This window comes from Haemorhous mexicanus, chromosome 1, assembly GCF_027477595.1.
Source record: "Haemorhous mexicanus isolate bHaeMex1 chromosome 1, bHaeMex1.pri, whole genome shotgun sequence".
In the NCBI taxonomy this organism is placed as follows: Eukaryota; Metazoa; Chordata; class Aves; order Passeriformes; family Fringillidae; genus Haemorhous; species Haemorhous mexicanus.
The window spans coordinates 54,404,269-54,980,984 of NC_082341.1; the positions used below are offsets into that span (position 1 = coordinate 54,404,269).

General features: G+C 38.1%; 3 protein-coding genes across 9 annotated transcripts; 2 read left to right on the forward strand and 1 right to left on the reverse strand.

The window, feature by feature from the left end:
* Positions 1-16,478: 16,478 nt before the first annotated feature.
* On the forward strand, positions 16,479-63,343 carry CDK13 (cyclin dependent kinase 13). Of its 6 annotated transcripts, none has more exons than XR_009486956.1 (14): positions 16,479-18,284; positions 27,471-28,076; positions 31,330-31,497; positions 31,765-31,904; positions 33,800-33,970; positions 42,327-42,516; positions 44,999-45,055; positions 47,775-47,876; positions 47,994-48,071; positions 50,185-50,301; positions 51,231-51,362; positions 53,605-53,810; positions 56,554-57,211; positions 58,190-58,329. XR_009486956.1 is itself a non-coding variant. In XM_059849729.1 (14 exons), the coding sequence occupies exons 1-14, from the start codon at positions 17,101-17,103 to the stop codon at positions 59,044-59,046; spliced, it is 4,515 nt and encodes a 1,504-aa protein (XP_059705712.1). In that variant the 5' UTR covers positions 16,479-17,100; the 3' UTR covers positions 59,047-63,343. The 6 variants fall into 6 exon arrangements, 5 of the variants coding, with proteins under 5 accessions (XP_059705712.1, XP_059705705.1, XP_059705722.1 ...); XM_059849729.1 differs by having other exon boundaries at positions 53,605-53,756; positions 56,554-57,114; positions 58,190-63,343; XM_059849722.1 differs by having other exon boundaries at positions 16,480-18,284; positions 56,554-57,114; positions 58,190-63,343.
* A 13,664-nt stretch (positions 63,344-77,007) lies between these two features.
* Positions 77,008-86,476, reverse strand: MPLKIP (M-phase specific PLK1 interacting protein). The gene is made up of 2 exons (XM_059849797.1): positions 86,046-86,476; positions 77,008-79,778 (listed from the first exon to the last, which is right to left on the reverse strand). Exons 1-2 carry the CDS (start codon positions 86,397-86,399, stop codon positions 79,575-79,577), a joined length of 558 nt encoding a protein of 185 aa, XP_059705780.1. The 5' UTR covers positions 86,400-86,476; the 3' UTR covers positions 77,008-79,574.
* A 2,048-nt stretch (positions 86,477-88,524) lies between these two features.
* SUGCT (succinyl-CoA:glutarate-CoA transferase) lies at positions 88,525-402,381 on the forward strand. 2 transcript variants are annotated; one of them, XM_059849776.1, is made up of 14 exons: positions 88,526-88,833; positions 92,331-92,382; positions 92,478-92,551; positions 94,667-94,752; positions 95,531-95,581; positions 100,578-100,698; positions 128,073-128,164; positions 134,825-134,968; positions 151,070-151,165; positions 206,530-206,601; positions 209,936-210,033; positions 221,296-221,398; positions 349,628-349,691; positions 401,627-402,381. In XM_059849776.1, the coding sequence occupies exons 1-14, from the start codon at positions 88,668-88,670 to the stop codon at positions 401,788-401,790; spliced, it is 1,383 nt and encodes a 460-aa protein (XP_059705759.1). In that variant the 5' UTR covers positions 88,526-88,667; the 3' UTR covers positions 401,791-402,381. The 2 variants fall into 2 exon arrangements, with proteins under 2 accessions (XP_059705767.1, XP_059705759.1); XM_059849784.1 differs by lacking the exon at positions 92,331-92,382 and having other exon boundaries at positions 88,525-88,833.
* The last annotated feature ends 174,335 nt before the right edge of the window (positions 402,382-576,716 follow it).

The following is a 576,716-nucleotide window of genomic DNA, read 5'->3' on the forward strand; positions in this document are numbered from 1 at the left end:
GAGGTTGAAGGCAGATAGGAGGAGGCTTCGTCCACAGACCCACTGCAGCCATGACCACAGCTGTGACCGCAGCCTTGCACTCTTTTTCCCTGGAAAGTCTGAAGGAGGATCTGGGTCCTTGAAGTAGTGTGGTGTTTCTGTGCTTCTTATGGGTTGTGCATTTTCACCATTTTGTTCTTTATTGATGCTGTGACAGCTTACTGTTTGTCAGTATCCTAGGCACAAAGGAGAGGATCTGGTAAGATTGAGCTTGTGCTTCATGGATGTCCTGGCCAAGAGTGGAGACATGGTGATAATCAGCAGTTTAAATGCTATATTTTAGACACTGGACAAGGTCCTGAAAGTAATGAGTTGAGGTTCACCTTCAACTGAGCTCAGCATGCTTGGTATGCTTCTGTTAGAGTTCTTTTTCCTTTCTGCTTCTTCTATGAAAGAAAGCTTATTAGATAGGGTTGGGGTTTTTTCAGTACAACAAAGCAGACCTGTTAGCTAAAATGCTGCCAGACTAATGTGTTAAATATTAGTCATCTCTAAAGCATGTGTCTAAAACTAATCCTTCTGTTTTATTTGATAACTGCTAAAATGCCTTCTGAAATAGATGGGGGAAGTGTCAAAAGAGGGGTTAAAAATAATGTACTGTGTCTACGGATAGCCCTTTGCTATGGGTGGTTGTAAATCCTATGAGTGTCAGAGCTGGCTTGAGGAGGTAGGTGCTAGATAGTGTGTAGTTGAGGAGTACACCCTGCATCAGACTGAAGGCTTGATCTTTTACCCTTGATAATGTCAGAGGTGTGGGAGTTTGTTGTCCTGTGGAAACCCAGCAAAACTGGATAAACCCAGCAAAATTTTGAAAAACACTTTTTCCAAATTTGTGCAGACAGTTGTATTATCTTGAGAAGATCCACAGCTCTCGCCCCCCTCAGAAGGTACATGCCTTCTTCCCACAAAGTGACAGAGCCAATGCCTAGACTGGGAGATGGTTATGGGTATTTAGTGCCTTCTGCCAGTCCAGAGCTGGGAAGAAATGTCATCATGGGAAATTTCTCCGTGTGTACTGGTCTCCAATTTCTCGACATGGTGGCCTTCCAAAAGTTTCACAAAGAGGACCAGTATTGAGAAAATAAAACACAGAGAAAAGACCCTTTTGTTTCAGTAGACATCAGATGTGGGAGCCCAGGAGTCACAGAGGTTCAGCCAGGGACCTACAATGGTACAGCCAAAAAGCACAGTAAACCCACTAAGGTGGGAATAGGCATGAGTTGGTTCCCCTTTCTCTGGGAAATGCAGTCTACAAGGAATTGTTTATGGCCCGGAAGAGAGAGCTAGTGCTGGTATTGGTGATGGGCTCCCTCTGGTGCCTCATTCCCAAGGGGAGTAATGCCCTTAGAGACCCAAGCATAGAAGACTGCCTGGTGCCAAGTGGCAGAACTTGCTGGGGGGGGCCTGGGGAGCTGCCACAGAGTTCTTTCTAAACTCTGCACAGCACCATCCCTGGCCATCCCTTGCTATTGAGCTGGACTGATTTAGAACAGTGATGAGAGTTGGGAAGGATGGGCAGGGTAGACTGGTATGGCCACTTTTGGGGCCCACCTAGGAAGCCTGGAAAGCTTCTTCCCCCAAGATGTGGGCCACAAAGGCCATTTTGTGGAGCATGAGCAGCAGTACCTGGCCAAAATGGCACAAAGAAGCCCTGACAACAGGCCATTGCTCAATGCTGCAGAAGAAGGTAAAAAAACACCTGAGGACACTTGATAATCCATCATGGAAAAAAAAAAAAAGCCATTCTCTCCCAAGCTTCAGGGTATGAGAGGCCATCTTCATGGGGCATGAGCAGCAGGCAGCAACCCAGCCAAAAGAGACTGAAGAAGCCCTAAGCAGTGGTCACGCTCAGTGCAGCACAGGAAGGTAAAATAACCTCAGGTACCATTATCAATCTGTCCCAGAAGAAAATTCCTTCCTTATCTCAGTGCTGGTGACCAGCTATTCCCTGACCACTTGAGTGAGACCTTCCATTTCCTTGTCATGTAGGGTGCTAAACCAGTCAGGAGATGTCCAAGATATATTCTGACTCAACATCTCAGAGGCTTGTGAGAGTAGCCACATGGCCCCAGCCTAATGGATCTTGGAGACAACATTCCTTTCCATGTCTGGCAGGACACCAGTGGGTTTTCCAAAGCACTGGAATTCCTTGTGACACCTCTGCACCCTATATCTTACAGCTGCTGCCCTATCTCTGCAGGGCATGAGAATAGAAAGCTCGGCAGTGGTCTTCCTGAAGGGATCCTCTTGGTCTTGCCAGTGGTCTCCAGCACATAAGGGCTTGAGAGCCTTGGGCACCTCCTCATGTTCTAGATCTTGGCACTACCAGCAGCCCCTTCCCCTTCCCTTTTTCCGTCTTGGCTCTAGTTCGGGTGTCCCGATCATTTTCTGTGCCTCCCTGACAGCCTTCTGAGGAGGGAGGGTGCCCTGGCTGACGTCGAGAAAGGAGAGCAGAAAGTGACGGTGGACAGGGAGGAGAGCTGGGTGTAGGCTGAGGCCGTGGTTCTTCTGATAAAGCAGCTGTCCCGCTGCCCGCTCCGCCCGCAGCTGCAGCAGGATTTGCAGCAGAAGATGCCGCGGGTATGGCCTTGCGGCTCCAGAGGCCCATGGCCGTGCCCAGAAGTCCAAAAGCAAGCAGTTGCCACGTACAGTGGGATGTGTGGGGAGAGGGAAAAGACAGCAGGAGAAGGCGGAGAAAGCAGCCCTCAGAGACTGTGTCAAACAAACAACAATTTATTTCCTTTTTCTACTATCAAGGGTTCTTGGCTTGCGCCGCCGCCGCCGGGACGGCCTCTTCGGGGGCTGGGGAGATTCCTGAGGGCCAGAGGCCCTCCTCTTTGCTGGGCGCCGGGGCCCCTCGGGCGAGCGGTCCCTGTCCCGGCCAGGGGCGGAAGGGCTGCGGCTGCGGCCCTGGCCAGAGGGGCCGCCTGCTGCTGCTGCCCCGCTGCCTGGCCCCTCCTGGGGCTGCCCCCGCTCTGCAGGGACGGGCGCGGATGGAGAACGCCCGGGCCCCCCGCGGAGGGTGGCTTCCATGGTTCCAACGTCCGCTTCCACATTGGAGACTACAGGGCTGCAGGAGGAGGCCAGGGTGGGGGTGGGAGTCCCCTGGGGGGATGCAGAGGGGCCAGGGAGGGCTGTGGAACCCTCTTCCTCCTCCTCCTGCTCCTGCTCCTCCTCCTCCTCCTGCTCCTCCTCCGCATGGAAGTTCAGGAGGTTCATCTGCCGCAGGATCTCATCACTGCACCTGTCAGCGGCTATGTCGATGAGCCGGCGCACAAATGCCACCGTCTGCTCCTGCAGCAGGGGGTGCAGCTCCCGGACCAAGGCCTCCTCACTCAGCCCATAGCGGCACAAATTGGCTATGATGGCACTCTGTGCCAGAGCCACCTCCCACCAGCGGGTCCTGAGCAGCTCGGATAGCTCCTGGTTCAGCCAAGGCAGCAGGGGCTCGAGGATTTCTGAGCACTCCTGGAAAAAACCTGCCCAGGCCTCAAGTGGGTAGCCACCTACATAAGCCCTGGGCATCGGCTCTGCAGCCCCCTGCTCATCCTGGTGGTGAGCAGCTGATGAGTCTGAGGGGCTTGGAAGAACTATCTCCAGAAAGTCTTCCTCTGACCGAACAGAGTAAATGATGCTGCTGATAGCCTGCCTGCACAGGGGGCACGATGGTTTTGTCTTGGCCCATCGCACAATGCAGCCCAGGCAGAACAGGTGGACACAGGGTGTCACAGAAGCGATTTCACCTGGAATGTCACGGCAGATGGGGCAGTTCCACTCTGTCTCCGTGGCCATGTTTGCGTGTTGCAGCAGAGCTGGGGACAGCAGCTGCTCCCTCTTGTTGGTGTGACACGCTGAAAAATGGTCACTTGCTGTCCCAGGGAGATGGGCAGGTGGAAGAAATGCCCAGGCCCCCTCTAGAAGGATGCACTCACAGCTCCCCAAACACCATCCCTCACCCCAGGGCCACCCGGTAGGCATGTTTCCTGCACTGCTCACCTGCACTGCTGCATGCACCACCCACAGTACTTGGCTTCCTGAACCAGACAGGGCTAATGAAACAGGCAAAGTCTTGTGAATGAGAACTGAGAGTTGCTGACAGCAGCTCCCAATGACCTCATGGGCTTCCAGTCTTCCCAGGCACACTTGCCAGGAGCCCAGGCACAAGTGAGTCTGAGCCAGGCTCTGCCCATGCCCAAATATAAGCCGTGAGGGATGTGAGGTCACAGTGCATTGCTCACTTATGTTGCCATCCATGGAGTCTGTGGACTGCTGATGTCACGGTCCCCTGTTCTGTACTGGCAACCTTGACTGCCTTCCAAATCTGCCATAGCAGGCCTTTCTCCCCTGCAGGTACATGGCATCAGGAGAAAAAATGGGGTGCATGGGCCATGTTGTGCCATTATTTGTTTGTGCCTCTGACTTTTACAATAATTTGGAGCCATTAGTCCAAGCACTTCTCCTTTAGAAGCACATTACCTGCTAGTTTTACATTTTTGTGATGGGAGGGTGCTGTGTACATCAGGCACATGGGCTGGCCTATTTAAATCTGGCGAGATGACAGCCTGTATTCTCTATTCTCAATGCTGCTTGCCTGCACCACTCAGAGAGGTAAGCACATCCTAATATTTCATGCCAGTCTCTGCACAAACTTCTTGCCAGGTTGTTTTTAAATTCAGATTTTTTTTCTTCTCTACAGCCCCATTGGATTGGGGTTGACGGGCACAGTGGTGTGGTCATTATAGCTCAGTGACCATTAAAACCCTCTGCTGCTCTCATCCCATTCAAAAATAAAGTTGAAAATGGATAGATAACTGAAAAATAAGCATCAAGCACAATATTGGGCAAACCACTGAAAAATATGGAGAAAATCTAAACTTCCTGAGTTTTAATCTCCCTCCCTTGTGGTAGGGCTTGCCATAGACTGGGCCACCCAAGCAAAGGCAGGTCTGCCTGTTCTTGCTTTGCTTCCCAAGCTGCTGTGCCTGCAGATTTCAGGGAGCTGTAAATCACTCCAGCCAGGCCTGCAGCTGGGCATTTTCCTTCTCCTTAGGATGTTTTACTAAAACTACTGGGAAGTGATCAGGTGAGTTACAGCTTTAAACCAGCCTGGTAGAGAAGAGGATTTTTCGAGGAGTATTCCTGCCTCATCTTCTCAGGGCTATCTTCTAGTGAAAAAGCCCAAAGCACATCACAGGATCATCCCTACCATCTCAAACCTAAAAATACATAACCTCAATTAGTGCCAGCTGAGCAGGAGTTTAGTTCATGTTCGGTGTGAAGTGAAACTTCTAAAAGCCAAGTTCCTGCTGCTTTGATGAATGAGCCCAGTATCCACAGTTCCCTGTTGGAGGGAGGCAGATGTGTATGTTGGTCTGAGCTTTTTCTTGGCTCTTCCCCTGCACTGACCCCCTTCAGTGCTGAGGGCAGCATCAGACTCTCCCCTGGCCCCTCCCTGTGCCTAGGCTGTTGTCATTTTTAAGGGCAGAGTTAAAAAAGAGCAAAGAGTAAAAAAAAAAAACAACCAATAATATATCTCTTTGGATCAGAAACTTACCTGAGCATCCTTGGAGACTCTATCTATTGTGCCACTGGCACTTGGCCTAGCTGACCCTGGGTTGTCCTGTCCAGCTGTCTCTGGTTAACAAGCAGGATGGCATGTGGCTCTCTAAGGAGATTTGTGTTTCCACTGGGTCCATTAATTCCAAAGTCCATTTTCAGAATGGCCAATCAGTAGCACCAAGGTCAAGAAGGAATCTTCCTCCAGGGCAGATTGGCATTGGTTCCCAGAGAGTTTTGCCTTCCTCTGCAGCACTGAGCATGACCACTGTTCAGCACTCCTTCAGCTCGGTTGCTCAGTTGCTGCCTGCTGCTCATGCCCCGTGAAGATGGCCTGTCATGCCCTGCAGCTGTGGGCAAGAAGCTTTACCCCTAGGGTGGGCCCCAAGGGTGGCCTGGGGGTTGCTTCTTGTCCTCCTGTAGCACTGGGCACAGCCCTGTGTCAGGGCTCCTCCTCTGCAACTCCATTCTTGCCTGCTGCCCTCACACCTCCAAGGCACCACTTGTGCCCTGGCTCTCTCTGGCTCTATTGCCCATTGCAAGCTTGGAGTGGGGCTGAGCTCTGCTCTTCCCTTGGCTCCATTTCCTGAGGGATTCTTGCATATATCCAGAGCAGCCACTTCTCAGTTCTCCTGCCTGCAAGCACAGGACAGACACAAGAGTTCTTTTCATGCATTCTTGACCTGAGAGCACAGCAATGAAGCAATCTTGGAAGGCAAAAAGTATGTTTGTCATTGATATATGTTACACTTTGGAACACGACCAAGACAGTACACACCTCGTGTTGTTGCTTCTGATTCTCATTCTTCATGTTCTCAACCTTCAGGAAATAGGACCTGCTGGGCCTGTATCCCTGCTGCTACATTCTGTAACTCTGTCACTTGCCTTTGCCGTACTACAGAGGATTTTTCAAGCTAAACTGAAGAACACAGCCTGCTCCTGGCTTCACATGCACATTGTGGTAATGGTTGTGAGCATCAGCTCTGAAACTGATTCAGACAAACAAAAATTAAAATAATATCCTATTTCCAGTTATAACCTGTGTGTCGTGTTCTTGAATGTATTTTTGGATCAGAAACTCCCTGGAACATCACGCAAATAACAGTCTCACCATCAGTTGACTCAAGGTGAGTGCAGGACAGAGCAGTTGGGCCATGTTAAACCCAGAGCTCTGCATGACAAGGTCTGACCACGTCTGAGGGCTCCACCCCAGAGAGCAGCTCTGCAGTGCAGGTCCCAGGCCCACCCAGGAGACAGGGGCAGAGATGGGCACACCCACAGCAGGGTTCAGGCAGGGAGCTCAGGCAAGGACTGAAGGTCCCAGGCAGAGGTGGGACATGTCCCTGGGCCCTTGGCAGGAGGTGGTGGGGCTGGGGGTCCCAGTCCCTGCCACTGAGCCCTGTGAGCACCACCAGGACCCTGTCAGGACTAAACTTCAGTGCTCCTGTGCTCTTCTTCAGACACTGGTGGTGGGACATTTTGGAGACACAGTATTGGACAAGATGGACCTTCCCTCTGAGGGAGTGCTGCTGTCCTCAGGCTCTTGTGTTTTAGCATGTTCTTCCATAGAAGACAGACCAGACATTTCTAAAAATGAGTACAAGGAGCAAAAAAGAATATTCATGGGGAAATGAACAGGTATTGTTCACCTCCAAGTGGTTTGCAACCATTTAGGTGAGAAACACATCCTGCACCAGACTAAAGGCTTGATCTTTGAGCCTTGCTGGTGTCAGTGATGTGGTGGTTTGCCACCCTGTGAAAACCTATCTCAGTTGAGCACTCATGAATTTCAAAAAAACACATGCCACTTGCTTTTTTGCAAATTTGTGCAGATGGTCCCTTTGTCTTGAGATATACACCTCCTTCCCACAAGGTGACAGAGCCAGTGCCTAGGCTGGGAGATGGTGATGGGTATTCAGTGCCTTCTGCTAGTGCAGGGCTGGGAAGAATTGTCTTCAGAGATTTCCCAGTGTGTACTGGGAGGGAAAGATGAGATACAGAAAAGAAAGAAGAAAAGGGAAGGTTTCGGGAAGGTTTCGGGAAGGTTTCGGGAAGGGAAGGTTTGGGAGGGTTTGGGAAGGTTTGGGAAGGTTTGGGAAGGGAAGGGAAGGGAAGGGAAGGGAAGGGAAGGGAAGGGAAGGGAAGGGAAGGGAAGGGAAGGGAAGGGAAGGGAAGGGAAGGGAAGGGAAGGGAAGGGAAGGGAAGGGAAGGGAAGGGAAGGGAAGGGAAGGGAAGGGAAGGGAAGGGAAGGGAAGGGAAGGGAAGGGAAGGGAAGGGAAGGGAAGGGAAGGGAAGGGAAGGGAAGGGAAGGGAAGGGAAGGGAAGGGAAGGGAAGGGAAGGGAAGGGAAGGGAAGGTTTGGGAAGGTTTGGGAAGGTTTGGGAAGGTTTGGGAAGGTTTGGGAAGGTTTGGGAAGGTTTGGGAAGGTTTGGGAAGGGAAGGGAAGGGAAGGGAAGGGAAGGGAAGGGAAGGGAAGGTTTGGGAAGGTTTGGGAAGGTTTGGGAAGGGAAGGGAAGGGAAGGGAAGGGAAGGGAAGGGAAGGGAAGGGAAGGGAAGGGAAGGGAAGGGAAGGGAAGGGAAGGGAAGGGAAGGTTTCAAGAAGGGAAGGTTTCGGGAAGGGAAGGTTTCGGGAAGGGAAGGTTTCGGGAAGGGAAGGTTTCGGGAAGGTTTCGGGAAGGGAATGTTTCAGGAAGGGAAGGGAAGGTTTCGGGAAGGGAAGGTTTCGGGAAGGTTTCGGGAAGGTTTCGGGAAAGTTTCGGGAAGGGAAGGTTTCGGGAAGGGAAGGTTTCGGGAAGGGAAGGTTTCGGGAAGGGAAGGGAAGGTTTCGGGAAGGGAAGGTTTCGGGAAGGTTTCGGGAAGGTTTCGGGAAGGGAAGGTTTCGGGAAGGGAAGGGAAGGTTTCGGGAAGGTTTCGGGAAGGGAAGGTTTCGGGAAGGGAAGGTTTCGGGAAGGGAAGGTTTCGGGAAGGGAAGGTTTCGGGAAGGGAAGGTTTCGGGAAGGTTTCGGGAAGGTTTCGGGAAGGTTTCGGGAAGGGAAGGTTTGGGAAGGTTTGGGAAGGTTTGGGAAGGTTTGGGAAGGTTTGGGAAGGTTTGGGAAGGGAAGGGAAGGGAAGGGAAGGGAAGGGAAGGGAAGGGAAGGGAAGGGAAGGGAAGGGAAGGGAAGGGAAGGGAAGGGAAGGGAAGGGAAGGGAAGGGAAGGGAAGGGAAGGGAAGGGAAGGGAAGGGAAGGGAAGGGAAGGGAAGGGAAGGGAAGGGAAGGGAAGGGAAGGGAAGGGAAGGGAAGGGAAGGTTTGGGAAGGTTTGGGAAGGGAAGGTTTGGGAAGGGAAGGTTTGGGAAGGTTTGGGAAGGTTTGGGAAGGTTTGGGAAGGTTTGGGAAGGTTTGGGAAGGTTTGGGAAGGTTTGGGAAGGGAAGGGAAGGGAAGGGAAGGGAAGGGAAGGGAAGGGAAGGGAAGGGAAGGGAAGGGAAGGGAAGGGAAGGGAAGGGAAGGTTTGGGAAGGGAAGGGAAGGTTTGGGAAGGTTTGGGAAGGTTTGGGAAGGTTTGGGAAGGTTTGGGAAGGTTTGGGAAGGTTTGGGAAGGTTTGGGAAGGGAAGGGAAGGGAAGGGAAGGTTTGGGAAGGGAAGGGAAGGTTTGGGAAGGGAAGGGAAGGTTTGGGAAGGTTTGGGAAGGTTTGGGAAGGTTTGGGAAGGTTTGGGAAGGGAAGGGAAGGTTTGGGAAGGGAAGGTTTGGGAAGGGAAGGTTTGGGAAGGTTTGGGAAGGTTTGGGAAGGTTTGGGAAGGTTTGGGAAGGTTTGGGAAGGGAAGGTTTGGGAAGGGAAGGTTTGGGAAGGGAAGGTTTGGGAAGGGAAGGTTTGGGAAGGGAAGGGAAGGGAAGGGAAGGGAAGGGAAGGGAAGGGAAGGGAAGGGAAGGGAAGGGAAGGGAAGGGAAGGGAAGGGAAGGGAAGGGAAGGGAAGGGAAGGGAAGGGAAGGGAAGGGAAGGGAAGGGAAGGGAAGGGAAGGGAAGGGAAGGGAAGGGAAGGGAAGGGAAGGGAAGGGAAGGGAAGGGAAGGGAAGGGAAGGGAAGGTTTGGGAAGGGAAGGTTTGGGAAGGTTTGGGAAGGTTTGGGAAGGTTTGGGAAGGGAAGGTTTGGGAAGGTTTGGGAAGGTTTGGGAAGGTTTGGGAAGGTTTGGGAAGGTTTGGGAAGGGAAGGGAAGGTTTGGGAAGGTTTGGGAAGGTTTGGGAAGGTTTGGGAAGGTTTGGGAAGGTTTGGGAAGGTTTGGGAAGGGAAGGGAAGGTTTGGGAAGGGAAGGGAAGGGAAGGGAAGGGAAGGGAAGGGAAGGGAAGGGAAGGGAAGGGAAGGGAAGGGAAGGGAAGGGAAGGGAAGGGAAGGGAAGGGAAGGGAAGGGAAGGGAAGGGAAGGGAAGGGAAGGGAAGGGAAGGGAAGGGAAGGGAAGGGAAGGGAAGGGAAGGGAAGGGAAGGGAAGGGAAGGGAAGGGAAGGGAAGGGAAGGGAAGGGAAGGGAAGGGAAGGTTTGGGGAAGGTTTGGGAAGGTTTGGGAAGGTTTGGGAAGGTTTGGGAAGGGAAGGTTTGGGAAGGGAAGGTTTGGGAAGGTTTGGGAAGGTTTGGGAAGGTTTGGGAAGGTTTGGGAAGGGAAGGTTTGGGAAGGGAAGGTTTGGGAAGGGAAGGTTTGGGAAGGGAAGGGAAGGTTTGGGAAGGGAAGGGAAGGTTTGGGAAGGGAAGGGAAGGTTTGGGAAGGGAAGGGAAGGTTTGGGAAGGGAAGGGAAGGTTTGGGAAGGGAAGGGAAGGTTTGGGAAGGGAAGGTTTGGGAAGGGAAGGTTTGGGAAGGGAAGGTTTGGGAAGGGAAGGTTTGGGAAGGGAAGGTTTGGGAAGGTTTGGGAAGGTTTGGGAAGGTTTGGGAAGGTTTGGGAAGGTTTGGGAAGGTTTGGGAAGGTTTGGGAAGGTTTGGGAAGGTTTGGGAAGGTTTGGGAAGGGAAGGGAAGGGAAGGGAAGGGAAGGGAAGGGAAGGGAAGGGAAGGGAAGGGAAGGGAAGGGAAGGGAAGGGAAGGGAAGGGAAGGGAAGGGAAGGGAAGGGAAGGGTTTGTTTGTTAATGGCTCCCACTCATGTGAAAAATTGTGTGAAAAATTATTGGTAAAACAGAGATAAAGCAGTGAGACAGTCTGTTGTACATCACACAGGCTGTCTGCTCTGAATATTTGACACTTCTGAAAACTTTCCCCCCATAATTTCTGAGGCAGAATTCTCTACTTTAGGTCTAGGGTTATGGTATCATCTTCCCAGGCAGTATCAAGTTGAGAAAAATGTTAGCTTTTACCCCAAAGTTTGAGTGGGCAATGGCATGAATAATTTTAATTTACTTTTAGAGTTAATAGCTGCCCCAAGAGCAGCAGCTATGAGGACAGCTGGAGGATGACAGATTTCTAGAAGCAGTGTGTCCTGGTTCAGGGCAAATTTGGGAGAGAACCCCCAAAGGGCCCCCCTAGGAAATCGGATTCTACCACCCCTCCCCCAACCGGTCCGGGAGAAAATACCTCCTTGGAAAAAAGTGGAAAAAAACCTGTTTATTAAACAAGAAAACCTAAACAATATTAAACAATAAAACCCCTTGCTGCTCCAAAGGAGATGACAAACCCAGAAAGTCCCCTCCCCAGATTCCAGTTCAGCTCACTCAGTCCCTTATCAGTCCCTCCGGCGCTGGAAATGCCATGGCCCAGGCCCGGCCCGGCCCACCGATGAGAGCTGCTGGTGCTCTTATGGTTGTTCAGTCCAGAGCAGGTGTGAACAGGTCCAGAGAAAGGGGAAAAAAAGGAAAAAAAAGCACAGTCCAGGGAACTTCTTTGCCTCAGCTAGCTAAACTAACTAAAAGCAAAAAAAAAAAAAAAAAAAGAGCCCTGTCCCGCCGTCTGTTCATCCGCAGACAATGCAATCCAGGAGCAGGAATGTGTAGGAGTGAGTTCAGTGTCTGAAAACAAACTGAGTGCCTCCTCTCCACCCCTCAATCCTTGGAGCAAGTCTTAAAGGTGCAAAACTTATTATTCAGCATAAATGGAACGAGACGATTGGGGATAAAAGCATCATATCCTAGGACATTGTGTGAATTCAATTTCTGGTTTCATCTTCTTTGGTATGCTGACCTCTAGGGAAAGTTTTTTGTAAAACGGTTTGCCAGAGCATTTATGTAGGGAGCTATTGTGGCTTCAATCAAGTCACAGACCTTTTCTAGGGACCAGGCATTTGGTGTCAAATCCAAAGTGGGCCCTCACATTAAGCTGCTCCCTAAGGTGGTTCCAGCATGCTTGTGTGAATAAAGGTCTTGGTACACTTAAGTAGGGCTCAGTCAGCAGAGGAAATGCATACTGAGTTAAGAAACAAGGTGATTGTTCTGAATATTTGTGAACTTGATAGTTAAAAATCTGGAAAGTCCTCTGTGCTCTGAGTTTTTGCAGAGCTGCATACACCTTTCCATCCATGGCTAAAACTGCTTTAGCAATGGATCAAATTGCTAAACAATTCAACCACTTAAGTTCTAGCCTGATGGCTTTGGGAAGCATAAATAGATTGTTTTCCCAAAGGAATTGGGGTGTGTGGCAACTGTCTCCCATCAACAGACAATTAAGCTGTTTCAAAAGAGACTGGGCTCAAAAGCCAAAAAGCTTTGATTGACTTGTTTGTTTGTAACTACCTGCACTAGCTCTGTCTCTTAGGGCATATAGTCCTTCCTTCTAGGTGTTTATCTCCTTTCATAGAATCACAGAATGGGCTGGCTCCGAAGGAAACTCAAAGATCATGGAGTTCCAGCCTGCCCACCACGGGCAGGGACACCTTTCCTAGCCTCTAACTAAATTCATAGAGCACTGTGATTTCCTGTCTTTCCTACGCTAGACAAGCCATGCTCTGCCAGTCTCCTCTGAAACTGAGATTTCGGTTCAATAATGATCTTTATAGCTTTTTCTGCTCCTGTTGTGAATTCCTTTTTTTCTGAATAAGAATGATCACAACAGATAGAGACTCAGTGGTCTAACAGTGACTTAAAGACAGCATTAATCCTTCTCAGCTCTTCAAGTGTATGGGTTGTATTTGACATTTCACTGCTAAGTCCACCTGTGTCCCAACCAGACAATACACAGGTCTTTATTCTTCTCTGTTTTTTTCTGACAGCTGAGTTCCCAGATCATTGCAACAGTCTTCTTGTTGAGAACATGGATATAGTTAATCTAGTCAGTTTTTCCACAGGGCCTTGGGAAACATGAATTATTGCACTCTAGTCAATAAACAATCCTAGGACAACATACAAATACAGTTGCAGCAAAGAAATAGCAGAGTTAGTAGCAAAAACTACAGCAAACTACACAAGACAGTGTATGTAGACATCAGACTATTTTTCTAAAATGGTTAGAAGACAAATGAAAGCATACAGTACGTCAGAGAATAAAAATGTCTACTAAGACTTCCATATTTTTCTAAAGAACGAACCAAACAACAGAAAAAAAAAAAACCAAACAAACAAACAAAAAAACCAAAAAAAACCCACCAAGCCAGAAATTTCAATTCCTCTGTGGCTTGGGAGAAATTGTTCTTGCAGGATAAAAAACAGGTTGATGCTGGAAGATTGAAAACAAAATTTCAAAGAACTCTAGGTAGCTGTTACTGCTTGGGAGAAAGAGAAAACCAGACACCTTCCCCCCTCAAAAAAACCTAAACCAAACCAAACCAAAAACCCGAACCAACCAAAGCCATCCTTAAGTAAAAATGCCTACCAAGTCAACAAACAAGCCCTGAGGAATTCTGCTGAAAAAGATCTTCAAACTACTGAAGACTTTACCTATCTCTTTTTATCTTGATGGACTGACAGTTTGTTCTGCATCAGAAGAATATTGCTAAGGACTTATTACACATGGTGGCACAGACAGGACACAGAAACATTTTTAAAAAAGAAGAAGCGCAACAAAAGCCTTAACAAAAAAAGAAATGGTACCATTGTCTGTGACGTAGCACAGCTTCCTCCTTACCCGTGACACGCAATTTGTACCAATTTTGTTACAATAAAGATGGTGAACAGGTGGGAACAGAACAGAACAGTCAGAACAGACCTAATGTGCTTAATGTGCAGATATGACAAAGTATTTGAATGTAAAACAGAATATGAGTTGAGGGCTTTTTTTTTCTTAAATACAATTAAATTACCTAAGGGTTAGTCTAAGTTTCCTTAATGGGATGATTGGTAGGGAAGTGCTTTTCCAAAGGCTCAGTTTCTAGAGCTGGCATGAAAATACTTTTGGAGATGATAGTGTTTTGGCTGCAACTTTCCAGGTGTGTTTTTCTCTAGTGTTTTACCACCTGCTGACCATGTAGTAATACCTTGCAAGATATGAGATCCCTGCAACCAACATTCCTATGGCACAAGGTTTCAGTTTGTTGTGGAACAAACAACTTTAGAGAGTACTGGTTCTCACACCACTGCAGGTGCTACTGCCAAAACCTAATCTGGAACTCCTCTCCCTAATTTGCTCTTCCACACTAAACCTTGTGGAAATAAGCTGTAATATATCTTGAATTTTCTGGCTCTTTGTGAATCCAACAATTGGCACTATGCCATCACTGTCTTCATGCTTCTGAAAGATTTTATTCTCTGTAAGGAATCTGTTCCAGGTCTGCTTTGTTATGTCAGGAATCTATGGATAGGTTTCCACTGTCAAATCCTATGCTGCCATCACCTGTCAGCTGACATTCTCGCTGTTGGCACATCCCCCTACAACCTGGTGTAGCTCATTTCCAGGCAGAGCAAACCTGCTGTCATTAGCAGCTTTGCTTCTAGTTAAGCTTCTCTGACAAGTCCTGAGGCTTCCTCCAGATGCAGAAACACCAGCACTCTACTGCTAATGACACAGCTCTTTCAAATAACATATCCCTCATCCAGAAATGCCAGGTAATGCTTGGGAATAAATTAGAAATTGCATCCTGTGTTGCTTTGTCCAGACCTGCCCTGTGTAATTGTTCATGGTCTCTACAGCTGCTCTGCGATGTGGAGTTGTTGGCTTTCTGGGTTTTGTTTTTTTTTTCCAACGTGCCAGAGGCCTGACAGCACATTGGCTTTGCTGAGTGTGCTGCAACAGCCCTGGAGAACCTCTTCATAGTTGCTGAATATTCACATACGAGGTAAGCAGAAAAGGATGTCAGGAAAGCTGAGAGCAGCCCCCAGACCACTACAGAAAGATAAGCTATTCCCCAAAAGTAGGGAGATGCACTGTATTTCCATAGGGCACAGCATGCTGATAAAAACCCACAATTTCACAAAGTATGAATGCAGTCACTGCCTAGGTTAGAGTAATCCTTCTTGGACAGGGACCTTCTCTCCTGAAATGGCAGGTGGGCCAGCACCATCCTGTGGCATATAGTTAGAAAACAGAAAACAAGCAACTTGGTTGTTCTCCAAGTAATTCACATCTTAAGAGGAAGCCTGAAGGAAAGAGCAGGTGCCTCTGTGTGTGTGTGTACAACTAGAGAAATATGTGATGAATGCTTTGATGATGTTTGGAAGAAATGTGAGTTGGAACAGAGAGGTGAAGGGTGAATTACTAAACACACTTGTGAAAGAAGATTTGCTGGATAGCAGGTGACACACAGCACCTGGACAGGCAGAATATGTTTGCTTGGGTTTAGAAAAGGGGAAGAAAGAGGGATTTTAAGGAGCTGAAATACAACAGTGAAAAACAGGTGGGTTCCTTTGTTTCAGTCTTTGTATTTTACAAACAAATGTAACCAGTATGTATATAAGCTAGCTAACAACAATCAGATAGCAAGGTTGGACAGAAAACTATTAAATCCCTAAGGAAAGACAATAGATTCTGCTTTTAAAGTGCTCACAATGTTCAAGATGGTATAGCAGATGTGCCTAACAGAAGATGGTCAGCATGAGAAGCCGAGTTGAGGCACTCAGCAGTTGCAGCTCCAGTCATGAAATTCAATAAAACCATGAAAAAGCAACTGAACAGAGTAGACAGGAAAAGGAAAAAAAAAGTCTTTCATTAGTGCACGAAATCAGAAAGCTTGGAAGCTTGGAGGGAAACTTAAAATAGCCTAAGTTTCCTAAGTGGTACTTAATTTCAGTAGCGTAAGACAGAAAAAAAAAAAAAAAAGGTACTTTCATGCAGCAGAGAAGTGTCTTCACTGTTTCAGAGTAACACAACTGTTTTATCTGAAGAGGTCTTCTCTCACGCCCCCCAGTCGATAACCAAGGTCTACGTAAAATAAAAGCAGGGAAAACCATCTAGGGACCGGCGATTTTCCTACACCACTTCCCAGAGCCTGAGGCGGCACCTGCACTGCTTCAGCTCACAGAACGAGGTGGGCAGCTATTACAGTGGGTCATCTGGTCCATCCTCCCTGCCCAAGCGGGGTCATCCTAGAGCACATTACACAGGAATGCGTCCAGACGGCTCTGGAGCACCTCCAGTGAGGGACACTCCACACCCTCTCTGAGCCTATTTTGGTGCTCAGTCACCCACACAGTAAAATACTTCTTCCTCGTATTCAGGTGAAACTTCCTGTGCATCGGTTTCTGCCCGTTGCCCCCAGAGAGCACAGGGAAAGAGACACGGAGGGTGGCCGGCGGGCCAAACACCTCTAGGTCGGGCCCCACTCCCACCCCCCGCACCTCACCGGGCGCCATCTTTGGTCTCCGGGCACGGAACAGTCGCCGCCCACGGGGCCCGCGGCACAGTTACCGCGAGAGGAGCAGTTACCGCGAGAGGCGCCGGGGACGGGGGGAAGGGCCGGGTGAAGTCTCGCGAGAGCGGGGCGGCTCTCGGGCATGCGGGTGAAGGCGGCAGCGCCGCGCCCGATTGGCGGGGCGCATTCCCCCTCCCCCGCCAGCTTCCGGCGTCGCGCATGCGCCGCGCGTCGCCGGGCCGTGTCCGTGTCCCCCCCGGTGCGTGTGTCACCCGCGCGCGGCGGCGCTGAGGCCGCGAGAGCGCTCCTGGGCACCGGCGGCGCGGGAGCGGCCCCGACACGTGCAGACCCGCTGGGCAGGAGAACCGGGATCGGAGCCGCGGAGGGCCCCGGATAGTTCGCCCGGAGTCGGCCCGGCCTGGCCTGACCCAGCCGCCCTGCCGGGAGCGGCTGAGGGAAGAAGTGGAGGAGGCCCGCGCCCCGTGCCCGTGTCCCTGCGCGGCGGCGCCCGCGGTCCAGAATGAAGTGAGGAGGAGCCGCCGCCTCCAGGAGACACTTCCGTTTTGCGGGAGAGGCCGCGCCGGCCTGTGGGACGCTGCCGGTGCCGCTCCGCCGCCGCCGCCGCATCGGGCAGCGCGCCCAGCCCCGGCCTCAGCCCGACCCCGTATGTATTGGTGCGGCCCCATGTGAGGCGAGCGGTGCGGGAGCGAGCGAGGCCCCAGCGCGGCCCGCGGGTGTCCGTCCCGGTACGTGTGCGCGGCGCCGCCGGGTCCCCATGGCGCCCTGAGCGCGACGGTGGCGGCGGGTTCCCTGGGCCGCGCCCTCGGCCGTGAGCGAGCTCGATGCCGAGCACCTCGGACGCGGCGGCCGGCGGGAGCGGGGGCAGCCGGGGCTGGAGCAGCGGCGGTGGCGGCAGCACGGCGGTGGAGGCGGCGGCCGACAAGAAGCGGCTGCACCACCGGAGACGGAAGCGCTTCGCGGCCCAGCCGCAGCCGCCGCCGCCGGCCCCGCACCCGCTGCTGTTCCCGTTGCTGCAGCCGCCGCTTCTGCAGCCCCCGCTGCTGCAGCCGCCGCTGCCGCCACAGTCCCTGCTCTTCCTGGCGGCCACCGGCGCCTCCTCCTGTTGCGGGGACGGCGGGGAGCGGAAGCGGCCGCGAGGCAAGCGGCGCTCGGGCTCCCGGCACAAGCGGCGGCGGGGCCGCGGCGGCGGCGGCGGGGGCACCCAGGAAGCGGAGAAGCGGCGCGGTAGCGGCGGGTTGAGCACGCTGGTGGAGGAATACGACGACGTGAGCTCCCAGTCCGAGGGACTGCTGGGCAGCGGCGCGGCCGGCGGGGGCAGCGGCGCGGGCAGCCCGGGCTCCTCCTCGGGCGGTGGGACCCAGCGGCAGCGGGGCGAGGCGGAGCGAAGCGGCCGGTCCCGTCGGGAGCACCGCGGCAGCAGCGGGCGCTCCAAGGAGCGGCACCGAGAGCATCGCCGGCGGGGAGAGGAAAAGGCGCAGCAGGAGGGGACGGCGGCACCGGGCCGCGGGGCATCCGAGCCCTCCTCATCCTCCAAATCCCGCAGCCGCCACAACCACTCTGGGAGCCAAGACCGGGAGGGACTCAAGAGCGGTGGCAGCGACGGCCGCAGGAAGGGCTCCCTCCCCTCGCCCAGCAGCAGCAGGAAAGACCGGGAGAGCAAATCACACCGGAGCCGGACTAAAGCGGCTAAAGAGCCACCGTCGGCGTACAAGGACCCTCCGAAAGCTTACCGAGACGACAAGCTCGAGCCCAAGGCGTACCGGCGGCAGCGCTCATCGCCCAGCCCCGGCCGGGATGACAGCCCTCCTCTGCACCGCTCGTCTCAGAGCCAGCGCAGCCGCAAGTCGCTCAGCCCGGTGGGCGCCCGCTCGCCGCTCAGCCCCTACAGCCGACGCCGATCCCCCAGCTACAGCCGGCACAGCTCGTACGAGCGCGGCGGGGATGTGTCGCCCAGCCCCTACAGCAGCTGGCGCCGGTCGCGAAGCCCCTACAGCCCTGTTATTCGGTAAGTCCGGGCCCGGTGGCGAAGGTGGGATGGCGTGGGGGCCCGCTGTATGGAGGAGGGGAGTAATGGCTGGGGCAGGAATGCAGAAGAGGCCAGGGATTTTTGCATCCAGCAGCAATTCCTCCCTCTTGTCCTTTTGCTGCCAGAAAACTGGGGTGAGGGGCAGGGGAGAGGGAGAAGTACAAAGATCTTCCTGTCCTGTCTCTCGGGGAGAAAAGGAGATGCGGGTGCCTGTAGCACTTCCGTGCCTAGTTTCTCTCCGTGGGAGACCACCTGGCTGGAAAAAGGCTTTTAAATGTTACAAGGTATGAGAACGTTTTCAAGTGAGAGTGACTGAAGGAAGATGCTCCTTTGAGGACAGGTTTTCTAAAGGACCAATTTTGATTTTTAAATCTTTGCTTACAAAGTACAGACGTCCTGGTACCTTTTTATCTATTCTGTTCTTGGGTAAAATAGGATGCATATTGAATATATCTGGGTTTGGTTTAATTTCTCTTAATCTAAAGAGAAAACCAGATGACAGACAATTTGTGTTTACAAGTATTTTCTTGTTCTTTTTAGAGGTCTATAGAAGGACTTGGGCTTTTTGTTTTGCTAGAAAATTGAGTCAGTGTCATGTTTTGATAAATTGTCTCATACTTTACATAAGCTATGAAAATCATAAGCTCTTTTCCTGGTAAGGTTATGCACGTGTATATAATTAATGCATGCTTACAGATAATTTTTCTTTAGTATTAGTGGGAACTCAGGGTGTAAAGGTTGGCATTGCATGAGTTTTTGAATTTTATGTGGAGAGAAAGTGTGGGCTGTATCTTTCTAATTAGATGCAAACTGTGTTGTGGAATTAAAGTTTTTCAGAATATTTTAACCTGCAGAAAAGTACACTGGAAACTTAGAAGCATTTGATTAGTATGTATTTATAACTGAAGATTTTTATTTCCGGTATTGAAGTCGTACTATTGCCTCGTTGTTTGTAGACCTGCTTAAATTCATGTCTGGACTTAAATTTTAAAGGTATCCAGCAATGTGTTGTTCCACTGGCAAGAATTTTGTTTACAAGGCATTACCTGGTGGGTTGTCTGAGAACTGTTCTCTGGTGTTTTTAATAAGCGCTTTGTGTTGATCACCACTTGGGGTATCCTGTAGTGTATCCAGGGAACATGATAAAGCCGCTCCGTGTTTCATTGGGCTCTTGGTAAGGTTTGCTGTCCTGCATGTGCATTAAATGTTGTTTAAAGAACAAAGTAACAAAGCTGTGTCCTACTTTGTTCAAAGGCAGAGCCAAAGCGCCGTGGGATAAGAATAGTGATTGTCTAAAGGTGTGGTTGTATGGAATAATTATGTAAGCAGTAGGGTGTTTCAAGAAGAAAACACTGTTATTGCTCTGAAAACATTGTGCTGTTCTTCTGTGAGATTCTGTTACAAGTGGTTAAAACACACTTTCAAAATTATTTGACTAATAGCATAACAGGATTATTATGTGCATATTTTGATTTAAGCGCCCTAGGAATCAGATTATTTTCTGTAGTTGCTTATATCCTGGAATAAGAAAGCTAATAATGATGCACAGAGTTTTGCATTTAGGAATAGCCAGATTGACAGCCCAGTTAAGTTCAGGGTTCTGTATGCATTGACTAACTGGGCTGTAGGACACTCCGTTTGTTGGAGTGTTCTTTTTCTGTTGGTAGTGGGCCTGTGATTTAAGCACAGAAGTTAAAATCTCCTGATTATTCACTCTGCAGTGAGTAAGTCTTTCTTGAGCCCGCAGATCTGTTTCTAGAAGTTAGCTTTTTTACTTCCCCCCAGTTGAATTGTAATTTGTGCTCAGTTTTTACTTGCTTACAGACAAATGCAGACTGTCAGGAGTTCAGGACAGGAATTGGAATGGCTGAGTGAAAAGGAGAGGTTTCTATATGTAGAAAGAAGGGTCTGTCCTAATGGGGCATTCATTGCAAAAATGTCACTTTCATAGAAAACAAAAGAAACCTAAAGTGTGAAGATAAATTGTTGATAATGTTTACCTGTTGTGGAGAAATGAAGGCCAGTGTTTTTTTCCTTCTGTACAGCTATTGATCATAATGTATATTGCAGTGGCAGTGGGGAAATAGAAGAGTAGGGGTTTATTCTTTTTTTTAGCTATTCAAAACTACGTCATCATAGTTTTGATGTGATCATAGTTTTGTCATCAGTCACTTTTTTGCTTGACTCTCTACTACTTCAACCAAAATGCTGAACATTTTGCTGTCCTGTTTGATAATGGTACAGTGGCCTTAGACTTGATAGAATATTACGGATTCATGAAGGCAACACCTTCTTACAGCACCTGTGTTCTTCATCTGTATCATTTAAAGGCATAATTCTGGGCTTGTATCCAGCTGTAATGGTGTCCAGACAGCAGGGACTTTTTATGTGACTGAGTATTTCAGCCTGCAAGTCTTTTTGCTCTTTCTGTTTTATGTCTCATGTATGTGTCTTCTCTAATGTTATGTAAATTATCCCGTTATTTTAGTATGTAGAAAATTATTACAAAGCAGTTCTAGCATGCTTGGAAAGCCTGTGTGTTTAATGGTGTTTTTTTTTAGTCTAGGTGTCTGAGCTGCTTAGGGAGAAACTTGAGTAAACAGCTGAAGAGAAGCAAGTGAAGTCAGCTTTGCTAGTTTGAAGCGGCAACAGTGCGTTGTTGCTGTGAGGTTTGAATTGCAGTACTGACATAGCTGGTTTTAAGTGATGTTGTTTGCCTGTGGGTTCTAAGGAGAAGCAAAGACACTGGATGTGTGTTCCATACTTGGTGATTACTCTTTAAATGGTGGACTAATTACTTTTTCCATTGTAATAGCAGGGAAAGTTTGTGTTTCAGATAAACTCATTGAGCTGTATTCACTTGTTTGACAAAACTTCTTTACTTGCTGCTGGTGGATTTGTATTACTCTTATTTTCTTGTGGATAGGGAACACAGCAGTTCTGAAGTAGCACATGCATATTTTCAAAATGGAAATTCTTCCAAAAGTATGAGGTATTTATTTCTCTACTGGTAAAATGACTGGATTAAATAAAAAATTCTCAACCAAACCCCAGGGTTGACAAAAGAAACAGACGCAGTCTCTTGCTTCCTACAATTTCATGCTAAACTAGTTTCCAGAGAACTACTTTTTGTAACTTGGATTTGGTCATATGTTATGTGATCACACATTTAAATGAGTTAGCAGTATAGATGAGTAATTGCATTTTTCCAAATTTGGATACACCTACCCATCTGCTTAGATAAAAGTAAGTGGGTGGGGCACTACTAGCATAGTACTACTATGTGCATAGATGTTGCTTATAGGAAAGATACAAGATTTATTTTTATTTTGGTACTAGAGGAAACTCAGTCTCTATTGGTAGCTAGTCTAGTCTGTAGTAGTGAGGCTCTGCAGAATATGGGTCATTTATGTGCAAAATCACAAGTGTAGGGAAAACAGTAAAATATGTATTCAGATAGTAAATGGAGAAGCTGTGGTGCCATGCACTGATATGAAAATGACTTAATTCCAGTAATTCTACTACTTTTGAATTTAAAGGATTAAGAGAGAGTTTGATCCCTACCCCCCCCTTGATTACTAAAGATAGATTTTTAAAAAATATAATTTAAAGCTCTCTCATTTTGTTTAGTAAAACTGTATTTTGCAGGATTTAAAATGAACTACTCTAGGTTTTCAATGTTTCAGGTAGCTAATTTTTCCAGTGTGCGTTGCTGGCCTTTGCCTTTTGCTCATGTGCCTTTCCTTTTTCCATGTTGCTGCTGCTTCTTTCCTTATTTGCATAAAAGAATTTAATTTGAAAAATTTAACTTCAAATGTGTTTAAACACAGATTTTGAGTTGACTTGACTTTTTGCTGGTTGATTTCTTTGTAGACCAAGTTCTCATATGATAATAGAGGGGTTTAAAGCAGGTTCAAGAAACAAATAAAAGCCTAGCTCAGAGTTTTCCAGTTTGTATTAGAGACCCTTTTAAAGACTTACATTTAGTTTGAATCAGGAAGGCAGGTTATGTAGTCTTCATATACAAAGCTGCTGACTAGGAGGTTGGTTGCGGAGCTGCATAGAATGTAATCTTGAACTAGGGGCTAGAGAAAATAAGTAAAATTAATGAATAAGGTATCAAGTGAAAGAATACTTTTACTGTAATGGCTTAAAGAAATGAACTATATGTTTGCCTGCTAGACCAACATGGAAAAGCTATACTATGAGCTAAACTGTTTTGTCAAGGTGGTTAATGTTACCAAGGGGTTATAAACGTCTTGGAAGGCCTGTTGTGAAGTTGATTAAACTTAGGTCTCTCTTCTCAAATACACTTGCTGTGCAGGGAAGGATGGCAGTGCTTAGTAGTCCAGCATTACCTGTGGGTTAAAGAAAGAGCTGGGCTACAGTGGTTGTTTTAACCTCCTTTGGACTGTTAGGTTTCTTGATTTTGCCTTCGTATTTTCATAAATCCCTTTGTGTTATGCACTGTTAAAAGTTACTGGCAAATTTAGTTCCCTTGCTCAGCTCACAGACCCTTATGTATTTCAACTACAAAATTGTTTGCACTTAGGTAACATGTAGCTGGCTACCAGCATGATGGATTGAGTTTGCTCTTAAAGCAGTTAAGAAGAAAAGAGGTTTTCAAGTTAAGAAACATGAGAAGATAAGACATGATCATTCTGATTTGTCAATAAAATGTAACTTTTTTTTTTTGTATTGAGGGGGTACTGAAAGGGGACAGAAAGAAAAGCCTAAAAGTGTAGCATGGCAAGAAAAACCATGTAAGCTGAATGAAATGCATTCCTGGAAATCTGACATAGGTAACAGTTTTCTTTCCTCTCTGGTTTTAAATATCAAGACAGTAAAAGATAGTACTCTAAGCTACTATTTGGAATTCTTTCATTTTTTTCTCGAGAATGTAAGTGGCATTATATCAGTAGACTTTTTTCTTTGTTAAATTAATCTGTAAATTTATTAGTGACCCAGTGAAGTGCAATAAAATCTTGCCTATCAGGAAGGAGAAACATTGTAACAGTTTTGACACCTGTAATTCAAAATGTTTTGATCTCTTTAAGTTTTGTTTTTTTTTTCCTTAAAGTGAGTAAGTACATTGTATGAAGGAGAAAAACAATGAATACCTGTTTGTTGAATGAAATGTTGGGTACTAGGCAAAACCAAAACATTAAAAAGAAAGAACCGTCATACCTAAACCAACCTTTTTTTTTTCCTTTCATCTTTGAGGGCACTATTTTACTTGGCCTGAAAAGTGGAGTTTTGGTTTCAGGGTGGCTTCCTTACTAGTGGTTTCTTCCTCTATCACTTTCTTTAAATATGTCTCTTCTCCTATATGGTTTGTATAGAACATCTTAACTTTTTTTCTTGTTTGTTTGTTTTGCCTTTTATTTTATAGCTATAGCTAAAATGTAATTTCTTCCATGTCGCTTTGCAGCTAATCTAGTTGTGCAAACTTATAGTCTTTAGGCACATAAATTTTCTATTTTCTTTTTGGCATCACCCTCCATATATAAAAACACACTGACATCTGTAAATGTCTCAGGATTTTACAAGTGTCATGAAGTGTGGCAGTTGTCCTCTCTGTAGAGATCTACACTTGTGTGAAGTGAATTCAAGATGCTGAAAGAAGACTTAATGACTTAAGTGGCAAAGGTGCTCTAAAATGGGGCAGAACTCCTGGGTGCAGACAGGGAGAAGCATCGAAGGAAAGTTACCTTCTTAATAACTTTGGTTTCTTATTAACCTCTCTCCTTGTGTGTTAACAGCACATGCTGATGCTTCAGTTTAAGAGAGTGAAATGTGGCCTTCCTGATCTCTCCTTACTTCAGGAAGAGAAATTTGAATTGCATTGTTCAATGTATTTGCTTTTTGCAGTGCAGGTCTGTGCAGTTGCAGCCATCGTTCTTTTGTTCCTTTTGGCTGTGTTAGAAACAAGCTGCTGACTACATCTGAAACAGTTGGTATCAAATGTCCGATAAGGCATTTTACAGGTATGCGTATCCATGCACACACATTTAATAGAGACCTGCTGGAAGATTTAGACTGTGTACTTCAGATGTCTCTCGTAGTGTTTTTTCAGGGTCTCACTAGGTAGTCAGTGTCCCATCAACTGGCAGACATTGGCTGTTGTTTGAGTGCATTTCTATGCTACTGTGACTTCATCTTTTATGTCAAATGTTAGGTCTGAACAGAGTGAGCTGGTTTTATTATGTATTAGGCAATATTTTTCCACTCTGAGTGCTGTATAAGCTTTTGAGGAAAAGCTTGTAAATGTGTCCATAATTTTGAACACATTTTTATAGGTGAAAGCTTGTACATAAATTATTTAGTCTTTTGGGACTTCTGAACTACACAGAAAGAAAGTGATAGTTGAGTGTTTGGAAAGACTATTAAGCTTATGAAAACTGCAGGTGTTATCATTGTAACTTGAATAAACTTGAATAACTAGCACTTTGGCAAATATGCTTTTTACCTAAAATTCAGGATTTGACAGTTTGGTTGAAAGTGCTTTTGCATTAATAGTTGATGCTTTTGCTGCGTTCTCTAGGGTCTACCTCATTAGTTCAGGTTCAGCAAGGAATTCTTGCTGAGGCTTTTGGGATGCTAAAGGTACTATACAGAGGTAATATAATAGTTTTTCTGACATAAATAATGAAAAGTTTTTGGAAAATTTAAACCAGTGCAGTGTTATAGCCAGTGTTATAATCAGTCAACATTTTTCATTAACTAGACTGCTATCATTTTGGTCCACTATTAAGGGCTGTAATAGGTATGGGACTGAAACTTAACTATTTGTGTGCATGCACATCTGTTGTCTCCCACATGAATGCAGTTCTGACATGGAGAAGTTGTGCAGTTGTCATGTGGAGTGTGAAACCTGTGATAGATGATGGTTGGGTTTGTTTTTTTTTTTCAGCTGAGCTTGCATAAATTCATGTTCATGTCCCAAACTCTCTTGACTAGTATTGGGAAAGTACAGACATCAATCCACTGTCAATTCTTATTTGTTTTTGAAGTATAGAAGTGTAGGTTATTTTTGCCCTAGGTTTTCAAAACTGCCACTTCCTCACTGAGTTATAGTTGCTGAATCAGATGATGACATTAGTTGTCACTGATTTGAGCAGACTTTTTTCATTTTATCCTTAGTAGTGAGCTAAGTGAACCTGTGTTATTTTGTGCCAAAGTGGAACAGAACCAGTCTTAGAATCAGGCATGGTGTCTCACCAACTGTGTTGTTTTAAGCTGCTGCTTCTCTTTTCTAGTACATGTGAAATTAGGTCTGTATTTGTTAGTTACATGATTACTTTCTTTGTTACGTATCAATCAAAATGAACAAGAAACCCCGTATCATCCTTACGAAAGAAGTAGGGCTAATTTTGAGACGTTTAGGGCATGTTTTAAATTTAGTACAGGTTGCAGTGGTGTACTTTGGGATGTAGGTTATTTTCTACAGGTAATTGGAGAGAGTCAGTCTGAAATAGCTGATTTATAAACAAGATGTGCAAGGAAATTTTTTCCAAGACAGGTCAGTGACATCCTTGCAAATGATGGACCATTTATAAAAGTCAGTTTAGGACTAGTGGTGACTATTAGCTTGTGCTTGGTGCTGGAGAAATGCAATGTGCTGATTCCAGGGCAGGTGCAGATCTGCAGCAGTAACACCTCTGTTTGAGATCTACAGTAATTCCTCCCCAAAAGTGAGATAGCAGTGTGAAGAGAGCTCTGGGATAGCATTTGAAGTGGGTGTATTTTCTAGATTTTCTCCCTTTTTCTTCCTCCCGCTACATTGTTTTAACTCTGCATAATGGAACTTCCTACCTTTTTAGTCTTACTCCTGTTTGGCCAAACCTCTGAAAATATTCTGTGGGATTTAGCATTTAGGTCTTCAAAATAATGAGAGAAATTACTTCAGCAACAGGATTCATAATGAAGAAGAGAGTTTTCAGTGGAATTTTTGTGCCCAATATTATGATTTTATTTGGTGTTTATTAGACATGAACATTAATTAATATCTCTTTACTGAGTAAAGAAAATATTAGATTTTGGTTGAAAATTGTTAGAAGAGAATTGTGAGGCTTTTTTCAATTAAAGTGTGAAAAAACTTTCAGGATTATTATTATTGCTATCTGTTCATGTGAAAAACTTTCAGGATTATTATTATTGCTATCTGTTATTGTTACCCTGCTGTGCCAGAAAATCCTATAAAACCTGCTTCCAGGCATATACTTGAACAGTGCTAGTTTCCAAGAGTTATCTTCATCTGGGATTTGATTTTTTTTCTTTCCTGGGTCTCTATCCATTTGGATCAATTACACCTGTAGAATTTTGAAGTTTGTGCTATACTCCATAGTGTGCATACACATCGTTTCAGTCACTTTTTGATTTATCAGAGTGACTTTTTATTGGGTAGGAGTTCCTGCATTACAAAAGGAAGAGAGTGTACATTTAGAAATTAATCAATATTGCACACAAAATAAATGTTATTGTACTAGATTAAATATTTGTTTAGTTGAAGCATTGTGATGTAATTTTGTGTGTTGATAATTAAAACTGAATTGATTTAATTGTCAGTAAAAGGAAATTTGGTGTGGGATGGGTAGTCCTGATCGTAGGGATTGTAGTTGACATTCTTTTTGTTTATTTACTGGGTTACTTTTTTTTGTTGGTTTGGTCTAGGTTTTTTGTTTCGTTTTGTTTTAGCAACCTCCATACATTGGTGTGCTATCTTTTGAACTCTGAAATTCTTGTATCTTCAGGAAGTTTTATTTTTGCTATTGTTTGATACTTTTTTCTTTGTTCAGCTTATGAAGACTGGGTGTTTTTAATCCTGAGTGCTTTTTCCTCCAAACCCAAACGATAAGCAAAATAGATTTCCATCAAACTTTAATCAAGAAAATACTTGTAAATCTGATGAATATCCTTTTTATTCTTGGTATGGTAAAATTGATTAAATGAGTCCTTTAACAGGAAGGTGTAGAATCTTGATTGGTTACCTATAGAATATTATTTTTTTAATGCATTGTCTTTCCTATTTCATACACTTCTGTGTATTGTATGAGCATGGTGATAATAGTTGATTTAAAAAATATAATTTTTCAAAAAGTAGATGTGCTGGGAAAGCAGCTAGACTTCTTTTTATCTGGGTAAATCTTTACTTTTTTGAAACAGGAGATCAGCAAAATCTCGAAGCAGAAGTCCATATTCATCAAGGCACTCCAGGTCTCGTAGCAGACACAGATTGTCTAGATCCAGAAGTCGTCATTCAAGTATTTCTCCTAGTACATTGACTCTGAAGAGTAGCTTGGCTGCTGAGCTGAACAAAAACAAGAAAGCAAGAGCTGCTGAGGCAGCCAAAGCTAGTGCAAAAGCTTCCAATACTTCAACACCTACTAAGGGAAACACTGATACTGCTCTAAGTGCACCTCAGGTGAACAATGTTAAGGACCTGAAGAAAATCAAAACTGAGCATACACCTTCTCCTACCAGCAGTGCAAATCTGAAAAATGACAAGGCAAAAGCAAAGGTCTCGCTTCCTGAAATAAAAGCAGAAAATAATTTAATTGCAGACAAAATTACCAAACAGAAGCCTGCAGCAGTAAAAGAGAATAAATTGACTGTTGTGAAGCAGCAACCGGTCCCTGTAAAAGAGAAAAGCAAACCAAGTACACCAAGTGTAGTAGCCAAGGAGAAGGATCGAATTGTTGTACTACCGACCTCCACACTACCACCCTTGCCTTTGCCTCCCACACTGCCTGAAGATAAAGAAACTGAAAGGTGAGTTGTGACAGATATTTGCTTTTGGGATTGTTTGTTCCTTTTTTATAATGGTTGTTGTTGTTTCCTTTGGGAAATAAATATAAAACTACATGCCAGGTCAGGCTAATGCATTATTTAATTTGTTCTTGCTCTTCAGCTGTTTGACTGGTGACTATTAGTGAACTGGAGGAATTTGATCTTAAAAAGAATTTTAGTTCTTCAAAAAAGAAGAGTTTAGTCTAAGAAGAATCTTTCTATAAAAAGCCTACTAAAGAAATGTTTTAAAAATTGCTGGTAATAATAGCTTTGGGATGAATGAAAGGATGTATTCAAGGATTCAAGATTGCAAGTTTGGTGTGAACATATACATACTTCTGGGGAAAAGTTGAATTCAGTAGCAATATTAGAAAACTATTTAGCTGGGGTTTGAGGAAAAGATTCTCTTCCCTTTGAAAGACAATTGTTTTATAGCTGGGCATTATTTAAGTGTCATTTATTTCAAAGATCAGTATTATTTTGAGTATGTATAATGGAAGTGAGGTTCATGGCTTGCTATTTGTGTCAATTTTGAAGTGTAAAATTGGTCTGCAGTGAAGAAATTAATTTCTCTGTCCAAGTGTCATATGAATTTAGACTATGTTAAGTCTGTTTGTAATCCTAACAGGGAATCTCTTCTCTGTGATTTGTGGTTTTGTGGGTTTTTGTTTTGTTTTGTTTTGTTTTGCTGAAGGTGCTACATGCCTCTCACATGTATGCAAAAAATCACTTCACAAGTAAGACAGAAATTTTTAGCTAGAGGTGAAAATGTTTCTTTTGTTTTTGCTAGTAATTTAAGCTTGTATTAAATATTTAAGGGTGCATAGAAGCCTTGGGAAATAAATGCAGCCTAACATAGTATTAGACAGTTATATATTATTTTTTAGTTGTAAGAAAGAAATAGTTTCTTGCCCTTCAGCATTAAACTCTAGCAAATATTATAATGGTGCAGTGCATGTATGATTGCATTTACATTTGTGACAAAGCCATCCTCTCCAGGTAAATGAGAATCTTGATATTGGGAGCAAGATTTACTGTTTTAACTAAAAACTAGTCTGTGTAATTTAACTAAATATGACCGGCCTTGCAGTATTAATTGCAACAATATGAAATGAGATTTCATATTAAAGCTGGATGATTGCTTATGATATTATTATTATTGTTATATTTTAATGGATCACCTGTTTTAAGTTAGCTAGACTGAGGAGTTAAGCTACGATTAAGTAGTGGTTCTTTCATTCTTCTTTCAAAGTTGGTTCATTCCCCTTTCAAAACCAAAAGCCTACTGCTTGCAAACAGCTGCATTAGAAAGATTAATGAGAAGTAAGGGAATGTCTTTTATGCTTTGCTTAGTTTTGCCTATAGGATGTTATAAAATTTGGATCAGAAATTATAAATCATGATAAAGCTTAAGTCATCAAAGGAAGAAGATCAATGTTTTTAATGGCAGAGGAGGACAAAGGTATTTACCTTGGGCTCTGAGTTACTGTGGGGAAATTGTGTCAACAAAGAAAGTTTGAGCTTGATGCTATGCAGAACTGTCTGGTTCCTTCAGTAAGAATCTCATAAACGCACAAATAAGCAACCTAAGGGAACATCAGTGTTTCTACCCCGCAGTGCAGGTTAGCTGAAAGGGAAAATGCCATCAATGATGTTTAGCAGACCTGAAAAAAAAGCTGCTCTTGGCTGCCTCTGTTTTCATGTGCCACTTTTAAAATCTGTGTCAGAACCTTTCATATGTTACTTTCACTCATATTGAAAGTTTTGGGGAAAAATTATGAGAGAAATACTAATATGTAAACTTCAAAATAAGAGTTTTTTATTGCCATGACAGTTACATGCACTGGACTAAGGTGGTTTATTTATGGCAGGTTAACCATTATATTTGTGATGAGGGCAGTCTATGCTTTCTTGTGATGCTTCTTTAAAATGGGGCAGTGGCAGTTTAGGAAGTGGTAAAAGAGATAGAAGTGTTCAGTTTTCACAGAGAAGCATAGACATATGCAATACACTGGAATGCTGTATGTGAATGTATAAGGACTACTTACTGCAAGAAAAATAAGAAAAAATGTATGCATTGTGTATTATGTGAGTTGGCAATATGTTTCCATTTAGAAATGTTCCTGCTTTATCTGTGAAACTAAGCAGGTAAGAAATTGTAGAAAAACTGTCACGGAGAAGGATGAATAGTGCCATTTGGCAAATGCAGCTAACTTGGTAAATGTCCCCTCAAAGCATGACTTAAATTTTATTGATATGGTGATGGAAATTACTGTGTGAGTGTCCTGTAGGACAGAAACAATTATGTAAAGTTTAGAGATGGTCATGGCTTTAAAATTACTGGATATGCAGTAGCTGAACAAATCTTGCTTAACTAAAATAAGTTCTGGTAAAATTGAGCCATGTACTTAAGAAAAAAATCCTGCAGCAGTTATGATTCCCCATTAGAATAGTAAGAGCATTTCTAAGATCATTGTGTATTTGTTAAAAGATGCTGTATCTGTGTTTGGGGATTTTTCTCAAGACAAAGATGAACAGTATCTGTTTTTTATCTAATTATGATTGGTTAAAAATCAGCCAGATATCAGTAACCCATGTCAGGAAATCACTGTCATTTTTTTCATCTGGTATTTTTTTTTTTCTCACTTGGTATACATGCTGATCACTAGAAATGTGTTGAATCTGGAGTGTTTCAGCAGATGTATGCAATGAGAGTTTGTAAATGAGGTGATGTGGACAGCCTTGTAATGCCCGGCAGTGTTAATGTAAGCATGAGGCTTCATTAACTGTGATGGCCAATTTTAGAGACAACTGGGTTAGTCAGATCTTCTCTCTTACATGGGAAGTCAGAGTACAGATTTTACCACTATACTTTTGATGTCTGGCAGCACCTGAGCTCTAAATATTTGTGGTCGTCTAGGCCATAAGCTCGGAAGGAGGCTTATGTGGCAGAAGAAATCTGGCCTGGTAAGGCTTCTTGTGTCATCTTACCTCAGCTTTCACCAGAAATGTCTGCTTTCACAGTTCTGTGGAATTGTGGTTGTTAACTGTACATCTTCCAAAGAGCTATTTGAGTCATTTATCCAAGTCCTGCAAATTTTAAAAGCAGAGATTTCAAATGTTGGTGCATTGACAGTCTAGGATTTTTTTTTTTAAATAGTACTAATAAGTTTTGCCTTTATGCTAATATTCTACTATCTTCAACTTAATAGCAAAACAATGGTTTTTTTAATAGTTTGAGAGAAAATCTTTCAGTGAAGTCGGTTAAAGAAACAGAGAAGAAACTTCGCCATCTGCTTGCAGACTTGCCACTTCCACCTGAACTGCCTGGAGGAGCTGAGGTACCCAAAAGTCCTGAAGAAAAGAAACCAGCAGTTCAGTTACATAGCAAGAGAAGACCAAAGTATGTTTATTAAACTTTTTTTAAAAGCTTGTCAAGCAAGTAGAAATAATAATAGTTTCTTTAAAATATATTCTTGTCAAAAGAGTTCTACTTTTTGACATTTTTAGTATTAATGTGGCTTGACTCAAACTGCATGGTTTTATTGCCACTTAATAGTGATAAGACAGTTAACTAATAATGTCTCAAATAGTGTTGAGGGTGTCTTCAAAGTTAAGACAATGTCTAGATACACTAGCTGTATTCTTAAAAATATTTGTTGCTTTGTAGAATATGTGGACCACGACATGGTGAAACAAAAGAAAAAGAAATAGACTGGGGAAAGCGCTGTGTGGATAAATTTGAAATCATTGGTATTATTGGTGAAGGCACTTATGGGCAAGTTTACAAAGCCAGAGATAAAGATACAGGTAGGTTCAAAAAAGGTAAATGTAATTTTACAATTTTAAATGAAGAGGATGGTTTTGGTTTTTGTTTTATATTGAGTAAAATTTGTGGTATTCTGCCCTGTTATGTTTGGAAGTTTTTTAGTTGTTGGTGTGTTCAGTTTTAAGTTTAGCGTTTGTCTAAATCAGAAATTACTGTTTGCTGCATTGGAAAATTATTTCTCTGTAAAGCTGTGGCTGAAATGTAGCTGAGTAGTCCTAAATTCTGATTCTTATTTTTTGCTTTTTGATGGTCTGTGTAAAGTTGAACTAGTAAAGAAGAGAGGCTAAAGACAGGTTGGCAAACTGTAATGAAATTTGTAAAGGGATGTAACTGTGAAAGAAGCTATGCATAAAACTTGGTCATAGTTGTTTGTACTCCAGTAGTCAGTAGTTCATAGCAGGAAAAGAATCTGCTTCTGTGCAACACAGCTGTGAAGAATTGCACATGGGGTGTTCTTGCAATGAAACTGATTTTACAATAATGACATTATTTTTTAATTTCATATTAAAATATTGCTGAGATGAACGAGCAGTCACCAGTAGGATACATAATATTGTCACTACTTCTAAATAGATTATCCAAATTCCTTATATATGCTGTATGCTGTGTGATTGTTTTGTGATTAGTTAGTAGTTCTTTCCATGATTTCTTACCCTTCTGCCTTATTTGGGCATGCTTTGAATGCTGGACAGTTTTCTACTTCAGCAGTAACTGGATCCCATAGGAACAAATACCAGCCTCAGTTCCTTCTTTCTGATCTCCAGAAGAATAAGCAGTGTGATTATAATTCCTTCTTTATTCTTTACCTGTCTTTGTCTCAGTTCCACTTTAGTTCTAGTTGAGTTATCACAGATTTTTGCCTCTACCTTGAGAAACTTTGCAAATCAGTGTTAGGATCTCCTGAGATACTCCTCTTTGCATATTTGCATTTTAATCCTGTCATGACCATATTGCCTTTTTGGCAAACTTCAGGTTATTTGTGCGTCACAGTCATCTCTTAATCTCCCCTCCCATAGAAGTTGTTGCTTTCTGCATTGAAGGCATCCGTACAGATACAGCAAGCAAATCTGTTAGCTTTGGATTCAAATCCTCTGTGGAGAATGGCATTATGGCCTTTGAGATACCTTAGAAGAAGCTGTGTAATGGGCTTTCAGAGCAAGTGGATGTGGTGTCATGCTAGAATATGATCTATTGTGAGTGTATCGTGTAAGTTAGTGTAAGGTAAGTACTTTTTAGAGCTAACAAAGATACTTGGGCTGTCAAACTTGCCAGACACAGCAATAAACTTTCAAGAACAAAATGACTCAACTAGCATGTGTGGTCTGTGAACATCTTCCATCGTGAGTAGATCATGCTCCTGCCATTTTGTAGACTCCAGGTTGATCCAGCCCACCCTGCAGTAAAATAGTTAGGGAAAATCTCCTCACAGTAAAAATGGCAGTGCCACTTGTGCTTGTAGAAAGTATACTGATTAATTTGAGGACTCTTTAGTAATCTGCTTCATATCTTGAGCTGCATAGTATTTCTGGCTAGATAAATGCTTTCTGACCAGTGGTAATGTAGTATTAAGAAATCCAGAGCAGTCACAGGTGTCTGTCTCTAAAGCTGCTGCGGATAATCACTCTCTACTGGCAGACATAGTGTGGAATGTTCGGATATGTGAATGAGTTGTGCAGGAGGAAGGAGGATAGCCTTTATAGTGTGTGTAGCTGAAAATTCTCATTTGTAGTTTTGCTTCTGTATGTGATGCTGATTTCTGTTCAGCATGGTGCTTGGTGCAAGCCTCAGGGTTTTTGAAAAACAAACATACAAATCAATACTAAATCCCATGGTTTGGTTGCTAATCTTAATGGCTTTTATTTAAATTTTCTCTTAGGGGAGATGGTAGCACTGAAGAAAGTACGACTGGATAATGAGAAGGAAGGGTTTCCAATTACAGCTATTCGAGAGATTAAGATTCTTCGACAGCTTAATCATCAAAGCATTATCAACATGAAGGAAATAGTGACGGATAAAGAAGATGCTTTAGACTTCAAGAAGGACAAAGGTATGTATGCTAACAGGGGTTGCTCTTTCTGGACATGTTCTTAATGTGATAATCTGCTATGCTGGATTTAAAGTTACACTTCATTAAAAAATGTGTTTGCAAATTGTGATGCTTGATGAGGTATTTTATTTAACTCAGGTATGCATTTTGCTTATAGAAACATTTTCTGCCAATATTTTGTGGGATAAAAAAATGTACTGCTTGATTGTGGTTTTGCTGTAGAGGAGTAGATGTTTGACTCCTTGACACCCATGGATTAGGGAGGACAGCAATAATAGGAAGCTCTTAATGGTAAGCTTTTGTTAAACTTTTTTTTTTTTTTTTAGTACTTTCTCACACCATGTAGAGTATAGTAGGCTGAATGTTGAAGAGATGTTTTTCATTTTAGGCCTTGGTTTTATATTAATTGTTCTTCACTTACTTTTTTGATGATAGGCACTTGTGTTTTGTGGGCTAGAAAAAGAGTAAATTAAAAGTATGAAAAGCAAGACTTGTACAGTGGTAGTGTTTTTCCCCAGAGAGAAGGCCTGTAGACTTCTACTCTTTGTTCCTTTAAGTCTGTCTTGTTTGAATTGCTTCAAGCTCAGTCTAGAGATTAAAGCAGAGAGAGTGAAAATGTGTTGTTTCTTGGTACTTCTGATATTGGGTGGTATTTGCCCCTGGAGGCATTTCATTTTAGGTCTAAGTGTTACAAACCTATCATTTTGGAGGTATTTTAGTGTCCTGTGGGCAATTTGTTACATAGTTTGGTTTAGGAGAGTGTTTGGAATGTAGTACCTGTCCTTCTTCCCTGCTCTCCGTCCCCGAGTCTCTATACAGCATGTCCAGCAGCAGTGCAGATAGAAAATGCTGTGTGTACTGCATGGCCCACTGAAACACCAGGTGATATGAACATTCAGAAGGTGGATATGAAGCAGGAATTCGTTTGTTTTTTTTTCCTAGCATCTTTGGAGAGTATAATATGGAGAGTATGTGCTTTAAAGCATATACAGCATTGACATGCTTAAAAGTGGGAAGTATCTAGCAAGAGTTTCTCGAGAGTTGTCCAGGTTCAGTGGTCAGGCTCCACTCAAAATCCTTACAGTCTGCAACAGCCAGTTTAGTCTTTGTATATGAATCTTGCACAAAGTTTTAATTAGGTGTAACCTACTTGGCTAATAGGACCACACTGAGTCTTGACTTAGTACATAATGACTCATTAATGAATTTTCTTTCTTTCTGTTTAGTGTCGTGTTTAGAATTGAATAGTAAATTTCAAATGGGGTTTTTTTGTCCAAGTCTGTGTTTGTGCTTTTGATATTACTTCTGATTTAATTTCTTTTTTTCTAGCAGCATATTACAACATGTACATTTTCTGTACATTCACGAGGGCAGGGGTGTCTCTGGAGAAGAATTCTGTTCTATTCTGCTAGAATAAATTTCTGATAGTTGAGTAAGTTCTGATAGTTTCTTGAAAACGTTAGCAGGATAATGAGACTGTTGTTACAACTTCTCTGTGAAAAAATGGAAGTTGTGGTTTTTTTCAGGCACTGTATTCCTTATTTCTCTAACGAGTAGTTCATTGTGAGATAGAGATTTATGGTTGAGTTGTGGCCAAATTGTAGTCTGTGCAGGGGATGAATGCAAGTGGGAGGAAGTTTGGTCATTTTCACAGTAAATTGTAGCAAATACATAAGTAGGCTGCTTAACAAGGAACCATTAGAAAAGTGGTAGTGGTATTTTACAACAGGCAGAAGTTACAGTAAATGCAGGGTGTTTTGCCTATATGATGAACATGCTTATGCTTAATGTATGTTACGTGTTTACCATATGTTTGAAATATGGCTTGGAAAACCCTGCTGATGTGCCACTTAGAAGAGTAGGGAATAAGAGCATTTTTGCTATCACGTTTTTCTAGTTATTATGAGTGAAGTTAATTTTGTTTCAAAGGCTGTGTATCATATCCTGACATAGTACTCATCTGCTTTCTCACTTAAGGCAGTGTGGGGTTTTTTTTTCGTTGGATCTCACTAGTTTATTATACAGTACATTCAGTTTTCTGTCAATAATGTAAGTGTTGGGCCCACTTTACAGCACTTGATTTGAGGATACTTTTTAAGACAGTAACATTGCACTGCGAGCCAGCAATAGCTTGGCTTGTACAACTTTGTCCTGGTATTTTGAGCTGCATTACATGTTTTTAAATGGCACACTCAAAAGTCTGGAAGAGAGAGGATTGCTCATTCCTCATGTTAAAGCCTGTCTCAATATTTTCAACAAAGAAAATGGAAAAAATTATATCTGTGTTTTATCTTGGCCAGTTTGGACTATAAACTTAAAGACGTGAACAGCTTTGATAGATAGTTTTGGGTTTATTCTTTCTCTACTAACTGTTAGCAAAAGAAGTGTAACTCATTGGAGCAGTGTCTTACAAATTTTCTAAGTGCATTTCCCTCCATCAGTGGAAGTCAGCACCTTAGGCAGGATTATTGTTTGTATAGATTGGGTATATACAAAGCAGAGTGGGTGATACATGGGTCTGTCTTCTGAGTATCAGAAGTTGTTCACTTTGCAGTCTTCAATATACATGAGATGTGCTTGATAAAGTTGGAGAATTGCATTACTGATTACTAATTAGTAATGTAACATCTTGATTCTCTGGCACAATCCTGATAGATAAAAGATATATGTTGGGTGTGGCTACAAGGAGTATTCATTTTATTTCTTTTTTAGGCTTTTCTCACCTACCTATCATTCAGAGGGAGATAGGTGAACACCCAAACTTAATGATGGGAGCTCTTGTGACTCTGAGGTTGTATTCAGTCTTTTGTGTGTTGAGCCACCTTATCAGTTAAAAAATGAATTATTGAGAAAATGCTTTCTCAATTTGAGCTGTTGTCAGTTTTGGTATTTTTCCTTTGTGTGTCTATAATTTATATGACTTTGGTGTATATCTTTTTACTTTGGGCACTTGAGATGCTTCTTCAGTTCTCAGTTGCCTCTAACAACTGGGAGATGTTTGCAAGTGCTCAACAATATAGCTATGGGACTGACATGATCTGTTTTTACTAAACAAACAGAAGATGCCTGACTTAGCTTTTGTTGCTGTGAATGTAAACACAGTAAGTGTACTGCCTGACATCCCTTCCTGCTTTTGACTGGGATAGATGTTTTCGCTAACCTGAGGGAGGATGTAAAACTTGACATGGACACCAATAATAAAAGATCTGGTTAACATTGCAGCTTAAGGGTTTTTTCTTTTTTCTTTTTTTTTCCTTTTTTTTTTTCCAGTGTGTCTGTAAATTGCTGATTTATGTATGTGTGTTTCTGTAATTAATTTTAAGATCTAAGTTTACTTTAGATTAAATTTTGAATTGATTTGCAGTACAAATCAGCAAACTTTTCAGGCATGAAATTGGTATTTATATTGACAGTACTATAGTACAGGAGGACACTGACTCTGCAGTATGTTGTAATATGACTGACAGGTTACTTTCTCACTGTAGTGAGCTGTCAAGAAGTACTTATTCTAAAATCTTGTGGTTTGGAAGGAGTTTGTGACAGCAGTCATGTAGTCAATGTTACATGGTAGCTGGTTTTGTCTGTGTTTCCTAGGAAGTTGAGTAAAAGCAGAGGCGTGAATTTCAGCAACCTCTAATGCTCTACAGCTTGCCTCGCTGCTCCCAAAATAGGTGATAAAAACTTACCCCAAATACTTTTCATGCTAGAGCTAAGTTATCAGGAACAGTGTGACTGCTTGAGGGTGCTTCCTATTTGTGTGTGCTGTACTGGGCTTTCGACTGGAATAAGTGCAGATCTAATTGTGTGGCTTTTCAACTTGTTCCATGTCAAAATGAGGAAACTCTCTAATTATTAATCAAAGATTTTTGTTTGTCTGCTTTAAGGTTTTGGTTTAGCTGTTGAGGGTTTTTTTCCTTCTTTCCCTGTATTACATGATAAAACAAGGAGAGTATTTACTCCCAGGGCTTCTGTATGTTCTTGGCTTGTATCCCTGTTTCAGAACATATGTGGAGTTCCTGCAAGAGGAAAATGCAGTTGAAAGGGGAAAATAACACTATCATTAAGTAGAAACTTAATATTGGGTGAAAATGTAAAAAAGTAGTGTAGCAGCAATGTTTTCTTAAGGGATTAATTCACCAGCTATGGCTATATTTGTTGTTCTGGCAATCAGAAAATAGATTAATAATACCTAAATTGAACAAAAAGACAATTGTCTATTGAAGGAGCTTTAAGGAATTTAAGTGTAAGGAACTTTTTAAGGAATTGTTGGGCAATTTCTTCTTTAGTTTCCAGGTTGTGGTTGATGAAATCCTGTATAAAACTCTTGGAATAATAGATCATGAGTACTGGAAGAGAAATGCTAAGGAAATAAAATAGTAAATGTAATCTAATTAAACTTAATCAACAGTAAGAATAATCTGTGTATTGCGTTGAAGAAGCTGGAGGAGGCTTAGTAGCAAAGTTAAAATCTGATGGAGTTTCATTTTAAAAACTGAGTACAGAACAAATGTTGAAAATGTATTTCTCAGCATTGTACGTACTATGCACTGAACTAGGCAGAGATACTGGAGGCTCTTTAAAGCATTTCTGTATTTCAAGATACTATTGTAATGCATTTATACTAGAATTGAATTTAAATTTGCATGTAATAAGGCCTTTTTGGTCTCCTGGGTCCTCAGATCTTTATCTAGTCAGATATTTTGAGAAACACTGAGCACCTTTCCTCTGAATTACATTTGGAAAATACTTGTTTAAAACCTATCATCTATGGAGGCTTTTGGATCATTATCCCCTGCACCACCACCCTCCCCTCCCAAGTCTGAAGCACTTGTATCTTTGGGAACAAATGGGGTCCTGTTTTGTTGGATCTGTCTGATTTGAAGACACTCCAAAGAAATCCAGAGCCTGTCTGTGTCACAAAAATGCAAAGCATGTTTTGTTTGTATTTTTTGGCCTCTCAGAAAATCCAGTGTTTATTGCAGATCATTAGTGCCCTGTTTTGTAGAGTTAGCTCTCTTGTATGCAAACCTTTACTGCATTAGACCCGAGCTTCTTATGTGTTAAGAAGCTACTTCTGTTAGAGCTCCATTAACTGAAACATATGACCAAGAGGAGGAGATGTGTTAATCCTTTAATTAGTCTAAATTGATATCTCACTTGTGGAACTCCATCAGTCTTAACTGACAAAATGGTCAGAAAGGTGCATTTTTCTAAGGGCAGTCAAAAGGAGTAAGGTGAGGATTATTTGCCTCCATGTGAATCTCCTTTATTTATTGTGTACCTCCTTAATAGATTCAGCTATCCCATATTCAGAAATACGCAGTGTTCCTGCTGTTCAGCTGTTCCAGCTGCTGCTCTGTCAACGTGTAGTGATGTTAGGATTTCTGACTATCTCAGGAGATGAAGGACAGTAGATGAATTTCATGGTGTTAGTGAAAGAAGTGGGCCACCCAGGACACAACCCTTCTGTTAGTGCTTTGTTGCAGTGTGTAGAAATGGACTAGGCTTTCTCCCACCCCACGGGTGGGAAGTGTAGGTCTTTAACACAACAGCAGTAAGATGAAGAACTTTAAAGTCAAGTAAGTAATTCTGAGTTCATTTGAATTGCATGCACTTTACTGTGAGTTTGCTTTAGGTGTTTTTATGGCACTACTTCCCAAAATGAGAATGGGGCGAAGCTGGCATTAAGTAAAACATCATTTTAAAATGTAACCTTCAAGTTACAAAATATTTTGCCCTCATAAAAGAAGTAACTATTTTTTTTTTCTGCTATGTTTCCTTTTTTGAGAAATGCATATTTGTGTGGCATTTGTTTTGATAGAACTAAAGTATGCTATGAACTTGAACTCAGACTAAGCTGTAGTAAGCACACTTCTGCCTGTGCATAGTTCATTTGTAATGTCTTCCATGACTGTTTCCTTCTTCCTGAATGACTAGCTGCTTTCCCTTTTATGGAGGATCAAATCCCCCAGTGTGATGAAAAACAATGAAAATTTGAAATTTTTGTCTGGAATAACATACGGATTTTGTTGACAGAAACTACAGATCTCTGTCAGAAAAGGGCGCCATGTTTGTCTAGGAATAAACTAACAGGAGTTCCACTTGAGTTTGCTTGATAGCTTGAGTAATACTGAAAATCAGGCTTGAATGGTAAGATTACCAAGGTTAATAGTCTAATTTTCATATTTTCTCATACTAAATGAAGATTTTACCAGTTTTTTTTTTTTTAACAGATTTTAATAATGTGTAGTTTGGAAATAGGCAAGAATGTGCAAGTGCAATGAATCTGTACATTTGCTCTTGATCTCATAAGGAAGGAATATGTAGCATTTATCCTTTTTTACTGTATATTTTCTAATAAAAGTTGCAGAGAATGTAAATAATCAGGTGTCACCTCCCAGGTACTGCTTTGTTTATGAATCTTCTCTATTGTTGTCAGCTGTCCTTCTTGCATGGGGGTACCAATTGTGATTGCTGGTTATAGTGCATAAATAGCAGTGAAAAAATCCTGGGAGTTAGTGACAGAGCAGGAAATTGCTCAAGGCATGGATCCTGCTTTGCATATAAACAAGAGGTCTCTGTTCAGCTGTTCTCACTAAACAGTTCTGCAGTCAATCTTTCTCCTTGTCATATACACACATGCAGCCAGCTGCCATGACAGAGTTAACTTTCTCTTGTACTCCAGAGCAGGAAGGTACCAATATTCACTGGTGTTCATTCAGTTTTGTTGAGCTGACGTCCTCTGAAGGGCATGTTTAGGTTTTTCTTACACTGCAGTACTAATATCAGGTGTTTTGTTTTGAGGCATTTAAAAATATGTCATGGCTCATACTTCAGTCATCGTTGAAGTAGATCTGACAGCAGATTGCCAGCTATCTAATTTGAAAATACCAAGATTAGGAGCCTCTGTGCTTTTCCGTGTTAAACTGGTGAACTGGATTGGTGAGTTCAGTTATGCAAATAGTAACACAGCAGACTTTTTATACTTTTATGGACTTTAATACTTCCCTCTCTCCTTGTGAAGTGAATGGGATTGTGTTGTACCTGCTTGATTCACCTCCTGTTTCACACCCTCTCCACAGAACAGCAGGGGTATTTTGTAATGAGTATTTTGCTTTCTCTGTATAATACGCAACAGGACAAAAAGGCCTAAGTCAGAAACAGTGAGCTGCTTTAGCTGATGTTTGCTAATCATTGTTACAGGTTTAACACTTAGTTTATGAGTAATCTTCTTCCTGAACAGCAGATGGACCTAGCATTCTTTTTTCCCTTTTCAGCTACTAAACAAGAAAAGGAATCAGTTCATTAGAATGTGGGTGTGTATGTGTACAGCTTCTATCAAGCTGACTTCTCATTATTGCTCCAAGACTTTCACTAGTTTCTGAGTTTAAACTTTTTTAGGAACAAGAACGTATAATGAGTTCTTGTTGGGTAGAAACTATTTGTAGTGGAAGATTTATTTAAGGAGGTTTTGGAAATGCAAGCTAGACAGACCCACTTGAATGTGGTTTCTGCATTGCTTACTTCATTCTGCAGGGGCTGCACTGTTCTGTGTGTCCCTGGGTGAAGAGGGGAAAGAATGCAGCACTAAAAAGTAGATTGTACTGGGAATGGTTGTATTGGAGATTGGTTTTTGCTACTTCTGAGTTACTCAACACTTTTCCTCTTGAAGTGTGCTTATGCATATCGAAGAGCCTTGCCTTTAATGGCTTTAGAATTACACAGGCAATGTAAGATAAGACCAGATTCTCTTGTGCTTGAATGTATGCATGTGGCAACTTAAAAGACGAAGTCTGTCTTTGCAGAACTGCTGTTACTAGTAAGTTAGATCTGCTTTCTCATTTTATCCTGTCTTATAGGTATTTTTAGTTAGAGAAGGGCCAGCTTATTTCTGACCCAGTTGCATGGAAATCTTTAAAAAAATTAATCACTGAGTCATGAGAGATGAACAATAATGAACAATAATGCTTGTACATATTTTGTTTCTAGATTTCCTCTCCAAACTTTACATAGGTAATATTAACACAGTTAATTTTTCTTGAAATAAAATGGATGGAGATTGAGAGCTATAGGGAGAGAGCACATGTTCATCTAGACTAAAGCACCATGTGGTAACATTATTTTTCTTTTCACAAACATTTGACTAGTATAACTGTTTATATTGAACAGCAATTCATTAAAACTTTTTACTGTACTGTATTTAATTGGATATGAGATACAGCTATAAATACTGCAGAAAACCTAAGTAGTTGTATGAAAAATGCTTCTGATTTTAAAAAGTAGGCAACAACAATGCTTTGGACTGCTATAAAATCACTTTTTCTGTTTCTCCTACCCTTTCACTTTCTTTTTGTAGGTGCATTTTACCTGGTATTTGAATACATGGACCATGACTTGATGGGACTGCTGGAATCTGGTTTGGTTCATTTTAATGAAAATCATATTAAATCTTTTATGAGACAGCTTATGGAGGGCTTGGCCTATTGCCACAAGAAGAACTTTTTGCACAGAGATATCAAATGTTCAAATATTCTACTAAATAATAGGTATGGATATTACTTAAAAATACATAACAAAAATTGTATGCTAACAACATCTTTAAATCGTTATTTCAGTCTTCACAGTTCACCTGATTGGAGTCATTAGCAAAACTCATTTTCTAAATTGCCTTGTTTCTTTACAGTATTTTGCAACTAATTTTAATGTTCCTGCTTAAGACTGGAGCCTGCAGCTGTGTGTTAAACTTAATTTATGTTAAAAAAAGATTAAATTTTAATCCTGCTAAGTCGGAGTACAGTGGGAAAATTATCTGAGCTTAAATATATTAAAACAGAATTGTAGGATGTGTTTGAAGTGTATTCTTTCTGCCATCTCATTTCAAGATGGCATTGTGGCTAGGCTGGTTCTTCATGACAGTTCTGAGGTCCTTGTCATCATCAGTCAGGATAATGCTTTAAAAGACTATTTGACTAGGCATGTTCAAACATGCCTTAACTTGCAGTTATGGCTATTGTCAAAGGGGGAGAAGGATTTCTTTCTTACTACTTTAACACATGGTAATTACAAATCATATTAGTAAGTGTGGTGTTTTCAGTGTGCAGCAGCAGCAGCAGCAACAAATAAAAAGCCAGTGTGAGGATAGTGGGTGACTTCATTACCAACTGTTGTGCATCATTACCTGGAGTACTAAATCCAGGAAGCAACATAAGAGCAAGGTTTATAATGGCAAAAAAGGGTATAGTTAAGAAAAAAGAGTAGGTAGTCAGCTTCTGGGGTTTGTTGTCTCAGGAAGTTTTCTGGGTAGTGTCAGGAGTCTCAAAAAAAGATGAGGTATGTTCAAGGACAGGATCATTAACACATGCTGATGGCAATGGATGGGGATCCCTGTTTTAGCATCCTTAACATAATGATGGTGGGTAGTGGTTAAGTATGAGGAAGATGAGCCCCAAAGGGAATGGGTTCACATGTTCTTCCTAAAAATCTACTGCTGCTGTTGGAGATAAAATACTGGGCAACATGGATCAAGAGTCTATTTTGATATACCTAGTTTTCTCCCAGCTTTCTCCAAATTAAATTTGCTATTTCTTCCTCCTTTTTCCCTTAGAGTGAACTAACACTTGACTTCTTTCAACTCTGTATCCTACTGCAGTCTTGCTAGATTATGATAGAGATTCTTAAACAGTTGCACACATTCCTCCCCATTACTCAGTGTGCCCACACACATAATCCTATTATCTGCTGATCTCTGGGCTTAGTGTTTCTGTGTGCACCTTTGGGAACTCAGAAGCTGGATGTAACCTGAAAGTGGAGAAGACTGCCTTATGGTAGAGGAGGAACTTGTTATTTTACTGTGCTCTCCAATCCAGATTACAGAGTTGGGAGAGCAGTGGGCATCCTTAGGTTTTTCCACCAGCAGCAGAAAAATGTGATAGTAGATCTGAATGATTTTTTAAGCCAGTGTTTCAAAAATCCTATTACTAGTTACAGCCTGAAGCCAAACATGTGGGTTATGTATTTTTTACATAGGCAACTTCAATGAATTTTTGAGCAAATACTAATAATCTTCTACAAATAAGCATGTAAATTTGAGGGGAGCATTTCTTTGTTTATGGGTGTTTTCCAAGAAATTAGAATAAAGGTCTGAAGAGGAAAGTGGATGGAAACTATAACCTGTATATGGTATCATCACAAAATGGTCACGTACATGCTGTTGCCACAAAATTGTCATACTAGCAGCAAATCTTGCCATAATTTGATAAAATAGCAAGTATTTGAAGGTGATGGGAGTTATTAAAGTTTATCAGTACAGAAAAGGAAAACCACATATAACAGTCCAACATTCATTTAGTGTATTAGAGACGCTTGCAGATAGATCTCTGTTTGAATCATCCAGACTTTACAAGTAGTGGGAGTTTCTGGTCATATAGCAGTGCCTTTTAGCTGTGGGAACTGCCAGGCAGGAGCTCTATATCTTCTACTCTTCCCCTCATATGTGGAAAAACTCAGGAATGGGTTAGGAGTTATGTCATTCAGTAAGTTGGTTGCTGACAAAAATAGAATCCCTTATCTGGTCAGTCACCCTGATGTAAAGGCTCTATTTAAAATGTACAAGCACAGAACAGGACTTTGATGGCTTCCTAGAAGGAAGTATGAAGGCTGATAATAGTTTGCTGTGCCAAGTGCTCATGCTAGCTGTGAGGCCTGAGAAAAGAGCAGTTTCTTCCCTCAGTTTTTTCCTGCAGAGTTACTGACTGGAATATTTATCGTATAGACCTAAATTTTTACTATCATCCAATAATGTAAATGCCCTTTGATAAGCATACTCAATTTTGCTTACTTGTCTTTGCTATTCAGTGAGTTAGCATACTGCTTAATGAAGAGATGCCGAGATAGCAAAGCATTTCCTCTTCATTAATGTGGTTTGGTGAAGATCAGTCACAGCTGTTTCAGTGTTAAACTTTACCTGATTTTGGGGGAAGAAAGCTTAACAGGATAAACCACTAAATAATTCCTTGCTTTTTCCACCAGAGGGCAGATAAAGCTCGCCGATTTTGGGCTTGCTCGGCTGTACAACTCAGAAGAAAGGTAAGATACAATTACACTGTGAAAAAGCATTCAGAAGTTTAATCTTTTTGCGTAACTATTATGAGGGACAGAAGACTGTTTTGTTTAGAGAAAATGTTACTGTACTGTAATACAAGTAATTGCTAAGGAAAGTGAAAGAAATACATGTTGTCTTACACAGCATAAAACCACAAAACTCTCTTTGTGTGAGTGTATTGCTTTTCCAAGTGTCCTGGATAATTAATGATAGAGACTGGCCATATATTGATTGGAAAATAACTTACAGTCCTAAGTTTCTGGTCCTGTAAACCTGAGGTATATTTCTTCTGTTAGTGTACCAAAGATGTTATTTAGAGAACATTTTTTTTTTTTTTTGAGGTTGGGGGGTTTTGTTTGTGTTTTTTTTTTTTTTTTCCTGGCACAAAGTATCATACAGCTCCTATTCAATAAGCATTACTTTTGTGTAAGATTTGACTTTACGTTTCAAGAGGTTCAGTGTATTCTGTAGGCAGTCAGTGCTGTTGAATCTGTTGGAAACAGAGATACAAGTTTAAATAAAAGTTATTCTGAAACTTCTTGTGACTTGTGCTTCTGTTGTTCTTGGCTTCATTATGCTCATACTCCAGGAAACAGGTGCACGGTTTTTTATGATTAAGAACTTTAGTATTTACTTTGTAATGTAGTATTTGTCATGTAGAACTGACTTTTCAAAATCCAGGCTGAATGTTCACTACAGTAATATGTCCATGAGATGGTTGGATACCTGACCTTTCTTTGATTTCTGCATGTCTAATTTGAGAAATAATATCCAAAATGTTGGCTTTAGGGGTTTATTGTTTTCTGAACAGCTCTTGTGTTGTTGATAAATGTGTTAGCATTAGTTTCACTGAGCTTTTTTCTCAGAACTCTTATTTCAGGAAAACATGCTTAAGTACAGTTATGGAAAGTGTTGAGTGTAATAGCAAAGTGAAATAATCTTAAGCATCTGCTAGCTAATTTTTTTCTTTTTTGATGTACTTAATAATAAACTATCTTTTTGTTTTAACATGCATCAAACTGGCTTAATGGGGTTTTCTCCTCTAGTTTACCATATTTTGCTTGGGTCTTTTTAATGTCTGTTTTAAAATTAATTTAAATTTTCTTTGTAAAATCACTGTTCATTAAGGATTAAAGGTTCAGTGTCCTTAAAATGCCAATAACCCATTTTACTGTACATGAAACAGCAACGTTATTATGCCATTATGCATAAATGGCACCAAGATTAAGATTTAATTAAGCTAGCTAATAGAATTGCCCATTGAACATGGGAGAATAATTAGAATCTCAGTAGATTTTTGGCAATACTTTTGTCATTTGTTTTCCTTCTGACCTGCAGTAACATATATAATTAATGTATATCAACAAGTGTATAATAGCTGCTGTTTTTAATTCATGTACTTTGCATTTGGTTTACTGTTGTTTAGAATTTAATATTATTTGAAAGGGTACAGAACTTAGTAGGGGCATAATGGGGAGGAAATAAAAATTTAAGTAAATTCCATTTTGTGGTTGTAGTTGGGCTCCTTTAAATGTTATTCTAGTAGATTTAACATGTTTGGAGTAGGAGGTATGACAGATTGCATGTCAAGACAAGTGTTCAAATAAAAATCACCATATACTAATACATATGAGCAATGTATCTGTAGAGATAGTCCATACCATGTAAACATTTCATAGGGAATTTTTGCTTCAGAGATAAATATTATAAATGATGGAATTGTTTCCAAAAATGTACTACCTTTTAAAAAGGAATTGGAGTTATGTGCCTTAATGAAAGAAGAACTCAGATGATTTTACAGAAGTGATAACTGTACTACTGAGAATACTCTAAGAGCTTGTTAGGCTTCATTCTATGGTTGTTCACACTTATAGTTACTCTTTCTGTTTGGAGTTACCTCGTGTTGGTAACTGAAAAAAAGCTTGACCCAGTGAAAAACTGAAGAAAACTGAAAGAGTTCTGGAATCACTTTTAAAGTACCCTGGTTGAAACAAAACCAAAATCAAACATTTCTTTTCTGCTTTTTATTTTGAACTGTTGATGCTGTAGTTCAGTCTGTGCATAAAAAAATGTGTGTCTGCATTAGTAGAAATCTTTGATTTGTGGGAGGATGGGAAGGGTTATTCACAGTGACCAAAATTTCTGGTTAGAGCTGTGGAGAATTAAAGATATTGTGAAATATAGGAAGATACTAGAAGCATTCCAGGCTTTGGAATCAAAATTGGTGAATGATGCAGTTCCAGAAAAAGACTTTTATCTCTTTTGCTCATACTTAAGGAGAGAAAAGTGATTTTTTCCTTCTTTTTAAAGTGCTTGTAGAGGTCCTATATTTAGTTTGGTAATAGCCAATAGGTGCATGGAAGTTACTAGTTTTATCTAAGTGAGTTCTGCTCCTGAAATGACTAGCAATGTAATAAATATACAGTATTGCTTTCTGAATAATAATGGAGATACACTATTCACATAGCATCAAGGTGACTGTGTGATTATTATTTATATCTTCAATCTGACTGTTTGTAGCCTTCATCAGGTCATGGTGTTTGCTTTTGTGCAGTTACAGCTTTGCAGGAGTAAAATTAAATGAGAGTGGAAGGTTGTACTGTTCTTGAACAGCATCACAGAAGTAAAGTCCTTAAGGTATCCTGTTTTTAGAAGTGTGATCATATTAAAATGATAGTTCTCTATTTTTCCTCCTTCCAACAGCCGACCATATACCAACAAAGTTATTACATTATGGTATCGGCCTCCTGAGCTTCTCCTTGGGGAAGAAAGATACACACCAGCTATTGATGTCTGGAGCTGTGGGTAAGAATTTGGATAGAAGATTAGCAAGGATAAAAACAAGCCAGAAATAAATTTTAAAGTTTCTATTATTCCGTACTGAAAGCCATAATAATGGAATTTTGCAAAACTGTTTTACAGCTGTATCCTGGGTGAACTTTTTACAAAAAAGCCAATATTTCAAGCAAATCAAGAACTTGCTCAACTGGAACTCATAAGGTAACTAGCAAGCGCTGCTACATAGATGCCTCATAAACTGACAGGTTTCTTTTCTTAGTGTTAACATGTGAGAAAATGCACTGCAAATACTTGCAAGTGGTCAGTTACTGCCCTGCGTGAGATGTTAGAGGTTTTGAGGGGCATTTAACACAAGTGACTTTGGCACAGACATGAAGGTTTTTTCATGAGTGTTCTGTGCTCTTAGCAATGTGCCGTTGATGAGTAAAATGGGTTTTTGTAGAGTAGCTGGAGTTGCCTATTACTGAAATTGTAAAGAGAGAGTAATCAAAATGCCTGTAATTTTTAAGATGATGTTGCAACTTGCTTGCAGCAATTTGCTTGCAGCAAATCAGAATGAAGATTTGGACAACAATAAGGACAAGTGGGTTTTGGGAGGAACAGGTTTTTGGCATGCTGCTTGTCATGAGTTCTTTTTTCAAGCCTGTGGTGTACGCACCTTAGCTTTATTACTTTTGTGGGAATATTTCTGTTCCTTTACAAAGTGCCAGACATTTAATGGAGATAAAAATTCTGTTTCTTTCCTTGTTCTCAATAAATCATAGAATGATAAGTATTTAATTTGGTGGAACCAGAACATCTTTTTCTTTCCCTTTGTTCAGCAAGCAAAATCTGCTCTTGACTCTGATATCATAATTGGCATTATAAATGAGGAGAGGTGCTCTTCCTAGAAACAAGGGGAAAAGGGGGTGAGTCCTACAGAACTTACAGAAAGTGAACAGTAAATGATCAAATTAACTTACTAAAAAATATTACTAAGTTACATACTGAGATGTTTTTCAAAACAGATTGAACAGTAGCATGCTTCAGTGTAATATGTTATTAGCTGGCCTGAATAAATGAAGGTTTTAGGTGGTGCAGAGCAAATCAGTGGTCGTTTTTGGCATAAGAAGAATTAAACTCATGAGTTTGGGAATTTTTGTTTTTGAGCACTAGATGGCATTGAAGCACAGGAGAATGAGTAATTCAAAGTTTTTCTTTGTATTTTACCTCTGGTACAAAACTAAAACTCTGTGATGTCCTTCTGCTGGAAGCTTCTGTTTGAAGCTCATTTCTTGTCTTCACTGATGCTATGCTTTTTTTGCTGTTGGAACGTAATATATCAGTTTTATGAACATCTCAGCTGTGATTATGCTGCAGCCAAAAATTCTACATTTATCTTTTCAAAATTTATCAAAGATAGAGCTGAAGTCCATTCTTATAGTAAGAGATGAATTATTTTTATTCTCCATCCTGAAAATTACATACCCCAACCTGTGTAAAGTCAGATTGACTGGCATAGCACTTGGGGCATAAATCATTAGGTCTCTTTCACTAACCATTTAAATCTTATGTAAAGGAGGGCTGTAGGAACTAGGAAATGTACTTGCAAAATGTCCTTTTATGACTGTCTGCATGAGAATTCGAAACCTTGCATATATGGAAATACCATATTAGTTCTTTTGCTCAGAAGTGTGGTGTTGATCAACTTGTACTTAGCTATTGGAAAAAAGGATGGGGATGGAATGTGAGGCATAAGAGTATTGGCAGCTCCATTTGTGGAGGTAGATGAGCCTTGAGGCATAAAACTCATAACTGAAGTAAAAAATTCAGAGGTTTTCTCTGTATAGAGGTTTATGCCTTTAGGACTTAACTGGGTTGTTTGTTTTTTCCCCCTTGTCTTCAGCATTAAATAAAATCTCAGTGAAAACTGCTTTTTCATGTATTTGGTATATCTTTCTTCAGTGGCATTGGGAACTAAGGAGATAAAAGTTACTCTAAATGTGGGCTATCCAGTTTTTCTAGTCAGATACCTGGAGAACTCTTCAGATGTAGTTGGTTTCATTTTTGAAAACCTTGGTGTAGAGGATGTTTGAGCTGGACTGAGGCAGAAACAGTAAGTTTAGTCTGTGTGGGGTGATCACCCTTTGTAGACAATTCACCATTATTTAATGGTGTTGGGCATTTGACAGTGGAGAAATTTTGGCTAAAAATAACCTGAACATGAAAATTGAAAATTATTTTTGTTTTCATTGTCCTTGCAAGAATAAAAATGACAGCTGTGCTCACTTGTGGTTTTGGATCTCATACCTTTTTTCCCTTCTTTTTGGTACAGCCGAATTTGCGGAAGTCCGTGTCCAGCAGTGTGGCCTGATGTTATAAAATTAGCTTACTTCAACACAATGAAACCAAAGAAGCAGTATCGTCGAAAACTGAGAGAAGAGTTTGCTTTGTAAGGATGAAGAATTAGTTTAGTGAACTGTAATAGCATTAAGTTTTCCCAGCGACTTTATGAACTTCAGTATTTTTCGGAGAACAAGCATAGATCATATGTAAAGAAAAGTGGCTTTAGGTTCTTGTCCTTCCCATGATACCCTCAGAGCTTGTATTAACCCTTATTTAATAGGAGCATCAAGAAGAGGAAAGAAGGCCCTAAAATTTCAACCACCTGTCAGCTTTCACTTAAGGAAACATTTGAACATTTGTTTGGTACACCTTTTTGTTGCCCTGTCCAAAAAACAGCTCAGAGTAGTTAATTATTTTTTATTGGTAAAACTGGCTACAGCTAATTATCTAGTCTGGTTAACATTAGTCTTTTGTGTCGTAAACTCATTCAACACAGAGGAGTTACCTGAACCATGTGTTCTAAAGTACTACCATTGGACTAGTTTTGTGCATTTATCACAAGTGAAAGGTATGGAAAACAGCTGTTAGCTTATTTTAAGGGTGTTGTTCCCCTCCTTTAGGTGCAGTGGGTTTCAAAAGAAATGCGTCATCCTGTTCATACTAATGAGACTAATATCTTTGAAGCAATAGAATTATTGTCTGTGAATCAATTGAAAGTCTGCTGGTAAATTTCAAAATGTAAAAATACAGTCTTAACTTTGAAATGTGGGTGTGTTTTTTTGTAAGTACAAGGTTTCAATCAATGAAACAACACAAGTTGAAGAAAGCTTGGGTTATATAATAGCACAGGTAGTAAAAGGTGAAATGTATTTCTGCCTCTTGCTTGATAAGCTCAGGTTTTAGGCGTGTTTTGTTAGTATTTAAGTTACCTGAGGACTTACTGATCATCTTGGGATGAGTTCATTAAAATTTTTCACAGATTTGTGTGATACGAAATAAAGATCTGACAGTTTCCTCTGTTTTGCACTTTTGTAGTATCCCACCAGCTGCATTAGATTTATTCGATTATATGCTTGCCCTGGATCCCAGCAAGCGCTGCACAGCTGAACAAGCTCTTCAGTGTGAGTTTCTGCGAGATGTGGAACCATCTAAAATGCCTCCTCCAGAGTAAGTAATTTCCACTGGTAATGGTACTGACCTCTAGGAAGTGTGAACCTGTACCGATTCTAGTTAGTTCATTGTGGTTCAGTAAAGGAGATGGTGGCAGAAATGTTGACATAGACAGTTGTTGAAAGGTGATTCTGTAGTAAAATGCTTGTGTAGCTAAGTGACTCACAGATAACAGAGTTGATTTGTCATTCCTAGAACTAGTTGTTGAGAAAATACTCTTCTATGAATGTTTCTAATATTTAAAAAGCATAATTTCCCTGTTATCTCAGTTTATCAGTGTCTACTTTTTCCAGAGATTTTGAGATCCTCCATGAATCTGAATTGCTGTCTTTGATGATAGAATGACAGTGGGTATAGAGCTCTGCACAGGTACCTGAGAGTTAAAGTGAAATACAGTAAATTGTTTCATGAACCAGATGAGAGCCTTGGTTTTACAGGCAGGAAAAGTGAAATTGTGCAGGGTTGTTCCTGTCAGTTTCTCTAGAGGAAGTGTATTACAATGTCCTGTAGGATTTTTGCAGTGACTTTGAAGTCATTTAATCAGTAGAAATCATATTGCAGCATGTCCTAAGGAAAACAATGAAAAGGTACTAGAGAATCTGCAGGTCTCATTCTTTCCTCAGTGTAGCTGTCAGAACATAGAATCTATGATACTGTCTGAGTAAACTAAGCCTTCAAGGCAGCCTGTACTGACTTCTTTTTATCTAAGGATTTTATTAAAATTCTTTCTAGACTTAGCTGTTATATACACAAGGTTGTTGTACAGAATCACAGAATGGGTGAGGTGGGCAGGGACCACAGTGGGTGATCTGGTCCAGCCTCTGTGCTCAAGCAGGGTCATCCCAGAGCACATGGCACAGGATTGTGTCCAGATGGTTTTTAATGTTTTGCTCTCTGGGCAAATGTTACTAATGTTCTGAAACATGCGCCAAAGAAGTTTCATTGCCTGAATATGACTATATCACTGTGTGAAAATCAGAAATCAGCAATCTCAAGCTGTTTGCTGAAGTTTCAAAACCACTTGTACAGAATGTTGCTTATGTGCATTTTGAAGTAAGTGAATGGGAAGATCACCTTTTCTTCTGGGATGTGGTAATGCATCCATTGTAGAAGCTGATCTATGGAAATTCAAAACAAACTAGTCACTGGTGTCCTTTTAAAAATTAGGAGGAACCACATTCATTTCTGGCAAACCACAGGAAAGTGTCGACTGTTCTCTTGAGAGACTGAAGTTCTGTTTTTGGAAGGAGCAGCTGTTCATCCAGAGAAAGTGACGTGCAGATTGGAAGGACCATAGGATACTTCTCACAATGAGTTCTTCCTTCCAGTTGTCTTTCAGAAAATACTTGGCAGGTGGAGGGAGAGAATAAAGAGTTGTCATAATTGCCTTTTCAGTGTCTCTTGTCATTTGTCAGCTAGTTTTTCCATGTTTCTGGGTGACAGAACTGCTAAGACAGGTAATACGTAATAGGAAAACATTATTTTTACATTATTTTTACTGCCTATCTCAGTATTTCTGTGGGTCTTTGTGTTCCTCAGGAAATCAGAATTGAGATACCTGCAGGGAGCTATAATGAAAGGACAGAATTGGTGGCAGATAAGTTTCTTAGGAGAATTTTGCCTCTGCATTCATATGTCTTACATAGGATATCCCCTTGTTCTTCCTGGGATCCAAGCTTTGGTAGTGTCAAATGATATTTATTCATGCAACTTATTTCTGCAACTTTTTCCTTTTTTTCCCCGCAACTTTCTTGGTTGCCTGAGCTATACACTATTAATACTAGATAGCCATGTCTGTTACTGTGGACAAGTATGTGACCTAATGACTCAGCAGTACTTTTATAAGCAGACTGAAGGATCCTGAAAAAAATGCTTTCATATTGATAACTTAGTTATTTGGTAGTATGCAAGTTGTGTACTTCATAGCAACTGTGCAGCATTGATTTTGAAGTTTTGAATTGCACAGATAATTAGGAAAATACTTCTCATTTCAAGATACTTTTTCCCCTTTTCTGCCAGAAGAATATGTGCTTCTGAAAGAGACACTCAGTAAAGAGTTTTCAGCCAGAAAAAGCAGGTCTGAGATTTTGCTGGCTTTTGAATGTTTCCTGATGTATTTCTGGGTTCCAGTAGGTTCACCTTTCAGAAGTTACATTATGTATAATTTAAGTGTTTTTACCACTATGATTTAAAAAAAAAAAAAAGAATAAAACTGAGTATCTCTGGTCATTCTTTGCAGCCTTCCTTTGTGGCAGGATTGCCATGAGCTGTGGAGTAAGAAACGCAGAAGACAGAAGCAGATGGGCATGACTGATGACTCTACAGCAGCTAAAGTCCCTAGGAAGGATCTGTCTCTAGGCATGGATGAGAGCAGAACCAACACCCCACAAGGCATGCAAACTTCTTCCCAACTCAAAACTCAGGGAAGCTCTAGTGTAGCACTTGGTCAGTAATATTTTAAGTTCTTATAATTACCTACTACTTGGATTGCACCTCTAGAAATTTTAGATGTTATTTGCAGAGTATTGGCGTCTCCTGGATTCTTGAGGGAGGAGCAGTATTGTGAGTTTAATCTTTGTTACAAAAGATTGGCCTTTGCTTTTGGAAATGTAAGTGTTCCTTTCCAATTTTACCTAAATTTTCAGCCTGGTCAGAGCAACTAACTTGCTTGCTCTATATTTTGAGGGGATTTTAGCTCTTGCTCATTTGTGATTCTTTGGTAATTCCACAAGCCAGTGGCTGTTCAAAGTTTCTCACAATCTCCATAGATTGGATGAGTTTTATTGGTATTAATAAACTGATCAGAAGGCAGAGTTTAGAACAATTGTCATTTCAAATGGAGCAGATTCCATCTGCATGTTATGTTAGTCTTCAGCTTTCCAGATTGTTGGGGCTAAATCAAGTTGTAAAAAAAACCCCAAACCAGTAACAACAAAAAACCCACCAAATACCAAAACCACCCCCCCGGAAGCTGGTATAACATGAAGTATCTACCTCTGTGAATTGCATTGCCAGTAATTCTGAATCTTTAACCAAGCATCTTGCTTGAGACAAGTTTTACAGGTATAACAAAGTAGTGGTTCCAGTATTCAGTGCGTTTGAGATACTCAGCAGTTAAGTGACAGTTCTTACAAAATATGTAGAAATACAAAGAGTAACAACACCAAATGGATACCTGTAAGTTAAATGTTAGACCATTTTTGATTGTGCAAAGTAAGCCCAAATCCTATGGCACTGATAGAGGAGTTCAGCTAAAATAAACAATTTATGCATTCTTAGCAGCTGACAGTTCTGTATACTAACCATCTTGAATCAACCCGTCATTTAACAGTAGAACAGAGCTCGAAATATTCTGTGCAAAGATACATTGAAAGTAGTTATTTTGATCATATTTTATTGCAATTTATAGCTTCTTGCTCCATTCATCTTGTTTCTCACTGTAAACCAGCTGCAAGATTCTGCTAATCCATATGTTTACGCTAAAGTTTTGGCAGCATTTTCAAGATCGACTTTCTGTAATTTTTTTCCCATCAATGAAACTATATTAGAAGTTTAAAGAATCCAAAGGATAGTTAACTTCTTTGCGCTTTTATGGCATAACAGCCTCATGGGAGACTAACTATAAGTAAATAGACAAGGAGTCATTCTGACCTATATTGCTGTTTACCTATATGTACACAGAAAAATATGTCTAGATAGAAGACAGTTTAATTTTCAGCGGTGCATAGAGGCATTTCCTGTATTAAACAAAACACTTCTGGAAGCCGTAATGCACCTTGGTTAATATTATTAATAAGACACATTATATAACTCCATGACCAAATACATACTTTAGTCAAAACTCTTGCATTTGTTTCTAAGCACCCAAAAAGGAAAGGTTAAAGACATCGTATCAATTGCTAATGTTCTGATTCATGATTCGGACCTCTGGTTATTGCATTTTGCAATTTAACAGGAGCTGTTCAGAGCTCAATAATTTTGTTATGACAGATTTCCCAGAGTACAGTTTCCTGTTAGAATGAACTTAAAGCTAACCAAAGAGTATGGAATAGGTAGATTAATTTCCCTGTTTAGCATTTTTCTGATGAATTTTCACTGAGAGTCTGAGAGAAGTTTTTAATGTTGAGTATACCATCCTCAGATGTGACAAAATCTTCCATTAATCACAACATCTGAGTGAGAGTCAGATAAGGCATAAGAAATTGTGATTTATTTTTTTGTATTGCCAAATAGAAGATGGTGTATATTCATATAGATACAAAACAATTTTGAAGTCCCTGGATTCCTCTTAAGTCAGTTCCAAGCACTTGTATCCTGGTGCACATCCACAAGTAGACTAGTGGGTTGTGGGTTTTGCAGCACTTTCCAGCTGTGCTGTTCTTAAATCTTAAAAGGCATATACTTAATACTTTTGTGTGTCACGCATGGCTTCTAATCTGCCATGAATTAATATATTGCTAAGATAGCACAATGGCAAGGATAGAGGAGAACTGAATGTGTTTGTGCTGACTTGGGTTAAGAAAAATTCAGAGCTCAGCCACCCTGCTCACACACACATTTTCTAATTTTTAACTGCTTTCTTCTCTAAATCCTTTGCTCGTAGGGAATGTTGCAATCCATGCTTCTTCACTTCTTTCAAAATAAATCACCACAATGGGTGTTTGAAGCTGAAAAACTACTTTGATATTCAAACTTTATTATTCATATTCCCCTGCATCATTGTAATGTGCTCTCATTTGTGGCAAACTTCATTTAATTGAATTAACTGTATATTATGACATGTTTCTTGCTACTGAGTGATTTACTACTTCTCCCTCAAAGTCAGCACTGCTTTTTGAACTTATACTGTGAGCTCCTAGGTCACCTAGAGCTAATAGCTGCCTAAAGCAGGTGGCCTTAAGCCCCAGCTTAGTTATATTGTGGAATATTGAGCTCTAGCTTGGTGCTTTTCCATCTGTCTAAGTGTTTACATGCACTTCATGGAAGTCACTTTGGTTATGTTGGATCTTACTGTTCCATTTCCTATAGATACTCCCCAAAGACAGTTAATATGTAAAAGCATTCCATTTCTGTGTTGTCCAAACCCATGCTTTGCCAGTTGTGTCAGCCATGCTAGATTAGTCTTCTTTTGAGTTTCTGAAATATGCCAGTTCTAAATAATACTTAAAAACACCTTTTTTGTCTTTAGCAAAAACAAGCACTGGACAGCAGTTAAACCAGAATGAAGTGGCAATCCTGCTAAACCTGCTACAGTCTAAAACAAGTGTTAGTTTGGCACAGTTTGCCCAAGTATTGAATATTAAGGTAAACCCAGAGACTCAACAGCAACTAAATAAAATAAATCTTCCTGCTGGAATTTTGTCAGCAGGTGAAAAACAGTCAGAACAGCAGCAGCAGCCGCCACCGCCTCCGCCGCCACCTCCAGAGCAGGAGCCTCTAAAACATCCGATGGTCACACAGCCCCCTGTGCCACCTGCTCAACTGGGTCAGCCGAAAGTGGAGACTGATGCTGCCCAGGCAGCTGTGCAGAGTGCATTTGCTGTTCTTTTGTCTCAGTTAATAAAGGCTCAGCAAACAAAACAAAAAGATTTTGTGTTGGAGGAGAAGGAAAATGGATCAGGAAATGAAACGTCATTACAACTCAGGCAGCCTCCAGAGCCCGCCACTCCTGTGTCTGTCAGTCGGGACGACGTGGAATCTCCGGCGCCTGGCTACCCACATCTGATCAAGTCATTATATATGTCTGCAGGTACTGAAGACCTTTATTGCTAACCAGAAAATACCTGGAGCGGTGGAGATGTAATAGTTTGGAGTAGAGAATTAACATGTTTGCCATATGAATCTGTGTGAGTATAGGAGATTAAATTGATTTGGTCACATTTTGCGTCTGGATCAGAGAATTTGTCTTTCAGTCTAACAGGTGCCATGCAGACAGAGCAAGCAATAGCTAACCTAAGAGTTGCACAAGTATTAGTGATGAAACATTTATCATTTATTGTGGGGCGTGGGGTTTTCTTAGTGGTGAGTGTGGTGGCGAAGACAGTCTTTTCTAGCAGATGCATAGATGTAATTTGCCAGTTTTGACTGTGTGTTTAGGTAAAGCTTATTTTGGTGAGACAGCTTATTTTGTGTTCTAATGCTGACTAGGGCAGTTCCGTAGTGTCAAATTCAGTGGTTACCTTTAGCTGTCACACGCACATGGCTAAAGGTTTCCATTGAGGTATAGTAGTGGCTTCTGTAGTCTTCTAACAGTTTAGAGCTCTGTTCATATTTTTGTCTTGCAAGTTCAGGCTATTTTATATTACTTTGTGGTGTTTGCAGCTGCTGAAAGAAATACTCTGAAATGCTTTGGGGTTGTTCTTGGAGGGTTTTGGGAGTTTTTGAGAGGTGTGCCTTTTTGTTTGTGTTTATTTTAAACCTTGAGTTGTGCTGCTCTTTGATAGGGTGGCCCTTTGTCCTGTGAGACTTCTATCCTTATCTGTGAATCTTTCTTGATCCTTCTTTGAATATTTAGTGTTTGTGTTCTTTGCATTTTGTCCTGGTTGTTTGCTTTTGCTGTGTTTTTTTTTTTTTAAGGAGCTCGTACTGCTTTTCTTTAACTGACTGCTTGGTAATCTTACTTTAAGGAGTAACCTACATCATGCTCCTGAGCCAAATGAGTTGCCAAATTTTGTCCAAAATAATCAATATAATTACTTACAAATTTAACTAATAAATTTGTTAGAAGTGAAGTTAACAAACCTCTATGTTTTACCAGGAAGGAGTCCTTTTCTTTCTGTTATTTGTATACTTTTATTCCAGAGCTTTCTTTTTCATCTTCTTAGGTCAAGAGGATTTGGTTAGGCAGTCTGAGATGAGGCTTCTGAACCGAACACCTGAGCAGGAGCGCCCTCGGATCTTGCCTCCAGACCAGCGTCCTCCCGAGCCACCGGAGCCTCCACCGCTCACTGATGAAGACCTTGATTATCGGACAGAGAATCAGCATTTGCCTATAAGTAACTCTTCAGGAACAGATCCTCATGCGGGAGTAAAAGCAGCTCTTCTGCAGCTGCTGGCTCAGCATCAAGCTCAGGCAACAACGGAGGAGCCAGTACAAACTAGTGTGGATTATCAGGCTAGAGACTCCTATGTAACAGGCCCAGACTACAAGGATAATTTTGGATCATCATCCTTCTCATCTGCCTGTTACAGCGCTAGCGATGGAATAGGAAGTGGATCATCAGGAGTATTAGAAAGGAGGAGTTTCCTTGGAAACTCAGATATTCAGTCTTTGGATAACTACAGTACTGCTTCATCTCACTCTGGTGCTGCCCCTCCTCCATCAGCCTTTCCAGAATCCTTTCCCAGCTCAGTAACTGGTTACGGAGACATTTACCTCAATGCTGGCCCCATGCTGTTCAGTGGAGATAAAGACCATAGGTTTGAATACAGCCACGGCCCAATCCCAGTTTTGGGGAGCAGCAGTGATACTTCCACAGGGCCAGAGAGTGCACACTCTTTGTCTACAAAGATGCACAACTATAGCTATGGAAGTAATTTACAGGAAAATCCCACTGGCATCAGCCACATGCATGGACAGACTTGGACTTCTCCTGCCCAAGGGCCTGGCTATTCCCAAGGATACAGGGGACACATTAGCACATCTGCAGTGAGAGGGCGAGGCAGAGGATTACCATATTGAGTATCTGTTTTTCCTCAGGCACATCATTTTTATCTGGAAAAACTTCTTTTTCTCCCCTAGCTGCAATTTAAAGCAGCAATTCAACAGACTTGAATGATGTTAATTCAACAGCTTTATTTTTATGTGGAAAAGGGTCTTGCATACAGTAGAAAAAATTTAAAATGCTTACAACTCATGCTGTCTAAAAACTAGATGACTTGATTGTACATGTTCACAAACTCTAGTTCTGACTTTTATTTTGTATTTTGGCAGTTTTAAGTGGATGCTAAATTTAGGGACATCAGCTTTTTATGGCACTCTTTCAGATCTTCTGAACTATGCACATTTGTGCTTTTTTTGTAAGTTTGGACCAACTTTTATGTAAAAAGAATGAAATTTTACAACATTCAAAGCAGGGCACTGATTTATTTGGTATTTTTCTTTTTACAGAACTACTTTTAGGCAAAGGTCACTGTCAGTCTTTGCACTGCTTTCAGTGTTATTGTGGAAGGTGTACTTCGTGCTCATTTCAGATAATAAAACAAAACCTTTCTCTTGCTGCAAAATTTTATAAATATTTGGTCAACTTTTTTTTTTTTTTTCCAAGAAAAAAGAAAAGGGTGTTCTGGTAAAATGTTCTCTCCATCTCCCACGCTTGTTTATATAAAAACTGTTTTACTTGAATGGTAAGTGCCTTAACATGTAAGCTTAAGGTCTGCAAAAATTTGGAAGTACTTCATAGGTCGCTATGAACATAATGCCTAAACCTAGGTAATTAAAAAGAGAATTCAGATAATAATAAGAAACTCAAGCAGGTCATAATCCTGTGGTGTTTACTTCACATGGGCCAGTTACTTAGAGACCTGATTTTACCTAGATAAAATTGTAATTTCCAAATTGAACTTCATGAGAAACGTTGAAAGTAAGGAGAAGAATGAAGAGTGTAGTTTTTCCTCAGCTCCCTGTTGGAGTTGTATTAAGTGTTTTAGTTCCTCTGCCAAATGAACTATACTTTATATGTCCTTACCAAGTGATGAAATAGTTTTTTTCTCTTAAATGTCAACAGCAGTAATTTCTTTACTTTGTGTGAAAAGCTGACACTGTTTGTCTTTTTACCCCAAGTACTGCATTGTAGGAAGTAACCAAAGGAAAAATGACCAGTATTTAAAGCAATGGCAAAATGTCTGACACTAGTTGTAATTTGCTGTAAACTTGTGATTGTGCCAATTAATTGGTTTTATATCTGCTATCCACAGAACATTTTAATACTGGAATTGAGTGTCTCGGAACAACTAGGATTATTACAGTTAAAACTCTTACCAAGAGCCACTCCTCATACTAATTACAACTTCAGCATGTTTTTTTTTTTTTTTTTTTTTTGCTTTTTTGTTTCCTCTGACAACAAGTAGTCTCTCCTGCAGAGAGGAGGTATGGTTATGTTTTGCCTGTACGTGAAAGGATGTCTTGAAGCCCATATTGGAAACAATTTTCCAACTGATTATCCAGTTGACAAATCGGTACCTTATGTAACTGAGTGTTTAAAAACTATTTTTTAAAAAGTAAAATTTCTACTTACACTATTACAAATGTCTTGTCAATGACTTTTTGGATTTTCAGAATAGAAGCCAAAGCTGTTGGTGTTTAGTTTTAATTGAAAATCCTGACTCGTATATAGCTGATTCCCACACTGTAGAGCATGGAGAAACTCCCTTCACTAACTCTGTGTAGTGTTTGAGGATCTGGCAGATGAGGAATGGAGAGATTCCTACTGCTTATGCTGTCCCCTAGTCTGGCAGTTGCCTTCACTAGACACAGTAGAAAATCCTGCCATCTGAAAATAAAAGTGGCCAAGACCAATTTTAAAGTGGCCAGGTCAGACACAAATACTTACAACCTGAATAGCCTGTGCTTAAGAAAGGCAGAAGCTTCATGGGAATGACAGTGCACTGGACCAGACCATTTTTTTTTTTCCTTAAATAAGGACATCCCCATAGCATTTTTCTGCTAGTAAAATTTTAAAGACAAAAACCATTCGTGTCATTTAGATACGGACAGTGTCAGCTAAGGCTCTTTGTTTACTAATTTTTAAAAAACCCAGACCCACAAATATACACACAGATTGTTTTTTGGGTATTTTTTTTGTAGAATCAAGCTTTCAAAGCTTATATGCACTTAATTTTGCTAAAGATGTGCAGTCTGAGGTTAACCACCTGCACTTGAAGTGTAACTGCAGGCAGTAGTTGGCTAAAAACAGCGGTAAGTTCAAATGGAAAGTAGATGTCGGAGAATTAAAATAATTGACTTCCAATACTAAAATACAAGGGAGAAGTTGTGTCTTCTACCTTCCCTTTTGGACATAATTTTTCAAGCCATTTATTTAGCTTCATTCAATGTAGAGAAGTTGGTCCCTCTGCATCTGTAAATGAGTGTGCAGTATGCTTATGGGTGGCAGTACTTTCAAACATTGTTCTGCCGAAATGGATTTAAGTCTTTGGCCAAAAAAACCAACAACCCCAGCAGCCCCAGCACAAGTAATCCTGACTGTGAGGAGAGAGGATGTGCAAAAAGCAATTGACTTCCAGATGAATCAGAAACAGAACTGTGGCGTGCTGTAGCAGATGAATACTGTACAATGACATTTCCCCAGTTTAAGGATTACTAGCCTGTGACTTTATACACTGTATTTGCCTGGGACAACAGTGTTGGGATAATTTGGAGAGAAAGTTAATGTATTTCTGTATGTGATAACTCTAAAAAGATTGCCCTCTTTGCAATCCAGGGAATCTTCTTGGCTCTTCTGCTGACACCTTTCCTCCAGGGCTGGTGCAGGTGTGGACCTCTGCCCTGGAGGGTGTGGCAGGAGGATTGGTGCCTGCAGCCACTCTCCCCTGGCCTGGAACTGTGTCTGGGCAGGTGAGCAACTAGGGGACTGCCTGGATCTAAGGACAGTAGGTCCACATTCATTTGTACCAGACCTGTGTATTACCTGTCGACATTTCTATTGAATTAAATCACATGATGAGGTGCTTATTGGCAGCATTTTACCTTTATGCGTGAACTCCACTTGCAGAGTCTGTACTAGTTTGGCATTTTACATCATGTGGCTCTTGCATTTTTGGTGCAGGAGCAGACATTCTGAAAACAGCGTTATTTTTCTGTGGAGCCATGGCTTTTGTTACTTTCTCCCTCATTCCTTTGGGTTTATGTCTTCTGTGCTGCAATTCCAAACTGAGCTATAGAGACCTGGATAACACATCAAAAAGTAAGTGCTGTGTGTTTGTATTTCTAAATAAATGTAGTGAAATACTGTAATAAGGGACTATCAAATAACAAGTACTTCATTATTTATATTAAGTCATCATTAGCCATACCAAGAGGAAGAAAGTGAGCACAACTGAACTGCTTATGACCATGACTTAAAACACTTAAGACTATTATTATGCTTAAATTCAGCCAAAGGAAAGGGAAACTGCTTTTATGGATCTCTAGTCGTCATTATCTTGAACAAAATGAGCAGTGCTAGGGAAGAGATATAAAAATACATGTGTCCTTAGATGCTATTTTAATTTCTTGGAAAAATAATTTTTAAATGGCAAACTTCTATATTTTCTTATGTTTCCATCAAATGTGGTCTCTCTTAAATTTTCTCCATCCCATAGTAGTGTCAGGTGCTTTCTAGAAGCAGAGGCACTAAGTGCCATGTTGTAAGTTTTTATGGTTTTGAGTGCTCTTCTCCTTTTGCTTTCAGTTTTGGTGGAGGCAGTTTCAGTTTTGGTGAAGTTTACAGTTGGATGAGTTTAGTAGATAATTGTGTGGTAAAAACTGAAGTACTGAAGTAACATAGGATACCTCTTGTCTGCAGGCAAATTATGTCTTGGACCATGAACTCTGTTTCCAAGAGAGAAAAATGTCAGACATACTACTTGCATTCTTCTTTTCATTAATAAAACATGCAGTTGTTTCACATACAACATTTCTCCAGTCTGTTCTGTTTTAGTGTTTTTTACATGAGGAAATTTTGGCTATTACCCTTCTTGAGAGTTTTGGGATGTTCTGTATTTACAGAGTATGTCATGAAATTAGGAATCACCAGAAAATTTATTTGAATTCTATATTTAAAAATAAAATTACCTTGGGTTGACTTAAAATCAAATTAACTTGCTTATCAGGGTGAAGAAACTTTATTGCAGGAGTTATTTCGAGACAACTTAATTTAAAAGAAATTGTTATGCTTCAGCTTGCTTACTCTTTGTTATTTTAAGCCATTTGTATATAAAATGTATTGTGCGGCCTGTAAATAAAATACATGAAAATTGAAGTCTTTCCTTGTTTTCCCTCTCTGGTTGTCAAATGGCATTTCAAAAGAACATTGCATTAAACTGAGAATGTTTTCAGTGTATTGAAATTCTGCAATTTACTTCTCCAGTCCTGTTTCAAAGGAGCCCTGCAGGGACTGGCACTATGAGCCTTTGCTGGCAGCATGGGTGATGTGGGAGCAGAGTTGCAGCAGAGCATTGCTTCAGCACTGATGGTGCCCCAAGAGCAGGTAGAGTGCTGGGATGTGGGTGTGGGACAGGGGCTTTGTCAGTGCTGAGAAGCTGCTGCTTCAGCACCTGTCAGAAGCTCAGGATGGTAGTTGATGGACAACATGACATTTTTTCTTTGCAGCGTCCAAGCAGAGGTGCAGTTAATATTCTCCACCACTACCTCTTTAAAAAGGATGCTGTGCATGTTAGAAGCAATGGGGAATCAAATCCATAGAGCCAGGAATTTTCAGTCTGGTGAGACACTGTGAACTGAGCCTGGCTTAAGCAATTGTGCTTTGAATGCCTGAGGCTTTTCTTGCTTTTTTCCTACTGTATTAGTTATCTAATGAAACCTTTTGAATCTTTCAATAAATGTTATACCTCCATCCAAAAATGTGGCATTTGCTGTTATCTTCAGTTCTCTTAAACTTGAGGTTGGGCAGAGTGCTGCTTCATCACTTGTCATTGATGAAGTCAATAGATGGGCAGTGAAAATGTAGTTGGAAGTTACAGGGGCCAGCAGCTGTTACCTAGGTGTCGTTTGAGATTAGGCTGACAAGATGTGTAGCTGCAGCCCAAACACCTCACTCTGGAAACCGTATTTTGGTGCCAGCTACAGCTAAAGCCTGACCTTCAGTTCTGGCAACAAGCTCAGGCTGTATTTCACAGGGTGTTGACTTGCATGTAGCAGATCTGGCAGTTGTGTGTAACCAATTCTAGTTTCTAGCTGTCTGCTCAGTTTTTCTCATGAAAGCTGTTATTGCAACTCATAACAAAGTTGTAACAAAGTTGGCTCTGGTTTATGTTGGAGCATGAACCTGAAATGGTTTGAGAACGGTGCGGCATCTCTGTCATTGAGCTCTTACTGCCATATGGGTAGCCAGCTGTGCAATAAGGGACTGGTAATAATTCCAAAGGGTCTGCATGTCAGTCGATATCCTCAGTGCAAGTAAAATAGCACCAAGTGAAAGAGGAGGTACACAAGTAACTGCAGAACAGTCTGTATCAACACAGATTAAGGAATGGGTCTATGAAATTGGTGGCAAGAGGAAATCAGTCCTCTTGTCAAAGCCATGAATTATTGCCTGCTAGCTTTAAAGAACAATGCAGCTTTGCAGAAATTTCTTTTAAATTACCTGAACCAGGATTAGGTTCCTTCTATTTTTAAGGAATGCCTGTAAAACCTGACAGGCCATCTGGATGAACAGGATTAGAGCTACCAAACTCCCCCACCATGTGGAAGAAAATGAAAGTTGGAGCACTTTGCAGTTGCAGTGAACACGGGCAGAGAACTTCATTTGACAAACAGGGTAACCATTGCTTTTCCCAGTCACTTTGATGGAGCTTAAAGGTTTTGCTTTTAAAACTGTTTACTTGTTCTGGCTGCTTATTTTGGGCTTCTTTTATTGCCTATGGACAGAAGGCACAGTCAGAAGGACTTTGAGTCTTATGGTAATGTTTTCTTTTTAATTAGAGCAGCCCTTGCCAATAGGCAATACTTGGATCACTTCACACAGCATGGCTTCAATTCTTCTTCAGCAGTTCCTCTGGGGGACTTTGGACGTACTATAAATATGGCAAATTCTCATAACATGGTGAATATACCTTTAATAGGACTTTTTGCAAAGAGGCTTTGTGAAGATTTTTTTTTCAATATTAGGAAATATGGTGTAAAGGAGAGATTGCTTGTTAGAAAGGGGAATACTTGAGGGTAAGTGTTACAGAAACCAGCCTTGTACTCACAATCAGATTTAACAGATTTGCCCTTAAGGTAACTTGGGGAAATAAGTGGCTAGTATTTGACTTGTGCAGATGCCTCTCTGCTGTACTCCCTCCTGCGTGCTAGGCTGTGCTATTAATTGCTAGAAGACATAGCTGGAACCAAGTGTAATATGCAGCAATGTCTAACACAGATGCCTTCTTTCTTTCCTCCTGCAAGTTTTTTTCAGACCTGTTTTACAAATGTTTTCAAAAGTTCCATCATGGGGAACAGCACGCTCTTTACAACCTTTCAAGGATCTTGGTTTTGCCCAGGTGGCCGTGGTCAGGAAGCAGTGATGTCTGCTTGCCCTGCCTTTGGGAGCCTCTCCGAGCATCAATGCCCTAAGAGCTGCCAGTGTCACTTTCTCTCCTTGCTCTGTCTCCAGGTCACCCTGAGAAAGGAATGAGCTGCACAGAGAACTGAACAGAAGCCTCACTTTAGGAGGTGATTTTCCCTGAACAAGGAGTAAGGAAGAGCTCATTACTTATTTTCATTCTCCTTCATCCTTACCAACTGCAAAAAGGATCTATGGGAATGGTTTCAAAGCAAGACTTGGTTTGATGGTAGTTTTTTTGTTTTGGTTTGGTTTTTTTTTTAATTTTCTGGTTTTCTTTATTGGTATTGCCCTTCAGAGAGTGTTTGAAACTGCCGGCAAACCAATGTAGGATTGAGAAACGGGGTCTTCTGCTTTGCAGCTAACCCAGTATCAAAAAATACATGGAAGTTACAGAAGAGGAGCAGGTTATTCCCTGCCTTCCTGCACTAGAGATAAATTAAAACACATCCCCTCACTGGAAAACAAAGGGTGATGTGCACAGCAGACAAAAACAGCAGATAAAGTTATCCATATGCAGTCCTGTAACCTTTCCTGCCCCACAAATACTCTTGAGAACTCATGTCATTCCTGGGTTGGAATCCTTGCCCTCAGGATAAGGAAAGCAGTGGACCTTCTGACTGCACAGGCACTTTCCTGCTTTCTTTGCAGAACAAAGATTATTGTGAGCAATTTTTAATCCCATTTTTTCTAAAAATTGTTTATAAGGGGGAGGGGGTAGGGAATGGACTAAGAACTACAAATGACATGGGAAATGAACAGGAATCTATTTATGCTATATATGAGGAGTAGTAAATAATATTTCAAAATTTACCTGCAGATGGTTTGGCAATTCCACATCAGGAAAGTATTACTCTAAACCTGGCAGATTTTAGAAGCTATATACATTTTTCTCCCCAGACTGCTTCTTGTCATGGATTACAGATCCTGCTGTGAGACTTCCAAGCAAGCCCATATGGTTACGCAAGACAGTGAGACAAGACATGCAGGTAGTAGTAATAATTTTTATTTGCAAACTGTACTTGCCATGACAATGCTGCCTTTTGGGGATAATGATAAAACAGCCAACAAATTCAAGAAAACTTTGCAGACCTGTTCTATCAGAAATTTAACCCTATTTCGGCTTTTAGCATCAGGTAAATTGGAGATGAACTTCTCTTTCAACTGATCTCCTGGGAAGCTCCAGTTCAGTTTGAGTTTGGATATTTCTTGCTAGTCTCAACTGTTAGAATGCAAATTGTTTCTTTGTGTTCAGGGAAACATTCTGTATGCTTTATTTAAGTGCCTTATTGTACTTAAACTTAAAGAGGTTGCTTTATTGCAACCTCTTCCATTGTTTTTTTTTTGTTTGTTTGTTTGTTTTTTCTCTTTTTCATTCTTCAGTCCTGTATTAAGATTTCAGCATTATGGAGCTTTTGTACTGTAAAAAATATTACACAATGCCCTTCATTATGTGAAGCTGTAAATCAAAGCATTAAGTATTTCCATCAAATTGTATTGGATTGTTTGAGATGCAGTCCCAATGAGGCTTCTTCCTGTCTTGACTAAAGTATGTTTCTGTTTAAATATTTAATCCTTATGACATGTTTGTGGTGGCAAGAGCAGAAGGGGAGTAAGGAGCATCCAACAGAATTAAATATGGTCACTGTGGTCCATAATATAATAAGGAAGCTAGTAGTTTAAATTTAGGTGAAATCATCCATTTTCTACAAAGAATCTGGAAGAAAAATGCTATGAGAATGAGAGGGATCAGTTATATTGAGTAAATAAAAATGTTTAAAACCTTCTTCTGACAACATAAGAGGCTGCAGCTAACGGAAGAAGTCAGGATTCAAATGCAGAATAGAAAGAACATGAAATATAGATGCTTCACTGATACTCAATTTGAGGGAATTTATTTCTTGTGTTTTAAGTGTGATGGATATTTAAAACAGCTCCTGCTATAGGAAATGGTGATAACTGACCAAGTGTCTACACAATGCAGAGACAGCAGCTTGACAAGACAATATCAATATGAAAAACACAAAAGCATTTGCTTTGCTATGCAGAGTGTTTAACAGGACATGGGCTCCACCCTTTCCAAGAAATCACCATTTGCTTGTGTAATGCCTTGACAAGTCGTGTAACTCAGCGGAAGGATTTCACAGGACAGAAGAGAGAACACATCCACAGCAGCATTATTAAATTCATCAGCACATAAACAGACCCAACAAATAGGATTTGATTTCTTATTGGCAGGATGCTCCACAGTGCACCAGGGAAGCTGGCAGCTCCTACTGTTCTTCAGAGCAGTTCTAAAACTGTTGCTAAATAGGAAGGCAAAAGCTGCCCCAAGTTGCCATTAAGCACTCTATAGGAAGTCATAAAAAGCAAGAAATCAGGTTTGTAACACTTATACACCCTGGGTTTTGCAAAACATCATCTACATCATGCGAAATATTACATATTGCTGGAATATAAATTCAGCATTTGCACAGCTTGACCACTACTAGAAATGCATTAACATTTTTAGGCTTGATTTTCTGTAGCTTTTTAGAAAAAGTAAAATGCATGAAAAGATTTATCATTATGGTGACAGTGACAGTTCTGTGCTTTAGAAAGTGATGATGTCACTTAAAGGTCCTGTCCAAAAAGAGTCCCCAACCAAAAAACTCTTCAGGACCTGAAACCTCAACTCTGGAAATCAATTTGTGGATTATTTTTCTGTTCTGAAGCATGGAAACTTTATTACAATACATTTTATAATGCTGTCACAATTTGCTTTCTGACTCATTAATCTGAAAAGCTGAACCACAGGAGACTGAGAGAGCAGGTGCTGCAAGAGATTAAGCATCAATCAGTTATGAAGATATGGTTCATTAAAAAAAAAAAGGTCTTGTTAAATTAATGTCTAGTGAGCTTAAGACTGGTTAATCACTTGAGAATCTTCCACTGGAAGGGGCTATGCTTCTGATTAGATCATAAATCATTTCCATATGCAGTGAAATTCAATAGAGTAAATATTCCTCTTCTAAGGAGATTGTGACCTCCACTGCTATGGTGTTGTGAATGAAAACTTAAAACTATTTTCTTAGGTTGAAATTGTTCCTGCTGTCATTGCAGATTTTAGCTCAGACTAAGGATGAAAACCAGAACCCCTGTTAACTTCAGCAGGGATTTCCATTTAATTCTCCAGTGTCAGAATTTCCCTTTTAAATAATGTTGGGGGTTTTTAAAAAAACCACCTTCCATTAAAAAAATTGTGTATAATTTGGCATACATATTTTAGCCATTGAAGACTCACTCCTGGAGAGCTGTGAACCCAAAAACCCGTGTATTATCAAAGAAATAATGGAAATTCTCATCTATTTTAAGTCCTTAAATGCTTATTCTTTTGTTATGAGCAATGTTTCTGAGTCCTTGAATGCTTATTCTTTTGTTATGAGCAATGTTTCTGAGTATTTTTATTCTCTACAGTAGATTTGAAAGGTGCTTGAGAAATTAAGGAGTTCTTTTCAGAGCTCTATCATAATTTGGAACATTTAATGAACAGTTATAGCGGTGAGTGAGAGATTTTCACAGAATTAAACAGCTACCATGTATCGTTACCATGTGTTGGAAAGCATGGCTGACTTTCTACTGGCATCCCTCCTCCCAGGAAGGCAATGCATTTGAAACTTGATCTAAAAATTATATTGATTAGAGATAGTAATAGGGAGGGCAAAAACCACCAGGTTCTCTTCTGCCACTAAACAATAATAAGGCTTAAGCAAGACATCTCCTCTTGCTATTCATTCATTTTCCCATATGCAAAATTTTGGACTAATAATGTTATCCCCTCTGAAGAGTGATTTGATGCTTAATGAAATACAATTAATGTGTTGGTTTAGCTTTATATTAAAAGTAATGTTTACATCTGTAAGGTGAATTTCTCTTTAGCAGGATATAGGGATTAAAGCTCTTTCTACAACTGTGAATCACTGTTTTCCTATTTGTTCAGGCCGTCCACACTTGCCTGTCTGGAGTAAGAGAGAGGCAAATTAATTAAAAGATGAAATCTGATTTCTAAATCACATATAAAAGAGGTTGTTTGTACTTCCAAAGAGAAGCAAAGGAGATGGAGAGACTTCCACTAAAATATCAGACTTTGCCTAGAAAACTTTCTTTTTAAGACAGCAACTCTAGTTTCATGGTCTTTTTACCATAAGCTTACTGTACTTCACAATTTCCTTTACACACTTTAGGTATATAAAAGTTTTGTCCACTTTTTAATGAAAAATAAATTTGGTTTGATACTATTTTAAGACAGAATGAATTGCAATATTAACTTCAAAATTTAACAAAACTCATAGCCAGAAGGTTCATGAAATTTGTATGAGCCCCAGCACTTCATCTGCCTTTTTACTGGATAAAGGCATGGAGGGCTGGTGGCCTGGTCTGAAACTCCCTCTGGGATTTTTTCTATTCTTATGAATTCAAAATAAGGATGAAGTGACAGCAAGCAGATGTCTGACTCCAGAACAGACCTCTCTGGAGAGGAGAGGGAAATTCCAAGAAAAAGCTGTGAATTGTTTTAACTGTTTCTGCCTGGGATACCACAAAGACAAATCTTTAAATATTAAGTGTCCTTGTTGTGGTTTAAACAAAACTGGTGGTTTTACATGGGATTTGCCAGGTGAGGTTCAGACATAACATTGTGCAGGATTTCTCAGGATATACTTCCTTATACCACTGATTGACAGTGAGATTTGGGATTTGACCGAAATCTATGAAGCATTTCTTAGTAAAAATGTATTTCACTTAGTGCTTTAGTTTATGGATACAGAAAAGGTCTGTATCCCATACCTCTTCACAACTAGAATCATCCAAGTTATTAATTTCACTCACTCTTTGGGACTTGATATGTATAGATACTACTTGGAATTTTAAAATCAATTTTTCTTTACCATTTGGAAAGATCCTTAAAACTTGCAACTAGAAATAATAATAACCAAAATTCAACAGGACCTGAGGACAAAAATAATGAAGCAGGAGTGTGAAAACTGCAGGCAGAAAAAGCAGCAGACACGTTACAGATTGAAGTACCTTTGTAAATTGCTTTGCAATTGATGTTGCAACAACATTACTATAAAAAAGATGGTCACAGGCAGCTCCCGTTCTAAGATTCACTGTTGGAAAAGCTCAATGGAATTAACTTTCTTGTTCCAGCCATCAGCAAGCTTAGTGTGAAACACATTTTAAACTATTCAACCTTAATCTGTATGATTTGAAAACACTTATATTTACTTTGTCAGAACTAGTGGAACAGTGCTAGTTCAGAATCGAAAAATCTTCTTGTGATATACATAGCTCTGAATCATAAATTAAATGTTTATTTTATAATAAATCAATACATTAAGAATAAAAAAAATAATTTATGGATGGCTAAAGCTGGAAAAGAGTGGAAGTCTTTTAAGAGAGAAATATCTGATTCAACTGAAGTGTCAGCCACAGAAAGAATATTGGAAATTACTTGTGGAAAGTGACTCCAGAGAAAATGCAGGGCTTGGCCACAATGTTGAGGAGCGTGTGGAGAAAGAGAGTGAGGGAATGAATGCAGGTCTTACCTTTCTTCAGCCTTCTACCCTTTTGTGTCCCTTATGAGGACACTTTTAATATGTTCTGGACTCTTGCCCATGTTCTGTGCTGATGCTTTGTGATATTATAAATGACTGAGAACAACTGGTGCAAATGGTATGTTTTTGAAGGTGCAGACCTTTCACCTCATTGTCTCCATGCCAGGAGGTGCTGGAGGGGCAAGTCGGCCGAACTGATGATCCTTGCCAGGCCTGAAACTGGATTATTTATTTTGGGATGCTTACCTAGAAAAAGACTAGTTGCTGTTAAAGCCATATGCTTTGACTAGATGTGTTTCTGCTGTTTTTCTCTGATATACAAATACAGTTAGAATGACACCAGAACCTTGCTTTTTCCTTCTGCTCACTGAAAGGTTTCAAGACTGAAAGCAGTTGCTCTGTAGCAGATCTTCGGGCTGTTCAAAAGCGTCTAAGTAGAATTTAGCGCTGAAGTAAGTAGTGCTGGACTGAAGTTGAACTGTCTTTTCAAACTGGCAGTAATTGAGTAAGTATATTGAATAGGAAAGGTTCCTAGGCAGACAACCTTTTGATTTCTGCTGTCCACCAAACTCACTTCTGTCAGAAATGCATATCTGCTTTCTTGTCATTCATGGATTTAAAGACAGTAATACATCTTGTGGCTGCTGGAGCAAGAATACCTGATCTTTTTTTCTTTCATGAGGTAGTTTTCCTCCATCCAACTTGGTGTATTATCAATTAGGCTATCTTTGGTGGAAATGTAAGTATTTAAGAGATGGTTGTGTTGGGAAGCTACCAGAAAGAACTGGGATCTATGCAACACTTTCCCCGTGCCTTCTTCTTACACACTTTTTCTGTTGTCTTTTACAGTGACTTTGCCTGTTTATAATTGCTAAATTTGCAATGTTTAACACAGATGTGAGCACCACTTGTCTGCATGGTCAGTAGTGTCTTTTTTTAAATCTGAAGTGTTGTCACTATAGCAAGGTCATGTCTGTGTTTTACAGTTCTCACTGCACATCTGACAACAAAGTCCATCACTCAGCCAATGCAGGCTCATTTAGATGAGTCAGCAGGGATCTGTGTGACTTTACTTGTCATAATTCTGTCGTCTCCAGCAATGTAAACTAAAAGGACCTGTAAGGACTGAACGTGCTGTGTGGTTGGATGACACTGATTCCATCAAAACCACCAGAAGAGCCCTGAAGGGTGGAGAGAACCTATTCCAATGGAAAGGGTAGGGAGGGTATGCTTGTATCCATGGAAAACCAAGGCAGAAGAGCCTTAACTTATGGCTGCTGTAGGACAGTACTGAAAAAAAAAGGTGTGTGGGGGGGTAAAGAGACAATTGAAAACTCTCTGGAGAGGAAAAATTAGGGTAAGACTGCCTAAGTTATTTCTCTGGATAGAGTTGGGTGGGGTTGTGTGTATCAGAGAAAAACAACCACTTTTGGTAGGTCCCTTTAAACTGTTTGCTTGAAATATAAAGTACACAAAGCCTTGTGGATATATCTAATAATGTACTAGAATCTACTTTGCAAGCTGTAAGACCATAGAGATGTGTACTGGGATGATCCAATAGCAGAGAGAAACTAAACTGGGCTGTTACCAGTAGTACATTCACAAAGTACAGACAGTAACTATTTCTTCCTCACATCACAGCAGTGAGGATGAGAGGCTACAGGACAGCAAAAGTATAAAACATGCAGCAATTGTTCTGAGAGGAAATTAAATACTGTCAGAAAATGCAACCAGATGCAAAGGTACCTTGAAAACAGAGATTCAAAGGTTCTTTGCACAAGCTTTCCATGTGCTTGGTATTTTATTTCAGAAACTATTCTAAGTACAGGAATGCTGCTGGTAGTGTGAGGCGTCTTCAGTTTCAACAGGGACACAAATTGGCAGCTCATTCATTTGCAAACAATTATCACAGTTTCTTAACCTGTTCCCCACAGTGCGCAAACAGCTTTCCAACATGTGGAAATTAACAACTCAATAATATTCCTTAGTGTAATTTAACTGCCACAGGAATCGTCAGGAGGCTATTAAAATTTTACAGACTAGGGAAACAGCCTTAGGAAAGTGCAATGCCAAGCAATCCATAGATTCTCAGTGCCTTCTTATAGTTATTAACTCAAGTTGTACTCTTGGACAATTTGCACATGTTAATTCTCCCTTTTATCTTTGTTACAATCCCTGAGATTTTCAAATCCTGTTTTTTCTTAGCTTAAAAAAAAAGAAGGCAAAGAAACTAAACTTCACAGACAAGTGATGAAGACAGTCTCCTCTACAAACTCAGCTGTAGGAATAGTAACATTAATTTCCAATATCTGTTAAGGGAATATAGCTCAAAGCCTTCTTTTACATTAACCTAAAAACTTCATAAAGCCACAGGAGGTGGTGGTTTGATTTAAGAACACTGCAGTTGCTACTTACAATCCAATTATTGATGATACTACTCCCAAGCTAGCAATCAGTGCTTTTTAAAGCTTGTGTCAGCCCTGTTATTTGTACTTTATGCTGTGCAGTCATCCACAGAAGCTGTCAATTAGCTTGATTCCTCTTCCCTTGTTTTAACAGCAGCTCTGTGATGCTTGAAAAGAGAATAATTTGTCATCAGTGTGAAAGAGGTTTTGTTCTTCCCTTTACCGGTATACCAACAGTTCCATCCACATCATGTTCAGCAGTTTAAACTCACAGGAATTTCCTCATACATACAAAGATTTGAACCCATTGACTCTACAGTAACAGCTTTTAACTACCTTGAATACACAGCAATTAGACTGTGGCAAAATACAGATGGATACCAGGTTTAAATGCAGTTTAATACAGCGCGTTAATGCTACACAGAAGCAGGGTAGTACATGCAGATTTTTGATGCAGATTATAATAGCAGGACTGTCAGCAGCATTAAAAACTTCTGGAACTGTACTGGTATGACCCCTTTTAGCTGCAGGAGTTACATTCTTGTATACAAACGTTTACATGACTAGTTCAGAAGAACAATGTGCAACAGCCACAGATGAGTAAAAAAAGGGCAGTGGAATTCACCTGTGATTTTACTGCAGAAGATGTTGATGAAATTTAAAATCCAGGATCTGCACTAACCAACTCCCTGACTGGGTTTGAACCCCACACAGAACTGGTGAAGCAAAATGGATTACTATTTGTCTCGAAACAGCTCCTGGAATAGCCAAAGTCTAGGAGTAACCTCTAGGACAGGAAGGGTGGCCACACACCAAACATCTGCCCAGCTGTCTCCAGCCCAGGAGGCAAAGGTTTCTTAGTATCATCAAGGAAGCAATGGGGATAAGATAAAACCTTTTTTGCCAGATCTAAAATAGATGAGTAAGCATCAGTTTAAAGGGAAGGCCTAGATTTGAAGTCTAACACAAGAGTTATTAATTTTGTAAAAGAAAATTTAAAAGTTCAGATTGATAAATTATTGGTAAATTCTAAGTCAGCAAAACACACATTTAAGTGAAAATGGCAGAGAGTGAAACTGAACCAGTTTGTGCCTTTTGAGACATACATACAAGAAGTTACTCTAGGCAAAAAAAAAATTGGTTGTGAATCAATGACTGAGTGCTGAAACTGCGTTCCTGTAGAGCGTAAACACAACTTGATTTCTTTCATTTCTTGTGCTGTAAAAAGTTGTTTGAACCATCTCAAATGATAAAAAAGCTCATCTAGTTTCCTATGTCAATTGGTATGCAAGTTTCTGAAAGCCTGAGATATGAAAATCATTACACAATTCTTCACCCTTCAGTGTAGGCAATCCTCCCTTTTCTCTGCCAGTTCCAAGAAGATAGAAGGAAGGCAAATACCAAGATTTGGGGAAAAGAGAACAGCCTTTACTCCTGAGAATTTTGGAAAATATTCTAAGAGTTTAATTCATTAAGTCTTCTATAAAAGCACATGTGTGAATTCAAATTCAGAGCAATTGCTAGGCAGAGGAATAAACTGCAGTGCTAGTAAAAAGCACTGATAGATAAATGGATGACAGAATTTTCAAACTGTAACATTAGATACTTACATATTCCAATTGAATGAGCAAATCCTCTAACTTCTGTGAGATTACTCAGAAGCACAGCTTGAAAACCAAACACGCCATAAAAAAATCTTTTCTTCAGAAGGAAGGTGAGAAGCTACTTGTAGAATTTCCACATAATGCATTTTTCAAATGCTCCCCCCTCTGATTTCTACTGAAATAATTTATATAAAGTTAAGTGCACAAAAAGATGTCCTTAACAAGACAAGCAATCCGACTGCAAAAGTTGTTATCCATTCTGCCGACCAGACCCATTTTACCCGGTAAGTGTTCCCAGCTTTGACATTAGGAAAATGCTACATCTCAGTGCATTACTTCTATTTGTAAAGAGGAGGAGTTTAACATGAACTTTTAAAATCCCATTTTAATTTAAATTTTCAGATGCTAAATTATTTAACAATTTCAATGTGTGTACTGAGTGCCACAGAAGAATGAATATTCCATATTATAAAACTGGACTGAAAACCCAAACTCGAAGTTTGAACTATTATAGTGCACATCCCGAGGTTACTAGCCACCCAGTGTATTGCTGCATTACACGTTCTCGGCTGATTTAAGTTCTTGTTACTGTTAATGCAGTAGTGATGCAGTTCAATTTTAAACACAGGAGCAAACAGCAACAAGTGAATTAAATTTTTGCTGGAAGAGTTAGTCATGAGTTACTCTTCTTTACAACAACTGAAGAGAAAGTCAAATGGACTTGACAGACAAACACAAGGCAAACAAAACAGAGTGGTAAAGTGCATGAACCCAAACTTCTGTAAAAGAAGCTAACTTACCTTCAAATCTATGAAGTCTGTTGAAGAAAAAGCAATGCCCATATATTGTGTTCATTACAGAGGAATCCCTTCATTAACAAGACATAAGCACTATTTTGTTTCATGGGCTCATGAAAAAATGATGTATTTTGTGCTTTACATTTTAACATCACATGCTATTTCCAGAGTCATAGTGGTACTATGAAGTGGCTTCACTAACAAATGAGGAGGTAACATATCCTCTCTCTATGGGGTCGGCTGTCTGTCTCTGCCCCCACACACGCTCAGGATGGTTCTTGCACGCTGGGCTTCAAAAGATGAGACTGGACGCTAGGTTTTTTCGGTCTTCAGAATTGTTTATTATCTCTTATCTATAAAGTCCTTTCTCTGCCTGAAGGATCTGACCAGCATGGCAGCCAAAGGCACTCTGCCCACCCCCAAGGCGGCCGCATCTTTTATAACAAAAACTACGTATATCATATTTACCTTTTGTCCCCAATACCTATCATCTTCGTCACTAAGTACACCCTCACCCCAGACCAATCCACAAGTGCCAACACCACTCCAGAAGATGGAAGACAGGAAGAAGAAGGAAGAGCCTGGTGGCACACCCTGATTCCTCCATCTTGTCTCTACAACCCCCCTGTACCGAAACCCCAAAATTTGTGATTCACCCTTTAATGATATCTTCCCTTCACCATTTACACCCGAGTGATTCTCGCAGGTTCCATTTCCTCATACATCGGTGGCACATCTCTAGATGGATCAAAATCAAGCCACCAAGTGCTTTTGGCAACATTCCAGGACTCCCGAGCCCCCCAAGGGTTCTCTCGGTAGCTCTGGACATCAGGAGTGATGTGCTGAGCTCCCACACTCTCCATCAGATGTTTGCCAAATGGTAAAAAGAAAAAAAAAAAAAGATGAGGAGGTATGTTCTTAAGCTTCATAGATATCATGGCAAAAAAGGCAAAGCTTAAATTGACTTTAAGAACATTATATTTATAGTTCTGAACACATGTTCATGCATTTTACAGCTCTCCAACAATGACATATTTAAATTTTACTGTAATTACAGAATTTCTCCCAGAAGCCAGAAAGGTAAATAATTTTAAAGTTTTTGGTGCTGATTCTTGACCAAATGACTGCAGCCTTTAGCAGTATGATGTACTTAAAATTGTTGAGTCATATCCTGAAGTGCACTGAAGCAGCAATTTAACAGATGACATAGTGGAAGGTCTGCATGGACTAAACAGCATTTCATAATTATTTCCTCAGTTCTCTTTCTGGAACATTTACCTTCACTGATGTCCGACACCTGGTTCCAGGAGTTAAGAGTTATTATCAGAGGAATCTGGCTTTGATGCCTGGGTCAACTGCAATGCCAAAATAGAAAAATGCATCTTTGCAATGTGCAAGGGCAGCTCATACTGGCTACTCTGTAAGAAGTCCCACCTCTAACAGTCTCTTTTCTCTCAGAAATCCCTTACCTTTCCTTTCTCCCTTCCAAACCCAGACTCTCATCACATCTAACTGAGAACACATCATAGATTCACTCTCTTAAATAAAATCATATTTGTTTCTCCAAGATCACCACATATTGCAAAAAATAAATTGCATTTCTATTACATGGGAAACAGCAACGAAACAGAGCACTTGATTAAGCACATTGCAACTTTTTTTTTTCTGTGAGCTTAACAGCACCTGACAAGGTTTAAAACACAAAAAAGGAAAGAAAAATTTACACTTCAACCTTCACAATGATGTTGATTAACTTATGTATAAATTCTACAACTTGTCAAATCATCTCAGTTTAACTGGTACCTATTAAAGATAACAATACCGATAGCTGCCATTTAAGGCACCATTTTTTGATTCTGGGATGAAGACTTAACCATTCTTGATACCCAGCAGGCATTATGTTCTCAGTTCTTGAGGCAGCCTTTTTGGATTTAATACTAAAATAATAGAGTGAACCGGGGGAAGACACAAGTGACACACTTTAGATTGCGGTCCTAAGAGCGCAAGAGACTCAGAACATTTGAACATATTAAGGTCCCCTTACAGTTTGAAGTTGTTCCTGAAGGCAGTATTAACCTAACACATCTTATGCTGAAACAGATAAAGAGTACAGAGGACTATTCTACCTCAGCCAAAGACAAGTTACTAAGACCAGTTTAATGGGATTTCCTGTGCTTTCCTACCTAATCGTGCCTCAGGACTACAAAAATATGTTTTAAGTACATAAGAAGCTTAAAAGAACACATGTATTTTGAAAACTAAATGAATGGGTTTATTTAACAAAGTTTTTACATTCTACCTTGGTTTAAAAACCAGGATCAACAAACAAATGGTACGTTCAACAACAAATTTATCTAACTACTGTAGGCTTAACATGGCAAGTTAAGAACATGCCTGTAGCTGGAACTATGTCTTTTTTATTGTAGATTATGATATTCACTCCTGGATTTAAGCATGGATCTTCCATGTAAAGACGAGCTCTAAAAAAACCCAAAGCATTCCTTTCCTCCTCAGTATAAACATAGCATATACACACACAAAACAACTCTCCTGGCAATGATGCCTGCTCTAAGTAAAAATAAAAATAAAAAATAATTGAAAAATATAAAATGGATTAAAAAAAGATGCTATGCATGTACTAATGTCGACTGTGTAACAAAAACTGTCACTCATTCTGTACTATTCTAGCAGGTGGATCCAGAAAGAATATTTGCATTTACTTAAGCTTGATGTTTTATGCGTTCTTTAGACTTAAATTGTCAATGAACAGACTTGTTACTATAATCCAGAAATTTCTAATATTGATCCAAATATATGTATTTTTAAACACAAAAACAAATAATTCCAGAATTAAGTTTGTGACTCAAGTTTGTTCAACAAATTAAACTTTCCAAAACGAATACATTTGTTTCCTGAGATGGCTGGAAGTCATGTTTCAACTTCACATTACACTGCAATTAAAAAAAATTATTGTAAACAAAACCAGATGTTAACTACAGCATACAAGCACACTTACAGAAGTCATCTAACTTCAGTGTTGTCAATTACTGTGTTAATGTGTTCAGCTTAACAAAGCTCCTAAAATATTTTTATACATTACAAAACAAGGATTTACAAAACTTTATTTTATTTCCAAGTTATTTCAATCTAAAAATGCTGAAACATAAAAAATACCACTTCCTAAAAGACTTTACAATAGAAGGCTAACAATCTGGCATGGGAGAGGTAAGTATATGGAAACTTCTTTTAACAGTCACAAATCAGTCGCTGGTGATTAAAGAACACTTTGTTCTTCAGAGCTGGCAGGCACTTCCACATAGCCAGAAATATAAGTTTTCCTACCACTCCTTTTGCTTCCCATACATTAAAATATCCAATGCAATAAAAAAAGGTAGGATAAAAGGGTGGACATGTGACAAAATAAAAGTATTATCTAAAGGTCTTGATTATTGTTCGTCTTGTGTAAGTGTAAAGACTCTGTCCCAAAGTTTTCCTGACAAGGTGGAATTATTTGGCCTTTAAAAGTGTTAGCTGAAATACCTCCCTTTTTTACCAGTACATGTTGTTTGCTCACTGCTGTATTGCTGGTTTATGTCTGTAACAGACACTGGCTCTAGGCCAGCCCATGGGTCCTCAAGCATTGAAGGTCTGTAATAGTTTTCCACATCATTAGACACTCTTTTCTCTCTGCCATGCGCTGTACCAAATGGAGTAGATGTCCTGGGTGATCCCTTTGGAAGAAAACCATCAGGTAAAGAAACATTTAATAGTCTAATTCAAACTTAGAAAAAAATGTAAAAAAAAATTAAAATGTTTCCTTCTACTGTAGTAGAGCTCTGAAGCTGATTATTAATTTTAATTACTACACCTCACTTGCATCTTCCTCAGGAAATATTAACTACAATGTATTTAACTTATAAGTGATGATTTACCAGCATAAGAAAAAAGCACCACCCTCAGTCTTCTCCCAAATACTTGTTAACATCACTCTGGCATATAGCTGCAGAAAAGCAGCTCATGCTATTTTTCATAATCTGTCAACAACATGTCTAAAGAAAACTGAACAACAAAACACGGAGTTAGAGGCTGAGGAAGAGTGGACAATATTAAAAAGAGCAGAAGTCAAATATTAAGTACTTACAGACTGAACACAGCATTCTACAATGCAAATAGCTACAAAGAATTCATTGGGAAAAAAAAAATCCTCTTTTAACCAAACCAGAGTTCTGTGAAATTTGAGAACCAATGACTTTATTTTATATACAATCTCAGTAGTAATCAGTGATTTAGTGGGTATTGGCTTTTGCAGGGAGCTTTTCATATTTGATTTTTTTTTAAGATCAAGGATCACAACAATTGCTTCTGTAAAGCTGCCACAAGTCTGCAGCTTAAAGAGTGCTGTGACATAAAGGAGCTCCTATAATCATTTTCACCAGTTAGCATCATCCATTGTTCTCCTCAGATTCACTCCTCTAAAAGGTGAAGCTCTATCTAAATCTGCATTTATTTAAATTGTTTTAACCTAAGTTAAGCAACCCATACTACAGATACACAGTAATTGCCAAGCATGCCCATTGCATTCTGTATGGTAAGAGCAACAGGATGCCTTGAGGCTGGTTATCAGATTTTGTTAAAAAGGGTAAAAGCACTTGATTAATGGCTGCTTTCCCCCACAACCCAGCTACACCTGAATTTCTGGATCAGCAGTGACGGTATTTAATTTTGACTTGTAAGCCCTAACATCTATGTAAACAGAACACGTGAAACAATTTCTGAGCAAAACTGAGATATGGTGCCATTAAGTGAAAGACCCAATGTTTAGCCAGAATAACAGATTTCACTCAAACAGCTTGAACCTATTTCTGCTAACGTATTGTGGCAGGAATGTGTTGATGTGTTTCCAGCAAGAACTTTTCAGGAGCTCCTGAAGTTTGGTGACAATGGATACATGATCAAATGTGGGAACATCCGTGTATATTTATAGAGCACTTGTTTCTAATGATTCTTTGCAGCTAGGTTATGTAGCTAAGAGGATGATCTCAACACACAAGAATTTCTAAAAGGCAGTGAATTACTATACTGTATCAAACCCCATGAGGGTCAGAGAATCACCTCAGAATACATCTAAAAACTCTCTAAGGGGCATGGATTTTCCAAGAAAAAGCTGACATGCTCTAGCAACAGTGAAATTTATGTTAAGTACTCACATTTAGTAGTGAAACAGCAGTATCCAATGCATTCTGTTCTAAATAAACACAAAACCCCACCATCCCTAAACGACCACATTTAATGAAAACCTTTTAACTTTGACATTGTAAAACAGATTGAATGTGGAGCTCATTTATTGCTGTGTTTAAGAAGGCAAAAGAAACATGAGCTGATATAACGATCTGCAGTATTCAGGGAGGGAACAAAATAATTAAATGGTAAGGCTCAATTGTACGGATTTATTTAATAATCTTTAATTTCACTACAGTGTGATGCAGGTCATCAGTAACACTGACACTACACTAACATTTTAGTATTTTTGAAATATAGGAAATTTATTCTTCTGTAATACAAGATTGATAGCCTTCAGTACATGTTAAATTTAAGCATGTAGATTATTTACGTTTAGAATACTATTCATCACATGCTTTTTCCCCTCTGAATTATTGTTAGGGACTATAACCAAAATGTGATTATATACATTACAGTCCTGTGGAAAATGAAATCTGTTCCACCTGTACAGGTGAAACCATTCAGTACAAGAGGCACTATCAGGTACCAAAGATAGCTTAAAAAAACTTTCTATTAGTTGTCACTTATGTCAACAGCATTTTCTCAATGAACTTTCCTTAAAAAGAGTCAATCCATTCTCAGTACTTTTTCTCTAGATAACAAATCTCTCTTTGGAGTAGAAAACAACAGCTTTTAGTGCTATTCATTAAAAAGTTACTGAGTGGAGTAATACTGCCTTGAAATTGGGGACAGTCACTCCCTTTATCAGCTTGCTTCACCTGATGTAATTACAGCTACTGGTATATGCACAAACCACAAAAACCACAACTGTACCATTTTAAAAAGGTGGCATTTGTTTTATTTTCTGTAACAATTTTTGATCCATACCATTCCATAGCTGCTGCTAGCAGCTAGTTCAGTAGTTCTGCTGAGTGTACATTACCACTAAGTGAATTCTAAGTGGAGATGAGAAATGCAACAAAGACAAATCACAGAATGGTTTGGGTTGGAAGGGACCTTAAAGATCATCTAGTTCCAGCTTTCCTCCCAAGGGCACGGACACCCCCCACTAGTCTGGGCTGCTGAAAGCCCCATCCAGCCTGGCCTTGAACAATGCCTGGGATGGTGCATACACAGCTTCTCTGGGCAACCTGTTCCAGTGCCTCACCAGCCTCACAGTAAAGAGCTTCTCCCTAAAATCCAATGTAAACTTACTCTCTTGCAGTTTAAAGGTTTTCTCCCTTGTCCCGTCACTACAGGCCCTTGTTTCCAGAAACACATTTTCATAAAATATAAAGCAGAAGCACCTCTATGGCAAAAAAAGAAAGTGCTGTAAACTACTGGCCCCATAAAGGCTGAGTAAGCCATTTCAGAAAAAAACAAGCTCAGTATGTTTTACTTCAAGTTTTCTGTTTGTTTCAAAGAATCAAATTCTTTGAGCACAAAATGAGTACAGAAGGCTAATGGCATGACATTAATAGAACACTAAAGTGCAAACACAAACTGTCTTTTGGATTTTCCAATGCAATTTTAAAGGGCCACTTAAGACTTTGATCTCAAAAGTGACTGTAGCATCATAAATGTCAAAGGCACTGGAGTTCACTTAACAGGATCTACAGAGGAGAGGGGACAATGCACATTCCTCACAGGAAACCTCATGCTTAGAAAATGCAGAAAGGCTTTCTACCTGAATCTGTTTATGGCCTCACGGGCAGAGATCCTTGCCCACACCAAAGCAGATGAGGACTCATGGTTTATGAGACTAACTCCCTCAGTGATTGCCTCTACTGCCCTCCCAAGAAGAACAGTTCATGTAGACACAAAAAGTGCAGACTCACATATTTCTTCAGTCCTGGGCAAAGCTACAAACACTGAATACTCTCTGGAGGAGTTGCCATCAGGCCAGTGCTGCTAAACTACACACAAGGTCTAGAGAGGGAAAGGGGAGAAGGGCAGATGTTGTGACAGTCTGAGACTGGATTCAAACTTGTACCTTTATGTCATGTTTCTTACCTCAGAATGTAACATGACTTTATGTCAGGCTTCCTACATCAAGAATGGAGCCTATGGGAGGGTTCCCATCCTCAGGTGCTGACATGAAACAGTTCTGACTAAAACTAAAGACAAAAGGATTCCTGCATATTCTTCTTCTCAGTTTATTCTAAGGCAGTGTCATTGGTTGACAAGGAAGTGAGTTTTTCGGGAAGTTATTGCCAAACCAATCAGTGGTCAGATTTGAATACTGACACCTGGTGTAACCACAGAAGACATGGACAGGTCTCTGAAAACACAGGGGGTTAAAAGCAGAGAACTCCCAGAGGACTTTCCTTCCAGTCAGTGCTGAGTTTGGACTTCCCTTGCCAAGCCACAGGCTGGGTGGGGGAGGGGAAGCCATGCGGCCTAGGCTGAGGTAGGCTAAGTGCCCCGGACAGAGAAGGGGGGTGAAGGGAATAGAACCAGGCCGGCCGCTGCAGGACGGAGGGGTGGAGAACACTGAGATGTCCCAGGCAGCCCCCGCCCCCGAGACAGCCTGTGCCACCTTGAAATTTGATATCATGTGCTGGCAGCAGGAAGGCAGAGGAGAAGAAGGGGGGGAAGGTGCACAGGCATGGGGGTCCTGGGCAGGCCGCTGTGAGATTTCAGCCTCGCTGAGGGCGGCAGAGCCCGAGATTTTAACCCTTTCTTAGACAAAGAAAACTTTGCAAAACACTTATCCTCCTTGATCTGAAAGAGAGACAGCCTGGGACCTGAGATGTCAGGAGAAGATGGGAAAGAATGCTAGGTAGGAAGAGATGATGGAGTGGCCTTTGGCTGGACTTTTCTTGTCTAGCCATAGATTGAACCAATTTTCCTGTAATACAGAGACTGCCTTTAGGGAGATGCAATGGCTTGAGCCAAGAGAGTGACTTGCTGCAGCGACGCCATGTGCAGGAGTGAAGTGAACAGAGAAAGATGTGGAGGGTGTGGTGGTGCCCTGTCTTCAGGGAAGAAGAAGATCTCTGTTCTGAAGACCTTCCCACCCAGGAGAGGTAAAAACAGGGGGGACTGTTGTCCCAAAATGAGAAACTGTTGTATTTTGGTACTTGGCAAAGCATCCTTAAAAGGAACCCTATAAGCAGTTTTGGTCCATGGACGGTGGTGAGAGCACTGTACATGGAAGGAGGATGCCACAATGGCAGATCTTCTCCGGGCAGTGCCACGTGTGACATAGAAACATAAGAGGTTTCAACTGTGTTTCCTGTGGTAGACTATGGTACAAGAGAGACTCCTCTCTCCTTGATGAACTGAGAATTGATTATCTGAGAGGTGGTAACTTGACTGAGAATCCAAGGTTTTGTCTCATTGTGCTTTGGTGGAAATTGGGTGGGGGGAGGAGGAATGTTTTGGAAGGTTTTCATTCTGAATTTTTTGTGTTCCTTTTATTATATGTAGGTTCATAAAGTTTTATTTCTTTATTTCTAAGCTTGAGCCTGCTCTGCTCGGTTTCTGGTCACATCTCACAGTAGCCATTTGAGAAAATACATTTCCATGGGTGCACTGGCACTGCACCAGTGCCAACCCATGACAGGCAGGCTTTGAAAAGACCACTTAATTAAACACCCAAAGAGTGATCTTTTGAAGGGAAATTAGACATCAATGACATAAATTGTCCCTCTGTAATCTGCAGCAGAAATGCCACATGCTTGGCTTTTTCAAAAGGCACTGAGGTTATGCAATCTGTTGGCTTCCACACCAGGAAAGTCTCTGTTGTTGTGCTGAAGAAAATGTATAAATTTTGTTATGATCCCCTTCCGCCAACTATAAGATTTCTTAGTTAACTGCATCATAAGAAAATAACAATACTAGTCCTCAGTGGACACCTGACAATGCAGTGCAGGCACATTAAGATTTTACTAATCTCTATTAAGATGTGACTTGATTATCATATTTAATCCTTCAAGTATCATTAAGAGCACAAAAAAAATTATCACTGTACTGCACGTGTCATTTGTTACACTTTTAAGGCTTCTCTAATATTGCATAAAGCCAGTTATATACATAAAGCTGTTATCCTGAGAACTGTCATCCCTGTGTACTTTGCCAGTCACATGCTACAACTAACACAGCTGGAAAAAAGCTTAACTCATAGAACCTGATGTTGCTGGCTTTCAGGAAACTTTCAGTGCAAAGCAAAGACCTTAAAATGAGAGTCTGTTACCACAACAGATGCTCTCATTTCTGCTTAAAGGAGCTTCAGCTTAATTCTCTTTAACAGAGCACTCCTTTTCTCTGTCCGTGTCCCTGAAAACTCTGGGTGGATAGGGTGTGGACAGGGCAGCTCCCACGATGGACGACAACACGAGCAAAGTAATCACACACCGCACTTCACCACTGCATTAAAGAAAACTGATCAGAGGGAGGCAGGAAGGTGATTGCTGTCGTTTTGGTGGGTGCTTGATTCTCCACCTTCATACGCCAGAATATGAAAAAGAAAGCTGCGCTTTTGTGTCTTCACAATCCGCTAGCCTACGGCCCTCTTCCCTTTCCTCAACTCACAGCTGCCTGTGCTCTGTTCGTCCTCTCTACTGCGGGTGAATGGGCGGGGGAAAAGCTGATGCTGCCCAGTGAGGTTCAAGCCTCGCTCTTCCCTGAAAATCCTGTTGGCGGGTGGATGCTGCGCTGACAGAAGGCCCCGGTGTGCCTTCCCCCAGCGGGCTACGGGCCTTAGAAGAAGCAGCAGCAGCTCCCTCCCTCCCGCCCTCCTTCCTCCCCGTGTCCCTCTTCGCCTTGCCCCATACCTGGAAGTGCCTCTGGAAGCCGCCGGGCGAGCGCCTGTGCTGCGGCGGCGGGTGCAGAGGCGCTCCGGCCGGGGACGCGCCGCCGTACGGAGCCGAGTACCGGGGACTGACGTTCTGTGGCCTGCGCGGGGTCTGCGCCCCCGGCGAGGGGCTCCCGAAGCGCCCGTGGAACCCGGGGCCTCGGGGCGAGAGGCCGCTGCCGTACGGCCCGGGCCGGTGGCCGTAGGGCGGTGTGTGGTGGGGGCTCCCGTAGCCCCGCGGAGAGGGCGGCAAGGGTCCTCCGCCGGAGGGAGGGCTCCGGAAGCCGCCGCCCGCGTAGGGAGGTGTCGGTGCGCGGAATCCCGGCCGGTACATGGCTGGACCGGGCAGCGAATGGCGGCGGTGGGAGCGGAACCTGTGCAATGGCGGCGGCGCCGCGTCCGCTCTTTGCTCTTCCCCCGCCTCTTGCTCGCCGGGCGGGCGGGCGGCAGGTTCCGGCCTCTAAACGTTCCGCGGCGGGAGGTCGAGGCGCCGTCCGTCCCATCCCGCCTGGAAGCGGGAGGCGGCAGAGAGGGACCGGCAGCCTCACACAGCGACTCGGCGCGCCGAGCCCGAGGGGTTCTGCTCGCTTTCAGCTGAAGAGGAGTAATCTGAAATAGGAGTCTCAGAAGATGCCCGGTAACTCAGACGGTGGGGCTCACGGCCTCTGTGGGCTCAGCGTGGCTGTCAGCGAATGCCCGCGGTTCTACAGCTGCTAGAAAACAGCGAAATGAACTCCTGTAAAGCAAAGCGAGTGTTTACCTCACATTTCTTGTCACTTCAGATATGCTCATTGTGCGCCTTTGTTCTGGAGTCTGAGCCTGCAAATGCTACGTGTTGCGGCAGCCCCGATTGAAAAAACAGAGTGACATTTAAAGAGCACTTAATTGAAAGGATTTTCCTCAAAATCAGTTCGAACTGTCGGCAATTAAGCGAGTGGTAGCTCAGGCAAAAACTAACTCATACAAACTCGTGGCAAAATGCTATTTTGTAGGAGAACTTCACATTTAGCACAAAGTCAATTTAACAATGTTATTTATTACCATTCCTGCTCTGTTCTCAGGTACATATTAATGCAAATCCTCAACAGCTCTGTAAAAAATGGTGAAGTTTTTTTTTATTGTTATTTATTTCTGCCAGTACAACAAAGCACTACTCGGTTTTAGGACATTGCAACATAGGAAAATTAAGAAGGGCTTTCAGAACAGCAGTTAGCAAAAGTTAACTATCACAATAAGCAGAACGTTTCTGTGCTTTATATACCAGTCTTGCTTTTCTTTAGCTTTAAACAGGTTTTGGTTTGTTTTTTTACAATGTGTTAAAGTGTTTGTTTGTTACAACAAACACTAAATTTATATTCACAGGGAACTCACCTCCCTACTATGTTATACAATCTCTCTGTGAAAAATGAGGCAATATCTTTTAAATTCTAAAATGGAAAGAGACTAAACCTGCTCATTTACATTTTTTGATAATCCTTTAGTCTGGAAGACTATCTGTTTTTATTGTGCACTCAAGGAATGCCATGTCTACAGAAGACAGTGTATCAATGTAAGTTACCAAATTATCTGTCTCATTCCAAAAAAGCACCATTCAATTTAAACCCTTTTCACACCACATGAATTAGAAATACATACCGTTGCGCACATGTTAAGTTATACTGGGGTAATTGTGCTGATTAATTTCTTCTTGTTGACAAATCTTTAAGCATCCATGTAGTACTTTTGATTGCACACAGCATGTCTAGTCAACAAACCTGTCATGGAGATTTTCTCTATGTTCTTCCTCAGCATTTAGGCAGACTGACATGTGACATGTCTTAAGCCTGTGCTGTTCATAATGCTCGTTTTCAGACAGAAGTTTCATCTGCTTTTGAGATACAGGAGTTGTCTTATCCTCACATATTTCTGACAAACAAATGCCGAACCTCTGTGCAGGCTTTTTAATCCTGTTAGAGAGGCAAGAAGACACCATGGTGTTCCTGTAACAAGCCTTCTGCTCTGTCCTAACACAGACTAAAAGCAGTCTGAGGGTACTTCGTTCAGGGAAGAGTTGCTCAAAGTTCAAGCTAATCCTTCCGTAACTACACCCAGCTGAAGATACAACTTATAGTGTAAGTGATATTGCACCTTCAGTGACGGCGAAATGAGGGGAAGGATCTCCCTCGTGCCGCTGAGCGTATCCAGTGCGGCTGCCTGCCTTGGTAAGCGCGGAAAACCCTTCGGGGTGCTGGTGGGAGGGTTTCTACTTTTATTCCACCTTGACAATATTGAATGTCACGAGCTGGAATGTTGTATGCACGCCGAGCTGGAAGTACAAATTTCCAGCCATCAAACAGCGGAATTCCCGCCGCGCACACCTGCAGGACGCCTCCCTGCTTTATGAAGTCCAGCCGGGAGCGCTTCCCAGGACCGGCGCAGCGCACCGTCCTGCCGTGCCGCGGAGCGGGCAGCTAGCCGGGAGCGGCACTGGGCTAGGGGCCGCAGGCCCGCGCGTGCGCACCCCCGTCCCGGGAGATCCGAGGCTGTCCCGGGAGCGGCACGGGAAGGGGGCGGCGACGGCGGCGCCTGCGCCGAGCGCTCGGCGCTGTCTCGAGTGGTGGGGATGCTGCGCGCCGGGCTGGGAAGAAGGAGCCGATGTTGCGGAGGGCTCTGGAGGAGCCCCTGCCCCGAAGCTGCCGGCGGCAGTGCCAGAGCCCTGAGCGCTGCCTCTGCCTCTCCTTCCCCGGGCAGCGGCGGCAGGGCGCGGAGCGGAGGCGCTCCCCGGGCAGGTACCGATCCGTGCCGCACCCTCCTCCTCCTCCTCCTCCTCCTCCTCCTCTGCCTCCTCCTCTGCCTCCCCTCTCCCGCCGCGTCGGGCCCCTCTGGACCCCTCCAGGCTCTCAGTCGGTGCCGCTGGGGCGGGGGTCGGAGCCGCTTCTCTGGGGGGGCGGGCGCCAAACGCCTGCGGGAGGTTCCTGCGAGGGGCGGGCCCAGGGGCTCCGTGCGCTGAGCGCGGCCCCGGGGCAGCCTCGGGGCTCGGACTTCGCCCGCAGGACGCGCCGCTTGGGACACGGAGCGTGTCGGCTCTCCTGGCAGCCCCGGCTAATGGCACGCCGTGTTCCGGGCCCGTTCTTTTTGTAAGGTTACCAAAGTCTAACTGCCTAGAGTTGTGCTTTTCAATTTTTTGAGAAATGAAATGAAATAAACCGAAGCTGAAACAAATTGATCGTTCTCTGGCTTCTCAAGTTTCTCTGTTATTAAATAACAGAAAAATAGTAACAATAGCGTTGCTGGCACTAGAATCGGAGGAAGTTTGCAGTTCTGCCTCCTACAATGAACATCCCAAGTGTGTTCCAGGCTGGAGCTTACCCGCTGATTGTGAATTAGTCCACGGTAGTGGTGGACTTGATTATAACTTACTGCACAGATAAAGTGAAAAAATGCTGATTGTGCAGCCGTCATGTCCTCTGGAATTTAAAGTAATTGGAATGGAATCTCTTAATTTGCATTGTTGCAAAAATTAATTGTCTCTTCTAGGTGCCCTCTTCTGTCACAAGTGTAAAGGAAATATTTTTGGAATATGACACAAGAATTGATTTCTCTTCTATGGAATGGTCTCTCTGCTGGTTGCTTATTCGTATTGTTAGGCTTGGCCAACCTTGGAACAAGCTATTGAGCTTACCTAAAGAGTGTAAATCATACTGAGAGTGAGCGGGTCTATTTAGTCTTAATCAAAGTTATTTATGAAAGATACATATGATAGTCTAATTCACAATAAATTCAAGCATCATGGCAATTAAGAGTACACAGAGGATATAATTAGAGCTGGGAGAGTGATCAAGTTACTGGTATAAATAAAAGCAAAAATGCAAGAGAAAATGTGAGTTTGCATTTTAGAAAATTAAGGCTGTCAAGTCAGAATTCTAACAAAAACAAACTTTGGGTACGTGCCTGCTTAGGAAGCTAGTGATGAAAGTAAAAACTCAGGAGATGTTTCTAGTTAATGCTGATAAATTCTGATCTCTTGTGTTTATTATGTGTTTTTTTTTGTTCCTACAGTAGATAATACTCCCTTATTCAGGATTCATGTATCAGAACTGCTGATGTCAAAAGGCTTTCTACTGCAGTTATTTCAGCAAATTTGTGTCACACTGCATATATAATCTAGCTCATATATATATTTTTTTTTGGTAAACATCTGTGTTCTTCTATTCTGAAGAGACTAACAAGTCTGTTCCTCAATTTTCAAAAGAAAACTTTTGATCTCTTGTCTTTCTTGCATTTCTTCATCTTCATGGATATCTGTTATTTACTGTCATTAAAAACATAAGTCACAATGGTCTTTTTGTTTTCAGAGCAACAGCTGTGCTCTCCTATTCTGTTCCAGCTATGGAAGAATCCTAGCCCCTGAGTGGAGTGTTAGATGATGCCATAATGTGAATGATATGATAGTTAGTAAGGGCTCATCCATTTTAGTTATGCATAAATACATATTCACAGCCTAATCTTAACATTTTACTGGCTTTTTTGAGAAATGTCTTGGTGGATTCCTACAACTTGACTGCAGGTAGAGAACCTGTTGGATCTGAAAGTTGCTATTGTTCTGGTAGTGTATCTGTGAGTAGCCCTAAATATTGGCTCAGGATGAGAATAGGTGAGCTCTAAAAGGTGTGGAAATAATAGAGAAGGTAGACTTTTTAAAACTGAAATTACATCTTTTTAATTTTTGGGGAGCTTTAGTAAAGCTTTTTACATATTTTTGGGAAAAAGAGTAGGGTTTTTGTGGAGAAAATTGTGCATCTAGCTTGATAAAATTGAAGTTATACTGGAGAGTCTGTGGTGTTTACCTGGCACAACTGTTTTCTAATGTCTGGAACCCCTGTAGGTGTGGATCTCTGAAGAGGAGTAGCAACCTGAGATTTTCCTAAAGTCTTTGAAAGTGTAAAACACATGGCCATTCCTAGATGTACATGTTTTCAACATGCTGCTCAGTCTGCATATTGTATTAAAGAACAAAATCTGTTCAATGGAAATCTCCCTGGAGTAAGTGGTAACAATGGAGGAAAATTTTTTGAAGATGAACAATGGGATGCAAGCGTCCTGGTTGAGGGCAGTACAGTTAATGAAAATATTTTAGCAGAAACCTTGAATTTCTACTGCTGCTTCTCTGTAGCTTTCTTTTATCTCTTTCGATATAAATCTTCGTCCCATATATAGGAATGAGAGTTATGAGGGTGACTGAATGGTGGTTCTGGTCTAATGGGGGGAATGTGGAGCAGGTGATACAGGCATGCACTGCTGCATGATATAGGAGATACACCACACTACCCTGCAGCCTTTGAATGAATGTGCTTTGTTTGATTCCTCCCCCCTCCCCCCACAACATGTTTTACATCTTTCTCTTACCAGGACAAGCACCAAAAAGAGATGCTTGCCACAAGCTGGTATGTGTCACTTTAGTGGTGTTGCTGGCCAGGTGCTTTTGTTTTGTGTGTGATGTGAGACCACCTTCCAAACAGTAACTGAATGACCATTCTCACAGGGTGATGAAGTGTTTGTGTCCCTAGCCTTCAATTAAAGACTGAGGGAGAAGAAGATAACCTAATGCCACCAAAGAAAAAGTTGGCCAACCTGTGGTCTAGACTGTGAGATTACTTGCTGTGTCTGTGATGTTTATTGCCATTACTGTTGTTTCTTAGACCTGATCAGATTGGAAAGGGTGAGGGAAAGGAAGAAAGCATTGTGATTTCTTAATAATTATCTTGCATATGCAGCTGCCATTGAAAGTGTTTCCTTGGCTCATGTATTCTGCCTTAGGTTTGGTAAAGGGGGTATTCTTTTTGTGTTTGTGTGATGCAAGTGGATAGGTCTACACAGGTGAGAATTCACACTTTGTGAATTCTACTATGCTTCCCATTGGTCTGGTATCCTTGTTTTTAGCTTATGTCATTCTGATGTTGCTTGCTAAAATGCTTTTGTTGTATCTTTCCTCAGATTAGCCTTTAAAAGCTGTTTGAGTGTTTGTGGAAGGCACATATAAAGTATTGCTATAAAGTAGCTTTATTGTAGACTTGCTAGGGAGTTAGAATAGGTTCTGAAATGTCATACATACAAAGTTTTCCAACTTTGAAAGGCTTTACTAATGTAGTATGCACCTAATAACCAGCTTGTTCAGAAATCTTTATTATCATTTATTAGGGAAGGGAGATGAGGGAGAATGATGAGTGTTCTAAAAACCATGTGTTTGTTTTTGAAATTGAAGTCACTGTTCTTTGTTTCTTGTCAGGTGCTAGTAATGTAAAGCCATTGGATGGTGTGAAAATTCTTGATTTAACAAGGTTTGTGTTTTGTCTGTCATATGTAACAGTGTGTCTAAATGCAAATATTGTGTTTGGAAAAACTAAGAAAACAATATATTTTTTTCATATTGAAGGGTTCTTGCAGGACCATTTGCCACAATGAATTTGGGAGATCTAGGGGCGGAAGTTATTAAAGTGGAAAGACCAGGTAAATTTTTTTATTTGTTTATTTTAGATATAATATTAAGTGTGTATGTATATATAATGTAAGGACATTGGATAATTAACTTCTACTTAAATTTAGTGTATTTTTAAGCTTAACACAATAGTTTTCTTCTTCCACTCAGCATGTGCACTTCTTATCCAAAGAGTTTCTATGGACTGGGTAATGGAAAAAAAAAAAGCTTCATTCTTATGGTGTAGCTACACTTTTTAGTTTGGAAGACCATATAAGAAGAAAAACAAATTGCATGGCATTTGGGTGTTTTTTAGAAATAGTCCCCTCACTTGGCTCTAAGTTTTATACATCATTATGCATTTGAGGTGTGTGATTATGTCATAGCAGCTGCACACTGTGTAATGTGTTTTTTCCTTTAAATTTCCATACTTTAATTTTCTCTTCTTTGGTGTGTCTAATCTTGAGACTAGTTGGTGAAAATAGTTGAGATCCTGAACAATATTACACTCCCTATAATTTATAACATAACGGTTTATAATAATTTATAACATAAATTGAGATACTAAAAATACTACATTCTCTATATTTTATTTGTAATAGGAACTATTGAGTGATCGGACATTTAATGGAACAATGAGTGTTTGACAAAGGTTTTGCCACATCAGTCTATAGGTCATCCTTATTTACTGACCATTGTTATAAAGGCTTTTACTTTTGTGACCAGACAAAGGTACATCAATTTTGTACTATCAGATTAGACCAACACTGGTAGTATTCCAAACATCTAGGTAGTAGGAGCAGAGCAATGTCAACAATTAAGTACGAAGTAATGATTTTGGAGCTTTGCATTTTTTTGTGATCAAAGAAAAAGGGCGGCTTCAGAATTTTAAATTTCAAACATTTTAGAAGTTGAGTAATCCTCTCTTTCTGTGAGAGGATGTCTACTTTCACAGGAGTATTACTCCAAAAGAGCAGTATCCCCACTAGTGTTCTATAGGGAAAATATTACTGAAATGTTTTGCTTTGAATCCCTTAAGGTACACAGAGAAGAGATTGCCCCTGCCCTCCTAAGCATCCTGTTTGAACCAAAATAGTCTTTTGAGATAATAAACAGTAGATATGTTGATAAGCAATTTATATGTTTGCATAACTTCTGCCACTGTAGATCTCAAATGGTTGTAGACTTTTGTGTTACTACAATGTATAGCATAATTGTGACAGTGGCTATGTAATATGCCACCTAAGGTTCTTCAGCATGTTTCTGTATCAGTCTTCCCTGCTGCCTCACTAAGGAAAGTTTTCAGTTATGTGAAGTTAACAAGTAGATGAAGTCTAGATATTGCAATAGATACAGGCATGCCCATGCTTGCTAACACCCAGGACAGTGATTCTATCTGAAGTTGAATTTAGCTTTAATTCTATTTAAAATAGATTTCTAGTCTTCATGATGTTTAAGGAAGGTTAAAAATTGGAAATTAGGTATAAATGGTACATTGATATCAGTGTCTGCAGCACATTTAAGTCAAGATTTCTGGAAGAGCTATAGGTGGGGCCCTGCACCAGCTATAGCAAGAACTTCTTTGAGTTGTTGTTGTGCAGCATGTGACTTAATCAGTTGTTGTCTATCAGTGGTATCTTGATGTTATGTCTGGAGTGTTTCAGGAATAGATTACTGACCAGATGAACTGTGTGACTTGGTGCAGGCAAGAGACTCTACTAAATTCTTCAGGACTGACTAAAAAAATGGCATTGTAGCTCTATATTTACTTAAAACAAACTACCAAAAGAACTCCAATTCCCCTTTCCCCAGGCTCCCCAAGAAAACAACCAAAACACCAACCCACAAGTGAAAAACAACCAAAAAACCTGCAAATACACTGGTGGTCTGTGGCTGTATTAGTATTTTCAAGACTAAATGGAATCCCAGCACTAGCAAAAACTTTCTTCACTTTGCATAATTGCATTCACTTTTAGGTGTTTTTTTGATATAAATTTCATAAAATAAATGTGTTAGACTAATATTTGTCCTGCCTGCTAGATGAAGCTTAGGTGGCTTTAGTGTGATATTGGAGAAAAGCTTTTTATTCTTATCTGTTGGGTGTGTGGTATTTGGCAATTATGAATATGTGATGGTATTTCTTTCAGGAGCTGGTGATGACACAAGAGCCTGGGGCCCACCTTTTGCTGGGACAGAAAGTGTTTATTTTCTCAGTGTCAATAGAAACAAAAAGGTAAATGGGTTGTGGAACAGAACAGCAGCCTATGTTTTCTGTAATTATAACTGGATATATAACACTTCTTAGTTTGATTCTTAAGATATATAATGGAGCAATACTTTCATTGACCTGATGTTATGATGAATAAATTTCATGAGAAGATGCGTAAGTTGTTAGAACAGCAAAGGTTGCAAATCTCTGGTAGTGTGCTGCGAGTAGTTGAGGAAAAATAAAAAAACAAGAGTGCTCCTGATGGACTTCAGTTGCTGGTGCTAATTAACTGAAAATGACACCTGCTGAAAGCAAGGGGTATTTTATTTGAGTGATCATCTCTTACAGGTGCTTTAGCTCAGTTGCCCTGTGTCAGCTGGCAGGAAGAGTGCTGCCATTATACCATGGTGAGGGTGGCTAAATCTAGCTTTTGAAACTTAATATGAAGTTTCATGACATACCTGAATTGCTTAATGGCTTGTTACCATTGAAAAAAATGTTTCTGGTGTCCCCCTGTGTACTTGAAGTAGTGGATCCTGTGTAAATATATAGTGAGCAGGGTGCCTATCTGTCAGACTGGTTTTGGTGCTTGTCTGATTCATTAATGAGATATAGTTCAGCTTGTTTTGCTGAGAGAAATTTTTTTTTTTTTTTAGGAGGAGATGGGCTATGTGTTAAAATTTATTTATCCAAATTAGCAATAGTGTACAATTTGACTGTTGGTTATGTTTAGAACAGGCTGATAATACCTTTCACATATTTTTCCACATAAATTACTCTTCTATTTATTTTTTATCCCCAGAGTATAGCCATCAACATGAAGGATTCAAAAGGAGTAAAGCTTATCAAAGAGGTAGGTTTCAATCACATGCGAGGTGTCCTTATTTTGTATTGTGGTGATCCTAAGTGATTCACACGTTGCACTAAGTAATAAGGATTAAACTCTGCATTTCAATTATTAATTTGATAATTAAAAAAAATCTATGTATGCAGTACATTTTGTAAATTACAGTATATATTTCTCATGTATACAATATATACAGTACTCTGCGCTTTTGGACTCAATGTTCAGTGTAACTTGTAATGACTTTAGATTTACATGATGACGTGAAAATGTCATCAAAATCTTCAAATGAAATATTGTGAGGAAATGGTCTAATAGCCTATTCCTTTCCCGTTGCTGCTGCTGTACTAGTGCTAATCTTGCTGTTCTACTGCAGTAGAATGATTCAAGATGGACTGATCAGATAAAGTCAGTGAGCAGTTAGGAGGAGATGCTGTGCTCCAGTAAATGCAGTTTTTTGAATGTTACAGTGTTCAGTTGCTGTACATCTTCCTGAGAAACATTGTGAAACTTAGTATCTGTTTGTTTCTCAGTATTTGACTTCAACATCTTTTAAGGTGATCCATTTCTCTATCTAAAAATAATAAAAGCCTCATATCTCACATTTTCTCAAACTTGAGTTTTGTCATCCCTTTATTTATTATTTGTTGAGAAATGCAAGATCTGCTACTTGCTAGTGCTGTGTTTTAAGCCCTGCAGTAGTAGCTGCTGACTTCTGTTACTGCTTGTTTCAGTATCAGTTCCAATCCCTTTTTCCAGTGTCACCATGTGTCATGCAGTAGATGGAATTTGTCTGATAGTATTTTTTGTTGGGAATATTGCATAAAATGGAAATAGATTAAGTTTTCTGATGATTTGATTTCTTAGCTATGCAAAGGTACTTCATACAGAAATACTCTGGAGATTATATATAGATATAATTCTACAGTGCCTTCTCTTTTTGCAGAACAGAGGCATTTATTGTTAATTTGTTATGGAGCTGCAGAAATTTTCATTTGGAAAAATTTTGTGTGGTATAACACAGACATCTTTTTGGATAAACTAGTCATATTCTAATTAAGTACTGTAAAAATTTTTCCTCTTGTGGAACAAGATTAATTTGTTATTTGACCTTTAAAAATGGTGAAAGAGAAGCTACTCAGAGTGTCCACTGATTCCACATGTGTGGGCTGAAGGTGTTGGAAGAGTTAAAGGCAGCTGGGCCTATGAGTCAAGATGAGGTGAAGGAAAAAGGGGCATAATCTGTTAAATATTTACCACACTAGCTGTAAAAATCAGGAGACTGCCTGTGACAAAGTAATTTCTTATATTTTATATCCTTTTTTGAAGTTGCTTTAATAACCACTGTAGCTTTCTGTTACTTAAATCAATGCCATCCCTATCTGTGATATAGCAACACTGAAAAACTGATGAAGCTCTGTTTGTCACACTACTTGTGGAGTTGTTAATCTTTCTGCTTAATTCTGAATGATATATTTTGAAAGCATTTGGTGCAGAGGTCTTGACATTCCATTATTCATCTCAAATGAAACTTCTGTTTGCAGTTTTGTCAAAAAGTATGTGCAAAGGGAAGTTATTTATAACAGGCTTTTGTTTTCAGTTGTCTTCTGCTATCATCAGGACAGATGTGTATAGAATTCGGCATTGTTCAGCATTGTATTTGTTACTATGACAAGAAGTGTCCATGTCTTTAAAGTAGCTCATGAAAAGTATAAATTGAAGTTTGTGACACTGCTTATTCATACATAAATATGAGTTGTGTCACCTGTGTAAAGGCCACAAAGAAATGTAATAAGGTTATACTTTTTTACCTTTATTAAGCAAGGTATCATGGTTAGAATAGGTTTTATTTCCCACATATATTTTATATAGTTGGAAGAGGGCAATTCTCAATTTAGGATCATGTTAGAAAAGCAGGAGTAGAGAGTCTTCATGTGTATGACAAAAACACAGACTTGACAATTATTCAGTAGTATCAAGTGAGCTGAAGAAATCTATTAATCAGGAATCCTGGCTGCTTTTCATCCTTTGGCACAACACTACAAAATATTTTTTCAAGGATCTATTCTTTTACACGTGATTACTTGATTTCCACAAAATTATTCCTGTGACTTATTTCTTTCTATGTCACTTGTACCCTTTTCTTCCCTTCTAGTGTTTTTGGCTGGCTGTTAATTTGCATTCCAAATATTTGTTTGTCTTCCTGAATAAAAATGATTTTTTTGTCTTCAGTGATTGTATACATGTTAGTTCCATGCTCTGATATCTTTTTGTAGTATATCTTTAGAACATTATTTATTGGTTATTGTCAGAAACTCGTTTTAAGAACCTTGAGTATACTTCTCTCCTGTGAATTATTTAGCCTTAACTAATGAAGTTGTAAATTTTTTTATTCATGAAGAACTTGGGACTTTAATTGGCTGGGAGCCGATGGCACTTCTTCTCTTCCACTATTTTTAGCTAAAAGGTCAATGCATCCCATGCATTGTTTTCTTACTAGACAAAGCAAGCTACTCACATATATATAGATGTATTTGTTTATAGGTATGTGTTATGCAGATTCTTCTCTATAGAGTTCTTGTAAAAACCAAAGCACACAAAACACTAAAAAATCCCCAAACAACAAACCAAAAAAACACCAACCAAGACTTCCAAAAGGTATGCATGATTTCGTTTATAAAGTTAGTAGCATCATTCTTTGTTATTCAGCTTAATGACTACTTTGGCATGAACGGTGATGTTCATTGTTTCCTGAGATATAGATGTTGAGCCTATCAGTGTCCTCTCTGGAACAGACAGTGCTCCAAGTCAGGTCTGTGTTGTATTGCTCTGTTAGTAGCTGTTAAAATACAAGTGATGTTTAGAGGAATTTTTGGGCACGAAGTATGAAATTTTAGTTGACAGTGGACTTAATACCCCACTGAGATTGGAAATCTCTGTGCATTTTAAGAACATATTTTGTTTTGATGCCTTGAGAGGCTACCTAGAACAGAAGCTAGACAGTGTTAAAGGATTAAAGAAGGTATTTATTAAAAAGGCCTCCGAAGGATACACCTTGGGCAGTACAAGAGCCTGGCTGTGGCTACACCCAGTATGGATGACAGGTCACATTTTTTCACACTTTTATAAGTTTTGGTCCAGTTACATATTGGAGTTAATTGTCCAATTACAGCTTAAGGTTATGAAGTCCCATCCTCCCAGATTCCTCTCTCCAATTTGCTTTTGGGCCTGAAGCTGCAATGGTGTCCTTCGTTCTTAGGCTGGAAAAAGATTGTTTTGTCTAACTAAACTGTGAAGAGAACTTGCTAACACTTTATATGAAGTTCAGAGTTATATACTAATGCAGTACAGAATCTGGAAAATATCAAAGCTAAAATTTAAGCATCAGTTTGGATCAGACTATGTATCCAGTTTTCCACAATGGCAGAATTGTTGGTTCAGTGAGCATCAGAACTATATGCAGACTGCCACCTTTATACATTAAAAACTATTTCCAGTGAAAACTTTAGATGCAGAACTGGCACAGCACTTCTAATGTGTCTTGAAAACTCCTTTCTCTGAGAGCATATACCCTGCTAAACTCTGGGCCCAAGTCATTATATCCTCACTTAGCATTTTTGTCATTTCACATATGTTGCCCAGTTCAGAGGTATGGTGCTTTTCATGTTGCAGTACTGTGTGTCATATTTTCTTCCTCAATAGCTTGGTAGGAGATGGTAGTTCTTCAGTATAACATGGACAAGAACTTTAAACTGTTTTAGCCCATCCAATCACTTTAATTTTCACATATTATAAAATCACAGTGAAAGCAATACAGAAGTTGTAACCAATTTCATCTCTTGAATCAGTTAGGCTAAAGTTGTAGCATTACCAGTTTGAAAAGTATTTATGTATGAACTGTGATGTATTTAAATAGAAAATAAAACCTCCTTAACTTGATCTTTCATGAAGCCATTGTGATTTCTGTTATAATGACAATGGTTTGTAGGATCTTGTTTAACACACTGTATATTTAATTACACAGTGACATGGCAGTTTCAGAGACTGTGACTCCTTGATTGGCTGCAAATAGCATTAAGCAATTAATAAATCAGTTATGCTTAAAAATGGGTTCACAAACATGTGTACCTGTTAGGGAGCATTTCTTAAATTCCTGTGCTCTCACACATACCCCACACAATTTACCAGGTAGAAAGCCTACAAGTCCCTCAAGGCATACATCTGTCTTTTAATGTGGAGATTTCATGCTTCAGGAGTCAACTTGTGTTAGTCTTAGTGAAATTTGCATGTATATATATATATATCTCTCTCTATATATATCTGCTTATAATTTTTATAAGAGAGGATGGAATTTAAAGCAAATCAAGGTTATATGTTAATCTCAACATCAATAGATTTTTGGACTACGTCATTCATTTGAGAGCAATAAAAAAAGTCATATTGCAGAGCTTGACAGCTCTATTGTATTTAATGTGACTTTAAGATCTTAATTTTATTTTTTTTTTTAAATTTTAAGTGTTGTTGGGCTACCTATTCTACTTCTACATATAGGAAGTTGGATATATGGCCTTATTAAGGTAATTTTAATCTATTACTTGAAAGTGAAAAATAATTTAAATATTATTTCTATTATGGAGAAAACATGAATAATGGAGATATATCACTTCACTTTTCTTAAGATAAAGGGAGTAGAAAGAATTTTTGTGAAGATTGTTCCGTAAACTGTTGTCAAGCCTTAAGATATTGATGTGATACTGATAATACCACAGTTTTGTTTAATCATTTTAGGATTTTGACAGTCTTTCTAGATATGCAGCATCTCTAATATGTAGTTTGCAGAAATGCACAATCTGACAGACAAAAAAAATATCTCTATAGGCTTTTCTTTTATGAGGAAGACGGGAGCCATTTTGATTAGTAAGATTTTAAAATTAAGTTACATAGGAATTTATTCAACTTTTGGGAGCTAATTAACACATTTTACTTGTCCTTTTCTTTTCTAAAGCTTGCAGCAGCATCTGATGTTTTTGTGGAAAACTTTGTCCCTGGGAAGCTGGCTGAAATGGGTCTAGGTTATGAAGACATTAAAAAGATTGCTCCTCACATAGTGTACTGTTCAATAACAGGTATTTTGTTTTCAATTCTTTATGTTCCTTATTTCCTTTCTTTCCATCAAAGAGTTATAAAAGTCATGTGATTGTACAGAAGTATGTTACTTTGATGTCAGTTAAGATAAATTGAGAGTTAAAGAGAGTTCAATTCAAAAACAGGTGTAGAAAACTTCTGAGGAAGCAACCATGTCAACAGCTCAGTGGCTGTTCAGTGTCATTGCTATACCAGCCTGACATGTTCCCATTGATTTCAAAGGAGCCAGGATGGGCTGACCTCCTTGCATTTTGCTTTAAACTAGCTGAAAACTGAGATTTTTTTTTTTTTAAACTCTCCCAGCAGTTTTACTGAATCAATGTACATATTGTGTAATAAAATCTGGTAATCTCAGTGTTTTTACTGCCCTGAAGTACCTCTCTCTTCAGAATTGTGCAGTTACCTGTTTATGGAAGTCTTGCATAACTTTTTTACAGTCTATTGCATGGTAACTGAAACAGTAGAAGAGTTGTATGTACTTTATAAAAGCAGGGAAGAATGAAAAGGAAGTAGACACATGTATGCTGATATTCATATAAAAATAATTTTAAGTCTGAAAAACTGCATAAAAAACTCTAACAAAAACCATCCCCCAAAATCTTAATCAAGCACTAAAATGAAAAGTCTAATAGTAAAATGCAATTAAATAGCAGCAGAAGTTACAGATATTTTTAGACTGTTTTAAAATCTTAGTTACAAATCTGCTTTTCACTTCAATTTCTGCAGAATAAATGGCTTTGGCTTTTTGGTTACTGGGTATGGATGTTATTTAATAGAAATCAAATAGCTTTTTAGTCTTTTGTGGTGTATTTAGCATATTTGTGTGGCAAATGTCTGAAAATGTCAAAAGCAGAAAGACAATTATATTCAGGGCTTGCTGACAATCTTTGTTTATATACCTATTTAGGCTGGTCAATGGCTAGTTACTTTAATGTTTATCACATTTGCTTGTGCACGTAATCTCACAACTAGAATTTGTCAAGTGGATTTGCATTTTTGTTTGCTTTTTTTGTTTAGTTGCTGTACCCATAATGATGAAAAATAATTAAAATTACATCTAAACAATCTGTGTGAGGTAAAACACCCTCTCATTTTGTGTCAGATGCTCGTCTCTCAATCACCTTTGTGACACTGTGCTTGCCTCATTAAGTCGATGTCTGCCTTGTACTGGGTACCCAGAGCCAGGCACAGGACTACAGGTGTGGCCTCAACAGTGCTGAGAAGAAGGGAAGGATCTTCCTCCTTGGCTTGCTTGGCACTCTTCCCAGTGCACAAGAAAATACTGTTGAGCTCTGCTACAAGGATGCATACTTTTATATGTTTTGAGTGCTCCCTCAACTGCGGGTGATTCTTCCTTGCTGCAGAATTCTCCTCTAGGCTCAGGGACCTAAGACTCCTGAGAGCCATCTTTTTTTGGTAAATGCTGAGGCAAAAAAGTATTAAATGCATCCATCTTCATGGCCTTTGTTTATTCTGCCATAGGTCCATGTCCTCCCTAGTCTTCCTTCTGCTGCTGATTTGCTTGCAGAATCCTTTCATGTTGTCTTTTGTGTCTTTTGCCAAACTCAACTCCAGATCAGTCTTTGCTTTTCTAACTATATACTTATATGATCAAACAGCACCTCTATACTTCTAGGCCACTTGCTTCTGCTTTCACTGCTTGGAAGACAAGTTGAAGAAAAATCACATAATCTTGCTGTTTAGAGTTTTGTGTAATGCATAACTTACAGTTCTATAATATTCTATAATGGAAAACAATAAGCCTTATTCATAGACTATGGCAACTTGAAGTTGAAAGTGTTTGGGAGGTAAGACCTAAGTGATGTTTGTTAGGCATTCATAAAGCAACTTGAAGTCTTAAATTATGGTTGTTTAAGTCTTGGATACTCAACAGGTAATAAGCAATGTCTTTTTAAGGATGATGCACCTTTTAGGAATAAAGATATAATGCAGACATCCTGATAGGAGTCTGTTATAGACAACCCAGCCAGGATGAAGGGATGGATGAACTATTCTGTAAGCCTCTGGCTGATGTTTCACAATTGCTAGCCCTTGTTGTTGTGGGAAATTAACTTGTGGGATGTCTGCTGGAAACTCAATACAGTGGAGAGGAGGCAGTCAAGATATAAGCTCCAGTGCCCTTAAAAAAAAATCAGCTCATAAATCCATTGAGTTAAGGCAGGAAATAGCAAAGCCTCAATCTAAGCATATTAAAAGAAGCAACCAGACTAGGACATGCACTAAAGCACAATCAGGCAGAAAACAGATTTAAGAAGAATTCCTAATTGATTTCAAAAACCTCAGTGATGTGATTCTAAATATTACAATTCCTAACTATTTTGTGCTGTGGTTGACTTTGCTGCATTCAATTATGCTTGAGGTTTTTTTGGGGGGTATTTTTTCTCTGTTTTGTTTTGGTTGTTTGGTTGATTTTTTTTTTTTTTTTTTTTTTTGTGATGAGAGAATAGGTATGAGGCTCTGGGACTCAAGTGTCAAGCAAGTGATAGTGGAGGTCTGTCTGGGGCAAGTCAGACAGCCAGACACATTACAACTTCAGCTGTTAAAAAAGAAGGATGGGTTATTGATGTAGGTGACTCCCTCCTGAGGGGAACTGGGGGCTCTGTATACTGACTGGCCTTGTCCCACAGGGAAATCTGCTGCCTCCTTGGGGCCTAAAAGGTATTACTAGAAGACTCCTTGGACTGACTCAGCCCTCTGATTGTTATCTAATTCTGGATTTCCAGGTCAGCAGTGACAGTTCCTAGGGCAATCAAAAAGGACTTCAGGACATTGGGATGACTGGTTGAAGGGATAAGGACAGAGGTGGTGTTTCCCTCAATGCTTTCAGTAGCAGGGAGAGTGCTGAAAGAAATAGGAAAACTCTGATCAACATATGGCTTGAAGGCTGGTGCCATTGTTGCAGTTTTGGCTTTTTCCCTCATGGGATGGTTTATACATTACTGGGTTGGCTGCAGGCAAATGAGGTTTGCCTGTCTGAAAGAGGGAAAAGGTTCTAGGCCTGTGAGTTGGCAGGGACAATTAAGGTGGCTTTAAACTCGGTTTGAAGGGGAAGCAGGTAAGACCAGACTCACTAGAGATAAACCTGGCATGCCTGTGTCAGGGGTTAAATTAATAGCCCAGCTAAAGTGCATCTATATCAGTATGGGTAACTAACAGGAGGAGCAGAAGGCCATTGTGCAGCAGGAAAGCTGGGATGTAGTTGCCATCAGGGAAATGAAATGGGATGAGGCATTTAAATGGTGTGCTGCAATTCATGGCAACAAGCAAGGAAGAAGAGGTGATGGAGTGGCTCTGTACATTAGGGAGTATTTCAACTGTATAGAGCTCAAGGATGATGCTGACAAGGTTGAGTATCTGTGGGTAAGAATCAGGGGGAAGGCCAACAACACAGACATCCTGATAGGAGTCTATAGACAAGCCAATCAGGATGAAGGGATGGATGAACTATTCTGTAAGCCTCTGGCTGATGTTTCACAGTTGCTAGCCCTTGTGGGAGACTCCTCCCTTCTTCTGGGAGACTAACTTGTGGGATGTCTGCTGGAAACTCAACACAGTGGAGAGGAGGTAGTCTAGAAGATTTCTCGAGTGTGTGGAAGAAAACTTCCTGACAAAACTGGTAAGTGAGCTTAGCAAGGGGGGTACCCTGCTAGACATAAGGGCTGGTGGGAAATGTGGTGTTCAGATAACACCTTTGGCACAGTGACCATGATATAATGGAGTATTCAATTCTTGGTGAAGTAAGGAAGGGGTCAGCAAAACCTCCACCTTGGACTTCAGGAGGCTAGACTTTGGCCTGTTCAGGACACTAGTTCAGAGAGTTCCTTGGGAAACAGCCCTTAAAAACAAAAGGGTCCAGAAAGGCTTGACATACATTAACAGGCAAATTGTAATGGCACAGGAGCAGCCTGTCCCTGTGTGCCAAAAAATAAGCTGTCAGGGAAGAAGACTTAACTGACTGAATGAGGAGGTTTTTGCTGAACTTAGGGGAAAAAAAAGCATTTATCACCTTAGGAAGAAGTGGCAGGCAACTCAGGAAGACTACAAGGGTGTTGTTAGGTCACATAGAAAGAAAATTAGAAAGACAAAAGCTCTTTTAGAACTCAATCTGGCCACCTTTGTGAAAGATAGTAGAAAGTGCTTTTATAAATACATTAAAAACAGAAGACTAGTCAAGAAAAATTTCCAACCTCTATTGGATGTAAAGAGGAATATTGCAACCAAGAATAATAAGGCTGAACAGTTAATGCCTCTTTTGCCTCAGTCTTCAACAGAAAGATGGCTTATCAACCAGCTTCCTGAGCTGGTAGATGGGGATGGGGAGCAGACCAGACTGCCTGTAATCCAGGAGTAATTAGTTCGTGACTTGCTGTGCCAGTTAGACACAAATCCATGGAGTGAGATGTGATTCATCCAAGGGTAGTGAGGGAGTTGGCAGAAGAATTCACTTAGCTGCTCTCCATTGTTTATAATCAGTCCTGGCTAACTGGGGAGGCTCCAGGCCAACAGAGGTTATCAATGTGACGCTCGTCCTCAAGAAGGGCCAGAAGGAGGATTCAGGGAACTACAGGCCTGTCAGCCTGACCTTGTTGCCCAGGAAAGTTATGGAACAGATTATCTTGAGTGCATTACATTGCATATGGAGGATATCCAGGGGATCAGGCCTAGCCAGCCCAGTTTGTGAGAGGCGGGTCACGTTTGACCAATTTGATCTCCTTTTATGACCAGTGCCCACCTAGTGGATGGGGGAAAGGCTGTGGATGTTGCCACAGCAAAGCCTTGGGTTCTGTCTCCCACAGTATTCTCCTGGAGAAGCTGGCAGCCCATGACTTGGACTGGTGCACATTTTGCTGGCTGAAGAACTGGCTGGATGGCTGGACTCACAGCCCACAGTGGGGGTCAATGGTACCACATCAAATTTGTGACTACTTATAAGTGGAGGTTTCAGTGTCAGGGCCAGTCCTGTTTAACAAAGTTATTGATGAAATGGACATGGGGATTGGGTGCACCCGCAGTAAATTTGGGGACAACACCAAGTTAGGAGGGAGTGTTGGTCTGCTGGAGGGTAGAAATCTAGAGGGTTCTGGCCAGGCTGGATTGATGGGCTGAGGCCAATAGTGTGAGGTTTAATAAGGTCAAGTACCTGGTTCTTCACTTGGGTTGCAACTACTCCCTGCAGCACTACAGGCAGGGGAGGAGCAGCTGGAAAACTTCCCAGCAGAAAGGGACCTGAGCATGCTGATTGACAGGAGCTGAACTTGAGCCAGCAGTGTGCCCAGGTAGCCAAGAAGGCCAATGGCATCCTGGCCTATATCAAAAATAGTGATTGTCCCTCTACACTCAGAGTGGCTGGTTCAGCACCTGCTGGCATTTTGTGTTTGTGGTTACAGGGATACCCAGCCATTACCCTATTATGGATTAGGGTATTTGCCAGATCCTTGAAGTGGTTCAGATGCTGGAGTGCTGCACTCCTTGTAATTGTATTTGTCCTGGCTTAGGGCAAATTTGTGAGATAACCTCCAAAGGGGTTTCTCTAGAAAGCAGATTCAAGCAGCCCCTCCCCCTACTGGTTTGGGAAAAGATTTCCTTGGAGAAAAGTGGAAAAACTGTTTATTTAACAGGCAAAGCATTCACCAGCACAAAAAAAAAAAAAAAAAACAATATTAAACAATAAAACCTCTTGCTGATCTGAAGAGATGACAAACTCAGAAAGTCCCCTCTGTGGGCTGTAGCTCAGCTCACTCAGTCCCTTATCAGTCTCTCCTGTGCTGGAAATGCCTCTGCCCAGGCCCAGCCTGGTGGCCACCGGTGCGAGCTGCCCGTGCTCTTCTGGGTGTTCAGTCCAGAGCAGATCTATACAGGTCCAAGAAAAAGAAAAATCACAGTCCAGGGGACTTCTCTGCCTCAGCTAGCTAAAACTAACTAAAAAGCAAATGAGAGCTCTGTCCCGCTGTCTGTCTGTGCTGCAGACAATGCAGTCCAGGAGCAGGATGCGGGGGAGCAAGTGCAGTGTCTCGTAACAAACTCCGCGCTTCTTCTCTCCCCCCTTTAAGAACCAGTCTTAAAGGTGTGAAACTTGTTATCCAGCATAAACAGAACAGGCGATTGGGGATACAAGCATCATAAAAGTCAGCCCAGGACATACCATTTTTGTGAATCCTGTTATATAGGAATTACTGTTTTGTACTGCTTGATGTGAGCCAGATCAGGCTGGGCTGTCCTCCGAATATATTGCATTGGTCATGTGGCTGTGAATGATTCATGTGTGCCATCTGTAATATAACGACACTTTATGTATTTCATTATTTCTCTTTCTAGTACATAAATTATCATAGACATGTTATCAGCTTACTTTTCATTTATTATTTACTTTGCCCTCCTTGTTCTAAGCTATGGTATCACCATGAAATCTAATTAATTTGAGTTCTAGCAGTGTATGTTCCTTATATCCTTCTTTTCTCATTAATTTTGGTGGCCAACAAATAACAACACTAAAAAAAGCAGAGCCATGGCAAAAAGGTTTCCCACTCTTTCAAGTCTTAATTTAAAAGAAGAGGAGTTCTTGGTGTTTAAGAAAGCAACTGTAATTTGTGGGTTTTTTAATGTAGAAAAACAAACCTGCTTCCTTTTTTTGGTTTTGTCTTTAAAAACAGCTGAAACATTCTGTGAGAAATTTTGAAAGCATTCAAACTTCTTATTCCTATACAACTTAAAATTCAAGATTGAACTCCATTACCTAAAATACTTTTTGTTAATGAAACATATATGGAGGTGCCTGCTTCTGGTGAATAGTCACATATTTTAGCAGAAAAAAAAAAAAAATCTAAGAGACACATTTCTTAGAAATCAGAAAATATGCTATTTTGTAACTTAAACAGTAAGGAACCATTTTTCTTTAATATGGGCATCATTTTTGTATGGAGTTGCCTCTCTGAATTTTGGACAATTGCAAATAGTAAAATGAAATATAGTGTATTTTTTTAGTAAGTCCAGGGTCATGTGTACATGAGTTTACAAAGTGGTATGCCAGGTGCTGTTTTCTCTTATGGCACTTTGGAAGTTGTGCTTTGCAAACTGAGTTTCTTATCCAAACAACTCTGATTGAATCTATACAGCTTTGCAGTGAGTGCTGCAGAGTTTTGAGGATATCCGGGACATTTCCCAATGTTCCTGCTGCTTTGAGTGCACTTGAACTCCAAACTGCCTGTTCTCAGTCACAAGCTGGCTTTGCTTGGCTAGAAATAGTTTAAATGTAATATATGTTGATAGTTCTGTGGTTGAGATTGGTTTAAGTTCTGGAAAATTGGATGGTTAAGGAAAATTATGTACAGGTCACAAGGGAGTGACCATTCCTATTATGGTCTGCGTGACGCTGTCACTAGGAAAGTCACAGTTTAATCCTGAACGGGAGAGGGCACTGTTTAAAAGGACAACGTGGTTTCCACATCAAAACCTTTTTTTTTTTTTTCTTAAAGCCTCTGAAGGTAATATGTTTTCAAATAATTTTACAGTTTGTATATAAATGATGAAATGTACTCCTCTCAGGTTCTCTACCCCGGCCCTTTGCTCTGCTAATCTACATGAATTGTGATTATTCTTCTTTTTGTGCAGGTTTGTTTTCCTCCTAATTTTCTAGGAAGTAATACTTTATATCATATGCAGGTTGCTTTGTATGTTGTTGTTGGTATAAAAAAAATGTTGTTTTAGTATTTTTTTAAGTTTTATTTCTTAGGATATAAATGTGATGTTTTAGTTTTCTGCCTTTTAAGGAAATTTTATTTCTGTAAAGACTTGTTAGGGTATTTATGCATGAAAAAAATTGAATACAGAATTTCAGAACCAGAGAATAGGTAAGGTTGAAAGTGTGTCATATGGTCCTGCCTCCTGACTCAAGCAGGATCATCCTAGAGCACACAGCATAGGATTGTGTCCAGTTGGGTCTTGAATATCTCCAGTGAGGGAGACATAACAAGCTCTCCAGGCAATTTGTTCCAGTGCTTGGTCACTTGGTGCATCTTCCAGTGCATCAATCTCTGCCCATTGCCTCTTGTCCTATTCCTTGGCATCACTGAGAAGAACCTGGCTCCATCCTCTTGGTGCCCCCCCCCCCCCCCCCCCCCGTTAGATATCTTTACACATTAATGAGATCTCCTCTCACTTACCTCTTTTCAAGGCTGAACAGGCCCAGCTCTCTCAGCCTGTCCTTTTGAGGGTTATGTTCCAGTCCCTTATTCCTCTCTGGTGACCTCCAATGGACCCGCTCCAGGAGCTCCATGTCTCTTGTTTGCTGAAGAGCCCAGAACTGGACACAGCACTCCAGATGTGGCCTCACCTGGGCTGAGTAGAGGGGCAGGATCACCTCCACCGACCTGCTGGCCATGCTCTTCCTAATGCACCTGAGGAGACCATTGGCTGCCTTGGCCACTGGTATGGGCTCACTGCAGGCTTATGGACAGCTGGTTGTCCACCAGGACCCGCAGGTCCTTCTCCGCAGAGCTGCTTTCCAGTGGTTTGGCCCCCGGCCAGCACTGGTGCAGGGGGTTATTCTTCCACAGGTGCAGGACTCTGCAATTGCCTTGGTTGAATTTCAGGCACTGCTTTCTGCACATTTCTTAGTCTTCCTGTTCTTCTCTTCCATCTCTCTCAAGGCCCTTTTGAAAACCATTTTGAAGCCCTCCGTGGTATCAGCCACTTCTCCCAGCTTTGTGTCACCAGTGATCTTGCTGAGGAGGCATCTGCCCCTTCACCCGAGTCACTGATGAGCAAGTTAAACATTCCTGGGCCCAGGACTGAACCTTGGGGACACCACTCGTGACAGACCTCCAGCTAGACCCTGTGCCACTGATGAGTCTTTGGGATCTGTCATTAAATATAGCTGTAATTGTAGAGAATCTGCTGTGAAAATATACTTAGTTTCAACCAAAAGTAACTATGAAGATAAGTTTTTGGAATTGGTATTTTTATTAACTTTGTGTTACTGTAACAGTTTATATTTCTTGAGGATTTGCACTCTCTGCCTCACAAAACTTATTTTTAACTCTGTATTGACATACACTTTGACTGCACTAACCTGTTTGTTGGCAAACAGTGTATTGCTAAAGAGACAAAAATTAGGTGGAAAAAGTAACAAAAATTTTATAGATGTGTTGTGGGTCACCTGAGTTTTCTATGGGTATGAATCTGGAATTGTTATATATGTAGTTTTATTTAATGTACATAAAGTTGTAAAGATACATAAATGAACACATTTCGAAAAAGTAACTACATCCTCTGTGTCTCTTGAGTGGTTTTGGTTAACCTATGGAAAGTAAAATAGTTCTTCACTCCACCCATTTACATAATGTTTAGTAACAATTTAAGAAGCATTTGGTACTTCCCAGTATCTTGTTTTGTACAGTGGCTTTTCCTGAGAAGATGTAATGTTATAGTTTTGATGCATATCCTACTTTGTCTCTAGTATTTTCACAAAAGGAAAGACAACCGCGATGTGTTTTGCTGGCCAAAGTGCCCTTCAGATCCTCTAATTTGTGAACTAACTGTGGTAAGATGTGGAATTGCCTGGATTAGGCACAGTTTTTAGACTCCCTCTTACCAAATGTTTCCGGCCCATAAAATTACACATAACTTTGAGTGGGTGTATCTTCATGCCCACTCATTCCCCTGATTATTGGTGTTTTTATGGCTTCTATATTGTTTAAATCTGGATATAGTTACATGATAGAAACGGATAGATTACCTGCTAAAAAAATGATAGCTTCAGTTTAAAAAATCATTGAGCAAAATAGTTTCTTGATGGTGTAAATTATTTGTTGATAGCATGCTAGTCAAAAATCAGGTATTCAGAAGCTGACTAGGCAAGGGTTGTAGTTGTAACTAAACAATTGCAGCTATATGAATGGTCTTGAGCATTAATCTGTTCAACAGTTTTTAATATTTGTGACCCAAAGTTGCTAAAAAAGTTCTTTGTTTTTTTTTTTCTTTGTAATTACAGAAAAAAAAACCAACCCCCAAAAAACCCCCCACCCAAAAAAACCTAGGCACAACAATTTGGGAGAAAGAAAAGAAAAAAAGCCCAGAAAGGAAGGTAAAAAACTCACCTGCATTGCAAAACATCTGATTGAGTCAAATAGCCAATTCAAGCAGGATGATGTGCATAATTACAGTTATCACCGACTTTTAAGTATATTAAAAGCAGCAAAAATTTGGAAAATGTGTTAGTTAAGGAATTTGGAAAGTGCAAAAAGTAGTATTGAGTATTGTGGTACCAGTATTTAGAAAAACATGTTCATGGACTTTTTTCAATAAATGTATTGTTTTCTATTAATGGAAAATAATGCATTGTCTGATGTGTAAAAGAGGCATTGTCAGAACAAATTAGGTATTGTGCTTCCAGTAGTTCTTAATGTGTTTAAAGAATAAGGAGGGAGGTCTGGAAAATTGTGAACATTATACAGCTCTTAAGCAAACACAAAAATCACAAGTTTGAAAGCCTTGAGGTATGAACTTCAGTGCTCACAATGATTGAATAAAGCATTTGGAGGAGAAAAACATGAAGCTTCTATCTGAGCTTGATTTAATAAAAATAGAGTCTTCTAGCATTGGAAAAGAAAATTAAACTTCTCTAATCTGTTACATTTTTTGCATGATGCAGTTGGAAGATGGATGGATTAAAGAGTTAATCTACCATCTTTTGGGATAGCTTGAACTTATCTGCGTGGACAATTAAGAGAAGTTCATCAGGGTCTCGAGATAAAATAGTCAGACTATTTTTTGACAAGTTAATTAGCAGATACACAGTTTTTTTTTTAAAACAATGTAATTAGTTATCTATATAAGGATCATAAACTTGTGCTATATATTTTGACTGTAGTAACGTTTTTGACACTTTTGAGTAATTCTTTCATAGAAAAGCTAGGAAAATATGATGTACAAGAAATAAAAAACTTGGTTCAACAGGATCAGAGGGTCTCTCATAGCTTACCATAGATACTTCGTGACGATGGAAGAAAATGCTTCAGTACTGATGTTGCTGGTTTTTTTTTTTTCCTTGATATAGAAGATGGATTGCAGTGTGGATGAGTTCAAAATTCTGATACCATCATGTGCTACTGGGGGCTTGTGGGGTTTAGATTTGTGAGACAGGAAGAACCTGGAGGTGATTTACAGGTAGAAGGCATCACTTCTCTTACAGCCTTATAGTGTCCTTTAGAACATTTCCTGGGGGTCTGGCTAACTCTCAGAAGAGTCATGGAGGGCTGGCCTCTACTCAGTTCTTGTTACTGGAGCCTGTAATTGGAACCCTTCCTAACAGTTTCTGTGTCAACACAACCCAGTCATGTGGTGAAGTCCGAATGTAAAAAGTCTATTTTTAGTGGCCTGAGAGCTCTATGCAGCTCTGAAAGCCCACAAAGATGAAGGGAGTCAATTTACAGAGCAGGATTAAAATTACAGATTACCTTGACCAAATTGTTTACATAAATAAATGAGGAAGGGTAAAATTAAAGATTGGAACAAATAGAATGTGCTGTGCTTAATCAAAAATAATCAAGTAGTTTTAATATAGTATGGGGAACAATGGGTTAGAAGAGGGTTCTCAGAAGACTTGGTTGTAAGGATGGGGAATGATCAAAGTTGAATTTGAGTCAGTGATGATATCATTAGATGAAGGATGAGTGTCATACTGGATTATATAAAGATGAATATGGCCTAAAGGACTGTTTCTCTACCCTGCTCCACATTGGTAGGGTTGGAAGGTGAAGTCTACTGCTGGGTAGACCACATTTCAAAGACTATGTGGAAAACAGAAGACAGTTGAAAGAAGACCAATCTATAAGTAAGAAACATTGTGTATGAAAGGTAGCTTGGAACATCAGGTCTTTTCCTTAAAAGAAATGCTGCTGTGATCAGAAGGAAGTACTGTGGTTGGCCATCTGATCATCTCTTCCTAAAGCATTCTGTAAATTGGCACACAGCAGTTCTGAAATGAAGATTCTGATAGGATGTGAAAGCATCAAAAACCTTTACTTTTTGCATAGAATTAGCCAAACTGCTACTTCAAATTCAAAGAATGACTGTGTAAAGAAAAGAAAATCTCAAGAAAAAATTTTGTGAGATAGTAATTAAAATAAAGGTTCAGACCTGACAGTTGGAAAAGTGGATTGTCTCTGTTTTCAGAGATTTAAGTAATTGGGACTACATGTGCAGTGTACAAAATACAAAATGATATGGATATTGAATACTTTGGTGCTTTTCTGCACTGCACAATAGTGCTGCTGTTTTGTAATTCTCAGTATAAACTGCACATATGTCCAGACTGTTATCTAGTTTCTTGTGCAGTTAAGAACCAGCTTTATGGTATACAGCAGGACCTCTAGGAAATTATTATACATCTCATGTGTAATTACTCTGATCCCTAAGGTGGCCATCAATATATGATCAGATGGGCTGAGGCTTTTTGGACTGTATTAATTCTAAATATGAATTTCTGTAAGAATTGAGAACTGTTTTAATTTATATAGCACAAGTGTTAAATATTGTAAAGACATAACTTCATAAAAAAGTTTATTGTTGACTGAAAGTGTGCATGATGTAAATCAAAGCCAAGGAGCCAGTTCCCCTTATGCTTCCAGGCAGTGGGATGGTTTTTTAAGCTATTACTCCTTTCATCCCACCTTCACTGTATGAATAAAGTGAATAAAGAAACTGGTGAGACAATTTTAATCTCTATTTGTATTACAAGAGTTCACAAGCAGAATTTCTACAATTTCATATTTAAAAAAAAATTAATGTGGAAGAGGTAATATTATCTTGTAAGTTCAGGATATATGATTTCTTTCTAGATGTCTAAACAGATTTGTGCCTTAGCCTGAAAAACTCATCCTATGCCATTTGAGTATTTAAGTTGTGTCAATTTTTCCTTTTGGCTGAGCCATCAAACTAGAAAACTTCTGTGTGAAGTGGCAAAGTGATTGCTTATGTGTGGAAATGAATTGGCAGAATGCATATATCCAAATACTACTTCAGTGATGTCAAAAAAGTACTTTTTCACTAAAACTTAGAAAAAAAAAAAAAAAAAGAAGTCACTTGGTCCTGTGAATGAAGAAACAGTTCTTGTTTCTAAGAAAGGAATCAATTGCTGCAGCAGTACATTGGTGTATCAGTGGTGGTTTTAGGTGGTACTGATAGGTACCTACTGAGAGAACTACTTTGATCTGTTTATGTAGGTTCTTTCCTTTACAAAAGGAAACTTTTGAGGCCAGTCAGAGTGCATTTACGTCAATAATGGTGTTGTGTAGAAACAAAAACAAGAGCTCTCTCTAAACCAGCATGGTAAATTGGACCTCAGATATTATAGCTGCATTACTTCTGTGGCCAAACTGATTGAGCCATTTATCATGGTGTAGCAATAGGCAGTATTGATTTACTCTCAGCGCTTTTTTTAGGATCAAAAGATAATTTCAGTACCTGCAGAACTTTAGGAAGGAAATTCTGGAAATAGATGTCGATTGATTTAAAGTGAGACAGCACTATTGCTGATGCTTCTGAAAATAGCCCTCAAGTACCATGTTTTAAGGACTTGCTTCATTTTGGCAGAACATGTTTAGATGGTTTTGTGCCTCTCCTTTATTCTGTCTTGTAGAAGACAACCTGTGCAGTCCCAAACCTCTTTGTGCTTGGCACGAGACCCATTCCAAAACAGACTGATACCTTAGGATTGGCCCTTTGTGGCCAGTATTTCTTCTGAGGGTAAAGTACTCAGTATATGGAGTATAAACTGCAATCCTAAACACATGAAATTTAATTTTTGTAAATGTTATTTATATATAAAATAAAGCAGATGTAGTTATAGCCTTTCACAGTTGACTGCTTTATTCAGATTTAAATGAGGAGGACCAGTGGGAGCTTTTAATTTCTATTCTTAGCTCATGGTGCCAATTATTATTCTATGGAAACACAGCTACACAAACAGGGTGTACCTTCTGACGGTGTATAAAGAATTTGATTCTAATTTCTTCTGCTTTTTCTTTTTCCGGAATCTTTCTTTTTCTTCTTTCTCCTAAATCTTTACAGCTGTTTTGTATCAAAGGTGATCCGTCTGCAAGGAGGTGTTTGCTTCTTGCTTTTCTAGACAAAAACGAAAAGCATTAAATAGGTCTATTAGACCCAGGATTATTTTTCCTCTTTACTGAGATTAGAAATGTATTTGGTGGGTTTCTTCAATAAAGAGTTGGTTTATTTTGTGTTGATATCTACTTTTACTGAAAAAAAATCCTAATGATTGTGATGGAGACTGGGAAACAATGACTTCACTGCTGATCAGACTTGCAAACAGATGACAAATAATGGGACTACTTTGAATTACTTCTGCTTTTATTGTTCACATATTTTTCATATTTCTTTTTAAGAACCATGTGTTTTAAAAGCCTGATTCATAGGATTTGAATTTTTTGGGACTGTGTATTAAAAGTATTGTAATGTTTTTCAAAATACTTGGTTTTCTTTTTGGTTTGGTTTTTTGTTTATGTTATGATCAGGTAAGTTTGAAGTGTCTTCCTACCTAAAGTGCCTGAAAATTGCAAAGATTTTCTGTGTATTTTACTCCTAAGCAGTTGATTTGGGAAATTTTTATTAACTTTAGCTACTTAATCAAGAAGACTATCAGCTGTAAACTGTTGGAACCTGGATAGTACTCAAGAGGTCTACTAGGCTTAGCCTCTTCATCTTGTCATCTATCTTTCTCTGTTTCTGGAGACAGAATATGCAGCTAGCTGGTCTTTTTGTCTCCATTTGTTTTCATATTTCCATGGTACTCTATGCTTAAACCCCTTTAAGTATGCTTTTACAGCCCCTTTGTACAGCATGAGTTGCCAAGAGGTTGTGGAGTAAAATGTGAACCAGCAAGATTTGACTCAGGTGTGTTGCAGAGCTATTAAGTTTGGTAGCTCTTGATTGGAGGAGAAACAAAATGGACTTGGAGTGTTTATGCTTTTCTAATGGTGATGGCAACAATGTTTTTTAACCTGTACTATACACAAAAATGTATATTCAGTTCTTGAATGACTGAAATATAAATACTACAAAGCTGCATTTTTTGGGTGTTTTATCATAAAACCAAACTTCAAGGTATCTCCTTCTATAGGATTAATGTAGTTATGCTGTGTCAAGATGCAGAACCAAAGGTTAGTTTTCCTACTTAAAGCACATTCTTGTTGCTGGTGGGTTTATATACTGCTTGCAAAATTAGCATAGGCCAAAACAAGTCTGTTCAAAAGAGGATTCTATAAAATTCAGCTGGTTGACAAACTTTTTGGAACTGAGCAAGCGGCTGTTTTCTATACAACAGACTTCTGTCAGCACAGCTGTGCTGGACAGGATTGTGAAGAGGTGCTAACACTGCCTGGTTTAGTTATTTTGACAGAAGCCATTAGCAAATACGTTATTATATTGACAAAACATTTCTTTTGCTGGTAAAATTGTTCTTGGCGATGTATCTCTGCAAATGTTTTTGCATTCTCGTATGAAGTACAATTTGGTCTGGAAAGCTGCATTTGCCCTGTATTTGCAGGGTTTTGCCAGTACCTCACAAATAATAAAGGACTCTGGCATTGACACAGACCGAACTTTTTAAATGTATCAGTAACACAAACAAGTGTGAAAAGGGTGGAGAATGAGAGGTGGCAAATTGAAAAATAGTTACTGAGTAATATATGGGAGCTGACAGAATCCCTTTTCTGTGGGTTGGATTGATACCCTTGCAGGATTCAGATCTGCTGCACACCTTCAGGAAGGTGGGTGTTTTAGCTGACTGACACTAAGTCTTTGACTTTTTGCTGCTTCTGTTATCAGCACACCACCAGCAGCTAGAGTGTGTTAACTTTTTTTTTTTCCTGTAAATGATTGAGCTACCCTTTTGTATTGGCATTTAGCATCCTAGCAGGAGGGCTTAGCTGTTTTTTCCACTATTATTTTTTCAGTCGCACATATCCTGAATGTTCAAAATACTGTGAGTTTAGGAACAAGAAACAGTTGAAAATGAGTGCTTTTCTGAAACACTGTGTTCCCATTCTTTGTTCAGTATGAAGCATATAAAAAGTTTAATGAACCAGTCATAATTCTTCCTTGCTTTAATATTAAGTATTGACTTTCAGCAGTGCATGAAAGTAATATTTTTCTTATGCCTTCTCACTCTATTGCTTGTTCTTTCATCTAAGTAGCAGTATTTTGTATAAAATCAAAAACTTCAGAATTTTGGACTCTGTCCTAATGAAGAATACAATATCAGACAGAGAGCCTGTGAGTCGTAAGATTTAACACTGGGTTAGTTTACAGTGAATGAAAACAGATTAGACACTGAAAATCCTGGATATGAACAGCACAGTACAACTGTGAAGACACTTACTGATGGTTTAATGTTTATTTTTCAGTAGCTATTATGCTTGGATTGGTGCCTAGCTAAGTTAACAGAAACAAAGCTGGGAGATTTTAGGCATCTTCAGAAGCCATGAAGCAGGCTTTTGTAAAGCAGTATTTATTGTGTTTGAGTTGTAATAGTCTAAAGAGAAGACTTTGATCATGAAAAGATCATGAAATATTTTGTTTGTTATTACTAAAAATTTCTCTGCTTGTTTCCAAATGAGTTATTTTTTAGGGAATCTCCTGTCTAATAGCATTCTTATCTGCTTGATCTTGTTTTGTTAATCTTTTTTCCTTGCCTGATGGACTTAATTCATTAAGATTGCAGGACTTTTTCTGTTTGGTTTGTTTCATTTTTTCAGATGGTGAGGTTTTGTGATTTCACCAAAGAAGCAAGTATAACTAATTAAAATGGTGAAAAGATTCAGTGTCTTTGTTGTGCCCTTTCTCTGTATTTTCTGTGGGTGTTGTTTGATTTGTAGGAAGACTGTAAGTAGCTGCTGTTGACCTGAAAATGTTTTCCAAGTAAGCATATGGTTTTCATTACTTGTGTTTTTAGAATACTGTTATAAAATAAAACACTGTCAGTAGCTAGCGAACAGAAAAAAACAGTCTTGGGTGTAGAAGACATAAACCATTGAAAAATAGAATGTTTTTTGTCATTTTTAGAAACCTAGATGATGTCAGAGTCTGGCACTTTTCCATGTACCTGATCATTTTGTATCTCAGTGTTTATGCCAGCAGCTAAACCCATTGATCTGCGAGTTGTCTTGTAGGGAAAACTTAGACATAGCAAGTAGTGAATGTTACTGCAGAGTAAGGATGTAATGAGAATAGGTTTGTGGATAACAGTCTTCTTGTAAGTAAAAGCTCTTGTAAAGAGGAAAGAATAATCTGTTATACATAGGACAAGAAGTAACTGTTCAAATTTCTGCAAAAAAGGATTTTTATTAAACATTTAGAAAAGCTTTCTAACAGAGAGAATGGCTTTCTTTTCCAGAAGAGTCCTTGCAGGTATTGCAAAATCAAGATAAAGATACCTGGTGCCATTGTGATTGTGTCTTAGAGTGACCTGACCACCATTTCAAGAGGAAAATAGGAGAATAAAATTTTGTAACCTCTTTTAAGAGACTACATCTTCCAAAATTATTTTATGGAACTGCAACTACAAGTTGCTTATTCGTATAAAACAATATTCTTCGTACAATAAGAAGGGGTGCTATATATCATGTGCCTGCTCAGAACATGATTGTCAGTTTCTTGTATTTCTGTAAAATTAAAATAATGATTTTAAAATATATGGGAATGCGTTCATTAATGAATTGAGCTTCTTTTAAGATTAAAACTTAAAAGAGTAAATATATTTATTTCCAGACCATGTGTTTTATGATATCTCCTCTGTTTACATATTTTGTGTGTGTAATCTAAAGGGAAATAAAATCAGGCTCAAAAAATATCACTGAAGTTATTGAAAGGGTTGAAATGACAGCCTGAGATTCTAAGACTATGTTGCATTCCGTATAACTTAATCCTCTTTGGGAATTAAACTTTATAGATTTGTTTTGAAAAAATTTTGAGGAAATTTTTGGAAAGCTTAAAAAACAATTACATACTGATTTTGAATTCATTTGATATGCTTTTCAAACTTCTGCCCCTGAGGCACTATGTATTTGATTTTGGAGGGTGAGGTCAGGGTCATAGTATGTATTCTCAGCCATGGACATGCAACCCCCAGGGGAACTGTTTGGTCAGGGTTAGCCCCTTCACTGGACACTGCTGCACAGATTTGTCTGTCAACATAACTATGTACAGCCACAACAAATGGATATCTGTTCAGGTAATATCCATTTTAGAACATACATCACCTGTTTCAGATGAGAAATAATTATGTAATCACCTTACATTTCTGTCATGGGATCATAGATAATCATGTCCTTATCAGAAGACTTCTCTGAGGCTATCCTAACACTACACTGCTTGGCTATAACTTGATAAATATTAATAGAAAATACACCGTGCAGGTACTTCTCAATTTTACATGATTTTTTTCACTGTAAGAAGTAGTAAGATTATTAATATCTGTTGAGCTGAAATGTGGTGTCTTTCTGTTGACTCCTGACTCATTTCCAGATAAACCAGATATTTCTCACAAATATTTACTCCCTTACCTTATTCATAATAGTGTGGCAGAGTTGAGCGGGTAGAGCAGTCCTAGCAAAGTAAGAGAGGACACACAGAGGTTAGGACTGACAGCTTGCCTCAGTATTTAACTAATTTCTGTGCAAATTTTGAAACCTGGATGTTCTAGGGAAATGTCATTGCTACATTGCTGGGAGTAATTCACTTCACTATTTTAATATTAGCTTTCAATATATAAATATTTGTAGTCCTAATATCAGCTGTATCTGTACCAAGCATGGAACAAGGAATGATTTGTTACTTTTAAGTGTGCTCAGCTGGGAATATTTGTGTAAACCCAGAATAGCAATGGGGAATTTGGGTGTCTATCAGCCTCCTTTAAGATGGGAAGTAAAGTCTGAGTACCTAATCTCAGTGTCATCTAAAAGCTTTTAATTGAAACTTTGTTTTCAGAAATGGTGATCATGACACATTTAATTTCTTAGATCATGCAGGAGAGTGACCGCCCTCAGACAGGGAAGCTGCTTCTGCCTTAAAATTCAGAGAGTGACAACTTAAACTTTCACTGACTTAGCAAAAGAAAGTGATAGCATCTCTTGAGTATTTATGGTTTGAGCTAAGGAGGAAAGGACTGCTTTCTTGTAACTTATATTTGGTGTGTTATAAAGCTAGAAAATATGGCCTAGAATTTTGCAGGCTGATTAAAAGCCTTTTGAAAACCAAACTTGTGTTGTTTTAAAATGGTCTGTGGCTGTGTCCCAGAAGTGTGGCTGATGCCCTAACAGGAGTTGTGTGAGGCTGGGTATCCAGATCACATGGAAATTGAATAGAGTTGAACAACTGGCAGAGGCTGTTGTTTGTCCTCTTCTAGTCTTTCAGTAGCTAAATCTTAGCATAGAGTTTTGTGTTTGATTTAACAATTTTGTTTTATCTATGCCTTCCAACTTATAACACCTGATTGTGTTCAAAAGACAGGGTTAGAATGTCTAAATCAACATGTGTAAAAGCAATAAATATTGTATGCCTTTGCAATCATCAATTGGGAAATGAAATGTTTTTATCAGATTGGTCAGATTTTATGCTTGCTGACTTAAAGCTTTTTTTTTTTAACATCCTTTCATCTCTCTTGACAATTTGCTCTGACTTCACCTTTCTTGTATCTGTTCTGATCTCCTGTAAGCCTGCCTATTCAGGAAGTTGTACTTCCTTTCCTTCTGACCAACACATGGCAAGCATTTTCCGAAAGTCGTTATTCGTTTTGCTAACGCATTTGGCAGCTCTGACCCTGCAAAGTTTCTTATAATGCGTCTGTTAAACTTTGGCTTTTGTCATTGCAGAGAATTGCTTGTGTTCTTCTGCTTGTTTCATTAATCTTTATTAAGTAAAGATGCAAGCTGTCTTTAATTGAATATTTTCTTTTGGCAATAGAACAAGCCAAAAGGTGTTTCTCATTAATTTGTTATTCAGCAGGGATAGCCATCTATCTGGATTGAATTTGTGACAATGTTTAGTTCCTATTTCTAGAAATGCCTATGTTGAACATATTTTTCTATGTTTTGCTCAGAGTATCATATACAGCCTGACTTTGTAATGTCATTTGTCATCTGGGAATTGAACTACAGGGAATTGGTCTGTGTTGACAACATGTCTCCATGTTGGTTTTTCCTATCCTTTTATTACAATGTGTTTTATATTTGGTCTTATAAAGTTTTACCATGCTATCAAATCATGAAGAAGTGCAGAAATTATGGCTTTTGGTTTTCTTATGCATGTGATACAAATATTTTGAACACAGGTCATAATGAGAAATGCTGACCTTTCTTTTTATGACACAGAAAATCATACTCAGGCTGTCCTGTAGATTTAACTATGATGCCATCATTAGCTTGAAAGCACATTGTATTGAAGAAGTGAGAGTAGCAATTTCAGGTGTTGAATGCGTTTCCATTCCTCCTTTCCAGTTTCTGTGCATTTATTAATTTTGTGAGATTTACTTCTTTCTCAGTTGTTTTTTCTGAAGGCACAAATTGTTTGTGACCCACTATCCTGAGCTGTTAAATTTAATGAAATACAAATCAAATACACAACAAGCTGAGAAACGCAGAAACATTTTTATTAATCTTCATAAAAATCCCAAATGAATCTAAACTAACCTATGTAAAAATACTTCTTTTGGAGTGATTGTCCCTAAAGTTATGATATTGCGACACAGGAGTGCCTGTTTATCCCAGATGCTTTCAGGCAACTTCTAGCCAAAATGAATTTTTTTAATACATGTTAGGAATTCTGTCACTGTATCATCAGTAACTCCTAGGCAAGGAAATATGGTTTTCAAATGTGTGTTCTGTACACACATCTTGGAATAGCATAGAACCTACAGACTTATGAAACTTTGTCTGGGACAAAGTTTTTTAATTGGTCTGCCTGGTTTCTAAAAGTTTATGAAGAATATCTGCCATTAATGTATCTAAAAATCCCACTGTCATCTGGCAAAAATGTAGCTGACATGGTATTAGAAAGCTAAACCTGTAAGAACACATTAGTCTGTTTTCCTAACAGAGTTCTTTCTGGAAACATGTTTGGGTTGGGGTTTTTTTTGCTAGCATTTTTTAAACTCAGTGTGACATTTTTGAACATTTGGCAATTTGGGTAGTAAAACTTCTGTGCAGTCCAGCAACTTTTACTGTTATTACTTTTTTCGTAATCTTCAGCCTGACCTTTCTCGCTTCATAATATTTATTTCTGTTTCTCAGAACAGAATCATTTAGAGCAGATTGCAAAGCAAATTATGTCTCTGTTATGTGATAAATATATTGACCATTTAAAAGTGGATAAACTAATAGTAGTTTGTTATGACATGTTATTTTTTTCCCCCCAAACTTTTGTCCCATATGATGCCTGAAAGTATTATAATTTTTCCTGTGCTATGTTCCAATCTTTGAGTGCCATCACATGGCTCCTGCACACTAAACCCAGAACTATAAGCTTTGTTGTGTTAGAAGTAACTTCCATGTTTCAGAATAACTGGCCCCCTTTCATCATGGAAAAATGTCACAATGTCACACACCAACCCCAGAATAGTAGGTAAGCTAAGATTTATTTCCTGTTGAAGTGTGTTTTCAGGATTTTTTGGTTTGTTTGTTTTGCTTTTTGTTTTGGGATTTTTTTAAAATGTATGTGTCTGATTTAACTAGAAAAATCTGAGAGAAAGAAATAGTTTTAGTTTTTCCATTTGCCAGGAATTGTGGTGTATTAATACCAGTGTAATTTAATCAGATAATAGCAGCAATCTGACTCTTAGGTTTAATTGCAATGTGTATATATTGCCAATATTCACAGGAAATTTATATGCTTCAATTCATTTTACCAAACAAATATTCAGTCAGCTACAATTAGTGTCCTGCATAAAGTTACTTCTGCCATGCCCCTAGCGAGTGATGAGTACTATAGTACTATTATAATTAACTGTTTATCTTGACATGATTATTTTTCATTTTCATTAGATAAATACTTTTAGGCACCTTAAGTCTTCTCTTGTTGCTCCATATCAAAACTTTGGCCATCAAACTGCTGGAGACTTTTCAGAACAGCTGTGAGCTGCATTATTACATATTAGCCACCTAATAAAACTTTAATATTTGGGTAAATATGACAATTAAAAAAAGTAGATGCAGGAACAGAGAGATAATGATTTTTAGTGTCACATTAGGCATGTCTCATTTTGAATATCATACATTGTAATGCTGCATGCTAACAAAGAGAGATAGTAGGGATCTTGGTTGAGAAAATCCTTTAAAACTTTTCATGTGCTAATTTATCATTACTGACTCTATTTATCATCCTCTGTTTTTCAAAACTTTCCAGCTGGTTAAAGTCTCTTTCTTCCTTCTTGTTTGAGCTAAGGGTACAGGATTGCTGGTGGAGAGCTGTGGCGTTTGTTTGGTAAATGGCTCCAGGAAAGGCCAATGTCTCCCTTAAGCTGACACAAAGTAGCTGGTGCCAGTTCTTTCATACTTCTCATCCCCAGTTAATTTTTCTTGCTCAGAAAAAGCTTCAAAGAGTAAAGGTTCTGCACTTTGTTATGTGAAGAAGATAGACTCGGCTGCAGGGTCGGAACAGGAGGATTTAGGTGTGACTGTGCTGAATAAGCAAAGAGTCATTTGGTGGCTGTGATCAGTGGCACAGGGTCTAGCTGGAGGTCTGTCACGAGTGGTGTCCCCAAGGTTCAGTCCTGGGCCCAGGAATGTTTAACTTGCTCATCAGTGACTCGGGTGAAGGGGCAGATGCCTCCTCAGCAAGATCACTGGTGACACAAAGCTGGGAGAAGTGGCTGATACCACGGAGGGCTTCAAAATGGTTTTCAAAAGGGCCTTGAGAGAGATGGAAGAGAAGAACAGGAAGACTAAGAAATGTGCAGAAAGCAGTGCCTGAAATTCAACCAAGGCAATTGCAGAGTCCTGCACCTGTGGAAGAATAACCCCCTGCACCAGTGCAGGCTGGGGGCCAAACCACTGGAAAGCAGCTCTGCGGAGAAGGACCTGCGGGTCCTGGTGGACAACCAGCTGTCCATAAGCCTGCAGTGAGCCCATACCAGTGGCCAAGGCAGCCAGTGGTCTCCTCAGGTGCATTAGGAAGAGCATGGCCAGCAGGTCGGTGGAGGTGATCCTGCCCCTCTACTCAGCCCAGGTGAGGCCACATCTGGAGTGCTGTGTCCAGTTCTGGGCTCTTCAGCAAACAAGAGACATGGAGCTCCTGGAGTGGGTCCATTGGAGTGTGATAAAGGTGATTAAGGGACTGGAGCATCTGTCTTACAAGGACAGGCTGCTGGAGCTTGGCCTGTTCAGCCTCAAGAAGAGATGACTGAGAAGGGATGTCATCGATGTCCCTAAGAACCTTAAGGGAGGGTGCCAAAAGGATGGAGCCAGGCTCTTGATGGTGCCAAGCAATAGGACACAAGGCAATGGGAAGAAGTTGATGCACAGGAAGTTCCCCCTGAAGATGAGGAACAAGTTCTTTACTGTGCTGGTGACCGAGCACTGTGAAAAATTGCCCAGAAAGTGTGTTGAGTCTCCTTCACTACAGATACTCAAAAACCATCTGGACACAATCCTGTGCCATGTGCTCTAAGATGACTCTGCTTGAGCAGGGAGGTTGGACCAGATGATCCATTGTGGTCCCTTCAAACCCCACCCATTCTGTGATTCTGTGTGATTCTCTGTTTCTGGCAATTTCAAAAGCTTGCTATGCAGGTTAAATAATGCTTTGACAATGACAATTTTTAGGAAGGACTTGGAGATCTAGCTGGTGGTTATTGTCTTGTACTCAATTTGATTGTGAAACTGTACATTTTGCTGTAGAGAACACTGGCTCATACTGCAATGGTTTTGAATTCTAGACACATGAGGACGTGACAGGTATCAGAAGAAATGATATCTTCCTACTTCAAGATATAGAATGGAGATTTGGGGAGTTGAATAGGGGTTTAGTGTGGTGCAACTTTCTTTTGCTGTTTGCAGATTCTGTTTTACAAAAATCTTAAGCTTTACATGAGATTTAGAGTCTTGCCAGCTGCCTGTCAAGCTGAAATTATTTAGAAAACACTTAGTTTTATTAAATTAAAATTTAAATTATTTTGTCTCTTTGAAATCTATTCCCCAAAATAAAAATACCTACACTGGCCTTAAGGATCTAAAATAAATTCTTTACTAGTAGAGACTATTTAAATATTGACTGTAGCTTACGGTGATAAGCTCCACTAAAGGGGAGTAGGAGTGTGATCAGCTGCCATATCTTACCTTCTGAGACCATCACTGTTAAATCTATACTCTCTGTATTCAACTGGGATTATCTCTTTACCCTAAAGTATTTTTCACTGTATCTAAACTTTACACTACTAACTACATTTAATTTAACAGAAGCCTATATTTAGGTTTGAGGATGTAATTGCAAATCTATGCTTTTCACACTGAATTAAGTATGAGAGAACACAGGGTATTTGGACAAGCATAAACTTTAGGTGGCATTTATATCTTTAGGGAGTTATTTTATATGTTTGTATATCTATGTACACATGTATATGTACAAATCAATGTATGTGTATATATTACAGTTACTGCAAAATCTTTGTATCAGGCTGAATATTTTTTGAATGTAGTTTTGGACTCTTCTTTAAGCTTTTTGTGTTCCTAGTTATTTCTAAAACCTCTGCACTGGGTTGCTCCATTGGCCATGAAAATAATGTTCAGCCTTTGATTTTTGTCGGGATAAAGAGATCTTTCATTTTTAGCAATAGCTATTTCTCACTTAACTCTACTTTTTTCTCCAGGAATCTTGTATATCCATAGTTCCTGAGGTGAAACATTTCCAATGACAACAGATTTTGTCCCCACACTAGCTTTGTCCACTCAGAATTCAAATCAAAAGCAGAATGATGTATTTTTTTCTTTTTAATCTATTGTGATGTGTGAAGACTAATTAAACACTCCATACAAGTTCTAACCTTAACCAGAAAGTCATTAAATAATACCTTTTACTTTGAAACCTGGCTGTTACCACATGTGAAAAGGAGTTAAAAAAATTTATTTATGAAACTGCTCTAGAAAAATGCAGATCTCGTTGCCTGTCACCTTTCCTGAATTCAGTTTCATTGAGGGATGGATGTTTGTCCTTACCAGAAGAGCATTGCTAAGTATTGTATAGTTGTTCTGTCTACATACTAACTGTTTAATTTTCAGATGTTTGCTGTTTATGAAACATTTGTGTGAGTAGATGTGTTGAGATGTCTTTTCTTTGTTAGTAATTGAGGCCAGTACGTAGTTTCTCACTTACTTCAATGTGCTTTTCACTATTCAATTAAAGCTGTTTTGAGTATTTTTTTTATTGAGCAAGATTTTGTTTTTGAAGTGGCCCCACACAGTTAACTGGTTTTAATTCTACAGCTCATTCCAATGAGATAATGGTAAATGCCTAGTTAGAGCTCTTTGGAACATTTTTGGGTGGATCCAGTATGTTTTATTTACTAGTCCTCCTATATTTGAATACACTGTTCTTTGCTGTAAACTTAAGAGTGTAAATATGAAAGGAAATACCATGAGTTCTCTTTGAGATCTCAAAGTTGGCTACTGTCAGATTTCAAGTAAAAATGGTTAAACTGGAAGGTTTTGTCTTCTCTCTTGTGAGTAGTGACACAGATTTGACCATAAGAAAAGCATTGACTACTTTTTTCTTGCAAAATGTTTGTTTTGAAGCTACACTGACTAAGTCAGTGAATTGGCTGTAGTATTCTGATATTCCCTGTGACACTGAGTGTAGAAGTTGAGCTCCTCCACAGCTTTGCACAACATGGATCTCATGTCTCCAGAAAAAGATCAGGCAATTGAGATAGTTTGTAGTATAATGGGGAAATCTGTGTAGTAAGTGGATATTGTTTTCCTTGGTATGATTTATCAATTGGAGTAACAAAGTGCTTTAACTCCAGTTTTCAGTCATCATAATCCTCTTGTAATATACATTAGGAGTAATTTATGAATTGTGCACATATTAGCATCAGTCCAAGTGGATGAACTGAGGTAGATTACCTCAATGAAAAATGATTTTTAATTGTGTGCTTTAATTCACAAAGCCAATGTTTAGACTGTCATGCCTACTGAACAGACTGTCTGTATATAGAGAAGATTTTTCCAGGAAGATTATGGAAAGGCATCTAAGAGATTGAGGAATTTTTTTACCTTGCAGTATACGTTGATATAATGTAATTCTAATACTGTCCTCACGGGTAAGAATTAAAAAGAAATGTTGTTTTAAAACTAAAGTTAGATTAGGAATCTTGTCTTTCACAAATATTTTGTAACTGCTCCAAGGGATTTCTCTTAGAGATATCAGAAAAGAAAGCACTTAAATAGCTTTGAATGTGCTTCCTCTTAAATCTGCCCTTAGATCTGATTATTGAGGGCTCTGCCATTATTAGAACTAATAGAAACCATCAATCAAATATGTTGCTCCTTCCCTGTTGACTTCACCCCTCTGTGATGGTGGTTACTGGTTCCAGTGACCTCCTCAGTTTCTTGTGCATGACCTCCTCACCTGGAAGATTTTATGATTGTTGTTGGAAGAACATGATGACTATAGCAAAGGGAGGTAAGGCGGCATCCTTCTGTCTACAGCTGTTTAAGTTAATTATACAGCTGAACAAAACTGTATTTAGGTAGTTCAGTGAAAGTTCTCAGTATTTTGAACTTCATTGGTGTTAACTCTTGGCAGACAGATTGTACGTACTTGCTAAGGCCTTGCCACCTTTCTAAACAATGTTTGTTTTGAAGGTAGCTCTGTTTAGATATGGAATAAAGTAACAAAAATGACGGGGGAACAATCAATGTGTCATGATTTTTTGGGGTATTGAAGGTATCCTTATGGCAGAGTGGAGATAACACAGGCAAGATGGGCCCTGTTGGACATCAGTTGTAAGCCTGTAAAGGTACTGTAGATTCTCTGAAATAACATCTGAGTCCAACCTCAGCTGACACAGTGAATTAAAAAGGAAATTTTATCCAAAAGGAATGAAACATAGCAGGGATACAAGTCTGTCTAGAATTAAGATCAAACACATCCTCAAACCACAGAGGATAAATCCAACTTTACTCTTAGAAATGTGCAGAAATAAACAGAATACAGTAGTGTTCATTGATTGTACAGTCTGGGCAGCTTGTTAAAAAAAGCTGAGGAGCAGTAATAGCTTAAGTTGTGTTTGTCCTAGATTGAATTACTAGTTGTTCTGTTTTTCTTTTAGGTTATGGTCAGACTGGTCCAGTGGTTCAGAGAGGTGGATATGATTCCATTGCTGCTGCTGTTTCTGGTCTCATGCATATCACAGGGCATGAGGTATGGTGCACAACTTAAAAATTTCATAGAGTCTTTGTGCTGTGTACCAAAACTGGCTGCTGCATGGAACATGTCAGCCTAATGGTAACACATCTGTTATGCAAACCCTCCTGAGTCCAGCAAGAGGTCTCATCTCTGGGAATCTAAGAAAATAATAGTACTTGTATACTTCAGCTATGTCACTCCAGGCTTGTAAAGAAAAATGCTCAAGAAACAGAAAATTAAAGAAAAAAGAAAAGCCCTAAATCTCCAGTGAATAAATTGGCAATGTATGCTGCCCTCTTAATAGTCACTTGTACGTCACTTCAAGAGCTGTGGTAGACACATTGTTGACAGCTGGATGATAGAACCATATCTATGATGTGAAGTCTCACTGATGCTTGGATATTGATATTCCCTTTGTAAAAGTGGGAATTGTGAAGCTAGCTAGATAGCTATCTGACAAAAGCTGGGTGGTTTTCAATCATTCTGCCTACAAATAGGCAGAAAGATGCCATGCATTTCTGGAAAAGCTTTATGTGCTGCCTATTCCCAAGATCTTTGTTAGCTGTGGCAGTGCAGGAAGCATAACAGTAATTTAGGATCTGAATTCTAGAGGTACACAGAACATGTGTCTTCACCTCAGAAAAATGCTGGTCAAATAAGCACTTAATTAAGCTGTCTTGAATCACCTACAGATGCAGGGAATGTGGTCCTGAAATGTTCCTTTTCAAGTGAGGTAGTGTTACAAGTCTGTTCTATGCATTATACGTGCTAGATACTGTTCTAGTGTGGGGGTGCTTCTGGTACTCTGGAAGCAGTAGCACAGGTCTTGTGAGTACAGTACTTGCATGTTCTAGGTAAACAAGGAATTCATGAAGTTTCTGTACTACATGTCAGCTGTTCATGTTTGAGTACGTTGTTGAAACCTAGCCACATGATCTGGATGCAACTCTATTGTAGGGTTGACACTCTGCCAATAGACTTGTTTTCTACTGAGAACAATGGCAAACATCAGAAGTTTGTACTTCTGGCAACTATTGTTACCAGAGTTGTCCTTTTTATTAGGGAAAAAAGCCAAAATCAAGCATTTTTTGACTGAGTAAGCTGAAACATCTTGTGCCTAGTTTCCTGAGGCTGTCCATTTCTGCTGTGTTATTGGTATGTACTCACAGGATGTCCCATCTCAGAACATGAGAAGACATGGAATTGAGTGCAGTTCTTACAGGTACTTCTCTTCAAATATATAATGTGCATGTGCACTAAGCAATGACTGATCACAGTAACTGTAGTGTAAGTAAATTTAACCTTGTGTCTTTAGAATGGAGGTTAATGCTTCCAATACAATGCCAGAAACTTCATGCACACCTCAAAATACACCAATCAAAATTGAAAGGGTATACAAGCTGTTTGAAAGGGGCAGATGTTGTTAGTACAACATGAATAAAGAAAGGTAGATAGAAAGACAGAAAAACACAGGACTTTTGTACAGCTTTTCAATGATATGTGAATGCCAGAATAAATAACTCCTATACTGAATTAACTGCCAGAATAAATAACTGCTATACTGCATGCAAGTTATATTATGAAAATAGTAGTCCTCAGTGGCTGTTATGAAGATGGATTTTATTAAAAGATTGTGTTAAGGTCTACACTGGAAAACCAGATGTTCACCTCACCAAGCCTTGAGGTAATGCAATCATAGGAATCATTTAGTCACTGTCAGTAACAGCTTTGTTCACTGAGGGCTTCTAAGAATCCATTCAAACTTAGTCACTCTTTCCCATGATTAAAATGAGCATGCAAAAATTTGCTTATTTTTCTTTATTTGATGTTGTTTATGTAGTATTTCCTCATTTTTGGATGTATAGATGGTCAGTATTGTTTCAAAGACTTAAGTAGTCACTGACTCCAAAAAAAAAAAAAAAGTGCTTTTAGTTGTAGTGAAAACTTATCCAAGTGGCTGTAAAATCACATGCTTGTTGGAAAGTAACTTTAAAATAGTGAAGTATTATTATTAATAATAAAATCTTCCATTTCTTAAACATTTATGTTCATGTGACAGAATCATGTTTAAAATTTCACAAAACTAAGTCTGAACAAAAGTAGAAAACCTTGTTTCAGTCAACATGTAGAAAAGTGGCCAAAGAAAAAGAAGAAAAAAGAAAACAGAATTTCATGCTGTTTTTTTTTAAATAAAGCTTAAATTATTTGTTGACTAGATAATGTGGAATTAATGTGATAAAAATAATAAGTTCATTTGAATAGGCAGACTAGTGTCTGGTTTTTTTTTTTAAGAATAAAATAGAAAATGCCCCTCTTATAAACTGGAAATGAAAAAAATGGAAAAGTTATAACAGGTGGTGTTGGTTTTGCATTTAATTGCAGTAGCTATAGATAATGAGTCATCAGTGCAACAGTGCTCTTTGGAAACATCCCTTTGGTGAACAAACCATTGAATGTTCTTGCAGGATGGTCTTAGAGGCATCAGCTGATGCAGCAGACAAATTGAATGAATCTGAGCAAGCAGCAAAAAAGCATCTACATACATGACTGAGGTGTTGAATGTTGAGGTATACATATTTATGTTGATGTATACATATTTACGGTTCCTTAGAAAGAATTTAATAACAGGGTACTAAAATTTTGTCCAGTATCTTTCATATACAAAAATGTATAATCCAACAGCAGTATATATTCCTGCCTATAAAAAGAAAAGAACAGATTGCTTTTGTTTATATTTTCTTTTCCTAGCATCACTTAATGGTAATAACTTTGAAATACCTCTGAATGATATTCCAAACCTTGAAACTAAGCTATAACTTCTGCAATATTGCAAGAATATTGGCCCAAACAACTGCATTTGTGCTAGTGTTGTTTTTGCTGATTGTACAAACACAAGCACAGTGGAATATTGTCTTTAAATAAAGGTTTTGTGTACAGAAACCTGCAAGCTCTTACAGATGTAATTGATTGCTTGTGTATTAGAAGTGTATCACACCTGTGAAATTTGAAATTCTAATTGGAATTTCTATGATTCATCAAAACAATAACTTGAAATTTATTAAAGCCCAGTTTGGTTACAAATCCCCTTCCATCTCCTAGTGGATTATTACATGTGGTCTTCAATACTTGAAGTACCTTTATAGTGGTATATTCTTTCTTGAGGAAAAAACATTTTTGTTTTACTGAATATGAGACAGCATTTAATCTGCAATCCAGGGATGCCATTCTTCAGTTTAGTACCAGAGAAAGTGTTATAAAAGAATACACATGGTATATATAGCTCAGAGCTGTTGAAAAACACAGCCATTGCTGGTTCATATTAGCTTCAGCAATTATTTCACATCTCTAAAGCTATTGGACTTAGAATGTTTTTCTTAAGCATGTCATTTCAAAACAATTTTCATTTAAAATGGATGATTTTTGTATTACTGATGTAAGTTTGGGAAGAGAAATTATGTCAAAAGACAAAAAAAGATACCTCAGGAAAGGAAGTTTCTGAAACATGTTGTGGCTATATCTGGGCGAGAATATGTCAACAAATTGTAAGGAATTTAGCAAACAGCAAAAATTAGGAATAAAAGTGTAAACTATAAGATTGTGCAATAGCAAAGCACAGTGATTTAAAAACAAAAGGCCTGCTTAACTGATATGAATCTTTATCCTTTCAAATGAGGAAAGGGCAGCTCCTGATGCTGCACCTAATTTAGAGTCCAAGCCAGCCCTTGAGGCTTTGTTTGCTTAAGACACATTCTCCCTGGCTAGTGCTACATTTGCTCTTCCTACCAGAACAATAAAATAATATTTGTCTGGCAGGGGTGGAGGTGTTTGTCACTTTTGAAATAACTTGCTTGAATAAAAGATACTGTATAGATCCTTACTTTGCCCAGGTAAATGGTATAAAGTTAGCTACACAAAAGTACTGCTATGCTAGCAGAAGCTTTGTCTAAAGGAAGGTTATTTCTCTAACTTTATCCTTCATGTAAAGCAACTTCACATCCCTTGTTCTGCAGGATAGTGATAAAGCCTGAATGACACCATTCCACAGTACTTACACCTGTGTATCCTGCCACAGAAAACTGGTTTATGGCACAGGAGCTGATTGAACCTGATTAAATGGTGAGACGTGGCAGCTCACCTTGAGTCTTGGTAGAAAGACCAAGGATGGCTAGAAATTGTGTGAACTGGTTCAGAATTATAGGTTATGGAGTGTTACGATAAAACAAAGCAAACATGTTAAAAGTAACATAGCGGTATAGTGCTAGAATTTGTAGGAGTGTTCTCTGAGGGGAAATTGTGAGAGTATTTTTAGAAATAAAGCTGAACTTTTTACTGAGGCAAAGGAAATATTTTCTTTTAAACATTGATAGTTTAGTACTTGATGAGGAAGGTTCTGGAGTTCATATAACAACCTATTAAAATAATCCCAATTTCTTCATCTTCAAAATGTAATGTTCTCCTTAAATTAATGACACTCTGGAAACAGTGCACAGTGTTTTCAAACTAAGAATGTTGCAGCACATCTGTTTGTAAAATCTAAAGTATTTTTGGTTTCTTCTCAACACTGTGAATGTAATGAAAGGTATTGTGTAGTTTATATATCATCCTATGGATATCTTGGCTATAGATAGTCACAGAATAATCCTTGCTGTAGTTTGGATGCGAGTAACTTTGTTTTTTTTTTTAGTTTTGCTATATTTTATACAGATTTTTAGTCAATTTAGTAATTGTTAGTCAATTTAATGACAAACAGTTATTATTTATCAATTGTAATGATTTTAAGTTGTCTTGTGGTAGGCTAACTTGTGTGCCAGAACTCTGGAAGAGTCTCATTAGCTTTGCTCTGCTATTTTTCTTCGCAGTTCAAAAACTTAAAAAAAACCCCCCAAAGTAACAAAAAGTAAGACTTCAAAATAGGGAACTTCTATGATAATCTGATCATCTGACTCAAACTTTTCAAAGTAGGAAATGGAGAATCTTTCATAAGATGCACTACAATACAAGCCTAGCTGGGCTGAAATTAGAAGTTCATTTTGCCATTGATTTCAATGTGTACATATATCATGCCAATGATTACAGAAGTTCTGAAACACATGATGTAACATGAAGGTTCTTCCCTTGATGCTAGAAAAGGGATGACATACACAAAAAAGATATTTGAACAAACAACTTTTCAATGTCTTCACTCAGAAGGTCATGAATTTGCATGTGTAAACAGAAATTTGTGTTTGTTTTCTTACTAGAAGCCTGGAGTTTCTATAGTGGAAAATATAAAACTGAGCTTTCACCTGGGGAGGGACTGAGGAGGAGAGAAAAAAGGGAGTGAGAAAAATGAAGCAATATGATTCTGCCTTTTAAACAGACAGGCAGCTGTGTCAGCTTACTGTAGAAATTGTTTAGGCCTTTAGCTTCTAGACATAATAAAATTCAGCCTTCACTAGCTTCTCTTGTCTCTAACATTATCTCTTTTCTTTTTGCATCGGTGAGTTGAAGCATTATGTTATTAGGGACAAAAAGTTGCATAACAAATCCTTCATGATTCCAGTATGTGGCATCACAAAGTGGCAGTTTTGTGTACATGCTGCAAGAATACCTGGTTTTCAGTGGTAGTTTTTATACATCAGGTCACTCAAAGATACTAATTTCTTGCACTAGCTGCAACTGAGTGCAACCATCCAACCAATTCCTTATCTACCAAGTGCCTTGGTTTAGAGACAAGCATGTCGTGTGGGATGGTGTCAAATGCTTTGCACAAAACCAAGTAGGTGACATCAGTCACTTTTCCCAGACCTACTACAGCTGTAACCCCATCATAGAAGGCCACTAAATTTGTCAGGCACAATTTGCTCATAGTGAAGCCATGTTGGCTGTCACAAATCACCTGCTCATTTCCATGTCTCTTAGAATAGCATCCAGGAGAATCTGCTCCATAAGCCTGCTGGATAGTAAGAAGAGACTGGTGAGCACATGGTTCTCTGGGTCTTCTTTTTTACCCTTTTAAAATGGGGGTTATGTCTCCCTTTTGCCAGTCAGTGGGAATTTCCTAGGACTGCTATGTCTTCTCAAATATGATGAGTAGTGTCTTAGCCATTCCCACTGCCAAATCCCTTGGGTCCTGCAGATGTGTTTCATCAAGTCCAATGGGCTTATGCACCTTCAGGTTCCCTAGACGGTCTTGAACTTGTTCTTTTCCTACGGCACATGGTTCTATGTTGTTGTCTTTCCAACAGATATTGGGGTGGCTGAAGCCCGTCAGGAGGACCAGGGTTTGTGAATGTGAGGCCACTGCAATCTGTCTGTTGAGGGCCCCATCCACTCCATCTCCATGGATGGGTGTGTGTAGCAGGATTATAATGTTAGCTGCAACTGCCCTCCCTGTGATCTCAGTCAGCTCTTCATCCATCCCCAGTGAAACTCCATGTGCTCCAGCTGGTCGTTGACATAGATGGAAACACTGCCTCCTTGTCTCCTTTGCCTGTCTGTCCTAAAGAGCCTATATCCCTCCATTCCAACACTCCAGTCACAGGAGTCATCCCACCATGTCCTTGTCATGCCAATAAGATCCCAACCCTGCACAATTGTATTGTCTCTGCTTGCTTCTCTGCTTTTAATTTTTTCTTTGTTTATTGCTTTGTTTGTTTGTCTTGTTTCATTTTGGGGTGTTTTCTTTTTCTTTAGGATAGTGAGCCAGTTAGATCAGGAGTAGCAATGACAGACCTTGCTACGGGGTTGTATACATATGGAGCAGTTATGGCTGGTTTACTTCAGAGGTATAAGACAGGAAAAGGACTACACATTGACTGCAACCTCCTGTCAACTCAGGTAGGAGTTGTAAAAAATTTGCTTTTTGTTGTATAGATGTTTGAACCTAAGAATACTATTTGCATATAAATTAAAGTGCATTAGTTAGTATAACTAATGACAGCACTAATAATGACATTAGTGATCATTCTCTTAACCTGCCACTCTGGTAGTGACCATTTTATATGACTTGGTTATTGTTATACTGCACTAAGTTTGATTTTCACTTTTTGCAAAGGACTGCCATGTTCTGTGAAAACAAGGTTTATAATACCACTGAGATTACTCCATCCACAGTTGCAGTAGCTGGAGACAGACAAGCCTAATGGTGAAATCAATGTTGAAAGGAAGGCTTTGGCACTGGGTCACGTTACTTTTAGGGCGACTGAATATCTTGTGCAAAGTCACCCAGAGTATTAAAGTATCACCCAAGTTTCAAAGTAATGTAATCCAGGAGGTCTGCCTTTTGGCTCTGGGAGTTAAAAGAATGAAGTAAGGTTGAAGATGCAGCATTTTTCCTAGGCATTAAAGGCAAAATTGTTTTGTTCATGAAAGATATAGCATGTACTACATATAATGCATATAATGAGAATTTTAACTTTCTTCTTTGAATATTTGAACACCACTGGTGCAGTGATTTATGATGTCTAAAAAGCAGGTGGCATTGATATGAGCTGCATATGATCATATGATATGTTGTCTTGCTGATGTAGGTACTTGCTGGTACCAACTGGGCGCATGGTACAGAGGAATTTTTGTTTTCATTTTAAAATGTACATCAAAATTTTATGCAGTCCTAATTAAAGCAACTATAGAGCTCTATTGTTTTCATTCTAATTTAATTGTATTTTTCTTCACGTTATAGCTGTCAGTACAGTTGAGAAATGACAGTGCCCATTGTGCTAAAAGTTGGCTCAGGTGTGAGCAAGAGGTTGGACACTTATATCATTGTATGGTAGCAATGATTGAGACTAATGATTGAGTTTGAGTTTGCTCTTGTTTTAGTGCCTACTGCTTTTGTCTGAATAACAATTGAAATCACAAAGGAGGGGAAATCTTTGCTTGAATCAATAAAGAACTTCTCATTTATTTCAGAACAAATGTTTGTAAGAACTGAACTTAATTATACTTAAATATATTTGCAAATGTTGTCTCGGTATTGGAAAAATGTTTAGAAAAAAACCAGTTTGGAAAATGTTTAAAATGTGTATTAAATGCTTATTAAATATTTTGTATATATGTGGATGTAGAGGGGGTTTTATGTTAAAGGTATTGCAGTGTCATATATTATGGCAGCTGCTCCTTGATCTTTTTAATTTCTAATTTTATAAAAATACTTCTGATAATTTTTATTGATTTCCAGAGTAATTCTGGGAGGGGTGTTTGTGCTTAATTCCTTGTTCTACTGGTTTTTGGCTTTTTTTTTTTTTTAATGAAGTCTTCTTGATTATCATTCAATATTTTATCAAATGCTGAAAGCAAGAAGAGTTGAAGTTAGATGTTTTTGTAACTTGCTTATTTTGCTGTCTTGTTTGTCTTTATAATATTTTTCCTTGATTAAGGTAGATTTGTCTATGCACATAAGTGTTATATTTCAAAATTTCCATCTGAAGTTGCACATCATCATCCTTTAGGCCACTCACTAGCATACACTAGGAATAGATTGAAGACCTGAATAGATGTTGGTGAACAAAGCATGTCACATGGTGCTTGTCTTCTACATGATTAGTTGAAGCTGTTCTAAATAGTCAAGGAAAAGCTTATTCATTTTTTAGGTTTTTTTAAACAGTAACCTCTTCCCTGCTCATTATCAAATTGTCATTATCTAAAAGTTATTAAGAAGTAATTCCATAAATTCACATTCTCAGTGAAAAAGAAATGCTTTTATTTACTTCAGTGTTGGGTAAATGAAATTTAAATAATTTGGTATATTGGAACAGAATATGGATAAAAGGTGTTATTTAGAAAGCAGCTCTTTTGTTCCAGATGATCCTGTTGCTTCAGTCCAAATTAACTTTAGGGTGTTGGCCCAAGACTGTAATGAGAACATCTATTAAATTGGAAGAAGTATTTATGGATGAGGTTCTAAAGTAAAAAAAATAAAAACATGTGATTAATCCCATTAAAAAGATGCGTTAAAATGAATGAAGCAAAACATAAGTGGCAGCTGAGTCTCTCTCAGAACATCTAGTTTCTTAGTTAATTTTCTTTATTTTTGTAAGACTGGTGGTTACTTACAAGTCTTTAGGGGGAGTGTCTCTACTAAGAAAGAGAAGTAAAAATCTGAAAATTAATGTAAATAAATAAAATACTCTTGCAATACTTCTGATGATAATGAGTTTTTTAAATGAAGTTATGCAATTACTGTGATGTGATTGGGGTCTTTAAAGATACATGTTTCTAAAAAGATTTTGGTTTTACCTCCCAACTAGGTATCTAAAGCTGGCTTTTTCTGGTGTGATGAATGTTTAAAAAGAAGAATTTTTTGAAGTTTCGCATGGATACTGCCAAAAAAATAAGGAACCTAAAGTTTTAGACTGCCAGTTTATTAGGTTCTTTTTGGTGTTGTTAAACGGTAGGATCTAGAGGTCAAACAAAGACATCTTGATAACTTTTCCTTCAGCAAGACTTTTGCTGAAGTGTGGTAATTTTTAATGAGAAAAAAGGAATCTACTATGTGTACTGAACCATCCTATTTATAGGTTTTGACAGCAGGGTCTTGTATGAAACTTCTTGGTTTTGCCAGCATTTCATACACTGAGCTAATATAGTAGTGTGATTGGATCTTTTGTTCATCCCTTCAACTGAACTGAAAATTGTGAACCTGGCCAATACATATTCATTGTTCAGTGTTGATGACTTTGACGGTGTCACAAAGGAATAAAAACCCCAGGGGTTGAGACACTCCGGTAATTAGAAAATCTTGTAAACAGTTTGGTTTGTTTTATACAGAAAACTTAGCATCTAAATGTCCAAAATCTAAATCTGTGTCTGCACTATCACTTTTCTGCATGCCTTGCAGAAATGCAAAAGGATTTAAATTTCTTTATTTTTTGTGGAGGGGAGGGCTGGAAAATGCTTTTGATACTAATTTCCTGCACAGACATGCAAATAACAAGGAGCATTGAACTGAATTCAGCTGCCAACAAAACTGATCCAAAACTTTTTAAAGAACTATCTCACTGCCTGGCAAGTTAGTTTCATATTTGTTATCTGTGTAGAGCCAAATTACGAGACCCTGTTCTCTGAACAAAAGTTACTTTTAGAATATCTTAAAATACGTATCTTTCTTTCAAATTCTGTGTTTTAAGTTCTGCTTATTACTACGAAAGAAGATTTCTTTACCCACAACAAAATAGGATTCTAGCATATTTTTATTTGACAAGAGATATGGTACCTCTTAGGATGTTGTTTTGTAGTGAGCAGAAACTTTCTATATCTCTCATCTATAAACTTTTAACCTGTGTCATACAATTCCTTTGAAATTTTTGACTTTTAAATGATTCACAGTTGGAAGCTCCAGATCTTCCAGCATCTAAATAGTGTCCTTTAGGATGATACTGGTAAATAAGAAGGAAGTGGGGTTTGGATTTGGTTCCAATTATGCAATTGTGCCTTTTCTTCTGTTGTGGCTTAAAAAAAATCTCTTGGACGTTTTAATATCCTTCCTGTATTTAATTATGACCAGGCTCCAACAAATACTCTAATAAGTTGGTTTTATTTGTATTAAAAGTCTGCAAGAAATATTTTACATATAACATTTCTGCAATTTTGAATATATTTTTTCCCAGATTCCACTGAGAGAGAAATATGGTTAATATTGTTTGTATAGTATGGTTGTTCATCAGACACTTCTCTGCTTCTAATTACTATGTTTTAATTGGTATTTGCCATAGCAAATATCTTCTTAAAATGTTGAAATGACTCTAGAAAAACCTAGAAAATTGGTATAAATTATTTTCTTTATTTCATTTTTGTTCTTAATTAAACAGCTGGTTTACTGAGGGAATGATGAGGGTTAGAAGCTATTAGTTTTTGTTTCTGCCTCACATTTTCCCATGATGATTCTGTTGAAGGCTTATGTATTTAAGGTACTTTCAGTGCTGTCTATTCAGGGCTTTCATGGCATGTCTTTTTCCAATTATTGAGTGTAGGGGTTATTAATACTGCCTATAGGACATATAAGGCATCATAGAATCCCTGAGAAGTAAGTTCGGTGGAAATATCAGTCTTGGAACTTTAATACTGCTCAGCTGTCTTGACTCTTATCTTGTTGCTTCTCCACTTGCTGAGAGTCATGAGTTGAATGAATACCAAAATACCAAAAGAAAAATCATCTCTTTTAGAGGTTATTGCTTCTGGTGATTTTGGAGGCCAGCTATGAGGACTGTTACACAGTTGTCTTGTTTTTGGGTATGGTTTGAATAAGGGTTTTTTACAAGCTTATAAAGCATCATCTTTGCAAAACATAGAATTCTTAATCTCCATCATAATACAAAATTGAGCAAGTGCTGTATGGAGATGTCATTTTTTTCACTGTATAGCTCTCATATGGAAAAATAACAAAATTTGAATTAATGTGAACATTTCTTTAAACATATACTTCACTTTAAACACTTCTTGGCTTGTATTCTTGACAATTTCCATTGAGGAAAGCTGTATAACTAAAAACAGAATTTATCCCTCTGGGTTTTAAGTAGCCAGAATTTGATTGAATAGACCATACACACATGACAGTAACTCAATTTAATATTGGCCTCTGTGGAATTTGTGTTATGATTTCTAATGATTAGTTATGCAGTCATTGGTAGAACATCCTCCAACTGGATCTTGGTTTTATTTAGAGGCTTTCTTTACTCTGTAAACAGAATACATATTCAAATTGCTAGGGAATTTCTGCTTTAAATGCTACCTAACTGTAAATTCTCTGTCTTTTTGTCTTTGCTACCATTGTTCTTGTGCTAAAGAAACCAAGCCTGAATGAGTTGCAGCTTCATTTTCCTATGTTGATCTGCCTCTGTCATTAATTAGAGAAAGACTAGGAAGGAGCTAGAAAAAATATGCCCCTTTTTTACTAAAAAAAAAAAAAAAAAAAAAAAAAAGAAAAAAAAAAAAAGAAAAGGATGGAAAAGGATGCCTGGAGTGGGTAGGGGAGAGAGTTTGAAGACAAAAGAAGACATTTCTTTTAATGGGCTTTTAATTTAGATGATCTTTATATAAGGGTGTAATCTTGTAAATGGAATCAAGATGTTTATTACCAGCAGATCAGATTTCAGAATCATGCTGAGTATTAGGAGAAGGATAACCTGGGTAAATGAAAAGAAAGGGGAATGATTTAAGCAGCTAGTACCAGAATAAAAACATTTAGTGTACCCCAAAATCTCACCTATCCCTCTAAACTCATAGAAGTTTCAGAAGTCATCCTTTAAAATCATCAAACTCGGATAGAGCCTTTCAACACATTGTTCTCCATTTTGAAATGTAAATAACAAGTAATAGCATTGTAACTTGATGGAAGAGGTTTTTGTTTTATGTTATGGAAAATTTTTGCTTGACAAGACAGCTGATTTTTATGTGCTGTTGAACCACTGGAAATCTAATAAACCTTAACAAATGTGGCATTTTTGGGTAGGGTGATAGAACTTTACCTAAGGTTTCAACACTGGTTAGTTTAAATACTTCAGAAAACTCTCATTAAAATTTCTCTGTAGATTATAATTTTATTTTTTTTAACGGTAAAGGATTATGCTGAAACACATTTGAAATAATGACTTCCTTTGGTCTGATGAGGTCCTGCCGCCAGAATTTCTCTTTGTATTCAGCACAGTATTGTTTCCCTATTCAGCATTGGTTTTGGCTAATCAGTTAGATTGCAAACACTTTAGAGAAGTGACACGGGGTTAGGCCAAAAGTCACAATTAATTACTTTCTATGTTATAGTGAAAGCTATAAAAAATGTCTTCAGACTCTAGTTTAGGACTTCTAAAACAGGTATCCATTAAACTGTATAAAAGTCATAGAATCATCAAGCTTGAAAGAGACCTTTAAGACCATGAAGTCCAGTTGTCAACCCAGAACTACCACTATAACCCCTAAACCACTAAATCACATGATCCAGATCCAGCCATCTCTTAGACATCTCCAGGGATGGCGACTTCACCCTGGGCAACCTATTCCAATGCCCGACCACCTTAACACTGAAATTTTTTACCCTAGTATCTGAATCTCCCCTATCTCAGCTTAAGGCCATGTCCTCTGGTCCTCTCGCTGCAGGCACAGGAGAAGAGATCAGTCCCCACCTCACTACAACCTCCTTTCCTGAAGTTGTGGAGAGCAATGAGGTCCCTCCTGAGCCTCCTCTTCCTGAGAATTAATAACCCCAGCTCCCTCAGCCATTCCCCATAAGAAACATTTTCCAGACCTTGCACAAGCCTTGCTGCCCTTCTTTGGCCACACTCCAGCACCTCAATGTCCTTCCTAAAGTGAGAGGCCCAGAACTGAACACAGTACTCAAGGTGTGACCTCACCAGTGCTGAGTACAGGAGGGTGATCTCTGACCTGGTCCAGCTGGCCACACTGCTCTTCATACAGGCCAGGATGCCATTGATCTTCTTGGCCACCTGGGCACACTGCTGGCTCATACTGAGCACCCCCAGGCCCCTTTCTACTAACTAGCTCCTGAGCCACTCCTCCCCAAGCTTGTAGGGCTGCATGGTCTTGCTGGGACCTGAATGCAGGACCCAGCACTTCCCTTTTGTCCCTATCATGTTATCCTCAGCCCACTGATCAAGCCTGTCCTGGTTTCCCTGCAGAGACTTCCTACTCTTGAGCAGATCAACATTCCCACCCAATTAGTGTTTTCTGCAAATTTACTGAGGGTGCCCTGAATCTCCAGGTCCAGACCATGGAAAAAGATACTAAACAGGGACCAGCCCCAAAACTGAGCCCTGGGGAACATTGCTAGTGACCCATCACCAGGTGGATTTAGTTCCATTCACCGTAACATTCCAATGCTGGCCACCTAGCCAGGTTTTTATTAACTGAGTTGTTCACCCATCTGGGAGAATGCTGTGGGAGACTCTGCCAAATGCTTTACTGAAGTCTAGATAGAGTACATCCACTGCCTTTCCCTCATCTAATTGGGTCACTTGTTCATAGAATAAGATCAGATTGGTCAAGCAGGACCTGCCTTTCATAAATGCATGCTGTCTGGGCTTGATGCCCTGATTGTCCTACATGTGCCACATAATGGCACTTAGGATGATCTCTTCCATAACCTTGGTTGGAACTGAGGTCAGGCTGACATGGCTGTAGTTCCCTGAATCATCCTTCAGCTGCATCCTTTACATTTGCTAATTTCCAGTTACCTGGAACTTCTTCAGGTAATAAGGATTGCTGGAAGAGGATTCAGAGTGGTTTAACAAGTTCTTTTCCTTCCCTCACCACCCTGGGGTGGATCAATATGACCATAAATGTGAGTGTCTAGTCAGAGTTCAGTTATTTGTAAAACTTCCTTGCCTTGCTTTGAATGAATTTGGTAGTACTAGATTTCTCTTATAAATATATTTGAAGTTATTTTTATTTTAGTTTCCTCTTTGATAAAACATTTTGGGTTTTTTGTGAAACTACTTAAATATTTTTGGGGATTGAATAAAGACTAAATTCCTTCTTCAGAGTATAATTTACAATGTTGCCACTACTTAAAAAGCATTATGTAGAAGTACTGTATTTTGACTTCAGACTCATTGGTAATACTCAAGTCAAATGGAACTTTGGACCACATTTCTCTGACATGCATGCTGTGTAAAAGCTTAGTAAATGAACTGTATCTGCAATGTGAACAGCTTTTAAATACTCAAAAGAGCTTTATGGGCATTGCTTAATGCTGCAGAGGCACAGAAATGATAATTTTGTAAAACATTCTATTTCAAACATTTCATTCAATTGCATGGATTTGTTTCTTGTGACATCTCTGTAGTGCCGTTAGCACCATTAGCACCATTAAGTACTTAATGGACAGTGAATGGAGATTTTCTGTGTTAGAACTAAAGCCATTGATGTTCTGCCGAGGTAATACAGTAGTAAATGGGAGATTTCGCTGTGATAGGCAGACAACATTTGCACGTTTCTCACACAACCAAATAGCCATGACTTGTTTCTTTATGTGCCTCCTTGTGTATCAAATGAAAAGTCTAAAAATCTACCTGTTTGCACTGCTGCAGCACAAGCTGTTGAAATTAATATTATATTTTATTTTTGTATTTGTTCTCTACAGATAAGAGGAAAATGACAATGTCAGTAGACAAACACACCTTTCTTTTTTCCATGCAAGTATTAATGCTGATAAATGTGGAGAACAAAAAGATGAGTGATGTAAATGGTTAGATGTATGCATATTTTCATTGTAAATGGCACTGTTCCTATCATAAGATCGAAAGTGAAAAGTGACTTAATACAGCATGTTTTGGATGTTGACAGCTTTCCATGGATAAGCATTCTTATTACTGATTAAATTAGAAAATAGTATCTTTCACAAAGTGTATATAAAATCCAGTCTGGAGCCTTTGGATACCACACAATTACAAACAAGAATAAAAATTGCTATAGTTATTTTGATGCCTGTCTTCACAGGTAATTAAATTTTATATGGGCAAAACCTATTTGTCTTTATCATATTTTTATGCTTTCTTGTTTCCATTCTCAGTCATCAAATATAGCTATTATTTTTAGAATAGAAAAGAATCTAGGTTGGAAAAGAACTTTAAGATCATCAAGTATTCAGCACTGCCAAGTCCACCACTGAAACATGTCCCTAAGTGCCACATCTTTTAAATACCCCCAGATACAGCGACTCCACCACTTCCCTGGGCAGCTTGTTCCAATGGTTGACAACCTTTTCTGTGAAAATTTTTTCTTGTTATCTAATCTAAACCTCCTGGATTTAGAGGCCTTTTCTTCTTGTCCTATCACTTGTTGCCTGGGAGAAGAGACTGGCTCCCCTACTTCACTACAGCCTCCTTTCAAGAAGTTGTAGAGAGCAATAAGGGTCATCTCTGAGCCTCCTTTTCTCCAGTCTGAGCAATTCAAGCTCCTACAGCTTCTTCTTACAAGACTTGGGCTCCACATCCTTCACCAGCTTCACTGCCCTTCTCTGGACGTGCTTCAGCACCTCAATATCTTTCTGCTAGTGAGGGGTTCAAAACTGAACACAAGGATTTGAGGCTGCACCAGATCTGATTATAAAGCACTGCCCTGGTCCTGTTGGCCACACTGTTCCTGATTCAGGACAGGATGCCCCTGTCCTTCTTGGCCACCTGGGCACACACACTGGCTTATGTTCAGCTGCTGTCAACCCGCGCCCCAGGTCCTTTTCTGTTGTGCAGGATCCAGCACTGCTTGTTGAACCTCATACCAGTGACTTTGGCCCATTGATCCAACCTGTCCAGGTTCCTCTGCAGAGCCCTCCTACCCTCCAGCAGATCAATGCTGCTGCCCAGCTTGGTGTTGTCTGCAAACTGACTGAGGGTGCATTAGGTCCCCTTGTCCAGTGTGTTAAAGATGTTAGACAGGACTGGACCAAATACTGAGCCCTGCAGGGCTAGTGACCAGCTGGATGTAGCACCACTCACCACCACTCTCTAGGCCCAGCCATCCAGCAAGTTTTTTTATCCAGCGAAGAGGGCACCCATCCAAACCATGAGCAGAAGAATGTGAGAAAATGTCAAAGGCTTTACTAAAGTCCAGATAAACAGCCACAGCTCATCCACTTAGTGAGTTACCTTGCCATAGAAGATCAGGTTGGTTGAGTAGGATCTGCCTTTCATAAACCTGTACTGGCTGGGCCTGATCCCCTGGTTGTCGGGCATGTGCAGCATGATGATCCTATGCCTGAACCTTTAGGTGTTCCTTCCTGTAGAATATGTAGCCTTCCTAGATTCCTTTGTCCTACAGGACTTCTTCCCAAGGGACTCTCTCAACCAATCTCCTAAACAAGCCAAAGTCTTCCCTCTGGAGTTCCAGGGTAACTGTCCTCTTCTTCCTTCTGCAAGAATTAAAAATTCTATCATTTCATGGTTGTTATGCTCAAGACAGCTTTCCACTCCCACCCAGAATTTCCTCTCTGTTCACAAACAACAGGTCTGGAGGGCTCTTTCCCTAGCTGGCTCTCACCAAGTGCATCAGGAAGTCATCTTCCACACACTCCAGACTCCTAGACTATTGCCTCTTTGTTGTGTTTTATTTTCAAGACATCTAGTGTGTTGAAGTCCTTCATGAGAGCAGGGGATAGCAATTCTACCAGCTGCTCATAGAGTATTCTGTCTTCCCTTTATCCTGGTTGGGCAGTCTGCCCTGTTAGCCTTCTTGATTCTAACCCATGAATACTCGAGCCTATCCTCACCATCATTTAGCTCTAGAAAATCAAGACACAAAATGTGTTACAGTGTTAGAGAAACCTGTATACAGTGTAGCAGAATAAACTTTTTGTCTGTTGAATTTTGCCTGGACTTGGTAAAGCTGTATGAAATACAGAACACAATGCATTTAATATTTCAATGCATATATAGTCTTTCTTCAGAGAGAATAAAGTCTTAAAAAAATAATTGTAGAAATTTACAGCTAAAGTTGTCGGATATGTCTGTTATCAACATCTGATTTCATTTGTTAGAACATTGCCAAAGTTTTAACTGTTTTGGCTGATTTTTCCATGTAATGGAAAAGAAAAGGGATTTGTTTTCAAAGTTACTTTAAAAATGATTGATCTATTTTCAGGATCATGTTATGGGAAAATCCACTGATAGGCTTTTTTGGTTTTTTCCTCTTTTTTTCTTTATGAGAAACCCAGTGCCTTCAGATTTTGGATTTTGCACCGACTGACTTTGGAGTTCTTGGTATTTTTAGCCTTAATACTCTCCTTAAGAGGTTTTTTTTTTTTTTTAAGTAACAGATTCCTTAGTGATTTTCCTTTGTAATTATGAAGTTGAAGGAGTATTTTTACACTTTCAGGGAAAAAAAAAAATTAGTATTTTATCATAATCAAGAAAATGAAATTTATTATTCCTTTTAGAATGTGTCTCTCTTCAACTGGAGCTCATTTAAAAGAAATTTTTTTTTGGTTTCCTTTTTCTCCTTAATGCCAGTGCTGTCTAATAGCTTCTATGGTCAGGATTTTTATTTTTGATCCTCCACCTAAAATTCTTCTGAATATGTAGAAGTTTATTTTTTGTTTGTTTGTTTGTTTGATTTCCTGTTTAATTGAAGATATAGGAGTCCATTTAACATGTACTTGAAACATACTTTTGAAATTACAAGTCCTACATCTGTTAGTTGCATCAATCTTTGCTATTGTTAATGGTAATTGAATCTTAATCAGGAGCTGATCTCCATGCTATGGGAAGCATCCATTCTGGTCTTTTAGGAGCTCTAAATAACTCATTAAAAATAATTTGTAGAGCAGTATTTTTTTGTTGTTTCATTTCTCTGAATGTAGCAGTTCTCTGCGATGCAAATGCATTGTGTTTTTGAAGATGTCTGAGTTTCTCTATCTATGTAGTCTAAACTTTTTTCTGATAAAGCAAAAGATGTTATCAGACATTATTTCAGGCAAAAAAAAGTATTTATACAACTGTGTACCTTAAAGTCTGTTTCCTCTTTTTATCTAACTTAACCTCTGAGAATTTGTATTCTAGATAAGGTATTCAAATACATTACCTCTTATTTTATTATTGCATGGTTTGGGGGTTTTTATTGTTTCTGCTTCAATTAACACCTTCTAGCACATCTTTTGTGTGACTGTGATTTGCTGTGTGCTATTGGTCAGGTGGCTAACTTGAATCAACAAATCCCCCATGCTACATGTGATTGCTGGCATGATTTGTGTACCTGCCTAAGTGTCTGGCTGTAAGGTACAAGAACAGGACACTATAGGATACCTGTTTTAAAATTCTAGTTATTTGTCATTAAAGATCTGATTTTATCTTAACAAGATTATAGTTGTGGCCAGGATTATGCCATTTATGGATACTTCAGTGCCAGGAGTTTTCTTTTGTGAAGGGTGAATTCATGATAATTTCCTGGAGATTTTCATTAAGAGATATCCGTGTCACTGAGTAGAAAACAATTTTTACTGGAGCACAGTGTTCATAACATGACCACAGACATTTTTCAAAAATTCTCTTAGTGTTAAGCCTTGGCCTATGTGATAGTAGTTTTACTGTTTTTAGTTAACTTTTGCTGGCCAGACCTGCTGCTTTGATGCAGGGACATGATGGATGAAGCAGTAGAATCTTGCTCCTTTGTGGGAAGTGGCTTTGCTGCGTACTTGCAGGTGGGAATGTTTGCCCTACCTTTAGGTGTATGCCACTCTTGAACTGATTTTTATCTTCTGCAGATCTCTCAACTTCAGTCTAGATGGGCAGCCCTTACAAGCCTGAATGTAAGGTCATATTTGTTGGTAGCACCTGGGAATGCTGTGGTTTCCTGCTGGACCCCTTCATGATGGGCTGCCTTGAATTGTGGCAGCTCTCTTGCCTCTGCACAAGGCTGTGGTGTCTGCTGCCCAGTTAATTCTTGCAGGAGTTTGAAACACAATTCCCTGTGTAAAAACTGATAGAGCACCACCATGCATTGTGGTGTAGTGCCACATCCTGAAACACTTGAGTCGATGCTTAGGAATTGCATAATTAGCTGGAAGAGTGGGGGTTGCCTTGTAGAGATAGAGGTTCTGGGTTTTGATATGGGGTTTCTGGGTTTTTGGATAATGCAAAAATGACTCAAGGAGCAAGAGCTGAGAGTCACTTGATGCACATGTGCATGGAAACAGCTTCCATGAGGGCATGAGGGAATAACTGCAAAAGCAAAATCAGTCAAACTTAAATGTTACCAGTGTCAAAATACTTATTACGGAAAACATAAACTTGTAAAATCAGTCACTAGGTAAATATTAGCATAGGATCAGTGATTTTAAGAGACCTTTTATAGTGTGCACCAAATGTGGATTGTGGTCTTATGTTCACATTTTTCTCGTGTAAAGATTTTTCTAATATGTCACCAGAAGTATGGAAAAGGTATAAATGGAAGATTATTGGCCTTTGCACAACAGAAGGCCATGGAGTTTTTTAGAATTATTTTTTTCCTACAAAGCTGTAAATTACTGTGTTACTACTTCTGTAGCATAGCATAAGTTACCTATACCAGTGTAAAATGCCTGAGTTTCAAAGTTAATATGTCTACATGCTTGTTTTAAGAAAAAGCAAACAAAGAATGAGACAGAAATAAATTAACTTGGCTTAGAGTCAAAGCATTGCTAAGGTATGTGGCAAGACAGCAGACACAAAATTGGAGGGAGAAGAAAGTAAAGAATATAATTAAAATGTTATTTTCTCTTTCCAGTTACCTGTCTTCTTTTGTTATTCATATACACTTGGTGAAAGTGCATGTAAATGATTGATTGACTCAGCGAACTCATTGTAATAAATTATGTTTGATGTGCTATCTTGAAAAAAAATCTTTTGAAATTCTGTCTCTTTTCTTTGTCTGCTGACCTTGTGGCTTTTAATATCTTGTTTCCCATCTGTCTGATTTCATCATAATCTGAGCATAACTTTTCAGACCTTAATGCAGCTTTCTTTTTGTTCTTATTTAAGTAAGTCTGTTACACAAATATGGGATTTGGCCATCAACAGTAACATTAGAAAGGAATGTTGAAATATGTGTTCCCTTTACTGATGTGAAATAAAGAAACGCTTATCTGTAGATATTTGATAATGCATATTTACAGTGCATAGATCTGTCTCTACAAGCAAATGAATAGAGAGATGTCTGTATCATTGAATTACAGCTGCTTTAATGTTGTAAGTTCAAAGGTTACTTTTGAGGATTTTTTCTTAATTAAAGGAGAAAAGAAGTGGGTCTATAAGGTTTCAGGAAAGCAGTTTTAAGTATAGATTTTAAAAATACTTAGCTGAATATGTCATACAGATGTACCCAAACTCCAGTTTGAGAGATTGATTGTATTATAGATGTTTCTACTGCAAGAAGTGTCTCTATCAGTGAGGTCCTGAGTCTTGTATTACAGGGGAGTTTGGAGAAATAGACTTACATTGTAACAAACATTTTTATCTAAAGGATATAATGTCTATAAAAATGTTCATTTGGGAAATCCTTTTTATGCTTGTAGTACAGCAGTTTGCTTAATAGCTGTAAGATACAGGTAGATCAATTCTTTGTGTTCTTTATTAATTACATAAATTGTGTATGCTGAAAGGTTTTTTTGGACTGTGCCTCTTTAGTGGGATTAAATCTTTGGAAAGACCAAAGAAAGTGAACTAAGCCAAGAAGAGAGGAAAGGGAAAGGCATGGTAGGGGAAAGTTTCATGGGACAGTAGAAGTAGAATCATCTTCAAGTTTGCTGAACTTGTCAGAAAGTTATTATGATTGTGGCAAAAAGCCACAGAGTTCATTCAACAGTGTATTTTCACATAAAACACAAAGCATTGATATATTTACTTTGTTTTGGTCTATATAAGCTTATTTGTTTGGTGATGATACTATGGCTACTGCTAATAATTAATTTTGTCTGGCTAATTTGACTGTGAATAAGGTACTGAAATCAGAGAAGGTAGTCAGAGGAAGCCAAAAGCCTTTTTCCTTCATGATTTGGTTCAACATTTTAGCCAAATGAAGTGACGCTGGGCTATAAACAGCTGGACCTGAAATCCAGCTACAAAATGTTTTCCAAAAGTACTCAGGAATAAAGAATTGTATTTCTAGTTAGTATACACAAATATAATTTTTGTCTGTAGTTAGACATTTGTTATGTATTTTCTTAGTTTTCTGCTGTACTAAATCACTGCATGCATGATTTATAGTTAAATATTTTCTTGAAATGTGACAGTGACACATTCACATTTTCTTTTCAGAATATGTGAGAAAGAACAAGAAAATGAAATGGCATTTGATTCCTGGGAATTCTGATATAATTCACATATTGGAATATGAATGGTGGACTCTGAATTAATTGCGTGTTTTGTGGTAGACTAGACTGATTAGTAGGTACAAAATAGTATAAACAGTTTGATCATCAAAGCAAATTTCTTTTATCTAATGGGAGAAATATAGAGAAAATAATAATTTTGGAAAAAATTGTTCACATGGTCTACTGTTGAGGCAAGCACTTGCACTTACTGGTGCAGCTAGTTAACAGAATAAAAAAAAATGCATTGTGTCTGATGAATGAGTGATAACCTTCCATAGCAGCTGTAATGCTTTATTTTGTTACTTGGCTTCAGGTATCATCAAGCACTGTATTCCCTCCAGGGATAAAGAATGAGGAATCTGACATGGATTATAACAGAACCACTGATTTTCATGCATTGCTGCATCACAGATTTTCATTTCTTTTGCCTAAGATGTAATCATACTTACAATATATATATTTATACTCTCACATTCTGGTTCCTAAGTTAGTATGCTGTCTTTTCTTCAAAGTTAATGCTTTTCCAGCTATGTCTGACTAATAACTTGCTAAATCTCTCCTTATCTTCTAATGACAGATGATTTATCAAGGCTCATGACTTAATTAATATTACAGAACATGTAGGGAGCTGAAGAATTCAGAAATATTTTCCATAGCTTGCACATGTGAAATGAGAAGCATAGGAGAAAACGAAAAGATAATCTTGTAACTGAGGAAAAAGTCTTTGTGATTTAAGCATGGGATTGAAGTTCAAGAAACGGTGAGTTCTATTCCACAAATCCATCATGCTTCCCACTAGACTTTGGACAAGACACTGCCGCAGCTGACTGTTCTGCAAAATATTTAGGGTAACACTCTCTTATCTCTCAGGATAGTTTAATGTTTTATATGTCCAGCATTACTGGTGTTATAGGGAACATATTAATTTTTGAGTTTATGAAGTTGTTCTTAAACAAGCACTTCTGTGACATAGCTGTAGCCTGAGTTTTTCTCATAGTAAAAAAGTATACAAAATATATAATTTCTAAAGGATACTTTTGTGACATAAATATGTTAGCTTATGTATCTAAAGCACATAGAAATCTCAGAGGAATTGTCAATGAAGTTCCAGCTTTCCTGAATACTATACTTTTTTTTTCCCTTTTCAGGTTGCATGTCTCACTCATGTAGCAGCTAATTACCTTAATTGCAAAATTGAAGCAAAACGCTGGGGTACTGCTCATGGGAGTATTGTTCCATATCAGGTAAGCAGAAAGCATTGGGTTTTTTCCCTTGGAATTCATTATTTTGTGTATTATGAGATTGAAAATTGACTTTTCCCATGACCTGTAGTCTGTAATGTGTCTGTGTAGAGGTATGACAAGGTTCTGTTGTTCATTGTCAATTCTGCATTTTGCATATTTCTTCATCAGCAGTAGATTAGTAACAGAACACTGAAATAGATCAAAGGTATTTGCTGAAACTGGATGACTTTAAAGCTAGCATGATGACTTGACTGGTTTTCACCTAACAGAGAAACTTTTTTTTAAAGGTTACCTGACTTCCATTCCATACCAGTTATAAACTGAGATCTTTCAATTTTTTTCCCTCTGAATGCTGGTGGTTTTATCTTGTGAGCCTACAAGAGCAGTCTAAATGACAAAGATAACCTGGCAGTGCTACATATTTGTAATTTTCTATTGAATTTGTTACAAATCACTGCCTCAGTGAGACAACAGGTTGATAAAAGGAATTAAAGAGAGCTCAGATTTCCTCAGCAGAATTCATACTCTGCTACATCTAATGAAGGGTTGACATTCCTTAAAATAACATGACCTTCGTCATATAAACAAACACAGGAAAAAAAAAAATCTCACTGCAAGTTTTATCTTACTTTTGACCAGTACGGTAAACTCTTCTAGTAAACAAAAAATTTTGTTCTTTTCTAGCTCTTTTTTATGTGTTCTTAGATGGAGGTCATGTCTTACGGAAACTTGAGCAAGAAAAATCTATTCTTTATTTCATATATTTTGGTATTTCTTATCAAGTGGTCATGTTTGTATCTAGCTGGCAAAGCCTGTATTTCTCAATTTATGTCCAGAGCCCTTTAAATCTTGAGAGGGGCAGTTTCCAGCATTTGCTTGGGAGAACTGCAGCTAAACACTGCTGAGTATCTTTACCCTCTCCTTTCTTTTTACAGGAGGTGAGGGAAATTTAGTGTATAGTCTTCCCAGTGGTGAAGATCATGGTGATCATAACTGAAAGAATAGCTCCTTGTGGCCATAAAATCTGAAGCAAATATTTTCCACTATTGTGCAGAACTCTTTCACTAGCTAGTAGCAGCCAGACCTCCTCAGGTCTAAAATCAAAATGAGTTGGTTTTGTAAGGGCTAAGTGTACTTCATCTAGGAGACTTTTTCCAATACTTGTACTACTGCACAATCAACTGTCTTGTTATGCATTAGCTACAACAAATGGCAGATTATCTCAGACCGGTGGGGAGGTGTTGTGGCTCTTTCTGCAAGAATTAGTTTTGTGCTGCAGTATTCTTGTCTCCAGTGCTTCTGGTGTAGCAGTATGGGTGTGTTTTCTAGAACCAGCTCTCATGACCCAATGTAACCAGGTATTTACACTCTGCTGTGTTTCTGTGATGCGACCTTTTGGTGCAAGCCTTTTGAACTTTAGTGTGTTGAAAGTATAAAACAGATCTGAAGTATCTGAAGTTTGTATAAGCAAACCCAAAAATCTGACTAAACAAAGCATTTTGTCTTCATCCTGTGACATTTGGCTGAATAACTGAAACTTGTGTTCTTTAATGTCCTTTTGGCCTTTGTTTTCCCACAGTCAAAATGAAAAGCATACATTGTGTATCCTTTGTTTCTTTTTTCATAGGCAGCTCTTTAGGTCTAGGAGATGGTTTTAGCTGTTTTTTGATTTATCTTGATTAGTCATTGTGAAAGTAAAAATTTTTTGGAAAAATATCCTAATAAAATTATGGTTCCTGTGTTTCTGTGTGCTGTTTCTGTAGTAGGTATTAGAAATATGTCCTCAATATTATAAACAAATTTAATCTCATTTTCTTGTTAATAAACCAATAATTAGGGTGGATTTTTTATGGATGGAGTCATGTGTGTATGTGCTTATGGCCTAACATTGCATCAGCTACCATTGTTGCAATTCTGATTGTAACCATAAGAATATTTTGGGTTTTAGAGGTTTTTTTTCCCCTTTACTAAACTAAGTTATACTTAGATTGCAAAGTTCTTCATAAACTTGACTTAACCCTCACTGTTGCTATTGTACTGCTTTTACAGTTTCTCACCCACCTCATTTGTAATATTGCAATTTGTAATATAGAACAGATCTCTGATACCTGACTTTCATTCCTTATTCTACTTACTGAATATGTTTACTAAGCTAATGACTTACACTAATCCTTACAATATTTTTTTCAAGATATTTTATGCAAGTGAATGACAATTTGTTCAAATAATGAAAAACATTTCAGAAAATTGAATTTCTATATATTTCAGAACAATTATGTAGTGGCAAGCTGTTGCTTGTTTTTTCACATGCCCTTTAGTTTGTTTTCTTTTGCAGTATTTTGAGTGTTTATACAGGTAATAATTTGGAAAGTGACACAGAACATGCAGCCCTGTAAAAAGTGTCAGGTTATGTTAAATCATGGAGGATTGGGGAAACATGAGATCTTCTTATAGATATTAAAAAGACAAAATCAAAATAACTTATATCATTTTTCAGTGTGAAAGATGTCTGATCAGAGTCACACTAGAGCACTGACCAAAATAATAAAAAACCCTGTTAAAAGCATCCTAAAATTGTGCATAAAAAGTACTTTTTTTGCTTACAATTGTTACAATAAGTGTTCTATATTCAATGCTATGGTAGCTTTTATTTTATTGAGCTTCACCCAAATAAATTTGTTCAAAATATCTTTGTAAATGGCTCTACTTTTTTTCTATTTACAAGGTCAAATTTATCTTTGACTGTATCTCTGTTATTTCACTGAATTTCGCTATTGCTTCTTGACTGAAACAGTAGCAGTATAATTTGTTCCTGAATGTATTATCTAAATTGACCTTTATTACTTTTCTTTGTATTTAAAAATATAAAAATTAAGCATTAATGGGAAGATGGGTTTTCTCCTTCCTGAAACTATTAGCATCTTTGGAAATCTGTTTCTGGTCTGGTCTGAGGTGTTAAGTTTGGTGTGCAAGGGCTTTCATATTCTTAAGGTTTTTCTCATTTGTTGACAATGTGCTGACTTTTTGACATGATCATCTGAAATGTCTGAGTTTCTAGTTCTCTGTGATTGTTACCAGAAGCCAAAGAAAAAGATGTGAATGTCTTTTGAGGATATAATGTCTCCCAGGGTTCCTGTAAAACTAACTGTAAAGGTTTACCACAGATTTTCAATGGAGGTGAAATTTGCCATGTGCCACAAAGATGAAGTACTCTAGATTCTTATCAGCTGAAATCAGAAATAGTTTTTTGAGTCCTGAGACCGTAATGAGAAATTACCTACTTTGAGGATATCTGCTGTTTAATCAGAGCAATGTAGCTTCAATAGGTCACTCATGTGATAGTTAATGAAATCAGATCCCAATTTGCTTGGTTTCAAGTGTTAAAACACAAACCTTGAGTTCTGGGCTATATCTTAAATGTAATTAGTACAATTTAAAAAACCCCCACTTTCTGTAATGAGACACCTTGTTTAGCAACAGCTGCTCCATGATTATCTAGAGGAAACCAAGGCTTAAAAGCATCCGGTTTACATAATTGTGCTGAAAAGTAAAGTTCTTACTGTCTTTCACTTGGGGTGATAAGGTCTTCCCTCATTCTAGTGGTTTCGGTAATGTAGCTGTCTTGCCTATACCATGCATGAGATCTGGACAATCACATTTTCATCTTTCAGTTGGCCCACTTGGAATTCATTCTCCTGAGAAAATCTAAGTGGAATATTTACAAGATGTTTCATGTGGCAGCTTGTCACCCTGCCATCAGACACCCTGGGCAACTGGGCAGAGGCAAACTTTCAGCAAAAGGTATAGAGCTGTTTCCTCTCAGGCCATAATGATGGCAGTCTATTTAGAAAACTTGAGAAAACAAGTTCTTGCCGATATCTAATGAATATGATTTTATTTTTGTTTGGATTTTAAGACTCACAGGGTTTTCTCAAGCATAATTCACTTTATTTTCAGAACATGCAAAAGGCACAGCCCTTCTAAATGGAAGTTAAAAACATGAGACAGTAAAGAAATTATTTTAACCAATTACCTTTTCTGTTGACTGACCTATGCATTTTAATAACTCATCAGATCTAACACTAATGGTTTGTTGTTACTACCTCACTTAGATGCTTTAAGTATCAACTTCTGCTTGTGCTAGGCATAAAATTTCCTTCATATGAGGAAATTATCTTGGTGTCAAAGTCAGTTAAGTATGTTATGAAAATCAAAGTAGAAGCTCACAAGGAAGTGAAAGGTATGAGGTATTAAGTAGATGAGCACAGACTTAGATAAAATATCTCTGCATTATTTTTATCATCTACATCTCATACTTTTTGGTCATAGAGTTTCATACTGTCTAGGAGCCTTACAAAGAAAATCCCACACGTGTCACTTGTGTCTCATCACAAGAACAGAGAAATTTGATTATTGACCTGATTCATCTGACAAAGATGCTTTTCACACAAAGGCACAATGTGCACCAATTTTTCTAACTCAGCTCTAGAGAATCTCTCAGAACTTCAGTCTCCTTAAATTTTTCTTTCAATGAAGAGGACAGCAGAATAATGTCCATCATGTAGAAATTTCAAACTGCTTATTCCATGCAAGAATGGTGATATGTACTCATTTTCTTGTCTGTCTTTATGTGGTTTTTTTGGATAGTTCTGCAGTTAACGACTCTTGAAATCAAAAGCAAGAATAGAACTTTTATAGAATAGATTATTTGCAAAGTTTTTTTTTTGTACATGAGACTCTTAAATAAATTCAAAATGGAAGAAAATCTTTCTGCTCTATATTAGCCCAGTCTAGGAGAAGATGGAACTTAAGCACAGGAAATATAGTAAAATACAGGTATTTTTTGTGGAGGAGGACATTTTAAATTTAGGCAATGCAAGATGACCCTTCTTACTCTGTGAGCATTATCTACATAATGCTCATCTGGACTACTTAGACTGCCTTGGGGCTCCATTTTCCTATACTTTTCTTCCAAGCAATGAAGCATATATACCACTAAACATGAAAATCAAATGTATTCACAGATCAACTGATCAGAAACTTTGTGTTCTCAAGCAGCAAAGTGTGTGCTATCACACTACATGGATAATATTTCCAAAGAACAGTTGGCTATCCTCACAATCAATGTCTTTACTCATATGAGGAATGCCCAATACTTTAGTGGCCTTGATCTACTTACCTATAGGTTGTTTTTTAACTATCTCCTTCCTTTATGTCTTTATCTTACAAGGCACAAGAAAGAGTGAAAGCAGAAAAGCTTGTGTCATAATGGATACTGTAAAACAATAAAGAGTATAATTTGCAGGACTTTACTTCTTTTCTTTTCTTTTCTTTTCTTTTCTTTTCTTTTCTTTTCTTTTCTTTTCTTTTCTTTTCTTTTCTTTTCTTTTCTTTTCTTTTCTTTTCTTTTCTTTTCTTTTCTTTTCTTTTCTTTTCTTTTCTTTTCTTTTCTTTTCTTTTCTTTTCTTTTCTTCTCTTCTCTTCTCTTCTCTTCTCTTCTCTTCTCTTCTCTTCTCTTCTCTTTCTCTTTCTCTTTCTCTTTCTCTTTCTCTTTCTCTTTCTCTTTCTCTTTCTCTTTCTCTTTCTTTCTAATTTTCTCTTTGTAGATTTCTTTACTAGATTTTTTTTCAGACATTTCCTACTACAGTATAATGAGATTAGCCACTGAGCCCTTTTCACAGACGATTTGGTCCTATTGTGAGTATAGAGGACTAGAGTTGGCACTCTGCTTGGTAAGAAATGCTGGAGTATGGATTTTTTTCCTTGCCATTTTAGTAATTGAAAAAGTATAGTAATCATCTGTGGCAACCTCTGTAGAAAGCTCATAAATGATGAGTAATTAATTCTAGTTATTCAAACCTGACAGCATTATACTGATAATTTTGTGGGTATGTCCTTCAGTGTGTTGTCAAGCCTCTCCCCTGGCAGAGCAGCTGTCTGGGAAACCAGTCCAGTAGATTTACCTTGGGCAGTTTTAGATATGTTCTCAGTGCATGATATGAGATGTAGTTATAAATTCATTAATATATATCCTCTCTTGTTAGACACAGCACTTTAAAGCAGCTGGCCTTGTATGCACACAGACAGCTTCTACCTGTACAAAGGGATTTTTCAGATTGAAATAAAATGCATTTTTAATTGAAAACACAACACTGTTTTCTTTTTCTGAAGGAAATCCTCCTGCCCCTTTTCATTTTAAGCAATGCCTGCAATGTCATTTTTTAATGTCACTTATACTTTGAATTTTCAAAACAGGCATGGATAATCACAATTATTGTTAAGGAAAGATAGTTGACAACTGAGATAGTCTCATTTTTTATTTCCTTCGGGAATGTCACAGGCTATTCTTGTATATGTACTTGAATATGTGTTTGTACTGATGTATTTATTTCCACTCCTTTAAATTGAATGTACATTAAGATTATTCACCTGTCAGTTGTCTGTGGATACATGAAAAAAATTCTAATTAAACTAGGAAAGGAGTACAGGTATACTCATGTTCAATATCATTTGGTGGACATTTGTCTTTTATGTATGCTGTTTTTTCCTCCACATTTGCCCATTGCTGGGGCAAGGGATCTAGTTGGTGTTATTTACAGCAAACATGTTACAAGGCCACTGAATATTACAGATTTGTAAATCAAATTTAGTTCTCTGGAAGGGCAGTTTAACAGAGTCCTGATCAGGAGAGGGCTCTTCACATTGTAGCTGGTTGGAAAGTGATGAAAGCAGGATCTGTGGGATTGTAGAGGAGATATTGACTGCAGCTGTATCACTGCTTTCTTTTAATCTGTTTATTGGATCCAAGGCAGAAATGAACTTTGCTTTTTGTTTCCTTAACATATGTTTCATAGTCATTGTATTACAGGGTATACTCTGTATTACTCTACAGTGTAGCCACTCATGAGCTGAAACATATTTAAACAGTCTGAAAGAGAACTCAGAAATCTGTGTATCAGTATTGCTCAATGACTTCTGACATAATCGTCCTGCATAAATATATATATACATATATAATATATATGCATGTACATAAATAGGTGCTTGTTTTTACTGTGTGAAGCTTGTGTCAGTTTTGGTTGGGAAAAGTTGATTGTTATGGAAAGGTATGTCCACTAGATGTCATTCATGTAATCTAGTTTTTGTTGTAGCATTTACTTCTGAAGAGCCATGAAGGATGGTGCATACAAATTACTAACATTATTAGCTGTTTTTCTATATGCAGTGCTTTTGAATTTATATATATGTGGCATGTTACAAAATAATATTAGAATTCTCTCTGTGATGGGTTTGATGCACCACTTAGTCTAGAACTCCTGTCTTTGCCTATTTTTGCTTAGAATAGCATTCATTGTTGCATGAGTAGGTGTGTTATATAAGAGCACCCAGGTGAGCTGCATGTAGTTGATAACTCTGCAAGGAGAGACATGAGTATAGATGTCAGGGCATTATGCCCCAAAGGAAAACAAAAATGTTGTGTGATTAATATAATTCCACCCCAAATGTGATCTTTTCCAAGCTCTGTATAACTAAAACAGCAGTTCTTTAGAAAAGTAAATGTCTCGTTAGGAAAGGGAACTCAAATTTCAGAAACTTACACAAGTAGATTTATATACTTACATATTTTTGCCACATAACAATGCTTAAATATCTGAGGGACTTAAATTAGAATCACTTTAATCTACCTTAAACAGAATACTCTCTATGTGGACAGGTCAGAAGTGCATCTGAGTATTCTGTTGTGTGGGCTGATAGTATCTTTACTGACTGATATTAGCAAAGAGTTCTTTCATCCCCTGCCTCCCTCCACCCACCTTTGTAGCATGTGCTAGGAACTGCTAGACAGCTTCTGGGAAGCCATATCCATACTCTCATTGAAGAGCAACTACTGCAACATTGGCCTGTGCTCTTTCCCACTTTCATCTTGGAGCAGCCACAGTGAAATGGAAGCTGGAGATCACAGCTTCCTCCAACCTCCCTTTCCCCGTCCATATGGAATAAAGAATTTCTCTGCCCTGTGTAGTCAGTCAGAGGGCATGATGGGGAAGTGATAATCCTCTTGGAATGAGCACTTGCATGAGAAATGATAAATACTACTTTGCATGGGGATTAACACTTGCTTATGAACTTGCTTTTAATAGTGATGCTTCTCTTTCAGCAATGTGAAGGTTCATTGTACTCATAGACCTGATTAAGAACCACTGCTCAGCCAAAAGGGAACCATCTGCCACCAGAAACATAAAGCTGTTCAAAACTGTTTCACTCTTTTGCATGTTGTCCTCAAGAATGTAAACCACTTACTTTCACATAGCATTTACTTCCCTAAAGAAAGGCTTGTTCCCCAGATCTCATCACAGCATTCTTCTTTCTCCCAGCATGGGAATTGCATTTCTGCTCACATTTAATGCATATGTTCGAAGTCTGGGCTTTATCTCCATGAAACTCTGAAACAGGACTCTCCAGAGGTAGTTTAATGAATGGAGTTGCTATATAAACTACATTGATTTTCATTTCTTTGATGGAAGACTTTGCATTATGCAGTGAGGATGTTCACAGAGCTGGTCAATCTGTCAGTGGAGTTTGTGAAGCTTGTTTGCTATCTCTAGATATATTTGATATTAAGCACTGCTTCATAAAGTTTTGGTGCACAACCTGATTGCTACTTTGCAAGATGACCAGTTCTCTTCACAGTGAGATGACATTTCATCAAACCTGGTCATTAAGTTAATTTCCAAGCACTGATGCCTGCAAATAAATTTCGTATGGGCTATACCGTTTTCTTGAAAATTATTGCCTTACTGCCTCAATAAGGTTAGCTCCACTGGAATCACAACTGTGGTACTCCAGTACACTGTCACTCCTGAAAATTTAATGGGAATGGTAGTGAGAGGGCTTCTGTTCTATTTTCAAAAATGACTTATGAACGTAAGAAGAATCAGTCCTGTTGTCTTTCCAAAGTATTGAAGATTTAAATGCTAAATCTGGTTATGTACATAAGCTTTAACTATGCAGTGTTTTTAAATGTTGTTTCTCATGCCCTTTGTTACATTCAATCATACATATAATGTTGCATGATGCTAACACAGGTATTTTTAATTATTAATTATTAGGTACTAATTATTTAATGCTTTCACTAATAAAATTTGATGGGAAAAACCTCTTAAAATTGTAATATAAGGCTTTTTCTATTATTTTCTATTTTTTCTGTTATTTTCTATTAAACCACTATTGTTACCAAAATTGTTTTTGATTTTCTTACTTTCTAATAACTAGTAATTCTGTTGTATTGAGAGGGATTAGGGTGAAGGTGAGAGAAAAAATTTTTTAAAGTAGTTCTCTTTTTTGGCCAAATCATACTTCCTGACCATCACCTAAAACACGCAGTACTCACTGTCTGGAATTTACTCTTCTAATACAAATTAAGCTAGAGAAATTGATCTTACATCTGTATCCCCAAGGGAACCTCAACTACTTTTATCCAGTCTATACCTTCACCTTTGTTCACTTATATCTGGGATCGTTTGGACAGATGTTTTTTTCTAATTTCTATTCATCAGAAGTTTTGCAATACATGCTTATGTATGTTTATGTAGTCTTGTTTATGTAGATTTTCATGCCCACTGAGAGGAGTAAAAGAAATAACTCTATTTTCAATGAGGAAGATAGAACCTGAATTTTGAGATAGGTTTTTGGTTATATAGGTAGTGATGTGTTATGGAAGTTGATCACAATGTTGTGTCTAGCAAGTCTTTACATATGTAAATATATGTACATCTGCAGTGTTCTTATTCCTGGATTATGTGAAGTCACTTCATTCATGTTTCCCCGGAGGCTATATTTTTTAAACCTCTCGTATCTTTTTGATTTTATCTCTGATATGATTTCCACTTTGATCACCTCTTCAACTGGTGTGTCCAGATCCTCCAAGTGTCTTAAGTGGACTCTACATGTTTTTGAGTAACACAAAGAACTTTCACATGTGTTTAAGGCACCCAAGAATAACTTGCTTTAAGTTTTTAACAGCAACATGTTGTAATGTCTCCTTCATCTAGGGCGTTCTGTTGCCTGGGCAGGAGAACAGCATATAGTTCTATGCCTAAACTTTGCTGATTGCTTACCTGCTGCAGCTCCCTTTTGATTTACTGTTAAAAGGTTCTTGGGCTTCCTTCATCTGTTGTCCATATTTTTTGTTTTGCTTCACTGTGGATCATTTTGCACAATAGTTGTTAGTTATCAGGTACACTGATGACTCCAAATCCAGTGAAGCCTGCAGAAGTGAGGTTGTTCTGCTGGAGTGACCTCTAAACCTGAGGTAACAGAAGCCAAACAAATTGCTTGACTGTGATCTTGGTTTATGTCAGCTACAGCAAGTTGAGGGTACTCAAATTTTGGATGAGGATGTCCCTATGTTGTTTGGTGAAGTTTTTAATTTTTGGCATGTTAGTTTTATATCATTAGTCACCTGTCTCTTCCTGGGTGTTTCTAGGTAGAGGAAGCTAGAGATTTCAAAAAGTTGTAACAGTATGGAAGATCCAACTTGTGTTTCATATTTTGTATTTTATATTTTCTATATTTTTTGTTTTAGAAAGCTACCATGGTAAAGAGTAGGAGTTAAATTATTTTAGTGGAAAGGCTGCTCTTTTCTAGAAAAAAAATAAAAAGCAAAACAAGGTTATCCTTTAATTTGCTGTCAGTTGATATTAGTTGTTCTTCATGTGGAATGGCCATAATAATAAACAAATAGGAAGTTGATGTGACTTCCTTCAAGTAGAGAAACATTAGCTGAATCTATGTAACAGTTAAATCCTAACATAAAGACAAGGAATATAGAATACTACGAATACCGATGTATGATCATGTCTCTTCTCATCAGAGACATGTTTTAACCTTGTCAAATTTATTTTTGGCATATGTGGTTATGGTAATGTCTAGAGAGTTTTGACCATGAATAATAGTTGTGACAATGCAACAAAGGCTTTGTAGTATACACAAAGTATTAACTTAGCTCATTGGGGCAGAGACTGCATTTTAATTTGGCTTGAGGCTTAGAACAATGGACCCTGAATCTTATTTTAGTGCTTTCACAAAACCAAGAATATTTTTTTCCTCTTTTGTGTACAAGTTTAAAGTATTTTATTTGAGGATGTAATATAGGACTGAATGTCTTGAAATAATTTTATGATTGCACTTTTTTGTTCCTGATGTTACCCACTTTTTACATGCTCAGTTGACATTCACCATTTTGTTGGAATTGGGAGATAAATAGGAAGTATAAATGGCCATGACATGAATGCTGAAATTAGGAAATAATCTGAGATTAGTTTAGTACCTACAGCGTTTACTGGTGTATTTAATCCATGAATAATGAGGAAGGCCATGGACAGTAATAATATGTATATTTGTATTAAGAGTCTGATCAGGTGGCTCATTTAGGAGAATGTTATTAGTGAAGCCTCTTAGCACTCCTGCATAATTATGCTGTCTTTTCAGTGTTACCTTTTCAAGCCCCTTGGAGATTCTTAAGTAGTTTATTTCCTGCCATTTAACAGTTTTGAGTAATAATGATGATGAGAAAACAATTAAATAGTTTCTTTTTTCAAGTACCAGGTGCTGAAAGCAACTGAGAATGTCAGTGGTTTTTATAGAGGTTTCCTGTACATCTTGTGCAAGCTTCCTCGAGCTTGAGTCGTATAAGCCTTTGTCAGAATAAAAAAGATAGAATAAGTGATTTGTAGTCAAGACATTGGACTGAAACTAAGAAATTTAGTTCTGTTTGCTTGCAAAATAGCTGTGTTATTTCTGCTTTGGGTGTTGCAACTTCATTTAATGTGACACTGATTTTTGGGAGAGGGCTCCCAATCCATTTTTAATACAAGGCAGAGCAGCTTCTTGAAATCACCTGTTCCAGATTATAGCAAGTAACAGAGTGGTAGTTATTTCCAGAATTTGTGCTGCTTTGTTTTTTATCACATTTCTGTCTATGTTTAGAGATTGGATTGCTGTCTTTGGGATTTGAGTGGGGCACTTTTCCATGCCCCTGCTTCATCTTTTGAAGAGCTGACCTGTTCCTTCTACTTTTCTCCTCTTTGGTCTCTGTTTAAATAGTAGGCTGTCTATAAGATGTTGAAAAGAGATGATTTGTGTCTTGCAGGCTGTGATTGCATGGCATTGAACAATGCAATGTACAGGAGCTAGTTTCAATGCTGCAAGCAGGGAACAATCATAAACAGTCTCAGATGGGGCTATATTTTCTCTATGTAAGATCATCTTTAAAAATATTGCTTTACAAAGGTATTTGCCTGACTTATTCTGGGATGTCACAACCCCTCAGGCTGTTAATTTTAGTCCTTCATTATTTATTTTCTCAGTAGCACACAAGGCAATATGCTAGGAATATTCAGATCAGATATTAGGAAAAGATTCCTAATAGAGAGAACACATTCTTTCCTCTTTTCAATAATCTTCTATGATCTTACAGGCTGGTGTGTCTCAGACTTCTCTAGGCTCAACATTCCCAGCTTGCTCAGTCTTTCCCCTTGGATCACATGTTCTAGAATTTACTGTTAATCTCTGAACTGTCCTTTTGGAACACAATAGTTTTATGGCATCCAGAACCAAATACATTATGTTACTCCAGTTCCAGTTTCATCATCTTGAAGTACAACAGAAAGAATATTTTGTGAATATTATGGGTTCTGCTGATGATCTAAAATTCTACTTTAATATTACCTTGCTATTGCAAAGGAGCCTTTGTTTAACTCATACTCAGTTTGTGAAACACGTAGATTCTGGATCCTTTTCTCTTGCATACGAATTATTCATGTCAATGAATTACTCATGCCTAATTGTAGAACCTCCCAGCTGATTTTCATTCTTGAATTTTACCTTCTGCTTTCAGATTTCATCTCCCAGTTAGCTACATTTTCAGTTCTATCTAGTCAGCCCAGTACTTGCAGTTCCTTCTAGTATTGTGGATCTTCAAGGCTGATGTATGTCCTTTCCTCTCTCCATATCTGTGTTTTTAATGAGAATATTGAAATTATCCGTGAATAGTTGATAGTATTTTTTCACATTGGCAAAGATTTCATAACCCCTTCAGGTGATATCCAATCAGTTGATAATTCATTTTCTTGTGTGGTCGTACTTAAATTGTACTGCCCTTCCCTGTAGGCTGGTGTGCAGAGACAGACACCTTAGTCAATGTATATGAACTTTGGAAGACAATATTGGCTGTTACCTTTCCTCTGGTTGTTTGGTGGTGAATGTACATGTGTCCTTCTGAGAGTGAAGTGCTGACATATAATTTCCTTGATTTTATTATTTTTTTAAATTCAGTCACTCTGTTTGCTCGTTTCTAATCTCTAGTATCTCTCTTCTGTCCCCAGTATGATAGTGTGTAGCTTCCTCAGACTCTACTGCAAGGATTCTAGAAAAAATATCTTAGCAAGAGTTTTAGCAGAGTGCTTGAAAACACTGTGTTTTCAGAAGTATGCTCTCAACAGAGCATTTTCATAATCTAGCTCAAATTTCATTGTATGTAGCCATGTTGGTGTGCTACTGTACCCTTGCTAATGAATTCACTGGTATATGTTTGTATAGTGCAGAATAGAGTCATAGGTATTCTTTTAATGCAAATACCAAGCAACTAAAATAGTGACACATTGCAGACTAAATAGTAGGCAGATGGGCTGCTCCTGGAGATTGTCAATGTTCATAGGAATCAAAAGGGTCATGAGATAGTTTCAGATTGCATTGATTACTGTGCTGAGCATCTTAGACACCCCAACTTCGTCAGTGAAATGGATTACTGTGCCCAGCCTCATAGACATGCAGACTTAGTCACCCAACTCCAATTGAATCCTTTAAAAGTGCAAGTTTAGTATGGCTTCAAGGGCATGTAAGACCTGTTGATTAATTTTTGCATTATGGTTTAAGAATTTTACCTGGAAACAGAAGTTAAAACTATATCCTCTTGATGAATGTGCACATTCCCCCTATATTATGAGTTCCAAAAATTGCTTTGGTGGAGAAAGAAGGAAGACAGCTGACTCCTTTGCATAATTACTGAAGCTGACTTGGCAGCATGCTAGACTTTGTCTATCTTCCATTTTAATAGAAGCTTAGTCAGTTATTTGGTTTTTGCATCTTTGATTTCAGTTCCTTGAGGGAATCAAGACCCTGTTCTTGATTTAGCAAGACTTTACTGTCCGGATGTAAATCGTATTTTTTCGGTAATGTATATCAGACTCCCCAGACTCATCAACTCATGTATCAACTCATCAGGACTTGGAAGGAAAGGCAGCTTCTCCCTGAAGCTCCAAAAATACTGAAAGGGAAAATTGCTGATAGTTTTTGTTTTAGAGCATCTCATGGCTTTTAAGCCAGTTTTATGATTTTTGGGAGATCTGAGTGATTCTCAATGTGTGGCTTGGCATAATGTAATTATTCTCTGTACCATCTGCTGTAATTCCATCAAGACATGCTCCCCTTGACATCCCTACCCCAAAACCATTTCTGATAACATTGCTTCCAAGCTCTGCACCCATGTCTTCTAGGGAATAAGCAGATCTTTCATGTCTGAAAGGCTGCTAAGAGACAAACCTAGTATCCACTAAATTTAAAATGCTGTTCAAATCCATTGTAGTTGTTCTGATGTTGTACATCAAGAATGTCCTAAAACATGTAAGTAAAAGGGTTGTAATGAGCATTAGAAAAGCTGCAGACTGAATGTCTCTGGAACCCTTGTGGAAGTGGCTGCAGTGGAACTGGCAGCACTTGGTGGTTGAGTGATGGCGTGATGGCAGTTTCAGCTCAGGCAGGGAAGATGCTGTGTTTGCCACATGTGAATTAATATAGTGCTGCTTTTTTACTGTTGAGGGATTAGCATGGCATTTTTAAAAATATTTGAAGTATAGCAGAATAGGGGAATAGCTGAACCCATATTGCAGACAGCTGCTTTTTTGAGCTGATGAGCTAAGCTATAGCTCATAAGCTATAGCTGGGAAGCATCAAATAAGAAATTAAACACTGCCAATGCATATGATAGGACTAAAATACCAAGTAAGAGCTATGCCCTTCAAGCAAGTAACCAGAAAAAGGATGAGAGACAAGAATATCTCTCTGCCATTTGGACTAAGCTTTCCTGCTTAACAGTAATTTGTATCATAATCATTATTTTCAATGCCTTTCTGAGTCCATACTTCATGAACAGTGGCCAGTGATAGAAAATAAAATTGTGACAATGTATTAGAGAAAAAGGGAGGCTGGAAGTGATAGAGGTCTAGAAGTTCAGAATTTACTTCTTATCATTCTAGTTCTCTGTTTTCTTCTAACATGATTACTAAAAACTATGAATAAACTCAGACAAACTAGGTACTTTTTCTTTAATTTTGTAACATCCACGAGTCCAATATTTGATATTCACTTTCAGAAAATATCTTGCTGCAAATGCAGGTTAACCATTAAAAACTAGTGGAATGTTTGTAAAAACCTCTTCTCTCTATGTAGAAAATTTACTTTATAAGAACTCAAATTCTTGGTTGTTGTTCATGCAGCTACATTTAACTAGGATTTAATCAATTGCTATCATACTGCGTTGAGCTGTATCACATTAAATCAAATGTTAGTAGTAAGGGAAACATTCTGAGGCCAGTGTTGCTCTTTCAGATTAATCTGTCAATAAAATTAAGAATATCAAGTTCATCAAGTTCCTAGAATAAGAAGGAGTATATGGACTGCAACATCATGTTCAGTTCTCTTAGAAATTAAGTGTGTGGAGAAGCAACCATAAAAATTTGCCAAGCTAGGGTGTAACTCAAGCACATTGAGGCTGCAGTGACTAGAAAAGGAAATTGGAATTTTGTGTGGCTATAATCTATTGTTTGACATCCACTGCCTGCTCCTGTGTAATTTACTTGCCTCTTTTGGTCACCTGACTGGAGACATTAAGTGGGCCACAGGGTAAGCCAGGAAATTCAGCTCTTGGCTTTCCAAGTCTGCATCACAGTTGTTTTCCCTTTCCCCTTCCCCCCCACCTCTGTCTTTCTTCACAGCTGGTCAGCACATGCACAGTAATTGCTTAGGGCAGGTAAGGCAGATTTGGAAAGATGCATATGGAGCACATGCAAATCTGCACTAAGTTTTTGGAATGCAGCAACAGGGTGAAGTTAATGTAAAGCAAGATTTCTTCAATGTTTAAAGTTTCTAAAACTTATAAAAAAGAGAGACAACAAATTCACTTAATAACTTTTCCTTTGCTCTACTACTACTAACTGAGAGGGTCTGGGATTTTGCCAAAATATTACACATTGCTCAAGAAGATTACAAAGAAATCCCAGACATGCACTGGAGAGTTATTAAATTTAACATTTCTAAAAGATATTTTCAACAGCTAAATACTTGTTAGAGAATTGTTTTCCTCAACTTTCAAAAGTTGCCACAACTGAGTCACAGATAAGAACTTCCAGCTTTTTAATTGATATATAAATTGAGTTTAAAACCAAATCCACTACATTTCCTGTGGTAAAGGAAACACATACTCTTCAGTTTGGTTTGTTTCTAATTTGAAAATCATGTTCTCAGGAAATCCTGCATAATTTTTTTAACGTAAACAGGAAAAGTATTTATTTGCTTGGGGCTCCGTTTGCGTGGACATGGGGGTGAGCAGAAATAGTGTAGATTCTGGAACTCATGTCTTAACGAATATATCTCAGAATAAAGAAAAATAAATTCCAAATAAGGTGATTTTCTCTCTGATCATGGATGGGCTAGTAGGAAGGGGTTTAAAGTGCTTTATTCTCTTTTATATGTTCCTACAGTTTCTCTGAATTTCAGTAATGAGGGCAATTAAAAATGAAAAGATGACAAATTTGTAGGGAAGGTGCCTTTTTATTCCTTTTCAGGTGTTCTTGCCTTGTCTGCAAAGTTGTTTTTTGTCATCTGGAAATGAATGATTTGTAAAAAGCAATTGTAAAATTGCTGCAGGATTTCAGCCCTCACATCCTTCTCTGCTCTCACCCCGTCAAGGCCCTAAATTTACTTTTGCCATTTGTAACAGTTCAGTTGAGGGTTGAACTTCCCCTCCTGCTTCTTGTGAGCTTTCCTGATTTCACTTACTGTTTGAACAAGATATATTGGATTTTATTTTCTCTGTGTTAATATGAACTCCACACTTCACACAATTGATTTTGTTTTCAGATAGAAAATACTGTTACACATTTTGAGTATAAATTGTGCAGTAAGTAGGCTGCTTTTTGTTGTGTGGGTAGAAACAATCTGTAGAGTTTTTGCAGGAGCTGAACCCTATTTAGTTATAAGACTTTTGAAAGAAAAGGACAGAGATTTCTAAGGAACTATTTGCGGATTTTTTTTTTAAACCAGGATGTGATTCAAGCTATTATTTAACAAGAGGACTCGACAACCTCACCAAAGGCAGAGAAAAATAAAGTATGGGAGCAGGTGCATGCTTGCTTTATTTGGATTTGTTTCTGGCATTTTCTTAAAAGTTTAAAGTTCAGTATATCACTCTAACAAACTGTGGTCATGAACAGTCATAGCTTCAGGGGAAAATTGGAAGCAGTGATAGTCTTAGCAGAAATGTTAACACTAAAGTTGCTCAGAGAACATAGTTTAAAGTGGAAAATCAGGTTAGTTTCCTCTTTTGTTTTCTCAAGGGTAAACTGTGAGTTAATGTAGTAACAACAAAATGATTGGTATTTCTTTATAGGTTTTTTTTTAATTCAGTGAAACAAACAGATTTTTCCAGTAATCATTCTAAGAGGAATTTAAAGTATGTTAACCCAAAATGGTAATTATTAAGTGACCATATGTTGCTGTGAGAAATACTTTGTGTGTTACGTTGCTGCACATAGCAGGACTTGCTGTGGACGGGTATTTTTAGGAGCACTGAACACAGTTTGAAAGGTCCACTTGGTGAAGTCATACTTGTGTTAGATTAATAACAAATAAATTTGCCTCTTCTAGGTAATCTTGGAGGGGTAACTAAGCTACAACAGATTAGTTTTTTACCACACCTTATTTTCCCCCAACTGTATTCATACTGTAAGTACATATATCTGAAAACTTTGATTGCGTGTTTCCATTTCTCCTGTATCATCCAGGAACAGGGCTCGAATTATGATTGTGAATCTTTGAGACCAGTTTGTAGGAAACTGGTAGTCACTTCTTTATATAGATATGGGCAGTGCCTGTTTACCTTTTTTCCCTCTTTGAAAACAAAGTTTTTAAATGCTCCATAGTGTGATTTTTGTAGCTGTTTCTTTGATTTTTGAAGTTGATAAGTCTTTTGCTGGATAATCTTGATGGGAGCAGGGTGTGTGGTTTATATACAACAGTGAATTTTATTTAGAGCCCTTGGATATAGTTCCAAAAGTAGAACCAGTATGTATGTACTTCTACATGTATTTTACTTGTTTTTAAACCTTGTGGGCAAATGTGGACTCTACCCATGTTGTCTTTATATAAGGAAATGTTAGGACTTCAAGGGAGAAAAGTAAAAAACATATGTCGAAATAATTCATTGTGAAGAATTGAAAAGCTTTTACAATTCCTTTAATCAAAAATGTCAGATGAGGCAAGAAATTTGTAGGCTACTGCTGCCATATGTGTTTGTAGTTTACAGGTGTGAGTTTAGTGTAGGTGTTTTTAAAGGATGTAGTGCCAGAGAATAAGGGATAGGAATCCCTCAAACTCTTCTCAGTTTAACCTTTTTTATTTCTACTTTGTGGGTATTTTAAACAACTTATCTATGCTGTTCTTCATTACCAACAGTATTGCTCTGTTGGTGCAAAATGTGCCTGCTATTGGCGAATTTTTTGAATACTGACTTTTTAGGTGGGATAACAAACTATGTTTTCTTCTCACCTTTTGGCCAATGATAATTACGTTTTTCTTATGCAAATTAGTTAAGCTGTAGCCAGAGAATAACAGCTGTCTTCTGACTTAGCCTTAGGCAGGAAGGTGTGAATTGTGGTGTTATAAATTGTTTGGAGTTACTGTGTTTTTAATAGTATGTTTATAAAAGTCTTCATAGATCTAAAGAACATAGTTTATAAGGACTTCATTCTGTTTATGCATAAAGATATATATTTTTAATATTCCTTCCCCTTCACTTTTATTTCTAATCCTATCTTTTAGGAATCATTAAAAATAAAAGCTTTTAGCAGGTATTGCCAGGTATGTGGTGTTTGTTTTTTTGAACAAAGGGAAAATGATAGTTTATAAGAAGTAAAAGTTTAATCCGCCTTCTAAATTTGATGTCAATCTTTCCTTTGACTTCATGGGAAGCTGTAGTAAGACCAGGACTCTAATCCTTTCAAGAACTGAAGAGCTTTCTGTCTTGGAAAACTTCTGAAGTGAAACTCCTCTTAGTACTCGTTCCATTAATTGTCATGCTCTTCAGTTTATGACTCTGGCCAATGAATTCAGCATCAGCTGCTTGAAATAGCAAGTCTCCTATGTCTTTTCCAAGATTTATACGTCATTCTTGAGAAGATTTTTTTCTAGAAATTAATGGAAGAGAAACCAAACTGTCATATTTATTTTACATTTAAAATGCAATTTTCTTTGTTCTATCTACTTTAATGTCCACTTTACCTGGAACCATGGGTGGAAAATCAAACTTAAAAGAAAAAATATTAAATAAAATGAATTTCTTCAGTGATAAAAGCATTATAGTATCACATTTTCATTGGCAAAACTCTGGGGTTTTATTTGCAGAAAATTGGCAGAAACAACTGCAGGCAATTATGGGCTTCAATTCATCAAGGTACCTAAGCATATGTCTAACTTTAATTGAGTGAATAGTCATGAGACTTCGGGGGATTATTCATGTTCATAAAATTAGACATATGCTTAACTAACTTGGTGAATCAAGGCAATAATGACTTAATAGAATAGTGAAGACAGAACAAGAAACTGTAACCTGCACTGTAGATGTTCTTTGATTGCTCTGGTTGTTCAATAATAGTTCTTAGTGGGTGTATTTTCTGTTCCTTTGTAAAATATCCAGGCTTAGTAACGGTATAGTTTTGTGTTTGTCTGCTATGGACAGTAACTTATAACCAAAGAGCAAACAGTCTCTTACAAAAAAGCGAATTGAACCTGTGGAGGGCTGTTATGACTGTTCTCATGTATGATAAATATGTTCAATAAATCACTATTTTATTTTACAGGACAGCAGCCCAGGAGCAAGAGTACTGTGTATTTCCTGCCAACTGTTGTTCGTTAAATTAGCTAATTTGATTTACAGTCATGGTACATACCATGACCAGTTTCCATCAAGACACATACCAATTTTTCATCTGAAGACTTTTCTTTGCTATGGGTTCTTATAAGTGGTTTTGTGTTTTAAGGATTGCATTGTGTTAGATATTTCTGCCTGGGACTCCCCTTCAAGGGTTTTGTGAGAAGGCTAAACAGATTTGTTTCAGAGGGGCAACATGGTGATATTCTGAAGAGTTAAGTGTTGACCAGAAAGAAACATGGGGACATGCAGTGGAGAGCAACTAGGAGTTGCAAAATCAGATTACTTGTGGTTTAAAAGAGGAACATCATTTTAGGCAATGGTTTGCAGTACGGACATTTATGTAGATTGAAAACCTAGGCTTTCATCTTGATCTGCAAAGAAGGATGTAATTTTGCTCTGTCAACTTTGTTGATAGCAAAATAAAAGAACTGATAAAGAAAAAAACCTAAATTTAACAAACTGATGTAATCACTGATGCTGTGCTGTTCAAGCAGAAGCACCTTTTGTCCTACAAACAGACCTATATGTAGTCAAAACACAGGTGTTTTCATAGCTTTGATCAAGTCAGCCCTTTTTCCATTCAAATTTAACTTATTCTCTTGTTTCTTTGTTTAGTACATTCTTACTTTTTCCTCAATAAAATTGCAGCCAAGTATTCTGGTATTACTGCAGTTTATCAGTATAGCAAAAAAAAAAAAACCTAAACAACTTCAACTTATATTTATTTTGTTACTTAAGAATTATAGGCTAGTGCTAGGAAACTAATTCTTTGTTAGGGGATTATAGCATCTGGACTTACAAGTCAGTCCCTTTTTCTCCTCTCATCAGACCCAAATACCTTCTCAGGCATTTGACTAAGTGCATGATTCCTTTTATCATTATGGATAAGTTTTAACTAAGGAAAATGTATTGCTGTGATTTGCCAGGTTTCTATGGCATTCTGCAAAAATCTGCGCATTTATAAAAACCAGGAAAACAGAGGAATTATGATAAATGATTTTGAGAACTTGCAGAAGAATTAATTAAAGCTACATAAAACAGGTTTACAAAACAATGAAGATTGACTATGGAAAAGGGACTTTTTGTTATTCTAAAAAATGCAAGTAGAAAGCAAGAAATATCTGTAAGTGAAAGGAAGTATATCCAGTTTGTCAGATGACCTTCGATGAGCTCATCAAACTGAAGAATTTTGCACTTTCATTTCTGTTTATTGGATAATGGGAATATATAACAAGAATAATGAAGGTAATGTGATCCAGGTGTACAGGAAGGAGCAAATGAATAGAAAAGAGATAAGATTTACATATCTGATTTAGATAAAGTATATATGATACCTCTTATTTCCTTGGTTCCTTTCACTTACAACATCTTGCTGTCATTCCAAAAAACAAGTGAACAGAGTGCTATGGAGGTACATAATGAACATAAAATTAAGCAGCTGCAGATTTTCTTGCGAGAAATAAAATCAAACACAAGACAATTTTATTGGTTAGAGCAGGCTTAAAATATTTATACTCTTTTAGGTATTGCCAAAATATTTTCTCCAAAGCCTCTGCATAATAAGGACAAATAGAAGTAAGCGTTTGATTGGGAATCATTTTCTTATCCCATTGACATACCAGGACATGAATAAGAAGTGGTTAGTGAACTGTTGACATGTAGCCTATTGGAACCTTGAAGCAGGTATGTGATGCTAAAATACATTTAAAACTGCTGCGTGCATGTATGGATGAGACTTTGAAAATTTCTTTTTCCCCTGCTGTACCTTATCCAATATCTTGTTCCATTTCAGATTAAGTGTTGCTGTCTCTCTGCTTTTGAAGTTCTTTTGTTTTAGTAGCGTGATGGTTGTGTAATATGTCCTGTTATACTCTGAATTTAAGATATTGAGGGATACCCTGCAAAGCTGATACTTCCTTGTTAAAAGAAAGAACTGGGAAATGGGAAATGAGGCTCACAAGTTGTGCTTTGAAGGATACTTGTAAAACCGTATTGTTGACTATTTATAGTCATGTCTAAACCAGAATTACCTGGAGAGAAAAATTTGCTGGAAAGTTTCTTTACCTTTTAGGCTCTTTGAGGAGCAAGGCTAAGTCAGCCTCATTTCTCCTCAAGTAGTATATGTAACAGTTGATGGAGATCTGTTCTTTTTTATATTCATAAATCTAGACCTGAACTGGGGCAAGCCTAGTTGGAATGAAATACTGAAATACAAGCAAAATTATAGAAAGTGTAAGTGATGAACAGGTCTTACTGGAGGAAGACTTAAAGCTTTTCTGGAAGACATGACCAAATAAATAACTTTTTCTCTTTCTAAATGTATTTTGTAACACAGTTATTTTTTGGATAAACAGAGAATGAAGGGGAAAAAAACCACCAGCAAAAAGAAAGAAAGAATAGGCAAATCTGAATTAAAAGAGTGCCATTTTTAATAGTATAATCAGAAAAGCAAACCCTCTGTACACAGATCACAGATAAACAATTCCTTTAATACATGAAGAGTCTCTTGAATCATTTATGATTTTGCTATATCTTTCATTATTTAACTTTCAATTGTTCTTGCAAGTAATAATTTAAATGGTTCTGAATTATATACTATGTATTCCAGTGAGAAAAAAGCTGGGCCTATGAAAGTGACACAAATACTCAAGTTTTTTCTTTAAATGCCAGGAATCGAAAACTAGTATATTAGACAGATCCAATTGGAAACAAGTGCTTCCTCAGTTTTATTAACTATTTATGTAAAAGTAAAAAGAGCAGTAGAAGTTAAGTTATACTGATAGATTTTTAACCATGAGATATTTCTGAAGGAAAAGATTTTTTCTGTATGATATGTAGTACATATTAATTTTTTTTATATGGCAAAAGAAGGAGGCTTATTGGTTAATGCTTTAAAGCATGATTGCATCTACCATTTGGACCATTCCACACAGTAAGCTGCTTAGCCAGAACTGTGTGTCAGGTACAGAATAAGGACTTTCCTAACTTCAGGAATGATTCTTGTATTACATATGAGTTATAAGAAAGTTCTCTGTCTAGGCAGGTGGAGCAGGACTGCAAGTTGTAAAGGGTTCATTCCGTCCCATTACAAAAAGTAGGTCATGTGTGGCTTTAATTTTTTCTTAAGGCTTCACAACTTCTTTTTCATTATGTCTCAGAGTAACATAATGGTTTTAGACACTATGGATTTCTGTAGTGGACTTTCTGATGACCACATACAATATGGCAGAGGGATATGTGGATGTGATGTCAGGACAGAAACAGCTCTCTTCTATTTAAATTGGAGTAGAAAATGGAGGAGACTGCTGAGGTAAAGAGAAGTACATAGCTGGAGAAAATCAGAAATATTCTTGGAATAATGCATCTATACACACTGAACAATGTTGGCCATATTTATAGAAAAGTAGTATTTATACATTATGTATTTTCAACAACATTAGTTTCTTAATCAGCAAATATGCATAGACTGAATTTGTCATTGACTTCTATGGTTTCAGTTCACAGACAGAGCTTGAGGGGTAAATTAACTTAAAACTTCACATTAAATTTTGTTCTATTCATTCACAAATCAAATAGAATAGGGAAATTCAAACCTATTTTTGAGAAACAAGAATATTTTTCTAAAAAGTAAAACCATAGAGCTTTTTTTGGTCAATTTTTCAACATGAAAAGACTAATTTAAACCAAATTAAACTGAAAGAAGGCTTGTAGACTAAAACTTCTGAATGTGGGGTGTATTTTTTCAGGGCTGGATTACAGACTTCAGAAAAATGAGTTTTGAATCAAGAATATTGAAGTCCTTCAAGGCAGTGATAGTACAGATTTTAAATGATGTGGTATCTGTTTGTGTGCATGGCAAATAAATTATAAGTATTTAATGGAACTGGTGTTTATCAAAAGTTATTTCAAAACCATACAGTTCCTAGGTTTTAGATTATTGATTTATATATTTTTTCTAAAATTTAAAATCAATTTTCATGTCTAATTTCTTTGTCTAATAGATCAGTTAGATACTGCTTGGTTCTTAAGTCAGTCTGACTTCGTTCAAAGTAGTTCCAATTTTTATAGAAGTCCTTTACCCATGTTCTGCATGCCTGGTTGGTGTTGTCAGCCCTGGAAGTGTGCATACATCAGTTGTGGCAGTATTCGTGTTCTTATGCTTGCACTTGTGATGTATTGCCCTAATATTGGGAACTTTTAACATGTGGGTAAGATTATCCATGTGTACGTTGGATTGGTTTACCAAAAGTTGAGTGTAATAGTGACAGAGATGTGCTTTTTCTTCCACTGGAGAAGTTTGTGCACCTGTATGAGCACTTTTAAGAGCGCTCACAGTGAGATTATGTTTGCCAGAACTACAGATTTTGGCCATGTGATCCTGAAAATGAGTAACTGGAAAAAATTGTTTAGTTTATGAACAGAAAAAAATTCTAGACTCTTTTCCTAAGTCACTCAACATGTTAAGAACATAAGGACTGTATTCTCTGCACTCAGTGCATAGAAAGTTTACATAAACTGGGAGTGTAAAGATATAAAGGAAGATGTTTTTGCAATAACTTAGTGGTTGAAAAGGCGCAATCAACAGTGATTTAAACAAGCATTCTTACGCATCTAAACTTATGAGCATACTTAAATTGATTCACATAAATTCTTTCTGAAGACAAGAAGTCTTTGAGTATTTTCAGCTGGAAGAGACCTACCTTGGTTTAAGTATTGCACAGATCAGAAATAGATCTAAGAATTTATTTAATTTATTTTTTACTCTAGATGATGGTGTGAGATTCACACTCATCTTGTTAAGACAGATAAAATGCATGAGAATTCAGTAAAGATTTAAAGAATTGTTTTTGAAGGAATTCTTAAAGGAAAACAAAGCAATCCTGTTTGTTCCAAACACAAGGTGAATATTCAAAATATAAGCCAGTTAGATGGTGTCCAACTAAATTAATCACAAGTTTGGAAAGCTCTAGAAACTGTTCACATGGATTCACCTGAAAATATTCCAATATTAGTAAGCAGACATGAAAGAAAAATCTATGTGAAGTTAAATAGTACTTATCAACAAAGAAATAACCCTTGTTTCCAAGGCCAAGGACATTTTCCTTTCCATAGCATCATTGTACTCATTATTTTTGGATTTTAAGACAGGTTGCTCTAATTTTTGGTGTTGCTGTATCACTAGTGAGTGCTTCTGTAATGGCAGCTTGACTGCAGTCAGTACTTCTGCTGAAAGCTAGCTCAGGGTCTCCATATTTAATCTCCAGTTTGTTCCATAACTGCAGTATCTTTCATTTATCCAGCTTGTAGTTCTTTAGATACTGGAAAAAGGGTAAAATAGATTTAGATCTAAATAAGTGGAACCACTAATTTAGGTTCATATTTTGCTGTGGTAATCATAATGCAACTGCTTTTCCCCAGGAAACGCTTGTTCCAGGCTGTTCTGAGTTTGCTTCTGTACAATTCTTCTTAGCTGATGTATGTTCATCTCTTGTAGAAAGTTGATCTGATCATATGATACATTGCTGAGATTCTTATCTCAAATAGAATATAATTTATGCTGGAGTTTTTGGAGTAGTTAGAATTACAAAGTGGTGTTTGGAGAGTTCTCTGGAAGGATGACTCAGCTTCATTTACAATCTGGTCAACATCTCTTTCTTTTACTGTGTCATTTGCTTAGATATATTAAAAGTTCCCATCTTATTTAGATGTGCTATCTATGGTTTAACAGTTTAGCATAGACCCAAAATGGTAACCTGAGTAATGAGTGATAAAAAGGTACTGTGAATTTTGCTTAAATTTGGCATTTCCAAGCTTAAAAAAAATAGGACAAATAAGACTATTTTAGACTACACTTTTAATTTGTTTTTTATACAGATGGCATTAATTACTTCACAATGTCTCTGTATGTGAAAGCAAATGCATTTATGTAGTTCATTTTGTGCTGGAGAGACATAAATTGTCACTAGTACCCTGTATTTATCTTTATTACCTAATACTGCATTGGAATCTGGGCATTCTCATAATAGGGCTACATCTCACAAAGTGGTACATAGACAGCAGAACAAGAATAACCTGTGCATTTGAACACTAGAAAAAACAAAAGAATATTTGTCATACTATAATATTTTGAGTACACTGACAGGATACTTCAGTCAAGAGAGCTTCCTTTAAGTCAACAACTACAACTCATTTTTTTAGCCTCTTTTGGTAACATCTGTGTTTGAAAACTGGAATCCTTCTTATGAAGCTGTTTTTGCAGAGTTCTCTGGAAGAGTGACTTGGCATCATTCATGTCCTGGTCAGCATCTTTTTCCCTGCTGTGACATTTGCCTGAGTGTGTGAAAAATTTCCTACTTTATGTGGTTGCATAGCATGAGTCCTAATTTAGTGCTGACTTGAACTTTCTATGCAAATGCCCTTTTGAGCTTGTTTTTCTTCCTGGAAAGCTAGAGCCTGAGCCAGGTATACCAGTCTTACAGTCTTTTGCAGCAGCTCTTACTCTAGAGATAATATGTTGGTGCCAGTATAATTAAGTGTGGGTCACTCTTCTCTGGGCAATGAAAGAATTTCCTTTGACACATGAGCATCTTCTTCACTCTGCACCCTTAAAGTGACCCACTACCATCCTTTCAGGGAAGAGCTGCTTGCTTTTAAGATCTTTCTAGCATTTCATGTCTTCCATTGAGTGGTCTTATGGTGTAAAAAGGACACAATGAATAAGTTCAAAGACCATATTCATATATGTATGTTTTCATCTTTCTGTGATTTTAAGGAATATGTCTCTGCAAATGATGATTAACCCAGAAAATCTTTTGCATTGTTTTTTGGAATGGGGTGTCAGTTTGGATTGAGGATTTTCATAGGGAGTCGATGGATAAATAGAAATTAACTGGAAATTAAGTGAGACTTACAGTTTAGCTATTTTGCACAGCTGCTGTTGAATGTAAATGAAATATTTATTGGGACCACTGAGCAGCCCACAGTTGCTGTTCAGTCTTACTCGCATGGAATAAGGTGTATACCTGGTATTGACCCACCCAGTCCAGATGGGACATGTGAATTTGAGTAGGACTTGGTTATTTTGCCTATTTTGTCACATTAAGGATGAAATTATTTTTTAGCTATCATTTTGACATGTGATTTGTATTTGTTATTCTTTAAAGACAAAGAATTTTCTCATGATGGTTTTTATTATTTAGAGTAAGCAAATACAGTAAATTTTGGCCTTGAAGTAGATATTGCATTCTTTTGATGCTAAGAGTTTTTGGCTGCTCTTATTATATAAGAGATTCAATTAATATGTATTTCTAGAGTTTTTAAATTTATGAGTTCTAAGGTCACTTGCAGGCAAATAAGAAAATGATTACAATGAGAAAATTCCATTCTTTCCCTTTGCTTTGTAATCTCAGAAACACCCATAAGATGTATGAAAAGACATGATTTTAAATCCTTTTTAAATCTAGTGTTCACCATGGAAAAATTACAACTGTGAAATCCAGACAAATAGTGACACACAATGCAAGTGCTGTAGGGTGCCACTGAAAGCAGATTGTGGTTCCTGTAAATCTCTTTTTTCCATTCTCCCCCTCCAACCTTTTTTGTATAACCTTTCAGCTTTATTTATACTAAGAAATGACAGATATTTTTATCTCCCTAATAAAAAAGTGTGTTATTATTACATCATTGAAATAAAATTCTTAGTGCAGAATGGTACATTATATTCTACACCAAGACAACACAGAGTGTGCAAGGGACACACTGCAAAGAATGTTCAGTTTTTGATGCTCTCAATTGCTTGATTTTTTCAGGGCATAGTGTTGTAAATGTCAAGAGCTTTTGAAACATTTGAAGCAGATGTTCTACTGCCAAAGTGTAGCATTTGAACTCAAAATGAAACAGTTCCCTTAAACCTTGACATTAAGTCTTAACAGTTTCACTTCCCTATTGGATGTGGTATGAAGAAGATAAATAATAGAACTGTAGCAGGATAAAATATTTATTCTCCCATGAGATGGAGAAGAAAAACATGTTTAGCATTTACTTTGCAATTTTATTTGTTCTGGCTCATTTCCCTCTTATACTCACATATATACATTTCCAGGCACATGTTAAAAGCAGTAACTAGGGCTTGGCTCAGGCCCTGTGTCCTTCCTTTCCCCTTCCCTTTCAGTCTGAGTTTCTCTCACAGCTTCCCTTAAACTGCCTCTTTGTCCCCATGTTCCTTCTGGGAAGCATTCATCAAAATGTTTTCACTTGTCCAAAATCTGTTATGCTTCATCAAATGGATCAATTTCTATGGGAGGCAGTGTCAGCCTTTTCAAATAGGAGTGCCATATTTAAACACCCCAATAAAAAAGGCTTTAATTTCCCAGGTTCTCAGTACCTGCTGCTCCCACTGTCATTTGGAACAGTGTGGGTGAGAAGAGGTCTCTGCAATGAAAATATTTTAATTAGGTGTCCACCAGCATTTTGGAAATGTCCGTCTCCATTTGTTGTCTTGTGAACATGATGAAAGTTTCTGTCTGACATGTTAGTCATTCTACTGCTCCACATATCTCATCCTATTTACATTAGTGTTGTGTGCTTTGGTGCTTGACTGACAGCATCGTGTTCTAAATACTGAGAAGCACATAACAAACTTTTTAGGTCCTGTCACTCATCCTTCTGTTGTGAAACCTATGGCACTACTTTTGTGCCCTTCTCCACACACTATACTCCTGCTGTGTTCTGTGCCTTCTGATCAGAGATACTTTTCTCCCATGCCTCCCTCCAAGTGAGTCTATCCAAAAGTCCTCTCTGCTTGAGCAATGTTGGAGGAAGATCTGGGCTGCAGTGCTTTTTCTTTAAGCTTACAGAAGTCGTCCCTCCTGTGGCCACTTCTCTTTTTCTGTGAATCCATCCAATGAGGAAGCATACATGCTTGCAAGGGTAGAAGGGAAATTTAGTGGATAGTGGTCTTTTTTTGTTTTCTTTCAGTACTCAGAAAAAGTGACATGGACAATGAGGATATTATTATTCCTGTAGTGGTGAAGAAATAAGCTCTAAGAAAAAAGTGGAGTTTTGGTCAATCAGCACATTCTTACATACACACACATATACATGTATCTACATGTATATCTAGTTTTAAATCTACAATGATAGATAAATTGATAAATTACCTGTTCTTATTAAATTTTCTCAGTCATACTGTTTAGTTAGCAGAAAATTCTCCTTGATTGTCTTGAGGACAAGGTTGATAAAAGATATAAATTAAAGTATCCAATTTAATGTGATAAGTAATGCTTAAAAGGAATCACTCTGGAAGCTTTTTACAGATACGTGTTCTTGAAAGCAATGTGTACTCTTCCAAAGAAAATTCAGTATGAGCATCATTAGAGTGGTACAGCATGTCTAGTATTTGTTGATTATGGGTGTGATATTTTTGTTCTATAATAAGGTCTGTGTAGCAAAGTTGGCAAGAAATCTGGACCATGCACTTGAGTAGATCTTGGAGCCAGAATGTACAAGCGCACTTTCAATGGTAACCATATAAAGCAATGCTTTTAAGTGATGAGCAGTACTTAACATGGCCTCTATTAACAACTTGTACTGTGATTCTGTATTGCTTGTTGAATTAGGGCTTCGTTTGCACTGTTCCGTCTTTCAATAATCTGTCTGCTTTGTTTGCCTTCCATACTGTAACATTGTGTAGGAAGAAAATGATTTCTATAGAAGCTGCAAAGTAACAAATGTTTTCTTCAGATCATCCTCTCTTTAGTCCCTGATAAAATAAAAAGCTTTATCTGTCACCATTCTGAAGGCTTGGTTTGCTAAGCCTTTGTGGTATTTTACAAGCTGTCTAGGAAGGTCTTCCAAGGGGGTAAGAGCAGAAGATTATTCAACATACACTGTCATAGGGGTGGAGTAGTGCTGTGGAATTCTGATCAAACTACTCAGTTCCTGTATTTTCAGTGGCCTTGGAAACAAAATAATGACGAGAATTATAGATTTTTTTTTTTTCCCCTTGAGGGTGTAGAATGTAAAGAAATTTGATTTGTGTTATGGAAGGGCAACTTTGTTCTTAGGACCATCACAGTTTAAAGTTAAGTGAGGGGTTACATATGCACACACAAAGCAGAATAATTTTTGTGTAGTTTTTAAAATATATATGTATATGTATATGTAAATGTATATGTATTCATACATGTATATATATAAACTTGTATGCATGTAGGATTTAGGTATTACCTATCTGAATGAGGTTAATTGAGAAGCAGTTACTGACAGGATGGTTATAGCTATGCTATACATACACATACATGTGTATGTATATAAACATATGTACAGACATGTGCATATATATAAAATAGTTTCATATTTTAACAGTAGTTGATACTTATATCATATTGTAACCATCATTATCAAAGTAAGCCTTTTTCCTATCACTTTCTATCTACATCAAAAGGTTCTACAGAGTAAATATCTCTCATTATATATTCTATCTAAATGAGAAAGGTGAGACAGAAGTTAAGTAAGTTGTCAGCCACCAGGTAGCAAAATTCTGATTAGAAGTAGCCAAAAAGTCACCAGTTTACTTTGTTTTTCTCTGTTAAGCAGCACTGCATCTCATTAATTTGGTAAGGTCAATATTTAAAGAATAAGTTTATTCTTTATGCTTATTATGAGGATTGCTTAGCCTAAGAGTATGTTCCAGTAGTAGGATATTCAAATACAATCATATTTTCACCACAAGGTTGGTCAGTGAAACAAGGGCTCTGGGGAAGTGTTGCAGCCTCCATTCTTGCAGTCTTTCAAAAACTTTCAAACTTTCAATAAATCCCCAAGCCACCAATTCTGATCTCATTGTTGTCCCAGCAGAGGATAGGCTGGAGACCTTCTGAAGTTTCTTCCAACCTGATTTATCCAATGATCCTACAATCCAAGGTTCGTATAAATAAAATGTTCCCCTCTCCTCAGTTCCATTGTCAGCAGGAGAAGGAAAAATCACTGCAGAGCATCTCTGTCATTATTCTGATCATACCATTTCATAGGGAGGGCAATGCACGCAGCAGTGGCTGACTAAAGTAACATTTTACAAATTGGTGCTGAGTGGCAAAGGCAGCAAAATCATGTAAAAGAGTAAGGAGTGAGGAGCAGGCAGGAATACCAGACAAATGGGGAAAAAGAAGCAGAAAGACCACAGTCTTCCCACCCTTCTGTAGTATAAAGAGGGTCACCATTCATGTTATTCTCTTGAAACAGTGATGTCGGCTATGGCTCTGCCTGAAAACATACAGCAGCTGTGGGCTGAGAAAAACTGCCCAAAACTCTTCAAGGTTGTTTTTAATATAAAGTTTAACCTTTACTGTTTCCATGACAATGCTTCAGTCATACACTTTTGAATGGAGAATTTATAGGGAGCAAATGGGAAATAAGAATGTGACTCCAGCCTTTTGGAAAAAAGGGGACAATAAAGATCAGGACTTACTTGAGGTGTTAGCCAAACCCCTGCACCGGCATAGGTGAGATTTAGTTGTGCATTTTGGCTCAGTTTGCAATGGTGTGAAAGCCATTAGTGTAGCAGAGGTGAGTGCTGCAGGCCTTCTGTGCCTCGGCTCTGCAGTGAGAAAAGGATGCAGGATGTAATGCTGTAGGTTGTATGGGACAGAGCCCTACAGCTTTAAACTGCAGGCAGGGGAGCATGGTGGAGCAGAGAAGAGAATTGCAGCCCTGTTTTTCACAAGCTGAAACTATTAAAGTAATAGTTCTCTTCAACTCTACTTTTTTCATTACTTAGCATATTTTGCTATATGAATAAAATTGAAATGGAAATTTGTTTCAAAAGGAAAACATTTAACTCTGAAAAAGCAAAAATCACAAATGTTTTTAATTAATGCAACTTTTGATTTCAGTTTTGCCTAAAATTCTTTGAGACTGTGTTATAGTGAGTGTTGCTGTTGACAAATAAACACTTTTTGCACTGAAAAACATTCAGTCCTAGCAGTATCCTGATGGATCTGACTTTGAATATATATTTCAGATGGCACCTAAGCATAGGTATCTACTGTACCCCTAAGCATAGGTGCAGACATAGGGAATAAACTAGTATTAGGAAGAAAAAACCCTACCCAATATGATCAGCACAGCCCCTGATAGTGATGTTTAAAAAAGAAACAAAACAAAGGTCAGTTGCTTTCCAGCCATTGCAGCATTTTTCTCTCAGCTTGATAGCTCGTGTGTTTGAATGTATTTTTTTTCTTTTCAGTTTAATTGCTAATTTACAAGTGCAACCAGCTTATCTAGTATAGCTTAGTGTATTTCAAAAAGAATAAGTAAAAAACTGTAGTAGTATGAGTCCAGTTCCTGAATATTATGGTAAACAGTTATGAAAAAGAAGGAAGGTAGGCTTTGAAAGCCTAAGTACATTTTTAGAAAAAAAACCTGTCAGCCTCTCAAACTTGTCTAGAAGTTGTTGATTTACTGGGGCTCTACAGGATGCTCTCATTCTGGGGTGAGAGGAAGTTCAGTTTCCAAACAAGTTTAAGTCCTAGACTTCCCTGGATGAGAATGTCCAATTTTCTGATCTGTATATCTTTCTAATGTAGAGGACTACTATTCTTCTGAGGTGAGAACACCACAGGCTTTCCTCTGGAGACATCAGACTGGCCATCAGCTTTTCAATCAGTTAGGAGTGACTGTGTCAAGTTGCAACCTAAGCAATTACTGTTCTCAAAGCAGTTATCTTTTCTCTCTGTGTAGCTTGTTCAATTTTTTTCCCTATATGCTTTATTATTTCCAGTAGACTTCCTGTTCCTGTTTCTCATAGCCTGCCCCTTTTCTTACATGCCTTTTCCTCTTTTATTTTTTCTCATTTGGACTTCAGCATGTCTTGAATATATATCTTGAAATATATTTAAGATGCATTAATTTTCTCTTTGCAGTCATTTTCCATAATTTTATTAGATTTTGTACAAAAGTACAATGCCTTCAGCTGCTGACCTGGTGGGAAATGCAAAAGTAGAGGATCCAAACATCTTTAAAGACTTTCTGTCTCAAATTAAAGAGTCCCATACAAGTTTTGTACCCTCACAAATAAAGTAAGACCTGTCAATTAGAAAAAAAAAGCATATAGACTTCGTCCAGGCTGTGCAGGCTGGTGCAATTTATTAATGATACTGTATTGCAAGAGGAAATAAAATCTGAACCTGAATTCTGAATTAATCTGACAGATTTGTATGACCCAGGTGTTTTAGGAGCAGCTGAATTTGTTAACAGTCAAGCCAGTAATGTTGTCTAGTGACATCTGTGTAGTTACAGCAGACAACAGAGTGAATTTCAAAAGCATAGAAATGTTGGAAGCTTGGGTATGAAAATGTTAAATTTAAACCAGAATATTTATTGAAGAGTATAGAAACTATACTATTTAAACAGGAAGGAAAGAGAGCCCAAGATAAACATTTATCAGGCTCTTCAGAGAATAATATTTTGTGGGAGAACATTATATTGCTGCACTGTAAAATCCCAAGGACTGCAGGGGGGTTGTTCAGGTCCTTGGATCTGGTTCCACATAATACCATAGCATAATTCTGTACACTGAAAATGCTGCTAAGTCCTTTCTCTACAATGCTAGTAGAAAACAGTAAAGCTCACAGTTTTGGTAGTGGATAGGAGTGACTATTCCAGTTGATTTTCAATTGCTTTTATAAGAGAGTATGCGTGTCCTGAAATACATCTTGTTACATATTTGTATTCTTAATAGCCAGGTAAACCTCTACATACAGCTCATAAATGAATAATTTCATCTGAAGGAGGAATGCCATTGTCACAGTCCTGACTGAATTGATTTAGACAGGCAATCAAGTCTGACTTTTTAATCTCAGAGTCAGCTTTATGTTCTTCCAGGAGGGAAGTATACAGTGGTGAAAGCATTCATGATAACTCTTTTCAGCCTCATGGGAAGGGTATGCGTCTGGGTTTTCCAGTCCATGTTGAAGGTACAGTCATAAATAGTGCTTCATGATACAGAAAGGAGTTAATAAAATGATGTTGATACTCTTGTGATTGATGAAATGTGTGTCTCAAAGCTAGTTCATTATTAAATGTAACAAGTAAACTTTTGTTAAGATGGTGAGCATATGAATGTCATGATTTGATCCACTAGCCCAATTATATTTCAAAAAGCATTTGAGTCTTCAAAAAAGTTTTGACAGCTGTATAAAAATCACTATCATGGATGTATTTATCATCAAAATTTGATGATAATCTATGAATCTGAAGATAACTTGGGACATGAGATGTCTTGGCTTCTGTGGCAGTTCAAGGTCTTGCTTATGAGTCATATTATGTGCTGATTGTGTGAGTTACTGGGCATCTGACCCTTAGTGAATGAACCAACTTGTTTTTCAGAGCAAATAATGAGAAAATGATGTGTAAAGGGTGTTTCAAACTCCACTTTGTATGTCTAGGCTTTTGTTTGTTTAAGAACTGTAATATTTTAGCCTGAAAGGTTTCATTTGATTCAATTTACTACTGGATTTTCTCCAGTGATACAAGAACTAGCCTAAGAGAAGACCTGCTTTTCCCTTGAAATATAGTCATGAGACTATTTTGTAAGAATGTTACTGGGAACCATGGAAGCAATATGTCTGTGAAGCCAGTGGAATTCTACAGAGGAAAGACTCATGCACTTAAGTAAATTTTGCTACTCGCTTTTGCTCATCTGTGACTTTATTCAGAATCACAGAACCAATTAGGTCAGAAAAGACCTCTGAGATCGAGTCCAAGCTTTGGCCAAACACCACCTTGTCAACTAAACCATCACACTAAGTGCCATGTTCAGTTTTTTTCTTAAAAACCCCCAGGGATGGTGACTCTACCACCTCCCCGAGGAGTCCATTCCAGTGCCCAGTCACTCCTTCTGTGAAGAAATTCCTCCTCACATCCCCTGGCACAGGTTGAGACTGTCCTCTCATTGTGCTCGTTGCAGACTGTGGCTGCATAAAACTGTTTTATTCTGTGTCAAGAAACTGACACTTTTTCCGTATTCTCCGTATCCTTCATAGCCTTCATATCCTTCATATCCTTTTCCTAGGAGAAAAAGCCATTCAGAACATTTTTTCATCAAGGCTGGTGCACATGTAAAATTCAGTGGCCTCAAAGGTGACTGGTACTTCCGTCACGAATAAAGAGGATCAGAAAATCCAGCTCTAAGTCACATCCCCTAGGCTTTAATTTTTGACTGTACATCAAATTGATAAGCCTTTTGAATTCTGAAGGATGGGTATTATATGAGAACCAAGTGGAACAGAAAACAATCAAATGTAGCAAACTGAAGTTCTTAATTTACTAAGATTAAAACTGTCCCAATATGAAACACACATACACAAATATGTTGTAAATTCAGGATAATTTGAATCATGAAATTAATCTAAGTCAGGAACAGTTGACTCAAATGTTTCTTATAATTAATACAAGCAAGACACTGGTAATTAAAAAAAAAAGTAATGCTCACCCCATAATCCTCCCTCATATGATGAAAATGCAGCAACATTTGACTATTGTTCTGTGTAACTTTTGTGGTGTTTTCCTCCAGTTGACAAACAGGGCATTTGAATTGACAGATTTTTAGTAAATTTCCACAAAATCATATCACATGGACATGTGGAAAAAGATGATCTTTGCAATTGCTCCACAAGCTAAACTTGACTGTACTTTAAAATGTCAGCGGTAGAGTCAAATTGGTTAGATGTGTGGGAAAATCGCAGTGCAGCTGGCACAACCGCACTGGCAGAAGCTGCACTGGAAAGAGGAAGGTGGGGTTGTTTTCCTGGCATATAGCTATCTCAGGAACTCAAATAAAATATACTAGCAAAATAACTTTTCTTACACCTTAGACTCTTACTACCCTAGAAAAATTGCTTGCATAGATCTACTATAGCTCCACTGCCTGGAGTGTCTTGGACTTGTTTCTTAAGCTGTTGATAGAAATGAAGTGTTAGGATATAGATAGCTTATTTAGTTTCTGAGGAAAGACAAAACAAGGAAAAACAAAGGAAAACAAGATAATGAGCAGGTCTATTTTCAGTGGTATTTCTGGTTCATGATGTGGCAGTGCCAGAGGCTCCTTCTGTATATGGGTAACAGTACCTACCCCAAAGGAACAGAGATTCAAAGTTTAAACAAGAACAAGAGAAGCTTTTCAAGAAAGAAACATTAAGTCTAATGAGAACTTCAATTAATTAATACCATTCTAGATATATGGCTAATTTCTTTAAATCATTATGGACATCTCCTTTAAAATAAGATGTATATTCTTGTACAAAATCTAAAAGCATTAGCAGAAACAGATTTTAAAAGAATTTTGAAATGAGTTTTCCTCTAGATTTTTATTGTCGTCTTGACCACCATGGGTTTGTAGATCCATTTATCTTAATAAAAAGAAATAATTCTAGATTTTCTGCCAATTTGGATTGCCACATAATCTGTTGGTTGTGCTTGTTTAAGAAAAAAAAAGGCTGCACAAAGTTTATCCTGAAGCAGATGAGAGAAGCTTCGTTAGATTAGAATTCTTTTGCATAGCTGTTCATCAGCCATTTGTTTAAGTATCTGTTGTTTAATGTAGCTTGAAAGGGTGATTAAAACTTTGTTTCTTTGTTTGTTTTTCCAGGAAGGTTACTAAATAGTGAGATTACATGTAACTATGGCTACTGATATCCTCCATCCTGGAAATATAGTATTGCCAGAGCTGGTCAACTAGTCTGTTTTATCTTTCTGAAGGCCTTAAATTACACTTCTGTAGAGAGAAAGCACGCTATATTTTAACACTAGATTTAACTTCCTACATAAATAGTTAAATAAATAGAAAGATTGCATTTCACATTGCACACTAATGCTATTATGCATTAAGAAAAGTAAATCTGTGTTAGGGTGTTTTTCTGTGTATTGGAAAGCAAGGATATAGTAGGGCTTACTTACGTAGATTATTTTTTTACCTTAGCCTATTACTCCAGCATTATTATATATTTAACAGCATATATGAAAGCATATATGATCTGTGCAGCAATAATCTATTATTTCTTTAATGTTTCCTCTGTTGCATGTTTAGCCTTTTATTTTAAACATTTATTATCCAGAATAATATATTCAGAGAATAAATAGAAATTAGTGGAAGGTGGAAAAAATCTAAAAAGCAAAAAATCTTCCAGGTCCAAATTTTTTTTTTTTTTGGTTCAAATTATTTAAAGTTTAGACAGATTCTTTAGCCATAATTTTACTTTTTAATATTTTAAAAATCTTTATGTCTGATTATTCCAATAGGAGGATTATGCAAGATTATGGCATCTGTTTGGTCCCTACACATGGTCAGACAACATGAATGGAGTAATACTTTTTTACTTTTTAATATTTTAAAAAACTTTATGTCTGATTATTCCAATAGGAGGATTATGCAAGATTATGTCATCTATTTCGTCCCTACACATGGTCAGACAACATGAATGGAGCCAAGCAAAAGCCAAGCGTGGCAAAAAGAGATGAGGTCGTCCTCCAATGTGACAATGAATTTGATTTTGAGAGTCACACTGAGAATGGAACATGGATTTATGGATTGTGTCAGATCTGAATGCCAATCCAGTGTTACTCTTACAGATGTAGAGTGCAGTGGAGCCTTCTCCTCCTGAAAGGGGAGAACAGAAAGCACACACTTCAATTCACCTCCTTTTGGTGAAGACTAACACCATAGGCACCTCTAGCATATGACAGGTTTTGTATTCCTTGGGTAACAATGCTTTTGTATTTCTCTTGGATGCCATAGAAACAAGTTTGAGAAGTGGGCACCTCTGTCTTCTGTTTAAAAATGTTGTAGGAGTGAAAACAACACAGTCCAGAGACTTACCTGTCTGCAAAACAAGGGAATGACAATCTAAGCCAAGAGACTGGTTGTGCTATTCTTAGTTATATTATAGAATGTATAGTCTTAGATGAAACTTTGAAGGTTAAGGTACTCCTCTGTTTATACTGTGGTTTCAGAACTGATTGAAAGCTATTTTAATCTGTTTTTTTGCAGTGGGTGCTTTTTTAGCTGTTGGTAAAGTTTTAGCTGGAAAATGAAATAGAGGGAGAGCATGCCTTGAACAGCACCAGCATCATAGTTTTGAATCTATAGGATTGAATGGCATTGACAAAATTGAGGAAGATTAAATTCCTATGTAATGTACTAATATTTAGTGTAGAATGAGGATCAGATGCAATAGGAAGGTGAAACATAAGGTAAATATTTATCATTTTGAACAGTATGGTAACATTTATAACATAATGGTGTTTTTAGAAGCCTTTCACTTTGACTGCCTAAGATGAAAGGAGTATACTTGAAGAAGGGAATAGTGTTGGTTTTCCTGCCCAATCAACAAGAGAAGTCCCTCTTCTATGTTGCTTAATAAAGGCCAGTGGTTTTGTTCAAGTTCCTCTGGAAAATGTGAAGTTCTTAACAATTTTTTTATTATAGCCTTTTCTACTAGTAACAGATGAGTTTAACTTTCTTTGTCATCTTCATAATTTTCTTTTTTATGCACCTATATTTTGCATGGCTAGTGTTGTAATAATAATAAAAAAAATATTAGATTAAGGATACAATTAGCTTGTGCAAATTGGTTTTATTTAATTAAATGATGTCTTGTTATTGTTTGTTGACCGTAGTAAAGTCAAACCAGTTTGCAATGACTGAAGAGAATCTAGTGCCAAATTCCAGTCATGTAGTCTTTATAATATAAGAAGAACAAAGGGACTTGGTAATGCTGCTGAAGGTTCTTTCCAGATATCTTTTTCTTGTTCTTTTTCCATTTGAAAATAATTTAGAATAAATGTGGTGAATCACAATATTACAGCCTTTAATCATAAGCATGCCAACTGATGCAGACATGGGTGAATGACAATTAAAAAAAAAAAATCACTTCTTTGTTAAGAATCCATTATCATTCCATGGTAAAAAAAAAAAAAAAAGATTTGTTCAATCTTGGATGATATCATAGCATCTGTGGTAAACAGTTCGATTTGGATGATGTGTTACTTTGTGGCATCACTCAGGGTTGTATCATTCTATGTAAACGCTTGAAAGAAAAAAGCAAGAAAATTACAAAAGGCAAGATTAAAACACAGGCAATTTTCTCTGGCTTAAGATCTTAAAAGGGAGGAAATTCATAGTTAAGGATCCAGACCTCAAGTATCTGAGCACAATGCAGCGCCAGCCTTAATTTTACATAACCGTACCCTGTTATAAGTAGACATTGGTGGTTTGATCCTGATGATGAGTTATATTGCTCTTAGGAGCTGAAACCAGAACAATAATTTTATTTTAATGCTTGGCTTTACTCAGTGAATAGACTTTTTGAATCAGTTGTAATTGCTTTCTTTATGTTTTCTTGCCAATTGAAATAAAACAAATCCTAATAAATAGAGGTTTTTTCCAAAAGTTAGCCTTAGAACTCTGCTATATAACATTTTGCTAAAATGGAAATGGGAAGTTGTGAAGAAAAACCAGTGTCATGCTTGGATTTCAGGAATGTTGAAACTTTTGTGGCAAGTTATAATGTCTATAATCCTGCAGAAGTTTGATTAAAAAAAAAAAAAACCAAACCAAATACTTAACTGATGAAGGAAGTAGTTAATAGTACTGTTAGCACAGAATAATGAAAGTAGTACAGTTTTTAAAGTATCTGCATTTAATTGAACTTCTACTTTAGTTCTACTTTTCTTAAAATGTTCTACTCCCCCTAGTTCTTGGAAATTGTAATGAGGGTAGCAGAAATTGCTGTAAAGGATGTCAGACTGTGGATGCAAAATGGAAAGGAAAATAGGCAATAACATAGAATCTTCTCTTGACATTTTAGCCTAAGGACATTGCTTCAAGGATTCCAAAAGGAAAGATTAGCGATTTCCTGTCAGGACAGGGAAAGGCCTTCAGCACTTCAAAAGCCAGAAGTGACCTGCCAAACAGTTAAAGAATAAAAGCTAGTGTCTGACAAGGTGAGGCTGACTGGAGAGAGGAATGCTTGTGGTTTTCTCAGTCATTTTAATTCTGTCATTGTACTAAGAAACCACAACAGTATTTATGTGGCTTGCACCCTTTCTGACTGGTTTCAGGTTTGGAAGGATTCACTGGAGTAGAGCTGGGAGTTGAAGAGACAAAGCCTCAAATACTGTAGCTTTCTTGCTAGAGCTGGAGCTCTAGTCAGTTTTGAATGGTAGTTTACATCTTCTCTTGAGTAGAAATTGCTAAAGTCATGAAAAATTCACATTGCAGATTAACTAGTCTCTTGGGTATTTCACTGAAATGGAAAGGGCCCTGACTCACAGCCTGAAAAATTACAGCCCATGAGATGAGAGAGATGAAGTGTTCTGTGATAAGTCTTTTGCTCATCAGTATCACTGTGGATATCAATAAAAAGATGTACACATGAAAAAGTAAAGTATGGAGACAGAGGGACAAAGAAGACTGCTTTGTGATTATGAATGATTCTGCTGCACTGAGCAGCATGGATAATAGCTGTGTGGAATGATAGTACCAGGCTAGACCCACGGTGCAGTTCAGCCATCAAAATGTTGCCTCAGAGAATTGCTGAATGTTGGATTTTCATGTCTGGGATTTAGTAGTCTCTTTTCTCTTCTAGTTCTGTAATCTCTTTAATGATAGATTGATTGGGATTGTCTCTTATTGAAGGGAAACTGCCCCCTTTTCCATCTCAATGCTCATCCTTGGATTCTTCAAATATTCTTTGACATATTTTTATGATGCTCTGTCTGAGAATCTTTCTGAGTTCCAGGGCTGGGGGTTTCCTTCTGATTTTCTGATGCAATCTCTTTCATTTATTTTAGAGTATTATTTTCTCTGTTGGGACAGATCTGCATTTTATGAAATCTCTTTCTCAGCAGCTCCTCTCTGTTGATTTTGTTTTTTGTTTTTTTTTTTTTTTTTTTTTTTTTTTGTGTTTTTTTTTTTTTTTTTCGGGGGGGTGGTGGTGGTTTGGTTTTGTATTTTTTTGGCATAGTTACTGTAAGGTGCTTTTACCATGAAGCGCCTAATTTTAAATCCATATGCATGTCAGGCCAGAGTCCTGTGTCTACACTGGCACTAGTGCATAAAGTTCTACAGGTCCTTCTCTAAGAGATGTCATTGTATGAGTTTTTCTGCAGTGTAATGTGGGAAAACTTTTCATTCACAGACCACTCTACAAAAATGTTTTTAACTTAACTAATTAAACCACGTTCATGAATTTTGTAAAAGCCAGTAGCAAGGCATGGATACAAGTTTAGATGATGATGTTTCCCATCTGTTAGCATGAATGCAACACTCATTTTAGGACGAGCAGATGATTCAGGACATGACATGTATTGAAAAACATTTCAAGAGTAGCTCATTGCCTTTAGAAGGCAGCAGCATGTTTTTCCAGGTCTCTTGTGTATATATGGAGACAGTTGATTCCCCATATGATGAGTAGCTGCAGAATCCTTATGCATCTTCTTGCAGATCTGGCATGGCTTCTTCTCCAGCATGGAGGACATGCTCTTATGCTTTTGTAAAGAGCTTTGTGTGCCTGTGCATAAGAAGGACATAAAGATGAAGGGGATACCTTCAATACCTATACTTGCTGTGATGCTTCGCTGCTGCTTTACTGTTACTTGGTTTTGGCCAGTTATTTGCTGATGCCCACAGTGTGTAATTATATATTTCAGTGACTTTTTCAAAGCCAGAGGGCTGAAAAATGTTGATTTCTCTGAAATTACATCTGTTTTTTAAGAGGAAGTGTGAGAGTTCTCTTGAAGCCACAATTTTGCCCAGCCTTCATCTAGAAAGGATAATACTTGCCTGTTAGTCAAGTTGAGGTTATCCAGATAAAAGGCCCCTGAATGGGGGTATGGGGGAAGAATGTGTGATGGAGAAATAATCTGGAGATCCCATATTTTCTATTATTTTTTAATTTACTACCAGCTTATTTTATTTTTGCCTCATATGTGGAGTCACTAAGTTTAGTTGTTTAATGGACCAGCAATTTGCAGCCACCCTGCCTCAAAAAAAAACCAAAACAAACCAAAATGTGAGGACATCTGTCAGCAGAAATTTTTTTTGTGTTCTTAGTAGTATATAGTTACATGTTGTTGGTATGACTTGGCCAACTGAGGCAAAATGACATGGTCAATCAATTTATTGACAATAAAGTTCCTAAATGTCTGCTCCCTTTAGAGTCATACTGGCTTTCTGACATATCTGAGGGGGAGCAGGGATGGATTTCATTAGGAGTAGGTTTGTGCCTGTAATCTGGCTACAGGCTTTTATGACACTGTCCATACTAAGAAATAAGCAGTTCTAGAACTTGAGTTTTATTTCCACCTAAATGCCAGCTGGGCCAGGAAAACAAACTGATCTCCTGAACATCATAATGTTTTTATCCAAGTTTGTGTTTTGAGCCACATTCATCTCTGAAATTATGGCACTTTTTCTTGTGCTTCTGTTGGGTTCTTGACAACCCTATGCTACCCTAGACAACAAAGGCACTTGTAGTCAACTTCTCCCCCAAAAGGTCAATACCCAGATCTAACTCTTAAATTAGCTGTCCGTTTTAGAATAAGTACATCATTTTTGAATCAGAAGTTTGCCTATTTCTGTGTACCTAACAAAGTTTAGGAACTCCTGTGTCTGTCATTATTCAAATTAAAGCTGGTCTGTATTCACAAAATACTTCCTTGCCAAACCTCTGTCTTGGACATCCAGATATGGACAATTGCGTAGAAAGCACAATCTCCAGAGCAGTTAGTAGAATGACTGATAACTTGTTAGGGTTTGCAGAATTCCCATCACAGAATTCCCATATCCTTCCTTCTTTTTCTTATGTGGAGAGGTGTTTTCATTGGAGCGTTGTCCAGAAAAAATGTTCAAGTCCTCTCACTTTAACTGCTCAGTACTTCTTTTGTAGTCTGGATGGGAGCAAATATGATCCCAAGTACATGATAATAATGCTTTTGCTTTCTTCTCCTGACATGCCTGTGCTTTCCATGTGATCCTTGTTTTAAAACACATTTGTGACATAACTTCTTTGTGATGTGTAAGTTTACATTCTGTTAACTGACATGAGAAGAGAAAGGGAAAACCTAGCAGTGCCCTCTGAAGCTGTCTCTGAAGCTGCAAACCACTTCTTATAGGTGGCATTTTAACAGTACAAATATAATAATGATCTGTGGAAATCTTCATTCCCTTCTCATTGCTTTCTGAGTTCATGATTCTTGATGTCAACAGCAGGCTAGCAGCAGGAGGTTTTCAGAAACATCCAAGTAGGAGATGAGCACTGTTGTTCAGAGGGGTGTATGCTTCTGTGCATAGGTATTGAAATAACCCTAGGTCCCAGCCTGGGTGCTATTAGCAGTGTTTTTGTTCTGGATCCCATTTTACAAGTACTTGTAGCAGCTCAGGAAGCTCAGGAAGATTCTTGGGGTTCACATTCAGTTCACATTCTGCAATCTGGTGAAAACCAGGACAAACGCGAGGTCAGTTGTAGAGTCATAGAATGGCTTGGGTGGGAAGGAACCTTAAGGATCTTTAAGGTCCAACCTCCCTGCCATGGTCAGGAACACCTTCCACTAGAAGTGGAAGTTATCCTTATTCTGAGTTGGCCTTGGTACTCCTAGACAGAAATTGTCTAGCCTAAACCTTGAAATGCCCAAATTCTCAGGGTAGGCAATCATATGCCACCATAGACTTCCTGTTTATTCTGTTTCCTCAGGTTTTAGGTCCAAAAAGATTTTTAGTGCGTTTGAAACTTCTTTGAGGGAAGGCCACCCTCATGTTTTATACATTTGAAAACCAAATTTTTCTTTGTATGTGAAAGGAATACAAATCTTACCTATGGGATCTTCATTTTCATCTGGAAGCTGAAGTCCAGTGCACAACCATATGTCTCACTCATTTTAGTTGATTTTGCATTCTTTATGGCACCTTAAGGTTGCTTTGTTTGCTTACTTGGTGTATTTTAACTTGTGCAGATTTTGAAAAGAAAAAGACAGATCAAGTAGGTGCAGAAATACATTATTTGCGTCCAAAATCTTATGCTTCAGTACATAACTTGATGTGAAAATTGGTATGCCTCCCTGCATAATTTTCTCTAGCAGCCATCCTACCCACTTATAAGCACAGCTTTGTCAATGCCTAATAAGATGTCCAGGCTTTGTAACTGTGAAAGGAAATGTATATTTGAAGAAAATTAATTATACCAGAATCCCACTACTACTGAAACTGTCACTGTACTAATTACTATGACCACTTAAATGTATTTTGTTACTCTATGTGTCATTTTTTAGTACTGTTAAAAGCAGGGTCTAAAACATCCACGTGCTTTCATCAGCCCGCTGTGGGGAGGAAGAGTGAGTGCCCTTATTAATCCATGCACCTCTTCTCCTTATTTGCTCCTTCTTTCCCCTCCCCAGGTGAGGCCATCAGATATCAGCTTCATATAATCTAGGGACAAGAACCCTTTTTCTGTGAAAGGTCATTTCATAGCCAACTCCAGGCAGCAGTGGGTGGACAGCACTTCAGGCTGTCATCAGGGGTGCAAGAACAGGCCAAGCTTCTGCCAGCAGCCGATTTTAGTCCTTCCCAGTACAATGGCAGGTCTGTGTGCCAGGCTTGCTGCTGCCCGTTTGATGCCAAGCCCAGTGTCACCAGAAGGCCATCTGGATCATTAGGAGACCAGCCCTTTGACTTCGCCGATGCAACAGAGGGAGGAGAAAGCGTGATGAAGGTCAGGTGCCAGGCTGCTCCTCCAAGCTTGCTGGCACCATCCCTTTGCTGTCACCAGACTGGGCCCCTTGGCAGCTGGGAACATTTCTGTGGCAAGACTCATTGACTCTTTAAGAGATGTTCTCTCTTACAGGAGATCTTTGCTGTTTGCACGTAGACTGTAACGTGACTGTGCTGTAGTGTTTGGATTGCAATAGCAAGATAGTGTTAAACTTATTTGGCTACATGTGACTAATTAATTAAGTTATGCTATGTATATTTGCTTTGGGTTACTTTCTCTAAACTATTATTTATGAAAATGTGTGAAACAATGGTGTTTTTCGCTAGAGGCTCCAGCAGAAGCAGTGTGTGTTCATGCTCACTGGTCAGTCGATTGAAGTGCAGTGATGCTGTTACAGTGTTCTGTCCTGCTATAAAGAAGGCTCTTCAAAAACCTAAGTGGAATAAGAACTTGTGAGTTTCCTGACAGCCAATCAACAGAGAAGAGCAAGGAATCAAATCGGGACTGATGCTGATAAAAATCAGCAGAAACATCAACGAGGACATAATAAGTAACAGGGGTGCAAAATTGGCTGTATAAAATGTAATGCTTTCATAACTTAAAATAAACAGTTTATGGCAATTATCTATGGCAAATATTGCAGTAATTTTGTGCTTTTCCTGATGTAACAGTGTTTGGCATAGGTACATAGAGTCCTTAACATTTGAATTCACCACTTTGGTTTACAATTGGGCTTTTCTTTAGGAAAGTGAAAAGTAAGGGTTTAGATTGACAGTAAAAGTAAATTTGCTGGTCATGCCAAGAAATTGAAACTCTATGGTACTGGGTGGTCTTCAGAGTCAGAATCCTGCCTAAGTAAGCTCAGACTCCTATGAATCTCTTATTATTAAATCAGGATTGTCCTTTGGGTGTTCATACTGTCATGTGTGAGAAACAGGCTGCCCCTCAGGCATCCAGAATAACAACAACAAAAAATATTATGGCAGCCTAAGGCAAGATGAAACTTCAAAATAAATGTAACAATTCATAAGAATGAAGTGTTTGTTAAAGAAAAACATGAGTACTTGTGAGTGAAAACTTAAAGGTTTTTTTCCTCTCTGTCAGTAGATAATTTGACAAATTACGTAATAAAATGAAAACTCGTTAAATATTGGCCAGGAAAATAGTAAGTTAAAAAAAGACATCATATTTTGGTTTCTAATTGTAGTGATTTTCAAAATTTAAAAATTTAAGAATAATGCTAAATTTTAGGAAGATAGAATTTTAATTCCAGCAAAGTGATATTAAATGGCAATATTTTTCAGACTAAAGGACATGACTACAAAAATACTGGAGAAAACAGAAGTTTAAATTTTGTAGTTTTAAGGAAACCTAATAGAACTTTACAGGAAAATCAGGAGGAAGTGGGGTTCTGACCTTTTTTTAGACATAATTATGCATTCTGCTCATCAAATGTTATTTTTCTATTTTTTCTTTTTTAATAGATCTCACCAGCACTATTCTTATGGCCTGGCAATGAATTTTTTGCATACATTCAGAACTTTAAATAATGTGCATCCTAGATGTCTGGCCAGTTCAATATTTAAATCCTTGATTAGAGATAAATTAGTGTTTTAAACTAAAACAGAGTGCATGCAATAAACCTTAATGAGTCTGACTTGAAATCACAAATCAAGGATACTGAAGAGTTAAGGTTGAAATATTTGAAATTCATCCTTAGTTCACTGTACTTTGTTTACTGAGGAGTAGATAGGATTGTATAATATTTGACAGATATATTTATTGAGAAAGATGAGTAAAATAGGACAAAAGCACATTAGTAGAATGGACTGGAGTTTTGCTCTCTGTAGCAAAATGGCAGTTTACAAACAGGACTGCTGTTTATTTTAAGTTATGGAAGTGCCACATTGTTAAACCTGGCCAATTTTGCATCCCTGTAGTTGTGTCACCATTGGTGTTTTTTCTGATTTTCACCAGCATCATTGCTAATTTGATTCCCTGCTCTTCTCTGTTGATTGGTTGTTGAGAAACAAATTATTTCACTCAGTTTTTTTGAAGAGCCTTCTTTATAGCAGGACACTAAATTATTGAGACCTTTGAGTTCATAGCACTGCCTGCCCAGTCTAAGTTCTAGTTCACCTGCACCGGGTCATCTGCAGCTTGAAATCCCAGACTGATTGCAGGACTCAGTATGGTCCCTGACTCAGTATGAGTCAAATAGATGGTCAGTATTATAAAACTCACCTTTGGAAACTGTACCGCTACAACACTTAATTTCAAAGAGTAGAGAGGGAAAAGGGACAGAAATAGTGACACAAATCCTGCTCTGATGAGTTCTACTAAAAACAGAAATAAGACCTCATTTAGAATTACATTCAAAATAGCATTTTTAAAACCTCATATTTGAGTACTCAGATCTTCCAGACAGCTATAGCTTATGATTATTGGAAGATGTAAGAAATATTTGTCATTTCTGCATCACTAATGCCTGGAGGCCTGTATCAGGATCAAACTGTGGTCATGTGTGTTGTTTTCCAAAAGAAATGTTTTCATGGCATTCTTTTACTTTGAAAATGAAACAAAAATACAATGCTTACAATCCCAAAATTGGAAGAAATTGTGTGAACTATTGTGTGAGAAAGAAAAAAGAATAGGGAAACATAGCTTGGATTCAGGCTTTTGAGACTTTATAAATGTTGAGAAAAATATTGTTTAAAAACTGGCTCTGCAGTGCCCTTTAAAATCAGTAAGCGTCTATTTTAATTCCCATATAAGTAGTAACTGGCTGCTGTCTGTATGTATACTTAAATGTCTCTTGCTGTATAAGACCTTGTTTGCTTAATTTCAACCTAACTGAATTTTTATGGCTGTGCTATAAACCTCTTGAAAATAGTGGCTTAAATGGAAATGCTGACACAACATTAATTACACTGGCTCCAGTGTGATACTGTGATTAAAGTTTATTTATTTTGTGTGTGCGTCTGTGTGTGTGTAATTTCATTGTTGAAAAAGTAATGGAAAACTAATGTGGCAATGGAGAATGTGATTCTGTGCCTGATATTTTTCAACAGCAAAAAACAGTTTAAATGCCAGTTTACAGTACCAGATAATTTATTTTTAATTGAGGTATAGTTTAGGTATTTAAAATTTTAGAAGTTTGGGAAAGTGACAAGTTTCCCACTTTAAAGCTGTTCACTGTTCTTCTAGGAGTTTTTAAATGTCTTTTTGGGTGGTGAGGCTAAATGTATATTGCATTAGAAAATTAAGTAAATGGTTTCATTTCCTTGGTAGCATATGTTCTTTGAGATTTTCTGGAGAAAATCTGAAAGTATGAGGGTATGAAATCCACCATTAACATTCTATTACTCTTGAATATGAAGTATTTATCAAATAGACTGTAAAAGTCTATTTGATAAATAGTTTGCCCAACTGGTACTTTTAGATTACTGACCTATGTGTTGCATCTAGTCAGTTGGGAAATGAACAGTGCAAATATCATATGGCCAGATGAAGAGTAAGTGAGGGAGAGAGATCTCCTGTCTCCAACCTGTTTCTTAGGACAGTGAGCTGGGATTGGAGAAGCCTTGGATTCAGTCTGTTTCCAGCAGTTTATAATTCTCATATCAGCAAGAACTGGATAAAAACATGACATGGTCTGGAAAGCAGTTCTAAGCTCTTCTGTTTCCCAAAGGAATGTTGAGAGCAATACACTATATTGCCAAATACAGATATGTTTGATGCTGTGATTTTGTGTAAACTTTGCTGCCCCTTTCAGGAAGGTGCAATCAGAGCACTTTTAGAGGTTAATCAGCTTTTCTTGTGGATCAGTTAGACAACATCACTTTTTTTCTGGATTCATGCATAGATGGAACTTGAAGGCTGATCAGGAAAATTGTCTGATGAGTTGTAGGTTCTGCAGAAGTGAATCACATGCCTGGCTCGTAGTCTCTGGTGTGCCTTCCTTGACATCAGTGCTGTTGTTCTGCCTCATCTCAGGGACCAAAGTAATCATTCCCCTCTTGCCATAAACACCTTTCCTAGGAGCTCATGGCATCCGGTCAAACATTTTTTTTTTTTGGCAAGAGAATTTTTGCAGATATTGTTGATGCTAATCTGTCTGGTAGACTGACAGCTGCAAAGCTGCAAGGTAGTATGTCCTGCAACATGGTAGGCAAGTGAGATACAAGTAGTGTAGGGTGAAACAATCAGAGAGGAAAAGTGAAATCTTTGTGTGGAATGCCCTTCTTCAGTTTGCTCGGTGAGAACATTCAGCATTCATTAATCCAGTCCATGAAATTTACATTTTTTTATTTTTACTGTTTGCTTTCACTGGAAGGGAGTGCAAAGTAGGCAAATAATTTCAAAGTGTGTGGTCTTTATGGTTTATATGTATTGCTCAGAACTACCACTGACCAAACTTCTTGGTCTTGTTCCCATTTGTTACAGTAATTAAATATTAAGTTGTTATGAAAGGATTGTGCCGTTCCCTTGAAAGAAAAAAGAATGTGACTCCTCCATGGTTCTGCGGTACAGCTGATGTTTTATTCAAACTAATGTGTAAAGATAGAGAAATTATGTGCAACGTTTATTCCATCTGTAAGGAATGTAATGATTCTGGATCTGAAGCAAAACTGAGAATTTCCTACACTGTCGTTCATTAGATTGGTTTGGAGAGAGAAAAATCAACATATACTGTAGATACATTTGGTTGGAAGGACAAGGGAGCCTGTACAGATCAATCAAATCCTGAATACATCACCTTCTTAATTGTAGCCTTTAATCTGCATTAAGACTAGATAATGCTTGTCCTTAAATGACCTTTACATTGATTGAATTGAATATTGCACTGGAAAACTTTGAAGTCTAATTGATGACAAATTATGTAATAAAACTGTGGTTCCAAGCTTGCAAGAGACCAGCTCTTCTGTTTGACCACACCCATGAATGCCAGGGAAGTACTTCAAGCTTGTAAACAAAGACCTGTGTGCGCTCACCTAATGTCTCAATGATTTTGTAAATGAGAAAATGGAGGGGAGAGGAAGGAGTAACACCTGAAAAGCAACCTTTTAAAAAAATGTTAGTGATATGTTTCAAAGCTTTGCTTGTTTGAAAATACTGGCTTGGCTTTTCCTGGTGTTATGTGTAAGACTTCACAAGAAAGTGTCTTTGTTCTGCATTGATCCCAGCTAGTCCCAAAGTTTCATTCAGCCTCCACATGAAGCTGCTTGCTCCTATGTCAGCCTTGGGAGGGAGCTCAGAGGAGTGTTCTGCTGTAATGCCATCAGAGAGAGTGGCCTGTTGTGCTGACAAACACTTAACTTACAGAAATACTGTATCTAGCCTTTATTCAAGGATACCATCATTCCAAAATCTTATGTGAGCTGTTTGATGATGCCATCAATCAGCCTCTTGCTCTGTAAGACCCAGAGCAGTTGGAATGCATGCAAAAATTAAAGTCCCTTTAAATCCTATCCAGAAGTTGCCAATACATACTGACTATCCCGTAACCTTCAGCTGTTCCCCTCATGATTCATAGTTGGATGCTTTTAGGGATGCCACTATTCAGATTTATGATTAGAAAGGCAGCACTGTCTTGAAAGATACTTCAAATCCAAGGGTATCTAACATCAGGTATTCCCAATGAAAAGGGATTTTAAGTATCTCTACAGATCCTAATTGTTATTCACACTGCAATATGAGATAAGAAAACTCATAAATATGAGTAATATATAATTTTTACCATATCTGATGCAGTACAAATGTTCTGCCAAGAGGAGGTCTGAAAACTTTCAAATATTTCAGCCATTGACAGCCATTATCAGTAAACAGGCCAATATGGTAAATGGTAATGAGTATAAGCACTTTTTCAGATAATTAACATCTCCTTTTAACCTCTCCTAAATATGGGATAATTCTACAATTTGAAAAACCCTATGCTTTGTTCTGTTGTTCTCTCCAAGTTTTGTTTGGCCTCCAAAATCTGTGGAATGTGCAAAATGGAGAAGAGTGGTTGATACATGATCTACCAAGATATATTGTGCTGCCATTCAGAGGGAGTTTGATGGGCTGGAGAGTCAGGCCATCAAGAACCTAATGGAATTCAAAAAAGGGAAATATGAAGTCTTGGACATGATAGGATATAATCCCATGCATCAGTACAGACTGAGACTGACCTGCTGGAAAGCAGCTTTGCACAAAAAGACCTGGAGATCTTGGTGAACAAAAAATGGAACATGAGCCAGCAATATGACCCTGTGACAAAGAGATCATTCTCATCTGTATTAGCAGGAAAATTGTCAACATGTTGAAAGAGGCGATCCTTCTGTCTGCTCAGCACCACTGAGGATGAATAATCACTCAATCCAGTTATGGGTCCACAACAGGGTCTAATTCTGGGGTTTTTGGGACAATGACATGTTCATACTGAATCAGGTCCAGTGAAGGGCCAAGAAAATAATTAAGGGTGTGAAGCATCTTTCATATGAGGAGAGATCTGGGACTGTGTAGCCTAAAGGGTCAGAAAGGAGGCTCAAGGAGATCTTATGAATGTGTGTAAATACCTGATGAAGGGGACCATTGTCATACACAACTGCAAATGTTCTAGTTGTTTTGATTACCATGTTTTGGACTCAAAAACTGACTAGGGCTTCTGATAATTTTATTGGAATTGCCATATTTTTTGACTGATCCCTTATATTTTAAAGTTGTTTTTTTTTTGTAGAATCAACATGCAAATTGAAACACATGCAAAGATGTTTGTGTATGATTGATGATTGCCATAGAACATATAGACTAAAAATTCATAAAGAAGGAAATAAATACAAAGATTAATGGTCTTTCAATAATGCCTTCAAAGCTGGCAAATTTTGAAAGGCTATTGACTTAGAGCAGTGGAAAGAAAGGCTCTTTTGGCCTCATTATCTCAGCAAGTCTTTGCTTGCTCTGATAATAACTTAGGTTAAGTTTGTCCTGCATCTTTAATGTGTAGTCTGTGTAACATATTCGGATTTGGAGAATACTTGCAAGCCACATAAAACATTTCTGAAGGTGGATAGAGTTTATATGCCATATGTTTAGGGAAATTAAAGTATTTTAATACACAAAGTATCTCAGGCATATACTGTGTTCTAGGATCAAAGTTGGAAAAGTGCTGAGTCTTAAAAAGGTCCTGGAACATTCATTTGGCAGTGTGAGGTGGTGATGCATACATACTGGACCTTGAGATCTTCCTTTGAACATGTATATGTTGATGCCATGTACTAGATACCGTTCAATGGGAATTTACTGGTTATTTTCATGGAAAGCCTCAAGTTTTTGCACCACACTGAAAAAGCTACACCTTTGAATGCTCACAGTCTTTCTCTGCCTTTTCCATGAATAAGATTTCAAATAATTTTTTGCCTAGTATTTGTTTCTTGTCTTCACCAAATGATGTGCTATTGGTCAAGATAGCTCATGGGAGTAGCAGGTTAACTGATGATTTTACTCTGATGAATCTTATCAGAAGGCCTCATTCTTCAGGAGAAAAGGGAGTGGGAAAAGGACTTTTGCCTTGTGTGTGTAGTGCCTTTTATTGCACTAATGTGAAATGATTCGATGTGATGGACAGCAGTTTATCAAAACAAAATCTCATTAAAATCTGTCTGCACTTTGCCCTTACTCTCCTTTACATAATAAGATTGTGAAGCTTTCTGTGACCAGATGGTAACCTCTGGTAACCTGTAGTTTGTGTACATTCATGGGTGATGAATAAAACCATTGTCACCCTTAAATGTTGGCAACAATATTGTGCTAGTAACATTTGGAAGTTTCTGCTTTATCAGCAGCAATGACTGGCAAATAATCAGCTGTTTTTTGTAATGGGAAGCTTAAAATAGCAGCTGAAGACATTTGAGTTAAGCTTCATGGAAAAAGACACTGCTGCATTTATTATGATACCATTTTTGTTGTGTAAGGATGACATGATTGTTATTTTAGCTTTTTAGACATACAGTGCAATTAAGAATAATCAGTTTTCCCACACATTCCACAAAGCAACTGAAGCACACTTGCTAATAACCAGGCCCTTAAATTCAGAGTGACTTCCGCTGCTGCATGGGCAGCCAGCGGGTGCAGATGCGTGCTCACAGTGGTATGCAGCTATTGTGTGATTGCAGCCTTCTTACAGAGACCTGTGTCTCAACAGAAGTTGCTGATAAATAACAAACTCTCTAAGATTTGCCCACACTACCAGTAGAAATACTTTTCGGAGTGCTGAGGAGGAGGATCTGTACATATGACATACGCTTTGTATGCTGTAGTAGGCATGCAGGCTGGAAGTTTAAAAGAATGTACAAAAGAATTCCGATTTGTGTTTACAGGAAGTAGTAGATAGTTGCACCAATAAAAATTATTCTGTGTTAAATATGCACACTGATACATACAGTGTTTGACCCATAATTTGTGTGGCTTGCATGAGGCTGGTTTTAGAGCTATGAATATCAGCAAAGAAAAATCATGATTTGGGCAGGGTGTTCAGAAAACAGATTTTGTCTGTAACTAAAGGTAGTAAGTTTATTCAGACAGTTTTAATTCATAATTATTCCCACTAAAGGCCATTTACTGGGAGGGAGAGTCTTACATATTCTTTTATCAGGGTCTGCCATTATTTTTTTAGACTGAGGTCTTTATGAACTGATTTAGATAAGAAATTTTTATGTGCTCACATACAAATCTTTTTTTTTTTGAATTCTTTTCTCCAATCTTTTTTCTTTCCTTACTGCTCTTCACAGCATGACTATGTAGTACCTTTATATGATGTATTTTACTAAACTTTTACTGTATTGGGGCCAAGTCAGTGGTACTTTCTTGCGTGCTTGGGACTAATTGTTTGCTGAATTTTATCTTTGCTTGCTATCTTAGACTGAACTACTGAATTAAATGTGTGAAAAACAAATTGGTAAACCTTATGACTGGACAATACTGCTTACCATGAAATGAAAGATAGAAAGAGCAAACGTGATATTTTAACTCTGATGCACAGTTACCTGCATTTCAGAGGACATGATTGTCCACATGCAATTTTAAAACTTTGACTATTCCAGATGGTAAAAGAGTCTAAGTGAACGTATTTGGATCTATATGAAAGATTGCAAGTTGAGATAGTATATTGCTCTCTGTGAAGAGGAATAAGCCACAGTGGCACAAGAAGAATTTTAGTGTTACAAGTGTTTCCATTCCAGGACTTACATTTGTGTGTTATTTTACCAAAATTTATTGTGAAAATTCACACCTTTAAATGAGGACATGATAAAAAAACACAAAAAAAAAAAAAAAAAAGAACAAAAAAGAAAAAAATATTTCTAGGAATGGAAGATGAATTTTGCTCTCTGCAAGAAAGGATTGCAAGTTCTTGCCACCATTAATGCACCAGCCTATGCTGGCCTCTTACACTGAAGTCAAATTAATGGTGAAAGAATTTTTCCTAAATGTTTTCAAAAATTGGGCTGGTACTATGTATGACTGAAACTGCAGTTATACACCTTTGTATAAGAGAGGGGTGTGGAGAAAAGAGGAATTGCATTATTCAGTTTTAGAAGATGCCCTAACACAATGGAAAAAATTGAAGTATGTTGCCAATTACAGATTTTCTTTCTTGCTGTGGAAATCTAAGTGAGACGGTTTAGACTGAAATGAAAGCTGTTATGTTCTACCCAGTTCAATGTTGTGTTCACCATGAAATGTGCCACTAAGGCCACTGTAATGAAGTCAAAAGTAAAAATTACGTCTTTAAAGTTGGACAAGAAGTCCCATTTCCTCCATGAGATCTATCTTGAGACTACTGACTAAGGAGATAGCCTTATCTCCAGCTGAAGAGCTCTAAGGATGCAGTCTCTTCCTTTCATTCCCACGGGCATTCCTAATTTTTAGTTGCTATCTGGCAATTATTTTTTTGGTGTGTTTGGTCAGGATCTGTAACATTTCAGTTCAGATGTCTGCTCTGAGTCAGGCTAAGAGTGAAGCTGTATAAATACCTCCCTGGCAAGTAAACATTATCATGGTAATCCTCAGTCCTGTGAAAGTGGACACATTAGGTTTAAGGGTAGCTAATGACACATTTTTAGCAAATAAACTATTAACCAAGATGACTTCTCAGCTCTAGAAAAAAAAAAAAATCAAAAGGGCCTCATCCATCTTTGTGAGTGGATGACTTTGAGCCACTTTTATAAAACCGGAGATTGGGTCTGAATGGAAGTGTTTAAGGAAGTAATTTGAACATTATTTACAAAGTTTCACTTCAAAGGTGTGCTAATATTTATAGTTTAGTTACAGCTTCTCACGTGTCTTTGTTCTTCCAGGCATTTAAGACCAAGGATGGCTACATCGTGGTGGGAGCTGGAAATGATCATCAGTTTGTCACTGTGTGCAAGGTGTGTTAGGCAAGAGTGCAGAAATGTGTAATAGTTTCCATTCTCACTAGGAAAATTAAGATGCTGATTCTTCTTTATTATCTTTTTTTTTTTTTTTTTCTGTATGGAAATAAATGGTGAGTATAAATTCTAACCCTGCATCTGTTCTGACTCTTGAGTTCAGAACACACCAGTTCTAAAACTTGTAGGTACTCTGCTCCTATTGAAGTCTGTGCACATCTGATTGAATCTACATTTACTTAAATCATTACCTAAGCACATTGTCCTTTAGAGCTCCTAGCATGTGCTGATCTGTGCTCACTGAGAAACTTGTGGACTTAGAAATGTTACAGGACTCTGGGCTGATTTTGGAGTGGTGTAGAGACATGATGTTGAAGAACAATCGTTAAAAAAAAATATTCTAAAAGAAATGTATCAACATTCCAAATAAGGGACCCCAGTAACATGTAAGATGGGACAAGAGATTTTTTGCATGTAGCATTGGACAACATTTCAAAAAATTACAGCTCTAGCTATTTTGGCCATTGTGTTTTTTCTCTAGGAACTTGAATATTTAACATAAATTAATGACACTTAGGAATCTGAGCATTATTTTCCTCCATTTCTTCATGTCAGATATTCCACATTTCTGTGGAAGTTCCCCAATAAAAACTGGAATATGTAGTAGAGGACAGTGCTGTTTGGATTCTCTTTTAGTACAGTTTGGGGTATGTATCCTCACCTCGCTATGTGGAGGGGTTCTACTTTCACTTTAAATAGGCTCTTAACCTCTTCCAAATTTGCTCTGTGGGTTTTCTTCATAAAGGTATCTGACTACTACAGTCATCATTATCTTAATAGGGAGGAAGACTAATAGCTGAATAAGTGTCTACCTGGCACAACTCAGTTTTATCAAAGGCTCATTATCTCATAAAGGAAATATTTCCAGAGTGTCCCAGGACATAGCTGGGACACAGCTATGTCATAGTGAATGTCTTCTTGGTGCTTTATCATCTAAAATGAAGAGTTATGTATCAAATGCTTGTAATCCTGCAATCCTTGAGTAAGACAGAGCTGAAGATCCATCTCAGTAGGTTCTGACATCTTGATGTGAGCAAGCAGGCACTAAATCTTTAGACCATGCACTTTACCTGACTTTAAGGTGCAGCTGAGGGAATTACAGTGTGCCTTGTTTCTACATATTCTCCTTGTAATCGTTAAAGAGAGAATGGAACCCCAGAAGAGGAAGCAAGATTTTAATGGCTTGTGCTACCCCAGAATGCATAGGATGAATATTAAGTGAGATTAATATTAGCCCTGGTCTGCAGGCTGAATTTTTATTTTTTTTTAATCCTGATAAATGTGTTCTGGTGTTCCTGCAATTGAATATAAGAGGTACAGAGCATGGAAAAATGATGATTGCTTAAAGGGATTAAAAAAGCAGAAAAAGTAGTTCAACTTTTGAGTAATTGTTAGATTTTTCTATACACCAGTTATCATATTTGTTTCTTTAGAGAATGCTTTTTACCCTTATCAGGATATTATAAGTAAGGATGTGGGCTGTTACATTGCCCAAAAAATAAAATTATGAAGAAGTCATTGGAATGCTGGAATGAATACCCATTAGACATACACTCTGTGCTAAGTCAAAGGTGATTTGGAACTTAAAGCAGTGTGAAGAGGGAAAGCCAATAAGGGAAAAGAACTTTATTACAGGAAGGCCTGCAACACCCTAGTGAACTTTAGTAATACAGAGACAACTATTTCAAACACTGGAATTGCTATTAGAGAATCTTTCTGAGCTGAGTTGGTGCTGAAAATAGAGGCTGTATGGAAGCTGTTGCCCTGAAGGCACATACTCTAGAGATATAACAGCTGGCTCAAGCTGTAAACAATCACAAACATTCTGCTTTGACTGTGTCTTTTCAGGCAAGCAGAAAGAAAAATCTGGAATAATTCACTGTGATATTTTCAAAATCAGTGACAAGTAATGTAGCTTGTTTGAGGACTCGGATAATTGAAGAAAACCTTTGTAACACTGCTGGCTGAAATGCATTTCATTGCGGTCAAGTGTTACAGCAGCACATCCTGACCTGTGGCTGATTTGGTCTGATTAGGAATACTGAGCAAGGCTCTTCAGAAGACTGAAGTTTTGTGTACAGCAAGGGAGATTTCAAACAGATTTGCTAGTGTTGCAGGATACAAAACACAGAGAGTGTAAGCTCTGAGTGTGCATGTAGAGCTTGAACAAGGCCTCAAATAGAAAGCACCATTTTCATTCTAAATGTTCACAGTGAAATAAAGAAAATAACATTGGCAGCATGATGCAGAAAGATGAATGGTACATTAATGAATAACTTCTCAAGTGTACATTCGTTAGTCACAAAAAAAATTGAGAAGAACAAATATAGATGTGCAGCTTTACACCAGATGGACATTAAGTTAAAGCTGAAATCAGTAACATTAATTAAAACAGCAGAGTGAGCAATTCCATATGATCATTTTTCATATAACACATCAAATGGAGCCATAGCTTTCTGATTAATTTCTTGGTTTTTTAAGCTCATATAAGTATTCACTATCATTTAATTTGAACAACCTTACAGTTTTTTTTCTAAAGCAGTGATTTGTAACTCCAAACCAGCAGTATTAAGGAAAAAAAATTAAGGGGTACCAACAGTATTGATAATCATCCAGATAGAAAAATTTAGCTATTTTCTAATACTAATTTATGATATGTTGTGATTTCCATAAACTGCATTATATAAATGCAGAAGGAAAAGAAAATATGCTGTGAATTATGTATTGATGGAAGATGCTAGACTGATGTTTTATGATACCTTGCATATAAATATCTGCAGAAAAGTTTTGTAACTTTTTAATTTTTTTTTCTTTTTCTTTTTTACTTTCTAACAGAGACTACTGAAGTAGAAATAAATAATCTTAGACATATCTTTTCTCCATCTAGTGTATGAAGTACAGACATATTTCTTATTCTGTGACATATAAATTAGTGCAGGATAATCCCATAGATCTATCCATCCCCATGTTAATAACTTACTTTTCTAGAGTTCTGTGGTAAGAATTTCTCCTGGCTATTCCCAAAAGCTGTAAGCTAACATTTGAATCTTTAGTCTGATTTCTCTCTTTTTCCTTTTCTTGTTATGTTACATCAACCAGGAGGCTTTTTACAAAAAGAAGTAAAAATTAATTTTTGATTTTTTTTGTATTAAATGATTGATAGTGATTATTCAAAATCAGTGATTTTTAAAAAAATAGTAATTATTTTGTTATATATATATGTATATATACATCCTTTCAAGCACATTTCTTACTTACCTTTTTTTTTACTTAGATCCTGAATTTGCCTGAAGTTAGTAAAGATTCCAGATACAAAACTAATGCACTCAGAGTCCAGAACAGAAAAGAACTTATTGACATATTATCATCACGGTAAGTTAATTAAAAGGGAAGAATCTACATTTAATCTGTTAATACAAATGGTAATGCATAACAAACCCTCATCAGGTGAAAATTTTGTTTTACTCTTTTGAGATACTCTAGTTTTTATAATAGGTATTGCAAAAGCTTACTGATGTTAAATAGTCTGCCTTTTGCACACAAACTATGGTGTGAACTAAAGAAGCCAGACCACAGATTTAAGTTTTCAGAAACCATTTTAACTTCTCTTTAACATTAACTTGAATTTTAATGAAACCAGTGCTTTCTGCTTTCCTGGATGAATGTAGCACCTGCAAAAAAAATGCTTGGAGCACCATTTGCTTTTGCTGTTGGATTTTAAAGTTTTCAGTGAGTGTTTCTGTATCCAGGGGAGTTCCACTTGTTTTTCTCCCTTACTGCTGATTCTGTATTGTAGTACTCTGTGCCACAAACTCTCCCTGGGCCATTCCTTTTGAAATCAAAAGGATATGTGTTTAGTTTTCTGTTTGGGAATCATCCTATTAGATACTTAAGTTTTTTTTAAGAGAGAACTCAAAAAAATCTTTTATTTGAGAGATTAAAATATCTTAGTTATGTTCCTCATTCTGTTTGAGAAGGCCTTGTATCTATGGAGTGCTCTTCTGTTTAATGGAGAGGATGATGAATTTATGTAATGAAAGAAAAATCTAATCTGTATAAACCTTCCCAAAGGTGGCTTTGGCAGTGCCTCATACTTCCGGGGATGAGCACAGGAGGTGGTTAATTATTCAAGAAAAGTCATACTATCATGTTGACACTTGGCCAGTATTAGTCTTTGTCAACAAATGCATAACAGTTATCACTGAGTTATTACTGGGGGAGTTTTGAAGCATTAAGTCAGATGTCTCCCCTTTTCATTCCATCCAAGGAAAAGAGTTTCAGTAGCACATCCACACCCTCCACTCTCAATCCCACATTTTTTGGATATTGAGAACCAGAATCACGAGTCATTAAAGAGTGTAAAGAGTTATTTTATCTCTTCTGGTTGCACCTGTACTTTTGTCTCTGTGTTACCCGTCTATTTTTAGATGTCCTGCCCCTTTGTGAAAAAACAAAGTACCAGGTGACTGCACTTTTGAATAATTATGGTGCAACTGCCCTTGATTAACTTTTGGAACTCTTCTTTTACCTTCTTATAACAAATGGATTGTAATAGCCCAAACGAGGCCACTCTTGCTATAAGTTTTGAGCCCCTGAAAGGCCATCATTTTTATTTTGACCTAGTTTTGAGCTCTTACATTATTGATGCATGGTTTTAGTTTCAAAGGTGATTCATGTTGACTTATTACCTGGACTTCATTTAGTATGGAATTTGTCTGGTGTACTTTGGTACCTTGTGAGAAGGCTATTTTGCCATCCATTGATCAGTTACTTGATAGCTCGTTGCTTCTGGTTAATTTTAGAAGTTGTTTTGTTTTTTCTTATGGGCAATGTCTGAACAAGAAGATAAAGTTCAAGGAACAGTTGTTCTTTGAACTGCCAGAATTACAATTTGTGTTTATCTCTGTAGCTATTAATTAATAAAATGACATTATTGCTCTTCTAATTCCTGCTTTATGTCTTTTTTTCTCAGAGTTTGTGTTCTATTATTATAATTTAGGCTGAATTTCCACATATTATTATGCAAGTATGTAAAGGTATATACACTTTTGGAGTAGACATTTCTAAAGTATTCTGCTATGTCATATTATTGTGAGTTCATCTGGCAATAAAACACAGATATAGCAAACACCTTCGGTATTTTAATGGAAGTTGAATGTGTTTCCACACACATTCCATGGTAACTTTGCTTTAATTCACTAATGCACAGTTTTTTTGTAAAACTGTACGTGGTTTATTTTTGAAGTTACTTGGAGAATTAAAGGAATAGTTTCTCAGTGCTGAAAAATGTCAACCCTTGAGAAATGAAGGGAAATGACAAAATAGTAATGATAGAATTTCACTGAAAAATACCTTAATTTACTCGCTGATTGCTTGATAGTATTACAGCTTCCAAGCACATGGAAAATATGACCCTAAGGTGCATTACTTGGACAAAAACACCTGCAGACCCTCCTATTCACTCACTGTATGTGCACTGCTGTCCACTTTAGAATGAATTTGTGGAGATATAAGCTGGAGCAGCTTAGAAGACATATTCATAGACATCGATTTTCTCAGTCTAGCAAATAACTACAGTTGCGTGAAGTACAGTAGTTTTGTTAAGATGGACCACTTAACAAAACTACTGTTTTCTCCCCAAACTCTCCTGCTGCCATTTTCAGTTTATACACCTTTTCTGTCCCACTAAGTCATTTAAGCAGCATGTATGGCAAATGCTTAGTACCCTGCAGTTGCTTACATATAGCACTGCTGTTGCACAGTAGATATAAGCATATATTTTTTTCAAGCCTTTGCTGTTGTTCTAATCCTAATAAACCAAGGCTACACTACAGCCTAGAGCAGGTTTCACTGACCTATCTATCCTGTTTCCTTGCCCTTATCCTTTTTGAACTGTTTCTGGAGCTGTGTTTCACCTTTTCTTTTCAATTTTTTCTTAATTTTCAAAATGAACTACATGCAATTAATTTCTAACTTCTGAGCATTCAGTAGGTGCAAAAGAAGGATTCTTTACTTAAGAAAAAACAAGAAAAAGTAACGCTTAAGAAAAAGGGCTCACTAGGCTTTGTATAGGAATAGAAGGAGTTGTTCAGACTTACTCACAGGGTCAATAACTCCCTGAAGTCTTGAGCATTTAATTCACTTCATGTATAGAGATGAAATTTTTGAAAGCATCTGAACTCTGAATAGCAAGGAGACACTTGGTGGCTTTTATTTCCTAAAAACTGAGCAACTGAAACTCTTTGGTCACAATTTAATTTCTAGATGTGTGCACAAAGGAAACACTGGGACAATTGGTCAATGTTAAGGAATGCTAGGGGTTTTTAAGAAAAAGGTCTATCTTGGGAATTCTTGACTCGTGTGACCTCTAATTTAGATCAATAATTCTACTCACCACCTGTGATAACCATGCCAGATTTCAAGGCAGTCAGGTAACCATGGGGATTATGCAGCACTTAGAAGAAATTGACCTTTAAACAGAAGACTTTTCAAAAGGATGTGAAATAATATATTCACCAAAGTCAGATATACTGAACTGACTGAGAATACAAGATGGGGATGAATATGACTTCAGATATGTATGCAACTTGAAACAACTGCTCTGAAAGGTGAATTGCTCCATTCATTCCAGAAAGGATTTCCTCATTCTCTTTCTTCTCTGACAGAAATGAAGAGTGAAGCATGCCTGTCCTTAACTCTTCAATCCAGCGTGCTCTCTGTACATCTCAATTCCATCTGTAGGGCATACAGAAAAGGTGGAGAGGGAGAGCAAACAAGGAAGGATAAGTTCACAAATCTGCAGAAAATTTTGGATGACAATAAAAGTGAGGGGAAGGTAAACCCCTGTGGGAGTGGTATGCTGCTTCTGGGAGAGCCTGCTCTCACACTGAAGCAATAGGACGGATTACAGAAAACAGTTCCATCTCGAGGCATGGAGTGCTTTTAGTTCCCCAGTCTATGGCGAAATGAGTAGAATGCTGCAAGGACCACTGCCTCATAGGATATTCACAGGGAAGAAGGATCTAGGCCTATTGGGCATTTTGAACTTGTTTTGCTACTGGTGGTGTTGCCCCTTTCCCATCTCTGGTCCTCTTCCTTCTATGCTGTTTTTTCCCTGTTCCCATTATCTTCCTCCACTTTCTACAGGCCCCCTTCCTTCTCTTCAGCTTATTTCCTCTTTCTCCTCCCACTGCTGGCATTTGCACATCTACTTTTCAGTTAAAAAAAAAAAAAAGTTTTGGTGCCTTCTGTATCTGCCTCTTTATTTAGGTTACATTTTCCCCAAATGACAAGAAAGCAGAACTCTGACAAAAGCAAATTACCTCTGCCTTCTTTTCTTGTGTATGTGCCAAGAGTCTATTTAAAATGACCCTACCTGGGTGGAGGTCAGGTTCAATGGCTACCACTGAGGCCCCTGAGACTCCCAGCTCATGTGAGAACTGACAGACTACAGAGCACTCTGTTTTTTAAGTTTCCAGTGAAAACCTCTGGTTTGTGAGTTAGGTAGACATCTATCCCACAAACAAGAGAACCAAGCTTTAATTGTTGCTCTCTTCCCTCTCTACCTCCCTTTCACTTTTACTTTTGCTTCCACTAGAACACAATAGTACCAGACACAATGCAGATTATTTTGTACGCATATATATAAGCACACATATGTCAAGACACACACATATTAGTGCTTTCAAAGTGAATACTACAGTATGAAATGAAATGCACATGAAATTTTACATCTGTGCAAAAGCTAGTATAAAACCAGTTTTAAAAGCAACTGCTTTGAGAAAGGGTGCTCAATCTGATGATCTTCTTCTTCTTCAAATTATTCCAGAATTCAAACATTAATCCCACCATGCACCTCAGTAATGTAGATACATTTTAAGGGCAGCTAAATAAGTGCTCCAAGGTACTTTGGGAAATTAACCTGTAAATGGAACAGAGTGTGTGGAGGTGTATAGGTGTAGGTGGAAGGTGAGTAGCAGATGTGCCCTCAGCCTTTAAATTGAAGCAGCTTCACATAAAGAAGAACACATAAATTCAGTATGATTAGTGCTCCTGCAGCTCTAACTAAATTATTGTAGACTCAGAAGTGTTAGGGCTGGAAATGATTCAGAGCGGAACTTCTATTCCTAGCACTTATATTTTAAACCCCTTATTCTTGACTGTACACTACAGCTGCATGCTGCGTATCTAAGTGTGAGGGGAAAAGGAATGAGCAGGAAGGAAACACAGAGGAACTTGATCCTCAGTTAATAAAGTTGTTGCTAAATGGTTTCCACCTAGTAACAGATGAGGAGGGCACCTAAAGGGGAAAGAGTATTGTAAGATGTTTAATTTGCCTAATGAGAAGCATTGTTAAATTCACACTTGTTGAGACACACCCAGTCTTTGTAAATCTCCTTCCCTATCCCCACCATTTCCTTTTCTAAGCCAAGAGCCTTGCTGATTGAAGTCACTTGATAACATTCCATGCATGAGCATCTGGTTGTTTACAGCTTCAGCAAGACAGGTATTTGAAGTTTGAAAGACAATTGACTTCAGTGTGGCACAGCTGGTAAGGCTTACTTTCCCCAGTCACCTACCTTACCATCAGTACATAGAGGGTTGAGCTGCGTAGACATTGGCTACCAAATTGCCACATTTTGCTTTAAAAACCTGTGTTTTAAATTGCTATTTTATGTTGACTTCTGTGTACACAAATGAGAGAGATCTAAAATGTCTCAAGCATCTGTTTTTTGGACTGGGTAAGCTAATGTGTATTTTTTGTGTTTTTTTTCTTACCTTTTAATAACCTTCTAAGATTTTCATATCTGTGTGAAGTTCAAGATCCTTTCTGAAAAGGAACTTGCCAGCTCTTTTCTGATGACTTACTGATTTCAGTAGCCTCAAGTTAAAAATGTGATTTTAAATGGACTTTTTGACCTGACCCTTGTTAGTTCCTTAATCCCTTTGGGTTAAAAGAAAACCAGCAACAAAATCAATGCAACTTTTCATCCTTATCAATGTGCTTTTATTGATGTGTGTTTACCTAGCTGATTTTCAGTTAGTTTGCTCTTCTTTTGTCATAACTATAAAAGTTATGGTTCTTTTTTGTACTTGAGTAAAGCGGAGGAGGGTTGGAGAAAAGTAGTGTATTTCTGATGTGCATAGCTTAACGTTATCTGACTACAAAAGAATTAGTTCTTTTACATGCTGGAGTAACTGCTCAGTAGCCATAAGAAATAAATTTTACAAGATAGTTGTGTTTCCCTCTGTCTGGTATGCCATTCCTTAAAAATCATACATGGTTTTAAAGCAGTATGCAAATCTTGATAGAGGAATGAGAAAGTCTATTAACCTCTGGCACAAATTTAGTTTATAAAGGTGAAGATTTATTAATACTTCTATAAAACTGGTAACAATATTTATAGTATGCAATATTTATTTATCTATAAATAAACATATGTATCTATATAAATATCTCTATTTATATAGAAATATAAAAGAATTTTCATGGTGAATTGTTGTAACTGCAAATGTCTGGATAGTATTTTTTATGTAGCTACCACTTATAACCTACTGTATGTGACATCTTTCAAAGTATTTGAGATATCTCTCAGCATCTCCTGAACAATCATGTTTATCATGACTATTTTAATATTTTGTCTGTTGTGGTTTTCCCAGTGATTCACCAGTAACAGAAGAGTAGGCAATAACAGATATTTACATGGTATTGAGTAAATACTGTAGTGTTCACTTTGAAAGCACTAATTCTGTATTCACTGTACACTAAAGGATAATGATCCATTCTTTGAATTTTCCAAACAACATTTTCTAGGGCTTTTGTTTTGTGTAGTGTCTTCCATAGATGCTACTGGAAGAAACTGTACCAACCTCTTACTCATTTAACTGCAATTAAAGAGGCATTTGGTCGTGAAGAGAAAAAATATTGTAGGTATTTGGCAGTGAAGAGACTGTTAGAACAAAATAAAACAAAAACTATGATGCAGATTTGAGTTGTGCTAGAAAATACAGGAATGCTCTTGTGGACTTTAGCAAGAACAGAGGAGCTTCTTGTGATTGACCACATGTAGAAAACTCTCACTAAACCTGCAGGTTGCTGTTCCATCTGTATTTGGTAGCTGTCCAAATAACTTCTCTAAATTAATTGACAGAGGTTTCCTATAGAAAAGAGCAGTATTTTGCTTCAATAGTTCTTCTAAACTTTGTGTGGAATTGGTTGTTTTTATCCATTACAGAAACATTGTTGTCCTTCCACATAGGATGTAGCAAGGATTGAAGGTTTCCTAGGAAACACAGAAAATGGAATACACACAAAGTGCATTCATTCTAACTTTTTAAGTCTTTGTTTCATTGGAAGGCAAAATATTGCTAAAAAAGCCACCAAGTTTTATTTTAATAATTATGAGGATGAGAAACTTAGAAACATACACAAGTGCTATTTAAAAATATGAACACATTAAAGCCATTTCATATAACTTGCACAAGTCCAGCAGACATCCTTTTTCTGTTTTACATGTAAAGATGCATTTCTTACTTTTTTCTTTAAATTAGAATTTGTTAGAAATCAAAAGGGAATGTAGATCCTGCTTTTCAAGAAGCAAAACTATGCTTGTAGTTTATGTAAAAAAAATAAGGTGTAAAACTTTTTTTATTTTTTATTTAATGTTTGTCTTTTAGAGGTTTTTTCTTATATTGTGCTGTAAATTTTTTTTATGAATTTGCTGAGTGTATAGTTTAAATTTAGATGTTTCCATTTAATGATGCCTGCTAGATTTACTAATTGAAGAAAAATATATTTAGTTGGATTTCTTCCAATTTCAATTAGTTCAGCTTATGCTACACTTTCTATTCTTAAAATATTTTAAAGCATGAAATGTATTTAATGTTAAATGTTCTGGAATTTGATGCCTCATTTTGATACTGCAACTTAAGTATTTTCGTGAGTGCTGTGTAATTTAGTGTGGAGGAGGGTTAGAGTACTGCTTAAAATGCAAATAAGACACCATGGAGACTTTGACCTCTTCAGGAAGTAAGCCTCAGTTCAGGTTTTGCATTAAATGTCCTAGCAATGGGTTTGTTCTTCATTGGGGTACATATCCTTCCTTTCTCAGAGGTGCTTTCAGAAAGAGCCTGAATTTAAGCTTCATACCACAAAATAGTACAGTAAAAAGCAAATCCTTTTGAACTTCTAAAATACTGACAGTAATTGCAGAAAGCTAAGCTACAGGTTTAAAAAATTTCTATAAATAAATCACAGGTAATTTAGAGGGCATTTCTGTGATTTTATATATATATATATATATATATATATATATATATATATATAATGTGGCAGATGGAACATTTTATAGGAAAATGGACTCCTCTGAAAAGAAATGAAGCTGTAGTGTGAGCAGTGTTGAGCTCTCCTGCAGTCACTCAGTATCTCTGAGGTAAAGATCCTCTTGCAAGTGTCATGTTTCAGAGTTCAGATGATCTTCAGTCTTGGATTCTTTTTTTTTTTTTTTCCTACTAGCTCAAGTTTGGAAGATGGACCATTGTTTAGCCTTGTATGTGTTTCTATCACAGTGATTTTATTTATGTATGTATATATATAAAGAAAGTCAATAATTTATTTTTCTTAAATGAAAAATATACAAAGTAGGATATGTATTAAAAACAGTGAAAAAACATAGAAAGACATTTTAAAATATGCTAAGAGAAGAAGGATTGGCCAGACCTTCTAAATTCCTGTTGGCAGAGCTTTCATTTTCAGGAGAGAGTTTAAGTCTTCTACTTCTTGGAATTTTTTGCTGAAGGTCTTCTCTTGTAATTTGAGAGTGTTGAGCATGTTATTAATGGGTACTTAGTAACCTGAACATCAGCCCTTCACTTTAAGTAATGGTTATGGTATTTATTTGTGTAAGTATTATCACAAATTGGGGGAATAATATATACAGGTTGGTAAAAAAAAAAAAAATTAGGTTTGTACAGCTGACATCAGAGGTAAAAATTAGCATTTTTTAATCCATGGCTTATCTTTTATCAGATTTTGAAACTGTATTTCTCCCATAATGATGTACAGCAGATGTTTCAATATATAAAACATAGTTGAATGAGCAAAATAGTTCCATGCTGTTCCTCTCAAAATCTGAATACTAGACCTTTATTGGCAGTGGTGGTGTTCTGTTTTGGTTTTAAACAGTTTGCTTAACAATATGTTCTCAACAGCTTCTCTTTAACACAAATAAAGGAAGCTATTCTACATCAGAATTAGATAGTTTCAATTTCAGAAGAAATACTGTGTGTGTCCCTTGAGGATAATAGACAATCTCATGTTTTCTACAAAATTGTTGGGGTTTTTTTTCTGTCACGTAGGAAGGAAAAACCTAAGCACAACCTTAAATTGTAGAAATTCATATAGAATCACAGAAATTTTGCTTAACATATACGTGGATTCTCCAACTTGCATATACAATTCCACTATACATTGAGTCACTCGCAGTAGTGTAACTGAAGAAGAATATATATCTTGAAAATTATTCAGATTTATCACAACATCAGGCAATAGCCTGCTGGTTATACAGATATAGATTTTAGACACTCCTGTTGAAAAGACTTCATTTTCAGGCTATCCTTTAAATGCAAATGTTCTGGTTTTTAAATTCAGGAAGATATTTCTAAACACTTTCTTAAAAAGAAGTGCAGGAACATAACATAGCAGGACTTATTCATTACTAACAAATCAATTGAATGTGATACATCGAGAATTACAATAATTTCCTAGTGATGGTCTTCAGCACCATGGTTATGAAGTTGAGTCCAAGATTCCTCTTGCAGTTGTCCTGTCTTAATAGAAATGAGATAGTAGAATTTGAAGTTTCAAAAAGTAGTAGCTGAAAAAAGCTTTCCATTTATAACAAGGGATTTAGTGGGCCATGAAATATGAAGCATCTCTGTTGCTAGCAGGGAACAGCATAATTTTATATAAACAGCATCTGTAACTGAAGGGAAACAGTTTTTCATGCAAATGTTATTTACATTGTGCAGTAGTTTGAGCCCCAAACCTTAATACTAGGTGGCTATGGATAACAAGACTCTACAGATTATGAAAATTGTTGTTGAGTGGAGAGTACTAAAGGGAAACATAAATTGTATTTTGGACTAAAATCATGGTTAATAGCTGCAACCACTGAGGAAGGAATGTTATCTGCCTCTCTAGCGTTTCCTTTTTCCCCAGTTTCCTGCAATGTACCTGGTTCTAGGTATGGCTGCAACAGAGTACTAAGTTGGATAGACCCTAGATGGGTTCAACAGCAGCACCATCTTTATGGCTGACTACGTCTTTACCATGAAGTCTCTTTAATATTCAATGAAGTACATTGCAATATTCTTTTATCTGTTTTATTTGGAAGCTATGCTGCATTATGCTTCATTCTTTCATGACTCATGCTTCATTTTATAACACATTTTGCACTTTTAAGGCCTTCTATTTTGATTTTTCTTTTTTATTGCTTCTTCCATTTCTTCTAGAATTGCTTGTTGACTTCAGGAATAAATCTGCAAGCTCTGAGAAAGGACCATCCATATTTTGTGCTAGAAGTAAAGCTGAATGTTACTGATGTTGTTCCAAATTAGTCTTAAGGAACAGCAAACTGGTAGCTATAGAACACAGTAATTGAGTGTCCCTTTTAAAGGTTTCTATTAATTTTGTTTCTGCTGGGTCTTTAAATCGCATCTCATTTCTTTTCAGTGTTGGGTATATCATGAAGCCAATCTTTGATTTCTAATAAGCTGGTAGACCTCTATGGTATTTATCTTCCTGAACTTTAAAATACTATCTCCAAGTAAATTCACCTTTGATTCAGGATCCCAGATGACTGCAGAAAATACCATCTCTCAGTGACTGGTATTGTTTCAGCAGTGTCTTTTCTTCATGTACTCAACTTCAGTAGGCAGATGAGGAAAGAAAATCTATCTAGCAAAACAGGGGAAATAGAGTGGTGTTACTAGTTATGAAATGGAATGCTTAGAAAGAGATAAAATGAGCTTTTTGCATGTGATACAAAGACCTGGAGCAATGTGTTCACCAGCATACAGGCACCGTGTATATATGATGAACTGCGTGTTCTTAGGATAGGTTGTCCAACCATACAACAAAAAAAAATTTATGATCAGTCTTGTTATCTGACCTAAAAATGTGGGTTTTAATCCCGATGTGTGTTTTTGATGGTGCTTTACATCAGCTCTTAATGAGCAGTACTGTATGGTACTTGCACTATATCTATCTTTTTGTTGTTAAATATGACATAATGGGAAATGAATGTGAAGCACATTATTATAATTAAGGAAGGGAGGAAACCCATTGATCCTTATTTGAAACTGATGATAAATTTTACTTTACATCATTCCTGCATTGCTTCAGATGATCAGATAGAAACAGAAGTTCATTCAGAGATATTCTTTTCCCTGTATCTTTGGGTTTTGCATTTCTGAAAAACATAGGTAGTACATTTTGGTTATTTTATTCACTGACTGGAAAGAAATCAGTGGCGAGGAGTATGGAAACAGTGAAAAAGAAGGGAGACATGCTGTACGTTCCTTAGAATCTGAAAGCATAGCATTTAAACCACATTCATTCTTATTCGCTCTTAGGTTTTCAGAAAAAGCGACGCTCGAGTGGTTGCAGCTCTTTGAAGGCAGTGGGGTTCCCTACGGCCCAATCAACAACATGCAGCAAGTGTTCTCAGATCCTCAGGTTGGTCCTCACCAAGTCTCCTCTAGACGTTATTTTTACATGTGTCTTACAAGTGCTGAGTAATGATCATTCCTCCTGCCACTCAGACCTGATTTTCACTACTTTAAAATGGGATTTGAGAGGTTCATGATGGATTGAGTTTCAGCCAATAGGAGGTCGTATTAAGAAATAAATACAGATGTTTAAATGAATTATATGCTTGGGAACTCAGATTTTGTCACAACAAATTAAGCCATAGGTATTCCATATCTCACATAGAGAGTCCATATTTCAAAACTGGCTGGTAAAATAGAGAAAAAAATCATAATATAGTATGAAATTGCATTTTATCATATAAATATGCAGAAAAGCACCTTTTTGGGGGCCCTGAAAGAACTAACTTTTTGTATGGAGTATGGATAACCAAAATCAGTTCTGTTGGAAAAAACAAAAAAGGGCAACATTTTGACTGGAAAAAGAAAAATGAAGCATAAAATCCATATAAAGAAAGAAACCTTTTCTTGGACTGGTGGTTTCAGTAGCTAAAACTAGTTCATCTCTGTATCTATTTTAAATATTGCACTGGATTACACCTATGCTTAATTATAAACAATATATTTATATTTTAGTATCTGGAGAATTATATTACCTTCATATTCCCTGATGCCTTCCCTGCTTTTTGACTCTCTGGCTTAGGAAGGGTTAAAGGGCCCAGAATAAACTGAATTAAACTGTCTTGCGTACTGCAACTGAATATTTTATGGCTGTTCTAGTGTGTGATGCATATCCTCTAAGATGATTTTTACTAAAGAGAATTGCAAGAAAAAATGATTGATCAATGACTGTTTTGGTATTTTCTTCTAATTTTGTACATGTCCATGTCTGCTGTCAGAAGTGTTTGTTGCGACTGTGATTGCAATGTTGGGAAAATAAGAGCAGGCAGAACAATCCCTGTCATAAAAAAATATATTTATAATAAATGTTTTTATAAATATTATTATATTTTAGAGGCATAAAATGATATTTGTTAGGTGACTGCAGGGAAAGAATATTTTTTTTTATTAAATAAATATGCTCTTTCTCCTTAAAATGATGTAGTATCATGCTGTAAAGTATGCACGGGCCAAATTTTTCACTTCATAACTTTCACAGGGATTAAGATTGGGCTTTGAAGAACATACAGCAAGAGTATTTTTCTCAGACTTGGCTCTTCTTGGGGCAACATTGGAAAAATATTCTGTGCTTTTTTTGATGCTGTGAATTTTAAGAAGTTGAGTCTACTCTGAAAGAGACTGTTTTTAAAACATTATATGTCATGGGCTATTACCTCCCAGATTGGAAAGAGGTTATCTTAGCTACCTTGCTCTTGTTAGAATTCACCTAAATAACATTTTCACATATATAATATTATGTTATATATATATGTTATTTATATATGTGTGTCAGGTTATTACTTGACATAATTAGCCCATCAACAAAATGTGTCATGGTGCTTTGCAGCGAGATATGGCATGTTTTTTGAAATATTTTTCTGTATCTTCCTCATGAAACTGCTTCAAAGCCTTCTTTTCTACACACTTCTCTGAAATACGTGGCACCCGGACACTGCTACTGGAAACTTAATGCAAATATTTGTGCATAGCTGCATATTATACCTTTATTTCATTTCTGAAAGAAGTGTTTTCTCACAGATAGTTTCAGTTCAAAGGAAGCAGGGAAAAAAAAGACAGACTGTCTGACTGGTGAAGAAATTTAAATTTATCACCTGAGAGACTGTAATTTAGGTGTCCTCTTCACATGAAATTCCAGTTATAATAGGAGAAAACCAGCATCTACCAACAGAACATACTCTATTCACAGCAAGATTTTTCATTGAATCAAAAAATACTTTGAGTTGGAAAGAATCTTTGAGAGGTCATCTACTCCAACAACCCTGCAATCTGCAGGAGTATCTTCAACAAGATCAGATAGCTCAGAAGCCCCATCCAGTCTGATCTTGAATATTTTCAGGGATGGGGCATTTACCATCTATCTGGGCAACCTGTTCCAGTGTTTTTTGACCATCATTGTAAGAACTTTGTTATAGCTAATCTAAATTAACCTTTTTTTTCAGTTTAGAGTCATTAACCCTTGTCCTATAGTAACAGGTCCTGCTAAAAATTCTTATAGTCCTCTTTTAAGTACTGAAAGGCCACAACAGGCCTCTTTTCCAGGATGAACATTCGTAGTTCTCTCAGCCTTTCCTCACTGCAGAGGTGCTCCAACCAGCCCTCTGATGATCTCCACTGCACTCCTCTGGACTCCTCCAACTTGCTTCTTCTGATATTGTGGACCCCAGAGCTGGACCCAGTACTCCAGGTGGGATCTTATGACAGCAGAGTAGAAGGGGAGGATCTCTCTCTTGATGGGCTGGTCACACTTCCTTTGATGCAGCCAGGGACACGTTTCACTTTCTGAAATGCAAGCAAACATTTCTGGCTCATGTCCAACCTCTCATCCACCAGGTCCCTGTATTTGTTCTCAGCAGGGCTGCTCTCAATCTTCTCATGCCCCAGCCCATATTGATCCTGAGGGTTGCCTTGACTCTGGTGTAGAACTTTGGGCTTGGCTTTGTTGAACCTTGTGATGTTCCCATGGGCCCACTTCTCAAGAATATGAGAGTCCCTCTGGATGACATCCCATCCTTCAGATGTGGCAACTGCACCACTCAAATTGGTGACATCTGCAAACTTACTGAAGATGCACTCAATTCCTTTGTCTGTCATTGACGAAGACATTAAATAGTACTGGTCCCAGTAAGCACCCCTGAGGGACACCACTTGCACCAAAATCACGTTTCACTGAGTCATTGACTCATACCCTCTGGATGGGACTATCCAACCAATTCTTTATCTACCTATTCATCAATCCACCCATTTTCTTATGTATAAATCTGAACTCAGATTTTTATCAAGTACGAAAACTTTGTAATAATTCTTCCCAGTGCTCACATTATAATGTGGTTTTCTCAGACTCCGTTTAGATCAGAAAATACAGTTCTAAGAAAGATGTCACTCAATTTGCTTATGAGAACCATGCATACTGATACTGTATGACATGTTGAACTCTTTAATTTTACGTAACACTGTTTGGTCATAGCACAGTAACCTGCTTTTCACTGCCATTTGCTCTCAACCATTGCGAAGAGTCCAGAAAAACACCAACCCCAGTGATAGCTCAATTTTGCCCAACTCTTACCTAATTCTAATAGATAATACACAGGCTTAGCTAATATCTTCCTTTTTGTCTGTTACCATTAAGATTGGATCTAAACATTTTATTAATTTCATTTTTTGCCATTACCTTCCTCCTTCATCTTTGGATTTTTATATCCATAATGCAAACACCTTGCATTGTAAGTGTAGTCTTGCACTGTTAGTGACCAAGATGCACTGCACAGATGTCAGCTCAGCTGTCAGTAATAATGTAAAGGGTGCTCTAGGCTGGTTCCAGATGAAGACAGAAATCTGGGGAGGGGGCTGGAACAATGCAAGGGATGGATAGAAGCACATGTGAGGAAATAAGGGTAAGGACAACTACAGGAGATGATTGAAATAGTCTAATGGAACTCAATTGGCTACAGGCTGGTTGTGCTTTCAAATTTTAACTAAAGGGACCTCAGAGCTCTGAAGGCTAGGAGTGACTTATATAATTCCTTCTATAAACTGAGATAAAACAACATATTTTTTGATCCCAGGACATTTCACTAATATCATTAACAGTTTCAGTTGTACTCCAAGTGAGCTGCCAAAACCCAGGAAATTTCTTACTCGGAGTGCCAGGTGATACTGTTTTTCCATGAGTGGAGTTAAATGTCCACTTTTCCCACTGATTATAATCTTTTATTCATTTGTGAAGTAAAAATGAATACCACAGGAATTTGTACTGGTAAGTCAATCAGTCTGTGGAGAGATGTACGCGTGTACTTGTGCATATTTGGACAAAACTGCTGAGAGAAAAAGGAGATTGACTAGTTAAGGGAACAAATTTCTTAAAAATGTGAGGGAGAAAGCAATGTTTGTGAAAGTTCTTACAAATGCTTAATAGAACAGTATAGGCTATGAAAATTTATATAGTGAAACTTTTTAAGACTATTTTTAAAAACTGTGCTCTTTTAACCAGGCCAGGATAGTACAAACATTAAATGAATTCTTAAAACATTTAAAAACCTTATGAGTGACCTCAGTATGGTCCCATTTTACATACCCTGGGGAATATGTGTATGAAATACAATGTGGTTTGAAGCTTTCCAAACAAAACAAACTTAAAAGAGAATACCATTTTTAATAGAAACTATTCAAATTCTCCCAAAAGATAAAACAAAACAAAAACAGGTACACACTGTACTGCAGCTAAGTATGCAAGGACAAAGATCTTTGCTGGTTAAGTGAGGTGATCAAAGGTGTTTTTTTCTTCTTTAGAACATTGCCCTCGCCTTTTTTGCACTGTAATTTTTTTCAACATTATTTTATAGAGTGTTCTTACTTTAATTAAATAGCTGGCATGATACAGGAAGCACCAAAATTCATTAAAAAATGGGCAGTTTAATAAACTGTAATCTGGTGTTTTACTATATTAAATCCATTCATATTGATGAGTTTTACTATATGAATGTTGTCAGCTGAAAATAAAATAAAAACCATGCAGTGGTACTTCCCCCATGCCCCCCCAACAGTTCCAGTCATACCACACAAGTTGAGTACATCAGGTGTAAGACATCATCCTGATGCATCACTTCTGAGAAATATGGGGAGGGAAATATCGGAGCTGAAATATCACAGCTGGCCCTGATTTCAGCTCCTGCCAAACACCTGCAGACTCTAAAAGGATACCATAACAAAACTCCACCCTGTGGCAAGAGGCCATCCCTTAACAACCCTTCCCTGACTTTGCATCACTATAAAAATTAATTTAACATTTTTTACTGAAACCTTAGTCTTCCTGTCCCAGAAGGCCATTAGAGTTCCTTTAGCCATTTCTCTGAATATGCCTCAGAAAAAAAAGTCACAGTAAATTGAGTATTGAAATATCTGATAGCTGGTAATTATTTGATGTTTTAAGTTTATTATTTGTGAAAACTTATGAAGGTGGTAGTTTATTTTTTTTTCATTAATAGCCAGAATGCCTCTTATTTTGGAAGTCATTTTGTATGCATCCTGGCAAAAAAATTTCCTAGCATCTGGTAAAAGCTTCTACATTCAGAATTTTGAACATATAGAAGAGCAAAAGTTATAAAATGTGTAGGGTTTTTTTGCTTTGGTGGTGTTTTTTGGTTACTTTTTTTTTAAAATTGGGTGGGTTTTGGTGCTGGTCTGGGTTTGATCTTGGTTGGGGGTTATTTTGTTTGCTTTTTTTTTTAATAGGACCATATTTAATTGTTATTCTTTGTTGAAATATACTTTTGTGGCATATTGAGGGCTGTCCCAAGATGAATGAAATTATATTCATGTTCATAATACTATAGGGAGGTTTTTTTACATGTAGAGGTTTCTGCAACTGAAAGGCAACTGATTGAAGGCCTAAGGCAGTATGATATTTCTGGAAGTAATTCCTAACAGACAAGAGAGAGGAATTAAATTTTGTATGTGTCTATTAAATAAGTACTAAAACTGATTGGAAATCTTACGATGGAATGTTTTTACATTTAAAAATGCCAATTCATTGAAAGTGAAACAACCCAATGAACACATCTAAAATTAAACTGTACTTTGAATCACAAATTCAGCTGTATCCGTGCCTCCCTTGCTAAGCTGAAAATGTGCGCTGCCTGGCTTTGGTGTTTCAAGACAAATTTTTCCTTCAATTTTTAAATTCTGTGCAATGAAAAAACACCACACCACCAACCATACCCAATTTAATTTTGTCAAGAGTAGCTCTCTTGTACTGAATTACAAATGTTTTCAAGCTTTTGGCCTGTAGGAATTTTATATAAGTGGATTCTGTTCTAAAGGGGAGTGGATTAAGAAATGGAACATATTTTGAAGAAGTAAAATAGAAAATCCAATTCCAGTACAGTTTGTTGTGTGTGATTTTCACATATACACAATTATGCATTATATATGTATATATTTTATATATATATATATGTATATATATTATACAGATGTTGTAGGAAAGTCTCAAAATGAAACAGAACTTGTATTTGGGTATGAGAAATATTGTAATAGGACGGGTGTTTTAAATTTTGGCTGTAGCAAAAACTGGTCTATGACTGTGCCATGTTTGTGCATGGCCTGCCTCTGTTACAATGACTTGTGGAAAGCCTTTAGTGGAGAAGTCTTGAAAAAAACCTGTATGCTTATGTTAATGACAGGATTTTGTCTGTACACACATTTAATATACAACTACTGTCTAAACAGTACTTAGTACTTACAGACAGTGCTATAAGAAAAATAATAGTAAAGAAGGAGCTCAACAATTTCTATTATGAGGTTTTGGTTTTGCTTGCCTTTAGCTTTACAGAATTTCAAGTACATTGGGAACATTTCTGGTAAAACAACATATTCATGGGGGATAAAAAGTTTCTAGAAATAAGATTTTTTTTTACCATACCAGCATATTCTGACAACTAGGTTTTGCCTGGGACCTCTTCTCCATTTTAAAGAATTCTTGTCCAAGAGACTTGAGCAGAAAGTTGATGGCAGTGCCACAGATATGCTATTTTCTGTTCCATGTTTTTAAAGTTAGTGGAAAGAAGGTGGCTGTTAGTAAAGAGGACTGGGATCCCACACAGTGCATGCTTTCCCCTGTTGCCACATGCTCCCCAAGACCTTTATGAATTTTGTGAGCCTGAAGGTGCCAGTTTGGCTTGAGACCTAGGTAAGAAATTGTCTAACTACATTAGATAAAATGTTTAGGGTTTTTCTATGCTTGAATTTTGATTTCTAGAAATGCTACAATAAATAAGAACAATGCCAACGTGAGAACTCCCTAACAACTTTACTGTAGAACCTCTAATTCATATGCATTGTGATATTTTTAAAACAGGTAATGTCTTTCTGCTGTATCATCTTCCTGAAGCATGCAGGACAGACTTGACTGAGCATTAGGAGGGCATTGAGTCTGCCCTCTGAACCAGGTTGTTATCTGTCAAATTCTAATTCATTTGATTCAGAGTAAAAAAAGAAGTGAAAGAGGTAAGAAGTAGCAGAAATATAGCTTCCTTTTTATAGAAGGTGAATGTCAGACAGGAATTTCTTTCTGCATCTGCCACACAGTTCCCACATAGTTTTGGATAAGTCACTTTAATCAAAATATTAAAAGATCATTTCAGGTGTGTGCCTTATGTTTTGAGTACCTGCCTTGTGCTGTCACATTCAAAAGGCATAGTAGTGCTGAGTCCTCATGGATGTAAATGAAACTGTTGAAAGTATTATTGCAGCACCTGAAAAGCATGATGTTTTTAAAATAGCTGAAAAAACTAACATAGTGGGTTTATTCCTAATTTTCTCTATTTTGGCTTCTTAGCCATGAAGTTGGAACTTGGAGAAGCAGTGTTGTAAAGATGCAGTAGTTACACTTCTGTGAAGTATAACTTCTCATGTGAAAGCACCAGAAAAATTGAGAAATTAAATTTTTTATCATGTGATTTAACTGATGTATATTAAAATAAGGCTGATGAGAAGTGGCATCTCTTTTGCACATTTTTACTGAATGATGGTGGAGCCTGACATGAAATAAGTTGAGCATGCACTTAGATTGCGCTGCATTTTCTTTGTGCAAGCAAGCAAATGATGCTTAGGAGCAACAATTTTTCAGTGCCCTTGTAAGTGTGTATATATATATGAATGGTATGTCTTTAGCTAATCCTGTTTTCACTGAGAAGAGCATGATCCAAGTATTTGTGGGTTATGAAGAATATTAAGTTCTCAAGAAAGAGATCCATTCTCATAAAATACTCAGTTGAGTTGAAATATCACATTGCGGTTGTGGCTGTTCAAGGACATGAAGAGCCACCTAGCCTTTCTGGGCATTTCCTTCTAGAGGCACATGTGTCAAAAAGCCAGGCTTGGGTATGAAGCATAGAGCCTGTTTTTGAAACCTCTCAGTCTTTGTTAGGCCTCAGTGTTAGGAGTCTATAATACATGTCCCTTGTGCCTCAAACTCTTGGATTAGTTTCTGTACTTGCAGGAGTTACACATTGGATCCCTAATCTTGCAGCTCATCAAAGTGGCATCAGTTGGTTTCAAAGAATTTGTATTTGGTGTCTCACATTACCAGAATGTGCTCAGGATAAGGCTATCAAACTTTGATCTACTGAGTTAGATGTGTAAGTTCTGAGAAGTTCCCTACAGAGTGTGAACCCAGCCCTCATTTCTGTTTGTATAAACTGTATAACTGTGGATCAACTAAGTATATAAAATCAAGTTAGAAAACAACATTGTTTGTTTTGAAATATTTTTCTAAGGTAGCTGTGACTTCGTTTACTAAGCAAATTTTAAGTAGACTCAATAATAAAGACTGTGATTTCAGATTAAATTTTAGATATGCTTCAGAATAAGTTCCTTGAACAAAGGGTTGCTTTTCATGTTTCTTACCTTTTTTTTCCCCCCCCAAATAAATGCCACCAAGTTCTCTTGGAGTTCATTTGAACATAGCTTGCAAGGCTTTCTTTGTGTCTCTCAGAGGCCATAAGGGCTAGATTTTATCCTTGGTCTTTATTACTTTTATTGATTACAAACTCATTTATTTATTAGTAGTGGAGTAAAGCTTTGTAGCATAAGTTTTGTAGGCATGAAAATACTAAAGATATTCTGAAGAACACATACTTCAGAATCTCTCAGATGATTGCAACAATAGATGATGGTACATGTATTCCAGCAAGGAAGAAAATAAAATCCAAAATCCAATGACAACAACAGAAATTGTGCTGAAACTGCAGAAACTGTGCAAATCAGGCTTTACTTATAATTTGGTTTTCAGGTGCTTTACCTGAGTGCTCAACTTGATTTAAAAATCTTAGCTCAAGCCATGGCCCTGGCCTGTCATCCTGAAATTACAAGATTTCCATGCTCATTAGCCTAAGTTCATCTTGGAGTCCCAGTCACTGCTGAAAAAAAGGGTGATATTTTCAAATGAGATGCTGACATTTTTATTTTACACTGTAGTGATACAATAACATTTAAAGAAAGTGTACTGTTTTAGTTTTATGCCTCTTAATAACAAGGAGAAATATCTGAGCCATCAGAAGACAAGAGGGGGCTGAGTAGGAGTGGGTATTTGAAGATACAGATTTCCAACCACCTCAAAAAGGCATTAGTCCGGTAAGCTTTCTCTGTCATTGCCATTTTCTCTCTCATCTCTGACTGGTTTCATGTAGGTTTCTATTATTATTCAAGTAGACGGTTTATGAAGAAGCAGGAAATGTTTTCTCACTGTGCGTGGCCAGTCAGGCCAGGAACATAACCATAGTTCTAAAGAATTCATGCTAAGTTTAAAACTGCCTATTGCACTCAGATGTCAACACTTGGAGCAGCCAGCTATGTGCTGAAATTTTCTTCACATTATTTCAATTGGATAGTTAGCAGCCATAGCATTGAATTAGAACAACTTAAATAAAAACTTTTGTGATTTTGTAGTATATGTTTTGAATGTGAAACTTCTGTTGAATTACATATAAATCTGGATTTATTGCTAATTGAAAAACGCTAATCAACAAAAAACTGGATTTTGATCAGATCTACAGACAGAACTTTGGGAGGACCCAGTTGAATTTTAATTGTTTAGGATCGCACCTGAAACCCCTCATAGCTCACAGAATAAGAAAATTAAAATGAAATTACTTGAAAGGTCACTGCAATATGAAGCTAGTGTAGTAGAGGTGATGATTAGTTGTATTAAATATGAAATCCTGATTCACATGTGAGAGAAGAGAAAGACATAAATCAGGAATTTGAATCCAAGTTTATAAATGGTAAGAGAAAAACAAAAGCATAAATTGAGATGCCAAGCAGATGGTATTTACACTATGGATCCCAGTTCAATTTCTAAGAAAAAAACCCAGTAAGTTAAAAAAATTCTCTTTAAAACCAAACAAACAGTGCTAAGTTACTCTCTCATGCTTTTCTACCAGTGTTGCAAATATTACATTCTTCTGTGATGGGCTGTATGGATTGGTGGACAGAGAGTTTTGAGAGTCAGGCTAAGTACCTGCAAGGACCATTTTGAGGGATTGCTATGTGTTTCAATGAGCTGGGTGTTGGAGAGGAACTTCTCCTAAATGTAGTCTGATTCTCTTTTGGCATAGAACAGGGGACTGTAACACATTTTCCTGCAGTCCTCAAGTCACACCCAAAGTGGACATGAACAGAAACACCTTTTTTGTCTCTGCACATCTTGTTCTTCCAGACACTGTTTTTGCACAGGTTCACAAATGAGAAGGAGAAATTAGAATTTCTTTACTCCTTCCTGTGCTGCTTAAGACACCTGTTTCTTGAAAACAGTTGGTCTCTGTGTCAGTCAGCAAGATAAAGGCTTTGAGTTTGAGAAACTCTTTAAAGCAGTTATGTAATAACAGATTTTATAATATTCTCCCTATTTTTTCCTGATTCCCCTGAAAAACTGTGAAGTGAGAAGAATATTTACTGACAACTTGAGTGTGCAAACTATCTCCCTCTTTCCCCTCACAACTCCTATGTTTTTATGGTCCCTTAGATTTAAAAGACTTAGGAATCTCCCATCTTTCCATGACTTCACTGAACTGGTTGAGGTTATACAATTTCTTTCGTGTTGAAAACTGCAGTAGCAAATTTGAACTGCCCATTATTGATTCTTCTGTATACCCTGATACCAAGACATGTTAACAAAAATACAAATGCTTTCCTACTACTTTCATGGCCTTGCTTTTCATCTTTAGGTATTTTTCTAACTATTGACTCTGTTTTTAACATTTCCCTTGTGAACTTAATATTAAATCTGAAACTTGTGTTTAACTGTCTGTATAAAATGTATTTTCTGGATGTAGCATTTATACCAAACATCTTATTGCATGGTATATTCTAGAGGGAACTTAAGTTCTGTTGATACAGTATTCTGTATTACTTACTCTCCACTATAAACTGTTGTATTTGAAAAGAGTTAGACTTTGAATGACAAGCCCCATTTATTATAAGAACCTGTTGAATTTTTCAGTGTTGCACATTCTTATTTTTAGGGCATAAGAAGATGTACTTAATATGAGTGCATACTTGAGCATTTCTAAGTCATGTGTTTTGAAACACAATATATATCCTTGATTATAGACTGGTATTTCTTTAATCGCCTTTTTTTCTTAAGGCCTAACTTCAGTAAATACAGTGCTAAAACTAGTGTCAGTTATAAATATGTGTTATTAAAAGAAGGTGGGATTTGGCATCTCTGCTGTGAAATTTCAAAATATTTGGAAATTTCAGTTACATGCTTTCATGTCTTTATCCTCTGAATATGCTCTTTCAGAATATAAAAAATGAAAATTATTCTCAGCCAAACAGCCATTGTAATTGAAATTAAAGACACAGCAAGACTAGGGCAATTGCTAATCAAGTAGTTATCTAACTTTATCCTTTGTTGGAAGCAGGTTTATAACAGTAAAAGCAAATTATGGGTTCTTGTGACATGTTTGCTCTTCTACGAGACTTCAATCCATGCATGTTTCCTATTTTAGAGCAAAATGCAAATGCATTCATTCTCCCTGTGTATGTTTTACTTCACTTTTTAGATGAGTGATGGAAAAATAAACATGAAATAAAAGCACATGGAGATAGTTTATATCTTCACAAGTCATCTAGGAGAGGGTGCAGAAGGAAGTGTCACTGTGATTTCACAATACAATACATTTTTTCCAAACTTCTTGGCAGTTGTAAGTGAGTTTTTATTTTGAACACACCAAATTCTGTAGATACAAACCTTCTACTGCTTCAAAAGGAAACAGATTCACTCCTCACACTGTAGTTGTATTCTCTTGGAGATTATTGCCTTTGCATCAGTTTGGCCTTTGCCAAATTGAAGGAGCAAAAGCCAGTGCTGCAATCTTAATTGATGTAGCTGTCTAACTGACCGTCTAAATAACCCCAGAACTCAGTGGGGCAACAGGCAAAGCTGAAAAAGTGTTTACTTAAGTATGAATATGGTTTGGTTTTGGCTATGTCATTAATTGAAAATTAATATGCAAGCCATGTGGATGTTGAAAAGACAACAAATTACATTAGATAGCTGATGAGTTTGGTTTGTTAATTCACTGTTTCCTTTATTTCCCGTAGGTAGGCCAGCCTTTGGGTCAGTAGAAAGAAAGCTCAACATGAGTATTTAACATTAGATCACAAATTCATTTATAGAGGCTGCTACTTTACTAGAGGAGGTGTGGAGAATTTAGTGCTAATTACTCAGTCTTGACTTCTCAGCAGATCATAACAGAAGTAACAGAATTCTTAAATAGATTTTAGGTTTTTGTAATAAAGGTATTATTCTAGGTTTGTGTCAGAAATGTTTTTTACTGCTTTTTGTACACATTTTCCAATGAAATGAGAAGAAATAGATGTTATAACAAAGTATAAAATCTATATATAGCAATTAGAAGCTTGAAATTTATATATATATAGTGTAATTAGGAATTATTTTACCAATTATAGAATAAGAGAACACAGTCTTGCTGCAGAGGAATCTTGCCTGATGATCTCTGTGGTTACTTAATAAGACATCACATTTGCCTGAAGTTTTGAATCAAAAATTACATTTAAAATAGATTGCAGCTTTATTTAACTGGATTAGAAATAAGAAAGGGGATAATGTGAGATTTTTTCTTAGAAACCCTCCATCTTCTTATATATGCTTATGAAGTAAGTTATGATCTCCTCAAAGGTATTGTGCCCCAAATTCCCATTTCAGGTTTAATTTTAGGATTTGCTCGAAGTATCCAGAGAGGTTATATAAAGTAATAAAAGTGTGTAGGGAGATTGCAGTAGCTGATAATATCCATCATGTTTTCTCTATTTAGTGCCTTCATGTTTTAGTTGGTTGAGTTAAACAGTGAAGTTCTTCCTTCTCAGTCCCCTGCATTGGAGTCATTGCAGCCGTTCTCAGGGGAGTAAAAGACTAAACATATTTGCTGACCTAACAATATTTACTGTTACCAAAGCAAAGGATTTTTGCAAATGTGTGTAGCCTCATGCTGATATGCACTTTTCCTAGCAGAGAAGTATTGGATGGATAAACATTTCTTTCCTGCTTTCTTGAAATACTGGTATTATGAACTGACTTTGCTCCTGTTAGAAAAATATACTTAAAAGCAGGTTGTTGGGTTCCCCCTTCCCCTCCCCCCCCCCCCCTTTTTTTTTTAAATAGTCTCTGTCTTGGGATTTTGCTTCTTTAGACAGCAATTACGCGAAGTAGAATGGGACTTACTTTTTCAGTGAATAAATCACCAGAATATGGTTCTGGGAGTGATAAAATTCTTTGTAATTTATATCAAATTAATGAATAATTTTAAATATTGTCAAAAGTTTGAATGTGAATAAATTAGCAAGGAGAAAATGAAGCACTTTTTACAAATACTGTATCCTGGATCAAAAGTGAGATCGAGGAAATGTTTCCCTTCGCTCAGATGGTTGTTCACTAGCTTAAATGTTATGTTATTCTATTATGATTGTGGTATTATTAAGATGGGATTTTTTCCCTTAAAGAGAAATTATGTCAGTACTGAGGTTAAATTAATCCAAGCCATCTACTTTTCTGATCCAGTGAGCTGCCTCCCAAACTGCTGAAAGCTGTGAGATCCTCAGCAGCTATTTTTGACAAGTGTAGCAGGAAGAGGGTCTGTCAAAGGAGCCAGGAAGTAGTACACAGCAGACACATATAAATGGTTGTCTTTACTTCAATTAGAACATCTCATACAAACTAGATATTTTTCTTCACACTGAGGAGATCTGAGGTTGGGTATCAATTACTTGCCTGGCTTTGGAATTTAGAAACTTTAAACGTAACTTTATGCCAAATGTAAAGTTCATCTTTTTAATAAAAATCTAGCTCACCTATTGCCCCAAATACATTTACGAGCTGACTTTCCATATTCTTTGGAAAGTTTATTATAAATTCTAGATTTTTGGTAAAATGTTGCTTTCAAAACACAAATGTTTAAGGAAAATTTTACTTTTGGCTGGAAGATCTTACTTCATAGTCCCCTTTTTGTATTGTGGAAATAACAACTTTTGGAACAGTTGTTTTGGTTTTTTTTTAACAGCTGACTTAAACTCATTTAAATGCCTCACACATTTGAAATCACTTCTGTATTTTTTTTAAATTGGTGCTGTTTATACTGCCATAAATCAAGACAAGCATAATGATGAGTAACAGCAGAAGGCAGAATTTATTTCATCTATATTCATTTTGAGGCAGAAGGTTCTCCATAGACTGGGTGAAGTTGGTTGTCTCCACTAGGCTGATGATTTAAAATTCCAGCTTTAAAGTGTGGCTAAGTTCACAGCTTTGCATACGATGGCAACAGCTGAGTGTTGATTTGTGCATTTTCTTGCTTTTAAACAACTGAGAATCCGTTGTTTTTGCAAGGAGTGTTCAATGAGCAATTTAGCACAGCAGGGCTTTGGAATATATTTTCTTGTTGCTAAATAAAATTACTGCAAGAAAGAGACAGATACAGTAGAAACAAGTTATATATGTCCTTTTCAGAACAAGATGGAGTCTTCACCTGCTAGGACTTACTTTGGCCTTTTCCTAACTCAAACAGCTCCAGGGAGTTGAATCTGAAAGGTGATGAACATTTTTGACCCCAATCCATCAACCAGCATGCTTCTCATGCAATGTTGCATTCACAACAGTGTGATTATTCATGCTTTTTTTTTGACACTTTCCTAGTCTACACTTTACAATGTTTAATAATTTCCATTTCATTATTGAATTTCCTATATTCTTCCCTTATAAAAGATTTTCTTTTAGTTTTGTTTTTTGTTTTTGTTGTGACTGCCTGCATCAAATGGTTTGTCTGTATTCTGCATGGATGAAAAAGTAGATGGTGTTGCTGGATTGCCTTTTTTTTTTGGAATTGCTTGCTGTGGTGTTCATCCCTATATGCCTAGTCTCTTTCCCTCTGCTGGAAATCCTGTCTGTTCCTCTTGCTGCTATTTGCAATGCAAATTCACTGGGCCTTTTAAAAAATGTGTGTATATCTGTAAGTATATTTATTGCCCTTTTTTTGCAGAAAACTGCAATTTTAGCATCTAGAAACACTCATTTAGTTCTATGATGTGGTAGCTGATACACTACGCTGTCATTTTTTTTCTCTAGTGAATTTTATTGAGATTTTAAAAATTCTTTGGATTAAGGGGTGTGCTTCCAGCATTCATTTACATGCCACATTTCTCTGTAGCACTGAATACCTAGGAACAATACCAGCAATGTTAATTAAAGGATATGCATTATTGCAGAAATGCGTAAATGCCATTATAATATAGTGAAAATTCTAGCCATTGTACTATGCTCACTAGCATAAAATTATTTGTCCAATTTAGTGAATTTACATATTTTTATTAATTGGAAACTTCTTTTATTTCATGCAGTGTTGCATGGATCATACAATGTAGTTTGTGAGTTCAGCCTTTGTAAACCCAACGTATGTAAAATACTGTCTGTTTCCCTGGGGTCCCCACTGGGGCCAATATTGTTTAAACTCCTCATTAATGACTTGGACAGGGGACTGAGTGAACCTCAGCATGTTTGCAAGTGACACCAAACTGGGGAGAGAAGTTGATGTGTTGGAGTGTAGCTGCTGTTCAGAGGGACTTTCACAGGCTGGACAAGTGGTCTAGCAGGAACCTCATGAAGTCCAAAAAAAGCAAATACAGGGTCCTGCACCTGAGACAGAAAAGCCTCAAGCATCATAACAGCTTAGGGATTGCCTGGATAGAATGCAGATTTACACATAAAGACCCAATGTCTTTGTCTTCATAGACAGCAAGCTGAACAAGAGTCAGCAGTATTCTCTTGTGATAAATGCTAATTCCTTGTTGCACTAAATAAGTAAATCATAGCACCAGAAGTGCATGTTGACAAGATGAGAGGCAATGAATGTAAGTTGCAGCAAAGAAAATTCTGATTAGATATAAGAAAGAAAAGTTTTGCAGTGGTTTTAGTTCACTGTAGTTTCACAGATATGCTGTGAAATTCTCATCCTTAGAGACAGCCAATACATACCTGAACAAGATCTTGAACAGCCTCTGCTTTACAGGGAAATTGGACCAGAAGACTACCAGAGGTCTGTGATGATCTACTAATGATGTAGTTAAAGTATGATTGCATTCATTGTTTCAAAGACACAAGTAGTGGCCAATGAGTAGACATGAAAGCTCAGTTGTATGACTATGCAAATGTTTCTTAACAGAGGATTTTGAGTGCAAGCAATAGTTAAAATGGAGAAGGTATAGGGCTGTCAATATTTCAGTAGTTTAGAGGCATGTTCAGCTGAAATTTCAGCAGATATGCTTTTATTTTTTCTTTTTACTGGTATCACTTCTGCCTTTTCCTGCAGTGGATGATTTTTTTACACTAAGAAATTGGATCAATTTGCCAGCACCACCTGCAGAATAAGGAGAAAGAGATTTCCCTGCCCAAGAGATATATTTCTGAATAACTCTTGTTTTTTTTAAGTCTGAAAGGAAAAAAAAAAAAAAGAAAAAAAGGAGGAAAGAAGTGCTTTTTAGGGTCCTCTGTATTAGGAAAAAAAGGGGAAAAAAAGTGCATAAACCAGACGGTTTTATTTAAAGCATCCAGAGCTGATAAGGGAAAAAATGGAGATACAACACATGGGCTGCAAATGCAGTTCTCATGATTTAAATCTGGAAGGCTGTACAGTACATCTGTTTAACATCTTGCAATTTCAAGAACTGTGCCTTGAAAACCTTCTGTCACAGTGACACATGAAATAAAAGGTTATGTTATGACTTTCAGATGCAAACCTGTAAAAGCTTTATCTAACAGCATACCATCTTTTATTAACCCATTGCTGTTCCTCACCCAAAATTCTTTTCTGCCAGTGATGTTGTGAGAAATTCTACTGTATAATAAATGTCAACTCGGCAACAATAATTTTGCAATTGCATTAAATTACTTGTTTGTTGTATGTAAATGAATATTTACATCTCTGTGTATCTCCTTATTTGTTTTCTCTATTGCTCTTATTATTCAGCTATGGTTTTTTTTTTTTTGATTAAAGAAATGGAACTGATTATTCTATTTCTGTCATAAACTTTGAGAACAATTAGAGTGACTCAGAATAATTTCAATATTCTCAAGATTTGTGATGCCATAAGGGATGAAATACTATCATGGCTTAAAGATAGTATTCTTTATTCAGAGCTCTGATTTTAAGGCTATGAAGTTAAAATAAGTAAGAGTAGAGTAGGTGCCTGCTCGTTAATTTTTGGTACTTTTGCACTGAGACAAAGATAAATGAGGGGCTTTATCCCCCAGAAATGCTTTGTCTTCTGACCTTTCCAGATCAGATTGTACAAACTTTCATCTAAACATAATGATTGAAGTCTGGTGGTTCCAAAAGTAGAGTCTGGAGGTCGATCATAGTGTTTGTCACTTCTGTCTTTTTTCAGAGTGACCTTGGTTAAATATTCAGCTAGGTAGTGCTGTGTTTTCCATACTTACAAAATATGGAGAGTAATATTTACCTTGCTGAAACATGCTTTATTCACTGTCTGCCAAACACTTTAGAGGTCTTTGGCTGAAATCTCAATGAGTGCTGCTATTTAATATGTTGAAGTGTGATTTGTTGGTTTTCTTTACAAGGCACAGATGGTCCCCAAGAAACAATGGGGATTTCTTTACCACAAGGAGCTGATGCCATGCATACAGCAGAAACATCACAACAGTGATCTCTGCTGTATGACCTACACTGAGTGGGTGTGTGAAAGAAAGAGAGAGATAGCATTTCCTTCATAGACATACACACCCTCTGACCCAGACTAGGGAAGAATCTGCTTTGCAGAAGGTTTGCTTCAAGGGATTTTCCACATGTATTTTATTATGTTAAAGCTGATAGTGGTGACAAGTTGCACATTAAGTAACTGTTTCTTCAAAAATGTCCTGTTTATATTCTCTTTAGGAAAAGTGATGTAATACTTAGTTTCTCAGATAAACAAAGTCATTTGGTTATAGCGTATGTTACTATTGCATATGAACCTTGCTCCCATCCGCCCCATACCTATTCCTTTTAGGCCTCTGGCTTTGTACAATGATTACTTGCATGTTTAGGGACAAATGTGTTCATATTCACTAAGTTAGTAGCCAGTGGTTTTCACCAGGGAAATAAGTTTTGTATGCTGATAGTAATTTGGTTTCAAAAATATCGGCAAGGACTTCAACATAAGAGTCAGTGAAACATGTGGTCCTAATCATTCCCTTAAGAAGGAGACATGGTCTATTTTCCATTAGCAATGGTGCTTACAGCAAATGAATAAATATAGAATGAAATTTACATGTGTATTATAACTTTAGTTTGTGTGCATGCATTCAAACATGCATGTGCATGTGTATGCTTAGGCATAATCCCAGTGAGTGTAAAATGATGACTGTTGTAACAGAGCCAGCCTCAGAGAACAAGTTGGTTGGTAGATGAGTTGGAAAATGCCTCTGTTTACAAATTAATTTCCCCTCCCTTCCCTAGGCAGTAAAGTTCAAAATGTACATTTGCGTCATGTAACTGGCATGAAAGAGCTACAGTAAAGTTCTTGTAGCAGTGTTGGTCTTCTAATATACCCTTCTAATCTGTCATTATGTACCCTTACTCAGGTACATAATGACAGACTTGCAGCCCTCACCCCTAGCAACATGCTGTTCCAGTACACAGAGACCAGCTTTAGCTGGTCACATAGAGTATGGCACTGAGAAATGGAAGTAGAGAGAACTGCTGTACTTGGTAGGAGCTGTTTTGTCTCATTGAATCATGAGAGTACCAAGAGTCTTTCTGTTGATGCCTTACCCACTTCCTTCTTAGAAGAATTGCCATAAGAGGGTATATTGACTGGCAGAAATTCAGTCCTATTTCTTCTTTGCCTTCTTGCAACCTTCCCACTGCTCTGTCTGGAGCCTTCCAATGGCAGAGTAGCAAAGCAGAGCCCTATTCTGCATTCCTCATTTTTAGGTTCCTGTGGGACATGAGAGCTGGGGCCCAGATTTATTTCCACTTTCTCTGCTTTTAGTTAGCTTTGACATTCTTGACCCTCTATCATGTACAAGGGATAAAAACCAAGGGAGAAAGCAGTGCTTGGTTCTGTGTTGAGCATATTTTGAGTAGATCAGGTGTGAAGCAGAATGCAAACTACAACTCTGCCTCAGCTTTTCCCCCTGAATTTGTTTCTGAGGTAGCCCATTCAAAGATGACTGATAATATTCTTCTCCTCATGCTGCCATGAGCAGCATCTAACCTAAAGATGTGCATATAGATTGGGATGACAAAATGCCTATGAAAGGAGACAGCACTCCATCATTTTCTTCTAGGCTTGGTAATGCCTGTGTTGTTACATCAGTCTTGGTCATTTCTTTGTTTTTTAATTTCTTTATATGCCTACATATGATCTTTATAATTGCTAGCTGGGAAATGTCTTAATAGTATATTTCAACGATAAGAATTCACACTGATGAGTGCTAAAATTTCATTCACAGAATTTTGGAAGTTCTTGAATAAAGAAAGTTTCCTTTCTTTCACAAGCACTGAAGCTGCTTCATATTTGACTAAAAGTAAATCCATGAAATGGGTTTGCTTATAGTTTAATTTATTATTATAATACACTGTCTTTTGGGGGTTCTTTTGGTTGTTGGAATAAGGAGATGGAGAACAAACCTGTACTTTTCAAATGCTTTTCCTTTTTTTTTTTTTTTTTTTTAAGAAATGCAAGCTAACTAAATTTAAATTATGGTTTTAAAGAAGAGATCAATTTTTTAAATACCAGTGTGGATTTTTGTAATTTTGTAATTTTCCCCTCTCTTGTGAGCTTTTCATTGGGGATTTAATGGTATGCTGAATCTGGCATACTTGGAATGGCTAGCTCCAAAGCTGCAATATTAAAAAAAAATAAGGTCCACTGGTTGTGTTGTGACTACTCATCTAAACCAGAGTTTTTGGCATAGATTCCAAGTCATGCAATGGGCCTTGTTTTGCTGTGGCCTTTTCCCCTTCCTTCACACTTACTATATTTTGCCTAAAGGGTAATGCAAGCATTTTTTCACTTTGAACTTGCTAGTTGTGAATATTCATTGCTGCAGTGTAGTGCCTTTTAAATGTGAAAGGTGTTGCTCTGATAATAGATCCTTACATTGGTGGCATAAATAATGCAGTCCCAGAGCTGTCAACTCGGTGTTTACCTACTCCTTAATCCTTGGGTTTCAGCTTGGAGAAAGAAATTTCAGTGTACATCAGTTCTGTCTTAAATCAAACAAACTGTAGAGGCACCATACACCCTGGTCAGGTACCATTTTTCCCTGAGATAGTTTAAAGATAAGATACATTTAGCTGTACTGGGAGCTTCACTGTGGACATGCACTCCCTCTGTCACATTTTAGAGGCTGAAGTCATCGGTACCTTAAACATTCTCTAATTTCTGTTAGTAAATTTGTGTAAAGTCCTGCATCTGTCACTTTTGGGACTGGTTGCAGATAATCAAGATAATCTCCCACTTCTCTGCTGTATTCCTTTGCTGTATTGTCATCACTTATCCTCAGTCTTGTGTGTCATTCGTGGTCTTGTTTTCAGATGAGGGAGGACATTATTTCACAAAAGTAAATGTGTTCATATAAGCTTCACTCAAGTCAACACTTTCCATTGAAGAAAAATGCTTGGGCAAGTCCATAACTTCAACAGGACTTTCAGCTTGTACTTAAAATACCTAAATGTTTAACTGGAGAGGCATGGACTAAGTCTTTCCTGAATCAGAGCCATAATTTCTGAAGTGTCAGTTACACAACCTATTGCAGAATATGCTTTGACAGATGGATCTAGGTAATGTGAAAGCCATAGAAAGACATCTTTGTGGGGAAGTTGTTATTTCTTCTTACATTTCATTTTTTCCTCCCGTGTTCATCCTGGGAATAGCAATTACTACTTTTTAAATATACTATGTGTACATGTACATGTGTGTTTATATATGTCTACTTATCTGTGTGTGTGTATATGTATATATAAAAGTAAATTTCTCTATTTGCCTTTTGTTATTAGGACTTGATAGGTGCTATAGCAGAATTTTTTTCCCTTTGCTTCTGAGTATAACAATGTACAGTGTATTAATGAAGCCATGAAAATTTTTTTATAAAATAAACTGCTGTTGTGTCATCTTCCCAGAAAGAGTAAGACTTACATGTTCTCCTACACAGCTGAATATTGCTGCTAGTGTCTCATTTGAGTATCTGTCCAAGGTTGTACTATCTGTCTCTGGACAAACTGGAGAAAAGGATCAATAAAAAGTTAAGGTATGCAGGAGGAAATGTGAACTGTTATCAGTCCTAGGTGCTTGGTAGAAATACGTCTTCATATATATTTGTCCCTGAAGTTTAGAAGATTCAGGTGGTAGGTAGTCTGTGGAAGAGCAAAAAGTGTTGATCTAAATATCCACTGAGTCAAGGTAGTTCAAAGGCATCTGAAAGAGGCTGAGCACTTTCAGAGATGAGTTTCAGAGGGAAAGGTGATGGTTTTTTAGATGAACTAATAAAATTAGTTTGAGGAAAATGCATTGGCAGTCCCTGCTAAAGTCAGTCGGAGCTGACAACATCCTGTTTCTCAAAATTAGATTACAGTGTTGCAGATTAAAAGACAGATACAGATACATTCAGAGAAAAGATGCTTTGGGGGCAAATGCTCCATGTGGGCAACGTTTTGTTGCCCTTAAGATCCTTGCTACTGTGAGAAGAGATTTAAAAAGAGGGAAATACTTATAGTAAAGTATATTACTCTTGTAATAAGACATGTTTTATCCACGGTTCTAAAAGATGCAGCTCCCTCCACCATTTTTCTGCTTCTGCCATGCAGACAGTAAGCAGTATTTCAATTTACTTTGCCTGGTTGGTATTCAGATTACAGTTATTAAAGAGAATCAAAAGACAAGGGAATTTCTGATGTCAATAAGTGCTATTGGATAACACTTACCACATGGGAAGTGCAGCTGTCCCAGCTGGTGGTGAGAGCAGAACAGGTGTTTGTACTCAGCACCTCACTTTCCCCTCTGAGGAGTTTGATTCTTTTCTTGTATCTAGAATAGTATGTACAAAAGTCACAAAAAGAAGGAAAAATTACCTTGTACTGCAATTGTGTCAGTCTTAAATTTAAGAACACCTTTTTTTTGGTCATGGTTGTGAACTCAGAAACCAAATTTTTAAAGCTTCCAAGATAAAGTCATATTGAGAAGTCATACAGTATTGCTAAATAACCAAAAATATGGGTAGTTACTGTAGACAATTTCAAGGATGAAGTTGAAAGTACATAGTGTAATAATTTTCCAATGATCAAATGTTTGTTTACAGATTCCCACTTGACTGTTTTTACACCTATGTTTGTTATAAGTGTATATTTAAAATGAAATAACCAACTCTATATTTTATCCATTTCTTGTAAGTGCATCTCAAAGCTTTTTTTGCTGAAGAGATAAGTGTCAGTATCCCTATGTAGAGGAAATGGAAGTATTGGGGCACTGAACTGGCTCTGCATCATTTGTATGGTAGTCAGGATGACAAATGGTATCTCTTGTATTATTGTAAAATATTGCTTAATTTTTTCTGTTGTTTAAAGACACTGGGAAGGTAATGGATATTTCAAAATTTTCTCTGCTGGTGTGGGTTTTATGGTTTTGTTTGGATTTTTTTGTACAATGTGACCAGTATTTAAACCAGCAAGGTTAAACTGCTGTGAACTAGAATTGTGCCAATTAGCACTGATTGATTGTTAACGTAGTAAAACATGGTGATTTCAGTTTGGAGTTTACCATTTATTTTTAAGTTTTCTTGCATCTGAAGCTTGAAGCAAAACAAGAGAGCATAAAAAATTGGCAGAAAGAGTGATTGGGGAATAAAAATACCCAAGCCTCACTCAACTTTATAGTATACCTTTCTGTTGGATAAAGAAAATGCAAGCAGTATGCAAGTGAATCAAAACTATTCAGCAGAGAATTGTGTTCTTGGTTCATGCCATTAAGAAAATGAAGAGAGAGAGTGTGTTGTGACAACTCTGTCAAGTGGTGATTGATTTTCAACTGCTTTTTTAAATTTTGTTTTATTCCTTTACTGTATTTGAATTTAGACTTTCAAATCTGCTTTCCTATGAAAACCACTTTCTCAAAGAGTGGAGCTGACTGTCTAACTCTGGACTGAAATGAGAAACCTCTGCTTGGCTTTTTGCTAATACATCACTCAGTGTGGAGATGATGCTCCTGTCCAGCTGGAAGTATTCAGTTCATTGTTCATCCATCGCCATCAGGATGTGTCAGGGGGGTTGCCCTGTTTGTTCGATTTTTGCTTTACTCCTTTTGCCTGCATGGTTTAATAATTTTAAATGCATAAATGATAACCAGGACTTCATCCTAATATATATGTGTGTGCAATGTTTTTATCAGTAACACTCTTTTAGGGGGAGGAGAGGAGAACATACCTCATTTTGAATCATAGTCCAGCTTCTACTGGGTTTGCATCCTGCTCCCTTTTCTTCTCCCAGCTATCTTATTTTTTTCCTTTCTTGAGGGGTTTATTTTTCAGCTTAACCATGCAGACAGATCTTTACTGCATGGTGTGTAGGGAACTGTGGTATCTGATGGATTAAGCATAACCTATCCCGGAATATTATGGGTTCCAATTTGGTTTTGAAGATGATGTACTGTTTGACATTAGGAAATTCGCTTACCAGTGCATCCCAAAAGGTAAAAAGGTGTGTTAGTTAACATAAGAAAGAACATATTGAAGTTAATTTATGATGTGATGCTAACTGAAGATGTGTCAGTTTAGAAATTTTTGTGTTGGGATGGGAGGAAATGTAAAATAAATGAGAAGCATGATTCTAGCTTGGCTCATATTAACCAGCTACCACTGGTAGAATATTCTTAGTCTTGTCTATGTTTTTTCCATGTATTACCTAACATTATGAGCAACTGGAATGCAATAATATTATTCTTTGTGATGAACAACTTCTGTGAAATACTGTTTTCTCTTTGGAAAATAGATATAGTAGTTCATCTCTATGTTGTGTTTTTAGAATTTATACTTACATATTTATTCATATGTGTATATAATACTATAGTACTATATAAAATTTGTGTCAAAGAAGAAGATACTAATTTCTTGAAGTGAAGGCCTCTCAGATTCACTAGAAAGGGGATTAGTTGGTGTGGTGTGGGGGTTTGATTGGTTTTGGTTTCTTTTGTTTGGTTGTGTTTTTGGTTTTTTTTTTAATAACTATCTTTCTCTCATTCTCCTTTTAATTTTTTTAAATTTTTATAAAGTAAACACATTTTTAGGAAGTATGAAAATGACTACTTTTCATTTCATCCAAGAGATAGATCAGAGAGCACGTAAGAGTCTTACATCATTTGATTCCCAAATTTATATCCTCTGCAAAGTACTGATAGGAAAAAAGAAAATTTACAACCAAAGCAAATGAGCTTTTGGAAGGTACTCTATGAGATTTTGGTATAACATTTTGAACAATGTCTTGCATGTGTTCACTAGCTGGATAAGAGAAAAGAAAGGAAGCAGTGCACAGTTGCATACTGAGTAAGAAAACAGAAGGAAAGAAAGCTGGACAAATTAAAAATGTGTGGCTTGTGCAAATTTTTTTTGGGAGAGTTTAAATGTATTATTGATCACTAGCACAGATTTAGAACTCAGTTGTCCAACATTGTATAGAATAAGTATAGTTAGCAAAAGTGGAACTTATTAAATATTTCTAGCAATTTGTAGATGTAGCACATAAAAAAACCTTCAGTGGTAATATTTTTGACCTTTTACTTTACTAATTGCTTTAAACATTTAGATGGAGATTTGATTTATTTTTCTTGTTTTTAGAAGAGGAGCTTAATATACTGCCCTGGTGTACTTAATTAGCAGCAAATCAGCTTTTGTTATGCTTTGTAGTATTACGTACCAATCAACAGAAAAAAGAGGGAAATTGTTGGTAAACATGAATAAATGTGTTTTTAGAATTTATAGAATTTATAATTGATTAGATTATATGAAAATTGTTTAGATTCTGGTGGAAGTTTCTGTAATCTGCTAATAGCAGAAAGTACAGTTTAATTACTAATGCCAAAAAAGGAGGCTGAACAAGGAAGGGAGGGAATCTTTCTACTTGTAATCACTTACAATTTTCTAAAAGCTATCCATATGGGTCCACTTGGTCTGGACTTATAGGCGAGTTGGTCTCTAGCCAGATACTCCATCTCCTTGAGCTTGCACCTCTCTATAGAGCTCTAATGTTCCCCTGAAGAGTACTTCTTTTTTTTTTTTTTTAACTCTCTAATTTAGATTTGGCAGTTGAAGCATGATGGCGATTGAATGTTTTGGGAATGAGCAATAAATAAAGCTTTAAAACTTCCATTGTTTTGTCTCTCAATGGCTGTGCTATGCAGTTGCATAAGCATCTGTAGGCTAATGTAGTGGAAATAAGATTGAATTGCATCTGCTAAGGTCACATTTTGGTTAAGATTTCTTTCCTTTTTTTTCCCCCCCTCAAAATCTCCAACTATCCTCATTTGTATAATAAATAGAGGAATATAAAGGAGGAGCTTTCTATTTTATTGAGCCAGTGTTCAACAAGGAATTGGTTGAATGAAGGAGGTAGTTTGGCTAATTTGAACAACATACTTGTAATGAAACATGATTTCCCCACCTTGTTCCCTCCTCCAAATGAATACCATGTAATCCTCCTCTCTTCCTGCACCATGGTAACCTGTTGCTGGGCCTCTGTCTGTTAAATGTTTGTTATACATGTCAGAAGGCTCTTTCACGCTGTGCAACCCCAATAAACCTCAGAGATCTGTGCATTTTTGTCAAACCACTCTAACAAGGCAAAAAGCTACTATCTTGTGGAAAACACGAGGTTGTAGCGTGCTCTCTGCCCTCCTGTTGTGCTTTGAAGGCAGCAAAGGAGAGCATGTGGGGTTTTTTTTTTCCCTTACTTTATGGAGTAAAGGTAGTTGGATCACAGACTCACACCCAATAGCCTTGTCCTGATACGGGGATTGTAAAAATGACAGGAGTTTGCAAAGTATAGAGCCAGGGCTGAGAGAAATCACATGTAGATCACTGTACAGGATGTTGACTTGGAATGTCTACATGAAAAACTGGAGGTTTTGTGGTTTGTGTTATCTTCCACTCTCTTGTGCAGTATAGTTTTTTATGTAAATATACAATGCCTTAAAAATGCTGAAATGACATTAAATCTGCAAAGCAATACACACGAAACAGTGTTCAACTAAAATAAGATCACAAAACTGGGCACATGCAAAATGACTGATATGCTGCTAAGTAATCACTAAAATGTTTATTTGTAGATTCACCTGAAGAAACCCAGAAATATCCCTTAAGATGTAAAAATTCATTTTATGTGATTCAGACTCAAGATCTGGAACAACCAGCTTCCATCTTTATTATTCTCTGGAATACTCTAGTACTATTTATTCAACCCCCCCAAAGGGGGTTAAGTATTGTTATTTTATTATTATTAAAAGTTTGGATTATGTTAGAAAATGTTTGGATTCTACAAAGTTTGTAAAATCATACTGGAAATTTCATAGTGGGCTTTCTTGTAAAGCATCTGACCTTTTCTTCTTCTGATTGTGCTTTAACAACCGTTCTTATAGTATACTGGGAATGATCTTATTTGTTTTATTTAGAAGCAGGAAATGCATCTTATTTGAAGGGGTAATGATTACATTTTTTGAAATTGCAGAAACAGTTCAAATTAAGGTTTGACTGAGAAATTTGCTTTCTTATTTTTTTTTTTTCCCTTTCAGGACTCTAGTTCATTGGCAACATAGTTTGTAGTTGGAGCGAATTATGGCAGCAGGGACAAACTGTCCTGTAATATAGGCAGGATAGGTCAAATACATGCTGCTGCATTCCCTCATGCATTGTGCAGGCAAACGCAGCCTTCATCCTTCCACCCTTTCTATCTCTCAACTAGATACTACCCAAGGGCAGTGTGCTCTCAATGCTTTGCTGTGTTTCTTCTTCAGCCAGCAATGCCTGTGCTTTCATAGTTTGATTGTGGCATCTCTTCTGCTTTTAGCCACTGTGGACCACAAAGTGTTCTGAGCCTCTTGAGGTTAATTATGTGTACAGTTACAAATCCTGCTAGATACTAAATCTGCTTTGAGTTAAAAACTTTGGAATTTTTTTTTCTGACAAAAAAATCCATTGGCAAAAGAAGTGACAGGAAAACTTCATAAGTGTTTCATTCTAGCATGCAATGTGGATGCTTTTATTCTCAAAGGCAGCCATTTTGTGGTTTTCCTTTCAAAGGGACTAAGTGGAACAATATAAAGATGTACTCTTTGAAGTAAGTGGAGGGAGCTACTGGTCAGTAACTGCTTTTGGGTATTTTGCAACTTGCTTACCTTATTTCTCAAGCCCTAAATCTTTGATAACATACCATGCTCCATCTTTGTTAAGGAGAAATTTTAATTTATTTCGCTGTCATGGTATAGATTTGACCTCAGAAGTTTTTGCCACCTATGGGCTTGACATTTGTTTCATTAGCACTACCTACTGGTAGTAACCAAGTGGGTTGGGAGAAGGGTTCAGCTATGTCAGTGAAGGACTTCTGGTCACCTACATGTCACAAAAGTGTGTTTTGCCTTAATTGCTGAAATAGTAGTGGTGAGTGTAGGGCAGGAAAACAACAGGATTGGTAAGTGTGAAGCATCCAATATGCTCTCAGGTTGAATTGATATTTCCTTTATTTCAAGACTAAAGGGAAATGGTATCCCCTGTAATTTTATTGTCTTTTTGCTTGATTATATATTTAAGGAAAGAATATGTCATTCTCCTAATAGCTTCCACTGATTTTATATTCTTGTCTCTATGTGAAAGGACCTGTGATAAATCAAGAGAGCAATTAATTTTCACTTTGTGGTTTTAAAATTGCCTAGAAAAGATGGATTGATGGATATAGGTGATCAGTGTTGAACAGATCAGGAAAAAAAGCCGCATTTAAAATTGATCCAAGGACTCAGAAAAGCTCCAGCTCTACTGTCTAAACTCTGCACATAAATAATAAGCTTTTGTTAAAGCCCCAAGGTTGCTAGGTAAAACCTGAAAATCCTGATAGATTGGTTATATAGTTGTCAGAGTAGATGACTATAGACTTGGAACTGAAACATTTTAGCAGTCCATTAGCCATTTTATTTTTCTTGAATTCAGAGAAAAAGCAAGTAAGAGACAAAAAATATGCTATGAATATTTCTTTAAATATAAGAGGGTTTTTTCACATTTTGGAAATGGTTTTGAAGAATGCTAGTATCAGGCCTTATTTTATGGGTTTCTGGACTCTATACTACCCTCACAGGGTTTTTATTTTTCTATTTCTGTATGCAAAATCTTCTACCTTTTTTCTTAACTCAGAACCTTCCAGTTCAACATTAAGCAAAATGATTAACATCCTTCCCAAGTTTTTTGTCCTTTATCTTCTGTTAAGGAAGAGATTGGTGCCTTAAGAATAATGTACAATTTAATATTTTTGATGTTGGATGTGTTCGTTTTACTTTAGCTGAATCTCGGGACTGTAAGGTCAAAGAATTTTGTTTTGTGTGTATTAGAAAGTGGTGAAAAGTGCTGAGTTCTGCAGGGAGATAGATCCCATCAAAACCCTTGAAAACTTCAGGTTGTAATTCTAATTCTTCATGTCTTCTGTCCCTTTCAGTTCAAGTTAAAACAGTGCTGAATACTGCTTCAGTGCAAGAAATTTGTAGATCTTGGGACGGTCTAGAGCAATGGAAACCCATGGCTTTTGTGTTACAGATCCAAGATGAGAAAAAATGGCAAAAATACAATTCAAAATCTCTCATTTAGATGCTGCTTTATGCTTATAGATGTGATCACAAGTTGTGGAGCTGACTCAACATCCAGTTGTTTGGAGGTTGTTCTGCTTCTCTAAATGCCAATGCAGTTTTTTCAGGATCATGGAGCTGTTTCTCCTGAATTACCACTGCCCTGCTAGCTATTGCCAGAATCTTTCTAGTTCAGTGCTAGTACAGGATTCTGAATGGATCATTTTCAGTGATGGATTTGTACGGAAAATGTGGATGATCAGACCTTTCTCCCCACCATATTCCTGTGATATGAAGCTGATACTTTCTTCAACATAAAACAGGAAGGCAAAGCTAAGCAATAGCAGAACTTTTCCTAAAAGATGTATATTTTCCAACTTTCTATGTCTATGGATATTTAACATAAGTAACACCAAGGCAATCATTGACTTTGTAACTGGATTTGAGGTGCAGGATCTGAAACCAATGGATTTCAGGCTGTTCTTTTGAAAAGGTGAAGTTGGATTTAATTCACATAGAGCCTACTTTTAATTTTGTTTCAGTTTTGACTGAAATAATTTTTGTCAGTGAAAACTGTATTTTTGATAATTTTTAAATTTTTCTAATGGAGAACATAATTGACATGAGAAATATCAGCCAGAAGTATGTAAGCTTCCCCACACTTTATCCTAGTAAATTTTCCAATCGCTTGAAAATTAAAAGCTTTCCCCCAAAATCTGAGAATCTAAAAAGTAGTCTATCAGAAATTATAGATTCTAATGCTCTTCTCCCTCAGGTGTGATAAGCAAAGCATTCCTTCAGAAGGCATGATAAATCTGTATATCACTCTGCTGTACAAGTCAAAATAAGTGAAAGGAGATGGGATAGTATTGTGTCCCACCTCAAGTCAATGTTAAAGACCCAGTTGATCTATTTATGCTTTTTTGTGCCTTAAACTATGCTTCTATATCTGTGGCTGTCTGAAGAGTGAAAAAATTATGAAATAAATTTAGGAATAAAATAAAATCTAGTCAACAATTTATTCAATACTATTTGCTAAGGGATGGAGTGCTAACAGTGTCCTCAAGTAGCTTTATTTAATGGCACAGCAATACCAAGTGTAGCTTTGCTGACAGGTGTGATACCACAGCTCATGCTATGTATGATATTAAAAATGAGAAAATCCCTTTTAACAGATAAGGGCTGGGCCTTCATGGTCATCTTAACCAACTGGATTTCAGAGGACTTGCTTCAGGTTCATATTGTATACTGTACATATTTTGTAGATGTTGTAAAATATGTTTATATTGTGGTCCAGAATTTTTTTTTTTCTGAAATTCCCCATATCACTCCTTCCAATTCATCTCATAAAATGTTGATCATCATCTCTATATTATGTAAGCCCTTTTTCAACCTTGAATCCATTCTATTTTTGACAAATTACAATAGGTAATCAGAGTTTGCATGATAGGTGATGGGTTAGGAGCTGAGAATGAAACAGCATCCAAAATGGAGAGATTAAAGGGGGAGAGTCAGGAGAATGGGGGGGAAGAGGTGTTCCTTGCAAACAATAACTGTTGGCTATTTTGTAAATATTTTGTCATTTTAATAAAAATGGCTTCTCTGGATTTAGGAGTCTTAAGCCAACATGTACTTCTAGAGGAGAGGTAGACACTGTGAAATTTTATCCTAAATTACTTCCAGCTCAAGAAGTGACCTGTAAAGCTAAAAGTTTCTGTCTTCTTTAAAGTGCTATGCTGTTGCCATTTAACCAGATTTATACTGCTGGAAACTACAGCTGTCCTGTTCTATTACTTCCGCAACTGAAATTTGTTTATTGTAATCATAGTTTCAGTTAAAGTGAAATTGGTTTTTGATAATATTAATGCATAAAGGCAAATAATTTCCTTATTTTTAAATAATAAAATATTAATTCTTAATTTTCCTTCCTGTCCCTTGTGTCCTGGAGGCAGGAGCAAAAGAATTTAAAAATCTTTTATTTAAGTAGCAGAGAGACGGAACTTTGTTTACCTGCTTTTTTTAAAAGTTAATTTTGCAGGCATTATGGCTATATCCACAAACTGTTCATGTTTGCCTTTTCAGAATGTGATTACTGCTCATAAAAGCAGTTTTAATTGAATACTTATGTCATGAATGGCTTGTAGCATGCTTTAAAATACATGCCTCTATTTATATGACTATAGTTTATTTTTTAGAGCTCCCTGTATAACAATACTGGGAAATTACTAAAGGATTTTTGCTATTCAGCTGGGTGATTTTAAAAGATATTGCTCTTATACTGGACTATTGGCATTGCTGCTTAGGAATAAAGAGCTAAGAAAATTATCCCTTCCCCCTTTCAAACAAAGCCGCATCTAAAGGTCACAAAAGGAAACACACAATTCAAATAATCTGCTTGCTGTATCTAAGATTAACTTGGACACAGATGGTTCAATTTATAGTTTGATCTGGCATAATATATACATTTAACAAAATCCTGTTTTGTATTGCTTCTATAAACACTAACGTCTGATAAAAGCATGCTGGCTTTTCTGCCATCAACTTGAATCAGAAACCTCTGAGCCAGTGCTTTGAAAGCAGGAGTCTGACATTCAGAGACCTAAGTTAACTCTTTTAGCCTTTGGCTGCAACTTTTCTTAGCCTTATCCCTGACTTTCAAAAGGCAAATTCATTTGTGGTTTTCTCAATTTAAGCTGCTGTGGGTAATTATTAGGCTTTGTTCTTGCTGCATTTAAAGATGAAATTATTCAATGCTGTTCATTACAGCTCATTTCTGGGCCACACTGTAGTCAGTAAATTTCTGAGATACTATCTGAGAAATCACTGACATTGTTCATATACCAAAACTAAAATGTTTACCCCTCCCTGCTGTTTGTCAGACATTAGTCCACCTGTCTGTAAAGGGAAATGGCTTTGGCATGATCAGGATCTTTATGGAAGCTTATGAACAAGCAATCTTTGTCCTTTGTGAAAAGCTTTCCCTTTATATGCAAATAGCATTATCTAAAAAAATTAATTGCTTCCTCACAATCACAGATTTCACTCAGAGATCAGCTGATTTTTATATTCCACAGCTGAAGTTTTCTTACTTCTGATTGTGTACTTCCCAGAAAATTCTGATCATAAGAAATTATATTAGCTTTACTTTGGAAAATAGTAGGTGTATACTTTGCTATTTTCAGCCAGTTATCCTAAAGAAATCAGGCACAATAACCAGAATACCTGACAGATGTTCAGAGAATTCTGAGAATGCAGAGGATCATACCCAATGTCTTGAATTTATCTTCTTGGCACTGGTAACAAGGAGGTAAATAGTGCTGTACAAGGAGGTTTTTATATGTTTATATGCCTGTTTGTGAACTGACTTCTGTTATTTCCAGAGTTGGAGAATTGACTTTTGCAAGCTTCTTAGTCTTTGCAGGTCAGTTCAGCTTGGTAGTTATTACGTGGATAGTAAGTACAGAATTGTTCCTATATTCCCTTAGCTGGGATATGACCATGGCATTTATTTACTTATATTTATTTAATTATATTAATATGTTAATTTCAACAACAGTGTTTTCTCTGAAGGGAAATGAAGGAAGCAACAAATGAGTAACTAATGAAAGAATTATTATGGACTTAACTTGAAGATTAAAAGCTTGAATCTGGAAGTGACAGATTCATGGGGTGATATAATACTATGCTTGCTTAGATATACTTTGGGTGGGGGGTGTCAGGGAGGGGAGTTAAAGAAGATGGAAAATTTCCCATACTTGGAAAAATGTAGAAGTACTACTTTTAGTGGTACTCCATTACATTTCTATGAAACTTGCATGAAAGGCAAAACTAAAGGTAAAAAGTCCCACAACTTCTGTATTGATAAGGCATGAGTTGAGTGAGATTAACCCATCTGGTTGGAGCATGGTGCTTATCACACCAAGGCTGTGTGATGTGGGTCCCATCCCTGTATTGGCCAGTCACTTAACAATTGGATTTTTGGGTCCCTTCAACTCAGAATATTCTGTCATTCTGTGAGTTCAGTCTGGCCTCCTTTAAAATTCCATTTTTATGATGAGCCTTCTGAATTTCCAAGCCTCACACAGGCAGGGGTAGTACAGACAGCAGCCCAAGCCCACTCAGTTCAAGGGTTTGAAGGGATGTAGATGTTGGTAGTCTGCCATGTTGCTTGGAGGGCTTGGAATGAGTCCACCTTCCTCATCTGTTTGCTCTGCCAAAGTCCAGATCCAGCGGTGGACATGCACCACTGGTGTGGTTGGTCCAAGCCCTGCATGTAAAGAGCTCAATTAACAGATGTGCAGACAGCCATCAGCGTGCCTGGCAAGCTGACCATGAGGAAGAAGGACTTTGGAATCTGAGGCTCGAGAAGATGGTCTAAGAAGTTCCAGAAGATAATTTATTTTTTATTAATAAATTTTGGTGATTTTTCTATGTAGCCTTTGAAAAAGGAGGGTGGCCTTAAATCTGAACTTGCCTTATATTTGAAGTCACATTATATTTGGGTTGGTATGGTAGTTCTGGCTAGATCCATGAACATGGCTAGAGTCTATAAGGGTAAACCACAGTGAGGTAGAGAAGAAAGCATTCAAAATTTGTTCTGGCAGAAATTGGTTAGTTAACTCTGTTAGGCATTACACAAGACCTTAGCTTGGCTAGCTTACTATCTTTGTTAAAAATGTAGTTTCCAAGGAGTAAATCTGGATGAAAGATCTTAGTATTGTTTAACTTATTTTTTCATTCTGAAAGAACAAAAATTGTGCAATTGCATATATTGGACTGAAGAAATAAATTTGCATTTTTTCATGAAACTCTCTTTTCCAGAAAGAAGAAAATCTACAGCTAGAATTACAGGCTTCAGGTTCTATATTGAGGGAAATTGAACTATTTTCTTTGTTAGGCCCTGCCACTCCCAAAGCTGGAACACAGATTCAAACAGCAAAAGCTGGGAGCGATATATTAATGATAATGTTGTATGAACTTTGATACAAGAACAACAAGTCAAGGCCTGTTAGAGGTTAGGATTTTTCCTTTTTTCCCCTTTTCTTTCTCTTAGGAAATTTTCTCCCATTTGTTACCTAAGAGATAGGAATGACTGATAATTAAGAGACAAAGGATGAGGCTGGGGGAAGGGTACATTTGGCTACCCTCCTAGCTGGGGGGCTTTCTCTTGGGCATACAAGATACTATGAGATTTTGGCTGTGAGGTCAGGGGGATGGGCTCAGCTCCTTGCTCACTCTCACTCTCAGGAACAGAAGGGAATTCCAGTTGCTGCTGCCGCAAGAATTCCCTGCCACCGTGAAGTCCAGCCCTTTACTGCTTGTCTAACAGTGAGTGAGCTTTTGCTCCTAAGAGCAGCCATTTAACTGGGACCTCTTTTTTTTTTTTTTTTTGTTTCAACACCTGATCTCACTGGAAAGGACCCTCACCATCTACTCAAGTGCTTCAGGGGAAAACCCAGGACCCCAACCCCCTCCCCTCCGATTCTGAGGGAGAGTCTCCTGGCTGTTTGGAGAGCCCAGCTGCCGCTATCCAGCCCCGCTCTTTTTTGCTGATGCTTGGAATTTTTGGCTACACTTTTAACCCAACACCCTGTGCCTGCCTGGATACCCTGTGGCTCCTGCTATGGCTGCAGAGTTTCTGCTACATTTGGTTTGCCACCCCGGGGTCTGCTTGCCTCTGCTATTCCAGCTTGCTGCTCTGAGTACCCGCTACAGCCCATTTTGCCATCTGGAGGGGCACCGGGACCAGCTGGCTCCCATGAGTTTGCAAAGGAAGCCCCTTGCCATCTCCTCCCCCCGCAGTGCTGCCCGTAGACCCTGGAGAGGCGGCCGAAACTCGCGCCACAGCGCCCCCTGCAGCCGCGGGGGAATCACCGCACCTGCCCCACCCTGTCGGGAGCCACCAGCGCCCCTGCCGGCTGTGACCGGAACTGCACTGCAGGGGAAAGCACCGCAGCTGGGAGAAGGCTCCTAACGTGTTTCTGTTCTTTTGTTTGGGGTTGCTGCCGTTGTGGCTTTTTGTCTTGTTATCTATAGACTTGTTATTCCTTTTCCAATATTATATACACTTTTTCAGTATTTTATATATAGATATATTCTGGTACTCAGGGCCTGAAAGCCCCATAATTTCAAAGTTGTAGTAATTTGGAGGGAAGGGGTTCATATTCCCCATTCCAACGGAGGCTGCCCCCTTCCTTGGCAGACACCTGTCTTTCAAACCACAACAAGGCCCTCTTCAGTGTCTCAAACAGATTACTTGGTGCAAATAGCCCGCATATTCTTCCAACTGCAGCAGATGTTGTTCGATTTACATAACTAAAATCTCTTTGGGTATGAGTTAGATGATTGAAATACATGTATTGAGGTTCATGGCAGTATCTTCTGATGGTAAAAAGTATTTTATGGGGGAAGAAAATGATTCTGAGCAGATAAATGGGCTAAAAGTGTATGTGGAAAACCTTAAATATATAGGAGGTTATATGCTTAGAGATTTGACAATTTTCTTCTCATTAATGTATTGTATAGTTTAACTTGGACACACAGTTGACTTAAATAGGTCCAAGGTCTGTTCTTCTTTCCAAATATAGGAATGAATCAATGAAGGCAGCAGAATAATTTAAAGAAAAGTTAATGGTACAAGGGTAAATTAAGAGCAATTCTCTGCCTCAGCATACATTTCTAGAAGTAGTTTACAAAAATCATTTAGTCAACTTGGTTCATTTTTAATGATGTCTGTTAAAAATAGAGATGCACTCTGTGAGTAAAAAAAAAACCCTAGAAAAATTGTTTTTGAAGTAGTCTGTGGGTTTTTAGAGGTAGAGAGTGTAATTAGGAGGTTATCAAAAAGTAGTTCATTAGTGATTCAATTTAAAAGACATAACTAGGGTATGATTACTCTGGCCTATCTTGTTACCATAGCAATGCTGAGAAATCAAAGAGCTGTCCCTTATGTCATGGATTTTTGTGGTATAAAGGAAAGTATTGGGTGGTAAAATTTTCAGTTTCCAGGTTTATGGCTGTCAAGTGTTTTTCTATTTTTCTAATAGACTTCTACGCTCTCACACTTGCTGCTCATTGCATGATGAACTTGTAAAGCTTAATCTTTGAATATGATTTTTACAAGCAGAAAATGAAGAAGAAAGTAGTGCTGCTGGTCAGCATTGTAATTGTTCAAGTAGCTGTGTGGTGTTGTATGTATTGTACATAGGCATCAATTATCAATCCATTGCTATCTTGCTATAAAGCTGGCCAAAATCTTCACCTAGATTATGCATTATTGACTCTTTTTTTTTTTTTTTTTTTGAATTCGCTTTGTATTATAAAGAACTTTCAGTAAAACTGAATGCAGTGATACAAGCATAGAATTCATTATACAAATGAACAAACTGTTCTGGCAATACTCACTCTTGGTTGCAAATGTAAAGGTAATGAATGGCTACTATAGTGTATTTCCCATCTGGTTTTAACAGTCTGTTTCTTTTTTATTTTCTAAAATGGGCCTCTATTTAGCAAGTTTTTACTTTGGTAATTAATGAAGCACTATCATTTTCTAGTATACATCTGTGGAGCTTTTTGGATTGTTATTGTGCCGCCATGCTTAGGACAGCATCTTGAGTCAAAGCCAAAGATAGCTTTGAATAATTTGGTATCGAGGTACTAATGAGCTCTGCAGACATTTCAAATACAGTTTTTCCATTTTCAACCAGGTGTGGCTTAATCCACTCTATTTTTCCCATAAGCAATGTGATGTCCAATATATAACTTTTTCCTCATACTCCAAAAAATGTTTCCAAAAGGCTAGTGTCATGGTTTTTGTAATACAGAAGAGACACTGCTGATTTCTCTTTTCCTAAAATTAGATTTCCACCCTGTCCAGTCTTGTCCATTTCAACCCTGAAATTTGATTGCCTGAGAATATTTTTTCCTCAAAATCTCAAATTATGAGCTATACTCATTTGTAATTCTGATTTATGTGTATGTTTACGACCCTTGAAAACTGTTTATGAATCAAAGTAACAAAGGTATTTCTAGAAGATTAATGCTCGAGGATAATTTTTCTAAATTCTAGCTACGACTGAGAAAAATTACATTTAGATACCAGGGAAAGAAATAATGGATTGAATACCATAGGGAAAGCATTGAAGTAATTGTAAATTAATTTATCAGGAATGAAGTCCTCTTTATTGATGTGCTAAATGGAAGCATGTAGCACGTTAAAAAGGTCTTGAATAAATCTTGGTAGTATTTGCTTCTGCTTCTTTAGAGAATGTGTATATGTTATGCTGTTGATTTGTTTGCAGCCAGTTATATTTAAACTGTAAACTTGGTCTGCTGACATCTCTGTGCACGTATCACAAGAGTTCTGTTCTTCGCACCAGCACCATGAAAAAGGGTGTGAGCTTTTGCCTCAATATTTTTGACTCATTCCAAGAAACATTATTTTGTCAACCCTGATTGCCAGAAAGTGTTTGCTCTGCTATTTATAGCAGTTAGCAAGTTTTTTCAAAACTGGTATGTAGTCAGAATCTTATATTACTTCAGCATGCCCTTTGTAGCCTGCTCATTTTCTTCAGAAAACATTCAAGCTACAGGTTTTCTTCCCTAAAATGTCACCCAAACTCATTCTATGGTTTTATTTCCCATGTGGCAATTCTGTGACATTCATCATGGTAATCAGTCCGAGGGTGATGAAATTTGGGATTCCGTTTTTCTCTTGGGGAAATCCATAGGTTTTGCTTCAGATCAAAATTGTGAGCCTCCACGTGTCCTCTTGGTATAAACAGATAATCCCACAAAGCACCTGCATCTACTAAAAATACCTCATTGAAGCAATCAAGACAACAAATCCTTTGATAATGCAGTAAATATCTGCGGCTGTCCCGTGGATATTTCCTTCCAGATGTTTCCTTTAGTACAGTCATTTGAAAGATTAAATGTAGTGAGAAGTTTCTTTCATTCCTGTACTACTAGCCAAGGTGTCTATCCAAAATGACAAATGCTTCATTGAAGGGACTGCTTGTATAGGTATCTTAAGGGTACTTGAGAATCTTCTTAAGGACCTCAATATACCAAGAAATAATTTATTTTAATTAACTATCTGTCTTGAATGAAAGGAATTCCCACCCAATGGAAAAAAAAAAAAAAAACCCACATAGTGATTATTTTGTGTTACTGCCATCATTCATGAGGTTTTTCCCATAGATAAAAGGTACACATGGAATTCAAGGTAACATGTTTTTCTGTCTTTCTGGTTCCTATTATCACTGCTAACAGAATAACATACTGTTTCTTCAGGTTTGGTTTTGTTTGGTTAACAGAAGCACAAGAAATTACCCACAAAATCTAAAAAAGGAAGTTTAAATGTATTTTTTTAGGAGCGGATCTGTAATAAAAACAATAAAACCCAGTGTTTAAGCTTTATAGAAATAATTTAATGACCAGCTGCAGCAATAAACACCTTTCCATTTTGATTGGGTCTTAACTCCTCCATCCAGTGATTAATTGCTCCATGAAAGACAAACACATTACATTATACCTTAAGTGTAACATCCTGTTTTAAAGATTCCACTAGTGCAGTTTAAATGTTTTTGATCCTGTTCAGAATTTAAAAGGATATTTTGAGGATCCTCCATTTATTATTACTTGTTGCATGTAATCATGACCAAGGCAATAACTGGCCAGTATTCTGTTTCTCATATACAACTTTGGCCTTTCTTGTGTTTGTATTCCTCTTCGATAGAGAGTGATGTTGTGGTGCCACAATTTTCTTTTTGAAACACCATGGGAACTAGAGGCTGGAGAGTGCATTTTATTTAAATAATGGGGAAAATTAGAACTTCTTAATAGTTATGTCACTGGCTCCTATGCAGTATGAAGCATGCACTCATTAAAGTCATACTCATTACAGATAACAAAACAACCACTAACACAGTGATTTTAAAATATCTTATGTATGAGCTAGATTTAACTGATTATATAAGAAGGAAATAATGATAGTCAAATCTCTGATTTATCTACTCCCTTTTTTGCACAATTAGGCTTCCTTTCCTGAGAAAGCATGAAAAATGGACTGTGTGACACTAGTAGCAAGAAATTTGGAGTGCATTTGCTACAGCAGAGGTTGTATTTGTATCAGAAACAAGAACTGCATTTGGGTTTTTTTGAATGGCGTTTTATTTCACTTTGTGTTGTCACCTCCATTTAAGAGCACTATCTTGAAATCCTTTACAGAATCACAGGAGGATTGATGTTGAAAGGGACTTTTTAAGGTCCTCTAGTCCAAACCCTGTGCTAAAGAAGGGTCATCTACAGTCAGTTTCCCTGCATAAGGTCTTGGAGGACTTGAATATATCTGTCAGAGGTGACAGAGTCTGCATCCTGTTTCAATGCCTAGTCACTGTCACAGTAAAAGTGTTTCCTGATGTTCAGACAGCACATCCTCTTTGTACCTGTTGCCTCTTTTCTGCCTCTGGGCACCGCTGAAGAGAACCCATCGTTCTTTTCTTTTCACTCTTCCTTCAGGGATTTATATCCATTGATAACATTCACCCTGATATGACTTCTCTCCAGACTAAACAATTTCAGCACTTTCAACCTTTTCTCATCTGAGAAAAGTCCATCCCTTAATCGTCGAGGTGGTCCTTTTGTGGACCTGGTCTTAAATAGCTCCATATCAATTTTTATTTTATTTTGCACTAAAACATTTGTTCTGGGATGTGTCTCTAACGAAAAATCAGCACAATCTATCAATTATTCATTTAATGGTTCCTCTGATGAGCCCATCCAGAGAAACAATAGATTCTTGAGTAGGAACAGGGTAGAGGCAAGTCCAGGGATCATTTCCTCCTTTTAATTTCCTAGTATGTTATCATAAAATGGCCTAGGTTGGAAGGAACCTTAAAGATCATGTAATTAAAACCCCCCTCTGTGCACAGGCATACTTAGCACTAGACCAACTTGATCTGAGCTCCATCCAGCCTGGTCTTTAATACCTCCAGGGATGGGCCATCCATAACTTCTCTGGGCAACCTGTTCCAGTGTCTCACCACCTCACAGTAAAGAATTTTTCCTAATATCTAACATAAACTTACTCTCAGTTTTAAGCCATTCTTCCTTGTTCTATCACCATATACTGTTGTAAAAGTCCTTCTCCATCTTTTTTGTAGATACTGGAAGGCAGCATTTACATTACCCAGAAGCTGCCTTATTTTCTCCAGGCTGAACAAACCCAATTCTCTCAGCCTTTCTTCATAGAAGATGTGCTCCATCCCTCTAATCATCTTGGTGATCCTCCTCTGGGCTTGCTCCAACAGGTCAATGTCCTTCCTGTTCTGTAGTCCTCAAAGCTGGACCCAGTATCTGGGTGAGGTCTCACCAGAGAGGAGCAGAGGGGAAAAATTCACTCCCTCACCCTTCTGGCCATGCTGCTTTGGAGGCAGCCCAGGACACGTTTGTCTCTCTGGCTGGGTCATGTCCAGCCTCTCATCCACCAGCACCCTCAGGTCCTTCTCCTCAAGGATGCTCTCAATCTGTGCATCCCCCAGCCTGTGCTGGTATTGGGGCTTGCCCCAACACAGGTGCAGCACCTTGCCTTGGTCTTGTTAAACTACATGAGATTCCCATGGGCCCACTTGAGCTTGTCTAGATCCCTCTGTATGGCATCCCATCCTTCAGGTGTGGCAACAGCACCATTCAGCTTGGTGCCTTTGGCAAATTTGCTGAGGGTGCACTCAATCCTTAAGTGTGTCATTAATGAAGATATCAAATAACACTGGTCCCAGTATAGACCCCTGATGGACACCACTTGTCACTGATGTCCACCGGGACTCTGGGCCCTTGACCACTACCCTCGGGATGTGACTGTTTCAAGTAAGGGACATGTCAATCACTAATGCATGTTCCTTTGCCAAGCCAGTAGTCTGCTTGCTTGCTGGGTTTTCTGATAGCCACCCCAGAACCCAGAGTGAGTGAAACTTGAAGTATATGTTTATGAACTCAGAGAAATTCGGTGCTAATATCAAGATCCATATCAGCTGGCTGACAGCATCCTGCTGGAAGCAAAAGGTACCAATCTTACAGAGTAAGATCTCTGTTGAAATCTAGAGCTTAAGGGGAGTGTTTAGTAACCATACAGTTAAAAGACAGATATAGTCACTTTGGCCACTGGGAGAAATAGGTTAGGTTGAGATAAATCTTTCTACTTATTTCATGATCGAGAAGGAAAAATTTGACTAATCTAATTTAAATTGCAACTAGGGGAAATTAACCATGTTAAGACTTGTGTAGTCCATAGTAAAGTAAAAATCAGATTCTTTATGCCTTGAGGTATAAGATTTTTAGAGCCAAAATCAAATGTTAGCTTGAATAATCTTTATCATTGGGCTTTAGAAATTGTTGTAAATTTATAGTTATTAGCACCTACTGACATAGGTATTGCAATTTGTCTGCTTGATCCACAAGAGCCAATTAGGCCATACCAACATGAATTGAGGTGTTTTATTAGACTGTTCATTTAGGTATTCAAATAGGAAAACTTCAATCAAACATTTAAATAATGTTAAAGACAATGGGTTAAACGATTTCTTGACATTCTCTTGTACTTGGTGACAATCTGTCTGCATTTGAGTTGAGTACAATAGTGAATTACTCGGCTTTAGTACTTCTCAAGGGAATAGCTGTCAGATATTTAGCTACTTCTTAAAAGCATAAACTCCTTGTTGTTAACAGCTGTTTATTGGTTCCCATCACAAGTGCAACATTCTTAGGGATTTCTGAAAAGGGGAGCAACCTGAAACTTTCAGTCTTAACAGTGGAAAAGTGTAGTTTAACTATGCATACAAGAAGATGGAAAACTACCAAAAATACAATAAAAGTGATAAAAATTCAATAGAAAGATAATTAAAGTCAAACAAAAATAATTTAAAGTCAGTATATCAGGTAAAATTCTGTCAAACTTTCTATTTTTGGGTAGATGTCTGTTTAAATATTATTTAGGTAAAAATTTCTCACAAGATTTGGTGGATGAAATCTGAAAATATGGTATCTTTTTGTGGTGGTAAAGACAGACTTTATTTAAAACTTGTGTCTTCCATTACTTATGTAATATTTTGTAGGTATCTTTACTTCTTTATTTTCCATAGCTATCAAAGCAGTAAAACCAATCTAAAACTCTCTATGTACGATCTTATCATATTATGAACTTCATAATCTGAATCCATGTAGTTAGAGATCAGCAAGACATGCATGGGACAGCATGTATAGCAAGTGGGACTCCATGTGTTTCATCCTCTAATCACCTAATTTAGCTCTTGGTGTTCTAGGTCTGAAAGTGTGCCTGTGCAGACAGCATAATGGTAGGAGACCAATTCACAGAGTTTTGATATACATTTGTATTAGAAGCACAGATGATTCTGCAGGATACATTATCCTCTGTCAAAGCAGGATTAAATAAGTTTTTCATGCTCAGTTTTCATCATTTTATGTGTTAGATCATAGACCTTAAGGATTATATCTTGTTTTTCATACTTTTCCTTGAAAGTGTCCTGTTTCAGTATGATTTTTTTATATCTTTCCCATTTCAACTGAGTTATAATGTAAAAAGTCTGCTTGTTTCAAATTAACAAAAAACATGAGACCTGTGTTCAAATTTCAACCATTACAGACCAGACCTTAGATTTAAGATATGCTCATGTTTACACAGACCATAAGTATTTTGATCCTTGTTATTCCTTTCTTGGGTGCTAGTCATTTTTGTGCCTCGTATATTTTGCACAGGGTATTAAGGGCAATATACTGTTGATAAAGTGTTTTTTAAGTTCAAGTATTTCAGTAGTTCTCATTACTATAAACATGCCTGAACTTGTACCCATTGATTATTCCTGTGCAAAGTCATGGTGGAATCATCCATTTAATAGTATACAGTGAAAGCAGTGCAAAAACAGCTGTAGCTTTGAACTGGTATGGAAAAACTGCTAAAAATAAATGCTCATCATGTCAAAAATTCTTTTAAGTAGTGCACAGAGAAGTTAGAAATATAAATTCACAACAGTCAGTTTAGAGAGCTTTCAGGATAATTTCTATTTGTCCATTTTAGTATCAGCTGCCACAGTGTATAGTGTGACAGGGATGCATGTGAGCCAGCTTGCTGCCTGTCTCCAGAGCCACTGACCCCTGAAGCTTTCCTGGGAATCCTCAGGAAGCTAGGAAGAAAAAAAATAAAAGACCACATAATCTTGCAGTTCCCAGCTTCTGGGTAAGTGGGGGCAGAAAAACAACCCAACAAATGCCTGAAGATTTCTGACTTTGTCCAGGACTGTGGGTGTCCTTTTCCCTCCACTGTTTATTTACGTTCAGTAAAACTCAAATGTAGCTTAGGAAGTGGGCCAGTTACTGCTGTATTGAAGAGTATTATTAGTCCATCTGATGGTTTGGAGGCAGACAACCCCCTCTCCTCCTTCATTCCCTCCGTAATGCACCTGGCCAGTTGTGCAATGCTACCCAATGAACAGCTGCTAACAATGAGGAAATTGTGCTCATAAGAAGTAGCGCAGGATCTGATGGTTATTATCTGGGGAAAAATTGAAGCATTAGGGAGTTGTTTCTTGCCAGGATTTTTTTTTCCCCAATTGAAAAAGTTGACTCTGTGTTGAATTAAACACTTTTTATCTTCTCTGTTTATGACTTTGTGGAACTGGTTTCTTTAGAGGTACTCCATTTCCCCATCATTTCCTCTTCCCCTTCTCCTTTTCCCTCTCCTGCTCCCTCCTTCATAATTCATCTGGGAGGATTAAGGATTTTACAACAGAAAAAATATCTATGCATTGGGATAACTATTTATACTATAATGGGTAACTTCTCCTAGCAGTGATGTTTGTCTGCATTCATGCTACCCATATATGTGTACAGGAATATATAGCTGAGAATTAGCATTTGGACTACATTTTACAGAGATTGTGTGCATGTAGCAAGTACCTCACACAGCCTCTCAAGACATTCCTATTTACTGAATGTCCATCCTACAAACATCTTGTAGTACTTTTTAAAAAACTCAAAAACCCAAGAAACAAAAAATCACAAGAAAACCCAAAACTAAACCAAAATGGAGACACAAGACTTCGGCATTATTGAAGTTTAACTAATAACATAAACAATTCCATCTGTGAAGTCAGTTCTTTGGGCTTGGGAAAATTAACAAGAACTTCTAAACTCTGGTGTTGTTCTAATTGGAGAAAGTCTACCATTCTTCACAACCTGAATTAGGCATATGCCTCTGGAAGAGCAGTTGAAAGAATCAATATAAATAATGAACATAATGACTAATTTTCTTTGAGATCTATGAAACTTGTTCAGTGAGTCATGTCTTCAGTCTGGTAGAGTCCTTTAAACAAATTCAATTCAGAGTGGCTAGGCAGGAGTTTTGGAATTAACTAGCAGTATTTTTACCACTCTATGTGAAAGTTTCAGGTATTTTTCTTTAACAGTTTCAATTGATTTAGATGCTATCAAGGGAGATATAGCAATCACTATGAATTTATAAACTCATTATTTTAGTACCTATTTCTCTGTAGACCTTCCTGTTTCATATGAAAATGATCCAACTGGAATACTCTGTCACCGTTTTCTTTTTCACATTGAAATAATGCTTACCAACTGACTACACTCCTATACTGGCATAAGAAAGTTAAAACTCTTTCTGGGTTGATAGTATGTCTGTTATAATAGAAACAAACATGTATGCTGTTCTGGAAATATGCAAAAAGAGATCATATAAAATCTGTTATAGCTGAAAGAGTTTTCAGAAATGGACAGAAAACAGGTGATCAGTAGCAGGCACGATTCATCATCTATTTAGCAATGGTCATGTTAAAAAAAATCTACTAGAATAATTTAAATACAACTCATTTTCTCAGTTGTTCATCTTGAAATAGTCTACAGATCCCATCCAGCAGAAAGCTGCAAAAAAAATTATCTCTTCTCTTCTCTTTCTGTAATGAGGAAGAAAGGAAAGTACTTGTGATGTTCCGAAGCTAGTGGCTGAGGCACCATTGAATGAGCATTCAGCCTTTTCCTGATGAGCTTGATGTTGCGCTTACAGGCTGAATTTCAGTGAATTTGCTTGTTCTTCTGACTTGTGAACCTGAATGTAGCCAGTACTGAAATCACTGTGGACACTTGGAAATTTGCTCTGAATCTGACATTTTTAGTCATAATTATGGCTGCTAGTTCACAATATCTGAAAGTGTTCCTTAAAAAAAAAAGCAGACTTCCTTTGAATACCTCCAGATGCCTTCAGACTTGGAATTTCTGATCAGATCAGCAGAATCCATGAATGTCTTGCTGTGACCAAGGAAGCAAGAAAACCTGAAATCAAGCATCCCAAGCCTTTCTCTGTTGACGTGATTTAGGCCAGTCACAAGGAAAGCATTTGAAGCCTTGAGGAAGTTCTGGCTTACCACATAGCTGATGAAAAGTAATGAGACCATCTGGCCTTCATAAAAACTGAAATTATCTATGCCAGCTTCAGAGAAGACAACATTCCATCATTCCTACGCATGCCTAGCTAATTTTAGAGAAGTGTACATTCCATGCCAATGCCTACATAAATTGTACCTGTGCTTTTTCTTGTCTCATGTTCTGTCTCTTTGTTTTAGCAAGATTGCAGAGTACTTGGTGGGAACTCACTCTCTGTAGTATCTTGATTCTCTTCGAACATGTATACCAGGAAGTGAAAGAAATTGTGTCAGCTCCAAGTGAAATAACAAACATCAGCTTCTTATTATTGATGTCTCTTCTGTGTTTGACAGTGTATGTACAGCCTGTGCAAGGTAAAAATACAATGTACATTCACTCTTCTAGGAGTTATAACATAGCATTTCCAAGGCTATATCCTTCACCTCACCTGAATATCTTTATTCTTTTTAATTATCCAGGACTTCCGAGAACAGTTGAACTCCACAGAAATGATGCTGTACAATTCAAGCTTGCAGTGGGACTTAAATGCAGTGTATTTTCCTTAAAATATTATTTATTAATGCTAATATGTTTGAATTTTAATTATTTCAAGATATGGAATTCTAGACTAGATTATTCCATTTGTTCTAATGGTGCATGCTTTGTCTAGCTCCACTGAGATGGGTAGAAATGCTTTGGAATTCTTCAGTCAGAATCCAGTCTGCAAATACCACTTGCTGCTGAGGTAAATTCAGTTGTTATTTTTTTCTGCATTCTGAGATTCTGATAGATAGACAGACAGATAGACAGATAGATAGATAGATAGATTCATTCATTCATTCATTCATTCATTCATTCATTCATTTGGGGTTTTTTCCCCAACAATGTTTATTTGCTTACCAAAAACTAGAAGAGGCATTTTTTTTCTGTCACAGCAGAGCGAAACACGTTTTAAGAAAAAGGGAGGAGATTACTATGAAAGATTTTAGCAGAACAGATTTTTGGTTTTGTGAACAAACCACTGCTTAAAATTTTTTAAGCACTTGTCAAGGTGTGACATGATCAACATCCATGCTGAAGGATTAATCTCAAGATTGTAGTTCTGTGATAAATGTATGTCAATTTCCAAAGTTTCCTGCATGGAGAATGCAAATAATTTAGCCTTATCAAATAGCAGCTAGTCCTCACTTTGCATAAGTAATGATTTTCATGTTGATGTGGTGTTTTTCAAACATGAATCATTATTTTGTTTTCAGCATTCCTACTTACAAATTTTTGTACTTCATGGTTCATGCCTATTGCTCTTAAGACACTAGCCTTTCTGATCTTAATTTCCTCAAGGACTCTTGTTAAGTATATATTAGGGTTGGGCGTATTTTATTATGTCTTGTAGTTGTACCTTAACACAAGCAAACTCTCATTGTTGCTCATGCAGTTAGACCCACTGAAGTAAATAACATTTATCTGAATAGAAGCATGCAAAAGAACTCACAAACATCCCAAGGTATGAAATTTAATCTTGTTAGCACAAATCTGGTTTGGGTCTGTATGAGAGAACCTGCATGCTTCTGTCTAATCCCAGGGGTTTTTACATCATTTCTCTGAATTAAGTTAATATGATCCACACTTCCCCCCTTCCCCATTTCTTTTGAATCATGGGAAAGTTTAAGATTTTACTTGTGACACATTTAAAAGATCAATCCACAGCAAGTCTATTGAATGAAGTTTATTGTACAGTATACTTCAGAACATAAATAATAACAATAAACAAATAAATGAAAACAAAACAATACAAACAAATATATTCAGGCATCAGGAAAACAAGCAAGCCTTTTCAAGTATCATTGTTAGAACAACCTGTTGACTTGGTCTCTTCAAGAAATTGATGATTTTCAAAAAGTGAGAAGAGCAAGTCAGGCAGGCTGGGAACATGATCGGACACACCATCCCTTATTTTCTTTGTCTTTCTGACTGTTATATCATTAAGAATTATTTTTAATACCAAGAAGTTTCAGAGTTTCAGCTGTGCAGTCTGTTGACTTCAGAATTACTCTAACAGTGTATGCTTAGTTGTCATTTGTGCATGTATTCAATCCCAGTCTGCAAGGCTACAAAATTCATTTTGCAAGGAAGCAGTTGAGATGCCTCCCAATGCGTACTGGTGGCACCTCACACACAAACAGCTGTCCAGGGGACCTCTCTGTCCCTTCTCTTTTCACTCCTGGCTTTGGCCATCTGATCTGGCTGAGGCCTGGAAACAAACAATTCTCCCTATGATGGGCAACAGCAGAGGAGAGGTGCTAAATTAGATCTCCACAGACCCTTTTGTGCTGTCCCCAGTATCTGCCTACTCCCTTTAGAGCTGCTCTGGTCTCAGGGTCATGGTTTTAAAGGCTGTTCTGGGTAGATGAGTGATGTGAACTGAATTCTATCCCTTGCTTTCCCTTTGTAGCATGATCATCAAGCTAAAAGCAATGAATAATTTAAATTCTTCTTAGAATCAATCTTTAAAATCATATTTCTCACTTCTCCTTGATACTTTCCTTCAAGAAAGAGCATAGGGAATTATACCTAAGAGGGCAAATTTAGATTTTTTTCTTTCATTACTCCCTACTTAGAAGTAAAAGCACAAACAGTGACATTCTGTTAAATATCTTGGAATGCTTTTGACACTTTTATTTCAAGCAAGACTGCAGAAGTAAAGCATCATGCAAATCATTCAACACTATGAATTTGTAACAAAATTCAGAATGACATCTTACTCTTTATGGGTTTCCTTTTTATAATTTCTTAGGATTCAGTATTGTGATATTTAAAAGACATTTAAATACACAGGGAAGAGTTTGTTTTGGCATGAGAGGACAATAAAAATGGTGATATATTGGCAAAAAGATGAATACTGAATTACATAGAGACAAAAATTTGCCATTTAAAGGCATTCAGAATTTTAAAAATTAAGCACAGAATCACAGAATAGGTACAGTCAGAAGGGACCACAGTTGGTCATCAGGTCCAACCTCCCGGCTTAACAGGGTCATTCCAGAGGACATGGCACAGAAATGTGTCCAGACCATTCTTGAATATTTCCAATGAGGGAGACTCCACAACCTCCCTGGACAATCTGTTCTTTGCTCAGTACCTGCAAAGTAAAGAAATTCTTCCTCATGTTCAGATGGAATTTCTTGTGCCTCAGTCTCTGCCTGTTGCCTCTTGTCCTGTTGCTTAGTACCATCAAGAAGAGCCTGGCTTCTCCCTCTTGAAATCCTCCCTTCAGGTACTTATAGACATTAATGAGGTTCCCTTTTAGTTGTCTCTTCTCAAGCCTGAACAGGCCCAGCTCCCTCAGCCTGTCCTAATAAGAGAGATGATCCAGTCCCTTACTCATCTTCATTGCCCTCCATCGGACCTGCTCCAGGAGCTCCATGTCTCCCTTGTGCTGAAGAGCCCAGAACTGGACACAGCACTCCAGATGTGGCCTCACCTGGGCTGAGTAGAGGGGCAGGATCACCTCCACCGACCTGCTGGCCATGCTCTTCCTAATGCACCTGAGGAAACCACTGGCTGCCTTGGCCACTGGTATGGGCTCACTGTTAGCTCACGGACAGCTGGTTGTTCAACAGGACCCGCAGGTCCTTCTCCTCAGAGCTGCTTTCCAGTGGTTTGGCCCCCGGCCAGCACTGGTGCAGGGGGTTTTTCTTCCCCAGGCACAGGACTCTGCAATTGCTTTGCTGAATTCCAGGGAGAGAAGACAGTTACCCCGGTGTTCTATTAGCTGTCTATCTCTTCACATTGTAATACAGGTCTGAATTGCAAATTATACAGCCTTTAAAATAAAATTTGGTCTGCTTCAGCCTCTTAATTATCAGCTTATTTGTGATCACATCTTTTTTAATATATGAGCATCCCAAAGCTGTATACACAGAATAGTTTAGAACTCTGTGTGCTCATCTTTCCATGTATGTATATATTTCATTTATTGAATAATATTCTGTGATACTGGAAGTGCCTGGAATTGTAGAACTATGGCAGTTTGAGGCTCGGTCCTTTATACTGTCTTCAACAGGCCACACACTGCTAAACCCACTGTTGTATGAGAATATAAAAAGGGGTTTTTTTAGGGGTCAGGTATATAAATGGAGCTACAGCCCTTTTTCCTGAGGTCAGTTATTGGATAGTCTTTAGTGTCTCCAAGAAATGGCTGATGTTTTAAAAGGTGAGTTTTAAATACCACTACTTGCTGCTGTGAAAGACTAATACACTCATCACTACATTATTCCATGGGGAACTATGCATGCAGAGGTTATTTGAGTAGTGTCAAACCTTAAAGGATAATCCATGTATTAATTTTGAAGAGAAGGTGCTCTCAGACACAATTCTAAGGCATGAGGCATGTCAAAACAAGCTTCATTTATTTGCTGAGTGTCCAGAATCAGTGTTTAGAAGTGTGATTTCATTACTCTCTTGTACATTGCATTTTCTTGCAGTCCTTGACTGGGTAAAATATCACTTAAGTAGCAAGATGTACACACCTCAGGATGTCATCAAAGCCTGGAGACCACCAAACATGTTCAAACAGGAAGAGTTTTACCATAGGTGGAATTCAGATGTTACATCAGCTATAATATTCTTAAGGCCAATAAATACCATTTAAAAGTGAATTGGTATCTGATGCTTTGGGGAGTTGTCCTCTCTCTCAGTTATGTTCCAGTGTGGTGTGACCATTTAGGGCTGTTCTCATGTATTAATTCTTGACATTTGAAGACATAGCTTGTATATCTGTATGAGTATTTACAGGATGTTCTTCTTCACATTACTTTGAGATTCATACCTGATCATAAATTGGCAAGACATCTTAGGTGATTTTTTCAAACTGAGTTGCAAAATGCCTCTATGTTGGGTTTTACATTCTTACCCAGAGCACAGATTATTCCTGTCACCATATATTTTGACAGAAAAGGAATAGGAAGTCAGCCACTTGCTCAAGTTGTGAGAAAAGAACACTTGTAGCATCTCTCTTATTGCTGACAGAAATAAATCCTCTCTTGTTCCATGAAATTGGACTGCTTTTGCAACTTTAAAATTTACAAAATAAAGTGCCTCTGGAGTTTTTCACAGCAAAACAGGGATTTTGGTGGGATTAGAAAGGATGCAGCAAGCTATCCAACTTTCACATGCCTTTGTCCCATAAGTCAGAAAAACTCTCCAAACCTTGCAGTGGCTTTACCAGATGAAGTCTTCATTGATCAATACTGCTAAAAGGGCAACACTTGAGTCTCCTCCGTGTAAAAGTCAGAAGCTCAGTTCCATTTAGTTATATCAAAAAGGCCTTTCTCTTTGACTATCTCTTTTGGTTCCATTGCTGAATGTATTTTTTTCCTCAGCAATATTGTTTCTCTGCTGAGTTTCTTTTCCACTTGATTTCAGGCTCTTAGTCTGCAGATTGATGATCCATGATGAAATGTCTTTGTGGTTGTGAATTGTCTAATGCCCTAGTTTTCTTTCACAAAAAAACCTCAAAAAACCAAAATAAAAAGGTGACTAGTTGTATTACAAGCTGCAGTTTCATTGTTTATTTTCCAGAAGCATTTTGATTGCTAAGAATGCAGCCAGGCAGTGCAGTAGATGCAAGATGAAAACTTTTAAGAGCGAGTGGAGCTCTGTAAAGTTGATCCATGAGATCAATACCACCTATTACCTGCTTTGCTGCTCTCTGTGTATTAGTGCATGGGACAGCGTTCTGGCTGGTCTGATTCAATGACATTTCCCTGATTTTTGTCCCATCTCCCAAGACTGATGGGTCCTGCTCCTTGCCCTCTTTCTTCTCCATACATTGCTGAAACAAAGTAATTGCTTTTCTTATGTACACCACTAGCATACATGAACTATTAGCTTTTTCTTGTTTAGAGCGGTGGTGGCCATTCTTGCTCTGAAATGACATCTCAGCGTGCTCCTTCTCTGCTCTTTTCAGTCTGCTTGAAATATTTTGTGTGTCTTGCGTGAAGTCAAACAATTCTTTTGATACTTGACCCCACAGATTACTGACAGCCCAGTTCTCCTTTATTTCTGATGCAGTGTAACACTATCCTACTCAAAAAAAATCTATTTAAAATAACATGATCCAGGAATTTAGCACGAATCCTGCAATTCATGGCCATGCTAAGCAGTATTCTGTTTCACAAGTGGTCCCTTTGAAGTCAGTTTAGTTACACATGCTTACATCATGTCTGAACTCGGTCCACTGTGTTTACAACATGCGTATTTGATATTGCACAGTGGGTGTACATAACTTAAAAAATAATAAAACTTTTATTACTTTGAGTAGTGTGCACATTAAAGAACAGATTTTCATTTGCATCAAGGCTCTTTGTGCTCCTTTGGCTATGCAAAAGGCCTTAAAACTGGCATAAATTCCATTACAGACCAGTTGAAAAATCACTTTTCACAGCCAATGCTGTGTAAAATGGTGCTGCATGTAAACCAAAATGGAGCCCTTCCCAAAGGAGATTTTTTAATTTCAAGGCATTATTTTCACTTCTTGTTCTATTTTCACTTTTTTGTTCTATTTTCCTGTAATAAAGATGCAATAGAATTAATCACTGTGACTTATTTTTTTTCTTAATTTTAGTGTACCATGTTGTAGTAAATCTTCTATGATTAGTTGACCTTTTTATCCTAGTGAGTTTCAATCAAATGTTAACACTTTTTCTATTTACCTGCAAGCAATGTTCATATAAACCATAAAAAGACTGCTTATTTCTTGAATTACCTCAAAGAAGCAAAACCAAAAAGGGTTAAACCAAGAACATAATGCTAATGGGAATCTGGTTTTTCTTTTTTTTTAATTTTGTGTTTTATTTCTGATTCTCAGCTTGGGAAAGGAAGGAAATGCATAAAACCATATTTCTGAAGAACATTGTGGTAGATTTTTATGTCTACACCTCCTCAAATCTATGCTTTGTGTTTAAGCTCCAGTTCTGGTCCATAAGCATAAAATAAGTGTTTAAGCAGCTAAAAAATAACTTACTGAAGCTTCAGGAATCTGGAAAATCTGTGTTGATGGGCCAAAGCTCAACAAGGTGAAAGGCCTTGGGTCACAACAACCTCTTGTAGAGCTCCAGACTGGGAGAAGAGTGGCTGGAAAAGCTGCCCAGTGGAAAAGGACCAGCTTGTGCTGGTTCTCAGCAGCTGTGCCCAGGTGGCCAAGAAGGCTAATGGCATCCTGACCTATATCAAGAATAGTATGGCCATCAGGACCAGGAAAGTGATTGTCCCCTGTACTCAGCACTGGTGGGGCTGCACCTCAAATCCTGGGTTCAGTTTTGGGACCCTCATTGCAAGAAAGACATGGAGGTGCCAGAGAAAGCCCAGAGAAAGGCAATGGAGCTGGGGAAATGTCTGAAGCACAAGTCTGATGAGGAGGGACTGAGTAGCCTGGAGAAAAGGAGGCTGAAGGAGTACTTTATCACTCTCTACAACTACATGAAGGAGGTGGTTGAGGTGGGGATCAACTTCTTCTCCCAGGTAACAAGTGCCAGGATGAGAGGAAGTGGTCTTAAATTGAACCAGGGGAGGTTTGGATTGGATATTACAAATATTTTCTTCACTGAATGGGTGCCCAGGCATTGGACCAGCTTCCCAGGTAAGTGGTGGAAATGCTGTCCCTGGAAGTGTTCAAAAAACATGTGGATGTGGTACTTGGGGATATGGTTTAATGATGAACCTTGTGGCTCTGGGATCATCATTGGATTCAGTGGTCTTAGAGGTCTTTTCCAACATTTACAATTCTATGATTCAGCTTCTACGGAAAAAAAAATAATAAACAGCTAGAAGTAGTGTAAATGTGTTAGTTGTTACCTGGTAAAGAAATATTGTCTCTTGAAGATGACATTTTATTTAAAGCACTAGACAAAAGCTGGTGGTATCTGGAGCCATTTCTCAATGGCAGCACATTCATTGTTTGACTCTTGGTAATTCTCTTAGTCTCTGTTCATCTCTCTATCCGTCTGTCAGCCTGCTTGTCCACTTGTCTGTTAATCCTTCTGCCTTGTAGAGGTGGCGTAAAGGTAATGGCACTTATGCTTTGTGTACAGGATTCTACCTAATACCTGTAGGGATTTGCTAGAGTGGGAAAAAATGCTTTATGTTATTGTCAGTCTTCCCTGAATTTTCATGTTATTCTCCCCACCAGAGAAAAACAAAATGGCAGTTGAAAATCTTAAGGGAAAGCCCCTGGATGTGAAATGAGTATATATCTGTACAACCATGTTAGATCTTTTAATAAGGAGATTTCCTGCATTGACATAGAATATTTAGTTTCTGCTGTATAGAATGTTTATTCATACACAGCTAGTTTACAGCTTTTCTATATGGTTCCTGAATGCATCCTTCTCATCTTCCTTATTATTTTTTAACTGGAAAATAGGCAGTGTATTGGAATTTTTTCTTTATGTGCTGTAGGCTACACTTAAACATTGAGGTCTCAGTAATTTATGTTTTTAATGGATAGGGGTTTTTCCTTTTGGGTCATTTTCACAAAGAAAGCTAGGTTGTCCAAACATATTCTGAAATACATTGGGGGATTATGGTTTCAACACATGCATGCCTAGGGCCAAAGTATGAGTAACACGAAATTTTTTGTTCCATTCCATGAACAAACCACTGTTTTGTGGTGTAATACAAAACATATCTAAGCAGTTTAGATCACTATCAGGCATTACAACGTTAGGTTTTCTATTTATGTGACTACCCAAAGCTCATTAGAAACTCATTTTGTAGCTCTAGGGAAGTAAGAATAAAAAGCAGTGAAAAATAGTACATTGTATTCTGTTCTAATTAAACTCTATTTACTGTACTTACTAATATATATCAAGTGTATAATTTTATAGTTGCTGAGGCCAACTTCCAAAACTTGTGAAGTCCAGGATTGTTCTTAAAACTGTTGTGCATGCAGCTTAACTGTGCAATTTTGGTTGGACAAACTAGCATTTTGTGCATGCAGGCAGACTATTAATTGCTGGTTACCTTCATGTGATATGAATGTCCTTGAAGTGCAGAGTTCTCCAGTTCCTTCTCTTTACCTGCTCTTAGGCCCGCAAGAAACTTGGTGGTTGCCAGGCCCAAAGTGATTACCAGGAGGAGACAGATCTGAAATACCAGAATACACTTGCAAATATAAGAGCTCAATTTCTGGGTGTGGATTTTCACTATTCAGCTCTACACTCTGACTGCTGGTGTGAACCTCTATAAAAATCACACCAGTGCTCTCCTTAGTCATGCAGGCAGAGGTTTCACATCTCCATCAGACTGAGCTTGTGCAAATGGGAAGAATCTGCCGTGTTGACACAAGGTATTAATGTATGAGAATGTGATAGACAGTAGAGCAAGGGGGGGCAGGAATCTCCTTTTAAAGGGACAGTACTTTTAATTGATTCTTACTGTATAGTCAATATTTTTCTTTTAAACTACAGCTCTGTGCCCCCTCTGGCATATTAGTCTCTTCTTTTAATGAAATTATAAATGCAGAATACGGCACAGACAAGTAGTAAAGATTCCCCACTTAAGGGCAGAGAGAGGGAAAAGAAATCATTAGCCAACAGAAAAAACAAGGTTTTGGGCAACCTAGTTAAAGCCCTATTATAATCTTCATGCTGTTGCCCCTTACCTGGAATGACTTTTTGTAATAAAAGGAGAAGCTGCATAAACCAAATCAAAAATGAGGTTTTAAAATTTATTTCTTTGTAATGTGAAATGAACCATTTCCCCAATAATGGAAAGCTTATCTGTAAGTGCATTTGTGGATTAGAAGCACACTTCACAGGTGGTATAATACACAGGTCTGAAGTACACTCAGGGCATACACTGAATCCTAGTGAGGCCACTCAGTCATGGTGTATATTATAGGAGGATATTTAACTATGTTCTAGGTTATATAACACAGTTTAAAGTAAGACATGTAAGCTTGTTGTTCTAACAGAACATGTGTTTTTCAAGAAAAGCTGTGCATGAAAATGTTCCCTAAAATTCAGATAGAAGAATCCTTTCTTCATGCTCTCAGTGTAGCATATTACAGTAATAAAAGGAAAGGACTATGATGTAGACTGAAAAAATATGCCTGCTACACAAAATAAATGCCAGTTTATTAGTCTGTCTTCTAGTGTATTTCGGTGCCCATACACCCACATATAGTGAGAAGATGTCATTAAATTAAACCACAGATATTTGTCCCCAGATTAAGGTCACTTTAACTTCTAGGCTCTCTTCTTATTTATTTTAATTAATGAGTGAAAGCTCTGTTTTTCTTCATCTTTAGCCTTCTTTCAGGCTTGCTGTTATGCACCTTGTTATAAATTCCTTGGCTTCCAATCAGGGTTTTATGAGCATGGAGGATTGTATTTAAAAATAAAGATTCTGAACACCCATATGTTTTGAGGTACAATTCCTTTCCTCAGAGGGTATGTAAAACATAAAACAAAAAAGCCTATTTTATTGTGGAAATCTGAAAACAATCAATGAGCCTCTTGTTCAAAGTAGCACCAGGTTTGCTTTAATTTTCAACAAATTCAATTTTCTTTAAAGTGCCGTTTATATGCCCACATTGAATTATAATAGTTACTAGTAATTTATTGGGGATATTATTCCAGGAATTTTTCTATCTTCTGCCTTGGCCCTAGGGATGCGATAGCAGGGTATAAAGAATGTATGGTGTAGTATGACACAATATATAATGCAGGAGAGAGCATTACAGCAGAAAGTTTGTTTAGAAAAGACACACTGATTGTGTTTTTTCAAGTAAAAAAGACAAAATCATTTCCATAGTGCTTATAAACCATAAGGCTACTATCTACCATTGATTTTTTCCTTCCTTTTTTTTCCTCATTAAACTGTCTTCACAGCCAATGTGTTTTCTTGCATGGTTCTAGAAGAGAGTCATTGTAGCACAAAAATTAAGCAATGTCTGTCCCAATTCAAAGCTAGTGGTAACAAATAGAAAGTGTCTGCTGTGGGTTTTGGATGAAGGCAAGAATATTGCTTTTCTGCTAGTTTCTCTGTATAAATTAAGAGAATCCTGGACCCTTTTAATCTTTTCAATAGAGCCTTGCCATTATTTTCTTACAAACTTTTGGTTTAAATATTGCAAGATACTGTCAGGTTTTCACAGAAACAGAATCCACCAATAGCAGTTCCCAGGACTACTAGTATGAAAAGGAAAAGGTTTTATCGGGGCTTTACTTTCTCTACTTTCTCTTATTTTTTTCTTTTTTTTGGTGGTTGCCTCTTGTTGTATGAGCTATGATTTAGAACTATGGGGAAACTGATATTTACAAACCCTTTTGCATGCTTTATGTCTGGCATCGGGACTTTTCCCCATGTCTTTGCAGTAAGTCTCAAGAGACCATTGGAATGAAGAAATAATGCATCTTCCTTCCCCAGCCTTCTTCACGTGACTGGAATTGAGGCTGCTCAGTTCTGTGAAGCTGAAATCTCTTCCTTTGAGTTAGTCTTCGTTCTTATGTAAGAGAGACTGACCAGGCAGAGCTATTTTTGCTCTTGTTTGGGGGATTTCTATGCTCCTGATGATAGATTGCATTGATATTAGATGAACATGTTACTAGGCACAAGACTGTTATTTGAGATCTGAGAAATATTTTAAAAACACTGAAACTAACAAATTGTAAGATTTATACTAAAATGTCCCTTAGCCTCACTCAGGGAATAATATCTAGTATTGATGGCCCTTATACCCTCCCTACAAAGCACTGTTGTGGAAAAGGCCACAAACCCTGGGAGATCAGATTCTGTTTTCTGTGGCCTCAGAAAAAATTGGATTATTCAGTTTCTCTTTTGTCTCTCCTCAACTAGTGCGGTAATCCGTGTTTTTCCTGGACCTTATATGAGTCCAATCCGGCTAGCTTAAGACTCTAGCCCCCACGGACCCACATAGACAAAACTAAAAGACGAGAGGCACTCTTCTCCACGTGGGTGCAAGTATCTTGTTTATTGGCTTGGTGGCAAGACACTCTGGTGATGGGGTCACCCAGGTAGGAAAAGAGGCGGGGAACTCTCACACAGGACGTTTTATACCCTAGGGGATGGGGGCGGGGGAGAGAGGACCGGAGCCAATGGGATGCCATTGGGGAGGGGCGAATTACCTATGGAACAGACCAGGTGTGTATAACAGGGTGGGGGGGTGTGAGGGGGAGACCATGTAATGAGGGAGGGGGAAAACCCATCCACCTGACCTAACATGCTCAGTAAAAATTGCCCATCACCAGTGCAACAACAACAGCTAAATGAACTATTTAGTGCGATACAACAAACTAGGAGACACTTTGCCTAACCTTCATCTTTGTGCGTGTAAGACTTGCCATTTTTGAGTGCCTGAAACAGTAGTGCCAGTGCAGCTGATTTTGCAGTGTCACTTCTGCTAGGCCACCCAAGAGACCGGTGAGTTGGCTGTCTGCCTATAGTCAGGTGTGCTCTGCTTGTAGATATGCTCTTCTTATACTGCTGCCATCTTTCCAATAACACATTATCACTCCTGCACTGCTTTGATGATGTAGCATGTTTACAGATTGCTGGACTAGCAGCACTCTTTGACAATGTGTTATTGCAGTACATTGTGAGAGACAGCTATTTTTGGTGTGTTTTACTCCAAGGGTGCTTTCATCTCAAGCAGTAGAGCTGATCTCAGGATTGCCTTTAGAAAATGTTGAGACAAATAGAACTTTCATGCATCTTTCAGATTGACCCATAAATGATAGAAGTGTGAAGGTGCAGCATCTGAGTCACAGAGGGCCTTGTGGCAACTCTGTCTCTAATGGGATTTTTCATGTAATGCTCTCATATCCTCCACAATCCCTGAGCAACAATAATTTGTGTTGTTTCTTGTTTTACAGTGCAACTAAAAAAATCACTGTTTAGTAAGAAGTATTCTTGTTTTGTTTTAATCATTAGGTAGCTTTTAAGTTGTGGGCAGAAGCAGGCATGAAAACAAAGGGCGTCTGAGCTCCGAAAACTGGGAGCATGGTAGGAAAGAATAGCACTTTGGCACAGCACATTGGTGGTACAGGATAACATTTTATGTAACAGGATACAGACCACAGGGCAGGCAATTGGCACCGCAGGAGAGCACTTTATGTAACAGGAGAGATAATCAGCATGTGGCTGGCATCACGGCTTAGTAACACATACAATGAGATGGGGAACAATTGCATTCTTTCTCTCTTTCTCTCTCTCTCTCCCCCCCCAGAGGTTACTGAGGGGAAATCTCTTCTTCCCTCTCTGAAAAAGTATGTGATATTAGATGTATTTACTGGGGGAAGACAGGGATCCAATTCAATTGTGCTAAGCCTTTTATTTGTCTTAATTTAGTTTTTAAAAACATGCCCTTTGCTCAGTTGCTGCTGTTGGGGGGATAGACTAAACAATTGAAAGCTTTTCTAAGAAAAAGAGTAACTTTTTAATCACTGCAGTGAGCAGTAATTTTTGGCAATACTATTATACTACCAAGAGGCAATTTTAATAAAACAGTCAGTGCTTCAGAAGCTCCTGAAGTAGTAGCAATTTTAAGGAAATATGAGGATATATTTCTTTCACTGCTTCTCTTTTTAAACCTTTAAAAGAAAACCACACTGCCCCTTTGGTGCCTCTTAAGTGGACACAATTGTTGATTTAGAAGAAAGACAAACTGGTCTTTATGGTTAAGCATTTCAGTCCAACATCCTCTTTTAAAAAGCTAAGTACTTTAAGGTTTTGTTTAAGGTTGCTCACTCAAATCCAGAGGGACTGTAAAACTTTGGCTGTGGAAAGCCAATCTCCCCACACCAAAGATTCTTTGGTAGGACTCCAGAAAGGCTTTAGGGCATCCTGATTTCTGTCCACTCTTTGGCTTATAGTATTTCCTCCTTGTCTATTGAATAGATGAACTATTTTCACTTGCTTATGAACAAATGGCCTGATGTACGTTTTGCAATAGTTTTTACACTGGTGTAAATTCATGTATGCCAGTGTCAGGGAAAGCAGAGCAGGTTACACTGCAATATCCATTGTTTCTTATCAAACTAATTATCTGTTGCATTGGATATCATGTTCTGATGAAGTCTCACAATTCAGTGTGTCAGAACCTTTCAGATTAAGTTGCACCCTGTGTAGTATTGAAGATTGAAGGGGTAGGGTAGAAACAGGGAATAATTTGTAATTATCTCTGGTAGTTTGATAGCTCTCACTTGTCTACCTTTTGGAACACATGATTGTATACCTCATTTCCAAAATCTGGAACATGTGCCTAGGCAATTTTACACAGGCAGATACTTAAACATGTGCATTTCTAAACTTACCAACTGATCATAAAATTGAGTGATTCCTGTAATTACAGCATTAAGAATATTGCTTAAAATATATAAGTATATAGTGCAATACATCAGTAATTCACAGGATTCCCGAATCGCAGAATTTGATGGCTAAGGTTGGAAGGGTCTGCAGGAGGTCATGTAGTCCAACCTACCTGCTCAAGCAAATATCTAATGATGCTAGGGAAATAAATGTGTGAACGCCTGCTTGCAGCACTGTTCCTACTGTTCATTGTAAAATGTATGCAAAAAAGTATTACAGTCAAAATTTAAATCAATAAAAGTGACTCATGTAAGTTTATAATACATGCATGTAACATGGTACTAATACACGGATGCAGCTAAAATCAGTCTTCAGATGGATTCAAATGTGGCCAAGTGTAACAAGTAAATGTGCTTAGAGATTGGTAACCACATCTGATTTTGGGTAGAATGCAACATCTCTTCAAATCAATGTGAAGATTACTATAACATGAATAAAATGTAGATTGTACTCTAGGACTGAAATCCTTTCTCTTACCCTTCATTGCAATCCATTTTTTGAGTCTCTGTGCCTGCAAACGTCCTCAAAACACAGGATGTATACTTGCATATAATTTACCACACACAATGGACATGTTCATTTCAAAGTTCTTTGTCAAAAAGTAGCCCCCATATGAGGAGGCTCATTACCTTTTAAAGGCTATGCTAATGAAAAAAACCCCAACCTTATTCTTAATGACGTATCCAGCTGACAGTTTGAAAATGCTTGACAATAAAATCTTTCCCTATTCATAATAAGGGATTAGCCTCCTCAAAAACTGACATACAGATCATGTCTTTGCCCTAATGAAATAATTTAAAACCATTGCCTTTTATTGAGAAAGGAAATTCCAACTCCTGCTTTAGGCTTCTGTAAGAGGTCTGATTAAGAAGTGGTCAGATGGAGGGGCTTTTGCTGAGAGGGTTACAGAGTGTAGAACCATTGTAGCAGAATGTGTTTGCACCAAGGATCTGTTCTGGTTTTTTGCAAGCTACACAAGATTTGCTGCTTTCTCAGTCTAGAAGATTCTAAATTAATGGCTTTCCAGTATAAAATAGCAGTAGATAAGAATAAATGGTTCATTCACAGTTTTTAATAATATAGCTCTTCTATACCGTAAACCTTGCTTCCATCTTGCATTTCCTTTCCTTATTTTAGTTTTCTACCTAGACTTAATATATCAGCTAATGCATAGAAAGTTGTTGCTATTGAAGTGTAATAAGGATGATCTTTCATATCTTTTTTTTTTTTTTTTTTTTTGAGAAAAACAAAAACCTTGAGGTTTCAGGCAAAGTTGGGTTCCCTTTTACATGGTGAAAAATGCCATGCCATTAGATGTATAGCTCCAAAGACCCTGGTGCTGGTTTAGAAATGAAAATATTCCAGGATGAAGGAGAGACACTGAAGCTTAAAAGAACATTGATCCAGACAGATTTTTCTTTAAAGACCTAGTGAATGTTGTCTACAAATCGGATGTGTTTTTGAAGTGTGTACTTGAAAATTTTCCCGGTTATTCAGTTGTGTAGGAGATTGCAACTTCATAAACACTACAAGCAAAACATTTTTACATGAAAAGGTATTTTTTCAAGTTGCTAGCTTGTGCTACATTTTATTTCCAACTGTATCAATAGTATGGATCTTACCCAAAAATTAAAATAAATGTATTAAAGCAATTTATTTAATTTATTTTTATAATAATATATATTTACTAGTAAAGGCAGTTCTTTTTTTTTTTTCTCTTGAAAAACTATTGGAAAACAGGATCTAATGGCAAACTGTTTTTTTCTATTGCTCCTTAACAGCTAAGGATTTCAATCAAGTCATCTACCTTCTCTCCTGAGATACACTTTTGCAGTCCTGCTCTTTATGGTGTATCTAAAGTAGAGCACTGATTTAGTATGTCAGTTAATTAAAAATTCTGTTGATTTTGAGTTCCAGAATACACCTTTTACAGCCTATTTTTATGGTTCTACACTTTATTTTAAAGGGATGTGCTTCCAAGTGAAGTAGTTAAGCTTAGATCTCAAAGCCCTTGATGGAGGCTGTGACAAAAATTATGCTTGATAAAACTTGTCTGTGAAAAACTAACGGTGAAATACAGTAAAAGCTAGTTTCTTACTAATCAATTTCTTATCAGTTTTAAGGGACAATTGGCATTAACCAAGAAAGTAGGACTTTTGAAATGGAATTCTCATCTCTTTGTCTAATGAAGAGCCACATTTCTCACCTTGCACTGGGGTGGAATTTCTTGTTATTTATTTTTCATTTTCAAGTGAAGAAGGAAGGGTTAGTGCCAGCTGGATGAAAAGGTGTCTTAGTGTTAAGTTTGTTTAGAAGCATAATGGACAACACCTGCATTTAAGGATTACAATCCTGTTTTTTTAATCTAAGAAAGAACCACCATGAAATTTAAGGAGTTTTGAAATTTTTGAGTCCTTCAACATTAGTAGTTGAAGCGTAGTGATTAAATGTTTTTGAGGGGCTTTCTCCTTTTAATCTAGTGCATTTTTTTCTCTGTTTTTTAAAAAAAAAATTTTATTATTTCTCTTTAGTCTGGGTGTAATTTTGTAGAAAACTCCTAAAATGCCATTGGCAAATAAAATTCCTGTGAATAAAAGTGCTATTTTTTTTCTTCTAATTTATGATAACGATTAGGGTATTAAGTGTGTAGAAACATGTTCACCCAACAGCTTAGGACAAAACCAGAAAACACATTTCCACTGCTGAGCCTGTTTGGTTTATATCTCAGTTGGTGGAGAATAGTGCGTCTGGCCAAAGGCTGTTAAAGTACTTTTCTTTTAACCTGAACTCATCACTTATGCAAACACTTGATCAACCTGATGAATATTTATAGTAAGCACTTCAAAGCTTGAAGTATGTAATTTTAAATTGTTGTTATTTTGCTGTCAAATATATTTTTGTATTAGGCAGAGTGACTAACTCCAAAGAAGTGTTTACAGTGTAAGACATGCTGGGGCTTCTTTCCTGTGTTGTAGGAACTCCAAAGCCCAGCACAAATTTTCCTGCTGTCCATGCTTACCTGATTTCCTGTTTTTAACTCCTTTACTGTAGCACTGAAAAAAAATATTATTGTCTTTGATTACTTCATCATCATGAGAATACTTTTATTTTCAGTAACTCTAAGAAACATGAAATAAATATGTGACAAAGCAGTATCTTAAGTAGTACATGGAAGGCACTCGACTTTCTTGTGATGTTTAGGCAAATCTTTTAATTGGATTAAACTAGTCCTTCTACGACAGTGTAACTTTTTTATTATTACAGGAGTTAGGAGGAGAAAAAAAATGCTTGTGCTTGGACCTGGTCTTGTTTTTGGTGTTTTTCTGGGTTTTACTTTTTTTTTTGATAACCTAGTACTAATGACCATTGATCTATGAGTTTCATTCTTCTCGTGTAAATTTGGATTATCCTACTTCCTTTTTCACTATTTATCCATTTTATCTACAGACATGGAGAGCTTTTTGGAGCAAGTATTTGTATAATATTTGTATTTTAACTGTACCAGGCTCAAATATATTCCTGGTAGAAACCACCAGATACAGTGAAAATTATTTAAAAAACAAGCAGCAATATAGAGTCCATGTGGCAGTGGAACAGATTTGTACTGCTTAACCTCATATGGTTTTCCTAAAAGATGCTGGGTTACATCTGCATAGTTCTTCGGATTTCTGACACATGAGGAAGAGGTTTCTGCCTGAGCTGACACTTGCAACGTTTAGATATTTCTTGGAGAAAAAACATACAAGTCATAGATGAAGGAAATTGTGCTTTATCCTTACAAATACATCCTGAAGACTGTATTGTAGGTCTACCCCACTGGTACTTAAACTGCTGTGTTAATAATAATGTAGTTTTATTGAATAATGATTGCCTCTCTTTTCCCCTGCCACATTTATTATGCAAGGTCAGGGACCAGCTTGTAAAAATCACTTTAAAAAAATTCTTTGATTTTCAAGCTTTTGAAATTTGGATGCTGGTTGGGTGGAGCTAGGCAGATGTGAAAGCTCTGAAAATGATTGCAGTGTTCTCTACAGCAGGATTAACTAGCCAGAATGAGGAGTCCCACACCTGCAAATTTCCGAGACCCCTGGATATTTGTTGTCCTTTGAACTTTACCTTTTGTTTTTTCCTTTAACTGTTTTAGTTCAACTGAATGTACAGCCACAATCTGTGGAAATGGAAAGATGCTGCATGTATGGCAATATGCTGCCAAAAATAGAAAAAAAATACAAGAAAGGTCAGCCTTCAATGCCTGTTGTGATTTTTTTCACTGAAGCACTAGAGGGATTTACCAAATGCACTGCCAGCTGTATATGACCTGAAACAGGCTTTAAAATGGATAGTTTTTCATTTTTCTGTCTACTCTCCATGCTCTCTTCCTTCCCACTTTTTTTGCATCCACTTCTGTCCGTAACAATGAGATAGCTAATTTCGGGTTTGTTGTTACTGTCTTTTAGGTGAAGCTAGAAGGAAGGAATCTCTTAGATGAAAAACACTGGTTTCATTTGGCCTTGTAATGCTTGTGTTGATCAGCAACTGTGCAAAATGACTTGGCTAGCAGGAGTATTTATTCTAATAGTGAACTTTAAGAGAATGAGCTTGTAAAACCAGGGAGATCAAGTTAGTGCTACTGTGGGTTCAAGTGGAGGAATGCAGTACACGTGTGCTATACTTTAAAATTAGTTTCACTATTCTGTGTGTTGAGGCAGGGGGCAAATAGGATCTAGACCTAATTTCTCCTTCTGATTTTTGGGGTTGGGAAGAAATAAATGGGCCCCATATTTCTGAGAACAAGTTGTAGTGAGCAGCACTTATACAGCTATGTGGAGGGGGAAGCCTTTTGCTCACCTTCTTGCAATGATCTAGTGATAGCTTAGAAATGTGTCTGTAAAAAGAGTGTCTTGGTTCATGAAACCTGAAGAAGTAAATGTGTTTTCATGTGTGAGGCAGTGAGAATTATGCCCTTCAAATTAGGGAACTGACATATCATGCAATATTTCTGTCTGGTGTCAAGTCATTAGCCCATCTCAAACACCAATATTAGATTTGCTATTTGTCCTTCAAGATGATTCCATAATTCCTGGAATTCTTACAGAAATTTTTCAGTAAGGGATTGAAGAGCGCTAAATAACCTGTATATAGTTACCAGCCACTGAACAGTAAAGGAGTTTGCTCTCATATTTTTGTTCAGGGTCTATTTGATTCATTACCATGCTAACGGGGGGAGTGATGGTGGTGAAAATAAATAGAAAGAGAAAGAGCAGCCAAATCTGAAATGAAAAGTTTAGAAAAAAAATTGTCTGAGAATTCATATAGAAGCTAAGTATGCACCATGAAATTGTGCTGTTTCTCCATGTAGAAGTTTTCCTTATGCAATTGCCTTTTGAGACCCTCTTTGAAACAGCTCAGATAGTGAAGAACAACACAGTGGGCATCAGCCTATTACTTGCCAAGGACCTTGCAGGTCATTGAAGTGAGTGGGTCTTTGACCTGGAGAAGTTAATTGTATCCATCACCTGTATAGGATGAAATTTTGTATGTGCCTTGCAAATGTAAATGCAGCTGTCTGAGAAACAGAGAGTAGAAGCATGTATGTTGCAGTGAGTGAAGACTGGATATTTGAAGGATGGTACTCAATATGTAATCTGTTTTCACTTAGAGCCCAAGGTTTTCTGCCTGACTTTACCACCATCTTTCAGAAAATACAGAGAACAAGTGTCTTTTTGAAAATATTATTAAATTTTTAAAAATATAATAATATATAAAATATTCCTGAATACCAGTTCTTTGCTTTGAGTATTGCACAAACAGCTCTTTTAAATTCCTCTTTTATGTATTGCTACATAATTGCCCTATTGATGATCTATTTAGTTTTTATACAAGTTATATTGATACTGTCATGTAGGATATAGTAAGAATAATTTGAGATTTTTTAAATTATTATCTCTGTGTCTCTGAAGGTAGTGCTAAAAATGTGATTTATGTCAGACAAACCTAGGTAAAACTAAAGTTAATATTCTATTTCATGAATGACAGTGGGAAATTGTTTAGACATAAAGTAAAAGTGATTGTTATATGGAGAATGGGACCAAGGCATGGTTATCCTTTGAGAGTTTTTATGTGGGGAATTTGGGAGGGCAAGAGTACAAGTTAAAATGTGTTCCCTGTAGGGTTACAATAAAATCTTTACTGGTGTTTGTCACTGCAGAAGTAGTGGCAGAGTCTTGGAACATTGGGTAAGGCACGCTTGCTTCTAGCTTTGGGAAATCAGGCCATTTTTTGGAAACCACATAAATTTGGAAGTATTGAGCTGGTGACCATTGCTGGTAATCTCCCATTAGCCATCTGCATAATGAACACATTTGTTTTGCTGTTTAACAGATGAAAAATGGTTATTTGGCTAGTGCTTTTGGCTGACAGAGATTCCTATGTGTCATATCTGAAGCTTATGGGTAAGAGAAAGTATTAAGTTAAGCTCTCCTTGCTGATATTTTGGGATGAACAGAAGTTTTCAGATTTTTGGGCTGTCGGCTACTATTGTAATGAGAACCAGCTTGAAACAAAGGGAATTGAGAATGAAATAATATGTTTCATTTTGCCAGCCTAACAATATTTGGGTTTTGTATTTGTTTTTTAATTTTTATTTTTGAGCAGCTTAAGTCCTGTGGACATATGAAGCAAGGACAGATTGTTGCAGCTGTTGACCTTATTTTTTTTATTCTCCTTACTATATTTCAAACAGAAAGAAGAAGGAAATTTAAACTTTTTGTAGAGACAAAAAATTATTCAAATGTCAGAGGGGATCAGAAAATAGCAGAGTCTTTGTTCTTCACCTTCTTTTGCATTACAAGCTGTCAACCATTGCTAAAGCTGGTACAGCAGATATGTAAGAACTTAATGTATGTGGTAAGGTCTGTGTAGTTCATACAGTGAACGTAGATGAGATGCAAATGCTAATATAATATCTAGCCTGTGTTTCTTCTGAGGTGCATCCCTGCCACGCCAGAGCAGCAAGGACTTGCTTTTAGTTTCCAGCTAATAAGAGAAGCAGAAGAATTCTACAAGCTTCAGTCAGGCTAGCTGTTAGAGTGCACGATGCACTGTTAACACCTTAGATGGTGTGGCTAGCAATCCTCTGAGTTCTGTGGAGTTATTTAGGAAAGATGGAGTAAAAGAATGAAGTGCAGGAGACATAAATATCAAAGATATGTAAATTTTTTTAGTGTATACCTCTCCTTTAAACAACAGAATAGCTATTATCTGGAATGACTATGTACCAGCCCTCGCAGAAGCTTCTAACATTTCCAAGTGATCATGATTATGAGGCTTATGCAAGATAAATGTTGACTTGTTCTGCTTAAAAAAGTAATTATGACTTTCTTTTTCTTCATTTTTTTCCCCCTATTTTGTGTCCATTCTACCTTTTTACTAAGATAAAACTGATACTGATTGGAATTAAGTCAAGGTCTTTGCCATGATATATTTGCTGTATGTGTCTGGGCTGTTCCACTGTACTACTGGGAGGGAATATGTGTGACTGGTTCTGTCAATACTGAAAAATGTATTCAGTTTGCTTGGGCTTTTCTGTGCAAGTCAGATGAAAAGAAACTGTTGCTTTTTCATCTCATGAGTTCTGCTCTTAATGCTATATTTTATGTTGTCAGGCAATGAACACAGGATTGTTTCGTGGCCAGAAGGAAAGGGAAATTGTCAAGGGTTTCTGCATGCGACCATGTATAATAACTTCTGGAGCAATGATAATGGTACTTAGGAGACAATTAGCATATAAGAATTTGGTTTCATTTAATCACTAGTATGGTAAAAAAGGAATTTCTGAACTGGAAAAGTACATCTGAACCAAGAAAGTTCTTCTAGAAGTTTATTATAGCCCCTTCTGTCTGATTTTTATCTATTGTATCCTTCGATACCCTTTTCTATTTCTCACCATAAAAATGCCCAAGTGTTTTTAGGTTCATTTATCTAATTTACTTTGATGAATAAACTTGTCAGCTCTCTCCATGTGCTCAGTACCCATGGAGTGATATATTGTATTAGACTTCAAACTAAATTCTCTTTTTATTCCTGTAGTGCTTTATTTACTTGCATTCCAACCTGTCCCAGACAAATTATTTCTTTTTAACTTATCAGGCTTTTAAGGAATTTTAAATAAGATTGGCACTGTGTTACCTTGAGCCATGTCTTGGTTATTTACTTTTGGCTTACATGTGTCAATTCCCTCAATTTGGAGTTTTGCTTTATTTTCACTTCTGAAGAAAAAATTCTGTTGATTCCTAGTAGAAGTGCAACGAATTCACCCCTTGTCCTGTTGCTGCCAAAGGTCAGAATCATCTTCTACATTCATATCACATGCTTGTGGCCATTGTTTTTCTTACCTTTTCTCCCTTATAAATACATACTGACTCATTGAGCTTGTGTAGCTTCCTTTAATATCATCTGCTACATTTCACACATGTTAATAAATCATTATGGTTATTTTGGTGTTTCCAAACAATGGTCTTGTTCCTTTTGCTAAAATGTCACCCAGGTGTAGCTTCTCCTCTTGCTTCTCACAGGTTATCTACACTTGGCTCACTCAGTTCCATCTCATGATTTTTCTTACTTTTTTGTTCTTCTCTTCCTTTGATTTGTGTGGTGCTGCCTTTTGAGGACAAGCACATGGTGGATGCCTGGTCCCATTATCCAGCTGCTAGTGGGATCCTCAGTAACATATTTCCACTAACATGTCTGAATGTGATATGTGACGAGTGAAACCTTTGGCAGAACCTTTTCTGAAGGTATTGCTTACTATTTTCACCACTCCCACACTCAGATATCATACTTCAGATAGCACAACAATCCTTTTCCTATGAATATTTGAAAAGCAGTAGATGCAACTTCTGAGTTGATGGAGATGGACACAACCACAGAGGAGGAGCATTCCAGAAAAGCCCAAGAATAATACATATAATAGACTAATTTTCTGCTTGTTTCTAATTATGTTATTGTATTTTGAAAGTTGATACTAGAATCTAGTTTACCTCACTTTCAATCTAGCCATAGCTGACTGAAATATTGTGAGAGAAAATGGAACTTTTAGAAAATGGGCTTCATAGGACAGTGGAAGCACATTTCCATCTTAACATTAAGGTAATAATGTTAAGAAATTTCACATGGTGATTGAGAGGAATATATACATATATGTATACCTTAATATGTAATCCTACTTTCCTTTACTTGTCCCTTTGTGTCTTGGTTTGAAAGACAGGTGTCTGCCAAGGAAGGCGGGAACCTCCCTTGGAAATGAACGTATGATCCCTTTCCCTCTTAATGATTACAACTTTGACATTAAGGGGCTTTCAGGCAAAGATATGGGAATAGGAATAACAGTTCTTTACTAGTACATGCATGTATAACAAGGCAAGCAAACAACAACAATGGTAACAGCAACAAACTAGAACAGAAACCCCGATGAAGTCTCCTCCCGCTCCTTGGGCGCTTTCCCCTGCGGTGCAGTTACGGTTGCAGCCGGCAGGGGCGCTGGTGGCTCCCGGTGGGCAGGGAGGGTGCGATGAGTCCCCAGCGGCTGCAGGGGGCGCTGTGGTACCGCTTTAGTCACAGACCCCTCCCGTGGTAATGGCGGATGGGCTGGATGGCGAGAATGGGCCGCAGCAGGAACCTCGGACCAGTGGCTGGAATGGCAGGGTGGGCTCACTCGGGGCAGCAAGAGGTAGCAGAAACTCGGCAGCTGTGGAGGAGCTGCGTGGTGCCACAGCAGGCAGGGGGTGCTTGGCTACAGAGAAAGGGCAGGGGCTGGGCAGCGGCAGCCTGCCTCCCGAACATGGACAGGGGAGGCTCCCTTAGATGGGTAAGGAGCTCGTGGGTTTCTCTTTGGGCACCTGAGCAGGTGGTGAAGAATTCTTTTTTAGTGAGGTAGGGTGTTAATAAGGTTCCAGTGCAACAGCTGCTCCCACAAGCAGAGCTTCACTCATGGTAGGAGAAGGCAGTAGGAGACGGAGCCTCACAGTGGCGGTGCATTGTGCCCACTGTTACAACAGCCTGTTTCCCCCCAAAACCAACAGAGAGAGAGAGCTAGGAGCTACGCCCAGCCCAAATCTCGAGGTATCTTTGCCCCTCCAAGGGAAACCCCTTCAGCTAAGAGAGTAGCCAGCAGCACCCTTTTCCTGAACCATGGCAACTTCTTTTGTTTCCCTGACGTATTGGTCTTTACTCTCTCTCAGCAACATACCAGGAGAAAACTCCCTAAGACAAAGAAAACAAGAGCAGTCCTAACCTCCAACACTTTGTCAAGCCTATCACATATTCAGCTCTAACTAATCACTTAGAATTATCAATATGTATACAAACATAATTTCCTATTGTCATTAGCCTCTTTTTATTCCGTACTCCTCGTCTGCTGAATATATTTGCAATTTAAAAAAAAATGTTCCCTGCTGCTAACACTGCATTCTATTCCTACATCTGTGTATTTTGGGTTTGTGATTAGGTTGATTTTTTTTTTCCCACAATGAATTTGATGCTGCAATGCTAGCATTCTTTTTAAGTGTCTTTTAAAGAAAGTTAGAACTAGAGTGGATTTTTTCATTTAATTCCTATCTCTGGACTACACAGAAGACCTAAGACGTGTGAGGCAGAGTGCCCTGGTGACAGTAATAGTAGTTATTTCTTCTTCCTGTCAAGAACACTGACTACCAGAGCAAGGGCAGTAAGAGATATCCATTCCTGACACATTTTATGTTTTTCCTTTACTTTGCTGCTCAGTTAAGTCTGATTTAAGTCAAGCCTTGGATGCAAGTTATACTAAAATTCCACTAGAAACTAATTATAAAATTATTAAGCAGTTTGCTTTGTCTCAGATTTGCATTTATTCATAATAATTCTACATACACTAAGGGTCATTGGTGAACTTAAGACGATGTTCATTTTTGTAGGCGCACAGTTTGTGGTAATTGGGAGTGAGGCTGCAGCAGAGCCTCATCCCTAATGGGCTACAGCTGTGTAGGGCAGGTGACCAGCACTGAAGGTAATGAGACACGGAGTTTCCGGGTGCACTGACCAGTCATGAAAGGGAACAGAGGTGTGAGGCGTGTAAGAGGAGGGATATCAAAGGTTGGGTTAAAGAACAATAGGGAAGACATTTGAAGCCCTCTGAAGTGGTATGGTGTTGCTCTGTATGAGTAGACACTGAAGCCTTCTGAAATTGTATGGCAGTACTCTGTGTATCATGGCTGTCTCAACTGCAACATGTGCTGTGACATATGGTGTGATAAATTTTATTTTTTTATAAGATTTAGATAAATTTCTAAATTTTAAGGTTTAGAAATCCCTAAATATTTCTGAAAATTTGTAGCTATTTAGGAATTTCTAATGCTTTTCATAAAAACACATGGTGATATATTTGAACTTTTCTTTGCAACCGTAATTGGGTATTTTTTGGATATTGGCTTAGTAGTAGAAAGGCCAGTGATGTGCGCAATATTCCCTTTTATCCGCCCTTAGGCTTTGACATTGCTTATATTCTCTTTTCACTTGTACATAGCGGAGTATAATGGCACTGTAGGTATGATATGGTCACTGGAACATAGCACAAGTACATCTGCTGCAAGCTGTGTTATGAGCACATCTTCAGTTTCTGATACTGCTGCTGTATAAAGGTGTAGTTACGAGATTGTGCAAGTTTATTTCCTCTTTGCATATCTTCTCTTACCATCTGTTAGTGGATGAAGCAGCTATGATCTCTTCCTGTTCTCTCTAAATTATGTGGTGAAAACATCAGAATTTTTATTTGAACTTACACAGGTTCTCTGTGGACATCCAAACATCTCCTGTTATAGAAAGTTGGTAAGAGGAAAATTTTTAGCTGAACTAGTTATTCTGTAAAAGCTTTTTCAGGAAAACACTCAAAAATAATGTACTTATTTTCCCTTTTGATATTGAATTATGATCTTGGATATTTTACTGTTTCATCTATCTTTTACAGAAGTATTCAAATTAAATCCCACATCTGTTTATTTTTGACTTTGGAAAATCACCCAAGAAGAGAAATTTATGAATACTAACTTCTATTTTATGAAATACTTAGAATAACCTAATTTTCTTTTAGGAGACCATGAAATTGATTTTGATACTAGCATTGAGACTCAAAAGTTCTTTCTCTTCCCGTGCTCTATCTTTTGCGGGTCTCTAAGCCCTTAGTTTACTTAGCCTTCTAAACATTTGAGAAAAAGCTGTGTTCCTTGTTGTAAAGTGAAATCACTGAGGAAGTTCAGTCCAGATTCACAGTGTTGTTTGGGCATTAGCTTTGAAGAAAATAGAAACTATTTTCCCAGACTGTTAGTAAGCTTGGGTGGAAGTGACCTGTCCAGAGCAGCCAGTGACAGCTCACAGTCATACATTCACGTCTATCAGCTTCCAGGCTTCAACCAATCTACTCTTTACCCCACATACCATTTCCTAGCTGCTAGAACTTTGTTTTACCGTGGATTTCCTGCAGCCTTGGCAGTCACTGAGACTCACTTTCAGTAAGTGAGGTCAGGAGTAAGGTGGTTATCACTTAGCAGCCGAAGTGCTGAATTCATCACAGTGGTCCAAAGGAAAGACAAGCAATGGAGTTAACTGTATTGTTATGCTTCTTAACTGAATATATTATTATAATATATGTTATAAGATAAAAACAAGTGGAAATAAATCATGGAAGAATGGTCATTTTAATAGAAATACATTATATAGAACACCAAAAATACTATGCTTTTAGCAAAAAAAGTCCCTATAGTTTTATGATCTGCTACTTCTATGAGTTAATTTTCAAACTCTCAGTCCATTTACTTAGGCATTGAATTCTGTCAGTACTGCTTTTGTAGATCTAGAAGGAATTCCTTTCATTATCTAGAAGGAATTTTCTTTCATGACACTTTTGAATTATGACGTCTGTTAAAAGATATTATTTTAATGTGTATGTTGTCCTAGTTTTTAAAGGACAGTAACATACAGGAATAGGGAATGAAGGTGCCCAAGGATGCCAGATAAAAATGCTCTTGCATGAACTGTTAGTATGCTGCTGTGTGCTATTTAGCATTTTTGAAAACAATTCCAGACATTTTTATTAGAATAGAAAGATAAAATACAGGTCTTTATTGCTCAGTGTTTTTCCAGTGACATGAGTTCCAATAATTCAAATCTGACTGTTCCTTATCCTGCAGAATCTGAAAAGTCCATAATTTTCCTAAACTTTCACAACATTGCATATCCCATTATAGTAGTTTTTACAGAATTCAAATAAACTGATTTAATTCTTTGGGTTGTTTTTTTGTTTGTTTCCTCTAGGTCAGCCTGAGGCTATCCTTCAGCTGCACCAATTCTGTAAAGAAGGACTGAATATAGGCTTATATGTTCTGTGCCATAGATGGAGAAGGCACCTCACTAACTTTCTGGTTTTACATAAAAGCATTTATATGTAGCCATGCAAGATGGAACATTTTATTAAAGTTGGCTTTATCACAAATGGAAAGCATATTTCTATATGTAATTGTTAGATTCTGATGAGGTTTATGTTGTGCTGGCTGCCTTTCCAAAGAGAAAAACATAGCATAATTTCTGTGTTGATATATTCACAATGCTTAAAAATGATTTGTGTTTACACAGTCAGTGCCCATGTAGTCTGTGTTAACTTCCTGTCATTTGAAAGAAGAAACAAACCATTTAAAAATAATATTTTTTTGGCACCTGAAAGAAACAGAATGAATAGAGCCCTTTCCCTTTCAGCTTGAAATAGCTTTCTGAGTTGGTAAACATTATGGTTATCTTGAATCATTAGGTGGACCAAATCTTCATGCTGGATGCTTCATCTATAGATGTTATTTGGTTCTTGTTTCCAGGATATTGTATGGGAGTCAGTTCAACATTTAAGAATTCTAAAATATCCAAAACCTCTTGGTAACTGAAATTGATAGAGAAATTAATAACTTTTTTATGATTTGCATTTTTTTCTTACAATTCCTGTAATACTTTCAGGAAACACCTCTTTCGGGTTTCAATAAAATTCTGACAGAATTGGGAAATAGGTTGTATGTAGCTATTTTTGTGAGAGGCAAATTTATCTTTTGCCATCATGGACATTTAGTGCTTTTTATTCTGTTTTCTACCTTCCATCCTTCTTCCATTTCTCATATAATCTTCCACGTCTGGATTTGCCTTTTTGCGTAGCAATAGCCTTACCAAGTGTTTATCTACGCTGCTGCTGTTATACAATAAAAAAAAGCTAAACTTGCTTAAATATCAGAAGGAAGAGCAGCATGTCTTCAATAATATGATAACCAGTGTAGTCAGTTTCTACATTATATAATGTCAGTACCTTGTTAAGGCCATTAAAATTTGTGGAAATCTTTCACCTGTTTTTAGTAGTCTTAAATCATATACTGTTTACCCTAAGCCTAACCCTTTCCCATGTTTTTTTCTATAATCTTCAGGTTGTTTCAAATTCAACACAAAAACTGAAACCAAATTTTGAGCAATGGCCCTCTAAAACACTGTGTAGTTGTCCATTAGAAGCAGCAGATTATTATCTCCCTGTAATACCCATGATAACCAATCCGTTTAACAGCATTCAGAAATAATGAACATTTTTGCAGCAGAGCAAGGAAATAAGCTATGCCAAATTGCAGAGGTGAAAGAAAACATTTATATGTGATCTCTATGTTCTGTGTAAACCGTAGTACATTTTGGAAGAGGATAACAATGGCAACATTGCAACAGTTTTGGACTACATACAGTTTCCATCTGTTCAATGAACTTCCACCATTGCTGAGGGAAGATCTGTAATGAGTTCAAGAAAATTACAGGATCTAGTTCTTGGTGGCCAAAATTGCAATTAGCAGATTTTTCATGTGCATCTCATTGTGTGATTTCTTTCATGGTACACCACCTGTGTATTTTGGTTTTAAAATCTATTTGTTGTAAGACAGGAGTTCATGCTTGGAGGCTCATGTTTGTAGTTCTGTCCAGTAAGAAAGTAATTACGCATTCAGTCTGCAAAGCTGGAGCTCAGTACTGAAGATCCTAGAGAGCACTGTACAGAATGGCATCAGAATTCTCATCCTTTAAGTTCCCGAGCTAGAGGTGTGTTTGTTTAGATCCGGCTTTCCAGTTGAAAAGAATTGGTTTTACTGACATTTTGACATTTTCAGAGAAGCAAAATGTAGGTTCTAAGCTTGTGCAGAGGCTTTTGATGCACCATTCTAATAAAAAAATCTCCAGATCTTAAGCTGTTATAGATCTTCCTGATAAATAATAGCCAGAATATACCTTGGAAGTATGCGTGGAGCATGGCCAGAGCTGTGCTGGTATTCATTAATTTCTCAAACTTTTCCATTCTGAAGAGCAGCAATTCTCACTGACATGAGAGCTCTGAGATTCCTCTTAGTTACCCTTAGACCCCTAATCACTTCCAGCCATTGCTATCACAGAGAAATGCAAAGTCACTTGTGTTGCCTTCCCCCCTTAGTAGTTATGTTTGCTGCATTTTACTTCTGCATGTCTGTGACCTGTGCCTGGTTTGCTTTATGAGGTGCTATGAGATGCCATTTTGAGTTTTCAGGTGTGAAATACCCATATTCTACAGCTCAAAGTATTTCTCTTATATATGCTTTTCACTGTTTTTATCTAATGGGTTTTTAAACTTGTGCTCTAGATACTTAGAATGTCTTCCAGCATCATATGTAAATGTTTGCCTAAATACAGGTGTAGTGGTACTTGCACTCAAGTTTTGGAAAGTACCAATTGTTGTCATGTAGCATGAGAAGTACAATGTGGAGACCTTGCAGTGTCTCCCAGCACGGGCCTTTGGGCAACACATACAAAAATCCTGCTCAGGTCTGATGGTTAACGCAAAATGATGACTTATGAAGTGCAGCACAGCACTGGATTTTTTGGGTTTGGGCCAATTCCTGAAAAATGTCCCAAGGGCAGCTCTGCAACACATTTACCTTCAATACAGCAAATAGTCCTATTAGGATGTACATATCAGGTCTGTAATAGTCATATCTGGACTCTGCATCCAGTCTAACGTGAAATGCAGGGCAAGAGGAAATTAGTCCAGGGCAGGTCAATATGCAGAAGAGCTAGAGATTGTAGGCTGAGATAAACCTGTCCTGATGCAGTGTAGAAGCACAGAGGAGCAGTTGTAGTGAATTTCCTTGTGCTCTGGTTCTGAGGAAATGCTGAAGAAACATTTGGATTATGTATACATGGAGCCAGATTGGGGTTGGCAGGCTATTAGTTTTGAGCTGGAACACAAATGATTGTACTCCTCCAGGAGCCATCTCTTTATGAAATTAGGTAAGATTTGTCTGGAGCCCCATACATAATAGACTTTCGGATTCTATGTTTCTTGCATCCAGGCTTGGGTAAGGTGCCCATCCCAGTGTGAAAGGTCAGCAACCAGAAATGTTGGTAGAGCATGTGCATTCACAGGCAATAGCATTCAATAAATGCACAGACTAGTGAATGAGTATTTTTTTTTTTAATCCAGAGTGCTATCTCCACTCAACTGCTACTGCTGTAATAATAGAATTTAACAACATACTACTGATTTATATGTATTTTAGGATTTTTTCCTAGCACCTTCCTTCATTTCACATATGCTATGAGGTCATAGAAAAAAAGATTCAGTTGAAATAAATATACACAATGGGATAGAAATAAGGTTGCTGTGGGAATGTCAATTCTGAATTTCCTGCTTTTGTTGTGATCGAACTGTGGAATAAAATCTTTCATTAGTCTTAGGCTTTAAGCATTCTTTAACATAATTAAAATAATTTGTTAAACTTCACCTGTTAGACACAGATGCCCAAAGTAAACTTTTATATGTGCACAGTAGTATAGGGTTTTCTTCCTAACTAACTCTATTCATGATAACATCATCCTGAGCTCTTACTGAACCCGGACCCAAGAAATAGATTGTTACTTTTGTTGGAGAAAATAGATGGTCAGCTGTAACAGAATTTCTGAATGTTTATGGACTATAAATATTTACTACTTGAAATTACAGACTAAAAAATGATGAGTAGTTGTGGGAAATGTTTGTTTGTTGTTGTAGGTGTTTGGGTCTTGGTGGGGTTTTTTTGTTGTTGGTTTTGGTGTTTTTTTTTTTTTTTTTTTTTTTTTTTTTTTTTTTTTGGTGTGTGTGGTACTATTATAGATTTTCTTGCCTGAAATAAAAATGTGTGAAAATTGTCCAGCAAAGACCATAGCAATTTCTTTGGATGTTGTAATTTTTCTGTTTCTGTAGTGCCTTGCTGTACAACAGGGTTCTGATGTGACTGATAAAATAGGTACTATAACTATTTATGGGCAACACAAGCAACATTCCTCTGTAGTACTAATATATTAAATTCTGTGGATCTTTCTTAGCCATAATGAAATGTGTACATTTATGGAGGTTAGGGCAAGAGATGTGTCTCACATTCCATCAGAATCTAGAGGGAGCAACAGTTTTCATGTAGCAAATAGACCTCACTGGAAACACTGAGTTAAAAAAGACAAAGTCAAACTATTCCCAAACCAAAGCAAAAGGTGTATTTATTTAATGCAGATTGCATTATTTGTCTGACGCTCTGTTCTTTTCTGATATACCTCTCCTCAGGTATATCAGGAGATATACCTGGCTCATATTTCCAGTATTCAGTGTTGATTTTGGGCAATTTGAGATTCTCCAAATATCAAGAATAATATTTGGCCTTAGGAAAGTAGTCAGTAGTGACTGACTTTGGTAGGACTAAGGGTTTTACCCAAAAGAGTTATTTTGAAATTCAGGTAGTGTGATTTTTGTATCAGTTGATATTATAGAAGAGTATGCAGGTTTTGGCCCACAGTAAATGAACTAAGAATAGGTATCAGTGAGTATTTTTTCAAGTTTCTCAATTGCTTTTAAACTTTCCTTTCCCATATAGGGAAATTTGACCCTGACTTGTGGAAGCAGGCTAATTTACCTGGCATAACCCCTTTTTCTGAAAAAGGATAGTCAGTTGTATCAGAAAAATAAGCTTGTGGTTCAAATAAGTTTTACAGTGGTTCTTCTGGAAAGTGATTGGTCTGCCCTCATTTGGTTGTACTTGCACCTGAAAGGGACCCAAGTTCCACCTTAGAGGGAGGCTCTCAGAGTGTGCAGTTACCGAAACTTTCCTTGAAACTGCTTCTAGGCTCACATCTTTCCATTATGTACAGAAGGTATAGTGACCCCATGGAGAGTTGCTGGAGATCACATAACGGCTGAATTTTTAAATTTCTGGCCAACAAGGGAATACATCTGATTTTTTTTTTTCTCAGGGCAATGAACAGCATTCATTTTTGCCTTTAAGTCTGGGAAATGGTGTGTTCTTCTTAAATTGAGGTAAGAGCTGAGCTGGTCTTGTTTACATAGATGTACATTGGAAAGAATTTCTGGTTTTAATTCAGGAATGAATGCTAGGCCTGGCTTTTCTGAGCATCCATTGAAATCATTGAGTGTTTAATACTTTAGCTTTTATTCATTCATTGATTTATTTATTTCCATCTCAAACTCTTTTGTGTGTGCAGGTGTGTGCCCTCTAGATCCTTCCCTTTGCAGGAGATTCTGCATAGTGAATTATTAAGGGACAAATTTCAATTTCTCTGGATTCGTGCTACTTGCATTTTGCATCATATGGAGCCACAGGGGCAGCTGGCAAAACTGTGTGCTCAGAAACATATTTTCAAAGATAATCTGCTTTCTTTGTTCAGTAGAAAGAGGTTAAAAGAATTCTGTGTTGCACTGTTTGTGCTCATGACCTCTGCCTGTAGATGAGGTGAGAAGCAGAGCCCTAGGTTAAGCAGCATCTGTTGTTTCAGCTTGTCTTCAAACAGCAAGACAAAATTTCAGGGGAAGGAAATGTTTTCTTTATTTGAATGTCTCTTTATTGTAACATTTCTGAAAGTATTTGCAGGTTGGTTACTCAAGGTGAATGTACCATGTTATGTACAAAACACTTGTGCAATGGTTAAAACAGCCTGAGATCTAAGGCAGAACCTTCACCAGCTGAAGAGGATCACAGCAGAATAGTGGGAAATATTTTTTTCACTCAAGCAGTGATAAAGGAGTCCTACTTCTTCCCACCTCTCCATATGTAAACTCTGGTTATGCTCTGTCATTGTCACCTCATCCATGTAAGATCAATTAAAAGCAGTTCAGTAGTCCATAACTGTGTGTGGACTTTTAAGTATAAGGGACTGAGTATTTTCTAGGTAAAATTCCCCTTTATAGTAACAGCTTGGATATAACTAACAGGAGGAAGGCTGTGCTACTGAAGTTGTATACCAAATTATAAAAAGATCATCTTTTTCATACCCGAAATGATGGTCACACTTTCAGCTGTGGAAACCAGCAGAGACAGGGGTTTGGGATGTATTGTTTATGCATACTATGAGTAAAATTTTTCCTTTGTGCTTATCTTTTTACTATTCAATAATTTGCCTTGTATTTGGAAAGGCAGATAATGTACACATATTTGTGTGATGGTCTGCTATGATGCAAAGTTCCAGCAGTCTGGACTGCTTCCAAGAGCATTTTGGGAACAGGGGTCTACTTTGAGGACTCGATTAAGACATCCTTCACTAGCCTTGTCTTTTGCATACAGGGCATTATGTCATGATCAAGCCATTTTTCCACCTCTCTATCTGTCTACCTGTGTAAATCAAATGTCTGCAAATGTACATGTAGATCTAGCTAGCAAAAAATGTTGTTTTCTTGGACAAAACCTTCAGGTTTTGATTGGCTGCTGTATCAGTAGACTGGAATAATTACAGCTGTCCTTGGAGGCCCTCTATAAAACTGCAGGTGTTCAGCTTTAGCAAATAGTTCTTATTATATGGATAGACTTTTGGCAGCTAGTAATGATGTTTCCTGAAACTGAAAAATTATTTTCTACCTTACATGCTGGTTTTACATTACTGGAATATTGGAGAGGGAACCAAATACCTCTCATCAAGAAGTACTAAGACTGTTTTTGTTAGCTGTATGTATTTTCTGATTTGTGTATTTTATACTGGAGTGCAAGTTTTTTCCTTAGCTGTTGTGGTCAGATTTGAAATCTCTTGCAGTAAAAGTAAAATTTTGAGGAATTAAGGAAGTGTCTGCCAACAGATGTTTATCCTTCTTTATACAGAACTAGCAAGTGACTTGCTGTCAGTGTACCACCAAGCCCTGGAGGTCAGGGGGTGTTGTAAAGCATTTAAAAATATTGAACATTATAATAGCCTACTTTTAGAAGCTTTCTTTTCTTTTTTTTTTTTTTTTTTTGTGTCACTGAGTAAGGCATATACAAAGATTTTATGACTATATATTTAATCCATTCTGTATCACCATCATATAGTGCTGGAAGAAAATGATGGATCATTTTGTTACAATCACTCTTTTGGACAGTGAGATTGATGGCATGCAATATGACACTTCTAGGGAACTGTAGTTTAATTGCAGGGGGTTAAACAACTTATTAGAATTGTATTTTTATTGTATTTAGTTATCCAAATGCTTGACTGGATAACTTGGTGCTCGTGTTTTCTTTAATATGCCTACTTGACCTCTACAGTGCTAAATCAGTACCTGAAGCTTGATGGCTCAAGATTCTCCTCACCTAGTTTTTATATATTTCCAAAATAATACTTTATTGAAGTAGGTTTGTTTGAGTGTTTTAAGTATACAATATTGAGTCTCAATGTACAAAATTGAGTCTCTTCTAGACACTGTAGGCCCGTCTCAAGTCTATCAAATCAGAATGCCTCCTCAGGGAAAGCATTGGTCCTTTAAAAAAGGAGTGCTTTAAAGTTCCTTGTGGTTTTTTGTTTTGTTTTGTTTTGTTTTGTCTTTTTTGTCATTTTTTTCTGGTGGAAAAAACTGCTGAATACAAAGTAAATGGGAATTTCTGACTTTAATAAATAGGGGCTGTGCAAGCCAACTCAGAGTGCCCGGGAGAACATGCAGGTTCTGGAAGGGAATACAAGGATGGAAGGGACTTTTAATTAATTTTGTTTATTTTTATGGATTTACTCAGTCTTTGAAAATATAGTTATTTTGTTTGTCAAATGTAGCCCAGGAAAAAAATGCTGCTGTATGTTTGAAACTTTTACATAAAGAAGAAAACACCAAGTCCAGCTATTAAGTGTAAATCTCAAAATCTAGTATCATTTTATCTGATGTTAAGCCATGGTGCTACAAACAAGTTACTGCTGGTGGCATAAGTGCATGGCCATATTTACATAAAGGTTCCTCTTTGTCTCCTTACCTATATTCTCTCTCATGTTTCTCACACCCATTAACTCAGAGTTCACCAGTTTTTTTTTCATCATATGAAAGTATCGTGTTCAAAGGGTTTTGCTGTTGTGTCCATGTCAGCATTGCAGATCAGAATGTGACAGGGAATACCTGGTTGCATAGTTCCTTTAAACCTGAGCCAGTAGCACAGCAAAATGTTAGGGAGACCGCCCTTTCATCTCACACCATCCACAACTTAAAAGTGAAAGGTTTGTTGATGTAATCCTATTTTCAATCTATAGAGGTCACCTGTAATGCACTGCTCTGAGGATAAATGCCTAGTATTCTTTGAAGTTAAAGGTTGTTTTTTTTTTTAAGGCATGTTTAATGATATTTTGTTTCGCCAAGATACTGTGTTGAAAATTTTGAAGAGTTCAGCTGTTTTTAAACTGTTATTAACCTTTCAGTCAATTCTTAATAATCCTTTCCAAACTGATATTTTCATTAATTCAATATGCTTCAAAATTTCTTGGTTTTGGAAGAACTGAAAACTTTGAGCTAATTTATGATTCAAGATGTGGTAGCTAACTTCTAGGTGAAAGCACACTAATCCAAATGTATATTCCCTTGGTAATCAGTGACAAAGATAATATGAATTTCACTTGGAGAAGAATTGCATCATGCCAGTACATCATAGAGGAATGAAATGTAAACCTTAGTTTATATTGTAGTACTTAAACAGTTATGAAATTCACATTCAAGATCTTGTTTTATCTCTTTAAGTACACTATTGTATGTATATGCCATACTGTTTTTCCCCAGTAAAAGGGTAGAATTTTATTTCACAGATTAGCTCCACCAACTTTTTCTAGGATGGGCTTTTTTTCTTCAGGATTCTGACTTATATCAGTAAATGCACGTTGGCAAAGTCTTGCTGTAGCCCAGATGGGCTTTTGTGTATGCCTGAGGATTTGGCACATTTTAGCAGGAATTTCTTATCTATAACTCTGTCTTTTTTGATAGCAGAATAAACCACTCCACCTGTAAATTGTTCAGCAGAAAACTTTCACAGTGCTAGAGCTGCATATGAATGTTAAACACTTTTCAGAACTGGGCTCTCTGCTTGCTTAGTGCAGCAGTGGTTCTTTGCTTGTAACTGCTCTGTTTCCTGACCCAAGCAGTCATGTGGGGAGTTCAAGTTAGGTTAACAAGAGCAGGCTGACATAGAAAAGGCTTAATTTCACTTGGTTCTACACTGAATCCTGTCTTTTTATTGTTAATGCCCTTTTGTTAATTTTTGTTTCTTTGTTTCATCTGCCAGAGAGTTCAGCTGGCAGCAGGGAGAGTTTCCTGAGCTGACTTGGCCTGGTAAATGGTTTTTAAAGGCTTACTGCTTCAGGAGGAACCCACTTTCCAGGGCTCTGCCACTTTCCTTCTTTTGATTTTTGTGTTCAGTCCCTTCCTTACCATTCCCCACATATGGTATGCACAGTTGCAATGACTTGCATATGTCCAGAAGTGTGACTTTCTTAGAGCTGATTCTCCTGTTCCTTTGTGCCTGAGCCAAAAAAGGACTGTGTTTTACACAAGGCTGCCAGCACCCTTCTCCCAAGAGAACATGTGTGGTCCCCTCACATTCATCTGAATTCCCACTAAGCCCAAAGATCAAGAATGTTTAGACTTCTTCCTGTCTCTGGTGGCCACCATTATCAAAATGACTTTGTCTGCCCAGAAAGTTTAAACTCTCTACTAGTACACTTCCAGTTCTATCAATGATAAACTATGGAAAACATCAGTGTCATATATTGTGTTTAACATGAAACTGTTTGACACAGTGTATCCTTGAAATGTTTATAGTGAGTAAGCAAAGCTTTGAATTCATTTAATAAAACCTTCCTTTAACCTCAGAAATAGAGCCTGTACAATGAAGTTTTATCTCTCTCAATGGTATTCATATTTGAAGGGCCAAGCCCTACATAATAAATGTAGGCAAGGACACTCTCTCAATTTCATTATATCCTTTCATTGAATTCCCATGACATTGAGGTCAGTTGGTATTCCTGCCCTCTTGGGAAGGCGTTTCACTCCCAATGGCTCCTGTCTCTGAGGACGCTACAAGGGACAGGAAGAAGAAAGTAGAGTATATTGCAAACTGATTTTCTTTGGAATTTGGTTTATTGCCTGCTTAATTCCTCCCCTTGTTGGCTATTCATGTTGTTTCTTTGAGAAAGAACTCTTACTTGATAGATCTTAGCAATTGTCTTGTCAGTGGGCATCTTGAAGCTTTTTTAAAACACAAAGCAGTATAGGAGACAATGGGATGTGATGTTTTGTGAGAAGGAGAGCTGCTCAGCAGCTCTGGAGGAAACTGCTAGTTTGTTATTAGGGGAACCAAAATGGTTTTAAGAAAATGTGCCAAAGCAGAATTTTCCCAGTCCTAACTTCACCTTACTGATACATGTCATTATCCCTCACTGAGCTTCTGCAAAAAGGGTAGGTGGGCCACTGGATGGCCAAAATGTCTATGACAAACATCCTTAGATGCAGCAGAACTGATATTGATGGTAGTTGCTCTAGTGATCATTTCAGCCTGCATTCCAACCACAGGAAAGATAGCTTTAAATTAAATACTACTACGTCCATAATTTTGCTATTTAGCAGTTCTCTATAATAATAGCTTAACAGAACATGCCAAAGAACATTAAAAGACCTTAGAAGAGGTCCCTAATGTTCTCTAATAGGGAACATTAATGGACCTCTTCCTCTCACTTTATCCCGAGCCACCAAGAGAGGCAGCAAAGGAATACTTTAGCATGCTTTTGTATGGGGGGTGTTACATGAAATAAGGTTGATTCACTTGCCTTGAAGAAGTTTCAGATTGAAGTTGCAGGCTGAAAATAGCATGAAAATATGCTGGAAAAGTGTCTTTACATAGTTGTCCTCTGTACAATCAGACATTCTTCTGTTGGCCACTGAACTGCATGGACTTTTGATTTGACTTGGTCCAGCTATTCCTCGTTCTTAACATGCACTACATGGGAAAAAAAAAAAAACGGATCATTGGATGAGACCCACAGTCTTGTCTTAGGTGAAAATTTTCTCTTAAGTTTAAACAAATTAGCTCATGCCTTCCTCATTTCACTGTTTTAGCCAGATATGAGATTTTATTTTTTAGTGGAATCTTCTATGTAACACATGTATGATTTCATTTGCTCCTTACAGGCCTCCTCTCAGGCCATAATTCTTGATTTCTCCTAATTAGTTGCTGTGGAAATGATTATGTCATAAACACAAACAATGGGAATATAAGGAGCAGATGAATTCTTAAGAAGTAAAGATTTGTTTTCCTGTAAATGACAAAAAAAAAAAAAAAAACAACAAACACAACCAAAACCAACAATCCAAAGGAGAGGCATTGTAACACTTTCTGCATTGTCTTTCATCTCAGGATTTTACAGTACTTCTCAAGTAGTAATACATTAAAGATTTTTGAAAAGCTGCTGCAGAAATGGTGTTGAAACCTTTCATCTTAGTTGTCCTTGGTAACTCATGATCAAATCATTCTTGCTTACAACTGAAATTAAGCTTTACTTGCAAACTGAGCCTTTGCTCTGAGAGCTGTCTGGGTTCTTCCCAATGTACACATTGGGACATATATAACAAAAGTTACAGAGATCCTGTTGACCAAGTTATTTACACCAAGTTATTTACACCAATTTACTTCAAGGCTCTTTTTGTCCCTCTGCCTTCAGATTTTTTGCCTTTGAGATTTGTAGGCAGTTCTAACAGTTTCAATAATGTTTCCTCACTGTTTCCTCACATTATGTGAAAGAACAGTAAATAATTGTATCAGTGGAATGCAAGGTGGACTGGAATCTACATCTGCATCAATCTCAGCTATGCTCTGCACTGGGTGAAAAATAAATAAAAATATATTTTTTTTCCTCTGAAGTCAGCACATGTGGCTATGTATCCTCTGAAGAAGGAAATGGAAATCCATTGCTCTGCACAAGCCCACTATATAGCAATGTTCCCATTAAGTGCTCAAAATGGGGCTTGTATAGCGTATTGGCCACGTGAATTCACATGTGGATTTCACTAAGGGAGAAGCTCGTTGAGTCAGAGGATGCCTTTTTGTATAGTCACTTTTCAGAGTTGTGCTATATTCTTGGCATTCACAACACCTTTGTCATGTGAGTATTTATAACTGGTGGCTTTTACAGATGGAAAATCCAAGGCACAGAGAGATTATATGACTTGTCTAAAAGAGCACAGTTGGTTAGTGGCAGAGTGAACACAGAGCTCAGGGTTTCCGACTCTGTCTCCTAGACTCCACAAAACATTTCTAGAGCAATATTGAAGTGAGGTAATGTGTAAACAGAATTGTTTCCAAACAAAAATATCTGTCAGGTTACATTAAATATCTGCAGCAGCTCTTTAAACATGTAAGAACAGATTGATTTTAAACCTATGTGGTCTTTTCTTTAGTGACAAGAGGAAAGACATTCTTAAGTGTTAAAATATTTAGATCTCAATATTGATAAAAACATTGTAGATATTATCCTGTTCTCAGTTGTGGAAGAGGAAATCTACGTGGTTCTTAGGCTTCCAGCTAAAAAGTTTTTTGAAACTGAAGCTGTAAGTGCAAGTTAGTAAGTAGGACATTCTTGTCAGCTGCTGGCATCTGTTATTGGAACTATACACTAGTACATGTCCACTATTGCCTTAGGATATGCCAATGGCAACTTTATAGAAATCAAATATGCACAAAAAAGATATGTGAAGATGGGCAAAATGCTTTTGCATAGTTTTTATATTATTCACATAACTGGAATGTGTACAGCATAGTACAGAGTGTAACAAGAGCAAATGCTGAACCACATCAAGCTGTTCCCTTGTTGTGCATGTCATTTAAATATCAAATCTATAAGGGCGTTTGCTGTGTTCTTCACACACAGAAAGACCACAACTAAGTGACTTAAAAGTATCCCATGAGTTTTTAAAAATGCGGACAAACAACTCTTTTCTTTTTGATAATTGCAAATACATTGTTCCACTCTGTTGGTTCTGCAACATCTGGTGTTTTATAAAGCATTTTAAAATGTCATCTCCCTTTCCCATTTGCCCACGCCCTTCCCACTGCACCTTAACCCCAGCAGACCAAGAAACTTTATAAGGAAATCAGTGGAAAATCTTGGAAAACAGAGTTAAGGAATTGTGTCTCTATAGATTTGAGCTATTCCTTAAATTAACAAGGAAGCCGAGTCAGCAATATTACTGTATGGAAGATTTCTGTGAGGAAGAGGAACAAGATTCTGGCTGATTCAATAGAAAGGTGTTATGAAATTACTCTTGCAGATGAGATTACTTAGAACATTTTGCTTGGTAGTGTTAACTTGATAGTCTTGGCATTAAGTCTTCATAAAAAGATCACAAGGCAGTTTCTCAAGAATAAAAGATTGCAATCCCCCTCGCCAATCCTGGTATGTGTCCAATGTTTGACTTGTAAATTGAGTGTAGCTTCTTCACAGTTAGCAAGTTAGTGAACTTTGTAGTTTGTGCTTCAGGATGAGCTTGCAGGTTAAAGAATCAAAGTGAATGAATGATAAGGCCATTACTGTGTACCATTTGTCCATAATTAGGATGTTTTAACAATTTTCATAGACATTCCTTTCAGTCAATTGTAGCATAGAATAAATTGACTACTTTGAGACGTAGGTTGTGAATAAAGGTACACATCTAATACTATAGAAATAACTGCAGAAAAATCCCTAAGCAAGGCATCTCTATAAATATCATGAGTTGTGGGAGGTCATCTTGCCCAATTTTAGCTATCAGTTAGGTGTATGGTCTCAGCAGTTTGTATAGCCCCCATTTTCAGAGAAGACAAAAGGAGTGGGGACACCTCTAGATGGCAGTTAATCCTGCATGTCTGGGTGGGACTGGGTGCTCACTTTCCATCTGACTAAATTTGGATGGGTTGGATCTCACGTTTATTACTCAGCACAGAGGAAGATGCTTCCCAATCCCATGCATTTAAAGTGAGGCTAATTTCCTTAGCTCTTGACGTCTATGGAGGAGATTTCTTCTGTATACAAATCATGAAGGTTGAAGAAGAGTACAGTGAACAGTTTACTCAGTGAAGTTTCCTTTTTCATAAATGCACTGTAAATCTGTCTCAAGTCCTAAAATAAAATACATCTTGCTAGAGTCAGAAGGCTGTGTTAAATGTTCTGTATTAGTTCTTTTTACCTAGCCGGTGAAAATTGGCAAAATTTTATTTATAGCAACAAAATGTCATGCTGAAATATGTTTTTAAAAGGAGACTGACGCACACTGATTTCTGATCATCTTGGTGACTAGGACATTCAGGGTTGTCCTCATGGTCACACTGGCACAGCACTTCTCCACTTACTGTAGATTAAAATTACTAAGTACTACAAGTGCTCTAGACAAAAATTTCTTAAGAGGCTGAATAAAAGTTCAGTGTTTGAGAAATCCTTTTCCCATTTCTGTGTTGCCTTAGCTAGAATGTTAGGAGTGTCCAAGGAGATGCACTGGGACCTTATATCATTATACTTTTTAATGTCTGTTGTGCCAGAGCTTGTGATTGTCACAGTAGGGATGCCTTTACCTGCTTTTCTCTTACTAAAGCAAGTAACAAGCAATGAAAGTACAATACAGTCCCACCGTTTCAGTATGGATTAGAAACCAGAACATCTGTTTTAAGCTCACAAATAAGCTTGTACCTGTGTGCTCTTCTCTCTGTATCAGTTAATTCCTTAAGGTTTTCCAGTTTGTGCTGCATTCAGACTTTCATTTTCCTAGCAACATATACTCTGTATAAAGAGCACTTTTTGTTTAAATTAACAAAACAGAAATGATAGGGATTAATTTTACTCCCTGTAAATAAATTAAAGGGGCAAGTTTCAGACTGGAAGATGAATTTTTGCGAGTAAAGGCAGGGTAAAACTGTTCATGAGTATATTTAAGCTGAAAGTTAGAGAGTGATATAGAACATTTCCATAGGGGTAGTGGACACAAGCATTCTAGCTATGACTGAGATTGGTACCTTTAAGAATGGGTTTAGAGGGAAGGTTATAGTTTTGAAGTCCAAAGGCCCAGATACAGACATTAAGGTAGAAAAGAACATAGTGAGTTTTTCTTCTGAGGAGCCTTGGTCTTCTAAATTCTTGGATAAAATCATGCTTTTTTATAGTTTGTGAAAATAAACTTTGCTAGCTGCAGTGTTTAAAACTCTGATGGTTTCTGCTCCTTAACCTTTATTCCTGTTTGTTATGCTATTTTCTTCACTGTGATGAGTCACTCACATGATTGTGATACCAGCAGTGTACCATCAGTATGGTGAACTCAAATCCTGTTACTAATCAAATGCTATTGCTGGAGGCCTAGAAGTTTAAGAAATAAAGTGATATGGTGCATGCCTTTCGACCATCAGCCATGTGACCTTTTGTTCTCACATGGTTTAGTCCCTCTTCTATACATGACTTCCACTTGGGACTTTTTTTGGCTTTTTTCCATTTTGTTTCAGTTAGCATTTATTTCACACATCGTTATGAGAAGCACTGCTTATGAAGATACACAGCTCTTGTCATAACAGAAGTATTTCGTGTGCACCTGCAATTTGACATTTGTGTTTGGGGAATATTGTGGAGTGAATAAAAAAACTGAGATAATTTAGGGGGTTTTGGCTCCACCTGCTATGGAATTGTTGTATTTTTTGGAGGAAGGGCGTTGTGGTGGGTTTTTTTGTTTGCTTGGTTTTTTTGAAGTTTATTTTTTGGTAATATTTTTTTCCCAAGAACAATCTGAAGGTGTGTTTATGGGGTTAGAAAAAAGGTACATTGTAGGTTACAATGCTATATGCAGAGAAGAAAGGAAAATCTGTAAGACAGATGGCTACTAACGTGGTGTAAATACACTATTTTTAAATGCAAGGGGGAAAAGGTGTTCCATATATAGTCTTCAAACTGGAAACTTCATGTTGTAATAGTACCATGGCAATGTGCAAGTATTAATCACTTCCTGTTTGCTATTTGTAACAGCAACATCAAAAAAAAACCCTGTCCTCAGGAAGCTTTATATTTTTGTTGCTTTTGATTCTCTTTCTTCAGATGCACCTATTCAGTGCCCTGAATTCCTTAAAATCACCCTAGCCACCTCTGCTGCATGTGTGCATATGAAAAGGCCAGTAACCTGCTTGTACTTGACTCCTCAGAATCCCCCTGGTGCATGAAGCTGTTTGCCACTGTGCCCAGTTGTCCCACCAACCCTTCATCACGTACTGGTGGCAAAGAAGGGGACGGTGTCAGGGAGTGCTGCAGCTGTGTTCTGCTAGGTCTCAACCAGGTGCTCACAGTATTAGGGAGGTATGAATGGCTTCCTGATGGTGTTCCCCAGCCTGCCTTCTCTGAATAAAACTCTGCACAGGAGAGTGTCTGGTCTGATAGCACTCACAAAAACAACATTGAAACTCTTCTTGCTGCTCATCGCAGTCAAATGTCTTTACAGTGAGAATGAGCTAATACTTCAGCAACTGCGGCGAAATTAAGAGTTCAGTCTCATTTATCCACATTAAGTGGAAGGACAAATAATTTGAGTTATGTTAACAGTGCCTCTGTAATAGAAAATGTTGATATTTATGCTGATGGGAATTTTCTCTAATTGATCTTCATCAAGGAACTGTTATTGGAAACTGATATTTCACACTTTCATACCATAGTAATTGTTACTTATTAAGTTCTTTTATATCATGATGCCTGGGAGTAAAGGGTTCCCAAATACATGCTAATGTTCATCCAACTTGTCAAGTAAGTTTTTTCATTATGTGGTGCGACTGGAAAATGATCTGTTGTAAGCTTTGCTTTAATTCAAGGAAAACTTTAAAAGTAGTTTCAATTTTTTTTTTTAATAGTTTTACCATTTCATTCACAGATTCTGTTTTTTGGGGGGGAAGGGAATGAGATTGTTTTGAGAGGAGACTTGCTTGGCACGTAGTCATGGTCTATTTTTGTTGAAAGCTGAGCGTCAAGACAGGACTCAAGTTGTAGTAAAGTAGCTTATGGTACAAGGTAAACTATGTTTCCATGGAATATATCTCGTGATTAAAGCTTCTTTCTTAAGTACTCACTCTCTAAAAACACATTTTTTCCAGACACTGTTGCTATTTTATTCTTTGACAGGTAATTACAAACTTGCTCCTCTGAAAGGAAAAAAAAAAAGGAAAGTAAGAAAAAAAAAAAAAAAAAAGCCATATACTTACAGGAAATCTTTTAAAATGTAGGTCCTGCTTAATCTGGTTTAATTTTTGTATATAATTATTCTGGTTTTTGAGAGCATTTTTTTGCAATTTGAAGCACGCTTCTGTATTTATTTCTCTGAAACTTTTTGAAGCTCTTGTACTATGAGAAAAAACAATGCTGGCAGTGAGTTTGGGTATATAAGTTAAAGACTTTTTGAAATGCATGGTTTTTTGCCAACTGTGGTTCCTGGTTTTAACTGACAAGCTATTACCACCCTCATAGAACAGTGCCCTAAAGAAACCTAACAAATTTTTAAATGATGTTTGTGAATTCATTCCTGAGTTTGAATATAATGCTTTATCTCCAAATGTGCAGTTACAAAACAGTGTAATTTTTTATGTACCATACTCATTGCACAGAAGAGTCATGACATAAAGAGAAAAAGGAAGGGAAGATTTAGAGATAGGATGTGTCTCAGGGGTTCAGGATCCTACCAGATCGATAGAGCAGCCTCAGAAAGAGAATGAAATCTAGCTGCTACAAATGGATGGATGGAGAAGAGGCCTAGGATGAAGAAAAAGAGTGAGTAGAGGAATAAATGTGGTCAGAAGTGGTGGGCAGAGTTGGTCCTTTATGCATTTCAAAAATAGGAGAGAAACAGTTGGATTTGGGAATGGATAATTTCTTTTTCTGAGTTTTAAAATACTTTTAAAATTCTTTCATTCTCTTTAAAGCTGAATTTCAAAATGGAAATGTAATTTGAAAGCATCCACTCTGAAAATTGTCTAAGTGATATGTGTTAGGGTTTGTGGGGATTTTTTCCCAGTTGAATATTGCTGATTTCAACCTGAAATAATTTTCAGGTGGGCTGAAAACTTATACATTATTCACTGAAAGCACTACCCAGCTGTATAAATCATGAAATATCGTGGGTCTTTTTTCAGAAGGAAAATCTGTGTGAATTGATAATTGCTTTCAAATCCTTTAGATACTGTCTAATACAAGTGGTCCTGAATCCAACCTGCAGTTCTCAGCCCCTAATTACGTGCCAAATACCTGTGACATAGAGAGTTCAGACTGTCTGTTCATAGTCAAAAAAGAGAGTGCCAGCTCACACTGTTTCAAAGACCATGATTTTTTTGCTGTTTCCTTCTTCCAGAATCAATTTTATTTGTTGTAAGTACTGGGTCATATACCCTTTATTTGTTGTAAGCACTGTTTTAAGTGAGGGTCTTTGTAAAATGAGGCTCTCTAAAATGGAAGCATTCCTAGTTATTTATGAAAAATGCCTGAATTTCTTTGTCTTGACCACAATTAGAAAATAGAAATAATCTTTTTCTATCTGTTTGTTTTGTTTAAAATAATGAAAGAACATGAGTCTTCCAAACAAACAAACAAAACCTTATTTTAGTGATAAATGATACATGATATTGAGTTCTAGTAGCATCCTTTTCTTTTCTAATAGTTGTCCCTTGGCACATTCATCACTTTGTGCTGCTTAGAGGCCTGTCTGATAATCTTTAGCTAGTTTTAAATCACAGATTTCTCCATATGCAGGCCACATGTTACAGAAAGTACTGAAAGTTCATGTGTGCACACACACTCTCAAAGGCTTTAAAGCATCCACAGGTATCCTTAAAGGGCACATGCTGAGAGAATAAGTTAATAGGGTGTGGTACGGGAAGGAGTGTCAGAGCAAAAGCAGGTTGTCAGATATTCATAAAGGTGCTACAAAGTTAGAAGAGAATTCTGATTTCTCTATGGTACACTTCCTCACCAAGACCGTGTTGTCATTCACAGGCAAACTGGAGTCACTTGGGAAATGGTGTCTATCTCTAAGAACATTGCCTGGAGGAATTATGGGAGGATATTTGTGATAGTTGTTGGAGAAGGACGAGTTGTTGGTGACATAGCATTGTACTTGCATTAAAAGTTTATGGCTAACTTGGACTTAATTCCTGTAATCTGAGAAACAATAATCTGGTAAGAGTGAATGCCAGTGCTACTGAACACAGCAAGTTCTTTCCTGGATTCCCCAATGAACATTTTTGTTGTGCCACATCACTTCTGCGGATTGCCATGGTATAAAGCAGAGTAAAATTGGGTGGCAGTTGTGCCACTTGTGTGCACACATGCATGGTATACTCACATGCACTGTATACACTCTTACCAAATTGTTTCCAGTTGAAATGAGGATGAATATAGAACCTGTTCTTCCTCTTCTGTGCTGATGAAATAATTTATCCAAAATGAAGGCTTTTACCTGAACATGAAGTTTGTATTTCTTTTGAAATAGCCTTCAGGTAAAAATAGCAAATTCTTGTAGAAAATAAGAAACTTTGATTCACATACTCACTTACTAGTTAGCAGCATTTGAAAACTAAATTGAATTTACCTCAAGTATGCAAACAAATCTGTATCTTTTCAGTGACTAGAAAAAGAACAGTTTTATGGGTAAGTTTCTTCTAAACAGCCTTATTTCTGACTTCAAACATTTTTTGTCTCGAAAACCTGACTGGCCGAAGGGCTATGTTGGTGTTTTGCAATTCTGTTGTCTGGCACTGCTCAGGTAGTGAGGAAAATGCAAATTCTCACTATGTTTGCAGTCGATTTTCCACAAACTGAAATAAAAGATAATACTTGTCATTTTATGTGATAGTTGATCAGCTGTTTGGTATATCTTGCTCTTCTGTTGTCTCTGTAACACTCATTCAATGTGGACATAGTGGGGAATGTGCATCTGCTGTCTATGTCTCAAGAATGAAAGATATGTGAAAGATTCAGCAACACCCTCTTGTTCAAAGGCAATGAAAGAATAAATTTTGGATGTAGGGTGATGTCACATCCTTGGAAAAAGTTGTTACTTTGTTATGATTGATCTAAAGATTTAAACCACCTCTTAGTAGTTCAGGTTTGTTTGGTTTTTTGTGGTTTTTTTTTAATTTTTATATATTTTTATTATTATTGATCAGAAAAAGATCAGAATTTAAACAGGGGGCTGGTACTCAAAATGAACGAAAGAAGTCCAGTGTTGCTGAAATAAACACAGCCATTATAAAATCATATGCTTTAAAATTTCTAACATCTTAAAATTGAGGGAGAAGACTTTCCCCTTCAACTGTTTTTGGTCCTCTTCTGTGTGCTGGGAATGGGTTTGGTTCTTGTTACAGTAGGCTGTAGTGACTCTGATCCAAGACTCCACTGGTCACCAGCAGCATTAAATGTGGTGGAAAAGAGAAATGTATTGCAAGACCAAGTTTTAGGGTTTTTTTATAACTAACAAAGCAGCTGTCTCTTCTTACAGCATCTCTATGATAGCTTTATATTTATATTTATATTATATTTATATTTATATTATATTTATAACTTTATTATAGCTCTTAAGCTCAGTCAGGACTCTCTACATGCACAGAATGAATGCATGGCCTCACTATAGATGTATGAAATATACTTGAGTATTTTGTAGTTTAGGTGTGTGAAACTGTAAGGGATAACTGGGGGCAAATGGACCTATTTCAGGAAGAGATTTGGCAAGAAAATATTTATCAACATCATTTTCACACTCAGGAGAAAGTGGTGGGTTATATACTCACTGATGTATTATTTACATTGTGCACTGTGGATGGCACAAAGAAATTATATTTTAAACTGTGTTAATATATTCTTTCAGTGAAGAGAGTCAATATGTTGGTGGATGTTCATGAGATACTCATTAATATACTTAATCCTCATAATATAATACTTACTCTTTACTTAAATGAGTTATGTTATGATGGCCTTTTATAAAATACGTAAACCAGATGTTTAGAAAAAGAAAATCTTGGATGGCTAAAAGATTATAACTGGCAGGCAAAGAAATGATAGATCACCATAGGAAGTTCTTTCTGATGGAAGAGGGCACAATGAACAGCATTGGCATTGACTATGTTTGTCATGAGCCATACTGGGAATACCAGTTTTCCATGCCGTTGGCTATTCCTGACTGCTAACAAAGATTTTGGTCACATTCCAATCTTTTTTTCATAGTTAAAGGTCTCACAGTAGTAATAATTTCAAGTCTTCTGTGTATTAAACTACAAAAATCCCACATAAATATGTATTTCAATTCCAAAAAACATGGGAAAAGCCAGAAATGTAGTTGCCGCCACAGAAGCTGTTGGCATTTTTGGTAGTTATAAAAATGGCCAGTGTGAACAGACCAATTTGTATTTAAAATGCAGATTTACAGTGTCAGATGGTATCTCATTCTGAGCAATCTTGTCAACACATCAGGGAACAGCATATTCTGCCTGAAGTAATACGTAGATTGAAAATCATGCAATACCTCAAAAAGACCACACCCTTTTTTCTATAATTAACCTATGTAAATCTAATTTTTAAGGAATTATATTTGCAAATACTTCCTGGAATGTCAAATGTGTAAAATTCTAGGAATCATAGAGAGAAAAGTTTTGGTAAGAGGCTGAATATTCTGAGCACTTTGTATGCATTAGTGTTTTTATACATGTATCTGTATATATATGAGAGGGAAAAGGATCTGCATCTGAATTAGACTTTGCATCATAACACAAAATACTGCCAGTGCAATGCAACAATAGAGCAGGGCATAAGAGCTAAGCCTAACAGGAAAAACAAAAGTTTTCTTTGAATCTGGGGATGGTTTTCATCTATTTTTTTCAGAGAACTATGTGACAGCTCTGTTCAGTTCCTCACCCAGTGGAAAAGTCTTTTCATTTAGCCAGAGATAAAGAGGAAAAGCCTTTTAAGAGATAGCCTGTCCTTAAAGTAGCTCAATACAGATATGGACAAGGTTTGGATTTTTGACATCAGCTTTCTCGTTTCTCCTCTTGACAGATAAATCAAGTAAATAATTTTTAGTAACCTGGCATAGATTTTGTAAATATAATTAAGAATCTTCACTTGTCCCCACTGATTCTTAAATTTTAACTTATCTTATAAAAGTCCTCAATATAAGCATAGTGTCATATTTCTGACTTTACTTGGCAAAAGAAAGATGATTTTTAATATGGGAGCAAATGGGGCCCTAAAAATAGATGTGTTCAGTCCTTCGGTGGCCTTTTTCAGCCTTGTGAATTTCTTATGTCACAAAATGAAATATGGTCTATTTTTTCATATGATAGATATATTGACTTATTGAACTGATTTAAACCCTAACCTTTTGGGACCTGTGTAGAAACAGATATTTAAAAGATATTTAGCATAAATAAGCAAGGAAAAGTCCCCTAAGTCCCAAAGTCAAAATTTTAGATCCATGTTGTTGAACAGTCTGTGTATTTCTGCCATGATAGATGAGACAAATTTTTTTTTGAAAAAAGCTGCCATGAACAAATAAGCATGAACAATAGTAATCTTAGAGTGTGTTTTTTTATATGGAATTTGTTTTATTTACATTTGCCAATCAGAAGGCAAAAAAAGAAAGAAAAAAAAAAAAGCTGTTTTTATTCCATGGTGCTGAGACCAAATTCAAGTTTTTCTTAAAACTCATAGTAAATGGGGCATATGGTGGAGGCCATGAACTACTTTAATATATATTCCATCATTCTGGGCTGTATTTTTTTCTTGTTTTTATTCTCTTTAGCATACTGGATGATTGAAAATCCAGCTACAGCTAGCATAGGCTTCATTGTTGGAGCTGAAGCCTTAGATGTGCACTGAATGGCAAGTAGTGAACCCAGAAAACTTAATGCTGTCTAAAGGAAGAGAAGGGCCAGGGTAGTTGGATGAATACTTAATTCCTTATATCTGTTTTATGTCTCTAGTCAGCCTGGAAGCACAAATTTCCTAGTGAAAGAGTTACATGGTCTTTCCAAGAACTCTGCTCTCTTTCAAGAGAAAAGATTGGCTTCTATGAAAAGTGTCAGCAATGAAGGAAAAGTAGGAAATAAGAAAAAGATATTGTATAGTAATCTCAGCAGAAGAACTATTTTTAAAAACATAACATTCTTACTGGCACAACCTTCTGGCCTATAATAAAGATTGAATCCTCAAATGACAGAACACTTCATTCCCTCATGTTAGACAAAGGACACTGTCTAGCAAAGACTTTCAGTTGCCCAAAGCAGTAATTACTAGCACTCTGGAATGAGTCCAGAAATTATTTCTTTCTCTTCGATAAATTCTGTGAGAAGAATTTAGTATTCTTCTTTAAAATCTCACGTGGCATGCCTGTGGAAGTGTAAGAAAAAACCAAATCTAACCCTTCCCCAAAGAAACAGGCCTTTACAATTTTTGGATTCAATCCGCATATTCTGTCAGTTTTCTTCCATCTGTCATTTATTGTATCCATAGCTTTCCATACTTAAAAAATAGTCACTATAATTTACCACTTAACAGTAATAGTTGCTTATGTCAGCAATCAAAATTTTTTCAACAAGAGAAGGAAATTTATATTTTGCTTTCTGTTTTCAAGAATTAATACATATGGTCACCATATTTAATGGCAGTTCCAGTGTTTAATATTTTGTTTCAATGTTTAATGAATAACTTTGTACTTCTACTCATTTGGGATAGCTGTGGAAAAAAAAAAAGAAACATTTGATCTGTTTGTGTTAAGGGGTGGAAATTCGAAAGCACCGTAGCTTGGCATGGAAACCTGTCTGGTTAATTCAGTGGAATAATTCCCTTTTGGCCATCATTCTAATTGTTACATTAAAACATATTCTGTTTCTTTTTCCAGTCTGGCCTCTTGTACATATACAAAGATACAATTGAGAAATTGAAAGATTCTGATTAGGAAGAATTTGACCCCTTTCTACCAGTTTCTTTAGTCCTGGAGTATATTATGCATTTTTCACACAGAAATATAAACGTTTGTTTGTTAATGTACCTCCCTTAATTTTTCATTTTCTCTCTTCCTTGATCACATTTTTCATCTTTTCCTTATATTACCAAAGTATTTTATTAATGCAGCACACTTTTTATATATATTGTAAATCATTTTAATGGAGTAGGCTAGGAGCATTCATTCTTGTTCTAGAGAGGAGACCTGCATTGCTTAGACAAAAATATCTCTTGCTTATGGGAGATTATGTTCAAATTTAAGCTTTACTTTTTTAATAATTTATTCTGTAGTTGAAAACTACTGTGTCAGAATTGTACTCTATACAGAAACACATGGCAATCCTTAGCAGAAGATGTGGATCCAACTAGGTGAAGTTATAAACAATACAGCTTTGTGGGTCTCAAACTAGGTATTTTTTGATTTTCCTGTTATGGTTTCCCCAGGAGTCCTATTATGGATGCAAATGAACATGGAAATTGCCTAGATTATGCAGTTGTAAATTATTGTCAGAGTAAGAATTTAATATCTTTTAGAAGAGTTTCAACCATAAACAGACACAATCTTTTATGTCTGTGCTACATTATAGATCCTGTTTTAATTGGAACACTAAAGCTTGTGCCTTTGATTCTCAGTTTTGTCAGTCAATCAAAACCTTTTTACCTTAGTTAATGTTTCAGGGATTAAAAATTATGTTTTAAATAAGGCAGAAGGGGAGTTTGAATCTGGACCTTTTGACATTACCATTTCATTATCAACATAAAAAATATGCTTTACAACAGCCCCCACTCACAACACAAACAGAAACATAAATTTTCTTTTTTTTCATAATAAAGCTCAAATTTCAGTCGGGCTGTGATTACAATATAGTTTTGACAAAAATTTCCAAAAGATTTTGCATTCCTTATAGTAAAGAATAAAAGACTTTAATGAAACCTCAAAATTTTCCATGAAATGGAGCTGGCATCTTCATTATTGTTACTTCTGATCTTTCTCATCAGTTTTGCACATTGACTTCAGGACAATATGGAAAAGCTCTATCATCAATAGATTCAATCCATCCTCTTGATTTACATGCCATACTACAGCATGAACAATATTTTGATTATTCTTGGTTTTTAGCTTTGATAGTGGTAGGCTTGCTCCCCCTTCAAAAATATGTGTATTAAAGTACTCACACATTTAACTCTTGTGAATTTTGGTTGTATCCAGTATAAATAAACTGACTATTGAATGGAAACCTTCCACTTTCACATAAGTACAGACATGTTATTTTTTTGAGGCACATCTTACAAGACAGGTATGATCTCAGAAAAGCTGGTAGCTGTCTGCTTTTTCCTAATTAACAGATATCAGACCAGAGCTGAGGCCTAGGCAGAATGATGTCTTAAGGTATTCAGGTTGTATTTTCACTTTGCCCAGTTATTCACGTATAATCTCCTTACTTATATGAAGGGTTAATGAAGGTTGGGTTTCAGTGGGAAGAAGGAAGCCTTTCCATATAGCATTACAAGATTTTATTTTGATACAAATATATTTAATCACCCAACACACAAGTATAATCATTCAAATTAATGGTGTTCACCCAAATGTAACATCACAAGCACTGGAAGGCTTGAGTTACACATTCTTTCAGAAAGGATAAAACTATTTTTTTTGCTAATTTACAATTGAAAATTGTTGGTGTCTGTGTTTATGTGCCAGCAAGTGCACTTGGGTGCCCCTTGTCTGATCAAGACTGTTGCCTTCTTTGTCCTTCTGGAAAAGAGAACCACCAAACACCACAAAAGGTGATATTTGAGCAGAGAAGGCACTGAGCTGAGTCCGTTAATCTCTTACTAATCACCCTGACATTTTAAAGGATGATTTTCTTGAGCAGGGGGGAAAAAAATTCTCCCAATAGCTTATTGTTAGGACTGGAAACAGGATGGGCAGTCAGAGGCCAGTGATTGAATTTTCTGTTACCAAGAAACAAAATAAACAAATGTGGGAATGTCTACCTGGAGAAGAGTTCTCAAGAGACAGTCATTCACTAGGCCTTTTGGCTTCTTTGAATTGGGATCAAGCTCCCAAGATAATTCCAAGTTTTGGACAGCTATCTGAACCATATTTTCCTATCACTTTTTGGTACATGTACATTTCCTCATCATTAAGGTTTTTTTAAAATATGTCTGGAGAGATTGGTTAACTGTTTGCTCCTGCATTTCACATCAGCTTTAAGTTTATTGACCAAAACTGTTTATTGCTTGAATCTGCTGTGGTAACCAGCCATTATTCTTGCTTGACAATATTTTCTGCTTGTATTTGCATTCACTTACTTTCACACATGCTCAGAATGCATTGAGGTACACTTTCAGAAGTGAAAGTGTACCTCAAGTGATAGGGTGTCCCTGTGGGAAGAAGGTAGTACTGTCTTAATTGTCATCACAGTTGTTTCTCAGGTACATTTATTTGTTGGTTTTTGTGTTTGGCACAGGAACAGGACTGTGCCCTTACTGATCAGTAATCACATACCACTTACCACTCTGCTGGTAACAAGTTGTGTATGGCCTAAGGATTTATACATGCACACTTATGGATATAATCATTACAGACATTTCTCTAAATGTTTTCTATGACTCTAATGGCTCTAAGGCAATCTTTTTAAGAGGCAACTACATTATTCTTTGATTTATTATTATTATTATTATTATTATTATGATGATTATTATGATTATGATTATTATTATTATATTCTTGAACTCTTGAGTATTTAATTTTACTTCTAGCAACTATTGAAGAGATCCATAAATTGCTGATTTAAACAATATTTTAAAACCTCTTCTTTCCTTCCTTTGCAACTCCAGAGAACTACAAACAAATAATATTACATGTAAGATTGCCTTTCTACCAGCCCTCAGGATTCATGCAGTGCTGCTATATTTATGATATATTTATGATGTCTGCAGAATTTTATATATATATATATATATATATATATATATATGTAAAATCTATAAGTTCTCCAGTAATTCCCAAATTCCCATACAAGTTCATCCTGCCCTGACAGCATTGCAGTTCTTCCTGTCAGGTTTTGTTCTCAGGAGGTGTTTCCAGATGTTACAAAATTCCAATATAAATGTTTTATGTGTAGAAGTCACTTTTATTAAAAAAAACCTCAAAACCAAACCAAACCAAAACAACAAAAAACCCCCAAAACACCAACTTAAATATTTTCTCTAGCAGAGCAAAAATGTTTACATTTTGTCGGAATCTACCTGATGTATTTTGGAGTGTTCTCACAATAGACACCATGTATGTAATGTTAAAACAATTTCAACCACAAAAAGTCCTAGTGTCCTAGTGTTAATGTTTATGATATTTGTTCATTTTTCTTTTCAGTATATTATGAAAATAAAACACATTGCAATTAAGACCAAGTGATTTGCTTATTATTTCAGATTCAAACAATATAAGGTCTGCATAGATCTGTAATGTTAGGGGGGTTTATCTCCAATAGTTTTGAATATTTTTGAGTATCATATATCATATTACCAACTCTTAACACTTTGCATCATTTTAGCTTTCATCAACAACTATTCCAAATTGGTGAGTTGAAGTTCATATTGTGTAGCTCAGATATTGCATATCTGTTGCCTATATTCCTTGGTTTCATGATTTGTATTTGAAAAGAACAAACTATTCCTCACTCTGTTGCATCTTCATGGTCATCCAGTCCCAAAGAAATTTAGTTTAGAAATGGTCTTATGCATTTCCTGCAAATAACTGGTGAAGGAATTTTACAAATCTAGACATAATTAAGAGTTTTAAAAATTCATAGGTTTATTCAAAAATCCGCTGAAAAATACATGGTATTATCTTCCTTGGAAATAGCTGTGCAATTGCTTTCGGAAGTGAGTATTAAATGCAGAGTAAAGAAATGCATGTAAATTAGTGGATCAAAACTGAAATGAAATTGTAAAATACAGTAGAAAAAACTATTCTGCTATATTATTGATAAGGATCCTCTCACTGCCTGTGTTCTCTTTGAGTGCTTTTTTTCTTCCCCTTCATGGATTCCTTACACTAGAGTTTAGTATTTATGTTATCTAAACATCTAAACATCATTGTGATCGTCATGGTTATGGTTATTCTTATTAGTCAGAAAAAAATTGTATAGCTCTGTTTTTTTATGTATATGTATGTATATATACATAAAAATATTCCTGTAAAGAAAGGTCATAAAATGCCTTGAATATAAAACTGCAATCTGAACATGATTTGGAATGAAGTGGAATCTACTGCAGCAGCTGTGATTTTAGGGAATATGCCATGTTCTACATGAGTCAGGATTCTTGAATCTGTCATATCCATGTCTGGATAGATTGTCTTGCTGTTGGTTTAGTGTGAAGAGTTAAAGGGCCTTGACAGTGTTAGTTATTATAGAACATCTTGTACCTTGTCTAGGCTAACAGAAGATTTATGGTGATTCTGGTCAAAACAGTGATGAGTTTAAAAATGTGTACTGTTCCAGTACTCACTGATTAAATATTGATATGCATAGAAAGGGTGAAGTGGCTACAGGCTCCTGAATCTTTTTTCTCTGTCTTTCTTTCAGTGTAGTTGGCTGTTCCTCATGATGGTTTATTGTGGAAGTAGTTATAGGATGATGTTGGGGGGTTACTGATACAGTTCTTTACTGTCTACATATTGCTAGGACTTGATTTAGCACTGTTTCAGCTTGTTGTTCTATGTAGATATTGAAAGCAAGCTGAGGGGAAATGAATAGTTATGAAACCTCTCAAATAGTGTTGTTATTAAGAGAGTTTTTTAGGTTATGCAAAGGACTGCCACTGAAGTTTTTGTTTGTGCTAGATGCTGGGTAAACAAAGAGGTGTCGATCATCAGTAGCCAAGGAGCTCATAGTCCAAATAAAGCAGGGGTAGGGTGGGGTAGAGGTATGAGACAAAAGCTGTGTGAATAATGTGATATTTGGGATAAATGTAATTTCCACGGATCTTGGCTTCTGTGCCTGCCCACACAGTTTGAGGAGTCCATTGGTGGAAGTAGTTTCCTGTCACTACTTACTGGGCGTACCTCTTCAGGAAGAACTCCTTAATTTTAGAGCTCTACTCTCACTGAAGAGGTCCAAGATGATGGGAACGGATATCAGTCCTTTGCTCACTGATGGGTGGAGACTATTAATCAGTCTCCTAGGTGGTGTCAGTTGTGTGTCCTGGCTTGACTCCAGACTATGCTGTGTCTAAAAGGGTAATTTCTACCAGATGAGAATGTCCTTGGCCTTTGACTAGCTTCTCCATGGACTTGCTCGTGGGAAATTTGATACTGGGCGGTAGTTGGCTAGGATCAACTTATCCAGGGTGGGTTTCCTTTCTGTGGATAAACAGAGCATGTGTATATCCAGGAACAGAGTTTGGGATCTTCTGCCAGTGCTGAATTAACTTGATCAAAGGTGTTTTTTTTCTCTATAGAGGTTCAGTACTCCACATAAGCAATATTTGTATTTTCCAGCCTATCAGTAACTAATGTATATCTTCGGCTGCAGTATTTCAGCTGGCTTCTCTAGTTGACTGTTTATATGAATTTACTGTTAATTTTACACTGTTCCTAGTGTTAAGGTTCTTCCTGTTCATTTGCATGGGTTACAGTACTATGCAACCTGTTTTTGCACCTTGCTTTGATCCTGCAGTATCTGTGTATGATGAATTTGAGGTCATGAATGCTGGTATTTCTACTGTAGTTGTATCTCTTTCAGTGTCAGTAAAATCTCTTTTGTCTTCAGTCATTTTCTTGTTGTAGAAGAATCTTTAGTTTTGTTTAACAAGTACATTTGACAGTATTTGCAGCTAAAGTGCAGGTTCTGATTGTTTTTTGTAACTGTTGGGGATGAGAACACCTGATCTCTGCTTCAGCCTGGATTCCTGTCAGCTGTAGTTGCAGAATTGATTTAGTGTTTAGGATGCTGTTTAGTTTATCTTTATGCTTTATTTGTAAACATACTAATACCAAGAATTATGAAATTTTGGCTCTAAAAATGAATTTTCACTTAACAGTGATGAACAGTGAGTCTTGAACTTAATCTAAGTTTTCAGCACTAGCTTTGTCTAAGCAATGGAACAGTTGACACTGAAGTTTTCATTGTAAACACAGGAAGCTGTACTGAAGGGACCAGTACTGTACTAGTATAGTAATCTTGCTCTCACATCTTATATGTGTCAAAGCAAATTAGCTGCTAAAAGTTGTGGCCTTTTATAGTCTTGCAACTTATGGCTTCTTACAGCTTCTTGTACTAGTGGTGCTTTACATCTGGTAATCCCCATGTGAAAGCTGCTGATTATCTAGTATAAACTTAACACTTCACTAGTCCTGCTGTGCTATACCAATGCTATATAGGTAGGTTTGGTAACATGAAGAGATGATAACTCAAGGCGGAAAATTTATGTCTAGTCTTATCTGTATTTTACGGCCACAGATGTTTTAGTTGATAGCATCATTAGTTATGATGACAAAATAATGATATTTCTGTGCTACTATTATTGTGCTATTGAATAACCTACTTAGGTCAAATAAAATAAACCATTTTATTTTTTTTTTTCCAGCATTATAGAAGATTTCCATATCACTCTGTGAAAAAGACTCATTGAATATTAAAATTGTATTTTAAATGCTATTTTCATATTTAAAAACCAAAAGGACCAAGATTCAATTAATACTTTTTCATTACCCTGAGTCTGGAATCCTGAATCGCTTTTCCAAAAGGTTAGGTCTGAGGTCAGTACCTGAGTTATGTTCCCACATGTGCTTTCGATTTACTTTCAGCAGACATTTGCTCGAATAAGAAGCAAAAGGTGTGAACAGAGCTTAGTGGATATCGTCCACTACAACACAATAGGAAATGTCTTACTGCTTTCTGATATTTGAATCTTCTAAAGGCTTGTTCTAGCACATGCTGGTAGCAGTCTTTTTAGTTTGCTTTTTCATATACATGCTTTAAGTAATGGATTACTGTTGGAGTGTAAATTTCTGATTTACAAAGTAGCAATTCCTATGTCCATCCTTCAAAAAGGATCCAAGTATGGAGGATTCATACTTTTGCTTGCTTCAACTTTAGTATTCCTAATTATAACACTCCCTGTTTGATATACACTTTATATTATTTTAATCTTCACACTTGTGGTATTTCCATTGTAAAAGAGATGTTCCTAATGTCTCCCAAACGTTTTTCAAACATTACCACCGTGATGACAAACAAAACAAAACTTTTAAGCATTTTTTTGGTGCAGACAGAGCCGTTCTGCCTATTACTTTTATTTCAGCCTCTAGGCAAATGTTGGGTTTAAAATCTGTCACAGTCTGATTGATCACTTTCCAGGAAAACACGATTCAAGTAATTTTTAAAGTAGATTCATAATGGATTAACCAGAGTTGCCACATAAAGAAGAAAGCTTTTATTCCTTTTTAATGTCAGAGAAGCTGATATGCTCTGTTGAGCAGCAAAAGCTCCTGAATAGCTCAAGCATTCCCTAACTACACAATCATGAAAACTAGATGTAAAACAGGAAGGGGAATTTCAGCCCAAGATGTAGTAATCTTCTGTTCTGAACTGCTGGATTAGTACAAGTGATTAATTACAAGTCATTAAAAAACTAGTTCTCAGTATCAGAAGTACAAGCCTATAGAAATGCAGCACGTATTATTAAGTAAAAATGAAGGGGAAAACCTGACTTCATTGAAGTCAGTGGAGATTTCACTGTTGAATTTCAGGGTCCAGAATTTTGCGGTTTTAAAAGTGTAATTTTTTGAGGTTATAGATTAACCGGAGCAGGATTGATTCAATAATTTGCAAGATACCCTGAGTTGCTGTTGAGGATTGTTGTTCAACATCTAGAAAAATAAAACTTGTCTGTCCTAAAAATAGTGTTGAAGACCATAATTTTAGATGATGGTATTTGTTTAATGTTTTTCCCTTTAAAAATGGCTGAACTTGGTTACTTCAGAACTGTATGTTGTGAGTCACATTTATGTTTATGTTTTCCTCTATAATTTCATCCTGCTAAATTGCATCATAAATTTAAAGGAAAATACTTTGGAAAAAGAAAGAAATGAAAGTATGGTAATTTATCTTACTCTTGTTAAAAAATATGCTAAGGAAATGCTTTCTGGAATATCCTCCCCTTTATGGCAACTCATTTTGGATATCACAGCTCTCTAAGCAATATTTGAAAATATTCTTCAGTAACTTTTAATAAAACACTGAACTAAATCAGATTGCAAATAATCACTCAAACATAGCAGTTAACTATTGAAAGTAGTATTTTCTAGTAATGTCTACCAGTATTCCCATTTTACATCAAAGGGAAAGAGAGTTAATATTTTCTTTTAAGCCCCATGTATTTAGCCATTCTTCAAAGTAAATAATTTAGAGTCTAAGATGCAGTGAGTACTTGGTGAAAGGGCCCTGTTTGCATACAACATGTTGTAGCAGCCAAATAAATGAGACAAGCTTTTTCAGTGAGACTTGCTTCCAGAAGGAATTAAGTCCATCTCAAGGACAACATTCTTCTCAGGAACCTAGCATCTCTGTTGTGACAGCTTACAGTTTCCTAGTATGGCCTGTTTTCCTGAACTTCATTGACATCATTGGTAATTAACTGGAGTACTTTTGCCAGATATTTTCTGCTCCTTCACTTTGGCCTTAGATTACAACCACATTTTAGCTTAAAATTAGCAGCTCTCTTTGCTGTTCAAAGTGAGATAACTCCTTTTACTATTCTATGTAAGTCTGCAATGTAAGAGTAATTTATTCTGCAAGTAATTCTATAGGATGTGTGGAGATACGTGCTGTCATCAGCTGAGGTAGGAGTGATTCTATCACTGCTTCAGTGATAACCTAGTGTCAGATAACTGTGCTATAGGTAAACTTCTAGAAAAAAAAATCATTGATGTAGACAGATTTTGAGGATATTATCATAGCAAGTTACTGTGCTCTGCAATGTAGGTGTTGTATTTAGCCTTTAAAGAAAATACAGTATAAATAAATGATGTAGAGTCAGATAATGACAACAGTTTATTTAAGCTGTATATGCTTTTGCAATATTACAATGCAGTAATTTTCATATCTCACAATGCTGCATTGCTGTTTGTGTATCACTTACACTAATGTAAACGGTTGCAATTCTTTTTCTTCAGAGAAAATATGAGACCAGAGCAGATGAATGACACCATATTTGTTCTTACTATTGTTGGATAGCCATCATTATAACCTTTAAAATCATGATATGGTTCAAAAAGTCAAAGAAAAAAGGAACTATGATAATAGTTACATCTGATAGTCTTTACACTTTTGTGCCTGGCACAAGTTTGGAGTCCTATGCCTTTACAGCTCAACTTCATTTTCTGTTTCATGAAGGAAATTACTTCAGTTGTGGATTTGAATTTCACCTTTTTGCTTAGGGAGTTGACAATATAAAATAGGAATCTTCTGTATGTTTAAGATTTGTCATAAGAATGAAAACCTTGTGGTGTTCTGGAGATTAGCAGTTGTGCACAAATTAAAATATGTTTCTCGATCTTTTCTGGTACTAAAATGAAGCCGTGTTTTTTTGTGTGTGCTCTAAGGATTGTTTCTGAAAACCTGTTTTATAGGGACCCATAGTATCATCTGTTCAAAAGGTAAAATCAAAATCTTATTCACAGTATTTTCCATGATCTGTTTCCCAGCCTTTGGTTTACCAAGAGAATTTCCTTTAAAAAATACTTTTCTGTCTTGCAGTTCAATTTCCTGTAGTACTGGTTATCACAAGCAAAGTATTCTCCGCAAGTTTGTGGATCATGATATGCAGCCTCAGCTGGGAGGGGTAAAGGAAAAGGAGGGAGGTTGAAGGTTCCTTCCATTCTTAAAAGTAATTGTCCTGATGTGATGGAAACTGCAGACACCTGCCTAGTAGTGGAAAATCTTGAGCTATAAGGAGATCCACAGCAGCATCACTTCATTATAGCTCCTAGCAACCTCATGTTGGACAGCAGCTTTGATGGGACTGATAAAGGCAGGGTTATTGAAACAACAGACATGCTTGGGGGGGGGCATAGTTAAAAACTTTAAAGAGCTTCTTGGTAAAGCTACTGCATAAAAACTGTATGTTCTTGCAAATTGTACTTGGAGCAGAATTTTGGGACTTAGGAATGTGTAGCTGCACATTTTTTTCAGGGATGTCAAGTTATTCTAGTGCTGTGTGACTAGAAATTAGATCAGATTTCAACCCTATGTTTTATTAAACTTTTATTTCCAATTTGACAAGAAATTTTTTTTTTAATCACTACTGTTCTTGTGGTTACCTTGGCTGAATACTTAAAGCAACTGGTCTTCATTACTCAGCACATTTCAAACTGAACCATTAACTTTTCTCCATTTTAATTGCCCATTTTTAAAATGACTTGCCTTATAGAGCTGCAGTTCTACTGATATTTTTATATGTTTTATATGGGTCTCCTACATTTTTTTCCCTAAAATTGTATACAATATAGTGCAAATACAGTCTTTTGGTTTTAAAATGTAAGTAGGAATTCTTACCATGTAAACCTTCAAAATACCAGGCAAGCAAAGGTGATGGGTGTTTCTTTTTACTGATATCAGTCCATCTCTCTCCTTTGTTCTCCTAATTATGTCTTAGAAACATCTGGTAACTTTCTGCCTAACTGTCAAATTTCTATTTCTGTTTTATTAGCTGAACACCTGCATGCCAGCTGAGTATATACATACATTCCTGAATATCAGGATTGTTATTGCCTTCCTGACTTGCAACAAACTTGCAGTGTGATAGCACAGTAAGATTATCATTACTCCCATGTTATTAATTTACAGATTAAAAAAAAAGAATTTAATAAATCCTATTATTCAAGGAACTAGCTTATTAAATCACTATTTTAATAAATCCCTGATACCTTAGTGCACTACAAGTAAAATATAGTATTTACACTGATAAGCAGGAACATGCTGTCTTTATCTTTATTCTCTTAATTTCACTTTGTGAAAAGCTCGTCTGGCTGCTTTTCTGGATGATTAGCTAGTTCAGGATAAGCTGAAGTCAAAACCAGTATTTTGAAAATTTTAAGTGAGTTGAAAAATCCACATAGAACTAGAAAAGTTAGTTTAAAACGATGTCAGGCTAGTGACTTAATTCACTTAGCTGCAATGTGAATTAAAATCTACAAAAATGATAAGTCAAATAATACTTTTATCAAGTTACAAGCCATTTAAAAAATAATAGCTGTAACACTAGAAAGAACTTTGTACTAAAATATTCATAAAGCAATTAAATAGAGCTAGTAATTAAAAAAATACTAAAAAAAGGCTTGTGTGCTACAGAGATTTTGTGTTCTAGCTATATCAGTTGAGCAAATAAAAGATATTGCCTCTCTTTCCAATTCCTGCAGCTTTTAATAATTACCATTCCATGTTCTACATTGTTATTCTAAGAGCACCTAATAATCAAAGGCAGTGTTTCTGCCTTTTAATCTCGCTAGAATAATAGAAATCTCTTTTGTTCCAGTCTCCTGATTTGTCAAATGGGATTGATAGCATTGCCAATTAAGCTTTACATGGCTGACTGTTTCACGTGTGTGCTCACTGAAAACTTTTTATCATGCCAGAGTCCTGCTATTAGACATAAATTACCCAAGCTATTGCTTCCTCTCTCTGTTAGCTCTACCTTACATACCCTCCTTCTGCAGCACTTGTCTCAAGTTGCCTTTCTTCAAGACTCACAACCCATTGCCACAGTCCTCTATTTTACTTTCTAACCCAACTGGGTTATTTATGTATGCCAGTTCTGGCAGTCCCCTCTTGGCTGTGTTTGCTAATTCTGGTCTGAAATCTGAGTTCTGATTGTTGGTGCAGGGGTTTTCTCTTCCTTGATATCATCTGAAGTCACCCAGATAGGAGCTCTCTAGTGCCTTATTTGTCTTTTATGTTTCATCATTTTCTTCTTGTGTCTTTGTCCTACTTTCTCCCACTCTGTCATCTTGGGTTGCATGAATTGGGATGTTACACAGTACAACAAAACTCATTGGGAACTAGCAGCCTAAGTGAGATGGGACATGGTCAAGTCATGGATGATGAAGAAGGGGTTTTAAAGGGAGAATGTAGCCTGAAGAGCAAGAGAAGAGCTGCTGAATATCAATCATTACCCTGCAAATGAAATCATAGGAGATTCAAATGAGACTGGAAAACTTCAGCATGAACAGCTTTGTAAGAAATAGGTGAGCCTAAGTAAGAGAATGGTCTTGCTGGCTGACCAGATTTTACTGCTTCTCATTTTTCTGATTCCAAGAGGTGGTGGTGAAGAGGAAGGTGATAAACAATAAGGGCTGCTTTGTGCTGGGAAATAATGATAGAAAATACAGCACACTCAGCTGCTCAGAGCAATCAGAAACTCATATTGGAAAAATCTTAAACAGCAGAGGTTTAATTCTGAGACTATAATTCTTAGAAAACATGTTAGAATTCATATGAAAAAGCTTTAAGGACTTCATTTTAATTGACCTTGGTTACACACCAGGTCATGGCCTTTTAGGGAATTAGAACCAGAGAATTCATCAGGGAACAATACAAGTTTAGAAGGTCAAGAACTGATTCCTAACCATAAGTGAAAATGTTCTCGTGTGTGTTTAATATGAACCGGGAAATACTTTGCAACATGTTGGTCTGGAAGAAATTGGAGCAGAAGTCTTAATATGTATTTTTTATATTAAATATGATATTTTGAATATGTTGTTTAGTACTTCCTAAAATCACAAGAAAAAGTATAAAGTGCCAGATATAGCTATAACCACATGATTTTTTTAAATAATGAGATCAATAAAGAGCTGAGGCAAAACCCTTCTTGATGTGTTGTTGAAAATTTAATTATGGAGACATTGGTTCTAACTAACTTGTTTTACCAAAACAGGAAGGGGGAGTGGGTGCAAAGAGTTTCCCACGTTAAATTTAGGAACAGTCAAAATAAAACAAATACTAAAATGATCCAATTTACTCCAGGCTTTGTGAGGAAGAATGGGCAAGTAATTGTCAATTATGGAGTGGGATTGGAATGCAGGTTGTAGAGGGATAATTAATTGAAAGATATTTCATTTTGATTAGTGTGGCTTGAAAAATTGCCATCGGAAGTGGTTTCAGGCCTGCAGGGCGGTCTGCTGATGGTGGGCAAGGGACTGACATGCGGAACTTTAATGGGGTTATGAGGGGATTATAATCTATTACATAAAGTCTTGAGGAAAAAGAAAGTATAGTCTTATGATCAAGAGTTAGGTCTCTACTGGGAACCCAGGGATTGTCCCAGCTTGTGCCATGTAGTTCCTGGGTGGCCTGTTGCATGGAGTTGAGGGCTACTTTGCACTATGTTCCAGGGACATTCTTGAAGGGCATAAAGCAGCTCACCTGCCAGGATGATTATATTATATGAGTTCCCTTCATCACTGGTCCAGGTTGGCCATCAGGGGAAAGGGGGTAGAAAGAAGCGTTAGTGGGTTTGTTGTTGGTGCTTCTCTTTCATTTTCAGCAGCTGGAGTTAAGCTGCAAAGTGGTCAGGCTCGTCTTTGCCGAGTTTTTCCATCCTGCATGCTGACCCCCACCTCATTTAAAGGGCTGCCAAGAGGAGCTGTGATTCAGCTAGTGCTACAGGGCTATAGCTCTCTTTGAGGGTTTCTGTAAAGCAGCACACATGGCAGCGATTCTTCTGTTTCATATCCCTTCCTTTCACTGTCTCTTCATAAGCCAATAGAATATTTGAAAAAAGGTAATACTTAATGCCATCTGAGGCTTGTTTATCTAGTGCAGAGTATTGAGATCTTTGGGAAAGAAAGATTTAGTATTGCTACTAGTTTGCTGAAAATAAAGAATTACTAATTTAGCTGATAGAGCTATTTTCATCTTGTTTTCATTTTGGTAAATAAAGGAATTTGGGAACTGAGGCTTTGAGGAGAGCATATACTCTCTTTCCCCCATGCTCTCTCAGTGGAGACTTCAGGATGACTTAGAGCAAGGCTCCAAAATAGAAAATGTGGTTGCTGTGAAGAGGCATCATTAGCGTAGTATGTGGAAGCAGGCTGCCTACCTTCCTGCACGAACCATTTTACCACAAACAGATTCCTGTTCTGACAAACAGCTTTCAGCAAAATCAGCCGACAGCTGTTAGCCAGACATGAATGTCTTTGGCATTCAACAAATTACTTGCACATCAGACAGTGCTGATTACAACCGGAAAACTGTATAAATATCACATTTTATATTACACTTGTAAAATTGATTCTTTCCCCTTTGACTTAGTATGCCAAAAAATTGTTCATTGTATATGGACGTCAAGGGGATATTTCTGGCTGCAAAATTACAAATAAACAGATTAATACATGTGTCAGTATCGTATTCTTTGGCTGATGCCATCTTCACTTATCACCTGTTTGCACTGGGCAACTCCTTTGTTCAATAGAGTTTTAACTTCTGCTGCATTATGACATATGTATTGACTAAATACAAATCAAATTATACATTTGTCTATATTTTACATTTATATACCCTTTCCTTGCCTTTCTAAAGACAATAGATTTCTCAATCAAATGACCCCTTAAGTCTCAAAACTTTATAAAGTATTTCATTTGAATAGTGCTTACAAGGAAAATCCTTTAAAAGTTCAAATGAATACTTGATTTTCGCAGGGCAGAAAAGTCCTGGTGTTTCTTGTGTTCTTTTCCTCAAAACTAGTACTTTTGCTGGATTGAGGCTTCTGGAAGTTCTTGAAGGTCAAGAAAGCAGAAAGAAAAGGAGGGGCAGCCACCTTGATGAGTAAAGTAGATGACAGAAATGACTATTATTGATAATTTTTTTTCTGAGGCCAGAACAGAAGTAAAGGAAAATCTTTAAAACTAAGAAAATTAAATATAAATGGCATAAATTTATGTATTTTGTCCTTCCTGTTTTTCATAGCAATTGTAAAGCTATCAGGAAAATTCACACTTTCTCAAGTGGCTGAGAGTTATGGAAAATAGCATAGGAATAATCAGGTGAAAGATAATTGCAGGTGGCAAGATCAATATCCTGCCATAGATTTTTTCAAGCCTGTAGTTGAAAATATGAGAAATGGGATAGGTACAATGTCTTCTTCTGCTTCAAAAGTCAAGCCGTCCTTTAAAGCTCTTCTCTGCCTTTGAAAGGAAAATCTTCTGAATTCCTTAAGTAAGACACATCTTAAACCATATGAACCACTTTTTGTGCTGACAGAATTTAGTTAAAGCTCATTATGTAAAAAGGTGTTATAAGGAAACTTTATAGAGTGAATGCTCTTTATAAACTGGAAGCTAAGGTTCAGCCAGTTTCCATTTAATCCTCCAATATTGCCTGCAGCAGTCAAGTAAATTTCATAACAGTCTCCCTCCACCCCAAATGAAAACCATGTGCCTGCTTCATTTTTTACTCCTTTCCTAGTCCCTCCTTTCAAATGTCTCCTTAGTGCTTTAGAAAACATTGCAAGTATTGATGAAATCGAGATAACAAAGTCAATTCTGGTTCTTATTAATGAGGCCACATTAGCACAAGTACTGTCCTTACTAGAGAAGTTGAAGTCAAATTGTCATGCGTGTATGGCAATGGAAAGTGTTAAAAAGCATGTATATATATTGTCCATTCAGGAGTTTCCAAAATTAGGACTTTCACTCAGTGAAAGTCCTAATTTTGGAAAGCCACAGTGAAATTAACTTCAGGAGTGGAAAGCCACCGTGAAATTAACTTCAGGGGTGAAGCAAATAGGCAAAGCACTGTGATTTGATAAATACTTATTTTGTTGCAATTGATCTTGGGCAAGAAGACTTGATTTTGGGCTGTTTCTTATAGAATATTCGAATGTCAACATATTTAGAAATAATGTATTCATTGCTTATTAGTCAAGTAATTTCAGATTATTTTCCCCCTGATTTATTATTTAGACACTTCTCTTCTAAGAGGAAAACATTTCCTGAACAACCACAGACTTTCTTCATGACCTTATCATGTTGGCACATAAAACTATCAGCAGGCAGAAGCATAATCAGAAGTTATGGGGATGTCTGCCCTTCTTCTAGATCCCTGTTCTGTCCCTCAGAGAGTGCCAGTTTAGTTAAAATCATAGAATATCTTGAGTTGGAAGGGACCCACAAGGATTGTTGAACTCCAAGTCCTGGCTCTGCACACGACACCCCAAGAGTCACACCACGTGCCTGAGAGCACTGTCATTAACAAGCTAAAATGCAAAACCTGACTGAACAGTCTACCAACGTGTTTTGGGTTTTGCCATGACTCTTGTTTGCATCAGTGGAAGCAGAATCTGTTTTCTTGCTAGCTAATCCCCAAACAACCACAGGTAATGTTACACAGCTTCTTGTAAAGATCACCAGTAAGATATATCTTCTTGTAAAATTATTCCCACTTACAGTAGGAATTAAGCATTTTAGGTCTATAAAGCAAATCTCCATTTACGATGGTGTGGTTCACATTGTGGAGCTAACTCAGAGAAAGCAGGCTGTATTCTAACTAATTTACTTTTCTTCCTTAAAAGACTGCAATCAAAATTAAACACCTACAATTTAGTAATCAAACAAAAGGTAAATATAAGATAAATATCTTGAAGCTACAATTGAGTGTCAGTTACATACATGGAACATTTCTAAATAATTTTTTGTGTTGGTACAATGTTTCTTAAATTTGAAAGTGGTTCTAGCTTAACGTGATTAACTTCATGAAGCTCACCAAGACTTCATCACCTTGAATAGCTGAGCAATAACAATAACAACAAAAAAGCAAGCATCAGATTTATGACAGCTCTGTTTTCTTTGGTGTCTTCTTGAGTGATGTGTTTATGCAAGACAAATAAGTAAGCTATGTCTCCATGAGGCCTACCTGAAAAACTCCAGATTTTTTCTGGAGATGGAGTATCTCTTTTCACTTCAAGTATGTGTTGATGGATTAAGGGAGAATGCAGGCAGGTCCCAGCTGTCAACTGCCTGTAAGTAGAGCTTGAATGAAGATTGAGGATTTGTCTGTGCTGAAAGGGAAAACTGGATTGTGCACACATCTTAACTGCCCTTTAACACATTAGATGCTTACCACTAATTCAGGGCACATTTTCTGAACGCATTGCTGCCTTTTCCTTCAACTCACAGGGTATTGACTCTAAGCCTGTGAATATTCTGTTATATATAAAAAAGGAAACAACTCACAAGGAACATCTGTGTCAATGGATATATGGAAGCAGTGCCAGTGAATCCCAGAAACACTGAGGATTTTATTATGTAGTGAAAATTCATTTTGGCGGCCTGTCTCACCTTTGCTGCTGTAAATCAGAAGGCAGATGACTAATGTCCAGTGAACTGAAGCTAGCCCAACACTGTATCCTTTCTGTATCTTTTGGTGTCCCATGTGCCTTTTATTAGTCTGAAAATTTGTGGAAATATTATTTTCCACATTTTGCAGATGAGGAATTGATAAACACAACCCTGGATACATCTCAGTATTAAACCAAGCATTTATGTGAGATTTTTGAGGTAGTTACGTTCTAATTGTAAGATCACTCCATCATTAGCAGAGTAATGTCATAATTATAGTAATGATAATTGTAGTCAATTATCAGAGCCATAATCACCCTCTGAATGTGTCTTTCTCTGTTGCCTGTATGAGGGAAATGTATTTACCATCCAGCAATCCTCAGTCAGGTGTTTAATGGTAAGTGAAGTGAATATGGGTCATATGGTTCATTTCCAAAATCATCCTACACATGCATAGCAGAGAAGAAATCCCCTATATGAGATCATTTTTTTTTAATGAGAAATCCTTCCTTTGACTATCTTTGCTAATTCACCAGGTTATATATCCCATTGCAGCCCATATCAGTTATAACTGTCAATTAATTTTACGTGGCAACTGTGTTTTGGTAATTTCTGGGTTTCTGTAATTGGAGGATGGGCTGAGTCAGGTCAACAATAATCATCTTTCAAAACCTGGCTTTTTGATGAATACTGGCAGCTATTCAGGAGACTAAGGAATACATGAAAAAGAGTCCAGAACTTTTAGTTTTTCCAAAAGAATATTTCTTCATATATACAATTGAAGTAAAGGATCAGGTTGAAATAATTGTTTTCTTCTGTGTATCTAAACTAAATAGTGGTATTGAATGAGTGAGAAAGTGTTTGCAGGTAAACAGATTATTTTTTTCCATAGAAAAAAGAAAAGTGTCACTGAGGGAATCCAGTTTATATATATTATGAAGAAATTATGCTACATGTTATATGGGAATAAACTTACAGTAGGTCTCTTACATGATTGGGTCCTCAAGGCAGATGCTATGATATTGGCTTTTACATAAACTCAGAACATAGATACTAGAGGTGGATCACACCACTGAAAAATCCTTTTGTACTGTGATAAGACAAGGTTGTTTTATGTAGTGCATTTTCTATTTTTTCACTTAGTTTTAGCCTTGAAATTTCTGTCCATCTAAAAAGACAGGTAGATCTTGGCAGCAGAAAATGAGAATAATTTTTCCTATTTACATGTTGTGGTTTTACATACCAGTGCTTCTCCCTAACTTGTTGTTCCTTATCTCCAATTACTGTTACTACTGCTTAAATATTTTAATAATATTTTAAAATATTTAAATATTTCTTATATGACTCTAATACATCAAGAGAAGGGCACTGATGCTGCTAGGAATGTCCTTTGAGGAGCTGCTGAGGGCACTGGACTTGTCTGGTTTGGAGAGGAGGAAGCTGAGGGGTGACCTCACTGCTCCCTACAGCTTCCTGAGGAAGGGGAGAGGGAGGTGCTGAGCTCTTTTCAGTCTTTCAGTGCCAGGACATTGGGAATGGCTCAAAGTTGAATGTATTAGGGGAGATTTAGACTTCATATGAAGAAACATTTCATGACCCAGAGGGTGGCCAAAAGCTGGAATTGGCTTCTTGGAGAGGTGGTTCAGCCCCATGTCAGGGCTGAAAAGGCATTTGGACAGGGCCCCTAAAACCATGCTTTAACTTTGGTCAACCCTGAAATGCTCAGGCAGTGGGACATGATAATCATTGTATCAGTGGTACATGATAATCATTGTAGGTCTCTTCCATCTACTATTCTATTCTATTCTATTCTATTCTATTCTATTCTATTCTATTCTATTCTATTCTATTCTATTCTATTCTATTCTATTCTATTCTATTCTATTCTATTCTATTCTATTCCATTCCATTCCATTCCATTCCATTCCATTCCATTCCATTCCATTCCATTCCATCCTTATTGGTTGTGTGGCTCATATTTAGCACAGAAGTAGTCACCTCTGATCTTATCTTTATTGTAAGTCAATTTTTGTGACTTCTGATCCGCATTCTTTGTTTGCTGCTTTGTTTTCTGGTTGGCATAAAAACCAAATACTGCAAAATTGGAACTCACAATATTAAAGAAACACTTCTAACAGTTACTTAGATTCTTCTAGGTTTGGGACTTGTATCCTACGTCGGTTATTATTTTTATGTCAACATTCATGCGCCTCAGTTAAGGAAAAAAAAAGCCTTATATCACCTGCCTTTTAAATGTCTCTTTCAAGCTCTGCATTTGGTTGACATCAGATAAGGAGAATAGTGGGGAAAGAAAACTTCAGACTTACGAAATACCTGAGCAAACAGGTGTTTGGAGCAATTAGTTACAACAAAAAGAAACTTTAGTTATATGCACTCCATTGTATGTAGCATTTATATGTATATAAATGAGATACAAAGAAACAATGCCTTCCTTTTTTAAAAGCATCCTGTGATGATCTCTTAAAATATATGACTTAAAGTTATGTAACACTATTTGTTTTTCAATTCTGTTTTCAAACTAACTTAACATGTCAAACATTACAGTACTTTCTGTTTTGATCTGAAACACTAAGCATTTTTAATGTTAATCTCTCCCAACAGTTTTCTTGAACACTAGGTGATCAACTGGAAAAATGACAATAACTTCAGAATATCTCACATGATGATAGTAATGGAATAGTTTCATTTACTAGCAAAATTGTATTTAATTTTGTTGCAACAGAATTATTTAATGAACTTTTTTTTCCTGGAAAGTATAGAAGATACTTTCTTTGGTACTCAAGTGGTATTATCTGCTCAAACTTCTTTTGATGTGCATGGAATAGTATGGTTTTGAAGATATTTAGTGTCCAATAGTAGTTCTGGAAGAAGAGTCTTTTTGCAGGACTGGAGTTTAATAAATAAATTTTCCATTTGTAGGAAATACATACTCTATGATAAGGTAGTAGCATTTTAATCAGAAGAGTCAAAAAATGAAATTATGAAGCTTTTGTATTATACTAAAATTGAACTATGTTTGGAGCTACTCTCACAAATCAGCTACAAGCTGAAAACAATTGCTTTTATTAAAATATTTTTATTTCATTTTATTTGATGTCACCCCTCTCTTCATTTTTATAGTTTGATTGCCTGTCATTCTAATTATCTCCTTGAATAGCATTCGATAGAATAAAGGTCTTATACAAGGCATATTTTCAGAATGAGAGAGTTCTGCTGGTTGCACATGAGAGAGTTCTGGTTGCACAACCTGCTCAACTAAATTCACATACAGGGAAGTGTTGTAATTGATGGTATTGTGCAGGCTCTGAAATGGTTAAGAATGTAAAAAATGCTTTTCCAATTACATTGTTCATCTGCTTACATTTGCATGTTTAAGAAAAATGCTCTTCCATCATTACTATCAGTGATACTTTATTGCAATCACATCTTAGTATTACGTTAAGTAGTATTATGCATTATTATTAGTATTATGAATTATTATAACTTTGAAATTAAGGGGCTTTCAGACAAAGATATGGGAAAAGGAATAACAGTTCTTTACTAGTATGTATATGGATAACAATGCAACAGTGGGAGTGATGACAAACAGAACCAGAACCCATTAAGAGCCTTCTCTCGGCTGAGGCATTTTCCCCTTCGGTGCAGTTACAGTCACGGCCGGCAGGGGCGCTGGTGGCTCCCGGCCGGGCGGGGCAGGCGCGATGAGCCCCCGGGCTGCAGGGGGCGCTGTGGCGCGAGCCCAGCCATCCCTCCGAGCGGTAATGGCGGGTGACCTGAAGAGAGAAAGAGAGTAGGGGCTTTCCTTGGCAAACCTGCAGGAGGAAGCCACTCTCAGTGCCTCTCTGCAACCTGAATGGACTGCTGCAGGAAACCTCGGGAGCAGCAAGGTGGAATGGCAGAGGTGGGCACACCCGTTTTGACAAACAGAGTGTGGCAGAAAACTCTGGGCCCTGCCAGAAGCTTCAGGGTGACTGGTTGTTGGGTTACAGGGTAGCAAGAAGCCCTGAAGCAGCAGCAGGGCCGAGCAGGGCATCGCTCCCCTGGGTAGCTCACCAGCGATGGCTGATCCTGGGCTCTGGCTGTGCAGAGGGGGCAGTCGCTGGTGGGCAGCGGGAAGCTCACAGGTCCCAGGGCAGCAGCACTGGCTCTGGTCCCCAAAGCAGCAGAGAAGCTAGCCAGTAAGCTCCAGTCAGAGTGCCAAAGGAAAATAACATTAGAAATGGGCAAAAATCCACACGGCACCAAGTATCAGTTGTCAGAGGGGTCCCACCGCATGGCTATGGAGAGGACTGACCTCCCTGGAAGGAAGCAGCCAACCCTCACCCCCCAGTTCTCACAGGAAATCTCAAGCTGGCTCTTACCCATTGCAAAACTCCCAGAGCCAGGGTTGGGAGTGGGCAGTGATCATCCCAGACACAAAACAAAAACAAAACCAAAAATTAGTATGGGATAAAACCCCATCCCTAAGACGCTCTGGCGAACTGTTTGGTGTCTGTGTTTGTGAAGATTTGTGTAAGGTTTTAAGTGGAAAAATCTGTCCTCTGTATTTTCCTTTTTCCATTTCCATCTTGGTCTCTCAGCTTTTCTAGCAACTTGTGCAGCAAAGTTCATTGGAAGCATCACATTTAAAAACTAGTGTTGTGTTTTTGCTCACAGTTACATATGTAGTATTCACATAGCAATTGCTTTTTACATTAAATTCTTACAGAGCATCAAATGCACATCAATGATGAAATAACTGTGAAATGTAGTGTTTTCAAAACCATGCTTTTTTTTTTTTTTTTAAATGATGATTGTTTCTGAAAGAAATCGCCTCTTTTGTATAAACACTCATAACCCTGAAATACCTTCCTGGCTTTAGTTTCTTTTTGTTTTACTGCAACTTGGAGAGAAATTTTATGGTTGGGTAATAAAATTAATAACTAAATGCTAATGATGGAAAAGTGGATGGCAGTAGTTAAGTACTGAACTGCTGGAAAGGAGTTGAAGATGCTGATACAAAGTGGGAACTTACTCTTCACCTTCTCCATATACATCTTGCGCCTAGCATTCTTGAATCCCAATTCTTCAGTGTAGGCATGGTTAGGAGTTCTGTATCTTAAGTGGGTTTGTTACAAAGGCTAATGTTAATGAGGCAGAGTATAAATCAGGAAAAATCTCCATGTGCCAGAGTTTCTGTTGATGAAAGTTCCTTTGACTGCCCAGGACATCTAGCAACACTCAACAGCACCTATACAGTTTACCCGGGTTGTCTGCACACGTTGCTATACAGAATTCCTTTGACTTAATTTAAAATGCTGTGTTTTAAACCACAGTCACAGCTCCTTTTCTAAAGGGCTATGAAAGTCAGTGCAAGATTATGCAGGAATAAACCACTTATGGGAGGTGTGGTGAATCTCTGCCTGCAGTAGAGTGAGGGCGTGCTGGGAGATGGTCTCGTCTGGATGTCCTTTACAATACTAAGCAGGTGCCACTGCTAAGTGGCATTCCTCTGAGGATGAGCAAGTTTTGCAGTCCTGGGAAAAGTTAAGTACTCTGAGCTGACAGACCAGCACTAATGAAACAATGATGTATAAGTAAACCATAACACTTACATGGCAGGTGAAAGATGGATGGAATACTTAGAAGAAGGCTCTTGGGGACTCAGTGTGGCATGCAAGGTCAGGAAATATATACTGATTATGTACATTGTATACGTACATATAAACAAAACAAGTGAGACTCCCAAGGACCATCAGAAATCAAGTGATTTTTTAGCATAATGTTACAATGCTGTTTTTTAATGGTTTGTATGCTCACTATTAGCCTGCTATTAAATTTGTGAATTTTTGAGGCTTGTACATTTTGAAATAACAATTCCCTTACATAGTAGACAAATACCTCAGTCATTTTTCAATCCAGAGTTGCATCTGCATGTGACATATTTCAATACCACATGGCAAAAGGTGACTTCTGAAAAATCTCAGTTATCCAAAACCCTATCAGCTCCAGCTCCATAGGCAGGTCTGTATATGATCCCTGATGAATGTAACAAATGACAACAGAGTTGTTATGAAAACAATGGCAGTGGGAAGGTTCTTGGTATTTTTACCCCACTAGTCTCCCACTTATGGCATACAGTGCTTGGCAGTCCTAGCTTATTATCAGTGTAATAAGTTAGGAAATAAATACACTTGCATTTTGTTAACAAGTCAATTTCCACAAAAGAAAACATCTGGAATCTTATTTTTTTGTTGTTTGATATAAGAGGTAAATCACAATGAAATAAAATAAAATAAAGCCTTTCATGTGACATTCTGGACACAAAAATTATAAGATCTATGTAAAGTCCGGGATACTCTTCCTAATTTTTACATTCACTTGCATCTTTAAAAATTAATTGTAATTGGGTTTTTCCATGCTTTTTCTTAAAAGAAACTACAAACATAATATTTAAAGGCTGACTATAGTATTTGTAATAATCCAAAGTAGGAAAAAATATTATCAACAGCCAGTAATTTTAAACACCATTGCTAGCAGAAAATTACTGGCAATTCTGATTGAAACCAGGAAAAAACCAGTCAGTATTTCAGACTGTTGCAATAATAAAATCTGTTTCTGTAGCAGCAGGTGATCAGAGTGGAGTTATCAGTGTTAGGAAAGTTATGCTGCAGCTGGACACAGACTCTTTGATTGCAGAGCCAGTGCTTTGGGTATAGCCACACCCCATCTTCCTACCAGCATGAGCCAGGTCTTATATCCAAATAGCAGTACAGCCAACCATCTCTGCTAAAATATTTCTGTGAATTTACACATTCAAACCCACCAAAAGTATGGTTTTACAATCACATCAGTTCTCAGGGAAAAAGAACATCTGAAAAATATATGTATATTTTACAAATGAGGACAGATTGTTTCTTCTGCCACGTCTCCAGGCTGATGGTGCAAGAAATTGTCAGGGAGCTATTCTTGATGATCTGAGGGAAGGAACCTGATTTTTAAGCACCTAGACAGTCCCTTAAAGTCAGGGTCAGGTCTGCAGCCTTGAAAATCAGAGAATTTATAAACACAGAGTTGTATCCATGCCTTTTTGTGTATTTTGGCCCAAGTTATAAACCTTTATTCTCTTAATCTCCTTGCTATTTGTTGCAAATATTAAACATATCACATGCTAATAAACCCCTTGGGAATACTTCCTTCTCCACAAGAGTTAAAAACCTAATTCTTTAGTGTAATATGGTCTGTTATTAGAATAAAAGTACCTTATTTTACTCTCATTACTTTTTAATATATCTGATGAAAACATAGGAGATTTATATAGACTTATTTAGCAGCTGTCTCATATTTACTTAGACTGTGAGGTATAAATTAAATTTAGTAATTTTCTCAAAAATAAGTATGTGTTAATGATTAGACAGTGGCAAAGGTGTTTCTGCTCTGTCAGAACAGGTTTCCATTGTTTCATACTTTTTGGATTGTTTAATGTCTCTTTTGTGCATTATACTGTGGCTGATTTAGCACTAAGAACTTTTTAATTTTTAATTTTGTAGGAGGAGGTGCTAGGGGAAGCAAAACATTAATATGAGAACTATCCTCAGTATCAGGATCATATCTTACTTTGATTATGAATTTGAAAGATGAATTAGGAAACTGAATTGCTAAAAATGCTAATTGTCTGTTCATATTGGCCCCAGAAACAGTTTGCTGAGCAGACTCTCAGGGTGGAAGAAGGTGAGTCTGTGAAGAACACTTTCATAGGGTGCCTGAGAAGAGGTCACTGTGGTGGGTATATTCTGTTCCAGTATTATGAACCACTAAAATAATCCTGGGAACTTATCCAATTTCACCAACTTTATGCTCCCTTCTGAACTGAGGTCTAATTTTAGTCTAATGTGAAGGTTTCATAATTTCAGATTTTTGGTATTTCAGTTAATAGATGACAAATAGGATCTCCATTGGGATACTTACACAGAGCTTTGCAGAGAAGAACCTCAGTGGAAGGACTTGTCTAGAACAGTAGTAAGAATAGATTGCTGGTGCAGGACCGTAATGAGCATGGTCTCATGCAGGAGTTTAGAAAAAGCTGATATATGAGAGCTCACATCATTTAAAAACATCTGTTAGTGATGTCACTCATACAAAAAGTGTACAGGACAAGAATCAAAAGTGTAGGAAAATGGAAAGAGGAGAAATTCTGGAAAGGTAATACAGTGTCAAATTTTAGAGTTAAATAAAAAAATATCTGGCCAACTCTCTGCTTCCCCAAATATATATGAAACTTATACATATCTCTATACCAACATGAGTAAGAATAAAAAAGGTCACTTGAAATTCTTGGCAAAGAAGAAAGATCTTGACATAGTAGCTTTACTGAAGAACACTGGAATGACAAAAATTAATTGGAAAGTGTAATACCTGCTATAAACTGAACAGGATGGACAGATTAGGTCATAGAGCTGGGGGAGCTATATTAGGGCTATACTGTTGAGCCTTGTACTCAGGAAACGGATATTGAGTCCAAAATGTTGGAGGAGATAAAAGAATCCTCTAAGCCTAATGAAGTAGTAATAATGGGTGAATTCAACTGCCTTCAGCTGGTCAAAGGTCACATTGGGATAGAGTGTAAGGGAAGCAATTTCTCATCACTCTTCTCGATTGCCTTTTGAAATGTTTAGTTCTAGAATATGCAAATGGAAGTTCTTGATATAAGTGACATAGCAGAATGCAGGTAAGAAGCTCTTAACTCCTGTATCAGAATGCACCATTTTTTGTTAAAGTCATGGCTACTGTAAAACCTAAATTCAATATTGAAGAGCCAATAGGTAGTTTGTAGAACCACTGTTAGGCTAGAGGATATAAGAACTCTTTATACAAAAGATGAAAAAGTAAGAAAATTAAATTCTGATAACCAAGAGGGAATCTAGGTTAGGTGTTCCATAGTAGAACAAGAGATGCAGCAGAAAAGCATGCAGTATTTTAATAATGTGACATGGATCAGGATAAAGATGTATGCATCAGGCCTCAAAATGCCATCCCCAGGGATGTCAATAAAAAGTAATTTTGCCTATAGCATATGGTAGCAAATAGCTATAAAGCTGTGATATAAGAAGAACTTTGTCAAAGCCATCACCTCACATGCACACAAAACTCAACAAGTTTGGTGAAGGAGACAGTGTAAGACACTGGCCTTGAAGAAAGCAGCAGTAGAAAATAGGGACATTCCAATGAACTGTGATTTTCCTGTGTGTATTCATAGAGTATCACAGACATGGTGCTCGGGACCTTAGAGACTGTAACATACTCACAGTGTTCACTGTGTCAGAATAAGGCAATGGGAGGAAAGAGGTAAATTAATAGGCAGTCAGAAACAACAAAGCCAGATTTTATTAATTCAAAAATTTGTTAAGAAAGCAACCTTTCTTTAAATTATGTTCTGTCTCATGAAATGGTAAAAAACTTCCAATATGAGAGATAGGTAGAGTGGAGATAGATGTGATTCATCAATACAACACTTATATATAGTAGAGAGCTAATACCTTCTCTAAGTGACCCTTGAATATTAGAAACTGTTTGTAAAGAAGAATAGTAAAGTCATTAGTGATGAAGGACAAACTTTCCAACAGAACTTGAATATATTGGAATTTCTGCTTTGGAAAAAAAGTGGAGTGGAAACATGCTGGCATGCAAACCATTCTGTTGTGCAACAACAGTCTAGGAATACAAGATCAAGCAGAATCAGACATCAGATGGGGATATATTTAATATCCTTTCCAAATTTCAAATAACTTGACATATTTTTATTTGGAAAGGGGTACTTTCAGTATGTGGGATGCAATTCCAATATGGCATTTTCTTCACAACATGTGCTGTTACTTTTTCAGGGGGTGATTATGGCCATTGCTCTATGTTCAGCATGTACAGGGGAAACTATTATTACTTTTTTGTGGTTTGGAGACACGAGTGGTAATTTCATTTACCAACAGCCAGCTATCTTGTGGCTACAGAAATATGGAGAAATTGGTTACATCATTTCCTTTGTGGCCCTTAAAATCCTTTTCACTAAACTCTAGATGAATCTCTGAAAGAGTAGTACCTGTACAAATACATATGTTGAGTGCATAGCTCCACGTTAAATAGAACTTTTAAAATTTGAATCAGGGAAGAAGGGAGGTGGGAGCTGCAAGGTTAGATATGTTTCTGATTCCAGTATCTCCTTTGATAGGAATTTGCAAGCTTACATTAGGTAGAATTGAAATAGGTAGACTTGAAACTTTGCTGGCAATTTTAAGAGAAACCGTGTTGTCATGGGTGGTTAGTTACATGCGTCATCAGAAGTGATGTCTGTATTTGGAATAAAAGAAAATTGTGTCGCAGAATCAATCAATTTGGTTGAAAAAGACCCCTGAGATCATAAGTCCAAAGACCATCATGTCGACTATTTCAGGGTCAGTCTTTCCTTAAGCACCTCCAGGGCAGTAGCTCTACCGCCTCCCTGGGTGGCCCATGTCAATATCTGATCACCCTTTCTTTGAAGAAATACATCCTAATGTCCAGCTTAAATCTCCCCTAGAGCAGCTTGAGGCTTCCCTCTTCTCCTGTCACTGGCTTCCTGGGAGAAGAGGCCAGCCCTCACCTCACTGCAGCCCCTTTTCAGATTGTTATAGGTCTTATCTCCAGGATTGACAACCCCAGCTCCCTCAGCTGCTCCTCACAGCACTTATGCTCCAGATCCTTTATCAGCCTTGTTGCCCTTTTCTAGACTCATTCCAGTACCGCAATGTCCTTTCTAAATTGATGCGGAACTCAAGGTATGGCCTCACCATGCTGAATACAGGGGAAGAATATTTCCCTAGTGCTGCTGGCCACACTGTTCCTGGTACATATTAAAAGACTTTTACTGAAAGACTGAAGACTGTGCTTCTGATTTCTTTACAGTGATCTCACTGTAAAATACCTCCCAAACATTATTTGATTCAGAAAATCTCATGTGGTAATAGACCATATAGTACTTCTACCCTGCAAAATAACCCATATGGAAAAAAAAAAAAAATTTGATCTATTGATTGCCATCATCTTTTACATGATTCTCTTGGTTCAGTTCCTTATTATGAGCTCAGGTGAATACAGACACAGTAGAGGGCTCTACCACATCAGAAATATCTTGACCGTTTAAGCTGTACAAGACAATGGAGGAGAAAGCCATTGAGTTGTGTCTCTTACATTTTCCTCTGGTCCTTGATGGTAAAGGATGTGAATGTTGCATTCTCCCAAGGCTAGAATGCAGTAATCCTTCATGTTTTTTAAGAATGCACATGAGAAGTTGGTGAAGCTTTTTTTCAATTTGTTTTTGAGAGTCCTAATAGTGCAATGAATGGAATGGGAAATTACCCAGTTATTTTAAACAGTGCTGGTGATGTAGGAAAAAACAGCCACAGTTCTTGACCAGTCATTTCTTGGTGATTGTTTTCTTCAAAAGAAAAGTTGGAACTGAATAGGCTTAATTACTGTAGAAAATAAGATTAATAGAAATTTCAGTGGTTTTGAGTAAAAAATATATCTGAGAGGAAAATTCAACACTGTACTAATAGTGAAAATAATAAAGAAGCTTGACTGCATCTTAAGCAATTCTTTTAAAAGAAGTTGTGGGGATCCTCAATGATACTTCAGGGGTTTTGTAGCTCATTCTGTAAAGAAAAGGGATCTGGAATTTGAGTCTAACAAAAAAAGTATTTTAAAAGAAATTTAGGTCTGTCTTATGAGAAGAAGAATTTAGAGACTCAGAGCAGAGAAAACCAGGATTTTTGTGGAGCCCTGAGTAGCTGCTAGACAATTTGTATGCTTTTCTTTAAACAACTGGAGCCACTTTTAGGTACGAGCTTTAACTTGCCATCTAAAGAACTGCTTATTCACCTCAGCGTGCTGTGGATTTCAAGTTCAAATGAGTGTGTTTTCTTGCATTCATGTCCCAAATAATCAATTAAGTGCATAAAGCAAGCTCGTGTAAATAAGTTGTGGAGAAAGGATCCCAAACTTTCAGTACTGTTTGATTAAGGTCATTGCTGGAAAGATTATAAATATGAATTTAAAAAAACAATTATATTTTCTAATTCTGTCATTTGGAAAAATAGTTCTGGATGTCTCTCTTGAATGTCTACCAAAACTGCCTTTAACCTTCTGAAATAGAAATAGAACTAATGATTTGGTACAGCGCCAAGCAATTAGACCAATGAAGAGATATTGTTCCACCAGCATCTATTATTGGAAATATCTGGATTTCTAAATGTCAGCTAAATAGGTTCATCCCACAAGCTAAGAGAAAGCTGACCTGACCTTTTGACACCACCTGTTCAGGAACGGGAAATTTTTAAGCACACTATTCTACAGAGATAAAGGGTTCACAGAATTTGACCTGGAAAGAATGGTTAAAGGAATTAGTTTTGTTTAGTCTAGAAAAGAACAGACTGAGGAAGGATGTGATTACAATCTTCCAGTACATAAAAGAATGTTATAAAGATGATAGTGATTGGTTTTCTATGTTCATTTGGGGAAAAAACAAGAATAAAGATGTTTAATAGACAGACACTTAGATTATGTATCAGGAGAAAAATTTCTAGTAATAAAAATGCAGAACAAGGTGCAGACTACATAAGAAAATTCTCATCTTATTAATTTGAAATTTTAAAGATTAATTAGACCAAGACTTGTCATTATTGGTCAAGGTTGCTGTGTTCGTGGTATGAGGTGAATAGGTAGATGATCACTTAAAAGGCTTTTTCCATGTTTCATTTTCTGTATCTGATACATTTGGCAAGACATTTGAGACTTGTTACATTGGATATGAAAATAATTGCCTAGTGGGTGCCTATCTATTTTTAAAAAATAATTCTGATTATATGATTAAGGTAACAGTATTACAAGAATGGAAGAATAATAGGTAAAGAAATTATTGTTTAGTGGCTTTTGGTGCAGAACTATATAAACAAGAGCAGTGACTTTGCTATTATAAATCTATTTTTCTCTGTTACTTGACAATTTTTGTATCACACATTGTTTTCTGGCTGAAATTAATAACAAGGATCTGAAAATTGTGATGTATAATCTCCCCATACAGATATACACAGGGACTGAAGCATGGCATACCCACTCAAAAGAATAGAAAAAACATCAAAATTATTTAGTGTTTCCAAAATGTTTATAAAAACTATTAACACAGCATTTCATGGTATGATCCATCACAAGCTCAAAACAGTGCAAAAACAAACAAGGGAACATAGTTTATGTATAGGCCGTTAGTACATATTGAAGAGTAATATGAAAGGGTGTGAAGGTTTTAATAGTCATTCTGTGTTGGTACCAGTTGTCTGTTGGTGGTAGAAAGTGTAACATGCTTGCAGCTCAGTTTGTTTGATGATGACTCTAAGAGCTTAAAGATATGTTAGACATGTGCAGTCTTAGTGAAGCATTTATTTAGCTGCATGAATAAAAAGTAGTGTCAAATTTCAAAGCTTTTTTCCTTCACATTAAACAGACTACTTGTATTGTAGCTCCTTATATTTTCAGAGAGTCTATGAAAGAACATGATAATGTTTATCTCTCTTTTTCCTCTTGAGTTTAGGAACTGATTGTATTTTACATTACATACATGTTTTGTTTTGTTTTGTTTTGTTTTCCTAGGTACTGCACAATGGACTTGTGATGGAAATGAATCATCCAACAGCTGGGAAGGTAGCTGTTCCAGGTTAGATGTTTAATCCTTTTTGCTGAATTAAATGCTACATGACATCCTGAGTGGTTCTGGAACTCAGCTGAGGACATGACGCATCTTCACATTTCACTCAAATGAATAAAAGTTTAACCGGGCTGACATTTGTCGCATCGTCATTCCATTGATGGAATAGTCATTCCAGTAGCAGAAAAATGGATTAAAACGTGTGTCAGAATAGCTTCTGGTTTTCATCGGTCAGTTGTCATAACATGAATATCAATTTGATAATATTTCCAAATTTCCACTGGTAGAAATGTTACTGCTAAATAATCTGCATGAATACACAAATCTGTTTTTGATTTAGTTTGATTTTGCAAGTTACCCAGACAAAAGAGCAGGGAAATTTTTACTGAAGACTTAATGAAGCTCTGCCATAATGAAGTCTTAAATAGCTATTTTGAACTTCCAAAGAATACAGAACTATATACAAAAGTAATAAACTAGTCTCTCCTCTTCACAGCTCTAAATGAACCAGGAACTAGTGTAGCTTTCCTTCCATTAGACCTAGTTATGTAATGGAGTTAGGTTCAACCACAGCCATTATGAACATCTTGCAGTTGGCTTGGTTTTTATAATTGATCCTTTTCTGATAACTTGTTAGTTATTGGATCAAATTTTCTGCTTCTCTCTGATTTTCTTTCTCACAGGCCATATTGAGAATTGTTTCCTCTTTCATTCAAAGCACTATATCATGTCTAGTTTTGTAAGAACTTTTCCTTACATTGTGATTTTCTGTGCCAGTTCCATCCTCTGACACTGCATCCAGTTGTCATCAATTTCAGTTGACTTGAGCACATGTAGCGTCAAGAAGAATTTGACCCATAAAATTTATCTTAATTTTCACATCCTGGAATCACACTGGGATGCTGAAAGAATTATTTGAAAGAAACCAATCTGGTATTAGATCATGTTTTCTTCATGAATAGAGGGGGTGTTTGTGTGTGTGGATGTGTATGCTCCGTATTTGCTCTTTATCACAGTTTGCATTCCACATTTGGTCTCACTAAATTTGAATGTTTGGTTGACTGTATTGAAAAATGCTTCTCTAATTTAGATGCACGTATCTGGAAATAGCAATCCTTTTTTAAAGAATTTTCTTACAGAAAAGTAATCCTGGTTAATTTACCCAAAATGAAAAGACAAATAAAAGGTTTTTTGAGTTAGTTCTTTTTTAAGAAGTAGAAATAAAAGCCTTTCAGATGGTAGAGGAAGTGTGTAAGGTTTTCATGTTGCATACAATTTATAATCTATCTTAGAGAAAGCAAATACTCCTTAAGGGGATAGCTTAAACTGCAAGAAGAGGAAAGAGATGAAAGGAGTGTTCTAATGTCTGTCAGCAGTGATAGAATGTATTGGCAAGAGACTGAGTTTTTACATAGGTAAGCCATAGTACTTCCCAAATCCTTAGTAATTTTTTTATTTTATTAAACTAGTGACACTGCACTAAACTAAAATAAATCATCTTAGTCTCTAATGGTTTGCCATTTAGATGGACTTCTATGAAGAGTTTCTTGTATTGAAACAGATGGCTGAAATGATTATTGGATATTTGAGCAGGAAAAGTAGAATTCCTTCCTTTCCTGGCATGGGAGGATAAGGAGGGGAGACACAGGGGAGGAAAGGGGGAAGAACACTTATTCAGTGTGAGCAGAATGGACCTATTGATATCACTGGAAAGACAGTGCATTACGCTGTCCCAAAACTAAAGTGAATTTGGCCACTGTTGATGATAGGTAATGGAAGTACCCTAGATATGTCCTACTTAATGATATATCAGAAGAGTACAGGGAAGAGTGTGCAAAGAAAACCTACAGTAGATAATTTCTTCTCAATGACAGTTAAGAAATAGAAGGTTTTGGTTTTTTTTAATGTGGTTATATTTTAATATCTTGTATTTGGTAGAGAACAACTTTACTAAGCTCTCAGTTTCTGTCTCAGGATTGCTTATTAAGGAAAATTAAGTTATTAATGTGAATGTTGAAACTGAATAGGCTGAAAATGTTTTTCTTTTAGGAGACTGGGGAGATTCTAATCCCAAAATAAAAATAGGTTGCTGTTATTTATTAACCATATAAGCCAGATTTTAAAGTGTCCTTTAGTAATTGAATTGGACATCACACTTGAGGCTTTTGACAGAGGTCTGACTTTTGCTGCCAAATAAAGTTGTGAGTGCAGTGACAAGCACTAATTAAGTGGGCCGTGCTGGCAGATTTCAGCTCCAAGTATCACAGGTGGCCTCTGTGTCTAGCATATGATTTGCAGTAGTCCTTCTCCAGGCATCTCCCCAGCTTGAGAGTCGATTCAAATCTGTGTGAGTCCTCCTTTGGAGATCTTGCAGCTTGAAATGGATTTTGCCACTGATGTTAGTGTTGGCTACATTTTTAATGTTGGTCTTGGTAATTAATACCCCTCCTTTACTTGAATATCTTTTGATATGGTTATTGAATTTGGTTCTTTCCTCACTTTTCCCCCTTGCCATTTTTGTGATTCCCAGCCTAAAATGTACTGTGTGCTGAGAAGTGTGTTATAGGGTGGTGGGAGAAGTTGTACTACAAAGAACATTTTTCTAGTAATTTTTCTTTTCAGAATGTATCTTTATGGTAGGAAAGCAAGAGACCTTGCGTCTTATTTCAGGTATTCATGAAAAATGTCTATGCAGAAAGAGATTTCATTGCTGTTACTAGTATCAAGATATCTCCGATTCAAGAACAAATGTGAAAAAGAGAGTTCATTGTGTCTTAGAGTGACTCTATAAAAGATTGTGAGAACATTCTGAAGAAAAATGTGGTTCTGTGGTAGTTCAGTGGTTTAATTAGGATAATGTTTCACCTAAATAATTCCGTATATTCATGTCATGATGTTGTTCTTGAACTGACATATGCATACACTTGTCCTATAGAATGTTATACACACTATACATACTTGTTATATAGAATGTGCAACACTGTGAGAGAGCCCTGCTTGAGTCATTCTTGCCAGAACTGGTTCATCTGATTGTAGGGCTGAATTGATGAATCTTTTCTGTTTCTGTACCTGAAGGCAACTTAATAATCTTTAGTTCAGGGCAGTGCTCCAAAGATGATCAGGAGCTGGAGCACCTCAGCTGGAAAGGTAGAGCCAGGGGAAAAGGCAGCCTCAGGGGCACCTGTCAGAAGCCCTTCGGTACCTACAGGAATATTATCAATGTGAGGAGCTGGGTTCTTCATAGCAGCACATGGTGGGAGGAGGATGGGCAAGAGAGATTCACCCTGTGTATCATGAAAATCTTTTTTATCATGACAACAGTGGGGACAGTGAAGCAGGTTGCCCAGAGAGGTCTGCGTACTCTGTTCTTAGACATTTTCAAGAAACAGCTAGGTAAAGCCAGGGCCAACCTGATCTGACCTAGAACATGACTCTGACCTGATCCAAGTAAGAGTAGAATCCTCCTGAAGTCCTTCCAACTTGGATTATGTTCTTATTCTGTGATTGACATTAGTATCTTTTCCTCAGCTCTATTATGTTTAGCCCTTTCCACAGAGCTCTGATGGAGAAATGACACTCTTCATTCAAATGAGAAATGTAAAGCACAGAAAGTACTCCCAGGGACAAAAATATAATGTTTTATACAGTGCCAGATTGCAGATGATACTGGATGGCACAGAGACACTACAGATAAGTGAAGGGACAAAATTTTGAGAAGTTTTAGCATCTGGGTTAGTCTTGAACTACTTTGCCAATGAGTAATGAATTTTACAAAGAGTGGTAGTATGTGGATTTCTGGAAGCCACTGAGTATTCTGAGTGTCAGTATGGAGCACAATGGGTGCTCCCAACCCATACTGATTACATAGAAAAAAACGAATGGATACAATACAGTCTTTCCCAAACCTTTTCAATTAGAGTCCCCTTATATGGTTTAGGTAACCCAGATAATAATACTCTCAGCTTTGCATTATCTAGTCTATAATGTTGTTTTTTAAAGTCAAAACAGTGTTTGTTAAATTATTTTTTTAATGAGAAAACCACTATGTATTCAGCTGTCCCTAACAAGCTAACCTTTTTAGAGTTTATTAACTAGCAGGAACCTTTGTGAACTAAATTTAATTTCTGACCCCTTCTAAGCCTTAGCAAACTGGGGATTTGGATATAAGCCTAAACTTCGGAGTCATCTCTGATCAAACAGGAAGCAATAAAACTATTGAAGTTGTGTAAATCACCTTTTCCAGACAAAACAAATATTCTTAGTTTTGATAATGTTTATGTTGTATGTTCTTCTCCTCTCCATTTCCTGAGTTGATAAACACAATGCCTCTCCTTTGGCCCATGATGTGCACCAAGGATGACTTTATTGCTCAGGCCAATTTCATACCTGGCTTCATAATTGCTTCATAATTTCCTTCTGTGCTCTTGAGATAAAGTTTTTGGGGGACTATTCCAAGCTCAGTTAGGGAAAAGAGTGCAGGATTCCTCCTTAATGTAGATTTCTTGGACTGAATTCAGGCAACTTATGTTAATTAATCAACCCACTCAGGAGAAATGTCCCTTTTTCCGGTCTTCTCCTGTCACTGTGCATTACAAATATACTACTGAAACAGGAAAGAATTTTTTTTCAGAGGTAGGCTTTTCCTGTTGTGTGTGATTCATTAAATGGTGTCATGGTTCCATGGAGACTAATTGCTATCAATCTCTTAGAAGAATGGTTTTAAAGAATAAGAAAAAGAGGAAAGAAATCTAATAGGACTTCCCTATTGTACCGCAGATTTCTTCCTTAAGAAGAAATCCTTGGAAAAAACACTCTGTCTTACCAAACTAATTGTTTGCAGTTTTTTGGATCTTGTTAATAATGGAAAACTACTTTAATTCCTCAGGGAAGGAATTTCTTGGGAAAATTCTGTTTGTTATTTTAAATATTTATTTTGATTTGTTATGTATGTATTCATACCTATTTTTTTCATGTATGTGGAAGACTAGTCATAGTTAAGGAAACAATGGGGTGTCTATGTATTTGATCAGAGCATTTCAATACAGGCAGCAAATATAGCTGTTAGTAATATTTTTGCTATTTTTTTGGACCATTTACTGTAAGTGTAGTAAAGGAAACTTCAGTAGGTCTATAAAGCAGAGAAAAGTGACTTCCACATGGAGGAAGTTTGCAGGAAATTAAGGAAGTCTGTACTCCAATCCATTATTTCCTGCAGCTAGGAGATCCTTCAATATAGCAACAACAACAACAACATAAAAAAATCTCAACAATTTTTTCAGCATCCTTTGCTTGAAATTCTGCTCCTATCTGCTTCTCATCAGGTGTTTTTTCATATGTGTGTGCCTGTGTGTCTGTGCATGCATGTACATAAACAATGTTGATTGAAAAATTTTAATTTGACTTCACTATTTATGGTACTTTGGAGACAAACAGCTTCACCAGCATTACCTTGACTTCATTTGTCTTTTTTAGTCATCAGGGCTGACTGTTTATGTCTTTTACATTCACAGAGCTGATTTCAATTTTGAGGACTCCATGACCATTACAGGAACTTACACAAATGATGTTTGACAGCTCACCTAGCTATCCTCAAAATACTTTAAAACAAATTAATAAATATATAAACAGTATATTCATACTGATTGCAAAAGCAGAAAAGAGATGGTGGGAATGGCAAGAAATATGTTATTGGTTTCAAGATTATATAGAAAGGCTAGTGCATCTTTTTAATGAATGATGCTTTAATTTGGAATCTTTCAAGAATTATTTTAAAGTAAAACATTAATAATAAACCTTTTAACATTTTTGCTCCTCGGTCATATATTTCCACAGTATTTCTCTACCACATATTTTAAAACTTGTTATTCCTTTAGGAATGGTCTTGGTGCCACAGTTAATACTTTTAAAGTTGTTTTTAGGAAGAAAAGGCAGATTTTTCTTACCTAGTTCTAGGTCTTTAGTTGTTGGAGGGAATTAAGAAATAGTGGAAGACTTTTCCATCAGTCTCAAAGTAACTATCAGTACTGACTGGGACCAGTACTGACTGGGTCACTCAAGCAATGGCTCTCCAGAGCCGCTGCTCAAGGTCTCTGAGCCAGACTCTTCTCTCATCACACCCTAGGTTTCTTTGTTGGTCTTTAGGATCTGGCAATCAAAGTTGTTTTTCTTTTCTTGTGTATTTTTTCTGGATCTGGCACTGCTATACAGGGAGGAAAAATAAAAATTTTTCAGGGGACAAGTGGGGACATTTTTCTGCCTTGTACATAATAAGTCAAGTGAAGCTGTGATTGAAGTATTAAATGTTGATGGGTAATTATACTTCTAGTTACCGGAGAATATTTTCTTTACATTTTCCTCCATGTGTCCTAAGCTATACCAGAATTTTCTTTAAACTGGACACAATTCTGATGGAGCATTAACTCAAGACTAACTCATTGCTGTCACATGGTGGGGGGAGGGAGGGGGGGAAAGGTGAAGTATTGACTGAATAGCCAAACAAATGAATGAGTTTTCCACCAATGTCATTGTCCTAAAATTCAACTTTGTCTAAAATGATGTAATTTTCTCTTCTGTTTCAATGTGTTTCCCACTTCTTTCTTTATAAATAACAATAACTTAGAAAGCAGTTTCTTAACCCTCACTCCCTAACAAGCACAGCCAGGTGCTCACACAGTTCAGGGTGTGTGATTATAAAGATATGTCTGCATGCCTCGGGTGTGTTGTAAAACAGCCAAATTACTTCAACACCCAGACATTTTTCATATATCTTTATGATCTTTAATAATTATTGTATAAGAAAAGGAATCTACTGTCAGTTTAAAAAGGGTTGGTTTCATTAAATGCAAGAGTATGTTTTAAACATCTAGAAAATTTTACTTAATCTCTAGGATACTGAGTGGACTAATCCTCATTTGTGTTTCCTTCATATCATCTTGACCCAAGCCCTGCCTTCCCATCAGTGGTAAGAGTGATTGGACTTACCCTGTTTTCTGTGAATCTAGACTGAACAATTTTGTGGTCAGCACTGGCCATTAGGTCATGTGCTTTGCCTTTTTATCATATTGACCTTGGAATGTCATCAATTTACTCTTTCACGTATGTTTGGCTATAGTTTGTCTTTTTCAGAACTCCTCAAGAGATGGGAAATTTGGCAAATATCTGCATCTGTCTTTAAAGGCCTGATTACTTTAATTGTTAAAAATCCTATATCTTCAGTTTGACGCAGAAACTGTATTTATTTTTTTTTTGTCTTTCATGAGGTTTAAATAGTTTTTGTACCATGAAAGTACTTACATGACCAAAATTTTATCTAGATAACTTTTTGACAAACTGTACATGGTAAATTGCCCAGATCTTTTCAGGTCCTTTGTGCAAGTACAGTGCAGTTACAGTTTTGTAACTCTGTCTTTTTAATGCAGTCTATGTGCTGTATATATACAGGAAAAACTGCAGTTGTATAGAATGCATGGCAAACTTCATGACTGACTCTGGTCAAGTCTCTTAGCCCATGAAATTATGTTTCTCACTTTGTCATGCAAAAGATTGAGATAATAGAATTCACAGTTAACTATTATTTTTTCCAAATTATAATATTCATATTTGGTGACATTTGATGCTATTATTCCTTGTAGGTTAAGAAAAGAATCATTGGAGAGAAATAAGGGGCAAAATAAGGCTTATACAGTTAGCTTAGTTGTTCAGTTTATTAAGAGGCAACCATAGATAGAGTGTACCTGTTGTATGTTAGTCAATTTATCTGTAACTCCTGAAGTAGGAAATATTTAAGTCCTTTTAGTCAATGTGAACTTTGTCATGGTTTGAGCTTGGTGCAATGCCAGTGCCCCCATGAAAATGCCTCCTCCCTGGTGTCTGCTGTGAGATGTGATCAGAAACAGAGCAAAGCAGGCTCCAGCTTAGGAATAAAAGGGAAAAAAAACTTTATTAACTTACAACTATAAAAGAAAACACACAGAACTCAGGATGAAAACCTTCCAAAAACATTCCTCCTCCTCCCCCCACCAAATTTCCAATACATCCACCCCTCAGATCACCAACTCTCATTCCATCACCACCCTTCAGATAATCAATTCTCAGTTCATCAAGGAGAGAGGAGTCCCTCTTGTACCATAGGCTTCCCCTGGAAACACAGTTGAGACTTCTTGTGTTTCCATGTCACATGTGGCACCGCCTGGAGATCATTTTGCCGTCATGACATCTTCCTTCCATGCCCAGTGCTCTCACCACTGCGTAGGGACCAGAGCTGCTTCAAGGGTTTTCCTTTTTAAAGGGTGCTTTGCCCAGTTCCAAAAAAAGGACAGTCTCTCACTTTTGGGACACCTGTCCCCCCCAAATTTCACCCTCTGGTGCCAAGGGTTCTCGAGAACAGAGATTATCTTCTTCTTCTTCTTCCCTGAAGACGGAGGGCACCACCACCACCCTCCTCACCCACTGTGTCTGTTCACACACTCCTTCACATCACATCACTGCTTCACATCACATCACTGCACTCTCTTGGCTCCAAGCCATTGCCTCCCCCTTAAATGCAGTCCCTGTGTCACAGGAAAAATGGTTCTGTCCATGGCCATACAAGAAAAGTCCAGCCAAAGGCCAGCCACTCCATTATCTCCTCCCAACTAGAATTCTTTTCAACTTCTTTCGTGGCTCATTTCCTCTTATCTCATCTCTGTTTCCTCATTCAATTCCAGGAGGAATCAGCATTTGCAAGGTTTCCATCATCCAAGAAAAGGGTTAAAAGTCTCAGGCTCTGCCTGTCCAGAACACCCATGGCTGCCCAGCCGGGCACCTCACCACAACCTCCCCCTCCTTCTCAGCTAGCCTACCTCAACTCAGGCCTCGTGGCTTCCCCTCCCCCGCCCAGCTCGGAGCCAGGCAGGGGAGGTCTGACCTCTTTCAGGGATGGAACCCAAGAGAGCTTCCCCCTGGGAGTTCTCAGCTTTTAACCCCCCTGTGTTCTCAGAGGCGTATCCATGTCCTCAGTGGCCACACCAGGTGCCAATATTCAAATCTGAGCACCTATTGGTTTGACCACAGCATCCCAAAAAACTCACTTACTCTCAAACCACGACATCTTGAAATTGTTTTTGTTCCTCTTCCTTATACTTACCACTCTTGCTAGTAAAGTCCAGCCCAGAAATTATTGCCATATTACATCAAAATCCAAAACTAAAATGGTGATTTTGACCTGAGTCTTGAATATTATAAATGATTCCTTAATAATTTGGGCTATCAAAAACCAAAGCATTGCTGCCACCTCTTTTGCCTTCTACCATTTTGCTGACTATTCTGGAACTCTTTTGTGATTCTGGGAGGGAAATAAATTCCGAATAATTTTACCAAAGGTTTTATGACTTTAAGTTTTTTACTGGTCTTTTATTTATCTGCTACTGGTCACCAGATTTGATTCAAATGTTGACCTTGTTTTGCTAGCATAAACTTTTTTTTAGGCAAAAAAAAAAAAAAAGGCTTGTCCATCCTAACATAGTGTGCAAAAGATTTAAATCAAGACAGAATAGATGTGAGCTAGCTTAATCCAGGGTCTGTTGAAACACTAGGCATTGAGTCAAGACCTGATTAGAAAAATCTCCCTGACACAGATTCTGCTAAGGTACAGAACAGAATTCACTAAGAAAACACAGAATCCCTGTTTTGGCTCTCTGAAACTGGACTGAACAGAGAAAATAAAAGCAGATGACCCATATGAAAAGCAAATAAACGATCTATCAAATGGAATGGATAACTTAATGAATTTTAAAATTTAGTGTGAGTCCATTGCTTTGAATTAAAGTTATTTAGAGATTGCAGCTTTGGCAGGACAATAAAAAAATAAATTGATTTGTGTGTAAGTGGAATATTCCTCATCAGTTTTCAACTAGATGTAGAGATGAAATGAAGCAGAAGTTTGCAGATTAGAACAAGCTTTTTAATATTCTTTGCCGGCTGTTTTTAGAAACATCACAAGGAACAAAAAATGAGGCCCATTTGTGAAAACAGGCAGTACAGTTTATAAACATGTGGGGCAAACAAAGTTTTAAGGCTAATGATACACTAATACCCAATTCCCATCATCCAATTTATACAACACATAACTTCATGCACACATCTGCTATTTCAAGCCCAGATACAGACATGCAAGCTTGTATAGGCTCATAGCAATTTAATAGTATTCTAAAGAAATCACAAGATTAGTGCTAAAAAATTAAGCTATATTGCTTTGATTATGAGGTGAATATATGAGTGAATCCATGATGAAAACTCTCTCATAATTTGAAAATATTAGTTTTCACATTTGCTCATACCTAGGAGGACAGAAAACTTTAAGAAAGTGCCACAGATCATTGTCTTGGTAGCATTTACCTTTGGTACCTTCTTAAAAGGCTGGAATAAGGACTTGTGTTGTAGTTCATGAAAGGAAAATTTTATTTCCTGACTTCCTCACTACTCACAAATCAATGCCCCCACAGTATAATTTAGTAGTTGTTTTATCTCAAGACTGAATGTAGGGTTTAATAGCTTACTTTCTCCATTTTTGCCTGGATTTCCTGAGAAAAAAATATCAGAAATGCTGACCTGTTCTTTTGCTCCTTGTAGATTCAGGTACCATGTTCTACTTTTTACTGCCTCTAAAGGTGCTGGGAGAATACATGGGTAAAATGTAGTTTTGACATGGCTGCATAGCAATGTTAGACTGCCAAAGACCACTTTAACATACCCTTCAAGCAATTCTGTAAGAATGACAGGGTAGAGATACCTACTGGAGGAAAACAATAAATTGGGGGAGTAGCTCAGCCACCTTGGTGTCTTCCAGTTAAGCCATTTACCTTCTAAGTGTTACTATTGTGACAGATTTTAAGCTTTTCAAAATGTTAGCTAGTGTGGTGATACCTTGGAATCATCCTTCCAGATGCCTTCGAGAAAGAAAGCAATACCTTGTTTGCTACTTTAATACGACTTTCAAATTCTCACTGCTAGAAAGCTTATCACTCAAAGCAGCACCACCCACAAAAATATCCATGAGGCAATGTTACCATTTCTGTGGATTTGCATTTGCTTTTTTACTTATACATTTTTTGTATTTGTTTTGATTTTGTTGGGGTTTTTTTAATGTAGGAAATTTTCACTCAGGTGCTATATTTTGAGGCACAGCATATACTTCTCATTTTCAGGTATTTTTATAGATTGGTATTCATTTCCAAATATACACAGATATTAATCAAAATGTTTCATTGATTGTATTTAGAAGCTATAAGTCTAAAGTCTTATCTTACTCTTTGAATTTAATCTTATACTGGATACCAGTTACAATGAAATATAGTAATACACTTCAATAACATAATTATCCATTACACTGGTATATCACATGTGAATATAATATAAACTCTTCTACACTTGACAACCCAAGGAGGTTGTTTGGTGTTAAACTGTAGAGAGGGAAGGCTTAGGTCATTACAGTGCATTTAATTTATAAGTAGAAGTGATTCAGAAAATTCAGAAATCTGAATGTTTTTTGTTTAGTGTATAAACATTTTTTAAACAAAATCTTGTATAAAGAAAATTATTGTAATTGGAAACAAAGTTAATCCTTGGTATCATACTGAATTTTTACCTGCTCACCTTTGAACAGTATTTATGGGTAATTTTACTTACCTTTGATATCCAAGAAAAAATAATTTGAAAGCCAGACAAAAAAAAATTATTTATTTATAAACCTGATTTCAAATATTGGGTACATTCAGGGAACTTACATGCTCTGATGATTTGTTGTGAATACATTGTTGATGTTAAATGCCTTAGTAAATTGTGGATAATTTTTAAGCTCAGGGTGGATGAATTAAACAAATGCAGTCTTATTTGCAGTAAGACATGTCCTCAGTAAAAGTGCTCTGCTCTTTTTTGAAGATGTTATTTGGAGCTTTGTCATATAATTTTTCTAAATTTACTCCAAGTAATCAATTACTGAAATGTAATATAAAATAGGAAACCTAATATATGCAAAACAAAATGAAAGATTCCAATCCATGGTACACTTTGTAATATAGTGACTGATAATTACGCAGAAATATTAAAAGGATCAATTTGTAGAGGCTCTTTAAAAAGCCAAGATATAAGATTGAAAGCTCAATCATAAGTTAGGAAATTTCTGTCTTCTTGTGCTTAATGTCTTTAGCAGAAGAGTTTTTAGTAGTTCAAGATTTAGTTTTATATTTGATTAATGTAACTATTACCATCTCCTATCTTGTAAAAGGAAAGAAGTCCTATTTCTAGTAACCAGGACAGTGAACCCCACTTTGGAGAGGAAGGACTGTGTTTTGATTTGCTCATCATACTGGGATAATAGCTGATTTCTACTTCGTAGCAGCTTTTAGCTAGTTAACTTAAGAATACCTACCCAAAGACACCAATTCAGGCAGGAATGTGATTGTACTTAATTCCAGAGTTATTTCTGGGTGCAGATGTCATTGGTGTACAACACAGCCTTTGAAAGACATGAATTTTGATTATAGATTGGTGTCTTCCACAGTTCTCGTATTATGAGTCCTTCCTAAATACTGAAACTGTGAAATAATGAGACATGCTGGTCAACAAAACAATTTTGCCCTGAATTTTAAGATACAATGAATATAAAATTCACTCACAAGTGGTCTTCTTCCACTGGTGATGTTCAGCCTACAATAAAACCTCAGGTGATCAAATGGATATGTGAAGAGAGAAGGAATAGGAATTATAGGAAAAAAAGCAGATGACTAAGATGTGCACCAGATTACACTCTCATAAAGCCACTCACCATACAGGATATGACATAAATTATCTTTTCTAATGCTATTATATTTATTGGCAAAAAAATGAGACTATATAGCAAATTAGTTTTTCTTTCCTTTGTACTTCTGTTTCAAAGGCTTAAAGGATGGATTTAAACTGTACGTATTTTGCATTGTGGTTATGTTATCTATATGATGCTGAGATTTATTTTGTTTGTGTAAAAAAAGTAGATAAGTTTAAATTTATGGATTTTTCCTATATTTTTCTAATATTGTGTCTTAGGGCTTACAGCCTCCTAGTTTCTTTGGCATATTTTTTTTTCCAGTGATTTAATTTGTCGCAGACATCTATAATGTGGACACATACACTCTGTATATTGTATACTAAAGGAAATCCTGCAAAACAGGATATGCTCAGTGTGCCATTTACACTGTCCATTTGGATTAGGAGGAATTAAGTAATTTTACATAGCTGTTGGCTATTTTCTGATCATGTGAGTAAAACCTGTCACCTCCCTGCCCCACAGACTGTTCACACCTTCGAGGAGATGCCCAAACCCTAATCTGCTCTACTTGGAGCCATCTCAGGGGCTTCCAAGGGAGGCCAAATGTCCCATGTCTGATCTACCTTGGGGGCAAAAATCCTTTCCATGTCTGACAGGGTCCCTGTGGATGCTTCAAACCACTGGGACCCCTGGCAACATCTCTGCATTCCATTTCATATGACTGCTGTCCCCGGTTCCCCAGAGGATGAGGATGGCAAGCTTCACAGTGATCCTCAAGAAGGTGTTCCCTTGGTCTTGCCACTGGTATCGAGCTGAAAAGGGCTGACAGCCTCAGGCACCTCCAGGGGTTGGTGGATCATCTCATCTCCTGAAAGGCTTGTCATCTGATGAAGATGACTCTCACAAACTGGGAATATAGCCCACTGCTGCTATTGCCATCACATCCCCTTGTCCCACTAAAACTAGCTGCACAGCTCCTATGTTAAACACAACCGCTGGCTATATGTATGAATGATGTAAAACACCCTTCAGTCACAGGGTAAAACTTCAGAGTTAGTTTTTCCCTTTAATCTTTCTAAGAGTTATTTGCCTACCTTGTATTGCAGGAAGAGTTTGGCTCCTTGGGCATGCAGGGATATAAAGGGCATGCATGATTTCCCACCAGGTCACCAATGATCATTTGCCACTACACTGTTTATGATGAGGTTGCCTTCTTGGAAAGAAGTCTCTAATGGGTTTGTGTTCTTTACCATATTTTTTCTTTACTTCAACAGCTCCTTTTCTTCCTTTGCCTTAATAATTTATGCCTTTCTTGGAAGTGATGGTAGGCCTCCAAGCATTTGTATTGCTCCTTCCAATTGTCATTTTCTTCTGTAGGCCATAAGTCAGGGGGCTTAGTTTTTGCCTGCATTCACTCCAGAGGGAAGTTATCTTTCTTGAACCTGAAAAATTAGAAATGTTTGTCATAGTACAGGTGAGCTCTCATGAGGGCTTTGCACAATGCCTGCCTTTCCTATGGAAATATCTTGCCTGAGACACAAGAATGTATTTGCTTGAATCTCATTCATAGCTTACAGTCGTCCTGTGATTTGTTCATGCTTCTGGGAATATTTTCCTACTCTGACAGTTCTTAAGTGAAACAGAAACTCATGGCACTCTGCCTGACGTGGTGGTACCTATTTCTGGCCTGCAGGTCTTCATGCAAGGAATGTTTATTGATGGAGGGGATGTCTCTTTTGTCAGCGCCTCAGCTGGTGTGGAGGATGATGTAGATGTATACCATGAGACGGAGCTTCTTCTACCACGTGAATGCCATGAAATCCAGAATATGATGGGGACAATGAAACCTACATTTCTTCATGGTTTTCTGAAATCTAAATTCAAAAGATCTGACTGTGAACTTCCTTGTTTCTTACATTTGATGACAGCAAAGCATGAAGGATGGAGCCTGAGAAATGTTTTAATGAGGCTTCTACTCATCAGTACCTTGCTGGAGTCAGCCCCACGCAGTCACAACCAGCAGCACAATCCAGCCCTTCACTGGACAGCTAAAGTGGTGATGCAGTTAGACTAGATGATAACTGTACATCCCTTCCAACTCAACTATTTTATTTTGTTCTATTCTATTTTAGAAATTTAAATCTCTTCATTTACATCTTCCTTAGACCTTCTGTCCACGTGTGTGTCTACTCACCTCCCTCAAATCTTATCTTCTAGCAAGAAAGAAAAGGCCTGACCTTTTTTATTTCAGCAACTTAATTCTACCCTTCCCTTCCAGCCCAGCAGTATTATTATGGATATATTCCACAGGCCGTATTAGATGGGCACCTGACAACAAGACAGCCTTTATGAAGTTTCTGTTGTATATTGGTTCTTTGTTTTACACTGGGAATGTCTCCCTGAAGTGTGGAAGGATCTGTTCCAGGCCTTTTCCTAGAGACAAAATGCATTATTCTCTCTCACAGTCATAGTGTGTCCAAGACCATCAGAGGTTAAGAAACTGGGCTGGTTTGGCAGATGTTTCTTTTTATTCTGCCAATTAAGTCAACAATAAGTATTCATAATTCTGGGGAGGCTTAGAGGTCATAGAAATTACAGGAAAGACAGAATAGCTGATGCACAAATAGCTGAAAAAGAAAGCAATCTTTTGGAGATTCTCTCCCGCCCCTTTTATTCTGCTTGTCCTAGGGGCTGTCATCAGTCAGTGACATTGTGCATTGGCTTCACCCCTTGGTTCTGGCTGCAGTGTTCAAGGTTTGCCATTACTGTGAATGGCAAAACCTCTGTTTTATTGTTTCAGGGGAGATATTCTTCTACAGTTTGTCTTACACTCAGCTTTCAGTGCTTTGTATAAGAATTGAAAGATTTTTCTCAGCAACTAGTTTAAAATAAATTGTTGGAATACTTCTTAAGAGAGAATGGGGAGCAGCCATGGAATAAAGATAGCAGTTATTGTGAGGCAGCATGTGGAGTAGAGAAGTCATCTGGTACTTTACCAGTAGAGAGAAACTCATTAAATTCTGATTTTCTGAGCTTCTCAAAAGTTCATCCTTGCTGAGCAAGACATGGAGCTGCTGCAGAGAAGTATGGACTTTAAGAGGAAAAAAGGATGTGGAGAAGTCACCAAAGAGCTAGTTTGTGTGTCTGTGTCTGGGATGTTAATGGCAATTGAATGATCTCTGCAAGTAATGTAATAGAGTACACTGGACTTCCCAGATGTGGGGCACTTCCTACCTGCCTTATGCATTAAAAAACAGTGTGATACAATAGTCAGTCAGGTGATGCTAACAACAAGAATAAAGCATTACTGGAAGACAAAACAGGAGCTTTATAGAGAGAAAAGAAGCAGCCATGAGGCAATGAACAGCCATGAGACTTTAAGTCCATTAATGAAGCTGAATTCCCATATAAAAGATCCTTACTCAAGCATAACAGTACTAATAGTGAAAAAGTCATTGGCTGGGAGTGTAACAATGAGAAAAGTATAATAAAATATTTCTACTATTGCTTCTGTGAAAAGAGATGTGAATGAGACATAGTTGGTGCAAATAATACCTAAAACATTGTAGCAGCTAATAAAAGTATTTGATATACTGTGACCCTAGAAGGAATGTAAACTGTGTATTTTGCTAAACTCAAGAAACATAAGGGGCAATATATGCTTGCCTCACAGTCACATAATCTGGCATCCACATGTACTTTTGGAGATATAAAAGATCACTTAATGAGAGACAGAAACATATATGGGGCAAATGATTCCAGCATATAGGGGATGATGCTGAAAGAAACAGATGAATTTCTTCAAATGGCAAGGGCAGCTGAACTGTCTAGCAAGAGGATCAAAACAGTGTTGCCAGTGCAGAACTGGGACAAGCTAAAGGAAATTCAAAAACAGGACAGACAGCCTGTACAAGAATGCAAGTGTTGGGTTGCAGGGTATGTACTGAGTGAAACAATACACTAGACAAACCCTGTCTAGTACCCAGCAGAAACAGAAAAAGCAAGACTTTTTGTCCAGTGTGTTGTAGCTTGGGAAATAGAGAAAGTGTTAATAGGTATGGAGGACATAGAGATTACAGTTAAAAGAAAGATGTCTTCTGGTTGTCTTGCATAAGTCCAGATAAATTGGTTGCACAGAAGGATGCAAAAAATGATGTCAACCTGTTTATTTTCAGAACTGTTCTATCAGGTCTTAATCAGTTGACTGCAGTTGGATGGTGAAGCCATCAGCAGCCTAATCCTACCAAGCTGGATGACTTTAATCTGGAGAATTAAAATTCATGATGCAGGTATTTGAAGGCAAACAGCAAATGCAGCCTGTGGAGAATAAGTTTGACAATCAAGAGATGTTATATACACAAGGTAATAATTTCCTGAGCATGGCAGAGGAGGCTGTGTTCTCTGTGTGTGTTCTTCTTTTCAGAAAATGTACAGTTGTACTTCAGGGAATCAAACACACAAAAATGAAGTCAGAAAGAAGCCTCAATACAGTGAGATGGCTAAAATTCAGTTTTTGATAATGGTAGAGTAATAACAAATATTTGATAACTCTGCAAGAATTGACATTATTGTGTCTGTTGAAACTTTTAGAGAATGACTCAGATGCCTAATTGTTGCTGAGAAAAATTTGGAGTAAACTGAGGATCTTGATTTAGCCAAACACCAAAGCATATAATTGTATGCATGTATGTATGTCAGCACTAATGCAAAGTAGATTCTATAAGCTATCATCCATTTAACAACTCTGTCAGGCTAAGACTTTTACCACTCTGTGGTTTGAGCCACGTGACAACAATGACTACACCTTTTGGAAGATAATTGCCTGGTGTAAATGCTTTTGACCTGCACCCAACTTCTAAGGTGTTGCAATGTAAATTGAAGCTGGGAAGGATTCCCAAACATGTGGCTTGAAGCTGATGACAGAGCTATTAAAAATTAATGATCTGACAAAAGAGACAGTCAGTGTCACTATGTAATAAGCAAAATATGAAGTTGAATGTAGACATGTAGAACTTGAGTAAAACTATGTTTTCTCTGTTAGTTGACATCTGGAGAGATGTCAGCAAGACCCTGGAAAAGTCAGCAGGATTAGGAAAGCACTTAAAATGAAAGCTGTCCAATGTCTATTAGACATAGTGATTTTTTTTCTGCAATTACCCAGGGTGTTTAAAACAATTAGGAGGTATTGCTCCTAAGACTCTATAGGGTAGCTAAAGCAAAATTATTTTGTTCTGTAGCAGCTTAGGCACAGTGCTAATGCACACCAAGCGGCCTAGAACATTTACTAAAGACAGGAAGCAAAAAGGAAACACAGAGCCATGCTTTCTAAAATGCAGTTCCCTCACTTCACTTTTCAGCACTTGCCCAAAATCTGCTTGAAGGAACATGAACAACGTTGTGAATTTATACTTGGGTTTGTTTCTTCGTAAAACTTTAGCAGTAGAATATGAAAATAAGGCACTTCCCAAGAAAATCCCTGCATATGATAGATGCACTCATAAAGACATGCCTTCCAGCATACTAGACATGACTTTATAAGACAAAATCTGCATATTCACACAGTCCCCTGAAGACCAGGCAGTAGTAAATCAGTTTGTGTACCAACCATGGCAGTCTGAAGGGGCACTTATGACAGGAAGTTATTCTGTTTTAGTCTGTGAGGAATGTACTGTATGTGCAAAATATAATTTTTTTTGAAGGACACCTAACAGCAATCCTAGAGGACTTAGAGGGTGCTACAGTGTGCCTGAAATACACTTCAGACCTACTGATACAGATCTGAATTAAATGTCAGCCAAGACTGTATGCCCAGATAGGAGCAAAGAAATAGTGATCTGAGATGCTTAGACTTCTGACTGACCACAGGACATGGCACAACTTCATGAAATATCAGCCCTGGTAAAAATGCAAAGAAGAAAACAAGGAAAAATAAAATAATAAAACCAATAGACAAGCTTTCTGCTGCAGCTGCTGTATGACTTGTTGAAGGAAATATAAACAAAGATGGTACCAGACTGTCTGAAACTTAGGATGCCTGGCAGTAGACTTCAAAATTAACTCAAAATGGGTTACATTAGCCTGGATGCTCAAAGGGCAACAGGAGATACAATCTGGCAATAAAGAGCTTGTAAGCAAGAACAGTACTGGTGAATAGTTCTCACTTTGCATTGTTCAGCTTTCACATTCCTACATCTCTTTCCCTTCATTCTACCATCTCCCTTCTAATTTTTACCTTGGCACAGATAAATCAAGTCTACTGTGCAAAAAGGAAACAATAAACAGTGCAATGAACTAGTAAAAAAAAAATCAGTAAAAAAGTTGATGATTTGATACCATTGTGTAGATGAATAGGCCTGGTTCAGACATCAAAAATCTACTTGCAGCAATAATAGAAACTAAAGGCTGATGATACTTAATAATAGAAACTAAAGGCTACTAATAGTAGAGGAAAATCTGAAGATAGTACCCATAAAAACTCAAAATGCAAAACAAAGTAAATAAGTGATTAAAAAGGGAAGTATAAAAAAAGAAATTACTATAATCTTGATGCCAACAGAAGCTCAAAATCTCATTTCTTTCAAAAATTGTTATAGTTTGCTTGAAGAAAAAATAAAATAAACTTACATATGGCCATGGCAATGGCAATATTAAGTTATACTCTTGGTTCATTAAGTTTCAGCAAAACTATTCTGCAGGCCATTTTAAAGGTGTTCTGTGGTCAGAACTGGTGGCTGTACAGCTGTAGCTGCAGGAGAATGCAGCACTGGTCTGGTGTAAACGTTCCCACCATTTCATTACAGGGTACCTGTAAGCAATCTATAGAGTCTTACATAACACTAGGGAAAAAAAAAAAAATCTTTGAAAGCACTTTGGATTTGTTTCTGCTTATCCCCTGTACCCTTTGCAACATTGGGAAAAAACAAAAAAAGCGAAAAACATTCCTCCCTTTTGATGTAAAATCCTGTGCTTGAGAGAGGAAATGCAGCCTTCCAGGAAGGGGTCTGACCTGGCAGGTTTGCTCTGTGAGCTCAGTGCTCTGAGAAAGTGTGCGGTATGTGCTTTACACAGGTTAAGCAAAGTTTTGTGTTCTGAACCTCACTCTGGAAAAGAAGCATTTCATTAGACAGCTGCCTGGAATCAACTTAATATGGAAAAGTGAGAAAGCTTGAGAGATTTTAAATTCTCTCAGTACATAATTTCTTGCTGTTTCACAGTAACACTTATGCAGAGAGAAACCTATCTGAAATTTCAGGCTACATTTTAACATGCATATGTTTCTTAGAATGAAAACTTTACCATGACTAAAATCCTTCTCCCAAAGAAGAGAAACTGTCCCTGCAAACCTTGCTAGAGAGTGGTTTTGTCACAGTTATCTCAGGACTGAAAATCCTTGTTGAACAAAAGCCTCTAGGTACCATGACCTTTAGCCTACTCTGGACTTAATGGTAGCTATGGATGCCTTTGGATGTGTCATGGAGAACTTTTCCCCTAGATCTGTCTGCCACTGTGTGTGGGTTCAGCCCCTGAAGTGAGTCTGCACAGCACTCTCCTGCACTCAGGGTGTTTTCTTTAGCTCTCCAGACCCTTTGTTTCCTTGTCTTACGGCAGATAGTGCAACATCTCACTAACAGCACCACAGCTGTGCACTGACAAGCAGATTGGGGCTCACATTAGACCACTTGGGAAGCTGTTGGTGTGTATTCTTTTCCTATGAAACTTCACTAGACCTGTGGGGCCTTTTATCTTCATTTGTGTTTTATATAGACTGCCTGTGTATTCATATTGTGTTAGACATTTTATTTAGGCATAAATGTTTAACTACATATATAACATATTGTTAGATGTGAAGAACTTGGCAGATGATACACAAAGTATGTACAGATTAAATTATATTAAAAATATTCTGCAAACTGAAATAAAAATATTGGAACTAGTCAAGCAGTCTGCAAGGGAGTGTGGGAAAACTATCATTTCGGACTTGGAAAGTAGACTGGACAAATCAGTAACAATCAAACTGTTTTAAAGGAGGAATAACAATTGGAAGTAATTTGCAGTGGTGGGAGAGCAGAGCATAAGTGATTTCTTGGGGCTTTTTTTAAAAACCTTATTATCTTTAATTACTTCTTTGAAAGGTTTTCTCCCTGCTTTAATGTAATGAATTCCATAGCAATGATGATTAAGTATTTAGGGACTTTTACCGGGGATTCTTTAGAAGAGATGATGAATGATTATTGGCTTCAGTTGCTAATTGACACAACAATCCATGCCAAGGGATTCCTCTCTAGTTTTGAAACTATATTCTAAAAAGAAAAGAGAATTGATTTGTTAGATAACACACTGATGTTGAGGTTAATTGAAGCATGATGGAGACTCATGCCTCTCATTTTTTTCCTAAGAAATTGTGTAATTCTTGTCTTCATGTTTTCATTTCTTGTAATTTGTGATTAAAAGGATGTGCAATTTTAACATACAACCTATGACAGTACCTTTAGGTTGGAGCTTCACTATGCCAAAAAAAGAGGAAGCTATCAAAATACTCCTGTAGATGGTTTGAACATGTTAATTTTTCTTAAAAAGGAGAAGAAGCACAAACAGACCAGGTTTGCCCAGGTACCTTTTCTATAGAATCACTAATTTCTACCCTGAAGAGGTCAGGCAGATTTGTGGAATAAAACAGGGCCTCAGGCCATATAACATGGTTGTGAGCTAGTCAACCACTCATTTGTGCCAAGTAAATTTTGGAAATGATTCTCCTTTGCTGACAGTACCCTCATTACCGATTGTGTAGAGTAATTTATCAGGCATTTCTTAAAATAAACTGTTCATTTATGCTAATAGGACTTGGCAGGGAGGAAAAATTGGCAGGACTTGAAGTTCCTAGTGGTTTTCTTTTTTAAAACAAAAACTGTAAAGTCCTTAGTATTTTGAGCCACCGTTATCACAGCCATGCATATAGTTTCTAATTGCATAATAAATTTTCAGAATGGGAGAAAATTGTTCCTATGTTAAGTTTACAAAAGCAAATAGTTTTGTAGTATTGTAAAAGTACAGTCATTAGTTTCATACTGGTACATTCCTTATTGGCTAAGCTTCTGTTATTAATGAATCACTTAGCATCTTTTCCATGACTCATCTATTCTCAGTGCAGTACCTCATCTTGAAATATCTCTTTGTTTCTTACTCCTGATGTATTTTCTGTTTGGTAGCTCCCTTCAAGGGGATGTTTTCTTTCTGCTTCATAGTGGGGCTTTGATCCTGCAAACAGGCGTGCACATCAGTATCTCCTGAAGTGAGTAGTCCAATTTGAACCTATGGGACTGGTCAATAGGTACAGTTAATAACTTTTACATGTTTGTAGGACCCAGCTGCAGCCACTGTACAAAGTTTAGCTGCTAATCTTTGCAGCTGAACTAATTTATATTTAGTTCAATATATTTCACATTCAGTTGTCTTCAAAAAATAAATATATCAGTTCGTGAAAAAGCCATCCTTCCTAGCCCACAAGAGAACATCCAAAGCTCAACGTAAGAAGAAAGTGTGCCTTGAAACACACAAATAAGGTCTGCAACACTGATAAAAGGACAGCTGTAGAAAATTGTGACTCACCAAAGAGAATGCTTTAATCCAATGCCTGCTGAAGTGTAAGGGGAAGTCTTCTGTTAACTTCACTGGTGGTTAGATCTGCTTCTCATTTAACAAGACAAAACTAGATGCATCTCCAATTGTACATAAATTATGTGTTGTGTGTTCAGTTTCTCAGCAAATGGCAAGATCCGTTGCATTATTGAGTAAAACTAAACAGTCATGTTGTTTTTGTTGTTGCATTTTAATGAAAATAAATATGGCAGTAAGTGCAATTGGTACAGAATATACTGTGCTTATAACGACAATTGACCCCAAATTTTCATCATGCTCAGCCTTTAGCTGAAAATTCCAGAAACTCAGACAGTCTTTTCAAAGACAAACAACGTAAAACAGCCAACAGCACCTTAAATTGAAGGCTAAACCCCGGACATTTTTTAATAACCAGACTTTCTGGGAAGCTGTAATGATGCCACTTAGATTAAGGCTTTAAATTTTTGCTGTCTCGTGCTATTGTACTTTGTAATTTGCAGAACTGAAGGGACCCATATCTAGTAAAATTGAGAACAAAGGTTCTCTAACATTTTGCAAGTTTTCAGCTTTTTAGACTTGAAGCTCAAATTTAAAATGTGAAGTGCATTCCATGTACACTTACTGAACCTGGCTTTTTCTGCTACACGTCGATTACTCACCATCATAATTAGAATGTCCCTGCAATGGATCTAAATGTTTCTGCTAATGTTTTCCACTTCTGTCTGCATTCTTTTCATATTGTTTCCTGCCATTAATGCAATAAAAATGTCAGCCACAAATACCAGATTCCTAATGGAAAAGCAAAACAAACTAAAACCACAGCCAGCACCCCAGCTGAGAAATATTTTTTTTTCTCATATTCCAAATTTTTACGAGGCAAACAATTATTTGAGGTTGCATCTACTACATGCATTGTTAACTAAGTTACATACATTTTTCATACTTGGAAATCAGAATTACTGACACTCACTGTAACTTTTACAGAGTGGTTTCATGCATACATTTGGGTTGTCTGATCAGAGAAAGATGCTATCTTATTTAAATGAGAGGATCATAATTGGTACTCTTGGCTTCTCCTGCTCTTGGAAAAACAAAATAATTTTTAGTTCAAGATATAATGGGACAAGCATTACTGCTTTAATGTCCTCCAGCACACAGATGATTACAGAATTTATACTTTTATTTAGCTATGAGTTCCTAAAAGATAGATGGCTCAGAAGAGAGGATCCAAATATCTGTTGTTAATGCAAGATGGATATGGATGGTTCTTGTAATGTGTCAGCTTATTTGTACAATGCAATAAGTAGCCTCTCTGAATTTTTTTTTCTCATTACTTAAACCCTTCAAAGTTTCTGGCTGTTCTTAAATACAATTAGATTAAACATTCCTGTTTAATTTATTGACATGAAATTGGTGAGGAAGTTAACTTAGAAATCTGAATTCTGTGTAGGACAAATTAGCAGTGGTAGTGAAATTCCTAATCTATTTATTATAACATATATATGTGTTTGGAGAACAGATTCCCATATGTGCTGTTCTCCCAGAATACATAAAAAAAAAAAAAAGAAAAAGTGGCCTCTTTCCTATGGAGTCATCTTAAGTGTAATACAGGAGCAAAAATTGATAAAGATCATGAAAAAGCATTGAAATAGTACAAGTCAGCATAGACCAAATGGTTGCATCTCTAATTATGAATATTTTAGTTACCTAAGATTAGTTTTCTGAGAAACTCTTGAGTTGCTTCTGATAGTGAAGGTAAAAGGTACAGAAGAAATTACCTCATGGGTGATTTGACAATATATTCTTTTCCCATAAAACTGTCACTTAAGGAACAGTGTGAGGTGCAAAAGAGCAGGTTCTCTCTGCTAGAAGTTAAACATAGACCTTGGATTATGCAGAAAAGCATTTTCTGTCTATTTATTTTACCTTTCATTTTAATACAGGTGTTTTGATATCTCTTGCCATATTTTTGAGACTCTATTGCTGCCCAATTCAGTAGTGTAAACTCAGTCTGTAAACTCTTTGGATTAAAGGTAGTTTTCTTCCAATTGTCTGTGCACTTCTTGGTTCAGCTGAGCCTCTGTCTAGTTTAAAAACAATAGCAGTAACTCAAAATAAGTATGTACCCTGAAGAAGCCTTCAAATGTTCCATTTTTTAATGCCAAAGTGATGGAAAATGGCAGGAGGTTCAGAACACCATGGATCCACTATGCTTCCCTTATTTAACTTTTCTTCTTCCTGACCCCCTTGGTGGTGGTTCTGGAAGCATTGCAGCATAGGAATTGACTGCTACTGGAGAATAGGCCTGTTTGTTCATTAGAAGGGCTGCACTGCCTGTGGGGAAGCTTTGCTGAGACATGCTATGCAGTGGCCGGATTTAGTCCAATGGAAGTCTCAGGCCAAAACACAGAATCTGAAAACCAATTGTAATTGTACATACAGGTAGCTGAAATGTCTCTTTGCCTTATGCTCACTGAGAAGAGCTGAGAAGAGCAAGGCCAACATGAGGAATGGTCTTTTGCCAGCTGCTCTCCATGCCTGGGTACTGTCATTATTGCAGCCACTGAGACTGCAAAGGTATCTGGTGCACACAGGAGGACAGCAGTGAGACTGTAGAGGAAAATGTCAGAGTTGCGGATTTACCTTCTTCCCACCAATCCCTGTTAAAAAAAATCCCAACAAACAAAACAAACCAGAACAAAACAAAAGCACCCCAAAAACTGCAAAGATGCCTTCTCAAGGGTCTGCTCAACAAGTTTTTGCACAGTGGTGTATAATTTGACACCATATGATCAAAAAAAAATTAAATGCTGCTGAATGCTGTTTTAAAAGACTCTGCACAGACATTCCAAATACAGCAATACTTCAGTAGTTCCATCTGGATTTAGTCTCAGCGCATCAGCAATAGCACTGAAATTATTAACACTCATGAAGTTTTCTGTTCAAGATCTTTCATTTGAAAATATAAATGCAATGCCAAGCAAAGTAAAACTTGAAAAGGTTATCCTTTATCTTCTCAAACTAATGGCAAAAAAAATTACAAATCTAATTTAGTTTGCATGAATGTATCATATTTTTTGGCCTCGCTAGGCTGTTCTCATTTTTCTACAGCTGTAAATAATATGACTTAAATTGCTCAGTGAAGCAGCTCTATTATTTATCAGTCAAAAAAACATTACAAATGATTGACAGGTTTTTATGAAAGAGGTGGCTGACAATTGTTCTTCCAATTGAAAGTTTAATGTTGTGGTATATTGCAGGGGCAATATATATCCATAGGCAGAGAGAAAATCTGAATTTTTTAAATTATAATTTTTAAAGTGTTTCTGTTTTCTCAGGTTTGCAAGTATTTCATACATTTAAAATGTGAGTTTTTAAGAAGTGATTTTTGCATGCCATGTTTGAGGTGCTTCTAAAAAAGTGTATTGATTTTTAGGCACTGCTTACTGGCCTGATTGAAATCAATTCTATTGAAACAGGCCTCAGCCGTACAATGAAGGATGACACAGGGGCAGGGACATCCAGGAGGTCTTCAGAATCCCAGTTTACTACTAACAAGATGCTTCACCCACTCTGATTTCCCCCATGCAAAAGGGAAAGGACTGCAGGCCTCATAAGCTTTTTGAGATTCAAGATAACAGCTTTGCATTACACCTTGGAAAACCTGAAGCCATATTTCACATTTTCCTGCAGCATTTGGTTGAAAAAAATTAATTTGAAATGTAGTCAGTTAATCTCATACATTGTAGGTTGTTGTGGCTTAGGAATGGTAATCACCAGTTTAGTACTCCCACTAAAACCATGGTCTCTCTCTCCAACCTGAGGCACAAAAGGTAAAGACACAGGTTGAGATTTAGAACAATTTACTGGAAACAACACTGAGGTAAGAAAACAAACATTAACAGCAACAATGCTAGTGACAGAGGGTATAAGAAAAGAAAATATTCACGTGGAAAATACTCTCAGTTATAGAATATACTAGACAACTCCCTCTGCCACATTCTCTCAACTAGAAGGAGCCCCTTCTCCCTGGAAGAGAGTCCCTTTCCCCTGCCCGGCAATGGCCTGAGGTGGTACAAAATAACCTCCAGGTCCTAACCCTTCTTCCTCCAGGCTGCTGCAAAAATTAACCCTGTCCTGGCCAGAACCAGGTCGCAGGTTGAACTGAATCTTATTGAATGTGATATAACATCATATTTTAAATCTTTTATGTGATACACATGTTCAGTACAGAGCAATACAGAAGACAATATTGATGGAGACTACTTGTGATCTTCCTGCTATTTCTTTGTCAGACATTGATGGAGACTACTTGTGATCCTCCTGCTATTTCTTTGTCAGATTTTACCCCATTTCCCTCTGTCAGATCCTGAGTTTATCACTCTCACTCCCTCATCAAATGAAGTTGTGCAAATACCAGGTTTACCTCTGCATGGTTCTTAATCTTACTTGCTCAAGTGAGTCATGCTTGACTAGGGGTCTATTACCAAGATGATCTGCCAGGAAATAAATACTGAAATTGTTCATAGTGGATGTTGTGCATTCTAAAATCCTGCTGGACAGACCAGGCTGAGTTCAGTGCTGAATCCAGACTACATTGCCTGTGGCTTTGTCTGTTGAGCCTTGAAAACCTTGAGGATGGAGATTCCACAGCCTCATTTGAAAACTTTTGTGAAGCCTGCTTTGTTCAGGCAGTCCATATTGGAGCGGTAGGAAATAAAACCCTTGTTCTCCTTTAGTTACAAAATTGCCAAGTGTTATCTGACACAATAGTATTGAAAAAATACGAAGAAATCTAGCATTATTCAAATACTGTCAGTATCACCTTATAATGGTTATGTTCTAAATGTTTTATATGAGTGCTGTGTAACTGTAACACATACACATACTCTTCCAGCTGGACTGTAAAATTATTGAACCTCACACTTCTGGAACCATTGGTATCATTGTAAGGACAATAGTTTTACAAGAATGGTATTTGTATTGTGGTATTTTGTGGTTCTATTATTAGAGGGGTAAGAAGACTTGGAGTTTGTTTGAGGTATTTTTTAAAACAGTAAAAGCTTTTATTTTAATGTTATCTTTTTATTTTTAGGCAAATAAGATCATACATACATATGCTTTTAAAATATTCCTAAAAGACAAATATTTTTTCTTTCTACAGCTTTATCTCCAAAATGAATTCATTGCTAAAAGCACTTCTTGGACATCTGCAGAAGCTGAGAATGTATCTTGAAGTTCCTTTCCTTTTCCTTCTGTGTGAAGCTTAAGCCCATGCAGTTGACTTTTTTCAGACACAATCCATTCAAATTAGCTTTATTCTTTCTGCTGTCTTTTGTCAAATCAGCTGTTGGCCTCTACCATACCGTCCCTTAGCTCAGTTATTTCATTCCTGTTCCTAACTGCATTATTCACCGACTCAACCACAGTTGGCTGGGAACATTTTGAAAAATTCTTGTGATCGTAAGAACTTCTTCAGCTGCAGTTGATGACTCTGCTTCCTATCTCCCATCTTCTTGCTCCAGCATTTTTTCTGAATCTCAATGACAAGAATCTCAGTCACCTTTTCATCACTTTTAACATCAAACTCTCCTCTCCCCTTCCTGCTCTCTCTCTAGCATTTTGGGTCCTAAACAGTTAACTCTTTTTTTGTTGTTGTTTGTTTGCCTCTATAGCTGTGCACTCTCTCCACATTTTGTGATTCCTTCCTCAATTTTATCCTCTCCATTATAATTTTTCTACTATAGAGCTCCTCCAAGACTACTTTTACAAATGTTTCATGCATATTCAAGAACTGGATTTCTCAGTCTGTGGCAGATAGAAGGTCTGCACCTCATCTTGTCTCTGACAATGACCAAAATTTTGGCTCCCTTGTCAGAGAAAAAAACAAAGGAAAAAACAACCCCAAACAACCCCCAATCTTCCTTTTCTGATTATTTCTGTCATCAGTTAAAATAAAGACTCTTTCAACATGTCTTCAGAGCAACTACCTGAGGCTCCTCTTTTTGGCACTCCTCTTTTTTTCAGGGAAAAGGATGACAGAATCCCTGATGGTTAAATTTTGGGTTGCACTCTGTTCTTCCCAGAAGTATCAGAGTCTGCCCCTCCAGAAATGCATCATTCCTTGAGTTAAGCTATGGGAGAGACCTTTGATGGTTGCAGGGTTTTTTGACCCTGTGACTACAAAAGACTCTTAGGTTTATGTTTTGAGAGCAAATATAAATGAAGAAGGTCCTCTTAGAAATTATAGGAATTGAATTAAATGTCCCGTCTTTTAAGGGCTGCAAACTCAAATCCTGCCCTTATGATGCACTATTGCATTTTTTTTTCTCTGAGTGACCCAGCTGGAGTTGTGCCTTTTCCTCACTAGTCTGCCAAGGAACCTTTGTGCTGAATCACTGACTATTTCTACTGTAATTGGCATGGACTTCTAGGGTGAGGGGTGCACTGAATACATCTCATTTTTTGCCCACTAATTGTTTTCTGTGCCTCATGGGGCATTTTCTTCAGATTTTTAGTGCTCCTGTAATATTTAATTTGGAGCTGGATGTGTAGCAAAATGAAAATTTTTTCAATTTGATTAATTTCTTAAGTATTGCTTGTCAGTTTAAGGAAATTTTGAGCATTCTTTCTTCTTGATGAAGAAGGAGTTTTAGATTATCTTAAGACTTTCTGAAGGTAACCGACTGTCAAAAGGCATACTCAACTGGTTTTTGTTACAGTTATTCCAGCCAAGATTTGTGTTTATCCCTTTATTGGTCCTTTCAGAATAAGCAAGAAATAATGGACTAGTTGCGCTTACAATGCCCTGTTCCCCACTTCCCAGGCAAATCAAGAGTGTCTCTCAGGAGCAGAAAGATAAGGTAAAGTTGTGACTGGAGCCATTATGTGGGGTAGCAGGAAGGTGATACAAACCAGTGTGCTTTTTCCTGAAGAGCTGTGTTTCAGACTGCTCTTTCTGTAGCAAAAAAAAAATCAGTTTTTTAGCAGATGGATCAATGCTTTATTATACTTAGATTTCCATTATGTTGGCATTTTTTCCACAAGATTTCTTGAGACCACATCACTGTAGGCCTGTGTTTGTGCACTAATACACTTGCCAACTAAAATTCCAGAAGGCAAAGGATGGGGTCAGAGGTGCAGGCCTAGCTGTGGCAGACAGGCATATAAGCGTGGCTGTTCTGTGAGTAGGGTAACACCTTCTGTTACAGATGGAGTGGTGAGCATCACCCAAGAAAATATTAGGAGCCTATGTGACCTCACTGGCTCATCAACACTGAAAAATCAATCTACGTGTGACTTGCAACAGCAAAAAAAGGCAAATCTTTTACTGAGATAAAAGCATAAAAATTGGCACTGAAATGCCTGCTGTGAGTGGGTTAGAAAGACTCCCTTTGTTGTAGGTCCCATCAGGTTAGGCCTCAGTTCTCTCAGTTCCCTCTCTCAGTTCTTCTAATTTCTCTTTAAAGTGTAGGACACCTCCTTTTCAGTCAAATTTTACCTGTTTCCTTAGGAGTGTATCTTTTGAAAGTCTACCTGAGAACATCCAGTTGTTTCAAAGTGAATTTCCTTGAGGAGAACTCACATAGGGAAAAAAACCCAAAACAAGCAACAAGTGTTGTCTGATAAAGGAAATCCTTCACTCTTCATAAAATACTTGGGTTATTTGGGAAAAGAGGAAATTGCTAGGGATTAGGTTTACAGCACATAAGCATGTCTCATGTGCTACTCTGTAAAGCTTGTCAATGAAAAAAAAAAGTGAATCCCAGTAGGCTTGCAGAGTTTTGCATCCTGTAGTTTATTACATTTGTCAGTAAAAACACCAAGGATTATGGAAGTAGATTTATTAATTTTATGAAATCCTGGCACGAAGGATTGGTAGTCCTCTGATAGAAAATGATGTGGAGCTGTTTTGCAAAAGACAAACATTGTGTACTTTAATGAAAAGTTAATATTGCAGCAAACCTGTTGCAAATAAATCTCTCCAGCTAATCTCTTGGAAGTTACTCGCCCTAAAGTCAATGAGATTATGTTTTACGTCTCCTTGCGTAAAGGAAGATCCTTAGTTTTAAGGGGTGTTCAAATTCCTTGGAGCAGTACACAGAATTAGAACAATTAACCGTAACCAGTTTGGAAAAGTTTCCTTTGGCTGTTTTAGCCTTTGTTATTAATGCCTTAAAGGCACACTGCTAAAATGAAGGTTCATTTTCTTTGCTTTCAGTGTCTCATCCTTTGTACAAGAAGTCTTTTGGAAGACTCTATAATATTTGATCCTTTTCAGAATCTGTCATCTGCATGTTAAGAGGAAACTGAGACAAGGACAGTAAGTTGTGCTGTAAGAAGTGTTAATTGAAACATGAATATTAGACCATTTTCATGTATGACAGAAATATGGCCATTGAGATCTGAATTGCTATAAGACTTTTCTCAAAGTTATTAAATCATATCCATCTGAAAGCAGTTGTAAGCTACTTGCATAAAATCACTTCAAGGACTCTGTTCTGATCTAGTAGGCAAGTAGTAGGCATGTTTCTGACTAGGTGCCTGCATCAAAAAGATAGCAATTTCACTTGTCTCTAAATAATTTGGCACTTTCAGTTGGTATTGGTAATAACTGTTTTTTCTTAGAACTGGTTCTCCACAGGAGATGGCTAATTCCTGGGCATAAATGCTCAAAGTGACATTGCTTTTGTCTTTGAAATAAGCAAGGAAGTGTCCATTCTGGTATTGCAGTATGCCCTTAGTAATCATAGCAGTCTATTTCATTTTTGTCACAAGTAGTAATTAACTCATACAAATTTTTTTTAAAGTTTGGCTTTTAATTTGTACCAATGTTAACTTTTTTTGCATAAACTTAATTGGCAAATACAGCTCTGTTTTGCCTTAGATACTTTAATGTCTCTGTTACCATTTCATCAAAGCAATGGATAAAATCATAAACCTCATATTGGGAACCACTTAAGAACTGTTATACCCATTTCACAGGGACAAAGAGAAATTTCCCTAAAGTCACAATAAATGAATTTCTTGTCCTTGAATTGTCCTTGAAATCATCATTGAGCCATTCTGCAGAGAGGACCGGAATGTTCTAGGCTCTGGTCTATCACTGCCTCTTCTCCTGCTCTTTATGTCTGATCTCTGAGACTCTGCAATGCAGAGACATTCACAGCTCATAGATGCATCTGGCTAAACGTCCCCGTTCTCTGTGGTCTGCAGTCTCATTGCCCCTTGCTCTCTCCTGTTCTAGTTTGTTTTGGAAAGAAAACAGGATATACCAGTGCAAATGAGACAGTGGCATGCCTAGCCAGACCGTGGACAGTATGGAGATTAGGGCTGAATGGGACACATACCACGGAGGGAAGGTGTTCACAAAGTGAATGATTCTCAAGCCTGTTGCAGCCAGGCAGATTGGTGTAGATCATAGAAAAAGTTTATTGTTGTTCTAAGGATAGTTTAGTGGTCATATTGGTTATAATGCTCTAGCTGCTCTAAAAACTTCCTCTCTCCATGCTAGTGTTACTGAGATCTTCACAATAACCTAAGAGTTGAGTCAGCAAATAGCATCATCACTCATTGCAGCTGAGGAGGCTGGGTTATTTAAGCATGTGCGGAAATGGTTTGCTGGATCACAACCTCACAGAGTAACTACTTTATGTAAAGGTGTATAGCAAGTGAGTGCAAGTGCTAGAATTTTGTGTCTCTATCCAGTAGTTGCTCCCCATCAGATTTGTACTGGGAATGTCAAAGAATTTATTTGATAAGGATCAGACATTTTTGAGAAGGTAGCGACCTGAAACCATGCACCTCCTATTGTTAATAATATCCTCCATGTGGACAGTAAACCCCTAAGAATCTCAGTGTCTTAGAAATGGAAGTGACTGTATGTTAGCTGTGTGTGCATATATATACATCAATATCTGTCTTGTAATCATCTCATTGTGTGTGCATCTATACAATACCAGTACATCTGTGTATATGAGTAGGATGCTTATCTGCATGTAACCAGCTGAAATGGAAATCTAGATGGTCTGTTATGGAATTTATTTCTTCTTCAAACTCTTTATGCCACTAATTAATGTAAATTACTCATTATTATATAGGAGTGTAAGATTCAGAACTTATACTGAATGAATCACATGATAAATTGGGGGGGTTTTATGCGTATTCATTCTTATGCAGAATGTATTACAAACCTGGAGAGTTTTTAATCATTTTTTCCTTCTTTTTTAAAGTTCTGAAGAACTTATTCCTATATCACTGGCAATATTTGATTTGCACTCAAGGGAATTGCCACACCTTGTAGATCAGTCTGTTAATAAACCTCAGACCTTCACTGTTTCTACCACTTAATTTGAAATTTTCAAATCGTGGAAAGATGTTGATTTCAAAGTATTCCCATTCCTATACTACAGTGCTGTAGTGCAGTCAAGGAATTTTTCTACATGGTCCGTGGTTCCATGTTACTATTATAACCATTGATTTTTATGTATCTGGATGAAGATTCAGATGTAGATCAACATAAGCACTTCTCCTAAATCGTGATAGCATTTCCCACATTCACAGTTGCTTTCTCTTTTCCCCCTTCTTTTTTCTTCCTTTCTTAAGAACTTTCATTTAACTGCAGTTTCTACCAAGAAAGTTATTTTCAACTTGGTACTAGTTTGTAATGAAAATAGCACATTATTTGTATTTCTTCATTAACATTTTTATCCAGAATACAAATAAAGGATTTTAAATCACCAGTGATTTACTTTCCTGACATTATCAGTTTGTGGCCTTTCAGAAAGGGACCTTATTTCTATGCTCAGAAAATCTGAAAGCCCAGATATACCAAAATATGTTGATTCCTAAGTTATTTTTTACAATCTTTTAAATTGATTTTACACTATGCTTAAATGACTAAATATTTATTGAATCTGGTTCTAAATCTCTTATTTCAAAGCATCACTATTTATGGTCTTTAAATGTGGTGGATAGCAAGAGTCAAAACCTAATTTAAAAACTCAGATCTGAACCCTGTTCAAAACTGTTCTCGATGTAAAATATAAGTTAGTATCAGTGGGATTAAGGAAATCATCACTGCTTTCATAAAAAATAGTTTTAAAAAATCACTATATGTCTTTCTCAATCTAAGAACATCCAATGTGAGCAACATCTTTGAAACTTATGGGTTTACTTGTATGTAGATGTAAGGATTATTTGCATGCTGTTGTTTGCCGTAGATTTCAATAGCAGTTTCCACATGTCATGGGAAGTACACCATATAAATTAGATGTGTTCTCCATGTGTGTAGAACACACACATCTCTGTCTCTAAACCAAGCAGAACACAGTTATTTTAATAGAATTTGGACTGGTATTGTATAATATTTTCAAAAGTATTCATAAGTCTTTATAAAAGAGGACAGCTAGAGCACAAAAATACTAATTGGGACAAATTTTTCAAAGTTGATAAGTAATTTGGTTTCTTGATTTTTGTTACCCAGCAGAAGCTATAATAGGGACTGAACTTCAGAGAGTGCACTTTCTTTCAATTAGGGCTACCACAAGCATCTCAGATTTAATAGTATAAGCATCTTGAGATCCTACACAGTCATTTGTGAAAACTGTGGTCTTATTTCTCTCTAGACATGTTATGAGTGAAAGTTGGTTGAGAATAAAGATGGGGAGGAGCCATTTGCTCTCCTGGATTAGCCTGTTGCAGTATACTCATGAAGTTGCATACTGTTGCATATACTCATGAAGCTGAGTATATAGACTTTTTACACAAAGGAGTCTACTCCTGTTGTTTGACATAGGAGAGTGAATAAAGATGCACTGCCTATGTCCTTCCTTTGAGTCACTCAAGAAAACAGCATTTGGATTTCCCTGACAGGAAAGGCTGTTTCTCTTATCTGATGGAGAGGTCTGTGGTACCCTAAGATTGCTGTTGCATGTACATAAATGATATAGTTTCCCTGAAAGTTCTAAATAATGTGAAATGAAACAAGTCCACTGTATTTGATTTCTTGTTCTGATTCTGGTTTTGTTTGGTTTGTGGTCAGCCTCTAAAGAAGACTGGATGAACCAGACAGAAATTACAAAAAATTCTCTCTGTTTATTAAATTGGCATTACATCTTTCATCACAAATTGAGGTTCTGTTAGCACTTTTAGGAGTCATTAGTTCTTTGCTGAATTTTCCTACACCTGCTTAAAACATGTTGGTGCAGTGCATGCTGCCAAGTGGGGTTACTTGGCTTATCATTAAGGATAAATTCCAGCTGCTGAGATCTAAGAAATCCAGAAGAAAAATTCAACAAATATGGTCAATTTAGTCAGAAACACTTGCTAATCTTTCTGTTTCAAGCATTGCTTTTACTGCACAATATGCAACTGCTCAGCATTATGGAGGAAATAGGTGAGGGAGTACATTGATTAATGAAGAAACTGGAAAAATGTAAATAGTGAGGAATATCAAATATTTAGAGTATTCTACATTTAAGGTCAGTAGAAGGTTTTGGAGAAGGAGTGGGAAAAGGAGCAAGTGAGAAAAAGGTTTAGGCTTCAGTGGAAAATGCTGTGGGGAATTGTGGGCTTTGGGAACCAAAAAGAGCATTAAAAGTTGATGAGTAATTGAGCTATATGGGATGTATTATCTCATGGTGTATTAACTTCCTTGTGTTGATTAACCTCAGGATGTTTAAGTAGGTGTTGGTTAATAGGAGACTAGGGAGAGGGATTTGGGAAGAACGGGGCAGTATGCATGAGAATAGGGTGGGATACTGGAGCTAGATGATGAATTGCTAGAGGCTGTAAAATTATCTCGGGGAAATATTGGATGTTCCTCCTGTATTCTCACATGCCTTCAACAGCATATACTTTTAACCATTTTCAGAGACTGGTCTTGTGTACTGAGCCACTATGAATGTATTTCTGCTTTTATGTTAGCTTATGTATGGTCTCTGTGAAAGGGAGAAGGTTTGTCCAACTGTGGTTATGGCTGGCAAATGAGGCCAAAGAGTAGTGCCAAGCAGAAAAATATGGAAATGGCTTAGCTGGAAAAGCAAACCTCTCTGTAGTAACAGGTGATTGGTTAGGCACCTTAGGAAAAGGGATGAGAGGAGTTAGAAGGTGCTGGAATTAGAAGCTAAGGATGGGAGTCATTACCTTCTCTAGAATCCTTAATTCTATTCTCTAGAAGAGTTTTTTTCCCAAACACAAATCTGTTTCTGTGATTTTCTGAATATAAAGAACATTTCTTGCCACAATCCACTGTGCACCTTATCCTACTGCATTCACCCCCTTCATCCAGCTAACTTTGCTCTTGGGTTTACTAATGCATTCTGGCACAGGACTTTGCTTCAGTATTACAAAACAGAGAATTCTTGATTGAGTGGCACTGTAGCCACAACCATAAAAATTACATTGAAACAACAAGTAACTTCATCAAACAGTCTAGCTTTTCTTGAAAATGTGTTTGCCTCCAGCATCTTCAGTACATTTTAACAATATGGGAATTTTAGTATTTTGTTAGCAAGATGTCTTTTGACTGGAGAGCCCTAAGAAAATGAGATGTACGGAGAATAATTTCTGAAATATTTCCTGGCAGTCTGGTATCTGCCTTCTCTACATACCCATGGGAAGAAAAGATGTTGGAGGCCAGCTGTTTCTAGAAGCTTGCCAGTGGGGTCTGTATCATATCAGCAGTGTCAGTCATTCACCTTTGAGAATAGGATATATTGTTTGCATTCACAGAAATGAGGAATATTGTAGGAAAATATTATAAGCAAAGACACATTTGTGATTTGAAAAGCTTCAAATCCCTGTGTCTTTGTAAAGTTCAAATGATCCTAAGATGCTTAGCAGAAATCACAGTTAATTTTTCAGCTCTAAGTTTGTGTGCTACTTATTTGAAGGAGGTGCAGTATTCATTGCATTCAGCACAATTGTCTCTGCCTTCAAAGAGTAACTAAGCCTGGCTAAGCCGTACTGGAGCCACTAAAATCTCAATAATACTTTTTGATAGCTAGTTATTATTTAATTTTAATTGCATTATATTGCACATAGTTCAATAGAGTACCTAAATATCCCAGTCAAGATCAGGACTGTGATGTTCAAGAGTTTGCAGACAGAGGCCAACATGTGTTTTCTACCACGTTATGGGAAACTGTTTCCACCCAAGTGTTAGCTAAGAGTTTAATCCTACAATTAGTATGCTCTCTGCCCAGAAACTATCACTTGCAGCACGGCAAGACAGATGTATTTTGGATTAGAAAGAAATCTTTCCCATCACAGAGTAATACCCAATTTATCAGATATAACTTGGGACAGTGGTTCATACTCCTCTGAAGCATCTCTGGGAGACAGAATATCAGAAAATTGTTATTTTCATTTCATTCCAATACAAAGTGGAGCCCATTCTCTCAGTCACTGTATAAACAAATAGTAAGCAGTGACTGGAGTGCCTAAGATTTCATAATCTTAATAGACAAGTCTAACAGAACTGTGCAGGAAATACAAAGATACGGCAATGATTTGCCTGTGATCATAGAGTTGATTGGTAAAAATCCAGTTGTTTGAATTCCCAGCTCAACAGTCTGTACTATGGTTGACCTTACTGTTAGATGATGATTAGTTTCTTCTGATGAGTTTTATACATTTTCTTCATTTTCATTTGTATTTGGTGGTGTTTCTTTATCAAAACTTCTCTACAGAGAATAAGCTCTGGGAGGAGCAGGAAGCTAGTTGCACGACTTATTTGGAAAAGAACAAAGCTATAATGTAACAGATCTATAATCAAGGTAAATTTAAATATTCGTATCTCATAGCAAGCAGTTACTCTTATTGGAATGTAATACATATACAGTATCAATGTTTAAAAAGTGTACCATCAAGGATTACTTTAAACAAAAATAGCATCTGGCTTTGAAATGAATGAATATAATCTGTTACAGGTACATATATAAAGCATGATGTAATTCCTGGCATTCTTCTGTTGATATAGTATCTGAAAGTTGGGAAGAAAACAGGAATCCAAGAAAGCGACACAAATAATTTGATTTTATGATTTTTTTTCCCTGGAAGTAGATTAACAAGCATTACAAACATGCCCTACACCTGTAAGATCTAGTTATATGGCAGGTAACTAGGGAATTACTCTGGTTTAAGATGAAATCTGCACATTGAATCAATCTGAGAACAGCTGGCTTAGAAATCAGCCTGAGAATCAGAATAATCTGTGAGAGGTATTTGTGTTAGTATTAAACATTTTTGCATGCTCAGTGCAGAAGATAGCCTCTGAGCTTTGTGGATTAGGAAGTGGCTGGTATGGCTTTCTGAAATTGGGCTGCCTTGTTAAGAATGGAAATCTCGGTTAAAACTTAGTTATGAGAACCTTTGGGAGCCCTTGTGATTTACTGCTGAGCAATGTAAATTCATATTTTAAAAGGCAGAGTTTTCAGTCAAATTCATGTCAAAAATATTAGCAAATAAGGTTCTGGTCATTTCTGCAGCATGTAATTTCTTTTTGGGAGAGAGCTATATACTGATATGTAAGTGTATCTGATAAGCAAGAGAAGGGCAAATGAAAAAAAGAAACTGTTCTTTAATAGTTAAATACAAATACAGTTGGAGGACGAACTAAAACATTAACTTTGGAAAGGTCTTTCTGGATGCAAGGAATCAGTTCCTTATTACTGGAGTTTTAATCTGGTTATTAGACTTCGTTAAATTGTACTGTGTTCAGGAGCAATCTACCAGCACCATGGCAGAGCAGAAATTCACTTATTTCAGCATCTCTAGTTCCAATGTTAGTATGTGAATCCCATTTTTTTCAACACAGCTACTTTTAATCCACACTTTTATATATGCAATTGCAACCTGAGTATGGATGCTTTTTCCTTGAATTTTCCTTAAGATGAGGCCTGTAAAAATAATTTACATCACCTCAAAAAAAAAAAAAAAAAAAAAAAAGGAAATTGTAAGGGAAAATTGACTAAAGGAAAATCAACCAAAAGCTAAAATTAAATGGAAACAAAACCTGTTAGTATGGAACAAATGTGCCCACACACAGACTTGGTCCAAATAATTATATGAACTAAACCCAACTGTTATTTTGGTTCAGGTTTTCTGATTTTTTTAATTATTATTATTATTCTTTTTTTTTCTTCGTTTGCTGGGTTTTTTTGGGTTTGGGTTTTTTTTTTGGTTTGTGGATCTTTTGTGTGTGGGGGGTGTGTGTGTGTGTGTGTGTGTGCGCGTGCAGAGAAGCTGTAGGACCTCTGGCAATTAAAATGTAATTGTTCCTGTGGTGCAAATATTTACAACCAGTCTAAGGCCCTTTTAAATTGCCAGTGCAGTGTAAAAGAGACAGAGCATCACTGAAAATGAAGTTAGAGATAACAAGACTAGAGGCAGCAAGGCCTCTCATATTTTATACGGATTTTTAGGAGACAGCACTTGCCAATTGTATGAAGTAAAATAAGAAGAGTGGTTGAAGGGTTTGCAGTGAAAAAGCAGATTGCTGAAAGCAGAAGAAATATATTAAATGAAAATCCACAAAAACAAATGGCAAAGGATAAAAGGTGAGGGGCTGTGTAAGAGGGAAGTGCAACTGATGATCCCAGACATTTGGGATGGAAAAATTCCATTAAAACTAAGCACCTGCTGCTTAAGATTTGGGCTTCAAAATTACAAACCATGTCAGTAAAAGCATTTTGTTTTGCAGTTTAAAGGGCAACTGAAGGAAACAGTCAAAGTATTAAGAGAAGGAAAAAGAGAATGGGGAAATATTTTGTGAAACTGATCTGCTCACTTTTAAGGTAGGGTATTGGTTAGGCACGGCTGGTTTCAGTTTGCTTATAATTTTTATTCCCCAGCTTTTCAGTTGACTTGAGCAAAAAGGGACTTTAGCTCAATTTAGTTTAGTAAGGAGGTAGGCAACCATTCTTTGGATGGCTTCCTAACCTTGTGCCTCATTCCTTTCAATGGGTGTGTCTGACTTAAATTTCTGGTTGCTAATCCTACTCTAGTCTTTGCGGGGGAGGAGAGATGATTTCTGACTCTTTTGCCCACTCTAGGGTAGAACATAAAACTGAAATCCTTCTGATGGAGTAAAGGCTGGCAAATGTTAGAAGCCACAAGAGCTTTAATGGAGAACCAGCCTATACTTAAGCGACATTCACACACTTGCACTGGCATGCCCGCAGAACCAAAAACCATACTGAAGGCCGCTTGGTTTGACATGGTTGTTTCTCCTGCCCATACTGCTTTGATATTTGCAAGAAGATGAGTTGAATATCACATGTCAGGGGTTGGCAGCAAACAGTGGAAAACAAGAAAAACTGTTTCCAGCCCTCCACACTGAGACAGAATTGATCTAGTTGTCACTTACAAATCACAAATCAGTGGAAAAACCCGGCCTAATATGCAGTGTGCTCTCTCTCTAACCCCATTTACAGACTGCAATTTAAGCTCACTGCTTCCCTCTAAAGAACTTAAGATTAACCTGATGACTTCTTTTAAATATGAAATTAGAAAAAGAAAAGAAATGGCTGAAAGAAGCTATATGTCTAGAATGTTACTTTCCTCTGCTCAAGGAAGGATACTCTCTTCTCTTGTCTGCTTTGAATACCAGATATCTCTGCACAGTCAAATGGAGACATCCTAAAAGGGAAAGGTTTTCAAATGTCCTCAGTTTTTACTGGAAAATGGGCCCCTTTAAAGATGTCTCAAGTATGACACTCAAAGAATTATCCCAGGTTGCACAGAACTTTTCAAAACTCAGCCAGTATTTTTAGTAGCCTATGCCTCAAAGAGTCTGGGCACCTTACCCAAAAAGAGCTAAAAATGTAATTTGCAGTTCTTCAAGCAATCCAAAACAAAGTATCAAATCCCTTCCCATCTTCCTTTGCCAGGGAAAGTCCTTATGCACTAGAACTGGCCTCATTCTGCTACACAGGGGACAGCAGAAGTAAATGGAGGGTGGAGTGGGAGAGCTTTTGGAAGAATGATCAGGCTGTCCACAGTGCTCAGCCCTACTTAATCATAGGTGCCTTGCTTATAAATTGATTTCCAAATATTTCCATGGTGCTCAAACATAGTGTTACCTGGCTCTCATCTGTGCTGAAGTATTTCAACCAACAGAATTTCCTTGGCTGTGCTGCAACTGATGGCTTTTCCCATTGTTTTAATACTCACTCTGAAGATACTTATTTTGTGTGGGTCACCAACCAGGGAAGAAAGTATCAACTGACTGTTGAATTTTCCAAATGTGGAGGTTTATATGCCTGTATATTTTGGCCACAGAGGAACAATCTGAAGACATGTAGAATAAAGGAGCATAGCAATATCCGTACAGCGCATGACAGACACATGATTTGACGTCTAACTAAATGTCTAATCTTTGCCTTCTAAAAATAATATACTCCTTCTGAGACTTAAGCTTTTGGCTAAAACAAGTGATTGTTGAGGAAAAAATAATCAATGTGAAAGTCTTAAAAAGTGTCTGGAAGCAGTTTTGCTACAGGTGGACTCAGGAAGGCTTTCATTTCTCATTTTTTTTCTCTTGATTTCTCAGTTTTCTTTCTCTTTTTCTAAGATGGATGTTGTAAGACATTAATCATCCTATATAAATGAATAAGCAACCTGTATAATATACCAGTGGGTTGTGGTGAGGTTAGGGAACTTAATCAAAGCAATTTGGTAGGATGCTCCTGCCACAAACCATTTGCCAACCAGTTCACTTTCTATTCTGGCTGCTAACCATTGCTGTCAAAGGGGATGTTACAGTGTGGTCTAATACTATCAGACAGGAATGCCAGAATAGGACTGTGCAACAAACACCTCTGGCTTTGAAAAGACACTTAAAGAAGCGTGATGGGAGCCATCAAAAATAATAATTTTAACAAAAATTCCCATTACGAGGTGTACTGAAAAGAGCTGGTCTGCTCTTTAGAGTCATAAAAAGGGACATAGAAAATTATTTATCTTCTGCAAGATAATCTGTCCTGTGTTTTGATGTCCAGGCTTACAGAAATAACTAGAGAAATACTTAAAGGACAGGCCACAGAAAAATGTTCTCTGGGAGCTGGAATATCAGCTTGTGAACCTTGTCAGGGTGTTTGGGAACAAGAAATGCATTTTCAAAAGCTTCTTAGGGGAGCTTTTTGTGTATTCTTTTGAATTTGTGTTAATGGAAGGCCCAAATGTTTTTAATTTTTAGTTATTTTCACCAGTTGTTTGAAGAAAGCTTGAAGTCTCCTATCCTGAAAAAGTACCCCTTGAGTAAGCAGGACAAATTATACCCAGACTTGGGATTAAGCTGTGCATGTCCTTCAGTATGCATTGTCTTGCATCCCTGAATTATCAGCTTCATGTATCTGGGCTTCGGCTGGTTGCCTAAAGAGTAACGAAAAGCTCATCTGCAAGGAAGAGCTCATCTCCTCCCACTCTGATGATGCACAGCTGGCCAAGAGGATTACTTTTTGGGTCTCTGAAGAGCCAAAGAATCTAGCTTATAGCTGGAGACAGGACACAGGAAAGGACAAATTGGTGCACTGAGGACTTACAGATTGGGTTGGCTGGCATGTCTTATTCCAACATGCAGGCTCACACTAACCACAAGGCATGGGACTCAGAAATAGTTTTCACCAGGCTCAGTAGGAGAGCCTCCAGTAGCTGCTTGCCTTCCTGTTCAGCTGGGGGCATGATTCACCTTCCCGAATTATGTGAGTGTGTCGCAACTAGGCAATGCTCTGTCCTTACAAGAGGCTCATTTCAGGTAGCATTTTGTTTTCTCTTGTTCCATGCATGTAAGCATTCTTCTCTTTAATTTCTCTCCATATGATGCAGTAGTTAAGGCCTTTGGGCTTACAGTAGAGATGCAACATGAAACTATATGTGGCTAGACCTTCTAAGTATCACAGGAGATTCAGATAGGCCATTTTAACCCCAGCCCTGTTGCGTGGAAACAGCTTTGCTTATGAGCATTTAAGAAATTCATATGTTTTTAGTTCAGAAATAACCACTGTGATCATATTATGATCTGACCTCCTGTGTAGTACAAGTTCAGCTTCACTCTGTAATTTCTGCATTAGGTACACAACCTGTGGTTAACCAGCATCCTGTGGTGGGATTATGTATTGAGTTTTGTATTGATTAGGTTATGACTTGAGACAAATTATGTTTTTAGCTTGGATTTTCAGTAGTTTAGGCTTGTGCCCGCAGGATTTTCCTTTTAGAGTTTTGCAGGAATTCTCCCAGCAAGTTGTCTTTGCCATGTAGTTGTTCAGCTCCTTCCTGCAAGAACAATAAAAACCCCCTAGAACACAACTTCCACAGTACTGTAGAAAAGATACCTAAATTCTGGCACTAAATAGCATTTTACTTCAAACTTATATCCTTGATAAAATCTATGTGTAATCATTATGACCTGAGCTATCCTCATGTCCTTTAAGCCTTCCACAGTATGTGCTGGATGTATCTGACAGAGCTCTGTCTGTACTTAGTGGTAAGCCGTTTGCAGTCAAACAGAATATATAACAATTGCATTCTTTGAGGTTTTTTCTGAGTGTCATCAGGGCAGTAATTTGGGCATCTGTCCTTCAGCAGTTGCCATTTTTCTCAACACTGTTAAGGACTTATTTACCTTGGGATTTCTACACTTTTGTCAAGATTGGCAGATTCAGAAGTTACTGTGTGTGGCAGGGACAAGGCAGTCAAACAGATGATTAGAAAGACAGCACAGACACATAAACCTGTTTCCTTAGGAAATGGAGCTGCAGATTATTGCCTAGGGAATTTATGGTTCTTTAAAATTGCTACCTCTGTGTATTCTTACTGGTTGTCTTCCTTCCTGTCTTACTTTAAATCCTTTCTTGAGGTCTTTGGGGTTTTCGGAAGGAGTGGGACCATGTGAGTCCATGCAAAAAGTTGGGACAAAATTTCAGCATTGCGAGATGATACATGTGGGAAGAAGTAGACACCACCATACTGCAACTTTTTAAAAAGCTTTTGGGTGCCAAGAATCCTATCACAAAATTGTGTAACTCCAATAGCACAATTATGTGGGATTACTCTCAAATATGCAACCAGAGTGACTGATAAATTATTTCCTTTACTCCAACAGTCATGCAGTATTAATTAGGTACAGTTAGTTTTGTGTCTCTTGGAAAATGTAAAGAGTTATATAAATGGTGAGTGAGATTTACCCTGATTATATCTAAGATGTTGGTTGATAAATAAACTATTTTTAATGCATTTCTTTGCATGCAGCTTCAGGTGAGAAAGTACTTTTATAAATGTACTTGGCAAAAAACTTTCAGAATTGTGTAGGGGAAGTTTTGAATGCCTAAGTGTTGGATTAAAAGTGGTCTCATTTTTAAACACCCATCATGGCTGTCACAGATAATATGTATTTACCCTCTGCCTGTCAAGTCATTCTTCTCACAATGTTTCAGTTTTAAAACTCTTGAATTGTGTGCAGTTGGACTCTCCTCATACCCCTTCCACAGAAGTCAGGACTGTCCAAATGAGAAATGTGGCTTGTAGGTATTTCTAGTATTGACACTATTTACTGCCCTACCAATTTTACTGTTTAGTATTTACTGATTTATATGTGTATTTCTATGGCACCTAGAGCAAGGTTTACTTTTTTAACTACCATTTGAAAGTTTGTCCATCCTCTCCAGTCTCAGTTACTGATTCTTACTAATCCTGCCAAAGTTTTCCCCCCTCTCAGCTGTGCTGGATGCCAAGTGTGTGACTGTGCTCTTAGTGGGGGAGGAAGTGGAATCAGCAGTAAGGAAGGAGGAGCAAGACTTTGAATATTATTTCCTTAATTACTTTTTTTCCAATCTATTATGAGTTGTCCTTAAAAGGTAGATCACTTGCTCTAATGTAATGCAAAAAGAAATATTTTTCCCAGCAATTAAATAGATTCCCAAAAAGTCTCCCAAGCTCCTAAACTTTCAGATCTATGCTAAGAAGAAGAAAAATATGAGAATTTTTCAGTTGAGATGGAGCAGGTCATTAATTCTAGAGATTACTTTGAAGCCTGTGAGCACTAGTCATCCTGGCCAGTACTGTATAATGAGCTTTTTTTGTCTTGTGTACTTTTCTGCTTTGATTTTCATCAAGGGGAAGAAACCTGGTGTAAAGCAGTGTAGCCAAGCTGTGCAGTGCTTTGTGCTTGGGCACACCATCTTCTCATCTGGGAACAATAGCTTGACAGAAGGCATGGCTGGGACCAATGGGAAGAAACCATACCCTCAAAATGCAGTTGCCCTGGTCTACTCCTCATATCATATCCGTGCACACATCATTTCCAACACCCATACATTCTTCAGAGTAGCCATGAAGCCCCTCTCATAGACTTTTGTATCGCTTTCCTTTTCATTGCCTTAAAAGTCACTGCTTCTTTCCTGCTGATCTCCTTCAGGCCAGTTTCATAACCAGTTGATTGCATGCTCCAAACACTTGACCTGTAGCATATAAGGGATCTGTGTGCAAATGCGTTGGCTCTGGGCCATCATTCTTAACTGTTGATGATATTTCATTGGAATTGCAAAACTGCTGTGTGGCAACACCACGTTACTGAAAGAGGCATACATGTTTGTTTTGTGTGGTGGGTTGACTCTGGCTGCACACCAGCTGCCCACCAAAGCTGCTCTAGCACTCACCTCCTCTGCTGGTCAGGGGAAGGGGTTGAGATAAGAACACAGAAAAATCAGTGTCATGAGCAGCACAAACTCAACTTGGGGAATAACGAATCTATTTCCCATCAAGTCACAGTAGGATAATGAGAAATAAAACTATATCTTAACAACACATTCTCCCTACCCTTCCCTTCTTCCTGGCCTTAACTATAGTCCTGGTTCTCTACCTTCTCTCCCACAGTGGTGGGGGGGGGGGGGGGGGGGGGGGGAATGGGGGCTTGTGAGCAGTTCATCACAGATTTCTGCTGCTCCTTCCTCCTTAGTGGGAGGACTCACACTCTTCCCTGCTCTAGTGTGGGGTTCTTCTCATAGGTTATAGTCCTCTACAAACTTCTCCAACATGAGTCCTTCCCAGAGGCTGTAGTTCTTCATGAACTGCTCCCTTCCATGGAAGGGTGGGTCCCTTCCATGCCCTTCAAACGGTCTGCTACAGTGTGGAAATCCAGAGGGTCACGGGTCCTGCTAGCAAACCTGCTCCAGCATGGGCTCTTCTCTCCACCAGTCCACAGCTCCCACCGGGAGCCTGTTTCACTGTGGGTTTCTAATGGGATCACAGCCTCCTTCAGGCTGCTCTGGCTTGGGGTCCTCCAGAGGCTGCAGATTGGTCTCTGTTGCACTGTGGATCCCCATGGGCTGAAGGGCTACAGCTACCTCACCATGGTCTTCACTACAGGCTGCAAGGGAACCCCTGCTCTGATACCTGGAGCACCTCCTCGCACTCCTTCCTGAGTGACCTTGGCATCTACAGGGCCATTTCTCTCACACATTATCACTTCTATCTTTTGCTTACTGTTCTGCAGGTTTTTTGCTATTCTTAAATATGCAGCCCCAGAGCTGCTATCACCACTGCCCCTAACTAGCCTGGCCTTATTCAGCAGTGAGTCTGTCTTAGAGCTGGCTGGCATTGGCTTCATTATATATAGGGAAAATTTCTGGCAGCTGCCAGAAGCTGCCCATGTAGCCAAAACCTTGCAATGCAAACCAAATACTGTTTGTTTTCATATGATTCCTACATCTGTATAAATTACACTGTATGTTAGGGTTGAACTAACTAACAAGTGGTGCTGTGTTTCTCATTGCTCTTTTTTTGCAAAAGTAGTGATATGTTTCAAGCAGAATGTATACACATCCATTAGCTCAAATTTTCCCTTTTTTTTCCTTGTCCCACTTGAATAATAACAAATAATCATGACTTTTCTCCTGAGCTTGGCTGTCCCCTGGCCTGATTTTGTCTACATAGTTTGAGAGTTAGATTGCTTCAATATGCTCTAACCTGTGCTGTAGAAAATGTGTTTTCCGGTGGCTGCTGTACAATGCTGGAGGAATGCTATTTGTCAGGACAAAGCAAAAATTATATACCTTTATCCATTTTTATATACTGTGCTTTGCACATTTAATATAATTGAAATTCACCTTTAATTTCTGCTGTGTGTAGAGTGAAAATGACTTTGCTTCTGCTATCCCAAACTCAGCAATGCCCAGAGACATGTTCCAAAGACTGCTGTGTGTTTCACCTGTTTAGGGTGAGTGTTCAAAAGCATCTCAGTCTTGGAGGATCCTTCTGGACCTGTTTCAGTGGTTTTATCTCATTGTTGTCTTTCACTTAAATGTGTTTGGTATGTCTTTAACTAATAGCTCAGTGTGATGCTTAGCAGTGCCATAGTAGGTAGGCCCCAAAGAAAAAGAATTTATTGTAATGAAACTCAGTTCAAGTATTCAAGATGTCTTGGCACAATTGTCATTATGGTTGCAATGGATAAAAATTTTGATTTATTATCACACTATTACTTTTTGTAGGTTATGTGATATGCACAGCATGTATTTTAGCAATGTGTCAAAATCAAAATGATGATATAATAACAAAATATTAGAATTTAAATGTGATGAAAGAGCTCTTTGCTTTACTCTCGATGATAATCATAGTAAAAAGAGAAACAGTCTCCTTTTAATTGAACATGACAAAGGTAAATTACAGCTACCACTCATTCTTTCATTGCCTTTTTCAGGTGACAATAAATGCCCCCTCAACTTCATGCCTGAATGGAGTATGTCCTACTGACAGCAAGTATGCACAGATGACCACCACCTTACACCCCCTCACCAGTCACCCTGCTTCTACCCCAGCAAAGGCCTGTTTTCATCTGCAAAACTCCTGTAACTCACCCACATGCAAATGCTTTTGACCTTAATTAAAGCAGTTCACCTCTCTCTGCCTCTAGGGATGGTTTCCTCATAAGGCAGTTGTGTTTAATTAGCATTTGCATAGCATTCTGCTGGTTGCTTTCCTGGAGCGTTGTTCAGTAGGAGCGTGGGATTGCTGAAGCCTGACTGGCAAGCTTTGCACCCTCCTAATTGACACAGAAGCCAAGTAGAAGTTACACAAGGAAAGAACAGAGAATTGTTAATGATGGATCATTAGCAAGTAGCTCCTTTGAATGAATGTAGATAACTTTATAACTCTATCAAAGTGAAAAGTAGCGTGATGAATTATGCATCAAACAATAAAAGCTCAAGGAAGACACTGGTTTTATAATTGCTGTGCAATTTTCCAGCATGCTCTAGTTTGTAAGATTAATTTTCTTTGGGAAGCATGAAGCATTCTGTCTGTTGCACACAATGTCAGTTTTGGTTTTCTCTCTTTAGAGATTTTATTCTGTGTCTTTCAATATCACTGCAAAAACTCCCAGGGTTTGAGATTCATAATTTTTTATGTTAGCAAAAATTTGCACAAGCAAGTGAAAAGTCTATAGTTACTAAACCATTGAGGGTTTGCTGATTTCTCGGTGTAAAGAGCTCCCAGATACACACACCTGAAATATGACTGCTTTGTATCTTTTCTCTTAAGTAGAAATTGCATAATAGTTCTGTGGCTCTGTTGAATTTCTAGGCTAATAAATCCCTAAAGGGCATTTTTACTTTGAAATTATCGTCACAAGCATTTCAGCTGGCACAGAGATCATTCCTGTGGCTTGCACTACTGCCAGTTCTGCCTTCCTGCGGCTCCTACTCACTCCTAAGAGGAATTAATACAAATATTGCCCAGTGATGTCACCTTTCCCTTTAAAATGTACTGATTTCTCACTAAAGTTTTCCTCTGAAAATTGAACTCAGTGTGTTTGAAGTGAGTAGAATCAGAGGAACAAGTTAATAGAAAACTTATCCCTGATGTTTCTTAGCTTTCATATAATAGTGGGTGAAAGGGTCTGTGAGAGATCGATCCATCAGCAAGCCCCAGGGATCAGCTGTGGGATCAACTATTCTAAAATAAATCTCCTTTCTAAAGACTGAATCAATGCAAACTCCACAGCCTCCTCCCATGGCTTGTTTCAGCATTTTGCTACCTCTACCATTATAAAAGTTTATTTTTTTGTTTCATACCATTTCCTTTGTTGCAATTTAAGTCAAGTATTTCTCATCATGGACAGGAAAAAGGATTTCTTTCCCTCTTCCAGGAAGTTTGCATGGATTTTGGGGGATGTGGTTAGGGTTTATTTTAGTGGTAGTGGTGGGGTTTTTATACATTTTTTGAAAACAGCTTTAAAGTTTTTTTTCTCTAGCCTTTCTCTTTAGGTCCATGATCCCACTTGGTTCAATCTGTCATGTTTCCTGTGAAAATTTCAGTTGCTGTGTTGTGGAAGCTCTCAGGTGTTCCAGATGGCTCTGCAGTGGGGGTCCCACACCAGACACTGCTCCAGCTGTGACTTGCCAGCCCTAACTAGAGCAAAAATGTGTCCTGAAGGCATCTCTCTTGTTTGTACACCCTTGTATGATGCTTGCCTTTTTCGCAACAGCATGATGTTGTTGACTCATCCTCACTTTGTGATCTAGAATAACCCCTAACTATTCCTACTTTCCTGTTTGTCCCCTGCCCTGTATATTTATGTAATGAAACATAAATAATTCCCCTTGACAGTATTGAATTTTCACCCTCTTTTATCAGACCATTTCTCCAGTGTAGCCAGGTCATTGTAAAATGTGCTTCACAGGAAGTTTTAGCTTTTGAAGTCCTCAGAAAGCTGAGCAGGTAAGATCTGAGTTCCATCAGCCATCCAGGTAAAAATAAACTGATAAGTGCTTCATACTGAACAGATTCCTCTGGAGCTCACTTAAAATGTTTTGTTTTAGAGGATCCCAAGAAACAATTCTCTGAATATGATTTCCCTCTCAGTATTGCACCTTGGTTTTGATTTATCTAGACCTTGTTTCTTTAGTCAGTTTCTGGAAAATAGCAGAGAATTTTCTTTCTGAAAGTCAAATCTTGATTTGGTGTCCTACGGGTTAAAGAATGTGCTGGTCTTGTCTGGGGTGGAGGCAATTTTCTTTACAGTGGCTGATATGGGACTGTGTTTCAGATTTGTGCCGAATACAGGGTTGATAATATAGAGATTTTTAAAAATTGTTGAGCAAGGCTTTCACAAAGCCTTTCCTGCTTCTCATATTGTCACACTGGCAAGACTTGGGGCACATGGGAGATTGAGAGGAGACACAGCCGGGACAGGTGACCCCAGCTGACCAGAGGAACATTCCAGATTGTATGATATCAAGCTCCATATATAAAGTGGCATAAAGAAGGATAAAGGAGAGAACTTTTGGAGTTTTGGCATTTGTCTTCCCAAGTCACTATTACGTGGCCCTGCTCCCCTGGAGGTGGCTGAACAACTGCCTGCCTGTGGGAAGTAGAGAATTCTTGTTGTTTGTCTACAAGGCTTTTTCTTTCCCTTTTAAACTTTCTTTATCTCAACCTGTGAGTTTTCTACCTTTACCTGTTCTGATTGTCCCTCTGATCCCACTGGTGGGGGACTGAGCAAATGTCTGTGTGGGGCTTGGCTGCTGGCTGGAGTTAAACCATGACAGAGGGTCATCTCACCTGGCTTGATGTGTGGGTGGTAAAGCTCCCCATCTAGGGCACTTGTCTAGCCTTTCCTCTATGGAGAAACACAGGTGATTGCAATTCATCTGTACAGGTGTACTCATTTACCAGTGTCTTAGAAGACACTGTGTGTACTTTCATCTTCAGTATCTCCAAAGAGTGTCTAAGGAAGTAAATGTCTATATCTAGATTATTGATATCTAAATTTAGATGGGATGTATCTCACCTCCAACCCTTTTCCTGGTAGAAAGACAAGAGATCACACAAACTATTTGTTCTTAAGAGGTACATGCTGGCTATTACTCATTTGCTGAGTATTTTCATTGTGATTATTTTATCCAGTATTGAATGAAACTTGAAGTTAAATTATTTGGTCTGCAATTCCCCAATTGTAACTCCTTTCCTTTTTAAACTCAGAAACCATATGTAGAATCCTGGAATCATCATCTTTTCCTGGGTTGGAAAAGATCTGTAAGATCATCAAGTCCAACCATTAGTCCTTCCAGGAGCATACTTGTCAGAAATGTACCAAATCAGCTTGAAAAACAATGTTTTTCTAGGCACCTTTTGTCTTATTTTGTCTTTCCTGGAGGTGGGGGCTTTACTGTATTAAACATTTTATTACAGTTCATGAAGACAGGCAAAAAAAAAAATATAATGGTATGTTTTGGCATCCTGACTGACCTTTGCCAGCATCTCTCCTCAAATAAGTAGTAGCTTCATGTAGTAAATTTACCACTTAATGCTGTGGTTCACTTCCCTTGCTGGTCAATATTCTATTTCTTCAGAATATTGACCAGCAAGGAAAGTGAACCACAGCATTAATTAGTATTTGAAACGTTCTGGTTTTTGAAACGTTCTTTGTATTTCTTTGCATTTCAAAGCAAAGCTGTAGTTTCATAGACAAAGATATAATGAAATACAGCCTTTTTCGTAAATTCTTTTAATGATGTCATAAAAGCCATTGCTATTAATAAAGGAAACCTTTTGCCAATAGTATCAAATGTTTTTCAGTTTTGTATTAAAGAAGGGTTTTCAATTAGCAGTTAAGGAAACTATTGTCCTCTCTTTCTCCACGAGGCAGGTAATCTTTCATTGCATGTGCTGAGTGCATACCTCACTTCTGCTCCCAGCATAAATTTGTGGCTCATTCTCCTGAGTGTGATAGTAAGGGTATAGCTACTTGTCTTCAGGGACCTACACTGAAATCAGTTCACTACAGAGCACCACTAAACATGAGATCTGACTACCTGCAATTGAAGAAGACTTCTTATCATTGCCAGCTTCCAGATTTTCACTTTTGAAATTATTCCTGCCAGAGTAAATAAATATCGTTGATTTTCTTATATCTACTGCTGCTTGTATTTTTGATAAAATATGTAAACCAAACTGAGGAGTACCATGTCTATTCATGCTGTCAGTTGTGTCACTGCAGGATAATGGAGCACACTGCAGAGGTACTTGAGCTGCTGCCAGCTGTAGATGGTGCTGCCCATTGTCTGTGCACTGCTCTGACAACAGTAAAAGTGTGTTAACATGACATTGAATTGTGTCCTTGTGCTTGTGCTGCCTCGTATTGTAGAAATGTGGGGATTTCTGCATCGCATCCTGAGTGGGCTGGGCATTGCTGGTCAGGTAGCAGAGAGTGGAAGACTGGCAACATAATATGACCCAAAGCACCCTTATTTATATATATACATATACATATCACTGGAAAAAATGGGAAGATTTTCATAACATTTCATGACTATCCAGCAATTCTGAATTTGAGTGAAGTATTTAAAACTGGCTTATTGGTATATTATTGCAAACTAGAATCTTTTTTTAGTCTGTAATTTCAGAATATAACATTTCTATGGTAAGGACTGGGATTAAAACTGCTGTGAAAATGAGGTACTTTTCTTTAAACTAACAATTCAATATAAATATGGGTAGTAACTCTGGAAAATAATTTCCCTCCTATTTTTTTTTAATTTTTTTTCAGGACCAGGTGTCAGATACAGTGAATTTGCTATGTCACATCCAAAACCACCTCCACTTGTTGGACAACACACAGTGGAGATACTGAAGAGCGTTCTAGGGTATGAGGATGACGCTATAGAAGAACTGCTTTGCACTGGTGCTGTGGCTCAGCATGAGGTCAGATAAGGAACATTAGCTACATTCCTTCACACTGAGTTCACATTACTTTGTCCTCTCTTTGCTCCCTTCAGTTTCCCTAATGGGACTCAAAGAGAAGACATAATTTAATTCCTAATTTTCTTCCACGTGTGTTTGTATGATTTTAACACTGATGTATCAAATAAACAATCTCATGCTGTCTGAGTGAAAGATTTTCTTGGGGGGTTGGGAATAAATGTAATTATACAGTCCTGTGTGACTGCTCATTCTCTCTACTTCACATGGAAAATGGAATCCTTATCATAATTGCAGTAATTGCCTAAACATTTGTCCCCAGAAAGACATGATGTTAGTGAAAAGAAGCAGAAGCTTTAAAACCTTTATACTAGACTCTCCACTCACAGAAAGCTGCTTTGTGTCTTAATAGAAAGTAATTTATTTACAAATTGGTAGTTGATCTGATTGATCTTGAACAGAATTATCCATCCTGAAAACTTTGTTCATCTCAATTTTAGATCAAGAGTAGAGTAACCATTGCAAATTTTACCTCTATTTGATGGAATTCCAAATTACTAATATGGAATTATATTACATTGCACAGTCATGACAATCTCAACATGTTAGCAGAAAGAAGCTGAAATTGACAGTTCTTCAGTTGTCAAAAATACCTGTTACAAGACCAGCTGAGAGACAAACTGTGGCTGAATAGTCTTCTGTAATTTTATTCAGAAAGGTTCAGTGTACTCTTCATTAAACAATGGTTCACAGAAAACCACATGCTGAATGTTGAATACCAAAACTTGCCTGTTGGTTCTGTGGGTAGGTACTGATCCCTATCTATGACTCTACTTACCATCCAAATCACCTTAATCATTGAGAAAGCACAGGTTGAAATCTATACCAAATTTTTGACTCAGCCCAACCTCCATGATTAAAGCCTGGTGAGAGTTGACAGATCTTCCTCAAATTTCAGAATACCATATCCTTCAGTAGGGTCGCTCTTGAGAGAAAGGCACCATGTAGTGGAAGAGGTTGGAAGAATTTGATCCATGAGAAATAGTAAAGAAAAGATTAAAGGAGAGCCCTTTCTTCTCTGTAAACCAATTTGGCAGTTCTTTACTTTCAGAAGACATCCCAGGCTCCTCTGTGACAGTATATAATTTGTAGCTAAAGTAAACTCAGCGTATGGGAAGGGTTTAACCTTTGTTGTGTGCACATAGGGAGCGAGGCAAAGCCTTTCTATTCCTAGAACGGAATAAAACTAAAATCGAGACTCAACACAAAATATCTGTGGTTCTCTCTAAGTATCAGAAACAGGCCTGGCATTATAACTAGCTTGTCACTTTGTTTCCACTCTAACAAACAAGATCCTCTGTGTTACATTTGAACTTAACAACTCTGCAGTACCTTCTGGAGGAAGAAAAGAGGTTATTACATAATCAAATTGCAGTGGAACCCCACTGTGGTTACTTATTTTTGAAGCCCAGTGTTTTGGTTCTTTTGTTTGCTTGTTTTCTCTGGTTTTTGTGTTCTTCTAATTTTTTTTTTCTGCACTGCATTCCTGGCACCAAACACCATACTCTATCCATGTGCTAAAGACATCATGAGATCCTGGAAGAGTGACTTCTAAAATAAATATAGAAATAAGTCTGAACTGAGAATTGGGACACCATAGGGGAAGAACTGAAACTGAATTGGAAGAGATTTTGATATAGTCCACCTTCCTTTTAATCTAAGGGGAACATCCCATTTTTAATGAGAAAAGCAGAAATTTGAATTCTGCTTCATATAAAAAGGATAATCTGATATTGAATTAAACTTTGTTTACTAAAGAAAAACAGCATCAGATAGCATTCAGAAATAAATTTTCTGGGTTTACTTTTGGATTCTTCACATTTCTAAGTATCACACACACAAGGTATAGTAAAATATTGCTTAGTTTTGTTAAAGGATTTCCAAAAAAATAAAGATTTTTTTTCCTGTGCTTTTCCAAGCAATGGAAATAGCTAATCACCATATCCTTAGTTAATTGGCAGAGCTGCTTTGACTTTAAAGTGGTAATGCTGGTTTAGATAAGCTGAATATTGGGCTTTAAACTCCATAAAGTATTTTGTGCAGAGTTCACACTCAAATAGTGTTTCCCTTTCTTTTTCTGTTTTTTCATTAGAGTTTTTCCTTTCCAGTTTGCTGTGTTGACAGTCAAATGCCTGAAGGGACAATTGGAGACATTATTTTGTCTCACCTCCAGTACTTACTGCAACAGGAGAAATCCAGATACCATTTCTCCGTTTTTAAGTCAAATACTCACACAGAGACTGATGCTTACTCTTTAAGTCAGAAATAAATGGAAGCCTTTAAATAAGAGTATCTGGAAGCTAGAAATTCCTTTAGTTTCCAACATCTGATCGTGAAGTTTTACCCTTTCATAAGTTTTAGTATTTTGGTTTTGGATGATTTGGAAGACATTTAAATATTTACTATAATATTATTTAAGCTGTTAGAATACCATTTTCCTTTAAAAATGAACAAATAATTTCAGAAAAAGATAAAAATATATTTAAACAAATTTTACTGCATTCTTCCCAATAATCTTCATGAATAGATGTCTCTAGAGCTCAGTTGCATTTTGACAATACTGTAATTTCAAAATGGTTTTCTCTTGTACCTCAAAACTTGGAACCAGCCATCACATGGGATTCTGGAACTTATACTCTCTCCACTTTCGAGGAAGAAAAGTAGTTTGTGATTACTACACACAGCTGTCTCTGGCAATGAATATTTGTTTTTCTCTGCTTAAATTGGAAAGGAATCGTCTTGTGCTGCCATGATGGGAGAGTGTGTGTGGTGCTTGCTTTAATTTGACTTGATTTATACGTCTCTGTTAAAAAACAAAATGAAGCTAAAGCTCCCAAAAGCACAGGAGTGATACAGAACACACCTGTTGTCTAGTTCCAAGCTGAACCCACTCACAGGTGTTTGCCAGGAAGCTTTAACTGCCATTGGAAAAGGAGATTTACATTTTGACATGTGTTCTTGATGCCATGGTCCATGGCCACTTTGGCTCCATTCTCTGTATTTGGGGGTCCCATTGTTCTTGCATTTTCTTCACTATTAAAAATGTTTCCTCAGTCCTCCTCATATAACTGTCTTCCTTTCTTTTCCGTGCAAGCTAGCAAAGCTCTACACCGAGTATAAATCACCCAGAAAACTGCAGAACTGGTCAGGCAGAGTGGGGATTTTGCATAGCCTGAGGATCTCACTGAGGGATACTTTAATGCATCAAACGAAAATTCCAATCAAATAATGGTCAAATGGACAGTAATAGATTTTTCTTGCTCCTGTGTGGATCTTGTTCCTGGTAACTCTTTCCCAGAACCTTCCCATGCACTTGGGAAGTCCTCTCATTCTTGTCTGCAATGGGTGGCCTGGAACTGACATACAAAAGAAGGTCTTTTTTGGTTAGTGGCCAGGAGGAACAATCTGCTAACTTTCAGAAGCTCACTAACCTCAGCAGTGATCCAGCTGATGGGCAAAGGCCAGTGAAGCTGTATTGATATGAGGAACAGTCTGTAAAAGAGTATCACCTAAGTGTGATGAAGGAAAACACTCTGTTTCTTCTCAGGTCTATAAAATCAAAATAAAAATGTTATTTTGTCATTTTTATATATTTTAATATTAAAAAATTTCCAAAACAGAGAAAGGGAAAATATCCCTATCCTTGACTTGCATACAAAATATGGAAATCTTTTTTTAAAGTTCATTGAAATAGATTGATGCCTGATGATATTAATCAGAGCTTTGGTCTTGCTTCTTCAGAAATTAAAGCTTGTCCCAAACATGTCTAGTGACAATATGTTGAGGCTAAAATAGCAGTCTGAAATAGTTCTTTCAGGGAGTGTGCATGTGTGCTCAAAAACTGGGGAGAACATTTTTGTTAAATTGCCATATAGCTCTGCCACTCACAGAGCACTGTAATTCCTCAGCCCTGGTGAACCTGGAGATAAAAGGCAGCTAGGCATCTCTGTAATTGAAATGGTCTTGATTTCTTTTACTGTCTAGATGACAAGACACAGTTAATCCTTTGACCTTCCTAACATTATAGTGCTGTTCTAAAACATATTTATTTTCCCAAAACATATTAAAATGTATTTAATTTCCAAAAGACAGAGGAAAGGTAAAGTACTTTCAGAGTTCAGGAATGCTGGCACAGCTGCTCACATTTCATGTCAGTGATATTAAACAGTGCCAGATACTGTACTTTTCTTAACTGTTTGTACATTAAGTTTAATGTGGCCTGATGAAATGCTAAAGATTATTAGCTGGTGAAAAAAACCCAACAAACCTGAAAGCAGTTCCTGTAGAATCAAGTAACCTCTCTACACAGAGGCCTCCATGATACTGGCCAATGTGATTAAAATACAGTGGTAGACAGTGATATAGTAACCTTTTTAAAGCTGACAGTCAATAATTCAATTACTGTAGGTTTCTGTTGTGACTGGAATTTGGAACAGACGTGAGAAAAATGCCTGGCATCACATATGCCACGGGCCTATGAAACTTTTGAAAGAAGATGGTCTATTTTTTGGCTGAACTAGGGAAGAGGAGGACCCATGCAAGGGTTAAGGTGGAGATAAGACAATTTTCAGCTAAAAATTAGTAAGTACCAATTAGTCCTTAGTTATCAATGAATTCTTAAAAATCATAGTGTGAAGAGTATACTAAACTCCCTGCCTTAAAAAAACCTCAATATGGTTTAATTTCTAGTAAGCAGTGTCACACTGCTTATTTACAAGGTACTCAGGGAAGCAGACTGGGGGGGAGCTCACTTCACTCCAATTGCTTCTGTGCATCAGCTATTTAAATATTTGCCTATCAACTACCCCAAACTAGCCAAAAGACCTTTTAAGTATAAAAAGAAATTTGAAGATGTGTAACCTGGTAGAGGAATGTGTATGTAGCTTCCATTTCTTAAAGATCCACGTTAGGAGAAGGTAAAAGTTCACATTAAAAACCTGTGTATAACGATGCAGAGCAGTGTGTACATTTCCCACTGAGACTCTCTTCTCCTGGTGGATTGAGCCTTGACTAAAACAATCATGTGGGAAATCTGACAGTTCTCTCATAAATTTTTTGGGTCTTTTCATCAAAGCCTTTTCTCTCCCAAAGCCAACAGTAAGGACTTGTAGCAGAAAGATGGAAGTACTGATTCAAGAAAACCACTGCAAAATTTTCTGAAAGTCACAGTGTAATTGTCTCCTGCCCCTATAGTCTTCAGTCCAGGTGGCCTTGGGACACCAGTGATATATGACATATGTTCATCCTGTGAGTATACTGTGCTGCTTATACAGTTTAGTCAGAGAAAAAAGGGATGATGAAGCAGTCACTCTACAAACCTCTACAGGTGTTACTAGGGTACCATTTTTCTGAATTCTCCAGGAACAAACCACATTGTCTGACTGCCTGTACTCTGTGGCAGTTCTGCCCACTCATTGTATCATGTCCACTCTACTAAACCAACACTCCATTCGTGTTTGATGGGGAACAGGTTGAGATAGAGAAAGAACCTTAAGAGTAACCAGGATCAAAGAGAGAAAACACTGCTTGAGACTTAGTTGCATCCGTGTTGTCAGAAAACTCCAGATTCTGTAGTATGGTCGTAGGGCTCATGGCCTTGAATTCAGCCCAAGTCTCCCTATACCTCTGTAGAACAGTTCTGATTGTAACAGATCTGACAAAAGTTTACATGACCAAACTGAATGACCACAGATCCTGGTTGCAAAACAATATGAACTACTTGAAGTTCTCCTGAAAACCTGGTGAGGCTGGTTACTTTAAGTCAATGATGTGAAATTGTTACAAGTATTAATTTGTAAACAAATTTGAAACTGTTAATACTTTTGAAGAGTCTGTCCTGCTTGCTGATTCATTTTGTGTGATTTTATGGACTTGATTTCTTCAAATTGCCTCCTAACACACTGGTTGTACGCTCTCCTTTGCATTTACAGCTGCATTTGTGAAGTTTTAGAGCACAGATTTCCAAAACATTGTATCTCTGACCATTGAATTAATTCTCCTAAAGAATGAAAACTGTTCAAACGCATTACAGATCTATTTTGTGCCATAAATATTGGACAATTAAAAACCTAATCCACTGTCCTTTAAAGACAGTGAAGGGACATTCACATTTTTTTCAGTAGGTAGTCTGAAGCTCAGTACCATGAATTTGTGCACTCCAGGTACAGAAAGCCTCATTGCTTTAAGTTCCAATGGAAAAAGCTCACAGCCTTCTCAGAGCTCTCATCCGGAAGCCTTACATTATTAGGGTTTTTATTCCTTTGGTAGGGTCATTGCACTTTCACTTTAAATCATGATACAGAAATTGATGTGTTTCTTGCATTAAATGCCACAAAAGGCTTTATATGGTATTTGTACTTGCCTTAATGACCATGCTATTAGCAATGTTGGTAACATCAGTAGAATACTCGTTTATTGAACTATGTTTGGAGAAGAGAGGAATCCTAACCTTTTTTGTGTTGCTTTTTGTGAGAACCGTTGACTGTTGCCATCCTTGAACACTCAAAAAAACCTCAGAATCAAACCCTAAAGTAATCAAGAACAGATTAATATTTTTGAAGAGAATATTATGATAGAACAATATATCTAGATGTGATTTGAAAAGAAGCTATAGCAAGATTTTAGATAAAGGGCTGGCAATATCTCTGGTACATATTTGTCCATGGAACAAAATGCAGGTCATTGCTGGATTCCTTGCAGGCCTGGAATTTGTCCAGCTTGGTTCTTTTACCTTTAGGGAGCTGATATTTTTAGAAATTATTTCTAGGAAAACATTAGAAGTAAATTATAATGATGATTTTGAAATATCTGGTTGTTGATGTCAGCAGCTGGATGATGGCATCAAGCTGATGCTATTAGCTAAATTGAAAAAGGTTCTCTTTCATGTTAGGCAGCGTGTATATGAATAGGTTGGATGTGAACACTTACAGTACTATGAAAATAAGCATTGTGTGACTCAAAACAGTTTTAAGCTGCATTCCCCACCTCTTTCTATAAGTAAAATCAAAGACAGTTCTTCAACTTCTTCACAGAGAATGGAGAGAAAAACAAAACTCTTAAGGGGGGATAAAGATTAGTAGTAGCATATACAGGAGTTCTACTTGGCTTTTCATAGTTCTTTTGACTCCCATAGCTTTAAAGAATTTAGTCTCATGTGAAGAGGACTGATCTAGTGGTTGTTGGGCAAACTGAGGGCTATCAGAAGAAAATCTGCATGCCACAGATTTCCTGTTTGATGCTGGGCAAGTCCCATTCCCTTCCTCTAGGTTATCTGTATGTAGTTTGGTACTTTCCATTCAGAAAGACAAAGTAAAGATTGCAAGCTGACCTGATAGCAGAGGCCATCTCTGTTTAGACAGATGGAATCCATTGTCTGTCTTGCAGAGGCATTGTGTTGATTTAAAAATGCATGTGTTGCAGCATAGCAGAGAAGTTAAATTCTTTTGCAAAGTGAGGACATTCTATTTTTCTTGTAAAACCAATATGAACAACCGCAGTTTCCCAATCTCCAATTACTGAAACAGAGAGAAGCCTCCCCAAAGGGCTTGTGAAAGACCTCCACAGATCATTTGGGTATAAACAGATAGTATCTTTGTACCTAGTGGTTGCTTACGTATAAAAACGGGATCACAAGCTTTTAGACTTTGGCCTTTCTGGCAGCAACTGCAAAAAGTTCAGGAAGTTAATCTCATTTTCTGACTGGGATAGTGAATTTAGGGTTAAGGAGATTAGCTGCAATGTATATTCCCAGGAAGAACTACTGACAGCTGTAGTGGAAGCTAAAAGACGAATGTTTTACATCTAAGGCAGAGAAAAAAAGAAGAAAGGCAAGGCAAAAAAAAAAAAAAAAAGAAAAAAAAAGAAAAAATAAAAAATAAAGGGGTAAAAGAAAAAAAAGGAAAGAAAAAAGAAGAATGAGAAAAAAAGGAAAACAGAAAAGAGGAAAGAGAAGAAAGAGGAAAGAGATGATGAAATATATGAGAAATTATAGGAGAAGAAATTAAAGTGGGGAAGGGATAGAGCGGGAAGGAAGGGAATGGCCTTGGCATATTGAGAAAAATCTGTCATATACATGTTGCTGTTGTTGATCCTTGTGACAGGTCAAATAGTGATACATAACTTTAAAGGTGTGGTCAATGATCCCAGCTAGGAAAAGGCAGAGAGCACTAGCAGTGACCTGGGCTAGCCTTATGGAGACATTTTAGTAGGGTTGCAGGAAAGTTTGCAGGAAGGCCTTAGGCACTGCATTGTTGGGTCACTGGAGTGTGCCTGGTGGTTTCACCCCAAGCAGAGGGGTGAAATTACATGGGGGAGGACAGACCATCAAGCACAGCTACCTCCACAACTGGAGCAGTGAGGAACCAGGGATGTCTAACTGTAAATGAAGCTCTTTGAATCTTGGAAAATGTGTTCAAAATACCTAGGCAATTATTCCAAATCAGTTCCCTGATCTGGTGGTTTGTGGTGACTGCTTTCCCAGCTAGAGAATTTCTCTAGAAGCGTGGACAAGCGACTTTGCCCTTTAAAAAGCAGAAGGTAACACTGTGTTTTTTTCCATTTTCCTCACTCTGCAAAATTTCAAATGAAGGGCCTGATCCCATGCCAAGTGGAGCACATGGAATTACTTCCTTGCCTTTGATACATTCTGGCTCAGCATTTAATTAATAGCCCTGATTTTATAAAGTTTTTGGTTTTGAACTTTTCACTCCACCTTTCCCAGATAGAAAGATGGAACCCACACTTACCTCATTAATTTCAGATGGTTTGTTTCTGCTTTCAAGGTGTGCGTGTGGAGCCCTCTGAACTTCCTGGACACAAATGAACATTAAATCTGCCTACACTTAAAAGTAGGTCTCAATAATGCCAAACTTTTTGAAAGTGAGTTTCAATCTGATTTTATTTGTAATGCTCTTATGCGTTCCAGGAAATACTGACATATTTGAACTTCAGAAGAACAGATAGCAATGAGAAGTGGATTGAAATCTTGCACATTCAAATACAGAAGAAATTTAAAACTGTTGAAGATGTGTTAAATTTGTCATTTGAGCCTTGCTGATTAGTTACTGAAATCAGAGCAAAAAAAGTCCATTTGATTTCAGGAAATATCCAGTTTTGCAATCTGCACTCAAAGTGAAAAATGAAGAGTAATTAAATAACCTACACTGTCACATCAAACCATACAGTTTAAATGTTCAGCTTCCATGCAAGTCAGGGTGGAAATGCAACAGCTTCCAAAGAAAGAAAAATCATGATCTCAGGGTGTTATTCAAATTTAATGTCAGTAACTTATCTTTAAGCCTACCATGCTCAAATCTTAATTTACCCATTTAAGGTCCTGAAGAGACCGAAAATATGTGAAAATGTATTTGGGCTCAAAATATTATTTTAGACATCACTATCTGAAAAATGTCCTTGCTTTTAAATCTCCAGACTATGCTGCCAGTGCGAAGGGGATTTGCTTGGGAAGACCAGCTGTCTGTGAGTGTCTGTGGGTGCGCTTGCAGTTTGACTCCTCTGAGGAGCCAGGCCCACAGAGGGCCCTTACATGCTCCTTTGAGAGCAGCCCCAAAACACAGCAGTAAGTCAGAGGTGAGGGGTATCTCTCCTCTCCTGCAAGGAAGGTGGCAGCGGACACAGCAGGGTGTGTCAGGAGCCAGCTGGGGTCACAGACCTAACCCCTGGTGAGAAGTAGGTCTGCAGGTACAAACCTGGGGTGGAGGCACAACAACAACAATTTTAAGGACCCAGAGAAGGGAGGTCTTGTAGGGTATTTGGAAGTTGAAATTTGGGTTTGTCCCTTTCTTGGAAAGGAGATGACTCCAAGATGCTTTTTAAAGCCAGGCCGGGATGAAGGAAGGCTTCTAGGCTGTGGAGCAGGGTAGGTCCTGCTGGCTGTTAGCGGTATGATTCGAGTCACTCTGTCATGCCAGATCTCTGAGTGCCTGCCTATGGGAAAGAAAGCCAGCAAAACTGCCAGAACATTAACGACTGCAGGTCTGTAAGTGTAAAAAGACCAGGGTGCAATGACAAGTCTCATCTGACACATGCTCAGAAATATATGGCAGGTAATCTGAGGGCATAAAGGGCCTGAGCTCTTTGCTGACTGGCTTCACCCAGGATTTCTCTTTATTACACTTCCTCCTCTTGTTCTCTGGTTTATCCAGTAGCTTTGCAATATCTCGGAGCAAGGACTGCCCTTGATCACCCATTCCTGTGTGTTTGATCAGAATAACGAGGTACTGATGTTACAGTGATATGAAAAACTAGTCTTTTTGCATAGCTATAAATTTTTGAGGAAAGTAGCTGTCTTTCTTCTTGTGCTTTTGGAATTTGTCACCAAGAAAGTATCTGATTTCTTCTATCACTATGGATTTAGGCTACACTCAAAAGGCCTGGATGCCTGGATTTTTTTTTTTTTCTTTTGTCCCTATTTCAGATCATCAGCTCTTAAAACTGCCTTACACTTATTCCTTAGATTTCATTTTTTCCCCCCACCCTATGAATGTTTTCAGTTGTCAGAAGAAGAAATGTGATAATTTGGAAGGTTCACAGAAAGCATGTTTTGTGATTATTGTTTTTGTGATCCGTCCAATGTAAACTGCTTTAGAAAAGCTCTGTTCCAGCCACTCTAATTCACTTTTGAAGAATACTGGATTTGAAGTTGACTAAAGAGAAAGCCTTTTCTTTTAATGGGTGTTCTGAGAGGAATGCAGCTTAACTGTTTGGTTTCTGTCCTGACTTTTAGCTCTGCCTCGTGGTGCTCAGAAGGAGTCCTATGTGGTTAACTTGAAATTAACCTTCCTTTGACACTTTTTTATTGATGAAAAGGAGCAAATATGCCTATTCCAGTGCTTTGAGTGTTGTGGTAGAACAATTTGAGGGTGCCCTATCTAAGTCTAGTTCCTCATCCCTAGTGAGATCTCAAATAGTAACAAAGAATTTTACCTCCTCCAGATGCTGCAGTCAGGGAACAACTGCCTATGCAGGCTTGAGAGGGAGATTCCCACAGAGTGTCTGCGGGCAGTTGTGTTGCAACTGGAAGCACTGACGGTACCTGGGAGCACAGTCCCAAGATGAGAGCTGAGCCACGCAGCTCAGCTTTCTGTGGGTGGAACGACACCACTGCACACCAGCTGGGAACACAGCTCGGTTTCATGTTCCAGCTCACTTCAGAGCACTTACACTCAGTGTTTACAAGGTTGCTGATGCTTGCAAAGTCAAGGCTATGTTCCCACAGCTGACTTTTTCTCACTGATCCTGGAGAATTGCTGAACAATCTCTGGGGTGTATGCCAACTTGATAGGAAAGAATTGCCCTGACTCTATTTGTTCTGTTGCTGTGGCCCCCTGGCAGCAATCATTCCAGGAATTAACTTTTCTAAAATAACAGGACATTTGTTTTCTCTAATCCTCTAACTTCTTTAACTCTTGCCAAATCAGAGCAGTGGTGGTGGGGAACTTAACTAAGTCTAATTCTTCAAACTGATCACTCCAGTAGCTGGACTTGTGCTTTCCATTTTCTTCCCCTGGAAACTGCAGAGATCATGCTCACTTGGCCCTTCCACCCTGGGGGAGGAGCCAGGCCCACAGAGGGCCCTTACATGGTACTGATGGGAGTGTGCAGCGGGACACTTCTGTGCAGACAACCCATGACTGGAGGGCTAGAACTTATAGTTTGGTGTAGGCACACAGTTTGTGGTAATTGGGAGTGGGGCTGTGGCCGAGCCTCATCCCTAATGGGCTACAGCTGTGTAGGGCAGGTGACCAGCACTGAAGGTAATGAGACACGGAGTGCCCAGGTGCACTGACCAGTCACCAAAGGGACACACATGCAATGCAGGAATGATGAGGGGTATGGACGGTTGGGCTGAAGGACAAATTGAGCAGATGCTTGCAGCCTTCTGAAGTGATGTTACTCTGTATGAGCAGGTGCTTGAAGCCTTCTGAAGTGGTATGGTGTTACTCTGTATGGGTTGAAGCCTTCTGAAGCTGTATGATGATACTATGTGTGATGTGGCTATCTCAACTCTGATAGTTTGGTACCTGTCATGCTGGCATTCACCACTAGACAGTAATGTCCTCTCCTTCCATACTGCTTCTTAGGTGTTGAAGGATGAAATCTTAACCTCCCAGTGAAATACAGCCAAAGCCATGTTGTTTAAGAGCACATTTAGACCCAAATGCAGTGGGGCTGTGTAGTGTGGTCTCAACAGCCATTCTTTCCACTCTGATATCATTGCTAGAAAAGGATCCATCCACGTCAGAGGGATACAGCTGGTGTCACAGTGATCCTAGTGTGAAGTTGTGCTATTTCTCTTGCTATAGGACTTACAATTCTGCTTTGAAAACAGATTCCTAGAACATATCTAAACAGAAGCTGCTGTAACATGCAGTGAACTTAAATCGTGATACTTCATTCTCCTCAGTTTGATGTATATGGTAAAAGTTTTCCTCAAAAGGAGCACCGGTTTTGTTTGGTTGCATGGCAGCTAATAGCAGTATAACAAAGCAATCAAACTTTCAAAACCTTTCTGATTCAGTTCAGTGTCTTGTTCCTCTCTCTAATGCATCTGTTAACCTTCAGAAAGCTACGTGGGTGTTTAGAAGAATAAGGTGCTTTACATTAAACACATTTTTTATCTGCCTCAGATAAAGAATGGGTTTTGGCAAGAGTTACAGAGGCAGGAAAAAAAATTGCATGCTTAAATAGGGGGTTGGTGTTTCCTGACCTTTCTTCATAAAAAGCAGAAGAAATAGTTGGGTTTTTTGTGGTTTCTTTTTTTTGCCTTTTTTTTTTTTTTAATACTACTTAATGCATGTGGTGCAGTTACCTAAAAAAAAAAAAAAAAAAAAAAAAATTGAAGGAAATCAGCTAATGCTTGAAGAAACTAAATTTGTATTTGGGAATTCTGCTTACACAAAGAATTCCTCACAACTAATTTATTGTGGAAAAATCTAGAATTATCTTTTAAATCAGTTTATGAACATGATATTTCTTTCTTTTTTCTCTTGTTTTTAATTAGAAATTGGATGTAGGATTGGATTATGTGACTTGATTAATTTTTCCTTCTTTTTTTTCCTTGTCACATACTGTTATTAAAACATTTTGGTGGGTACAATTAATCTAGTTCTTCAACATGAATAGTGGACTCTTGCTGACTTGGAAATTCTGGAGCTCAAGTTGACACTTAACCTCTGTCCATTGATTGTATAATGTAAGTAATTAACCCTCAATTTTACTTACACATTTGTATTCCATATGTCCATCAATTTTAACTCATTCTTTTTCATGGTATGTGATACATCAGGTATTCCTTTTATGTAGTGCAGGCTTTAGTATTTCCATCAGTAAAAAGCTTTGGTCAAAGTTCTGCTCCTGTTTTGCAGATAACTGAACCTCACAGGTCTGTTTGGGACTCAAATACATTTTGTGCTAATCTGCATTTAATTAATGTGTCTCTTTGTTTCACTGAAGCATTCAGAGTATCAACTCAGTTTGTGATGGCTTTTGTCATTAGTGTCCTTGTTGGGATATTGTTGAGACCAAAGGTCACTTTTGTGGAGGAAGGGACAGATGTTCTATGATGCTCTGTGCTACAGAATGCAAGAGGAAGGTTTGGGGTGTGTCTAGGCAGTAGGTACCTGAAAAGGCTAGATAAATCAAAACTTTTTGTTTGAATACAGAAATGAGGCATTTTTGCCAATAAAAAGCCATTAGGTGAAAACTTGGAGTGCTTAAAGGGTAAGTTATATTCTTGCTGTGAATGTATAAAATCCTTCTGAATGACTGAATCAACACATGAATGCTATTTCTCTTCTAATTTAATTAAGTAACACTTAAACATCATTGGTACTTGACATTTAGGTCCTACTTTGTAGCAGCATCTGCTGTTAGATTGGGGAATCTCAGAAATTATGAGTAGCTTACCACCTGATTTTTATATATATCTTAAAAAAAATAAAACAACAACAACAAAAAAATGTTCTTAGATATTCGTTTCCATCTCAGAATCTCTGCTGGTCAGAGTGACTCCGAGACGTGTACAAGTCTCTTTTCCCAGCCCGGCAGTCAAAGAAGGAGTCAGGATTCTTTTGTTCTCCTTTTCAAGGTTGTTTATTATTTCTTATCTATAACATTCTTTCTCTGACCTGCCGCAGGTCTGTCTGGCAGGTCGCGTTGAGGCACACTGCTCGCCTCAGAGGCAGTGTTGTCTTTTTATACTAAAAATCACGTGTACATTATTGATAATTACTTCCCAATACCTATCACCTATGTTAGACAGTGAGTTTCTACGTTAAACCAGTCCAAAAGTGCCACCATCACAGCAGAAGATGGAGGCCAAGAAGAAGAAGGAGAAAGACTGGACACACCCAGATTCCTCCATCTTGCCTCCTGAACCCCCATTCTAAAAATACCAAAAATCTATTTTTCACCCTGTGACAAGCTAACTATTATTCTACTTAAACTCTTTTGACTTGTAATTCTTCATATAAAGGTTGGTAATTGTTTTTTCCACGGGTCAAAATCAAAGGCACAGGGGTCTTGGGCCCTGTGCCAAGGTCTCTGAGCCCCCCAGGCAGGTGCTTGAGTCCTGCAGGGCAGTCAGAGGAATTTCCTGGGTTCCAACATTTCCATATCTGTAAATATCAGCCTTACCCTAACTGGCCATCCAGAAGTATCAGTTGCTTTTAGGATAATATGGCTCTGGGTCTTTGGCCCCATCTCTTGCTGTCTGTGTGCGCAGGCGAGCCCCCCAAAAGCAGGCCCCGCAGTCTCTTGTTCTGTCTCCATTTATGCCAGGTATGTAAGCACAAGCCTCATGTTAAGCATGTTTAAGAGATCTTGTTGATTTCAACAGGAGTGCTCCTACAGCTTATAGCTGTGCAAATGTTTACATACCTGGCCTGCTCTGGTCCTATATAAAGATCTGTCTCCTTTTCCCTGCAAAGCCTTTTCTGTCTGCTGCTTTGAAATTTCCCATGCTTCGCACTTTCCCCTAGCTGGAGGGAGGCTGCCCAGATCCTTACTAGGAGAAGTCCTTGTGTCAGAGGTTTGAAGACTTGCTGGGAATTTAAAGGCTGGTTGAAACAACAATCCATCCCTCAGTAAACAAGTACATGCTGGTAATGAGCTTCATATTTCAGGAGAGGCTTTTGACAGTGTAAAGTTTGTCATGATTCCCCAAACTTCTGTTTTGGATTTGTCCCTTATTTCCTTGCTGTCCCATAGGACAGGCTCACATATGGATCCCTTCCAGCTCCTGAATATTCTGTGATTATTTAATCACAGTAGTTACATACTTTAAAAAGAAGAAATAGACTTTGTGTGCTTCACAGAGAAGGTTGAATATTGTGGCCATATGTATAAACACCTCTACTTGCAACAGACATTCATATGTGTGAGTATGAATATGTATATATAGTGTATATATATAAAATGAAGGTACACATACAAAGATACCATCCTTTCAAAAACAGTTTTTCTTTCCAGAAGCTGTAATAACAGGAAGGGCAGCAAAAGGAATAACTTGCCATTTGTCCAGGGTGCGAATGCTTTTACATGGGTTAAAAACAAGCCTGGCCTTCAGTCAGTCATTCCTTCACTTGTTCTGTTTGCCTGAAGATTACATTGTTGCTCCATAGAAGGAAAAACAACCTCTGAAAATAGTATTTTCTGGGCTCCAAAGATTTATACTTTGCTTTGTTGATGCTTTGCTCTAACACTTATGTCAGTCCTGCTCTTAAATCGAGTATGGTAATGATCCTTTGATACATTTTGAAGTGACTTTTACTAGCTAAGAATAAAATTTAAAAAAAAACCCAAACAAACAAACAAAAAAATAAACAACTAAAAACCTATGTAATAGCTGTACTGGCTTAAAAAAAGTACCTTGCTGCCCATGTGCTGTAACAGGATATGCATTCAATGTTTACTTTCTATCAAGCAAATTTTGTGTGCAATAGAATTTTATGAACCCAAGCCTAGTTTTAAAGGCTGTGATACTGCCCGTGATGAAGGCCCTGATTCTGCTAAGCAGCTGGACAGGTGTTCCCTTTGGCTCTTTAGTACTTGCAGAACACTGAAATGCCAAGAGCTTATACTCCGTGACTATATGTTCCACGATTAATGGCATGTGGAAGTGGCAGGCATATCCTTATTCCCAGAGTTCCCCTTGAAATACAATGTTGCAGCTATATCTATTCTGGAAACCTCAGTGATAGTGGCCGCAAGCAGGGGTGTGACGGAAAGAAGATCCTGAGGAAGATGCCAGCTGAGACCACACATCCACAATGGGTAATCAGGCCTTCCAGAGTGCAATGGTTACTGTTAAAGATGTTTAGATCTTTACTTTGTGCTTAATTAATGTTCATGTGGTGTTTGTTGTAGTTTCCAAACTCACAGCGTGCTACTGAGAATAGTGGATTCAGTATCACAGGTTTTTCTTAAGGGATTTGTATCACTGCAGCTATGTCAGCTGCCCTGGTCAATAGTTTCTCCTTCTGCTGAACACAGTAACCAGTCTGTGCTGGGAATTGAAAATGTCTCAACTTATTTGTAAAGTTACACTGGGTTCATGGTTAAAGGAATATCCATAGGCATTCCTCTAGAGCAATTCTTATGCTTGCAGAAAACTGGCACCCTGGGTTTTGTGGTGTGAGACTGCTATGGAGGAGCTATCTTTGGAAGTGTTACAAATGCTTCCAGCATACAAGTGCAACTCAGCTTCACTGGGACCTAATGTTTTGGAATAAGTCTGGGGCTGCATGTGGATAGAGCTGACAGACAAATCCAAGTGAACATTAGAGCAGTGAACATGTAGTGACAGCTTCAATCTCTTTCAGGAGGTTACACCAATCCTGTTGGTAGGCAGCAGCAGCAGCATCTGACAGGTCACAGCTGAAAAAAAAAATATATACTGCAACTGTACTACAGGTTTCCTATATGACCTTGAGCAAGCTTAAGTCACTCTCTGATTTGGGTCTGTATTACTAGAAGCAAGAAAAATATCTCCTGTATCTCCTATGTTTATATGGTGAGTGGTTCGGGATGGAACGCTCTTACTATACCGCTGTGCAGCACATAACACAGGGGAGTTTTAAGCAACTAATATAAATAAGAGAAGTTCTTCTTCCAGCTCAAGGGATAACAAAACCTTTAGAAATCTAGCTTGTTTAAATGAAGATAAACAAATTTGATTTGGTATGATAACTGTTGGTGTGGCAACTATCTGTCACTACTGCTGCAAAGCAGAGTACTTTATCTGTGTGGAAAAACATAAAAATAAAGGGTAATTAAGAATGCTGTTCAATCCTTAGACTGCTTTTCTGGTATATTTCTTTTAAACCAGGAGACATTGGCACACTAGTCAACCTTCTTGCCCCTTGCAAGACAAAGAACACTAGGAAATTGAGCCCACTTACAGTACATTGGACATCCCAAGATTCCCTGGTGCCTCCCTTCCCTTCCGGCTTTTGGCTTATTCTATTGAGAAAAGGAACACCAATATTGTTTTATGAACTGTTATCAGACATGCACTCCTTTAAAGGCATGGTCAATTTTTACTGAGCCTGTATTTATCATCTGAGTCAATTTAGGCTCTTTATCATAATGACTTTTAAAACAAAAATATGTCCTCATAACAAAACACAACTTCGAGGCCTTCAATACAAAAACTGATTATGGTAGAATGGTTTGGGTTGGAAGGGACATTTAAAGGTCATCTAGTTTAATCCTCTCACAATGAGCAGAAGCATCCTTTACTTGAAGAGGTTGCTCTGTCCAACCTGGTGTTTGGTGTGCCCAGAGATGGCATATCTACCACCTCTCTGGGCAACCTTTCCCAGTCTTTCATCATTCTCATTATAAAAAATTTCTTCAGTATATCTAACCTGAATCTACCCTAGCTTGTTCTAAAACAATTGTCCCATGTCCCTCTAAAATGGTAGTCCCTTGTCCATTTGAAACATGGTCAATAAAAGGTCAGTCCCCAACTCTCTTAAAAACCTTTAAGTATGGAAAGGTTGCAATAAAGTCTCCCTGGTGTCTTCTCTTGCTCTAGGCTGAACAACCCCCATTCTCTCAGCCTTTCCTTGCAGGAGAGGTGCTCCAGCCCTTTGATCATCCTCACTGGGAAGAGGTGAATGAGGTCCACTGTCTTTCCTATGCTGAGGACCTCAGAGCTGGGTGCAGCACTCCAGGTGGGATCTCATCAGGGCAGAGCAGAATGACAGAATGGCCTCCCTCGCCCTGTTGGCCAAGCTGCTTTTGCTGTAGCCCAGGATATGGCTGGATTTCTGGGCTGCAGGCCCACATTGCCAGATCATGTACAGGTTTTCTTCCCCAAGCACCCTCAAGTCCTTCTCCTTAGAACTGCTCTCCATCTTTTTATCCCCCAGCCTACATTGATGCCGGCGGTTGCCCTGATCCAGGCTGAGGACCTTGCACTGGGCCTTGTTGAACATTGAGGCTGACATGATCCCACTTCTTGAGCTTTTCCAGAGTTCCCTAAGTGGTATCCTGTCTCTCAGCTGTGTCTATTGCACCATTCAGATTAGTGTCATCAAGTTTTACCCATCAGTAAGCCAGAATTATAAATAGCCATAATACAATGTGCCTAATACCTAGGACCTGGGTTCAGATTCTGCTCTTCTCAGTGGAGATGCCCATAAGCATAGGAGTGGTAGATGAGGCAGTTAAAATAATTTCTAACCCTCTAGGAAGCTTGGCTCTTGTTAGTGCTGCTTAACAATTATAACTATGGTGCTGCAAAAGCTCTACACTTCATGGCAGTGATCTGTGCCAAAACTTTCCTTTTTGAGTTGCAGTTGTGCTTTGGTAGCAGAGGAAGAAGTTGGGGAAGCTGTTTGGTGAGTCACAATAAAATAGAGTAAAACAAGTCCCAGAGATCAGACTAGCTCAGAATCTGAACCATCTTTGATAAGTGCATTAAAATACTTCAATATCATTTTTCTCCCTTCACAAAAATTATGTAAAACTTTTCTGAATATCAGTAGCACCTGCTTTGAGTGATTTAGGATCAGGACTTTTGGGCTTTTTGGTGTTTATTGTTGTTGTTTGGTATGGGGTTTTTTGTTGTTTTATTTGTTTGTTTTTGTGGGGAGGTTGGTGTCCCCCCAGGATGAGAAAGGAAAGTTGAAGGACACCATAAATCTCACACAGGCCTTTTACTTTCACTGTCTAATCTAGGAAGGATAAAGTGCACATTCTCAAACACTTGACAATAAAAGACCCTCAAATGGATGGATAATCTTTTGTTTTATTGACTCTAAAGAGACAAAAAAGCAAATACCTGTTTCTCCCAGATGGAAATTTACACTTCAAGCTATGATGGTAGGCATGTTGCAGGTTTTGGGGTTTTTTTTTTTATAAGGTTTTTTTTTTCAGGAATAAAGACTCTGCAAGAGATTCTCAGACTTTATTTTTGTGTTTAAGAAGGATGAATGAAAAAAAAAAAAAAGATGCTAATGTATAAACTTTGAATTCTTGCATCTTACGACTTAAATCTTTTCTCAAGGATTTTGTGGAAATTTCTTGTGTTGGAATGTTGAGTTTCCCAACTTTTATGAATATTTTTTCAGAGATTCCTTGCAAGGGAACTGAGCATCCAGATTTGAAGACGTCTTTGAAATATCCATTCCTTAGCATTTCTGGAGTGTTTCATGTTTCAATGTAGATGACTGCCAAGTATTTATGTTGTGTTCATCTTCAAAGAAATATCAGCTGCTGCTGGGACAATATACAGTGAAATTCATGTGACTCAACGAACGTTTCCCTAAATTTACTGAAACCAATAAAACAAGCAAGTGAAAAAACAAAAACTCAAACTTCAAAACAACATCCATACCAACCCTCCAAAAAGCCACAGGGCACTTTAAATAAAAAGGAGAATCTGTAACTTTGATGTGTTCTTTCTGGGAGAAGTTCTTGTAGAGAAGATTGTCTCTGGCTCAAGATTAGGAGTTCTGATTTCATCCAAATCTGTTCTTCTTATTTTACCAAAAGGTGAGAATGTAAATGCAACAATTTTTATTTTATTTAGTAACAGAAAAAATATTGTAAATACTAGTAAGGAAGTTATTTGATCTGAAAGGACCCAAACAGGGTTTCTTAAATAAAGGTATCATTTTCTATCACTCCAAACTATTGGTCATTAAACTTAATGGTAAAGTTTCTGTTCACTACATATAAAAAAATACATCTAAATGAACAGTTGTATGTAATCACTAGAAGCATATAATGTATCAAACAGTAATATTTTAGTATCTGTATTATATTTATGAGACAGGGAAGCTGGTTGCTAACCTCAGTATCCAACCTATGTGCAAGAGTTCTGCATGCTGTAAGTATTGTTATGAGAGATAGCAGAATAATCTTTTCATTAATAATTTGTTGTTGCTGTTCTGCTGGTCACTGCTCTCTTCAGTGCTGTGTTCATGTATATTCATAGAACTTGAGCCACCTTCTAGTGCTGTAGGTGTTCAAAGTTCCTGAAAAGCAGCACTTAGCATCCTACTTTATTGGATAGGTGAATCTAAAACCTGAATTTCGAGATAAACTATATCTGACATATATTGTTGCTGATTTGGTGATGCAGCAGCAAATTCTGTATTTCTTGTGTGATAGCATCAAATCTACTTTTCTTTTAAGAATAAAAAATGAGAAAGTTAAAATTTGCACTACTCAGTGATGTGTGGGTAAAATATTAAAGGAATATTGTAATTGAAAGTTAGATTTACCCTTCAAAGTCCGAGTATGTGAAGGTAATGAGAAAACCAAGGCCCAAATGGTGGTTTTAGTTCTACCTTCACCTGATACATTAATTTTTGTACCTTTATAATAGCTATAAATATCTGTTCTGCAGCCTACTGAGAGTTCTTCTGTTATTGAAAATTTGTCATGTAAGCAAGTGAGTAGGAATCTATGGGTTTGAGTTATTAAAATGTGTAAATGCTTTCTAAATCTTAAGGACAAAAAGATGTGTTACACTTTGAGGAAGTGACCTGTATATGTGAGTGAGGATGGTGGGATGTTCATACAGGAAATTCGGTGGGAAGGACAAGGAAGGACTTTTGACTTGTAAACCCAGTTTAGCTCCAGCTGGTAATATGGTATTACTTTTTTAGGGTAATTTGAAGATTACACCCTTCCTGAAAGGGAAAGGAAGGTGCTTCAGTACTTCTTTAGCCCTTTTTCTTAAATCTGTGCCTTGCAAAAAGCAAGGATAATGATGACTGGGCATGCACATCTATTAAAAACTCAGAGCACAAATGTGGCAGAAGCCACGACTTCTCTCTGGCAGGTGTCAATATATGTGAATTGAAACAGAAGAGAAAATGGTAAATCACAGTTAGACTACATCAAGTAATACTGGTTACTGCTTGTTGTTGTGTTATCACATCTACTCTGAGCTGTTTAACTTATCTATTCTTCGCACCATTGGCTGATGTCATCTTGTTGCCTAATGCATTCCCTGGCAAGCCCCTTAAGAAGCATCCTTCATTGCTACCACACGGAAAACAACAGTAAGAAGAAACATCTTGAGAATGCTATTAATACATTTGCATTCCTAAAACATGCTCTGTAAAGGTAAGGCTGGAGATTCTTGAAGAATTACTTGTTCAGGCTAAATGCTCACTAGAACTGTAGTATGTGGGCAGTTACTCCTTGTCACCAAGAGATTGCCTCTTTGGGAGCTGGCTTGAGGACTAGTTCTGGAAAGGGAAAGGCTAAAATTAAGAGCAAGACAAAACGCTTCAGGGCCTTGAGGAGCAGTGGGGTGCCGAGAGAAGAGTAGTGCACCCATCAATAACACTTGGGTTTATCCTGCTGCTGCAGCACTGCCACACATGTGCATACCTTACCTGCTGCTCCACTCCTACTGCATGGCTGTCACAGCTGGTGAGAGCAACACAAGGACCACATTGCCTACTGCTCTGGTGTTTCTCTTCCATTTGACTGATTTTTGTTTTGGCACAGAGTGGCTGAGAGTGGAAGAGAATGGCTGTAGCTTAGCTGTGGTTTGAAGGGAAGCATGCTGGAAAGCTGGGCAGCACTAGTGCAGCCTTGCAACTGTTGGTGTGACAGCAAAAGTTTCACCAGCCTCCAGCACATCAGTGGTGCTCTGCTGTGCAGGGGGAGACAGTGGCCAAACTATTCTTGTCTAAATCTGTGGATGTATTCATCAAGACTATTACCTGGTGACAAATTCGTATTTCTCTGGTTTCAGAATAAAAGCAGATGCCTGGACAGAGAGCCTCTGGTGGAGGAGAAGAGATTAACCTTGGTGGAGAACCTTACTTTCTTGTTTCTTAATGGTCAGCATTCACCTTAAAAAATGAGACGTTGCACACATGCCAGTGAAAATTCCCTCTTCCAGCTATTAGGAAATTGGAGTGCTGAGGGTTGGAAATGCTTGCCTAACTGTGGAAATGCCCTAAACTTAATGCTTACTTAACTGTGCTGCTACTGTGTGTGGCTGAGTTTTGGGCTACTACTTCATGGTTAACTCTGTACATCCTTTTCTAGCTAGTGACATGATGATGATGTGGCAGAGAAGTCAAATATGTCAGGCAAGGCACTGGTACCATTGTACAGGACACTGGAAAGCATGTTTTGGAATACTGCATACTTACTTTAAAATAACTGTGTTAAAGTTGAAATAAAACTAGAACATATGGAAAGTCTAGTGTGGATATTAAAAGATTGAAAATCCTATCTTATGGGAAGGAACTAGAAGAGATTGGCTTGTTTAGTTTAGCAAAATAGAGTTGAGAGACTATTTGAAAGCGCTCTATAAATACATCTAGGGCTAAATGCCAGAGAGGGGAAAAAGCTTTTCAAACCCAAGAGCAATATTTGCATAAGAACAAGTGGGCATAAACTTGGCCCTGAGTAGAATTAAAATGGAAATCAGATGATTTCTACCTCTCAGTACAGTGAGGTCATAAAGCTGCCTCCCAGTAGGAGCAACAAGGGCATGCAGTATACTCTTAGTAGACAAAGACAGGGACTATGTTCTACAGTGCCCACTGTGACCCGGACTTCATGGCTGCATAATTTCATTCTGGTCCTGTGTTCCTAAGCACTTGCACTGGTACAGTGGTGACAGACATGTCCTGCTGCTCATGGTAGTCCCCTGACAAGAGAAGAAGGTAGAAGGTTCTCTTGCTGAAAATTAAGCACTGATGATAAATTATAGCTATACTAATTGTCCTTTTTTGGCCTGGGGAAGTTTCCTGCACCTTGTGCACCTATGCTTGCAACTCTGTTGATGCCAAAATGCCTATAGATACCTTAGGAGCTTTCATATCAGGAAGATTCCTCCTTTAAGGAAGAGATGCAGGATTAGGCTTTTAATTGTGTAACCCCAGGAAGGAAAAGTAGCTTCCCTGACTGAAAATGGCAGAAGTATCTCAAAAGTGACAGCACAGAGAAGAAGAGGTTTTTTAAATAACTAAAATGACTTTTTAAAAATGTTGCTAAAGAATCATATGATCTTTAAAGCTGATGCTCATGATTAAACATTTCTTTCTGTGCTGCAGTTAGACCAACACTATTGTACACACTTAACAGATAAAGAAACCAGAGTGCAGAGGATTTTGGGATTTGGGGGTTGGCATGATGATGCCAAGATGCCAGGCTTTTCGTTTCAAGTTGGAGGGTCTGTCTCTTGCACTGTTCATCCTCTTGAATGACAGCACCGATGAAACATAACAGTCTTTGTTTTTACCCACTCTTTTCTGTCACTAATTTCATTTGGAATCTTTGGCTTTTGAGCTGAAATTTTCCAGGCTAGTTCCTTTATTTGTCTGTGATATTTTAGGCACTTTTCTCTTTACTAAAACTCAAAAAGTAAATGCCTGTAAACTTGGTGGTGGACCTTTCTACTGCAGAAAGAGCTGAGGAGAAAAAGCTGAAGCAGGCACAGAAATAGCCTCCTGGGAAGCAGATTGACACGTAGTACTTTGGTAGCTTTGATTTGAGTCAGATGTAACTTCTTGAAATTTGTACTCTGTGCACAGAGGTACTTTCTGTACTGAGAGTTAATCTGGCAAAATGCATAGCTGAAGACAACCTTAAAAAAGATTGCAGTGGTACATAGTCAGCTATGTGTCAATTATAGTAATTTTCCCTGGGTTTTGATTGCTTTTCCTTGCATATCATATATTCCTTCTATGTAGGATAAGGAATGTGTCTTGTCTTCACATTGTCTTTTGTCTGCTACTGTGTTGTGCCATGGATGGACCTCGCTAAGGAAAAGGTACAATATTTCTGCTAGAGAACATTGGCCTGTCAGAGTTAAAAAAAAACCATTTCTGATACTGACCTTCATCATTAACCTTGCTTTTCATGCATTTCCCCCACAGCATGGTGTTAAGAAAAAGGGAAGCTGGAGCCAAATATTGTGCTCTTGAATGGTCCTTAGGAGTCTTTGTTGAAGGTTTTCTATGTATAAAAGGTTTTCCAAAAAATTAGTTTTGGAAGGTTTTAAAACTTTACATATTGGGCTGAATGCCAGTTGTATTTTAATTAAAGAAAGAGAATTGGGTTAGCCTCTTTCAACATTTTAAATAAAAAGTATTACTTGAGAAATGCAGAATTCCTTCAACATTTTTGAAAAATATTTTCTTATGCTTTGTTTAAAACAAGACTGTTAAAAAAAGAAACAACAAACAAAAATCTGGCAGACACATCTTAAATAACCAAAATAGTTCAAAAAGAAAAATAAATCCAAGTAAAATGGAATTACATTTGGGAGGAGAGGTATCAAACTAGTTTCAGAGTTGGTATCAACTTTTTTTTTGTTAAGAAAGTCTGTTATTAGTCCAGCACTATTGCTTGATGATTCACTTTCTATCATTCAAAGCAATCCATTTTCCTTCTTAGGACTTTAAATGATGTAAAATTATGTATATCCACGCATTTACATTACAGCTGTCACTGTGCTTTCTCGTCAGTGTCACATTGTCATTAAACATATTTAGAAGAGGAAAGGGAGTTTGTTTGTTTATGATTTCAGCAGAAAAGTATTTTGGCTTATGCATTCTTTCTTTCCAGGAAAGAAAAAAGCCACAGAACCCTTAAATTCTTTCTGATGTTTAAAGAATCAAAAAGCTGTATCTTGGGAGAGTACAAACATATGTAATTACCATTTTCCATAGGGCCTATGTCTGATTCACAGCACCTAAATTCTTACAGTAATCCAACTTCTAAGTGGGTTTTTTTCCCTATATAAGAAGAGAAAATGAAATGAGATAAATTGCAGATTAGCAGATGGCAAAGACTTAGCAGCCTATGTGAAATAATTTTTTTGGTATTAGTCCAGTTCCAGGCGGATGGATGTCCTCATCCCCAAATCTGCCATAACAAATTGCTAAGAAAGCTGAATACTGACTCATTTACCACCTACTTTGGAGAGTTGTTCCCAAAGTCAGAGATAAGATAAATTTTGGAGGGGTAGTCTGGGGATGTCCACAGACATCTTCATTACCTGTGTTTTCCCTTTCTGTAAATCAACAGAAGCTGGCAGTCTCTAAGGCTGTCAGTGCAGCAGCCCTCACAAGCCTTAAATTTTACCTTAAATAAAAATAAAAAGCTACCATGAAGGCACAACAAAATTTACTATAAACGGGTCTTAAGTACATAATTACATGATAGACCCAAATGGCTCCAAAAGAGTTGCTCCAGGCTATTGTGTAAGCAATACTCCTTTGAGAAATATATAAATACATGTAATTCAGTATCTAATACACATGTTAAAAAACTACCTAATTACATATTTTCCCAGGAGAATGAAAAGGCTCCAAAAGAGCTACTCCAGCCTCTCCAGTACACAATGTGTGTTTTATAACCTTTCATGAATCTCTTCCATTCTTTTTCCGTTAGGAGGGGAAAAAAATGTAAGGAAATTAAATACAAAACACCTACTGTACATTTAATTTAGAGGACAAAATGCAATGTTGAAATAACATTAAGGGTGTGACGCAAACCAAGGAAAGCCAGGAAATTGAGTGTAAAGGCTGTTACTCCATCCTTAACTCACGTCACTTATATAATGTTTCAGGCCACTGTTCTGTAATGGCAGATTTTAAATTTCATCACTTAGACCAGGGTTGTGGTCTATCTACACTTAGATGTAATTACGTGGTTTATACTGCTGGAATACCTGCATACTCCTAATGTATTTATTTATGTGCAGGCATGCACACATATGTTTTTAGGATCTTTTTTTTTATTATTATTTTCAGCCATCTTTTTCTTTCCTTGTGCTGAAATTGCTGTGGAACTTCCATTTGCCTGAGAATATGTTCATGTGTACCAGTGTTTTAAAGGGAAAGAAGGAAAGAAAGGAATTTTGCCTTTGGCTGGTTGTGGTGAGATCTGTGGTTACTCTGGGGATCTGCTCTGAAGTTTGAATCCAGCTTTGGAGGAAATCCCACCACCCAGATTTACAAGCCCTCTTTGCTGGCTGGCAGTTTTGTTAGTGCAGGAGAGTGGATGTCCTGGAGAGAGAGACCACATCTCCAGTGCAATGCTGGGATCCCTGTGGGGAGGCTGAGCCTGCTGTGCAGGCTCTGAGCTGCATGCTGCCTCTGCAAAGAGGCAGGCTGGAGAGGGTAGTGATGGTCTGATGTGTTCATAGCAACCTGTGTTACTAAGTAGATTATTATAAACACTGTTTTCCTTAGACCAAAAATATAATTTGTTCCCTCTCTTTTGCACCATTCCCTGAAAACAAACAAAATAGTACATACACATTTTATTATTAGAAGGATATGCTACATGCAAGTAAATTTCATAGCATTGTATATGAATTTCACCACAGAGCCCAATAGAATATGCTGCCATTTGCTTCATCTGTTCTGGATTTATTAATATTGTTTATAAAAAAAATCATACTTTAGGATATCTGTGTTTATCCCAAGTGCTGGCCCAGGCAGAACAACAGGATTACAGAAGACAGATCAGTTTTCCATTCTTATTAAAATGTTCAGAGATTTTATTTTATTTTATTTTATTTTATTTTATTTTATTTTATTTTATTTTATTTTATTTTATTTTATTTATTTTATTTTATTTTATTTTATTGATATGTTCTCTTCATGAAAGTGTATCCAAGGCCTTTCTAAAAATCCTTTTTCTGTTTATTTATTTTTCCTCACAAGGAGTAAGACAGTAGTCTCCTACTTGAAGGGCTTTCACCTGGGTTTCAGGAGACCCAGTGAGTGTGTTTGATCAGCAAAGTTCCCCTGGGAATAAGCCAGAGGGTTTTGCCTGAGTATAGACAGGTGCTGAGATGAATTGCCTGGCGTGTGAAGGCTGTCAGTGTGTCTGTGGCCTGAAGGAGGCAAACATGGTTTAGGCCAGGTCCCTGGTGTCCTTATGAAGGGCTGTATGGGGAGTCTGTAAAGTCAGCTTCCCATCAAAACCAGGAAGATTTCTGCTTAATCCAAAGCTGTCATTTGTCCATGTATTCTTGCTGATTCAGCAAATCAGTGCAGTTTGTTGAAAACCTGTTTTATCCAAATGCTCCAAATTTGCTCTGAACTTTCCTCAGATTTTTTGGCAAGTATCATACATAAAAAGTAGTTACAGAAAACTTTATCTTTCAGGTTCATGGGGTTTTTTTAGGAGAAACTTTGAAAAGTTTCTTACATATATTTTATTCTAGCAGGTCTGACAACGGTATTACCTTTGTGTTCATGAATCCTGTTCCTTTGGATGGCCAGATAATGTGATTTTTTAAAAAAAGGGCATTTTAGCTCTCAGGGCTCACAAAATTGGATGGATTGAGAGGAAGCTGCTGTATTATGCAAAACAGAAGGTGAGGTAAATGAACATAAAAAAAAGCACCTACAGAGTGTAGCCTTTACAGTGGTGTGGCAATCTGCATCTGAAACTGGATTTAACAGTGTTTTCCAGCTGAGTGGTGCTGTTGGTTATTAGCAGCCTTTACAGTTGGAAGTGCTTCTCATATTATCAACAGACCCAGAGAATTAACTAGTTGGTGTTTGCTTAACAGCTGTACAGATGTCAGAGGGAAATGACAGATAATGTCTCTTTCCTCCACTTTCCCTGATGGATATCCAGTGTTTGCACATTGGGGGTTTTTGTTTGGTTTGGCAGCAGGCTTTAGGGTTAGGCGAGTGCTGGCTTGCTGTTAGCACTGGGGCTGCTAGTCTTGTTTACAGGCACCTGAAAATGTTTGCATCCCAAGCAGGAAGCTGGAGCACAGTGATGGAGTCTGCTTAATGCAGTGTAGAACACTAGCAGCCTGCATTAGCAGGGAACTTGCATGCTGGTGTGCAAGAGAGAGGGAGAAGGAGGGAATGCTGTGGGAAAATGTAGCAAGGTGGCACAAGCAGCTGATAAGTTGGCCTGGGGCACCTGTGCAAATCACTGGGTACTGGCAGTATCCCTGTTATCCTGCAGGATACCCCTGCCTGTGCTCTCCTACCCTGCAATCCCCTTAAACCTTAGGTACAAAGCACCCCTTGAGCTGTCCCTCTCCTTTTCTGCTCCTAATGGCAGGGTGAAAGCATCTGGCATGGCCTTTTCACTTCAGGTCTTGCTCTGTGTGAGGTTTCCTGGCTTGGCAGGGAAATGGAGCTGGCCTCAGGTTCTAAGTACACATACTTTTAAATATGGATCTAAGCATTGGAATAGTGTGGATCCTTACTCTTATCCTTATTCATATTTCACTTGCACCAGCAAGGGAATGATAAACTCCATAACCACCTATAACCTACACATTGGATAATTTTTTAGCTCTAGGCTTTGCCTGGCTCTAATTTTAATAACAAATGTATGTTCAAGTGAAAACTAGATGCTATGCTGGCATTGGGCAATTTATAATTATAGAGGCAGATAGTAATAGGACTAGAGTGGTTTTAAACTAAAAGATGAGGTATTTAGATTAGATGCTAGGAAGAAATTGTTTTCTCAGAGGGCCGTGAGGCACTGGAACAGGTTACCCAGAGAAGCTGTGGATGCCCCATCCCTGGAAATGTTCAAGGCCAGGCTGGATGGGGCTCTGAGACATCTGGTCTAGTGGAGAGTCCCTGCCCATAGCAAAGTATGTTGGAAATGTATGATCTTTAAGGCCACTTCCAAACCAAACCATTCTATGTTTCTATGATTTTATGATAGTTGCTGAATTGTACCTTTATTTCTATAACAGTAGCTTAGGAGGCAGAAAACAAAATTATGAATTGGATTCTGGTTCCAGTTCTGCTTATAGAGCCCCAAAATATCTCTGCTCAGTTGTTCCAGACTCATTATTCAGTTTACAGAGTGGCTAAATGAAGCTTTCATCTGGCTTTCCTGATTTCTTTTAAGAGTCAATAAAAAAAAGACTGTGGTAAGCAAAAAACAATTGAAATTCTGACCCAAAATTCTAACTAGGTGAATAGAAACTTGGTTGTTTAAGAAGATGAGATATCTACAGGTTGCTGTTGAGTGAATTGGGGTCTAAATTGGGTGGCACACTGGTTAATCCTTGGTTATTGTTTGTGTGCCTACCGTTTTAGAGCAGAAAATTTAAAGTACATTCCTATTTAGTAAAAAGTGAAGCCAGCCTTACAGGACTCTATAGGACAGATGCATTTAATGAATATGCAGAAATAGTGTCTACCTTGCCCTATTTGAACTTACTCTGCCTTTTAGGGTTAGACCAGAACCTCTGACCCCACGAATCATGAGAGACCACAGTACTGTATATGCAATCAGGAATGTGTGTGTTGAGCACCAGAGTGCTCTTTGTTGCACTCAGAATAAAGATCCACTTCAAAAGATCATGTTCTGCTTGTAAGGCTGGTAAGCAAATCTGGTGGGACTGTCTCCTGATGTAAATGCTTGAGTTTCATCGAACTTGAGATGAAAAATATTCAATTGACAGGGCACTGGTCTTGGACAGGGTGACAGAGGTTGAAGCTTCCAGATGATCACCTGAGCACTGGTCCTTGCATTGCTCCCTCCAACTACCTTGCTGTGAAATAGGGTTAAAACCATGGAAAATGAATGTATCCAAAGTGTTAGGTCTTCGCGAGGAGACACATGAGTACTGCAGATAAGCTGGAGTGCTGTGAGCTGAAAAATGCATGTGAGTATGTTCTTGGAGAGAGGATCTGTCCTGCGCAAAGAGAACAGAACCCAGAACATGCACAAGAGAAGTGTGTCCCAGTGCAGGGCTCAGTAAGATTGGAGTCATGACAGGCACACTGCCAGTTGCCTGCAGTTGACATCATGCTAGGGAAGTAAGTAAGATGGCTTGCTCCAGATCTTATCACAGACTGGTAGCTTCTGCTGCCCCTCTTGCCAGATGACTTGCTTTCCTTGAGAGAAGGGTCTCATTCACCCCCATGTGACTTGAGTTGCTTAGGGAGAGCAACGTGGAAAGCCACTCCTGCCAATTCACTTGTATGTAAATAGTCATGGCTGCAAAATTGACACCAGGAGTTATTTGGCATCATCAGGTTTTTTATGTGTCTCTGTGTGTTACAGGCACAAGGAAATATGTTCATTTTCTAAAAATAGGGTGCTGTATGCATTTTTAGGTTTTCATTTTATTTTGCATTTTGCCCTTAAACTGCCTTCCCAGTTCTTCAACATTCCCACATCTTGGCCCATTTTCAAATCACTGTTTAGTTAACAGGGCTAGGAGTAGAGAATTCACTATACAAACTCATCCATTTTAAAGATGCTGGTGAGTAGCTCTAAAAGGTCAGAATACTTAGATTTTTCCTGTCTGATAGTGGTCTAGCTGGGCCAAGCCACCTCTAAAACTCTGTGTCCTGTGCAAATATTTCATTTCTGACAACCTCTAAAAATATCTCCTTCCCAATTGTATCTCTTTTCCTCGATTATCACCACTCTCTAACTTTGGCTCCAAGAATTAGAGATAAAAGGAAAAGAGAAGGATTACATCCACCTAAGTTGTGTTTGCCCTGTTCCTTCTCATCTGCCATGCCTGGGTTCCTGAAAAGGACTTCTCTCCAGGCTCTCCTGGTGTGACCCAGCCACATCCTCACTTGGAATAGGGTAGCAGTGCTGCATTTGTGTAGTGGAGCAGCAGCACTTGATTTCAGTTAAAGATCGAGTTCTCTCCAGTGCAGGAGAATTCACTGAAGTCCTTGAATTCAACTGATTTTAGCCTTGCTGAATAAATTTTGCTGTAATAAGATTTCTGGAGACATCCTACCCTGCACATACTCCTCAGTGAATGTGATGTTGTACACAAGATCATACCAAAACTCCCAAGTACACCATGAATGTTTACTGTGACTTAATTCCCCATTAGTTTTAGTTTTCTATTTCAATGACTATTTTTTCATCCATTGAAAAACACTCTTCCTTCTGGCTGCATTCCAAGGCAGGAGTGAGATAACTCACTGTAGCGCCATTTAATTTATAACTTTGTCAGTCATTCAGTGAGTAATTATTTTATTATTACAGGAATGCAACCCACAAACAGATTTCCCTCTCTGTCCCTCACCCCCCAGATCAGTTTGTTTGGTCCCAAGAAAGGCTAGATGCCATATTGCCCAAAGGACAATTTCAGACCATGTTTCCACCCAGGGCTTCTGTAGCTGCATTCTCTGCCTGATGGGTTTTTTGTTTGGGATTTCACCCCCTTGCCTCTTGCTTCATCTTCCTTTCCTCTCCTGCTGTTCAAGTAGCTTCTCTGAGTAATTTTTGTATTCTGGCGCCTGCAGCCTTAGCATGTAGAAGCACCTTGGAAATAAGTGTCTCAAACCTACCCCTGATCTGTGTTTTTGCTGTAACCATTTTTTATGCAGTAGTCAAAAGAGACGAACAGTGTGAGCACAATCAGCAAGAGCACACTGGAAATTGCTACCTCCTCCTCTCTTATTCCAGTCAAAAACAACAGTATTTGTAACCAGAGAAAGCCTTATGCAACACACAAGCATCTCAAGTATGGTAAATGGCTTCCAATTGTTCCATGTGTCTAAGTAATTCCTGGTCCCCAACTTTGGATATATTTTGTAATTTTTTTTGAAACAATCACTTATTCCCATTCTATTAGTGTCTGGATGTTTTGTGTGGACAGTGTCTAGCACACTGCTGATACTTTCTCTACCCTGAAAACTTTGCAGCCTCATTTAAAAATAAGAAAACATGGTGAAATTAGGGATGGGATATATGAAAAGTTCCAAAGGGGAAATAAATGTATTTTTCCTATATGTTTCCAATCAGTAAAAGTGGGTGGATTGCTGCACTGCATCAAGTGTCTGATGTTCAGTGTCTCCTGACTAATTAAGATCTTTCAAAAGGAAGCTCTTCTTCCATTTGGAGCTTTGTTGAGAAGGTATAAATCATGCTGTTGCAGTGACTTTTTTCAAGAAGTTGGATGAACCTTTCCAGTGTGCCTGGAAGACCTCAAAGCACCTCTGGATGGACCGCCCACTTTTACAAGCTAAGTACTGGAGCCAAGTTTTACAAGAATTGATAGGCAGTTTTGAAGTTCTTATTTAGGTCCTGAATTGGAGGCACTTGGAAATATATTATTTAGGCATGCATTTTGGGATAGGTCCTCCCACCTCCCTTTTTAGAATTTAAAAACCCTAACCAAACAAGAAGCAATTACTCCTTCTAATAATTTCTAAAATTTTAGATTTGAATTTTCCTATTCTTTATGAAATTAGGTGTATATTAAAGGAGTGTCTCCTTATTTTCCATCATGTCCTCTCAAATTGCTCTTCCCCCCCCCCCCCACCCCACTTTTGTCTAGAAAAGACCTCTAGAAAAACTAATAAGGATAGACTTTTTAAATTTCCAAATAAGATAGTTTCTAGGAGATTTATTTATTTACTCATTCAGGTCACTGGATAGCTAGGACGTCTCTTCTGCTAAAACTTGGTTTTAAATAAATCCTGATGCTTTACACCACAGATGTGATGGCAGAATCACTGGGGTATGTTTCAGGATCATGTGCTAAGACCTGTATTTTACTGCTTGTGATTAACCCCATTGCTCCATATGCAGTGCAGTCAAGTCATCAATTTGCTGTCATAAACATGTCTGTCAAAGCTTGGACTTCATGTATGTTTCTTGGGATATGGGAAGGAAGATGGGCATGGGTCACTGTGAAAAGGCAGGAAAAATGTAAGCATGAGCACCATGGTATGTGGAGCTGGTACGTGGAATCGAGGGAACAAAGAATGGGACGTGGGACCTAGGGTTGTATTAGCAGCATAAGAAGACTTTCAGCCTATACTTACAAGAAGAACAAAATAGATTACATGCAGATGTATAAAAGAAAGCTGTCTGACAGTTTAGAAATCTCGCTTTGCAAACCATTGACTGTCATTCAAGAGAGACCTGCTTATGACCTTATTCTGTCAAAAAATTCTTTCGCATGGGAGATTCTGTAGAGCAGAGGAAGGAAAATCTTCAGGACCAGGATTATTCTTTATGGCCCAAATAGGTGATGGTCGTAGACTCATCAGGCTGCCCTTTTGATAAGACACTGAAAAGTCAGAGAATTTTCTGCAGTAATATCAGCACAAAGAGAGAAAAGCATCGCTAAACCTGCAGACTCTGAAATGAGAAAATGCCAAAAGAAACAGAGATTTTATTTCCTCAGCTGTTATCATGAGATCACAATCCTGTTGAGCAGTAAAGCAATGGTGTTTTCTAAAATGAGCTACAAATTAAATGATGAGAGGCAAATTTTTTTTCTGATTATTTTTATTTTCCTAATTTTTTTTAGGTGACTCATTGACCCTTGGTGTCAAATCCCCATTTTGGGGTTTCTAGTGAGAGGCACGTCCACAGGGTCTGATTTTTTTTTTCAGAATGTGTTAAACTCTTCCACTCCTTTCACCAAAGCCATACTTCGGGCTGTGTAAAAGCATCAGAAGGTCTACAGGGATTTCTTCTGGAGCAAATATGCAAACAGCAGTCTGAGGGCTCCAGCTCTTAAAAGTATGGAGAACCTTAAATGGATGGGCTGGGATAACTGGGACGGAAAGAGAGACATCTGTTGAGTTGTTGAAAAGACATATGCTCCCAGCACTTCCTTTGTCATGCAGTTTGGAAATCCTTTCTCTCTGAGTTTATTGCTAATATTTAATTTAAAACCAAATTTGGATTGTTGACAAAATTATAACTTGTAAATGGACACTTCTCCCCTCCTTCTTCCCAGTCTTGTCTGGGCAGTACTTACTCTCCCATGTCCCCCTACTGCTGGTCCCAGTTCATGTACCCCGTGTTGTGTTGGAAAAAGGGGGACCTCATCCTGTCTTTAGCCTTATGTGAGAGGACAAGGTTGGCAGGAGAGTGGGAAGTGGTGGTTTGCAAGTTGGTAACATCTTGCTCTTCCTGTTCTCCTTCAGGACTGTAATCACGTTTATATTGGATGGAAAACGTGACTTTATTTGTGTATGTGTGTTTGTGTATGAACACTTAATGACATTTCAAGGCATCCGACAAAAGCTTAATTCCTTGGATTGGTTTCGTCAAATAATAAAATGACTTGACATAAGTATAATTGAAAGCAGATGTGGAAATATGGACTTTTAGCAGTCATTCTGCCCCCCCTCCCCCCGCCTTTTTTCTCTTAACTCTGTTCATGCCAGAAATATTTTCATTTTTGTTTTCTACCTCCTATCTGCAGAACAAAGCCTGGGAAGGAGTTCTGAAGCAAAGAACCAAAGAGTATTCATTTTGCATTTTAATGTCTCCTTGAAAAATTTCCACCTTTTCTGAGTAAATTTTCCATTATGAAGGAAAGTTCCTCTCCCCTCATCCTGAACTCATCTGCTCTGTTATGTAATCATTCCTGTCCACAATGGCTGTTTACTGCTATTGCTTGAATCTGAAATTCTAGGTTATGTGTTTGTCTCAGCTAAGAAAGCAGCCTACATTATGTTTTTACCTTCCCCCCCCAGCTGGACTAAGTGTTGGATGGAAGAAATTATAAAGACGCAGAAACGAAATTGGAAAAATTGCACATGGGCAAAAGGTGGAAGGGTTCCTTTGCTGTGTTTTACACCATAAAATAGATAGTTTTTATGGCTGCTTCTTAGCCTGAAAGGAATAGGATAAAAGCATCAGTGGTGATCATAGAATCATTGAGTTTGGGTTGGAAGTGAACTTGAAAACCATCTTAGTTCCAATCCCCTACATTGCTGGGACACCATCCACTAGACTAGGCTGTTCAATGCCCCATCCAACCTGGCACTAAATGCTTCCAGGAATGAGGCATCCACAATTTCTCTGGGCAAACTTTTCCAGTGCCTCACAGTAAAGGATTTCTTCCTAATATCTAATCTAAATTTATCTTTGTTTAGCTTAAAGCCATTACCCTTTTCCTTGCACTACATGCCCTTTTGGAAAAGGTCTGTGTCCAGCCTTCTTGCCAGCCCCCTTTGGGTACTGGAAGGCTGCTCTAAGGCCTCCCTGAGCCTCCTCAACAACCACCCCAACTCTCTCAGCCTGTCAGAAGCAAAAATATTATAAGTATTATTATAAGAGCAAAAGTGTTATCAGCTGCTTTTCAATTTATTGAAAAATAAATGGAAAAGTTAAGAGAGGTGCATTGCATTACTTGCTGTACTAACACAGAGGCTGCAGGAACAGAAAATGTTGCCATCTAAACTTCTTCCATCCTAGAATCCAAAGTCAACCCAATATTCTCCAGAACTGAGGGTCAATTCTTTCAGCTGCCCATGAGGTTGAGACTTGATGATTCCTTCCTTCAAAGATGAGGTGACTGGTCTATGTGTTAAGAAGACCCAAATCTGCTGTTTGAATTCAGAAGCATTAGTTTTACTTCATCTGGGGCAGGGTGGGCCTGGTTTCCAAGGGCACTGAGACTACAGGGCTCCAGCTACAGGCACCAGTGGTTTTCTGGAAAGTCTCCATTAAAGCTGTGTTAGTAATACAATGCCAAGTCTAAAAGCAGCAGATAATATCTGAGGTGAGATCCTCATTTGAATTATGGGAGGTGAAATACACAGGCTGAAGTGCTCAAAAATTAATCTGAGTACAGGAAAGTATCTGAATGTATTCAGAGTTTAAGAAAAAGAGATGGAGAAGGATGGCTGGTGAATCCAGCCAAAATAGGAACTGCCAGGAATATGTCAGGAGGATAATCTGACAAAAAGAATTCAGCAGGGGTGTTAGTCCTGCAGAAAAGTGATGAACAGGAGAGCGTAAGTTAAACAGCCTGCTCCTTTAGTGTACACTTACATGTGACAGGCACACCTACCACTCCCAAAAAATACCCTTCTATTTCAGGCAGGACTTCAGCATGGAAAGAAAATCTAGTATTAGATCAAGCACACTGAAAACATTCTTCTAGCCCATCTTTTACTGCCTGGCGAATCTTAGGGCTCTTCCAGGCTGCTGGCCAACCCAAAATAGGAGTGCTGAGGGGACATAAGAGCTTCTCTGTGTTGGACATCTTTTGTGTCAGGTGTCTTGAGTTTACCCAGGTTAGTATGCACTTCCTTGCAATGCACTGCACAGCTGGAATGATCAGTTTGTGCCATGGAGATAGTGTAAGCTCCAGACAGCTGAAATCAAGTGTGCCTGGTAAGTGTGTAACCCTGTGCTCAGTTTAGAATACTCATTTCAAGAAAGGAGATCTTCTAATGAGTGTTTGTAATACCTTAGAAGACGTTAATGCTTTATTAAATGATCACTTATTTTTTAAAATTATTAATAATAATATGTTAAATAGTAGGAATAAAAATTTCTGAGCTACTGACTTTGTTGCTGTTTATTCAGGCAAGTTTCATACTATACTTTTCAATATCAGTAGTGCTAAAGAGACAGATCTTACATTCCTTCAGGATACTGGAACAGGATGCAGGTACTTATAAAGCTAATAATTATGCTTACCTGTGTAACCACAAAGCATCTTGGGACTGGTCTAGAGAGACAAAAGTTTAAAGCCCATATCTCCAATCTATTTTGCAAACATATCAGTAAAACCATCCACTTGTAAAACTCTCATTGTGTGATTCAGCTTGCAGCATTACTTCTTTGCGAGGCACAAACTTATCAGATTTGTGTGGCTAAAACAAAGTTTTCTGCAGTATTTATGGCAAGTTCATCTGTATGTTTTCTTTTTTGCCATATCAAAATGTCAAGAATGTCCATCAGCTTTTCACATGTACACACTGTTCTAAGTTTTGAAAACATAATCAGTGGAGGCATGTAGTCATCAGCTCCATCAGGTTGTTTTGTCTTCTGTGGGCTTCTGTGTAGTGTAGACCTTAGGTAAGTTTTCTTCAGAGCATTTTTTAAACATGTAAAAGTCAAGTATGCAACTCTGTTTCCTACGCTGGGCTAATTTGGTATCTTAGACTAAATGCGTAATGGCAAACTGAATGTCATCTCCTGCTAGGGGGTGAAACAATGTTGGCCACAAATATTCTTGGTTCTGTGCTGAAGGTGGTAAGTTTATGGCTGAGAAGAAATTTATCCCACTGTTGAAAGAATCCTGTAAAGTCAAAACTCTCTGGATCAGAACTCAAGGCTAAGTGTGACTTAGCTTGAGTGACAGTGGGGAAAAAAAAGCCATGAAATGAAACAGTAGATAGGTCTTCTTATGATGTTTACTCTTTTTTTTCCCTTGTAAATAAGATAGAAGTATAATTGTGTTCCAAAACTATGAATACTGGCCCTTGCTTCCAACATTTGACTATCAAGTCCTCTAAGCTGTCAGTTTTGACCTTATTTTTAAAGGAAGATTTAAGAACTCCTTACAATATGTGTTTGTGTTATTACTGTTTGTACCTCCAGGTCTGGAGACTTTCACCCCAGAGTTACTTTTCTCTCCTAATCCTCTCCTGCCTTCCCTTTTCCAGGCCTTTCCATCTCCACTATACCACAATTCATGCTTCCATTGAGAGGTACATACTGTGGGCACTCATTCCAGTACTTGTCTCCCACCGTCTCTTCCTGTGAAGGCCTTCATTTGTGTCTCTTCCCTTCCACATCCTTCCTCCCATTATTTGGGAAAGTATTTGTTGGGGGACTGCGTAATAGGCTCTATTGGAAAGATGGGCTGGAAAGAGATGAGGGAGTGATACTGTTATTTCAGAAAGCATTAGTGAATGTTGTCAGCCAAACCTTTGACCTGAGAGGGAGTGGTGGAAGCACAAAGCAGATGACGAAGGTTCTTTGTGTTCCCCATTACGGTTGTGCTGGTTTTCCTTGGCCAGGAGCATCTGGAATAGTCTCTAATGTTTTTAACTGAGTAAATGCAGCATTCCCAAGCTGTTGTGTGACAGACAAACAGACAGACAAACCTACAATGAAATGCCATAAATTTGAGTGTGTGGGTTCCCAAGATTGGTCAATTATTCAAAATTAGAAAAATAAGGTTACATAAATGGTCAAGATTTTTTGGGAGTGACTAATAGTTTTAGATGTCTTATGCTTTGGATGATCCATAAAATTACCTTAAAAGGGCTTGTACTTTGGCAAACAAGTTTCCATAACTTGTAAACTGAGGGTCCTTACAGATATAATGGACAACAAGAAAACCCAGAGATTATCAAAATCAGTTTTCATCTGAAAGCGTTGACAACAAAGTTATGCCTAAGGACATTGTTTTCTGGTTTATATCAGTCTGTGAATCTTCTTCACATGTTTGTATACAGCCTTACAAATAAATGTTAACAGTATGTTTTATAAGTGATGTTGTATGTGAAAGCACTTTACTAGAAGCAGACACAGTTGTAATGGTCTGAAAGGTTGGGAAAGGAGGCTTAGAAAGAGCTCATCTGTTAGGTCTTGAATACAGAGCTGTTTTCTCCCCACACACAAAGTATTTTAAGAGGAATGGGGCATTGCTGGTGTCTGAAGCATGGGAAAAGCTGGGTGGTGCAGGCCCTAGTAGGCCTTATTTAGGGTCACTATAGAACAGGGGTTGCCTGGGGTAGGCAGGATTTCTGTGGACACAGCCACAAACTGGTCACTCGCAGCACCCTGGGAAGAGGCTGAAGAAAAGCAGCCGAAAGGTCACACAATCCATCCAGCTAAACAGTCCTGGTGGGTGGCAGCCTGAAATAATTCCTGAGCTATTAATTAGGAAGATGCTCTTCCAGGTTCCGGCCGAAGTCATAAGACATGCCGAGGCAAGGAGCCAAAAGATCAATAGGACACTAAATATTTTTTTTTAAACCATTCTGTGGAGAGAGTGAGGAGAGAGCTGTCTGGGTCTGGTTCACACAGGACGTGCTGGTGGGGCTGGGCTTTGGTCTAGGATGTGAGGAAGCAGTGTCTGCCTGGCTCTGCTCTCCTTGGTTTTCACCTAAATAAGACTGTGGATTTTTTTTTTTTTTATCTTTTTTCTTTATCTTTTGGCTTAGCTTCTCTTATAAAACTTTTTTGCTGGTAGTATTTTTTGCTCTCAGTGTTAGGGTAGACCAGTATCTTGATTTTGAAAAGGCTGTGTGATTACCTGTGTTAGCCATTTGTTACAAACCCTTGAGAAGGAGTTTTGCAAGTGTTGATTCCAAGCAAATTCCAAGTTAGACATGCATAAGCCCACCACATTTTTATTCAAGACTCACCTTTAATACCACATGAAATATTGAGTTAATCCAAGAAAACAAAGCAGTGATGCCCAAGTCCGAGGAACAGGGAAGGATCTACATTGTTTGAGAACAAGGGCCAGGTCAAATCCATATTTCATAAAACAAGTAGTCAATGAATAGCACAACCCAGAAAGCCTTGCTTACCACAGTCTTCTCTCTAAAGGACTTCTCCTCTTGCTCTTCTCATTTCCATGAGTCTACTCTTTGTATCCTCTAATGTGTGGTAAAAGTATGTGCTGCAACCTTTCCCACATGGACTCCACATGCCAGTTTTCACTCATCTCACACCCACCGTTCTGTCATACCTGGCTGAAAATGAACAAGGAAGTTTAAATTCATGGGGGGAAACTGATATGAAAAAATGACTGTTTGACAGTCTTGGATCCTTATTACCAAATGAACTTTGCTAAACAGGGTAAGGCATGGGAAACTGAAAGCAGCACAGAATAGATTTTTGCAGCAGCAACCTGGTAGGAAGGACATCAAAGCATCTAAACTTCATGGATTTGTTTCTTTTTGTCCCCATTTCAAAAAGAAAGGTAGGTCTTGAATGTGGAAGAAGAAGTTGTTCACTTTTTGCAGGGAAAAAGAAAGCCAACATTCTGCAACCCAAACAGGAAACATGACCGTAGGTCCTGATTGTACAAAATCTTTCTTCTTCTGCCATTCCTCTTGTGGTTGCAAAGGAAAACCTCCTTTTAGTGGAATGTTTTGGTAGGGTCCAAACCGAGTCCAGTGGGGATTCTGTTGCAATTTTAAACTTGGAGCAGCTGCCATCCCTCTCTAATGACATCAGTAACATTTTGATATAACAGAGCAAGTTCTCACCACTTCGGTGGAACTCACATAGTCATATAATGTGTGTGAGATTAATCTTTTATTTAACTGTCATAATTTTTTTTTAAATGTCATTACATTTTTTTCAAATAGCATTGCAGAAAGGAGAGGTCAGAACAATAGATTGCGGTACACCTCACCTGGAATTTTGGTGCCTATTTCTGATTGTATATGTATTTATATAAATATTGAAGAAAATAACCCTTTATAGTAAAATATTATTGAAAGGTTCATTAAAACCCCTTTTTCCCTCGTGCAATTTAAGAGGGAAACACCAAAAAAAGTCAAACCTGCCAATTGTTTATGACATTTCTGCTAGTGAAAATGCTCTTTTTTAAGGTCTGGAAGAAACTAGTCTGTTTACACTTTTCAAAACCATCTGAAGGCCTTAGAAGTGCATGACTTATTGTAAATATGATTCAGATAAATGAAATTTCTTTAGGCAAGAAGTCTAAGTTTGGCTCCAGCAATTTTCTTCTGTCTGTGATGCTTAGCTGATAATATTTACTTTAAAAATTAATCATATTCTCCTAGTGTTTCAGTTCTTATAAAAATGAAATTTGTCAAAATCAAAGGCAGGTGTACACCTTTGATTGAGCTGAGGGAGAGCATATTAATAATTTTCCATTCTCCATACAAATACTGCCTTATAAGATGGCTGAGTGTGAGAAATTTATAGCAATCCTCTGCAAAATGATAAAATTTGGCACAATAGAGGGGCTTTGTAGTTCCTGAGATAGCAAAGAGGAGCTGCCCTTCCTTTTCCACTACTCAAACTCCTGATAGCTGTGCATTTATAACATATTAACAAAAACATTCCCTCCCACAGCAATAACAAATTGCAGAGTGTCTACCAAAGCTTAAACGACAGCACTCAAAAAATGACAAGGAAAAGAAAACACGTTTGGAGTAATTTTGTTTCACAGGTGTGTACTTGAGCACATGATGCCTGTAGTTTCTAGGCATATGCACAGTAGCTTTTTATAAAGATTAAACTTGATCCTCATTGACAGCTATAAGACTGAAAAATATATTGGAGTAATATATAAATCTGTACAAATGCTGGAGATACAGCAACGGAAAAAAAGAAATCTTCCCACAGCAGTAGTGAGGAGGAAATACATATTTTAAACTAAAAGTTTAACCTTGAGGGTGAGCTCTTCATGGTGCTGTCACATGAGGCATTAATAGAAAAGAGTGCCAGCCTGGAATCACTTGGTGAGAGACACCATGTGACCTTCATGGAAACTGCAAGTCTAGAGCACAGAATGGATGAAACTTTGTCAAACACAGGCTGGATAGTGGTAACCATGCAGCATAAATCCCATGCAGAGCCCGCCCTTGTGACCTAAGGTGAGATTACCATTTAGAGTTTCAATGCAACCCAGAAAGCATAGATGACTCCTGAATATTTGTATTCCTGTGTGCTGGGGTAGACTGTGAGCTTTCAGTCTTTAATTTGTCTTGAGTTGCAATGTGTCCAAAGCACAGCTGTGCAGGCTATCAGTGTTGTGCAGGGATTCTGTAGTGATTATTTCTTTGCCAACTGAAGGCCTTCATCAAGGTCTTGGGGTGGATAATGGGTTACAAGGTCAGATCTCTGTCACTGACATTGACAATATAAGGCTTGTCCTGCCATGGATTCCTTGCCTGCTTGGGGTTTAAAAGGGAAAAAATACTCCATGGGGGGTTATTTCTACAGCAAAAACCTGCTGTTTCATTGTTCTATGGGCTGTCTTCCTCTGCCTGGCACTGACATGGCAATATTCTTGGTGCTTGGGAAGATTAAGACATATTACTGTGTGCTTTTTAGCAGAGTGACCCATGCAGGTAGATCTGAGAGCAGATTTTGGTATTCTGTATGTCAGCTTTGTTGACAAAGCAGCCCCAGGTCCTTAGAGTCTGGGCTCTCAGTGCAAGCTAGGCTGCCTTCTCCCACTGAAGGGGAAGGCTAGCCATTGCATGATAAAGGCCAAGTGACTGGAATACCTCTCCACTTACTTACAGCTTTTTGCACTGTAATCTCCCAGATATGGGAAGGAGAACTTCTATCTCCCTGAATCTTTCTGAAAAGGAAAAAAAATATATTTCCTTGGCACCACTTCTGTCTTTTCCTCTGAACTTTAGTTTCTCATTTTCCTTTATACCCAACATCTGTTTGCTGGATTTGATTGTCAGCACACACTGGATGCCTCATTATAGATAGATTGTAATCTCTCTGTTCATAAATTAATCATTTTACCAGTCTGGCTTTGCTGTCAACTTGTTATGTTGGTGGCCTTTGAGATTTTATTGCATACTCTTTTGATGAAAGAGAGACAGATTTGCATTAGAAATTATAAACTCCAGAGTCAAGGGGAGGGGCAAAGAATGTTTAAAGAGGCTATCTTAAAGTCTTCCAGGAGAGAGGACAAGATGAGCAGGTGACTAGAACCTCTTCTGTCCCAGAGTCTGGTGGCACTGAGCAGACAGTATTTGGAAGAGAAGATAAGAAGAGCGAAGTGTTTCCTTACATCCCTCTTGCTTCTGGCAAATTTTAGGAATGAGCTGAAGAATGTTCCCAAACCATTGTATTTAATAGCTAATGACTTTTGGTTAAGGAAATGTGATCCTCCCTTTGGTCAGTAATATGTGCTGAATAGTGTCTTCAGATCCCTGCCAGCCATGCCTTCCATGAACCTTTGAAGATCTGTGGAAATTTGTTTGGCTTATTTTTCCGTTTCTCGTTTTTCAGATCCACAGAGCTGCTCCAGCTGAGGCCATCTAAGGATGTGACCTTAGGGTTCATGGCTGCATTAGTGCGCTCCCTGCCATGGCTGTGGTAGCTTTTTGCCACTCTCCTCGCTGTGAATAGCTGAGTAACATAAAGAGTCTGTCTGTCTGACCAGCAAAATAAAAAGAGGCAGGAAGGGAAGTCTGTTTCTTCCTTCTGCACGGCCTTTCATTAGTTGTTAGGTGTGTATATATATGTCTGTATATTTGAGGAATAATTTTCCAAAATTTTATGGTCTCATAAACACACTGGGTTTCATCTTTTAAAAGCATGGCCCTGGTACATGATAGGAAAAAAAGAGCTTTTGTTCTGAAAGAGTTTTCTCAGTCATAAACCATGCATTTAGCTACTGAACTTTTTGTTACTGTTTTCCCTCCAAGTATAAAATACAGTGTCAGATTAGACATTCTACAGTGTATTACAAGTCTTCCTTTTCGTTTCACATAAACAAAACTGATAAATATTTTCAATCAGAGTTACTATTTTTTAACTGCATATGGTGAAGCTGTGGTCATGAGCAGTGCAAGCCCAGGCAGCTTTTGTAGCTCCCGTTGCTGACACTAAAGTGCTCGTAATTTTCTTTTTAATTTCTTTGAACTATAGAAGGAACGTGCTGCAACGCTTTACTCCTGATAACAGACTATACAAGTCCATATGCCTGAGTTTTGGATCAGAATTGTCCAGATAGATGTTTGTAGTTTTTTTCATGTGCTATTGATTATTCAAGAGTTAGATATATTTACTGTAGTGGGAGGCATTGGCAGAAGTAATAATTGTATAAACATAATCCTTTTAGTTATTAAAAAAAAGCCCTACCACTAAATCACTTTGCTCCCAGTTTCACACACCCAGAAGTTCTTCCTCATCCCCTGAGACAAGATTTGGTAAGTCCTTTCTGGTCATGATTTGCTTTCAGAGGATGAAGTGTAGATAATTACTGTATTTTGTTAGGAAATGGGTTAGCAAACCAAATTAAACAGTATATTTTCATCCTGCTTCTTGGTGTCAAGGAGTGTAACGGAGATATACAACGATGTTGGCTTTGCTGTCATCTCTGTTAGGGTGGTCAACAGATCACTTGTAAGTAGCTGGTAAGTAGCGTATGACCATGTGCATCCTAGCAAAGTTGGTAAACCCATATGTAATTGTTGTCTTTTATTGACACGAAGGCTGCTGATTCATTTCCAGATGTGTTCCCTGCCTGAGAGGTTTTATGCAGTACAACACAAAAACACTACTTGTAGTATTTTTTGTTGTTGTTTGTTTTCAATCTAGTTGCCCACTGATTTGGAATCTTCCTTCTATGAATTGTGCTTAACTGTGTTACTATAGCATCAATTTTTCATGGCAGAAACAGAATTGCTGCTTAAAGCAGCATTTGTTAGTGGTCCCCAAATTCAGATCCAACTTGAACATAAAATGAAAGATAATTATGCCTTTTGCTATATAGGAATGATCTTGTAGGTCACTTGCTGGATTTTTTGATTCAGTGAATGCTTGACTTGTAGATTCTTTTATGTCCTACCATGAAAACCTTTGTAGGCCCACATGATAATGATTTTTCATAAAAGAGAAATGTTCAGTTGGCCATTTACAGAAGTTTTTAGTTTGTGTTTGTTTCACGAAAGTAAAAGATACTAACTAGAGCTCCCAAACACAGAGCTAGAAGCAAAATTTTAAGAACTATTTAAAATGCATGCACCTAAATGCTGCTTTGTATAATTATAGGTGTCTGTGAAAGAAGACGAAATTGGTGTTTGTGTGGGTGCTTGCATATTTTCCTATGTAGATGTGTATGTGTGTGTACACATGGATGTACAACACCTGATATATGACGTGAAGGCACATACAAAATATGAGGAAATATCAATGCTTTGATTGAACTCAAGCTATGTTTTGACAATTTCCTGCTGGAAAGGGAATACCATTACTGGTGTCCTGGGAACATGCTTGCCACTTTCTTCAATACATCTTTATCAATCTTCACATGATTGAATAGATCTGGAAGCCCAGCTATCTCAGAACATATCAGAAGATTGCAGTGTTGAAATAATGGTTCTTTGGGGTGATGGCCAAAGCAGCAATCCCAAAGAATCAGCAAGATTTACTTGTTTTTTCTCAGCATGGGGTGTTCTGTTCCCTTAGGCTCAATGATTATATTTGGGAAAAGTTTGAGTTGAAAGGCATTATTTTATTGGATTGACTTCAAGAAGTATTATACAATTATGTACACAGATTTCTCTGTATGACTTTGGAGTGTGGTTTTTCCAACTACGTTATGTGGTGTTATCTACAGCCCCAAAAGGTTTTGTTTGACAGTTCTGGTAATCCCCTATGAACATCACCAGATTACAATTTTGATTTTGCTCTTTCAGTTTTTTATCCCCACATCTGGCCACAGTCGTATATGCTCTATATGTATACACAGTCAAACTGTTCAGTGATAGTGCTGTGACTTATGAAAGAAAACTTCAGGAAGAAACTGTAAGCAAATTTTATTTGGAGAAGCAGTGGATGGCACTGTTGGATTATAATTATAAGGCAATAAAACATGCAAATCATAAATTGCAAATTTTTGAAAATCCATGAGCTACATGTAATGTAATATAATTCCTTGAAAGGTATGAATTGAAGTTAAACCTCAGTAGAACATGATAATCAGGTGAGCGTTCTTGCTCTGTGGTGTATTATACAAATTACTGGGGTCAGTTGAAGGGAGACCAATCCAATTTGGGTTCCAACATATTGTGGCGTTTCCCTCTTCCCAGAACTGCTGCTTATAGAGAATATTTTTTTCCATCAAGAGCTCCAGCTCCTGAGGGGGAAGGAGGGCTCTGGTGGCAGCAAGAACCTGAGTTAGAATGCTGGAACAGAGCTATTGCTTCAGCCTGTTTAGATGGGCTCACATTTGCCATCAGGAGCTGAGAGGTCCTGGAAGACACCAGCAGCCTGCAAATATTTCATGTAGAAACAGGGGCATCTATTCCCAAGTGGCACAAAAACCTATGTATACCTTGAATCACACTGATATTGACCTATGCTAAGAAAAGCATAAATTTTGAAATAATTTTGTGCTGATTGTGTGTACCGAGTTGAATTTTACCCTGCCTCAATATTCCTTTCTTGGGGTACTTGCTGTTCTCTGCTTTACTTGGCATGGGTTGTGAAGGAACATTTGTAACATGGTAGGCCTGGCTTTTTCCCTTGTGTTGTGAATATTTATTTCCTTTTATACCACACTGCTTCCAAGGATAGATTTCTGGAGTTATGGATTACGAGGAGCAAACGTTTTCAAGTGTTTGTTCCACTGCAGTGATCAAAATATCTCCCATTATTAATTACCACAGCCTAATTGAAAAGAAAGCAACAAGAAAAATAGGTGGGCCTATGTTAAACCACAGCCTGAGGAAAAATCTCAAATTTTTTCTTTGCACACAAGCAGATTCTATGGGACTTTTTTTTCTAGGTCCTTCTCAGGTGCAGGTTCGTCCTTCACCCCTTATGCTTGGGCATGTTTTTATGTGTTGTCACTGTTTCTAGGTTGCGTCAGTCTCTGGATGCCTTACACCATTGCTTTTCTGGAAGAGAAAAGGCCTCTCCAATACCTTTATGATTGCCAGACTGATGCAGGCTGGGGTTCCAGGGAGACACCTTAGAGATGGTTTTTCTCTTCTTTTGCTGAGTGCCAGGCAACACAGGTGTTTGGTGGAAGCTGTTTAACCTGCAGCATACAGCAAACACCTTAAGTGTTTTTATGCCAGACTCAGGCTGTCCTGCTCATTGTATTTTATAAGGGGAAAGCTAGTTCCTAGTGCCAGTCAAGAAAGGGAAAGAAATAAAGCAGGTTTAAAATAAAATATAATATGGTAGGAAGGAGAGATATACCTGCTGAACCGGCCCTGAAAGGAAGCAGGTGCTTTCAGCCAACTGCTCAAAAAAAGGAAGAAATCTAGAGGTCCTGAAGAGATGGAGAGTGGCAGGGAGTGAGAGGAGAGTAGTGGCTGAGAAAACGGGGTGGAGGGTTGTGGCATCACTGATGTACCTTCCCCTTAGCTACTGCCCTTACCACAGGTGTGGTGCATGCCCCTGGCATTGCCAAGATGGGAATCCATGCTGTATGCCTTGTGGAGGAAGGGAACGAGGAGAATAGAGCCAGATGTCAGATGGGAGGGAGGAAGGAGGAGGTTTTTTAGAAATACAAAATACTGGAGTTTTGGTAGGGTTTTTCTGGGGAGGGAGGGGTTTACAGGGTGTTATTTTTTTGGGTTTTTTTTTGGGGGGGGTTAAAATAAGAAATAGTAGGAAGTGTGATGAAGGAAGCTGATTGTAGGTGGAGAAGAGTGCAGAAGGAAGAGAAAAGGAAAGGAAGGGGGAGAGGGGAGATCTGAGGAGAGGTGGTAGAGGTGAGGGGGAGATCAGGGCAGTGCTCTCTCCTTTAACTCAGCGTACCATTTGAAATGGCTATATATAGTTAAGAAATGCTAACATATGGCACTCATATAGCATATGGCACTCAAAATAGTTAAGAAATACACTTGTCTTGCAGCCAAATGCTGCTTTCATTTGCATGGGTGTAAGTGAGGATAGGATTTATTTCATACAAAAATGTTTCTCAGATTCCTCTGACTGTTAAATAAAATAATGGGAGGGAGCTTCCCTTCTATTTTATCTTGAACCCTCTTTCATCTGTGTGCAGGAACTGAATACCAGGGTAGAGCAAGATATGTGTACCAAAAAAGTTCCCCCCACCTTCCCAGTCTCTCTCTGGTTTTGAGTTCACTAAGGTTCTTGCTGAGGGTTTATAGAAATCACTGGAGAGACTTACAGTCATTTTAACAGCCATTTAGTAGGCTTACAGTATCCACAAACTTGAGACAGTTTTATAGGTTTTATTTTGAACTTTGTCAAAACGCTATTTTTTTTTATTTGGAGATTAAAGTATATGTTCAAAGTCACACCGCCAAAAGACATCTTGCTCCTTTTCTTGGAAAGTGTATGAATCTGTGAATTAAATGAGTGGAAAATCCTGATTTCTATTTCTCAATCTGTCCCTGACTGGCCTTAGTAATCATTTGCATCTGCAGAGCAGTTCTTAAATTTCCTGTTGCTTAGTTGTAGTTAGAACTGGAGGTGCCATTTGAAATGGGAGATGAACTATGAGGGATGCTGCATACATATGTGGAAAAGAGTAGTCTCTGTTCATTAAGAGTTTATAATATAGACAACAGCCAATGGGGAATGAATGGAAGGATTATCATCCCAAGTGAATAGCTAATTTTTTCTGTATGGATGAAGCACTTCAACATTTCGCTACCTAAAGAAGTCCTTCCACTGGAATCTGCATACTTATAAAAATCATGCAACTTTCTGCACCAAAAAATGAGAAAATAATATTTATCCTGTCTAAAGAAGGTGGTTTGTTTTCCTGCTGTTGTTTTTATTGAATGGCATTACCCTGAGAGTCCTCAGCTACAGCTCTCCAGTTCAACAGCATGGTCAAAATAAGAATTACAGCTCCATATATTAGGTCTCCTGATCCTGAGTCCTGAGCTGCGTGGTTTTAGACCACAGGGGCATCTTCAGTCTTTTAGTCTACCTAAAAGATTAACTTTTCTTTGCTCACTTAGACTTGGCAACGGGATTTTTTTGCCTGATTCTCAGTCCTGACTCCTGCTGTTCTACAGTCATCCTTTGAGGCTATCTTTCAAAACATGCTCATTATTAAGGGGTTAGTTGAGGCTATCCTTTAAAATACTCATTACTTCCATCCCTTAATAAAAAGAACACTTTAAGTAGGCTTAAAAATAAAGAAGAAATGTGAATGTGAGGCATCATACTCAGTTGTGCCAATTTCATGCTTGAAAAAGATGATGAATTTGCGTACTAATAATTGCACACGGACATTGGTAAGGTATGATAGATTAGGAATAAGATGCAGTAGGGAACCTACTTTGCTCAGCCTGAATTTTTTTTGTGACTCCCCAGACTCATGTCTTGAGTGATACCTTTGCTATGTCAACAGGAAGCAACAAATACATCATCATCATCATCATCATCATCATCATCATCATCATCATCATCATCATCATCATCATCAATAATAATAATAATGATAAAGATAATAATAATTAATAATAATAAACCCTCCTCATTCAACTAGCCAGTGGAGTTCCTAAAGTGCTGTTTGAAGTGCTGTGTAATTTGGTTTACATGCTCAGCTTTAGGCAGTGTTTTGGACTGCTGTGTAAAACCTAGGTCCTTTTGAAATATATGGGCACAAGAAATAGAGTTCCAATAGTGATGGAGGTGTCAGAAAAATAATGTCTCCTTTCTGTTACATCTTCCTGCACCAAAGTATGCCATGAGAAGAAGTTGGGGGTCTGTGTTTTTATTTCACAGTCAGTCTTGTTTGCAAACAACTGAAATTATAGTCTTCATTTCCCTCTTGTACTAGATTTAAACATACTGTAAGCAGGCAATATGTATTACACATCGTATCAGTTTAGTTGAGATGAATGATGAAATGCTATGGCAAATCCATAACTAAAAGCATATTTAGTTTGGTACTGGACTCATATAAACCATGAGGACAATTGCCTTAGTGCAAGCCATCCCTTCAGATTCATAAATCAAACACAACAGCCTGAAACATGAGCACACTGTGTATTATCTCCCCCAGATCTGCCATATCTTGTGAGAGCTCTGAATTTTATCAAAGTCTGCTATCCTCTCAGAGTATGTGAATTTCTTGCCTCTATGGGACAGCAGTGTATCATACAACCCAATTAGATTTATATCACCATCACTCCCTATCATTCTTCTCCTGAACTTTTAGTGCTTCCTCCGCCTGCACATCCCTCATTACCTTTGTAGTTTTCATGGAGATTTCCAGAGTGTGAGCCTACACACCACGAGCTGACCTGAAAAGCCATGCCATACAAAGTGCTCGGTGATGTGCGTGTTAGTCATCGGCCTAACTAAAAGTTACACTTACGCCAATTGCTTGCAGATACCTCAAGATGCTCTTTTGCTTACTGTAATTTCTCATTTAGAGCTCTTAGTCATTTCTTAGTCAGACCACCCCCAAGGGAAACTCTCCCTCGGATTTCTCATCTTTTTATATTTTTCTTCTTTTTTTATGTGTGTTTTTGCTTTTGTTGTTGGTTTTAAACCAACCTCCAGAGTAAGCAGATTTCATGAATGCACCTTGCAGCTTTGCATTAGTCAGAATGCTCTAATAAGACATATCATGTTTCTTGCTCTCTCTAGCCTCAGAGCAAGCGGGGAGGGCTAAAGCATCTATTTTCAGTGTCAGCTTCTAGACAAAGAAAATGAGCATTATGGAATTCTGCTAAGGAATTAGAAATTAATCTCTTTTGTTTATGAAAATCCTTAGAGAAAAGAGATGAAAATCAATCTGTGATTAACAACTGATTGCTTTTCTTTTATGTTGAAAACCTTATTTTAAAGCAACTATTTCAATAATATTAACATGCCTTCTCTTCAAGACATGTAGATCATCAAGCTTTCAGTATCTTTTCCCCCAAGTGCAAAGACTTGTTTTGCTGCAGGTCACCCTTCCCTTGCTCTGTTCTCGGCTTTGTGACAGCTTGCCTCTCTCTGTGACACAGCCAGACATCAAGAGATCTGTCACCGGGTCATTACTCCCTTCTCCATCACCACTGCCTGTTTCCCATTACAGTCTTCTTTCTCTGAGTCTGTTGTATCAATTACATTAAAGAAACTGGAAATAAACGGGTGCCCACTCCAGAGCCTTAAACCTACACCACAGGGAGACTTTTGCTTTCAAGAAGAGGAAAGAATCTGAATAGCTTCTCCCATGAATATCCCACAGTCTTTATGTAACTTTTCTAAAATTAAATTCATCCATGTTATGTCTATTCTTTTCCAATGTTTTCCTGATCACACGATACAATGCTTCCAGTGAAGACAACTGGTTTATATTCCCTTGTGAGTAAAGTGGAAACTTGTTAATGAAAATGTCATCACAGCAAATGCTTTTAATTCTCTCAGATCCACAGGCAACAGTATATATAATATTCACTTGCCAGTTGCCTGTATGCCTGTCCATTGCAGCTACTGCTAGCTCTGGGGCAACTGTGTGGCTCTCTCTTTACAGATGCTAGCAGAGGTTTTGGCAGGAAGCTGTTTACAAAACGGTACCCAGCCAAAGCCCTGGCTGCTCCTGATACCTGAGAGTAACTCCTTGCATTTCCACAGGTGATGTATAAAATAGAACATCTTAATAAGCAGTGCTTCTCTGTCTACATATTCTTTTGAAATTATGCAAGAGCTGAGATACGTTCCTAGCTTTAAGCATTTGGGTCTACACAGCGTACTTACAAATACCTGTATGGTTAATCTGTGGGCATGAAACACTGTTCCTCAAAACTTAAAAGCACCCAATCAAGACAGAGCCACACTTAACTCAGTTCCAGTGCCAGAGGAGATAGATTAATGCATAAAAGGCAGACACCAAGGTTGTCACAAGAGCAGCTTACATGCATAGCTCCATTGCATGTATAGATGCCATATCTACTTGGTTTGGTGTGTGTGCTTGCTTATTTGTGTATCTACTCATGCAGATCCTCTTCAGGCAAAAGTCTGCCGGCAAGAAGACCGTGCTTTAACCAGCCTGGGAACAGAAAGAGAGTACAAAGGTTAAAGGGGGTTGTTTACCAAAAAATCCAAAAGGCCCCATACAAAAAAAAAGACCCAACAAACCAAAACCCCCCAAAAAAACAACCAAACAAAAAAAGCCCACCAAACCAAACCCCCCAAAAAACTCTAAGCAGTAAACGGAAATCCTATACAGATATTTTTGTGCTCAGGAGGTTGTTGAAGGTCCAGCTGCCAGCTTTTCACCTCATCATTTAGGTATTCTGCTGTTCAAATCTTTTTCCCAAGGCATGTACCTTGTATTTACCACCAGATGAACCCTCATCCTCCTGGTATGATAGGCTGGCTGTTTTCTGGCAAACACAGTTTGAGTTGCCTTTTTCAATAATTCACACCTCATTTTATACCCTCATATAGATTGGTACCTTTTCAGTCCAGCTACTATTTTTAGTAGAAAATGTTTTCCCTTATGGAGCCAACGAGATGTGAAGCAACAGTATTTGCTAAAAAAATCCATCTGTCCTTTTTTCCCCTCCTGAATTTTAGCAATTTTTTCATGTGCCTTAATATAATCTTCCTACACACATATTCCTCCCTGCCACCATCCTCCCGATAACTCACATAATCAGTGTCTTAGAAGACCTGCTGAGGTGCAGAGCAGCACCGGTTCTGTGAAGCTGGACAAACAAGGGAAACCACCTTCAGTGGGTTGACCAAAGCTGTGTACTTTGTATTGCATGGGGGAGAACCTGACAGCACTAGCTACACAGGATTGCAATTAAACCATCTTTTATTCTTTTTGTTTTCAGGTGGTTGTTTGGCAGCTGCATTGCCAGTCCAGTTTAGCATTATATCATTCACTGAGGGGGTGGACCTGAAAGGATTGTTCCAAAGTAAATATGATGCCACATCCTTAAGTTAGGGATAGAGAACTGCATTCACTACTGAAGCACCACTGAAAGTGTTTTAAATGCTTTTCATCACTATGCTGAAGATATTTAGTGGCTGGAAAGGGGTTGGGGTGGTTTTTTGTTGTTTTTTTTTTTTTTTTTTGAGACTGCTTTAATTTTATAAACTCTATCTGTTGTTTTGGATGGACAACACAAGGTTATATGTAGGTATAAATGTTAACAGGATTGTGGACACTAAAACCGATACTTAAATATTTTCTTGCCCTTGTGATTGGATTAAGACCTAAGACAAATGTTTGTACTGTTGGCATATGGCAGATACAAAAGAAAAGCTCTGTATGCAGTATATGCTACTGATCAGTTTAATTACCATGTACATTACCAAGAGCAATGTGAGTACAGTGATAACAGGAAAATTAGTTAGATTAAATATGCAGGAAAAACATACAGAAAGAGAAATCACTCCATATAGTTTAGAAGTCTCTAACACCCCACATTTGAGCCAAACTGCTTGTTTTCAAATCTAGAGAAAATGAATTCTTAGTATACCACGTTTAATAAGCAAATTTTGACTGCTTCTTCTCTGGACTATCTGAGCACCTTCCAGTCAATAACAGATCAATCTCAGCTATATTTGAGAAATTTTTCAAAACAATGGTTTTATTTCTGAATATGATCAGGGATGTCTAAATCCTCAGAGTTGCCAGGGTGTAACTGTGCTTCTGGGTGCTATGAGCTAAAACCATCGAGGGACCTCTCATTTTTAGGCACCTTGGTACTATTGACTCCACCTAGAGTTAGGAGTCAAGGCTGTAGGCACGGCTAGTGGGAGCGGTCATCAAAGTAGGATTCACAACAGATATCTTCAATGATACAGCAGTAAATTAAAAGGGAACAAATTCATGTGTTTTGTGACTGGAAGTGGGCTGATATTCATGTGTGAGGGGAGTTGGTAAGCTCAGTTTGCATGCATTTATTCCTAGGTAAAAGTGCAGCTGGAAGATAAATGACTGCGGATAATGTGAATTCTTCCTCTTCAGGCTTTAATTAAGGGCTTTAATTCTGGTTTGTAAAAACGTGCCTCCTTCCCTTTGGTTTTGAAGATATCCTAAGATCTTTGGTGTTGGATACTGGCAAAGATCACAATACAACTTCCTATGAATGGATGGAGTCTCCATTTCCTCCATCAAAGTGGAAAGTTAACTTGGGTCTTCCCTATGCCCATTAGTTTTTCACTAGTTTCTGGTGCACAAAAGACAGTATTATCAGCAAGAATATTTTAAGAAAAAAAGGAGTAGTCCAAGATGGAGCTCAAGCTTGTGAACAAAGAACATACGTCGTGCGAAGTTGGAAAAATTTTAAAAACTGTTCCCATTCTTTAGCATTTTCTGCTGATTAGCATACTGGTAGCTTCTGCTGGCCATGGCTAGGCCTCTTCCCAGCACTGACTTCCCCAAAGAGAACAAAGGACTTTTAAATTAAAAAAATTAAATCAACAAACCAAAACCAAAAAGCTCAGCACCAAATTTGACTGAAACAAAAGCAATTTTTTAAAAATTAAAAAGAGAATAAAGTAGTGATATCAGAACAGAAATTTCTAAAAGTTTATGCACCTCTCCCTTAACAATGTCTCACAAGGCTGGTTGTTACTTCTAACCAACAGGGCGATTTTTTTAGTAGCAGCAAGGGTTAGGTGGTCACAAGAAGGTGCTTGTTCACACCCTGACCTCTCTCTATCTCTTTCATCCTAGAGACCCATGTGATTTGAGAGCTTCTTACTCGCTAATGCACCTTGCAGGCTCCATACCTGTCCAGGTAGGTCTTTACACTCCCCTTCATAAAGACAAATGTAACAAATATCTGTCACAGCTAATTTTTGTGGCTTTTTTTCTTACCATGTGGGTTATGGTAAATTCCACCCTGACACAAGTCTCTCCATCCATAAAATAGGAAGTTCAGGCAACTAACTGAGAGCTGCAGTTTGGATTAAAAGAGGTTAAAGGGTGGTAGGAGAGAGCAGGCTAAGTGTACCTTAATTTTTCTCAAGTGTAGGAATATTGAAAATTTGTACACCATAAATCTGATAGCACTTGAGCATTTGATTTTGAAAGAGAGCAAACTCAGTTTAGAATAACTGCTTGAAAGAAAATCTTTAGGTTCTTCTGAAAAGTTCAGCTATAACTAGGATATTTGATAGAACATATTCGGGCTAGCTGAAAATTGCTAGGCCTTTCCCATGAGAAGAAAACTCCCCCCACTTTCTATCTCATTCAACAATGTCTAGAGCCTTTTCTTTCCCTTTTTCTGTGAGAAGAGTTAAATCAAGAATGTGTGTGTGGAAGCAGGACAGGAAGAAGGGTTCCAAAGGGCTTCAAAGGGAAAGGAAGTGTCTTTGGGGTGTGAAGTACTAGAGAGGGTAAAATCCCACTAATAGTGACCATTTTCCTGGTACTGAGGTTAACACTACATTTTTACACTGCTGTCTCTGTGACCACTGCCCTCTGCAAGGGTCACTGCAAAGGCAGGCAGGTGTTGGGTTAGAGCTTTGGTGGTCCATTCAAACAACATGCTGCTAAGGGCTCTGGGTTTCCTGTGCTATGTTCTCCAGCCACCCAGCCATGGCAGGGTGCTAAAGAGGGAGTTAGAGTGTGGGTGTGTAGTTGGCAGCCTAGGGAAGGATTTTAATGAGAAAGAGTCCCATTCCTCCTTCTCTTCCTCTCATTTTTCCTTTTTTAGATGGAAATTACAAGCACCTTCATAAGGGGACAGCTGGTAAAAGCAGTTCCCTCATTTATCAGAGTCTTCGCTACTTCTCCAGCGTTTTTTGTTATCATGCACTCGAGCTGCACCCTTGCAGGATTCCTGGCGACACAGGAGTGCTTCTGCAGTCGTGCCACTCCAAAGGTAAGGCCATCAGCCACCATCAGCCAAACCCTATCTCTCCTTCAGATTACAACACTGCTTTTAAACTCACAATCACATTCCTTCTTCCTCCCTTTCTCCCCATGGAAACATTAGATAGGTTGGAAAGTTGCCACGAATTGCCCCCCCAGGATCTTGTATCTCCTGTTTTAAACCAGCATGCTCTAGGAGCTCTGGCATTTCCAGACATTCCCTTGTGGCAGTAAATGGTACTTTACACTGTAGCTCAGGAAGCTTTCTTTTTTTCCTGTGTAGCTGAGAGTGTTATTGATAAGATTCAGTTCTCTAATGTTGCAGGACCATCTGTTACTGGAAGAGGAGAATACTTTGCATTTTTGGAGATAATTTTTTCTATGGGAAAAGGCAACTACTGAAATGCATTGATGGCTCAGTCCTGGAAAAGTGACTTTAATGATAAACTCTGTTACAACATTTAGTATTAAATGGCATTAAATGCCATTACAGTGAGAGTCACAATGACAAGGTCCAGAACTGAGTAGGCAGGGGTCACTTTTTTAAATTTTGTGAGTTTTTCAGTAGCAAAAGGTCATTTGAGAACATGTATTTAATGGATTAAAAAAGATTCTTAGGCATCAGTTCTGGAACTCACAACATTTTTGATATGAGTGCCAAAGTGTTGCCAGTTACACACTACTGTGATTTATTTCTTTATTTTTCCATCCACAGGGAGGGATATGAAAGTCAGTGCTGAGCTACATCTGTGAGGTTCTCTTAGAAAGCTTGCACTGTCTGTTCTTGAGTGGAACTGGCTTTGGATTCAACTAAGAACTGTGCTTTTCATACAAGCCCTGATGCTGCAAAGAACTGACAAATGAAGAGGGGAAAAACTGCTCCAGAGCTGGTAAATGTTTAACTCCAAAGGTGGCTCTTTTCCTACAGATGCTTGTGCAGTGTTTAGACAATTTAGTTTAGTGCCAGTTCCAGTCACTGGTGGAAAAAGCCCACCCTACAGAACAAAGGAAGGCTGAGTTGAGGGAGGAACTGGCAAGTTAAGCAAGAATGGCAAGCTAAGACTACTTGTCCGAGTGAATTAGTTCTTGAATCAAAAGAGAAACTGATGCTCCCAGTTGTATTTGTTAAACCAGCAATTTCCAAATGCAGCCACCAGGGACTTTGTGTGCAACCACCGTGTAAAAGCTCACTTTTTATAACTCTGTTGTGTGTCTGGCAACTGTGACCACTGTGAATTTGCTGTGGCTACATGTGTGACCACAGCACAAATTAATTTGAGAGCTCTTGAGTCAAAGGCTGTTTTCCTACCACTCTCCTTTGGAACTGTTGTAGGCTATCATGCGCTGATGTGATCAAAGGTATTTTAAAACACTACCACTAAACAGCAATTTTTGAAAGCTCAAGATTATAATAGACCATATTGTAGCCCGATTGTCACATTTAGGATTATACTTGGAAATTTCCTGCAATAACAGGTGGTTAAAGCCAATATTGTAGGGACTCACTTTTAGCTGTTGTTTCTAAAGCTTTCTGTTTAAATAGCTGGCAGAAGAGGTTTTCTGTGAGTAAATGGAGCATTTATACATGCTTTTGGGTTACAGGTTTGAATTTCCATGGCTAGTCCAAAGGAAAATACCAACAGCTGAGCTGTAAGTACTGAAAATATGACATCTATAATAGGCATATTGATGCAGTCTTAGCTGTGGTAAGCAGCAGGGAGGGAGCTGTATTAGCACAGTCTACAGGAATAGAAGCCAATGAGAATTAAACTTTCCTGTTTAAAAATCTTCTAATAAGCAAATTCCTGAAGATTCTATTTTCCAACTTCTCTTTAATGTTATTAACAGAAGATCTTTGTGGTAGTGCTGGAAGATAAAACACAGAGGCACATTCAATATGAAAGGGTCTTTTATTGCTGTGATCTGTCTTTGAAAATTAAGCTTTGGGGTAGGTTGGGTAGTCTGCTTTGGGTGAGGCTTAGGGTACCTTTCAGTTCTGTGAAGGTCCTATAGACAAAGAGTATTCAAAGCTCTGTTACCAACAACATTGTTGTATATTCTAGTGGCTTTGTCCATTTTTGTATTTTAACACTTTTAAGAACACTGTAATGACTATACAACATCAAGCCACATTAGCACCATGTTGTCTTTGACAGGAGCAATGCCCTTTTACAAGAAGATGTAAGAAATCACACAAATAATTTCACAAGTAACTAATAAAATAAAGTAGTGGCTTTTCTTTATCCCAACTGGAGCAGGCCAGGAAGATAATACTCCCACATGAGTGACTAAGAAGAGGGCTTAGTTGAGTGTGCACACACACAACTATTAATATTGAATTTCTTTTTTCTTGAATCAAACTTAAACTTTTGCTTTCTCTTATTGATTTAAAATCTGTTAGTTGTGTTTTCCAAATAACAGCCTTCCACATGTCCAGTGTGTAACTGCCCTTGTGTAAATGGTGATGAGATAATTCAAGGCTGAGGTGTTTACTACCAAGGGAAAGAAGAATAAGCTATAACACATCTATAAAGTGTTGGTAGTGTTCACGGGGTGGTTACTAAGGAGAAGCTGACTGGAGAGAATTTGGGTTTGTGTCCATAATCCCTATCAGGATAATGCTAGCAAAAGCAAGTCTAGTGCTAGTGTCCTCAGGATCTTACAGTGAGCATATGCTATACTGTCTTTCCCTAAATGAATCCTGAGAATTAGCATGACAGTCTTAGGCTTGGTGCTGTTTGGATCTGGGTAGCTAAACAAAGTAGAACATTTAAGCAGCCCCTCCTGCTTATTTGTCCACAATGTATACCATGAATATGCACATTAACATAGGCTGTAACTGTGTGATCACATGCCACTTGTTTCCTCCTACATCTCTGCCTTGTTTAGTGGAAGTGATTACCTTGCCAAATTATGTGACACTGGAAACAAGATAGAAGGAAATGTGCAGCAGTTAAGGGTGTGTAAGAGGCATACATTTCAGTGTCCTTGTAAAATGCCAATGTGGAATTCCCAGTTATGGTGTAAGCAAAGGGAAGGGTAGCACTGAGCCTGCAAGTCACCATCTACAGCTTTACAACAAGAGCAAATGTGATTTATTTGGTCTGGTAGCACTTTTCTAATGCTAAGTGTAGTAGCATGCTGGTAGCATGGTTTGCCTTGGTGAAGAGATAAATATGAATTTAATACTTCTTCCTCTTACCCTGTTGCATCCACTAGGCTTACAAAAGGTCTTCTCCATGAATACCACAGGTCTTCTCCATGCATAAACAAGGGGGGCCAACCCTATTAGAATGCCACTGTCGATATGCCTCTGTTTGACATGCCTGCTAGCAGGTCTAGGAAACAAGTGAAAGGTTTGGCCTTCATAAATTTTGATCACAAGCATGTTTACTTTTTTTTTTTGGTGGGGGGGAGGGGGCTTTTTTTTAGAGGTCCTTTTATTTTGTACAGGATATTTGGCAAATTACAAAACTCTCTTACATAAGTTGGAATGAAAGACAATTGCTGAGCTAGTCAGGAAAAAGATAACATTTGGTACAGGAGAGGAAAAAGAAACTAAATTAGAAGTACTGGCAAAGCTTTGAGCAGAAGCTAGCACAGCATCTGCTTCTACTATATTGACTTTAGCCAGTGATATCAGATTTTTCTCCTCACTGCTTCCATGAGAACTGAACTTATACACAAGTTCAGAGAAAAATGATAGGGGAATCTGTAGACATCATCCCTGGGTATAACTAGTGTTAATAATCTATAAATTCAATAAGCATCAGATTTAATCCTGTATCTCCTAAGAAAGCAATGAGGGAAATATGATATGGAAAAGGGGCAGCTGACGTTTCATTTTGAAATGAGCTAGGAACAGTAGAAATTCCCCTTAATTTCCAAGTGTTTCCAAGAGTTCTGAATTCAGGATAATAACATTTTGGGGAAAAAAAGAAAACATATGCCTTGAGCAATGTGCTCTCTGTATCACTGATCAAAAATTCTGTACCGTGGAGTTTACTTAATATATGCTTTATACAATATAGCTGCTGTAAAACACAATGGTATGAATTTGAGAATGTTTTGGGAGTAATCCAGAATATACAATTTAAAATAAAGACGGTAAATTTTTGAATATATTTAATTGTATGCAGTTGACTACAGTAATAATACTGGATCTGACAGAACAACTCCTGATGAACAATTTATTCTTTTATTTTACTATTACTCCTGCTGCTGAGCAACCCTGACTAAAAGTAAACAAAGCACCTTGTTGGCACTAATGCAGTGTTTTCCATGCTCAGAGCACTGGAAAAATAATAATTAAATTTCATTAAATTCTTGTTATAGATGTGGTGCAGTAGTATTGACTGAGACTGGAGGTTTTATTGTACCTGGCAATGTACTTTGATATATCAAGTCTCTGAAGAATTTATGAATGGACCACACAGATAAAGGTCATTGATAAGATGTCTCAATCAGGGCTGGCTTGGAAAAGAGCTGCTCTCATCTATTTTACAGAGGGAGTTAAACTAGAGGAAAAAGTAAGGTGCCTTGCTAAAGGTTTCACAGAGAATCTAGGGGTATGGTTATACTTTGCCACTAACCATGGACTGAATGAGAGATATTCTGCTGCAAGGCTGCATTTTAAATCTCAAAGGAAATTATGTTCAGATAATGTGCCTGTTATCAGGAAGATGACCTAGCCTGAGAGCAGTCTAGTATTTTACATATTAAATATCCCTCTCTAGATGTGCATGATTTGCAGGGGCTGTTTCCAGGCTGATACACGTCCAGAAGTAAGAGTGAGAAGGGGATGACCATTTGGAGCTCGGACAGACTGGAAACAGGTCTGTAGTGTCAAGAAGACCTTGATGGCAGAAACAATGCATGAAAGACACCAGAAGGATCTTGGAGAGCAATTTTAGGCAAGTGGGCAGACAACACAAACAAGGGAGAAGAGGGATATAAGAAGAGGTGGAGATTATCATGGAAGTGTGAGAAAATTCCTCAGAGTATAGAAAAGTCAAAAGCAGGATTTGAAGAGAAGAATGTAATTAGACGGGTGGGGAAGGAGGTGAAATTTTTTTTTCAGCAGCATAATTGGTACTATTGAATGAGAAGGAAGGAAGACAATAGTAGTTAATCAATTCTTGGCAGACTATATTACAAGGAATGTCAGTAATTCAGAAGAAAAATGTTTAGAGGAATGAGGATTTTTTGGACCTAAACAAACATCAAGGGAAGAACCCAAAATTTACAGGTGCTCCCATATCTGCAAATCACAGAGATTTCCTTTAAAAATTGCTGTACAGAAACAGAATTTGTAGAAGATAACCAGACTAAAAATTTTGGGCAGCTAGTGAGCTAAAAATTTTGAGCTAGCAGGATCTTTGTGTCCTCAGATCTGCTGCCATTTGTCCAGAGATCAAAATGGGAATTTCAAATGAATAGTTTACCTGCCTTTCCTATTGAAGAATATAATTTATATTTGCTAATAGCTTCTGAGTACCTTAGTATGATTGATAGCCGAATATTGCGCCTTTGCTAGAAGGAGGTTGTGTTGATCTTGTGCTTTAGACAGCAGCATGTGCAGCATGAGCAGCAATCAGACCATGTTATGTGGGTGTATCTGTTTAGCAGTTGCTAACCCAGGTGTGTAGCTGGCTCTCCATAGCCAGTCAACTCTGTTTCTTAAGGAGGAAGAAGGGGAAACATATCATTTAAAACATGTAGGCAAAAATATCTGGCAAATTGTACTGAGAATATCCCTGCTATGAATAGACCCCTGAACTGCTGCACCTGCATTCGACTGGTGGAGGCTGTGGTGTCCAAGTGCAACACACAGGAACCTTACACCAACACACACACACAGAGCCACAACACCATGGTGTGGTGCAGCTTGTAAAGGGATCTCTCAGCAGTCATCACCTGACAAGGGCTGCAGCTTGAGATTAGCAGGGTCACCCTGGTGGAGTGGGCTTGAGTAGTACAACAGCCTTGTAACACATTTGTACAGTTAAAAGAGCACCTCAGTGACAATGCACATAAATTTTAATCAGCTCACTTCATCTGGGCAATAGGCAGAGATAATATGCTGGAAGGAGAGGGAGAGTGAGTCGGCGGGGGCAAGGGAGCAACAACTCTGCTGGAATACATATTAAATTTCAAGTCTTAAGAGGGAAGTGTGAAAACTAAGAAAACATATTACAAGAAGTCACAAAGGGTATGCCCTGGCAGTAAATCATCCCTAAATCACAAGTGCATGCAGGAAGGTATTCTTTAATTATGTCCTTTAGCAGGCTGGCACCCTTACTAAATTGTCTTGGGCTGGGGGAGGTGGGAGGGGTAGGCCCTGGCTGGGCCAGCAGAGCCTGGCTGTGCACAGCACAGCTGCGTTTTCTCAAGGTTCTTGAGAACCGGAAAAAGTCCTTTTGAGCCCTGGGCTGATACGTTGTACCATCTTTTGTGCAGCTGTAATTTTGACAGGGGGAGCCAATTTGAACTTCTGTAATCCTCAGCCCCAGACACCTCCAACGCCTGAGACTGTGTGTGTGTTTTTTTCCAAAGGTTTTTCAGCTGTGCTCTTGAGAAAGTCATTCCATCCAAAGAAAGAAAGGGGGGGGGGGGGGGGGGCAGGGAGAAAAAAACATCTGTCTGACTTCGTCCAGGAGATTGTTTCTATAGCTGTAACATTTTGAAAAGCGGAGGAAAGAAAAGTTATTTTTCCAAGCCTGACTACCCATATTTTTTATTTTTTATATCCTCCTCTGTGATGGACATCATTTCCTGCCCCTCCTTTCTTTCAACCACTTTTGAAAAAAAATAAAAAGAAGGGGAAAAATAAACCCAAGAAACTGATTGAAACTTGACTTAGAATTGCACAATGATCTTAAATTTTCCCAAGACTTATATTTTGGGAAGGAGCTGTTTTATGAATGGATATAAGGCTGACACATGAAACGCGTGGGATCTGTCTGAGTGCCTTGTCTGGGTCAGCTGGCTCTTATGAATCTGGCGTATTGTGACTCACTAATACACAAATAGTAATCCTTGATAGTATCCACTTGTGATGCTTTGCGGGTGTTGTCACAAACAACATCGAATGCCAGAGGACAGCCTTAATTCTGGCCTGCCCTACAGCCCCAGGCTGAGACAGCTGTGTGGGTGAAGTTCTGGGTGGGGTATCAGCAGGCTTACCCCATTCCCTCAGCAGCCTGGTGGTTCCCTGTGGTGCTGCTGGGCTTGTAGGTGATCTCAACTCACCAGCCATAGAATCACAGTCTCATAAAACATAGTGAGTCAGAAGGAAACCATCAGGATCATTGAGTCCAACTCCTTGCTCTGCACAGGATACCCCAAAAATTACACCGTGTGTCTGAGAGATTCATTCTGTAAAAAGCAAGTAAACCTTAATGCCTGAAGAAGATTCAGTCTGTGTGTTTCCCTTTGTATTTGCTACCATGAAGAGCCTTCACTGATGCATGTCTGGTTGGTGCTGACATTGACGGAGAGCATGATTTGTGGTACAGGTCCTCTCTGATGTTCTTTGTTGCCGAGGCTGTAAGGAGAGAAAACCAACATCCATCAGCTGTAATGAAGTTTGGTGTCAAAAGGAATTTTGTGCCTGCTTTCACTCCTTGATCTGTGCGTGGCATTGCTGCAAAATGGTCATAGTCATGATAGGGGAAAGTGTGTAGGTTAACGTACCCCTCCTGATGCCTGTGAAATTGCCTCGACCCACTGAAAGAATCTCTTGTGGTGCAATAAAGCACTCAGTGTTGAGACACGGCTCAGGATAAAACACATCCAGAAATGCAGGAGTGAGTTGACAAGAGGTGAGTTTTCTTCATTTAACAGCAGCTTTTTTTCCTAACATGTTCCTGAAACTAAGGGACTCATGAATTCAGGGTAGTTCAAAAGGTGAGACAAAAGTATGTATAAAGTCTGGCTTGTGTTTCCTGCACCTCGTCTAGCTGGAGAGACTCTTTAGGATGGGCTAGGTGCGAGCTCTGGTCTTGTAGCTTTGGCTGTTTGGCTGTGGAAATCTTGATAACTGGTTTTCTGAAGTGCTGAATAACAAATAGGTTAATTTTTAAAATTCGCTATCTTGAAGGGGTACTACAAATGGACTAACTAGATACAGATCAGTGACCATGGTGAGGGCAAGCAGTGATGTGCCAAGAGACCATGATAACCATAGCTCCTTTGGATGACAGGAGTCGCATGTACAAGCTCAGAGGATAGGCACAACAAGATAATTTAATCCCTAGTGGCAGAAAAATGGGGATGGGCTTTACCTTTACTTTTACATAGTGAATGTATTTCAAGAGGTTAGGATTAAGGATCAATGGTGTGAGATCCTCCCTTCCCACATCTATTGCAGTAGTCATGTATGCATTATGAAGTCAGACATCCTATTTTTTAGGGTGTTTTAGTGTCACTGCTTGTGCTTGGTCATATGTCACCCTGAACCTTGACCTGAACTTGTGGAGGATGAGGAATTCTGGTCCACTCTGGAGAGTGCAGTACCATACTTTAATGGCCTCAAGTGTAATCCCAGATCTGACTGGGCTCCTCAGAGGCTGCATTTTTATTCTCTCCTTGGTGGTGACCTAAACCTGAATAAAAATCCAGGGTCTGTGGGGAGCTCTGAGCCCCACATCACTGCCTGGAGCCCTCATATCCTCTCCTTCCCTCAGTCCTCAAATACACTAGGAGGTAAAGGAGTCAGCTGTGTTGCTACAGCGAATATTTTTTCTGTCATTTTTGTTGTAGCAAGTGAGGATTATTTGTGGATTATAGCTATCTGGGGAAAACTCTGCTCTAAGTCATTTTTATATGAGGAGGGATAGGCAGTTGGATTTTTTCTGCCTGTGGCTAGAGTTCACACATTGTCTCTGTATAGCTTTAGAGTGGAGAGAAGGCAGGGATTTATTAGTGGTTTTGTATTATAGCACTACCTAAGATGCCAAGTGATAGGTGAAGGCTCCTGCTGCCCTGCATGTTAATTGTGCTAAGCAGCCTTCAGACACACAACAACATACAGCGCTGAAAAACTGATTGTTCAAATGCAAGACAAGTCATGTGCTTCAAGAGGATGAGTGATAAATCTTGAAACAGGAGAAGAAATGAGTTTCAGAAGCTTTTTTGTTGTTGTTTTGTTTCCTTGAAATTTCCCCACACATGAACAAAATCAACCCAGGAGAGCCAAGAAACCTGTAATGGATGAAATGTTTTACACATATGTGATGGAAAACTCTACTCGGTTAAGTCAAAAAGCAGCTTCTGAAAAACTTAATGTGTCTAGAAAGTCACAGGTGCCTGACCCTTCTGGCCTTGTTACCTCACTGCTGCATATGCTTGGACTTCTTTCACCACTTTTTCAAACCTGCCATATGGGGAGATCATATTCTCCTAACCCGAATCTTCCAGAACACTTTGCAGGACCTCATGCCAGAGAAGATTCCCCACATCTCACCCTTTTATCCTCACACAGGAGCATTAGCAAACTAAATATCTCTCATTTCAACTTCCTCCCAGACCCATTTTTTTGGCTCATGGATCATATCTCTTTTCAGCAGCTGTTTTTCAGCTGACATTTAAACTAAGTTCATATCCTTAAGGTTGATTTCTAACGTTTCCTCGGGAAGGAAAAAAAAGGAGCATGGACACACACATATACAGACACACATCTTACCATGTGAATTCTTTGTTGAACTCAAACAATTCAGAGCACTTGGTAATACCTGCTCCTGGAGGCTGTTGGCATCTCAAGCTCATCTTTGTGGTGGATAACCAACCATTCACCAGAGCATTACCTAGCTCAAGGGACCAGTAATGGGCTGTACATAAGGCTTTTGCACCTCTAAGATGCTGGTTCAAATCCAGCCCTGGTCTGTTGTGATTGTAAAAGTTTATTACCATGTGATAATTGTTTGGTGGTCCTCAACCAGCAAACAGGTGTCCGACTCATAAAAGGGAGCAGAGGAGGAGTGCAGTGGTTACTGCACTGGGCTGAAGCACCAGATTTCTTGGTCTCCTTCCCAGGTCTGCCACAGATTGTATAGCCATAGGCAAGTCCTCTGTAAATGGTGATAATATCCTCACGGGAACATTGTGAGGATATGTTCATTAATATCACAGGGATGCTCAAATACATTGGGAATGAGGAGCTTGATAAAACTAGAAAAACAGCTATTGTGTATTGGCAACACCAGGGAGAGGCCGAGAGATGGATAGGTGTAATAAATGGTCTGCAAATGAGCTGTATCCTCATAAATGACCTGCACACTCTCAACGCCTGGACATAACATCTCTAAATGGGAGATGAATTACTGCCCCTGTATGACTTTTCCCATGGATATACAAATAGGAAACTGATGGTAGAGGTTATGTGCATTTTTTAAAGGGAGGTAATTCTTGCTACAAATACTCAGAGTCTCCTGGCTAGCTGCTAGCAGAATATATCAGTCTTGAACCCTGTCATTTTGGTGTACCTCTGCAAATGACAGTCTAGGCTGCTGCTTGGTCCTTTGTACGGAGAAAGCTTCAGTGTTACGGTTGACTGACCCAAGGTGTTGCCTGGAAAAGGTCTTGCTCCATGATTTTTGGTCTAAACCTTTGCTTTCACCCCAGCTCTGCATAAGGAGAAGTAGAATGGGACCCATCTACGCAGGACCAACCTGAGTCACATTTCTTCTGCTTCGCCCAGGCTGGAGTGAGGAGACAGGGTTTGCAAGTTGCAGGGCACCACCATTTCCTGCTCTTTTTCAAGCTGTTAGAGCAGGAAGGAATAGAAGCCAGTATTCCTTCTCCCTTTCCCAACTGATGCTTATCTGCTGTGTGTCCAGGCCCCCTGTTAGACTACAAATACACCTGGGATAAGAAGGAGTAAGAGGGAGTAGGCTTCTGCTGCCAGGAAGTCTCCGTTCTCCAAGAATTTTTCAGTGGAAGTCATACGTTCCACAGAGGGTAGGCTATTGGGGGTGGCCTTGAGGGATGCAGAAGGTATTTCTTGAAGTGTGAAGTATTTTTGTTAGGTCCTTACGTCTCAAACTTCATCTGTTTTGTGATAGCCCACCCCTGCTAACTTCTAAGTACCTGGGAACTAGTTTGTTTCTGCTGATAGTCCTGTTGAGATTAATGGAGCGATCTGTGTGAGTAAAAAGTAGGTATGTTTACAGAGTTGGGCTCTGAGCTCATTCTCCTGCCTCTTACAGTGGTTCTGAAGCTTTTTCTTATCTTGTTTTATCTTAAGTATTTTGCTAAAAGTACATTAAATGCTTGGGAGGGATTTTTTTTTTTTTTTTTTTTTTTTTTTTTTTTTTTTTTTTGTGGCTACAGAGACAGAAGAGCAAATGTTGTGGTTTGACATTTGAGAGAAAAGGAGCTAATTACTGTTACCCAAATTAGCCTTGGTCAGGAGTAAACTTAAAACGTGGAGCCACATGGAGAAGCATTTCATTTACGTTAGGGAGCAGTTACCAAAGTTGTTCCATTGATTCACTGGGGTGGCTCCAGCGCATCTGCACAAGCAAGCCCAGTGCAACCCGATCCTTCCAACTGAAAATCCTCCTGCTATGCCTGCGTTTCAGACAGGCATGCTGAACTACTTCTGTGCTCTTCCCAACTTCTCAGAGTACTTGCTTCACAATATTTGCAAAGCCTCTAACTGGCACAACTGCACCTCTGTGGATAACGTATTTTCCAGTGAACTGGAGGTCTGACTGTGAACGTAGTCCTTCTCTTTATGCAATGTTTGGTTGCTCTAGGTCGGGGGGTATATTTTACATCAGAAACTTGGGACATAGGTTCACATTTATTAATTAATAGCAAAGTAAAAAGGAAACTGCTGATATGTTCCTAAAAGGAAAAACAATCGTTTAAACCAGAGAGTGATTCAGTGAGTCTCTCTTGATCTTTTGGCAAAATGCTGAATGCTCCATGCTCTTGAGAATATGAGCTCACTATTATTTGAGTATTGTGCCAGCTTAACAATTCTTAGTGTCACTTGCATGAATAAGTAAAATTACTATATGTCATCTTGGATTTCCTTAATCTGTAAAAATTAATCATGGCATTAAGTGTTTTCAGGACTTGAACTTTTAATATTATTTCCAGTGATCATAGCACTGGAGGGGGAGGCAGGGAAGGACTGAGACGGAGAACTGAAAAATCATATGTTGAAAATTTTATTATTTGACGGGAAAGTATCAGGTAAAACTGTTGCTGGGAAAGACCTGGTGGAAAAATGTGTTGAGATGTGGGTAAGTGCTGCCAACCTCCTGTTCCAAATTCTGCTTCTGTGCTGTCTAGCCTTCCTTTGGTCCTACAGAAGTCTGTGCAATTACACCAGACTTGTGTTGCATTTCTGGAACAGAGATATATGCCTTCTCTGCTCTTAACCAAATGTTTCCTTTACCAAATAACCATCATTTTTGTCCCTTTACGAACTTTTCCATTTTATGAGATTTGGACTGAGCCATGACAGTCAGAAGCTAAGTATATATTTCCTGCAAAGTTTGAGGTGCTTTGGAAGTAGGATTTTCAATCAGTCTGTTCTCTATATATGAATTTAATGTAACTAAGAGATTGAGAATCCTCCTATCCTTCCCCAAAAATGTTATTAGATGTCGGTGCAGAATGGGAGTGGTGGAACAGGAGAAGAAAAAAAAAGAAAAGCATATTTATTCTTGATCTTTATGGCCTCTGCACAGAATATACTTTAGGGGGTTCACTGCTATGATGTTCTTGTTTCTGATCTGCATTCTTTCTTGGAATATTTATGTTTATTACTCAATTTCTTTTTATATAATGAAGTTCCTGGGCAGTACCTAGTAGCCATGACAGTTATTGCTTTGTGGTGTTCTTTTTCTCTTCTTCTTAGCTTTGATCAAGACAGCTCATCCAGTGTCCCAACAGTGACCTCAGCACAGTGTCAACAAGGGGAGGGATAATATCACTGAAGCACCATAGCATTATTTATTTTGATCTGTAAAGTTAATGACTTGCCTAATTGTTTTCTCATACAAAATATTGAGCATGTTCTAAGCTAAATATATAGGAAATAAATGAGAGACAGAAAGCCATCCAGCAGCCATTGCTAGACATAACAACAGCCACACTGGCTCTCCAGCTGGCCTTAGCAATGGGGGAAATATATGTATTTAGAAAGCCATTTCAATTTTTTTTTTAAATCCAAAGTTCTGTGTTATCTTGCACACTGGCTAATCATAAAGTCTTGAAAACTGTTTATTCATAAACTGATTCTGCTCCTGACCTTCCCCTCCATGGCAAATATACTACTAGAAATCATTGGCATCTGTAAAGGTCATATGCGTTTGTTGTGGCACCAACTTAAACTTTTGATGAGTCATCTGAAAGGTTGTAGAAATAATAAATGTTGTAGGTTCTTCCAATCTTATAACTATTAATTTTTGAACTCATGGAATAATAGGAAACCTCTGAAAAGAGGACAATATGTCACTTGTAAAGGAAAGAAAAGTTTGAAAACCTAAATCTTAAAAAAAAGGTAAAAGACGAAAAGCATCTATTGAAGATTAGTTAGTTTTTGTGCATGTACAGAGATCAATAAGATTTATTGTTTCACACATATCACTGTACTATTTTCAGGGATAGTAAAAATCCTAAAGTAGTTTAGTATTTTTTAATAGATTATTTTTTCTGATAAAATGGGGGTATTTATAAACAGGAGCTAAAACAAAGGGAAGGCACCAGGAGGCACAGTGCTTTCTGCGGCTCAGCTGTCTGCATGCCTGCCCCAGGACCACTGTTCAAGTTGTAAAGCCACTGGAAGAGATCTATATTATGTTCTTCTGTGGCTGGAAATATGGAAAAGGGTGTTAGCAAGGGTCCAAACATCTGTGGTACTGTGATGGTCAACTTGGAAGTCAATTGGAAAGATGTCAAGTGAGATGAAACCAATGTCTCATGAATAAGCCTGACTTGATGCATGGAAGATCTTGAAGTGTCTCTTTACCACCCATCATTGTATTTCCCATGTCAAGAACCTTTTCCTCTTAGCCAGAGTATGACAGCTACCATCGGTAAACACTGACCAAAGTATGAAATTCCAGTGAAAAAATGTACGAGCAGCAGGCATATATTAGAAAGGTTTAATGATTTTGATAGATGAGCTTGACATAGCAGTTCTCTCATTCTCAGTTTCAATGAGTTAAAACATAAACTCAACAAGTCAAACATGATAATGATTAATATTAATCTGTGCAAATTGAGAACATTAATTCATTAAAGTTTCAGCTGACTGGTTAACATTTAATTCTATGAGGCAGGAAAGTATAGAGTGAAAAATTCAAGTAGGATGTGATATTTACTGTGTACAGGGAGTGTGTGAGAATTATAATACTGGAGCTAGTTATTAGTACTTTTTTTCTTTCTGTCTGAAGTGATTCAGTGACCTAATACTGACCACAAGAATGCTTTTCCAATTTGCCAAATATCTGGGAGAAAATCTCTGCCTTTAGCAGGGTTATTGTGTTTGACAGAGAAATTTCTGAAGATGGTTTTAAGTTCTGTTACATAGGATGGGAAATCAGACTGTCTGATCAAATTGCTTCTTCTGATCTGAAACTACATAGCCTTTCAAGAAAGGGCCAAATTAATTTCTTAGAGAAGAAGAGAAAAAGTCCGATTAAAGGAATATTGCTGGCTGAATATATTTAGATGTAATTGCCATATTTTTGTAAAAGCATCTTTTACACAAACCAGAATGTTAGTAGACTTTTGGTACAAATAATTTAAGTTGTTAAAATGGTCTTAATTTAGAAAGCCTTCTATTTCTACAGGGCAACAGGGATTTTATGACTGAGTTACTTTCAGGGCTCGGAAGCTGTAAATTTTCTTATTTTCTGCAAAGTTGATTGAGAAGAAGTACTAGGGATCTCACAGTGCCAATAAGATAGTGGGATGGTGACACATATCTGATACTCCTACTCTTCTCTTAGGGTACCCTGTATGTCTAATAATCCTCTCTATCTAATCCTATGTACCATGGCCTTTGCTTTTACTTTATTAATTTCATCTGGAAGCTATTTCACACCAGGTCTGCCTTCCTGTGCGTAATCTGAATGGGCTGTAATCTCAGCTGTGCCTTGTGGACGCTAATACTTCAGCAGTTCTGAGGTTTTTGAGGGCAGACAGAGGGCTATTAGATGGAATAATCTGACAATATATTCACACTGGCCATAAGATTTTGGAATGCCTTCAGGAAATAAACTGTTGGATTAAGAGCAGCTGGCTCAAGTTGAATGCAGGCAAGACCAAAGCAATTCTAGTCAGAAAGGGGGAATGCTTTGAAGAGTGGGCCAAGGCACTGTCTCCACCTTCCATTCATTGAAAACATATGGACTCTATTTATCAAAGTTGTGCAAAGACTGTGGGTCCTGCCTCTGGCTTCTATGGCCAGGTAGCATTGCTTTCCAAAGGTTCCACAGCTAGCTGGGAAACATCCCTTCCTTCCTCCCAGGCAATGATAGCCCGAGGGCAGGAGTACCCAGCCCTGGGTTATTGGAACTTGCTTGACCTGGATGTGTTTTGTCTGACAAATGATGCTTACACTGAGGATCAGGTTAATGTGACCACCCAGTGGTGTATTTAATGTCTGTAGGTGTTGCTGCCTCTTTCTGTGGGGCATGCTAACCTAGACATTCAAGTCCTCTCCTGATGCTTGGTGAGCTTCTGATGTCACTTTAAGTACTGAGAGTGGTTAGTGAATCAACACCAGCTAATCAAATCCAAATTTAGATTTGTAAACCACCATGAAAATTGTACTCCTCCTAACTGAGGCAGAGCACATTGCCCAGAAGAAAGTATGTGAGAACCAGATGCAAGACTTTCTGAATTGGAGAATGTGGAATTGTCTTGCAGAGAAGATCAGACAAACCCTCAGTCTGACTGATCATCAGGAAAGAGGCTTTTTTGCCATCTGTTATATTTCATAGTTCAAACAGCTCTTAGTTCCTTAACTTTGATATTTTTTCTGCTCTAAGGTTTTTTTTTTTGCAATTTTGCATGAAATTCTAAAACAAAAATTAGATTGAATTGAAAATCATTAACAATAATATTCGAAGCTTCTACTACTTTAAAACTTTCAATTCTCAAATAATAATGAAAATATTAACAACAAGCAATTATCAAACTGTGTTTGATATTAAAAACTTTTGTGTATTTCTATTTTTTATGTAGCAAGGGGAAAAATGTAGCTTGTGAAATAAAATGGCAACTCTAAATGCCCTTGTAAGGCATGCTGAATACAACAAAGAAAGTATAAGTCTTGTGAGTATCTTCCCTGAAATGATGGAATCATAAATAATTTAGGTCAGAAAAGACCTCTGAGATCATCAAGTCCAACTGCAAATCTGACACTGCCAAGTCCACCAGTAAGCCATGTCTTTGAGTACCACGTCTGCATGGCTTTTAAATCCCGCCAAGGATGCTGACTCAATTCCTTCTCTGGGCAGCCTGTTCCACTGCTTGATAACCCTTTCAGTGAAGAAATTTTTCTACATATCAATTCAAAACTTTCCCTGACGCAACCTGAAGTCTTTTCCTCTTGTCCTAACAGTTTTTACTTGGAAGAATGACTTCTACCTTGCTCCCTTCAGGTAGTTGTAGGAAGGGAAAAGAACTCCCCTGGACTATCTTTTCTCCAGGCTAAACAATTTCAGTTCCCTCAGACATTTCTTGGAGTCTGGGTCCTAAAACCGAGCACAGTATTCGAGGTGTGGCTCACCAGTGCTGCGTACAGCGGTTCAATCTCATCCCTGATGTCGCTGGCCACATTGTTTCTAATAGTGGCCAGGATGCCATTGGCCTTCTTGGCCGTCTGGGCACACACTGGCTCATGTTCAGCTGCTTTCAACATACATCCCCAGGTCATTTTCCACTGGGAATCTTTCCAGCCACTCTGCCCCCAGCCTGTAACCCTACATGGGCTTGTTGTGGCCCAAGTGCAAAATCAGGCGCATTTCACCTTGTTGACCCTAATACATTTGGTTTCAGCCTGTTGATCCAGGCCTGTCAGATCCCTCTGTGAAACCTTCCTACCTCCAAGCAGACCAACACTCCTACCCAGATTGGTGTTATCTTGCAAACTAACTGAGGGTTACCCTGTATCCACTCATTGACATGACTGATAAACATGTTAAACAAGACTGGTGCCAATACTGAGCCCTGGGGACACCACAAGTGACCAGCCACCAACTGGATGTGACTTCATTCACAGCCACTCTCTGGTGAATAGAGTGGTAGGTGGCCAGTGGTGGAAAGCGGACCACACAGTCAGTGTTTTACAGTGAAGAGTACACAATCCAAGCAATGAACACTCAATTTCTCCAAGAGAATGTTGTGGGAAAGTATTTCAAAGACTTAACTAAAACTATCCAGGTAGACAGCACCCACAGCCTTTTCCTCATATACTAGCTGGGTCTCCTTGCAACAAGAGACCAAGATGACAAAAAAGGACCTGCCCTTCATAAACCTGTGCTAGCTGGGACTGATCTCCTTGCTGTCCTGCAGGTGCTGTGTGATGGCAATCAAGACGATCTGTTCCATAACATTCCCTGGCACTCAGGTCAGGCTGACAGGCCTGTCATTCCCTGAACGGTCTTTCTGGCCCTTCTTGTAGATGGGCAGTACATCTGCTACCTTCAGTCATCTGGGACCTCCCCAGTTAGTCAGAACTGCTGTTAAATGGTGGGACACATCCCAGTGAGCACTTCTGCCAATTTGCTTGGTATCCTTGGGTGGATCCCAACTGGACCCATAGACCTCTGTGTGTCTAAGTGGTACAGCAAGTCGCTGACTCTTTCATCCTGGGTTATGTGGGCTCCACATCTCTCTCTTCCTGCTCCGGGGTCTGGGAACACCTGGTCTTGTTGAAGTAAAGAAGGTACTAAGTACCTCAGCCTTTTCCTCATCCTTTGTCACTATGTACCCCTCTGCATACAGTAAAGGATGGAGATTCTCCCTAGCACTCCTTGTGTTGCTGATATAATTGTAGAAACATTTTTGTTTTCCTTCAAGGCAGAAGCCAGATTAAGTTCTAGTTAGGCTCTAGCCCTTGTAATTTTCTCCCTGGCTGATGTCAAAACATCCTCGTAGTCCTCCTGGGTTGCCTGCCCCTTCTCCCAAAGGTCATAAACTAAATAAAAGCAAATCTGTATTCATTCACTTTTAGTAATAGGCAATGAATTTGAATGAATTACATTGTATTATATTAAAAGAGAGAATCTGATACTTAGTCACGATTGTCCAGATTGGATTGGATTTATGAAATTTTTTCATACCCACATTTTTTCCTATGGGCTGTAATTGTCCCTCACCTATTCTCCTTGTTGCTAAGACAGTTCTTTAAGGTTCTGCTATGAGCAATGTGGAGTAAATTGAATACAAGAAGAAAGAATTTAGAATTCTTCTGGTACCTTCAGCATGTCAGGTAAAACACTGAAAGTGTTAATATTAAAATATGCATCTTGATTTCCAAAATTTATTGGAGACCTGGCATCTGTGAAGTATTTTAGATTTTACAAGTGCATTCATTGTCCTCAAGCTAAATTGCTCCAGACTAAGTTAAAGACAGAGACAAGGCCTCCTCTTTACCTATGTCCTGCATAAATACCAAGGCATAATGGCCTTGCTGTATTCTTCCAAAAATTCTTTTAATTGATGAGACAATATGTGCAAATGTTGGACTTGAGCACATGGCTGGATTAGACATGAAAAAAACTAATTATTTACTTCAACAACATCTCACATGGACGAAAGATATAATGACATACAAAAATTAAGAGTATTTTGAACCCTGAGTCAGGCAAACTCCTAAATTACTTACTCACAGAGAAGGAGTAAGTACATTTTTTTTCTGTCTCCATACTAATCATCATTATTATTCTCCTTGTTATGAAGAATATCTGGATCAATTTTTAAGCTATAACAGCAGTGGAAAAGCATAACAGCAGTGTATAAAAGTCAGCTTTTCTCTGCTGCAACACTGGTTACTTTGGGCAATTTCCCCAAAGATGCTGAGAGTACGGCAAAGAAGAATCATGTTTCTTTCTACTTGACAAAATGCTTCAGTTGTGAGAAGCATCTTTCTCTGAAAATTGTAAAGAAATATATACATAAAAGAACAAAATTAAGACTATGGAGTACTGGAGCTCCAGTGATATGTTTGGGGTTATTTTCAGTTGGGTTTGAGGACACACAGAACCTGCTGTCTCCTAGGTGTAGAGTCAGCAGGGGGTGCCCTTCTTCTTCAGGAGATGGGTGAGGACTTCCTGCCCTAGAGAGAGATGGAAGGGTTTGGTGCATATGGTGAGGCACCGCCCTCACTGACTTGTGCTTGTGGGAGAGAATTAATCACTGTAGGCCACATCCTTTTCTCCTTACTGAGGTTTTGTTCAGTCCTCCTCTATCTAAGCAAGGACCAAGGAATAAAGTGAGTCAGGGCTGGTTGCTCTTTTCCTTGTATCTGAGTAACACCAAGTATAATCACTCCACTGGGGAGGAGGTGGTGTTTTGGAGGAGGTACTGGTGAAATGAAGTTATGGATAGGACTATATTCCTAGTTTTGCTTCTTTCATCAAGGATAGTGCCCCAGCAACAGGAAAGGAGATTTGTGTTACACAAGGAGGACACTCATTGTGACTACATCCTCATAGCACAGAGCTCCATGTGAAAGGTGTATACAGCAGCACTGGGGACATATTCCTCTTCAATAGAGGAAACCTTTTCTCCCAATTTTCAGGTAGGGCACAAAGACAAAAATAACAAACAGGTTCCTGCTCCTTATTCAGGCTATCCAGTCTTCATCAACATTGCACCATAGCACAGAAAACAGACATTCAAAACCCAGAAAGTAGCGCAGAACACAACAATATGCTATAAGGAAATTATTTATGTTGATTTGCAGATGACTGGAGAAGGGAGCTAGGGCTTTATTCTGCTTTTCTGTGGGGTCTTGCAATCCGTGGGAAAGTCCTTCATTTAAGAATCAATTTCCAAAGAGCAGCTCTAACTACCACAAAATTCTTGTCAGAGGATGTTCCTGAGAGAAGTTTAGTGATGGTCTTTCCATTGGCTCCTTCCCCTGGCTCACTGGGTTCTCTGGAGATCATGAGAGGGATGTGGTATAGAACTGGTTCAGCGTAGGTCAGCTGTAACCTGCAGCCAGTGAGGTGTTGGAGCAAAATGTGTACAAAAAAGGTTTTTCAGGTAGATTTGCATTTCTGGAGTGGTGCAGAGGCATTAAAAGCAAGAAAAGGCTGTAGCACACTTTTCCAACCTCACAGCTGGATTCAGTGTGGTACTCTTGCTTTCAGGTCGAGGCGCCTGGGGGTGCACCTGCAAGCTGCAGGTTCTGGCATGGTTTTGGCGTGAGCTATTTGGGCAGGAAGATTGTATGTGTGAGCTAGTAAGGAACTTAAGGAACTTCACATTGCCGTGTAGATTTCAAAGGCCTCCAGAGTACAGAGTTTGGCTCATGATGACTTAGAAGTTATATTAAGGGATTAAGAAGTTTTTATTCTTCCTGAAATAGTTACAAATACAAGCGGACATTTGACAAAAAAAGCTGTCACTAGCTGTCTTAGAGAAACACTAGCAGACAACATTTTCTGTAATGGAAAATCCATATATGGAACATGAAGGTACTTCTTCATCAATTTTTGTTGTTGTCTTTATTATGGATTGCTACGTTGTGACTCTTAAGTAGTCCTTGATCTATTCCAAAGTCTAAATGGGGGAAGGTAAAACCTATAAAATATGTTGGCACTTTAGACAATAAGAAAAAAAGAGTTCCTATGGTGCAGCTAAGGTCAGGAAGTAATTGATCATAGCAGGAGTCTGGATCCATGCCCTACCATGTCTGAAACAAGTCTGGTTAGAGAGCAGGAGAGGATGTTACCTCTGGACTGGAGTAATTGATACCTGAGCCATATAGGAGGATTTTTGTTCTAGTCTGGGGAAGAATACTAGGAAAGGAACAGCTTCACAGGAGAGGAACTGAGTAAATTCCTATTCCAAATAGAGTAGCAAAAATTCGCACTGAAAATAGAGGGACAGTTTTGCTGAATTATGAATTGCTGTTCCCTGCAATAATACCATTTGACATGACCTTCCATTAATACATAAAACACCATAAGAGAAGGAGGAAAGACCTCAGCAAACTTAACAAATTTCCATTTTGAAGAAATGGAGCAGCCTATGACCTGGCAGGGGGCCCAAGTATGACGCAGGGCTTTGTGGAAATCAAGTTGCAACAGTGAACGACTTGAAACAGAGTGCTGAGCTGTCAGATAAGTCACAGTTGGTGAATGTTAACTTCTATTTGTTATGTTTGGAAGACAAATACCATACCCACGTACCAGACAGGGCAGGGTTAGACTGCGGGGGTGAAGAAGGGAGGAAGGCAGACCAGAGGAAGGAAGATATCCTCTGTAAATAAATAGAAATTTCAGTCTTCCCCATTTACTTAGGCTGCATTGCTCATGACCCTGTTGTACCAGCAGCCAGCAAGGCGAGTCAGTGAAGGACCATTTCTGTCCTCCCAGAATTAGGACAGAGGGTGTGAGTTGTGTTAAATGACACCTACATTTTAATATATTCATTGACAAAACTTACAGTTGCTGTCAACCCTATTAATGACAATCCATGAAAAATCCATGAAAAACATTTGGTTTTATCCTGCTATTTATTCTTTGCAGGTACACTTTAAAAATATACATAGCATCTCTGTAAATGACAACAATTGCCCATTACTAATTAATTGTAGCCAATGCTCACATTAGAGTGGTGCACAGAGTTTTCAGTCAGAAAACATTTTTTTGTGATTAGTATGTATAATAACAAAAAGGAAAAGAGGTTGTGGAATTATAATATAGGGTTCCATTTATATTTAGGTGCACTGGGAATACTGTGGTGGTTACCGTGATATAAATAAAACAAGTATTTGCACATTTTACTCAGTACACCTTGTTGGAGTAATTTTGGCTACATTTCCAATGGAAAGTAGTAATTTCTATTGAGAATGATGCTCCCCAATCTCTAAGTGCATAAAAGATGAGGTTTTAAAATGTTTGAAGAGATGACTAAAAGTAATTAAAAACATATTTGCAGTTAAAAATTAATATTTCTCGAAAAACATTTGTGTTTTCCTGCTTTCACTTTTTTTGACTGTGCAGGTGAAAATGGAGGAAAAAGAGCAAGTCACCTCCTCTGTTTATTTTATTCTCGGAGGTTTTACCTAACAAGACTTGAATTGCAAATAGGGGCATAATTAAGGCAACACAAGGAGTATTTTATAGATGTGAGGCAGGAAAAAAGCTTTTTTCTAGGCATTGGCTGGTGTAGTCTGTTACAAGCACTAGTGTACTCTGTGCTCTCTGACGGGGCTTCAAAAGGTCCTAATATACTGTGTCAGGAACAATGGATACAACTGGGCCAGCAGTGTTACTGCTCCTTTCTTGTTTCTCTGGCAGGTAACAGGATTTCCCAGGATTTGAATCCGATTCTGAGCCGTTGCTCTTGCAGCCAGCTGTCCAAGTAACTTCTGAGCAAGTTGAAGGCACCTGGCTTTGGCATTCAGTGAGATACAGAGCAGTGTCTCTTGCAAGTCTGCTTGGCAGAGGTGACCCATCACACTTACATCAGGGGATCTTCCTGCATTCTCTGCAAGTGAGGTATCCTCAAATGTTCTCCCCCTACTCAGTAATGTTCTTTGTGCTGTTCAGCTAGATGAGGTGATTTGTTAGGGAGCAAAGACCATGTGGCCCTCTCACCACAGATAATTGTCTGTTGCCATGAGCAAGCTATACAAGTGTTTTTACTTCAGAGCTTCTATTTGGTTATGTGCAAGAAAGTTAGCCAATGCATTTGAACATGTTACACAGCATGTGTTTATCTTGCCCTGCTTATGCCCCTGGAGTTGATATTGGCTGGTGCAACCTACAGACAAGCTCATTGGTTTTTGGGTCCTTAAACAGAATCAAATGCTTTGCTTCCAGCAGCAGCACCCTCTTGCTTGGTCCCATTGGGGTCTTCTTGTGCAGTTAAGTGAATCTTGTGGCCTAGTGCCAGCAACTTGAGCTGTCAGGGCAAGCAAGTAACTTCCTGATTTGGCCAGACCAGCCAACTTTCTTCTCTTCCCAAGGCCAGTCAGGAGCTTCTCTTGCTCATGCCTTTTTACAGCCAACCAGACAAAGATGACAGTAACAAGAGATCCTTATCTCCTTCCCTGTTCATCCCAAGGGGTAAGCTAAGAGTTGATGCATAAATTGCAGTGGTGTTGATAAGGTCCTTGTGAAGTGCTTGTTCTATTAGCTAACAGGGCAGAATCATTCTTTCAGTAACATCTTTCAGAGTTACTATTTCAGCCCATCTGCAGATTTAGTCAGGCTTGTTACATTGGTTATAACTGACCAAATTTTCAAAGTTTTCTTTTTAATCATCACAGGCTTGAAACCCAGGTGCTTTAGTGTGTTTCTGTTTGATCACTAGATTTTTTATTTTGTTTTACTAGAAATTGAATATCCAGCGTCCTCAAGTATCTTTGACTGTAACAACTGTAAGCACAGATTTGTGATTCTTTTATCTCACCCTTATCATACCCTTAATTTGACAAAGAAATTGCCTGCAGGCCACAGTTTTCAGAGTGTAGTTGATAATACACAGTAGAGATTCACAATCAAAGCCTGACTTTGATGTATCAGAGGGTGTTAAGATGTCATGGTGCTTTCTAGATGTATCAAACGTGCTCTTTTACCACCGTTCGGCCTGCCACGCTTATGCCAGTTTACACCCGTTAATGAATGCACTGCTTGGACATGGTCTATAGCCTCTTGAGCAATTATTTTGGCCCTTGGTACTGCAGTCACAATTTGGCTAGAAACAACTATAGCTTCCTCTAAAGTTAGTTCTGGTTCAAGCAGTAATTGCTCACATAGCCGTGGTATGGCTATTCTGTCCACAGGCTCCACAGAAATGTCACTACGCTAGTCAGTTCTGGGAGTAACATCATTAGCATTGGGTTTGTTCATTTTATGAAACTGATGGAATATGTTAAGGAGGAGTTCTTCATATTCAGTTGTAATAATGAAATAATAACAATAACATTGTTATTAATAATAATAGTAATAATAGCTAAAAGCTGCAGAATAAGTCAAAAGAATAAGAAGTAGTCAAAAAAAAAGACTACAGCAGGCATTAGTAGAGAGACTGACTTCTCAATATTTAGGCATCTGTTGTCTTTAGTAGCAAGACTATATTTCTGGTATTTTTTTTTTTAAGCTTTGTAGAGAAATCAGTATTTTTAGTGATATGTCTGTGTTTAGAGTCCTAAAAAGGTTCAGAATCCTGCAATGATAAGGACAGGAGAAACACACATAACACCCTGTATCAAATGCAAGGTACCAAAACAGGCCTAGTTAAGTAGGTTATTGGGAAAAAAACCAAATTAGAAGTAACATAAGCTATATGAGGTTAAGCACAGACTAGCTACATGCCAAATTTATAGAAGTTAGATGGGATAGCTTCTGTATTTCCACTATTCTCATCCTCCTCAGAGGAAGACCACTGAAACAAGTGTTATGAGAGAGAACCAGCATGTATGTTTGATGGCAAAGTCTAGGACTGCAATAAAGACTGCAGTTCTCTAGGACCTTCTGGCTAAAAACAAAGATTTTATCTCAGAAATACAAATAAGCAACTTGTGGTGCCAGTTAACAAATAGTCGAACACTTCACCTAACATGATGGGAGGAAACTGGGGACCTTCTGGGAGGGCTGTCTAGGAACAAAGTGCCATGTAACAGAGACTTTGGAAAAAGTGTACTAGTGAGTCTCAAACAGTTGATATATATTCAAAAAGGTATCCAGAAATCTGCGTGGTTATCTGAGCTAAACTGAACCCATGAAGTTCACTCCCAGAATTAATGGCCATACAGTACAGTACCTGCGTGTTTAGTGAAGCCACAAATAAATTATGAAGGTTAATAAGTGTTTCTCTGAATAAGGAGAATTATTCCTCAGGGAACTATAAAATATGCTAGTAAGACCTTAACAAAATAGGCGGCCTCTACCATTTTGAGATTGTGGCTTGTTTTGTTAAATAAGGCAGTAATTGTTTTTGTTTTAATGGTGTGACTGGCCAGGTATTCCTGCTTGAGCTCTTTCACTGTTTCTCAGGGTGAGAAGGTCAGATCCAGCCCTTTAAAATTTGATTTGGAAAATGGAACCAAGGGGGGAAAAAGTCAAATAGAATGGGGTTATGTGTGTAGTTACAAGTCTATGGGAACACTCACTAACCAGGTCCTGCATGCCCAAGTCAGCAACAGTCTTCTCCAGGGTGCCAGACTTCTCTGCCCTTCGCATATACATGAATTCATAAGTGAATCAATGCTGTGGATTTTTCATTTAAATGGGTGGGGATGACCGTTGCATAACTTCTAGCTGGGGTGACACTACAGCAGCTCTTGCTTGAAATAGCCAAGGTGATGCTGCAACATAACTGCCTTCGAGAATCATTTGCACATGAATTGAAATTGACAAATGGTGTCACTGGGAGGACAGTGCTGTGTTTGATTAGCACGGTGACACAGGGAGGAAGATCAGTCAGAGAGAAACAGCTGTAAGGAGAACAAAAATTAGATACTGAAAGTAAGAGAAATAAGAGAGCAAGGAAATAAGAATAACAAGAAATTAGCAAAAAATGTATTGGTTGTTACCTTGGTGCTTCTGGGAGACTTTTGGGATCACCTTCAGGATATGTAGGCAGCAGTAATAAACTGGACATGCCAGGTGAGTTCTGGGCCCGCACAGTAAGCCTCACTGGTTCCAACTTGAAGTGTTTTTTAGAAGGACACATGGGCTCCTTTACAGCAATGACCACTGATTTTCAGGGACCCACAAATCAACATTGCTGTAAATGCTACTCTCTCTTAGTCTGGGCTACAGCTGCACAGTTAGGAGGAACTTCTCAGAGCTTCTGTTGTCCAATCTCACATGGCATGAAGCTTTTATGATTCCAGTTTCTTAGAACACAACATAAAAAAATCCCAACTCACTAATCTTTGGTTAGTGTAATGAATTTCAGACAAGCTGGTCCAAAAATGGACCCTGTGGTCATCATGTAAAAGTCAATACTTTCCAGGGTTGATGACATTTTGTTATCATAATATTTCCTTAGGGTTTAAAGAAGAAATAAATGCTCTGTCTCAGATACCACTGTGTGATAGCTGCTGGCATGTATTCACCAGTGTAAGTAGCTCCTGATGTTAGACAATTTGGTCCTGAAGCTAGGTGAAAGGAGCTAGGTTTTGCTGCAGATTTCTGGCTCTAAAGCTAGCAACAAACCTCAAGGCATGAAAATGAAGGCAGAATGACCTCATTCCAATTCAGATGCTGCACATGAACATTCTGTGGGCAGAATTTGAAATTTCCTTCTTGATCTGGGTCCAAATGCTGAAGCAAGAATAGTCTAATCAAACCAAAGAAGAAGCTTGCATAAATGCCTTGAAACAGAACCTGCCAGTTTCTGTAGAGCTGTGCTGACAAGAAGTTATTTCTCCTGTGTTAATATCATTATAGGAAAGCATTGGAACAAGAAAATAAACAAAAAGTCACATTGACTTGAGGTTGAGTGCAAGAATGAGGATAGCTGAAGCTCAGTGGGAATTTTGCCTGGGATTTTACTGAATCCCAGGACTTTGTGACTTCTGTTTTTCTGTAGATGTTTACAGAGAACTGAGATGCTGAATATTAAAACCAATATTCAGGTGACAGTTTGTGTCAAGGAAATGTGTGTGTGTCTGCAAACGAGTGTGCACACACGTGCTTCTTGTTAAAATATCCTTTCCCTGTTTCAAATTTAACTTTAAAACTATTTTTTTAACATGTGGCACTGTCAGAAACACGGAGGAAGATCGATGCAAGCTGCTCTGAGCTATTTTCAGTCTGACTGGAAACTACCTTGCATTTTGCCCTTGGTTTACTCACAAATATCATGTCTGATCATGTCAAGTCCACAGGTGTTTCTTCGTCATGCTTTCACATAGAGATCGTGTTCCTCATTTCCCTTCAATAGGAAACTGTAATGAATTTTTTTAGCTAGTGATGAAAGATTTAACATACATATTTACTTCATTTAACAAAGAGAAGTTGGCTTTTATTTTCAGGGAAAGATGAATGTCAACTGTATCAACTTTGACTTCCCTTCTCAGGAAGAAGCAACAAGAGGTGCATACACTACAGACTCAGATATTGCAATGGATAGTAAGAGAAGTATTTGAAGAATATAAAAAATCAATTGCTCACCCTGTCAAATTTTTTGAGGAAAAAAATTCAAGAGGAGACTAGTGAGAAAAAAGACAATTTCTTAAAGGGATGATTGTTGTGGTAGAAGTTCAGAGAAGTCAGCTAAAGACTTGATTCTTGAAGAGAAGATCTGTGGCATTTCTTAGTAGAAGGAAGCCAGAAAAAATAGTGGAATATAAAAAAGTCCCAGGGAGGAAGAATGAGACTCAGTGTTTTGAGTTGATGAGTAAAACATGCTTCCCGCTACTTGTTGAGGTTGTAGCACTGGGAAGCAGTTGACTATAATTTGCTTTTGCACCCTAAGCACCTAAGCTGGTGAGATGTAGAGGTGCTACCCTTGCAAGGGGAAGAGTATGGTATGTATCCCAAAATGAGAGAAATGTGGAGGACTTAGATGTTTGTAAGCTAGTGGGAGGTCCAGGTGATCCTTAGTGACTTGGAAAAGTTTGGTAAACTTTTGCAAACATCTTGTAAGGTCCTTTCTTGGCTAATATCAGTTTCTTAGCTCACCATCCAGCTTCTAATTTCCTGCTTCTGTCCAAAAGCAATCGCATGTCTGTCAGAAAGATCCTTACACTGTGAGAGTTTCAGTGACTACCAGTATATTTCTTTTTTCTAACTCATTGTTTGGTTTGTCTACAGCAAAGACCATCACTTCAGTTTCGAAAGAAGCATTTGGTATGGAACTTGTAAACAAATGTGTATACATGGGAGTAATGGATAATTACTTTGAAGAAGTAAACTACAACATAGACAGGATGGAAAATCCACTTATGACCACTGTTGCAGTGAATGATGACATTAAGAACAAATAACTCCTAGTGGAAACTGCTCAGAATTTATTTTAGATGGCAAGCACTTGCTTAAATGCAACAATGAGCAAACAGAATAATTTGTTGAAGCTTGACTCTGTGTTAATGATGTGCCATGGTGTAGCAGGTGTCTGTGCATATAATGGTTTATTTAATCTGGGTTTCTGAGTTCCTCTGAGTCTGCCAAGAACAAATATTTAGTACTGGAAATTAAAACTTAAGAGATAATTTGGAAAAGGCAATTACCTGGTAGGCCTTGATAAGTTATAAAGAGTGGTTTGTGAGAATCTTCCGAAGTGAGAAGGTTCTTAGTCGAGGCCCAGGTGATCAAGAACTGCATGGTTATCCTGCTTATACCTGCACACTACAGACTTGATTTCAGTAAAGGAGAAGAGCTCCAGCTTTTCATGAGAAGTTATATATTTTATACATTTAAAATTATTGCTTCTATTGTCTAAATATGCTTTTATTTTCTTCAGACTCAATGACTTTTAAAGGTACATGTCAGTTTAAGACATTCAAAAGAAGAAGGTCTAAAATATATTCAAAAGGATCTGCTCCTAGCATCACCCAGTATGCTTCTCTGAGAATATGTATTTGTTTGTTCTGTGAAGGACCTGTTTATCCTTCTTTTTGATACAGCCTTGTAGAGTCACGATCACAACTGAATGAAGATAAAATGAAGGCGGTAAAAAATAAAGGAGATAATAAAGGTGAAATGATAATGAAGCATTTACTAAGGTTGCATTTGTCACTTTTTTCAGAGAAAGCTTTATTAATGATTGTAATTTTGTCTATTCCTCCATGATACCCCAGTGCCAGATAAGTAAGATTGAATTAATATATGAAATCATGTAGATAACCCAAAATGATACAACTTCTTCTCTATACACAGAAAATTATGAATACATTTAGACTACATTTTTTTCTCTGAGGGACAATTTGATCTGGTTATTTTTGATGCTGGGTGCAGAATGTCATCCTCAATTTCTTTTGATTGTACTTTGCATAAGCATAAGTTATCATTTGATAGGTAAAAGTGAAAAATTGAGCTTTGGTTGCATTTCTTACATATTTTTATTTTATCTTTCTCAGGATGTTTCCTTTCAAGGAGATATTGTAATAGTGGTTTGTAAATAGGCACTGTTTAGGGAAGATAAAATTGTTCAATACTACACAATACAGTGAAAATACATCAATTTCAATTTAGCTTTACACAGAGAAGCATCAGTGAAATAAAAATGCAGTCTTATAAATGTAGGAGATAAACCTCTGTCTTCACTTTTCCAAAGGAAGAACCACATCCTGTGAGGTGCTCAGCATCTGCTGTCCTAATCAATACAGCTGAGAGTTGGCTTTTCTCGATAGGTTTGTACTCCCATCCAGCAACTGTCCAGCTATAAGAAAGCATCATTGTTTGGCGTGAGGAGAAAAAAAGAATTATATCTTTTATGGGAGATCTAAATCATCTTGTCATCATATAACTCAAAGATGGCCAAGTATGTTTTCCCTCAAATTTGTTTAAACAAACAAATGTAATTCTTAGGTTTGTGCCATGGAAGCCAAGTTTCCGTTCAGCATGAATTTAGGACATAAAGATTTGTTTGTGATGGAAACAATGCCAGACACTTCTGCATAGCAGCGTAATGGAGTGCTGCTAGAGTGTAGCTTATAAAACCAGATTCAGGAAAACAGAGCTGCTCTGTCCAATTTGGCCTGGGCTCTGTGATTACAATAGCATAATTGTGCAGCTTGGAAGCCTTTCCCTCTCTGCTGAAATGATGCAGTATTCAAACATGTGTGAGAGTGTTTCTTCACAAAAGGCCAGAGCTGAAGCCTCTTCATATCTCCCAAGCCCTCCTCTGGGTTGGGTTCTCCTCATGCTGCCTGACTTCCTGTGGTGACTCTGTGCTGTCACCTACACGTGTCTCTCAGGACATCCCAGTCTTCTGGCACAACCACACCATCTTTCTAGGGCATCTCATTTTTCTAGCGGTTTGTGGAGTAAATTTCTCTTAAATGGGAGTGTTTGCTCTTTTCCTGATTGAGATAGTTGTACTTGGTCAGTGAAGATTATCTGTGTCAGCCAGTGTGGGTACTTAAGACATGCATAAGGGGTGCATGAGTGGAAAGCCCTCAAAATTTGAATTCTTCTGGAGCCTAGTCCAAAGTTTTATGGAAAAGATTTCTAATATATGAAAAGTACTGAGTTCCATTTCCTAGAGAAGGTGTGAACGTATAATAATCTTGTTCCCACAGAAAGACTACGAATGAAAAGAAGGAAAAACAACTTTTCGATTGCAATATTTATCCCTTCATGTTCATAGAGTCATGGAATTGTAAAATATCGTGATTTGTAAGGGACCCGTAAGGGTCATCAAGCCCAACTCCTGACAACGCTAATGCTTCTTGAGCTCTGTCAGCTGGTGCTGTGCCAGCTTCCCTGGGGACCCTGTTCCAGTGCCCACCTCTGGGGAAAGAACCCTTTCCTAATATCCAACTTAAATCTCCCCTATGACAGCTTCATGCTGCTCCCTTGGTCACCATATAGAAGAGATCAGGGCCTGCCCCTCCACTTCCCTCACATTCAGTGCTTCTGAATGTTTCATCTATTTCTTTGATAAGTACTGCCACCCTTTCTATTTTAAAGAAATAAATACACACTGCATATTGGTGAAAAAAGGAGAATTTCAGTGAGCATTTCCTGTAAGAGAGAGGAGTATGATGATTTTCCATAAATATATCATTTGGAAGAAAAATTTATAATATTTCTTATTGTGAAATCAAAACTATCTCCTTAAAATATGTAACTTTAGGTATTGAACTTTGAACAAAAACAAAATTTTAAATGAGGCTCAGAATATTCCTCTGCTTCATCCCAGATCAAAGTTTCCATTCCTATTTTTTTGTGGAAAATATGATAAAACACTATTAATTTATTCTTTTAGTGATGATGCAAGAGGTGATGGGAACTAAATGTAATAACATGTATTTGTACATACAGTTATATAGAACCCATGTTAGAAGCTAGCACATGGACCTAAATACAGAAATGTTAACAGGGTTATCTTTGTGTTCTGGTTTCAAAACAACAGCCCCTGAGAAAAATTAATGAAATCTTTCTCAGGGACTTATGTGAGAAACTTCTCTGAACACTCTTGCAATATCAAGTATTTGTGCTAAATATCTTTCTTTTTTAAATTTTTTTTTATTTACTAGGAGCTCCATTCTGAGGGCTTTTTTTCTTCTGAAAATCAGATATTTGATCTACTTTTAGAATATTTTGAGAGAGATCAGTTCAGTATCTTTTGATCCCAATAGCTTTCAAGACATGGCAACCAGAGCAAAGGTTTTAGCCTGATGCTAAAGTCCAGATCTTGCTCTATGTTCAGGTATGTTTTTTTAATTAGAATGATTAACGAAATGTTAAGTCACTTGCAATTACAACCTCTGGTCAAGAATAAAGTTGGGAATCATACAGAAATTATGGGGGTTTTTTTTGATGGCAAGTGGGGAGAGTAGAACTGGTGGTGGTAGAATTTCATGGCTCATCCCTTGCCAAATTTTGAAGGTCAGAATAAAGCTCAAATAGATAAAGAGATTTCGGATGCCTCATTGCCAGACTCTGTAGTAGGGTATAAAGTCTAAGCCTCCACTCCAGGAGTCATCCATCAGTCACAAAAAGAAGAGAAATTTTAATTCTGTGGCATGTGGTTAATTTGCCTTTAATGGTAGTGGGATCTGAAAAGAGACCGGTGAGTTTATTCTCTTAGTCATTTCTATTCAGCAAATTTAGCATACCCCTCCACAGGAGTTTCTTCTGACTCGTGACTGAGTAAGACCTACTGAATATCCTGCTGACAGACCTTCTGAAGATGCTTTAGAGTTTACATTTTAGATTCTCTACTTGGTAAATTTTTTTGGGCTGCATGAATCACCTTGGCCCTCCCATTGTCTTCTGAGTAAAGGTAGACTAAATTTTCCTCTGTGTGAGTCTGTGGAATTGTTTTTTAATGCTTTCCCATGCCTAATGTCACTACTGAGTGCTACTGTCAGCAACAGCAGCTCCTGGCACTGGCATGGCTTGCACACTGGTGCGATCTGTATCACAGTTTGGAAGATTGAGAATGATTGAATATTTCTCAGAGACAGATATAAGCCATGTTCAAACACAGAAAAGGATGAAGGATTAGTTGCTTCAGTGGTGACAAACTTTCCCTGTTAAATGTTTGTATATATTTACAGTTCAAATGTCTTTAATTTCATCTTCAACTTTTGAACCATACCATCTCCTTTCTTCTCTTCTCTGAATTGAAAATTACTAAAATGAAGCCTGCTCTTATGTGAACTGTGAAGACACTTCTTTGAGTGATTTTAGGGCAAGAAAGGAAATAAGATCAGAAACCATAGACTAGTCTTGTCACCACATTTAGCCAGTGCCAAATGGAAATTGAACCGCAGGTCTCGAATTATGCTTTTAAGTCCTAAAATGAGTTCTGCTCAGACGAGCTATGCTGACTTTAGTGAAGCCAGGGCAGGCATGTGAGCCTTCCTGAGAAAAGAGTTTTGATTTCACAACAGAACTTAAGCCCCACAGATTTCAAGGGGCATCCAAATATGGTAAAATAAGCAGAGAAATACTTCCTTTTATATCATCCGAGAACTGTTAGTATTTACAATACTAGCATGAAGCTTTTAGTAAATTCCGGGAAGTTTCTTACTACTCAGAGGAAGGGAAAATCCAGCATAATAAGGGTTGTAGCTGTCTTTTGTGACTGCTGTTGCTACCCTGGACGTAAACAGGAAAAGGATCTGATATACTTAAAATAACCAAGTTGGTTTAAAGAGGGAATGTGTTATCCTTGCTTCCTGTGTGTGTGAGACAGTTAATCACTCTCAGTAGCCAGCAGCATGGGTTTTCTTACAGAGAAATCTCTCTGTGTCATTTCACAGTATGCCCTTTGGTGCCTGTCTTGACTCAATGACACAAGAGGTAGTTTCCTTTCTTCTTCATCCTGGGGTGTAATGGGGTTTTCCTGCCCTCTAAGAAGAATTTTTTTTTCAATACCGCTTAGCAACAATGACTAGATAATGAAGCCAAACAAGGAGATACCCTGCAGTTCCTATGATGACACATCTCACTGCTGCTGACTCACCTGGTGATATAAGACTTTCTGTTGGTATTTCTATAAATGACAAAAATAAACATCTGCTAAGAAAATCACCTCATTTGTTATACGTGACTTGTGTGTTGAGCTCTTTTAAGAACTCCAATTACTTAGTGTTAGGAAATAATACACCAGGATTAGAGCTGTTCTGCACTATGTTGAAAGATTACAGTTTACCTGTGGTCTTTGTTTGTTTTAAGATTTTTTTCTGGTGAGCTAATATGAGCCAAACTTTTTAAATTCTGTTCTGGATCTGATTCCAGATTTCCGCAAGCTGGGGAATGCATACTTGCCATAACAAATCAAGATCTGTCTTTGAAATGGGTAAAAGGAGAAAGCTTATCATCAGGAGCTATAGTCAGTAACAGTCCAAACTCCTCATTTATTTGTTCCATTTTGTTTGTGCCTTCATGTATCATCCTAGAGTATCTATGTAAATATGCCTAAGGCTGATGTGAATATGAGTAGAAACAAGCCTGAATAATGCTATATTTTGAGGGCAAATAAAACATGTATTAGTGATTATAAAAAAAACTGCTAGCATTTGTGTTCCTATTGAGTGGAAGCTACAGTGGAGGTGTAAGCATTTGCACCTTGTGGAAATCAAGCCAGATACCTGGAGGGATAAGCGAAATCTCTCAGACATAAATCCCTTACATTTAAATAAATATAAGTGTAGTTGTTCTTGTGAGAATTTTGTCTTCACTTTGTCATGCTGTTTTGCCAATGTGCACCACAGTGTTCCACCTCAGCTATCCAGATGATCTAAGTAGCCTCCTCTTTCCCTTCAGCCTCATTATTACTGTGAGATGTATCATTGGCAGCTAAGTGTGGGCCTTGCCAGTACTATTTCTGGATATGGGTATGCAGCGGCAGGTAAAACCAAAGAATGTAACTCTGAGTTTCCAACGGCAGTGATCCTAAATATGAGTATTATTTAGAAAAAATTTAATTTCCTTGCCTGGTGTAAAGCTGCCCAAGTTTCTCTGGCACTGGTCCGTGCCACCCACCTTTAGAAATCTTTAGATACACTTGACTACCTATTTTCTACTTTAACATTCTATGCAGAAAAATACTACAGAGACACACAACATTTGCATAGATATTAGGTTTTGGAAAATAAGGATGCATGAAAACAAGTTTGTTTTCTCCATTTCCTAAAGACTAATAGAATTACATTGCTCTAGACTAAGGATTTATTAGATCTGATGCTCAGATCAGATTAAACAACAGTATGGATTTTTCATGCCTTTTCAAGATTAAAGAATTTATTTGTTGACTTCAAGGTGACAGAGGCTGAGCTGGGCAATTGCACAGCTGCCATCAGCCAGCTGGGGAGTAGGCAACACAGGCCAGGGTACAGGGATGGACTATTGCCAACCAGCAAGGCTTAGTGTATCCTCATAATTTATGGACCCATATATATATATGTATACATATATATGGGTCCACAGATTATATAGATTAGATATAGATATAGATATAGATAGATGATATAGATATAGATATAGATATAGATGATATAGATATAGATATAGATATAGATATAGATATAGATATAGATAGATATAGATATAGATATGTATGTATATATACGTGTGTGTGCCTTACCTACATGCCTAGCTACTCCCTTAGTCAACGTAGATGGTCTTGCAGCTTAGACGTTACATTCATATGACGAGATGGCATATGTGGTGCAACCTCATGACACCATTGTGCTGACCCTTCTCCACGTCTTTTCTTCAGCACATGGGGCCTGAGTTGTTTCTCTTTGCAAGAACTGTGATGATTTTGTTATTTGAGTGGGAAAACCTGCTGCAAAATGAAAAATATTTCCTAAACTCTAATTTTAAATCCCTAGAAAACATCAGGATAGTAAACCCTAGGGACTCAGTTCTCAACTAATTGGTGATAAAGTTCAAGAAATTTGAGGGAAAAAAAATCACTGTCACAGGGGAAATCCTGGGTTCTTGGATTAGACTCCCAAAGGAACAGATGTGGGATAAGGGTGGCTTGTTATGGCCTCCATCAAAGTTTCCATCTCTTGTGATGATTACAGCTAAGTTGGTCAGTGTAAGTCTGCAGCTAAGTCTACATTTAAGATGTAAATCCATTAACAGAAATGTCAGTTTACTATAAAGAAGGCTCTTGTGAAATTTCCTACTGAATACAGGGAGGTGAAAAAAACACAGTGAAACATTTTGAGATTCCCCATCTATTTTTGCAGTTCCAGGAGGTTTGAACAAGCACTAGAAACCAAAGCCTTTAACTGAGCCAAAGCAAATAAATCTTTTTGAGGTTCCTCTTGTATCAGTTACAAAGACACTTAAAACCTTTCAGGGACAGATGTGCTGCTGCTGGAAAATAGAAAAGCAAAAACCAACTTAAAAGCACCAAGTTTTTCACAGGGGGCTGGATTTTTTTAGCTATTAGAATAGATGGTTTGTCACAAAGTTTAAAAGCAGAAGGGATAAGATGTGGGTTATAAAAGTTAGGCAGAATTACAAGTGAATCATTGAAAAAATGATATTAGCCCATGATTACAGCCCTCACCTCATTACTTTGTACTGACAACTCTTTTGAACAGAGCTAATAATTAAACTAATAACTAAGAAAGCAAAACATATTGTTCAGCCAGGTCTTGTTATCAAACACTTTTTATCAGAATGTTTCACAGTCATCTCATTGATACTGGGCAAAACCATGGTCACGATAACTTTTCCTACTCATTGACTGTTTGTATCTTGATTAAATTGAAATGTTATTTTAAATATTAGAGAAATGTGTCACTTTGCTCAAATAAGGCATCTGTTCCAGGAAAATGTTGTTTTGGAGATTAAAAAGAAGTTTTCTGGTTTTAAAGAAAGCCTGTGGACATCAGGATGAGTCAGTTGGTTTGAGCGGTTGCTGTACATGAAATTTTATTGAATTGTGTAAATATTAAAAGTACTTTGAAATAAATCAGTTTCCAGAAGTATTAATTTAATTTATGTCTTTGCCTTTGTTTTATGTTTATCTTTCCTTTTTACCAACCAATAGACAAGGGAGAAAATAGCAAACTTTTATGACTGAAAAAGACCAGGAGATTATAGATGTAGTCATGTAGATTGGGATTCTGACTGGAGAGTACAGATGAAAGATCAGCTGCAACTGAGCTCCCCTTAGAGTGTTGAGATATGCCAGTTAAAAGTTTAGATTTTCTGTAAACACTGGTATTAAATCTATGGCCTTAAGAACTTGACAATTCTTAAAATAAGTAGAACTCAGGGGATATCAAAAACCTTATAAAATAGAATATTCTGAGCAGTCATATTTCCCAAAGCTGTCTAGAACAAAATAGGGGACAATGAAAGTGGAAAGGATATTTAAATCCAAGGAGCTTTGAAGAATTTTGTAAGACTTTCCAGGGAGGTAGGGACGTATTTGTCAATTTGCCTAAACATCTTCACTCCATATGTTTTCACATTTTTCTCCTAAGCTTTTAATGCATTTTACATTAAACAGTCATTGAATAAAAAGAAAATTGTCCTGGGATAATTTCTGAAAGCAGGTTTCCTCCTTCGAGTGGTGTGTTCTGCCCATCAGGCTGCAGATCTGGTGTCTTGCCTGCTGCTGCCCCAGCTGGGAGAGCTCTGACTTCTTGCCCACCTGCTGTCTGTGGGAAATGTCCTTCCAGGGACATTAATAATAATAATAAAACGAAGATTAGGGTATCCTAGAGCAAAAAAGGCAGAGGGTTTAGCTCTTTACACTGGGAGAAAACAACATCTAGGTCCAGGAGATGTGAGATGTGCTGGAGCTTTTGGTATTCATGGAGCTCTGCAGCACAAGCAGGGGAGACTGCCTCAATGGCAGGAGCACCTGAAACCTCAAGGTATCCTCAAAGCACACAGGTCCCACAGGTGGAATTGCCCTGCAAGCACAATGATCCCTGCATGAGTGGGTTTTACCCCAATGGATATTAATAAAACTTTATTTGGAGAAACTGTGCTTCAACATCTGTGATAGAAATAGCTTTTTGAAGAATGGATTTAGAATTACAGTTGTGGTACTCTGAAAGCACCCAGTTGCCTATCCTGGTGGTAAAGTCCTGTCTGCCAGTGAAATGTGAGTTACAGCGCTATGGCTCTTCAGATCATTCAACTGTTTAACATCAGTGTTAATCTGATGCTGTTATGTATGGGCACCTGTGTATGCTTAAGCAGCTGTTTCAATGCATGTTGATGAAAGAGAAATGGCCAGATTCTCTTGGTCTGAGTTTCTCAGCTGCAAGTGGAAGCTGGAGGAGAAATTTTTGAAGAGGGGATAAAAAAAATAATAGGGTGTGTGAACTGTTGATCCTCACTGTACTTGTGGATATGCTATGGATTGGAATGGACTAGGACAGTGATGAAAGAAAAGAAATTAAAATGGAAAAAATGTTCCCTGCCCAGTTCAGATTAATTCTGGAAAGTATTGTTTTGGCAGAAAAGTTGCAGACCTCATCTAGAAACTAAAATAAGAAGATGCAGCAGCTAAGGCCTCTCACAAAGGTACATTCTGACATTTGTCTCATCTTTCCCTTCATCCTTAATGCCTACAATACTGAAAACTGTTTACAAAGCAAGAGATTTGCCCAGGTGCAACAGTGAGACAAAAGAAGCCATGTGCCCCTGTGGCAGGGAGGACCAGAGACTGCTGTAGAGAAGCTTTTCATTCTGCAGTTGCATGTGAATGTTGTCTTCATCTGCTCTGGGAACCCTAAAGACTCCTTGCCAGACTTTTATGGACTCCTGGGCAGAAAGATCCTGCTACTTGCTGGTCCAAACAAAGTGATGCAGCAATGGCTGCCGTCCACTCTGGCTGATGTCAGGCACTGCCATTCAGCTTCTGCCCCCATTCCTTCAACTCCTGAGCTGTTGATTGCCTTCTCCTACTGCTCCTGCCTGCACTTCAGCCAGCAAAAAAGGGCAAAACCCTCTGTAATCTAGTGAGGCTGAAATATCAATGTGCTGGCTTAGAGCTGACCTTCTGAAGCCTTTTGGAGACTGTGAAATCTCGTCTGAAAGGTCACAATAAGGCACTGAAACACTCTTGATTAGTTCATGACCACTCTACGAAGTAGTTGGGAAATTCCTTTATTTGAGAAAGTGTTGTAAACTTGAATTGAAAGCTTCATGCAAAATGAATAGTCTGAGAAAAAAAGAATGCAGTCATTTTCAGGATGTTTGAAATGTTTTCTATAATATTCAATTAAGTCTGTCATGAATTTCAAAATTAATTGTGTCTATCTGTATCCTATATATGTAACAATAACATGAAAGTCAAAATGCAGTATTTCCCCCTAAATTTTTGAGTTTGGAGTTGATGCAATTCTGTAAAATAGCTTCCTTTTTAAAAACTGATTTTTCTTCTGATGGGAAGTGTAAATAATGGCATTTTAATTAGGTTTATATAGAGTGTATTACCTCATACTGTTTTGATATCTTCTCTTCCAAAATTGACATAAACCAGAACCCCCGGAATTACACAGAAAACATGAAAGCAATGCTCAATTTGTTGATTTAAAAGAACTGTGGTGAAGTCTCATGGTACCCCTATTTTATTCATCTTCCCTTCTATGGAAATTGTTGGTATATTTTCCTGAAGGCTGGTTTTGTCATACTGTTGTATCCCAGATGATTTTGAATACCACAGAAAAATCATGGTTAGAGGGAGTGTGTGAAATGTCTGGACCTCTGAAAGGTTCAAGCATGGAATGAATGTACTTCATTATCCCAAATGTAGGATGCCTTCTGCATTCATAAAGCAGTACTTTTTCAGTAGATGAGTTCTGGGAAAATAGCTAATGATTCATGAAAAAAATCCTACTTGCACACAGTTGGATGATCATCTTACTGCAACTTGCTTTTTTTTCTAAGCACGAATTTGGGTGTGGGTGCACAGTGGCATGTGGATAGGGGAAGGGGGGGACTGTGTGTGCATGTGAGTTTATATATGGAATTAATATATGGATTGGGATATTCTTTTAAAGTCTGTAAAGCGTGCATGCTGCTTTTATTCATTAGCACCTACAAAGGACTAATTGCCATCAGGCATGTAGGTGGAATTTTTGGCAGTAGGCAAGAAACGCAATAGGTTTGATGACAACCAATGATCTGCCAAAGCCTTTTCAGAAGAAGAAGCTAGTTGTCACTCACCCACCCCTTTAAATTCAAATGCAGATGCTTCCAGGGGGTGTGTGGCACCCATCCAAATCAGCACTTGAAATGGAGGGTTTCTAATACTGTATGTGCAGACCGTGCTGTAGCTGTGGTCTAATGCACTGCCTAATGACTGAGATGAGACGGACATGTGAAAGCTGAAATGGAGACAGCAGAACACCTGATGGTCTGGCCTTTCTGCCGTGGTGACAAGAGGGTAACAAGGAGCCCTCTTGGTGCCATGTCCAGTGGGACCTCCCACTGGGGAAGCCAAGGACAAAAGCTGGCTCTAGGCTAGTAAACCCCATAAGAGCTCTCACAGAGCTGTCTCCAGATTTACAAGGATGATTTTGCTGTTCCATGGTTGATCATGCCAGGCTGATACCCTCCTGTCTAAGCTATGGCAGCAGATTTCTGCCACCATCAGTGCCAGGTTCATGTTCCCTGCTGAAGGAGCAGAGAACTGACTGCCCAGGAGGTCAGATAAGGCCCCTCTGACCTTTGGCCTAACTACAGAGGTGATGCTTTTGCCCTCTTATCCATTCAGTTCTTCAGAAATTAAATCTCTGATAGGAATTCTCAGACGAGTGCAGCATAAAAAAAAAATTATGTGACCAGAAACTGCCTGTATGTTAAGTACTTGTACTGTTGTGAGCAGCACATCAGCTGGGGCTGAAAGCGTACCTAGTCTATATGGAATCTGCAGATGGGTATCTGTCATGAGGTAAAGCACCATCAAATGCTGGTATAAGAAATATTACACAAACAAAATTTTCGTATTCCATCAAAATGGAGCAAATTAAACTATTTCCAAAAAATCTCAAAAAAAAAAAAAAGCTAAGACTATATTTGGTCTCAGCCTATGCTTTTGTTGTTTTTATACCCCTGAGTCACTGAGTCATAGGGGCTTCTGACTGCATTCCTAACCTGTGGTCTCAGATGACCTCTTTCTCCCTTCCCTTCCCCCACAAAAGAAGCAAGAGGTTGTAGCTCTGCTGGAATGCGGCATTTATCACCTACTGTGTTCTAGGGAGATTAGTAAGATTGCTACTTCATACTGTGTTTGTTTCTATATAGGCCATACTCTTTGTTTCATACCCATAAACTTTTGTTCAGTTTGTAGTTAGCTGTTAGAAGTCAGTGCAGAAATACATGAACTCTCTGTAGTTGGTAATGTAAAATAAATAAAAATCACACCCAGAAAAGGGGGTGGGCAGTGAAAAACAACAAAAAAATTATATATTATACAGAAGTTCACATATTAGACTAACTGTGGTAGTGTAAAATTCTTTCCATAAAAAAATATTTTATCTGAAGTGTTTCTTAAGGCTGTTATGAGACTAATACATGCTTGCTAATCGCTTTGACAGCTTCAAAAAAAAGTGCTATGAAAGTAATAGTTATTTCTGTTCTGCTTTTTTCTGTATTTTCCATATTACAATTGTGATCAGGAATTGGAACATCTACTTTTATCAAATGGTGGGTGGTATCTACTTCTGTTCTTATGCCTATTTCTCCAAGTCACAAACTGACATCAGAATAACAAATAAAGAGGAAACGTAATTGTGTGGTCCTATATTTCATTTTTCATAATGTCACAAAGAAAACTCCTTCAAATAAAAATTATTCTTCATTTGCTGCACATGTAATTAGTATGCTTAGGCAGCAAGTTCTTTAAGTTAGTGAGACAGTTACTTCAGGGCCAAATTCTGTCACACTTTATCACATTTCATGTAAGTTCTTGCCAAATATTTTAGTATTGGCCTTTATGGGGAGGAATGCTACTCATTGTATCAGAAGTTCCATAGTAAATTTATTTAAGAAGAGGATCCCTGATTTGTTGGGATCTGATAGTCTGTGGAGCCTTAAAAAAGGTAGTTCATGCCTTTATAAACACTGTTTTCCTTATTTTCATTCTTTGAATTTCTTTGAAAGACTGCTTTACAAATGCAAGTCTGATTGCTTCTGCTTTATATTTAATGGAACCTATTTATTATTTGTTACACAAGGGTTGCATTTTGTTTTTCATGTCCAGGGTGACTACATTATCTTGTGATGCTTGTGAATGTTAAGTCGCAGATGCTTGTAGGTGAAATTAAGATTGCCTTAGATATAAAGGCAAGGTTTCAGCCTGAGCATAGTACTGCTGAGAGATGGAGAAATGTAACCCTTTCTATCCTTGGGGTGAACTGCAGTCCTTCAGATTACCATAATCTGTATGACAACTAATAATTCATCAAATAATACTTATTATCCAAATACTGGCCAATGATCCCAGGAGTTTTGGGCTCTCCATGAAACTGCTCTGTTTCCCTGGTAATTTTCCTCTGAAGAACTTGGGAGATGTTTCTTTTGGTGAAGTAACCTTGACTACAGCTCCCTTTACTTTTGCTTTACTTTTTTTGGCTAGTGGATTTGCATGATCAGGCCTGGTCTTGGCTTCTTTTTCTCTCTTGAAATAGAGGTTCACTTGAGCAGCAGGATCAGGGTAATAGAGAATTTCTTCTTGAAATTTCAGTAGCTCTTATCCTTCTCTTCTTGGAATTGGAAAGCAGTAATTAGACCTGAGGTAATCCCTGCAGTACTCATGAAGCGTGGTCTGTGGCAAGATGTGCCTAACATTAAAAAAATATACACTGTTTCTTACTTGGAATCAACATTTCTGGATCAGGTCATAAAAATTCCCAATAAATAACATTTTAGGTAGCTTTTCCAGTGCTTCATAACCATTATAAATAGACATGTAGAGAAAACTTTGTGGCAAATTAAGCCCCATTTTCTCAAGTTACTCCAAGTGCATATGGAAAACCTTGGTCACCATCATCTCCGTGACTCCTTTCTTATTTGCATGCTGTCATTATGTTTTTGCTTCCCTGACTCCCACAGAGTAAAAAGGACCAATTCCTTCATCTTTTTCTCATGCTAGCCATTTTTCTGGTCTTACGAATTTGCCTTGATTGATCCTATGGCACAATACAGAAAACCTGCCTCAATTCTGTATTTGAGGCATCACAAGAAACAAGAAGAGCAACACAACCACAGTTGAAGCAAAAATAGTTGAACCCAAGCCAGTTTAAATAAACATTGATGTTTAACTCAAAGAAATTATGAGCTATGGCTATATGGGTCTTTCTGAGGTCAAATGAATCACAAGGATGTACTGTATTTCCGAAGAGAGAGATACAAGAATGTGATTTCTTAATACACAATTTTACATTTCTAATGGAACTGGACTCCACAAGTTGCTCTGTTCTCTATTTGGTGTTTGTAATAAACAGACATTGCAATTTGCCAGACATTAAACACATCTGAGCATATCCACAGCTAATTTGATGAAACATCTGTGTACATATGTGTATAACAAACCACGAAAGGAATTTTTACTGTAAAAGATAAGAGCAACTGTGGAGATTGCTTTTCTATTATCTTTTTTTTCAAAGTTATTGAAGTGTTTATGAAAGAAAGAGGAACAAAAGTGAAATGGATGACTATTTTTTAGACTGTTTAATAAAAGGTAGGATTTTCCAGTTGTGCCAAGCACAGCATGATGAAAATCCTGTCTGTTGAGCACCTAATTTAATGTCTGCAGAGAATCAACATTAGTTTACATTATTATTTAAGAGGAAATGATTTAGAGCATGACATCAAGTTTCTGTTCTTTGAAAGTGGAGAGACACATTTTAGACTTCAGTGTTGAAATTTATGCTTCTAAATATAAGTTTAAAGTTCTTAAATCTTGAGAGGTGAGAGAGTTTGGTGTTTGCTGTGGGTATTTGGTTTTGAATTTTGGGGATTTTTTTGGTGGTTTGTGTTGGTTGTTTTTTGGGTTTTTGTTATTTGGGTTTTTTTTATTTTCTTGGCAAGTTAAGAAAATCCAGTGCCTTGGGTGTGGATGTGAGTGGAACCTGTATGTTCATTTAATGACATTACACAAGGCACCTTTTAAAGTTCCTATAAGTGGATTTTGGTCTGACAGACTTAAAAACTGAGTGATAAGCTACAGAATAATAGGACCTGTTTTAAGAACCTCATTTACGAATAAAATGATTGTTCTGGCTAGTTCAACATCTTCACACAAGCGAAGGATTCAACATAGCATCTCAATCTTAACATCATCATATTTCAGGGAATGCTGAAGTACACACCTTCCAGTAGGCAAACACTAACACAAGTGTCTCTCCTGGGAAGGGATTATCTTCTTAGTTCAGGCCTACAAAAATATCCTAAGTAAATAAATAAAACATGCTTTAGAAATCTCACCACCATTTTATATCCTGTTGCTTCCATTTATGTGAAACAATGTGTTGTAAGAAGGTGATCCATTTTGCTTAAGCTTTTTAGTAGTGTGACATTAACCAGTGTGAAGCCCACCCGATGGAAATATCATCAGTACCTCTGTGACAAGTGACTTTAGGTGGAACTGGGGTTTCTGCAAAAGGGTGTGGTCTTTAGGTTTATTGTCCCACAGAAATCGTGCAAACTTCAACATGTTATCCAGCTGTATCTCTGTATCACCTGCTGCTCATTGAAATCACCTTCTAGTGCTTTGATAACTCATTGAACATTAGTGCTCCTTTTGTGGGAGTTGTAATGTTCAGAAGGATAGTACTATCACCAGCCTACAGTCTTAATTTGCCCATCTGGAAGTTCTTTGGGACTGATTTCTCAATACTGAAATATTTTTGGGGCACATCACAGGGTTTCTTTTTTTTTTTTCCCACTCAAGAGAAAAAGGTGAATCCAAGAGATTTTTGGCACCTCATTTATTGTTACAATGTGATGGGGGAGAAAAGGTTTTATTGTTGCTTTTATTTTGTGGTCATTGAGAAGTTTATTCAGGAATGGAAAAGAGATTCTATGCTACTCTTGACCTGATACAGTTTTAAAAATGGTGCTTCAGGGGTATCAAGCAGATCTCTTTAGCTGCATAAATAATACTGTGAATAAAAAAGAGCTTTGGAGAGGAGAGGAGAGGAGAGGAGAGGAGAGGAGAGGAGAGGAGAGGAGAGGAGAGGAGAGGAGAGGAGAGGAGAGGAGAGGAGAGGAGAGGAGAGGAGAGGAGAGGAGAGGAGAGGAGAGGAGAGGAGAGGAGAGGAGAGGAGAGGAGAGGAGAGGAGAGGAGAGGAGAGGAGAGGAGAGGAGAGGAGAGGAGAGGGTCATACAATGGCTGACAGCCATAACAGTACAACAGTACAGTTACATTCTGTACCAAAGAATGTGTATCTGTTGAATGAATGGATTTCTTTGTTTTGCATTTATCCTTAAAAGTTGTTATTATTCCACACCTCTGTTTCTATGAATCATTCAGTAATGTTAAACAAATTCCCAAAAGTGAGCAAATATTAGTCACCTATTTCCTGACTGAAACAGGTAGCTGTGTGGGTGGACAGGTGGAGGCAGGTTAGACTGTAGCTATCACTATATTTTTAACATTTTCTTTCTTCTAACTAAAGTTTTCTTTCTAATCCCTTGAACAGATCAACTGCATGAAGGGGCAGAAGCATTGTCTAGGCATTTACCATATGTCTCAATATTAACATTCATAATGATAAAAATAATTATAATAATGATTATAATAATTAACATTAATAATTATAATAGTTATGATAGATAAATATCCCAATCATAACAGACAACTTTTTTTGCATAGGGTAGTACAAATTACACATGGATGACTTACCTGTGTACAGACGCCCATGATTGTTCATTGCATTTCTCTGGCTTCACATAATAGGATAAAGGCAACAGAAAATGAAAAGGCATTTTCCTTCCCTCACTTCCAAAATGAAAAGTACAGCTGGGCTTGTTTTAGCAAACAATATTAAGGCTATTGTAGTTTAGAGGTGCAGTGTCTAGCTAGGAAGTGGATCATCTTTGAAGAAGAAGGAAGTCAGAGCAAATCATCCTTCACTCCTGAATGCAACACTCCTAAAATCCCAGCCTATTGTTATTCTGTCACATTAGGTCTGTCTTGCCCTCCAGTTGCTGTTCTGTTCTCCAACAAAGTTATTTTCAACAAATCCAGTTCTGTGGTGTGGATTCTCTTAGTCAAATTCTCTTCTATACGAAAAATTTTTGTCCTTTCCCTGCAACTTCTGTTTTTTGTGACTTTGTGCCATATTGTTATGCTGTAACACCTAATTAACATAGACTGAATAGGCTGCTTCAACAAAGTTTTAATGAACTTCTATCATAGAATGATTTGGGTTTGGAGAGACTTTAAACATCATCTAGTTACAACCCCCTGCCATGGGCAGAGACACCTTCCACTAGACCAGGTTTTTCAAAGCCCAGTCCTAGGCTCAAATTCTTCCAGACATGGGGTATCTGCAGCTTCTGTGCCAAACCTGTTCCAATGTCTCAACAGTCTCACACTAAAGAATGTATTCCTCATGTCTAAAGGGTATCTACCCTCTTTCAGTTTAGAGCCATTCACCCTTGTTCTAACACTACATGCCCTGGTATAAAGCCCCTCTCCAGCTTTCTTACAAGCTCCCTTTAGGTACTGAAAGGCTGCTATATCTCTTCTTCAGGATAAACAACCCCACCTTTCTTGTCTTGTCTTCATGGGAGAGGTACTTCAGCCCTCTGAGTACCTTCGTGGCCTGCCTCTGGAGCCACTCCAGCAGTTTCACATCCTTCTTATGTTGGGGACCCCATACCTGGATGCCAAACTCCAGGTGGGGGTCTCACCAGAGCAAAGTAGAGGGGGATCATCCCCTCTCTTTCCTGGCTAGCCACACTGCTTTTGATGTGGCCCAGGACACTGTTGGCTTTCTGGGCTGCCAGTGCACACTGACAGGTGGCATCCTGCTTTTTGTCAACCAATATCACCAAGTCCTTTTCCTCAGGGGCACTCCCAAATCATTCTTCAACCATCCTATATTAATTTGTGGGATTAAGCTGAGCCATGTGCAGGACCTTGCGCTCTGCTTTGTTGAGCTTAATGAGGTCTGCACTGGCTCACTTCTCAAAGCTGTCAAGGTCCCTCTGGATGGCATTATCCCTCCCCTCCAGTAAGCTGACTGCACCACACAGCCTGGTGTGGTCAGCACACCTGCTGAGGGTGCATTCAATCCCACTGGCCATGTCACTGAGACAGCTGCTAAGCAGCACTGGTCCCAGTGCCAACCCCTGAAAAACACTATTCATCCTATGTTTTGGGAGCATTCAGTGTGAAGTCATCACTATTTTAGGAGAGTTCAGACTGTGTCAGTTCAGCCTTCCTAAATTATCAGACCCAGTGGCAAAAACTGGATTTATGCTCTTGCTTCAAACATGAGATATCAGGACTATAAAGATATGTTAATTAACCTAATACACACTCCTTAAGTGAAGACAACAGAAACAGAAGATCATTTGCTTTATGGGAGTGTACTGTTTGGCAAAACTAGTCAGACATCTCCCCTCCTGAACATTGTCTTGGAAAGATTTTTTGGGTGCTTATATGTGAGATGTGCTACATTTGTATTTACTAGCATCAAGTGTCCTTGGAGAACATTTGTTACAGTGGTTCTGCAAAAACCTTCTGTGTTTGTGTTAATCTCCCCGCTTAGGCCACCTGACAAAATCCTTATATAAACTACAGTCAGAATCAGTGTAGGACTTTAGTACATCTTTAGATGTCCTTTCTAGCTTCAGCCTTGAGATTTCCTATTGCACATCACATCTGAGAAACAGACCTGTCTTGCTTTACAGCTGATAAACTGCTGGTGTGACAAAAACCATAACTGGCTGAAGTCTCTATCTTCTATTTAAAAATGAATGGCAAGACGGTGAAGCTCCAGATTTCTTAGGGCTGCACTCTTGGGGAGTAAATTGTACATAAATCACATGAGTTCTTAGGCTACACCTCTTTGCTTTTATAAATATAGATGATATTACATAAATGGACTCAGCAATTTATGCCAAATCAATATGTCAAAACAATATCAGTGTTGCCAATTCTTGACATATTATTAGATGACAATGCTTTCTTCACAAGGACGCTCATTACAAAAACCCAAAACGAAAGAGTAACAGAGAAATCCTAAAAATCCTTTTTTATTTATTGTGTTATATATAAATACATGTACAAAAATATATAGACTGCCTTAAGTTAATCAGTCGTTCATAACATAAATGATTTACCATTCATTAGGAGCTGGGATGGGGAGAAAAGCATGTAAAATATGGCTCTTGATTATTCTCTTTTTATATATAGCTCAGTTCTCGTCAGTAATGAATACATTAACCAAACAAATGAAACCTTGATTGCTCTCTGAAGAATTCTGACACCAGACTTCATGAATCCCTCTGTGGGGATTCAAGCTCAATCACCAACCAGCCTTTTTGCATGTGCCTTACTTTGGTTTTGTTGTGAGTACATCTTGGCTGGTATTAAAATTTAATTTGGTTTATACAATTAAAAACTTGTACAATTTTTAAAAATATGGTACAACTTTGATTGCATTTAATGTGGTTTAACATGTTTAGGGAATTATTTTAAGAAGTTTTACCATTGTAATTAAATGCAGACTTTTATAAATATTTCGTGTCTGAAAGTTGTGTTTGGCTGATGCAAAGTCTGAAGTTAAATCAGCCTGACTATGCCACAGTAACAAATAAAATTTCATATTTATAGTATTCTACATTTTTTTTAATAGGGTCTTATTACTCAGTGATAGAGAGTGTGTTCTCATTGATGCCTGAAGTGACTATAGCTGCCTGCTGTAGCCCACCTCTTCCTGGAGAGTCATTAAATGAGCTCTTGCAGCATGAAAATTCAGCCTCTCTGTTGGAGGAACCTCACTGTGAGCTGCTCAGAGTCATTCTCACTGGCAGAGCTTCCTCAGCTCTTCTGTCTGCGTGGCTCATAGAGGAGCCAGATGGGTCAGCTCTCTTTTCTGGCTGTTAGCCTTATGGAAAGTTGAGGAGAAATCCATGGCCTTTAAGGTGTCTCTTATGCACAGCAGAAGCCAGCATCAGTTTTTGCCTTATTTAACTGGCACAGTGAAACATGAGGAACAGTCTAGTGGATGTAGAAATAGAGACAATGGAGGTCAGTCCTAGGAGGTTTGGTGATTTTCTGCCATGTGGTGGCTAGAGGATTTTTTTATCCTTAGAAATTGAAGCAGGTTTTACAACCAGTTCATGAATTGTTTCTGTTCTTTCTCTGGAGGCCCCTGAGTACTACACTGTTGGGAAACCTGTAGGAAACCCCAAAAAGTTCTGATGCCCAGTGCAGACACAGTTCCAGGAGCACCTTTACTCGTAAGAGAGATATCCTGTATGTCTCTGCTCATTAGGTGAGAAAAAGGTGAAGATCACAGCTCTGAGAGGCCAGAGAAATGTGGGGGACAGGGTAGGGTATGTGATAATTTCTAAATCTGCCTTTGTAAAGTTCATAATTTTGTAATAAGCAGAGACATCCCCAAAGCAAACAGCAGTTCTGAGTTGAAATTCCATGAGTTTGTAGGATGTTTTGTTTTGGGCATTTTAAAAGAAAAAGAAAATAAAATTTTTAGATCATTGAAAGCATTTTCAGTAGTGGATAGATGACAGAATAACAGAATAGGTAAAGTTGGAAGAGAGGACAGTCTGGTCGAATGACGATTATTTCTATTTGAATAATAGGGAGTAGGGAAAGAATCCACCAGAAAGCCTCTGGGATTGATTGGAGTTTTCATTGAAAAGGCAGAGAAAACACTTTCACATCTTTTTTTTTTTTTTTTTTTTTTTTTTTTTTTTTTTTTTTTTAATTTTTATTCTTTCCTGAATGTACTGGGAACTTGCCATGTTCTGGGTCAGGAAAAAGACCACAGCCAGTTTATTATTATTTTTCCTTTTAATGAAGCTGATTTCTTTTCCCAGCATGTGCACTTTGCAGTCCACTGGTTTGGACCGGAAAATCTGTCCTTGTTAAGAAAAATACTGAATAAAACAGAGCTGTTAGCCCATATCCAAAAATATTCTATGTTTTTGTTTTGGGTTCTGCTGGAAACACTACATTAACTTTGCCTCAGGACACTAATTAACAAACTGGCCATTAATTGCTAGTAATAAGGAACTTGTCAGCAGTCATTGTTCCCTTAAACTGCCTAAATTCAAGAGGACAAGTTTGGAAGAAAGTACCCCTCTGAAAGATCCCTGTCTTTTCTCTCAAATGAGAGAAACTCCCAGTAAGTGAATGAAAAGGACCTTGGAACCTCAGATAGTGTTATTTTCTGAAGAAATAGTGATTTGTCTAGAAATGGCCAGTAATGTGATGCTAGAATAAGTTATTTCCTTGATAATGGTTCTTGCCTTTGACTAGAAACAACCTTCACTAAAACTAGTCATGACAGAAAGTGATTCCATTCCCAAAGATTGAAGTGATAGTCATGTATGTATTTCTTGCCTGTCTTCAATTCTATTGTTTGTATAAATAATGAAATGGTGACAGATAGGTGTGGTGATGTTACAGACAGTAATAACAGCTGTTGCCTTTTTCCTCCAGAAGTGAAAAGTTGGCCTGAAATTGGAACAGGTATCTTAGGCCTCAGGGCATTGGGAAAGGCGTTGTAGTGCTTGGAGTTAGGGGTGGAAAAGCATTACACTATACCAAATTATTTGGAATGTTCAGGCAGTTCCTAGGCAGCTTCTGACTTCTTGTGTTCCAGATACATGCTTCTATTTTCACAGTTTCTGATTTTTCAAAGAAGATATGAAAAAGCATCTAAAACCAGATAGAATTCTCGTTTAGAGGAATTAGCAGTCAGCTCTTATATTTTGTAAGTTATGAGAAGACATGTAAAAAAAACCCCACACCCGCCAACCAAAAAAAAAAAAATTCCCCAGAACTCTTGATAATGAGAATGTATTGAGTTTATTGCTCTGCTAATGTTTGGCTTTTCTTTTCTGAGCTAAGGAGACCAGTTTCTCGTCGATGAAAGATGACAAAAGTGATAATTTCTTTTTATCCTCCCTCATGTAACCTTTTTATTTCTTTTCATAACTTTTTAATTAACCTTTTAAACATCTGGAGTTCAAGGAATTTTACCTTGAAATTACTGTGAGAAGGGTTAGATTTTGATTATCTACTATAGTATCTTTGTCTTTATTTTAATATCTCACATTATTGTGGGAATGTTGAGATCACTTGGATATACATTGGTGTTTGGATTATAAAAACTTGTAAAATAAATTTTGATGATTGTAAAATGGATCAATGGAGGAATAAAACTTGGAAAGATTTGAAATTTAAGTGTAATAATGCATGGAGGAGTGTTGTTTCAGATTCAAACTGAAAAAGTTTTTTTCAGAGTCACAGTTCTTAATTCAAGCAAATAAATAACAAAATTAGATTCCATCCCTCTCTTCTTCCCTCTATCTTCAATCGCCTTGCAAAACCTGGGGAAAAGAACTTGAATTTCTGTCAAGAAAAGAAAACATATAAATGCACATGTCTTTGCCCTAAATCACTGTCAGTTTACTTACACTTTATGTATACATTTTTGAGATATTTTGATATTATGGAGAAGTTTGGGGGTTGGGAACTTGAATAGATTTTTGATTAATTTCTGAGTATTTTTTCATTTTTGCCTTTATTAAAGATGTACAGTGGAAAGAAGTATAAAAAACAAAGTTTTCCCAAACCATGACATTAGTAAAAGAAAATACAAACAACAGGAAACAGAAGTTTAAAGAGTCTCCAAACCGAGAAAGATTTAGTGACCATATGGTGCCAAAATCAAGATTTATTAAATCTGATAGACTTTTTTTTTTTAAAGGACTGAGTCTTCATCCCTATTAAGCCAGATTTGCTTAAATGAGTGTGGTTGGTTGATCTTGACTGGTTGCCAGATCCTCACCAAAGTCTCTCTATCAATTCTCCTCAACTGGTCAAGGGAGACAAAATATAATGAAAATCATGAGCCTTATCAGGAGACAACATAACAACAGGGCAAAACAGACTTGACTGGGGCAAATTAATCACATTTATTCAATTAATTGCAATTCAAAATCAGAATAAGATAATGAAAAATAAACTCAATTCTTAAAATCACTTCCCCCCATCCCTCTCTTATTTTTGGGCTCAGCCTCACTCCTAATTTCACTACCTTTTTCCTACCAGTAGCACAAGGAGATGGGGAATTGGGGTCACATATTGGGGTCAGTTCATGACACCTCGTCACTCTTCCATTCTGTCCTAGGGTGACATTATGATGCTTGTATCCCCATTCGTGTGTGCTGTTTATGCTGGATATTATGATCTGTGCCTTCAATACTGGCTCTGAAGAGTGAAAGTTTTGTTTTGGTTTCTTATCAGCCGCTCCCCCATGGCTGGCGGGACACAGAGACGGGACAGTTCATAATGCTGCCTTTGCTTTTTGCCTGGCTTTTTGCTTTACTCTTGCTCCTACTTTTTGCTTCTGCTCATTAGTTAGTTTAGCTAAACAGTCCAAATTTCTTCCTGGACTGTTTCTCCTTTCCTTTTTGGACCTACTCGAACTTGCTCCAGACTGGGACCTGGGAAACACCGAGAGTTTGCACCTTGTGGCCTGCAGCAGCTGCCCCAGTGCTGGAGGGACCGATAACAGAGCGACCACCCCAGGAGAGACTTTCTGAATTTGTCATCTTTTTCAGAATGGTGAAAGAGTGGTGTCATCCGGTATTGTTCATTTTGTGTGCTGGGGGGTGCTGTGCCTGTTAAATAAACAGGTTCTTTCCACTCCTCTAGGAGGAATCTTTCCCGAACTGGCTGGGGGGAGGGGCCGTGTGGGTTTGCTTTCTGGAGGGGCCCCCTTTTGAAGGTTTTCTCCCAAATTTGCCCTAAACCAGGACATATTCTCACTCATTTCCCCTACTCCAGCATGGGATTCCTCTCGAAGGAGACAGCCCTTCATGAACTTCTCCAACGTGAGTCCATCCCACTGGCTACTGCTTTTCCCAAACTGCTCCAGCACGGGTCCTTTCCATGGGGTCATGAGTCCTGCCAGCAAATCTGCTGCAACATGGGCTCTTCTCTTCATGTGTGTACAGGTCCTGCCAACAAACCTGCTTCAGTACAGGCTTCTCACAGGGTCACAACCTCTCTCAGGCATCCAACTGCTCCAAAATGAGGTCCTCCAGAGGCTACAGGTGGGTGTCTGCTCCACTGTGATCCTCCATGGGCTGCAGGGACACAGCTGCTTCTTTCATCGTGAAAACAAAACTAAACAATCTTTCATTTAAATAAAGGATTTTGCTTTACCTCAAGTGAAAAGAATAAAGTTATTTTTAAGGGAAATTAACAGCATACTGAAAAGTTCTTGTTCCATTCTAAGAATATTGTGCTGAGTAGGTATAACCTGCTCATCAGCTCTAATAGAGTGCCAAACTGTAAGGCTCTTTTCAAGTTTATGATTACATAATTAATTAACTAAATATTTTGCATTGGCTTTGCCTTTGGTATCTTAATACAAGTTTTCTTACCCCTTTATTCTCCTCAGTGTCATCTCACCTGAACTTTCACTACCCATGAGATAAGATTAGGGAGTTGTGTTTTGCCCTCTCTTCAGCAAAGCCCATTAAATGACAAAGCTTGAGCTTGTTTTATTATGAATATTTTCTTGCTTTCCCCTGTGCTAAATGTAATAAACCTGAAAAGAGGTGCTCTGGCTCAGTTGGCATATCTTCTGCTTGCCCTCAGACAGCCCTTAGCAAAGGTACATTGTAAAATGGTGCACTATCTCCTATCCAGCCTTGTGGCTTGAGTTTTCTAATATCCTGATAAAATTGCCAGCAGATAGAATTCTAGCTCTTCAGAGAAAGCAACATTTTACTTGGCCATGCAAAGACAATTTCCTGGCTTTGCCCATGAGTAAGACTAAAGCAAAGGATGCAATATGCAGTTGGCATAAATCCATCAGAACCTCTGTATTTATTCTACTGTGCTATGAAAATCTCAACCTCCACTAACATAGGCAGCAAAATTGCTGGGTCAATTATGTCTTGTGTTTGCAACAACCATTCTTTGAAATTTTCAGCTAAAGCTGTTTGCACGCACAGAAATTCTGTCATACATCCAGGCTTATATTCTCAGTTTAGAAAAACAAGGTTTAAGGAATCACAAAATTTCTGTTAACTCATGTCATTACTTAGGTTCCATTGGTAAAATATCAGCAGTCCACAGGACATGTTAAAATATATTTCCACTGAAAATGACAGGTTTAACTTTTTATTTACTAGTAAAAATAAAAGTGTCTTGTTTTTTGATAATTAATTAATTTAATATATTGAGATAATACCTATAAATAGTATCCTACAATAATTATGTCATTAGAGTAGTATGACTTGGTGTGGTACAGTTTATGCATTTCTGTTATGGGCAGCAGATATTTTATATTTAAATTAACGTAAAAAACCCCCAAAATAGAAAATGGAAAAATAGAACAAAATAATATCCATAACAAGGAGAAATTCTGAGGATCTACTGTCTCTAATTTTAATAGAGACAAATATGAACTCTTTGGAATAAAGTCAGAATGTAATTTTTATGATATTGTGGTCTTTCACTGGCAAAGAAGTGGTTCTAAAACTTACTTTTTCTATTAGGTAGAGACCATGTTCTGGCAGGGCAAAGTGATATTCCAGAGGATGATTGTAATATTTGGACATGGAAATAGAGACAATTCAATTAGAATAGAAAAGACTATTTAACTCTGTAAAAAATGCTCAACTGCCTCTTGAGTATTGGCTTGTTAAATCCTCTGGGATTTTTTCAGAAATGTGATGGGCTTTGGAACAGTATTTAGGAATCATCTGATGTCCAGAAAAGACATGCTAATTAGAAAATCTAGGGAAACTCAAAGGGATTAGTACATTGAAAAGCAGGTTGGAGGCTTACATGATTATCCTTCTAGTATTTGCCTTGTAGAATAAACTTTAAATAATAGGCTTTTGTTATTTATAAAAATATTATTTATAGGTTTTTAATATTTATTATTTTATGTCAAACAGAGAATCACATAATGAGAGTCAGATGGTAGAAAATATCTTCAGATGAGAAGTGTGAACAACTCTTAGAGAGGGTAAGCAACACTGGACAGCAGTGTTTAAAGGCAATTATGATTTTTGATGTGTTTCCCACTCAATTTGGAAAGTAGCAACAGGCTTTCTCCACACTGTGTATGCTTTACCTTACAGTAATTCTTTATTTTGACTTTGGACTTCAAAATGTCAGTATCAGTGACAGAAAACATCCCCCCTTCTTCCCCCTTTAAGGGTGTATGGAGCAGTGGTGTTACCTAGAAAATATCTTGATTCTAAAAGAATCTATGAAAACTATGAATCTTGCCATTAAAAACAAAGTAAACATAACAATGCATTTCTACATGTGCTGAAATTTACTGCATTTTACTGCATGTGCTGGTTACAGAAGAGCAAAAAACCCCTCCAGCAATAAAGTACTCTGAAACTATGATGACTGGGAAAGTGCTTACAGTCAAACCAAATGGATTAATTTGGTAGGAAGTGAATCACACAGACTTGGAGGTCCTTCTGCTACCCTTCAACATTGTTTGATTATTTTGCTAATTCTAGAATGCAGCATTCATTCTCAGAAGAAAACTATTGAGCATCAATACAAATTTGTTTTCCTACCTGCTGGGCATTTATTTTCCCAGACCACTCCTTTTCAGAACTGTTAACACCTTTTGATCTTTATCTGTTTTCAGCTACTGTTGCCCAAGAAGCTATAAATGAGAGTTTCCAGCACTGTCCATTACAGAGGATTAAATTTATAGGGGAAGATCCACTGTAACTTGTCACCACCCCCCCTTTCGAAGCCTTTGTCAACATCCAGCTGCAGCCAAGCAAGCTTAGCTTTTCCTGGTGTGCTGAAGTTAGCTGAGGCAGACCCTGGTGAAGGTGCAGACTTGTTCCAAATCCACACTCAGAACCTTTTCCCCCACCTTTTTCAGAGGCCTCTTGTGAAAGGAAGCCTTGGCTTCCCCCAAGATGGGGCTAAACATCCTTGGACACAAGACACACTCACAGAGGGAGATACAGCAAGGTCTCCTCTCTTCATCACCTGGGTTAGTTTCCTTGGCCTTTACCAGAACAGGCTCTGCCCAAACCCCTGTTCAGAAAAAACTGAAAGAACTATTGGCCACAGAAGGACTTCTATTCCCCTAATCCTTTGGGTTTTTCCTGCCTCCCATCGCCTTGGCTTTTGGTGTTTTCTTTCCCTCTCAGTCTGAAGAATCATAAAACAACAACAAATATGAGAAAGGCCTTTTTTTTTTTTTTTTCTTTTTTTTTAAAGTATGAGAATTCTTATTTCCTTGTTGTGCATATTAACTATCACTTTAGGTCAGGATTTTCAATGTCCTGTTTATTTCAGATGAAGCAAGGTTGAACGCTTCTCATCTCATGTCTTTTTCTCTGTCCTTCCTTCTACCCTGACAACCTGTGAGAGAGGAATGAATCTATATGCCAAGTTGATGCCTACATAAGCCCAGAAGGGAAATTTCATGTAGTACAAATTAGACCACTCATCTTCCAAGTAGGTACTTATTTCTAGAAGGAAAAGACTGCATAGTGGTCTTTTAGTATTGCAGATGATTAGAATCTAAAGAAATCCTAATCTTTGTAATAAATGTACATTTTCAGATGCTTGGGATAGTTAAAAATAATTTTGTGTTGTTGCTGCATTTTTGATCTCTCCTAGAGAGAAAAAGTCAGCTTTAATATTTCAGAACCCAAATCTATTTAAAGTAGATATCACTATTTCACATTCCTTATTTTTCTATGTTATTATGTCTATACAGTTGCAAATATAACAATATGCTTGACTTATATCAAGATAAAACATTTTAAAATTCAAATTCCAAAGAGGAGATTCAGTTTGGATCCCTGACTTCAATTGGTTTGGGTTAATACAGTTCCTGCTCCAAACTGCAACTCACATCACAGCGTCTAGAATTTTATGCTTTGTGAAAATTTTTCTACCAGTGGAAGACATGCAGGCTGAGCAGGCACACCATCTTCGTGTGGAGGGCTACAGTCTTTGCAAACCCAGGAAATTTCTACTATTGAAAGGTTTCATGCTGGAGCAAGCTGCACACATCACTACCCTCGCACAGTTAGAAAGCTGCTTGCAGAAATCCATCGCAACCCAAACCAGAGCCGACCTGGCATTTAATGAGCTCACCCAGGGGCAATGCAACACACATCTGTATCTTGAAAGCAAAATCTATCCTGGCCCTAACATTTCTGTTTCAATGTAAAACTGTGACATCACATATGTTTTATACTCCCTTGATCTGTGTTTATAACACAACAGGGGATTATTCTCCTTAGATGGACTATGCCCTTTGGTATTTTCAGGTTCACTGAGCTTATTTTATGATAGCACAAGTAGGTTTCACTGTGTTTTTATTTAAATGCTGTACATTATATTTGAATGATTTTTTTCAGCTTCTGAACATTTAAAAAATATCTACAAATTATATTTATTTTTAGGATCCCATCTGATACAAAACTATTTTGATCTGTATTTCCATTAAAGGAATTTTTGTATTGTAAAGGAGATTATAATTTTAAAAAATGTGGCAGTACACTCATACCTGATTTTGCAAAGGTATAAATAATTGAGGAGGTTCTGCATATTCTTCTTTCCCTTCTATCCAAAGGATACATATTCTTAAACAACAGGTTTTTCTGAACTGTCCTTTCCTACATCTTGTGGAGATGGTTTGTGGAGAGCAAAAGGGGAGGTGGGAGGGTAGGGAGGGAGAGTTGAAAAATATGAGAGGAAAAACACAATGTAGAATAATGTTTATGGCTCTTGTAAGAGTCTGCTTTACCATTGACTGTGGCAGCTACTGTTTGGCTTCTTCTCTCTTTTTCATTCCCTCATTCTACACTATTTTACCCTCTCTTATTATAATCCTAAGTTTATAGAAGTTCCTACATGTCCTATCAAGGTACTGGGATCTGCTGAGGACTCACTGAAAGCTATTTTTGAACAATGGGATAATAAACCCAAATTTCCTCTGATCTCTTTCACTTATATTAAGGCACAATCAGGCTAATAGGAATTGCACACCAAAATTTAAGTTTAGGAAGTGGGAAATGCAAGCTTACTGCAGGCCTTGTGGCTAAACTGCATGCAAGATTTAGCTAAGAAAACATACTGGTTATTGGTTATTGTGGAGTAAATCCCCACACCTGTAGCTTCAACCGTGTCATCAAGCTAACTTGTTTCTGCTTTCATCTAAGGTTCTATGTCAGTGATTGTGTTTCCCATCCTAACTTGCTTGTGGGCCCCAGTTTGGTGTGATTCAAATGGTTCTTTAGTGAGAAAACTTTAGTGAACAAACCAGAGAGGAATTTCATGTTAACAATGATACTTTCCAAGAAGGGCAACCAAAGAGACTGGGGTTTTGGGAAAAAAGGTAATTCTATATCTATAAGGAAATGTGATGGATAAGAAGGCCAGAGGAGCCAGGGTGCCAGGAGGAGCTGAAGTCAAAGTATAACTTAGTCTTGCTGACTAGCATTTCAGGTTTCCAAGAGAAGCAGTAATGTTATATGGAATGCAGCTTTCAATCAGTAGGTTGTTCCCCTGAGGAAGACACTTTTCACAGCCTCAGCTCTTCAACAATGCTCCCTCATGTTGTGGATAACTTCTCTGGCTTATTGCAATGGATTCTCAGATGAGGCCTGGCTCCACCAGCTGCTGTGTGCAGTATTCCTAAAGACCATGGTATATTTAGCCTGCTTGTGAGGACAGACATGTCCTTCATGAGCCTGGGTAGTGAAATGCATTTCTTCCACAGCTATTGTTTATACTTTCAATGCATGCCTATGTTACTGTGTCTTTCTAAAAATTGCTATTAAGATGCTGAATAATTTTCTTTAAATCTGGTATGCATGGATGGCCAAAATATTCCAGTATATGTCCAGACAGGGCTTGCTAGGCTTGTCTAGCCTCTGCTGCTTGACCAAAAGGCGGCAGCTGTGGTGGTTTCACCTCAGAGATAACCTCTGGCTGGCTGGTAGCTGCAGCTGGCCCTGGAGACAAGTCCAGACATGCAAAGCTCCAGTTTTACCTCTGTGCAGATGCTTTAAGGTGAGGTGAAGGAAAGGAGTGGGATTCTGCCAGAGAGTTTCGATCCAGAGTTTATTCAGATGGCAGGCTTCTGAATCCCATAACAGCTCTAACAGAAAAATCTCCGAACTGCGTGGTTGCTGGCTCTTTTAAGCCCAAGGAGACGGGGAGGGAAGGTGTAGGGATCCCACCAACCAGGTGCAGGGTGGGCAGGTCTCAGGTGCAAGGGATGCCTGAGTGGGCCAATGGACCCCCCAGGGTTGCAGGGCATCTGCCAATCACTCGATGCTCCTCTGGAATGCCAGGATTGAGAGACGGCACCCAGCATGGGTCAGGGTGGGGAGAGGGGAAAGTGATTGACACCTGGGAAAGGACAGCGATACCTGAGACAAAATATGACTTCACAGCATGGATGGCCAAAATATTCCAATCTGAAGGCAAATATAGGAAGTTTGCTTGTGTGTCTGTTCTTAATCTCTTCATGAGAATAATACTTCCTTAGAGTAGAATTTAAGAATAAAAACCTGTGAAGACTTTACTTAGAACTACAGTAGGAGAAATTATGAGACACATTACTTGGAGATTATTGTACTTGACATTGTAGTGACACTCAACATGTGACCAATTTTTGCATTATATACTTGTTTTTTCAGTGTTGATTTTTTTATATTTACATGCACAGGCATCAGCTGAAACCCAAGTCTATGACTATTCAAGACAGAGGTGACATTTATACAAGGAATTATAACAGGCCAGTTTAATTTACTGGGCACTGAGATCTGCTGGCATGGAATGGCTTATGTCTAAAAAACCATCTCAAATTCCAATCTAGAGAGCTGCACAAAGCCCATTGGGAATGGTCCCTGGACCACACTGACTGGTAAATCATTCCTGAATTTTTTTTATGGAAACTACTAGCTTAAAATAGAATGCATTTTTTGATTATTAGAAGAAAGGTATCTATTGAAAGGGTTTGAGTGATTTTAATAAAGGACATTATATTGACATTCAGATAAATAAACCACTGATATTATACTGGATTGTGGAAGATAAAATTTTTCCAGACTGCATGATATCAGTCTTAACTTTGAATTTCTGATATGAATATGAAATTGAAACATGATCATTTAAATTAAGAACTGCTGCTCCTAAGCTGTACTGCTTTATGAAATAGAGATGCATTTTGCAAATAGCAGCAAGTTGTGCTTACTGCTAATGCAGTGATCATATTATGATGGACATTAGGGCTGGAAAGGGTGTTGAGAGATTATCTTGTTCTTTCCTTGGCCAACAAGGGGAAACGGTGGCTAAATACTTCCAGTGATTGAGAGATTCTAGTCTCCCCAAGTATCTATTGCAGCACCTAAATACAGTTCCATTGGGAAATACTTTCTTAAATTTAAGTTCTTTTTCTTAACTTTAAGTTCTTAGTGATAGAAAGAAAAAAAAATCTAAATAGCCTTTCACTTAATCTGCTCATTTTAATTGCTTCTTTACTCATATACAATACCTGACAATATCCATGCAGTCAACCATTTCTATGTAAGGCCATTGAGCTGCTATTTATTTTAGAAAATTACTTTATATTTTTTATTCTTTGAAAAGCTTATACCCACTCCTCATTTGGGCAGGATTGCTTGAAAATGCAGTAAAAAAAAGTTTGCTATTCTCTCTTTCAAGGCAGACATGATTGTGACATGAGATTATGCTCAGAAAAGACCCTTTAGAGACCCATTCAACACAGTGTTCTAGTTATGTAAAGATCCGGATTTTTTAACTGCTCTTTGAATACAATTTTGAAGCAACAAAGTGTATACTTAGGGCTAGTTTCCTCTACAGCATATTTTCTTAATGTGAACACTCAGTCCTCATCTTGTGTATCCAGAGCTGCCCGTTACTAAAACTGAGTCTAGGATCAAACTTTTTTTTATCTTGTCAAGATCTTGAGACTAATATTATATTAATTTTCATTTCCATGTCAAGATCCATAACAGCAACTTGAATCCTGGAAGGGAGGGTACCTGCCAGAGATCATATACATCGCATCTAGAGTTTGTATTAAATGGTATGTTTCTCATGAGTGATATATACTCTACAGAGTAGATGCTATGTGGTGTTTAAAGTGCACAATGTGTAGTGATGCTTATTTTCCCTATTCAGCACACATCCAATACTGATTTGAGGAGATATCTTGCAGGCTGCTAAAAGTTTAGCAGCACTCAAAAGCTCTGTTTCTTGCTTGCATTCTGCTTTATGCTTATCAAAGGCACTTTGAAGCCAGTAGTCAGGTAGAACTAGCAAAAGATACATATGCATCCAACAACTTCTTCCTGGAAGATTGCAGCCTGGGATTTTTCAAGCATTCTCCTTCTCCTGCCCTGGTAGACTGGCATGTGCACCCACAGCAGACCAGGCGCTATGAATACTTTAGAGGGTGAGCTAAGCAAACACAAGACTATGTCAGTGCAGATGTACTTAACTTTTATGCATTGTGGCTGTCTTCACAAGATAAATGTCCCTAGAATAGATTTACATAGTAGATAAAAATATCTAGCTGAATGTAGAGGTTGAAAGCTGATCTAAAGCATGCCAAGGTCTTATGTGCTTATCTGGATTTCTTGCTGTCAGGTTAAGGCAAGAGAAAGTCCATGTGAGAAACATTTCACTAGAGGTACTGGAAGGAAAACCAGGTGTGTTACAAAGGTGAATTAATTATTGTGAAACCTGTAATGATGATACCATTCCAAGATGAAGGTGGGAGAAGGACTTCACCTAGCAGGAAAGAAACAAAGAGTAGGCTTGGCCAGTGGTCAAGTGCACTGTAAAAGCTAATGCTGACTCTTAACAAGGCTCCTTCTTTAGCCTGACAAATACTAGAAACACTGACCCCAGCAACACAACAGGGTGTGGGCTATGCAGACCGCTCTGTCCTGTAGGTATCTACCTGAGGACAGCGAGCATGCTGATGCCAGACTTCATCAGGCATGGCCGAGTTTTTGCAGATTTCCATCAGAAATGAATAGCTAGAGCTGAGGTCAGAATGGGAGATGTCATTTAGGTAAGTACCCCCTCACACCAATCAGCTAGTTTAGCTAAGAGCCAGTTGCCCTTTTACTCCAGCTCTCCCTTTCAGATTGAAAAGCAGCTCTATTTTTTTTTTTTCCTTTATCGAACAGTAATAAAGTCTCTTTAGAATAAACTGCTGCAGCCTTACCAATGTGGCCACTCAGTTTCCATGGTTTAGGGCAGTTCCTGGAGGAACAAGTTTGTCTTATAGTAGGCTTGGGATAGCAGAAGTTGAAGGAATGAAACAACTCATGCTGGCTCCCTCTCAGCCATATGCTTGATGCTGTTTGTTATATTTTCCACTAGGTTTAATCTGTCTGTGTTTTCAAGAGAGAATAGGAAGAAGGTGATTCTATTGATTTTTCAGTTTTACACCTGACTGATTAACAGTTTAGCTATTTACCTCTGCTCAGTAAAATTATTCATGATTTGATTATTGTAATAAAAACGGTAAACAAATAAGTAAAGTTCATTGAAATGCACACAATTTTTGTGTTTGAAAATGCAGTTCTAATTTAGCTCTGTTTCAAACCATGGAACAACTGTATGTTATTTGAAGATTTTTTGGACCTGACTTTATAAAAAACACAGAAACATCAAAGCCAAATAGTTACAAAATTTCCTAAGGAAAGCAAGGAAGGAACTGTTGGTACAGTTTGAAATATTGAAAAATGAGCATTAAGTTTTCAGGTCAGAAGAAAGAGATCCCAGGGAGAAAATGTTATATGCAGTCAAGACAAAGAAGCTTTTCAAGAAAATAGGCTTTATAAAAACAAATGAGAACAAGAGGTGAACAGTTTTATAGGGCTGCATTCAGCAAAGAGGAATTACACAATGACAAAGAACAACAATAACTGCACTGCAGAATCCTGAGACATTTCATTCCAGTTTTGGGAAAACACAAAAAGTTCAAGGAACAGCTCAGTCTCTATAGGAACTTGGAAAACTGGACAAGAAATCTGATGGCAGAAGGCTCAGTCATGATAGGGACAGTGCTTCCTGCCTGTGGCCCTGCGTGAGACATGGTTGTGGTGGGTTGACCCTGGCTGGACACCAGGTGCCCACCAAAGCCACTTTACCACTCCCCTCGTCATCTGGACAGGGGAATAAAAATACAGCAAGAGGATTGTGGGTGAAGATAAAGACATGGAGAAAGATTGCTCACCAGTTACCACCATGGGGAAACAGACTTGGCTTGGGGAAATTATTTTAGTTTATTACCAATCGAATTCTTCCCCAAAAAAGGAAAAGCTTCCAGCAACTTCTCACAGAAGCTGTCCCTGTAGCCCCCCATTATGAAACCTTTTCCACACAAATGAAATACAGCTGGGGACCCTCTTACATTAGAGATGGACTGAGGTCATGAGATATATGTTGGAAAATAGGAAGAAAAGAGAATTATTGATGATTTCTGCTGCATTTACAAGTGTGTTTTCTTAGTTAAACCATACCAACCAAGATACATGTAGCAACGCAGCAGTGTAGAAATATTCTGGGGAGAAATCAACTGTAATATTCAACAGCGTGCACCTCTGTGAGGATATATATCTCTCTGCCACTTCAAATTTTACTTCAAATTTTACTCATTTGAAAGTGAAATCATGAGCCAGAGACTGATATTAAAGGTACACACTGTAGTGCTGGGAGCTGAGGGTAGCCTGTTAGGCTGGTCCAACAACAGCAGGCTCAGGCTGAAGAGTGCCAGCAAGGCTATACTTCAGACATAAGGAAAGGGCAGCTCGGACCAGAGAGCAAAAGTAGCCTGTTTTCCTTCAGATTACCCATCAATCACTGGGGGATAAGTCCATAGAGAAGAACAGGTAAGACTCCTCAAAGACAGAGATGCCCTATGCACATTTCTCAGTGTCCCTTTCCGAAAGCCAGCCCACCATACCTCCTGAACTGAAGAGCTACTGAAATTTCTATCTTATTGCAATTCTCTGTGCCTAGTTCAATGCAGAGCAAGGACCAGCTGACTTACTGTTTTCCTGAAGAACCCATGCACTTTGCTCCCCTGCCAAAAGGGATTTAAGCCTCTTTACTGAGCAGACAACCAAAGCACTGGAAACTATGAGTCAAAATGCACAGCAACTGCAGGGATCTGAACAAGGTGGGAGTAGGCCTCTGCTGGAGAGAGATTGGACATTGTGGGGATAAACTACCAGGGAAGGACGCAGGCTGAAGACAGCAGAAGCACTAAGGAAGCTGATGGCCAAGGCAGCAGAAAAATCAGAGAAAAGTTTTTAGCTTGACTTAAAGGCAGAGTTTGTAGGGAGAGAGTAGTCAGGGAAAGAGCATGGAGATCTTTGAATTCAGTAGCATGAGGGGCAAAGGGTTGGTCTCCATTCTCCATTAAGAAACAGTTCTTGGCCAGCCAGAGGTAGCTAAGGTTCGAGATCCCTGGTAGTGCTGCTGACTGCTGAGGTTATTGATCACCTCAGGACCCAGTGAATTGCAACAGCTCAGCCTAGACAAGAACTTATATTTATGACACATCAGCTCATCTGACTTGCTTTTATTGAAGCAGAGAGCACTTGACTAAATAGTTATGGCAGCAGGTTCACAATTCAGCAACTACAGAAAATGGTGCAGATAAACAGCTGGGAACAAGGCAGGGCTGGAAGTGTCTTCACTTGGCTCTGCTGCAGTAGGGTCAGGATGTGTGACCACAGCTTCAATATGGTGATCAGCCACTCAGGTCAAAATTACCTTCAGAGATGCACTGTTATTTTGGTGCCCATGTGCTAAATTGTGAGAAAGCTGCACAGCAGGTTTTTCTCCTTTAGAGAAAATGAGAAAGAAGGGGATTCTTCACCATTTTTCTGTGATTACAATGTTCAAAAATAAGCTTCACTTCTCTTTATTAAGAAGATCCAGCATAAATTATTGAAAAACGTCCTGCAGTTTATGTTAATGAGCCTGCAGTTTTTTGAATGGCCATCATCATCGTCATCTGCTAGAAGCTTTCACCTCCCTTTCAATGAAAGTTTGTCCTCTCTGGTTACTCTTCTCTGTGGTGGGGAAGGTGATGACCTCTCCATGTGAATGTTGTGCTCCTTCTGTCACACTCAAGGCTCTACATTGTGACTGTGGAGACACCTAGGAATTTTTTTCCTTTCCTCAAGTTTCTGGATGTGTCACGTTTTTGTTTGGTGACCACACTTACCATGTCCCTATCATTTTGGCTTTCCTTTTCTTTTGGCATGTGTGCATTTCCCCCTGCAGCCTCAACTTAGTCTGTTCACATCCCTTTCAGGGTTATGTGGTGCTGAAACTGTGATGACTCAGAGAATCGCTCTGGGCAGCTGGAATTGCAGCAGAGCTGAGCACTGCAGGGGGGAGGACAGAGGGCTTAGGCAAGGCATGATGCTGAGCTCTGGGTTTGGGAGACTGCCTGGCAGCCTTACAGGCCACCAGGGCAGCTCTGGGACTTTTGTCTGTGTTTCTTTTGATTCTGGCTGAGCACTTTCTCCCAGTCAAGTTTTTAACTTTCTTCTGCAGTCAGCAGAGGAAAATTTGAGGTTTTTTTCATTTGAAAAAAAAAAAAATTAAAAAGACAAAAGGGGGTAGATTTAGGCATATTTTACATAATTCCTCAAAGAAGGCTCTAGGAATGTTATCTATTATGATGAAATAATGGAATAGAAATACTCATGTTGAGCTGATTGTGAACTCTTTGTTGGTTAGAGTGGTACCCTACAGATTTCAGACTGGGAGGAACTCTGCCCTTCCAGAGGGAAACAAGGGGAGTTCCAAAGAAGTTTTGCTTTTTTGGCTACTTGCTGGAATTATACTTGATGATACTCAGAAGGTACCAATTGGTGGCAAGATAAAGGTTGAGATATATAAAGCTAAAGTAATATGGTCCAGATATATAGATTCTGAAAAAGAAACTATCATTCTCATCTCCCTTGACTTTATCAATGTGAAAAACCTTCAATGTAGGAAAATGTTTGATTTTCAAACTTGTATGATTTGAAGTTTTGATCATAGCACTGTAATACTTCTTTATGTAGGTTTGTTTTAATAATGTCTGAAGCAGGTACTCTGAAAATGCAGCTCTTCTGTAGGAATGAGGCTGTTTGTCCCTTTTATTACAAAACTTCTGTTGGTCCCAGATTTATGGATCAGTGTTGTTTTCTTGTGTGGGATTTTCTTGCACTCAGGCTACTTGTCTGAACTTTTCCTATCAAAGGAAGGTAATACAATTTGCTCAAGTATGAATCACCTCATCCTTCAGCAGATTTCTAAGACAGGTCAGACAAATCATATTCTTGGTACCTACTTCTCCCCACTGACAACAGAGGGAATCTAATAGAGCAGCTCTGATATATCCCATACATGTTGTGTCTAAATCTACTTGAGATGAAACCCACTTCCAGTGTTTGTGGAAAATGTACACAATCTATGAACACGAATTGGCTTCTGGGTGAAATGGAAGCTATAGGTACATAATCTTCCAGCAGAGGTCTGGCCTTCAGTAAGAGAGCCCATGTAATCACGTTGCCTACAGTCGTGACTTTTGTCTCTTCAATAGTTTTGCTGTGTATCAACCAATGCCCTATGCAGAAAGACTTCCTGCTATGTTTCAGGGCAAATAAAAAAGGTTATTTTTCTTGATGAATTTCATCAAGTGTATGTCACTTTTCCAGCAAAATGTCTAGTGTCTATTTTTTTTAATTGGAACAATCCTGGCCTTTTTTATTTGGGGCATTTGCTAACATGGAGGAGCAGTAGCAGTAACATCTGACTTAGATGTCTGCCGTAACTTTAAGTAGCTGAACTTGGGGTACCTGCATGGTACTTAATCAATGCAAAATTTTATGTTTTGGACTTAATTAAGCAGTAACAGACCATTCAGTAATGTTAATGCACACACACACAGTCAAAACCACTAATTAATCTGACCTGCAGCTTCCTCCATCATTTATTATTAAACATTTGAGAATACAGAAAAGTAGATAAAGGGCTAATCAGATACAGCCCTTTAAAATTAAAATACGGACTACGTAAAGACCAAAACTGTAAAACTCGGACCATTCCTGTTTGAATCTTGATCAACACTGGCATCTAAAGAAAGTGTCAAAACAGCTAGAGAGTTTCTAAGTCACAATCTTAAGTGCTCATGCTAGGAATCAAGACATCTTTTTACCAATTCCATTCACAATTATCATTTTGCCCTCTGAATTGTTGTAATTTTCCCCACATTATGATTTGTAATATTTTTCATGGATTTGTTCTGCACTTAGACCTTCCTTGAGAAAATGGGAATATATTCAGTGGCTTGCATAACCCAAAGGTAATCATGAGAGAATTTGGAAGATGGTCTTCCATGGGATCTCTCAGGTGGAAGTGATCTCAGATAGGCATCTGCTCTAACATTCTGCTCAGAGTTAATAGTGGATTCAACATTTAGACCAAGTTGCTCAGGGCTTTTTTGGCTTAGATGTTTAAAGCCTCCATGGCAAAAACTCCACAACTTCCTGGGCAGCCTGTCCCAGTGCTTTGCTGTCCTCAAAGTGATCCTTGGACAATTTGTTCCAGTTGGAACTTCTCCTCTTTTAGTCTGGGAGTGCTGTTTCTCATTCATCTACCATGCCCCATCATAAGAGGAATTTGCATTCTTGCTGACTTCCCTGTGGATATGAAGAGACTGCTGCAAGGTGTTCTGAAAGCAATCTTGTGTCTAGGTTGAACAACCTCTCTCTTGCAGCTTCTGCTCACAGAGCAGGAGTGCCAGCCCCGACCATTCTGTTGGCCTTCACTCGACTCACTCCAGCTGATCAATGTCTTGCACTGGGAACCAAAACTGGGAGTATTCAAAATGTGATCTAATGAATAGCAGATAAAGATGAGTAATCATTTTCCTTTGTCAATTGGCTGGAATTTTGTTAACAAAACCCAGGAAGCCAGGACACTGCTGACACATACTTAGATACAAACATACATTGATGTAGTACCAGACTGTTCTACTGCACCTCAAGGATCTGCAGGCAAACACTGGTTCTGAGCCAAAAATAGCATCTTTGTCTAGACAATCTTGGATATTTTGTGACAAAATATGGTAAACCTACCTGGCTGTCTGACTTCAACCCCAATAAATCAGATGGTCTCACAGGAAGCAAATCTGCTGTATAGCACATGTGCCAAGTTTATGTTTACTGTGCAAGTATAAAATTACTTTGATGTTTCCCCTTTTTATTTGGCTAAAGGGTAAAATATACTTAAGAAAATCTTTCCTAAATAAAAAAATACTTTTCCACAGAGTTGCCCCTTATTGATGGAAACTGGCTAGGAAACTCTTTAAGAGAAGAAACAGAAAATACTGGGTGAGTATTTTCTGTGTTTCTGATAAGACACAGGTGTACTAAAAACAAAACAAGAGGAACAGCCTTGCCCCTAATGGGTTGCAGCTGTGGATAATTAAAGTAAAGGTGATAAAAGGGGTGGGTTGGCTACTCAGAGAAAGCCTTGAGGAAGAGGATCTTGTGGAAGTAGGGAACTCTCTTCTCTCCTCCTCTCCTTGAGTATGAAGAGCAATTTGGTAATTGAAGGTAAGAACCTTGCCCCTCTCCTCCCCTTAAGTACAAAGAGCCTCTTGAAAATTGAAGGTAATAAACTTTCCTCTCTCCTGGAATACAAAGAGCTATTTGGAAATGGAAGGTAAGAAACTTTGCCTCCTATCCCTTCCTCTCCTGTCCTCTCTTGCAGAGGAATCCCTACTGTGATGCCTGTAGCACTACATTCTCCTCTTCCTCACTGAACTTTGCGTGTTCAGAGCTGTTTCTCTCACGTATCCTTATTCCTCTCTTACAGATGCTGTTGGGATGCAGTGTTTGTCTCCTTCTCAAATATGTTGTCCTAGAGGCTCTGCCCTGTTGCTGGTGGGCTTAGCTGTGGCCAGTGGCATTGACTCCATTTTTTGTAGAGAAAGCTTCTGGCAACATCCTGTAGGATCTGACAGGTAACAGTCAGATGACTTAAGGCATTCCAAGTGATGGACTGTTGCCTTAATTTGGGCCTGTTTAAACTAAAGTAGAGAAGATAGAGTAAAGATATGATGAAAGTCTTCAAATATTTGGAAGACTGATGCAAACTACCAGGAATTCTTTTTTTAGCATGCCCATGGAGTAGAAATAATGAGCTTATATTGCACAGATTAGATGTTAGGAAAACCTTTCTAACATTAAGGATGCTGGTAAGTTTCGTAGACTGCTGGACAATTTATGTTGTTCGTAGGCATATTTGCTGAGTTCTCTCAGCTATGCTGGATTCACATGTGTTAATAATGGACTTTTGGAACTACTGTGGATTAGAGGGTGGGCTGTGGACTGGATCAGAGACTAGGGGAGCCCTTAGGATCCTTTCCAGGCCTATGTTGGCTCTGCATACTTAAATGCCTTGTAGAGCCTGATCAGCTGGGAGGAAAATTATTTCTTTATCATCAGACAAAAAACTTTGAGAACTAGCAAGCAAAAATCACAGCTATTGGTGAGATGATGAGAACCCATGTAAAGACAGCAAAGAGAAGTACTAAGGTTTGGTTATAATGGCATCTGTTATTGTTTTGTATAATAGGAGAGTAACTTGTGGACAAGAAAGTAAGAGTTTACTTTGCAGGAACACCCTTGACCCATTTTCTGGAGCTGGGATTCTCATAGAGATAATACCAAGATATAGAAAAGAGTTTATTGTGCTTCCATAAGATGGAAATTTAGATGAATTACAAGAAACAACATGTGGTAGAATTAGATAGTGGTAGGATGAACTCATTTACAGAAGAACAGCTATCAACCAATGAATCTATTCTTGGCTGAGCATTACTGTCTGGCAGAGTTTGGTAGGCCTTGTGGCAAAAGCAAGCCTTGAGATGGGATGAAATCCAAATTTAATAGCTCTTTGAGTTAAACCTACTCTAATCTTATTAAATTATTAGGGAAATTGCAGGGAATTTTAGAGGGACAGGTGAAGGAGCAAGGGGTAAGGCTCAGTAGCTGGACGAGTTTCTGAAGAAACCTGTTTCTACTGCAGAAAAGGAAGTGAGGAGGGGAGAGCAAACTCCTCCTTGTGCTGGCTGCAATGGCAGCACACTAGTGCTGGTCAGTGAGAGGCTTAGATGTGCCCAAGCAGAGTGTGTTCTCCTTGGGCATCCAGTCTGTTTAGAGGGGGAGGCCAGGGTGTGTCCTGCTTAAGGTTGATCCACCTCCTTTGCCACACACAATTAAAGAACCCAATGGCTTCAGTGCTGGAAATGACTCTTGGAATCCTTAGGTTTAAAACACTGATTCTCATAGATTTTAAGTTTAGCCACAATGAGGTAGTTTACTATACTTTTTTTTTCATCTTTCTAAAATAAAATTTGTTTGCTTCTTACAGAAAGATTTTGAGGATTGGGGAATTACATGTAGGGTTTGAAAATAAATTGCTGGTCATTGTTGTGAATAAAGCTATGAAAGCCTATATCTAAGTACCATATAACAAACATTATTTTGGTGAAACATGTCAGGAATATATGTGGGGAATACATTTTTCTTTCTGCTTTTAGAATTAGCTTTATTTGCATTTCATTTTATTTGTGTTTTTCTTTGGGCTATTTAAAAATCCTTTGGAGTTAAGCATGACAGGTTGTATGTGTGCATTGGAATATGATTTACCACATTTTTCCCATGCCATGAGTGTATGAATTCCTGCTTACATAAGAAAATATTTGAACATAAAAAGCAATAATTTGGAATCAGATTGTGCAGGATGAATCATGAGACAAAATCTCCTTAGAGATCCAAAAACATTCTGGTATTTCTGCCAGAGTGTTTTCATAAAAGATTTTTTTCTTGAAAGGAAATGCTCAGAAGGTAATAAATAAAAATCATAATAAAAGGCAACCAAAAGTTGCAACTTGATTTTGCAAAATATATATGTTAAATGAAAAAAGAAATATACCTTTGCCCTCATATAGATTACTTTTCCAAACCACTCATGAATCACACTTAAAGAAACTTTTATTTTGGTGTCTCACTTCTTTTGTTGATTAAATATAAATAGAATTATTGGATAGTGGAATAAAGTAATCTACAGTCTTCATGGGTTTATTTTTTTTTTTTTAAAAGCCAAAGCTATCCAAATTCCTATGTCCCTTATAATCAGTGTGACAAAATCATCGGCTGCAAGTTCTCAGCTTGCTTTCTTTCTTACATTGTATTCCTGTGCTAAAAGCATCAGCCTGTCTTCACCTGCCAGTCAGTTTCTGTAGGAAATGCTGCTTGAAGTTTCCACTCCTGTGTTAGTCTCACCAGGATCACAAGGGAGGTACAAGGTAATGAGTCTAACACGTGCCTCCAGGAAAGCGCTGCAGAAGGACTCCCATAAGTCTCTGATGGGGTTCTTGCTAAAATTAAAATGTGCCAAAAATGAATGTGGCTATTTTTCTGAGAAAAGGAAATAGTTTTCTTTTTCAATCCCTTCAGAATGAGGTAAGGGATCCCACATTTAAAATGCGTTTTATGTACAAAATGCAAAAAATGACTGCAGGGTTAAAAATTGTGCACCAATAAAATATGAAATAGTCTCTGGCAGTTTTGAGCTGATAGAAGCATGATAGAATGTTAACTTCAAAATTTTGTGGGATTTGCTGTTGAAGTTATCCGAAAGAGCAGTTCCCTATAACTAGAGCCTATAACTGGACCTATACTAGAGCCTCAGTTTATGTATAAGATTTGATGAATCTTCCAGTTAAATAATTTAAAAAATTTACCAAAACATTTGAATTCATATTTTATAATCAGTTCTTTTTAATTTAAAGCTATTATCCATTTGACAACATTGGAAATTTCATATTTTAAAAGAAAAAATAATCTCAAAGATGAATATTTCTTTTAAAAAATGGATAGTCCCAGTTAGGATACACAGGCTCATTTCTTGCTTGTGGGAAAAGCCTAATGCTTCAATTTTTCAGCTCAACTTTTTGAGATCATAAAAATTCTAGAAATACAGGAAATCTGTTTTCCACTCCTGCACACAGAGGCACAAACCTGTGGCCATGCAGCACATTATTTATTGGGGAAAAAAGGCACTGTATTAGTATAGTACTGTTTTACCAAGGTATGTGCAAATGCCTTCATGATATCAGGGAGGTAACTGTTAGTATGTAAGAGTTAGGAGCGAAGCAAAAGCTGCTTAGCAAATATGCTGGGTTCTCAACTTGAATGGCAGTCCCTGTTGTTCACCTTTCTGTAGCGGGGGAGCTACATATGGAGCACATTGCAAAGTTCTTAAACCTAAACTAAGTGAGCCCAAAAGTCCTTTCTATTTCTCTTGCATGGTTTGTGTGTGTAGGTATTTTGGGGAGGTGGAAGGGTGGTGTTATACAATAATTATATTGATCTTCAGCTCTATTATTTTCATTGCACTGTCCATGACCATATTTGCCCCGAATAATTTTGGATCTACTGGCTTACTTCAGGTAAGTTTGCTAGAGGAGTTAGGTAGCAGAAAGAGCAGAGACCTTGTCAACATCCCCACACAGGAAAGGATGCTGGTGTGAGCTTTCCCATATTACATGCCAGAAAATTCACAGGATACAGAAGCCACCAGAATCACTGAAATTGCAGGGAAAAGAAGGAATTGGAATTTATACCTTGCTAAGCCACTGTTTGAACTTTACACAAGGAAAAAATGTGTAAAAGTTATCTCTAGCACTCACAAGCTACTTATTTCAGCCAACCTGTCCTTTTATTTTTTCTCCCCACTCCAATCTCCTGTAAGTACAAAACCTGTTGGCAGGCAAGCTGATTCCAAAGTTAAATCTTACAGTGACCCGGAAAGAATGGGGATGCCACATAGGGAATATAGTGGAAAAACTGATATAGCAAAATGCTGTATGGTGGGAAGGTAGCTGCTTGGAGAGCACAGCAGAGGGCTGACCATCATCCAGTGTTGCAGACTGCCCTGGGACACTGAGCTGGCTACAAGTGTCTTCATGCCAGCAGGCAGCCTAGAGCTGAATAAGTGGCCTGGGAACAGCTGTATCCACTTTTAGGTGCATTCTCTTCATTTCAGAGATTGTATTATGAAGCCGGAGGGGGTGCTTCAGGCAGAATATATAAATTAGCTGGTTACTGAACTGTGTAGGAGGGACTGAAGTCCTGGAAATGGAAGCTTACAATAAAACCTCTGTGTGCTGCAGAAAGCCGTTCAAGCTGCCCAGGTCAAACCTCACACACTATTTCCAGCAGACGAAAGTGGTGGCCTAGAACAGCTCAGAAGACAACTGGTGAAAGCAGAATCTTGGCTCACCACATGGTTTTTCAACAGTTGTGTTAATGTAAGATTTCCAGCAGACATGGGTGGAAGATTGAGGATGTGAATCAAAAGACACTCTCAAACTATCCCAGAGTTTGGAAATGGAGTTTGGCTGTAAGTCCATTATAAAAAAAAGCAATTTTGTAGCATTCAAATCCTGTTCAAGCTATCAAGTGTCCTGCAAAATTTAGAGGTATCTGGATCAAGCCTTCTTGCTATGGTCCATCTCTAATTTTCACAGAGTATTCTAAACTTCTGAATCCCCTTTCTGTCCTACTTTTCTTTCCTGATTGTATTTTGATTCTATTTATTTTTCTTGTCTGTTTAAAAATGTCTGTTGTGGTTTTACCAGGGAGTTTTATTACTTTGGAATGCATTAAGTTTTGTTTATCTGGTCTTTTTTCTCCATGTCCTCTCCCCACCTCCCTGTCCCCACTTCCCCCTCCCCTCCCCAATCTGTTCAACAAATTTATTTTGTTCTTTAACTGCAGTTCCAAGGAATAAGCAGCAGTCACATGCATTTAGCATTTTAGTCCCATTACACTATCTGCTCAGAACTAGATACAGTGAAATACTGTTTGTGTTTCACACTACCAAGAAGTTTGGGCATTTTTTAATTTCAGAACATATAGGTGTATTCATGTTGCAGTTGGAGTAATTTTGAACTGTTTCTCCTGCAGATGTTTTTAGCTCCAATTAAAATATGGAATTATATATGGATGATAGAAAAAAATGCTACAACAAAGATATTCTAAAGCAGAATCCATGGCAAGCAGAATTTTCAACAGTATTTATCACCTTTGTATGTGTACAGAATGGGTGTTTGTAGTGGAGCTTAGTTCCTTAATTGATGATTTTATTATCTATAAAAGCAATGAGTCATCTCATCTGCATGTTAGAAAAATACTCACCTACTTAATCCAGAACACAGTTTTCAGCAGCAGTCTAAGCAGTGTGTAGACACAGGTCAATAGGAATGTCAGATGATATATTTTTATATTTTACGCTTTTACACAATGGCTCTGAACACAAAAAGCAATAGTGAAGCATGTATAGCCTGTTTCAGAATTATCTGTTGGGAACAGCAGATGTGTCTGAACAACCCTAGCTTCATGGGTACAACTGTAGCAATATAGAAGTAAGACTAGTTTTAAGTTGCTTTTATTTAGCCATTCAACAGTGACAAATTCAATATTAATATGTTAATGTATATCTATCTGTATGTGGAATGGACCCTTTCTCCTGGAGTAAGGTAAAAAACCTAGAGCACTTTTTGTCAAAATATTGAGATAGATCAATTTATTAAATTTAAATACAATGTCTTTGACTCTAGGTGCCAGAAAAGTTTAAAGTATGTTTTTTTCCACAAATACAGTGATGACTGTTTAAAGCAGAAAGGAAATGAAAAAAATTTTTTAAAAGTCTGAGAAGGTGAAGAATGAAGGAAAATATGTATCTTTGTGGTCTTAGTATCACTTTTTTTGCTTGCAATAACATTTATCAGAACAGGGCCTTACTAGCATAGAGATTTTGATTATGCTTATACAGTGCTTAACACACTCATCAAAATTTGCTTGGGGTTTTCCAAATTCAGCTGTGTAAAGTGTGTGCATAAAGCTTTCCTCTGCTAACAGAGGATATTAATTAGTTTGCATATTCAATTAATCAAGTAGTAGGAAGTTGCATTCTGTAAGGCTGTCAGCATGAACTTGGGTCAATTCTTTATGTATCTATGTTGAAAAAGATTTGCTTACACAATCCCATGCTTCTCTTTCTGCATAACCTTTTCAATATTTGATAGATAGTATTCTTGGAGTTTTCAATTACTCTCAATTAATGCTTTTTGTTGTTCAAAGTAATTTCATGCATTCAGACTGTGGTTCAAATAATGCATTGCGATTTCCTCAAAAGTGCATTTTAAAAAAATTATTATTATCAGTGCATTTTCAAATTGTGTCAAGGATTCTTTCCTCACCACACCAGTGAAACAAATGAAGTGCTGGCATTCTGGAAATCAATGTGCAGAGAAATTAAGCTAAATGCATCAATTCATTTTTGGGAAATCTGAGATATCTAAGGCCTGATTAGAAATTACAATATTATGAATTAGCTTGATCTATGCAACACAGAATGGCTGCAGTCACATCTGACCAGCACCTATGTAATTCAAAACTCAGCTTTCAAAGTAGGCATTCAGAAAATGAGTGAAACAGAGCTTGTGACTATCTCTGATGAGTTACATACAAAAAGCTTACACGATAATTCAAAGGGCATTATTTGAGTGTCTTTTCTGGAGAGTAGAAAGCCTTGGAGCTATAACAAGAAAGTTGTTAAACTTGTATCTTGTCAAACATGACTTAAACAATTTATTTCTTCTTCCCCCCCTAAAAATTGCACTCTTGGAAAAAGTCAAAGTCACCATTTTATTGAAATTAGGGATAACATATAATTAAGTCCACAAAAGAAAACAGTAAACAATTCAAGCAATAATAATTTGTCAGTGTCAGACGTGAAGAAAAGTGGGATTGTGCAAAAGGCTTCAGTGAACAGTGGTTAGCAGGAGAGCTTATTGCAATGCTTGCGATAATAGACATCTCAGAAGTCACCTATCTCAATAGCAATAATGAGAGTAAAAAGATCAGTAAATTATACTGCAAATACAAAAAGAGATAGAAGGGATGCTACACTTCTTTCCTACCCCTGTGTTCAGACAGGAATGACTAGATTGACTATTGAGACAGGTCCTGCATTTTAGTGTAGGCCTGCAGAGCTTCTCCTCCAGTGGATAATTGATTTGCTCATAGGGATTATAGCATTATACACAGAGCCATTTGAGGATGTCAGGTCAGCAAGGTGATTCCTTGAAGGCTATTCAAACTAAAAGTTTGCCTCAGGCCTGAGAAGTTTGCTAGAAGGAAAATATTGTATTTATTTTCTTCCTTTTACTTTAATATCAGACAGTCTTCATTCTCAACTATAGCTGCACTGAGCTTCAAGGTTTGGCAAATAGAAACAAAATACCAGCCTCCAAATAAAGCTGTAGTCTTTCTTCTTCATGTCTTACCTGGCACTGACAAGAGTTTCCCAGGTTGACTCACACTTGTACAGAGCCTGTGCTTAAGAGGATGCACAAGTGCATGCTATGGAAAAGTGGGTAGTAAATTCAATTGTGGGTAGGAAGATTCAAATATGCTTTGTCCTCCCTTCCCTGCTTAGAAATGTGGGGAGCCAAAAGCAATGAAGATCAATGTTAACTCAGGTTTGCCTCTTCCATCTGCAATCAAAGCTTACCTGCGATGTGGACCTGATGCTGCTTTAATTCTTGGGCTTAAGTAGTTTAATTGACTACTGTAGAAAACTGGAAGGAGGAAGGGAGGCATTCCTGTTGCCTGTACTTCTGTTTCAGTGGAGAAATTGAGCTGATTAACTTGCTGGCTTCCCTTTTCACACCCTTCGGCAGACATTCCAACATCAAGGACGCTTTTGGGTCTGCTTTGGCAACGTTCTCCATGTCTCTTTGTGTGTTTAGTTACAAACTTCACTGAAAACCTGCTGTCAACAGTAGTTTACCATGCAACACTGAATTTCTAATGCAAAGGCAGATTTGGAAAAAAAGATTTTTGTGCATTTTTCTTCCATGTACAAGGTAGCCTTTGGGTAGAACAAGCTGGGTTCTAAAAGGCTGGGATTTGAGAATAGTGACATCCTTAGAAAAGACTGTCTAGGAACAAACTAATGCATGCTCCTGATCCAAATGGAAAAAATATAAGTAACTAAAAAGTCATTTGAAGAAAATTCAGTTTTGTCTTGCTGAGGAGTGGGATCTAAGCATCAGATTGTTTCATTTAGAATAGTTAGCTTGAAGGTAGGATTACTTTTATTGTCTAAAAATCTGAACTAGAAAGCCTTTAACAATATGAAGAACTTCAAGCATGTAATGTCAAGGTTCTAATTACCTCTTACAAATTAAGCGAAGTTCCCCAGGCAAATAAGTAAAAAAGGAAACAACTCTCACAAAAGAGAATAACCATTCTTTTTCTTTTTTCTTGGTCTTTTTTTAATCCAGTGTGAACTCATCTTTTATCATGACTTTGCATTTGTTAAAAATTTTGAAAGGATTTTCCTAGAAGTCTCACAAATTATGATAATGCCATGGTGTTAGAATTCTTGGAGTTGCCTAAATTCTTCCAGTCCCTGATTTTTTAAGGGAATATTTAATGTGAAAGGAGGCACAAGAGAAGCATCCTGTTCCAAGTATTGAAGGAAAGACAGAATTTTAGTTCTTTGTTACAGGTAGCTCATACAAGTATCACCCTGTTGTTATGAAGTGACAACCCAAAATTACACAGCTGAAAGTTGCTTTGCTGCATACTCCGTTCTGTAGGACACTTTGTACAGCATGTAGTTACAAAGGTGAACCCTTCAGACTCTGCTTGGTTACCATATACAGCTTGGTTCTGTGGTGCTAGGCAGCAGTTTGCTAGAGCCTGTCAGAAAATGGAGAAGCTCATTTCGTCAGTTTGAGACCACCAGATCATCCCTGGATATTTCTAGGCTTACACTCTGGGAGGGTACAGTAACTGCCTGGAGTTTCTCAAAAGCAGCTAACACAATCTGCCTCCAAAGTTCTCCAGAAAGGTTTTTATCCTCCAAAAGGAGGATTAAGTTTATATGAAGCTAAGACCTTATTTCTGAGTTGAGGTATCATAACATAACCACCCCAGCCAGGTTTGAGGTTCAGCTGCAGGTGTAGGTGTGGGATGTATTTTGCAAGTGTATCTCACTGTGACAGTCTGAATTTATAGTGGACCCAAAGATAACTTTTTCTCTCTAAATTAAATGTATACTTTCTTCACACAGAGCAAATGCAATAAACTAAGATTAATGAGCAGCGTTTCACAAGAAGTAATATAATTCTGAAGTTCAAATAGTTAAGTATAATCATGAAGGAATGTCTGACTAAATAAACAAATAACATCTATTATTTTATATACCTGACTCTGCATGTTTTAGTGGATTTTGGCAGGTGTAGGATTACCTGAGACCATGATAAATGGTGATTTAAAAAAAAATTAGAAATTAATAAAAATAGGGCATCTGGGCATTATGTCACATTCATTTAATGCTCTCAGGAAAGAGGAAAGTATGCCAGGCTTCTGGGGACTTGGTAAAATCTCTTTTTAACTGTGTCATGCAACACAGGAAGTTAAATTGTAGGTGGAAAACCCCATAGAATGTGAGATTTATTTGAAAGCCTTATCATAAAGTCAACCTTGCGTAGTCAACCTTAAACTTGGAGGTTCTCTTCCCAATACTTAATTTATATTATAGATTTTTAAAATATTTATATTCACTTCTATTGCTTTTTAATACACAATAGTTGGCTGCTACATGTTTGATCCTGCTGTGCATGCTACTGGATGTGTTTATTTACTATGATAACCTAACAAAACTGTCAAGACACTGATTTATGGTGGTGATCAGCTTGATATTTTCTTTTTTTTTGCACATGGGAAGGCATTGCCTGCACAAGATCAGCTGCTTGCAAATTAATTTCTACCTGCACCCTTTTGCCTAGGGCATAGCTATCCCTCCCTAACCTCAACCCAAGAGATTTCTTGTAAAGTGGATTCAATTGCAGTGTGACTCCTCCTTCTCCAGTCCCACTGTGGTCATCTGAGAATCAGGGAGTGAGGGAACACATGGTTAGAGAAGAGGAGCAAATAGATCCATCTGCCCTGATGGCAGATGTGTTGTGTGAGCTTTTAAAAACCATGTCAGCTACTTGTTCTTCCCCAAGCTCAAGGGGAAAGTGAATGGGCAGCATTCACAATCCTTATGCTGAACTGTAACTGGGCTGTTTTAGAAGAGAAGTTGAACAAAACCAGCAAAATGAAGTTATGTTCCCCTTGGAAACGGTTTTTACACTTGGAATGGAAGGTAATTGGGCATTATACATGGTTAAGAGCCTAGGTTTATGCTTACAGGGTGTTCTTCTAACAGTGTATATTTGTAGTTTTTGATTGAAGTTTTATGAATACATGTTGGTTTAAACAGAGACTCCAGAATATTTGACTGGCAAAAGAATGTATATTTGCAAAGTTACTTATGGATGACCAGTTCAGGATGGATCTGATTCACCATAAGCGGAAGAACTGGTAGAAAGCGTTCAGGTTTCCTCAGTACTCTCATAAATTAAAGACTATTGTTTTGGTGAAGGACTGTGTGAGGACCCAGGAAATAGTTTCTCATAATAGAGGTGAGGGAAAAATAGTCAATTCCTTCTATTCATAACTTTTGCCTTGAACTTTTAATGATGCAGGTAAAGTGAGACCCTATATTCAGTAACTCTTACTTCAGAGTTATCAAGAAAAAGCACACAGTTGCTGTCAGTAATTCCTTAACTGTTCCACTGTTCTATACTTTGGGTCTCCGAAAGAAATTACTTGGTTTCCACTCATGCCCTATCATAACTCATAGTGCAAGGTTTTTAAAAATAATTCTCCTGGCCAAGTGCAGACTGCAAACTGTTACATAATGCACCAATGACGTAGTAGTGGGATTTTTCCAGCATTGCTGAATGGGTCGTTAACATTTGGGGAGTGATTTGCAGCAACTCTTGAAGAGCTGGGATATAATATTAGCCATACTATTTCATGAGTTCAGCTGAACTTTTTTTAAGCTGAACTTCTACTCTAATCAGGTTATAAGTTTCTCCTTGATAATTTTCATTCCATGAATCACTGAAACAAGCCCCAGCTTGGTATGAATGTTCTACCTGCCACTTGCGTACAAAGATATAATTGGCACTGTTTCAGCAGTTAAGCTCAAGGCTTTAGCTGGAACATTTCACCACACCCAACAAAACCCACCTGTCTTCCAAGTTTCAAAACTTGTTAGCCAGTGATTTTTGAAGATGCTGAGTAAATAAGAACTATCTGACTTCACTATGACCACTAATGGTTCCTTGATCTGCCAGCTATAGCAGTCTGTGTAAGTTTCTGGACTTATCAGTTTTCTTTATGAAAATTTTACTCTTAAGTGAGGGGCTCTTCAGCTTGACTTTATAAAAAATGTCCTGGTTCAATTAAGCTTCATTTTACCCATCATAACTGGTATCTCAGTTTACAACTTCTATCCTAACTCAGACGATCTTTGACTAATTGTTATAATTCTCACTTCTTCTCTTTTGTGGGTACTTTTTCAATTAGGTGGAAATAAAGTGAAAGCAAAATTTTTCACTCTGCTTCAAATCCTGTTTTTTTGTTTTTTTTTTCCTGCAAGGGACTTATCTGCCTGCAGATTTTCCTTTTACATTCAAGAAAAACAAATGTGAGATGGACGAAAGACCATATGAATTGTAGCTGTGAAATTACCAGCAGTGAAAGTCAAGCCAGATTATTATGTTTTCTACTTGTTTGAACAACCATGGTTTGCCAACACTGGACTACTTTTCTTTTTTTCACTAATTGCCTTCAATTACCTGAATGCCAATTTACTCAAGGCAATTAACACATCTCTAAAAGTTAGTTTGGGTAGATATATTTCAGCATAAGAATTTTTGTGTTCCAACTCAGTGAGGTCCAAGAAAAAAAAAAGCATGAGTGTCTTGGAAATATCTAGTCTAGCATAAATATATATATATATATATATATTTTTAATAAATGAGTTGATAGGACATAAGTTAAAACCTCCATGAAGAAAAACATGTTAAAAAACCCCCAAAGTTCAGCCCCTTGAGCATGCCTCATTTTAGACAAAGGGTTCATAGTTGGAGTGGTGGAGAAAGAAAGTACAAAATTAATAAAAGTCACTGAAATGTAGATATAAAAACCTGGATATATTCTATATAGAGTTGTATAGGCTTATGAAGGGGGACCATGACTGGTGCATACAAAGGTCTTTGACATCAGTTCAGTGCTAATGAGACTTATGAAAGGAGATTTATCTACCAGTTTTTGCTAGGGCTAGAGTCTGTCCTCTTGTCTTAGGTTGCAAATGCAAGATGCAGCTGGGGATGTGTATTCTATTGCCATCTGTTACAGGTGGAGCAGTTATCTTCTGTTAATTGAGCCACCAGTTAAAACCAGGGGGGCAGTTTTCTTTATCTCTTCCACAACCAATCCTCCCTCCAGGAAATCTCTGTTGTTAATGGGCCATTGAGTCTCACTGCATGACAGATAAAATTACATCATCCCATTGTGAAATGCTCCACCCAGGGGGAGGAGCCAAGCAGTCCTACCTGGATGTAATCTGAGATTCAGAACACCACAGGCAGCCTTTTCCTATTGGATTCCCAACAGAGCAGCTTCCTTTTCCACTGGATTCCTAGAGAAAGACTAGGCCCATCTACACCACCACTGAACCTTCAGAGGAAAACTACAGCCTTCTGTAGGATCACTGATTTCAACAGAACCACATCTGTAACTCCAGGAGGACTGCAGCCACCATTTAATGGGACTGCTACCAACACCCTGACCAACAGGGAGTCAGGTTTTATTCTGACTCTGTCAATGCTGGTTTGCATTACTGCATTTTTATTTCATTTTTTCCTAATAAAAACCTGTTATCCCTACTCCCATATCTTTGCCTGAGAGCCCCCTTAATTTCAAAATTATAATAATTCAGAGGGAGGGGGTTATCATTTCTCATTTTAAGAGAGGTGCTGCCTTACTTAGCAGACACCTGTCTTTTCAAAACAAAACACCTACGCAGTACAAGCCCAAGACATTTGTGAAGCAGGGCAAGAGATAAAAAATGGGGTTTTTTAAAATACAATAGGCAAAGTAGATTATTCCATACAGAAGGAGCATGTTTCATATTTAAAGAAGCTGGAGAGTGAAATTTAAGGGTAAACTATGGAACTGAACTTTGCTTTACAAAAGCAGATTAAAAGCAGCAAATGGCTTAGTCAGCAAATTACAGTTATTTGTTCCAGAAAGAGGAGTTGAGTTGAATTTAAGCAAGTAAACCATAGCCTTGGACACCTGATCACAGGAGTCCAGGAACTGTAAAAATCAATGTTCCAAAACAGAATCATTGACTTGTCATCAATGGACCACTCTTCAAACCCTGACTGATCTACCTCTGAAAATGTTAGCTGAGAAAAGTCCCCTTACATTTTTAAACAGAGAAACTGATGCACTGTAGATGACAGGCCTATGGGCAATTTTTTGTGTACTTTGAAGGAAGTGTGCCTGCAATTCCTTTGCTCTGGATACTGGTTAACACATGCTACTGGTTCCATCCAGGCTTCTTATATGATATCTACATTTTTGTGATTTTTTTTTTTTTCCTTGGGCTATGGGTGTTTTGCTTCATATCATTAAATTAAGCAATCAGTAGGCAGGTTTGTCAGAAGGATGTCACAACACTTTCATGAAGCTCAATATGAGACAGTTTAGACTTCAACTATATCTCTTTCTCTCTGGATCAGTTATGATGCTTAGTACTGGATATCTCAAAGTAGATCTTGTGCCAGGTGCTTTGTACCTGAGCTTGGCATGTCAGAGGTGGATTTTGTTTCAGATTTCAAGGAAATTTCTACTCTAAGTTTATAGCATAAAAAACTCAGAGCTTTATTAAAGTGGCTTCCTTCCCTCATCCCTTTCCCCCCTCTTTTGGAAAAACAGCATCCTTCTGCTGCTTGATTGACGTTGCGGTTCTGGAGGGCAGCCCACACTCCTTGAACATGATCCTCACAGTGCGGGGACGCATGCTAGATTTCTTCCTAGTTATGCAACACACTGATTTTGTGCCAAAGCTGAATAATTGTCATTCACAGGGCCACAGAGGAAAACTGTGAAGTGTGAGGACTAATCTGGGGGCCACAGGGAGGCTAATTCAAGGCAGACACTAGGCCCCTCTGGAACACCCAGAAGGTGCCCAGGCCGACTAACAGAGACAACAGCTGAGCTCAGCCTTTCTTGTTTCTTTCCACAGGTTTTCTTTTTTCTACCACTCTCCTCTCCTTGAAATGAGTGAAAATGACTTTACAGGTTAGGTGCCAAGGGTCACTGGGTTAGTATTCAGTTGTACTTTTTACATCCTGTTCAAGCTACTGGTAGTGTTATTGGTTTTCTTTCTTGAATCATTAACTGACTAATGACTTTCTAGGTATTAAAATTTAAGAACCATAAACACATCAATAAAATGAATAACATGTTTAGCATCATGTAAGAATGAAAGTGCAACTTACAAAAGGATGGAATGATTTCCCCCTCTCATCAGCCCTCCAATGACAGACCCTAACTGATAGCTCGCTGAAGCCAAAAGAGGTTGTCCTCTCAGAAGTTGAGGATAGTCTCTCCGGGCAGCCAGCGTGGTACAGGGGCAGATTGCTCTTGATCTGAAGAATGTCAAACAGTTGTCATTCAGAAATCACTTAGGTGCATTCTGCTCAGAAAAAATTACACTCATCAGACTAAATTACTGCAACAAATCTGGACCTTTTGCTGTAGACAAAGGAAGAAAGGATTTGGAAAGCAACTGCAAGCATCCAGCCACATCACTGAAGAACTCTTTGCTGGCATATACATGTTGCTTTCCAGCATTGGACATCCTGCCTCTCTTTCCAAACCCTCATCACCATGGGATGTGTGCTCTTAAGAAATTCAACAGCTCCCAAGAAGACTGCATTATTTATGCCTCTGTTTGAAAAAGTGCAGTAGAATAAAAATAATAAGGCTAAAAACACCCAAAAAATTTGATAAGTAAGATAGTTTTTCTTTTCCATGAATGTAAAGTAGTAAAATGAAAGAATACTTACAAGAAACCAAAAAATGCTGAGTAGAATCTAACCTTTTGAACAAAGGCTCAAAACAAATTCTCAAATGAACATTTGTGGCTGGAGGAAACATCATATTTCATTATTACTGGGATTTTGTGGGGTCTTTTCTCCTGCAGAAGGAGGAGAAGGAAGGGCAGAGTGTTTAATTACCCAAATGAATGGAGAAACTTAAATGTATCTGTCTTAGTGTCAACTTTCTTATGGCCCAGGTCATATCACTGATACCACCATTAACCCCCTCATCTGGTGATATCTTGTTGGAAAGTGTCAAATGTTTGCAATATTTTGTTGTTAAATGTTATGGGATTAAAGCAAATTATGTGAGTCATCAGGTTTCTTAGAGATGCATTTTTACAAATCTTCTTCGGTCACAAAATGAATTGAGTTACATGTTCTCTAAGACAAAAAGGCAGGATCCTTCTTTCAAACACGGAAAAGGGAACTTTACTTACAGCATTTCAAGTAAGGCCACAGGGCATTTCCCTATGAAACCAAGGCTAAAATTAGTTACCTCCTTTCCTGTATTCATTTGGGTTAACTGCATATATGTGTTACAGTATATGAAGACTGAGGTTTTTTGACCTGCATATGAAAGACATACATGGGTTTATCTGAAGGAAGCTCATAACTATTTCCTCTACAATCCCCTGCCTGCAAGATCATTGGCTAGTTTTGACATCCCAGCTGCTCTTTGGTACGAGGGTTTGCTCTAGCCAGTTTAGCACCATGCTGCAACCTTTGGCTGTGAGCGTGTCCAAACTGACATCCTGACCTTAAAAAGAGATTAATTTTGTTGACTCCTTCAGCTTTCTTGGTTTTGAGACTGTCTCAGCAAATTTATGCTTCAGCTTGGGCACTTGTTTGTTGTGAGGCATGATCTTTAAAGAGTAAGACAGTATAATGCAATTATAGAGGTAAAAATATCTTATATGATTTTTGACAATTGGTTATTGTTCTTTTAGAAATTAGAGAAGAACTTTAATTATTTTCATTCCATATCCTACATGTTATGTCTCAACATTGAAGAAAGAGAAAATTTTTATTTTTTACTGCTCTTTCTCAAGAAAATAATCTTTTAGCATTCCTAATGAGATGGTATCAAAAATAAATTATTTTTGGTCTGTGAAGCCTTGGAGATAATAGAAATCCATTTTCTCCTTCATGAACAGAATTCAGTTGATATGACATATATGACATATTGATATGCCTTTCTTGCTTATCTGGCCGGTCCACAGACAGATGTTCTGGGTTTTCTGCTTTTCTGGAATTTGCCTCATTGCTAAGAAAGATGAGGTTCACTTAAGATGGCCTGCAAGACCAGGCAAGTTTACATTCTTCTTCCACAAAGTTACCAGAGGGAAATCATAAAAGTGTAAACATTCAAATTTTTGTGAAACTGTGCATTTATTTCCCACAGAAAGGGAAATTTCCAAGCAGTACTCACTGATTTCTTTCTGCCTTAATTACCATTGAATTTCGGCCTAAGTCAAAGAACTTACTTTTGTTCCCTTGATGTTTTTCAGCCATGAACATCCTCATCAGTCACCATCAGAACTGACAACATCCATTTGATGGCAATTTGTTCCCACTGAAGATACATTGTTACTTTTTTTTGCTAAGGAGGTAGTGCCTCTTCTTGTGCTTTCACATACTTGCTGGTGCAAACTGTTGTAACCAAAGGAAGAATCCTGCTGTCCATGTTCAATACATGGATAAAATCCTACCTTTTACTCTAAGAGTTTTGTAGAGAATAAAGATAAGTTGTCACCAGTTGAAATGAGATGATACACAGTTGTCTTCTGCATCCTGACAGCAGGAGAGATTCACTGTGCCTTAGCAGTAATCAGGCCCAAAAAAAGAAAGTTATACTTGCTGGATTTGTTTTTGACCCGGTATTTTTGATCCTGGAACTCCAGTAGTATTTTTCTACCCATTGACTTTTGTCCATCTGACGACTTTGTGGAGCTGGAAGATAGCATTACTCAAATTGGAAAAAACCATAATTTAATTTCTGCATTTCTACAAGAAAAGAAAAATAGCCCAGACTGACTGTGAGGTGCAGGGGGTTGGAGGAGCACATTCAGTCAGTTCCCAGACTCAGCTGGAGGCAACGCTAGTAATCCAAACTTTCTGGGTTGCATGAACACTCTCCTCTGCAGTAACCCTTCATTTTATGTTCCTGTCTTTTTTATCCATCTGTCTTTCTCTATACAAGTCCTGCATTCCTTGTTTATTTTCTGCTCGGTTTTTTTAAACTCACACATTTTTCTTCATGTTCTTTCCTCCTTACTTGTTCCCAGAGTCCCATTTGTGAAATGGGAAACTGTGCATAGTCCACTCTGTCCTTTCTGCTGAACCGCCTGATGTCTTCTGGTGAGTGAAAGAAGAGCTTTTGTTTCCTAAGCTTTATGCTGATGGATTCATGCCACTGCACAGAAATGAAATGCCATTTCGGCTGTCTCTGTTCTTTCACCCAAATTTAAAGAGCATGTCGTTCTTTCTTCACTGTCTAATGGAAAGCAATTTCCTGTTATAGACGTGAGGAATTCTTGTTTACACTCCTTCCTTGCTTTATGCAGGGAGAAGACGAGCTCTCTCACTTTGTTCCTCTTTTCATAACCCCAAAGTTTATTGGAAGGTTTCACTTCTGGTTCAAGTCTCCGCTTTCTTACACAGACTGTGCTCAACATCTCCATGTACTGCAATGTTTTCGCTTGCTTTATACTAGGGAAATTATCTGGCTAAGGATTTCTGATTGCTGATTTCTTTTGAACAAGAAAAGAATAAGAAAATAACTTTTTGGTTTCTCTTGAACTGTAAAACTCTTTCTTAGTTCTTATTTCATGGTTCTTTTATACACAGCTGGAAGATTCCAGCTGTGTATAAAAGAATCAATCTGGAGACCTAAAGCAATTGCAAATACAAGAAGTATTCCCTGCTGTGCCCTCTTACTGATTTTCCCCATGCATGTTACTGTTTCTTCTCTTGAAACCCATACCATATAATAGAGAGTGGAAATGAAGAATCATTCTCATAGAGCTCAAGGATTCATTCTACCTCTTCTTATCACTGTTTCAATTAGCATTGGCAACTGTTGTGAAAGGTTATGGTTGGGAGGTTTTAATGTTTTCTTTGCCTGTTTTTTAAACATTTTACTGTGCATAGTGTTTGTTTTCCCAGGAACACAGTGATGTTCCAGTTTTGACATTCAAGCATGACCTTGAACTGTAGTTTCAGATGCTTTCAGACAAGTAGAAAAAAAGTGGAACATTTGGGTTAATTTCTGTAACAGAGCAGCCAGTGAAAATGTGGGGTGTCATGTGGTGTTTTGGTTTCATATTTGGAATGAATTTTTTGGCACTGAATTTGTATATATGAGAAAGGAAAATTGTGGTAAGGTAGAAAATGCCATTGTGGTAGTGTTAAAAGAAAAAGTATTTTCTCAGTATTGCTGTGGCACTGGGGCAAAGCTATTGAAGGATATAGTTTGAATTATTCTGGAGAATGTAAAAACAGCTGGCAAAATATCTAAAATTAATATCTTGCATTATATAAATAACTGCTTTTATAGCTCAAGACTTTAAACAAAAACCCTTGGGAAATGAGACACTGAATTTCAAAGCAGGTGAAGATTTGAAAAATGCCTTTTGTTACATTCATTGATGTATTTATATGAACAACTCAGATGGTCATCACCAACACAACTGCCTCCAACTTTCCAAAAGCTTGAACCTGTTTATTCCTCTCATACTGAACAAGGAGATAAAAATTATATTGGGAAAGGTAGGGAAAATTAACTCTCTTTGTTTAATTTTTCCTCAATCTATTGAAATAAATAGTACTTGCTGACTCAAGCATTTCTTCCAGATCTTTATGTGTGAATCCTGTCAGAGATGATAGTTACAATAAAGTGAAGGAAGAGAGGTCTTAATATCTTTGGTTACTATATTTTCTGACAAGTCAACTTTACATCTATGATGGTATTCCTTTCTTGACAAGCAGTGATTATAGTAGTTTTGATTGGTAACTCCCACTTCTACAGCCTCCTTGAGATGAGTTGGTTCTAAGCTACTTTGGCCAAGTTGCAGTTTTCATGTGGTTTAGGTCCTGGGAGTAGAATGCCCCTCATCAACTTAGATTCAGACCAGGTGGTATGCAGTTTAACCTGTTGTTTCAAAGACACTTGACATTATTTCCTGCTGAAATACATAATTCATGTAACTCCTGTAACAGATAGCCTTTAACATTGCTTCTTTGATTTTAATAAAAAACTAACATTTCTATTCCAAGCAGCTACCTAGCTGTAAAAACCTTCTGGAGGTGACCCTCTGGGGCAAAAGGATTCCCAGAAGCTGCTTACCCACAGCAGACCTCCTCTTGATGTGTATGTTCAGAGTCACAGAATTATGTGAGTCAGAAGTCATACTTCCCAAAACTGTCCAGCCAGGTTTTGAATGTTTCTGCAGATGGAGACTCAATCACCTCCCTGGGCAGCCTGGACCAGCGCTCAGTCACCCCCCCCTTACAGTGAAAAAGTGGTTCCTGATCTCCAAATAGTCTCCCAGGTTTCTGTTTGTGCATGTTGCCTCTTCTCCCATCACAGAGCACCACTGAATAAAGCCTCCCTCTGCCTTCTTCTGAGGTGCACTGCTTGCTGCTGACCTCCAGCCACTGGTGGTGATCAGTGGTATGACACTTCATACCACTGATCACCACCCTTTGGGCCTGAATGTTCAGCGAGTCCTGAGCCCAGCTGTCTGCTCATCCAGCCTATTCTAGTTTCCATAAGAAGATCCTATGGGATACATTCTCATAATGCTCCCGACAGGTTGGCAATGTCTGCTCCTCTCCCCTCAACTGTCAACCAATTCATTTTATTGGAGAAGGTTATCAGGTTGGTCAAGTATGATTTCCCCTTTGTAAATCCATACTGACTACTCCCAATTGCCTTCTTCTTCTCCATGTCCCCGAAAAGCATTTCCAGCATTAATTGTTCCATGACCTCACCAAGAACTGAGGTAATGCTGAAAAGCCTGTAGCTCCCTGGGTCTCCCTTCTTGTCCTTTTTAGAAACAGGACTTTCCACCAGTCACCAGGCACTTCTACCAGCTGCCATATTGTTCTAAGGTAATCAGGTGTCCTTACATCTCATGACAAAAGATGTCATCACATCCCCCAGCTCCCTTAGTACTTGTGGGTGCATCATATTGGGGCCCAGGGATTTATGTATGTCCAATTTGCTTAAGTGTTCTCCGACCTGATCTTCATCCACCAATAACACATCTTCCTTGCTCCAGACTTTCCCCCTGGTCTCTGGGGCCTGGGATCCTGGACTGCAAAGTCTTTCATGAAGACTGAGGCAAATGTGGCATTTAATACCTCAAATTTTTCTAAGTCCTGTGTCTCTTTCCCATTCAGAATCATGTCTCTGCATGATTGGATACTGTCTTATGTCTTCTCAGGTTGCTTGTCTCTACTTCCATCTTTTCATATCTAATCTTTGCCAAGAACCTCTTGTTTATCCATGCAGGTGTTCTGTCATTTCTGCCAGATTTGCTGCTTGTTGAGATAGACCCCTCTTGAGCTTGAAAGGGGTGATCCTTCAATACCAATATTTTCTTGGACCTATCTCCCATCCAGGCCCTTATGTGAAGAGATCACTTGTTGATGCACTACGTGGTCCCTTAGCCAGGGTATATGCAAGTGGGTCTCACAGTTGTCTCTCATTTTGGCTCTCCCAAGCTGATCCAGCCTGCCCTGAAGTCAGAATCTAGGACTTCTACCTTTCTGCCTTGAAAAGAAGGGCCTGAATCACCATGACGTTGTCAACTTTGCTGTCTTCTGATGCTGCTCAGGTCACACAAGGACACGGGGTCACACAAGGACACTGGTTTTCACAGATCCACGCTTCCACAAACTAACCAGCTGTGTGGGCTGACCTGTGTGTGCTGGATGAAGGAAAGGGTAAGAAAGGGGAAAGAGGAAATGAGCAGTAGAATGGTGGTATAAGTAATTCCTCACATAGATATTGGCATTCCCAATGTCAAATAAAAAACAACTATTATCTTAAAGTTGGATTATTTGGTGGGGTTTTCTTTCTTTTCTCTTCCTCCCCTTTTTTTGATTGGCTTGACTACTCACAGTCATTTTTAAGCACCACCTTTCTCTTTGCAACCACCCTGCTATAACTTTTTAATTTGTCAAAGGTCTGTCTGGACTTTGCTCACAAATCAGAATCATGATGTTTTTCTTTTAATTTCTTTCTGACTATTTTCTGAACCAGAACTAATGAAAGTTAACTTATGCAGTCTATTTTCCTAGCACTTTAACAGTAAGACAGAAATAGCTGAAAACTGAGAAGAATATTTTCATAAGTACTTGCTCATATATAACGATACATAGTTTGTATTAGAAAATACACTAAAAAAAGGTCCTAGGACTCCTGCTATCCTGACTCATTCAATTTCTATTAATGACTCTCAATGACAGGATTCAGATTTTAGATCTAAAAGCAATGATTAGCTCAAAGATTCTAAAAAACATAATTTTAGAAAATTCAGGGAAACTCTGAATTCTTTCTTAGACTTAAAGGATTAATTTTATTTGAATAATATTCCTATTGTCATCTAAACAGTTGTGGGCTTACCTGAATCTAACATCTGTTCCTTCAATTTTCATAGCAGAGCTGGAATATAATGTCTCCTTTCATTAGGAAATGTCTGCAGTATTAACAACAGCATAGGGTTATGATTATTAAAATCAATCACTGTTAAATTTGCTTATTTTTCTTTTAGTGATTCAACACACACAAATTCTCACTGATATGGAAAGAAGGTTCTCATTGAATTAAATTAAGTTACCCAGATAATTAATTTTTAGAGAAAATACGAGAATTTTGTTAGTGTGAGACATTCCAGTGCTTTGAAATTGTGGGAGAAAATTTTGTTTCAACTTGACAGGCATACATTAGCTGTGTTCTAAGCGCTTTCTAAAACAAATTTTCAATTATTTCATGGGATAGGTACTCAAAAAGCAAGCTCCTGCTCCACAGAGAAGGGACTGTTACAGAGCAATCTGTTGTTAATGGTTAATAAATGAGAGGTTGGAAGTGCTGAATTCCGACTTACTCCAAGACATCTTGTCCTGCTTTGGTCAAATCTAGGCTTCTCTTGAATGAAGATTGTTTCAAGCAAGTAGAACCAGAGTTTTCTTCTTTGGCCTACTGTCCTTTAACAACCTACAAGAGCGGACACTGTCTAACTCAATTATGTGTGACCTAGGGCTGATTTAATTAAATTCCAAAATGGCAGAGAACCAAGTGTTGGACACCAACAAACCATTATTCCCACTGAAAAAATGCCCTTGTGTGGTACTATTCTTTGAGGAGGAACAACATCTGATTTTGTGCTTCTGTAGCAGAGTCTGGCGTGAATTTGGTCTGGGTTCATTCAATCAATGATGTTGGCAAACAACAGAAGTTGCTGCCATTTGAGTCTTATGAAGTGAAATGTAAAGGGTAGTTAGTTTTGTACACAGGACTCAAAATCTTCTTTGTTCTCTTTTAAGGATCCACATGGGTTATTCTGGGGTAAAGAGAATCTCTTCTGGAGAGTGGAATAGATACATCATATATTGATTTTGTAAAAACAGTAACAGCTTTAAAAATTTAATGGATTTTATACACTGTATGATCTAACTGCAGGAGAAATTTTGTACCAAATGCAAATGGAATTACATTAGAAAGAAGTAACAGCACATGAAAACTGCAATAAACTTGTCATTGTTAATGAAACAACATGTTTCATTTTAAATAGGAAGTGGCATGGGAGAAGTGAAACAAAGCAGTGGGAACATATCTAAGCCACTAATTTTTGAATTATTTATTATTATTTTGAATTATTATTTTGAATTAATACATTCAAAGTTATAGATATATTAATGCAAATTTCTAACACCTACTTAAAAAATGAAAAGGAGAGGAAGGTTCTCTGTCTTTTAAAAAGTGTTTGCATTTTCCCAGGGATTTTTTTGCATTTTGGTGAAAAATTTCTTGATGCTCTTTGCTTGAGGTTGAAAACTGATACATAACAGAGTTGTGTAGTAGAGGCTGTTAGTCTTGGAGGTTCCCTCACCTAAAGACTAAGGGGTAAGTATATGTGATACAGGGCAGGCCTCCTGGGGGGCACCTGGTTGTTCTGGAGACTTCTGGTTCTACAGTACAATAATCTGAGCACAATCCTAGATCCGCTCACTCAGAAAAAGCATTTTGAGCATGTTCTGCTATTGACTTTGTATAGAAAACTGGATGTTTTATCAAGTACAAGCAGACTGAAACAGAGATAAGGATTTTACCCTGCATTCATTGAAATCATCACTAGTTCACCTGAACTCATTTGTGCAGAAGGTAGTTCTAAAATATGCATTAGTGGAATTAATGCATTTATAATACTTATTTAATAAAAGGGAAAAAAACCAAATCCAGATAAAAAGGTTTTCTTTCATGCTACTCTTGCCAAGTGCTTTACCAAGATGCTACCCTTTTTATATGTGAGCTCAAATCAGTGGTTAATCCTCAACATCGGACACTGAAATGTGAGTAGTAAGGGTGGATAAATGTGAGTTTCATCATTAGTTGCTTTTCACTTTCTCTTTGCATAACATTTTGAGAAGTTCTGAATTATCCAATGACTTGTGCTTCGCCTGAACAAGACCACCCACAACTGTGATATGATAGCTGCAAAAAGATTTAATGGAAGTTGTTGCACATCAGTGAAAAGTAAATGAAATATTAATGATGTCATCTAAGAAACAATGCATTTAATTTGCAAAATATTTTCATCACTACAATGAAATTATTATAGTAAAAATAATAAACTTCAGAAATATAAGATTCTTAAATAATCAATCCCTCTACATTGGGCAGTGTGAGAGGTAGTGATTATGTGGTTTGACCCCCATATGGTACATCAATCATGGCAATGCACTTTCCCTTTGCATCCAAGTAAAACCACTACTTCCCACGCAACATGTCATTACCATCACAATTGGATATGCTTTGTAATAGCATTTGGAAGGGATCCTTCACTTTAAAGCACTGTTTGAAATAAAAGCTCTCTTCCTGTTGCAACTTAGCTTTAAAACAGACTTCTAGTGATCCTGGCAAATATAATGCTCTTTTTCTTTACCCTCCTTAGTTCTGATTACATTCATTGCCTTTTGGGTATATTTTTTAAATGGAAAACCAAAAAAGAGGTTTTCCAGATCTTGAAATGGTATTAAATTCTAAATTTCAGAGGGGAAAAAAGAAGAATTTTCCAGTTGACATTTGTCTGTGTAATTTTGAAACCTCCATAGTATGTCCTTTAATTGAAACCATCCAACAAACTGAAAAAAATCTCCAAAAATCTCCAAAGAATTAAACTGCAAAATTCTACTTTAATGCAGCTGCTTTATAAAGTAGTTAGCTGCAAAAAGGAAAAATCCAGAAAACACACTAACTCCACCTGTTGCGGTAAACAGTAGCAAATTGTATTCACTTACGGACTTCACTGTTTGCCAACAAATTGTGCAAGAATTCCATCTCTTTTCTTTAATTTTAACTACTGAGTCATTAGTTGCTAAGATTTGTACCCTCTCACATACTCAAAGGCTAATATTGCAAAAGAAGATAGCTTGCTTTTATGTTTTGATCTTTTAGTACACCATGGCTGCTGGTTTTTGGCTATTATCTATCCAAGAGTATTAGAAGTGAACCCAGCACTATGCTGTGTGGGAGGTCCACAAATATAATGGAAATAGTTATCTTTCTTAATTAAAAAGGATAAATATTTCCCTCTTTTCTCATGTTACAGCTGTTCTCCTAAATAGGATAAAATCCCCACTGGGCTTTTGGGCCAACCTAGCTGGAAGGAATAATTTGTATCTTAGGAGGGAGAGGGTCTGCCTGAGCATATTCATGTTGTGCCATGTTTTAAAGCTGTATCGGTTGGATTCCCAGCTGGAGCTGGATGCTACAGGCCATTGACCTCTTATGAGAATATCCAACCATTGTGAATTCACATAAAGTTTCCCCACAAACTTATCTGGTGGTCAGGGAAATAAGAAATGGTGTAAGATAGTAGAAGCAGCTCTAATTTTCACAGCTATGTATTAGAACTGCACATCCAGCTTATAAATTCAATTTGAATTTGTCTAGTCACCTGCCACTGGCCTTCTGGTATTCTCCACTGGGTGATTACTGAATTTGCATGGGTTTGTGTGTTCTATTTTTGTTCTGGTAATTTGTTTGGTTGGGATTTTTGTTGGTGGTGGTTTTTTTTTGTTTAAGTCCTGCACATTGTTACCCAGGTTAGTGGGTGCTGCAGTAGGCTAATATAGTTGGTGAAAGCACATATTTCTATACCTAGACCAATAACAAAGTTGTGCACCAGGATAAGTCTATACCCATGGACTAAAAAGGATACAAGCATGAAAATCATATCAGGTTGTGTTTTTTGCTACAGTCACAACCATTGCGGCTTCCATAACAGTGTATTAATGGGCCTGTCTCCATGATGGGGTATTTTGATGGTATCTTTTGTTTGTTTGCTTTGGTTTTTTTTTTTTTTTGTTGCTAGGTCTTTATGGGCAGCAGAACATGTGTTTGCACGTGTCATGTCTAAGGGCTGACGAGAAAGCAACAGCTTTCTATCACCAAACAATTGTGAATGGAATGATTCCATTACTGCATTCTAATATTTATAAAAATAAAGGTTTTCTGTAGTTTCAAATAAAGAGAAGTGTCCTATATTTCATTTTAATTATACAAAATTACTTTGAAGTAATTATTTCCTCAAACAAAGAAATGAAAGGAAAGCTTACTTAGAATTTGTTGTTAGCTATGAGTGTCTTCTCTATAACAGAAAACTTTTCTATGAATACTTAACATGAGCCTAAGAATAGGGAAGCATTGCCTGTCTAGTGGGTGCTGATGGAAAGTACACTTCCAGCCTCTTAGGAAACACAGTATAAACCCATATTGGTGGAGGACTTGACCCTCAGGAGAGCTGGTCTAAGGGATATACCCCTCGAGAGTTCTGGAGCAAAGCACTCTCTCTGTAAAGCTGTGAGAAGGCATAGCAGACAGAAAAAGATGATGTGCAGACTAATCTGCCCATTCATTGCAGTCCTGGATATGAAATAGTGAGTGCTGCAGCTGGACAGGGAGCTATTTCAGCAGTTTCAGCACAGAGGCTATTGCTGGCGTATTCTGGGAAAAAGGCAGTATTGCTTATGGGATTGTTTAGGTTTTCCTAATCCATTTTCAAAATGTTTTGCTCCTCTTCCAGTGCACTTCTCCTTATTTAAACCTATTCATTTGACTTGCTGCTTATAAATGGGAAAGTATGGCTCATCGAGTACCTTACAATATAAGCTGATTGCCAGACTGCTGGATAATGGCGTGAATGTTTTATTTTGCACCTTTCAAAACACTGCTGCTATTGCCTCAGCCCTGCTGCTTTCTAATCAGTGTCTGGCCGAAAGGTTAGGTTTGTGAAAAGACAGGTCAACAGTGGAGGGTGAATTGGGTAGTTTGCACCTCTTGTGGTTTTTCATGAAATTTGCCTCATGTGGATGAATTGTCAGGGGAAAAATTAACTGACCTGAAAAAGAGGTGAGCTGGGAGATGACAGGCTGCTGACAGTTAATTGAGGTATGCAGGACAAAGCTGACAGAAGAATTTCAGAAGGATCAAACAAGACTAAATGACTGGTCAATAAAACAGGAGATTTAATTTAGTGTGGACAGAAATATAGTGATTCACAGAGCAGATAAAAATAATCCCATCTTAATCAACTTAAGGATAGTGACAGCAGAAGGACACTGGCCTAGTCAGATCTTTGCTCCAACCCAGTAAATCTTCTCTATTTTTCCTTTTCCTGGCAAGAGTAGGATTACAAAGACTGTCCTTTCATGCTCTGTAAAATGTGTGAATTCACAGCAATTTAAAAAAGTAAAAAAAGGAAGGAAAAACAGAGTGCATGACTCTGCGTTCATAAATAGTTACAAGTCATAGAAAACCTTGTGCAAATCAATTTCATCTTCCAGAACCTTTATTGATCTCTTCTTTGTGCACATCTTTGTGGGAGAAGGAAAGTGGAGCAGAGGGTGTCTTTTTTATATCATGTGTCTCAGCATCTGACTCTAGGAATTTACATCACTCTTTTTTCTCCTCTCTTCAGGGGAGAAGAGAAAGAAGGGAGTGTTTAAACCACAGTGACATCCTCTGGTATACAGACTACTTAATTGTCTTCAGGTTGTTGTTTGAAAGCAAGAGCACTTGCGTACAACTGGAGTAGGGATAGAATGATGTCTTCAAGAACAGGCAAAGCAAGAACTAAGTTGGTCCAAAAATCATGTAGTGTTCTTGGTTTAGGAGGTTTATAAGCTGAGAGTGAGAATACATTAGCTAATCCAGAGAGTAGCATCTACGCTGGTTTGTCTGGCCTGCTCAAAGAGGAGTTTGTACAGTCTGTGCTTATATTTTAGGATTCTGAGTTTAGTCTGGGTTAGAAAACTTGGGCTGGACTATGAACTCTTAAAAAGAGCACTCCAAACATTTCAAATGTTCGATCTTGAGTGTCATTTCCTTTCTCTAGAGAATGTGGTTTTCCTAGATACAAAGTTTAGCATGAGCCTCAACGTGGCAGACCACTAAGGTTAGGATCATGACTTTTATCTTTTAAAAACATTTTATGGCATTCTTAGTAGCAATCAATACTATGGGATAGAATGCTTTATGATTTATTGCAGTCATGAAGCGCACACTTACATGCAAGGGACTGAGTACATCCTCCGTTGTTTTGCAGATGACAAGCTGGGCGGGAGTGTTGATCTGCTGGAGGGTAGGAGGGCTCTGCAGAGGCATCTGGACAGGCTGGATTGATGGGCTGAGGACAACTGGATGAGATTCAACATGACCAATTTCAGTCTTGCACTTGGGTCACAACCCCATGCAGAGCTAAAGTCTTGGGACAGAGTGGCTGGAAAGCTGCCTGTCAGAAGAGACCTGGAGGTGCTGGTCAAGAGCAGCTGAACATGAGCCAGCAGGGAACTGAAGAAGGCTGATGGCATCCTGGCCTGTATCAGCAACAGTGCAGCCAAGAGGACTGGGACACTGATTGTCCTTACTTGATGATGATGAGGCTGTGCCTAGAATCTTGTGTTCAGTTTTGTATCCCATACTTTAAGAAGCATTTAAGGGAGTTGGAATTGTTTAGTCTGGAGAAAGGGTGTCTCAAGGGAGACCTTATTGTTCTCTACAACTACCTGAAAGGAGGGTGTAGCCAGGTTGGTCACTTCACCCAAGTAACAAGCGATAGGACAAGAGGAAATGTCCTCAGGTTGTACCAGGTGAGGTTTAGATTGGCTATTAGCAATAAATTCATCATTGAAAAGATTGTCAAACACTGGAATAGGCTGCTTGGGGAAGTGGTTGGATCACTATTTCTGGAGGTATCTAGAAGAGATGTAGATGTGTCACTTAGGGACTTGATCTAGAGGTGGACTTGGCAGTGATGGATTAACAGTTGGAGTCAATGACCTTAAAGATCTTAAAGCTCTTTTTTAATGTAAACAATTCTAGGATTCTAACTTAATGTATAACAGAATTGTCCAGCCACTTTGGTGTAAGGCTCCAAAGCATAACAGTAACATCAGTAGGATGGTGTAGGGCTCCAAAGCATAACATAAGTAGAATATGCTATTTATTCAACAGTTCTCTTAAATAGTTTTTTTTTTTTTTTTTTGCATTCATCTACTGTTTCTTTTTTGAGGGAACTATGAGAATTCTTTTTATGTGGTGAACCAAAATAATTTGGTATTTAATCAAAAGTCATTGCTGATCCTTTGTAGTGTAATTTTTCATAGTTGTTTTCATAATAGATATACTAGATAATTAATGTGTATCTGATGTAGACAAACAGAAAAAATTGATGACAAGTGGAAGTATGTTTCTAATTGTAGTGGGAGTTTGAATTGGCTTCAAGTTATAATGTTTATGCAATATAAATTATTAGACAGGCTAAAGCCTTGCCAGTAGCTGAACCTTCTAGAATTGGATAGAAACTTAGCTATAGCACAGACTGAGTTGAGTCTTTTTTGTGTGCTCATACACAAGTACACACAGAACTACTGACAAAAAGCAATCTCTGAACCTAAAAAGTTACTGTTAACAGTATCTGTTTTCAGATACTGTTAAATAGGTGTTGGAGTAAGTAGCACTTGAGAAGTTCACACTTTTTTTGTTTGTTTCTACCTCTTCCAGGAAGTACTCTGCCTCCCAGGTTGCACCAATTCATGTGTTTGGCTTTTAACTTGAAATTTTCAGTGATCCATATTCAGGCTAGTCCCACATTCTCCCTCATTTTAGTGAGCTTTGGATGTAAGCAAGATAAAGAACAAATAGAGTAAGTGATTTGCGTGATATATCACAAGCAATAAAGCTACACATACATTTCTCCTGAACTGAGTACTATGAAAACAAGAGAATCCTTGCACTAAATCACATGTGAATGCTAAACTCTATTCTTAGGAGATTTGGTATACTATAGAAACATTTCAGGCAGTGAAAGGACAGTTTTGTAAATAGAGTATATAGGACCTATGCTCTGAATATCAGTAGGCATTGGGTGTTACCTTGAAGAGCCTGTCTAGTTTCTGACTGAAAATCAGATGTAGGAACATTCACTTTAGAGAGATGTTGTGAGGTCTAATATTGTTTTCTCCAAAATCCTTTCCAGTTTGTTGCTGAGGGCATACCTGGTATAATTGGTTTCTAAATGCATTTGCCTTAAGTCATGAATCTATCCCCTACAGATACTGATTTCTCAGATATTGAATTTGATCAAAGAAAAAAAATACTTAAAGGACTTTTACTCAAAGGATTTTTATTGATGGATTTGAAGAGTAATTGGGTTTTAAAAGTTACCATTAATTAAAATCCAGTAGATCTGTTTCCTTTATTGTGTTGCATTTCTTTGTACATATATCCACATGATTTCTAGTTTGTACTTGTACTTATTTCCTACGATTGTCTATTTAGGATGAACAACTTTTTGCTTTGGCTTCTGAGAAGAGGCTACATTTTGAAACAGTTACTCTAGAGAAATGAAGAAACAGCGCTTGAATTTAAACATCAGTCATGGTTTTTTAAGGTCCTATGGTGTCTAAGAGATGCTGAAAAACAATTCCAATAACAAATCTAACTGAGCTTCTATGCTGGTGTTGCAAACATATTGCTCTTCTGTGAAAAACTAGCAGAGGAAGAAAAGGAAATTATCCTAAGATATTGATTTTGAGGTTTGACTTTGAAGAAAAAACAGGTAGTTCAATTCTGCAGTTAGTGGCAGAGAATCAGTTAAAAATACCAGTTGAAAAAGAAATGTATTCATTAAGCTAAAAAGTCTTTGGTGGACTGTAATGAATATCGGTATGTATGCTATCACACATACGCTTTGTGAGTATCAGTGTTTGCTGCCTGTTAGCCCATCATGGCAGAGAAGCTTGAAGTAAGACAACCAGTTTTCCATACAGCTCTTTCAGATATGTTACTGCATAGATATGGAATTGCCCAGCTGTGCAGTGCTCCCTGCGCACTGCTCAGTTTAATCAGTCTATCTCTTGTCTTTGATGATGGCAATAAACTTCATTCCCTTCAAGTGTAAAGAATTTAGACAGACTTGGAAGAAACTAGAGTTTTCAATTAATTGCTATGCTGAACATTCATTAGGAATTCCCCATTAAGTACAAGTAATACCTCAATATCCAGTTTCTCATTTTTGCATATAATCCCAAATAAGAAGAATTATTAACACTTAATGGAAATTTACTAGTTAAAGGAATGCTAGAGGCAAAACAAAATTTTGTTGCCTCATACCATGGATTCCAGGTAGTAGAGACCTTAAAAAATAATTTTAAAAAAATCCTGAATCTACTGTAATGAATGTTCTTTTACCCTTATGTTCACATTTGGTGCTAACATGATTTAAAATATTTTCATATGTGTAAACTGTTTTAAGGGAAATATTGAGAAAATACTTTTAGGATTAGCTATTAGGATTTTAATGCATTACTCATAAGAATTTGGTTTTGTTTTTACTTCTGGCACTCTTAAATTGAGTAACCTTGTGCAAATCAGGGCATCACTTGGAATCCAGGATTTCCATTTTGGCAATGTGGATCACCTTGCTTAGTTCCACCTTTCTTCTATTTTCTTTCGACCTTTTTAAAGTGTTTTGCTTCTATTAGCTTCTTATGAGACAATATTTTCTTGCACTGTGAATATGCAGAACTTGCACAGAGATTCTAAAGAAGATTGATATGTCTAAGTATTATTGCAATGTTAAAAAAGACACTAATTTTTTTTTGATCTTTCACATCTCCTACCTACTCCAGTGGGTCTCTTTTTTAGTAGGCTTGTTTGCCATTTGAAGGGTTAAATAATGGAACAGTTTTACCTTCTGCAATTTGGTTTTCTCTGCTGTGTTTCTTGCTGTGGTCTTAAGGGAGCTTGTCAAGAGAACATAGAGCAAAGCAGTAGATATTTGTACATACATTGAAGACTTTCAGGATGGTATTCAGGTCCCCTTGAAATCAGTGAGAATTCAATGGCAAAGCTCTCTCTGTTAAAATGGAGTTAGGATTTAATCTTCTTTATGGTCTTACAGGAAAGTTCTGGATTCCAGAAAAGAGCAGTACTTCAGTTAAATGTTTCAGCAGTGCTTCTCTCAATCCAGCTGCATTTGAAGCCTTAATTTTTCAGTTAGATGTGAGGTTGAGTAAATTCTTAGGAAAGAATAAAAGATTAACTTTCCAGCTCAGCTGTGGCAAGAAAAGCCATTTAAAAAATCATTCAGGAAGGAGGAAGAAAGGGAATCTCAGATGTATTTTTTCTTAATGTGTGACAAAACACAATAATTTTAAATTTTAAATATTTTTTCCCATGTTCAGAAACACTTAGTAAGGATATGTGCAGTTTTGGCTGCATTTTGAGAGATATTTCACTGAGATGAGCTACTGTTGTGTAGTGATATCACTGCTGATAAGATAAAGGATTAATATATATTATCTATCCCAAATCAGGGTTTTATGTATGTTTCTTTGTTTGAAGGGAGTGGGGGTGGGACTTCCTGCCCCTGTAGCATTTCCTGCTTTTCACAAAACAGCAAGAAGCAGGTACACCTACAAGAACCATCAAACACAATTAGCCAAAAGCCATCAGGTTTGTCCTGTTTTCTTCACCATGGTATTAAAAATCAGTCATTAAATAGATCTCCAGAGAACATAAAGATCATCTGAACAGATATTGCATGCTCTTTTCAACTCAGTAACCCAAGGGATCTCCTGTCTCCATACTTGACTTGCCACTTGTTGTTGCCAAGATATGAGCAGAGATCTTTGTAGAATATAGAGAGAGATCAATATATCCTTTCGACTAAGACAAGATATATTATTACAATAATATCTCATATAGGGTTACATCCTATACATACATATGTACACATAAATAAACCCCTAGAAGTTCATGTAGTCATAGATATTTTTGCTATCTCTTTATTGTGTGTAACTTTGGTTTTAATAAGGCAAACATTTGATTATCAAGTATTCAAAAGAATTTCTACCATAAAGTATCGTAGGGTGTGGGGTGGAACTTTAGTTCTCACAGCAAGTAGCAGCTAAATTCAGATTTGAACTCAGTTTCAAGCTTAGAAAAGGAGTAGCGAGAATCAAGGATGTTTTCATGTGTGTCAGACTTTTAAGCTAAAGTCTCCTACACATGCTTTATGCAAGTACTAAATAACTCTGTATTTTATAAATTAAGTAGGTGGACATGATGTTAAGAAATTATTAACTGGCAGTTGGCAAGTGTACCTTATAAAGATGATGGAGAAGTACAGTCAATATAAGGCTTCTGCTGAATTTCACAACTCAAGCACGTAGGTGTGCACATGAACAAAATTAGCCATTAAGTAGAAAAGTAGTAAGAAATTATAATGTTATAAAATATGTTGACTGTTTAACTTGTTTCCCATTCTCTGGGTTGCAAAGCAAAATTTTGCCCATACTTTGAGAAGTTAATGATCACTGAATGACACAAACAATTTAAGTGGGACAAGGACAAAGATGCAGTTAAGATTTTTTTTTCAGTACTTTATCATTTATGTGTTGCTTGATGGGATAATATATGGTGACAAAACACAAGCAACACTTTAATTTTTAGGCAGCTGGAAACCAGCATGACACGGTGCCCTTCTTGCAGTGCAAGTACCATGGAAAAAGGTTAGAGATGCAAGAAAAATACAAATGACTATGCAGACAGTTTTTCCTGCTCTCTTGTTTTTTTTGCTGTAAAAGAGGGAAGGAAGGAAGTGGCGGAAGGAAGTGGCGGAAGGAAGTGGCGGAAGGAAGGAAGGAAGTGGCGGAAGGAAGGAAGGAAGGAAGGAAGTGGCGGAAGGAAGGAAGGAAGGAAGGAAGGAAGGAAGGACTATTATTTTTACCTTGTACTTGATTTATTTGATGCAGTTCTGTTTTGTTTTCATTATTTTAAGCCAGACTTGGGAAATGTTTTGTTTCAAACTAATTCGGGTAGATTTGTTTTTCTAAATTGTGGGAGGAGAAACATAGAAGCAAGGAAGAAGCAAAACTTTTTATCTGGTAAAGCCTTTCATTTTTTTTTTTAAATTTGAACTTTGGCAATTTTCTAAACAAAGCTGTCACTTCAAAATGAAAACAAATGAGTTTTTTTAGAGAAAAGTTTACACTTTTCTGAAATTAAAACAAACCTCAAAAATAATTTTACCACAATAACATTTGTCTGATGATAAAATTGCTTTTGTCTTTATTTTTATTTTTTGCTTCTTTAGCAAAGCATATATTAAAGCCCGCATAAACTGCTCTACTTCTGTTTGGTTTTAGTTTAACTCCTCTCTGACAACATGTCTCTTTTGCTAATCTTCCTGTTGTTAAAAGTTTCCTTGCCTTTTTCTTTACCCCCTTTCACCTTTCTTTCCTCTTGGACTTTTTTTCCATGATGTTTCTTATAAATGCAAATTCTCAAAGAATAATCAATGGAGGTATCAAAGAAGCTACAGAAAGTCTGTCAACACTGTAGAGCAGCACAGCTGACATGGCTCTGTGTTGGGTTTCTCCTTGAACTCAACATATCCATGAGCTGCAGTGAGAAGAATATGGTGACTCAGAAAGGACTCCTGGAGGGCTGCTTGCTGGGTAAACCAAAGGCGAAAGCTAGTGAACAAGTAATATCTTTATTTAAATGTTCTCAGTCATATTGTTTCCACTGTATTGAGCAGAGTACTATTGTCTTTGTCTTCTGTACAATATCACATGGTCCTTTCACACCATATCAGGTTTACACCCTGCAAGGCAGCACAGAGCTGTCATACATCCTCTTCTTGCATAAAAAAAACAAAGTTTAAGTTTGGAAATATTGCTGTACTACAGTATCTATCTGTTATTAAGAGAAAATACAAATATAACTGATTCTAAGAAAGGACCCCTCATAACAGTCTGTTTTCCCCATATTTTCTCTTGAGCTGCACTACTCCATACCTCAGGTCTGCACTGGGCTGCACTCCTACTGCTCATTAGGCCTGAGTCTAGCAAGGGGTTTCTGTGAGGCTTGATGTGGGGAAGAATGTCACCTGAAAACAGGTGGAGTTCAGGAATGGTGTTTTCTTAGAAGAGTTTCATTGAAGAGTTTTTTTTTTTTTCTAAGAAGAATTTCTTTCTTTCTTAGAAGAGTTTCAGTGCAAAGCCAAAGCAACAGACTTCAGTGCAAGATTACCCCTCATTGCCTTCCATTTTATTTTTTTTCACCCTTTCCTTGGTACAATGACCTAATTGAGATGCTGGAAGCATTACAGTGAAGAGGTCATAAACTATAGAAATCCCACCCCTCCTTTCCTGTCCTTTTTCAAGTTTGTAAAAAGTCTGCAAATTACATTAACCTCTATGAAAAATAAAGATGTGTTCAATATTAAAGGAAATTTAATAATAAAACCCAAGATTTTGTTATTCATTTTGGTTTTGTAGTAAAGATTGTATAAAATATGGGTGCAACATTACTGTTTCCTTTTAAAATTCATCATAGCCCACCCAAGCAAGCTTGATTAAATTTGGGAGCTATTTATGTATTTTTCAGTTTTGGACCTCTTGGCTATCCAAATGGAGTTTCAGAGTCTACACTTAAGCTTCTGTTTATGTATAGCTTGGTCTTAATTACAATATTATTGAATTGTTGCAATTAAAATCTCCATTGTTATGACTAGGTTGGATGTGGGGATCAAAAAGAAACCTTAGAAAAGAAACTAGAGAGTTTGTTGTTTAACCTCATAAAGTGAAGGCTGGAGGAAGATTTGTAATGGACCTTTATAAAATCATGGTAGAGATGAATTCTAGGGTCAGAGAAGGGGTGCTTAAGCTCAAAGACAGTGTTGACCCAAAAGAAAAAAAAGATATTAACTGACTAAATTTAGGCTGGAAAAGGTTCCTCTGATGGTAAGAATATTCTGCTAATAGTGTTCTGGAATTGTCTTTTAATGATAGCAGCAAGACTCAGGCCAAACCCAACTCATTAGAGTTTGAATTGCTTTCTGAGTGGGATTAAACAATCAGCTTGCATTAGCAGAGGTCTTCTCTGGAGGCAGTTTCTTTTCCTGTATTCAACTTAATTATTTTTTTATAACAAAAATTGTAAAAGTTTGTAAATTGGGAGGTTAAAACATTTTTCCTTAAGACACAATATTCAGAGATTTATGTAAGAGTAATGTGAATGAAAAGATTGGCTGAAAGAATGCATGATTGTTTGGAGTTTGTTTCTGGCATTTTATTAAAGAAATCTTGATTGTATGATATACTTTGTATTGTTGCATTCTTGTGTGATTGCTCCAGATAGAACTGGTAAGTCATTGAAAGACATAGTTGGAAAATACAAAGGACATTTATGTTCCTTTCAATACTTCATGTACTTAATTCAAAAATAGACTCTTGCTATGACACAATCTCCTAGATGTGCTGCAGTTTGTGGTCGTAGTTTAGTAGCTTTGGATTGCAGTCCAAGGTGCATTGAAACAGTTTAGGTGTCACAAATGCTACCCTGTTTCCAAATAAAGATCAGCTTCCCTGTGCTTCTCACCTTGAAACCTTTGAAGATGTGACCTTTTTGACCTTGCTTGTGTGCAAGGATGCTTCTGGGTACACCACAGAAAAGCTTTTTGTTTTTAACTAGTAAAGTATAAGATACCCCATGCATTGCCTGGCAGTACATTATTCCTGAGTCAAACATTTGGGTTTCTCTGGACTTGGTTGTGCTTTTTTCCAGGTTCTGATATGTACAGTTCACTTTTGGAAGTCTTTGTTATATGCAAAGCTTGCTTAGACTGGGAAGAAACTTCCATTCATATGGGTTTTTTTTGCTGCTTCTTTACCTCAAATGAAGTGGCAATATTTTGCGTAAACTGCAATATGTGGCCTGCAAAACTTCATGAATACATGTTGAAAGTCAGGTTTTCTTTATTTGGAAGAACCAATGAAAACCTGCCACTTGAAAGCCCAAAGATATTGCAAAGAAGCATTTGTGCCTGGGTCAGGGGAGTGTTTTAGTAATGTACAGATGGTAACTATGGAAACAATATCTGAGTTTGCCTAGATTGTCTTGAGAAACGTAAATAATGAACAAACCGTACCAAATAAATGTACATGCTGTGCTGAACAGAGGTAAAACAAATTCACTAAGAAATCACAGAACTGGCAGCTGCACATTTATTTCTGTTCGGTGTGTGTGAAATGAATAAAATCTTAGCCAAGGGCTGGGTTGCACATCTGCCTTGACCCTAATGCTACAGGCTCCAATATAAACATTAAAAAAAAATCAAAACCTATTTCATTTCTTCCAGCATAGCACACAAAGACCATTGCTCTCTGGAGTGATTTTAGAAAGTACAACTGCCCTTGCTTACAATGTTTTTAGCTTTCACTTTTCAAAAGCTCAACTCTGACCTAGCAGATAAAAGCAATTTTTATGTGTGATTTTAGGTAAATGGAGTCAGTTTAAAAGATTTCACACTGGTCGCCCTTTCTTTATTTGTTTACTCCGTGTTACTTTCACAAGAAGATGTCTGCTGAGAAATTCCACTGCAAACTTTGTTTCATCCTACCATCAGAGCCTTATGTGAGATATCCAGACTGGATGACTTTCAAAAGCTAAGTCAAGACAAAGTATAAAGTAAGAGGCAAGACCATTAATTAAACCTTTCATCTTTTCAGTTTAGCTTTGGTTGGACAAACATAACTAGGTTTTTATATTAAGTTTTTTGCTGTCTGTTTTTGAACTGCTTTTTCTATTATTGCATATTCAGGCAGGGAAAATTGATCAATAGCATTCTGTAAATAATCTCATTGCCATACCTTACTTGATCAACTACACAATCAAAATCATTGATAAACTGTTTTAAAGGCTTCAATTTGAGAGGTTAAGGGTGTATTTGTCTCACTAAGTAGAAAATAAAGATGTTCAGCAATTATTAACAGAAACATGCTGCTAGTAAAATAAATTGTTTTCTTTCCACATATGTAAATTATTTTAAAAAATTGTGAGGAAAAAAAAAAGAAGTTTAATGTCTGTGGTTGGGACACTTTACCCAGGAAGTGGCATCACACGAGTTATTGTATCTAGTCTAGTTTTTATTCATACTTACATATTTCTACAGTGTGCAAAAGGATGAATAAAGGAGATTGAAGTACCCATGTAATCACCAGAATATCCACATAGCTGTGCTGGAGATGATGGTTCATGTGTCATTCGGCAAACAAAAACTGCCTGTATTTCACTGTAAGTGACCGGGTTAAACCACTTTCCTCCATTTTAAAACAATCAAAACAAACTTATTTCTGAACAAATCTTCTTTCTTAGTTTGGCTTGAATTTGTAAACTTGTAAAGTTTCAAGCTGAAACTTTTATGAAACATTTTATGAAAATTTTGTGGTTTGTAAGTAAGTTTTGCCCAGTTCTCATCTGTGTCCAGGTCAAAGCACACCTTACTGTTCTTGACTCAAGCATCATCCTGCACACCTAAGTATAAAGAACTGTCTTTTTAATGCAGGTGGACAAGTCAGCCTCTAAAAAATGTTCTATGTGCAGTCAGTCTCTAACACTAATATTTCCTGGATTATATCTGACAAAGTAGAAATCTGTGAAGAGAAAATTTTAAAGTTCCCTGGTAATCATAATAACAGGGCTCTTGTTCCAAGAATGGGGGCCTAATTGCCTTCTGAAATTCAAAAAAATCACACTGACTATAGTATATTTTACATCATGTGCTACAGTTATTTTAAGATATGAGCAATTTCAATCTTTTTTTAATAAAAGCTTTTTTGCATGGCACTTTAGCAAATCTGTGTATAAGTGGGTTTCCAGAATCACTTACTTTCTTGGCATATAGTCAGGAAGATGAAAATTCTGTTAACTGGCATCTATATATAGATATCATAAATGCACAGACATAATTTAATTAACTCTTGCATTTTTTTTCTTTTTAGAAACAGCTTTAAAATAAACTAAAATTCTGTGCTTCATCTTTGAGGTAATTTTAAATAAGGCTAACTTAAAACCCCTTGGAAAATGCCTTCCTATACCAGCTTTTAAAAGTTTGATCCATATGAATTATTGTTCTCTATTGAACAACAAAGTCAATTTAAAAAATACATCCTTAATTTTTGTTGTTTTCACTCAGGAAAAGATTGAGAAATAATTAACAAAATGGTAGTGGTGGAGACACCAAAGAACAATCAGAATAAATTTTTGAATACTGCAATAATTTTCAGTGCTTGCAATGCTTCAAAAACAATCACTCTCTCAAGGGCCTGATCCTAGTCTCTTTCAAGCTGATGGAAGTTCTTCAATTAATTAAATGAAAAACAGCATCGACACAAGATAAAATGAACTTGTTAGTTGGAGTGTCACTTTATATTCTGCCTCCGCAGAGCTAAAATTTGTTGCCTACCAAATGAAATTCTCTTCATTTGCTTACTACATTTTTATGTTTTAGTGAGAAACATTCCTGTCTTGTGTTTACTTGAGTTTAATCCTCATCTGTGTGCCACCGTGGGAGGTAAACTCACAGGTTTTCCATGTGAAATCAGTCTCTTACCTATTTACCTGTGAGTTGCTGCTGACTATTAAGCTTTGGGTCACCAGACTGATGGCTTGTTTAAAGTCACTCTCTCCATCATACTGCCTAAGCTGCATGTTTTCTGAACATGTTTGCTTTCATTTTCTAGTGTTTGGCACACCTCTGAGAAGATAGCTATCAAATCTTTTATAGTGACAATGTAAAAATGTATTTAAGATCATTCCAGGCAGTACAAGCACACGACATTTCTCAATGTGGTGGGCTGCCGGCTAGAGGCTCACCCAGCCAAGCTCCCACTCCTCCTCTTCCACAGGATGGGAGGGAGAGTAAAATGAGAGGGAGGAAAAAAGAGCTTGAGAGTCAAGATAAAGACAGGGAGATCATTTACCCAGGGGTGCTGGGGGACAGGTTGCTGGGTCAGTCCTTAGTCTCTTGACCTCTCTTGCTCTCTTTCGTTGCTCCCCTGCTCCGGTGGGGACTCTCCAGGGCAATCCGGCAGCCGGAGCCCCTACTGTCCATCCTCCTGCTCTCCCTTCGAAGCTCGCAGGGCCTTTCCTACCTGTTTTCCCCTCACGCCTTCCTGCCCGGGGCTGACAGGCTTGGCTGTACCCGGCTGTGGCCGGCACGGGGCAGCCCGGCCTCGCCTCGGCCCGGGACACCCGTGCGGCCCCGCCGGCAGAGGGACACCTGCGGCCCAGGCCCTCAGCGAGAGCCGTGCCGGGACACGCCGTGCGGACACAGCAGAAAGCCGTGCTGCTGCCACAGGCAATCTCCTTCTGGTGGGGCGGCACGGCGGCCTCGGCAGCTCTGAATCCTGCGTGCAGCCTTGTAATTGATTTGTGACAAAAGCGACGCTGCGAAGTGTCGATTTACGGAGGTAATTACGCACTGTAAGTAGGCCAGAGATGTTTAGTAACTGTGGCGATTACCAAAAGGAAAAGCTAAACAAATGTTAGCAGTCGGAAAAGTAAACCCGTGGGCACTGCTGGGTTGTGAAGAGGCTTTCGGCAAGGGGGCTCACCTGTCCCTGGCAGCAGCGTGCACCTGGGCCTGTGGGCTTCGGTGTCTGTGAGTGGGCGTGTGCCGGTCCTACCGAGCTGCACCAAGGTTCAGGGGAACCATGGAAACCCTATGGATGTGTTAAAACACTCCTTCGGTGTAGAGCCAGGTTAGCAGTGCTAGGTATATGGATTTACAGTGCTTGTGGTGAAGGAAATCTTACATGTGTCAGTATTTTTATAAGATTTATCAAAGGTTTCTGTCTTTATAGCCATGATAAAGAGATCTGTGCCCATGGCTGTGTACAATGCCGACTTATGCAGTGTCAGGTTTTGGGGGCCAAAGAGCCTTTGCTGATGATCTTTGCTGTTTGAGGTGTGGGGAAGAAACTGCATTGACCTTAATGATAATAATACAAGGGATTAGCACAATGAAGTTCTGAAGTTCCTTAAGATACCTACTATGCTCCATATTGGAGAGTAAAAGATAAATAAGTGGATAATAGGGGACCGGACAGGCTACAAAACGTGTATGTTAAGAAGCTCCATTAGGACTTATTAAAGACTTAAAAAGCTTTTAAAGACATGCTTCCTTTGCTTAGAAGCACAGAGAAGCCAAGTTGCCCCGCTATCAAAAACAAAATGTTATTTTTGAATCTGCAAATGATTAAGTCAAATAACAAAAAAATGAAGTGATTAGTGTTTATCCCACTAAAAAGCTACCATCAGAAATACACAACTCACCCTAGAAGTACTAATTTTCCAGATTATATTTATATGCAGAGACAAAGAAATTAATCAAAAGTTCATATGAAAAAATGTTCAGAAGTTATGAAAGATATGTCTATGCTGTAATGTAAATGTTGAAATACCTGAGTTAGCTTAAAACAAGAACTGGAACACTTTAGTGGTGATAGACTGGCAGCTTATCAGCAACAGTGGGTTTTCCCTCCTATTTTCTCAATCAGAAACAACCAGGGAAGATAGCTGGATATGGGCTTCTTGGTGTAATACAGCTGAGACCTTTGCTGAAGTAGGTGAACTGCTCTGAGTATCCCAGCTTGGTCCTTTGAAAGCAGCCTGGATGTCTCCCTAATTGAGCAAAAATTGCCACAATTTAGGAGGCACCTTGGCTTGGGAAAAAGAAAAAGCCATCAAACTGCCAAATAGGAAAAAAAACCCGAGCAACCAAAGAAACTAAAAATCCAGACCAATGTTCCTATATTAACCAATATGTTCCTAACATATTGACCATTTATACCTCTTTTGGTATACCCAAAACCACACACAAAATTTTCCCAAAGTCCCTTTCTTGCAATATTTGTACATTTAAAGGATGAGGATCCAATACCCATGAGTGATTTATGTGCCTTGCAAAGGTAAAAAAAATTGCAATAATAAATTAGGAAAAAAGTTTTGAAAGGGACCCTTATCACCGTAATCAGTTGTGTTTAGAGGATAAACCAGCCTTTACTCCCTTAGGTCAGGAGGAAACTTTTCATGTTGGGCCAGCTCTTCCTATGGTCACCTACTGAGTAGACTTTGCTGCACCTCATACTAAGATGGGACTGCCCACAGCTGAAGAGAGAATTACAGGGTATATGAGCCACTGGTATCTTTTAGTATGGGAGCTTTTTTTTCCATAAAGCTCAACCGGGAAACCTGAAAGAAGTGTGGTTTGGGGAGCTCAAATTGAGGTAAGAGACAAGGTAGGTACTGCAGAGAGATTTTTCCATTGTATCAGCTTCTGGATTGAAAATGTCTGCTAAGATGTTTGGGTTTGTTTGGTTTTTGTTTGGGATTTGTGTTTGTTCAGTTGGGTTTGGTTTTAAAAATCTCTTCCTCTATGTTACTGTCTTTTTGCTATTATTTAGTTTATTTTAAAAAAAATTATAATAAAGGAACTTTTTATTAGAAGATTGCTGTGCTGACTATAGAATTTTAATATACCTTCAAGACAAGGTCCTGACAAGGTCGTATGTAAATCAGATACAGCTCTTTCCTAAATCCAGTCTTTCCTGCCTTGTTGTTTTCTAGTAATTAACTCATCTACAAGAAATACTGTATTCCTGTATTGTGCCCTTGAGTATACAAAGTGTTTCTCTTAGCTTGCCTACTGCTGAGACATCTCAGAGTTTTTGGTGTGAGATTGACGCTTTTTTTTAATTTTTTTTTTTTTTTTTTTTTCATCTGAGTAAGTCATATGAGTGTTGCTCCTTGCATCACCAGTACTCCCACTGGTTTAAGAAAGGTTTTGGTGTACACAATCCTTGCCTCCCTTGAGGTCTGCCTCTAGATATTTGAGATGAGAGATTGTTTACATACTGTGGAGTTTTGTCAGTCATAAGATGAGATGCCCAAAGTTGGAATTCTGTCTGATCATAATTTTTTCACAACTTTTCCTGAGAGATGTATATCTGGTTTTGTCGTTTAGTCCCTGGATTTTTTGAGCAATTACTCAAAGAATTAATGTAATGTCAACAAATTATCCCAATCTCAGAGGCCTTTTTGCCTCCAAATGCAACATAGTTCTAGAAGGTTTTTTTAATGTCCCCATCTCTGAAAATGTGGGGCTCACTTTCTGCATTTGTTCTATGTCACTTAAGCCTGTTATGATTTTTAGGGTCATCTTGTCCTAGTTCTGGTCCCATTACAATGAAACTCCTGAGCATTCGTTTATGTTAAGGTGTTGTCTTTCACATTGTTTTGATGCCTTCATATGAAAAGGAATCTACTTCCTGGATAAAATCTGGTTTATTTCTCAGATTCTGTAATATGCTGCCTTCCCATTGCACGTAAGGGGTCTCTTTCATGCTTTAAGGAAAACATAAAGTTAAATATATTTTCTGTAAAAACTCATTTTAGCATGGTTTGCTTTCTTCTCTGAGTAGAAGAGATGAAACCACACAGAAATCAGACTGAAAGCCTGATGGGGACATATTTCTGCTTGCAGTAGTAGTAACCTCTTGTCCCATCAGCCACTTGGTTCTTTTCACATTGTGTACTCCATGTCCTTCTGTTCATATGGAATTACTTTTTTTTTTATCCTTCGCTTTTTCCTTGTAAACATTTCTTCCCAAGAATAGCATTGGCATAATATTGAAAGTGAGATGTACTGTGCAATTTCATATATGTGAATTTCACTGAAGATTTCCAGGTTTCATAGCTTTCCTTTGACTTTACTCATGTTCACAGTCAGTCCTCTACAAGACTTTTTGAAAATGGTAGAAAAATTCCTGACTCTATTCATGATTCTTTTCCATGCCTTTTGGCTTGCAGTGGTTGCTGTTTTCCAAACTGCAGGGATGAAAAAGCAGCTTCTGTGCTCTGTCTTCTACTGATTTTTCATTGCAAAGATGACCAAATAAATGTTAAATATTGTAGGATTAATTAGTTTTAAAAGCCTAACAACCTCTGTATCAATTAAATATTAGTTGTTCACCAAGCATGTCATAGTTCAAAGACTTTTATGCAATGTTTCTCTATCCTGTATTCCTAAAATGGTGAAGCATGAAACAACCCATTCCAAATGAAGGTGGATGACAAAATACCATTTGCACTTATAGCAAGACTTTTTTTAGTATTTTCTATTAGCTTATGGGTTTTAATTTTTCCTTAAAGGCCCGTGAAAGAAACATTGCCACCTACATTACTTTCCAAATAAGCAAGATAATGAGAAGGCATACACTATATTTTCAAATGTAAATGTGGGATAGCCTCTGGGCACTAGGCTAAGATATCTGTTAGTCTTGTACTTTTCAATATAGATATTTTTAATTTCGCTATTAATTTGTGTTAGCACTGGAGGTAGCTGTTCCAAAACTGTAAGTCTAAAGGAAGTACAAGGAAAGAAGAAACTGGTTCCAGAAAGGGAAGATAGGAATGTGTCTGAATTTTTTTTTTTTCATTATATTATGCTGTTTGAACAATAGTGTTGCTTCATAGCAGTAATTTGAAATTTAAGAGTTCATTATGGGAAATAAATATTTTGATACTGCAGCATTATATGCTCTGATGATTTAATGAGTGCTATCAATTCCTAGTAAAGAGGGACTTGTTCCTAACATATTGACCCTTTTTTGAAAGCAAGTAAATGGGATACCAGCTGTATTTGTGAATCTCTTAGAAAAACTGAGGTTAACCCACAGTAAACACAGCTTCTATCATGGCACTTGAACATCTGTCAAAGGTTCTAGTTAGAAGTCACCAAAAAAATTACTCCATATTGACTTATGAACATTTCCACAATCCAGGACACTGGAAGAATATTGTGTCGCTTGGAGTGATAAAGAATGCCAACTGTATTAATTTTCTGAGAGCCCTCCTTGCCAGGCTGTGAGTAATGCTCTGTTATCCATTCTACATTTTGTGTTCCAAAGTCCACACTGTGTTCCTTGCTCCAAATCATGAATTCTGGATATGCTGCAGGGAAAACAAATTTTTATTACCCCTTGGTTTGATCCTTAGCTAAAAGAACATGTTAATTTAGATGACAGAGACAACCACATCAGTGCAATTGAAAAGAAAATTGTGTTTCTTTGTGTTTCTTTGCTTGTATCATAACTCAAGCTTTGTTTCTGATGCAGGATAAAGGTGAGCCTTTAGCATCTTTGAATTAACATCAGTGCCAAGCTTATCATAAAATCTGCCCTAAGTGTAGCTCTGGTAAGACACCATCTGATCTTCAGTAAATGCATAATGTAAGTAGCATAAATCAGAGTTTGAAATTTCTGAAGTAATTTCCTTCATCCTCTTCTTAAATAACTTGGCTGCGGATGGTCCATCAGTTTAAATGATAGAACAAAAGGTTCTACAGCTACAAAACAAACTATTTTGGCTTGCTTCTTGGGTGGCTGCTTATTGTTTTACAAGACAATGGGAATTGTCATAGTGTTTTGGATTATTTTCATCAATTTATTGAATATTTATTGTCAGGAATACTTCAGTTTTGTATTTTGAAGTTTGATACTACTTACATTTGAAAAAATTCCTCTGGTATTTTTCCAATTTTCCGTGACTTTTTCTAACCGCTTGCTCCCAAAATCATTTTAATTTTTATTTGTGAACTGAGTAAACAATCTGGAAGTCATTGATAGACAATAAAAATGGCACCCTACAATGCTGTTAAAAAAAAAAAGGGGCGACAGACACTATTATCTTGTCTATGTTTGACATACTTTCCTAAAATTTCCCACAATTACTGGCTCAATTTCAGCTCTACTGGTGGTGAAAAATGTAGAAATGCTAGTCTACACAGGGCACTGATGTGAGCTGGTGTTTGGGATCATCCATTGTTATTTATTGCTATTTATTACTTGTGTATTGAAGTTTCTGGGACCCAGTCTTATGGATCAGGTATTCCATTGAGCCTGGCACCAGGCCAGGTCTAGAGAGTGAGACTGTCCCTGCCACGATGGGTTAAAACACCGTGGTTAAACTGCTGGTGAGCCATGCACATCAAAATGTCTCTTTGGTTAGCAGAAATGCAGAGACAGACTACCAGAGCGCCCAGGAAATTAAAATACTATTTTGTGCTTTCACAACAACTTCCATGTGGAAGTTATGCATTCTTTATCACTGTAAGATCTATGGATGTTTGATTCTATTCACTACTACAAGTATTTTAGAAATAAACATAAAAATTGTGGTGGGGAATGAAGGACACTGACCATGAAAGACTTGGTAGTATGTAGGTTTTATTCCCTACTGGCAGATGTAGCAATAACTTGTCCTTCCTCTCTTTTTATGTAGTTTTATGGAGAGCAGGAGAAAATAAATTTCAAATAGATTTTCTATTTCTGCCGAAAATTGCTCTTAGACAAATATATTACTATATACACCGCTGTAATCTCCAACTTGGCAAGCCAAGTTAGCCCCTAAGCAGGGGCAACCAGATTCAGTAGACACATAACTTGTAGGGAACTGTGAAAGTAATTTGGTAAACTATAAATGTTACTATGTTCATAGTATCACAGAATCTGCTATTGCTGTAGAGCTGAACATATTTTAACTGATCTTAGATCAAGTTGTAACCTTAAAACTGTTTTCTTCTGATTGGTTTTGGCCAGAGGAAGTATCTTTGTTCAAATGAGCCTTTCTTTCAGAGGAAGATGTTTCATTACCCTTTGAGAACAGGCACATGTGCCAGAAAAAATGTGTTTAACCCTCTAGTTTTTTTCTAAGGGGAAAAGGTACTGTTTTTTCTCTTCTTCTGGGAATTGATGAGATTACCATTACTGTAATAAGACAATAAATTGTGGACATCTTGAAGTACTGCTTTGTCTATAAATTTAGCTGGTAAGAAACTGGAGTGGCATACTGAATTAAGTTAGTACAGTATAACATGTTAGCCTGGAGCATTTTTACTTGTCCTGAATTACATTAGTTCTTGATAATGATTGGATTATTTCTTCTTCAGCACCAAATGCAGCATTGCTGGGAATTCACCATGTTGTGTAACGGGATTAACATTTATTTATGGACATCATTCATCAGTACTGAAGTAATTTCCCAAAGGCATTTTTGAATGCTTTATTATTATTATTGTATCAACTTTCCATTGTATCATCATGATATTTTTGGTAGGAAGCTGGCAAGTATGCAGGCATTTCAAAAGAATGCAGGAACTTGGAGCCCCACTGGAAGGCTTTCATTTGTCATTTTTAAACACTGCCAGTCTGCCCTAGGTATTAATATTTCTTGTTATCAATTGTAATGGGTAAATAAACTGTTTTTAAATAATTCCTAATTGTTTCATGGTTTAGACAAAAGAGAGGAAGACCTCTCACTGGATTTCTTGTGAGTAGGACAATGATTGGTATCTTCATATGATCTCTGTAGGAGTGTAGAAATTCTAAACTGGTAGAGGTTACAGGGATGTACTTTCCCTGCCCAAAGTCTTTTGTGGATCTTTCAGATTTAGGCAAACTCCACCCCATCCTTTGATAAGATACATTCCCCTTTTGTTTTCTCCTGTGATATCCAGAAATAAAATCCAGCTTGCCTTTATTTATTTATTTATTTTAATGTCTCTGAAAGTTATATTCTCTGAAATCACAGTTCCCTTGAACACCTCCCATGGAAAGCGGAAGATTCATTTGCTTCTTTACAAAGCACTTTGATGTAATATTTCCATTGTGCAGCTTATTTAGCATGTTTCTGGCTACACATTTACTTTGCTATAACCTTCTGAGAATACCATTATTAAAACTTCACACATAATACTATGAAAATTATTGATTTATAGTAATCTTATTGGAAATATTTCCAGGTTTTCTAAAAGATCATTGGGTAAGGCTATCATTATAGTTGCTAAAATCGGAACTGAAACCGCTAGGTAAAGACCCACTTTTCTCCATCAGAAATCCAATATGTTGAAGATGTACGGCTACCAAGTCCTTGAGATCATTCTTCCCACTTAAAACGTTGCAGTACAACAGGAAAACAACTGAGAAGCTGCATGCCCTATCTCATCTACATAATGAATGTAAGAGATCACAGAAATAAAGCCTAGCTCAGTGAATTGACGCCACATTAGGAACTGCAAAGAAAAGACTTAAGAGTTTAGTAATCCACTGATGGGGGTGTTTAATATTTTCTGTCTAGAAGTTAGACCTTTTTAAGAGCTACAAGGAATGAGCATTAATCCTGCTTTTAAAAGAAATAGGAAAAAACCTAATACGAAAGCATTTTGAAACAGTTCCAGGAAGACAGGTATACTTGACTTTAGTGATGAAGCATTTTAGAGACAGGTCAAATTCCTTCCAAGAGTAAATTGCATTAGTGGGCACAAAACATCTGGAAAAATATGGTATGTCTAGAAACACCCTTAATGGCCTGTTTTCAGAAGACTTGTCTATATAACATGGTCTAATGTTTTTCCTATGTGTGGTTTGGTTGGTTGGTTGTTTTTTTCAAAAGTGGAATGTGGGCTGAGACGAGGTATAAAAAGGTGTTTGGAAGACTATGGTCTATTTATGTAGCATTGACTATTGGAAAAAAAAAATGGTTTTGAATGAAGAAATGAAGTTATATGTGATTGCAGGTAATTTGCAGTGGAACAGGATATAGAGGAAAGATGGGTCAAAAAAAACCCCCAAAACTTAAAGATCTACCTTGCGGATCTTACCTTGAATGGCTTACATTTTTCAGATGGACCATAAGTAGATCAGTTTGGAAGTTTAATTAATCTGGGAAATTCTTTTTCACAATTCATGAATCAGTTTTTTTGATTCCCTTAGGGAGAACATGACTAAAGTCTTTTAAAATTATAATGAAACCCTTGATTTAGCTTTACTGCAGAAGTCAACTCAAAATTTTACATAGCATCTCATGATTTACATTGCTCTTCAGAGTGAACAGGAACTAAGAATTTGCACCTGAAATTAGGTCTCTTATGTTTTGTTGTGAAAAGTGCTTTATGATATTAATTGGTCACAGCTTAAGTTGTGTATTAGAAATGCAGAGCTGACGTTAACTTAGTATTGCATTTTCATTGAGCATTTGATGGGAGCAGTGGTGAGAGTTTGGAACAAGGGTGTCAGACTTTGCAAGGAATTAAGTGCTTACATAATGAACATATTACTGAGTGTGAGCAGTGTCCTCACTTGGCTATAAGGTTGATTCAGACTTATTTTTGTCCTGATACTGTGTAGTGGAAAGAAGTAGGCTTGTGTTCATGTCTTCTTATGGTAAAGCTTTAGTTCCACAGATGTGAATACCCAGGATAGAGTTTAGCATTACCCAGCTTCTTTCATACCATTATTCCAAACTCAAGTGTGTGTTACTTCCTTTTTAATGTTAATGTGCACCCTTGTCCTCTGCCATTCTGGGTCAGGGAAGTTTTAAAATTGTGCTGAATGCTGTGGGTACAGTTATGTTTGATTTTTGTTGCTAAAGAGTGTAAAGGAAATATTAGGAGAAAAGGCTTCAATCTAAAATTTCCAGCTTATGTCTTGCAAATATGGCCAGGATTGGTTTTAGAATGTCTGCCTCCTGTTTTATTTGTACCTCTGCAAGTCAAAGAAGAAAGAACAAGTGTGGCATATAAAAATTGTACTAAGATGTATTGGATGAAAAGTTCTGCTTCCTCAGTTTCTATGTACATTTGAATAGCTATTTTTGAATAACCTTTAAGGCAATTTTAGGCATAGCGCAGAAACAAGGTCAGAGACAAGCTAAAGAATGTTTCAATCAATGAAATACTTTATTTTCAAAATATTTTCTCACATATAGTGTTTCTTGGTAAACAGGAAATGTTTTAGAAACACAATAGTGTAAAGGAATGGTCACGGACTGCATGTTGAATCAAATCACTACTGGTATCAAATGATCCCTTCAGCCTGAGTGGACAATTTGTTGGCAGTAATGTTGAAATATCGTTGCTTTATTGCCTTGCAACTATTAAATAATAGTTTCAGATATTTAAGGCTCTACTCTGTGTCTTAGAAGGGTAAGAAATACCTGTCTATTTTAGGCTGAATGCCCTTTTTGTTTCACTCATTTTGCTGTACTATTATTATTAGTTTCTTTGCAAATAGGGATAGCTCAGGATGCACTCTGTTGCTACTTACAATGGAGAAAGAAACCACAGCACCATCCTCACTGTAAGCAAAACTCTTTTCACATCTATCGAGTGTCTAAACAGACAAAAGAGCTTTGATCACTTTCAGCCTCTTTTAACAAGGGACTTGTTTTAATTATAGAATGCTTTAGCTATTACTAAACATTTGCCTGGCACAGTTGGCATATGACATCATTTTACAAAAGCTTGGGTTTCTTTAGAGCATTCCAGCCTTAGGCTGCTCTTCTTAGAACTAAAGAAGGAGCATTTTTTTTTCCACCAACTGAAGAAGGTATCTTTAAATTAGAGCCAAGAAAAATAAGATGATAATCCAGAACCATTCCCAAGTAATGACCACAATGCAGCAGTCACCTAATGAAGACCTTTTTATATTCACTACTGCAGTATTTCCGGTGACCTCATAACAATACCAAAGATTTTCCTATTCCCTCCTGCAGGAAAAAAAAAAAAAAAAAAAGGACAGAATTTCTGGTAATCTCCCCCCCTCCCCCCAGTTTTCACTTTACAAAGTTGTATTGCTCTCTGAAAAAAAACTGAAACAACCAAACCCAAAATGATGGGGAATGTTTTTCTATCATTGTATATGCTGTATACAATGTATGTGATAGAGTGTAGAGTGAGTGTAATGTAAGAAAAATCTGTCAGATCTGTAAACTAATAGTGAAAAACAGTAAATAATATTTAAAGTTTGAGTTTGCCTGCATTGCAGTATGCATAGTTTGTATAGAAATAGTACTAATATTTGCTGTCA

Bases quoted from the DNA above. Each gene is read 5' to 3' on its own strand.
- SUGCT (XM_059849776.1), top strand. From the start codon at position 88,668: ATGCTGCGCGCCGGGCTGGGAAGAAGGAGCCGATGTTGCGGAGGGCTC. The intron at 92,552-94,666 runs GTAAATTTTTTT...TATTTCTTTCAG, and splicing joins TATTAAAGTGGAAAGACCAG to GAGCTGGTGATGACACAAGA. The intron at 349,692-401,626 runs GTTAGATGTTTA...ATTTTTTTTCAG, and splicing joins TGGGAAGGTAGCTGTTCCAG to GACCAGGTGTCAGATACAGT.
- MPLKIP (XM_059849797.1), bottom strand. From the start codon at position 86,399: ATGTACCGGCCGGGATTCCGCGCACCGACACCTCCCTACGCGGGCGGC. The intron at 79,779-86,045 runs GTATGGGGCAAG...TTTCTTCCAAAG, and splicing joins GCTTCCAGAGGCACTTCCAG to GGATCACCCAGGACATCTAC.
- CDK13 (XM_059849722.1), top strand. From the start codon at position 17,101: ATGCCGAGCACCTCGGACGCGGCGGCCGGCGGGAGCGGGGGCAGCCGG. The intron at 31,905-33,799 runs GTAGGTTCAAAA...ATTTTCTCTTAG, and splicing joins AGCCAGAGATAAAGATACAG to GGGAGATGGTAGCACTGAAG. The intron at 33,971-42,326 runs GTATGTATGCTA...TTCTTTTTGTAG, and splicing joins AGACTTCAAGAAGGACAAAG to GTGCATTTTACCTGGTATTT.